The following is a 459,233-nucleotide window of genomic DNA, read 5'->3' on the forward strand; positions in this document are numbered from 1 at the left end:
GACCGATTTGACCGAGATTTCTCAAGTCTCACGAGACGGCAGCTGCCCTGAAAGGCAAGAACTCTGCAACAAGGTGAGACATAATCGGAGAGGGAAAGAAAACAAGTGTTGCACAGTCCTCAGCTTGAAAATGGAACAGCTATTATTGATATTTGAGTTTAATGCTGATTTAACTTGATGAGTCTGCAGCCCGTTTAGACAGACATAGCTGCTCTGTCATCACCCCCGTCCTCCTGAGGCTGTAAACCGAGTACCAAAAGTCTATGAACTTGTCTGCTGACCACAGTTATCTGCCCTAACATGCGAAGCATGGCCCAGTTTTGAGAGCAGTTTTCCTTCTGTTACCCACAAAAGGAATACGACACATAGAAAAGACGCAAAATATAAAGACAAAAGAAATCGAGATTTGGAAAATTTGGAACAATTGCAAACGTTTTCACATTTTTTCACAATGCAACCATAAACGTCAATGTTTTATTTTATTTATTGTGGTTTTTATGTTACACAAAGTAGCGTATACCTGTGAAGTGGAAGTAAAGGGATTCAAGTCTTTTCAAGTTCTTTACAAATAGGAATGTCAGTTTAGATGGATGCCCATGACTTAGTAGGTGTAGACATTAGTGCTATACTGACAAGTCACCGTGAGTCCTTTCAGATACTACCTCATTCAGCACTGACCATTCTCTAACAAACCTGTAAGGCCTTACATGCTGTGCTGCGGTTGCCTTGTATTTAATCTGTGGCTATTAAAGTCGAGGAGGCCGAGGACATAAAATCCTAATAAACTCCAGTCTGTTTTGTGGTTCTAACTTGACAAAATATGAAAAGGTGGGAGTATTAATACCATTGCAGTGTAATGCAGAAAAGATTTCATTGTTAATTTACTTGTCACATTTGAAAACGTATTTCAAAGGTCAAACCTACAGTGAGTCACACAAAGAGCAATGTTCAGATCCTAAAACAGTCACAATCTCCCAAGGAATGAATGCAATTTTTATTAAAGTTCTGACAAAAAAAATTATAATTTTTATCGTCATAATATTACTGAACGGCGCAAAACAAGAGCAGCACAGTGTGGGTTTAAATTTAGGATTTCTTCAATTTAATCTGCCCACAAGTAATCTGAAATTTAAAGTTTTGGTTCCATTTATTTCATCATCGTCGTGCTTGTTGTTGCATCCAAGCCGCGCCTGTATCAGCTGTTCGAGCTCCGCTCATCCAATTCCTCTTATAAAGCCACAATGTGACAGTCTGCTTAAGTAAAACAGATGGGATGCATGAAACCCCGCATGAACTGTCACAAAAAAAAAAAAAAGAAAATAGTTTATATTCTTAGAAATGTATCCGACACTGATGTTCATTTGTGTTTTTAGACCATTATTTATTTGGCCGTTATGTTAAATTGTCCCTGCAAAGACATATTTGGCAACATTCTCTGCATCCCATTGGGAGGCATTCAAGTATACCACAGCGGGTTTAAAGGACTGATTACAGTAGCTTTAACCTGAATTAATGGGATCACAGATGTGCTTGAGTTGGGTGGTAAAAGCAGGACGAAAACAGCTCTTGTAGCAGTTTGTTAGTACCGCCAAAAGGCTGTTAAAAAGTACCTCACTTATGTTTTATGTAGGGTGCAACTTTTTTTCCCCCCGTTTTATGTCTTTTGTATCAAATTTGGGTCTATATAATCTTTAGTTTTATTAATTTCTTTCTATTTGATCATGGTAGATCTTGGTGCGGATGCATTAATAAAAAAAAATAACACAGAGCTTAATATTTTCATCCCAGTTAGTAAATCTATGTAAATCGTTGGCATGCCTCTGCAAATGAAATACTTGTAGCAGGTCTTGAGTTTAGTCCCCCCCCCCCCCCCCCCCCCGTGTTGCAGTCCTGTTGTGATCCAGAGGACTGTCAACCACAAGCAGGCAGCCATATAATGAGGGGGCCCTCCTCTGTTGAGACCACCTCTATTCATGGTGACCGGAGCCTCTGGATGCTAAGTGGCAGCCGAAAAATCCGAGCTGTGGGATCAGGCACCACATTGGGAGGAATGGAGCGCGGCAGAAAAGCAGCACCAAGTAAAGCAGTACTTCTGGCTGATGCCCAGATCCTCTTAAGGCTCCAGCGCGGCTTTCAAAAGACAGAACTAGGGGGATCTTCATAGGACATGTAGCATTCGACACATTTTGCATTTCAGTTCTACGTCATAAAGGGGATTTAAAGATTTCGCAAACCCGGGTTGAATTGTCAGGTTTTTGTGATGTATGTTGAAAAAAATTGAACATTTGGAACTTTATTAACCTTTAATGTGAACTAAAAAAATGAACGGCAGTCTTTCAGGAAAAGCTAAAAACTGTGGTGTATGAGTGGAACACAAATTTTCCATCTTATTTCAAGTAAAAACATCATAACTTGACTCTTTTTTGCAAAATGCCCCAAATGTGCCAGATTGGCGCCGCCTGAATCTTCTTCTGGTGAAATTATTCTTTTGTTTGTTTGATGGCTTGTTTTGTCATCATGAAAAATTAAGTTCCTCCTCATTTTCAGCCTTGAAGGTTGTATGCATTAGAACATTTCATTATGGCCTTCACCTTGAATAAAAGCCTTAATTCCAACTGAGGAACAACAGTCCCCAAACCACGATGCGGGCCACACACCAAATCTTGACATTTGTTGTTTTTGCACCGAATGGATCTTTTATGAATGGTGTCCCAAACATTCACGCTGATTTCCTCTGACCATGACAATGTTCTCACATTATTCTGGCAAACTTTCACATTTTTCTTGGTAAGAAAAGGTGTTTTAGGTTGTAAGAGTGCCAACAACCCCATTACCCAGAAATATGAGAAAAAGATAAAATTATTGTCAGGATTTTATGATGTTTAGGTTTTTGATTTTCTGTTTGCTTGTTGGGACGTCTTCTTTAGTTCGGTTTTTATTGCCGCCCTTTATTTATTTGGAGTTTTCCTTATTAGGTTATTGTTTAGTTTCCCAGTTTATCCCCTTGTTGATTGTTTAGGGTTTTTCTTTTCAGTTATATTCTCTGTTAGATATTTTTCTTTGGTCTCGTTCAGCTTAATTCATGTTTATGATCCTCTCTCCTTCTGTTTTCCCACTCGCTGCCGCTCTGCAGTCCAGCTCATTCAGTTCACCTGACTCAGCTCGTTATCGCTCATGCCACTCACCAGTTTCCCTCGCTATTTAAACTCCCGTTTGTCCTGTTGCTGGATTGTCTTTGTTTCCTTTCATGCCCTCGCCTGGCCAGGTCTATGCCTTGTTTTTTTTTTACCATGTCTCATTCTCCTCATGTACCCCTACAAAGATTTATTGGTCTTGATTTTTCATTGAACTTTTTCTGTTCTCACTATGCTGCTCCTACCTCCCTGTCTGCATTTGGGGTCCTACTTCTGAATCCAAACCTGATATATTGTGACTTTTTCTGCACAGCCAGTACTTGCCAGAAATTACTGCAGCTCCTATAATGTTAAGATAGGCTTGTTACCAGTCTGCCTGACTAGTTTTCTTCGTGTTTTATTCAGTTTAGTTGAAACAACCTGTTAGTGATGCCACTGTGGCACATTTTTCTCCTTGATGAAGAGAAAAGGGTGCTAGGGTGGCCCAGGGACAGAAAAATGTAACCCATGTACAGAGGCCTTGATGTGGTTGTAATGGGTTCAAATCCCAGAGACCTTTGTCGCGTGTCATTCCCCTTCTCTCTTCACCCTGTCTAGCGACTGACTTTGTAAAGTGCCTCGAGATGACATCTGTTGTGAATTGGTGCTATATAAATAAGATTGAATTGGCCTGAAAATAAAATGCCACTAGAACTGTATAAAAGCCTTCTTTTGCAGATGAACTTTATTTAGTATTCAAAAGAGGCACTTTAAATAATGGTAGGTCTGTATTTACTCCCATTTAACAAGAGTTTGAATGTTTTTGTTAGCTATAGGAAGGTGTGCACACTTATGCAACCAAACTACGTTACTTTTCAGTTCGTTGATTTTTCTCTCTCCTTAAAACAAATCTTTTTTTCAGTTGAGTTGTACGGCTTTTGTTGGAAAAAAGTGCTGAAATTTATTATGATTTGTGGACGTTTCATACCCACTGTTTTCCAGTGATATTTTTAACCTTTCAGTTTTGGGCATCTTTGTTTTTTATTGTGCACAAAGTAGAAAAGTAATGAGAATAAGTTTTAATTAAAGTCTACGTGACGGCAAAAGCATGATAAATAGGTTTCTTGAGTGTTCCTTTTCTGCTTACACAAAAAGAGGTTTGGTCCTTTATTATCCCCCTTCGGACAGAGACTCACAATGCATTATCATTGAATTTCAGAGACAAGACATTTTTCTGCAGCAATTTACACTCCCACAATTACAGCACTCTGGCACAGATATGGTGTCGGCCCCTCCTCCTTGACCTTTGCCCCAAACGAAACAGGGAAAAGTGTGCTTCCTGATTAACGGCTGGCTGAGCTACATGGCTCCAGCGCCGGCACCTCATGCTCCCAAGCTGAGGTGACAGTCTTCCAGGCTCTTTATGGAAATTAACTGCAAAACACAGCCAATTAGACCCACGTTATTTTCAACGACTCAGCTTTTCACCCCGAATAAAAGCGGGCCCAGATCAGACCCGCGCACTCAGACGCTGCAACAAATTAACGCGGAGCTGGTGGCCTGCCAGTTAGTAGCCTTTTTAGGCTGTAAATCACTGCTGAAGCGACCACATGATGATTTAAGATTGGATTTCTGAATAACTCTGGGCCCATTTATAAATCAAAGTGATTACAAGAGGAAATTCATTTTGCCATTCTTATAAAAAGGCTAAACATCAGTAGACTTTAATCGAATGTTATTTGGTGATTTGAATATTTGTATTTCTTTTTTTTTTACAGCCAAGGTAATAGGGCAAAATGTTCTCAGGTTCTGCATTTTTTATTCTTAACTTGGAACCGAGCATCTGCATAGCTCCTTTTCACTCCGGGCTCTTAGCTTGCTACGCTGTCTTAATTTTCCGTTTTCTCAGGTCACGGCGGAGAGCAGCGGCGCAAAAGTGAGGAGGAGGGTCCTCACTCTGCGTGCAAGAATACACTGTGGAAGTTGCAAAGGGCAGAGTCTCTAGGAAATCTACTCTTTCTTTGAAAAAATGTCACTGGAGAGATAGGAGATTGGCACCACAAAGGGCCCAAAATAGCACGGGCTGCTACGCGTTGTCAGACAAGATTTGGGCTGAGACGTTGACTTTTGTTCTGCAAAGTATTGGCCCCTGACAGGGAGATGGGTGGTGTATAAATTGTGATTTCTCCTCTTCCCCTGGTTCTGTGCAATACATTACCCCGCTGATAAACCTCAATCCCCGCTGCTGGGACCCAGGTTTGTAATGTCACAATTATTCCTTGTCGACAAAAAAAGGGGTATTTAGGAATGCGATGGAGCTGGAAAATAAATTCATCCGCTTTCAGGTGAGCAGATTTTGTCATCTATCCAAGCATTGCGTTGCCATAACTTCAGTGTAGTTTTCTACTCTCTTCTCCCTCCAGGGTAGCAAAGGATATTTCCACATTATACAGTTTTGCCACTCAGGTGTTTAATAGATCTCTTCAAATAAAAAAAAAAAAAGCAAACAGAACAGTTTGCTTAAAGTTTGCCGTTAATTTTGCTATAACAAACAGATCAAAGCAGGACGCCGAGACCGCAGAAGCAGGGCGAGAGGCTGACCCTCGTCTGGCATTTTTAATGAAAGGGTTAATCTTCTCAGAGGTGACTATTCAGGAGCAAGCAGTGTGACCAAATGAAGAATTCAGGTCTGGGATAAAAAGGAGAATAGTGGTCTTGAGGGTTGCTGTTGGGTGACAACAAGGAAGCCCCTGAGTTGAAAATAATTGTAGTGCTGGATTTGAGCCCATATGACAAGGCCTGCTTCTTGGTTCGCTGCTGAAAGAGGACCGAAGAAGCTTTCACATGTAGGCTTAGGGCTGTTTTATGAACGATGACAAACAAGTTTGCATTACCTCTGCAATGCAAGGAACAGGTAATGCAATGTGCATATAAGCACAAGCAGGAACATATATCTTGCAAAGATATTTGTAACATTAGAACCCAAAAGTTCAATGTATTTTTTGGAGGAAATTTCATGCATCAACCAACACATAGTAGAAAATGTCGTAATTGTGAATCGGAAGCAAACTTAGGCATGGGGTTAAGCCTTTTTTTTACAAATAGAAGTCTGAAAAATGTAATGTGTCCTTTTTGTTTATCCAGCCCCTGCTACTGTGATGTACCTCTGACAGCTAAAGGTTGGGCATCATCAGGTGAGCGAATCTGTCAACAGGACAACTGCTGGTCCTGCACTCCGTGAGTCTGGCCTGCATGGAAAAGGGACAAGAAGTCCCATTTGCAGTTTGTAGTGGAGACATGCTATCAACTTGCTCTTACGTTATGTGAAGTAAGATGAGACCAAAACCAAACCTTTTTTCACCTGGCCCTTAATTGCCTTTACAGGTTAGCCAGGGAAACACTTTGCGTGTTTTACCATAAAAACGGTGCAGATGCAGGTTCTGTTTTAGCTCTTTGGAATCCCCTTTGTTGTCAATCACCTCGTGTGACCGGCTGCACATGTCACCTCTTGTGAGTAATTATAATTGAAGATTTTCCAAAAGGGAGAATTCTTTTATAAATGTATAAGCCTTCAATGTTTACAAGGGTCTGCAAATCTCTTACAGCGGCAAAGCAGACATCTTGGTAATTAGAAACAATGGAAATTGCTTACCACTTGCCAAGCTACTGAACCAGGCATTTGGCCGCGTTTTGAAGGATTAATCAGGCAGCTATTGCAATTGCATATTTATAAATTTACCATTGTTTTGTTTCATAGTAATATATATTCTTAATATGAGTGAATGAACAAATCCTTCAAATAATAATGATCACATGACATTGTGTTTACAATAAAGTCCAACATCTCTTTCCTGGGACTGACAATGCTGTATAATTGCTCTATAATAATACTAATACTAAAACAGCTAAAATATAAAACAATAAGACACAATCTAGAATAAAGAAATGAAAAAAATGTAGAAGTAGGTGGGGATATATTTCTGTCCATTCATCAATTATTGATTTAAAAGGCTTTCCTGATAGCGTCTAAATGTTTCTCATCTAGATGTAGTAATTTAAGAGAATCCTTTAATGTCTCTAAAGTGAGAGTTTCTCTCAATATTTCTTGAGCTTAGGATAAACAAGCCTTACAAGGAAAAGGACACATATCAGAGGGCCATTAACCCAATAAAACAAATGACAAACACGTTCAGAATGTAATCAAAACTTCTCCGCTGTGCTTCTTCTCCAATACCCTCCGGAAAGTTCCTGCATGTGCAAATTACATGTCATTGTCCTAATGGCCTGGGGAGGGGTTGATAAAGGAAGACTTTGCCTAATGCTTCCATAAATGTGTTAGGCAAAGTCCAGCCGGATGTAATTGCATCTAATATATTTACGAAGGATTGATTTCCCTCCCACGACCCACCCAGCGTCCAGAAACAAGCAGGAGTTACTTCATCCAGGTCACTGTAGATGCGATCTGCGTCCACTTTGTCCTCTTTACACTAAGCAACAAGGCAGAGTCGTGGAAAGTATTCGAGCGCGGCTTAATGAGGTAATTAGTCAAAGGCCACGACGATCCTGCGAGGCTAATACCTGTGACCTTTTGATCCTGGATTCCTGACACACATCTCTGGAGACTGGACAGGAAGGACGACCGCAATTTCCACTCTCCTCAGGCAGGCATCTCGATCAGTTTAGGCAAAAAAAGAAATCAACTTTAGACAATTTAGACTCCAGCTAAAAAAAGCTGCTTGCCCCCCCCCCCCCCACCCCCTACTTACTACAATGGGTGTTCTATTTTCTAGCCTATTAAAAAAAAACCTCAGCTACTCCTGTTTACTTTGGGAAATAACTTTTGGAGCGTTGACAAAGGCTAAGAAAAAGCATAGGTATGGTGAAGGATGAAGAACACAATGGATGCAATATTTTATCCTTCCCCGTTTCTTTTTATCAGGTTACATGACTGGAGGCTTCATTAATCACCACCTAGACAGCCTCTGCCAAGGGGAACTAACTGCATTTGGCCCAATTAGATGCTGTAGAGACAATAGGAACAGCACAAGTTGTGCCTTTATGCCAGGAGCCAAGCGTTGCCTCCCTGTCATTACCTCCAGAAAGGGAAAAATTAACCCCTACCAGCTTCCCTGCTTTCCTCCATTGATCCAAGGCTTTTGTGGTTCTCCCTGGAGCGTGGCAGACAATTACAGATATTATTACATCTGCATTGATTCTTTTAAAAAGAGCACAGCGTCTCCAAGCAATTAAAAAAAATTACACTTCGGAAGTGGCCAAATTAAAATGCCCCTGGCCAACAGGGTGGCACTGGAATAGTGGGAATGGGGGGAACTGTTGTTGTTTTTTTAAAAGTTTATCCGGGAGATGTAATGAAATACAATAATGTAATAAAGACAAAGATCCTTCTTTTCTTCTGTGATAGGCTATTTAGTTTGCTTTCTGAAAGTTTCTCCTTGCACTTGAGTTATTTTTCTGACCCATACCAAGTAATATTGTGCATCTGAAACATTAACCAGTTTATGTAACTAAATGTAGTTTTAATGAGCAAGTTAAAGAATGCATGTCACGTTTTAAAGTAAACAAACTACTGTATCTCACGGCTATAGTTGTTCGTAGTCTGTCTGTACATTGTACAGTGTACACGCCTTAGCTACTTCGAGATGCTGCTGTACTATCATGCATATTATTTCATATTGCTCTGTAAATATGCTGGTGTTCTTTTTTACCACTGTGTTTTCCACTGTGTTAACTTAAATTTTTCATCTTTGTTATCTGAGTATGCCATAATATCAATGATTGTGCAATATTTACTCTGGCATTTGTTTCTTACTTTAATTGTTGGCATTTCTGATAAAGCTCATCCTCTGTTGTTTTAGAACTAACTTTAGATTAGAATAGCTTGTTTTTTCACTACTATGTGTAACGCTGCGTCTTTGCCACTGTCAGTGTGGTACAATAAAGGAATTTCTTATCTAATGGGAATCCAGTCATCTGTCACTTTATTAGGTGCGTGTTTCTGGTATTGGGTTAGACGCCCTTTTGCCTTTAGAACTGCCATTATTGCTTCATGGTGCGATTTCAACGTACAGAAACATTCCTCAGACATTTTGATCCTAATTGACATAACAGCATGAAGCGGTTGCTGCAGATTTGTCAGGTCCACATCCATTAAGCAAATCTACCGTTCCATCACATTGCAAACGAGCTCTATTGAACTGAGATCGGGGGAATGTGGAGACCACCGGTGAGCTCATTCTTATGTTAAAGAAACCGGTTGGAGATGATTTGAGCTTAGTGACAAATTATTTTGCTTAAAGTAGCCATCAGAAGATGGGCACACTATGATTATAAAGAGATGGACTTAGCCAATAAAATATACTTAGGCGGCGGTATTTTTAATGATTCTTTACTGGTACACTTAAAGTGTGTCAAGCAAATATCTCCAGCGCCATTGCTCCGCCATCCATCCACTCTCCTGAGCTGTTGATACAAGGCAGGATGGATCCAGCCGTTTTATATTGTTTAGATTCTGACCCTAACATCTTAGTGTAGCAGCTTAAATCAAAACTCATGAAGCCCGGCAGCATTATCCAATCTCTCCTTGTGCAACGTTTGCAGGCTTGTATGAATTGTTGTATCAGTTTCCATTTTTTACCTGACAAGAATGGCAAACCCAGCATGGTGTTCTACTGTAGCCCATCTGCTTCAAAACTTGACGTGTTTGGCCTTATGTGATGGCCTTCTGCGTACCGTGGGTAAGATAAGCGGTTATTTGGGCTGCTGTTGCCTTTCTGTCATGTTGAACCAATATGCCTGTTCTCCTCCAATATCTCCCATCTGCACAACTCCATATTTGCTGTATATGTTCTCCTTGTCTGACCGTTCTTTGTAAACCTGCAATATGGTTAGGTATTAAAATCCCAAAAGATCAGCGTTTTTTAAAATACTTGTTCTAGTATCAATAACCGTCATATGCTCAAATTATTATATTAAGTCCCCTTTTTACTCCATTGTGACTTTGGGTTTGTACCTCTGCAGGTTCTCTGTACTAAGGCTACATGGTTTGCCCTCCCAGAGACCCTGAGGGCTCCACAAATTGTGGAGGTGTTCAAAAAGACATTAGTATTATGATTATGATTATTAATAATAATCATGATAACAATAATAATAATAATAATAATAATAATAATAATAATAATAATAATAATAATAATAATAATAATAATAATGATAATACTATTTAAACGGCCTTTTAATACTTATGTTTTCAATTTTGTTTTATTGTGTTTTTGTTTTTATTATACTTTGTGAACTGTTTTTATCCCCTGCTATTGTAGCACTTTGAGATTTTATTTGAAATGGAAAGTGCATTATAAATAAAATGTATTATTATTATTATTATTATTATTATTATTATTATTATTATTGTTTTGACATAGATGTTGCTTTCCTATCGGTTCTCTGTCAGTATAAAGCTCTGCTGATTTTGTCTGTCTCTGAGCCAAATCAACAAGTGTTTGACTGCAGCTGCTTTCTGCTTATATAGCAGTAATATAACTTCCATCCACCTCCTGCTTCTGTAGCATTAGGTGAAAGTCACTGATAGATGGTGTCCTTAAAACAACATCAGCTGTGTGGAATTAACAAGTAAAACAGAGCAATTATAGGTAGAAACTGAAACTTTCAGCTACTTCCATAAACTGTAACTATGTCTTACACAATCACTGCATGGCCCACTTACATAAAATGTTTTGGTGAGACAGTTGTTTTACAAAGTGTATTAACTAACAATGCAAGTCAGAACCGGATGCAAAACTTGCGATGTATATCTGAATGTTGTTAAATTTTAACAAAAAAATATATAAAAAATGAAGTTCTTCCTTTTCCAAGTCATCCACAGTTTACACGGTAAAACTGTATTGGTCCGTGTCTAGATAATCTGTCCATAATTTTTTTCTAATACAATATACGGCTCGACAGGAAGCAAGCCTTTCAAAGTAAAACTAAACTTCACAATAAAATGGCCTGAACAAATCTTCTTACTGAATATGATAAAAATAAAAAGCAAACCATCATACAAATAACTTAAATATTTTAGATTTATGGCTCCAACACCACTTTTTCCTCTTTAAAAGCCACTGTTAAATGATGTGTTTGTCTGTTTATAACAGCCACCAAGAAAATCTCTCTACAATTACACTGTCGCGCTGCGCTAAAGGATCCTGTCAATTGTGCAATACGTGATTAATTCGAAAAACTGCAAATTATTCTTGCACCTTCCACAACAGGTTGCTGTCATAAAAATGGACATAGCTACGATAGACTTCCCTATCTCCTCCGTTTATTCAGCTGTGATCTAATCCTGTTTACATGAAATAAGCCTGCTCTCGAGCAGGTTTAAGCTGGCGCACATGTTGCTATGACAACAAGTCCAAGATGAGTTTCAAAGAACCGAACGATCCAAGATCATGCCAAATCGTCAACAATCAAATCCAGCTAACTGAGTTAGCAACGTACGAAGAACGGACCCCTGGTCTATTAAGTCTTACTTTCTGTTTTTCCAACTTCTTCCTCCTCACTGCACAAACCGTCGTATCATCATTTTATGAAGCCACGTTGTAGCTGCAGACGTTGGTATTATTAGTTTTTGTTTTGGATGACATGGATGTTTTTAGATTGAAGCCGAAAAATACAACTGAAAAGAAAACATTTTGAAAATGTATAATATATGCCTGCCATGTTTGGAGTGTTTGTTGCAGGACCGAAGTGCAGACAAGAGCCCGGGAGCCGCATAGTGAAGTGGGTAAAAGCAATTTTAATATGAATAAATTAACAAGACTTGCAGGCAGGGCTGGTGAAGACGAGAACATCAGATGCGGGCAGCATAACGGAGGATCTGACAGTGTTGGTGAAGGAACTGGCTGACTGAATAGAGGAGGAGACAGAGGAAAAGGCAGGTGGAGCAATTAGCACAGGTGAAAGGTGTTAAGGTAATTAGGCTGAGGGAGAGAGAGCAATGATCTGACAGGAGGAGAGCAGAACCCAACAGGAATCCATGGGAACGAACAGATAAAGATGAAATTAACTTGCTAACTGGCCAACTAAAATATGGATCTAACAGAAATAAGAAGAAACTACTTAAATCATAATGAGCATAAACTGCCTAATGACAGGAACTGAATCTACCAATGATAACCAATACCAAAGTGAGAAAACACAAACCGAACTGCATGATCGACAGGAACCTACAGCTAGGTAATCAAACAAACAAACAAATCACACAAATTGTGAAAAAAAATTATATAACAGTAGTGAAACTAAGCTCAAAGACATTGGTCAAAGTCTAGTCCTTCTGATAATGAACTATAAAATGCCCAATCAAGAAATTTGACTTCAGTTACATCACTCAGACATTTGGTAGACATATATAGAAACACTATGCTTTTTATGTTTTTTAAGGTACAGAAAATAAAAAAAGGGGATTGTGAAAGTACATTATACTTATTTTGTTTCACAGCAGTGTGGCTGACCACCGTGTTCATCAGACAGACAGCCTGGGGGAAGAAACTGGATCAAGGGAACAAAACTGGGCTTTACTATAACTGTCGCATAGATTGCTTATTAGCATCAAATATGATTTAATGTTAAAGTAAAAATGAACAATATAGTGCAAATAAAACTTACCTAATGATTTCTTGTCCTTAAAATACAACTAGGTCTGGATTCACCATGTGTGATTGCTTTGTAAATAGCTAACTAAGACACACATTATAATATCTGGCCTTATTCTTTTATATTCAGAACTTTTTTTGGAGTGGTTTGAATTGAGAAGATACGTTATTGTATTATTCAGGGTAGCCTTTGAAGAGGTAAACAACAACAACAACTACAAACTTTGAACCCAGACAAGGAAGACTACACTGAGAGTAAACAGCATTTGGTGCTTGAAGAGAAAGGACAATGAAACCCTGAGCTGCAGTCGTTTTATCATACAACACACGCCGCGTGTTTGAAGTGTAAAAATCACAGTTTCTTTAATCCGTGGAACATTGAAATACATTTATTTCTCCCGGATTTAAAACTAACAAAAGCAGCCAGTTAAAAACAAACAGCTCCCAACAAATGCAGCTGATGCCCGGGTTTCGGCTTATAGGTAAGCCCTCCATACATTGTTATTTCTTTTCCCCCCATTTCCTGAAACACATTATTTTTGTTTATCTATTGAGCCTTTTGATTAAAAAAAAATCAGTCGTGCTTCTGGGTTGGATTAAGGAGTAAGAATGGTTAAGGGGTGCCAAACCAGTGTAATCCAATGAGTTCTTTTTAAGCAACAACAGCCTGAGAAATACGAGGGAAACAATGACTTTTCAACACCTGAGTTTCAAGACACAATGGATTAAAGAGGGGCCATTTTGGAATATCATCAACGTCGGAAATGTTATTGTAGGGATGTTTTTATGTGTGTGGCTAGGTTTGAATAAATTAATTTACATTCAAAAACATGTTTAATGGAACTCACAGACTAATTATTCTTTATGTTTAGAATTGTTTTTTACTAGTTATATTTATAGAGGATCAAGAATGGGAGGCGAGCTGTGCTCTTCAATTTAGAAGGTTTTCTGAAATTAAAAATAGATGAAATATTTATCTGACAATTTAGCAGTGCTTCCTGTAAGTATTGCTAAAAACTAAGATGTTGTGCATTTATATTAGAGGACTTAAAAGACACGGAAAACACCACTAAAGCTATCCCTAGTGTTGAGTTTGATTTTGAACGTCAACTGCCTGCTTCACATTCAAGATCTCAGGGAAACATTATGTAATTCAGTCACATCTGAAATAAATTCACCAGCGAACTCTCAGACCCTCCAAAAAAAAAAAAAAAATAAAACAAAACAAAGAAAAACAACCTCTGGTGAAATTATGAGCCCATTCTCCTGTGACAGTCGCTGCAATGACACGCTTTCAGATCCTGTTTGGAAGAGTTTGGATGTGCTGAAACGTAAATGAATGAATGAATGCAGGGAAACCCAAACGGGAAGCTAGATTCTACATGGGTCAAAGAGAGGAAGACTATAGAACAGAGATAAACCGAGGCAAGACTGAGGGAGGGATTCTCATGCAAACTGCTGTGCTTGGACACACCATGCCACTCGCATTATGGTGACATCAAGGGGGCAATGCAACACCCCCTCTTCCACCCTCTTCTTTCTTGCAGCGCACCCTACGGTCTTTATTCCTTTCAGGGGTGAAAAAAGGTAGTTAAAGCAGGAACTGCAAACTCATTTATTTATCTCAACGCAGCTATGTGTAAATGCCACTGGTTTAGAATAGCTCGAAAAGCCCAGTGGATTTGTGAAAAAAACTAAAAGAAAAAGAAAACAGAGACGGGTTAAAGCACCAGTGCCATTCGTTTTAATGTTAAACTTATTTAAATCATGTCTTAAGCATATCCGTATGCCACACAGTCCATTCTTTTACTTTCTTCAAGAGTTCTGTTATGTTTATGTGCAGCTCAAGGAGAAACGCGTATGTCTTCCTACATTATTTTCACACAGAGTGACATATTTCAAGAATTTTATTTCAGGCGGTTTTTAATGATTGTGGCTTACAGCTAATGAAAACTTTAGGTTATTAGAAAATTACAGTATTACAACATGCTGTTTGCAGAGGGCTGCATCCAATGATAACTGGAAAGTTGAGTGGAAGAAAAAAGTGTGATAGAAAAGGTTAAGCAAATAACAGGGATAATCACAGTACTGAGGATTGTTGAAGAAGAAGAACATCAGAAGCATGTTATCTGAGCTAAGAAGCAAAAGGATGGGAGTGATCCAAAGTCCTTTTTTCACATGAAATTAATTTTGCATTTCATTAGGAAATGAAGGTACCAGAAGCTGGAGAAAGAGTGGAGAGACACATAATCCAAGTTGCTTAAGGTCCACTCTGAAGTTTCCACAGTCAGAGATGATTTGGCTTTTCTGTTGGTGTGTTTCATCAAGTTCAAAGACGGATCAGGAGAGTTTAGAGCCCATCATACTTCCTTCTGCTGATACACTTTGTGGAGATGCTGATTCAGTTTTCCAGCAGGAATAGGAACCTGCCCACACTGCTAAAAATACACTTGCTAAAAGCAAACCTCCATGGCCTAAAAATCTGTTGCCAAAATGAAGACGAGCGACACCTGACCCAACGAAGCAGATAAGATAGAAGCTACTTTTAAAGCAACCAGGGCTTCCTTACTCAGCAATGCCACAGGCGGATTGTCTCTGTCACTCCACGATGATGCAGTAATTCATCCAAAAGGAGCTCCGATCAAATACTTAAAGCATATACTGTTCAATACATGGATATACCTCCCAATAGGCTGTTTAAAAATACATTTTCTAATCTGATGTATTTTGTAATTTTCTCAGAAACTCAACTTTGGGTTTTAGTTGTCTACAAGCAACAGTCATCAAGATCAACAGAAAAAAAGCTTGAAACGTGTCATGCTTCATGTTTTGAATACATGAATACTGCTAAAATAAATGATCTTATCATAGATATTCAAATGTATTGAGATGCATCTGTGTGGCTTACCCCTTTGAAGCAGAATGTGGCCTTTTAATACCAATCAGGTTTTCTTGCATCCAGAAAAAATAAAAAAATAAAAAGAATAATGCAAATAACTTTTTGGCCTTAGTAGTTTTAAACAACTTAGCGATTGCTGCAATGTCAACGACACAATGCAGGTGAATGTCCACTTTTGCTACACGCTTTTTCAGGAGGAGGGAATTTTGCAAGTTAATGACTCTAAGCAATCAACTGGGTTTCCTTAGATACAAAACTTTTGAACAGTCTTTATGATTTCATTGAATTGACTCTGTAAAGTACCCTGTGATGACATCTGTTGTAAACTGGTGCTATATAAATAAACCAATTTGGTCTGAAAATTCCCTGTCGTGTTCATACATTTATTATTTTTTTATGAATTAGGGAGCCAGTAAATAATCACTTAACCTAAAAAAGAGCATATCTGTGATGTTAAGAGGTGGTCATTGCGTTGTCAAAACAGATGCATTTCTTGTCAATCTCCACCATGTTTTGTTCGTGAGAATAAAAAGGAAGAAAACGTACAATATTAAACCTAAAAAAAAACTTTGCAATTCAGCAAGTGACACTGAACATCGCAATGGCTTTGGACTCTGTTTGCACCAGCCTTTTGTTTCCATTGAGGAAGAGGAAGAAGAAGAAAAAAAGAAATGATACACAAAGACAGAAAATCTGTGACTCCTCATTCAGGTACTCCAGCAAGAGAATGAAGTTTCCCCTGCAGCCATTAAGTGCCAAACTGTGTCAAAAATGACATGCATCTCTCGCTTCCATGTCATGCCATGCATGTGATGTGATGGGCGAATGAAGGCAGCTCCTGCAGAGAGTGGTAGTTGGTCATTATTAAGCCTCTTAAATCACCCCCCCCCCCTCCCACACACACACACACAACCAAAAACACGCCTCTGACTTCTGCATGTTAGACTTGACAAAGAAAATTCTTTCCAAAGTTTACTGGTAGCAAACTCATTTCACATGAGATTGAATTGGGCCTGTATGGCATGACCCATTTACAGTCAAAGTCACACATGGACGCCTTTGGAAGCCATCTGAGCAGAACAATGCTGTTAGCTAGCTGCAGCCTGAGCCGATTGCATGTCCTATGCAATACAATTTACATGTCTCTCCATCACGCTCACTTATACGGTTCAAGTCACAGGAGCATTTGGACCGTGCGGTGGGGAGGAGAGCGGGAGCACACCATTCGTTTTATACTATGTATCTATGCATGTATGTGCTGCATTGCTTCAGAGTGGGTGGTGAGAGAAGAAGAAGGTTTGACCTCCGCTGGCTCTGAACACAATTCACAGTGAACTGCGGGCGAAATGAGAAGCAGCCATGGAAATGTTGGGCTTGACGTCGCCTCTTGACAAGCTGGGCCGGACCGTTTTCTCGACCCGTCTCTGCCTTTAAACAGACCTCAGCCCAATGTCAGCACCTCAGACAATGTCGGGCTCTTTATTCCCTTTTCATTTCCTCTCTCCCTTCGCCGTCTTTGGCTCTGAGCGCCATGGTTGCTTCCTCTCTTTCTCCCTTAATCGTGTATATGTATATTTACAAGAGGGCGTATAACTGGTATCTTGGGAAGGGTAAGGGGCGACGGGGAAAGGGAAGCCATCAGGGGAATAAAGAGAGGTGCTGCCTCAGAGGCGAGCTTCACAGGCCAGTGAAGCAAATCAAATTGGGTCTTGTTCTTGTTCTAGTGATAGTGGTGGTGGTGGGGGGGGGGGGGCAACGCGGCTGACAGGAAGGCTTTGGGGACATAGCAGGGCTGGGCATGTCTAGGGCTGGCCCACTAAGGGATGCAGGCATGACCTCTTAAATCTCCTGAGCCACAGGTGTGCTTCACAGCAAAGATCCCAATTTTACTGTCATATTTGCTGTTATAATTAACACGTTTCGTGCATTGTCTAATTTACTGTTTCTTGGTTTGTTAGTTTATATATAATTATTATCTCATTTTGTTTTGCATAAAAGGTTTTATAGCATTTTATTCCATATCATTTTGGGGTTAATGATGTTAAACCTCCAGATTACTATTTGATAAAGCATATATAAAATAAATGAAATCCTACTTAGAATAGAAAGCTCTCTTCTGATTACTTATTAGTAGAATCCTATTTTTGATTGGTTCGATAGAAAGTGTGCAAAGCGACAAACAATCACGCTGTCCAGGTATTTGCATCATGAATCATATGATTCCTTCATCGTTATCCACATCTCTGTAACACTTTCTTTTACCTGTAGCAATATCCATCCACCTACTTTGCATTAATATCTCATTTATGACTTTTTTAGTTCTCTATTCCCATGATGTTCTGACTAAGATGGAAGTTATTAGCAGATTCATAGCACAGCTTATGAAGCAGTAGAGAACTCCAGCTAAAGGCCATTGAAGCTTAATGAAAGATGAGATGGAGATGCTCTATATATGGGGCTTTATTGTTATTAGAAATACATGGAAATGGCACCAAAACCTTAGTCAACATAATGTTCATTGCAGACTATATAATAGCATTGCCTGTGGGGCACAATTGATTCTCTGAGGTAAAAGAAAAATGCAGATGTGTTAAAAGAAACCATGAAATGCTTACAGTTCATTCAGTTTCTTTGAGAGATTACCACCACACATCAAATTCATTACATGCCAGCAAAAAAAAAGGGGGGTGCGTGTGTGATTGATGGTTATTGGCAAATGGACTTGTCAGTGATGGAAAAATGCACATGTTTTAATTAAAGAGATCTGGACAAGTGGATCCAGAGTGAATTTGGTTGTTTCGCCACATCTGCACGGGCGCGGTCATTTATCAGCACACATCGCTGGACAAAGCTAAGTGAGCTCATTAGGGCTTATGTGAAGAAAAATATGGGTCATTCATCAGTTTAAGATTCAAACGCAAGAATCTAAAACACATTTTTAATTACGAAAAGGGTGCTAATGTGACTTAAGAAGAGGGACAATGTTGGGACAAATTTATAATAAATTTAAATCAAAGCTCAAGACGTGACGTGCTACTGCAGTAGACCGTAAATATTAAATAAGGAGACTGTAATAAAATAGTAGACCAGTCTCACAGGAATGGTTTATGTGCAGTTATGAGTTTTGGGTGTTATTTATGTTTTAAATTGGACCTTCAATGTGCAAAAACACGCAACAGATCTCATACTGACATTATCTACCACACAAAGGCAAACTAGAAAAAACATTTTACACCTTTGCCGCTTCCACAGGAATTAAGCGAGGAAGTACTCGCGATGGAAATTACGCATCTTTTCTGAGTCCCAGATGATTTTAGTCAGCTCACATAAACTAAATTACTGATTGAGTACTTCAATACAGTCTTTTTTTTTGCCACTCAGAGATTGGCTGTTTTTCCACTATCTCACCTGTTTTAGCTAACATCTTCATAAGGACTTTTGTTTTTGTTCTGGGGTTGATTTGCACATTTAACCCCAAACATGTTTATCATAGTGTACAGTACCTGTTTGCTTTCTTCTACATAGCACCTGTGTGACCTTAAAGTCAGCAGCTTTACTGTGTTGTGGCTCAGAGAGTCTCAAAGAGAGAAGGGCTGCACAGTGGCACGTTTGGTAGAACTACTGGGCTGGGTTCGAATTCCCACCTTACAGCATGAAGTTAACATATTCCCCCTGTGCACGCGTGGGTTCCCTCTGGGTTCCTCCCACAGTCCAAAAACATGACTGTTAGGTTAATTGGTTACCCTAACCCTAACCCTTAGGTGTCCCGTGTGTCTCTGCTGCCCTGTGATGGACTGGCGACCTGTCCAGGGTGTGCGCCGCCTCTCGCCCAATGACTGCTTGAGGTAGGCACCATCTTTTAGACCTGCTGTCACGAGAGGGCAGGCAGCGGAATGGGTCACTGAATTCAAATGCCTAGGAACAATCATAAATGACAGGCTGACCTTCCAGCCCAATGTCGACTGCACATAAAAAGGCTCGCCAGCGTCTCTCCTTCCTAAGGGAGTATGAAGGGGCCTCAATGCCAGTGATCACACTTTACCAACAGGTACATAGAGCACTCGCTGAAAGTGTTTTCTTCTTTAATATAGTTTTTTTTGACATGGAAACTTCCTCCCCAGAGTCAGAAACAAGCTGAACCAGGTGGTCAAACAGGCTGGCAAAGTAATCGGTCACCAACAAATGTATCCTCCTGATTTATCTAAACATGCTTTGAAGAAAAAAAAAAATCATTCAAGTTTTCAGTGACTGAATGGTTTAATGGTTTGGAGACCAATGACTCACAGACCAAAACAAACCACTAAAAACCTCATTTGTCCCCTGAGCTGTGTTCATTCTGAATGAGGAGCACCTTAAATAGACAAACATTGATTAGATCACTGTCGTCCTTTTTAACAATGCAATGATTTTAATGAGTTTATGAAGCTTCTAATTTTAGGGCCGTTGTTTTAGCTGTGGGTTTTGTTTCTGTTTTAATCTGTGTACGCTGTATGGGTGCCTGTTTTGCCAGATGTCAAGGACAATTCTTCATCTCACAAGGTGATGGACAATAGTTATCTTATTTCCAGGGTTTTTATACTTGCATATAATTCTTTGTATGTCATCACTTCAGGCATGCAGGAAATAGACTCAAAGAGGAACCAAACTTGTGGAAATCCATCATTCTCTTCCTTTTTCTCAACCTTTCTGTGATATCAACCAAGGAAATACTGTGTTTGATGTGTTGCCTTAAAATACATTCACAGCAGTACCTCTAGTAAACTTAAATACTGGGAATTAACGTATCAGAACCTTACTGAGCCATAACATCATGAACCCAAACCTTTCAAAGACAGTAATCTCAGTGTTTGTAAACTTCCACATTTCAAGAAAGTGATAAAAAAATCACATTCAGCTGAGAGAAATAATTTTGTTAATCCTAACTCACTTAAAACAGGAAAGACTTTGTCTATTTCAATGATCAATTGTAACAATGTATTAAATGTTTTATTAATCTTTCATTATTTCATTAAAACATATTGTTTACAGAAAAAAATGACTTGGCAATCTTTTTTGTTAGGGTTGTAGAGCGTCTGGAGATCTGGAGAAACAAACTCGCTCTCTAGAGGGTTGTTGATTCTCCAGGACAGCTAGTGGTGGGTGGACCTCGGGGCTTTCATTAGTTTCTTCACTTATTATTATGGCAACATTTTATGCACTGCTCCTCTTTAAAGAATTACCTACATTTCCTGCAGAATATATTTACACGTGTTTTACCACTTGTGCTGTCTTAATCAACTATGTGAGGCAGAGGGTCACTTTTGTAAAAAAATTCTGTAGAATTTAAAAGTTGTGTTAAATTATTTATAGAAGTTCAAAGGTGTGGAGTAACTTACAAGCAGACTGAGCGTGCTCTTAGCTGCTCCGTCGGGCCATGTTTATCGAGCTTTCCTGTGCATGTTTTTGCAGTCATGGTGAGATGACATGTTTCATGAATAAAATTGAATTGAATGGTGCAAAAAAGATCCTAAACTCTGAAAAAATACAAAGAAACCCTAATTTTAACGGTCACTCACAAGGCTAATTTCAAATCTTCTATTACTCTAACATGCTGTTTTAACTCCACATAGAAACCCAAGGTTCAGGGAGAGAACTTGGAAATGCAAAGTCCACAATGAAAGGGCTAAAGAAAGTACTATATATGCTCTACAATACCAAATCACACGGTAACTGCAATGATTTCAAGGCAAACAAACATAAGAAAAAATCATTACTTTATACTGTTCAGCATTAGTTATTTTACTCCATAAAATAGTTATCCTACACTTTCCTTTGACAAGGTAAAAAAACAGCTGTTTGTTTATATTGCACGTCTCTTCTGAAGAGCTCCTCAGCCTAGCACATCTTTATTTTGCCATTGACGACAGCACTTGATGTAACTGCCAGCGCAAAAGGAGGCTGCACCCCTTCAGGTTGAGAGCTTTTCACTCGATCATCCAAACCTTGTGTCCAGTTTATGAAATATTCATCAGCCATTTAATTCGGCTCTCCACTCATCCTAATTACTATACTTAGGCAGCATTGGGACGCCCTTTCTTCAAAAAAAAAAAGATAAATAACTGATGGAAAGACAGACAGAAAATAGTGGACAAAATTGTCCAAGAACAAAACGATAAAAAGGTATACAATCTATTTTCTTTAGTTATTATCTTACTTTTCTGTTTTGAGTATGTCAATAATCTGTTTTGGTTGCAGGATCTTTTTTTTGTACTTGATTGAATTTGACTATGTAGTGCCTTGAGATGACATGTCTTGTGAATGGATGCTATATAAATAAAATTGAATTGAATTGTATATATTATATACCAGCTTGTGATTTATTGATAAAAAATTCAAATAAACGTGCAAAAGTTATAGTCCTAGTTATCTGTTTTTCCATTAAAGCCCGTTGTCTCATTTTTGATGGGTATATCTCTGAGATTCATACCTTCTCAACAAAGATGTTGAGTTCCTTTAAGACTGAAAACCCACCTGTTTAGTTGCTTTCAGCCCATAATTACAGGAACAATGACCAACATATTTGACGTGTATTGATGTTTTCACTTGATACAATTTAATGCTGACCGTTTCGATGTGTTTATGAAGTTTTTATGTTTTCATGATGTAAAGCATTTTGAACCGCCTTGCCTCTTAAATGTGCTATACAAATAAAACTTGATTTCAAACTTGACTTGAAAGATAGTTCTTTCCTTAATTGTCTTGATGCATACCAATAATCCTGATAGAAAAAAAAAAAGACTGAAGAAGTATCTTGGAGTAGAGATGAAACGTTCCAACAATGGAGAACCCGCCCAATGGACCTATCGAATTTCTTTCTTTCTTTTTTTTTTTTACTTTCCTTACTTGTTTTCCACTCTCTAGCAGAAGACAAAAACTGGATACACGCACATTGTGAAAAAATAATTTACAGTAAAGCAGTGGTTAAAATGTGTGTATCATTTGTGATACTTTAGGTATTCAGGTATAACGTATGGATTGGCATCTTGGTTCTATTTATAGTGGATTTCTCCCATGAGGTTTTTCTTTTCTTTTACTACTGATACAACCGATATGCTTTTGGCTTTGCACATTACAATAAATGTATGACCATAAATTCCCAATGTATTTATCATAATCCCCCCCCAAAATACCATAACAACATGGTATTGTTGCAAACATCCAACTAACAGTTACATTTTAAAAATGTTATAATTCTTCTATTATGTCTTGCATTGGCTGCACAGTCCAGTTGTTAACTCTTAGCCAAACGGTTTAAAACGTGCGTTCAATTCCCAGCTTGGGGTTCCCAGCTTTCTGCAAGGAGTTTGCATGTTCTCCCGGCTTCCCAATGCAGCCCAAAAACATGACTTTGAGATGCATAGGTCTCTCCAAATTGCCCTTAGGTTTACTGTAAGTGTGTGTGTATAGTTGTTTTCGTATACCCCCCATGCTATTTTTTGCACCAGGGTTTAAAAGGGTTTTAATGCAATTAAAATGCAACGGGTATACTGCTCTCATCAGCCAACCGAAGACCCTGCCAATGAAAGATTGTGACGTTTATTAAAATTCAACGGTCATACACACCGAGTGATTAACAATTGCTAAGTTAAATTTCGCCTTATTCTTCACTTATTTGCAATTCTTATTGCAGTGAGACAGTTAATCTATTCCCAACAATAACTTATTGGGTGTTAGGGCTTAAGCCAAGATGTCCTCAGTTGCCTGTCTCGCATTTCAAACGAGGGGGCCAAAAGGCGCCGTACAGTTTCACAAACACAACTGAGCTAACACTGATTTATTTCCCCAGTTTATATAATTCATATTAGGAATTCATGGACCTGGCAAAAGGGATTAGAGCGTTTATTTCAGGCAGGAAGATGATCCTGTCATTAATGGTCGATACTTTCATCATCGTTTTAAACCAGAGGAATTTGCCCAGTGACGAATTGTGGCGGACACAGCTATCAGGGTTGTGCAGCTGTACTCGTTATCTGCCGGCGACCTGCTCTGCTCGCTGAACGTGGACCCGCACCCATCAAACTTGGATTAGTCTGTCAATCAAGCCTCGGCGGCGCATATTGTGTTACAATTTCCCCCAAATGTCACCAAGATCAGAGTAATTTCTTGGCTAATTGCTTCTCGTCCTCCTTTAATGCTGCACATTTAATGGTTTTGTTACATTCGTGACAAGATGATGTTTCTCTCATATTGGCAAGGTGATGAGCGGAAAGAAGGGACCCGGTTTTGTTTAGAGAGGGAAATGAAAGAATAAATGACTGTTAAAGTTCAGAGGGCGTATTTCTGAAATGGCACCAAACAAAGAGAAGAAACTGAGAAATGATCCCAATCTTGCCCCAGTGTGACATCAATTACACCAAATTCTCATTAGAAGGGGCTGCGGCAAAAAGTCTGCCAGCTTTGCCAGGGTTATTTTACTCCGCTAGAGGCTGCATGTTACGCTTAAGATCTGTGTCAAAGCCAGCTCAGGACGGCACCACAGATTTTCCCCCCATTCTGACGCCTTGCTTTGCTATGTGCCCCGTACTTAGTTTAAACATGACAAATACGATTTCAAGCATTTTACTGTGTTCTCCTGCTTTGCAGAGCCTAATAATAGTTGCCACAATACACCCATTAATTCCCTCGGGAATAGGAGACACTATTAACCATGTTAAATAACATATAGAAATACCAATTCCACCGAACATCATCAGCAGGATTACATTTACTATTCACGTCAAGTTATAGTGGAAGAAGTCACACAAATAATTCCTGAAAAAGGGGAAAACATAACTACAATCTGTCTGCATGTGTAACACATACCACTATTATGAAACATAGAAATTATCTGTACGTAGTTAATTGGAGTGTCACAAAACATTCAGCTCATTGCAAGGCATGATTTAAAAGGGGTAGTCTGAATTTTTGAAATGAGGCATTGTTTAAAGTTTAAAGCAGCTATTACCTTACCTGCAGGGGAAAACTCCTGACATCTTTATGTAGCACAGACCTAGACGGAGACTGAATCTGAAGTTAAGCCTGAGAAAATTTAAACTTCCTTAAAGGGGCCTAGTCACATATATTGATCATAAAAAGAAAAACACACACAAAAAAGTTGGTCTTCAAATAAAACAATATATACGCCAAGGGATCGTCCTGATAGTGCTTACTTAGTCCATTTTGAGCTTGAAAAGAATTTTGTACTGGGAACGATTAGCAGACAAAAACGTTGTCATGCACTAACTGCCCGGCAATAACGAGCAACTATCAGAAAGCAAGATGGCTACTGGTAAGGCCGAAACACACCAAACCCTCTGATCCGTCCGATGCGACAGAAAATCACGTTGTGTCAATTAAATCTGATCGAAGTGAATGGAGACGGGGCAGACTGACTTTTGGTTTTCTGCACCGACCATTGTAGACCCCTGCTCCATCTTGGTCGGAGCTACGCAGCATTTTTTAATAGGAAATCCAAGAGTCAGACAGGAAGAGAGACACTTTGGCAAAGTAAAACACGTCCGTTTTGTGGAAAATATAAAAAAATACAGTTTCGTTACCCTATAGGTCCATCACCGAAAACACAGAGCTCAATAAATAATTAATAAAACATTACAATGAGCTGTGTACTTACCCATGGCAAGAGCTCAGAAGAGCAGCAAACAGATAGGATAATTAAAACGTGATCTTCTTTGAGCTTGTTCGAGCAGCTTTACCTCGACTGCCCGGCTTGTTCATACAGGCGAAACTTCTACGTAGTCGTTAAGTGAGTAAATGGTTTCACCGATCCAAATATTTAAAACTTTACCTGGGAGATTAAAAATGCTGTCCATATTTCTTCTAAAACAGTAAAAAAAAAAACATGCTATTTTACTGCTGAAGTTAAGCTATGAGTAGCATTGTTAGCTAGCAATTATATAGGCAACTTCAGTATTAATTCAATACTATGAGAAATATCATGGCGTTTTAATATTTTTATACACTTAGAACTAAACTCAAGAAGTATTTTTTTTTTTCAAAGCATATTAACCTGTAAGTTTGAAGAACCTACAGTCTGGATCTTACCGAAAGGCCACTTAACATTGTTTCAAATCGTATACCAAGATGGCCAACCAGAAAATCGGAACCACTCACCATCACTCTAAATCACTAGTTATGACCGGCCGGATGAATTAAAGGAGCAGCGTTTAAACCTTTAAGAAATTTACATGTATGACCAGCAGCTATAAACACAGAAGGAGAGAAAAGAAATAACAGCGCAACAATAACAAACACTTAACTGCTTTCCATTAGTGCACTTAACCTCCTCTTCACGGAGAGCAATCCCACTTCACGTTTCCTGTGGCTAAATGTGTGTCTCTAATTCACAAATGAGGGGACGTTTTGAGTGGCCCCTCTGTCGAACCGATGAGCAAATGCTGCAATTAACTTTTCATCCTCTTTTTCTAGGCGGAGAAGGTGTTTTAAAGACATTAGCCTGCAGTCAACAGAATCTTCTGGCTGGAGTTAAATTTAAGCATGCGCCCCCCCCCCCCCCCTCCTGTAATATTACAACGGAAGATAATAGACCACTTATGTTGTATTATTCAGGGTTGATTTAATGGGGAAACTAAAAAGAAGCCAGCCAAGAGACAACATTAATGTCAGCAAGTTTCTTTGTCGAAATAATTTCAAATTTTGCAGCGCACCACAATGCAAGTCAAGTTAGCACAGTTCCAAAGTGGAGTTTGGCTCCTTGAATGTGTGAAAAATGTAAAAAAAAAAACCCCCAAAAAACAAAACAATCAAAGGTGTACAAAACGTGTGAAGCTCAGGTCTGCTATAGGGATTAAAAGTAAGAAAAAGCAGGAAATTCATAAGCTTACTGCTGAAATCACTCAATAATAAGCACGTGTCAAGATTAAACTGGATTTGGTCTTCTAATGATGTCACTGTGGCGGGGTGTGCGTGTGAGTGTTTGTAAAAGTGTTCTTTGCCGGGTGTGCACTCGGCGGTGTGTTTCTGTGAGCGTGTCATTACGACAGGAGCCGGTTGCATCCACGAGCAAAAAATGGCTGCATAATTGGCGATGTTCGTGACATGGCCCTCTCTGTAGGTGTTTTTTTTTTCTGCATGTTGCCCAGAGTCTAATTACTGGGGTTTCAGCGGGGAGGTAAGGCAGACGCACTGGAGAAGGCGCCATATTCTGTCAGCTGATGGGCTGTGCTGTCTCAGGTACAGCCGGGGCTGCAGAGAATCCCTGGAGTGAGCTTGGGACAGACCCAGGGACCGGTCGTATCAACAAATCTTAATCAAAAGCATGAAATTGTCAGCTGTCATACATTTTTTTTGTGATCTTTGATACTGTGCCCCTCCTCGGACCCAGACCCACAAATAATACAGCTCTGCACACACTTGCAAGGACACAAACACACACACACACATACATATACATAGGAAAGCACATAAATAGGGGTCCTATCACACACCCACACACACAATGATGCATGTGCACTGAAAACAAAATAACCTGCAGATAGTTTTGGAAAAATTCAAAAAGGGATTCACAGATGACTTAACTCAAAAATTATATTTTAGCACCTTAACTGGATGTTTTACACTTTATAATTTTTCCTGTTTTTTTTTTTTTGTAGGGTTACTTTTTGTGATTGTTCTTCGTATTATTAATATAGCATTTTTAACAGGCGCACCCTTATTAAGGTGGAACTGTAACACCGCTGCTCTGTTCACTGCTGTGTCTCCCTCTTCTTTGGTGCACCACAATCACACAGCTGTGTTTTGGATGACGGCCAAGCCTTTTAGGTTAATGAACGAAATCAGCACTTACAAGTTCCAACACGGCGTGCTCCAGCTTAACAAAGGTGCAATTCGGTTTTCAGAGCCATGTCCTAGCCAAACAATGCCATTTTATTTTTTTTTGTCCCAAGTCCTCCCCCTTTTGAGACAATCTTAAACTTGTGCTCCAGTTCAGGAAAAGGATGGAAGGGCTGTGGAAGCTTTGATCGACCAACTGTTACTAAGAAGCTTTCAGGGGGTTTAAAGGAGCTAAAATGTATAAAATGGAGGGATCAAGAGCAAGTAGAAATTTGACGGTTCAGAGGCAGGTTAAAAAGTAAGAACATTCCCATACTATATCCAGTTAGCACATATTAAGGGACGGCAGATGACAAAGGTGGAATCTAAGAGCCGATTAGCACGAGTTAAACCGTCACATGAGAGGGAGATCAACACATCTTTGTGCAATTTCCTGTCTTTGAAGGACACAATTAAGAAAAAAAAAAAAAACAGCCCAAACAAAACAAAGCAAATTGGCTGGTGTAACTTCATATGAGTACGGAAAACTGTAAATTGGCACTTGGCCGTGTGCTGAGCTGTTGAAGTGACATGAAAAATAGCTGGAGCTGAGTTTGATTTCTTTTGGGTTCATCAAACAAATTTTTCAAAACAAGTTTGTCTTTTATTACGCATGGTCAGATATCTTTTCATAAGAGACTGTTTGTGGTGCTAGAGGCCTTTATTTGCAGTGTTCAAGACAGAAAACGGACAGAGAGAGGAAATTATGAGAGGAGCAGCAAAAGGTCCTGAGGTCATGAGTTGAACGCCATACGGCTGCTGCCTCTGGGGTGCCCACTCTCCTGCTATGCCACACGGCGCATAGCACATTGGGTGTTTTCTTTAAACCAGGCTGTGGAAATCAGACATTTGAAGGTTGATGAATGTTTTGCAATTTTGGTATGTTGGTATGCCACGTTCTTGAAATTGAGCTGCCTGCCATATTTTTAAGAGGCTTTAACAGTCAAGGATTTATAGTAGTGTTCCATAATCTAAGGTGTATGACTCTAATAGATATTTTCTAGCTGTAAAAGCTTGTTAATGGTTATTTTTGCTTTGATTGTGGGTCATATTCTTTCCTAATTTATTGGGGTGGACTGGCTCAAGTAGGGATCAGAACAATTATGAGTGGAAATGATGCAAATGTAAAATCTTCAGCAATATTAACATATTGATGCACAATGGTTTAACACATGAGCACAAAATGGTCTTTTTAAGGGTACAAAATGGAAGTAAGTTGGGGCAATTAGCAATGCGTGGATTAAAATTGGGCATGAGCCCGAATGAATGGGCTCTATAAGTTTGTATTACAAGTTTCAATTATGAAAAAATGAAAAGAAATCAGTGCAAAAGAACGGCACTGACACAAGAACAAGTGGGAGAAACTATTTAACAAGACATTTAGAAGGAGTCCAACAAACGCAGATAAAGTTGCAACCAGTAGTAAAAAAGTTAGGGGTGATGTAGCAAATCATGTTGACCTTACCAATATATGTGTCACATTCAGACAACGCACTAGACTTCAAGACTTTTCGACTTTTTGTTGACTTATTATTAAAAGGTTTCTTATTACAACTAATGCAGAATCAATTAATTATTGAGTTAGAAAACATTTTCGCAGACAGAATACCATTAGTGTTTGAAGGGATACTGTAATCTTTTAATTTCTCTTTCGCTAATAAGGCTCCATCAGCAGAGGCCCTGCTCTCGGTAATATACCAGGATGGGACTGCTAATGATAACTGTTATTTATTTGACTGCTACCCGGGTTTATTTGGGCCGGTGTGGCACTGTGAACCTCGCTCACTTTGGTAATTAAACGCGTTGATAGTGCAGGATGCTTACCTGCAATTATGCTGTTTTAATGAGAAGCAGCAGATGGATAAAGGGCACGACGCTGCCAGCCGGAGGCAGCGAAGCATTGGTGTTTTAATAGTCACTTAAATACTCTTAATTTAGCTCCCAGTAATGGGAGAGCTTGCTTGTAGGAAATATCTACAGTTCCAGGCTCGGCTAAGTCACAAGAGGCTTAGGGGCCATTTGAGGGAACGAGGGAGAAATGAAAAAAAAAAAATCCTTCAGCTAGACACACAGTCTTCTTTTCTTGCCCAGAGGAGGTTCTCCACATCTTCTGCTTGTTATCGGAGGTGGGCTCGGCATGTTTTCAGCTCCTAAGAAAGTTGAAGGGTGTAGGCAAAGGTTTGGCAGGCTCTTGGCTGCAGAATCTGTCAGTGTCAAGCTGAGTGATTTTATGGAGCAGGGCACATGCCTAAAGACCGAGGAAATAACCGTTAAGAATATATATCACCTAATATGATCCACTTATAGATGCATATATTGAAGCCATACATTCTTGTGGTTATTCTTGATGAAAGAAAAAAAAAAGACAAGGAAAACCTCGACATAGTCCATATAACACATGCGTTATGTTTTTCAAAGATTTTCCTCCAGTATAACACAAAGATCCGCTGATTTCACCCCCCCCCCTTTGCCTTTTTGCATGAAACACCTGTGAAAATTCATAAGCTTTGCAGCGTTCCTGTAAGCAGGTTATTATAACTCCTCCGCTGCTGCTGCTCTGCAAGGTAGTGTGATAACAGTCATTAGGGTAGCTGTGGGAGGACATCTTATTGGAGGAACAAGGAAATCCACTGGCAAAACAAGCACTGCCATTAACAGGTGTGAAGCTATGCAAATACATAAATACACCCCGGTAGCCAGCCGTCCTTACACCTGCATGAGGAAAACAGCTGCTTATTAATGCTAAGCCATGAATCGCTGCAGAAGTATCAGTGTAATGAATGAGAGACTCCATTAGCAAATGTCCGGTTCAAAACCATGTGCCTCCAATTTTGGGTTTATTGCGGGCATGTACAACCCTTAGTGTATTTGTCCTTTTTGTATTAGATGCATCCAGATACTTGTGAAGTTGTTCAGTATTTTAATTATTCACCCAATTTATTCTTTAACCGAGGCAACATAAAACGATTTGCATCAAATACTCATCTGCTGGCAATAATAATAATAAAAGAAAAATCTAAATTTTCAGTTAGAGTTGAAGGTTTAAAGATCTGAAGAAACACGGTTTTGTTACAGGTGAGACATTAGATGTACTGTAAGTATTTTAATAATCAGCACAGGTTCTGGGTTAAAGTTAACATAGTAATAAAAAGTGAAATAGAAAATATACAAAGAAATAAAAATTCAAAATGGTTTGCAAGATTTTTGAAAAATGAAATCAGAAAAGTATAGTTAGAATAAATATCCCTCTTCTTTTAAACGGATTCCTCTTTATAAAACTCTGTCAAACCAATTGGTATCATAAATGGATGTAAATAGAGTCAATTTGCGTATAATTTAATCTTAGTATAAATCCAGCTGTTCTGTAAAGGAGAACGTAAGTGACAAAACCACATCAGAAAAGTCTACTGATCAGACCATATTATTATGTGTTACCTTCTTTACACAATATCACAGAAGCTTCTCCACAACCTCCTCCTTTTGTGGAGAATTTTAAGGCGGGGTGAGGTTATAAAGCAATATAGCAAGCTTTAAACATCTGAGAGAGCACTTTACAAACCAACATCTGAAAATGGAGATTGGCAAAAACTGCAAACCTAATAAATGATGCCGATCCAGGCAAGAATGGTAGGTTGGACAAGGGGAGCATGAATAAGAGAAGGATCCCAGAGGCCCATGGGAACTCTGGAGGAGCTGCAGAGATCCACAACTTATGTAGGAGAATCTGTCAACACATGTATCAGTCATGCGCTCCACTCAGCCTGCTTTTTTTTTTTTAAAGTGTGGCGTTAAGAGTGCAATATGAGATTCAATTTGCAGTTTGCCACCAGCCACAGCCACATGTTTGCTGTGTCCCCACGTAGCAAACATGTGGGATGAGGTGCTCTGGTCAGATGAGATCAAAAATGTTTGTTTTTTTTTGCTTTACGTGCAAGACACTATGTTAAGGGGAAAACTAACAATATCACCCTGAAAACAACCTCCCCATAGTGAAGCATGGTATTGGCAGCATAAGTCTATGGGAAAGCTTTTCTTTAGCAGGAAAGCTGGTCAGAGTTAAGTACAGGACACCCCCGAATGAAAACCTGTCAGAGACTGTTAAAGACTTGAGACTTCAGAAGAAGAAGATGGAGGAAAAATGTTAGTGGCTAGATCTATGTACGAAACTGATTGTAGCATTCACCAAACAACTGAAAACAAATGCACGCCATGCTTTCCATTTATGCATCGTGTTTCACATAAAATTCCATGAAAATATGGGTTTGTAACTTGTAATTTGAAGCAATTGCTACTTTTTGAATGCTTCCTAAACTAGCTATACAAAAAACACGTCACTTTGACAGAGTTTATTTGATGAGCAGTTACTGATTTCTGCTATTTATATTTCATTTTTCAGTTCTGAGTCTTTTTTATACTTTATTTGTTTGTGATTTAAGTTCTTTTTTTCTTTTTTCTTTAAAAAAGCAGCAGGCCGAGAATCAGACGGGCTCGGGAGGCACTTTCCTGGATGACACGTTTAATTCATAACATGCTTCCAGTGAAAGCTCTTGAATTGGTAGCTTCTTGAAATGTGCCTGAGTGGCCCCCCGCTGAGCGGTAAGCTAGGCCTTTGATGTATCGAGCTGTAATGTGGTTGTTATCCATAATCGCCTTGAATTCAGGCGGGCCGCTGCTGAAAGAGCCACACTGGCAGCATGTTTCTCTGGTACATCACAATGCGACTATTGTCCCATAAAAAACATATGCCACCTTTGCCCACTGTGACCACAGCTAAACAGCTTTAACATCCCTTTTCACAAGGAACCAGGTAATAGAAATTCACATAAACACTCTGGGAAAAAAAAAGAAAGAAAGAAGTGCTGCTCGGTTAATGATATGAGAAAGCCCAACACAAGACAACATCGGATATCATTTCATTCCTGAGACCCTGTGAGACGGTGCTCATTCGGAGCTTTTTTTGATGCGTATGCAAATTTCTTGCACATTTCTGACACCATAAGTTTAAACATGAAATAATCCTGATGCTATCGTATTAAGCCGTGATTTGAAAGGTGGGAGGCAAACAGGAGTTTGCGATGCACACCAGCGTAGGTTCGGCAAGGAATATGGGGATCGTATTTTGCATCGCATGAATAACAATCAACAGTTGAGGGAACAAAGAAGTGTTTTGAAATATGAAACCTATTATGCACTAAAATGAGACCCCTAGTAATGGGGTTTTAATGTTGCACCGCAAAGCAGAGAGTTATCTGACAAACAACTAAGGAAGTGACTTGCAATCTTGGCGCGTAATATTCCAGGAGAGTCATTATTGTTGTTGTTTTGCTGTCGTACATCATGCTAATAATATGGGTGCTCTACAAAAATCAGAAACCATAACACACGTTTGTGCTCATCCGTATGGTTGAACAGACACTAATCTGCATTACCTGTTTTATGAATGCGGTGATACAGACATTTTCACGAGGCTGTTACAGCCTCTAAAACAGTCTGATAGGCTGCCTGGAGACAAATAAATAAAGTTAAGCACCCAGGTTGTGGTTGCTCAAGAGATCTACAACATTATTACCATCTAGCTGGTGCTTAGGGTTTTAATTTAACAGTAATAACTTGCTTATATGGAGGCCTCCACTGTTTATAATTCTTTGATGCACCAATAGTTTTTAATATACAGTTGCACCTAAAACTATTCAACCCCCACAACAAATTAGGTTTATTACGGGAAATGTATGATTGCTCAAGACGGAGCTCAGGTTTGCAGGTCAGACGTGGTCCCGGGCGCTGCTGATGCGAGGGTTGCTTCGGTTACATCTTGTGTGCACGAGACAAAACACCTCAAACATCGAGACTGTTGACGTAACGTGTTTGACTGTGAATCCTGTTTGTAGCAGGTCACAAGAGCAGAAGGTGGAGCTACTAAGTACTGAAGATGCTTGTCAGGAATGGATTGAATAATTTTGACACCGCAGTAATCATCATAAACCACGCATCTTGTAATAATACTCGCGCTGAGGCGGCTCCATTGTTCTTACTCGATTTGTTTGTACCGTACTCTCCTTTAAAATGGGGGGTTAAACAATTGCAGTTGTGAGTATAGTGGAAACTTCCCACTGCGCTTGTTTATGGCACCAGAAAATCCAGGCAAATCAGCAGCAAGCCAGACTCGAATTAAAGAGGGGACCAGACAGAGAGCCAAAGAGGAGTCTGGCGGATAAAGGGCAATGGAGGACATCGTAGCCACGGCGAAGGGGAGGGGGGGGGGGGATGTATGTTTGTAAAAGAGAGTAATCAAACTGCAGAAAAGACGAAAATATAATATTGAATGCAGCTTACTCTCTGACATTAGTTTGGCTATAATGGTTAGGTTTGAGGGGCCATCCTCATTGAGGCCCTGCAAGAGTGAATGAAAGTGTACCGGTTATGCATCATTACTAAGGGAAGAGCTGTCCACTCCCTGCTGAGGAGAGATGCCCTCTCCTTTCACACTAAGCAGGGTAGTTCACAAAATAACAGCATACCAAGTGTCTGCCCCCCGCATCCCCCCACCCCCCCTTTGACGGAGGGCTCATCCGAGGACCCTTTAGAGAAAGGATACGCCTCCCTTTAAACTTAAAAGCAGGCATCTAATTCACAGCTTACAAGAGAGGAGTCATAATGGAGCGCAGTTAAAAGATAGCACGCGAGGAGCGGGGTGTCAACAGGACATAAAAATGTGCAATTACGTTGCTAAAACATGCAATTTGATATTTTTCGACTGGGAGATGACATACGCGTCTGAGAGGAGTCTCAGATTGCAAATGAATAAATAAAATAATAACAGCAACAAAACAGCGATCACAAAACAAGTTGAATTTGCCCCCCCCGGCTGGTGGGAGCGGGCACAGAGTGGGGCCCGTGCATCATCAGTCCACATCGTGAGTGGCTTCTCAGTTCTTTTATTTTTTCATCACCGCCTTATCCACTCCAGAGGTTCAACAGATTAGCGATTCACCGGGGTGCTGCCGCGGCTTTTCGTCCGCTGTGCTTAGCGTCCAATTTGAAGTGTCTAAGAGCATTCTTGTCATTAGTGTTTGCTCGAGATTGTTTTTCAGAGAGCCCAGACTGAGTGTGACATTAAAGACAAATAAAACTCCATCAGGCGTGTTGATCTTTTCCAAGGCTCCCGGAGAAACGGGCCCAACATTTTATCTTGGCAGACAGCGGCTTCAGAGGTTACAGATAGGCCAGTTTGCCGCTGCTATTATTTACCAAAGGAGCAGAATGTCAGGCCTCCTATATACCCCTGTGCCTTTTTGTTTTTCTTTTTCATTGTTTGCTAGCTGTCTCTGTGAAAGGGGGCACTTTATGGTGGTGAGTGGCCAGAGAAAATATTTCTATCTTGCCATCAATGGATCAATGGAGATGTTTATACCTGTCCAGGGGGCACAATGTTCACTTCATAATAATGGATACTAAACAGCTTGTTGGTTTAGCGCCTTTGTCCAGGTCACTTGTCAATCTCTGAAACACTGCAATCCAGAGTAGGGACACGCATTACCTCTAAAGGGCCAACACTAACAACGACAGCAACAAAAGTGGATCAAACTAGAGGCTGAGCTGGGCCCCCCCCCCCGCCTCCCGTTAGAGGCTGGACTGGCCACTAAGGTTCATTAAACTGAAAGGGGTCACCTTCAGTTCAACCAATACAGAGCCTTGCAAAAGTATTCACACATTACAACCACCAAAGATTTAATGTGGTAGACCAACACAAGATAACACATAATGACATCGTTTTCAACATTTTTCCAGCACAAATCTAGAAAGTTTGGTGTGCATTTGTATTCATTCATCCCTGAGTCAAAAGTTTGTAGTTTGTGTTTTTTTTTCTTCATCTGCGGGTCTTTAAGGCTTTGTCTTTAACAACTATGTGCCTCTGGAGCCTGAAATGTATGTCCAATCATTTGCAAAATAGCTCAGCCTCAGTCAGAGTTTAGTCAGATTGCTTCAAAAGTCTTGCCACTTAATTTCAAATAAAATTTTGGTCCAGACTTCAAATGGGCCATTCTAAAACATCAATCTACTTTCAAATAAGCCATTGCAATGCTGTGGCTGTATTTTGGTAACCTGACTCCGCCAGATAGATTTGCTCCGCATATCCATCTGGAAACCTTCCGTTGAAGTAATTTTGGGAAGGGGCGAAAATACTGCTTAGCTGATTGGCCTATGTTGGTGATAGACAAAGCATATGACGTACTAACAGAGCGACGACGAAAACACAACCACAAGCTCTTGCCGAAACCAGTCGGGAGAAGAGCAAAAACATCTTTTCCTCTGAGAAAAGCCTCCAGAGCAGTGTTTTGCTCTTCTTTCAGTGGAGAAATACTCTGTAATTCCGATAAAAGTTGCTCGATAGCCACGCTAACGCTAGTTTCATCGGCTGAAGCCGCCATGTTCTTTAGACTGAACTGTCGATCTTCTCGTTGCGTCACACCTCAACCCGCCTCAAAGCCAACGCTGATTGGACGTTCGTTTGGTGAACGGCTCCAAATTTTCTTTAACGGAGAGTAGCCACACTGATCTGCGAGTGAAACCTTGAAAGCTCGCGAGATCAGGATGGTCTCACGAGGCTAGTATTTTGGTTCACTGTTCAGCTGGAAGATGAGCCTCAGCCCAAGTCCCAAGTTTTTTATATGTCCTATTCTCTGAGGGCCGCCGAGTATTCAGCTCCATCTATCCTCCCATCAAATCTGTTTCTTTGTCCGCGTTGAAGAAAAGCAGCCCCATAGTCGTCAGGTATGAGGGCGTGAGCCCAAGATATCCAACACAGAGCACGTTCTTTAAATGTTTATTGAAAAGTAGAATACTGGCAGGTGAGGCAGGATGGCAGGAAATGGGAAGGAGACCAGAGGGTGCCGACTGGGCCAGACAGACCAGGGGGGTAGCAGGCGGTGAAAACAGCAGCAGACTAGAGCAGAGACAATGCAGGCCGGAGGCTCAGCAGAGCGGGCAGAGCAAGAAGCAGGACCTCACAGGAAACTGAGCCGATTAGCAGCACGCAGACACTGGAAACCTTCTTCAGCGAGGGCTGAACATGAACAGAGTTCCTCAATCCAGCAGGCAGAGCACACAGAAACTGGGAGCGACAAGGCAGCAGAGCGCAGGAGAGGTGACGAGACGATCTGGCAGTGAGTGAGGCAGGAACATGAAGGCTGGGGAAGAAGTGAGCAGAGTTACGACTGGTTGGCGGCAGCAGGTGGAACTGGTCTGAGCTGATGAGTGGTGGCTGGTGACTGTGGGATGGACTGAGCTGATAGGATGGTGACTAATGGCAGAAGGCTGAGGGGAGTGAAACAAATTAGTCCAAAATGTCCGAGACTATGACAACAGTATGATGGAGCCATCACCACGCTCCCATCTGTGGTTAGTGTGTTCAGGGTGATGTGCAGTGTTAGTTTTCACCACACACATAGTTTTACATTTTGGCCAAAAAGTTCAGTCACGGTGTTATTTGAGCAGAGCCTCTTCTTCCGCATGCTTGCCGTGAACCCAACATGGCTTAGAAGTTTTCGTGACTTCCATTTAACAATGGTTACCACTCATCAATAGGCCCAGATTTACATGCAACATTAATTATAGCTGTCCTTTCAACAGAATATCCCACCTGAGCTGTTGAGACCTGCAGCTCCTCCAAAGTTACCATGAGCCATTGGGTTGCTTCTCTGATTAAAGCTCTGAATAAAGCTCTTCTTGCCAAGCCTTTCAGTTTAGGTGGACATCCATGTCCTGATTGGTTTGCAGTGGCGCCGCGCTCTTTTCAATGTTAGATGAAAGATTTAAAAGTTATCCTCAAAGTTCTGCAACATTTTTTTCTAATCTAACCCTCCTTTAAACTTTTTGCAACTTCTGCCCTCACCTCTCTGCTGTTTCCTTGTATTCCCTAATGTTCTCTAACATTGCTCTGTGAACTTCACATAACAGCTGTCCTTATACAAAAATTATATTATTACTGCTTCTAAAGGCCATTAAGTGCATTTAATTTATTTTGGGGTTTCAGAGTCAAAGGGACTCAATACCTATGCACACCACATTTCCCTCCATCGTGCATGACTTTCTCGTGGTTTGTTACATAAAATCTCAATAAAATATCTTCAAATCTGTGATTGTAACTATTTTAATCATGTAAACCTCTTTGTGTTGTCTTTGTACTAAAATGTGCTATGCAAATAAATTTGCCTTGCCTTGCCAAAATGCATAAAAGTTGAAAGGGTACGAATACTTTAGAATTTCTAAAAATAGGAAAATTGACTGGCACAGAAAACATATTCAGAAAGATACATAACACTAACTACTTTTAATGTTTTGCCTCTTCATAGGAGAACTTTTGATTTATATTACAAAAGGAGCGACCAGGACATTAAGATTTCATTAGCCATCACTTATAGTGCACATAAACTCAACTTTACACATGTTAAGCTGTAGGGCCACTATTAATATACTGCCAGAATCATGATCGATGACAGATACCTGCTGAACAGTAATGCAAGTCAGCTAAATCTACAAACCCCCTGTAGTCATACAGACCTTCAAATGGACCATCCCTTTGTTTTTAATCATTACTCCTTGCCTTATCTATAGTACAAAATGTTCTTCAAAGAGTAATAACTTTCCTTCATGTGGAGAGGACTTTTTTTTTTTTTTTTTTTTGCACTTCCATAAAACACAGACCTGTGGTCATTTTTGTGGCTGCCGGCAGACTTTAGAAAATGCATCGTCTGGCTGCAGCAAAGTGCTGTTCTGGGAGCAGAGGAATTAAAAGGCTGCGTTTGTTTTGCATAAAGGCTGCAGCCATCGGGGCGCAGCAGGACAGGTGGAGAGTGGCTCCCTGGACCTGATAAATCATGACCTGCATTCATTCTTTCAGCACATTCAGACCCAGACACATTTCTCACCCAGCCAGCTCTGCTGACTCCTCATTTCTGCTCTCGTTTAATACACGGCCCGCTGCAAGGATCCTCGCTCCCAGGTCCTGGTTAAGAAAATGGAAAGGCGGGACAGTAGGAGAGCAGTTTCAGGTTTTAGATGCTCAGAGAACAACGCATTTCAAGTAACGCGGTTCGCAATTCACAGAAAGTATGCTGCTGCATATTTGCCTCGTTCTTTCAGGTGACAGCTCGGTACCCTTGAGGTTTAATGGAATTCACGGCGGTGAGTGACAGGTCCTGAATAGGCCGCAGAAAACGGGGAGGTGAAAAAAGGGCATTAGGCCGGGCTAAAGAGGTGGGGGGGGGGGGGGTGTCTGAGGACTGACACCATCTTGTTTCAGTGACACAAGCACACAAACACTCACACCAGATATACAATGACGGGTTGAGCTACAATTATTTGAATGCGTCCGTCGTATGCATGTGCATGCATGTTTATGGAATAAAGCTTTTCAATGTTTCAGTGGCTGAAAGGATTTGCAGCACCAGAGGTGAAACTCACAGTTTGGTGTTCCTACTGAAATCCCCCCCCCCCCCAAAAAAAAAGACAACAAACAAAACAAAAACAATTAAAAATGAAAATAACATATTAGATTATGCACTTGAGTGTAATTAAGGCTCTCTGCATCCACCAAGTGAAGATGTTTGGGCAGAATTAAGAGATCTAAAGCCTGGGAAGCCATGTTTACTCTCCAACATTACATTGCTTTGCAAAAGTATTAACATAATTTGAACCTTTTCACATTTTATTGCATTATAACTGTGTTTCTGCATGGAGCACAGCTGCAATGCATTTGCCTTGAGCCATTGGAGACACGGCGAACATTTTGGAATAAAGGGCTCTGGTCAAAAGGGACTGGAATTGCTGAAATTAGGAAGGGCGAAGTGATATGTGTTGTAGCAAAGGTGTTCTCATCACCGTGAGCATATAAACCCCGCTGTGAAAGATGCCAGAGGTGACATCATGCTCTGCGGGGGTCGTTTTCTTCTGCAGGGACAGGGAACCTGGCCTGGAGAAAACCTGTTAGAGGCCGCCAGAGACCGTTAACATACAGCCAGAGCTACAAGGAAATAGATGAGATCAACGCACATGTGTTAGAACGGTTCTGTTGAAGTCTAGACCTAAATGGAACAGAGGTAAGAGTCGATATGTTGCTGTTTACAGACGCTTTCCCTGTAATCTGACTGAGCTTGAGCTGCTTTGAAAAAAAGATTTGGCATACATTTTCGTTTCTAGATGAGCAAAGCTGGAGAAGACTTGCCTCAAAAGACCTGAAGGTGTGATCTCAGTGAATGGTGGATCAGCAAAGGGTATACAGTCCTCTTCTTGGTTAAATACAAGTGCATGCCACTTATATAAAGTATTTAGAAAATCAAGTGTCACTTTCCTCCCATTTAACAATGTCGCAATGCTTTGACTTGATCCATCACATTCAATCCCAGGAATATATATAAATAAAATTTTGTGGTAACGGGGGAAAAAAACTTTATGGGGTTTAAATATGTTTAGGTATTGTAGCTCATTCCACCGTCTAAGTAAAAGAAAAGATGATTAAATTATAATCATTCCTATATTGCTTCATTTGTCGATAGTTTGATATGAAGGCAGAAAAGATCCAGCGTTCTCCTGCTTTTGCCTTACTTTCCTGTTGATAAAAGCCTATAAACAGTAGGCTGGCAGATAGTACCATTAAACGTGAACATAAAGTATTTATTCTGGTCATTTTGCCTTTCATGATTTTGTATCTATTTAGCCATGTTTTGCAAACTATGCAGAATTCATACTTCGTAATGTTACATATCCACTCACAGTCTACTGCAATTAAATTTTTATTTTATTTTAGTGCAATAAATAATTTCTACCTGCAGGATGTTGCTCATCAATATTCTGTGTCGTTCAGGGGTCATAATGTATCATATATATCATGAGGTTCAACCATCCCAAATGGTAATCGGAAACAAAAACAAAACAGAAACAGGGTCCTCAGACAATAATTTGCTATTAAATGTAATTATTTGTGAGATTAGAATCTACCTGCTTCCATAATTTATGAAAAGATTCAGGTACCCACACTGCAAAAAAAGAACTAAAAATAAGTAAAATTTTCTTGAAATGAATGCATTTGCCCTTGATTTGAGCAGGTAAATAAAATGATCTGCCAATGGAGTGAGTATTTCTACCCCTAAAATAAGATAATTAGACATCCTGCACTTGAAATAAGATGAGGGAGATGAATTGTTCCCATTTTAAGTGCAAAAAAATTATTCCATTGGCAAATGATCTTATTTACCTGCTCAAATCAAGGTCAAACAGTTTCATTTCAAGAAAAAATTTCTTATTTTTAGGTCTACTTTTGCAGTGCATAAAACTAAACATACATGCAATGACTGAAGTAAATGTTTGTGAATAGATTATTTTACTGATGCCAAGTGGCAGTGAATGGGTACGAAGTGAGGACATGGACTGGCAAAGAGTGAATTTAGCCGCTCTGTAAATTATCTTTTTAAATTAAGGTTTAGAAACTACCAAACAACTGGATTTGCCCAACACTAAATTGATCACGATGAAGTACATGCCACAATTGTTTTTAAATTGCTATTTCTCTGGTGTTTGGTCTCTGGCTGGATTATAATGTTGAACACACAGTCCAAATCCTTCAGTAAACATTTGCAATTAATTCTCAAGCTGCAATCCCTCAAACCACACTTCTACGCAGAAATTGGTATTTAATACAATATTGATCAAATATGGTTGTTTTCAGATCCTAAATTCCAGTCACCTTGTCTGAAAGGCTGACTGCATTCATTTGATCGACTGAGGTACATAATAGCACCAAACAGTCATTATTAGAAGGAGCTCTCCTATTTGAGTTAGTTTTTTGGGGAAAGTGTGCACAACAGCAAATATCTAGCCTGGTTTAGACTAGAGTAATCCTTTAATTAATGTCTATACTGTATTAATGAAAAGCTAGGAGAAGATCATGTTTTGCATAAAACCTTTAAAGCCACTGCTCCGCACCTCAGACGATTCTGCCGTCCTCATTTTGATCACCGGCACATTCATGTCCGAGGTAATCCCCAATCTATTTTCAGGCCAGAGCTGAAAATGATTAGCCTTTATGAGAAGTCTACTGTGTGTGTGTGTGTGTGTGTGTGTGTGCGTTTTTCTGTGCAGACCCAAATGATGAGTAATTTTAACTTTTGCACAATTCATCATATGAATATTTGGCTGTGGACTTGTGATGTACACCTAGGGTATTGTTCCGTCTGGAAAAAAAAACGTACTTAATCTATCAATCATTTGTGTCCCTTGTGGTGGCCTGAGGGACACTGAGAATACACACGTATAATATGAGAGTAATAAATTGACCGAACAGTCATTTGACTAGGTGTGACTGACAAACACAAAGCATCTATGGGCAGGATATCTTAAAACACAGATGACCTGCGTCTGCATAGCGAACCCTGTCAGGATCCCGTGAAAGTTTTGACAATGCTCAAAGAACATGTGATGGAAGGCTGTGAGGCCTGAATGCTGTTTGAACATGGGTAATGCTCTCCTGGGAGAAAAGATCGCCTTAATGGCAGACATCACTCAGAGGGGCTTAAGTTGGTCTTAATGTTCAGAAATGGGTTCTTTAAATATGCAGCGCATAATGATCGCCAATTAAAAAATATATAATTTTCTTTACTGAACAAGGAAGCTGTTTCTTTTCCTTTCAAGGGAGGACAAAGACAGACAATAGGGATATAAAAATTCAAATTTTCCCCATTGAAAAGGGTTTACAAGTGAAGATTCATACCCGAAAAACAATGTACATAGTGGCATTAGGGCCTTTTGATGCATTTTTATTTATTTTTTATTTTGTGGCACTAGTGGCCTTTATTTGAAAGTAGGCTGACAGGAACTGGGGTTGAGAAAGAGGAGGAAGACATGTGGCAGAGGTCCGCGGGTCGGGATGTGAACCTCTGGGACATGGGACACATGCCCTACCTGCTCCACCACAAACCCCCTTTTGACACTATTTGGCATAAAAGATTCATTGTCAGCACCAAAAGTTGACCATCAACTGCAACGATTTCCATGTGAAAAAAGCTTGGAGTGAACTTTTTAACCATTGGGAGATCTTAGGGATCCTGCAGGATTGTGGGTCTTTAGGGGCTCCCTGGAGCCAAAGCTGGGGTCAGTGTGACTGACACAGATTTACTCTTCAATAATGGCCTCCACTTGTAGCGAGAAGAACTTTGGGGTCGTACGAATTATTAGAGAAAACACCCTATATTTGCTGTTTGTTTAATAAGCCTGGCAAAATGGTCATTTTGCCAGGCTTTAGCAAAGATGGTTGCATCTTTGCTAAAGCATAATTTTATATAAATAATGTCATTCATTATCTGCGGGTGCTAATGACATTTCAGAACTCAGATTCAATTTCAACAATTTAGACCACACGGAGAGTGAATAATAAATAAAACAATAAAACATAATATATTTACAATTAAGTTTTTTAACTGTGGAATTGCCTTTAGTTTTGTCTTAAGATGTAAGATTTGAATGTAAAAAAATGCTACTCTTTGCCCTTCTCCGGGTCAGTTTGTTCATCCCTTTTTGGCACCTGAATTGTGCCAAGGTATAACATTACACCTCAACCTACAATCTGTTTTATCCATAAACATACTCTTTCATGCCCATGAACATAACCATTGTGCGTCAGTAGAACTCCAGCTGAGTCTTGCCAGACATTGTAATGATTCTCTGCAATGAACTCTGTTTAAACTAACATAACTAGAGATCTTCTACTGGAAGTTTATATATATTTGAGACTAGGGGTGTAATGATGTCTCATTGCATGGGATTTTATGATAATTTATGCCACATCAAAGTAAAGTCTACTATGCAAAGCCCTATCCAGTTGCTGTGACTTTGTTTGAAGTAAATGTAAGCTATTATTATAAGGCCCACATATGAACGGTAGTGCTTTAAAGCTATAGTTGGTAATCCTGTTCAGAAAGACATTTTATTATACTGGGTGAAATGCTCCTTCCATCCTTAAAGTCGTCAATACATTATGTATTCAGAAAAAGGAGGTTAAAAATTAGCTCTCTGTGAAAGCTGCAGGCCTGTAAAAACTCTGACCAATCCTTGTCATTCGGTCCAAATGAAAAGAACCAATCAGATGCCTTCATGCTCCGTCCTGCCCATGCTCCCCTCTGTCCCTCGAGTTGTGGGTGTAATGGTTGTTCCACATGCCAATCGTTCTGATGCGCTCCCGTAACGGCAGTGTGCGTGCAATTTGTTGTTAGTTTCCGCTTCTAGTGTTTATGTATCTGGTTAGCTTCGAGGTTAGCTGTTGATTGTAGCTTTGCTGCTCTCACCGTACACTTCGAAAATGGGCTGACAGTCACAAGAAGCGAACCATGTACAAGTTTATGAGAAGAGGAAGACCTCAGTAGAAATAAATAAAACCAGAGTGGATTTGGGAGAATTTTTTCATGTGATCCCTTTGAGGAGTGAGCAAGTAAGACGGTCTTGTGCTTGCTCAGTTATTCAAAAAGGAATTTACGTTTCTTACATGCATTTCTTACATGGTCTTCCGGCTCACCAATTTTGTTAATCTGCCATTATTTGCAGTCCAAGTTTAAGGACGCTGAAGCAAAATGCTTGGTTGTTCCTCACACATCATGGCTCAATGGGTGGAGTAGAACGCTTTCCAAACTGGAGGTCTATAGTGCCTCCTTTAGATTTAAAGAAACAGCACAAAAACGAGCTGCTCTCACATGCACCTTAGAACAAGGATAAAAGATGAGCTTGTGGGGGTAACTTGACAAGATATTCAGACCAAAGCATTGCAGTTCCACTTTATATAGACGACAACTGCATTATTTCAATGAGATAAAAAAAACATGATGCTTCCCCTCTAAGCTTCTGACTCCCGTGCACGAAAACTCCCAGGAGACTAGAAAAAAATTCACCTGTTTATTGTTTATTATAATACAGGAATACCAGATTTCTGATGGTGGAGCATTGGAAGATGGACATGTGATGCTGAAGGCACAAGCTAGAGAGGAGCCTTGAGGTTGCTGGACCTGGAATCAGATGTTCATGAGGCTATGACACAAGGAAGTTGAGCTTTGGATCCAGAATGCGCCACAGGGGACGAGGTCCAGGAGAGGTAACCTTGGACGAAGGCAGAGAGATCAGGTCGAGCATGAGCTACGAGACAGACTTAGACGTAACACAAATGTTGACACTCGAATATTAAATGACTGCCAGCCAACTCCTTATATACTCCGGCATTGTAGAGTAGCATGATCAGATGCAGGAGCGCACGACTCCTGCATCAACTCCATCTCCACCCTCCGTGGAAGCAGCTCCGAGGTGGAGAGGAACACCACACAGACCCAACACACCCAGATTCCTGACTAATAAGCAAAATGATGTGAAAGCACTGTATGAATACTACAACTGACTAACTACTGGAGGTGGGTAGTAACTCTTAGTTATACCTACTGTACACAATTAAGGTTTTGGAAAAAAAATACTTCCAGGAGTAGTTTTACTGCACCATATATTTTATCTCTACTTCTGTAATATCATTTTGAAGTAATACAATTCTTACTTTTGTATGACCTCTTGCTACTCTACCAGCCTGGAGTTATTTCACAAGCTTTAACCAAAAGTGCACCAGCTGCACACAACACACCGCTATATGGATGATGAAGGATACTTTGAAACACAGTTACAGCTTTGAGAAACCTTTACTCTACTTATAAAATCCCAAAAATTAAGTTTCCTATGTTCCGCAGGGTATCTAAAATTTTGTCACATCCCATTCATGTGAACCCAATACCGTATATTGACATGGCTCTACACAATTCGTATAACCAAGTCTCCAATAGATTTTGATTTACAGAGAAAATAATGACAGACCACCAGATGGAATTATCAACCCAGACCTTGATTGGATTAGAGACAATTATTTTAAATCGTAAGCCATCAAGTCGTGTTCTAACAGACTCATTCTTGTATAAAACCCCAGATATGGACAGTAGGTCCCTTGGCAAGCCACACCCTTGTTGTATAGTGAAAGTATTCTGTTTTCTGCAGTTTTCAATTTGTGACGCTGGATGTCATTATAAAGCCAGTACCAAAACATTTAAAAGCAGGTCATAAGTATCAACATAAAGGTCCTTCTGTACGGGACTTTTCCAGAACCACATGGTTGCATCTGCTGTGGGATGTTCTGTCTAGACCAGGTGTCAAATCTTACGTACCACAAGGGCGTTTCACACCTGCTTTGGCAACCTATTCATAGGTTGCCAAATAATATCAACCAGCTGCAGGTTAAAGCCATTTAGTTTGATCAGGTGTCAATAAGCCCAATTGGGTATCGGGATGAAAACGGAAACAGTTATCAGACAATAAAAATATTTTTAATTGAATTATATATAAGACATGAGCCTTTTTATAACTGTCTGTCTCCCTAATTCCCAAAGATATTTAACAACAACAAAATGAACCCTGAGAGGCCATAGTTTAAGTACATGGTTACGAAATAGTTTGTTTCTAGGTCCAAACTAAAAGAAAGAACAGACAAAATGGGGACATATAGTGGCGAAAAGACAAAATGAGCTAAAAAAAAAAAAAAACTCATGCAAGTATCTCCTCTTTGCTATCATTTTTCCACATGAGCAACTTGCAGGAAACACAGAAATAATTAATCTGCAGTTTATAAGGTTTCCGCATCTCTCTGGTGTGCAGCTGAAGGTGCGCATTGTTTCCAATTTCACGACCTAACTCTTTTATGCACTATTCACATTTCCACATCGTCTCATGGGGCTCCGGATCAAACAATGCCATATGTTGGTGTGTCACAAAAGCTACAAAACTACATGCTTACCCCGGATATTTGAAACTGATCTGGCTTGCAGTTATTTTAGCCTTCAGATGAAGAATCCCAATCCTCACTGAGCAAGTAGGAAGGGGGAAGGCCAAGAAGACAATGGATACAGGCCAAGGGACTGAGATCTCATATTTAGTTCGTGATTGCACTCAGGGTAGACTATAAGTAAGATTCATTAGGTCATTTTTTACCTGCGTCTGCCAAGAGCTGGAATGAAATGTTAAATGTTTCATGGGCTAAGAAAAGGGCAGAATTTGTCTTTGCATTTGCCGCGAGAGGGAGAGAGAAAAGAGGAAAGAGATGAGCGGGGCCATGATGGAAAGACGTGAAACAATGAAAATAAACAACAGACTGCAAGGAGAAGGCTGTGAAAAGGAGGGACTATGAGGGAAGGAAAAGTGAGGGACTGTGGAAGGAAAGTGAGTGACTGCAGGGGGGGGGTGGTTAAGAAAAGGAGGGAACATGGCTTGGTGTTTTGGGCTGTCTGATGGATGAGGGTGTAGTGGGGTTGGTGGGGGCGGTGTCTCCTGAATGATGATGGCCTAATATCATCATCCCCCTGTCAGGCCTAATAGGCTTTTCTTGGTAGAAATCACTCACACAGAGCCGCCATAATGCCCAGGCCTCTGACAGCGTCATCCATCCACTCAAGCCAAGCGAATGTCTCCAAACTAATAAGGAAATATACGGTTCAAGGAGATCTGAAAAATTAAACATGTAGCTTATGAACAATTTGTTTCACAAGGATGTTTATTATATTTAGCGAATCGTACAAGGGGGCTGATGGGTCATTTTTTTTTTTTTTTTTTGCTTCTGCTTCATGTTTGAGACTTTGGCCTGGGACATGAAATGCTGAGATGGCAGGTCTATAAAGTATGAGAAAAAAAATGCCATCACCTACACCTCTTTTAACTCACGGCTAGCCTCGTCTTTCAGTGCCGCCTGGCCTTATTTTGTACAGAAGAGCTCCTTCATCTTTGTAAAGCTATATATATATATATATATATATATATATATATATATATATATATATATATATATATATATATATATATATATATGATATTCGCTGTTGAATTGAAAATATGTACAAGCAAGGAGGGTTTTTATCACCAAGAATAGAAACTCTTTTTCTATTCTTGGTGATAAAAACCAAGATAAATGTTTATTCAGCGATCTAACAGCCCATTGTTCACATCTTCTAAAATGCTCTAATTTTAGCCGCAGAGCTTTGGAGGAGCCACCCACTCTTGTTTTCCTTGCAACGGGTCTATCTGCAGTACACCTGTCATTTCTTTCTCTCGTGCAATGGATGATCACAGGCCCCTTTAAACACGGTTACTCTCCTCTTTCTCCTCTTATCTCTCTTCCCACATCCTGCCGATCTTGCTGCCTCCAATCGTTGCTTTAATCGTGTGACAATTTCTCAACAACAACCCCAGCCCCATCAACAGAAACCTGCCACGATCGATAAGAGCCAAAACTTTTTCATTGTCTGCTCTTAAAAGCCCCGGCCCCATCAAAACGATCAGAATTCATTATCAATTGCGGAGTGTAAAAAAAAAAACGAGACGCATTCCCAGATTTGGCAGTCATTGGCCTGGCCTCTCTTGAGGCTATGCATACATTCCTGAAACGTTGAGAGCACGTTTGCATCAAGAGTCCTCCACTTGCTTCCCTATGCATACAAACTAATTACTTGACTAGATTTCTCTTTTTCTGTCAGTCAATATTTAAAGAAGGGGCCCTTATGCACATTCACACACATATGGTCATACAATGGTTGACACATTTATTTAGCAAATGTAAAGATGGCTATTTTTTTTTTTTTTTTACATATAGTTTGTGAATGCTAAACAATTGACAATTTTCATACACTGTCATAGACACAAAGACAAAGGCATTAAATCAAACCCGTCTCCTGTTATAGATAAGTTAGGATTGCCAACATTATTTATTTTCACTGAAAGACAGAACAACATTTTCAGACACTTTTGTTTTTTCTTCTTTTAAATCAGTCATTCTAAAATTTGTAAACTTCTGTTTCTCAAGAATTGGGAAAAATCCAGTTGATGATTTCATGGCTTTGGGAGCTTCTAAAAGCTTAATTTACAGAATCTTAAGGCTACACCTCAGACACACTTCTTCCTTGTTCAACGCCACTGAAATATCAGAGGAGGAGAACTGTGAGACTCCACTAGTCAGATTCATTCTTTGGTACAATTTTAAGTTGCTTGAAGTTGCCATGTTTGTCCATTCAAATAATTATTGTATGGTCTAGAATAAACTCCATGGCAATCTCCAGCTATCATACTGCTCTGGAAGGAGACATGTTTTGCGCATATCAACCCCAGAACAAAAACTAGAGACCCTGTTAAGGATCTAGATGAAGCTGGCCACAATGATTAATGCATCGATGTGGGCTAAAAGTCCAATCAGCAATGAAGAAGCTATTGCTCCAACAGCAACAGAAAAAAAAACAAGATTTCAGTTAACAAATGCAATCAGGGACAAAGAGCTTTTAATATCAACAGACATGTCCTGCTGTCTGAGGACATTATATTTTAAATATTTGGCCATGTTGACTATTATTACATCTGGAAGAAAATGGGGGAAGCTGGCAGGTGTGAGAACACCGTCCCGACTCTGATGTATGGTGGCGGCATCATTACCAGAGTGGGTTTTGCTGTAGGAGAGATTAGCACACTTTGCAAAATAGATGACCTCATGAAGAAGGAACAGTGACCTCGAGCAATCTTAATATTCACTTACAAAGTGGCTTAAAGTTAACAAAGTTAATGAGAATTTCCATTGAAATTTTGTCAGCAGAGCCAGGTGGCCTAAAAACCTGAATCATGGGCCTTTGAGGTTGAGGCCCACAGCATTACAGAGCCTCCACTATCATTAACAGTGGACATGTGGCCGAGCTCCACATGGCCAGCCTTTGTTTCACTGTAAACCCGCCTGGAGTTTGTGTTGCTAGAAAGTTTGATCTTTGTCTAATCCGACCGAAGGACACTATTCCAGTTAAGTCCCTAAAGAGTTTTACAAACTTCACATCTTTATATTTGTGATGGAAGGACAGAAATGCTTCTTTGTAACACCGAAAATAGTGATAAGTAGCAATAAATGTGCCACCAACCTTTTCTCAAATCAAAGGTTGGAATTTTTATTCTATTTTCTGTGTCAGACTATGCTACTGCTAAAAAGGATGCAGCCATATCTTGGCTTTTTACAATGGGAACTGTAAATAGCAGCGATAATTACAACTTGCATGATGATTGGTATACATCTAAGACTTTTACTTTTTTTATCAGTGGTGGACCTTTTTCCTTTCTTGTTTTTTGATGTTCTGTGTGTTTGTTATTTTTATAGTTAAACTGTTGTTCCTGCAAACATTTTCTTTCTTTTTTCGTTGTTGCCACATTTTCATTATCGATCAGTCCCATTTTGTTTAACTGACATCATAGCTCGAACCAACTGCTGTGTATTCAGCTGCATCCATTTTTGTTTGGCTTTAAAGCTGACGCACACTCGCCCGGAGCCGTGCTCCCATTGTGCTCGTGGCCCACGGTCGCTCCGTCCCGCGGCCCTACCCAGTTATGGCTTTAACCTGCAACACGGAGAGAGTGTGTTTATGAGAATGGGGGCTTGGTGAGGTGGGCTGCGGGGCCATTGTGGTCTCCACGCTCCCTGGTTTTCTTTGTGCCACAACAGCCCTGAGATACAGTAACAGCCAGAGGCAGAAAGGAGCTGTCTGTCGTCGGGGCGGCTGGTAACACTTGTTTGACCCACCCTTCCAGGGGGGTCTGGGGAGAATAGAGGCGAGGCAGCTGGTAGACTTAACAGGAAATGCAGTGGTAACAGTGTCAACAGCTGTCCCCATGGCCGTGCAAACCAAACGGCACGGCAACAGGCGACGTGAAAAGCTGCGTGTTTGGATAGCTGCGGGGATTCGGCATGGACTGTATCTCTGTGTAATGATGCAATACCAAAAGAGCACCTTTGTGTGCTTTCTCGTTAGAGCTTTATGCTCGGAGCTCAGTCATTTCACAGGTGATGACAACGTGGATGCTGGTGAATGTTGAGCAAACACTGCAGAGAAAACAGCTGAAGGGGGAACAAAAAGGAAGCACTTAAACTGCCGCTTTTATGCATGTAATCCTCACAAAGGTCTCTTTGTTTATTCGTGTATTTAAGCACGATTTTGATACAACAAAAAAAAAAAAAGAGCAGATGAAACCGATGCCGCATAAGGTGAAGATAAGCGTGCGTAAGTTCGTATTTCCCGGAGGTGTTCCTGTGACCTCGCCATCAGGTCAAGATGACCCCCTAAAGAGTCAATAAATCACAGTGTCACCTTTTCTGCCTGATCCCTCTTGCTATCAGTAACTTTGAGTGTCCTCAGCATTCTTTCACTTCCTGTGCTCCTGGCTTGACCCCCCCATTCAAACAAACTGCCTGTCAGCAGCGCACCGACAGGTACAACAGGCCCCAGCTCAAGGTGAGGAGTGATGTCTTCCAAAAAGTAACACTCTCCCTGTCCTCGACTTTCTGTCTCCAGCCTCGCGTCGGTGAAAACTCGGCTTCCACTCCTGCTGCTGCCTTTTCATTGTCTTTGTCGTTTTGGAGCCGTGGTTTGTAATCAGAGAGCGCGCGCTAAGCTGTTTGAAGAAGGAATCTGCTTCATGCTCGTCAAGAAAAGAGACACTGATCAGTTTTGCTTAAAGAAACTAAAATCTTTGTTTAAGTCTTACTTACATCCAATTTTCCAGGAGCTTAAATTCACCCTTACCAGATCGTTGCTGGACATACCCGCTTAAATCTTGCGGTATTATCTACCATTTGCTAACTTTAATACCTTGCTGGGATTGGACTGCGTTGGAGCTTAAGTCTGTGTCAGACTTGAGGATTTGGGGCTCCTTTTATGCACAATTCTCCACTTTAATATGAGGGACTCATTGGGGTCACCTCGCAATGAATGCGGCCATTAGTTTACATTCTTCGTCATCATTAGATGAATAAATATCAATGAGATTACCTCATAAGCCCCAGGAAGAACCACCCCGCGACCCAACCGCTGCTGAGCCCTCAGACGAGGAAGAAGTATTAAAGGGCTATTTCGGATTGTAAAATCCCAGCTGTGAAACAGCTTCCATTTTTTTTCCCCCCGCGGCTGGGTGAATTATCCGGGGTCTCTTTCATGTTACAGTGGAGACCGAGGTTCTTTCTTGTTGGGAGCAAAACATGACTGTGATAATGGTAAGGAGGAAGGCCAACAGACAGCAGAATGTGCTTTCAATGACCTTAAATACCTTATCTGTACCTTTGAAACCACAGCCGGGTGATTGGCAGGTCAATTTGTGATAGTATCGGCAGATGTACTTGGCGCTCTTAATGCTCTTTGCTTCAGATAAGTCTGCTTAATATGAAAACTGTCATATTGTACATTTTCTCATGGAATCATCAATCCGTTCACCTGTCAGAACAGACAAGCTAAGATCCCATTCTGCTATCGTTCCTTCTGTGATTTCACTTTATGGAGATTATTCGGCACTATGAAGCCGTTAGGATTATTCCTCCAGTTTGTTAAATCAAAGTAAGCCCCCCCCCCCCCCAAACCCCACCCTGAACGCTGCATGCTAACAGAGATAGGGAAAGTTAGCGAGACCCGTGGAGGACGCCGGATGTGGCTGTTTTCACCGTGTCCGCTCTTTGTCCAGTCTGCTGTCAGACCCATCAGAGCCCCATCCTCCTGCTCAGTCGGTACTTTCTTGTGTAAATTAGCAGACTCAGTGGTAAACTAGATTCCAATTTTGAAGCAAAGTGTGCAAATTAGCCATGTTTTTTTAATTAAGCCCAGTGCTCTGTGTAAAGGCAGAGGGGCCATTGTTGGAGATGGGGCAGGTGCAAATTTATTCTCTGGGGAAGCCCTCGCAATTTCGGTCCTCCAGCCGAGCCCCATCCTCAACCTAATCAGTCCCCAGCTTGAGAAATGTCCACATTTCATCGCTCTCTTGCTGGGAGATGCCGCTGAGAGTGGTCAGAAATTATGCATTATTTGAGAGCTTCATTTGTAACATTTCCATTAAAGGCTGTCTTCATGCAAATCAGCTCAACACATTGGTATACGGGTGATTATATTTGCTGGACACTTTTTTTTCCGAGTGTCCGTATCCCAGTGGAGGGCCTTTAGGTGTGGCAGCAAGAGTCCTGTGCAGTGACACTTTCTGTCAGGTTCTTCAGATGTGGTACTGCAGGAAACTGTCAAGGTCTCCCAGTGGAGTGCTGCATGCTGGGAAAACTGTCATTTTTTTAAATGTACAAATACTGTGAAAAGTATTTGCCCCCTAACTGATTTCTTCTGCTTCTCCTTTAGTGTCACTCTTAAATGTTTCAGTTTATAAAACAAAGAAAAAAAATAAAACCGAATTTTTCTGAATCCAACCTGGCTCTATGCCACAAAACAAATTTCTGCCAACTTGATGATTCATGAATTAATTATGATTAATTGTATGTTTCAAACGCTGAGTTCAATTTGCCCAGCCACACCTGGTTCACCTAACCAGGTGATTTTAGTCCTTGTCTATGCTTTAGCACTGGAAATGCAAATGGTTGGGACTAATCTTAAGATTGGCTTTTTATTTCCTGAACCTGGATTCCCCACCTCTGTTTGTTGAAATAATGTATCTTTTTTTTATTTTTTTTTTACGTATCCATTGAAAGCTCTCAAAAAGCAACACATTATATCCTGTAATTGCAAAACAGAGTAATTGGCATCTATCAATCTGGTAAGGGTTACAAAAGCATTTTTAAGGCTTTGGGACTTTAGCAGACCACATCGAGAGCCATTATTTACAAATAAAGAAGACATGGAACTGTGGTGAAACTTCACTGGTTAGCCAAGATATAATTACGAGCACATCAACAACTTATCTATGAGTTTACCAAAGGAGCAAGAATAAAATCTAAAGCACTGCATTTGTGCTACATTATACCTACAGTCAAACTCAGCAATGGTAGTATGATGGTCTGGGCCTGATTTCCTGCTTCAGTAGCTGGATGTTCTGTTCTCTACCAGAGTATCCAGAAGGAGGAAGTCCAGCCATAACAAAATGAAGACTTAAATATGGCTTACATAACATCCAGACATAAATCTAATTGAGATGCCGTGTCATGACCTTGAACAGTCGGTTCATACTCCAAAACTAGATGATAATGATGTTCAAAATAATTTTAATGTGTTTTTCTATGAGTCTATCAGAGGTATTCTCAGGATAGTTAGATAAGGCAGTGAAAAGTGTGAGATAGGCCAGATCTTAGCTTGGTGTTATGATCACATTCAAAAAACCACAGAGAAAAAAAAACAACTAATGAATACATTTCCTCCAAACACTTATGTCCATCAATGTCTTTTTTTGTTTGACTATTTAACTTCACACAGTTCTCATCTTTATTTGTCCAAGAAAGGTGTTTAAAATGTACCTTTCTATTATTTAGGTTGTGTCCAAATTTAGTCAAAAAGACTTTGAAAGTCTTTTAAGGCATTGTTAGCTCCTTATATTGGCTCCAACCAACTTTCAACTACATTTAGACATTCATTAGTAGATTTGGTAGCTTGCTTTATTTTGAGCCAGATATTAGTAGATGTCTTTATGTGAACTTCTTAATAGTCTTTACTTTTCAATTGCTCTTCCGTTGTTAGATGAGCTCGCCAAGTCGTCTCATAAACACAATTTTGCTTCATGATTGCGTTTGACAGAATTAATTTCATTATTTCTTGCAAGTGTCCCAAAGATTACAAAACTGTCATGAAAACAGCATGGTGTACACTCTGTTAATATCACATTAATTGTCCCAAAGATTTGTAAGTTTTCTTCACTCTGCAGTTGGTAGGAACTGAAACTATATAAAAAAAGGCAGATTTTCTTTTGGATAACAAGGACAAGCGAGGTCTCTCTTTGGATTCTACGTGTTCCTCAGTGGGGGCTTGGATCAGACGCAGAGTAGCCACAGATAATGAGCTGCCTTTAATCATGGGAGACAGGGCTTTGAGTTTCTTTGCATCCCATTTGCAGGATTGAGGAAAAAGGGGGGGGGGTCTAATTACTGTACTACAGAAAAATCTGAGAGCTTCCTGTCTCATTGGAAGTGATGCAGATTTCTAACTAACCTTGACAGGAAGTGACAACAAAGGTTTTCTGTGTTCTGAGAACTGCAAAAAAAACAAAGCAAAGTGTAAGCCTGAATCGTTTTCTGATTGGAAGATGCAGATTTATGAATATCTTTCAGGTTCAGAGTGGAGGCACAGCAATCCTCTTTGGAAATATACATCGCTACAGATGCTGATAAGATGCACTGTGCTGCTCACAGCTGACAGCGTGCACATATACTCAATAAAAGTTTTCAGAATGCGGTCCTTGACAGCTCCGAGTGAACATTTTTAGTGCTTCTCAGTGATACGGCGTTCATGTTGACAGAAAAGAGATAAAACAGTACACATCAAAATAGAAATCCCTCGCAATGGGAGATAAAGTTGAAACTGAATCAAGTTTCACTCTGAATGAAATTGACAATATGCGAGTCTCGTAAAAAAAAAAATCTCAAAGTCTAAAAAGAAGTGAATACATTTTTAGACATGAAAACAAACATATGCAGTATTCCTTCATTAACTGATCACTCATTGCGCATGGCACCTCAAAGCTGTTCAAATAATAAAACATGACTCATATGTTTTTTTTTTAAACTAAACAATTTAAAGAAATGTAAATAGTCATCAGAACTCAAAATTATTGTTATAACAAAAGCTTTATGGTTGAGATCTATGAGCTGAGTTTCAAAAATGTTCATAACTCTTTAACTGTTTCGCTTTAGTTCAAGTTACCATCACAAACTTCAAAGTATTTTCTCTGGGTTTTATGTGATAGAAGGAAAAGGATACAAGATAAATGAATAAATTTGGTATTTTGGCTGCCTTTAGTGCACTCAGAAGAAATGTTGTTATTTATTATTTACAGCTGTGATGTGAAGGACAGTGAATAAAGAAGATGTGCTAGTGCTTACTGATGCTGTTTCATTTACCTCTGAAATGCCATGTTGGATTTGGGAATAATATCAAAACAAACTTAACTTTCTTCCAAATCCAACTTAGAAAAACAGTGGCATTTGCTGATTAGTATGTTTATTGATCAGCCTAACCACAGTAAACAGTATAAGCTGACCACTTTGTAATTCTCTCCCGTTTTATAAACTATTGTTTGACATTACCAACATGTTTACTGAAGGAGGTTGCATAATACTAGGAATGAGAATGATTTTCATGAGAAAAAAATCATCAGGAGTGTAAATGCATCTTTCACTGCGCCTGTCATGGTTTTAATGGCAATGTTTCAAGGCAGCCATTTGGGATTTTAAAGTTAGGAAGCGTTCAGAATTCTAATGTATTGAATTCTAAAGTTGCATGATTAAAGCTGCTAAGTAAAAATGGAAAACATAATTAAACCGCATCTTGTGACTAATCATAAATGACAAGTCCAAGTTCTATTGCACTGCTTTACAAGGCGTTGATGATGATAGCTGGAGAAAGTAAAGTATTTGTAAAGTAACTAAATAATTTGTTGTTATAAAAGACTGAACATCACTGATCTAAACCCTTCTATTGTAGCTTTGGTTGTCTCCAGACAAGGTCCAACTCAGCATCAAGTGCTTTTCGGCTCCTACTGTTTTATTTTTGTTTGTTTTTTGCATTGCCCTGTATTTAGTTTCATCCGCCATCCCATCACCTCTGACAAGCTTCCTTGTCTCTGCTGGAAAGAGCCATCCCCACAGCATAAAGCTGCCAACACCATGTTTCACAGTGGGGATGATGCGTTCAAGGTGATGTGCTGTTTCATTTTACTGACACACATAAAATTTTGCGTGTTGGCCAGAAAATTAATATTGCTCTGATCTGACCAAAGCACTTTCTTTTACACATTTACTCTGTCCCATATTACTTGTGATGAACCTTAAACAAGACTTCTTCTGGCATTTTTTTTAAGAAATACTTTCCTCTAGAAACTCTTCAATAAAGGCCAGGAGTGTGGAGTGGATGACGAATACCTGTCATGTCAACAGATTCTACCACCTGAGCTGCAGATTTCTGCAGCTCCTCTAACGTTACCACTGGCCTCTGGGTTGCGTATGTCAATTATACTTCCATTGTCTGGACCGTCCATTTGGGCAGAAAGACATATAGGATTGATATTGTGCCATGTTCCATTTTTCCTTATGAATCCCAAGTTTAAAGGGGCCGTGTCACATATTTTGACCGTAAAAAGAAAACACTAAAAACCCTACAATCATATTTAAAAAAACAAAATAAACCAAGCGTTTCTCTTGAAAGTGCTTACCTATCCCCTTTTGATGCTGGAAAGAACTTTGCATCGTATGAACTGATTCACAGTACAAACCAGATGTACTTGGCATTACCTTTCACAGGTAAGAATGAACATATACCTATGATTGTATTAATTCATTATAATGGTCTATATATCCCTGTGGGCTCCATTGCTTCTCCTTGTCTACTCATTGCACGCATTGCACAATATTGTACTTCCGGTTAAATAGTTTTGTTATGGTAAATATACACAAAAGCACTTTTTTTACAAACAAATAGAGCAAAAAAACTGTGTAAACCATATAAATAATATATCTCATGCCAACAAAAAGTGATAATTTATTTGGAAAACCTTTGTTTCCAACTGTAGTGAGCTACTGGCATAGAAGTTCGTAAAGTTATAGTACATGACTAGACCCCTTTAAGGTATTGTTTTGTAACCTAAACCTGATTTGAAAATCTCCACAATCTTTTCACTGACCTGTCTGCTGTATTTTTTAATCTTAGTGGTGCTGTTTGTTCCCTAATATTCTCCTACAAACCTCTGAGGCCTTCACAGACAAACTGTATCTTAACTGAGATTAAATTACACACAGGTGGAGTTATGTCCATTTCACAATTATGTGCTACTTTATGTCGGTTTATCACATACAATCCCAGTAAAATGTATGCAAGATTTGTGGTTGTAACTTTGAACAAATGCAAAAAAGGGGATGGGGTTTGGAAAAAAATTGCACGACATCGTCTTTCTTAATCCAACTATGACCTATGCATTCCATTAAACTTAAACAGCTGCCAGAGATAAGTCATCCACTCCCTTTATAATATTTCTTCCTTGCCTATATCAATAAACTGCTAAGAGACAATAAAAAAAGATTTGTCCAATAACCTTGTGTGATCATTTGCATCTAGAACGATATTCAACATTTGTTATTCCATCAATCAATACCATCTTTCCCATTCTCTGTGTGCATAATCTCAGAGGCTGCATGCAAAAATCTTAACAATAACATGTATGTTATACAAGAACCCATATATCATCCCTGGACGCATTTACATCCTGTTAACAATTTCTTAGGGCAGATTAGAGGGCGCTGAGACTGCAGCACAGATCCCATGAGAGGAGGGCTTTGGGAGCTGATAAGGCCAGCCCATAGCGAGGCAGGATTAATACATTTGACCAGGACACATGGTGGCTCTCTGATTATTCCGGCAGAAAAACGGCCCTATTCCATCGGCCCCCGCGTGATTAAACACAGCCCGAGTGTGGACAGGAAGGCATAGGGATAGGGAGATAACCGATTTTATTTATGCAAGCCGGTTAGCCTGGCGGATCACGTCTGAGGATTGTTCACGCTACAGGGGTGAGGGATCCCACCAGGGGAGCTCAGTCCTGATCACACACGGGCCTGCCTTAGCTGTCACTTCTCCACTGTGCCTTCTTCCCTCTGAAGATAGTAGATCAAGCAGTCTGAACATATTTTCATGTCAAGGATTTCTACATAGAAATCCATAACCCCACAGTTATGAATTTTATATGTGACTTTTTTTCACATGAAACGTGACTTTTTTTCTACATGTATTTCCTTATTATAAATATTTAGTTATGACATCGAAAAGCAACAAAAATGACCTTTCACTATCTCCTTTAGTCTAATGTGATGCCAATAAATGCCTTGTTTTATTTTCCAAACCAGAAAATAAACCCAGAAACTCAACCAAGCAGTGCCTACCAACCGTATTCATACCCAGAACCCCATAACATACCCATATACCCATATATCCTGTTCACATTTTGCCACATCACAAGGACAAACTTCTATGTACTTTATAAAGAGACCAATATAACAATATGATTGTACGGTGGAAGTGAAATGATAAATGGTTGTCAAACCCTTTTACAACTGAAACTCTACAACACTGTGATTACAGCTGCAGTTTTGTTTTATAGTAGGTCTCTATCGTGTTTGCACATCCAGAGACTGAATCCTTTCTGTTCTTCGGTGTAAAATAGCACAAGCTCAGTCAGATTGGACTGAAAGCACCTGGGTGAATACATTTTCATGCATTGCCACACATTTTCAAAAAAACTTATGTCTGGATTTTGACAGGGCCATTCTAACAAATGAACAGGCTTTGATCTAAACAAGTTTTCTTCTTTCCCCTCCTGCTTGAAGGCTAGATTTGAGGATTAAACAAATGGTAGTTGCCTCGTCTACCCGAGCTGTGGTTCTCTTCAGCACCTGCAGAATTATTATTTTTATAACTGAGTCCTGCTTTAAACATCGCTACAACTCTCTCCCTGACCAGTCTCCTGTGTTTCTTGGTCATCATGATGCTTTTTGTTTGTTAATTTTCTCCAACAAACCTGTGAGACCATCACAGAACCGCTGGGTGCTACTTACTAACTAGATGTCTTCTGAAGGCATTGCGGTGGATTTTAATTAGTGACATTAAAGTAACAATGGCTAAGCACAAACGCGTATTAAACTTTATTTTCTGTTTTAAATTATTTTTCTTCAACTTTAAAAGTACTCCATGCTTTTTTGTTGGTCTCTCACATAAGGGGATGCGATGTGACAAAAGTTCAACGGGTAGGAGAGATTTTGGCCAGGCACTGTATTGAAATTATTTTTCAGATCTTTGTGATTTGCAACGTATTTGTCAAGATTTGAGCATCTTGCTGAAGCCATTGCTTGACACGGATTTCTAATGAATACGGATGATTAATTCTTAGTTTATCTTCCATCTTTTGTTACTATCCTTAGAACTATCAATAGCATCCTCCGAAAACATAGACATTAGGTGGTAAAGTCAAGATGTAGCTGAAAATATGTCAATATATAAATGAAAAGGACATATTTGTTCTCATAACACAATACAAACCCCTGCAGTTGGATCTTTGACACAGACCTCAGCAAGTTTTTTGTATTCTCATAGGTTACGACATCCTCTATACGTTTGATTCTTTTTTTTTTTTAGCCAGGATTACCTAATTAACTTCTTCAAAAACATGTACTCATTATAGATTGAATTCCTTTTTATAGTTAGAGGGTGCTTAATCAATTAATTGTGTTAATGAGCCATTAATGGTGGTGCGCGAGGAATTCTAATGAGCTCCCTTAATTAAATATTATCTCACTGTTTAATCAATTCGTTTAATTATTCACATGATATTTTCCATGGAATCAATTTGGTCCCGGGGTCGCGGGAGCAAAATGCTGATTGTGTGCTCGCTTGCTGATTCATCATGGAATTGGACATTCAGCTCAAAATCCTCCTTTAATCACGGGGAGAATGAGCCATTTGGCTCAGATCCATATGTTTTTATGTGAGAGAGTAATTTTGATCATTTTGATATCAATTTCAATTGACCCCAGCTCACAGTTTACATCTGTCTGAGAGACATGTTTTAATTAGGGATATGAGAAGTTGCAATTACATTGCCATGGTCTCAGAGGGCCCTTTGCCATTAACGGAGATAAATTGTAGGATTCCACATATTTTGTTCTACTATCAGACCATCCACCTGTTATTTTCTCATTATTCAGGGTGCCATGCTAGGCCACATGCAGGGTTGTCTTTTTGGCTTTTTTCTATGATCCTATGATAAAAAAACTTTGTAGATAAGCTGGGAGATAATATCCGCTGCCAGATTTGCCTTCACATTCACAATATTGTGATTGGTTTAAATCGGAAAATTAAGAGTTAAAAACCCCATTTATTTTCCATAAATGCAATCACCAAGTTTCTTTGTTTTTTTGAGATCCTGAACCTCTGCTCTTCCTTTCCTCCCTCCTTCCCCTCTCTTCTCTGCAGCAAACTGGAAGACCTCAGTCATCATCCTCATTTTAGCTCAAATTTGGTGGGATCAAAGGTGGCCAGCTGGGCTGGGGCGGGGAGCAGATGGTTGCGTGCTCAGGGGGACTATGCAAAGGCCCTTCAGGTTTTAACACCTCCTCTCCCCTGGGTGTCCGGGTGGGGGGGGGATCCGGCTCGAGGAACCTACCTGAGCTCAATGGCATGGCCAGCAGGCTTCCAATGCACCACCCCCTGCTCCGCTCACATATGGCGCTAGCCATGGGGTCCTTGAGCTGGGGTTCTGACCTGAGGAAAATAAACTGTGGAAGGGCAGCGGAAGGTAAGCCTCACTCATTAGGATGAGTGCACGAGAACAAATCTACTCATTAACTCACCCAGCCTGAACATATCAGACAAGACTTTAGTATCGAGTTTGCTAATCGTTTTATGCAATTCAAAAACAAAGCGCAATGGATTTTAGCAAAAAATGTATAAAATGCATCAGTGTGTTGAGATGTGTGTAAAGATTTGGCTTTAGGAACCCACTGTCGTGGTATCTGCATTGACCGGGCCGTGGCTGGCTACAAAGAGGTGACAGGCAGATTAATCCCCTGCCAAATTAACTCCGCATCAGTAGTCTTAAAGTTTCATGAAAAGAGCCTGCAGGGAAGGCAAAGTGGGCCTGGGATTATGACTTTCAGACTTGTTGGCCTTGAGAACACAAATGTAGCCTCTTGAATTGAATTTGCAGAGGGTATGAGTTCTGTGAAAGGAGGTGGTTACATTAATCTACTGACCAGTGTTTTTTTTTTCTTTCTTTTGGGGATGACTATTTTTCCATAAATCCATCTTAAGAAGTCACATTCTCCTCGTGGCTAATAGGATCATGATGGGAATAATCTTTACAAATCTGACAGAAAAAAACTCATGTCCCGGCCTTCAACTTCTCCCTTCTCGGTAAATGAACAATTTTAGGAGACTTTCCTGTGGGACAAAGGGGGGAAAGACCCAAACTGGCTATGAGTCAAAAAAACAAGAGGAAAAACATTTTTATTTTCTCAGGAGACAGTTTGGCCCTATTACTGAAATCATACCAGATGCAAGAGGAGGTGATTAGCAGCCTACAGTAGAACAATTGAAATTTAGAAGAAAAGATAAAAAAATTGCACAACTTAAAAAAAACATAAAAATACCACCATAACAGATTTTACTTTGCAGTAATTTAGAAAAGTACAGATCTCTCACAGTAGTTGTCTGGCAAACCTTGAAAATAGAAATGACATAATTTTCAAGGGAAACTAAATTTTATCTGGTACTTATCAGGTATTTGTTCTCCATTTTCACTTTGTTACTCTGCACAGCAACACCAAAGGCTTGAACGCACACAGAATGGTGCACCAAAACTCTAATATGAAGTTATGTCAAGTTATTTTGACAGCACTTGTAAAACGTCTCTTGTTCATAAAGCTAACATAACAGTCGGACCAATCAGGAACAGCCTCCTTTTTTAACACATTTTGTGGCAGATGACCGTCAATACTGAGCCTGGTTCTGCTGGAGGTTTTCTTTCCTGTTAATGGGTCACTTCATGCTTGCTCGGTATGAGGGATTGCTGCAAAGCCATGGACAATGCAGACGACCGTTCACTGTGGCTCTACGCTTCTTCAGGAGGAGTGAATGCTGCTTGTCAAGACTTTGATGCAATCAACTGGGTTTCCTTATATAGGATTTTTTTTGTCCAATCTTTATAATCTGGTCCAATCTGTATAATATGATTGAATTTGACTTTGTAAAGTGCCTTGAGATGACATGTTTCATGAATTGGCGCTATATAAGTAAAATTGAAGTGAATTGAATACGTTGCTGTTATGCAAAATACATACGATTAAAAAATCAACTAACGAAAAGTTTTTCTTTTTTTCCTAATATATGTTGCTTTGGCTGAAAATATTCTCACTCAAACAATAACCATGGTAATATTGATCTATAGAAAAAGACAGAAGTAAAAATGTAATTCAAAAGGATTCAAGTTTGCAAAATTAAGTTTTATTCTGTCTACCCATCAGTAGCTAGATATTTTTTTAAAAATGCGATTGATTTTATTACTGGTACTTTGGTCGCACAATTGTGGTGATCTGCTTCTTTTCTCTCGTTTTGTTTTTGCAAACCAAGGCCCAATTTGACAGATAGTTTGAATACAAACAAGGGATTTCCATGCATATTATCTGGCCGATTAAAAACAATTGGGTCTTCCCCCACATTGTGAGAGTCTGTCACACTTGGCAATGTTCAGATTGAAAAAGAGACTGTATTGGCTGCTGCAGCTCTCGGTCAGTGTCACATGACCTGCTTTGTTCTCTTCTCAACTGTTGGTATGGGGAAGAGCTGAAACACTAATAAAATTTTATAACTTGTAAAGTAAAGTGTGATGTTTTGAAGCAGTAGAGGTATGTTCTCTCTATGTTTTGTTTCCATACAAACCAGACCGTTAAAACACTGTCAAATAGCAAAATTGGATTGAAATATCCCCAATACAACCTCATCTGATCATCAATTTACAATTCTAATCAACTTAGATATACATCTATCTATCTATCTATCTATCTATCTATCTATCTATCTATCTATCTATCTATCTATCTATCTATCTATCTATCTATCTATCTATCTATCTATCTATCTATCTATCTATCTATACAATGCTTAAAACTGAATGTAAATTTGATTACTTCTCAAGCTTTACAAAATAAAGTTGTTTTCTTTACTATTTAGTTTTACGTTAAACTATACAAAATAATACAGTTGCTAATATGCTAAGTAAAAGAATAAAGGTAATATACAGCAATGTGGGTTTCATGATGTTTACTCCCATTTCTGACTACAGAGACAATGGATGTATTAGCTGTGGCGTATCTTAGGGCCACATCTTAACAAGGCTTCTGGGCCCATTACGTGTCTGGACAAAGGTACCATCCAACACCCATTTATCTCACAACATCTTAGTGATAGCATGGAGTTGATTTAGCTGGCATCTCTGTTTTTTTTTTTCTATGCCTTTTCTTGTGTGTTGCAGATCTGCAAGTGACCCATTGTGGCCAGACACCTGCCCACAGGCTCCTTGTCTGACTGATGAATCAGTGTCTTTAAGGTGTCTTTGAAGACGTCTATTGTAGATCTTTGTTCTGCGGTCTGAATCGTCCTGTCTTGTGTCTCCTCCTGCATACTGAACATGAAATAAATCCACAATGAATGGCCCAGGACAGTATCCCAACAACCATCTCCTCAAACTGATGTTAGATCAGAGGGGAAAAAAAAGTTTCTTTTGTTCTGGCAAACAAAATATTGCAATTAAGAAAACAAAAGCACCCACTACCAAAAAAAAAAAAAAAAAAAAAAAAAAAAAAACCCAAACAAACAAACAACATACAAAAAACAAAAATAAAAAACTTTCCTAAATTTTATTCAGTTTCATCTTGACTCACTTGATTTGATTTCTCTCTTATTTGGGTGTCACTCCTGCTATCATTCATGCGCTGCATGGTCTGTCAGGGCAGATTAGATGCAGGGGCTCGTGCCTTGACAGCCATCGTACAGTATCAATAGTGTGAAGGCTGAGGAGCTACCCATCTTCACATCTCCTGCGTCTGCAGAGACAATTGAAAGGAGGAAGCGTCACAAACCTGACACCCAAGTCACTTCAAGGAATCCCTTTCAAGAAGAAACAAAACCTCACCTGACAAAGCAAAGCTAGTCCAGGACACGAGTAAATAGCATCAAACAGCAAGGGTATTTCCACTTTGAACAAAAGGAAACTTAAGCATTGGAATGAAATAGTAATCAGAAAGTGAAGCCGATTGTTTCATTAAAAGTTCTGTTTTGGCAAAATGGATTTTGGTATTGGAACTGAAAAACTGAGCCTGGTTCCAGTAGCACGTTAGTGAAAGACATTTCATACAGGGGCTAATGCATGTTGGTGCAGTTAGCAATACAGAACCAGGATCTATCTTTTTCAACAATGTCTGCCACTAAAATTTCTCAAAGTTTGTCTGAATGTAGTCATTTCCTCTAACGTTCTGCTGCTCATTAACCCCAATTACTCCTTCGAGAGGCTATCAAAATGATTTTTTTCTTCCCCGCTGTTCTAAAATTTCCAGCGGGTCTCCTCATCAGCGAGTTTAATCTGGATCAGTTTGACTGGGATGTAAGCCAAAAGGGAAAAAAAAAAATACTAAAATCTAACACGAGGTTAATTACACTCACTGAATATATTCTTCAAGTAATTCCTAACTTTCTGCCTTTTTTTATAGCTTTGCACATGCTGCGTCTCTCGTAAATGCAGCTTTAAAAGGTGACCGCTACCTTTGTCTGAGACAGATTAGTTCATTTGTGAACCAGCTGACTTCTGGAGATGTTTTTTTGCTAAAAGCCCAGAGACAAAAAGAGCTGTCATTAACTTTCCATTTTTTTTAATAGTTTTGTACAGAAATGCAAATAACTGATATTTAATTTGGCACTTCCTTTAAGACTTTGAATCTATAGACGAACAGCTGGCAACACCACACAACGCTGCAGTAAAGGAAAAAAAAAAATTAAACAACAAGAAACAAACAGAGACAGAATGTGAAAACAGAAAGAAAAATCCCAGGGTGATTACAAGATCATCATGCCGTCGTACAATTACTATCACTTTGAATTTGAAATGGCCATTTAAAAGGCAGCAGAGCATCCTGGAAAATTAAACCGGAGCCTAATTAGCACACTCCAACCTGACAACGGAGCAGCTTTCTGCCTGGATGAGCAGAGCAGTCAAGCAAGAGGTAGTGAGTGACTGAAAGACCGCGGAGGCCCTGTCGCTCCTGCTCTCTCGCTCTGAACTACCCGATCACGCACCCAGTTGTGAGGCACTCACAGAAACACATGCACTTGCATTTTATTACAATCACAAGGGATTTGGCGTCTAGAGCGAATGGCTATTTCAATTTTCAGGTAAGTAGAAATAAAAATACTTTCTGATGTAGTTAAATGATTATCGGTCATGTGAAGCTGTAGACACAACCTTTGAGCTGATAAAAAAAAAAAAAAAACATGCCAACAAGTCTCAATGCTTTGAAGCTTTTCCAGAGTGAAAAAGACTTCAGAGTTCAGGACTTTTGAATGAGGTCCGATTAAAGGGCAAGTAAGCGTAAGTAAGGCCATGTGTGGAGAAAAAAAGTTGACTTAAATCAGTGTATATTTTTATATCACTTTACTTCTTTATCAGACAGTCCCGCTGCCCAGTAACATTTTACAAATTACTTTCTAAGTATTTGATTTAAACAGGAAGATTATTGGTGGCACACTGCCTCCTGCCTCTATTTCCTGTTTAAATAATTATTGGCTTCTGTGAAAATAACCGCTCAATGTTAAAAAGGATTATGGTTTAAAGGTAGGTAAAATAGTATTTGTCTAAAAAGTAGTGACATTTTTGACTTCAAAGTTTCTTTAAATATCTAGAAATCCCCTTTGGTGTAGGCCGTTCTTCAGCTTCCGGGTCCAGCAAGTCTGGATTTATACTAAACAAAAATGGAAAATGGTATCTACTTACATTTTAACAGACCTTACGCTCAAAACTCCTGAACTGTCACTTTATTGTCTGAATTTGTATAGGGTAGGAGATATATGTCCAATTTCCTCTAAAAGTTGATCCAAATTGCCACAGTTATGGATCCTCTACCTGAAGTGAACACATTCTGGACCAGCGTGTGGACTCCAAATGACTCAGTGGCACAAAAAAAACTGAAAATGAGAGGTAGTCCTTGAATTAACATGGGATTGTGAAATCTGATGTTTTGATCAATTTTCTGATCCCACTGAAGAACATTATAATTTCTTTAATAAGGTTCTTTTAGAAACATTTTGCTGAGGTGTAAATATTTCTCTTAAAACAAGTGTCAATATACTTTCAACTTGGAGTAGCAAAGAGAAATACAGGCATCATTAGTCAGGGACTCTGACACGGATAAAGAAAAATGTCTTGATAGGAATCTACTCTAATATTCTAATGAAGGCAATAGTGTTGATGGCATCAGAAGCATATTAAAGAAGAATTACATAAAGATTTACCTTAAAATAACAATGTTCCTGAACTGTATGGATTACCATTGCTACAACACTTTTGCTGTAAACCTTAAACTCCTTGAACATTAGCCAATAAAATGATAAATCAACCACCAGTCTTACCTTCAACACGGAGAAAATAACCAACTTAAGATATCCAGGAATGAGCTGCATGGTGGAAGGGTGAGTAGCACTGTTGCCTTGCAGCAAAAAGGTCCTTGGTTCCAATCCAGGTATGAGGTCTTTTTGTGTGAAATTTGCATGTTCTCCCCACGCATGTGTGAGTTCCCTCTGGGTACTTTGGCTTCCTTCCACAGTCCAAAAGCATGACCATTAAGTCTGTTGAGTACTTTAAATTGCTCTTAGGTATAAGTGTGCCCGTGCATGGTTGTCGGCCCTCTGTGTTCAACCGGGTATAGACGATCCATTCAGCACACATCAGAAAGTTATTATGGTATACATTACTAAGATGTATGAGAGTAAACCAAATCACTGCTATAATGTGACCTCCGTGTCATTAACTTGCCGGCAGCGGTTGAAACAGGTTATGACCTCTGCTGACTCACTGACACAATAACTTTACCCTTAGCTTGGTGCAGCGCCAAGTGTAAGAGGCAGCCTTTAATCCTGTGTTGCAGTCTGGTTTACCACGACACCGGATTACCTCTCCTGACCTGACCAGACCAATCCACCTGCATCTCAACCTCAGGTAAACTCTGCTGCAAGTCTACCTGAACAGCAAAAAGAACCATGACGTTACCACATTGTAAAAACACATTTTCCCCACAAACGTGTAATTGCTTTTAAAATCGCACAACCAGAAAAGGTTTGTGTATATGTTTCTTTTTGTCGAAGAGTTTTTCCCATTTTTTAGTTCAAACTTTTGACCGTCCAGGTTGGTGAAAAGTGACATAGCAAAATCCTGCCGGAGGGGTTGAAAAGTGCTGAGGGGAGGTAATACGAGACACTGTCAAGACTGCTCTGTCTCCGCGCGCATGTGTGTGAGTATGTGTTTCACCTGTGTTTCTGCTCAGCCCGGGGGGTCTTAGCTGAGGTCTAGTCAAAGACAATGAGAGCCCAATGGCTATATCTGACAAAAAGAACAACAGCTCAAGTTTGACCTCCTTTGAAAACTTTTCTTGGGGCAACGTAATCTCAATAGTTTGGTGCAGAACATGCATTTAAATATCTTTACAAACACCAAATTAAACAAAATACAATTGGTAGAATGGCGTGTTTGCTACTGCTGTAATTCTCTACTCCTTATATTGATTGAGGCTTAAACTGAGGAGGATTCCCTCGAGGCCAGTCAATCCAGAACTGTTCCAGAGACCTAACACAACCTCTCCATGCTACAGACTTGTAGCATAGGCATTGTTTAAAGGGCCGGCTAATTTGATTCGAGTCAAATGTGGGGCTCGGTTACTGCCCGTTTGCTTAGATTTAATTAACCCAAATTGTGTTATTGTGTTTGATGACAAAGGGATTTCTGTGCAGGAACCTCATTGTCAGATCATTGTTTTCTTGTCCCATTCAGCTCAGTCAAAGGTTGACAAAGACCAAGCAGCTGCCAATAAAGACAACAGCAGGAAAGAAAGGTGTTATGTTACAGGTAATGGAGGGTAGGTAATGAATCTGTAGAAAGAAGTGATGTGCTGTTTGAGTTTTAGAATGTATTTCAGTCCTTTTATCTGGCAAAAAGGGCACAGAAAACTATTTTAAAACTATTTTTACATTGTCTGCTTTGTGAGGAAAGACCTTTTCACATATCCTTCCGATTTAATCCCCTCGTGTAGCAGGTTGATCGTCTAATCTATATTAATGTATGTAAAATATGAGTCTCATTCAGTCCCACAATTAATCACATAATTTATCAAAAATTTGTCTGACAGATGAACCTTTAACTCTTCCAGGAAATTATTCTAATACATATTTAAAGGATTGAAGGACATTCTGTGTAACTATATAGACTAATATTTATTTATCAATCAACAACAATAACATCCAATTTATTACCAGGCAAGGTAAGGTATATTACCTAATTATTTAGTATAAAGGAAGACAAATAAAGATAAAAGAAGCTAAAATTGATTTTAGCTTCTATTTACAGTTTTAGGAATAAGAAATTAACATTTAAAATGATATCTGATTTAATCAAAAGTCAAACTTTTATAAAAAAAAAACATTTTTTTTGGAGGGTTTTTTTGTTTGGAGGCCAGTACCATAAGTAATGTTGTTTAAGCAACAATATTGTGTCAAAACAGAAAGTTTTGTTGTGTTTCTAATGTATGTGTACAACACTACAGCATGTGTTTTCTCTAAAAAAGATGCAATTTGAAAACTGGTTCCAGAGTGTAAAGTTTTGAAAACATTTTGACCTCTGCTGTTGAGAGGACAGGAAAAACAAAAGCTTCCTGATTGGGGAAGCCCTAGCGCACATGCAGTATGACTTTGTAGTAGCACCTTTTTAGGGAGAAAATATTTGCATGTTTGTACGCATGTTGCGTTGTTGGATTTCAAAGAAAATGCCACCTACTAGTGCCATGGTTGAACAACATTTTAACGTTGCTACTTGTATCGAGTTCAAGGAGGTGATAATTAAGACGTCATCTAGATGTGTCAACAGAAATGGAACAACAATCCCATTTTTAATGGACTGTGGTCGTGTAAACAGAGCCGAAATCTAAAAACTGGTATTGAGAAAATGGTAAATGGCTTGTACAGTGCTTTAAGTAGTCCGACGACCCCAAAGCGCTTTACATCACAATCAGTCAAGCACTGATTCACACGCACATTCACACCCTGACGGTGGTGAGCTATGTTAGTAGCCACAGCTGCTCTGGGGCAGACTAACAGAACAGAGGCTGTCACCAAACCCTCTGAGCACCACCAGCAGGCAATTCTGCAACTGAGACAGTCAGAGCAGGGGATTGAACTGGTAACCCACCAGTTATAGGACAAACTCCCAAACTCCTGCGCCACTGTCGCCCCTAAACGCAAATCCAGCTGCCTAAAGCAGCCCCAGATTTCACGGGTGTCTTACAGCAGACATGCGAACGCACACAGAGGAATCCAGCTAGCATCTCATTTTGAAAGGCTAGAACACATTGATAATAATAGAATCTTGACTGAAAACAGCAGTTCTGAATCAAGTAAAAACAATATTCTCCTTTTTTTTGGATCGAATGAAAATATGCTGAAACATGGCTTTTAAACCAAGGTACATTCACAGCTACTATTTACTGTCGCACCCCAACCATTCACAGGCTTTCAGTCAACACTTTTATAAACATAAAACTTCAGGGTTGTAAAGACATTGGTTTTTTGAGACCAATGGGCACCATCAGATTGTTATAAGAGATTGTTTCAACTTACTGTAAGTGTCTAGAAGTGACATTTTCAAGGTACTTGGAGGAGAATAGTTCTCGTGGATGAAAACTAAAATGACATAAATATCATTAAATTCCATAAAGTCCCATTTTATCTCACTCCGCTCTTAATGCTCTTCTCTAATCTGGAGTGACTTGATTTTTTTCCCCCCACTGGCACACACTGTAATTGACAAAGCCTGGCCACACTTTGCCAAAGTGTATTGAGCTGCTGTCTGGTTGAAGAATACAAATTCATCCTGAAACTGGAGGTGCTCGACAAACTGCTGCCAATTATCCGAAGCTCTTTAAATGATAACTTTGTGGCCACTCAAGCATAAAACAAGGAGATGAAGATGAATCTTGCTCTCCGCCGTCATCTCATCCCGTGTAATTGACAAGCTCTCACTCGCTGTTCAATTTAGAAGATTACAAATATGAGCTCAATCTCAAACACCAAGTCCTCCTGCTCTAATCATATGCAGAACCAGTCGCAAATTAATCTACATATTTTAATAAGGTGCCAGTACCAGGGAACGTTTGAGCAGACATTTAACGGATTATCATCCGCCGTCCCCCGAGTTCTGAAATTGAATAAATATATCTCATACAAATACATGGGAACCACAGCTGATAGTGAGGAGATTTTCTCTTTCCAACTATCCTCGTCTCTGTTCTCTCTCCTTCTCTAGCAGATGAGAATGTGGACCAGACTTTCCGAGGCTTTCGCTTCACTTGTGGACCAGGGTTTTACACTCAGACCGATTATGAGTCCTAAGCACTTAAAGAACAGAGAATGTGCAATTTGCTTGGCCCGCTAATGCACGTAGCTCCTCCGAACTTAATGAGAACAGGAATGAAAGAGCGTGGCTTTCCTAAAGAATTAAACCTGCTACAGAGACGAGGAAGCCTTTTGAGTGCGTTTAAAAATAGCAATGACTAAAACACTATTTTAGATGAATAAAGCCAGCAGACTACTCAAAAGGGAATCTAAAAAGTTTAAGTTGTCAAATCCTGCGAGATGCAAAGAAACCTTGTCAAACAAACTGATTGACAGAGCTTTATTCCCTTATTATACATTATTGTTATTTTATTATTCTGGGTTTAACAGTTCTTTGAATAACGACAAATTATATAAACATATGCCAATCCAGTAGGGTGCCCACAGAGTGTATGTTGCATCAGTAATCACAAAGAGAGGAAGTCTAAAATCAAACTATGATTTATATTGGTTTGAATTTCAAGTAAGGATAAAAAGAAGTAACCTGAACCTTTGAAAACTGGATTTGGCACCGAGCGCTACTCGAGTAATACTGATGTTTACAGTGACCGTCCCAAAAAAAGATCCACAAATTTTGGACCAGACAAGAATGAAACCCCAGCTTCCTGGATATTTGTTCTATTCTATGTTTATTTATGTTCACATATTATCAATAAATGTCATCTCAAGTCACTATAAAAGGTAAAATGCTTATATTCATATCCCAGATATACAGGAAGCAATTCCTAGTCATCCAGTATATTCAAGTACAATCCAATCATAAAGACATTCAGTCCCATTCATTCCAAAATTCAGTACATTAGTCAAAGAGTATTACTTTATATTTTATATTATATTGTATCTTCTCTAACTTGTTAAAAAAATGTTTTTGTATATTTTATTTATATGTGTATTGTCAGGATTTGTTTATGGATGAACTCAGAACACACACAGGACAAAAGTTTGAGAGGTTTATTGAAGGGTAGATGACTGATGGAAGATGTAACCAGAGGTGCAGGAATACAACGGCTCAGGGGTGCAGGTGAAGGCAGGGGCTGACGGCCAGGAGAGAGAGTCCAACAACGCTGAGCGGGGTGGCACAGAGCAGAGCCTTCTCAAAGCGGCTAGTCAGGTTAGCAAATCACTGGGGACACCAGAACACAGAGCAGAACCTCCCAGGAACAATGGTGAGGCACAAAGTCTTTCAACGTGGCAAACTAACCTTAAATCCGAAACCAAGGCAAGGACGAGGACTGGCATGGAGTGGATGATTCAGAAGACGGACCAGCACTAAAGTGAGGCAGAGGGAGGTTTAAATAGGAAGACTAACAGGTGACATGCATCTGACTGAATAATTACTAACAGGTGTGACTGACTGCAAGGAGAGTGAAGTGAAGGCTGGGTGGAAGGGAAGGCTGAAGTGAGGGGAAGGAGAAACTAAAAACAATAAATAAAGTTAAACCCTAACAAACACTAAAACAAGGTGGAAAAACCGAAAACCAATGGCAACAAAAGCCGAATCAAAACTAAACCATGACATTACCCCCCCCTCAAGGCCGGACTCCGGACGGCCCTAACAAACTAAACAACAACCAACCTAGGGTGGGTGGAGGGTGGTACGGATGGCGGGCTAGGGTCAAACAAAACAGATCAAAGCAGGGTGGGTGGAGGGTGGTACGGATGGTGGGCCAAAATCAAACAAAAAAAAAAAAAAAAAAAAAAAACTACCCACTCAGGGCGATCTGAAACAACAGGGAAAACAAAAGCGGACTAAAAGGGGTCTCTAACAACCCCTGGTAGGCAAAACAAGAACGTCTAGCAGATGCTGAAAAGCAAACATCGCCACAAGGAAAGTCAGGCGAACATTGCCACAAGGCAAAACAGGCAAGGCCAGACATACTAACGCCAGAGGGAAGAAGTAGGCGTGCTAACGCCAGAGGGAGAACAGGCGCGCGACAGCGCCAGAGGGAGGAACGGGCGCACGACAGCGCCAAAGGGAAGGAACGGGCGCACGACAGCGCCAAAGGGAAGGAACGGGCGCACGACAGCGCCAAAGGGAAGGAACGGGCGTACTTAACGCCAAAGGGAAGGAACGGGCGCACGACAGCGCCAAAGGGAAGGAACGGGCGTACTTAACGCCAAAGGGAAGGAACGGGCGTACTTAACGCCAAAGGGAAGGAACGGGCGCACGACAGCGCCAAAGGGAAGGAACGGGCGCACGACAGCGCCAAAGGGAAGGAACGGGCGCACGACAGCGCCAAAGGGAAGGAACGGGCGCACGACAGCGCCAAAAGGAAGGAACGGGCGCACGACAGCGCCAAAGGGAAGAACGGGCGCACGACAGCGCCAAAGGGAAGAACGGGCGTACGACAACGCCAGAGGGAAGAACGGGCGTACGACAACGCCAGAGGGAAGAACGGGCGTACGACAACGCCAGAGGGAAGAACGGGCGTACGACAACGCCAGAGGGAAGAACGGGCGTACGACCACGCCAGAGGGAAGAACGGGCGTACGACAACGCCAGAGGGAAGAACAGGCGTACGACAACGCCAGAGGGAAGAACAGGCGTACGACAACGCCAGAGGGAAGAACGGGCGTACGACAACGCCAGAGGGAAGAACAGGCCGGGGCGTGAGGGAAACGCCGGGGCTTGGGGAAGAGAACGCCGGGGCGTGAGGGAAACGCCGGGGCACAAGGGAAGCAGGAACATCTACAATGCCAAGGAACAAGAACGGAGGGCGTACTAACACGCCGGGGAACCGAGGTCGTCCTAAGACGCTGGGGAACCATAAATCAGAGGGCATCCTAACATGCCGGGGAACCAAGAATCAGAGGGCGTCCCAACACGCCGGGGAACCAAGAATCAGAGGGCGCCCTAACACGCCGGGGAACCAAGAATCAGAGGGCGCCCTAACACGCCGGGGAACCAAGAATCAGAGGGCGTCCTAACACGCCGGGGAACCAAGAATCAGAGGGCGCCCTAACACGCCGGGGAACCAAGAATCAGAGGGCGCCCTAACACGCCGGGGAACCGAGAAACAGAGGGCGTCCTAACACGCCAGAGAGCCAAGAATCAGTGGGCGTCTTAACACGCCAGAGAACCGAGAAACAGAGGGCGTCCTAATACGCCAGGGGACTAAGGAACTAAAAGGCCAAAAACAAAAACCAAGGAAGCTCGAACCAGCCAAAGCTAAGGAGCATGAAACAGCTCAGTGCCAGGGGTCAGAAATCTAAGTGAGCGCTAAGACCTAAGGAGCGCTGGAAACTAGAAGCGCAGGACAACAATAAAGAATCAAACCAAGAACTAGAAAATAAGGCAAAACTAGAGCAGGGATAACACCACAAAAGAAAAACTAAGGCAAAACATAAAATCAAAACACTAAAGCAGAGAATGAAACTAAAGCTAACTACGAATGAAGGAAAAAAGAAAAACTAGGACTTGAACAAGTACACTAACGTGACAACCAGAGAGCTAAAGCTAAAATGACAAGGCTGGGCAAACCTAGAAAACTAAGGCAAAATCTAGACTCCTAAAACAGAGCAGGAAAAAACAAAGCAAAACAGAGACTAAGTACTCTAAGAAAACAAAGAACCCCCTAAATAATTCTAAACCGAGGAATTCTAAATCAATCAAAACTAAAGCCGAGCTTAAACAAAATAAAACAGAAAGCACTGGCCTTAAGGGCGTAGGCAAAGACGGCTGCTAAGCCGCAAGAGTTCTCGTGGAGGTCGTCCTGGACGAGGCAGGCGGCGGAGCAGCATCGCCCGACTAAGCCCTTGAGGAGGGCGGCCCTGACGGGGCAAAGTCAAGCGGCCTGGAGACCGCAGTCGGCAGCTCTGGCCGAACAGAAAAGTCAAAGGCGGGCGCCGTGGTGGACGGCCCCGACGAGGCAAAGTCAAGCGGCCTGGAGACCGCGGTCGGCAGCTCCGGCCGAACAGAAAAGTCAAAAGCGGGCGCCGTGGTGGACGGCCCCGACGAGGCAAAGACGAGCGGCCCGGAGTCCGCAATCTGCGGCTCCGGCCGAGCAGGAAAGTCAGAGGCGGTCGCCGTGGTGGGCGGCCCCGACGAGGCAAAGTCGAGCGGCCTGGAGTCCGCAGTCTTTGGCTCCGGCCGAACAGGAAAGTCTGGTGCGGGCGTCGTGGAGGACGACCCCGGCACGACGAACTAGAAATAGGAGTAGCATCAACTAAGGCCTCATCCTGAGGCGAAACTACTCCCTCGGAGGCCTCGGCCTGAGGCGAAACTACTCCCTCGGAGGCCTCATCCTGAGGCGAAACTACTCCCTCGGAGGCCTCATCCTGAGGCGAAACTACTCCCTCGGAGGCCTCATCCTGAGGCGAAACTACTCCCTCGGAGGCCTCATCCTGAGGCGAAACTACTCCCTCGGAGGCCTCATCCTGAGGCGAAACTACTCCCTCGGAGGCCTCGGCCTGAGGCGAAACTACTCCCTCGGAGGCCTCGGCCTGAGGCAGGGCGGCTCCCTCGGAGGCCTCGGCCTGAGGCAGGGCGGCTCCCTCGGAGGCCTCGGCCTGAGGCAGGGCGGCTTCCTCGGAGGCCTCGGGCTGATCTGCGTCGGCCGGCGGAGCGGAGCTTTCAGCGGCCGGCAGAGCGAAGCCTTCAGAGGCCGGCAGAGCGGAGCTTACGGTGGCCGGCAGAGCGGAGCCTACGTCGGCCGGCGGAGCGGAGCTTTCAGCGGCCGGCAGAGCGGAGCCTACGGTGGCCGGCAGAGCGGAGCTTACGGTGGCCGGCGGAGCGGAGCTTACGGTGGCCGGCGGAGCGGAGCTTACGGTGGCCGGCGGAGCGGAGCTTACGGTGGCCGGTGGAGCGGAGCTTTCAACGGCCGGCAGAGCGGAGCCTACGGTGGCCGGCAGAGCGGAGCTTACGGTGGCCGGCAGAGCGGAGCTTACGGTGGCCGGCAGAGTGGAGCTTTCGGGTGGAGGCGGAACCATCTCTTCAGCTACCTCGGACGCTGCCGGGCTACAGGCTTCAGAGGGCGGGTCCTCCTGAACCCCCTCAGGGGAACTGAGAGGAAGCGAGTCTTCGGAGGCCTTAAAGCGTCGGAGTGCCCGGCGTCCTAGCCGGGAGGAGCCAGACGGGGGTACAGAGGCTGTCAGAGGGGTGGCTGCAGGCCCACGGGGAAGAAGGTCGTCCCGGTCACCGTAATAGAAGCTCCACAGCTGGTCCTCCTCGACATGTGGGGCTCTGATGGATGGGACATTGAGCTTTACTCGGGGAGCCAGCTGCGAGTCATAGAGGTGGTGACATAGGCGATGAAGGGATCTGCGGCTTCTCTTCTCGTGCCCTGGGGTAGCGGCAACAACGCCCACGTAGAACACCTGGGGAGTGGAGTCGGCCTTGATCGGCGGCGCAGGGTCCTGGGCAGAAGCCATCCTGGCGTACCTCTCTTTCATCAGGCGTTCGCACATGTCCAGGTATGCACGGATCTCCGGGGTGTCAGCCCCTGCAGGTAAGTTCCATGTGGTGTCTGAGTTCATCCTTTTGGCTGGTCCGTACTGTCAGGATTTGTTTATGGATGAACTCAGAACACACACAGGACAAAAGTTTGAGAGGTTTATTGAAGGGTAGATGACTGATGGAAGATGTAACCAGAGGTGCAGGAATACAACGGCTCAGGGGTGCAGGTGAAGGCAGGGGCTGACGGCCAGGAGAGAGAGTCCAACAACGCTGAGCGGGGTGGCACAGAGCAGAGCCTTCTCAAAGCGGCTAGTCAGGTTAGCAAATCACTGGGGACACCAGAACACAGAGCAGAACCTCCCAGGAACAATGGTGAGGCACAAAGTCTTTCAACGTGGCAAACTAACCTTAAATCCGAAACCAAGGCAAGGACGAGGACTGGCATGGAGTGGATGATTCAGAAGACGGACCAGCACTAAAGTGAGGCAGAGGGAGGTTTAAATAGGAAGACTAACAGGTGACATGCATCTGACTGAATAATTACTAACAGGTGTGACTGACTGCAAGGAGAGTGAAGTGAAGGCTGGGTGGAAGGGAAGGCTGAAGTGAGGGGAAGGAGAAACTAAAAACAATAAATAAAGTTAAACCCTAACAAACACTAAAACAAGGTGGAAAAACCGAAAACCAATGGCAACAAAAGCCGAATCAAAACTAAACCATGACATGTATATGTTAACCAAACTAAATTAAAATAACATAATGGCAGTTGTTAAAAAGTTACTTACTGAAAGAACCTGAGCCAGTTTTTGACTTTAAGCCTTCTCCCATTAGCATGTGGCAACAGTTTTCCAGCCTAATGTCAGACAAAAAAATAAAATAAAAAGAACAAAATGTTAGGGAGATATCCCGGTCCAACACAAGGTACAACATCATTGTTCTATTTTTGTTCAAAAAATAGAATTAAATCTAAAAGGATGAATTGGCACTTCCTAAACAATTAGGGCAAGAATGTTTCTGAAATTGTCTTTCTGCCAGCGGAAGGCATGAATCCTTCAAAATTAAAAATATCTGGCGTATTTAAAAAAAAAATTCAACCTTGCTTCCTGCTGTAGAAGGGACCCATACGTGCACAATAATGGGCATAGTGGTGGAATAAGACTCGTTTGTCTGCTGTACAATATTTTAATGAGTCAGGTATGGTAAACTTGCAGTTAGCCTTTAACATTCTTAATTAAATTCTAAAGGAGGAAAGTATATTAAGTGATATAACATTCTGGCCTTAAACATGCAAAAGCTGCAAGTTTAGAAACTTACTGAGCTTTTAAACGGTTATTGAGCCAGAAAAAAAAAAAAAAAACACGCACTCAAGAATCTTTATTATCACTATGTGCTACCATAGTGAAGTTTTGATGAGAATCATCAAAAAAAAATATATCAATAACTACTACAAATTAAAAGTCTCCTCATTTCAAATAAACTGCCTGTGAAAGCCCTTAAGGAGCGGTGCAAACGATTATAAATAAGCTTGTTTCCCTCACCTTTGCTCAAAGCCAGATGGACTATAGCCCAATTACACTCTTGAGGGTCACTTTTAGTGTCTGAAGGCAGTGCTTAATCAGACTTTACAACGTGTATCATTATAGCTTGCTATAAATGGTAGCAGACAGGATGAGACAGGGATGGCAAGCAGAATCCACACAGGCTGATAGGCTGGGCTACTGCCTATTGAAACTAAATTATCACCTCATACCTGAAAGGCCTTATGGTTATAGCCTATCCTACCATCATTTGATGAAATTAACCTTTTCAGTCCACATCAAAGCATCTTTGTTTAACGTTCAAATCTCTCCAGAATTAGTTACCAGCATACCTCAGGATGGACACAAAACAATGGTCTGCAGTAATACTGCACAAGTCGTCTGACATTCAAAGAAACGTATGTGGTGCTGGGCTGCATCCTGGTCGAGTTTGACATTGCATGTCAGTGCTGATTGACATTTTCCAGTTCTGTCAACTAGCTGTGGGAACACTGCAGGAAAAGATAAGGACATCTATCTATGAAGTCCGAAAAGGCAGCCCGGGGTCGCATGAAGCTTTCCTCTAACCATAAAAACGTCTGCATCTGGTTGGCCTGAAGTCTTTTTTTTTTCTTCAGCTGACCTTTCAGGTACATCTAACACTGTTTAGTTTTAACTCAAACTATCAAGAGGATGACAGAAAAACAACCACATCAGAACTGAAATAAGATTGGAGAACATGATGTTTAGGTGTTTATGTACCTACATTTATGGATTCTTCAAACTGTATTAGTCTCTGTAATAATGGTCTATGATTATGTGACATCCACTGGGACCATTGGTTTTGTTTCAATGGGCATTTTTCTGCCGTTTTTTCTGCTGGGTTTTCAGTACTTCTATTACCTGAGACAGGTTATCTGTTATCTTAAAAATGAACATTTAATTTTCAACGGCATCCTTACCAACTCATCAACTTTTACAAAAAAAGTGTATAAAGTGTGATAGTAAGAAAAACACTTTAACCAAATCTGCCTGCAGTTCAGGTAGAGAAGCCAGTCTAGCCAAACTCAAACAAATTTATAAAATTTATAGGTGACTGATTAACAAATGTCTGCTAAACCTAACAAGCAGCCAAAGTCATTTCAGTCAAACACCTGTAAAACATAGAGGGCAGCTTATGTTCATGAGGCATAGGATTGCAAAATTCTGCTTTAGTGTGCTTATATGTTGGAGTGGTGGCCTCATGGTTAGAGCTGTGCACTTGCTTTCTGGGAAGGTTGCAACTACCTGGTTCGATCCCCGCGCACTGTCACTATGGGACCCTGAGCAAGACTGTACTGCACTGGAAGCTGCCCACAACTGCCTAAGGGACGGGTTAAATGCAGAAGACATATTTTTTTGGAATGTACAATTGCAATGACAAATAAAGACTTCTTCTTTTTTCTTCTTATCTGTCCAGCGACACACATGACATTCGAGAATGAATACTCAACTCAGGAAACCTAGCAACCTATACATATACGTAGTGGCATCCATAGGAGTCTGCGATATAGATTGCGCAAAAGATAAATGCAGATGAGTTCACGGGAAAATAAAGCACCGACAAAACAATAAACAAACAGATTGCATGCATGCACACACAATGCATGCAAGTCAAAATGGAAATGCAGTCGATCACAAAAACTGTTTTGTATGTAATATATTGTCACTCTTATAAGAGGTTGCACTAGAGATGGAGGCCTGAAGACTGGTCTTGAGACCATTTTTTCTGGGTCTCGGTCTTGGTCTCGGCCTCGTATTGTTGGATCTGGTTTGAGACCTTGTACATTTTTCAAATACTATCTCCATTTGATCCTTGCCACAAATGCATATCACAAGAAGAGAAAGCAAACAACTGTGCCTACATAAGGTGAAAATCAACATCGCCCGCAAAACCATTGATTAATGCGCTGTTAGTTAGACTAATTTACATTGCAGCGCGCATTGATTGCGGCGCAGTCAACTGTATCCTCTCTGCCTCTCTGCTCTCAAACTCAGAAAGTTGGATTTATCTCACCAGTCCCACATAGATTCATGCTGTCTGCTTCTCACGTAAGTTACATGTTTATGTACATTTGTAAAGCTGGTAAGCGCTAGGAGCCCTCAGCTTTAAAGTTATGTTGTTCTGAGCTCTGTTAACTCTGGCTTCTGTGTAACACCCCCCCCCCCCCCAAATCTAATCAATTGTGGGGGAGTTTTAATCAATAGAGGAAGAAAATGAGGAAATAAAAATTTAAGGGGTTGGTCACAATTTTCAGCCTTTTCGGCCCCGTTTCAGAGAGCAGCCCAATCCCCGCGTTCTGTGGATCTGCTTTGGCCGTTTTTTTGCTGCTGCTGCTCTGGACACAGAGTGAGCCAGAAGGCCACCAAGTCCACCGCTTCCTGTGTGTTGTAGCTGTGTCATGTTATTCTGATCTGTTTTAACAACAGATGCTCTGAAAAACTTAGCTAACAACTGAAGCTCCCTTAGAAAGAGAGTATGCATGCGCGTCATCTTCCTAAAAAGCGATTGCTTTGTGAGTGGTGCGTTTAATGCGTTATACAACTACTCCACCGATGTCACAAAATACTGCTTGCGATTAGGAGTGAAAATAGGTATCCATATATTCTTTTTTTTTAGGTATGTTTTCTATGTAGTAGACAGGATTTGATTCATTACATTACTGAAAATTGTGAACGGCCCTGAAGGCTATTCTGTGCCTGTTGCCTGTTGACTTTACCAGATGTGGAAGATAATCTTTTTTTTTTTTACAGCACAACTGCTATGGGCTAAAGTGCTGCAAACAAAAATTACACATTACAAGATTAATTCAAAGTTAAAAACATTTTAAAAAAATCTAAATAAAAAAAAATACAAGACTAAGTAAAACCTTAAGTTACCTCACATGCTGCATTAAAAACCAGCGAGTACAAAAGGACTGACGCTACCAAGTTCTCAGAAGAACCGATGTTGACTCCATCACTGGTGTGCTCTTTTTTCCTCCTCTTTCCTTTACTTGCTACTGAACCAGGACATTTTGGCACACATGGGATGGTTTGTACGCACCGGTCTCTATCAGAGTGAGTAATTTGTAAGCTTTTATCTTTCTGGGAGAAATGACCAATTACTTTAAAGCAGGCAGAGAAATGCACAAGCTTTTTCAAAGGTTCCAACTTAAGCGAAGTTTAAACCACAACACATTTGGACTTCTTTTGATTGTTGCGCCCTTGAAGAGAACTTGCCTTTTCTTGTCATTATTAGTTTTAATGTACTCGTAAGGTCATACTAAATGAGGATCAGAAATTTGCATGATTGGTGGTGGTATATTTGAAACTTGTTTGCGTTCAGTGTGAATGTACCTTTACATTTTCTGTGAGATTTAAACCCTCTAATTGTAGGTGTCACACAATTCCTATTGCTAAAGTGAAAACGTAGATTGATTTATTCAATCTCTGCAGGTTTTTCCCACATCGAATTAAAGTATAAAAATCTCTTCTACCGTATCTATGCTGATGATAACAAAGTTTATATTACCACGACAGCTCTAGATCAAAATGAAGAAAATTACTATTATTACCCATTCTCTAGGATCTTGTTATTGCTATATGGGCTCGGATAACGTGTTCTATCAGTTCATTTTCGTTGTTTCTTATCTTTTTTAAATTAAAATTTTCCTGCTCATTTTGTTTTTTTCTTCCATTTATTTTTTACCTTTGATGCAAGAGTTTATCCTATTTTCTGTGAAGAACGCTGAATTATCTTGTGCCCACATAGTGTTGCTTTAATAAACCTGGATCGCCTTGTAACTTTCACCAATAAAGTTCATCATTCCTTTTAAATGAAAATTATTCAGTTGAACAAAGATGTAGGAGCTCAAATCTTTTTTAATTGCATTATTTAGTCGTTTTAACTGTATATCTTAAACCTTTACAAGATAAACCAATTGACTGTACACGGCCAGGCAATTTATGAATTGAATCCTCTCCCAGTATGCATTACAATAATTGTCTTTACAGATTAAACTACTCTTTACTTTTATCTCCTGGAATCTCCTTATTTGGCTTTAAAGCCCACCAAACAGAAAACCATGCATTGCAGGGGGCAGTGGCACAGGTGGTGGATGGGAGGAACTTAAAGTACCTTGCAATTAAATCTCTTCAACATATGTAGTCTGGACATAAGCTTTACAACAGAGATCGTTTTGTAATGTTATTAGCCGAGTATTATCATATTGATAGTTACAGTAAAGAGGCTTGGAGGCCCTTTTGAGTTAGTCCTGAATGGGACAATGCACTCTATCTAAACTTACTTGGAGCCATCTTGGGTCATATGATTTAATTTTCGTATTAGAGGATGGATGAATTTAGTAAAAAACAGGGCAAACATTTATACACAAGCACATTTTTGTGTCATTTAGGTGTGTGTACATCTGAGCCTAAGGTGAGGAAAGGTTTTTCAATAATACTTTGTAATTGGTGATTGATTTTTTTTTTTTAAAGAGGAATGTTTTATAAAGTCATCTGAAATAAACTTACCAACAATTGTAAATCACACACCCACAGCCTGTCCATGGATTTAACTATTACAAATGGATAAAAATTCATAAAATCAATCCCAAATTGATTAAAATGTGGCACAGACCAGTACAGAAAATTGAAACGAACTACTCGGAATCCATAAATGACCTTGTCTGTAGAATAAAAGATGGGAATTTTAATATGGCAAGTGGACCACTAGGGTATTTAAAGGAGAAACGAGACGGGGAAAAGTTGGGGGGTGTAAAGGGTACGAGAGAAAGGATTGCCTATTATCCCAATCATTGAGCGGAATAATAGGACAACAAAAAGCCTGAATGTGCCCAAACCTCACAGTCTGCCTGCCTGCTAGTCGAGTCTGATGTGGTTAAAAGAGTTTGGCTAATCGACTAAGCTCTTGCCGTCCCCCACCCCAGTGACCCAGAACAGCCATCTTCCTCTCCCCGGGAGACCCCCGCAGAGCAAACACTGCAGGGACATTAAACACTCATACACATTTTTAACCATTATCCTAAATGGCAAGGACTGTTCTTTTCTCCTTCCATAAGGTTTGAGCCATTGAATAAACTCAAATGATAATCCATCAATTTATTTCTACTTAGGTTGGTGAATAATGGTGCAATATCAGTCCTGAAGGGAACATTGGGGAGTACAGATAAGTTCTTGAAAAATTGACATACACTGCTGCTGTAGGATTTTTTTTTTTTTTAAAAAGAAAGGAAAATGAGAATCCTCTGCAGTTTGCTTGTCTGCACACTGCTTGTCTGTTTCCTGACGCTCCATTGAAACCCCCCCATAAACACTCACACATGGCTGTTTGGCACTCACACGGGCAGTGTGCCAGAGCTATTGTTAGTAGAAATACTCAGAGGTTAGTGTTGCCCCAGAGGGAAATCATTTGAACTGTAGCCATATCTTAACCACCTGTAACATGTGAACTGAGCTTGATCCCGTCCGTTTGGGTTGATTTCCCGTCCCAGAAGGGAACCTAAGTCTCTATAGTAAAAGGATGGCAAAATCCGTGATTGTGATTTTCGTTAATTACAATAACATTTCCACCTAATGGTCTACAAAGTATCCTGACAGCACAGGCTGCTTGACGTTCTACATCTTATATTAATTAGGAACAGGAAAATAATCAGAACCAATTAACTTGGATTCAAAAAATGAATGAAATCTACAAAAGACAGTTGTTTAAAGAATACTATAGACTTCTCGGTATTGAGAAGGAACAACATCTAACACCCAACAGATGTTCACCCGACAGATGTTCACCTGAACATACCCTCTGGTAAAAGTGGTAAAAGTCTGCTTTTTCAAACATAAATATATCATAAATATATATATGCCCTGACATACTTCCCTCAGTTGCATTGAATAAACCTTCGATTGTGTATAAAACATCTAGGGCATGGACATTTTTGTGCTGTAGCGGACACTAGAAAAATATGCTACATTTTTTGTTATTGAGGAGGAGCCACGTTGAACAGCTAAAGAAGTAGACAGATGAAAGAAGCTGGGCAACAAAGCCAACAGTCAGAATAGGCTCTTGTTTAAGTCTCTGCTTTTTATGGGCTCCACACATTTTTGTGTTTTTTGGACGCTAAAAGAAGGTTCTGATGGTGTACAAAGATGAGAGACATCTTGTCATCGAGGAGGATCCATACTCAACAACTGAGGAGGCAGACAAGCGATGGATGCTAGCTAGGCAATGCAGCTATCTACTATGTACTCCCTTGTAAAATATAAAAGTTTAATAAGTTTTGGAGATTAAAATAAACTTTCAGTGGATTATTGAAGACTATATACATCTTAGGACAAAAACAAGTAGCCCAACAGCTGAAAAGGTTAGACAGGTGGAATTAGCAGAGCAACATGTACATCTTTGTTTTGGTTTAGCTCCATTCTTATTTTTTTTGCAGCTCTAGTGGCTTGCTTTTATTCACGGTAGACTGACAGGAGTCTACCCCTTTCTGGAAGAAAGGGGGAGACATGCGGCAAAGGACCGCGGGTCAGATTCGAACCCAGGTCGAATGCTTCCAGGACTAAGGCCTCCAAACATGGGTCGCACTACCTACTACACCACGAGCACGCCCTGTTCTTATTTTTAAGTTTTAAATGAAAAACTGGAATAACCCTTATGACTCTGCATGGATACGCAGTATGGATACGCAGTCAAATGTCGCTGTGGAGCTCTATAGTCGCAATACTCAGTGGGACCTGATCGTACTTTATGGAGCAATATTGTAAAGAAAGATTCCCTTAGCAATAAAATTATGTTACAAACATTTGTCTCTATATATAAGTCTGCCAGAAAACTAACAACCTCAGAGGCATCCTCTTGAGGCACCTTGATATTGGGGCTGGCCCAACGTTTGTTTAAATAATGAACATCCAAAATCGCAGCGCGCATGCCCAACACGTTCTCAGTAGACAGCCGTCAGGCACAAATTCTATGGCCCCAAGCTCGGATCGTCCAATCAAAACACTTGAATTGTACACCTTACGTTTACGTTCTGCTAGATAGTGTGCGGCCATCTAGGCAAGGCAAATTTATTTGTATAGCACATTTCAGGACAAGAACAATGCAAAGTGCTTTACATGATTAAATGATTGGAAAATAAACAGAATAAAAGTAAGCAAAAAACTTACTTACAGCTAACCAAAATAAAACAGGAAAATGTAAACTAAAAACATCAATCTTGTGTTGGTTGTCCTTGCTGGCTCATTGAAGGATTGATGTGAATCTTTTCTGTTCAATAAATGAACATTATGAGTGAGCCTTTATTTATAATTGTATGAAAGTAAAATTTAAATTACATTTAGCTTATATAAAATGTATTTTCTAGTGTGTTGGTCTATGCTAATTTATCTGTTTAATTTAACAGGTAGTATGTCTAGTTTGTGAGGTTGTATGCATGACAAAAAAAGTCTGTTGCTGCAAAGGGGTGTTGAGTTTTTATGCCCCACTTAACTTATTATGCCAGAGACGCCACTGATTAGGAATCATATTCAACGACTGAAGAGGCTGGGCCTAAGTTAAAGCTTAAGGATATACGCTTTGATGCATAAATACTTTAGAGGCTCCTGTGTTTGCTGTTGGATTCAAATCTACTACCTCTGCTATCAAACCTGCAGAACATTTGTTCTCTTTTATGTGTTATAATTCTTTATAACACATAAAAGAGAACAACTGTTCTCTTTTATAATTTTGAAAACATCAGTAAATTGACAAACCGGACTTGGAGGAAAATTATGATTCAGTACTGGCCTGGAAAAGCCTTATTGGTTCATCTCTATCTAAAATAATAACAATAAAAACATTATTCGTATGTATGATTTTACTTAAAAAGTTTGGACTCTTATCCTACCAGCTGCTGCATGCTAGGCTAAAACGTTAGTTCTGACATTAGTGGTGTACGCAACAGCAAAGAAAACTTTGGCCAGCTTTTGTCAGGCCCACTAATTCCCTAATGGCTTGAAGGAGAGGGGAACAAGCTGGCACGCTGACTTCCTGTGTGAGGATGAGTGTGTGCGCACAAGGTTGTGATTGCAAGGTGATTGGTAATTTACATCCGCTCATTTTTACCCTCTGCTTTTAATTCTGCCATTAGAACATTAAAGGCGCCGCTGCCAGAGGCCCCATTACTCCCTTACGGCGGGATGTTGGAATGAAACAGTGTTATTATATAAATACCGTTGCACTTTTGACTTCAGGAAGCTACTTCCTGAGGTGCAACCCTTAGTCATTCAGGGACCTCATTTACTGTAACATGCCAGGGGTGGACATGCTTTTCTGACACTTTATTTCACCCCCTCCCCAGCTCCTCTCCACCCTGCTCTCCTTCTCCTCCCCACCCTTCGCAGACACTCAGGTTTCTCTTCTAATTTTAGGACGGGAAATCTCACTTTTTGACATGTCCCGGGGTTGATTTTCACCTCAACCACTGGCACAGCTGTCCGTCTGTGTGACGTCCAGAGGCGAGATGTTCTGCTTTATTAAAAAGTGTGATTATATGTATATATATATATATATATATATATATTTTTTTTTAAACTGCTGAGGAGAGTGAGACATGCACAAAAAGAGATAATGGCAGATCCTGTTAACTTACATCTGTCTAATTTGCTCTTGCAGAAAAACAGCCTTGCACTACCAGAGGGGCTGAGGTGTGTTTGTTTGAATTATAACTGTCCAGTGTGTGTGTGTGTGTTCTGAAGCTACAAATCCTTAGAAGAAAGGGTTGTGTTGTCTGCATCCATTCATCTGACAAACTTCTCCAGCAATCGAAGGTAAAGACAATAACAATTTACATGACAGAGAGAGCAAAAAAGGAAGGAGAAGCGGCGTGCAGACTCCCCGCCAATCAAACTTGCTTTTGTGTACAGCGGAGCAGATAAAAAAAGAACCTGACTCTGAAAATCAAAAGATTAAAACAAAAGCCCTCTCGTCGAGTGTCTGTAAAAGCACAGAGTCTCCGGCTACTGACTGTATGGAAAACAACCACAATTACATTTGTGGGCTCATAGGGCTGAGGCAAAGCAGCAAAAAAATAAAATAAAATGGGCCCAGGAGAGATGATTAATATTCATACTTTTGTTCAGACACACTCTCACCATCTCACTAGTTCTGTCAAAGCCCCGGCCACCAGGAAAAAAAAAAAATCTAAAATAAAGGCCACATTTTTCCAGGGATAAAAACACTTTCCACTCTCTTTTGTCTAGTCTCACATTTGATGAGGAAGCAACAGTAGTGTTTTAATCTAAATTCTCTGAAGGAGAAAGATGGTATTTCCCCCTAGTGAGTCTTCGGAGAAATGCTCAGCTCCCCTGTGCTTCTGTAACTCCTAATTTATTTCAAGTGTGTGTGTGTGTGTGTGTGTGTGTGTGATTAGAAACCCCACCTCCCCTACCCTTTCCCAAATTACTGTATCGCATAAAACGGTATAATTAAATTAATATTGGATGTAATAATTACTTTGTGGATTCTCGTTTTTCATACACACAGCTGCTTTGTTGCCGGAACCATTAGCATTTGTCTGCTGCAATTAACAATAGCTCTAATGAGATTTCCTCCTATGGATGTGTGTGTGTGTATGTGAGCGCAGGTTCACGAGTGACCTGGTACGAGCGTGTTTGTGCGGTTGTGTGATCGGGCTTCGCATAGCAAAGGGTTAGCGGCCATGCACCTCACATGCACCAAATATATATCAGCTCTGCGTTTCATGACACGTTAAAAGGGTTTTGTCACCGCTGGATTTTTATGGGTATCTCAGGACAGAGTAATTTAGCCTCAATGAGAACATGAACTTTAAGAAAAAGGTGGAAAAGTTCTGACTTTTTAATGAATAAAGGTTGAAGAATCTCTGTGGCGCCAGGAAAGGTACATTACTCTCCATCCCAACCGTAATGTATTCCACTACTTGTGAAAAATAGCTACATTTGTCTAATGCATGTCATGGAACTGACTTAATTCTGAATGATGGCCCTTTCCAGCACTTTCATTCACATTCTCACACTTACCAAGGACATGAGTCATTTTCTTTCAACGATAAGAGGTTGAGTTTTACACTGGTGTTCAGGATGAGTTAGGGAAACTGGTTCAGACGAATTCTGAGTTTTATTTCGGCAGCAGATAAATTGTATTACACATACCATGGCCGACTGGGGCTCAGTGGGAAGAGCAGTCATCTTGCAGTCTGAAAGTTGTGGATTCGATTCCAGCTTCTTCATGTCTTCAAGTCGATGTGCACCAGGGCAAAGCACTTAACCCCAAGTTGTCTACCGATCTACCAATGTATCGGTGTATGAATGTGTGCGGGTAAATGAGTGCAACTGGGTGGACGTGGCTCTGGTGTAAAGCACTTTGAGTGGTTGGTATCAGAAAAACCCGTTGTAAATGCAGGTCATTTACAAGCTAAATCAGAGCTGGGCACCACTGCCGGCGAAATGCACAAAATTAAATGATATGGATTTTATTTTGTAGGCCAGCATGGCTTTTTTTTTTTAAAGATGCAACCAGATTTCTAACCCAGTGCTTTACATGCTATGTCAAGGAGGGACATAAATTAGAGAGAAAATCTGCAGGAAGTCATACTGTTTAATCCCCTCCACAAGTTCAGCCATGTTATGGGCACTGCATGGAAAGTTTTTAAAAAGATTTGAAGCCTTCAAAACAGTTGAGATTGAAATGCATATGATTTATTTTTAATTTTATTTATTTATTTTCATGTATAGTGTGAATAATGTACCAAGTGATATCCAGCTTAAAGTTCATTGATCTGCAGTCTGATAGTCTACTCAGAGCATTTGAAATTGGTATCCCTGTCATCACTAAAAGAGGAAATCTTTCCCCACTTGTGGAAGTTTGTTCAGAAGGGGATGGTTTTCCTTTAATCTACCTCCATCTGTGAACAAACAGTCTCAGTAATGAAATTTGACAAACCCAGATACAGATCCTGTCTAAGTGATAACCACTGGTGCTGTCCTTCGCATATCCACCTCTGACATTTATATACGCATAAACACGCACACGCACATCATTCAGGTCAGGAAAGAAAGAAAAACCGAGATGTATACAGAAAAAAAACTAAGGGCGTTGATCAGAGAAAGAAAAAAACAGCTAAAGGAAGAAAATGGAGGTGCAGCTGCAGGACAACATCAGTGATGTTTGGAAAACCCGGTTCAATCCCCCGCTCTGACTGCATCAGTCGTTGTGTCCGGTATGGCAGCCTTGCTTCTGTCAGTCTGCCCCAGAAGTCAGGGAGTGAATGCATGTTTGAATGACTTACGTTGGTCGTGGGACTTGACAAAGCGCCATACAAGTAAGCCATTTACCATTTACAGGCCGGCAGGACTAACATCACACCTGATGAAGTCTCTCGAGAGTCTTCACCCTGTTGAGGTCTTCACTTTATCCTCTGCAGTTTGCCTACCAGCCTACCATCAGGGTGGAAGATGCTATCATCTTTCTGCTACATCAAGCTCTGACCCACCTGCAGAATCCTGGGAGCACCGTGAGGATCGTGTTCTTCGATTTCTCCAGCGCTTTCAACGCCATCCAACCACGACTCCTGAAGGACAAGCTGGAGCGGTCATGAGTGGACCACCACCTGCCGCAGTCAATACTAGATTATCTCACTGGTCGACAGTATGTGAAGACACGGAGCTGTGTGACTGACAGGTCGATCTGCAGCATGGGAGCAACAAATAGCCTCTTCATTGCAGACTTCTCCATCAGCTCAACAGTCTGCCGCCTACAGAAGTTCTCTGATAACTTTGCCATAGTCGGTCTCATCACAGATGAGAACGAGTCAGAGAACAGACAGTGGGTAGAGAGCTTTGTAGACTGGTGCCAGCAGAACCACCTCATGTTAAATGCTGGGAAAACAAAGCTTGTGGGTAGACTTCCACAGACCCACCTCACTGACACAGGTGAACATCAAGGGAACTGATGTTACGATAGTGGATAAGTACCTGGGTGTTTACCTGAAAATTAAGTTGGACTGGAGTCACAACATACAATAGGGCTCAGAGCAGACTTTACCTGCTGAGGTGACTGAGGTCTTTTGGAGTGCAAGGGGCGCTCCTGAAGACCTTTGACTTTGTGTTGGAATCAGCCATCTTCTGTGGTGTGGTCTGTTGGAGCAGCAGCTTATCTGTAGCTGAGAGGAAGTACCTGGACCCAGTGCAGGTGCTGGGAGACAACAGGACTATAAAAAAAAATAACATCACTGACGGACAATGTTTCTCACCCCATGCATGGAGCTACTGCAGAGCTGGAGAGCCTTTTCAGTGACAGACTGCTGCACCCCAGGTGCTCAAATTCTGCAGGACGTTCCTCCTAGCAGCTGTTAGACTTTATAATCGCTGCTGCTCACAATAGATGGAATACGTGTTTACACCATGCTAATTTTTTTAAGGGTTCTGATCTGATCTTGAGTCGTTTACACCGTCTCTCAGATGCTAAGGTAAACTTGCACACGCCTTAGCTACACCGAGATGCTGCTGTACTGTCATGCATACTGCATATTACCTCCTATTCTTCTTTAAATAGGCCGGTGTTTTTCCTAGTGTTTTTACCCGAGTATGCCATATTATCAATAATCGTGCAATACTTATTTTGGCCTTTCTGATAAACTCATTCTCTGTTGCTTCAGAACTAACTCTAGATTAGATTAACTTGTTTTTTACATTACTGAAAAAAAATGTGTGTAACTGTCTGTGTCTTTGCCACTGGCACGCCCAAACTTCCCCACTGTGGGACTATAAAGGAATTTGTCATTCACCTTCTTTGGAAAAATAATTGACTGCCAGTGATCTAAATGCAATGTCGTGCAAAAGTATATATGCCATGTGAACTTTTCCACAGTCTGTAATGTTGCTGTCAAAGTATTTGATATCTTATATTGAGATCTAATGTGATTGACCAACACAAAGGGGTGCATAATTGTGAAGTGAAAAGAAAAAGAAGCATTGTTGTCAAACACTTTTAGTAAACATCTGAAAAGTAAATGGACTGAACTTATATAGGCTTAAGCTATTCTGGCTACTCAAAGTGCTTAACAATAGAGCCACATTCACCCTGTTGCACTGACATTTGTACAAGACACACTGTTCTGTGTGCAACTGTGAGGAGCAAGCGCCTTGCCCAGGGGAACATCGACAGGAAAGTGGCATCGAAACTTTTGGTTCGCATGCAAGACAGCTACTCTTCTTACTAAGCCATTTCTCTGAAATCTTTTATAGCTTCTTGGACATCCACACAAAGTAGTTGAAAATGCAATGAGATCGTGGCTGAGTGGGGAGGTCGTGGCCTAGTGGTTAGAGCAGCGTGCTTGCACTCAGAGAAGGCTGCAAGTACCCGGTTTGATCCCCAGTGCCAGACACTCTGGGTCCCTGAGCAAGACCCTTAACCCCAGATTGCTCCCCGGGCGCCGCGCATGGCAGCTCACTGCTCCCCAAGGGTGATTTTGTTGCTTTGTACTTGTGACAGTGCAATGACAATAGAGTTGAATTCTATTCTATTCTAGTTAACGTTTGGTCATCAGACCAGAAGAAACCTGTGCGCTGTAGCACCTAAAGCTGGGGCTTCCAACTACAGACTTGTCGAGTGGAGTTGAGGAGATCTGTCATAAAGTGTGACAGACTTTGAACAAGTTTTCTGGTGACCTTCAACAATGGCTTTTTTCTTGTCACTCATACAAAAAGGGACAGTTTTGTGGACTATCAACAGATTGTTCGGCCTAAACTGTGGATCTCTGCACCTTCTCCAGAGTTGCCTTTGCTCTCCTGGGTGCTCCTATGATAAATTGCCTCCTTGCCAGGCCTGTGAGTTTCGGCAGACGGCCATGTGTTGGTCCTGCAGGTTTGCAGCTAGTCTTTTCATTTTCAGACGACGGATTAAACAATGTTATCTAACAATCCTCTGAGGCATCCGCGTGCCTCTGCTGCTCTTCCTTGAGATAACTGTCCATTAACAAGTACAGCGTGTATTATGGCAGTGCATTTTGACTCTCAGATGAACCTCTCCTTTCTTCAAACAGGACAACAGTCTCCATCTCGGTGCATCTGTCTATCTGCCTACTTGTGCTTTATAACAGGCGGAGTCCTGTGCCAGGGCTGTCACTGCGGATGGAAATGTCCCTTAGTTATCTGCCTGGGTAATTGCTGTCTTGTTTGGTTAGGAGATTAGAGGGCTGAAACTCTTTGTGTGGTCTTGCAGATTGAACAAACAGGCACCAGTGAGAACCCCTGTCCCAAAAAACCACAAGACACACAGTTGTCTGTGTAATACATGATGGTAAGCCAGATGGACTGGAGCAGGTGATAATTATAGTGGTTGGTTGGTGGGATTTAGGGCTTTAACAATGTAACTTTATTTAAGAGCTGTTCTATTCCGTAATGTAATGTTTCATTACATTACGGATTAAACAAGAGTCTTTGGACAGTTCTGCTCAAGAACACATAGCAATCTGATCTGTTTTTAGGAGAAAAGAAACAAGATATCCCGTAATGTAGTTTATGAAAACCAATGTAAACTGGGTCAGGACAAGCATCTGTTGACATCACCGCTGCAGCTGGTAAACTGCAGCAGTTGTGAGTTTCCGGAGCTCCGACCCTGATCAGACCAGACTACATTTTTTAGGGCCCTGTGATTTCTTTGATGTTAAATGGGCAATAGAAAATAAAATCTAGTATGTAACTTGTGGGTTTATTTTAACAATTGTTGGGTTTTCCCAACAATCTCAGTATCATATTATCTGTGTTGGTTGCTGCGGCTCCCTGTCTCTCCTGTTGACGTGGCCCAGTCAGCCGAGGCTCAGCCAATAGCAGCGTGGGAATGACTTGAACATAGTACAGCGTGTTGCCATAGTATATTTCACAAAACATTTTCTTCATAGACAAGCCACCTCTGAGCTCCCTCTGGCCATTTATAAATCACACGTAGAGGCAAATCCATTCATCATCGCTGCATCACTCCCTTGACCACCCCAATACAAGTGAGCCGATGTGGTCCTGTGACTACCTCGCTTGGGAAGTCAGGGTTGTAACAGAGGCGGGCTGTCTTCTCCGCCCCCACCCTTTCTCACCGCATCGGCTCTTTCACAAAACACCTAAGGGTGCCTCCATCCCACCTTGAAATGTTTTGTGACAGATGCTCGTAGCCTTAGTTATTATTAAGTACAATATTCAAAACAACAAACCTTTTCTTTAAAAAAAAAAATTAATCAACCCTTTCCGTGAGTGTTGTAAATACAGGATTAATTGGAGCCACAAAGAAAACATGCTATGTGAATTATCGAGTCATATCAAAACACAGAGACAGGGGGTAATAATCAGTCTGCTGTCTCTATAGATAAAGCTCAGCAAAGATCCTCAGCAGAAAGATGCGTTACCAAGGAATTTCTGTAGCCGTATGTAGCAAGTCAGATGGTCCTTAAGAGATAAATGAGCAAGCTTTCTAGCATTAGACCATAATTATTATTATTATTATTATTATTATTATTATTATTATTATTATTATTATTATTATTATTACAGACATTGTAGCAGCTTTGTAAAACCCAGGTAACCTGAGTCTGAACAGAAAAGACTGTAGGAACTCTGAAAAAATAAACATCCTGATCATCCTTAAAAGTGAGTGAGTTGGGTCGCGGTACAATTGTACAACTAATTAAATGTACAGTGAATTTTACGTTTATATCCAAGGAGTTTTTAGATTAAAAAGGGTATTGTAGATTTATGGGAGCTTTACAATACATCCCAATAAATGTAGGCTGTTTAACCAAATGATTAGACACTTTTTTTAAGTTGAAGAATATCTTTACTTTGTAAAACATGGAGTTTTGCAAACTAAAAATTAAAACAAAATTGTCAAAAAATAATTAATTTCAGAAGCTAATTAAAGGCAGGAAGTCCCGTTTTTCATATTAGGTTGCTATGTATTATATTCGCTTCTGGATATCTGTAAGTTTTACCTCGGCTGTTTTGATGTTCCAATGTCTTGTTGCGATTTAGCTTTAGCTCATTTATTTTTCTGGTAAATAAAGAAGATCACTGCTTATTGAGGCACAGAAAGTAGCTAAAGCTGATCAACTTTAAATGTTTCTTAAAAAATTACAGTGTTTCTCACAACCCACTCTCAAGAGAGTTAGAACGGGTTCGTGCTACAGACAACTATAGGTACAACAATCTTTTTATTTCGCTTGTAAGATGAAGCAAATTTGCTAACAAGGATTTGCTCATTGCTATTTTTCTTCTGGATCTTTGACCTTATTTTTTTTAAAACAGATTTGGACCTTTGAACGTGAAGTTTGAGAACTGCTGGTACACTGTACAGAATTGGAGATCCTGCCAAATTGCTGAGGTCTGGTTTTGGTCTTTCAGTGTGCTGTCGCTAGTCAGAAGTGACAGCCTATATTTCAAGAGCCTGCGCTTTTCCTCTCCGTCTCTGAGGGTGGTATCCCATCACTGCCATGCCTCAGCCTACCCTCTGCACAATACTACACTCAGCTCTTTACTATTAAGGCACATTTCCATTCCAATCTTCTTTTGGTACGCATGCTTTTATTTCTCCTCTCTCGCTCCTCGCACTTCTTTTTTTTGCTCTTTCTTTCTGCTGCCCTCCCTTGCATGAAAAGCAAAGGGAATGTCAGCCTCCTCTTGTCACGGTGGCTCCCATCAGCGGGGCCAAAGCTCAGGGATCATGTTTGATACTGTCAGATGGCCTGGAAAATTAAAAACCCAATTAAAGTGGCAGTCCAGAGGTCAGCTCCTCTGCATATCAAAAGCTCTCCTCCAGCTATTCTGCCCAAATTATATCCGTTAACAGCTCACTTTGCCTAGGCTGCAACAGCACAGCACTTAGGGCCGTAATGAGTGCTTTCCTCGCTCCTTGTTTCGTCAAAGGGAAATAGAGACGAAGAAATCCTTGCAAATGATTTTTCTTTGTTCCCTAATTTGAGCACGGCAAAAAGGTTTGTCAAGAGTGTGTTACTAATGCTGCTGGAGAAAGGAGTTTATTTTTAGACCTCTTTCGTTTTCTTCTCTGTTATCCACACATGGCATGCTACATTCCTGCTCATATTTGTCTTTAGCTTTTGAGAAATTTACAGCGGCCAAGCTCCCAATTTCTCTTCCACTTCCTCTATCCCTCTTGTTCCTTTGTGTACCCTGTTTTACCCACAATTCATTAATTCCTGTACAGGGAGAGGACAGAGAGGAATGGCCAGCAGGGCTTAATGGCATGCGTCTTAGGCTGGGTTATTAATATTCAGCCTTAATGCTTCTGATAACAGGGCTGAGGCTGGGGTTGGGGGTGGGTGGGGGGGCACCAAGAAGCTGATGGTCCAGACAGGCTTATTAAGCAGCTGGAGTGGAATGATGCTCACTCATGTCTGGGAGTGAATGCACAAGTAAACACATCTGCATGCACACGCGCTTACAGTACACACGCCCACTTGCAGCCAGGCTTCAGACAGGATGAGGGTCTTCCCACTAAATCGCTTCCCCTTTTTTTCCCCCCCCTGCGTATTAAAGGTTTGGGACGTTGCACTTGCTGTTTGCTAAAATATCACTGCAGCGCTATATGATAATCCTCGGCTTCATCTACATAGATTATTTGGCTCATTAAATGACTTTGTCCCGATATTTCAAAAAGTCTTGTTGACATTCTTTCATTTTATATTCTTTATTTTTCTCCCTTCCTGTTTTTTTTTCTTTGCATAGCAACTACTTTACATTTGGTCTTTTAGCTCCAGCTCATTTACATTTAATGACATGATAATACACATTAGCAGACTATTTCAAATAATTACAGCCTTTCAGTCGCTTTTTGCCATCGCCTCTTTTGCCCAAATGTTCTTCCACATCTTACATCCTCTGCCTCCCCCCCCCTCCTTTAAACTTTTATATTTCTCATGGAAATAATAGAAAATGCTTTCCCAAAGAAACAATGTATAATAATATGTCAGAGGGACAAGAGGGAAAAAAAATTGAGCAATTTTTTAAAACGGTGCCGAGCGGCAGGTTGAATAGGACATTAAGTTCTTTCTTTGGCAGTGGTGGCTATGTTTTTCCTGTCATGGTGATGTGGACTTACATGGACGCTAGCAGAAGGTAGCAGCTCTCAGAAGGTAGGTAAAAGCTCTCCTGTCAGGTTAAGAACAGCTTTTTTTTGATACACTAATAAACGCAAATACAGGCTGAATATGCACTATACCATGTCATGCATATACTTACTTTAAAGTAGATTTTAGTAGATTTAAGTCCAAAATTATGCAAATGCCTTTAGGTTCGCAAAACACATCTAATAAAAAAAAATCATATAAATGTTATATTAAAAATGGATTTGGTAAAACCTGAGTAATCAAGTTCAAAACCAAGAAAGGAACTTTTCACGTTATTTTTATTTTACTTTACGTTTATTTTACAGCTACACTCTCACCTCTCTGTTAATGGTAGGTTCTGTTTTAAAAATCTTTATGGCCCATATGACTTTCGAACCAAAGCAACACAGGTTTTAAGTATGGACACTGCAAGATAAAAATATATAAATAAAGCCAATTTTTGCAGCATTTTAGCACTATAATAAAAAAAATGTTGCCGATGCAGGGGTGGCAGCTACATTAAAGCGTTTCTTTACCTGGACTGTATATTACGGTTTTGTTTATGATTTTAAATATATAGTGTGGTCAGACTTTAAATGTAATATATGACTCTGATCATGCATTCTTTAATAACAATCTAAGATTCACAAAACCCTCTCATAAAACCTTCATTCAGTTTCTGATACCAATTACCTTCTTTTTTTTTTTTTTTAGACTTTTTTGGCTTTAAGTCTTCTTAGACTGTACAGAGAGTAAAAAAATATGATGTATGAGCAGGTCCCATATACAGTATAGCATGGCTATCCATGATTTAGAAATAAAGCCTGTTATTTTTTAAACCTGTTTGGTGTAATAAAAGGGGGGGATGGAGGGGAAAGGTCATAGTTTTCAAGAAAAATATTAACTTTTTCATGTATATAATTAATCCACCTACATACATTTTTTTTGCTTAACTATCTTTTATTGGCAGGATCTCCAGGGGTTTGATTATCTCTTGTAGCTCCCTGGGGATCCTGCAGTCTGATTGATTATGTACCCTTTAGTATTGTTTATCTATAGATTCTTGTTTCTGTCTCTAGATAGTTTTCTGTTGCTTAAGATGTTGGTAGTTTATCCATGTATCCGTTTTATTTCCATTTTCCTGCCTGCCCTTCCTTAGTTTAGTTAGGTTATTGTTTCATGTCTGGTTATTCATCATGTTTCCGTTTCTGTTCTCTTCCTGCCTCTGTCAGTTCAGTGCCCTCTATCTCCTTCAGCTCTTCCTGCTGTCCCTTCCCTCTCCTCCCCTATATAGCCAGCCAGCTCAGTCACACTCATTGTCAGGTCCTCCGCTATGCCAACTCCTGCTCTGGTCTGCAACTTCAATGTGTCCTGAGTCCTGGGTTACCTGTCTGCAAGTTCTGTTTCTTCCTTCTCTTAATAAATTATCTCACTATTCACGATACGAGTACCAGGCTCTTGACTGTCCTTTAGTCCATCAACAAACACACAGAACGTGACAATTATTATTTCAGTATCAGTATTTCTTTTATTGTTTAATATTTCAAAAAAGTTGCATAGCGATATTTCTTTCTTTCTATCATTTCTCCTTTTTGAAAATTGGTCTCTGTGGGAAGTTTGTGTTTGATTGTGTTTGGGGTGGCAGAACGAGGAACTCACCCAGGGCCTCAATCATCCAAGATCCACCACTCTTCATGAGAAGGTTAAAATGGCAACAGAAAATGCTGCATATACCTGTATTGCTTGTAAACTACTTGACTAATTAATGATACAAATTATACACATTATTTTTTCCAGAGAAAGTTTTTAAACCCTTGAGGATTTTCATACTTTGCTTAAATATTTGCTAATCACATATTATGTTTTGACAGCTAAAGGTTCTTAAAAACCAAATAAAAATAGGCCAAAAAGTTAAAATGATCTGTTCAATTAGCTCCAAATGATTTTCTTGTGTAAAAAAAATCTACACACTATGTATACTAACACTATTCTAGTCTTGAATTATTCTACAGCAGCTAAATGTTTAATGTGTCTCATGTGCAACACTTTTTCCGCCAAAACAAATAACAAAACAATACGCAATGGGACATCACAATAACATATTTTAGGTGAAAATTGCTAAAAGCATTTATTGAGCAGCTTGGTTTTTATGCTCAGTCTTTTTCAGAGCCCCATTTATTACAGTCTATTAAAAAAATGGCTATTGAATGCAACAAAGTTGAAAAAAGTAAAGGGGAAATATTTGACATTCTGCTCATCTGCACTTATTTCTGCTCTACGTTTTGTTTTATCGAACAGCGCAGATGAAAATCTTGAAGGTATGAAGATGGGTCAGGAAGAATAGGCATACTATAGGCTATGTTTACTGTGTTCAACTTTTAACTTTTTTTTTTTACATCTTTTTTTTCAAGAACAGGTCTGCAAAAACAAACAAAAAAAGGACAAAGGGAATTGCTGAACCACATTCCCCTCTAAGCAGATTTGAGTCCTTTCTAGCTGCGTGTTTGGAGGCCTAATGAGAGAACACTGCTGGCACCGACTGTTCCCTGTGGTCCACAAAATGCTCTCCAGTTCACGGTGCCCTGCAGAGTGATCTCTGAACCTAATGACTCTGAAAGTGGGTTGACCATGCCGGTCCAGCCTTTTTCTAACAGATGACAGCGGATATTATGGGGTTGAGCTGAGCACCATTAAAATTTAGGCCAAAGGTGTGAAAGATGAAGAACGTTTAAACCCTATTACTTTCCTGCATCACCTCAGGGAACGGCCATGCTGTCAAACAAACATATTTCTGGCTCAGAAACTCCTTTTGCAAAACCTGTCAAATGCAATTGCAAACACGCGTCTGTGGTGTGGTGAGTATGCAGCAATATTTGCCCGTGTAGGAGTAAAAGGAATTGGTTATAATGAGAGTTTTCTATATTATAGCTTTTTTTTTTTTTTTTTGCTCCATAACATTGCAGGAACAAACCATGTGGAAGAGTAAGCAGAGCTCCCTTGTGGTGTCTGAATAAATCTTTTCCTTGCTGTTGCGCTGTAGTGGTCAAACAAATTAAACTCAACACCAGTATGTAAGTAATTTTATGTAAATTATGGTGTTAATGTTCTGTGTCGTGCTGGTGACGATGGGCTGGTGTGTGTCCTCTCTGATGAATCTTGTCTACAGTCTGGGCTGGAAGTGAATGCTCGTTTGCCGAGAACCATCGACAGAGTGGCCTCGTTTTTTATTCGACGTCCACTGATTTGTTCTGTTTGTACTTAATCCTGACTTTAGTTTCTTCCTTTGACTTTCCTCTTGTTGTTAAAGTGTATCATAAATCGGGACACGGTGGCTACGATCCACTTCATGTTTTCCTTATAAGAACAGGACAAAATTGTTTTAAAGTGACATGTGTAGTGCTTTGCAAAAGTATTTATACCCTTTTAGATGTGAACAGCAACTTTCTTTCCTTGCTTGAAATTCTTTATTGGTTTTAGGTATGGACTTTAATTGGGCCTTTCTAACACACGGTTATGCATTGATTTAAGCCATTTCATTGTAGCTCTGGCTGTATGTTTAGGCTTGTTTTCCTGCTGGAAGGTAAACACCTGCCCCAGTCTCAAGTCTTTTGCACCATCCAAAGGGTTTTTCTCCAGGGTTACCTTGTAATTTGCTCAATTTGTCTTTTCACCACCTCAACTTTTTTGCCTCTGCTAAAGAAAAGAATCCCCAGAGCAAAATGCTGCCACCGCCACGTTCAGCTGTGGTAGACGGTGTGTTCAGGTGCAACGTTAGTGTCCTCCTGTCACTCTTAGTGTTTTACAAATGGGCCAAAGATTTCAGTTTTGGTCTAATCTGATCAGAGCACCTTCTTCCATGTGTTTGCCGTGTCACCTGCATGGCTTATGGCAAACTACAAATGGGATTTATTATGGTTTTATTTCAACTATGGGTTTCTTCTTACCACTTTTGCATAAAGGCAGGGCCAGCCCAAGGTTGTATGGGGCCTCGAGCAGAAAGCGATTTGGGACCCCTTTTGCTGTTAAGAACCTCACAATCACCAACATTTTTAGTTCAGATTTGGTGGAGGAGGGAATGAGTTTAATTTATTATTATTTGCTGAAATGGGTTTGTGAACAAACTGAGCTCAAACACAAAGAAAACTCAATTTTAAAATTGGATTGGATCTATGGTAAAAAAGCAATAAAGATTATTATTTTTACTTTTACAAAGTAAACTTGTCAATTCCTTTAAATCTTAGATTTGAATTTTTAGAAATGTATAAATGTTAAGTGTCAATGGGGAAAAGAATAAAATCAAATTCAATACTTTTCCCAATCCCATTAAACAAATATAGACATTTTTGCTCAATGCTCATTTATGGAAGCCCCCTGATGGTTCGCGGGCGCTTATGTAGCAGCTAAGTTCGCCTATGCCTTTGTCTGGCTCTGTATAAAAGCCAGATGTGTGAAGAGTGCAACCAATGTTTGTCTTGCCAACATGTGGATTTCTGGAGTTTCTGAGAGCCATAAGCCTCCGTGGCAATATAAATGATCTTCTGGACCAGTCTGTCAGTTTGGGTGGACCATGTCGTAGCAGGTTTACAGTTTAGCCATGTCTCATTTTCAGGTAACGGGTGGAACAGCGCTCCATCTGATCTTCAAAGCTTGGAATGTGAAACTTCTCAGAAACTTCTCAGAACTGATCTTCATGATGCTGTGTGTTCACTAATGTTGTCTAACAGACCTCTAAAGGCCTTCACAGATGTATTTATACTGAGATTAATTTACAAACAGGTGGTCCGGTGATCAACCGTTAGCGAACTTGTGAAGCCATTTTGTTCCACTGGATCTTATTTTGGGGAATCAGTGCAAAGGGGTCTGAAAACAAATACACAGCACACTTTTATATGTGATAATAATTATGAGACCATGTATTGTTTCCCTTTCACATTACACCTATTCTTTAATCCCAATAAAATACACAGAGGTCTGTGGTTGTAATGTTACAAAACCTGAGATAGTTCCACGGATAAAACCCTGTACTTTCATTTTGCCCGATCCTCAGTTGAGATACATATAATTTCCCTTACACGTCTTCCTCTGGCTGATACGATTTATGCAGCCACGGAGGACTGCAGCTTTTACGCTGGATTTTTGTTTCAGCCATCTACGGAATTAAGAAGTGTATCCTTGCATTTCATTAAATCCTGCCTAATGAGATGACTGTCTCTCCCCAAAGAGCAGATGATGAAGTACTCTCTGCCACGGTGCATAAATTAGCATGGTGAGGTTAAATGCTGGAAATGACTCATGTTTCACAAGAGGACCCTATCCAGCAGTTAAATCAACGTACATAAATACTGCCAACTGCAGCCTTAATTCTCCTACCTTCTTGGAGCTTCCATCCAGACTAATGGATGATTTTTATCGTAACTAAATCAAAACAGAGTGGAGCAGAAGTAGCGATTTGTAGTTTCTCTGCTTCTTTCTGTTTCGGTCGATAGCTTTTTGTTCCAAAAAAATGTTAAGGAATCTAATTTCAACATATTTTCCTTCTCGGAGTGTTTTCATTTTTATATTCACGTATAGTTTACCATGCACATACTGCAACACCTGTATAGGGGTTTGATATCGTAAGGACAGATTGGTTTATAATGTATGTAGTGGGTCTGCTTAGCTGTTAATATGATGCAGTAGGATTTTAATAAGATAGAAGTGTAAACTATTAATGTCGTGGGACTGTGCAACGTAAATGAAAACAATTTTATACCTTACAGTGTTAAAGTACTAGTCCCCACATATAATTTGGACAGGATCGGTTACAAATCGGTTAAAACGTGGTCACTAAATTCTGCATTTCCGTTTGTATGCCTTCGGGGTTATTCTCTCAATAAAGAGTTGATAATGCAAAAATAACGAGTGCTGATGATGGGTTTGATCTGTTTCTGCCTAAATTACATCCCAATTACGAGAAGCCGCACATATGGTTCGTGCACCTTGACAGAGCCATTTCCCATGTTACGGTACCATTACCGGTGATGAGGAAACTCCCCAGATTTCCTTTCATGAATTTGTCTGTGTTTCAGCTGCACCACAGATACGCGCTTTCACAAGCAGGATAAAAAAAGGCTTGTGGTGAGAGGAAAAGAGGGCAATCCTTCAGTCAAATCTCTGGTTTGATCATAACTTATAAATGAGGGATAATTTTCTTAAAGTCTTTTAAACACATACAAACTCCTACATTTTGGTCCATCTTTTCCCCATACATACTTTTTTCTCTGTGTTTTTTAAAAGATGCTCCTGGCTGAGCTGAGTGAGTCTTCTTGGGGGAGTGGGGGGGTTGCATTGAGAGTTTTGCTGTTTTTTCCAGTATTTTAAGCTTTTGGATCCACGTGGCTGTAATGGACTTATTCACAAGCAGTCCTTGTCTCTCTAATTAGTGGTCCCCCCTCGAGCCGTAACAAGGGCACTGACGGGAGAGGCTTTTTCCCAATGATAATGTGAAAGGATACCTGCAGGGGGAGATTTCTGCACTGTTCCTCATCCTGTCAGCCACTCTGGGTAACACTGGGGCTTAATGAACCTGAAAACAAGACACTGTGTGCGGTGAAAGAAGTGTATGTGCGTGCGTCTGCATATGGGTGTGTGTGCCTGTCAGGTGAGTACAGTATGGCATCTTAGAGTTGGTTTGGGAACAGTACGGTTTCTGTAGTTGTGCATGTTCCTCCATATATTTGGACGTATTAGGGGTCTGACATACAACCAGCTCAGGAGATGAGACAATGCACAATATTGGGTTCACAACAAGAAGACAAGATCTTACCTCTGTTTCTGGGAAAATAAAGAATATATATAGAATATATATGTTTTCACAAGTAGAGTAAAGATTTCAGGCGGTAGAAATTGTGTTTTGACAACTGTTGGATCATTCAGCCCACATTTCATTGTTGACTGTGTTTCAATTTTACTTTAATCTTATTCTAAGGAGGTGCTAATGCATTGAAATCATGCAACTGCTTCTTTTTTGTGTTTTATTAATGTGTTCAAAGATGTTAGAAATATAAAACAGTGTAATAAACAATCGCTGTTCAATATAGAAATATCAGCATCAGGTTTGACCACTCTAGCTTATTTAAACTCCTGTCTGGACTGTTTAAAAAAACAGTGAAATAGCCCTTTATGTTATGCTTCCTCAGACAGAGAACCCGATAATTCAGCCGGACACGGTGTTGCTCTTAAAAGTTCAATTGATAAGATGAGGTAGCAGAATGAAGAACAGGAGACAGACTGAACAGACACAGCGGAGATGACGGGGTGGCTAAACAGGCTGTTTCTGATTGGCTGATCAGCTCTCATGAGGACTCTTAGTAGAAAATCAGAGTTGTTGGACACCGAGATAAAATAAGTATCGCCAAGACATCCAAGTGAACAGAGTCAAAAACAAAGAGCCTTCAGGTTTCCGAGGGACTACAGACATTCTGGAAAGATTTCCCCTTTATCCAAAGTGAGAGACAGAAATATAAGAGCCATGTTAATCCAACCTGGTTTTGTGAGTGACCCAACTAGTTTAGTCCAGAACACAGCAAGCCGCTCGGTTCTTTCTTTAGTGGTGCATCTAGTAGTTTGGACTTTTTTCCCCTTTCCCCTTTGAATTATTTTCAAATATTTTTGCACAATCTCTTTTTTTATTGTTAAAACGTGCAAGGGAGGCCTGCCATGCTTTAGATGTTGGTTCTTTGGTGACCTCCTGGATGAGTCGTTGATTTGCTCTTTTGGAGCCCATCACTCCTGGTAATATCCATTACATGTCCATGTTTCATCCATTTGTGGATAATTGTTCTCACTGTGGTTTACCGGAATGCCAAAACCTCAGAAATGGTTTTGTAACCCTTTTTCAGATTAATCAGTAAATTTGCTCTTCATTTGTTCTGGAACTACTTTAGATCGGAGAAATGACTTGTTGTGTTGCTGTTTTAGATCTATTAGTGAACTTCATGTGGTCAGACATGTTATATTTAAGTGGTTTTGTGATTCCACTGGTCTGCTGGTAATCAGGCCTGTGTTGGTAAAACCTGGTAAGTTAATGCATAACCTACCCGGGAGGGAGCAAAGAATTTCAAAACTGCAACAATTAATTGAATGTGGCAAATAAAGACGACTTTAGTTACTTGTCTGTGGGATTTAAAGATTTCTTAGCCGTAAAGTTGAAGAGGAAGTCAGCCGCGTGCCTCAATCAGAGAGCTAAAGTGTCCACTGTGTAAGAGTAAGAGGAATCCGAGTCAACCCGCGGTCCGCTTCCCTGCTGGACCACTGCTGAACATATATTGTGATGTGCCTTTGCTGCCAGTGAGATGGCGTGACTGATAACTTGACACCGTGGACATGCATATCTGGGATGCATGCGGTGTCACAAACGTCAGGTGTGATCGATCGAACAGCGCGCCGTCTAAGTGAGAGGTCATTGCTCTCCATATACAGCCTCAGGGGAGGAACGGGGGACAGAAGGCCTGGTCAGCACATGGTCACATTTGGGATGCACGCTTCTCCCTCCCTGCCCTCCTGAGAGTGTAATGAGCTGAGTTGTTGTTGGCGGAGCACACGTCACTCCATGTGACATTAGGCTCAATCAGTGCTGCCATAAATGACCCCTTGCTTTACCTAGGAATGCTTGGCCCTTCCAGTCTGGGCCTGCACCTACCTTTTTGAAGCTCGTTGACATTGAATGATGTATTTCTTTATTATGGCAGATGGGTGTCATGTCAGACAAGCATTAAACCCTTGCAAAGTGAACCTTACAATTTTTTCCCCTCCCCTCTCCAGTCAAACTGCTGCTGACCAAAGTGGGTTTGCAGTGATTGGCCAAATTTATGACATACCACAGAAAGCTAGACAAAACAACACGGAGGGAAGGAAGAGCGTGTGAATTATCGACAGCTTGTGTGGGATGGAAGCAGAAAGACTGAGAGAATGACCAAGAACAGGAACAGAAAGTGGGGAAGGCAAAGAGGTAGAGATAGAGAAATGGAAACACAGATGTGGTGGGGCCCGGGGCAATACAAGTCATTACAGTGTAAACTGCTCCAGTGGTTATGTTGTGTTGAGAGCACAGGGGTCACCATCTCGAGGGTGTGTCAGGCCGCGCGCGCAGGCATACGCACAAAGCGGACACGCACGCAGGGTAAGCTGGAAGAACATCTGGATACGTGCCACCTGCCTGGAGGAAGTCATCTAGTTTACACGCAATGCAGGAGGGGCTTTGTCCCTTCCTGGATGTGCAACCTTCATGCTAGCTCGCACCACTGGGAGAGGATGGAGGACAAAGTGGAGAGTGAAGAGCGTGCAAACCCAGACACACTTTACAGGGATTAGGTGTTCAGGTAAACAGGGATGTCGTGACGGGAAACGGTCGCACCGCGGTTTCATCTCCAAAGTCCTGTTTTTTTTAGTCGTCTGTAAATCCCTGGTGTGTGATTCAGAGTTTTTTTTTTTACTCAGCAAACCATTCAAACTGAATTACACGACCTCAACAGAGAAAAAAAACATGTTTCAGAGTAAAGATCCAGATCTCATTATCTAATAAAGTATTAAAACTTAGAGTGTTGTAAAAATGTATATGTTCCGCACATAGTTGTTCTATTTTCTTTGACACACTTAAATATTTCAGATCATCTCACAAAGTTTGATGTTACAAAAGTAACCCGGGTTAAAACAAAAAGTGGTTTTCAACTAAAGGTTTAGATTTTTTAGGGGAATAAATTAATTCTATGTCTCAAAAAGTTATAACCACCTTCATGAATTCATGTGATCAAGAGCAATGTTTTACAAATCTTAGCTCAACACTTACTAAAATCAAGAAATGACATACTAAACCTGTCTGGCAGCATAAAGGAGGCTAAAAGAGGACATTATGCTCCCAACAAATTCAAGAACAGATGACAAACAAAGCCACTCAGTCTGGAAATAGTTGCAAAGCCATTAGTAACACTTTGTGTCTAAAGTGAGACTCAGTTGGAGCCATTATCCGCAAATGGAGAAGACATGGAACAGTAGAGAACCTTCCCAGGATTAGTGCCTACCAAATCTTTATGATTCAACAATAAGAAAGAGGCTAGGCAAACGGAGAACATTTGCCAAAAAAAATATTGATGATTTCTCAAGACTTTTGGGAAAATGTTGCGTGAAGTGATGAGATAAAAGTTGATATTTTTATTACTTCTGAAAGATTCTGTGCTCTTTTCTGTCTCTGCTCTGTCACCAGTCGGTCGAGGCAGATGGCCGTTCACACTGAGCCTGGTTCTGCTGGAGGTTTCTTCCAGTTAAAGGAGAGTTTTCCTCTCCACCATCGCTACATGCATGATTGGTATTAGGAATTTCTACAATGCCATGAACAATACCTGTCCACTGTGGCTCTTTCATGAGGAGTTAATGCTGCTTGTCAAGACTCGATGCGATCTGCTAGGTTTCCTTAGATGGGAAACTTTTTGACCAGTCTGTATGATATGATTGAATCTGACTTTGTAAAGTGCCTTGAGATGACATGTGCTGTGAATTGGGGCTATATAAGTAAAATTGAGTTAAATTTATCATTTTTAGAGGAGTGCATCCCGTGAAGCATCCTACCTATAGTTGAACAAGGTGGTGGTAGTGTGATGGTCTGGAGTTGCTCTACTGCTACATGAGCTACATGACTCGCCATAATAAACAGGACATTCAGTTCAGCCTTCATTGATTAGAAGCAACCTACCTTTGAAAGAGAAACAAACAGAGGGTTTTGGAGTGGCCTATTCAAAGGCAATTGATATGTTGTAGTATGACTCAAAACAGAGCATTCATGATAGAAAACCCTAAGCAAAGTAAAAGACAGATTACCAGTTAACACAAATACTTGCTGGATGTTGCGGCTACCAGGGCTGGGAGAACCAGATATTTAGGAATGGGGGCCAATTTTATTCTTACATAGGACCCCATAGCTTTTTTTCTCAAATAAATGAAATAATAATTTCAAGTCTACATGTTGTATTTAATCAGTTTATCTTTGTTGGATTTTAACATCAGTACACTGCAAAAACACAACTAAAAATAAGTCAAATTTTCTTGAAATTATTGCATTTATCCTTGATTGTAGCAGGTAAATAAGATGATCTGCCAATGGAGTGAGTATTTTCAACCCTAAAATAAGATAATTAGATATACTGCATTTGAAATAAGATGATAGAGATGAGTTGTTCCTATTTTAAGTGTAAAAATCTCATTCCATTGGCAAATTATGTCATTTACCTGCTAAAATCAAAGATAAATGCATCAATTTCAAGAAGATTTGACTTATTTTTAGTTGTGTTTTTGCAGTGTATAATAATCTGAAACTTGAACATTAAACACGACAAAAAACAACAACAAAAGCTAAAGAATTCTGTAAGTGGGAAATATTTATTCAAATTACAGTATTTTGTTTGTAGGATTTTTTTTTCTTCCTCAAAGCAGAAAAGTGACACGAAAGCCTCAAAACTCAGCTCTAAGTATTGACCATCTGGCATGAACCCAAGCTAGCATGCCTCAAAAACAATTGCATTCATTAGCTTAATTTATCGTGGCGGTAAGCTCAATTTACTTTTGCTTGTGCGAGGCAGGCTCATTAAGATTCAGTCTGCCGTTTCCTCGGGCCGTCCTGCGATCATTTACGCAACGTTCGCGCATTTTGGAACCTAGATAGGGAGCACTCTCGGGCTGGGGTTATCTGCCGGACCTGGTTAAATAAAGAAAGAAGGGTCGGGAGAGTTTTCGGAGGTAAATGAGAGAATGGGATGTGGTGGCGGCGGCGGCGGGTGGGGTGAGGTGTCAGCATGAGGAGTGATCTAAAGAAGAATGCCGTTGAGACGAAGTGGCATGAAAGAGAGGCTGGCCGAGTGACAGAATGGATGTTACAAGGCTGGGGTGGAAGAGGACTGGAGAAAAGGCAAGGAAAGGGAGGCACGTGACTAAATGTATTCTGATAACTGAACAGCAGATGTCTCGCATGGAGCTCCTTTGTTGCCTGAACAGCAGGACCCTGCACTTCAGTGGACTCACTTCACACTGCATTCATTTGCCTGCCAGCTGCCAATTTAGGGGAGCGAGAGTGAAAAAGAAAGGAAAGAAAAAGAGGAGATGGGAGGGTGGCTCACACCAGTCCGTTTCTTCCCTCCCACCGCACGTCTTGCAGAGAGGCTGCCATTCCGTCCGCTCTTTCCCCCCGGTGGCCTGTACAATTAGTGATCTGCATAACCACCCACACCTTCACGCACTGCTCTTACAGAACAGGAGAGGGGGGGGGGGGTGCTGCCTTTGTCTTTTGGCTGCTGTACAACTGAGTCTCTTTGGACTTGGCTGGAAGCCAGAGTCCGTGGTACAAAACGACATGGTCTTGATGGATGACGGATACTCCTGGAGTCTCGTTTCCTCACGCGGCCGTTTTTTGGCCGGTCGGAGATGAACTGCATCAGCTGCCTTCAACAGCCCCCTTTGTTAAAACACCTTCTCAGCAGTGGCGAGGGAGAAGTTTGTGAATTGCACGCTCCTATTGTGGTCCCAGGTACCTTTGCTCAATAGAGGAGCGCTCTCATTAAGACCACAAAGCCCACACTTCATTAACGCCTGGGTGAAAACAAATTTGCACCCCTCTGCTAAGTGATGTGGGCCCGGGCGCCACGGTATCAGAGCTTGGTGAAAGTGTCTGTGCGAGGCAGGATTAAGGTGACTGCATTCACAACTTCACAGTTCACCTGATGCTTGCAATCTACCTGAGAACCAAGTTCCAGCTCACTTTGGGGCAGAGGTCTCCCTCGTGTCATTATGAAATGAAAGAAAAGCCTTACATCGTTTTTAATTTTAGTTTTTTCATAAATTTAAATTTGTATTTGACTCCCCCAGTGTCAACACTTTGTAGAAGCAACTTTCTTTGCAATTATAAGTCTTTTGATCAGCTCTGCACAACCAGAGATTGAAAGTTTGGCCCGCTCTTTCCAAAATACATCACACTCAGTCAGACTAGATTAAAAGTGTCTTCAAAACATTCATTTTCAAGTTTTTCCTTGGGTCCTAATTTGGATTTGGATCTAATTTGGTCCATTGTTGCTCTGGTTGTGTGTTTAGGGTTATTGTTCCTGCTGGAGGACGAACCTCCACCAAAGTCTCGATTCTTTCGCAGCCTGCAGCCAGTTTTCTCCCAGAACTATCCTGTAGCTATCTTCCTATTATTGATGACCAACCTAAGTCTGCTGAAGGAAAGCATCCCCACAGCATGATAGTGCCACTTCCGGCCTTTGCTGTGAGGATGCATGTATTCAGGGTGATGTGCAGTGTTAGTTTCCCATCACACTTAGCGTTTTGAATATAGGCCAAAAACTTCTATTTTAGTCTAATCTGACCTGACCACCTTCTTCCACATGTTTGCTGCGTCCCATGCTTCATTAGTGGCAGATTGCAAACATGACTTCTTATTTCCGGCTTTCTTCTCGCCACTCTTCAATAAACACTGGACTCGCGGATTGCAAGACAAGCAATTGATCAATTGATCAATTCTTCCTAAAGCTCCTTTAAAATCACAAAAGAAAGTGTATAGCCTCTTGGCTATACACTTTCTATTTGCGGATGATGGATGAAACCGTGTTCTGTTAGCTTGAGATAATTCACTTTATTTCAATGCACTTCTTTTTACAGCTGACAACAAATTTCCTCTCAACACACAAGCTACCCCAATTTATATAACGGTCGAATCAGCCTAAACTGTGTCACGAAGTCCGATTCAATTACATGCATACCAATTTCATCCTAGTTATAATGATCATAGTTGTTCCCTACTGGTTTGAGGCCTTCGCAGATATCTCTTATGAGTAAAGAAAAAAGCTGAATACAAATGAAAGGCAAAATCTTCAGGTTCTTGTAAAGGCAACATAAAAAAAATCATGTATCCTTTTTTTCACAAAAAGGGATTTTGTGAAGATTTATCACATAAAACTGCATTCTTTATTGAAATACATTAAAGAATGCAGTTGTTAACGTGAGAAGATAAAAAATACTTCCTGGGGTATGAATACTTTTGCAGGAACCTGTTTGCACTTCAGTAACTTTATTGCTAGCCTCCCGACTAAGACTCGTGCAGTGCATCATTCAGGTTCATAATGCACGTGCTGATCGACGACCAGCAGCTCATCTGAGTTGTAGTGGCTTGTAGCAGCACAAAAGATAAGAAAAGAAGATCCCTCTCATCACCCACCTCGGTGTCAATTCACAAGACAAGCGAAAGAACAAGCATTATCCCTACTTCCTGAGTTGGCAGGGAGCGCGATAAAAACTTTTTGATTAAAGGAAGCGACTCATCTATTTCATTCTGAATCGGGAAGCGGGAAAAGGAGCAGAGGATTAATCTTAAGGCCGTCGTTTTACTGCCTATCCCCCCCTCCTGTCTTGGAGCTGAAGAAGCGTGGGTGAATAATGGGATGTCCATCAGCCGTGGGCTCAGGCCCAGATTGGGATTTTCTCTGGGGATAATACAAAGCAGGGCGACAATTGATGATTCATAATGTACAGTTTTAGCCTGGTGATAGCGCCAGCTATTGTGGTGGGCATTAGTATTACAGTTCCTCAGCAAGTTGTTCCTGTCTGACAGCAATCATTGCCTCTTCTGCTGAGGAGGGGAGAATCACAAATTTAAAAATATGTACACAGGGAATCATATATCCTGTTATTCAGATCAAAAGTTGTACTTAAGAGTGTCTAAAGAAACACTCAGTCAAACATGCAGAATGTAAAAAACAAAAGAGGGAATCAAGCAACAAGCAGCGGTGAATAATGGCGCCGTGTTACGTCTACTTACATACATCTACTCCCTCATTTTGAACGCTGAAGCTTGAACGATCCTCCTAACAAAGTTGTCTGGCTCTCCAGCCATGTGAGTAGCACCTGTCTTGTGGAGGTTGACTTGGTGACAGGGAGAATCCATGGAAGGGACGCTATCCATCAGTAGTTCCATTTGATATTTAATTTAGACTTTTATGAGCCTTAGATGATAGGCCATGTCATTTTTCTATGCTTTGCTCTCTCTGTAAGGATGGAGGATAAATTCTCTCCCTCCATGGGCCAGCGCAAGCCATACCCATCTTAGATTTATACCTACATAGGTCGTGGTGATGGTCGTGGTGCACAATTAGTGGGCTACATACAGCAACAAGAGCACGGTTTTCTGTCCAGGTAAGACCTGTCATTATTTGGAAGTCTGGAAAAAAGGGCAGATTTTGGTTTGAAAGCTGCAATAAAAGGTGAGTTATTTCTCTTCCTGCATCATAAATTTGAAACCAGATATTTACATTCACTGTGTAAAATGACTCATAACCATTTTTGTGAGAGCTCTGACATTAAGTCAACCAAAGCTTCCCGTGTAAAGTCAGGGAGGATTGTCAGATTGTTTCTATTAGCAAAAATGCGAGACGATCAGGAGAGGTAGTTGTTTTAATATATTTACAATTTGTTTCTTTAACGTTACATTTTATTAGTGTTTGATAGAACTTCCCACTGACAAAACTGGTGTAACCCAGCCAGCTTTGTCCACAAATGTTCCTTAAGCCACTGTAACTAATTTGGTGACGTTCTTAGGGTCATTGTCCATTTGGCCGACCCATTTGTGCTCTAGCTATGACTTCCTGCCTGATGTCTCTGCAGTAGTTCCACATCATGTTTTTTTTCTAAAGACTCCATCCATTTTGTTAAGTTCACCTGTTCCCCTTGCAGCAAAACATGACCCAGTTATGGGATGGTGCACTGAGACTTCCCCACGCCCAGCCTTTTTTTCGCCAAATGTTACAACGGTCGTCTTGGCCAACCACTTTAATTTCTGTTTCATCGGCCCGGTTGTGACAAATAATAACTGATCTCTCAGTTACTTATCAGATAAAAGGTAATTCTATCACGTTCCAGTATTTTATTGAGAATCAGAGCAGAGACAAAATAATAACACACTTGGCTAGTGTGTGACACAGAAATTACGAAAGCACTGACCTTGACGAAGCAGGGGAGAGTGAAGCCGATAGCAGGCCTTTCTCGTCTCCTCATTGAGTGCAGCTGCTCGCATGTTTTAGAGGAGAGAGGTCAGAGGTGAACGTAGAACCCAAGCCGTAATGTTTCTGTTCACAGACCACAGGACAAGTCTCCGAAAATTTCTTTGTTGCCCTTTTTATGTTGCTTTGGGGGTAGTGGCCTCTTCTTTGCTGAGCAGCTTTTCAGGCCATGTGGGTAAAGGACTCGTTTCTCTGTGGAGAATGACATTTTCTCCACAGCATCAGCCAACATTTTCACAAGCTCTTCTGCTTTTGTTCTTGGGTCGATGCCCACATTTTGCAACAAAATCTCTGGGACCCTGAACCCATCCTCCCCCTGAATGGCTTGATCGCTGGACATTAATTCCTATTTCTCTTAGACAACTTTGATTTTTGGAACAGAGGAACATTACAAATTGCACCCATGTTTGAACGAGACTTGTGGAGGTCCACAACGTTCTCCATTATTTCTTGATTGATTTCTTTTGATAATTTCACGATTGTCACACAAGCAGTGTGTTTGAGGTGTTGCTTTAAAATACATCCATTAATGGGGCTTTGGTTAACTCAAATGTGCTGAATTTTTCTTCACCATTATGTCATTCCCAAATTATCTAAAGTCAGAGTAATCTAAGCATATATTAACTTCAAAATATGATAAATATAGTAAAAAACAAACAAAGAAACAAAACAAAAACACTTTCTCTCGTTATTCTGGTAATCCTACCTTACTAAACAGGTAAATATTAGCCAGATAGTAAGAAAATAATAGTTATGCTCCTATTTATACTGTGATATGTAAATATTTGGTGTCTAATGTATTCACTGCTCTGAACCGTTATGATTATATCACATATGGAAGCACAAAAAGAACAATAATCAAATTTAAAAGCTGCCCATTTTTCATTAATCAAGTGAGTTAGTGAAATTATACACACATTTTATCTTGATATATAGATGGAGTAAAATAGGTGCTTCTCTGAGAGGGTAATAACGAGTTTTATAAACTAATTCTTTCCTAATGCTCTGTTTTAATGTAATTTATAGCCTCATTTATTACCCCTTTTGTATTAGTAATTATTTCTAAAATACCAAAGAGCCATCTTTTCTTTCCCTGCTCTTCTTAGCCCCTGATTTATTGCCTCAGCTCTGGCCTGATGCCGTCTACCCAAGGTGTGACATTTCAAAATATTTATAGCTCTTGCACATTAAAGAGCTTCCTTTGAAGGTGACCGACTGCTCTTCCACACCAGTGTAATTAATAGAAGCTCAGCTCGCTTGCCAGCTCTTATTTATCTACCTTCATTCTGTTGAAACACTACAGAAAACAGCAAGGTTCTTTACTTCATAAACAGCCGTTTCATGCCTGCAAGTCCCAGGATGCATTGCACAGAGGAGTGAAAGGGAAGCCGTTCCCCATCGAAGCGCTGAAAGTTTAATATTTTATTGATTAGATTCAAGCCCTCTGTCCAAAGTGGCAATTAAAATTCAATTAAACTGACTGAAAGCATCTTATTAAATTCCATCTCTTTATGAGCTTCAATGCTGGAGGACTTGAGTATAATCACAACCTTTTTAGATTATATTATCCTGTTCATTCGCTATAAAAGTGACACTTTTAGGTATACTTCCAATATTTCTTGACTGTAACCCTCTAATGAACACATTTTACAGCCATTGAATCAAATATTTTCCACCGTTGCACTAAGGAGAAATCATTGCTTTTTATTATGTGCTCCAGATTAGAAAAGATTGAAATGTTACGTTTTTGCAGTTATATGAATTATACAGTGACTGTCATGTTACAGCCACCCACTTCAAAGTAAGTAAATTGGAAGGAAAATTGCACATGGTGTTGTTTTGCAAATAAAAATCCAAAAGGCGTCTCCACAAGCTTTGAACTTTTAGATACTAAAATCTCTGACCATTGTTTGTTTTTGCATAGGCGCTCAGGCACACTCAGACAGTAATGCTTCAGATTTACAATTGGATGTTGGCATGATCAGAAATGGGCCATTCCAACATCTCAATATGTTTCAGCATAAACCGTTCTGCTGTAGATCTGGCTGAATGTTTAGGGTTTTTGTTCTGTTACAAGTTGATCCACTGCACCAGCCTCCAGTCTTTGGCAGCATCTAACAGGGTTTCTAGCCAATCCTTAGCACCATCTACCCTGACCAGCTCCCCTGTCTCGGCTAAAGAAAGACATCACCAGACCACAATGCTGCCACCACCGTACTTTGGTGTGTGCTCAGAGTTATTCTTTCCAGGATTTTGTAGTTCATAAATGCTCACAACACTTTGTCCAGAAAAATTAAAAACCATGGAAACCATTGTAATTTGTGTTGGCATAAAACCCAATAAATTACATCCACGTTTCTAGAGGGTAACATGACAAAATGTAAAAAAAAAAACAAAAAAAAACAAACAAAAAAAAAAAAACGTCTGAAGGATTGTGAATGCCGTTGCATGCCACTGTACATCAAGGATTGTCTTGATTTTGGATTTTGTTTGCTGTGATCTAAACAATCCAGTTGTAACTTTGGTTGTACAGAATGTTTAGTGTCATTGTTTGCTGTAATTTCTTTCAGAACCTCCTGCAGGCTTTATTTCAGTATTGCCCCATGTTTTGTTCAATCCATCTTCCCTTAAGTTCTGAATTACTTCCCTGTCCCTGCTTGAGTAAAGAAAATCCCTGGAGCATGTTGCTGGCACCACCATGTTTCTCAGTAGATGGATATGTTTCGCCCACTCAAGCTCTGGATCTCTGCAGCTCCTCCAGAGACACCATGGGCCTCTTGGCTGCATCTCTGTATTAATGCACTCCTTGTCAGGAAGGCCAGTTATATTAGGATAGCCATGCCTTGGCACAGCTGTGCCATACTCATTCAATTCAGTTCCATGTAATTAAAAAATAGTTTAATAATCACAAAGGGAAAAGAAATGTTGTTTTTCGTATTATAGGGGTTTCTTCAATGAATAGTTGCAGATGCTGATGGCTGAAGGTTATCTGATCAACATCCTTTTTTCTTCCACTTTACACTTATCATGTTCTTTGTGTTTGCCTCATATAACTTCCCCAAGCTGTTTATTAAAGTTTGTGAAATGACAAAATGTGCAAAAGTTCAAGGGATGTGAACAGTTCTATAGCACACTGTAGCACCTACCAATATTATGCACACAGTTAATAAATTTGCATCAGTGTTCAGGGATCTTCATTATTAAGACCGTGTGAGGTTTTACATCTAGAGCTGTTACATCTGTCTTTTTTTTTTTTTTTACACGCAAATTACCGTCAAGTCAGGATAAATGTTGGATAAATGTTAGTAAGTCCTATATATTTTAATTACATCTTATAAAGGTAGGCGGGGAAATTAACTCCGTATAGGACTTCACACTCTTGTTAAGACCTTTGCAAGGCAACGTTTAGTCACACTGGTGAATATTAGCTTTCCCAAGGGAACCATGAATGTCTGCATAAAACTAATTTGCAGTTGGTGCAGTAGTTGTTGAGGTACAATACTGGGAAAGAAATGGCAGCATCATAGAGGTGCTGAAAGACAAAAATAGCTGTGAAGGTGGGATTTTTATGGCAAATTTTTCCATATCTACTGAGCTTTAGATCAATCAAGTGGCATAGAGCCACATATGTTTCAATTGTAATAAAAAAAGAATCAAACTACTGATCTGGTAGTTGGTCATCTTTGGTCTGCAGTAAGGCAAAGCAGCCATTGATCCCTCAGCATCCGCCGCAGCAAGCGAAGATGTTCAGATGTAAACAGAGAGCCGCGTGAGAGACTGAGAGAGCTCCTTATTACTGAGTGCCTCTCTGTTCCCCCCAGACTGTTTGCTCTGTGTGATTATTCTCTCAAGCTCCCCGAACATCCCGGCTCCCGCTTCTGTGATAAAGATATTCATTTACCTGATATGAAAATCTTGTTCACAACCCATCCCAAATGACTGTGGATGGTAGAGGAAGAAAGCGGGGAGGTGAGAGGCAACAAAGGTTGAAAGAGGAGGTGATGGGACTGGAGTACAGGAGGAAAAAGATAGTAAGAATGGCATAAAATATTAAATCACTGTCAGTGTGACTAGGCTGATTGTCCTGCTGGTTTCAGTCTAAAGTCTTATGCAGCCTCTTACAGTTTTATTCCACAGGTGCCACATATTTTACTCTATCCACTAGGTTTTACTGTAGTGAATGAGTAGTCAGGGTTCAGCTTTTTTCTTCTTCAGAATTTATTTGTTAAAAAGGCAAATCATGTAAAATCTTTCACCACATTAAAAGTATGCAATTATTTGTGTTGCCCTGCCATTAAAATACATTAAAAGTTTGTTCATGCAATGTGACAAAATGTGAAAGAGCTGGATGAAAAGGATTACTTTGGACGGGCACTGTATACCACGGATTGTCTAGCAGTATCAGCCCGTCCTTTAGTGCTGTTTAGGTTGTTATTTGCCTTTACGTTGAGTTATGCTGTCAAATTCAATACATTTTAATATTATTATTAAAAAGTTCACCTCTTACGGTAACTCTATTGCCTAAATGAAATGCATGGTATAAATTAATTTGACAGACAATTATGTTTTTAAGCCTCTATTTCTGGTAATTATGGTGACTTCTAGCTGACAGCTGATGAAAACATGACATTTAAGATTAGAATATTACATCAGACCAATAAATACCCACGTATAATACAGAAATGTGAGCTTATTGAAAGGTACGTTCAATTCCTGCTTAAAGGTTATTTTCAAATGTTTTTTTTTTATCTGACAAGCCACCATATTATAATTTATTATATATACCTGTATACTATAGTATGGCTATACCCATAAAGTAAGTAAGAAATAGACAATTTGAAATTTGCCATACTTTGGTTTAGAAAAATGGACAGCTTCTTGTAAGATAAATAAATATATTTTCATATAGCAAAAAGGAGCAAAATGAGATACAGGGTGGGGAGGATCATGTTTGCAGTTAACCCCCCTTTTATTTTGTTTGAATGTACAGCTCAATCATTTCAGGTTTTATTGTCTCTGACTGGAGCGTTGCCTTCCCCTGTAACACGGCCACCGTGCGCAGCACATCAGGGAAGTTCTAGATTCTGTACTCAGTAATTTAAAGCCTTTATGGAAATGCAATTTCAGGGCTCAATGCTTGTTTTTCTAAATTGTACTCAAAGAATTAGCTACTCCAACCACAAATCAGTTGAATTTATGCCCAGTTGTAATACACTTTATGGGCCCATGGTACATTGCTTCAAAAACAGCAGATGTGGAATTATGATAAATATAATGAGGGTTTTTTTCCCCCCCTCTTTGCTTGCCTCTTTCCGACTCTCACCCTCCTTCCTTCGCTCTCTCTCTCGGCTGCAGGGGAGGGGGGGGGGGGAGGACGTGAAGCGTGTTTACGTACGCCATACAATACATTTAATGTCTTAGTAAGGGCCGCCAACAAAACCTGATTAATGTCCTCATCTCTTTTATTAAAGATAAGAGTGGCACTGCAGTCAGAAGATAGAGAGGGTGCCATAAATCTCAGGCAAAATGAGCAGTCAAATAATCACTCATCAGAAATGAAATCTACATACATTAACACTTGCAGACGTTCTGCTGTGAATATAAACATGGGGCTTACGGGTGATGAAGCCACCTCCATTTATCCACATACTCTCGGTGTAGGGGGAGGTGGAGGCGCCTGAACACTGTAAGCTCTCAGCTGGCAATGATGTTTGAGGGGCTCCTGGCCTGCTAAGCTATGGTCCGCCAGACTGAGCATGTGTCCAGGGAAGCAGACATGCAATCATTAGAGCAATGGATGAGTTGGATGGCAGAGGCAATTAAGCATCTCCCTGAATGGGACATAATGTTGATCCATTCCTACGATTAATCAAAGCATGCATTAGACAGTGATGGGCGACCCCGTGCCTTTGTGACAAAATGATTCTTCATCCCCTATTTGGGGATAGAGATCCTGAGGTCCCTAATGCGCCTTAGAGGTGCCCCAACGAAATCCAGTCATCCATTTTGCTTCTGTCGCTGACAGCTATCAACCTGTCTTCTGCCAGCCAAGGAACATTATCTGAACTCCCAAGGCGGTTAGCGACAACGACTACGATCATGGGTGGTGGCGGCGGACAGGCAGATATGTAATGCACAGAAATTGTTGCCCTGCTTCGGTGAAATCATCAATCCGCATAGATGTGTCCACACATACTGTACTGTAGGCAAAAAGAAAAAAATTGAGGCACATACAAGCTTGTCTTAGTGAATGTGTTGCTAGGCACTCTTAAAAGGTGTTGAAAAAGATCTTGATGCTGCTTTGTACTTCCACTTTGCTGCATCTGGAAAGGAAATTTTATTCTTCCCTCTCTAGTTGTTGTTAAAAATACATTTCCCAATATGCATTTCTTTTGGTTCAGATTCAGATATTCTTGGATCATTAAATATTAATAGGAGACAAGAAATTAAGGTTATGCCACGCCGTTTTACGGCACTTGAGAAGCCAAACAGGTCCGGTTTATATAACATTATAAAGAATCTAATTCAGTCCAAATTCAATTCAGAGCTACTCAATTTGTTCAGACATAATAAAATCATAGAAAAAAGTTCAGATCCAGTTTTACACAGTCCAATTCAATGTTACTATGATACAGTCAAATTTAGGAAGCCCAACAATTACATGGAGTCATTGACTGTGTGGCAACCAGTGTTCCTGAGCAAGCATGCGGCAACAGTGGGAAGGAACTCCTTTCTTTTAACAGTAAGAAACCTCCAGGAGAACCAAGCTAAGTATGAGCAGGCAACTGGTATGGTTGGCTGAGGACTGATGGTAAATGGCTTGTACTTATATAGAGCTTTAACTAGTCCGACGACCCTAAATCTCTTTAAACAACAATCAGTCATTCACCCATTCACACATACATTCACACCCTGACAATGTGGCTGGGGATTGATGACAGAATATAGACAAAAAAAAAAAAACAAACAAACAAAAAAACAACAACAACACAGAAGCGCAAAGCTAACCATAACAGTAGCATCTGTTCTGAAAGAGATAGAGGTGAACAAAATTACTACATTAGATGCACTGTTATGCTAGGTGCACAACACACTCTGGATTAGTGCCTGGAGGGAGGGGGGGGGGGGGGGGGGGCGTGGCTTTGACTGAGTGTTGCTGTCACTTTGGATTGTTATCAAGACCTCTTAAAAAAAGTAATCAAGGCCTCTACCTGAGATACATAAGGAGCTGTCTGGTGACCCTTCTGTGCCTGATTGTCAATCAATACTGATCTGAGCAAACGCTTAACTGACCAAACCTCCCCGAGTGATCGGCTTACCTGCTGCCCCCATCACCGCTCTCCTTCTTTGAGCCAGAATCTCACCTTCTGTAAACTCCTCTGGAACCACCACCAGCCTCCTTGGTCATCATACCTAGCTCTTTTCCCCTTATTATTCCCCTTATTCCCACCAATCGTGTCCCTGTAATCTCTGTCCTATCTCTTCCAGATTCTCACACCGGCCTGTTTCAATAAACCAGGTTGTTCTAAAACAACCTGGTCTTTGAGGCTTCTCAGAAATCTTGAGGTGCATTCACACTGAATGCGAACGTGGCGGCCTGAGTAGCTGATTTACGTTTTATCCCTATGTACAGGTGCAACACAGGAGTGATGTGACACAAAGCGATGCAACACACGCCTTTCTAGTGACATATCAGACGCAATTTTGGCAATCACAGCAAAGCCACAGCAACATGAGACCAGCGATGGATGCAAAATAAAATTTTAACTTTTGTGTATTGTCGCATTATGACAACCAATCAGGAGTTGGATGTGGCTGTGACGTGGGGCAAAGGACTGCAGCGGAGACAAAGCTGTTTTCATTCAACGTGGAAGACAAACTGAAAGTGGCGGTCTGTGGTCGGCCTGAGTTGTATGATGCAATCAATCATTACTACCGAGACAAGTCCAGAAAGGACCAAGCCTGCAGAAGAGTGAGCGAGGAGACTGGAGTGGCAGGTAAAACTTCAAAGTGAAAGTGCCACTAGACAGCAGCATTGTACTACTGTATTTCTGGCTTGTTGCCCGCTGTGCGAATTGCTGCCGATATCAGGCGAGGGACAGCACGCAAAAGTGGTGACTTTGTCATCGAAATCGTGTTCGGTGTGAACGTACCATTAGTCATAACAGTCCATGAACTTTCTATAGAAAACGACAAAACAACAACAACAAAACCAAGAGTGTACACAAAGGTCATGAAACCAACAGCTCAGTCAATGGGCTCAACCTCAACCTCAACTTGGATATAATGGACCAGGAATACTTTCTATTGAACTCAAAGAGAGTACAAATAGTTAATGATAGACTCCATTCAAATCACAGGACCAGGTGTATTTTCTATGCAAAGATGAGAACAGAAATACTTTCAAATAATACATATATTGAGAAAGTAATCACTCACCCTTGGTTCTTCACTAATCCTCATGTTATAACCTTTATAATAAACCTTGATGAAAAACTGCAGCCTCAACAAAAATACCTTGTTCACTTACTAATACCCTCTTATTAATATTTTATTGATGTTACAATTTCTTCAGCTATCTTCTTCTGTTTACTTAGCATTCTTAGCATGGTTTTAAAACTGTGTATGTCTGTTTTGAGTCAAGTTAGGGGTCTATCTACATCCCAGACAACTCTGAACTAATACAGACTGTGATGCATCCACAAAAAGTTTAACCACATATCATCACCCCACTAACTAACTAACTAACTAACTAACTAACTAACTAACTAACTAACTAACTAACTAACTAACTAACTAACTAACTAACTAACTAACTAACTAACTAACTAACTAACTAACTAACTGATCTTTCCTGTAGGAAATGTTGCATCTAAACAGCTGTTGAGCTAAAGTTATCAACACAAGAGCAAAATAAACTTAGGTTGAGCTTTATTTTGGCTTCACTCAACCAAACTTACAGATTTACAATGAAGACAACAAGAAGCAGTTTGATAAGTATTGCCAAATAAATAAATAAATAAATACTGGGGGTCTTGACCCACTTTGTGTTGACTAGTGCATGAAAAAAATTCCCTGTTCAAAACGTTTTAATACAAGAGGTACATTTATTATTAGTCGGTTATGGTCATTAAGTGTTTTGTTTAGTGTTGCAATTTTGTAAAAAAGAACATGCTAACCCTTCAAAAATATTTAAAAGCTAAAAGCTTAAATGATGATTTAAGAGTGTATCTCCAAAAATATGTTTCTTAACCCCAGACATACTTGTATATTACAGAAATTCTGCAAATATCCAGTCATTCGGTGTCGCTCTGTTTTATTCCTCCACCATATTGCTCTCCTCCCATATGGCCACCTATTCCGCTGCACTGCTGTAGCATGAGATCATTACCTTCATCATTGAGCCCAGGCATCTGAGCGCCTGTTAACCTGGAACAGGCCCGGCTGTGCTGATGGTACAATATGCTCCTTGTTATTCTAGGATCATTGACGCTAAATCCCTGGCAATCAAGTCGGTTTTGTCGAAGCTCATTGGCTCAGAGGGGTCTCATCTCATCTGTGTGCTCGGAATGAAGGCAAAAAGTGTTCGGGTTAGTTAGGTCGTTAGGTAGAAATTCTTTGATAATGGTGCATGTTACATTAGACTCCTACAAACCAACGATAAGTGTTTCAGTGTCTGTGTAATATAATTTACAGAATGGTTATGGTAGATAAGAAATCCCCCTGAGGTGTGAAGTGGAGATGAATTGTTCCTTGTTAATCTTCATTTGTTCCATGCTATATAACCAATGCATACTTATAGATTCCTGCTGCAGATGATATGTGGCCAGAAATATCCACTTAAACTGCAGATCCAGCTCACTTGGTTGCAGGATGTGTTTGGCAATGTTATGATCTTACGTGTGTCAAGCCTTGGTCTTAAAACATGTCAGAAACATGACATCGTATTGTATTTTATATGCAAATCTCAACACCAACCATAAATGAACAAGGTCAAAGACTTGAATATTAGTAAGACCATTTAAAAACACTTAGATACATGTTTTAATATGCTGTCATAACAAAATCACTTTAAACCTCTTGACAGATACATTGTGAGGCAACACCTGGTCAAATTGTAGAAAGAAACACAAGGAAGGCTACACCCTATAATCCAGTGGCAGGAGAACCAGCAACTACAAATATTGCAGTTCACTGATTTTTCTTAGTGTCCAGCTCATTGTGATATTTCAAATCCAGGTCTATGCATTGTTTCAATGCACATCAGACATTAAACTATGTCATCTTCATTCACTATATAGTCATCTGAGTCATTTGGTTTGTTGGGTTACTAGGCATAATTAATACCTCTTTGCACAGTGCATAATGCACATCCTGGGCTTTTGAACACATATACACAGCCCCAGGGTTTCTGAATGCATCTGAGAAACAGCATTCAAACGTTTCATCATTCAGACTTTCAGACATTGGTCAGTGAATGCTACCTCATTCAGACATAACAATAAGAATGAAAAGAGAGCAAGGTGATTTTCAACCGTTTTTTCAAATAAAAATCTGAAATGTGAGCCATGAATTTGTATTCAACCCCTTTCCTTCTGACAATGCTTGGAAATGCAGTTTTCCAATCACCTTCTAAATTTATCTAAAATTTTCCAGCCCTTTTTAAATACTTCATCTAGAAATGGAAAAAGAATGGTACAATTTCATGGCCACATACTGACATAGCTTTTGAAGTCGAAAACTTAGGCAAGGAGAGAATTAAGCAGCCAAGAAGCCCATGGTCTATTTGGAGGAGCAGTAAAGATCAACAGTACTTGATGGCAGACACCCTGTCTACTTTTAAGACTAGCCTTAAAACTTTCCTTTTTGACAAAGTTAGAGTGGCATAGGTTACCTTGAGCAATCTCTGTAGTTATGCTGCTATAGGCTTGGGCTGCTGGAGGACATCAGGGTTTATTTATCTCACTCTGCTGAGTTATCCTACTGTTCTCCAATTTGCATTGCTTGATTGTTATTTCATCTTTTACCTTTTTGTTCTCTGTCATTTTTTTTCTTCATAGTAGGTACACCTGGTGTGTCGTTCTGTTAGCTGTGACACCATCCAGAGAAGACAGATCACCCGCTATTACCATCTAATGTAGAACAGATTACTAGATCAATGTGTGCTTCTGTGCCTGTTTGTCTCTCTTGTTGTGTCTCTGCTCTGTCTTCTCTAACCCCCAGTCGGTCGAGGCAGATGACCGTTCATACTGGTTCTGGTTCTGCTGGAGGTTTTTCCTTCCTGTTAAAGGGGAGTTTTTCTTTCCACTGTCGCTTCTTACTTGCTCAGTATGAAGGATTGCTGCAAAGCCATGGACAATGCAGACGACTGTCCACTGTGGCTCTACGCTCTTTCAGGAGGAGTGAATGTTGCTTGTAAAGACTTGATGCAATCTACTGGGTTTCCTTATATTGGAAATTTTTTTGACCAATCTGTATAATCTGATCCAATCGATATAATCTGATTGAATTTGACTTTGGAAAATGCCTTGAGATGACATGTTTCATGAATTGGCGCTATATAAATAAAATTGAATTGAATTGAATTGAATTGACTCTGACGTTGATTTTCACCGCTTGATAAGTCACTCAAACCGAGCAAGAATGATCAACAACTGGATGTTACTACTGGTGAAAAAGATGTAGATGAAATATGAACATCTCATCCAAGTGTTTACCGCCGTCGCCGGCATGTTTTTCAATGAGTTATCGTGTGAATGAACTTCTTCACTGGTGATTTTAATTCCATTTCTTTTTTATTCGGAACACTCCAATTTGGAAATTCTTTTTTTTTTGACAATAGCAGAATACTGACAATGTTTTGCGCACATTTTCAATGGAAACTCAGCTACTGTCGTATGAGACTCAAACAGAGGTCAGCAAAACGCTATTAGGGGAGAAAATGGATGGAGTTAGGGCTTCTCTGGTGCATCATGTGCCTAATCTGTCTGCCTCTCAGAGCTGGACTACCCTGAACTGTTGAACCCACATGATTCCCAAAGCAAACCCACTGTATCATCTTTGTTTACCCCTCTTACTCTGGCACATCAACCTTTCGGAGAAGGAGCAGGCCATCATCACGGTGGTAGCATCACATGTCTCCCACAGCCTAGCAAGCCTCCTGGAGGAAAGACATGTTGTCAGTGCATATTCATCACAAGCTCTGACGCTGGAAACAGATTTCCCTCATAAGCAATTTTGCTTGTTAGAGTCACTGCGCTGATTTGCTGATTGGAGTAACTCTGAGGCTGCTACTCTGAGAGCGAAAGAGAAGGGAGCGTGACTGAGAGGAGGAGGGAGGGATAGGGCCTGACACATTTCACGGGGATGTGAAAGCTAAGATGTTGATAAATGCGCATTGCTCCTGTCACATAAACCAAATCAATAAATATCAAGGAAAAGCTGCAGGAGAAGCTCATTATCAAACCAGGAAATTAAAATTCCATTTAGTTTGGAAAGAAGATAGACTGGAATGACAATCTGTGGACATGATGGTAAACAAGAAATCAACGCAGTGTAAGTCAAGCCTGTGGGCCCATATGCCTCCAATACCCGGAGCGGCTATGACAAACACTCTTTAAGCTGATGCACTTTAGCTGTTTTGTTATGAAAAAATAAAAACAGTAGGTGGAGATCTCCACCATCTTTCAGTCCCTTCTTGAAATCCTCTGCTGTAACCCTCCTGGTTAGCATGCAATCAGGTCCTGAAAGCCTTCCGAGGCGGTGATTGGTTTCAAAACAATCAAACAAGACTCACAGTTAAAGTGGGGCACAAAGCAAACACTGCGTATGAAATTTAAAACCCCATCCAACATGCTGGAGGAGATGGGTGATGATAACAATGTTTCACAACAGCGCGACCCTGCTCTGCTCATTAAGGATGGGCCTGTTTATTTTGAACTTCATATCCCATTCACAAACACGCTTGTTTACATAAATAAACAATTTAAAGTTTGCTGCCATGGAAACAGGGTTTACACAGGCAGAGAAATCAGCTTTTAATGGAGTAAGATGTTTACATGGCTGAGAGTGTATATCTCAATTGTCACATTATGGCTTCTTATAACTATGTGGAAGGAAGTGGTTAAATGTGACAGCTCTCAAAGTTACAGCAGCTCTATGGAAAGTAGAAAAAGGTGGCTAAGTGTCACTGCTTGGTTATCTTATCAATAACCCAAATGCAATAATTATCTATTAAGATAAATTAGATTATAAATTAGATCAAAATTAAGCTATATATACGGTTGGCAGTTATTTTAATTAGAACCTTAACATTAGAATTTGTAAAAATGATTCATTATAAAAGTTCTTATGTTTTTTCTGTGTCCTCCACTTTACTAAACATTGTAATAATCGAAATCCAATCCAATTTATTTACAAAGCACATTTATAGAGAACAAATTGTTGAACCAAATGCACTGTTAATCTGTACAATATCATAATGATATGCTAATGGCAATGGTACCATATTACCAAATACAATTTTATTACCATTATTTTCAATGATAATATTGATAATATTATAACCTTTTTTTTTGTAAGCTGATATTTGATTATATTATTATTATTGTTACTACTATTATCATTATCACAATTAGCATCTTCATAAGAAATTAAAATGATTTCAAAATCTGAGAATGTCTTAAAGCTGAGCTGGTTGGCCCTGCATCTCAACTTTGCTTTTAAAGCATGTCAACAATTTAGGAAAAACTTAGTATTCTAATTTTTGCCTCTATCCACCTATTGGCTGTTGCCTGGTTTGAGCATTGACTAAGAGGTAAGGTACACCCCGGACAGGTCCCCAGTCCATCACAGAGCAACACAGAGACACACATCATTTAAAGGTGGATTACACAACTTTTGAAGTTAAATATTATTTACCTTCTTTCACATACATACCCTTACAATTGCCTGACATGTAAACTGAGTTATCCTCTAGTTCGTGGAAAACACACAGAGATGATAACGGAGCCTATAGAGTTGCTTCTATAGGTTGGATACTCAGTTCATGAGAGTGATTCGGACCGAATTATCTGGGCATGTGCGTGACGCGATGTACATTCTCGTTCGCCTGGATACTTTGTTGAGTTATTTTATGTGTTCTTACCTGAGAAGACATTACGCCTCAAAACAAAAGACCTGTGCAGTCACAACAGCAGATGCTTTTCCTTTTCTCCCATGCACGTGCTCAACATGGTGTCACTTCAACATGTTGCAGACATCTGCAACAACTTGCGCTATGCTCCCTTAAAATGAAGATGAGTGAAACTGCTAAAATTGCTAAAACCATAAAACAAAAATATTCCTATAAAATCCATCTTAAAAATTACAATAAAAAGAAAATAGATTAAAAAAAAATTGTTTAAAAAAGCTGAACTCAGCTGATTTATGTCAAGGTGTCAATCTCTGCCACAAATTAATAAAATTTGCTGAAAAGTTAATTGGTTTAATCAACTCAATTCACTAAATGACATACAGAGAACGATCTTTTTAAGCCTTTATTTCCGTTAGTTACGGTAGTTTTCCACTTACAGATAAAAGCATTACACCAGACCCAAACCACAAAATAAGATGAGCCATTGTGAGGGATATTTCACCCTGTTCTTTTGGGTCGTGAAACATCCAAGAAAATCTCGTTAGCAGACCTGAGTGTTCCCTTCTAGAGAATGGTGCAAAATGTCCTTCAAATAAACAGGGGATTTCCCATATAAAACGTAAATATTTAATTAAATCTATAATTCAAAAAGAAAGCCAATGGAGTGAGCTATTTATTTGTGCAATGCTTTTATACTTTCTAAAGCTGCTTAAGTACTTTGTACTTCCTGGAAACAGCAAATGGATGGCTGACCTGAACCATCAAACTACTTCAGCAGTCCAAATAAGTGGGACTGAATATGGGAATAATTTTATTAAATCTGTGGGAGAGAGGGATTTCCCCTGGCTAAAAAGAAAGAAGCTGGCTTTAATAGCTGTGCTGATGAGATTTTCAAATTTAAGAGAACCGTTGATTCACACACCACGGTTTTCAGACGAAGTACCGGCTAAAACCGAAAGGTATCACTCTTACTCTCATTTCCTTTACCCTTAATGCACCTTCAGTCATTAGCGGCCCTTTCAGCTGGAACTGTGGTCTAAGAGAACTAAGGGGTCGACCATCCAGCTGGTATAACAGGATCTCATTTTCAGAGCAATTTGAAAGCCAACATTTTTCACTACTGTCTTAGTTTTACTGATGTTTTTGAATTTCCTGGGTATAGCGTTAGACTCAGACAGTGTGACTGTTTCCAATGCCAATAGTGCTGCTCTGGTTTTTGGACACGGTTAAGATATAGATATTGTATTCATTAAATGGTTGCATTCTCGTTGCATATTTAACATTAAAAATCGGGTAAGGGAGATATTTCACCCACTCGGTTAGACATCTTTGACCACTACTTGTTAATCTTTGCAAAACTATTCTTCTGCAAATATGCAAAGATAAACTCTCTTTGTTAATGAGCTCTCGTTTTATCAGGTCAGCGATGGCAGCTAGCCCGCTCTGCTGTCATTCTCTTCATGAAGAAATGCACTCATGCAGTAACTCATCTTCTTGCTTCCCTCAGCTCCTTTTCTTCCCTCCCTGGATTTGCAGATTCCATCTCCTGCCCCGGCATCTCCAGAGAAGTCATTTTACAGTTCAATCAGGAATCCTAATAAACTGACCTGTGTTTTAATGACTAATTCATTGTCTCCTTTACTACCTTCATGGGTATAAAGCAGATTAATGACTTGAGCAAGGTTAAAAACAGTACCACTCTGCTTTTCCTTCAACTGCTATCAATCATCCTTTAGATTCTTAAGAGAGCTCTGGAAATTAAAGAAAAATTAGCAGTCTTCTTGATGGATGATGGCATAGGAAGGTGTGTGCATTCGATTAGTGTGGTTATAGAATAAATGTAAGTCAGCTTGTGTTTTAGGATATGCTTTTTACAAGCTTTAGGCTCTGATGCTGCATCACAGTTTAAGGAAGCCATAAAAGGAAAAGTACTCATTATTCTTCCCAGCTATGGGCTCCCAAACAGGATTTGCCAGTCCCATTTTACTGCAGCACGTGTCTCAGGATAAATCTCTTTTTTTTGCTCTATTTCTCAATCAAATTTCAAATCAGATTAAATTTCAACTAAATGAATCTCTAAACAAAGTGCTTTAAGAACCGCTTCAGAGATTACAGTAAAGTTTGACTCAAAGGAAAACGTTGGATACCTCAAATGACTCATGCAGAACGCTTTGGATCGAGGAGACTGTATCGTAAAGCTAATTATAAGTTTAATTATAACTAAATGGGAATACTGTTTTTAGTATTTAGTCCAATAATATTTCTTTAAAGTTTTCTTTTCATGTGGCGTCTAGATTTGCATGTTTCAAGAAGCCTGACAGCAAAGCCAGACAACCATTGACTCACAATTTTAAAGACCACGACTGCCCTCTAATATGTAAACTTAAGCCCAGAATTATTCCTACCTGTGGAAGATTCACTTTTTAAGGAACCTTGCTCCTCTAACTATCATATTACATCTAATAGGGAGTTATATTACATTTTCGGAGCAGCCCAGCCAGAGTCCAAATCTGGCTCTGGTAGAGGATTTGAGGAGGGACCTAAAGATTATGTGAAGGAAAGAAGCGCTTTCAACCTCAAAGACGTGGAGGTCACACATAACATTAAGTTATTTGTGACATTAAGTTTAAAAATATCAGAATAAAAAAAAATGCTTTGCCATTAAAGATTTTCCCCTTAAATATTGAGAGGAGTGTGAATAACCTTTGGCATGATATTTTATATATATAAAAAAAGCAACAGCAAACTGTCAGTTTTCTGACCCTAAGGCAGAGAGAACTCAAACTGGATTGGTTTAAGAAGTTCATTAAAACGGGTTTGGGTTGCTAGAACGTTATTGGTGGCAAAGATGTCTATAAACACACACGCCACCATGGAAATAACACTATATGGGGCTGTTTTGAAGATACAATGCACGGGGAAATTTACTCAGTCATTCTTGTTATGAATCAGAAGATAAAACAAGGGCAGATTTTCACGCAAGGCAGGGATACCAAACACAAAGCCAAGAAAGCTCTAAACTCTTTCCAGGAAAATATTCATCCGACTTCAATCAAACTGAAAATCCATGGGAAGAACTGATCAAAAGTAATAAGAGAAGAGGCCCCCAGAAGACTTTGAGATTTCAGGACAATTTGGGTGCAAGAATGTGTCAAAGTTGTACCTAAGCGTTGTATTAGTGTAGTTTCTGCTGTTTTAACATCTTAAAACTCTCACTACCAAAAAGGTTTTCTAGTATTGTACGGTTCCAGAACATTTTGTGAATGCCCAGTACTCATTATCTGTACATGCAGTCAGATTTTCATGTCAATACTCTGTAAAAAGTGAACTAAATGTAAGTAAAATTTTCTTGAAATTAATATTTGTCCTTGATTTGCACAGGTAAACAAGGGTATTTTGCCTTTAAAATAAGATAATTAGATATACTGCACTTGAAATAAGATAATAGAGATGAGTTGTTTCTATTTTAAGTGCAAAAACTTTGTCCCGCTGGCAGTTCATTTAAGCTTACCTTCTCAAATCAAGGACATAGTCACTCCTTTCAAGAAAATTGTACATATGTTTAGTTCCCTCTTTGCAGTGTAGCTCAAATCTATTCACTGTGAGATACAGGCTTTTTTCCTCTAGTGTATACAGTCAGGCCCAAAATGATTCATACCCCTGGCAGATTTAGACTTTAGAGTTATTTTTATTCAACCAACAAGGCTGTTTCTGTTCGGCAATGAGAAAGGGACCATCAATTTATGAAAAAAAAAGCTATTTTTAAAATGACCAGTTATATTTTTTTATCCTTCTCAATTACTTACTAAGTTTTATAAGTATTATTGCAATAAAACTCTTCTTATAATTATATACCAGTTTTTTTTGCATATTTTCACAACCTGTGTATTTTGACAGCCTTTGGTGTTAGAAGCCCTTTTTTCCACCTCCCTAATAAATAGCTCCCTCCAAGGATTCTCTTTCAGATTCAAGTCGGGACTCTGGCTGGGCCCCTGCAAAACAAGAAAGTTGCTTCCAGATTTCCTAGAATTGATATAAATTTGAGTTTAAACTTTATTTATTTAGATCTTTTGTCCCTGAATGGCTTTATCTGTGGTAACATCTCTTCTTCCAAATAACTGCTTTTCAAATTACCTGGGGACACAACCTCATATGTTTCATTGCATTTCCTTTACAATGTTTACAACAAAAGGCTTTAAGGAACAACTCTTGGGAAAACTCAGAGAGCAGCGTTTAAGGTCGAGAATGAGATTTCTCACAAGTTCTTCCACTTCTTTGACAGTTTCTTTACTTTTTCTCATACTGTACTTCTTTTTTTGTTCAGAAATCCCATGGAAGAGGGAAAGAAGTGTAAGAAGGAAATAAAAAAAAAACCCAAAGAGGAAGGCAAAAGGGGGGGTGGCAGGGAAAGGGGGAGACAAGGTGTAAGGCTGCGTCTTTGTTTACCATTCCATATTCCCATCTCTGGCACATATGCCTCCGCTGCCTCTTTGGGCCCTTCCTACCACTCCTGGCCCAGTCGTTTCTGACAATGTTAATGATTTAGTGGAAAGCCCTACACAGCAGATGATTTGTGACATGCAGGAAGCCTCGAAATGGAGGAGGACTCGGCAGCTTTTTCGGCGGGGAGTGTTTGGGATCCGGGGATGCCTTGAAGATAGTGATTCATTATATTTAAGACAAGTGTGACATCCTACTTCAAGGAAGCAGCACACTCACGTGTGGATTTTTTTTTTTTTTTTTTTTTAGGGGGGGGAGTGTTGGCCAAAGTAGGGAGGGGTAGGTAAGTACAAAGGAATGCCTTGGTGTTTTTTGGAGATGACATCGGAATAGGAGGCAGGCATATGGAGACGGCAGCCTGGAAAATAATGGGTAATGGAAGAATTTAGCCTCAGGCTATGTGCCTGCTTTGCCTACTTCTGTATAACTAGTATATTTATAATTCAAATACATACCTTTAATAATTAACCACTAGTGAATATTAAAAGAGAATATGGGATATCTTTTCTGCAGAAGGAGTCAGGTAAAAACAGTATTAAATTTCAAATCTGACAACCGTACAGAACAAAGGGCTGGAAATTGAAAACCAAAATATCACCTGACATTTTTGGGCCAATTTTGCTTTAGGTAAACAAACAAAAAACAGTCACTCACAAGTGGGACATTTTTGATACTTGACAGTGAAATTATGTTCCATTAAAGATAAAAATAATAATAATAATAATAATTTGAATATGGCAAATAATAAAGATACAATTTAATAAATTGGACTATTTTTGATTATTTATTGTTTTTTTTTAAAATGTGAAATCCTTCTACAGAGTGTTACATTGTACGTGTTACTGCAATGTATCACTCTGTTACTTTCAATTTTAGTCTCTTACGGCTAATAAAAACTATAAATTTAGTTTCAAAAGATAATTAAACTGTTACATAAGACAGCTCATTTTGAATACAAAAAATGCTACGTCATCGTCTTGGCAATCATGAGGAAGACTGCTGGCTTGATAGCTGTCCAGCAGACAGTAATTGACATCTTCTATAAAGACGGTAAGCCGCAAGGAGCTGGCTGTTCACAGAGGGCTGTATCCAAGAATAATGGAAAGTTAGGGGGCAAGAAATAGGAACGACAGAAAAAGGCACACAAGCATCAGGAATAACTGCAGGCTTAATACGATTGGGAAACAAAAACCCGTTCATTAGTTTAGGGAAGATTCACAACATTACGATTGCAGCCGGTGTCAGTCAGTGCTCTAAGTGTCACAACGCATAGTTTATGGAGAACATGGGCTACAATGACTTTCAATTGAATAATTGAAACAAACTTTTTCATGATATTCTCGTATATTGAGATGCTTATCGACTAACATCACAAATAAACTGCATTTAGAATACGGTGCGGTTATTGTTTCATGAGTTTATTTTTACAGGGCAGCTGAGGGCAGCTCCGGGGCAACGTGAGGGCACAGTTGCTCCAGAGTGTCTCGTATTGGATTGCTGCTTGTACTCGCGATGAACCTGTGCTCTGTAATAATGAACGTCGCACCAGCAGCGGTGGCAGCCTTTTGTCTGGGCAAAACGTAAAACAGCAGCACATAACATACCGTATGGTAATCCACGTGACGATCGCCGCGCTATAAACTCTGAGCCTGCTTTCCAAATTCCAAGCTACGGACTTGTATTCAGCTCTGAGTGCGCCTTTGAAAACACAATAAAACCTCCCAGATGACGGCGTGTTCAGGCAGTCTGTACACATGTGGCACAGAAAAAGCTCTCACAGACTGTGTCAACTGATGTTATGCAAACACCAGCGTTCAACGACAACCGACGCATTTGCATCTCCGGAATCTTAAACGTGCTCCGCTTTCATGCAGGCCCCACTTTTGTCTCTTTCTCTGTGATGTAGTTCATACATATTGAGAAACCAAAGGCTGCGGAAGAAAAATCCACTCCGTTCACCGAGGCACAAACTCAATTTGTGCAACCTCTCGTAAAAAAAAAATGCTGCACTGGTTTGTCCCACTTATATATTTCCAGAGTTAATTAGCAGTGAGAGATTGGACAATTAGTTCATCCATGCTAATTGATTATAATATTACATCTTGGTGATGATGGGATCATCTCAGAGCATTCCTTCCATATTCCACTAAGGGATTTGATAATATATACAATGTTTTTGTGTAATGGGGGGCTTTCAAAGAGCAAATCAGCAAGGGAAATTGTTAATTTAATTTAACTAGGATAATTCAGAATAGGTTTTTCTTTTTTTTTTTTTGGAGGGGGGGGGCACAAATGAACTAAATGGCAGGGATCTTAGAGAACATCAGCGTTCTTTTAGATTGTGACTCATGTCAGCACAAGTAATGGGGATGTCTGGTTAATTTCTGTCACTGGTACAATAGGATCTGAACTCTCCAAGAGCCGATTGTATCGAGGTTGTTTCTTTCCCGTGCTCATTGCTGGAAAGCAATTCAGGTCAAATCTGCAACAGAAAGAGAGCCATAATAGTGAGATAAACTGAATGTTGCTTCATGTGTCTAAATAAATGCGTATTTACTGCGTAGTCCGTAAACCGGTATTTTCATAACCATTGTCAGTGTTCAGCATTCAATGCTTTACTGTTACTCTCACAATTATATAACTATAAATATCGCAGAGCTATTATTTGAACAGATTCAGATCTTTTCTTTCCATCTCAATGGGAAATTTATTTTACAGCAAGTCACAATAAAATGTAGTATGCAAAAAAAAAAAAACTAAACCAACATGTAACTAGAGGGCATGGCGTTGCATTCAATAGCTCAACGTCATAGTGATAACAAAACCAGTTGCAGATTTTTTTTTTTTTTAATCCATGTCAACAACAATTAATGCAGTACAATAACAGTGAGCCAAAATTTCCAGGAGGAGTTTGTTTAAAACGCAACAGCTGAGATCAAAAATGGCTGACTTCCTGTTGGATTCAGGACACCCCTCCCACAGGCAATGTTGTTGGCCCTGTAGAGTGCTGTATGTGTCCCAGTTTCTGTAACTCGCATACACCTGGGCAAACTTGAGCCACGCCTCCTACTGATTCCTTTCAAACACTAGAATTATTCTTCAATTTTACTGACTTCCCTATATACATATATGTATATAGGGAATATATATATATATATATATATATATATATATATATATATATATATATATATATATATATATATATATATATATATATATATATATATATATATATATATAAGGTTACTGTCATTCGACAGGCAATTAAAAAGTTGGAAGAAAAATAACAATTAACATTTAAACCCAACAAGAATTCACCTCACCCTCAGTTGGCGGCATTATAATCTCCTGTCCCTATTTCCTTTGGGTGTCAGATGTCTGCCGTGTGAAACTCAGGTGTGGACTTCTATCCCCCTCACAGCTCTAACTCCATCACAGTGTGACAATCTGTCAAAAGCCACGGGCTGCAAGGCAAAAATAGGGGGGGAAAAGCGGAACCTGGAGAAATGTGCTGGCGTAATTCACCTGAAAAGTTCAACTGTAAGTGCTCAAACTTCTTCTTGGAAAACCAAAAGATGACATTGGTCCGCATTGTGAGTTTTAGTCGAAGAAAAATAAAAAAAAAACCTCATCCAACTTTTCTTGCCTCGTGGTTCATATGTTAATTATGTATAGTCATAAATATTGCTCATGTTCTCTTTCATATTTAATGCTCTGTATTTTCTTATTCCTCGTATTTTATTAATCGGTACCATAAAAATCCTTTTCCAAAAGATGACTCGTCTCACCTGAACATAATGCAGCAAATAGAAGAAAAAAAAAAATAGGATTCATATGTGTGTAATGCTGAAGTATTACACTTCTTTACTGCGCTTAATAATTAATAGCCCATCCCTTCTTTCCATGAATATTTACATGTAAAGTGTCCCTGGGAGCCATCCGTATGCCAGCGGGAGAGGGAAGTCTGTGTGTTTACAGCATTAAACACTCAAATATCGTCTGCAAACCTGTTTCGCCTCCAACCACGAAAAACACTCACTAAAGCACGGAAAGCATTTTATTTGTTGTTGCCGAATGTAACCAATTCAGCTTCCATTGACATGTGGCAAGTCAAATTACACGTGCCCCCTTTTTTTCTTTTTTTTTTTTTACACTGAGCTGAAATCCCTGGACGCACCTTGTCTAGTTTGAACATGAAGGGGATCAGAAATGATCTTTCCCCCCCCTGTCTTCCATGTGCAATGACATTGTTCATTGAGATCACCCTCCACTTACTGTGTCAAAGTGTCAAAGGTCTTGTTGTCGGTGCCTGCTGAATCAAGGTGAAGAAATTACACACTATATTAGATTATGCCGTATGACTCGGCAGGAGGAAAAAAGGGGGGGATTCACGCCGGTTTCGGGGGAGCCGATTGTAGATTTAAGCAGGAGGAAAATCAAAAGACAAACATTGCACGTTATAAACGAGCGTGTGGTGGTGCAGCTCATTTCTGCTGCCAAACCTTAATGTGCTGCTCACTTCTAATCCCGGGGGCCTGACTCCTCTTTAGTCCTCCCTTTGTATCTCATCCAGAAACACGGAAGAAATGCTGTAAAGGAGGAGTGAGAACATGTCCTGGCCCGGCCAGCTTGAACGCCGTCGCATCCATGTATTTCCGACCTTTGATCTTTGAGGGGCACACACCAGGAATGTCGTGGAATATCACGAAATCCCTCCTCACTTTAAGAGCTAATAACGGATAAGCGGGATTTGTAACACAAACAAATAACGCTGTTCCTGGTGAACCTGGGCATGTTGGGCTCTGTTGCTCTCATTGGCGATATTTATCTAGGAAGGGAAGGCTGAGTGTTTTCGTTGCCGGCTCCCTGCAGGTCCCCCAAGCTCTCAGATCTCCTCCTGCGTCTCCTGCGTGGATAAGTGCCGGCTGCAGAAGGCAGCGCCGCGCTTTGATATTTCACTCTTAATTTGAATCAGTGGTCGCTTTATTTGACAATGCCAGGCAATTACCTATAGCCTCGCTTGGACGGGTGAACTCCTGCAGAACCAGAAAGCAGGGAAGTGAATGAAAAAAGGGGGGGTGGGGGGGGCTGGGGTGGGGTGGAGCTATCCGGGTATCAGATGGAACACGGATAACATGAAGAGAGAAAGAAAACAGGGGCACAAAAAACAAACAAAACCTATAGGCATTTGTTTACCTGCGCTATTCCCTGCAGGTATTGTGAGTAAGAGGTTTTGCTTTGCAAGTCTAGTGTGTCTGCAGAGGGTTCAGCTGCGATTTTTTCCGCGTCATGCTGTGAAAGCCGAGCAAACATGAGGTCACAGGGAAAGTTACACAGATGAATGTGGAAGGGAGGACATGGTACACATAATCCAAATTAATAGGTTTTGTCTCTTAGGTTGGGTCGCGTGTGTGTGTGTGTGTGTGTGTGTGTGTGTGTGTGTCTATTTATGGGTGGGTGGCTCAGTGGATTGGGTGTGTGTGCAAGACAGAGAGGGGAGTCATTGACATGTTACTAATGAGCCCGTGTGTAGAAATAAACACAGGAACAACTCAAAAGTCAACTTTCTCCGACTTTAATGTGGACACCTCCGAAATGAAAGCATTATTTTTTAAAATTTCACTTTTAAACAAACAGGCAAGATAAAGCTCAAAACGACATATCTCAGCCTTATAATTCACAACAATAAGCGCTGTTGCTCTGCGAAGGTCGGCGTTGGAAAATGGCCGGATGTGCAGCCTTATCAATGATGTTTATTGAACAGGAGGGCATGTGTTTGCTCCCCTTGTGTGACCTGAATATCAAAACGCGTCGCTCCACGTGAATGCAGCTGCGTTCAGGCTGAGTTCCCGGCGATCCCCTTGGAGGAAACCAGCCGACAATTCAGGCATGGAGGGACCTGCAGATTCACAAAAATACAGAAACAAGAGAGAGAGAGAGAGAGAGAGAGAGAGAGAGAAAGACAGAGAGAGAAATCGCTCCTATATAAAAATAATAATTTAAAACATTAAAAAATATTACTACTACTACTACTACTACTACTACTACTACTACTAATAATAATAATAATAATAATAATAAATATAGTATATTTTTGTAAATAATAAATCCTGCATAGATTACATATGTATCCTGTCACAAGTGATTTGTGTCCCTTTTCTCGACATTCAATAATTTTCCAACTGCGCAGCTCTCATGCGCACCTTTTATTTTCATTACTTTTTTGCGCACGTTCTGTGAGTGTATTTACAGTGTTTTAACTGTCGACTGTAACGCCACCCTTATTCCTAAATCAGATCATTTAATTCGCTTTCTTATTCGCGAGGAGAGGATGGAGACTTTTATAGATTCCTAAACTTAGTGGCCGAACAACAGAGCGTTCCCTAAATTCGTCTCAAAAAGAGGAGGCAGGGGTATTGAGATGGAATTTAATGAGGGGCTTAAAGCGCGCAGCGCCTAAAGACATATTTCCTCTGATCAGCGGAGGAGGGCGACTTTATTGGACATGTTTCTGTTTCCAAATCCGCATAACAGCCAACGATGCGTGCGTTTCTTATAATGTAGATAAGGGAGAGGGAGAGAGAGGGTTTGATATGTAATAAAAGGTGGGCCAGCGCTGCGTGTTTAAGCCCCTTAAGCCTGATAAATGATGAGCGACAGTGGCACAGCAAGAGGGTCAGCGCTATTAACTCCTTGGTTTCCCGGCCTCCACTTAAACTTCTCTCAATTACCGCTGGCAATGTGACTGCAAACGGGCCACCTGTAAATAGCCATCTACATAGGCTCCGGTCTCTCCAATCTAACGATACTCAAAATGATAAACAATGATAAATAAGAAGAGCAAGAAATCCGAGTCATGTCTGCAGGCTGCCTCCCCCTAAAGCCGAGCGTTAAAAAGGAAACACGAGGATTATGGCTGGTGGCGTTCCTAACACATGCTCACCAGGTATTCTGGGACAAACAGCCAATGCAAGCTCATTAAATCAGCATTTGGTGTATCGGAGCAGGCGTTAACGACGGGCTCTAATCTCGGCGGTGACCTGCTCGAACTGTGTCACAGCCGGGCAGAGCTGCAAGGCTCTGCAGGGCTGGCTGCAAAGCAAGAAAAAAAAAAAAAAAAAAAGACACGGAGGCGTTGGGGAGCAAAAATACAAGAGGCCTTGACTTTTGCATAAACAGCTTTATAACTTGAAACTAAATACAAATGGGATAATAATAATAATAATAATAATAATAATAATAATAATAATAATAATAATAATAATAATAATAATAATTATTATTATTATTATTATTATTATTATTATTATTATTATTAATATTATTAATATTATTAATATTATTATTATTAATGAATTAGCCCAATTTGACGCCCTGTTTCAGGCTTTCCGGACATCCTGAAGTTTCTGAATTGGTTTAAATTTAGCGTTTTTATTCATCTTGAAGTATGATATCCCCTGAAAATCCTAAAATCAGTTATGGATTAATCTGATAGGAGCTACTGGGAGCTACATAAAAAAAATCTGAACTTGAGAAGAAATACCTGGCAGGTGAAGTCCAAACTAAAGCTTTAACATCAACATAAAATATTAAAATGGATAAATATGTTTAATCATACATTTAACGACTGATAAAATATATATGACGCATTTCTCTCTCTCTCTTTTTCAAAGTACAAACTGGAAAAAAGAAAGAAAAACTAATAGCAAAAATTTCGCATTAAAGTTGTCTGAATTTCTGTCTCACAAATATACACTTCAGTGTGCTATTTTTTGCTGTTTAACAATTATCAAACATTATTCGACATCTGATTATTTTATTTTATAAAATTTGGCACGTGTATGTTTTTCTCTTTTTCTTTGAACAAATAACAACAGCGTGATTAGAATTTATTTTTCTGGGCCTTATCGCATTTTTTTCTCCACTACAAAATCCTCGGGCCGCCCTCCTTCGCATGATCTGCGGCCGCCAGGTGTCGCTAGAACGCCGCGCATTTCTCCCTCCTCTCCTCGGAGAGAGAGAGAGGGAAAGGGGAGGGGAGGGTGAAAAGCCACAGTTACATTTCGAGTTGGCCTCTCCTCGCTTTCTCCTACTCCTCCTCCTCCTCCCTTTTGCAGACCCTCTGACACTAGAGTCTGAGAACCGGTGGAGGGGAAAATGAGGCTTTGGAGCTAAAGAATTTACAGTTAGTCGCGAAACTTTTACAAGTATTTGAGCTGCTTGGTGCCCCCCCCCTTTTTTTTCTCTCCTGAAAGCTTATAGTCACATTTCAGTCCGGAGGTCAGAAGGAGTTCACATGCAGAGAGGAGTGAGGTAATGCTTCATGCGAGAGAAGAACATCATTTGGATGTAAACAAATACCGGGAAGATTTTGCAATAATAATAATAATAACTGACTAAATTGTTAAATTTGCGTTGGTGTTACTAAACGCCAAAATACACCCTTGAGCTAATCTGTGCATCAATCTCTGTGTTTCTAGTTTTTTATTTTATTTTATTCCAGGACTGATAAAAAATGGATCAAACAGTTTGAGGTCTTCACTGTCCGCGTCTCTCCTCCAACCCTCCTGTGATCCCCGCCTTATCTCAGCCTCTCTTTACATTAGCCCCTGCTCATTTGCATAATCTCAAACGCCGCAGAGCTCCAAAGGAAGAACAAAGTTACAAACAAGATTAGGGCGAATTTATTTGTTCCTGCGGGTTGAGCGCCGATTGTTTCTCCAGGAGTGTTTAAGGTCACTAAGAGGATTTTGAGCTCGTGTGATATCAGTGATCTTTTTCGGAGAGGAATTAAAATCCACAATGCGTTTCCCCCCCCCCCCCCCCCCCCCTCTTCCATATTTAGAATCGGGTTTGTGTTTTCGTGTGTGTCTGGGTGTGTGTGTGTGTGTGTTTTGAGGGGGGGAATCCTGGCAGAAGAGTAAACAGAGGAGTGGAAGTTCAGCGCCGTGGAGCATTGGTCCTGGTGCACCTTTAGGATATGACATGCAGGGGGGATCTTAAAACCCCGGTGACTGTCCCAGCAGTGTTTTCCTTGAAATGGATCCTTCTCCCCCCCACCACCGCACACCTCCTCCTCTTTAATGAATCCAAACGCAGCTGGCCATGTCCCCACATGGACACCGAGCGCTTTAACCCTAAACTGACCTCAATTTGACACCAGCAGATGAAATGTTACCGCCTGGTAATGCCATCTTCTGATTTGTTTCGAGCGCGCAAGAGTTGGTTGGAAATATGTTTATTTTTTTTTTCTTCTATTTTTTTTTTTTAACTATTGTCATTTTAAAAAACAAAACAAGTTGCGAAAGATGTCCTGGAATTTCTTTTAGCTGGCAAACCGCGCAGGCGAGTTTAATTAAGTTTAATTACCTATTGTTGCCTGTGATGAGTTACACACAAATAAAACATTACAGAGTAAATTGTGACATGTTTGTTTATATATATATATATATATATATATATATATATATATATATATATATATATATATATATATATATATATATATATATATATATATATATAGCTTTAGTCGATTGACAATAAAATTACATTTATGAAAGAAATATTTTAAAATCTAAATAATTCAGATGTTACAATTGCTATAAGTATAAAGTTTATTAGTTTTCTTTTTTTTTTTTTTTTTTTTTAAATAACATATAGCTACTCCTCTGGTGATCCTTCGGGGCAAATCACACTTTTCCACAGCAATCTTGTGTGAGATCTAAAAGCACACAAGCACACAAACTTAAAACATCAGTCGAGATTTCTCTTTAAGGGTTCCGCAATTTATTCTGGGCTGTGTTTTAAACAATACAGCCAGAGAAAGAAGGACAATGAGGAAAAAAAAAGAAAAGAAAAACTTTCCAAGTTTACTGTGCCGAGAATGAGAAAACGACGCGCAGTCATAGGAAAAGTGTGGGAGTATATGAGGCGTTTGCTACTCACCATGGTTGATCCAAAAGGAGAGTGGTTGATAAAAAATAAAAATTAAAATAGAACAAGAAATGCAAAGAGATCGGACAGTATTTGAGTATCGAGCGCCAGAGTCTTCAGCGGCAGGGTTCGCCGGACCGGCTGTGTTTACAGAGCGCACACTCAGAGACCTGGAGACGGTGATCGCCTTGGCTCTCTGTGCGCTGCTCTGCAGCTCCTTCCCGGGGTATTGCGCGTCGAAATGTCCACACATACAGCCGTTTGTCAAAGCCTGCGGTCCTGCACACCCCACCCACCCCCTCCCCACTTTATGCCAACAAACATAACTGTTGTCACGGTTTCATTTATTAAATCATTTTCCGTTGTTTCTCAACTCCGCTGTCTGTACAATCGACCCCTTTATGCAGCACTGGCTGGGTATTTTTGTTTGCCGGGAGAGTTGTTGACCCTCCAACAGTAGCCACAGCCCATCTCCCTGAGCACTTAATCCTAACCTGTGAATAATTAATTTTCACCATCAAAAAATGTCACCGAGTTCCAAATGGAACATTTATGTGTTGAACCTATTAATACGGCCACGACGGCATATTAGCGTTGACGGAGCTGAAGGGGTAGATGGCCTGCTTGTGTTTTGTGGCTAAATAAAAAAAATGGGAGGGGGGCGAGAAGGGGGGGCTTCACTGGAATCGATGGCCGGAGCGTTGCTCCTCCTCTAAACTTCAATCTCCTCACATGATTGATGATCTTGGGGGAGCTTTGATAATTGACTACTCTGAGGTAAGCTCCTATCAAGACAGGGGATTGGGCGGAAGAAACATGCAAAACTAGTTTCCCCCACCACCCCCTCACAAAAGCTCTTCTCTTTTTTTAACATCTTGGAAAAGTTCATTCTGGACTCATAGGGGTGTTTAATTTAAGAAAGAGAGAGAGAGAGAGACAGGGAGAGAGAGAGAGAGAGCAGAGCGACATGGGTGCCTTCAGAATGTTTTTTGAAGGGGTGGCCTAATGTGGTGAGGGGGTGGGGGTGATTGATAACCTTGGGGCAGCGCGTCAAAACCGGGACTGGCCTGCAAAGAGGAAAAGAAAAGAGTTTTTCCATAAATATGTTGGAGAAATATCACGTTATACTAAGAGCAACGCTCTTCAGCGTGGATGATGATTACCGAGGGAAGAAGAGGCAAGGTTTGTTATGTTCTGTAGAAGGCAAAATTAACCCGCTTTTAATAACGAGTGGGATGAATATATAGAATTCTGTGCCTTGAGTTGTGTTTTTTTTATTTTGTATATTGTGTTTTTTCCCCTCCTTTTGTTTTACGAGTAAGTGTTAATCTGAGATTTCGCCCTGCGTTTTTTAGCATTTGAGAGCACAACTGGTGTTGGCGGAGTTTGCGATGCACTCATAGTATTCTTTATTTATTTTAGCGGTGGTGGTGGGGTATAGGCTTGATGTGTGTGTTTATATATTTTTCCTCTTGAATAAAATTGCTACAAAATCTGAAAAACAGATGAACAAGAATGCATAAATAAATGAATAAATACTCCAACCTTATCAAACTTTATCCTGTCGTCTGTTCAGTTCATGCTCATAAAACCATAACAACCACCTTCCACCCCCCCCCCCCCACCACCACCACCACAATATACACAAAAACAAACAAAAAAATCGAACAAAACAATACAACAAACATAGTATATGAAGTGGGGTGGGTGGGGGGAGGGGGGGTTGTTGCAGTGCCCGCCCCTCTTTGTGACGCCACTGCACAGCAATAATTAGCAGCCAGGTTAAAAGGCATTATGGAGATAATAAATAGGCACGATAGCAAACAACCCTAAACCATAAAACAAAAGAGTGTCGTGTACTACATCCATGTACCATGTACTTGTTTACAGTAGCAGAGTTTTCTGACTTTTATTATATTGTTATATGGTCTCTAATTGTTGCTCAGTATGAAGAAAAACAAACAAAAGAGTTTCAGCCAGAAAGGATAACAAATAAGTAGTGAGAAGGACTTACTCAAAACTTTGTCCTCCCCTTTCAAATCATAACATATCATAGAAAAAGCATGATGATTGTGTTGAGACCGATTTATAGGGGTGGCTATTGCCCACGTTGCCCCTCACCACCACCCCGGTGGCGCCACTGCAAAGTAATAATTAGCAACCAGATTAGGAGGAATTACGAAGATATTAAGTACGCATCCAGCATCTTATAAACCACAAAACAGATAACTAGTGAGCGCCATACTAAAGACAGCATTAGTATAATAAACTGTTAATTCTGCCCGCAGGTTATATTCACAATGGATTGTTTTCCATCGCTGATAACGCTTTAATCCCTGTGCGTAAATATTTGGATACGTTGTGCGTAATTTCGCCGTTCCAATTATGATTCCGCGTCTTCTCTGTTCTGAATGAATATTCATGCTGTTAAGTTGCAGTCAGTGTTGTGTTTTTGTTGAACTCGGAGGAGCATATATCCGCCCTCTCGCACAGCCCTCTCCTGCTTTCTCTTCAGGTCTCTCCTCGGTGAAACAGAGGGATTGGGGTGGGAGTTTCGAGCTTTTTCAACCCCCAGTGTGGAGTTGAAGCCGTCCCCGCGCCTCGCATAGACACTCTGCATATCACAGGATTTGGTCTCTCCTCTCCTCTCTCTTGTGCGGAGCTGCTGCAGGACTGGCTATGGCCACCGCTACTTCCGGGATCCGTCATTTCATTCGCCCACCGCTCAGCGCTGCGAACTGACTCTGTTTCTATAAGCAAGCCAGCAGCCAACCTGCCAACACTCGCTGACACTCACTCATCTCAGTCTCGCCAAGATAGACGAAATACCTACGGGGGGAAAGAAAAGGAGAGATCCGAATCGCGCTCTCTTAATTTCTACACCTTTTTTTTTGCCTTCTTCTTCTTCTTTTTGTGCGGTGATAATAAAACAAGATAGCGATCTGGAGGCATTAAAGGAGACGCGGACTTGCGGGATGAAAACGGACTAAAAAAGATTCGTCCTTCTCTTGAACATCATCACCAACCGTCATTCATTCATTACCTTGACAACCTCTGGCTTTGATTGACAGCTGGAGTGGCAAAAAGCCATGAGACACGACAGTTTAGTTACATGCAGGTTGTTGATGGGCCGATTGTAACCTTCACTTTGGCGCATTTTTTTCTTTTCTTTTTCTTTTTTTTTCTCGAGGAAAGAAGGAAAACAAGAAAAAATTGCTGCAAAAAAAAAACTTCCCGATGCGACGGGTTGAACTGAACCACACTGGCGAATAGGAGAATTCGCAAAAAAAAAAAAAAAAGTTGGTTGAAAGAGGGGAATCTTGCCACTAAATCACTTTCCGATCTGGGATATTAAACATATACGGACAGATTCGGGAGTTTATTGGAGCGCAGCCTGATGGCGCAAAGGGTAGGTTTTAAATCTCACTCCGCTTTACCTGCTCAGATCGCAACCCCCTTTTCTAAGTCGGGGGGTGCTGGCAATTTTACAAAGTTTTCTTATCAAAGCGGCTCTATTTGACATTTTCTGCTGCGCTCTCACTCTCCAAGCGAAGTGACAGCCTCCACTTTTTCCCCGACGAGGCTCCACGAAGCAGTTTCACGGGAGACTCCGAGCTGTTTCGCTTCTTTGTGCGCAGAGGGAGCAACCTAACTTTATAATGTTTCTGGTAATGATAAAACCGAGTTGCAGCTCCTTTAATATTAGACGGTTTTTTTGTCCTGGCTGCGGCGTGTTTTTTGTCTCTTCTTTGCGATTGTTTAAAATCAGAATGAGACAACATCGTTATTTAAAAACATAGACTTTTTTAATGTTTGTTTAAAATATATCTAGATATGCACAGATGTATGCGCTCGCTTTTAATTCTTCCTCTAATTTCATTCTCAGTACGATGAGCTGGCCCATTATGGTGGGATGGACGGAGTCCCGGCGTCCATGTACGGGGACCCGCATGCGCCCCGGCCGCTTCCCCAGGTCCACCACCTGAACCACGGACCGCCGCTCCACGCCAGCCAGCACTACGGAGCTCACGCTCCCCACCCGAACGTTATGCCCACCAGCATGGGCTCCGCTGTCAACGACGTTTTAAAGAGGGACAAAGATCAAATTTACGGGTGAGCTTTGCATGATTACAACATGCATCTAAGTAGTTCCTTATTTTTTTTCCCCTTCCACCCTTCTAAGTTTGAACTTCAGAATTTCTCTCCCACCGCTTGTTTTTAGTGGAGTTTTGTGCAGGTTTTTGTTTGGAGGCACATTGTCGGTTAAGGGGGGGATTGTCGCTGTGTAATTTTACACTCATTGTAAAAGCCTGCAGCAAGCAAGAGTATCAGCCCTGAGCTTGTAAATTAATATGGAAGCTCTCGAAAGTGGCACAAGGAATACATAAAATCCATTTTAAACTGGTTGCCTCATTGCTTTAATATTACTGCCAACAATCATTTATTAAATGCAAAAGGACAATCCGTTTGGCGCGTTTTGGTTCTGTTTGCAGTGTTTTTATACATAGTTTGCAGTCACACACACACACACACGCACACACACACTCGTTCACACACTTATTGCGTTAAAAACCACCGCGTGTCCTCCTAAGGCTACTTTTCTCAGATTATTCTCAAACATGTAAAGAGAAAAACGTGATCACTGATCACTGAACCCTACACGGGCAGTGTTATAATCCACGGGATGTAATCTCTTTTATTCTCACGGTTTATTTTGTCCTCTCTCCAATTGTAGGAATAGAGTTTACACTCACTTTTACGCTGCTGCAGATGGAAAACTTTGGCACCAGGCCGTTTATTTTAATCAAGAGAACGATTGTTCACGTTTTACTAAAAGTGTAATTTACGTCTAAAACGTGCTTGTTGTTATGTGACTTTTTTAATCCACGTTATTAATAGTGTGGATCATAGCTGCAGGCCTCCTCGGAAGGAAAACAAAAGACGCAGTTTGTATGGAGGCGAAATGCGGAATCGTGTCACGGATGTATTTTTTTTCCCCTTTTATTCCAAAGACATCTCTCGGCTGTGTGAGTTTGGACTTTTGTGGCTTTGGAGTGCGAGAAATGCCCCTGCCGATCAGCCGGTTGTTATGTTGAGCTCTGAGGAAGAACACATCCCAGATTCGCATGGGAATTGCTCTCCTTTTCAAATGTATAATATTATCTTAAAATAGACGCACTGTGATGGCTATCTTGCCCTGAACATGCAGCCTTAGTTAACGAGGACTAAAATTAACGGTAATAATAATAATAATAATAATAATAATAATAATAATAATAATAATAATAATAATAATAATAATAATAATAATAATAATAATAATATCTTAGTTTTTTGCATGTGTTGCATAGCCTACTTTTTTTAATTGCAACCTGAAATGCAAGGGTTTTTAGAAGCATGGAGGTGTGCAGGGACATTTTTATTTTGCAGGGGGGGTTCCGTGCAGCCGCTGCAGCGCTGCTCGTATATACTCAGGCTGCTTATGTTTTCTCCCCCTCCTCTTTGCAGTCACCCTTTATTCCCACTGCTCGCGCTGGTTTTCGAGAAGTGCGAGTTGGCGACGTGTACTCCGAGGGAGCCCGGCGTAGCGGGCGGCGACGTCTGCTCCTCAGACTCCTTCAACGAGGACATCGCAGTCTTTGCCAAACAGGTCCATTTTTCAACTTGTATAAATAAATGAATAAAATAAAATAAAATAAAATGAAGTGAAAAAACAACTATTGCGCCGTGTTTTTGCTGTACTCAAAATGAATGCAGCAGTGAAAACTTTTCCCAACGTTTCAGCGTGCGTGTTTTCCTGCTGGCGCGCACGTTTGTTTTATTGAAAAGGAATTCAGGTCAGAATCAGGAATGAAAAAAATTATTAAAAAACTGTATTTTGCCCTTTGCTCTATTGTTTTTTTTTTAGGTCCGAGCGGAAAAGCCTTTATTTTCATCAAATCCAGAGTTGGATAATTTGGTAAGTGCGCTTTTCAGTGTAGAAAATGTGCGCGTGATTTGAACTTGCAGATCCGCAATATATTCTCACACCAAACGTATCTGACCAGTAAGTGATTTCTTACGAGAAGCAACACTCCCCTTTTCCCCCCACAGCAGAAAATGCGTTTTTATTTTCACACAAACGCTTTAATCATGAAAAAATATACAAACCATTTTCTCATTCTAATTGTGCTTCCTTTGCTCTCTGTTCCAGATGATACAAGCCATACAAGTATTACGGTTTCACCTCTTGGAGCTAGAAAAGGTACCTTTTATTAATAATCTTCTGATCAGACCTGCAAAAAAATGCTCATGCATTGCTCATAATTGCTAGAGATAAAACAGAAACCGAAAGCAAAGAGAGAGAGAGGGAGAGAGAGTTTTAGGATTATCATTTTTTTTACACCATAAGATGTTTTATTTAACCAATTATTGACGCAGCTGAAGTAACTATTGATTAAGTATGTCAGAGGCTCTTTGCCCATGTTGCGCACGGACATTGATCCGCAGGTTCAGTTTCAGCCGCTCATTATGGACGCACTGTTTATTTTTTCTTTTGTCCGTTCAACTTGTTGCTCGGGGTCTCGGGAGAATAATAATAAGCGCTGCAACAATTTGACTATTGTTTCCTCGCCGCCGATAATGCACCTTAATTTGAGTTATTCTTGGACTGGCTGGAGCGTTTCCATCCCCGTCCTGAACCATGTGTGTTGTGTTTTCCTTTCCTTATATATACTTTTTTTTGTTTGTTTTACAATAGGTGCACGAGCTGTGCGACAATTTTTGCCACCGGTACATCAGCTGTTTGAAAGGAAAAATGCCAATAGATCTAGTGATTGATGAGCGGGATGGCAGCTCGAAGTCAGATCACGAAGAACTTTCGGGGTCGTCGACTAACCTTGCAGATCACGTAAGTAACCAAACTTCCACTGCGTTTTATGTGACGTCTCTGCTGTTGAGTGAGAGCGCTAAGTTGTTAATGCATCTGCCAAATAATTTGTTTCTGCTAAAAGAAATACCCTGGCTGATAATGTTCATAAAAGCAGTCTCTTCGGCGCTGAAGTGTGTGACCCTATCTGTAAATAAAGCGCGTTGTGTTCTGCAAGTAAAATAATAAAAGATAAAAAAAAAAAAATCGATGTTGTGAGGTCAGAAGCTACATGTGATACAATAGACTGAGTTATTGTTTGAGTCTTTTGATTGGGAGCAGTGATGTGTGCATGATGCGTCCCTGTGCGCCTGTGTTGCTGGAGGTTTGAGCGGATGCGTAAAAAACGCGCATTTATGGAGCAGCGCACGGTGAAAGGAAATGGGGGGAAAAAATAGGCAATTATCAGCAGGGCAGGTTTAAAGCTAAAGCAGGGTATCAGTGCTGTAAGCTTCAGCTCTAGGTCAATATTTAAAAAAAGAAAGAACAGCTTTATATTTGGGGGGCTGTGTGCGCAAAGCTGTGGATTTTTGGAGCAGAGGTGGAGAAAGTGGGAACCTACTGAGAGAGATCTTAGAGCTAAAGGCTTACCATCAATGTCAAGTTCACAAGGCGTATGATGGTCCGTCTGGAGGATCCTCCTATTTCTGTTGATGTTAATGTGTTTAATTGTTTCGTATTGATTTACCGGGCGTTTTTTTTCCCCCCTCTTTTGCTCTGCTGTTGCTTTCTCCTCTGCTGCCGTTGGTTTATGGCCGCAGGCTGCATAAGGCTGAATTCAATTATATGCACCTGAAGTACAGTAGCTTTAAATTTGAAGATCGATCCTCCAGTTTAAATCGTGCATTTTCGGTGTAATAAACACATACTCCCCCCCCCCCCCCCCCCCCCTCTGCTCTCCCTGCGCTGTATGGATTGGGCTGACACTGAAGGATTGAGCTGATATCTGTGCTCGCCTGTGATAAAAAAAACCTAATGTTTTTTTTTTTTTTTTCGTGGGAGTAAAACGAGCTGTTTGAGTAACAAAGTGGCTGGTTAAATATCTGTGCTGCACAAGGCCAAGCCTATTAGGAATTAAAGCAGATTTAAGTGTTATGCAAAGTCTGTGCACTGCATCTGTTGAGTCTGGCTATAGGCCTAATAGCAATTGTCCCGTCGCTTATGCAGCGCCGCGGCAAGCATGGCACCAGGTGAGCTTTATTTAGGGCTGAGAACCAAGAGGAAAATCTAAAAAAAAAAAATAAAAAAAAGGGAAAAAACGCTGCAAACACTATGTGATCCTCAAACACAAGTGCAGAAATGAGGCATGCTGTTGTTTATACTGCAGAGATTAGATAAACTGGCCTGTTTAGTTTCATGGCAGATGGTTGGATACTCAAGCCAATTTCCGATGGATCCTCAGACACCAGCACAGCATGGCTCCACGCGTGAGAAATATTTTTGATAATTAGAAAATGAAATGTGTCAATAAAGCAAATAAGCAGTGGCAATAAACAAAGCAGGTTGCATGACAGGCTATTTATCTGGGAGTCGTTTGGACTGACCACCTCATTAGGTATTTAAGGTTTGAGGGATTTATCTCACTTCTGTGGCACCATTGAACTTTTTATTGCACCTTAACTGCTGGGCTGAATTTCTGCAAAGCAGAGGAGGGTATTGTTTTCCCTTGTTTGATAATGTAGTTTTATACAGCTCTGGGGGAAAAAAAAATTCATAATAAGAGACGGCTTTTCTCTATATATTTGTTTAAAAACTCAGCATCTTTACATGTTGGAAAGCCATGCAGAGATATCGGTGTCCAATGAATTCTAAAACATTATCACCCCCTATTGAGGAACTGATGATGGTTTATCATGACACAATGTATTAAAGCTTAAAGTGCTGCGTTGTTTGAAAATGGATATGAACGTTTCTTTTCTCAACGTCATTTTGAGGTCTGAATCCTGCAAACGCTCTGTTATTTTGAGCATTTGTCAAAGTGACAATGTTTTTTACTTGGACATTTGGGATGGATGTTGTCAATATAGATCCCAGTGTAGTTCATACATAAAAGAGAAATGTTCATAGCTGTATGTAGTAAAGTCAGAGACACTAATACATTTTGCAGTGATCTGTTTCCTTCCTGAGTTGTAAAAGTGGTGGTTTTATTAGGTTATATAAGTTGTTGTTTTAAAGATAAATATTTTGCTAGTGTGAGCAAATTAGCTGCTATTTCTATCATTAAAAAGAGCCCCCATGCAACTTACAAAAGGTTTTTTTTTTCCCCCTTTCTATTTATTCCCGTTCGCTCTGATTTATTATTCATTTCTGTCCTTGTCTCACTGAGTAGAGGAAGGCGGTTTGATAGTTAGATATGCTAATTTATTTAGTTAGAATCTCTCACGTCCATTTTTTCCCCTTCTCTTTGCTTTGATATGCATTTTTAATATACAGCCCCGGGCTACATCTCATTTGGAAAAGAAAGTTGGTTTTTCTGTAGATGATGAGGCTCTTCGCCGTGCGTCTCCTTCCCCTGTTTCTTGCCTCCCCTTCCTCATACCTGACGGTGGAGAATAATAAGCACACTTTTATTTACACTTGAATGCAGCACTGTCTTGCAGATGATTGGATTATGGTATAGTGAGAACAGGATGAGGCCTTGCTGACACTGTTGATTTCCCTTACTTGCTCGGCTTTGGCTATCTCAGACATGTAAGCCCACCCAGGGCTTCCCATCTCGTTGCCCCCCCTCCTCATATCCACTCCGTCCTATTTAGGGAAAGAAAAAAGATGCCGGATTACACACAAAGACTGATAAGGAAAAACACAAACGCACACACACACACACACACATTGCAGTGTAGTTTTTGTATATGGCCAGTGTGTGCACTTTCATGTCTGTATAATTAATGAAAGAAATTTCTCTTTTCCTCTGTGCTACATCCAATTAGGGTGACAAATACAATTAACAGTCTCTGAGTATTATCTGCTCTAATGAATTAGTCTTTATGTCTTCTTGTGCCATTGTGCCTTCATATTAGCATACGGCTCTCTTTCCCCCCTTTTATTTGCACATATTAGACTGAACTGAATGAATTCATGCACAGTTTAAAATTTGGTTTCATAGAAATGCTGCGTGGTTTGCCTGCCCCAGTGCTTTGTTTTGTGGGCTTTCCTTCGGGGAGTTTTACTCGTTCCCATAGTTATAGCGCGGCGTATCTCAGCAGTGCATGGCAGGCAGGGGAGAAAGAAAAACAAACCGTTTCAGTGTGGATTCTCTGGTGCAGGTTCAGGGTGCTATGCTGTAAAGTTTGAAAGCAGCGGAATAGTGATATGAATGCGGCGGTTCACTTTGAGTCTGTTCAGTGGAGACAGGTATATCAGATGTTCGCGGTGGCCTCGAGCTCAGCGCATTGTTGAATCAGGCCTTTTTCTTTTTGTGTGTTGCGATTGCTTAATTTTGTCGCTTTATATTTCCTCATGGTTGTGGTTCAGATGCAGATCCCTGTTGTAAGCCACGTCTAATCGTGCTCACCTGTTGCGTCTCCCACACTCCTGTTGTGCTCCGCAGCAAAATGAATGCAATAAACGAGTTCACAGGCTGCGTTTTAATCCCACAACACTTCAGCATTTTTGCTCTGATCCAAACACACGACGTGCAGCGAACGACTGCGTTAAAAAGCTATTTTTAAGTCTTGTTTGCAGGAACTAATAAAAGGCAGGCAATAAAATGAAATGTCAGTTTTATACTGACATTTATACGTCCATTCTTTTTTTTTGTGAAATTACATTTCTGTTTATGTCAAATGCATGAGTCACATCTAAAAAACAATTTTTTTTTTCCCTGAAGATTTATTTGCTTGTATATTGCGGCTCATCCATGGTGATTAAAAGAAAGTTTTGAGCATAAATGCAATCAGTTTATCCCCCCTTGTCTGTTTAAAGCACACTGTCGTGATTTATTAGCTGCTAAATTAAGGACTCTTTATATTCCTCGATAATTGAGGGTGTTGTAAAGTGCTCGGTGGAGGTGCTCTGACACTTTTCTGAAGTGGGTGCAACTAATTACGAGCCTAACCCAACAACAACAACGGGGGGAAAAAAACGCAAACGCCGATTTTATTTCTTTCTCTGTTTGTGTTGAGATGCATCTTGAGATGTCAGCCGTTCATATGATTTACTGCCCTGCACTTTAGTTCTTCTGCGCATGTTCACCCATGTAAATGCAACACGCACAGGCGAGCTTAGTCATTCTTGGCTTGCCCATATGCCTCTATACGGCACAGGGAGATTCTGCCCTTTCCTCTCCCGGTTTCCAGGGAATCTGAGTGAAATTCAATGACGCTTGCTAAATCAATTTTATTCGAAATTCCTAGGGATATAGGCAGACTGCCGTGAGAGAAAGTAAAATTGTGCCAGGCAGGTGTTTGTAAATGAGAAACAGGGGACAGCAGCTCCCCGCTCTCCTGTGGCCCGGCTGCACTGCCAGCCCCTCTTCCCATATTGTCTCCTGCTTTTATATTAATTACAACTTGTATTATCAGCCGCCAGTTGCAAAGACCAGCAAAAGCTTGTCCCCAGAGACGGCGCTTCTTTTGTATCTCACCCTCTATCTAGTCCTGTTGTGTATATTTGTGCGTGTGTTACAGCTTGTGCATGTATCTGTATTTGCCAGCCAGGATTTGCCTCCTCCTCCTCCTCCTCCTCTTCCTCCTCCCAGTAACACTGCTCTTTAACACAATTAGTGAAGAGCATGGAGTGAACCATGCTTGACTCCTAATTATGCTCAGCTTCAGGGAATAGTCACATGGGCTGGAGGCATTTGCTGCTTCCTCTGTTTTTTTTGGTGTAGGTTGAAGACTATTTGGGTGACACAATCTCTTTTTCCTTTGCAACTTGTTTGAACTTTACCAGACCCACGGGGCTTGTGACAAAATGGTTGTGCGTGTGTTTGTGTTGCTCAGCGTCTGATGATGCACCCGCTGCAGCTTGCGGAGACCCTCTAAATTATTCATGGGGAGGAGAGGCTGTTGCTTTTGTTGCTTCGTGTAACATGGAAAGTTAAAACACGCTCATTTCGATATTTGCGATCTTGTTTCGCTGACAAGATTATGATTTAAAGTTGAATTAAAGGCAGGTAATGTCTTATCTACACCAACATCCACAGAACCAGGATCAAAGCGTATTCGCAGCAACTGCTCCATGATAGGTCTCCTCAGTCACAGCAGGCATCCTTATCCAACATGGGACTGAGGCTCCGGGTCAATTTGTACCCACATGTTGCCATTTTGCCCCTTAATACCGGCATTTGGTCCCCATAATAGACCATTTTTTCTGACGTGCTTACCGTTCTGTCACATGTACTAACCATAAGTTACACCTTCTGTGGGTTGACTATTTGGGAGGGTTATGGAGATAAATATTCATTAAAATATTAAAATGAAAGAGAACGAGCAAGGAAGCTTATTTGGATTCACAATTGACCTGATTTCCTGAGTGAAGAAGCCCATATATATGTATGTATATATATGTATGTATATATATATATATATATATATATATATATATATATATATATATATATATATATATATATATATGCAAATACGTCCACTAGGTGATTTCGTGAGACTGTGAAAAATGACCAGAACCTGCTCTGACTGATGTTGGTGATAGATTACTCTCTTGGTGTGGTTATTAGGTTTTAGGCAGGCTTTTGCCAGTGTGATTTTTATGAACCTTAAGCCACGTTACATTTGCGTTGGGCAGTTATTTACACAGAAGCTGAAGAATATTTACACAGGAAATGGAGGTAGGAGGTGGTGCACCACCAATGGTCTTCCTGTGTGAAACATGTACTGAGCACGGAACATTTAAAGCACTTCCAGACAGGGTAACAGTCTGAAATTAAAGTAAAGCAATATATGAACTTACCAACAATATTGTTTCGGATTTTTACACTGCTTTACTTTTATACAAGTTACTCTGAGCTGTAGAGGTTATTTCCCCCCGCATGTGTTAGATACTGGAAGAATGTCAGAGATCCGCTGCCTTCCACCTCCATTTCCTGTGTAAATAAGTCCCCAGTACAAATGTGAGGAGGATTTAAAGGTAGACTCAGATCAGTCCACTCCCTCAAAATTCATAAGCCCATTTTATTGCCTTGCCATTTCATCCTTTCCTACCGCCATTGCAATGTGCTGTAACACACGGCCTTTCAGTTCATTTGTTTTGGTGGAAGTTAAGACTTCAAATTAATTATGGAGATCAGCAATACAAGTGCTCTAATGTCATTCATAATTCTGTTTATGTTTTTCTGAATATAAAGTATTAAACCTTATTACTATTGATTGTGATTCTGATACCCGTTTAGACTACTCGACTCTTGTGAAATATGAAACTTTGAATGACCTCCTGATGATTATCACTTTGCATTTTAAGAGCTATAAAATGGAGTTTGCATGAACTGCTTGTGATGTTTTTGAGATCGGAGTTGTTTAACGTGGTCAAAATCCTTGATAGCCTTGGCTTGCTAGCTCTTAGCCATCAGCCTTAGCCACCCTAGCCAATCTAATGTGCACACCTAACTTAATTAAAAATCATGAACTACCCCCTTGAAAGAGAGGTGTGTGTGCTCTAGTCCAAAGTATCGTCTGTTTTATTATTACTAGGTCTTATAGTGCTGCAGTCCTCCTTTTGCTCTTTAAGAGGGAAGCTAACAAATCTCCATCTATATCTCAGCATACAGGCACATTAAATTCACGGGGTAGCAAATCACAGCAAAATATCATTCCCTTTTATGCCATTAGCTGAGGTGTCTTTGAATTTAATTTAGTGCCAGCACCATTAAAAATGACACATTACTCTGCAATGATAGCTAAATTAAGTCCTATCGATTCGACTGTTGCATTAAAACCATGCTGTGGCCGGAGAGGCTCAGATAGAATAAGTAAGCCAGCGGAGATCTTCAGCTCTGTCCTCTGCCTCGCCATCAGTGTGAGGAAGTAAAACCCAGTCATTTTCTTCTATTAGCACAACAACAGCTCATCCTGAGAGCACCGAGCTGAACTCTGCTTAAATACATAATGCACTCAGGGAGTTTGGGATTTTGCACCACACTCTCTTCTTTCCTTCCGCGTTGCATTTGACAAAGACGGGGGGGGATTGATGGGCTTTTCCCACATTAGTGATTTTATTTAGCATACACAGTGTTGAGAGTAACAGAAAATTACTTTAACAACAGCCCCGGCTGCCATGTGTTGATCAGTGGCCCCAGGAGCGAACGCAGCACAATCAGAGCAGAGACAGGGACACTCTGGGCTCACTCCCGAGGGTTAAACACGCCGCACGGTTTATTGTTCGTCCTGTCTTCTCGCCCCTCTTCTGAGTAATTCTCCGAGCTCTTCATCTGATTGCCATCCGGCAAACAGCTGACGCTGAGTAGGCCTCGAGTGGAGTCCTGAGTCTGAAGGGTCTTGTGTGTTTCTGTCTGCTGTTCTCAGCTCCGAGCTGTTTGAGAAAACAGCCCGCCTTCCCTTTAAAAACTTAGCAGATAAAAGGGGCCCCGTTCACAGGCACCGGCGGTTGGACTCGCCTCCGTAGCAGAACAAGCAGCAGCACATCAGGACTCTGTTCCCCGGGGAGCTCAGCGTTTCAAACCTGCGTTAGTCTCCAGGCCCTATCCTGTCTGTCCTACTCCAGTACGGCTCACTCTGACTCCAGTACAGCAGCAGCCGAGCAGACAGGCAGGCAGGGAGACGACTCTGTGGTGAGACAGGAGAGAAAAGGAGTTTTTTTTTTTTTTTTTAAAAAGACTGGAGTTGGACAAAATGGTAAAGATCTCTTGGAATGCTCTTCTGCATATTCATTTTCCCTTTGGTTTTGTATACATGTCTGTGTATTTGAAGAAGGAAAAAACCCTTAGCGGGAACTGAAAAGTGGTTGAGGTTTGTGGGAAGCCTGGGCACAGGCATGTGTTTGTTTGCCTTGGGCTCTGCTCAAGGGTCTGCCTTTTTCGGGGTCCCCCCACCCCCCCTACCCACTCCTCCCCAAAAAAATGACACCAGAGCCAACATTTTGTCATCGTGCATAGGTGACATGTTAAATTGGGAACGTATCAGCTGGGCCGCGTCTCATCGAGCCTGCGTGTGACGTGACAGTCTGTCCTGCCGTTGCCTGAATGGCAGAGGAAATTCCACCTCTAGCCTGCCTTCGTGTGGCACTGATAAAGCCCTTCCTGTACAATAGAAAATCCTGTTTCCCCGTGTGCACTGACGGGGCAGTGGGAACGAGCGAGAGAGAGAGAGAGGGGAAAAGAAATAAGAGAATAAAAGGCGAGAGGAAGGCCAGGAGAGAAGAAAATTTGTTTACGGACACGTCTTTGAAGTCCCCGTAAAAACCTAAACGTGATTGTGCACGCATCCGCGTTCACACTCCGCCTTTTATTATGTCATTATCATGTGAGCTTGAGTGTATTTCTGCGCGCTGCTGTGGGCGTTTGTGTATCTCGGTGTGGGTGTGAGCACATTTTTGGCAGATTAGCAGGAGAATCAATGTCATATCTTATTTTCATTTCTGACAGTAGTAATGATTAATGGCAGCTGTGGTGTGTTTGGACTTTTTACCTCTATATTTCTGTCTTGACACGGAAGTCTCAATTGGTTATGGTATAAATGAACTCCACTGGGCTCTGCCATATGTGTTTAGATGATTATTCACAAGCGCTCTGCTTGCAGCTCTCAATATCAGCTGCCACATTAGCAGCACTGTGTTTTGCTCGCATGCCTTAATGAAGCAGTTTGATTACAGTGCCTTGACTTATAGCCAGCTGCATTAGAGCGTCATTTTCCTTCTATTTATCTGTGATTATGGTAGCTTCCTTGATTTTTGTGCTGGCTTTGAACTAACCATAGGGACTCTTTACCTTGCCAGGATAATAAAAGCATGCTAAGCACCCTCGCTGTGCCTCGGAGATGTCCCTTTTTATATTTTCAGAAAACTCATTTTGACTTCCTCTCTTTCAATCCCGTTTTCCCCTTTTTTTCGTATTTTCCCATCAATCTCTCCTGTCTTGTGGTTTGTGGCTTGGATCGGGGAATGCTGTTGGATGCACGGATGGACGCATGGATCCCACGCTTACTTTCCTCTCTTTTTAAAAACCCTTCAGAACCCAGCTTCCTGGAGAGACCACGATGACGCCACCTCCACACACTCAGCTGGCACACCGGGGCCCTCCAGCGGGGGACACGCTTCACAGAGTGGCGACAACAGCAGCGAGCAAGGTGAGCTAGCACAGAAATGAGCATGCAAGTCCACATACACACATATGGACCAGGGTGACCATATTTTTTTTCCAGCTTCCTTTCACACAAACACACGTGCAGTGCCTTTTAAAGGATAAAAAAAAAAAAAAAACATCTTAAGTTACATTTAGCATGTTGGCAAATCACAGCTAGAGGTGATAGATCTGCAAAAAGTAGTGAAAAGGGGAAAGAAAATTACACATTATTTTCACACACAAAAAAATCGGGACGTTCATTTGTATTCAGCTTCCTTTACTCTACCACTAAATCCTCTTTCCATTAACTTTCATCAGCCTTCTTGACATCCTGAAGTAAAAGCATGCTACATGGGGCTGTTTCTTTCAGGGTTATGTTTAGTGTTGGTAGTTGGTTGCAATGGATTTTAATTGGGGGGGGGGGAGGTATCAGAATAGAGGTAGCTGGAGACAAATACATGCAACTTACTGTATTCTATTTATACAAAATTGAAATCAATCCATCATAAGTCAAAGTTTTATCAATGGAACGCTTCCCAATCTGATAAAAGGTGCCTTACAGGTGTTAGCTTTACATAAATCAATGTATAATTTTCCTTCCACTTCATAATTATGTACTACCTTTTTATCTGTATGTATTTTGTGCCGTTTTTGTTCTGTGCCCATTACAGTGGTTATGTTGTTATGTTTTCCATTTTTTTCTACGTGGATGCAAGGGTACAGTATGAGGGGCTTACCCAGGGTGGCATTCAAATAAGAACCGGCACTCTCTACGAATTAAAACCCCAGAATCTTTTTTCTAGTTTGTAGTTGTGACAAAATGTCTCTAGGGGTGTTAATACTTCCGCGAGGCACTGTATGTCAGTAAAGGAAATTAGGTATCAGGGAAAGATGTGAATTAACATTTTGTTCCACAAGTCCCAGGCTTTCCCTTTTTCTTTTTTTTTTTTTCTTTTTGGATTTTGTGTGCCATCCATCTGAACACCATCAAAGCTTAAAGCAAACATGCTTACCCATGTTGCTCCGGCATCAGCCCGAGCAACAGATGGTTTAATCTGTACCAACCCCAGAACAGGCCTTTTCCAAATCTAGCTATTAAAGGAGCTAAATAAAAGCTGGTGATTAATAGTATATTTCTGCCAGTTCCTGCTTGAATGTGAACCATATTAACTTTGCCCACACAAAGGCTCATAATCATGTCTCATAGTGTTTTGTGTTTGGCGTTATCTCCCACTTGACATGCCAAACACTAATAATACATTTCAAACTAAGACTATTTGAATTCATTACACAGCGTGTACTGCAGCTGTCCTCCTGTTAGTATTTGTGTCACGGTGTGTACCCGTTTTGACATGTAAACTGGAAAAAAAAAATAATAGGCTTTTTGGTAAGTTTAGAGGCGACACCAAATACACTGACACGCCGCCTGGAGTGTACCCTCTTCGTTTCCTCTTTCAAAGAATATATTTTTTGCTATCATCGGTCTCTGTCTCTCTCTACAAGTCTACGCCTTTGCCAAACCAGCCGATGTTCCAATGTTTTATCTGCAAAAAAACCCTCCAGTTAACCTTTACGAGCCTCCTCACCAAATGAAGACTTTAGTATTAGTTCTGACTCTGGTTTTGCCAACAAACACTCGCGCGTATTGATGAACCTATTGTGCCCTGCGTGGTGTTTATTTCATCCTCTGCTCTCCAGACAGAAACAGTTGCTGTTGTTGCAGCTTTTGAACCATTACTGACCACAGACTGAGGACCACAGAAGACTTCTGTGGTTGGGTGCGTCAGTGGGAGCTGGATCATTTTCTGATGTCAGACTAGCTGGGAATGATGAAGGCGGCGATGGCTAAGGCTCGATTGGATGTCCGTCTAAGAGAATAGGGATGATTAATGAAAAAGTAACACCCGATGCTGTTGGATTTCCGTCTATGGTTGTACGAATTGCACTTACAGATACTTACTAGCAGCAATGCAGATCAATCTAGACTTAGAGCACGTTGTACTATATATTTTTAAAACAATGATACCTTGAAAAGTATTTATATTAGCCAGAACCCATTCAATATTGGGTTATAGAAGCTAGAACCAGAAACTCCAATGTATTTATGTGAAAGAGCAACACAAGGTATTGCAACACTGTGAAGTGAAGTAAAAATAAGACACAGCTTCTTTGTTTCAAAGAGTGTCTTATATTTCCATTTAGCCTGCCTTAGTCTGATACCCTGAAATAATATCATCTTCTCATCAACTCTGGCTTGCTTCTCCCCACAGCATGATGCTGCCGCCGCCACCTTTCTACATTAGATTTAGATTGTACAACGCAGCCTTTAGGAAAGAGTGGCAAGAAAAAATCTTTTTTTTTTCTGAAAGGAAACCATAAGAAGTACAGTTTTGCTACGAGCTATGCAGGATGCAGCACACGCGTAGGAAATTTGCTGTGATCAAATAAGACAAGAATTAAAAGTGTTTTCTACAAGCATTTGCTGTGTGGGGTGAAATAAATAACACCACACTTCCCTTCGAGCGCTGCGTAGCAACAATGAAACATGATGGTGGCGACCTCATCCTGTGTGGATACTTTTTCTTCAGCAGGGACAGGGCAGAGTTGGAACTGATTACAGGGCCATCTTGGAGGAAAGCATTGGAAGCTGCAAAAGAACTGACTCAGGGAGGATAAATGAAAGACGCACTTCTCAGATTTTTTTTTTCTTGCAAAAAAAAAAAAAGAAAAAATGAAAACCATGCATAATTTTCTCACTTATATGATGTGCAGTACTTTGTGTTGGTCCATCGCGATATGTCCTATTAAAACACATTGAAGTTTGGGGTTTATATCATGGTGAAATTAGAAAACAATTCAAGGAGGATCAATGCTGTATTATGTGAGAGCATACCAGTGAATACAAATCAGAGAACCAAATAGGCTAAAAGTAGATCATAATACAAAACAAAACAAGTTTTCGCATGCCTCCCTGCAAGTGCAAGTGGCTTTGGAGAGGAAGAGCAGCCAAAATGGGATGGGGGTGGGGGTGAGAGGGACTCTGAGAAAGAAATGCACTGCCTATTGATTATCTTACACACATAAGTACAAGTGACCTGTAATCCACAGAGCACTTATCGACTCCTTTCCCCACCGTATCCAGTAACAGCAGATCAATGCTAGCCAAAGACAGTTACGGTACAGCCCCATGCGCTTTGCCTACACAGACCAAGGCTAGATCATGGTAAATGCAGTGGCCAATAACTCGGGATGTTTCATGATTAAACCTAAGTTTCCGGCTAAGAGATGAGGAAAAGATTTAACATTTCTGAGCAGAAGTTAAAGAGGAAAAAGTAAAAAAAAAAAAAAAAAAAAAAAGTAGGCATGGCAAATATAAGAGAGAGGAAAAGGGAATGGGACCCAGGGCAACTGATTTAATGGTCTAATGAGGCCGTCCTTTAGCCAGTTGTTTTGTGTGAGGCATGCTCTGACCTTTCGCTTCGCTCGGGAGCCCCGCCGCCTCATTTTTCACATTCTTGCAATTACGTTAACGCTTGAAGCGCTCGCTGACTCTCGACTCTGGCCCTTCCATTCTGACAGAGCCTTCCCGCTCCAACCTCTCCACCTTCCCCTCCTCTCCCACTCCTCGCTCTGCTCCACTCCATGCATGAACTTGCCTGCGATCCCGCTGCGTTTCGGCATTAAAGTTGTACTCCGCACTCTTGAGTCCGACCAAGAAAACGTGAAATGCGCGCTTCGCGTCGGTAATGGGGTCTTTAACAGCTTGGCCTCTCTTAAAAGGGGTGACAGTGTGGATCGTTTGGTTTAAGAAAGAGTGGATGGGCTACGCCGAGGGCAGAGGAGAGAGTAAAAAAATTGTGGAAGATGCAGTGCCAAGAAAAAACATCAAGTTTTCCCGTAGTTTTGAAAGGTGTGTTTTATGTGAGCCTGTGGCATGAAAAACAATTCTCTGTTGATTAGAACAGTCCAGCCCACGGTGACCCATCATGCTAAGGCATTTTTTTTACACTGGCAATATCTTGTTTCCCTAAATAGCTAGAATTAAAGCTGCAGTAGAAGGTATTGAGAAAACCGTGGACTCAGCCTGAACATTTGAACAAGCACACCCTACAGGTCCCTCCCCCATGCTCTCTGCTGCCGTGCAGCCCTCTCTCCACAGCTCCTCCCCCACAGCGTAGCCTGCCACGCTGCTCCGATGGTTACCTGTCAGCAGGTGCCACTCAAGAAATTGGCAGTTTTCCTGTAAAGCAGGTTGTCTTTCAGCATAGCTGCAGCCCACCGGCTATCCTGAGCTAGAATGACTTTTTGGGCTGTGCGGGGGAGGGGGTGTGGTCAGTGCGTACACAAGACATTTATTCCTCCTTGCTCTGATTGGTTGTTTTTGACTGGGAGCTGGGAATTTCGGAAAATGCCAATAGGTCAACTAGAAGGAGCCAGAGTCCCTTGATTTTTTTCCCCCCTGCAGATTATCCGGCTCATATTTTACTGTCATGACATAGTGAGTGTTTTGACAAATATATATATGTATATAAAAAACATGTATACAAACGTTCCCAACTGCAGCTTTAATAGAGGTGATCAAATATAGTTCAAAGTCCTGAAAAACTTTTAAACAGCTTTCTAATTTTGGGGCGATGACGAATCTAATCAGATACCAACCTGAGCGTTGTTAGCTTCCAGTGCTTTACGACGATATATTCATGCTATGCTTTGATGATAATGACAAAGCCATCCAACTAACTATAGATTGAACCTGCAAGCAATAGAAAAGTTGTTCAGAGTGAAACTTGCATAGCTTTTGTCCTTTTTTGGTATGTGTGTGTGCTGATGCCGCTGCTGATGGAATGGCGCCCTGGGAGGTGGGCCACATTACCCAAAATAAAAACTATCGCTGTACACAGCAAATATTTAAGAACAACTCAGGGTATTTTTTCAATATATATAAGTGTTGGGACTCAAGAGGATTCCTGTAAACAGATTTTATTTCCTTTTCAGAATTTGTCATGATTATGGCCATGGGTGAATAACAGTTTAGGTGCGTAAACATAGTTTATCTTCCTTTCAAGACAATATCTAAACTGGGTTTGATTGTTTCCATGATTACACATTTTGAGAAAAGAGATAAATATATATATATTTTTTTGGTTTACTTTTCTTTAAAAAAAATATGAATAATGACCCTAAAGACTTATTCTGGCTTTTCATATTCAGATAAGTAATTTTTGTATAAATAGCATTTATGAGGAGATGTTTAAGGACACCACTAGTTCAGCATGCACAGCATTTCGATTAACAGTTCTTTGGAAAGATCTGAGACGTCTGCTGTACGGCCTCAAGATAACACTTGTTTCTAAGCAGGTGTCAATATTTTTAGCTGTCAAAATTGCGACGAAGCAGTGCAAGATAAAAATACTCTGCACATTCGCACACACCAAATACAAAACAGAAAAAAGATTGCTATGAAGATATTTTACCTCACTTTTACCATCCTGTTCACTTTGCCTTTTGGCAAGATGAACTTGAGTCCTTGTCCAGCCTAGTGACCAGTGCCTAAAAGAAATAGGTCTCTGTGCCGCGTCCCAATGGAAACAAAGTCATGGATTATTAAATAGAAGTCCCTAGAAACTATAATCAACTTAAAAAATAAACTATAAATAAAGTAGCAAGTCATTTATGATTTAATTAAAAACACTCATTTCTTTTATTTCTTACCCTGGGAATTTATCTCAACGATTAAATCCATTCAATTAAAGATTCAATTTGTGTTATTTTATTTTAAGTTTGAAAGTATGTTACCGCAATATTCCACTCTCTCGACAGCGCTGATTCAACGTGAAAAGTAATGCTTCTACCTTGCTTCCTGTATGCCCGTACGATTGAGTCCAAGAGTTTTGCATGCCTCGGCTCCAGTCCACACTTGTAATTATTAGTTATGCATGAATACCAAATGCACAATGACATCTTGAGTGCTCGGCAAAGGGGATTTCTGCACCATTCCCAGAATCTACTGTAAATGGAAATGGCTCAACAGAAGAGAGGAGAAAGCATTTTGTACATTTTCTCAGCAATTGAACAATCCCCACGCTGTGCAGATAGACAGGCTCCCCAGAGACGCCGAGAGAGGCGGAGATGGAGAGAAAAGGGAGGGAGAAGCTTGAGTGTTCAGCTCCAAGGGAGCGTGCTGCGCTTGATGGTGTTGTGGTACATTTGCGTGTGTGTATATGTGGGGAGTGCGGTGAACCCCCTTGGCCCCGACTAGGGGCCCCACTCAGCGAGGTCTTTGTGGTTTAGCTCACTAGAAAGGGTCATTGCTGGCAGGGACACGACTCCTGGTGTCCCAGCGTGAGCATGGCTTGTTGAATGCTGCAGTTTTAGGACCTTTGGCTTTAACTTTGCTTTTAGCAGCTCTCCCTGGTACTTAAAATGTTCAAGCAATGCTGGTAGAGAGCGCAACACCCCCCCCCCCAAAAAAAAACTATTATTCAACCAAAATCTCAGCGAAACACAAGATGGAAGTCTTGTTGAGTTTTAGTGGCCGATACTCCAGCCCTGGAGGGATCTGTGAGGCGTGTCTGTGTATATAAAATATACAGTTTGTGTCTGTTTGCATCCGTGTCGGCGTGTGTGGGTGTGTGTGTGTACAAGCACACGCGTGCACGTGTTAGCTGGCTCCTTTTAAGTGCCTGTTAGAGTTTAATTTAGTGTAGTAATTAAAGCTGAACACTAGCCCATAAACAACAGATAAACAATAAAGCAGACCCACGGCCTGCTGTTTCATGGTTCTCTCTCCCAGCTGTTGAAGCACTGATAATTTTTACGCAGCGGCCCAATCTCACTACAACACAATGCTGAAACAACAAGGGTGTGTGTGTGTGTGTGTGTGTCTGCTCAGAATGTGTGGAATTGGCTGAGCCAAAACCCAAAAGTAAGGTCGCCCCTTCAATGTTTCAAATCAAAATTCAGACATTTAAAAAAAAAAAAATGTGTCAAGTTATCTTTGTCTTATATCAGAATTTAATGATCGGAAATATTTAAGTGTGGGGAAAAAAAACCCAGCAAAGCAGAAGCGATCTGTAAAGGGCTAGATACTTTCTCACAACACTGTAAACACATAGTTTTTAGAAAACAGAGGCTCAGACAAGAAATCAGGGTGCGAAAAGACATGGGAAAAAAAAGAAGAAAGAAAGAAAACGAACTCCGCAGCAGTAGCAGAGATCACATAAGCATTTAACAAAGTGCCGCCATGATGTGCATCAAAACTTATAAACCGTCACATCTCACTCAGCAGCAGTGACTGAGCAGGAAACAAGCTGGAGATAAACTCGGCTAATGAGGACACCGATGCTTCAGTGCCTCTTCGTACATTCTGCGCAACTTCAGCCCTTCTCGCGTCGGCGTGCGAGCCTGGATGCTGGTCAGGTGTCTGCTTCTCCGACGGCTGCAGTATGTCTGTCTGATTGTTTGTTGGGAAGGGGCAGGGCAGCTGCTGAAAGCTGAGAGGAGTGGCTGCGAGGAACGGGGGGGTGAGGGGGGGGGGCAGAAAACATGGTACAGAGGGGATACGTTCATGATCCCATTAGCATAAAAGAGGCTAAATTATTCATGTGGAGTGCTTAACCTATGGGGAAAACTATAGTTAATGCACATAGTTTTAAAATGGATCTCTCCCCGGCTCTGCCCCTAACACCAGATTCTTGCTAGATTCAGCATTTGTGGGCATTTACGGGAACGGCCGCCACGCACGCTCACACACACACGTAGGCGAACGTGCACGCTAGCTAAAACATCAGCGCTCCTCAAGTTGTTTCAAGGGGGTTCTGCTCTCGTCTTCCTCCCTCCATCTTCTCTCCACATCTTTTTCCATTTGTTTCTCCATCGCTTTCCCGCTCTCTCTCTCTCTCTCTCCCCTTCCCTCACACTTCTCTCCTCGTTCACCCCTCTCCGTCTCGCCTTCAGTGCTGCAGACTACCTGGCACGCCTCCAAAATGTGATTAAAGAGAATGATCGGCTCCCTCAGATCCCTCTTTCCTTCCTCCTTTCCGCTCTCTCTTCCTTTCTTTCTGTCTCTGTCTTTCTTCTTAACCTGTTGTTATGGCTTGAAAACAATGAAAGAATGTGGACTGTAACTGGACTGAGGGCTGCCAGTATGGTACAGCCTTCCCATTACGTCACCGTCACCCATTGCCCTTCAATCTAGCTTTCCCTTTCCACATCTTCTCCTTTTCGCCTTTCGTCTTTGCCGGAGCGCTATATGAGGCCTCGTCCCTCAGGTCCATAATCATGAACAGGCCCTTGGCGCGACCTGGCTAACCCGGCCTAGCTCGGCTCGAAACTGGGTTTCTGTGCAGCAGGAAAGGCGCATTAACTGGGTCAGCCTAATGTGCAAACTAATGTTTGGAGAACATAGGGAAAAAATTACCCAGATTATTCTGACAGCAGCTGACGAGAATGTCTGTTTTGCGCCATTAAGGCAAAAGCTTTGGGGAGATGTTGTTTTTGTTTTTTTTCCCCCCCTTTCTCCCATAAGCTCATTTTCTAGTCTGCTTCCTACTCTAGTACATGCTCATATGGATTCCCTCTGAGTAGTACGCGCCTCGCAAAGTAGTCACACTGCTTTAACGATTTCATTTTTTGTCACATCACAATCACAAATAAAAACCGGAAAAGTGTGGCGTCCGTTCCTGCCCTGAGTGAATCTTGAAGAATCCACTTGTGTTTGCAGTATGTCTTTAGAAGCGTTGTACATCTAGAGGCAGAAATCTTTGCCCGTTCTTTGCTGCAAAACAATCTAAGATAATTAAAAATGGATGGAGAGCCTTTGGCATTCTTACAGGCCTGCCCTCTGTTAAGACTCATTGACTAGCTTCCCTGATCCGATTGAAAAAAAAGGTTTCACCACAGCATGATGCTGCCACCACTATGTTTCAACATGGGGATGGTGTGTTCAAGGTGACGCAGTGTTACTTTTCTACCATACTCAGTGTTTCGAACGCGAACAATGGAGTGAGTTCAGATCATGCGGCCATAACACCTTCTTCTAAATGTTTTTGTGTCCTCTAAGCAGTTTGTGGCACAGAGCAAACGTGACATCCTAAACTTTTCTCTCAAAAGTAGCTTTCTTTTTGCCATCTTTCAAGAAGTCCAGATTTATGGCGAACAGGACTGAGTAGTGTATCGCTGTAGCTCCCGGTTCCTTCGCTGATCAACGCTTTCCTTTCCCAGTTTAGGCAGAGGGCCATGTGTATTCCTCTTTCTGTTTTCAGATAAGAATTGAATCATGCTCTACGGGATGTTTAAAGCCAATGAAATACAGAGAAATGACTTTGCAACCTAACGCCACTTTAAACTTCTCTGACCTGTCTGCCTGCTGTATTTCTTGGTCTTAATCATGCTGTTTGATCACTAATATTCTCCAGAAAAAACACCAGGACTAACTTACACACAGGTGGACTTTATTTATTGAAAGGCCATTCTTCCAGGACATAATTTAGGGGTATCAGAGTAAAGGGGGATGAATACAACTGGCCACACCCCTTAGATTTTTATTTAAAAAATAAAGACGTGCAATGCATTTATCATTTTCCTTTTACTTCACAAATATGTATAACAATAATCACGTAGAAGTTTGTATTGTAACCTTACCACATGGATAGGAGTGTGAATACTTTTTCAGATGAAGAGTAGGAAATCTGAAAGTAACTTCGGCCCAGTTTGAAGGCTCAGAGGAAGTTGATTTTTTTTTTTTTGGCCTGTAATCAGAAACTACCAGCGGTGACTTTTTTTCCCCTTAACACAGAGGCTTTGATCAACAAAAACAACAGTGTGGGCATGTTGTATCAGTTCATTATAGAGTGGGTTTACACACCCATGTTCTCCTGCTGATTACACTATTGTATGTGGTGGTGATGTGGAGTGCACTGGGGTCTGATGTAATATGGCTAAAAGGGATTTCAGCACGCGTCCCCGAGGGCACCTCCGCGTCCATTAATGCTGCCGCCATTGCATCTTCACAAGGATGACAGGACCTCGGTTCTTTAAGGGCCGGGAGTGTTTTGTCCTGGAATTTATTTATTTTTTTGTCTCGTCTTGGAAAGGCTTTGCCCAAAGAGGAAGGGGGGGGGGGGGGGTCAGGCAAGAAGTCACCTTTGAGAGGTGATAATCCAATTTCTCTAGCACTCATCAGATTTGTTTTCCTCCTTTTAGGCATGCCTCTCTGTGAGCGTATGTAGACAGACGTTAAATGAGAGGCAGAGAGTGTGCGATGCGGCTGATTTCGCCGTCCAAATCCGGGCCCCACTGCTGATTGGGGAGAGGTCACAGAAGCCAAGTCTGTCAAAGGCACACCTGCGGGGAAACTCCAAAAACCCCCTGACTGCCAGCTTACACGGGGCTGTTTAAGGTGTACTTAGCTGGAGTATAGCCCTGACTTCAAATGTCCTTTCCCCAACTTCTACTTTGTGTTTGACCAATGGGCCTTGTGCTCTTTTACTCTCCTTTCTTTCTTTAGCCTCCCTTGGCTCTTTAATCTCCTTTCCCACCCCCACCCTCCCAGTTCTCCTCCCCCTAATGTCTAAAACCCTGCATCACAGCAAAGGTCCCTCCAAAAAAAAAAAAAAAAACAGAACCCGGTTTAAGGAGAGAGGCTTAGCCAGACTAGCTGCAGCTTGTTCACCGGCTGTGTGGTTTTTCTACTTGTGTAAACTGAAGTTTACATGCAGGAGCCTATGTGGAGCTACGCCGTACCCTACAGGTAGCGCTTCAACATGCTGCCATGGGTCCAAGAGAGTGGGAGGATGATAAAGGAAGTGCGTTGCGATCCCGGTTGTCTTCTCTCTGCTACTGATTTTCACGCGCTCATCTTTTACGTTTATGCAAAGCTTATGAGGGCATTATGCAAGATAAGCTCATTTTCTCGTCTGATTCCCACTCTAGTACACGCTTTAATGACTCTTAAAGCCAAAGGGCTGCTTTTTTTTTTTTTTTTTTTTTAGGAATAATAGGAGTCCCGTGGTCTCTCAGTTTCCATGTAGCCAGGGTGCTTTTTCCACACCTGATCACTTTTGTTCACCCATTTTATGGCTATTCAGGAGCAGGAGGAGTGAGCAATTTGATAGTGTTTATCGCCACGAGCCCTAATGTTTATTGGAAGCAAGCGACTAATAATTTTTGATTACCCCAGAGGAGGTATTAGCCATGTTAGTCAGCAAGGATAATTTCTTATTTGCATCCCTGGAGCAGAGAGCACTCTGAAGGAACTCTGGGGCTAAATGCGCAACAAAACGAATCAAACACACCAAACGAGATGCTCCATCCTGGCTGGCTGCAGGGCGGAAGCTGAGAAAACCTTCATTATGCATTTACCATAATTCATTTAGAGCGATATCAATTTGTAGGATACAGAGAGATGTTTGGAGGGGGAAGAAGGAAGAAAAAAAAGAAAACACCATATCAAACGAAGGAAAATAAAGAGGAGGAAAAAAAAGAGCCGAGATGATATTCAAGGATAGCTCATTGCCGGGGTTTTAAAAAGGCTGCTCCAATTACACAGTTTTCCATGTTTTCAGGCAGAACTTGCATGTTAAATTGTGCAATCTTTAGCAATGCTATGCTCCGAGCCTGAATAGAACAAATGATGATTTGCTTTTATTGAAACAGTTTTGGCCCAGGAATCCCCTTCTTTACCATTTTTGCTGAGATTGGGGCTCTACCTCAGTGGTTCTTAAACTTTTATAACCAGACAATGCATTTTAAAACAGCACTGCAACAAGATTTGAGCTGTTTAATAAAGAAAAAAAAGTAAAAATAATAATAGGAGATTCATTTGTACTGCATGTTGGAATTAAACAATTCCTAATTCCATGGTTGAAAAAATATATAAGAAGTAACCAGAGTTAGAATTTCAATAGGGACAGATTTGATCAACCCTGACCCCAAAATCCAATATGGCTACAGCAATAATCAGTTCTGTTACACTTCTGGGTGCTTGTATTGAATTAAACTCAGTTGAATTAACTACATGCTTAAGCACTGTTTGTGAATATGTTCCTTTGCTGTTTGAATACATTAAGTACGGACACATCCGTTGCTATTGGGTTGTGTTGATAGAGGTATTCATCCTGGCCATGTAATTAAATAATCAGTAATCACTTGCTTCCTGAAAAAAATACTGGGCTGTTTGTTTCATCGATGAAACAAACAGAAGAAAAATAGTCTAAACCTATAAAAGTAATTAATTCTAACAAAACTGTTGATTTGCAAGCATCATCTATTAGAGTTGGTTGTTATCATGATAAATAACACTTTTATTTTCTCTTTTATCATAAATTCTTTATTTTGTGTGTTTGTCAGGGAAGGGAAACATCGTCCACTGAACTTCCTTTTTACACTCAGAAGCCAAAATCAATGTGCTAGAACTAATAACATGTTGGGTTTATGGGAAATATTACCCCTACATTATAGCTATTTACCTTGTAAACTTTGGTTGACACCAATATGTCCTCTGTGTAGCGCTAAAAGCAAACCCGAGCACCACCAGTTGTACTCGTACCACGTTTTGAGAAGCATGGCTCCGGCTCAAATATTTCCCCTCCGTTCATTTAGGGTCACTCTGTTTGGCTCCGAACTTGCTTACTCAAAGGTTCTTTTTTTATTTGAAGGGACAGTTACTACGTGGTTTCATTTTTCTCCCCTGGCAACCGCGCACACTAAATAAGAGAAAGACCTTTAAAAGGATCTTTCCCTCTGACTGATGGCGAGGATGACTAAGGCCCCATTTAAACAATTGCAGGAAACTTATGGAGACAGCTAGTGCTTGAAGAAACGAGAGCAGACAGAAAAACACACGACTATCTTGTGATAACCAGTGCTTTCTTTCATTATCTCTGCGCACAAATCTCCACCTAGGAAAAACTACACTCACTCCATTGCTTCATTCAGGAATAAAACAATGAGCAAAGAAAAAGCAAGACTAAAATGTGGAAGAATTTTTTTTTTTAACATTTTCTAAAGTGAGGTGGGGGGGAAAAAAAGCTGTATTGTTTAGTACAAATACTTACTCCCAGGGATGCAGTCCTTAGACAACCGAGTGTCTGCAGGAGACATCTGCGAAGCCTGACCTCATGACCCCAGAAAGAATGTTCTTAAGGTGGGGGGAAAACTGCCTTTTCCACCGCACCGTGGCTTACAGGACGGCCCGAGCAGCTGCGCAACAAACAAAAGCACTCCACCAACACGGCTCACTGAAAATGCGCGGAAAATAATAGAAAATATGGCGCGCTAACGAGGCAACGCGCTAAAAGCTGACGGGCGACGGGGAAGAAACTGGCGGCGAACAAAACGTGAGCTGAGACGTAGCTGGACTCGCTGTGAGTTTTGCCTCGCAGGCTTGGCTGCTTGGCGCTCCTCCGGCCTCCCATGAGATCGTTTTCATCCTTTTATGAGTCAAAAAAGGAAGCCTGGCTGAAAATGAGAGGTTACGCAAGCCAGACCCGAGCACCTCGGAGTGAAGAGAGGAGAAGATCCCCGCTTGCAAGGGCCCTGCTGCTATTCAAACCACCTGCCATTGTGTGGGCGCTCATCTAGGCCCATTGTTGTGCAGAAATTAGTCGTGCTTCTTTCGGCTCCCTTTGGCTGCAGGGGCATGTGGCAGACCCCCTTGTTGTTCTGCGTTCAGATATGTGGTGGAGGCGATACGCGGCCCCGACTACCAACGCCACTGGCTGTGGCCCTTTGCCCTCTCTCTCTCTCTCTCTCTCTCTCTCTCATAGCAATGCACTGCTAGGTTATTAAGTTTCTCTTTCTCATTTGCTCTCTGTTGTTGTTCACTTCTCAAAAACACTGTCGGGCCAAGATTCCTATAGTTATCTCTCTCGTTCTTTTGTAGTCCTGTGCCTCGTTTTCCTTTGGAGTATATGCTTATTGTTCTTTGGAGCACCCTCATTATACTCATGGTTAGAGTTTAAGGCCCTCTCTCTTTGATTTTGGTCTCTTGGGGAGTGAGCGGTGGGCTGCGGGGAGCTCTAGGGCTGGCCCAGCTCTCAGGGCTCCCCAGCGAGCGTCTCGGAGAGTGGGCTTGGGGGTATTGTGGAGCCGGGTACCAATGCAGGATCGCCCGGCACTGATGCTGGTGCGGGGTTGGGGTTGGGGTTGGGGTTGGGGAGTGGGGCGGGTGTGTGGACGTGAGGGGGGAAAATTGAAAAGTCAATAGCAAAGGCCGCATAGCAAAAAAAAAAAACTGAAATGAAATGAAAAGAAGAAGAAAGAAAAAGAGAGGGGGTCGAACAAAAAAAAAATGGAGCTCTTCATAAACTGAGGACTATGGAGTGCTGCTAATTACCAGCTTCAAATAAGGAGCCTTTTCCCCTTCTGGAGCTTTAATGCTTTGTGTTAACTTGTGAGGCAGCACGATGAAGACCTAGTGGATCCATCCCGCCGCCAGACTGACAAACCTATAATGAGAAAGAAATGCTCTACTAAATGACAAAACCCCCCCAAAAAAACATAAAATTGCAGTAAGTTGCTATAATATGTGTTGCAAAAAATCCTCTCAGTTTACTGCATTTAAGGGTGATCTTTACCTTTGTTTTGTCAGTATACCACAAACAATAGGTCACCACTGGCATTGTTGGCACCCTGTTTGAATCTCTGTTTTAAATAGTTGGAGTAAACAGAGAAAGGGATCTTTGACCATTCCACATTTGAAAAACCATCTCTAAACTGTCCAGGGTCCTGTTCCTCTCTTAGGCTTTCTTCTCTTAAGCTCACCTGACAGGATTTGGGCCTTGAAATAGTCTTGGAAGTTTCCAGTTTTTTTTTATCCACCAAACTGTATCCGTGTTGATTTTGCCGTATGTTTCGGATACTTGTTGTCCAGAAAAGCGCTTTGACAAACGTTTTCCATTTTACTTGTAGAGTTCTGCATATGTTTTTATATTAAAATCTGTCTTGCAACCTGACAAAGGTCCCCGGGTCTTAGGAGGAGCAACCTTACAGATCCTAGGCGACACTTAAATGCTGGGCATGAGGCGCTTTTCAACAGATTCATCCTTTGCTTTGAAATCTCATTTTGATTGGGTATCATCCGGCTTTGTTTATCACACTTCAAGTTGTGTTAGAAAGTCTTAATTGATGCTCTAACTAAAAAATCTAGGCAAGCTGTGTTTGTGTCACTCACAAACAACCTGTTGAGTCATAGATGGCAACCGATTGGTTGTTATGAAGACTTGGAGACACCAAGATGTCACTCTTTGCCGGATGACTATAAATAAATAAAAAACACAACATTTTATACCCAGGGGAACCAGAAATATATGAATTATTAGTTAGAAGTTCCTATAAACTAGAAAATAAATCAAATTCAGTTCATTTTTCCGAACTGAAAAATAATCCACGGTTATATTTTCCTATTTTTTTTCCCTGTGTAAGATTATGTTATTATATTATGCTCCAATAACAGATTATTTATTTTAAGATCCTTTTGCACCTTTAACCAGAGCTGTCAACAAAATGTGTACATGAGATGTAGCTATATAAGTGATGGGGAACAACAGGCCCCCGCTCATCTGGTCCCACTGATTGTAATTTCTACATGCCAACAGCTGTCGAGCGCCTCAAATCAAAATTAGTGCCATGGAATTGGGCCTTAATGAAATGACCTGCTGGATTTACCTTAAGGAGTGGGGCGGACAGTCAATACTGGCCTCGCTAAAACCACCTCTCTGCTTGCTGCAGACCCATTAACGGGAGGAAATAGTCCCGCGTAAATGTATTAAGCTCTGCTTCCACCTTCTAATTATATTTTTCCCTTCTTCCTTCATAATCCATTCAGTTTTTCATTAGGTTTTAATACTGAAAAAGGCTTTTAACAGACTCTTCCCTCTTCATCGGGTCACCGGTTATTTGTCACTATGCAAGGGTTGCGTCGGAGTTGTCCGTTTCATTTTATATAGAGAGAAAATCCTATTTGCCACTGTTGTTAGGAAGAGGGAGCTATATTTGGTTGTTTCCGGGAGGATGTTTCACCGTGGATCTGGTACAAATACTTCTCCCTCCTATAAGAACAGGTGAATTTATGTCAAGGTCCTGTTGAGGACAGTGGTCCCTGGTTATAGACTTGTAAAGAAGCTCATAGGTGAGGGGTCTTGATAAGACATGAGCAGCAGACTCTCCTATAAAGCTGGATCTGATTTCTCTGCTAGTTGGCTCCCAGGAGACACCTACTCTACCCTCTGTTGATCAGGCTGTTATTCACAACTGTTAGGAAAAATACAGCGATGAAAAAGAATGAACGAGTGGTTCGGTGAAATGAGACGCTCTCGTTCTGCATGCAGTAGTTCCCTTCTAGGCTCAAAATAAGAGCACGGGGTAGAGCAAAGGCAGCAAAGCAAAGCAGTTTAGGTAAATGAACGCGTTTGAACTCCTTTTTAGCACATCCCTTTAATGTTTCCCCGAGTTGTGCGCGATGGACTTGTCAAAAGCCCTTCTGCATTCGTGTGGACATGATTGCTTCAAAATAACAGGGAAATATATCAGCAAGAGGGCAGACAGTATCAGCTCCTCGCTGATCTGACTAATTTATGAGGGTAAACTGCGCTGACAGAGAGAGATAGATGCAGGTGAAGAAGGGAGGAAGTTTTCATTGACTCTCTGGAGCAGGCCGGCCCAAAACCCCCGGAGGGATCTCTCTCGGTTTGAACTTTATCAGGGGCTACGCTTAATCAATACATTATTGGAAGAAGAATTAATTAGTAAAGCAGAATAAAACAGCTGCATTTTAAACCAAGGATTCATCAATTCTGTAATCTCTTGGTTACAGCCCAGGTGTCAGGAGGATCATTTCAGCTCCATGTAATGAGGAACAGTGGGAGCTTACCCCAACCCGATGTTGTTCCTCCTCCTCCTCCTCCTCTCGGTTTCTAACCCCCTCCCTCCCTCCAACCAACAGACTTTGGTTTCTGAGCCCGTTTCCCACCTTCTATACTGTTTCCTATGCACCTTTGATACTCTGCCTGCTTTACGAACCTCTTTTTTTCTCAATAGGAGTTGCCCCCTCCCTGCTGCATTCCCTCAACATTCCTAGTCGTTGCAAGAAAGGCACGAAAGGGTATTAGACGTGAAATCTCTGGTGCGAAAGCTGACTTGAGCGGGGACAGTCCCGCTGCTGCAGTCATCGAGCCGGACATTCCTCCGCTCCGACTGGGACGCCGCTGTTTTTTTTTATTTTTTTTAAAATGAGGGAAAAACAGAAAAGATAGGTGAACTTAGGGCAACTCTTTCTGATTAACTTGTCATGCTTGCGCAGAAGCTCCAAGTGTAGTTTGGCCACACGGAGCCTTGCTAAAGTATTAATCTCCCCATAAAACGTCCCCCTATCAGTTTACAACGAGCCATGTAGGGGGGGACACAGCAAACATGAGTGGGAAATGTGCTCTGGTGAGCTGATCCCAAAATGTAGCTATTTGGCATGCATGTAAAACTTTACGCATGACACACAAAAAAAAAACCACAACACTGCACATCACCCTATTGTGAAACATGGCAGTGGCAGCATCACCATACTAACAGATCCTTTCTTTAGTAGGGGCCAGGAGGCTTGTTAGAGCTGATAAGATGATGGATAGAGGGCAAACTTAGGAGAAAAACTGTTAAGAACCTGCACAAGGCTTGACACTAAGGGTGGGTGCTCCTTCTAGTGGGACAACAACTCCAAACATGCAAGCAAAACTCCAACAGAATGGTTTAGATCAAAAAACATGCACGTGTTTGTCAGAGTCAGACATCTATGCAATAGAGAATCTGTGGTAGGATATGCTATGTTTGGTTCAATCATTTCACGGTTATGTTCCAGTTCACGTTGCTCTATTGGATAAAACACCAAGAGAAAAATATTTAAGCTTGTGCTTATCTGTTGAAAAAAAATGTCGAAAAGTTTAAGGGTTGTGAATACTTTTCCAAGAGACTACCAACATCGACGGATTTTCAGGAGGAAATCAGATTGACTTTAATGAATAAGCACGGCACATGAGTACGCCTTGTGTCAAAGTAGCCTCGGCTGAATTGCTGTCGCGGCTGCTGCCGTGCACCCCTCGCAGCCCCCTGACCCCGGCCCGAAGCCCGTAAACGGACTGTCCTTGACTTTCTATAATGGGGGATTTCAAGGCAGGTTGAGAAGGGGTTATGGGTGATGAATTGGGTTTTTAGTGAGCTCATTAGGAAGCCAAACAGAGTTTAGACTGGCGGAGCGGAGCAACAGTGCAGTAATCAGTTCTGCTCGCTTTGTTCCCTGCCTCCAGGACATTTTGTGTGGAAAAAAAAAAAAAAGGAGCGGGGAGGGGGGGGAAAAACTATGGCATTTGGCTGATGAGAGGGCTGCCGAGCAGAGGCTACAATCTGATGGTTGACTTGTTGATTTATAAACCCTTTATTTCATTTACTCTGTCAACGGCAAAGCTTTACGTGTAGAGCTCCAGCATACCTGCTAATTTTGCCTTTGATGCCACTGTCCATCATTAGTCCGAATTAAATCCCCGGTGCAGCCACCACCATGTTTCACCGAGGGGTATGGTGTGCCATTTTAGGTTTCTACCACACACGGAGCTTTGCATAAAGCACAAAAAAGTTTGTTCTGGTCTCATTTGAGCAGAGGATCTTCTTCCATCATGTGTCTGTCAGGAGTTTGTAATGAATCTCTGTTCATCCCCTTTATTAGTGAGGTCCAACGTTCTGCCCTTAAATTGGAAGTGATGGTAGAGAATCGCCGCAGTTCTTAGAACTTTCTTCACTTGCAGACCCGTCCGTACGATGCCTCTCTTTGTTTTCTTATTCCCAGCTTTCACGACATTATCATTCCAAAGCCGAGCAACTTAGATATTTTTGGGAGGCAGAGAGCATGGCTAAAAACGCACAAGCTTGTTTTACTAATGACCACGCTTGTTTCAATTCAACAGAGATCAAATTACTTTTGGGAAATACCTGTTCTTCAATATTTAATGTCGCATCAAACCCATGGACTCTCATATTCTGTTCTTGGTATACAAAGCTTTTTTTATTTTGTTCAATTTTTTTTTTTGCTTTTTCTGTTGTAATAATTATGAATCATGGAGTGAGTTTGGCCCAAATGCAGGTTTACCCGCTGCAAAAAGCCTCATAGTGCTTTTTAAATAAAGAGACTAAGAAAACCTTGGTTTACTATTTTACTTGGGCAGGTTTGCATTTTTTTTTTCTTTTAAGAAATGTGCTCAATTAGATTTCAAATGTAAGGAACGAGCAGCAGCAGCAGCTTCTACTGCAGTGTTCAGAGGTTAGAGGGATGAGGGTGGAGTTGTCAGGGAGGCAGAAAGTGTGAAATGTCTGCTGGAGACCCAAAAGCCCTTCATTAGCCACTGATCCTTGTCTTCTGAGTGAGGGGCAGTCATGGGCATCAAAACTCCCTTTTAGTCCCCCTCCCAAAAAAGCAGAGTGAGGGGTTGGATGGTAGCTCCCCCATCCCCTGCAATTTAGCCCTTTGCCATTCATGCAAATTGGGTCCTGACATCTTCGACAGCCTGCCTCTTGTCTTTTTACACATCTTTATTCCAGCCGTTCTCTTTCCATTCATTTTTCTTCTTTGATAAGCTCCCTAATGGATTGCAGATTCCTTTCGTAGATATATTATCATTATTAAACGTATCCCCATTTGTGCAATGGGCGTTTTTTGCAAATACAAATTTGAAAAGTGTGGGTGTGCATTTTTATCCGTACTTTTTTTCACCAACACCTAAAAAAAAAAAAAAACAGTTTGTTACCTAGCTAGTAACATGGAATAAGTTGGTCGTTGTGCAATTGAAATTGGGGGTTTGTTACAGAATATTAGTCAACAAACAATATCTACAGGATGGCACACGGTGTTGGAAGCTTTATGATGTGGGGATGATTTTTTTTCTTCCATCAGGGAAGGATAGCAGCTGGATAGAGTTGATGGGAAGATAGATGGAGCTAAATGCAAGAAAAACCTGAAAATAAAATCTGTTCGAAGCTGCAAAAGACTTGAAACACACAGCCAGAGCTACCATATGATTGTTTCAATGAATGCATGTTCAAGTCTGAGAACGGTCCAGTCAAAGTCCAGCCCTATATGTTACAGAGAATCTTTTGGGAAGACTTCAAAACCAACGTTTGTTCTCCAGCCATGTTGAGCTTGAGTTGTTTGGCGGAGAAGAACGGGCAAACATTTCCTCCTGACGATGCGCAACGGTGGTAGAGATGCTTTAATGTGTTTTTACATCCCAAAAACATTCACAGAACTGAAGGAAAAATATGGGTCCAGACTACGGTGTAGTTGTTATTGTGGGTTAATTGCAGGGATATTTTAGGCTCTTGGCAGAGTTTAAATATATAAAAAGAATAAGCGAGGTACCGTCAATAAATCCACAACCCCTCACTCTCTTATACTTTTGGACCCATTAATCCTCGTTTTGCTCCAGGGGGGGAAAACTGAGAGAGGAGAGTGGCTGTGCGCCAGTCCGTATTTTGGATTTGAAGGCGAAACAGCCTAACTGGTTGTTAAAAACACGTTTTACCTCCAACTCTACACCCTCCGTCCTCTCCACCGTTCCTTTTCGGTCGCCTTTCCCCGTATCCGTGAAAAAGGTGATAGTTATCTCCAACATTCCAGGGATGACACAGAGATATCTGACCGATGGCAGGTTTAGGGGGCTTAGAGAAAGGGCCAGAGAAGGGAGGTACTGTACAAGAGCTGATGAACACCCCCCCCCCCCCACCTACCCACCCACCCACCCTACACACACATGCAAACACACACATTTCACTCCATCCTTCCCTCCACGCCTTCCTTACTGCATGACTGCCTCACTTCCCCACACACAGAAAACAACATCTAATTAAAAGCTCTTATTCCACTTCATTTAAGGGAACACTTAATGATCTGTTGTTTTTTATTTTGGGCAAGGGTGGAAGGGGTGGGGGGGGGGGGAAACCTGACATTACCTCTCATGCAAGATGAATCTCTCAGTTGCAGTCCTCAGGATTCAGATACAGCTGCGTTTCACAAAGATGTTTGTCTCCATTTCTCTAGGATGCGTTTTGAGGAAGAAAAAAAAAGAAAGAAAGAAAAAAAAAGAAAACGGAGAGAAGAGGGTTTTGTTTTCTCTTTCACCTTCAGCCATGTGTCCCGGTGGTAACGGAGGGGGGGCGGCAGACAAGAGGCGGGCGGCAACATCTGAGTTTGGCAGGCAGACTTGCTGAAGGAGAGAGTTTGTTGTAATTGCTCTGACAGGTTTTAAGGCTGTTAATGACTCCGGCCTGAGCGCCACCAATTTGTCAGCATGCTTGCTGTTTACTAAGCTGTTGTTTTATGGTCCAGTGCAAAGGGGGCTGCTGCTTGTTTAAGCACAGATCAGGAAATAATCAGCGTGAAACGCAGGGCGCGGTAGCACCGTGCAAACTGAGACTGCTTTAGAGCCTTGGTCTACTGTATGGATCCGAGCGAGTGCTGCACGCCATATGGCGCGTTCACACCGAGAAACAAAAACCGTCCTGATGGCTTACTTAAATAGAAAAAAAAAAGGATGGTCAAGTATGTTTTATCATTAAAGGGATTAGAGTCTTCTTCCATGAGCATGAAGCATATTGCTAGCATGTGGTTGTAGCAAGAAGGATGGTAATCCTTAGTCAGCATGGAGCAACAGAGGGCTAGCTGTTCCACCAGGGTGAATAGAGCCTCTTTGCATTTGTGCGAGTGTGTACGGGAAGGAGATTGTGTATGTGTCAAAAGCATGTGGTCCCATAGTCGGCAAAGACCCCTCCGTAAATCCAGAGTAAATAAAAGGGGTAACCAGACGGACAAAAGAGGAGCCCCCACTGCTACCCTCATTCGTTGCCATTTGGGGGACTGAATGTGCTAAACGCCGCTTATGTTGGCTGAAAAGTTGAAGAGAAAAAGAGGAAAAAGGGAGGCTCTAAATCCCCCTTCTTCTTTTCTCCTCATTCTCTGCCCGCCGAGCCTGCAGGGATGGAGGTGGTGTAATAGGAGGGTGGAGGGACGGGTCAGAGTGCTGTGCAAAGGTAGAGGATTCATAAAAAAAAAAAAAAAAAAAATAGACTATAGAATCTGCTTCTCCGTCCACTCCTCTTTTACATTAGCCGTGCTTGTGAGTTTTCTTTTCATGGACAGCTTCCACTGTGGCGGGCTGAGTCCACGTCTTTGATACGGGGGAATCCCGGGTTTGAACCTCGGCTGCGTCAGGAAGGGCGTCCGGTGCAAACAGCTTCCCCAAAGTGCCGGTTGTAATGACTTGTTGTGGCGACCCCCGAGTAAGCCAGCAGCCGAAAGGACTTCTTTAGGTGAATGTGCCTAAATACTCTGGCCTGACGGGGGACATGGGTGGAGGGTGTAATAATTACTGACTTTAGCAGCAGCTTTAGTAATCCACTGCTTCTACATCTTTGCTTACTCCGAAACAACCAGGGGAACTTTTTGGAAGTAGAACCTTTAAAATAAAACAAGAAAATCTAAAGTTTGTCAAACAGGTTATCCAGTCTAAGAACTGCATAGACCAGTGACCTGTCCAGGGTGTACCTCACCTCTCACCCAGTGACTGCTGGAGATAGGCACCAGCCCCCCCCCCTGCAACCCTGTACGGATAAGTGGGTATAAACAATGGGTGGATAAACCTTGTAAAGCTCTCTACAGAATCTGATTTCTCTCTAAGTACTTCAAAGAGCGACAAAACAGTTTTCTGCTCTGCCAATATTGTTTGTTTGTTTCAAACCTGCAAGTAAAAGATTCCGTGTTCACCTTAATAATCCAAAGAAAAATAGAAAGTTAAGCAGTCTTAAAATTAAAATGTTTGCTGTTAAAAAAAATATAAAAAAAATATATATTTCTCATAAGCAGCCCAAAGTTACAGAACCTTCACTCTCTACAGATGTGGCAGACGTATCTGTGATAATATAATCCAGCTAAAATAAACTTACAACACAGGGCATTAACTACCTTACAAGACATTATGCCTTACTAATTTAGCCTTTTCTTTTTTTTTAACCCTTTAAAGCCTGTTTCACGTCATTGTGAGGAAATTTTCACATTTTTAAAAAATAAAATCTTTTTTGGTTGCTTCAAAAACATTTTTATATAGGGTGTGTAAAAAAAATAGCATTTTGTTAACTGTGTGTTCAGAATAATACTGACTTTGTTGAAGATGTAGAGGTCTCAGAAATATTTTGCATCAACAACGATACATGTAGGGTTAGTCTGTAGTTGTGCACCACATCTCAATATAGTTTTTTTTTCTGACAAATTAGGCAGAATAAACAGCTGTTATGCCTAATATTTGTGAGGGAAATGCTTAACTGGAGTACCCGGAGAGAACCCACGCATGCACAGGGAGAAGATGCTAACTCCTTGCAGAGAGACTCCAGGTCAGGATTTGAACCCAGGACCTTGTTGTTGCAAGGCACAGTGATTCAATATATCTGTATATTGAGGCCTGAGGTGATGTCGCACAGTCTGAGTGACAGAGCAGTCGTAGATTATTATCTTAAGTGTGAGACTTTGAAAAGATTGCAGATGTTCTTTGTCTTGGTATAATTGGACTCTTCAAAGGAATGAAACACATCAACTTTGATTTAGTGCTTTTAGCTTTCTGCTATTTGCTGTACTCTCATACCCTGTTTAAAAGTATCACCGTGGGTAAACAGCCGACTGGCCGCTTTTCAAAATAAAGGTTTTTGACGCTTTTCTGCTTTCTCTGACATCCTTTTTAAAAACACCTCCCTGATACCAAACTTGGTGTCTTCGTTCCTCATTATCAACCTTCTGCACCGAAACCTTTTTTTTATGTTAGCAGACGACTCGTTCAGTGATTGGAAGAGACCAGATTTTCAGTTTCCAGCCAGGTCAAGCGTAAAATCAGCCAATCGTGTTCACCTGTCAATTTCCCAAAGCATCTTTGGTTATTTCGTAGCCAATCATGGCTAAGTTTAAGCGTAATTTCCAGGAGGAATGTTTTTTTTTTTTTTCTTTTTACTCACGGTCAAATACACCTTGTTTCCACGGTTAACCTAAGCATGGTGTCTTCCCCAGTGGGACGTTAACTCCTGAACATGGAGCATTGGCTCCGGTGCCATTACAACCTCCCTGAAGTCCCCCTTACAGCCTCAGCAAAGGCTGTAGGACACTTTATGCTCTGCGTTTTTTTTGTTTTTTTTTTGCACAAGATTTCCTAAAGCGACCTCAAATGTACCAACATTAGATAAGCAGAGTTGCAATGTGTTTACAGTCCTTTTTCAGCCCGATAATGAGCTCAGCCCTGAGACCAATTTACTCACAAGGAGATATATCTGAATGCATTTTTAATAACCACCCACTGGTGATGAGAGAGGGAATGTATGTGAGCGTATAATGTGCTCCTGGACTTGGGCTTGTTTGTTTGCCAGCGTGCTTATTCATTCTCTCTTACCCTCATTGCGTCCGGTCATTGTCTTCCGCGTTTCGCCTGATTACACTTTCGCGGTCCCTGCGCGTATGAAAATATGCGGAGAAACTTTCATTGCGAGCACTTTAAGTCAAGATCTCGATGGGGTGAGGAAAGGGAGGGAGACGGAGGAAGGAGAAAAAAGGTTGAGGGGAAGAAAGGAAAAGAGGGGAAAGTGGGTGGGTGGGGGTGTGCTGCTGTCTTTTTTTTTTTTTTTTTTTCCCTTCTCCAAGGGCGCTGCTTTTCCAAAAGTGCCTGGGGCTACACTCCAGCACCTCGGCTCCCTTAGGCCTTTCGACTGCCTCCTAATAGCCAACCCCCATCTGTGTCACATGGCCAGATGATGGGACGCTTCCCTCTGCTCTGCCCTGTACTTTTTTCCCCCTTACCCAATTTTTTTTTTTTTCTCAGAGTGCACATCCACACAGGTTAGAATGGCAGAGTTGCCAGGGAACAGTCAGAAGCCATTAGCGTTTGGGACAATTTGCCCTGCAGCGTTCCTTCTCTCGCTCATAAGAAAGGAGTGGGGGTGGATGCAAAGCACCAGCTCTCCTTCAGATGTAATGAGGTTGAGCAAGTTGGATCTTCTTTATTCTATTTCTACTCCTCCTTTATTCCTCCTGCTTCTCTTTTTTTTCTTTTTTCCTTTGTTTTTCTTTTTTTTTTTTCTTTTTCTGTCCACACTTTGTTCTTCTTTATTCTTGCGGCGAAGTAAAAATGTCGGCATATAAATAGAGATTCAAAGACAGCCACTGGAGCCGTACACGGGCTCGCTGCTGTAGAAGTCGGATCTGTGGACGCACGGCAATGTCAGTGTAAGATAGGAAGGGGCTGAAAAGCAGAGGGGAGTCTGGTTTCATCCTCGCGGGCTAGGGCAGGAGGCAGCAAGCATGCTGGGTAATGAAGTGACAGGTCAGTCTGTAAATACGCACGGGTCGCACTGGCCCTGGCCAGGGGGAAGGCTATCACATTGCAGTGAAAATGGAAACGTCAATAAAATTAATCTGCCAGCCTTTTGGCCACTGTGTGGTTCTATTGGATGAGCCTGACTGCTCACAGCGGGAGAGGGATTTGGAGAGCACCTCGAAAATCAACACAAAACCTAGCGGCACACAAACAAACAAACACCGAACGGAGCATAAACATTATCCAGCGAAGCTCAAAAGCAAAGAAACAAAGGCGGGGCGGTTAAAATTCACAGCCCGCCGCTTGTGTTTTTATTGTACGTTTTCGAGGCAAACTGGGGGAGTTGGACTCGGCTTCCGTCTGGGTCGCATTTCTCAGGAAGCCCCTCACAGTCAGGGTAGAGACCAAAGTTTATTGTTTTAGGCTTTCCTGAACAAGGATTCGTACTTAGCCTGGGATTTATGGCATTTGCCCCCTAATGAACGCCCATTCTACAATTACAACACCCGTCGTCTGTGTCCCCATTCCCATATGTCCTTCAGGAGGGCGGTTGCTTCCTTCGCTTCTCGTCGGCACTTCTTTGTTTATCTCTTTCGTGTGGCTCCGAGCTAATGATGTGCAGGAAAAAAAGAAGAAGAAGAAGAAGTAGTTGAGGAAAACATAAAGAAAGACAAAAAAAAAGTTTTACAAAGTGCACAGCCCCCGCTGGCCCTGTGTTCTTCATTTATTTTGCATTTGATTACACCACCAGTCGGATCCTTCTTCTTTCCCCCCTTTTTAATGTTATTAGTTGAAATATTTATGCGAGATTAAGGCTTGTATAGGTGGCTGTGATTGATGCCTCGCCAAAAACAGGAGGACATGTGCGTCTGAATTTTGAGAATGTCAGGGTCCTTCGCTTCCTTAGTGGAGGAGTTTTTCAGATACATAATTTAGATGCCCTCAAGGAAGGCTTTCAAGGCATTCGTGCCCGGGGGCAAGAAAAAAAATAACCATGACTGTTAAAAGTAAATCATTTTTGCTAATGCACAATTAATGCCAGGGAAGAGGAACAAGGAAAAGGCAAGGGACATGGATGGAAACTTCAGCTTGAAGGAGGCGCACGTCCATGTTTTCGTCAAGAAATCAAACGCCGGTGGACATTAATGCAGGGGTAGCCGTCACCGGCCTGTCATGCTAATCTTATGGCTGGATTGAAGGGAAGGCGGGGTCGTTAGGGTGGTGGGGGGGGGGGGGAGAGAATAGGACGATTCCATTATGTGCATCGAACTGCAACAATGAACCTCCTCAAATCACAAATCAGTGCTCGCGCAAGCCCAACTGGATGTTGTAAATTCATGAATCCTTTTTTTTTTTTTTTTTTTTACTGTACATATCTGCATAACTCCATTCTGTCCCCTTTGGCTCTCTTCAAAGGGTGGAGAAAAAAAAATGCTCTGTGTTAAGTCAAGCATGCAAATTTAATTGAATTAATGACATGAGTCCTAGTCTCCACTGTATTTGAAAGCTCCTTGTCCATTTCTTTTCATTTCCCCTTTCCTTCTGGAGAAGTGGAATGAGGAACACAATGTTTCAGTGCCCAACCATAACATTTGAGCCATTAACCCCTATTCCCCTGCCTCGTGCTCTGGGGTATAGAGCAGCTCTGTGTAAACCCTGCTGTCTCTATGCAGGCCTTCATCTAAGGCTATCCTAATCCCCCTACCTCCTCGTCTCCTCAGCACAACACCAGCTTTGCTTGCACCAAATCTTTCGGCCTAAGCGCACTGCATTTTGAATTCCAACATGGGTATCTGTGGTATTTGTCCGTTTATCCATCTTTCATAAACCTTAAACTCAGCTTTGAACCGACTGTACTTCGTCTCTGTTTCGCCCTGTGATGCGGTCTGAAACGTTATTTAACCCCGGGTTTGGTTTCTGCCTAGGAGATGGCTTAGACAACAGCGTTGCATCGCCTGGCACAGGGGACGACGATGATCCGGACAAGGATAAGAAGAGGCAGAAAAAGCGCGGCATTTTCCCCAAGGTGGCCACAAACATCATGAGGGCGTGGCTCTTCCAGCACCTCACGGTAAGCATTTTTTTTTTTAAGGCATACGCTTGCATCAGAGCAACCTCTGCAGAGACACGTGCGTCACATGATAACACGCAGTGGTCACCGGTAGCTGCTGTGGTAAAACGAGTGAAAGGCAGATTTCGACTCTCTGTCAGGAGGGCAACACTGACCTGGTCAATCTCATCAGTCTGGACTGTTTACTTAGCTCAGCCCTGCAATGCAGACACGAGAGCTAGCCAAGTTTGTATGGGGGTCCTGAATAGAATTTAATTTGGGCACCTTCCAGCTACCATCAGCTCCAGTAACATCTCCCTGATATCATACGTGTTTGAACCTATGGGAATTATACACCTAAAATGATACAAGTCATTATTTAAAGCTAGATTTAGATAAATAACTAAAAAATAGCAAACAATATAATACTTGTATCGGCTATGCAACCAAATCTTACCGGCCACATTATTAGCGATACCTCTTTCATAGCAGATCAGCCACCCACATGGGAGCACTATCATGCATTTAGGCTTCTGGACATGGGGAAGAGGATTTGCTTAAGGTCAAATCGAACATCCGAATCAGGGAAGAAAGGGAATTTCAGGGGTTTTAAATAGGGCACGGTTGCTGGTGCAAAATGGGGCTGGTCAGAAGATTTCAGCAAACTACCGATCTACTGGGATTTTCACGCACATCCGTGTTTTCGGGCTTACAGAGAAGGCTTTGAAAAAGAGGAAATATCGGGTGAGCGCCGGTTGCATGGGCAAAAAAAAAAAAAAAAAGCCTTGTTGATGTCAAAGGGGAATGGGCAGGTTGGTTCGAGATGAAAGAAACGCAACGGCAGCTCGCATAGGCACTCGTATGCAAGAGGGTATGCGGAATAGCATCTCTGAATGCACGACGCATCAGGCCTGGGAGCAGATATGCTGCAGGAGAGAGGGAAACACGCCGGGCAGCGCTCCAGTCAGCTAAGAAGAGGGAATGGAGGATAGAACCCACGGAGACTCACTGAAATTGAACACTAACAGGAAAAAAAAGATGACCTGGTTTGATGAGTTTGGATTATTCGGACAGTGGGTCAGGATTTGGAGTGAACATCATGAAGGCAGGGATCCATTCTGCCTTGTATCAACAGTTGAGGCTGCTGGCTGTGATGTAATGGTATGGGGGGTGTTTCCTTGACAGACCTTAAGCCCCTTGGTGCTAATTAAGCATGGTTTAAACACCACAGCCTAGCTGGGTATTGTAGCTGACATGTCCATCCCTTTATAAACACAGTGGGCCCATCTTCTGATGGCTACTTCCAACAGGATAATGCACTGTGTGAGAAATTTCAGATCATCTCAATCTGGCTTCTTGAACATGACACAAGCGTTTCTTGAACTGAGCACCTTTGAGCTTCCACCTTTGGGTGGTGCAAGCTAGTACTAGCAAGGTTTACCTAATAAAGTGGCCAATGAGTGTGTACTGATGGCTCTTGGGATATTATGTTGTTCAACATGTTAAGGATTGTTTAAAGACAGCTTTGCTTTTGCTGTTGTGTTGATATTGTGTTTTGGCTTCCAGAGCTAAGACGTTAACTTTTACTTTTACATTTAGAAATGTGGTTTTGTTAGATGTCTTTGACAGTCATGGTTTTATTGGGCTCCCAACCTGCTAGTGTGTCCGGGCCCTAAAAAGCTGCTAGGGTTGTTCATGCCTTGGGCTGGCTTCAACAACCAACTGTTTGCGCTGGGTTTAAGAAGGTTTTTTTAACAGAAAAATAGAAAAAGGGATGCTTGAACTGCGTAAAGAGAGGGTGCACTAAGTTAATTATTTAAGTATTCGAAAGTAAAGTCTTAATTGGAATACGTTGAAATTCAGTTATGAGTTGGCGGTTTGTCAAACTGATTGACTTGTTGCTGCGCTTATGAGCTTCCTCCGTTTAAACAGTTTAAAACTGCTCACTTCATTACGCTTTGGTTTTAAACGTCATAACTACTAAAACACAATTTCATAGAACAAGACAGTCTGACGTTGACGCCGTTTTTTTTTTTTTTTTGCTTTATCTGCGTGTGCCTTATTAAAAAAGGGGGGGGGGGGGGTGCGCTACATGTCCTCTCACCCTTGCTAATGTCAGGACATTATCAGAACATCAGGCTGTATTGATTTTGCAACACAGGTCAGATTTCAGAAGGAGGTGGCCGCGGCGGGACACAAAAGCTGCCTGAGCTTGTAACTCTCTGCCGCAGAGGAGGAGCGACAATGTAGATGGAGGGGGGGGCAAAGTGAAAGAAGGGGGTGGGGGGTAGTAAGGGAGTCTTACTATAGAGCTGGGGGTCTCCCAGATCATCCTTGCATTAAAGAGGGTCAGGTGCCCCCTGTCCACTGTGTAGAACCCCCTACCCCTTCACCAAAGTGCCCACTCCCAGCTGAAAGCCCCCTCTACCCTGATTACCTAACCAAAAGCCCAAGTAATAAGCGGCCAGCAAATACAGCCTAATTGAAAGGGCTGTAAATCCATTACATATTGGTCAGGGATAATCAGGAGTGCTTTAATCACTTTTATCTATTCAGGAGCAGTGAAGCTGCAACAGCAAAGCCCTGAGCCTCGCAGGCCTTAGCGGCTCCACCACGCCAGTCTGCACGCTTATTATTCTCATCATTATCAAAATGACTTCACAGCTGTTCACAGCGCCGTCGCTCCCTGACGGGGAGAGCTTCTCACCGAGCTGTGCGCAGATCAGGCTTCGTTCACACACCGAGGGCCAGATTGACGCAAGACTTTTTTTTTTTTTGTTTGTTTGTAGTACGTGCTTTTTTGTGTGGAGCGACTCTTTCTGCTGTTGTTTTGTCCTTTGTTTGTGGTTGAGGGGGATAAGAAAAAAAAAACACTTTTTGGATGCACAACATGCTTAATAACGTCTGAAAGATTAGCATTTTCTCTTTTCAAAGACAGATTTCTCTTAAAATGTGTTTAAACTCAAAAAGGTGGTCGGCAACGGCAAAGGGGGAAGCCCAGAGAAGGCCGCATCTTTCAGAGACCCTTTTAATTCAGACCAAGCAAAGCTTTCAAGACCCTCCTTTGCTCTGTCCTCGCCCCTTTATCGCATCCCCTTGCTTGTGGATGTTCTCCAATCTTTATTTGTTTCTTTTGTGCAAAGCCCGGGCCAGTCTTGTACAAATAATAATCCCTCCCTTTTAACCTGCCTTTATTTCTATGCTAAGGAAGAGGACTAATTGAATTATCCCCCTTCTCTTCTCACCATCACCATCCATTTCTCCCACCCATAAACTCTTACTCACCACACACACACACACACACGCATGCACCCCGTGCACACACACCCATTAACCCTTCGCCTTTCTTTTAATTTGTTAAGCAAATGTATTTGCAATAGCTGGATGCGTTTCTCCAAGGGTGAATTCTTGGGGACTTTGGCCCCTGAATGGCCTATAGCGGCATTCTGCCATTCACGCATTCATTAACTGAGGGGTGAGGAGTGAAAGGAGCGGCCTTGAATTTTCTCAAAAACTGAGGGGGCCAGCATGAAGCTCCTCTTCCATGAGCCACAGGGGTCTCCCTACATATGTTCTCAACATCCAGCCATTGTCACATCTTCTGAAAGGCTCAAAAGAACAGGACCCCCCCCACCCCCCTTAACACACACACACACACACACACGCACACACACATGCACACAAAAACAACACGGGCCAATAGTAACAACTGTTGAGCTTTTAGATTCAGTATAACAAAATTGCCCTCACCCTCTGCCCTCCCACTCTTCGTCCAAAGCTTCTCTCTCTCTCTCTCTCTCTCTCTCTCTCTCTCTCTCTCTCTCTCTCTCTCTCTCTCTCTCTCTCTCTCTCGGGAGAACCTGCAAGGTTGCTTTGGTCACGGCAGTCAAATCCAACGGATAAACACATTGCAGTTCATGTTTGCCATCAGTCCTCCATCAGTCCTCCATCAGTCCCCAGTGTTGCAGCTGTAAAGTACAGTTTTCTGCGCCATATTGACTCCTCAAAACACGAAAAGACCACAGAGAGGCTACGGTACCCCTGACCTCTTTTCATATTGGGGGCACATGCCCTCGGGAGCGAGAACGCTGGCAACCTTAAATGCCCCACATGTAATTGGCCAAGGGTTGGACAGATCAGCTGGCCCTGGCTGGCACAAGAGGGTCGGATTGTCTCTCCACTTCCTTCTTGTATTCTACCTCCTGCTCTGACTCTCTAATGCGCCCCCCCCCTCCCTCCCTTCTCCCTTTTCTCTCTCTCTCCATGAGTTTCTGGATGTCTTCCAGCCACATTTGGGGAAGGGAAATCCCAGACTGTTGGAATAAGCTTTTCAATACTACGGGGAGATTATGTTATCAGAAAGGTAAACTTCACTGTTAGGGGTAACATGTTCCGCACCACTGCAATGGCATATGGGCCAAAAGGGCACTGGATGGGCGGATAGTGGGAGTGTAAGCTGGAAAATAAGATAAAGAAAGTGGAAGATTTGAAAAAGTGATGCTCATGCTAAAGTAAACTTAAATTTTTTACAATTAGCCCCATGGCGCCCTTGGCCTTTCCTTCCCACTCACCCCCTGCTAGCCCTCATTCACCCCTGCAAAGACAAAGGTCGGCTCCGCAAAGAAAACAGGAAGCACTCTGATACAAAGAAACCAATCTGAGCTCCCGCTCCTGTCTTTTCGACTCGTGTAAACCCTCAAACACCTGTGAAAATAAATATAGGAGCACGGGAGAAAGCGTGACTGCTTAAAAAAGTTTCTTTTTTTCTGTACTGTAAGGAAGCGGGTGAGGACTGCGCAACAGTGGAAGAGTGGTCAGTGTGAGGAGCGAGTACGTCGCCCTCTCAAACATCAAGCGTCTCAGGTTCTGTGCCGAGACACCCTTTGGCCCGGGTGTTTGGGGAAATGCTGTTAAGCTGCTAAGCCAGGTGTATTGGTCCCCTGGGCTCCTTGAAAAGGGAAGTGATATATCCTTTGGTAATTTAGAGTGTCTTTGGGCTGTGAAGTAGAACCAAACGCACAGATGATAACATTTAAGGGTGGAATTCAGAGGCATTTTAGTGTACTTATTTATCTGAAAGCTCGACGCGCTGCCTTAAGTGTGAGCGTTTGAAGCGGCTTGACTCTTGAACTGTGTTTTTACTGAGCTTATGAAGTAAAAAGTGGCCATGATCATGCTCCGAACTTCTTGCAGAGCTCAAAAACACCAGTGCAGCAACATGAATCCTGAACCCCAACCCTATAAGCAAAAGCATGCGATCCCAAAAAGTGGGCACCTTTGAGGAGTCGAGTGCATTGTGCGGCAAACATCATTAGATACACTACTGCCAGTACCCCCCCCCCCCCCCCACACACACACACACACACACTAACAGCCCAAGCCCAACATAGCATTAGTCTCCATGACAACAGGGTGTCATCGTCAGGTCGAGCCCTCCTGTGGGAGCTGCTCTCACTGCCACCCTTTATAGGCGCACATAAAAGAGCCGGCAAGGGTCATTCACAAGACATGGGCACAGGCAAGGCCAAAACCCTGGCAACGGATGTTTGCTCCATGCGATAAACAGGGGTGCAAGTCCATGCCCTTAAAAATAAACAGTAGAGGGTATGTTGTTTGTGTAGACTAAACAGTCAGCCCTGTTGTGTCCCGTTTTTTATTATTAATATTACTTTTTTTTGGTTTAAGCTCCTCTAGTCCTGCTAATCCTTATGAGCTGTCCCAATACGAGCAGTCCCTAACCCGAACTGGTGGAGAAACACCAACGCAAACAGTCTGAAGAACACAACTTTATTTTTGCAGAACACAACTCATACATGCATACATATCTATATAGATATAGATATGTATGCATGTATGTATGACACCTTTTAGCTGTCATACATACATGCATACATATCTATATCTATATCTATCTCTCTCTCTCTCTCTCTCTCTCTCTCTATATATATATATATATATATATATATATATATATATATATAGATATAGATAGATAGATAGATAGATAGATAGATAGATAGATAGATAGATAGATAGATAGATAGATAGATAGATATATATAGAGAGTTTTTGTTCTTCTTTTGAATGTGCATAATGGAACATTTTATTTTCTATATAAATAAATTCCTATTTTTTTCTTCTAATCTTGTGCAATTACATTTGTTTCAAGACTTTTTTTTTTTAAGAGAAAAACAAAATGACTATTTAAAGCCATCAGCTTAGAAAATAACATACTCTAGCCTTTACTTCTGTGATTGAGATTCAGTTTGCTTTTCCACCTCCTTAGGTTGTTTTGAGTTTGGATGAAGGGAGTTCGGAGACAAAGGAGAGGCAGGGAGTGGGTTTAGGGATAAGAGCAGGCATGGGGAGGGGGTAAAGAGGGGGCTCCTAAGGGTCAGAGAGGTGGGAGCCTGGAGGAGGCCCACACACTAATCTGTCATGTGCTTGTTTGCCTCAGGAGCCCAAAAGTCAGTTCTCCAGTCACCCGTAGCAACCCAGGCGACGGTTTGGTTCACCGCCGCTATCCAAATGTGTGATTAACAGTGGAAGATGTAGGGGAAAAAGAGTCATCACATGCCTTTTGTGGGTGCTTTGTGAGTGTTTGCAAAACAGATGTTAGAGACAATTTGACATAGTTTGGTGATGTTTATCGCCGAAGTCATTGAAAGTCACTGCTAATGAGAGATGAGGAGACCTTTGAGGAAGTTAGGGCTTGGTGCGCACCTATTGTCTGGTCGCTGTGTTCTTATGTCGGCTGCTTGGCGACCCTGGAAAACGGAGACAGCAGCCACCTCTATCTGCCATCTGTTCGTCCCCCTGTCAGGCCAACGCCACGGACCCTCAAAAAGAGAGCTTCTCCACAGCAAACACAGCGGTGGAACAACGATTCAGTTTAGATGAGAACTCATTTGCCGCCTGAAGTTGCACGTGAAGAGGACAAAGCAGGAAAGAAGACGGGATCTTTTGTTTCTTTCTAAGGCGCACACATCGGATATGAACTGCATCAAGTTTGTTGCAGCTGCAAACCAGTGGCTTATTCTGCTCCTTTAATCTTTTGTACCATGGACATTTTGGTTGTTTTGTGACAGACTGTTTTTGGCCATGAAATGCTGCCGTCTTCTGCGACCATGTGTCGGTTTATATCTGCCGGGGAGATGTTTTTTAAACCGACGATTTTAAACAATTTTCCATGTTGTACTTATAGTCTACTGTAAGGTAAATTGGTTAGAGGGCTTTAAGTATTTGGCATTACGCTTTGGTCGGGGGTTCTAGTCATATTTTATATAAATGAACCGTTAGAACCACAATCAGACTAGAGTATAATAGTATAATAGAATAGAGTGTAATACAGGGTTTTTGGATAATACACAATTCAACTAGATTACATGTGAAATACTTAAGTACAATGGAAAGATTAAATCATACATTAAGGTTTAAATATATATAGCTGTAAAACGGATTGTTTACAGGCATAAAATGAAAGTGGGTCGCAAATGGATGGGAAGGCGGCGCTAAGAAATGTGGGTTTGAATTAGCAAACAGGCGAATTGACCTGGAGCCTATGAGTGCATTACAGCTCTATTACCGTTTACAGTGTGTTTTTGGCATCTATCGTAGTTTTTCCAGAGATTTAATGCTGCATTTGGATGTAATAAGCTCTAATTCGTTTCTTGCTTTGACACCAGACCTTTACACTTTGCCCCCTAATCCAGATCTGTCACAGTTCCACTTCAAAGCCAACTCCCCCAACATGGAATCTGCTCACATGTAAAGCACGCCGCATTAACACTGCATACAGCACGCAATTGGTGTGAGAAAGTGCTTACATGCTGCCATTTATTAGGTTGGTTTGCTTTCATTTTTTTCCCCCTTTATCTTTATTCTCATAGGTTTACTTATGGAAAATTAGAAGCCTGCTGTGTTGTGTTTGTAAATGCAGGGATACGTGCACATCCCAGCTACTTCTCATGTTTCCTCTAATTTCCATCCCTGCCTGTTAATTTTCATTCCTGCTGTTTGCATCTTAATGCAGGTTGTTTAATGAAGTAGCAGAGATGAGTGTTTTCGTTCAGGGACTGTTTACAACATATTCCCACTGCAAGGAGGTGATTAACCCATGTGGAAATCCACAGTGTTTGCAAAAAGGAAAAGAACAAAAAAAAAAAAACCCTGTGCAACAGTCCAGCGCGACAACAATGCAGAAAACCAGGACATTACTCAAATCGCTTCCTGAAATGTGATGCAATATGCATGCCTTTAAATAATGTGACTGGAGTTTGGTTGACCTCATTGAAGAGCCGGAGCACAGCATGAGTTTGACTTACCCCTGCAGAGGTGACTGCACATGCCCTGACCACGGCAGACAGCAAACGGAGCATGGCCTGTTGAAGGCAGTCAGATTTATAAACTCACTGCTCAGAAGAGAGAAAGACTCTTGAGAATACACATGCATAAAGCAGACAAGGCTTTTTTTTTTTTAAAAGGCCTATGCTGCCAGACCCCAGTTTGGGATCATTCCCCCTCTCCTTTAGTAATCTCAGTTTCTTGTTTAGTCGTCGCTCTCCAATCTAACTTCTACACTGGTCTGCAAAAGTATTTACACAGCTTGAACTTTTGCACACTTTGCCGCCTTACAAACATCCAATTCAATGTATTTTCTGGGAAGCACACCATTGGAATTGAAAGAGATTATTACTTTCGCTTTTTTCTTATTAAAACCTTCCTAAGAAGAAACAAAAAAATGTTTGGCATGCATTTGATTTCAGCCTCCTCTTTGTCGACATTAAGCATCTGTAGTCAGTTTCATCCATCTTTCCTTCAACCGTAACCGGCTTCTTTCCTGATGATGATGATGATGATGCCAATACTTTTAATAGAGGGGGCTGTGTTACAAGGGTTATGTGCAGCGTTCGTTTTCCACTGTTAGCTTTCTGCGTGCCAAAAAGTTCAGTTTTAGTCTATGAAAATGTTCAAAGGGTATGAATATATATATATATATATATATATATATATATATATATATATTTATATATATATATATATATATATGGCCAGGCACTATAGTCCATCATACCTGAGCTGACTATGACGCATAGGATAGAATAGGGCTGTTTGTAATAAGGGGCCTTATATGCTATTCTTTGATGGCATAGTATATGTGCTTAAGATGGTGGTTTTTGATTCTCTGTTGCTTTCCCCTTTTAAACTTTTGTGGGTTATCTTACTCATAACAAAACATAGAAGAGGATTTGGGTTTCACATGTTAAAGCCAGTTCCCTTGAATTACTTCTAACCTATTCTTGGTTTGTGCCCTGAGGAGCAGTCTCATTGCTCCCATGATAGATTATGGGGCAGTGGCAGGAGCTGTTCCAGCGGTGGCTGTTGCTGTTGCTGCTGCTGCTGCTGTTTGCAGGGTACCATGGAGGCCAATGAGATTCTGCTGCAGGCTTCCAAACAGCCTCAGCACCGCTTTGATATTCATCTCACACCAAGAGGAGGAAAATGCAGAAGGGAAAAGGAGCAGCCGACATGGAAACAGCAAACTGGGCTAAACTGGGGAGGGAGGAAAGGGGAGACAAAAGGTTGAAGGATGGAGGCACAGAGACAAAATCAAAAACAGACTATATGTTTCTCTGTCTGGTTTGTCATGGGACCTCATAGCCGAACCAAATCCCACTTCTGCCATTTTGCGCAATTTTCTCTTTCCCCTCCTTTTCTGATTCTTCTCAAATGCATGCTTTTGTTTTTACCCGGCACTCAGTCCAGAGCAGGCAGTGGGATTCCTACACAGTAGGGTCCTTATAACTGGGAGCCATGTCTCTTGTTCTCTTCCCCCCTCTCTCCCACACTTCCTCACCTTTCAATTTTCCCCATTGATGTCTTTTGTCTCTATATTCCTCTGAACATAAGGACTATTTTTTTTTTAGGTAAGAGACCAGTCCACATCAAGGAGTGAGACAGAGCAGGTCAATTTGCTGCTCCTTTACCCGCCTTTTGCCCTCCCCCAGGACTCTGCCTGATAAACAGACATTTATCCGGAATACTTCAGCATTTTAATCAAGCACACAAATGGTGCTTTGCAAACGTATTCATATCCCTTAAACCTTTTCTCAACATACCACGTCATAACCATAGACTTCATTGTTATGTATTGGGATTTTTATGTGATAGACCAACACAGAGTACTGGGTAAAAAATTAAGGAAACTGATACATGATGTTCAAAATTGTTTATAAATAAAGATGTTAAAATCACTGCCAATATTTAGATTCATACGCCACTACTCTGATATTCTTGTATTAAATCAAATGCAAAGCAAAGGCATCGTTAGGTTGCCCAATTTGTAAACAGAATACCGCCTCGTGAAAGGTACTCCGTGTTGAGGAGAAGTTAAGAGTCAGGTTGTAAATCAGTTTTTGATCACACAGCTCAGATGGGATAATTTATTGACAGGACAACGTGAAGTGGTGCAATGCACAATGGATTGGTTTTGATCCAAGAATATTCATGTTTTAGAATGGCCTAGTCAAAGTTCCGATCTAAATCCAATTAGAAATCTTTGACAAGACTTGAAAATTGATGTTTACTTATGCTTGACAACCAATATCACTGAGTTTATGCTTTTCTGCAGAGAAGAATCATCAACAACCTACATCTCTAGACCTGCACATAACATTTTAAAGATTGTATTTTGTTAAAAAAAAAAAGAAAGAAAAGAAAACCATCATCATTTCTGCTGCCACATTTTAATCATGCTTCTTTTTCTGGACAGTTCACCACAATGAAATTCATAAAAATAAAATGTAGTTTGTGGTTGTAAAGTGATAAAATGAAAAGAAAAAAAAACATGTGTTTTAGTGTCTTTTTCCATTTAGAGATCTTTTCAGACTTCTCGTTCTCGCTATAACCACATGCCGCCTTGCACCATGCTAAGCTATACAAATGAGCATGTCTGATGGATCAGGGAGCTGTAAAGCAAAAATAGGTTTTCTTTTCACCGATAAGAACATACAGATGGATAGGGGAAGAGGGCAACCAATCAAGAATCAAATAAAGATGAAAAATAAATATATAAACCCAAAATCTGAACAAAGCAGGTCTTGGCTCAAGATGTGAATCTCTGAATATTGATTGTGGGCAAAGCTGGATCCCCCAATATCCCCAAGGCTGCGGCATCTGACAAACAAAGCACCTCTGTAAAGCCCATAAACCAGCTTGTACAATTATTTAGATAAAGAGGGCGACAACAGCACGGCATGCCTCCCAATGCAGAACCTCCTCCTTCTTTCTCATCCTCCTCCTCTACTGCTCTCCCTCTCTCTCATGCGACACGAAGATGAAGAAATACAGGATAAAAAATGTGGGTGGGAGCAAGTGTTTAATTAGCTACACATTTTTGAATCTTCCTTAATGTTCATTACTGAAACCAGGGGCAATTACAAGTTCAAAGGAGTTTAGGGCACCCGCAGCCCGCATAATCAGTCACAAATTAAGCGCTGCTCATTTGTCATAGCCCAGCATGCACACAGCTACACACATGCATGCGTGGAGTCAGAGTTGAGTCATCGGAAGGCTGACAGGCATCAATTTTCATACAGGCACAAATCTCGGCTTCCCCAAGGCACCAAGTTAGGCGGCTCAATCCTCTTACGCTCCGATGCTTTGTTTCCGTCTGACAACGGCAAACACCACTGACACCTTCACCTTAGCTTGCGTCCACATTATACCGTACCCTTCTTGGATTCATCCTCTTATAAGTGTCCTGTTTGCACTCCCAATCCCTGCCACCACCTGCCCTCGCCTGTCCCGGCGTGGCAGCTTTTCTTTTAAACCTTCCATCTTCCCTGTGTCTGTCCCTCCCTCCTCGCCTGGCCATGCTTCTGCAACACGTGAAACGGCTGTGTTTCATGTCTGCTCCCCCCCCCCACCTCACCCCCCACCCCACCCCGGATGTGTATCTCGGTTACCTCAGGGGCAAGGTCGCACTGGCTAATCCTGTCTTCAGGTGGCTGTTTAGCACACTGAGAGGAGAGCTCGCAAAAACCGGAGGTGAGCTCCTGTTACAGGACTCCTTGACCAGAGGTCAGCCGCAACACTGTCGGAATACACAGAGACATGCACACACGTCCCGGCTGACTGGCACATGCATATGCACGACGCCGAAGCACACCGGGCCCGCTTATCTGCGGCAGCCGGCTCATTCCCTGTCTCCCGTTCCTTGTTCTTCTTTAGAGGACCACTGTACCACTTCGAGTTTCGTCTTTCAGCATCTTCTCCCATTGCCGGGTCAGTGTGAGTCTTGTCCACATTAGGATTCCTCGATATGATCTCCATGAAGTTTTGCTCCGGTGCCCATGCGTTGCCTGTCCAGCCCGGCACCTTTATTGTTTGAGCCGCTCTCACAAAAGGGGACACAGCTGGGTCTCTGGTGGATTGAATGGGGCCCTATCATGTGTGCTTCAGCCTCAGCACAGAGGCAGAGGGAAAAATCATTTTTCACCGGGGGGAACGACATCCATCTCTGCAGCCAAATGCTGGCTGTTTCATTAAGTAGCCCATCCAGGCAGACAGATGTGTTCGCCGCACAGCCATGTTTGCCTATGCAAGAGCGTGTATTAACCCACAATCCTTTGAGGGAGATTAATAGGCTACCGGCCCCTTTTCATTGATTATCTTCATGCCATTTTCCTCCTCTTTTCCTTGGCTAGATATTAAAAAGTAATGAAGCCTATTGAAAATGAGAACCAAGAGTCTCTTCACGGATCATTTCAGGTTTTTTTGAGCTCAAACACAGAGGGATGTCTTTAAGGCACAGTATGAGTCGAATTAAGAAAATAAATGCAGAGAGCAGCGTTAAGGGAAAAAAGCTCAACTGTAAAAAAAAGATGTGTGCTTAAGGAACGACAACTCCGCTTTGACACATGGAGCGGAGATGTGGCAGATGTTAGCAATTCCGCAACATAGCCCAGCATTCCTGGTGCTGGAATCATGTCCTAATTGCTGTAATGGAGGTCGTAAGCGCAAACAGTAATGGAGTTGAGAGGATACGTTCCTGGCCATCTGATTCAGGGGGCTGCTTGGCAGATCCGCTACAAGACGGCCACTGGAGATTTGTGAAAAAGGTGACATTTTCAGTCACTTGCAGGTTTTATAACAAATATGTAAATGTCTAATATAATTTCTAGTGTTGTGACAAACGATTAAAAAAGGATAAATGCCCTTTGTTAAATGTAATGGTCAAATCAGACAACAGTTTGATCACACAAGGCACCATTCATTCAGACTATAGTGTTTTTTCTTTTGATACTTTATGCTTTTTAAACCAACTATAAAATCAGTGACATGGAGCTCAGAGCACGTTATATTTTGAGGCTTTTATTTTGAAGGTTTACAGGAAACCTGGGACTAAACTCATGCCTGCTGTTTGGATTTTTTATGACCAAAATCTAAACTGCTTAAGACAAAAGGTCTTGAATTATTAATTTGGATGTTCCACCCCGTATAATCTTACCGTTTGCTACAGTTCCACCAGTTTAATACATCTGTTTACAAGTTAAAAAGCCGCAGCAGGCTATTTTTGAAGACAGCAGACATCCAGCTACTAGTTACCTTACTTAGCATTAGCCTGCTAGCCTGCTAATAGCAGCGGGAAGAGAGGGAGGACTGCTTGTGCCATTTCTATCTGCGACGTAATGAAGAACAAAAACGCTCAAAGAAAAATCCTTCTCTGGATAGTTATACCGGCAGACGCTCTCACTGATTATTGCTTCATTTTTATAAAGCCAGTCGTAAAACCTGAACTGAGTTTTTATTTAGTGTTGTCAACAAATATATGTTTTTGAAGGAAAATTCTACTGCCGGAAACTGTAATAGTAATTGTTAAAACCGACAATATTTTGTAACAACAAAGCAGCAGAGATGAAGTTTTTCTTTTTCTTTTTTTTTGGCATTGCTGTTTCGAGGCGGATGGTGGTGCTTGGGGGCTGCGTGTGATATATGGGTGCATCAGACCTGCCGGGGTGAGCGAGCAAAGAGTTAAAAGCGTTCGTGTGATGGGCTCACCTCTGCACCAGGCCTGGTGAAAGGCGGCGGGGTGCTGTCGGGGAAAATGACTTCCTGAGACATTACCATCAATCACCAGACAGGTCAGGCCCCCCAATTCTGCCATGAGGACGGACAAGAGGCGAAGGGGGATGGGGACAGAGGATTAATCTTGAGTGAACCAAAACAGATTTTAGGGCGAATAGACTATTAACAACCTATTCCTCTCACTGTCCAGCTGTGTTATGTCCTTCTCTTTCCTACCTGTCTCATCATATCTTTCCCGGGCGCTATTTTGCATTCCTGTATAAAATGGTTACAAAGGCGTTCATGAATGGCCCCTGCTGATCAGAGTTCTCTCCTCAGCTCAATTGCATCATTAATTATTCCACAGGCAGTGGGCTAGAAGCAAATCTAAAGAGAGGAAGAGAAATGGAGCGGGAGCAAGAGTTAGAGGATGAGATGGAGGACAGCTGTCTAACACCCCCAGTTGGTCTCTGTCCCTCTCGCTTGCTGTAAATGAAGGATGGGAGAGGGGAGGGGCTTAGGTTACCTCAGTAAGTGGTTGTGTTACATTCCTGAGAAGGGAAGGTTGGGGAGGGGGGGTGGGGGGGTGGTTCAACGAGTTGTTGAAAAGAACACAGATGCTTGTCAACAGCCTCTGAGCCAGGGAGCCATCATGCCTTGCGTTAGGCCTGTAGGTCACTGACCTTCTGTTACATCGAGACAGAAAGATTCAAGCAGGAAAAACAACAACAAAAAAACCAACCTAAGCTACGAGTCACAGCTCGTCCCCCTATGAGGGGTCAGCCAAAAGTCTTAAAATTGTGAGAAGCCATCGTGTCTATATAGCGTGAGTAGCATTCGGGAATCTGAGGATTATCCATTTTCAAGGCAATAGAAAGAAGACGGAGAGAAAGCGGTAGGCACTCCAAGTCCTGCTAAAATGGCCCATTAGATTTAAGGAGTGAAAAGTTCATCAGCTTTATTAATGGGAAGGTATATAAATGAAGTATGAATTACCAGACTTTTATAGAGTGGCGCAAGTGAAACCGGAGTGTCTTATGATATAATGCTTTAGTGAGCTGTTCTGAGCGCTCTGATGAGCAGGCTGGAGAGAGGAGGAGGAGGAGGACGACGGAGTGAGCGAAGAGAGAAAGACTGAAGTGTGCTGGAGTCCCAGGAGTCCAGCGGCTGGAAGGTTGCCTGACTTCTGCTAACATGCGTGGCTGATCTGGTTTGCTTCGAGAGAAGGTTTTTAGCTTCCGGGCTTGTTCTTTGCGATTCATTAGCTACCAATGTAAAAAAAAATGGGGATAGCAAAAAATAAAATAAAATTATATTTGAATGTTTTGATCATGCACATGAAAAACGGCCATTCATAAACACGCACGTGTGAAAACAAGCTGTATGCACACACGCGCACACAGTCACACAGTCAGACGCTCAAATATACACATGCTCCCCACCATCCTGTAATAAGCGGTAAGCTGAGCTAGCTGATGGTCATCCTCCCATGGGGCTGCTGGGTTGCTGCCAACTTCCTGCCTTCTTTGTCAGTGGATAAAGCGCCTAACAAACGAGAGGGCTGTAGCTAGGCAGGCCAGCCAGGTCAGAAAGGTCACCTCGGCCCCCGGGCAGGATTGAGCCTTAAACCACTGCAAGCCGAGGGAAAGAGAGGATGGAAGAATGCACTTAAAGATCGAACCTAAAAGCTGCAAAAGCCTTCTCCTCTCTTCTCTCGTCATGTCTTTGCAGTTCTTCATAAAGGCATTTTTTAACTCCAGTGACATGTCGAGGAACGTTAAGGAAGCAAAAGATCCCGAGGGCATTTGTCAGTCCAACGCAGGCTCATGCAGCCAGGCGCCCCTGGGTGTCAAGCAATGACAGCAGAAATCTCTTTGACTCAAACGTACCTAGATGAAAGATAGCAGCAAAGATGTGCATTTCTGAATGGAGGGGGAAAAAATGCATTCAGTAATAGAGGACAGACACAACAGGTAGGGACAGAGTCAAGAATGATATCGGCTTGGTTGGATTTAATGCCAGTGAATGCACCTCTGGGTTGCAGCAGTTATATAAGTTAGTCTTACTGATAGGCACACGATTTGAGGCGTTTGTCTGCCACAGACCTATAAGAACGTCTTTTACATGCATGAAATACGGAAAAAGGGGAGGCATTGGCGGAGAGGGGAAAAAATGTTGCCTTCCGCCCCAGCTGTCCATTCAGAGGGGGAGAAAATTTGACATGGTTGACTTGAACACATTTAGCATCATTAGCAAACAGGAAGTGTCCCCTGCAGCTGTTTTTTGGCAGGGAAGGGGGGGGGGGGTGTTCCTGACTGCAATGTGATGGACAAATGTTACCCACCATGTTTGCCTTTGATTTTTGACCTGAACACAGAAATTGACATTATAAATGCACTATGATATCTTCCAAATTGGCTTGACATTCCAAGGTCGCCCACGGGGGGTTGCTTGTTTGTCTTCTGTAAGCGGCTGTGCTCTTGTTGTTGTATCCCAAGGCTCGCTATTAGAACGTACTGGCCTTTCTCTGGAGAATGTAGCGTCATAAAGAGACAGGGGGATAGAGTAGGAAGAGAAAGGGAGACATCTAAAAGAGATGCTGTTGTGTACCGGAACATCCTTTTTCTCATGAAGATGGAGCACATTGAAGAGCAGAAGCATCAGGTGCAAAGAGACATTGAACCCACCCAGTTTTTGAGCTCCACTTCCTCTTGAATGAGGAAGTAAAAAAAAAAAACACCAGAAGGACAAAGGAGGGGGATAAGATTAACTTAGAAAGACTATGTTTATTAAGACATGGAGCGTATATTGTCTGTTTGAGGTACCTCAGAGTCTCATGTTTGCAGATGATGTGGTTCTATTGACATCTCCAAGTATAACCTTCAGCATACACTGGAGCAGTGCACGGCTGAGACTAGACTCCGATTGGTCTACGTTCGTGGTTCTCAACCGGAAGAAAAGGTGGATGGATTTGTGCGGGTTGGGGTCAACCATTACCTTAAGCAGAGGAGTTTGAATACTGTATCTTGGCGTCTTGCTCACTAGTGATGGCGGGATGAAGTCGGTGATAAATGGAGGGACTGGGCCTTTGTCCCCAGTAATCGGGGTACTGCTCTGGTCTGTCATGATGAGGGAAGCGTTGAGGTTTCTTCATCATTTATTGTTGAGCATTTATGAGATGTAGAGCTTGACCAGGAGAACAAGATTTCAGATACAAGCATGTGGAGTAAGTTGTCTTTATAGGGTGGTTGGGCTCAGTCTTTGAGACAGGTTGAGAAGGATTTCCAGAACATATGCAGAACTCACTGCAGGGACTATAACACCTTCCTGTAAAGAGAACACCTAGAGATCCCCCAGAATGAGCTGCTAAGAAGAGAGATGGTTGTATTACCCTCTTTTGTCCAGATTGCAATAAACAGGAAAATAATGGACAATGTTTTTAAGCACTTTTTTGACAAAGCTCATCAGTAAGCTTTAAGTTTTACGTACCTATTATCTTGTCAGTGGCTTTGTGCTTTCCCAATATTGCTTGAATACTTTGGCATGACTATTTAGTGTCTAATGCACATTTGGTAAAATATTTAATATTCAATCATTCAGTTTGTAAAGGCCTGACATTTTCGCTTCAATGCAAGGGATGCTTGTGGTACTAAAATAAAATCTTGATTCAGAGACTTACTACGGTTTAGCTCTTGCATGTGGTCTGAATGACTTTATGACTGGCAACAGTAACAAGTGGTGTGGATATTGTGCCATGTGGGAAAAAAAGGGGGTGGGTCTTCTGCTTTGAAGGGCCCACCAGGCCTCTAATGATCTGCTTATAGGTCTTAAAAGTACCTCGCAAAGGCGGGACACCAATTACTTCTCACTCGCAACAAGCGACATCACACAGGACCAAAGAACAGCAGAGAGATTTTAGAGAATTAGAGAAAAGTGCCAACAACTTAAAAGTAGTGAGCAGGTCTGTGTTCACATCTGACGCGGCAGAGAGGAAAGAGCAGAACAGAGCTGGGTGCCCCTGAGCAGGCAGTTACCACAACAAAGGCTGCAGACTGGTCTGAAAAAGCAGGCCAAATTCCTGCCCTCTAGGACCTGGCTTAAAGGTTGAGCAAAAACTTTGAAATATGTGAATGAGATGAGCTGAGAGGAGGAGAGAAAATATGCAGTGGAGAAAGGGGGGGAAAAAAGAAGTTGGTTTGGTAGCGACTAAGGTGTGCGTATAGGAGGGAAGAGTAAAAAGTCCTGCTCTGGATTGTGTTGATTAAATTTTACCTCATGAGAGTTGAAGAGATGACTTTGATCAGAAAGTGCCTCACTAGATACACACAGCATGCACACATTTTATGAATACAGGTCTGACAGATACATTGGGGAGCTTGAATTTGTTTGCAAATCTTCAGACTATGAACTTGATAAGGAATCCGATTTTTTTTTTTGTCATCGATCTAACGTGTGTCTTCTTACTCTATTATACATGATGTTGCCTGACAAAATTCCCCTAAAACGTCTTCTTCTGCGTGCTGGTCAATTGTTATGTCTGGAGGTGCATTGGGATTGTGTGGGAGTGATTGCTATTTAGCCTCATGGAGATTGGTACAATCAGATGCCTATATCTTTACATCCTCCGGGGCTTCTTCCTCACCCTCTCTCTCTCTCTGTTCAGCCCTCCCTCCTTCTCTCTCCTCTTCACTCACTTTACTCTTGCTTTAGCTTGGCAAGCGAGCAGGGCAGTTATGGCGTAGAGCCTCTCTACAACCTTGCACTGTCTCCAGTGAACATAAATTAATGGTGTAGAGCAAACAGGCTGCTGGCTGGGATCCAGGAACTGGCTTCAGGAGCCCAGCCAACGATTGTTGTTGAGGAGGGGGGGGGGGGGGGGGGAGTTGTGGTAGCAACAGTGGGAGTAGTACTGATGCACTGCCAAGCAGCCTACCAGCCAGCCAGTCAGAGAGGTAGACAGACAGACTGGGGGCCTTTTCCCCTCTATATTACATGCTGTAAGCCCCACTTGTTTGCATTCTATTTACAATCACCACTGTTTTACTGTCAGAGGACAGTCCACCGAGAACGCTTATTGAGCGTGGACGCCTCGGAGTTGGCGGTGAGAGAGACAGCAGCATGGTGGTATGTTCTGAATGCAGCTTGTATGAGGTGCAGATGTAAATGTCCTTTCATTTGCTGTTATCTGAGGTTGGCATGCAGTGCGTGTGGTTTGTTGTTCGACAGCATGTGATTTCTGTTTATAAGTAGTCTGGATCTCTTAGAGAGAGAGTGTGCGTGTGTCATCGAGAGGGCAGGCGGCAGGGCTAGGCCGTTGAGTCGTGCGGCATTCCTGTCCCCATTTCTGACTGTTGTCAGGATGCAATGTAGTTCCTAGAGAAAACAAAAAAAACAAACCTGTAGTACTTCCCAACTCCACCTGCAACAATCAGCACAAAAGAGGGAAGGAAAGCAAACACTGAGTCCAAATTATAAATATGAAACCAGAACCAGATTAATTTGTGCAGGTTTTCATCATGAAAAAGTCTGTGGTGTGTGCAGCCCCCCCTTTACGCCAGCACCCTTAAAATCCAGTGCTCCCAGCAACCTTCAGACGTCACCTCTACATCGACATAAAGACACCATCCTCACTGTAAAACATGGTGGCGGCGGCATCGTGCTGCTGGGATGTTGTTGTCAATCAGGGGCGGGGCGGCTGGTGAGAGGCGACAGGAAGACTGACAAAGGTTAATGCAGGGTAAACCTGAAACAAAACCTGTTGTAGGCTGTAAGCAACTTGAAACTGGAGCGGAGGTTCTCCTTCCAGCAGAACAGCCACCCTAAACATACAGCCAACGCTACAACAGAAGGGATCAAAGCACGTTCATGTGCTAAATCCAATCGAGAACCTATTCCAGGGCTTAAAAACTGCTGCCCACAGTCCATCAAACCGGACTGAGCTTTAGCTATTTTGCAGAAGAAATGGGCCAAATTCAGGATTCTGCTCCTACGATATCAAGTACAGGTGGGCCCAGTGCGGGGTAAGCACTCTGCGCTGGGCGCTATACGCACTGATTGCTTCTGATTCTAAAACTTCAGCTGAATTTATTTGACATATCTGTTTGATCTTTCATTAATGCTAATATGCATTCAATCCCATTGTCATTTGTCAAAGAAGCCAATCGTAATGTTATTAACTATGGCAACTTGATCTTTAAAATGTGCCAATCTTACCCCCGGCTCCATCCAGAATCCATATTAAAATGTCATTCCTTCATTTGTTCCTGACAGTGAATATTATCATCATCCTCCAGTCACTTTGATTAAAAACAAATATGATTCCAATCAACGTGTGAATGCAATATTTTTTCTATATTCCTAGAACTCGACCCAAGAAGTCATAATGATGACAACACACAAAGAAAATAACTTTTGGAAATAGCATTTTTTTATGTGTCTTTTTTTTTTTTAAATGAACAAACACTTCAAGCAAATAGAAGGTAAAGATGCAGATTATCTAAAATCCCTATCCAACAGAGAAAATCACTGAGATCTAATCATAGACGTTATCCTGAGCAAATCCTTTGTGTTGCCATGGCGCTGGGGGTAAACAGCCAATGGCCTGTGATTTCCTGGGAGTCATTAGCATGGAATAGGTTTGCAAGCCACTGCAACCTTGTGACCTGGCTCCATAACTCATGTCACACACTGATGATGTAATTAATCAATGGCGGTCCACCGGCGGCTCCTGCGGGTGGGGGGGGGTAAGGGGGGGCTGCCCGATCGGTGGGTGGAGTGGAAGCGTCGGAGCTGGAAAAGTGGTGGGGGTTGCGCGGAGCAGCCGCGATAATGATCGGGCTGTGGGATTTGATGACGGCTGCAAATAGGTGTCAGGAGAGTACGAAAGTGATATATAGCAAACTGGGTGTTGAATGAGTGGATGGGAGTCAGCGTGGGCGAAAGGTGTGCTGTGAAGTAAGAGTGGTCCAGCCGTACACGTGGTTATTATGTGTGATGTGTGTTAAAATGCCAAGCTGGGCTCATGGGGGGGTTTAAGGAGCGTACCCAGCAGATGATAGAGCTACCTCAGCTTGTAATGTTCAGAGAGCAACGGGGCTATTACTTCCAGGTTTATCAGAGAGCAGGGAGCACATCAGACCCTGCAATTTAGCCAGCAGTCGGTCACACATACAAATATGCAGGCGTATAGCTCGATTCTTTGACGAATGGCAGCGCGTGCTCTACCTGTACGTGAATTCCCGTGACAGATTGTCCGAACGAGGTGACACGTCTTAAAATAGATCACATTTCCGTTTAGCCTTAAACACATTTCTATATAATAACCGAGTAGTTTCAGTTTTACACGCGTGCCGCCTCAAAACTAATTGAAATTGACTGAAATCATTCGCGGACAGTTTTACGTCTTGCAGTAAAACCTTGTAAGGATATATCGGCTTTGATGTTCTTAACTGAGCATATTGAATGGATCCAAAGCTTGGTTATCAATACTCTCTTTGTTGTTCCAGTGTGTTTGTGTTTCGGTTGGTAAATAATCACGTCATAGTGTCTCCAAAGGGTGGAGAACATTTCCTGAAGAGAGCACATCAGGCGTGCCTACTTTCTTTTTCAAATCTGAGAGGATGTTTTTGTGCTTTTTTGGCTGATTTGAAATCATTTATTTCACTTATTGTGACAATTACCATTAACAGGTCACTCCGAGGTCTAAATAGTAATTTCCTCTTTTTTTTTTGTATTTTAAGGCCTGCCGTTTCATATTGATGTGATTGTAATTTATTGGGCTTTGCAGACGGATGTATACCATAATGAACATTTTCCCATTTCATCAGATTTTGGCCACAAACGTCAACGTATTTTACAGGGATTTTCAGGTGTAAGAGCAGATTTGTATTTTTACGGATGAAAATCAGAAAAGTGTGGCATGTATTTTTGTTCGACAGCTGAGTTGACACTTTGTAGAACAACCCTCGGCTGTAATTGCAGCTTTAAGTCTTTTGTGGTATGTCTTTATCGGCTTTGCAAATCTAGACAGGGAAGTTTTGGGCAATTCTTTACATAATAGCTCAAGATCAGTCAGAGAGACTGGACAATATAAATGTTTAACTTTCACGACATATTATCGGACAGATTTAGGCCAGATCCTGAAGTAAGCAATTTGGACCCATGCATATGCATTGATCTAAATCATTTTGCTGTATCTCTGACAATATGTTCATGGCCGTTGCTCCCTGCTTGAAGGTGAACCTTCTCCCCCAGTTTCAGGTATATAGCACCCTCTAAGAGATTTTCTCACTGGATCCCCCCCTGTGTTTGGCTCCGTTCATCTCTCCATCAACTCATATCACATTTCCTGTCCCTATTGATGAAAAGCATCCCCACAGCATGATGGTGCCACAACCATAGTTCACTGAGGGGATGGTGTGTTCATCTTTTTTTTTTTTTTTTAACCATAGGGAAATAGTGCTCCGGATGAAGTATCATATTCCTTCCACCTCACCGTTATGCAATACTTAGGGTTTACTTGAAAACCGACTGAAATACATTGAGGTAATGTGGTTTTAATGCCTTGTGAACGCTTTCGCAAGGCACCGTACTTTGTGTGCAAATCTGGCTGTGCTTCCGCGAACACATCTTGCAGCGTTGCATGCAGAGGAAAGAAGATCATCAGAGAGCCGGAGGAGGAATGGGTTAAAGGGCGAGGGCTGGAAGAGGCATGAGCTGGACAAAGTAGGATTTTTCTTTTTCTTTTACTGTCGTGTCTATGCGGCCAGAGTAAATCTCCTTACTCAGGGGTTTTGTGCGCAAGGGGGCTTTAACGTCCCCACTCTCCTTGATGAGACATCTTTCTTGTTTGTTCAAACCATTCATTACGCGGTGGCCGCTGGACGAGCTGTGCCGCTGGCCGGCGTATTTATCACCGGGCAAGAGCGCGCTCTGGCTGACAGTAGGCGATTGATGAGCAAGTCTGAGCCTGAGAGGGTGAGGAAGCCTTAATACAATGTAAATGACCCACTCCCATTTCCAATCTAGGCTAAAACCCTAAACCCCGTCCCCGCCAAGGCATCTTTACCTAAGAATCTGACTGTGCTTGGTTCTGTGCCCATGTGCATTCGCCTGTACTTGCTCTCCTACATATGCCAGAGAGTTTAGATGATTACAAAGGAAGCACAGACGTTTAAGGGGCAGGGAAAAGTAGGCTGCACGCCTGAATCAGGTTTCACATCGCGAGGATGTGCACAAATAAGGTAAACATGCAGATGTAGACGTTTATTTCGTCTCTACCCATGCGTCTTCTCTTTAAACACACTTTCATTTTTGCATACCCTTGAACACACACACACACACACACACACACACACGATAACTCTTTCAGTGCTAGCCAAGGAAATGTCAGCACCTGGCAATCAAAAATTGCATTTCTATGCAAGCATTATCGTTGTCCCTTCGTTAATGATTTTAGCATATTAAAAGGGACTGTGTACACAAGTACAAATCAGATTAATCCTCCTCTGCGGCGGGGACTCATTATTTGTCCAATCTGAGTCTTGTTTGTTATTAATTGTTCACATTCCTTGAACCGCTCTTTTTTTTTTTTTTTTAAATCTGTCCTTTAATTAAAACATTGAAACAGGCAGGACTACCTGAAAAATGAAATCCTTCTCCACACTGATATGAATTCTCACTTACATCAATTATTTCCGCAGTAAATGAGAAAATGCTTCTTGAGCAACTGTTATCGCGTCGTGTTAAAATTGGATTCAATTAGCACAAGGCAGTCGAGCATTACCAGCTGTGGAATTTGCTCTGTTGATGAGCCCGAGAGCTGGAATGATGAGGTTAAAGTTTTTGGCGATTGGAGATGGTTTCTGTTGTTGTTTTTTTGGGGTTTTTTTTGCTGGTAACAGGGGAATGTGTGTCAGCGATGCCTGAAACCATGTGAAAATAGAGAGAGATTTATAAACGTAACCTTTTCAAAGCAAATTTTCTATGTTTTGATTTGCAGGTGTCATGCCTGTGAAGGTTGTGTTTTTTTTTTTTTAATGCGCCTGTGTGTATTTTTGTGTTTGCACATGCTTTCTGTGTTCATGCACAGCGGCTGAATGAAACACATAGTGTCTCATTTGTTTCGTTTGCGTGCTCCCCGACTCCTAATCTGGCCCTTAAAGACATCTGTCACCAGCGATCACTGTTGTTTTGTCATGCTTCATAGCAGGCCCAGGGGGAGCGAGTCAGCCCAAGGTCTGCCATTTATATCAACCAATGTTTTTTAGATTGGTCCTGACACAAATAGTTTCATTGCACCCCTTGTCTGAGATTTCCATTTTCAGGTAAAAAAAAAAAAAAATAGATAAAAAAATCCTGGCAGAGCTGTGGAGGAGATTTCACAGCATTCAGCTTCTTTGGCTTTAGCTCGTATTCAGCTGCTCTCGATGAAAAAGCCACCACCAGGATACATGTCAGACATTCAAGGAAAGATAAATGTATTTGCTGCAAATCTGCTCCCACTCGTTTTGCTGCCTGGCATTGTGAAAGGATTCTCAGACGCCACAATATCCGTGCCGGGCCTGCTGTAAAGTCTTGTCGGCATGCATTTGACTGCGAGTGTCTTTTTAGCTCTGTGTGCAACACGTGGGTTCGTTATGCACACCGTATACTGTATTTGACTTTTCTTTTGTCTGTGTGGATGGGCTGGGGATTTGTCGTAGTTTTGACAAACTTGTTTGGCCAGCTAAGACTGGTTTAGTTCAGAATTTTGAGAGCGATTGTTTGCGAGAGGGGGGGAGAAAAAAAAAAAACGCATATCCTGAACGTCCATACCGTGTAAGGGAGTGGCAGGGTTGGGTGGAGGTCACAAGTAGGTGCAGTCTTAGATTACACAATGCAACAAACCCAGGAACATATTCCATGCATACAGCAATGTGCTGCAACAGGCAACTTGACTCATACGGCGCCTAGCATAAAGTGCTGTTGAACCCTTTGACATTGTGTCATGTTACAAATACAAACTCTTGTGCATTTTAATGAGATTGTACGGGACATATCAACACAAAGTATTGCATGCAGTGGTGCGTGGCAAAACCTGATGATGGCAGCACCATAGTGTTTGAACTACAGCTACCAGCCCTTTTTTGGATATTTCTCTACCAGCTTTGCACATTTCGAGATGATCCTCGTTCATGTTTATCCATTTTTCTTTGTAAAACATTTCACCGTCATTCCCATTAGATGAGGAGCATCCCTAAATATCAGTTTTCAAGTCTTAGCAAAGTTTATTAAGGGTGTCTAGGTCTGGACTTTGACTGGGCCATTCCTACACATGGATATGAATTGATCAAAACCATCTATACCACATGTTGTAGGTCTCGCTTAATTTTTATGGTTCTTATCCTACTAGACGGTAAGCATCCACTCTTTCTCAAAGGATTTGCAGCTTTTGATTTTTCTTCCTGAATCTTTCTGCATTTAGCTCCAGCCACCCAAACGTCTAGCTTGATCCACTTTGTTGTCCCTTCTGAAGAAAACAATCCCTACAACATGATGCTGTTTACCACGTTTCCATATTGGTTTCCCTCCACATTTAGCATTTTGCCTTCCAAAAAGTTTCACTTTGATCCAACCTAACCAGAGCACCTTCTTCCACATGTTTGCTGTTTCTCCTACCTGGGTTTTGGCAGGTTCTTACGCCTTTCGTCTATCACACGCCCATAAAAGGCCGTATTTATGGAAATAATAGTTATCCTGCAAATGTTTTTATATAGTTATTCCACCTGAGGTGTTGATCTCTGCAGCTCCTCCGGAGCAACCATAGGCATCTTGGCTGCTACAAAGATTAAAGCAGTAAAATTAGGCGGACAATCAAGACATCTTAAACTTGCGCTCGTGCCATAGTCATCTTTTTTCCTTTGACTTTCTCCTCTTTGTTCTGGTCTGTACAATAAATGTTCAACAAATTTACACCGAGGTCTGTGGCCGAATATTTAGAAAGCAAGTATGCTGATGTGGATTTTCCTGTTAATCTTTATGTCAGAGTGGCTCACGTGTGTTTGTGCTTTTCTCTGTCTGTTTCCCGCTGCAGCATCCATACCCCTCTGAAGAGCAGAAGAAGCAGCTAGCCCAAGACACGGGCCTCACCATCTTACAAGTAAACAACTGGTGAGTCAAGATTTCCGCTCGCCCTATCTCCACCGCCAGCATCGTTCTGCCTTTTATTCTCAAAAGCCTTTGCCTCCACGTCTACCCACCAGCCATGACGGCTAATACTCCTAAAGTGTGAAAACCGTTTATGTACATCCCTCCCCACCGTACACAGGCACACACATTCACAGACACGGACAACCTTTGTGGCGTTATTATGTTAGAGCCACTGGAATGTTCCGGTGTTATCAGAACGGCGTTCTGCAGTTGAGTCTGTGATCTCCGCAGTTTGATGCATATGTTTTTGGTTGGATATACTGAAAGAAGCAGAGAGAGAGAGATCATAAGCTGTCCCTACAGCTCCCTGTCTACCCACCAACCCCCCCCCCCCAAAAAAAAAAAAAAAAATAACCAACAACATACCTAGCACTGTCACCGATGCCCCACAACAGGCAAAACTGCCTTCCACCCCCTCCCCATTTTACATGAGCTATACGGTGGATTAAGGTTTTGGTGGCCTGGCCAGCAGGGTCTTTGTAGATGGCTTAGCACAAAAACTGGGGGTGGTGGATTAAATAAAATGATCACAGAAGCAAAGAAATGATACAGGAATTACTTATCAAAATACTAGCCCAGGTTTTATCTGGGGCTTAATTTTGTTCAGTACATTCTCAGGCTGATGTTCAGATTAATTGAACTGACAGCCTCCTTTCAAAATTCCAGGAAGGTATTTGCACGGATTTCAGGTCTTACACAAACTTAATTATATGGAGCCCCATTTTATCATTCTAATTCCATGTAGCGGGGGTTCTATTTACAAATGACAAGTCTGTGCCTTTTATTCACAGCTTTCCTTAATATATTTATCAAAGCGGGTTCATTTACAAAGTGCTCTATCTGTTGGATACAGGCAGGCCGACATTAACGGAGCTTTTAGGTTTATCAGCCTCGCAGCCTGACAAGCCACCCGAGGGTCAATTGATTTTTTTGGTTCTGTGATTCATTTTTTTTTTTTCCCTCCTCATTTTTACCGTATCACAATGAGAAACATTTCTGCAGAATTAGCCGGGTTTGTCAGCCTTATCTATCAGCGCCCACCCCGTCCTCCCCCAACGCTTCCCTTCCTCCCCCCCCACCCCTTCCAACCTAATATGGCTCTGTCTTTCTCACACCTTTTTGCTTTATACCCTTATAGCCAGGGGAAGTCAAGCTACTTAAATTGGCCACAGGAACCGTTGTTATCAGACTTTAATGCACCCTACAGTGTGGATAGCATTTCAATTACACCAGTAACCAAAGATTAGCCCCGCTTGCCTGTTTCATGCCTCATGCCACGTTGTGCACCTTACCTACAAGAGCAGAAAATTGAGTTGCCTTGCCTATGTCATGGTGATTAATGCAGAAATACTCGGCTAAACTGGGAGGAGAGAGCGCGAGTAACAGAGACGTACGGAGATAGATATAGGCAGAATACCTGTCTTATCTTCAGTCATGAAATCTAAGCGTCATATTCATTTTATCTGAACACATCTTCAGGAGCCTTGAAAAAGTATTCATGCCCTTTTAATGTTGTTTTTCTTTTTCTCGCATTTTGTCATAATATGGCCACCGATATCATTTGAAACTGGTACGTTTGATGAATCTAACTAATCTAATTAGGAAAATGTATTCTATTGGGGGTTTATGTCATAGATCAACACAAACTGCTGTATAATTGAAGTGGAAGAAACATGATTGTATTGTAGAATCCCTGTTTGCTGCAGTTATGTTTTTTTTGGGCACGTCTCACATATAGAGACTGAAATGTCAGTCCATTATTTTTTTGCAAGATAGCCTAAACTCAGATTGGATGGAGAGCTTCTGGACTCTGGGCCGGTCTACCAGGTGATGATACGTTGATCTGAACCGGTTCCATCCTTGCCCTTGCTTTATAGTTTAGGGATTCTGTCCTGCTAGAAGGTGAACCTCTCCCTCAGTGTCCACTCTCCTCCATCATTAATCATTATTACTCATCATCACTTTGCATTTAGCTCCCTCCATCCTCTCATCAGCTCTGACCAGCTTCCCTAACCAGCTGAAAAAAAAAAAAAAAAACATCCCCGCAGCATGTTATTTACACTAATGTGCTTCCTTGTGGAGAGCATATGTGAATAACAATTTTTAAGACCTGGCACATATTCTTCATTGGATTTGTATCTGGAATTTAATTGAACAATTAGCTAATTATGCACTAATAAAGGAAACTGGCTGCACTGAAGTTTATTTAGGGCTATGAGAGCAAAGAGGGTTTAATACATGATCACGTCACACATATTTTCCCTTCCACTACTTTGTGTTGATCTATCACAAAAAATCCCCCCCAAAATATATTGAAGTCGGTGATTATATCAGGATAAAAAGTTTAAATATTCTTATGGTATAAATAGTTTTGCTAGGTGCTGTATGTTTATATGTGTAAATCACAAGAGTCATATGCACATCAATATGTATGGTCACGGAGCGGAGAGTTCATGCGTGAATAAAAGCTCACGTGGAGTTAAATTCCCCAACTAAGGTGAATACGACAGTCAAGAAGAAAAGCAGCTTGGACTGCAAAGCTGTCAGTGCTGTGTTGTCAGCACAGGATGCTTCCACATTAGGGGATGTGTTACAGGGAAGGAGAGGAGAGTGGATGGACTTTTCCACGCCTCATTTTCCTCACTAGTAAGTTACATTGTTCTAAGCAGATTTATTTCTGGTTCTACTCCGTCCTTATACGGCCCATATGGGGATGACTTGGAGCATTTCTGTGTTATAAAAAGAGAAGATGAAAAGAGCAAAAAAAAAAAAGAGCAGCTTTTCCAAATTCCTGGCCGGCCCTCGCATTGTTCTGTAGTTCCCTTTGATGCATGGCCGTTGCGACGTTACCGGCCAAAGAGGGGCCGAGGGAGACGGAGACAGACGAAGGGAGAGATAGAAGGAGAGGATGAGTGGGGGCGGTGGATGGGAGGGGACGGCCGCCGTCTTCGGTTACCAGAGCTCTCCCTTGGGGAAAGGATGTGCTGAATCAGGGCTTTGTCCTCCGGCACAATCGCAGCCCGGCGAGGGCACAACGGCGCTCTGTTTGATAGTCAATGGACAGTGCATCTCCCCCCCACCTCCCCAACCCTGTTCTTGTCCAGTCAAACCTCCACCGAACCTGTACCCTCCCTGTGCGTTAACCTGCCGCTCACCTGTATACACGGAAAACAAAGCCCAGATGGTTTGAAGTCTTTTGTGTTAGTACCGCTGACACGCTCCACCTGCTTCAGTATCTAGTGCATATCATTAGCTAACAGCCTCAACCTGCTTGTAGTCCACACCCCATTAGCTGTTCAGCGTTAATAAAGAGCAAAGGAAGAGGTTAAAGTCCACAATTGCGCCTCGCTGGTGCTGAGCAGATGAGGAGGAGGGCTCGACTATCCTGTTAATAGTTCCAAAAGTGTGTTTGTGCAGGCGATGCGCATTACAACAGGAAGCAATTCGACATGCACATGTGTCTGTACCCTATTAGTTAACCATAAAGTAGTGTTTTTGTTCTGTTTACATCTAAGACAGATTTGAGCCAGGGTCTGGGGAAGGTGAAGGCTAGGTCTCCCACTGCACCGGTGTCTCCGCCATAAAACGTTTACAGTTTCTAGCCGTGCATTTTCCTGCCTCAGCAGCTCCTGGTGTCCTGCTATCAGTCTGAGCTAAATGGAGCCTGACCGAATCCTTTCATGCCACAGTGTCAGACCCAGCACGACGGGGCCTTCGCTCACTTCCATAAACCCACACGACCAACCGCCCTGCCATTATTTACCTCTCCAGCAATGCCAGCGCAAGGCAGCGAGCACACTGCGGGGCGGGGGGCTTGTTTTCATGAGTCTGGGAAATGACGGTTATGACAGATGACTGAGAGAGACAGCATCTTTTTAAAAAAAAAAAAAAAGGAAGGGAATCATCCTGTCCTTATTCCCTCATCTCACAGGCAGTCATTTCTGTGGCAGAGGGAGAGGCAGAGCCAGTCAGAGAACGAATATGTCACTTCTTGACATCTGTGATGACTGACTGCTGTGCCACTGGAGCACTAATAACAATAAAGAGGGCAGTAAGCCACACTCTATTTTTACTTTTCTGCCTCCTCTCCACAGCCAAGGGGCAGACTACATGCGCAGACACAAACACACACACACACACTCACGCTCACACACGCATACACGCACTGGGGAGAGGCTCTAATTAGCGGCAGAAAGCAATACAATGAGTGAGTTATTAAGACATAGGGGCGGATCGCAGCCAACCTTTGGCCCTAGTCAGAGCACAGGTCACATGATAAGGGAAGGATATCCGCCAGACGACGGCGCCAAGCAGCCTGTGCCCATTGAGGAGATGAAACAGGCTAAATCTCTGCAGCCATTCAGGGCAGGCCATGGTGCACTGATTGTTTTTTCATTGAAAGGAAAAGAAAAAAAATCTATGAGCAGAAGCTCCGCCTTAACCCACATCATGTCACCTGATTCACTTGTAATCACAGACTGTGAAGTACAAGTTAGGGGCCGCTAAAATAGGTAATTGGAAAAGAATAATAAATACAATATATAAGTTTAGATAGTGACAGGAAATCACAAGGCATGTTCTAATAAGCGTTTTCTAATCCCGATATCAATATGAATCATGCAAGAAAAAGCATTTGTGGCGACCGAGTTCCACTCCAATGCTTTTCTGGTTCCCAAAGTCGGGGGTCACAAATCAGCAAATGTGGGGTCTTGAGATCTTATGTAGGAATAGAAATAAAAAGCAAAAATAATAAAGGTTTATATTGCTATAAACATTAAACATGATTTAACAAACATTACGTGCAAATAGATAAAAGCAACATACTGACTGTTAACGGCTGTTTGTGTTGGCATTGTACCCGCCTGTGTAATCAGAAGATAGTGACGGTCACAAGTTCTTCCACTGAAGAAAAGCTTCTCACCTGAAGGAGAGAAGCTTCGGACGCACTGAAAGACTTTAACATGAAAGACATTTAGTTGCTTAAAAACTCAGTAGCTTGAAAAGGTCTGAGCTCCAACACATGTTTAACTTGGTTGTGAAAACTGTTATACAGTTGTGAAAACACATAATCTAAAACATAATTTGCTTAATAGGTTGTTTTTTTTTTTTTTCAAAATATACTCCACACATAATGCTACAGTATTCGACAAATTAACATTTAACTCCTGCTGACGATGTTTCCATGTGGAGTAGCTAGCTAAAATGCTAAGCTAACGTTTACATGTTTTTTTCCTCGGTTTTGATAAATTGCCTCATAATATATTTGAGACTATGAGACAATCATGTGCAGTGAAAAAAATACTGAATATTTAGCACTTCGGTTTGAAAATGGTAAACTTTATAGACCAATGTTTCATCTGCTCTCTGCACACTTATCCCGAGCAGCTGTCTGGGAATAGCCGAGCACAGCATGTAAACACTCACATTGGGAGGGAGTTGCAGCATCCAATGCAGTTTCTCGTTCAAAGTGAATGTCACCGTCAAGGGTGAAAATCACTAAGAGTGTTAGTGGGAAGCCAGACTGATGTGCACAGCCTATAATGCAGTATTACAAGCCATGGACACAAAATAGGCTGCAATTTTAAAAAGCTGTCAGAAAGCATTGCTGCATGACTCTCATGGCGTAGCAGATACAATTGTGGATAGCAGACCAACAATCAGGAGTTACGCTTAGTCAAGACTCTGATATCAATCATTAATAAATGCTTTGATGTGGTCCCTGAGCAGATACTTGGGATCAGTTTAGGACAAGCCTAGCAATCAAAGTTTAATATGACATTGCATCCCAATCATCTGGCTTTCAAACATTAGCCTATTTATGTCAAATCATGGTTTTCCTAAGATTGTGCACACATAAACTGTTCTAATATATCTAAACTCTTAATTCGGTTTATATCTCCAGAGGTTCATAGCTTTGTTCAGGTTCACAAGCTAACTTTTTAACGATGAAACACATTTTTTTTGGAGTATGCGAGAACAAGACAGAAAAAGAAAAAGTATTCCTCCATCAGAAAGGTATTTTCCACCCCCGTTTAATGCCCAATGAGACACTTAGGAACACTTGCTTTTATGATTTTTTTATGATACTCTAGTTTGGCAGACAAATGCATTATGAAATGCAAAATAACAATAACTAATATTTTCCAAATGTAACATAAAGTTGTGAAACTGGCCCAGCCAACTTTTTCCACATTCTTTACAAGTATTTAAGTCTCATGAATCAGACACTCACAGGCTTTCGAACCCCCTTCCTTCTCTCTATGTCTGCCTTAGATTTCCATCCTCTGAGTCTGCCATATTGGTGGCTAGTTAAGGGAGGCTCTTAGTTATCTATCTAACTTTGACCCAGATGAAAACGGCATGCTTTTTTTTTTTTTTGGCAGCAATCAGGGACTCTCAGTAGCAGCCATCGCACAACCCAGACTTTCTAAATATACAGCAGGAGTGTGCAGAGGTTGCGGCTATGTGTGTGTGTGTGTGCTCGTGTTACACTGTGGTGCTAAAGTGAGTGTATATGTGCATCTAACTAAAAGGAGAGACTATCAGGACGCTGCCAACATAGGCATCATGATCCCTCTCATTTAGGGACCGCTAATTGGCAGTTAATTAGCAGAATTGACTCTGTTGTCAGATCCCAAGTGCAAGCCCCCCTACTAACACCCTCAGCCCACTAAGTTCATTTGATCTGGCTGCCTCCTTGATGCCATAATAATAATCCCATTTTATCAGTTTTGGATGAAGAAACTCGTTTGGAAACACATATTGTCGTTATTGGCACCGCCGGTACAGAGCGGGCTCCCCGTCGTAGCGGGTTTCATTTTGATTTTCACTTTGTTCGGGGGTTGTCATGGATCCAAATAGCTGCTTGCAGCAGAATCCAGACACATGCTTTACTCGCAGGGTAAGCCATGGGAGCATTAAACAGCTGATGCTAATGTGTGCCACCGGGTTCCTGTCTGCTCCGAGTGTACAGCATGTGTTGCGTGTGAGCGCTGCTGAAAAATTTTCTATGTAATTAACAGGGCCCACTCCCACTTTATCGGGCACCGGGGGCACATTGGGTCGTAGCACGGCTTGGACACCCACCGAGGCTGCGGCGCGAGCCCGGTGCCCGCCTCTGTGTAGTGTATGATTATGAAAAACAGCTGGTGGATTTAATAACACTGGCCATGTCGGGCTATCATGCACAAAATAAGGAAAGAAAAAAAAAATGCCTTTTTTTACTTGTTTTCCCATTACACAGACTCTCCGAGGCTGTGGAATTCTCCCAGCTAAGACGGCATGCAAGCAGAACGAAGCCAGACGAGGCAAGGCAGAGAGGCGAAGCGCTAAAAGAGGCATTACAGAGAAAGCATTAGAGAGAGAGAGAGAGATGGGAGGAGGGAGGTCTTTGTACTTCTTTGCTCCTTTGGCTCTTTTATTCTTCAATGGCACGGTTTTATTGTTGGGTCGTTTAATAACAAGGGCTCTAGGTTTGAAATGAAGCTGGGCTGCGTTTTGCGTGGGCAGCACCCCCTTTTTTCCAGAATTCAATTTTTTTATTTATCTTTTTTTTATTTTAGGATGGTAATTTTTGAGCCACGGGTGAGAACTGGAGAAAGACTGAGGAGAATACACTAGAGAGAGTGAGGAGAGCAAGAGGGTAAGAGTGTGGGAGAGGGAGGATTCAAAGAGAATACAAGAGAGGAAAGTAGGTTAATTTATTTCATTTGTAAGACGAGGGGGGAAAAAAACTTAAAAAGGAAAAAAAAAAAAAAAGTTAGTGGTTGTGAGAAGTCAAGTGTTGGGATTCTATTTTCATGAACAAGCAGCTTAATGCACACGGGCAGCCACACTAAGCCTGCTAGAATCTCCCTGCGCCTCAGGCCATCTGTGAGCAGAATAGCAATTTTATTACTTTGTCATTAAACCAATTTCACAGCAGTATTGTTTGTTAATGAGCAGCCGCAAACGAGCGAAGATGTCACGTACTGGAATAGCAGCAAGATTTGTGACCCTGGCACTCCTCTATCTCATTCCCTCAACCTGTGCCTCATTCTTATTCTACCTCCTTAACATCCTTACTGTCATCCTTGCCATCTCTCCGCTGTCCCAGCCCCCCATAGTCCCCACTGTAGAAGTCCTTGGCTCATAAAGGGGGAAACTGCCGAAAGATAAAATGCAAAGTCTATACAGTCGAATCCCTGTTTATGAGCTTCCATTTGCCTTTAGAGCTCATTCGTATGGATGGTTCTCAGGGTGTACAGTTGGAAAGCCTCTCAGTTTCTTATTGTTATTTAGCTCTAAAACTTTACATGAGTCCCAATGACAGACACCAAAAAAAGGCGCAGCATACAAATATTAAAAATCTTTGTTATAGTTGTTCACACTTAAAGGCTTGATAAGTTGTTGTTTGTTGTGTATTTAATTGGTTAAGGAGTCTGACATTTTAAGTAGCGGCTTACCAATCAGAGTTCAATTGTTTTGAGCTAATTCAATGTCTTTAAACCATAAGTACCAGCCTTCAAAATATTTCTTTCTAACCTTCTAGAGATGCACCAATCTGTCAGCTACAATTTTGCATACATTAGCTTTAAACAGCGATTGCTATGCCAAATACAGAGTTTCTAATTCCCTTTTACTTCATAAAAAATCTGATTAATGGTGAGGTATATGATTTGAAGCCTTCCTGTTATCTGCTGAAGTCGACTCCGGGTCAGTCCACTCCTTTGCCAGCTCGGTATCACATCCCCAAGGTGGGAATGAATTGAAATCATGCGGCAGACAGCTCCATCTTGAACCCAAACAAGTTGGGTTTGAAATGACCAAAAATGCAAAAGTAAGAACTGGCTAAGGAGCCAAATGGCCAGCACTGAAGTCTAGGCAGCCTTAATGAACAGCAAACATGCCTCAGAATGAAATACAGTTCCCTTTCAAACAGCTTCTTCCAACGTTTGCAGCAACTCTGACTACATTTTTAAACATTTCAACTGAAAATAGCCAGCTTTGAGTCCTATTTCTCATAGTACAGCCTGTTAGGACACACACATGTTGCTTTTGCTGATCGGAAATAGGTCATCGTGTCAAATCAGCGAATCTCTAATTATAATGTTCAGGGCACTTGGTAAAGGTCTTTGCCTTCGCAAAGAAAGTCAAGCATTTTAGCTGCAGTGAATGTGTCTTTATGACTCGTCACTTGGTTTTACTCTTGAGGTGAGCCTGCACAGGTTTCTGGTCATTTTCTGCTTTATGACCAAGAGAGGAGCTGGGACAGAGAGTGAGAGAAAGAGAGAATTAAACCAAAGACCCTGGAGGATCAGACAACCTGACAGAGTAGATTTGGAATAATTAGTTTTATCTGCTGAGAGAGATAGCCCGGAGGATGTGCGCGTTATCCACAGGCTGCTGCTGCTGCTGCTGCTGCACCTCTGCAGCGACGTGAATTGGATGCCAGGATGCTGTGTATGTGTTTGGGAGGAGGGTGGGGCTGGATAGACTAAGAGGGATAAAGGTGACCAGGTATAACAGAATGGCCTTAGGGGGTCCGCCGCGTACGTTTGTGCGCGCCAGAACGGCGAGGGACAAGAGCTCCTTCTTTTGGCTGATCTTTTTAAACTCTGTGAACCTCGATGAGGTATTTTCTCTCTGTCCAGGCATGCTCACGTCTTCAGTCCTCCGTTTTGTTTTTTTTTTCTTTACCTCCTCCTTGAACACGTCACCTTCCTCCTTTCACACTAGTTGATTCGCCAGCCCCGCGTTTTATCTTTACTTTGTTTATGTGCTGTCACAGTTCAAAGAACCTCCAGCGACCTTGCTCCCGCTCCTTTCAGTGAAAGTGAGTGTTTTGGGATATAAAATGGTAGAGAGTTGTAATTACATCCTTAACAACACTGCAGTGTGTCATTATTACCTGGTGAGTGAGTGTGTGCGCGCGCGTGCATGTGCGTGTGCTTCTGGCTCCAGTACCCTCCGTGGATTTGAAGTGTAGGCCAATAAGACTATCATGGAAGACTCTATAAATCAATATAGTCTTTTGTCGGTTCAAGCTGCTCTATGTTAGTTCAGGCCTGTTATAGATGAGGTATCAGTTTTCTTGGGAACCCATTGGCTATTGTCTGCTAATCGTGAACGATGGCAAAAGCGTTAGTCTTTTAGAACAGCATTAAAAAAGCTGAAGCGAAAGTTGTGCGAATGTTACGCTGAAACCCCTAAATAAAATCCATCTGCCTTCAGATGTTACCCAATTTGCAGATAGCGTTCCCTTCTGTATAATTGGGCCAGCATTTAACTTATTGGCCAACATGTAGAAAGACAAGACACCTTGAACACACGGTGCGAACGGTCCAAAAACTGGTGGCATGCTGTGGGGATTGTTTTCTTCAGCAGGGACAGGAAAGCTTATCAGAGTTGACGTGAGGGTGGATTGAGGTAAATACAATCCTCAAGGAAAAACGTCTTGGAGGCTGGAATAAAATTTGAGACTGATTAAGAATTCACTTAATATTTTTTTTTTTTTTTGTGAAGAGTTGATCACTGATGTTCACAGGAGCGAGTTATTCAATCTGACTGAGCACGGGCCGGTAACTGTAACTGCAGCAAACCATTGTAATGTTATAAAATGTGGTAAGGATTTTTTGCTGACAAAATAATGGGCTCCACATTTCTCCAGTCCTGGAGCTCGCTGCCATGTTTTCTGCATGAAAACAGGAACACGTGTCTGTTTTCAGTGCATGTAGATGTGGGTTATCAGCAGCTGCTGCAGGAATTAGCCAAAACTGGAGCAGGCACAACAAAATGCAGACATTGGAGGAATAAAAAAAAAAAAAGTGATTCAATTACCTTACTCTCTCTCAATCGAGACTGGATAAATATTTATTTCTCTCGTCATCAGTGACGTTTCAGTTGAGGGTCTTTGTGAGCATGTAGTGCTGGGAATGCCTTTTCCCCTAGTGCGCGAGGAGGTTCTCGGCTTTTAGCTCCCGCTCTAAAGAGAGAGACTACAAGGCTCCCCTCAGTATACTCATGGGTAGAATGAAAAAGCGATTTGAGAAAAAAAAGTTGTCAAAAACAATGTGAAATGCTGATTTCTATTTCTTATTTCTTCCACCATTTTTTTCCCCGCAGCTTTAAGTCTTCTGTATTTTGAGGTTGTTACCAGAGAATCACACATGACAGTTCAGAGACTCACATTCAAGGGCCATACACCGCAGTGAAGGCTGAATCCACTGTGCCTTTGTTGTATTTGTTTAAGGCTGTCACATGTGAAGCGGGCCAGCAAAAGCTGCACACAGCCTGTGGTAGAGCCGATCTGAGAGGCAGAGGGCTCGCTTCAGGCCACCAGGCACATCGCAGTCCCTGTGGTCTGCTCCACAGTCTCATCACCACTTCTGCCAGCAGTCCCCTCCACAAACAACAGCTATTTATATCACTAGCCTGCTGCTTGGCTTTTTAGCCCTAAACCCTGCCTCTGATCGTCCCATCACTTCTGTGTGTATGTGTGTGTCCTGAAGTGTATGTATGTCAAAGCAGTTATGTGCAACTGAAGCTCCGATTAATTATTCAATATGGGAAGTCAGAGGCAAGTGCTGCCTCCATTGAACTGATGGCTCTCGTGGTCACAAATAGGTGAATTCAGTGTTTGAAACATGCCTGATGGAATTCACTAACATGCTGGGGGAGACGGGAAGACGAGAGCGGAGATTCCCTTTTGCAAACACATGCAAATTCACAGTATGGATGTGCATGCACGCATTGCAGAAGGACAGGATGTGCATGCAAACGTCTAATCCGGGATGGGGCTTTAAAAAAAAACATGGGAGCACCTTTTACCTGAGTTCTGTAACCTCTGCTAATTTGCTTTTGAATTCAGGAAAATAAACAGCTATTTGTCTAAATATGTATGCGTTCTGCACAAAGGTATAAGTGCTGCACTTGGCAGGACTTTGCTTCTTTCAACTGAAAGCATTGTACTCATAAAGGAGCGCGAGAGCGTTGTTTGATGTGTACCATAAGAACCAGATTGGCCTTATTTCCTGCCTGGCTGCTAAAAAGCAGACACTTGTGTTGCCTAGACGATGGAGGCAATTGACACTCAATTTTGTTTGAAATATCACGCCTCTATCATGTCATTATCTGCCTCCCCTGGTAATCCACAAAGCCACCCTGTTTGATATCCGACAATAAGGGGGAGTCACAGAGTCACTGAATCTCTCACTCGATTACCAGGCACAGGGAGGAAAAAGAGGTTGAGAATAAAAGGGAGCATAAGATGACAGAGCGGGAGACAAAGAGAGGGGTGAAGGAAATAAGAGATGGAAAGATAATGCAGGAGAGATGGAGAGGTTTAAAAAAAAAACAAGCCACACATTTGTGTGATCGCAGGGAAAAGTGGCTGAAAACTGAGATTATAACTGCCCTCTCCACAGAGGCGTACAAAGGTGGCACTGTGGGGGTAAAAAGGGTGGACAATGTGGGCAAGTGGGGTGGCACACTTCAGAACTGAGAAAGTGAGGTGTTCTTGTAAGAACACCCACTTATCTGAAGAACTCTGATGGATAGGCCAGTGTAATGATAGTCTCTCTGCTCCAGTGTGTGTGTGTGTGTGTGTGTGTGTGGGTGTGTGTGTGTGTGTGTGTGTCTGGGAGAGAGAGCCAGTTTGTGAGTGAGCTTTTTCTGGAGCGGCATGAAGGCAGGAAGCCCTCATTCACTCACAAGGTGAGAAACTGGCTCATGAGGAGTGAGCTTTACCTCCCAGCGCTGACGGCCTCTGTCATACTCCATGTGCTGGAACCTTTGACGGGGGGGCTAATATTGACACAACCGTTCTCAGAAAATAAAACTACCCAGCTGTTTGCACCACAGGCAGGCAGAAAATACCACTTGTGTACGTTAACATAGTATTGTCCTGACTGAACGGGTGTCAGTTCATAAGAAAGCACTCTCCTAACAAATAGGATGTAGGTCAGCTTTTCTTGTAACCCTCATATCTACATTCCCCTTTAAAAGTGGCCCCACCCACTTTTTCCCCCATTTTGTCATGTTGAAACCACGATCTAAAAAGTGTTAGTTGTGTTTGGATTCAGCACCTTGTACGTACGTCTATACGCCCTTAATACATTCTAATGTGATCCATTACCCTCAGAAGTCACCTAATGATTAAACAAATCTGTGTATATTAACCTCCATATGAACACAGCTGTTCTGTGAAGGCCTCAGATTTTTTTTGGAGAACATTTCTAGTACAACTATTAGCTGTGCACTCCATAAATCCACAATAACAGAGGTAGGGCAAGAAGAAAGCCATTGTTTCGTGGCTCTTTGCTTTTTGGCACTTCGCATGTAGAGGACACACCAAATATGAGGTGCTGTGGTCCAATGATACGAAAATGTATTTTTTTGTGTGTGTTTGAAAACCAACACCGTAGATAGTGCTATAAATCGCTTTTCTTCATCAGGGACAGGGATCTAGTTATACAGAAGTTGATAGGAAGATGGGTGAAGCTAGATCAAGTCTGCATAAGACTTTATACTGGGATGTTTCATATCAAAGCATATACATATATGAGAATAGCCTAGTCTAAGCCCAGGCCTACAGTCATTTCCAATAAATTAGAATGTGCTTATTTGTCAGATTAAATGTATACTTAAAAAAAACTTTATGCTGGTATTATACATACTTTTCATTAAGCACCCATTTCTGCAAGAAGAATGTTGCTTTATTATTGGTCTGATGCGATACTCAAATCTTCAATGCTCTATTTTTATCAGCTGGAGATGTAACAAAAATACATTATTAACAGAAATAAAGGCTTTTAAAAGATCCTCTGTCTGTGTTAATCTATATAACCTGTTTTCCTTAGTGAACTGAGTTACTGAAATAAATTAACCTTTCAAGGATATTCTAATTTATTCAATATGACCATAAATGCAATTGGAAATCTGTGGCAAGACATCAAAATTGTTGTTCTTAAGTGTTCCTCATTCAATCTGACTTATCTTTAGCTATTTTGCAAAGAAGAACAGGCAAACATTTCCTTTTCTAGATGTACAGAGCTGGAGGTGGCATTTGGTAAACCTTTGTATTCGTAAAAGCATAAAAAAATATGTAAAAACCATAAATCAGTTTCATTCAATTTCACAATTAAACAACACTTTCTGCAGGCTCTTCTACATAAAACCCAAAAAATAAATACAGTGGGGTTTGTGCTTTTAATGTGAAAAAAAAGTTTAAGGGGTGTGAATACTTTTTCGACACACAGTATTAGCATGTAGGAATCCTCCAAAGGCGGTGGTACCAACCTCTGAAGAAAAAGAGGTTAAAATGAAAAAATACTGAGGGTCTGACTGATAGAAAGAGAGAGAGAAAACAGATGCAAGGCTACACTTCTTCGTCATGTCAGAAAAACTGGTAGAGCTAGGCCAGGTTAGCCACGCTGGGTTGCTACAATAAGGCCTCTTTTATACAGGTGTGTTGACGCCTGGGGCAGACTTGGCCTCAGTTCATTCTATTCACCTTGGCTGATTTAAACAATAACTATCATATCTCTTAAAGGGAAAAGGAGGGTAAAGCGTCAAGCAGGAGACGTCTGAGAGCTTTGTCGAGGCCAAGAAAAACCCCGCTGACATTGTCAGAGCTTGTTGGTGCGGTGGTGAAGGGGGGGGGGGTGTGTTTTCTTCTTCTTCTTTTTTTTAAACCCCTCTCCATCATAACCCCCACATCTCTTTCCCTCTTCTGCTTTCTCACCCTCCACTTCTGAGCTGGATTGAGAGTTTTTGCGCCGTAGGACAGAGTGTGGTGAGGAGACAGAGGAACAAAGTGCTGCTGTGTGGAGCAGCAGCTGCTGCTTGCCGGATCAAAGGGGCAACAAGCGTGGTCTTCCTGGCCCGACACTTCTCTGGAGGTGTTTGACGGACAGTCAGCAGCTGGGGCCGCACAGCCCGCCCTGTAGGGGTCAGGCCGCTGGACCGCAGGGCCCAGGGCTGACATGCCCTCTCTGGACAGGGGGAAGAGGGGAGACGGTGCTGGACGGGGAGGGTAAACAGCAGCAGAGATGTCTATGTTTATCTTTTTTGTTGTCTCTCTTTCGGCTGCAAAAATACAGAGACGGTTGGGGGATTCCTCTCTAACTCGTCCACCGGCGCAAGTTAAAGCCTCGTTTTAGGTCTCAACCACCAGTGGCCAAGCGCTGCACTTCGCACGGCACCACCTCTGTGATGCCGAGGATCAGAGCGAGAGAAGAAAGACGGAGCACAAGCGTGCCGCAGTGCTATTGATTTATTTTAATTAGCTCCTCGTTAAATCTTGTCAGTTTGCAACGCAAATATATAATTCTTTGTCTGATTTTCCGCTGGAGTCTTAATGACTCGCACTCTGCGGGTTTCTGGGAGAAATGACTTGTGCAGCTCGACTGACAGAGCAATGCAAATGTTAGTCATATAGGGCTGAGGGTGGTGTTGGGGGGGGGATGCCGCAAATGGGCGATGAATGGAGTAATAAAAAGGGAAAGAAAAACAGGTCAGTGAAAGTCCATGGAACAGAGGTGAAACAGTCCCCCTTTCAGAGGCAGACAAAAGATTGTGTGTGGGGTTGCGTGGGGGCGCTGTGGACGGCAGAAAGAGGGAAAGATAGACGGAGGTAAAACTATGTAAACACAGTGGTTGCCCCAAAGTTGGGCCCTCTCTGACGTTCCCAAAAAATAGAAAAAAGGGGAAAAAAAACCTGCTTCTGCCTCACTCTGCTTCACATCTGCACTAAATCAAACACGGGGGTGAGGTAATGTTCACCCGACGTACATCCCCCGACTCCTGCTTCAGCTTAAAGCGGAGACTCGGGGGGGGGGGGAAAAGGGGGGGGGGGATATGATGAGTTTGAAGCAGCTTCCTTGTTGTGTTCCAACGGTTCTCAGACTTTTTATAACAAATGCCACCTATTCACGCTATTCTTTCAATGCCACTACTGTACATCAGCAGATTTAATGCAGTCACACAACTGGAGCTGGACATTTTCAGTCCACGAAGGTCTGGTGGGGAATTCAGAGGTGTCTCTTTAGCCTTAATCTCAAAATTACAATATTCAATTCAATTCAATTTATTTGAATTGATCAAATTTCAATATGACTGCCATCATTGTGAAATCTAAGTTTGTCTGAACTTTTGATAGTATTTAATCTCATTAAATTAAGAATGCCCAAAGTGCAATTTGTGGTTCTTGGAAAAATGTTGTGGCCACTTTAAAAACTGTACATATTTGGCCTGCCAGCACAGGTTTCTGTTGCAAATTTTGGTTAAAATTTCCTTAAAATGAAAAATATTAGGTACAACACAACTATACTAATGTTTTGTTAACCATTTTTTCCCTTCATTTTATTTTCATGGTAAACCATAAACATCCTGCAACTTTCACTTGAAAGCAGACTTGGGCACACACCCGTTCATTAAACTTGTCTAAATACAATAAGCCTTTTCAATGACAGAATGAGCCATATCCTGCAGTTGTTGCTGAGAACAAAGGAAAGATTTCTCTAGACCAAGAAGTAAAAAAAAAACAAACAACTGACTTAAAAAAGTTAGAACGTTTCCTTTTTCTTAGCTTTTATTGTTGAGCGGGTGAAAACTAAAAAGAAAACCCATACAAATATTTATTGACTTATTTCCATTTTTAATCAAAGACTTTCTGTCTGGCTCTGGCGTTCTTTAAACTTGACAGTCGCGGCGTCCGAAAAACCCTTTGACAGCGGCACGTTAAATCCCTCACACAGTACAGTTCCCTGGCTCACACATCGCTTCAGTTCATACTGGAAATTCCTGAAATGTTCCCCATTGCCTTTCGCTTTGAGACACAATCAACCAAAGAAGAATGTGGTTGAAAAATTCCTATATTTGCCTGTTGGTGCTCAACATCTCAGCGAATTGGCTCCGTCTTACCGCACAAACAGTGGATTCCATAGGCACTAAAGTTTCTTCTGAGTCCCACCAAAGGCAGTCTGAGGGCCGCTGGTGGTACTTTACGTTTGAGAACCATGGATCTGTTCCAAGCTGGTTAAGTGAAGCCTACAAAAACCTTCCTTCTCATAGTTTACGATAAACGTGGAGATACTGCTTCAGCTTGGTGGCAGACTCACCCAATATATAAACTGTTATGGAGATCTTGCAGGACCATGTGAGCTGATTAAATCGTTGATGTTGACACCACAATAGATCAGTGTTGGAGATTCAGTAACCCCAGACTGCCCCAGTGTCTGACCAGACCATAATTAGTGTTTGCTTATACTAAATGCACCCTCCTCATGGGATTAATTTGCATGTGCTTCCTGGTCAAAGGACACTGAGTGATAGGCTGTTTCTTTCTTTCTGGTTGTTGTTGTTGTTGTTTTTATGAAAGCGGAGATCAAACTGAAATCTTCCCTCTTCTGATTCCTGCGAGCTGTAACTCAGATGCAGGCTTTGTTTCGGGCTGAGGCGGAAGTATGGAAGCAATGAGCTTTAATAGGAACCAGAGGACAGTCGTGTTTGCAAGCAGTGATCATGGATTGAGCTCAGCACATTCTTGTACAGATTGTGTTGCATGTAATCTTCCTACAAGGGAGACAGACAGGGGCCTTGGAGACCGACTGACAAATGGAAACTTCTACTCTCTTCCCTGGCTTTGGAGTTTAGAAAGAAAGAAAAAACTAAAAAAAACGGGCATGTTCTGGTCAGCCATACGGGCAATAAACTGTCAACATCCCCGTGTTGAAATTTCCAAGCCACAATCTTTTTGGAATCTCTGCGCGGACGCGTTCAGTGTTTCTCTGATTCATCCAGCGCTAGCTGTGGCTCGCTTTCCTTCTTTCATCACAAACTCGTCAAACGGGTGACCCCGCTCTTGATTGGCGGGGTTCCATCTCCCTCCCTCAAACACTCGATGGCTTGGCTGCGCTCCAGGCTAGGGTGGTTAGGCATGACAATTTTACAGCGCAGGAATGCTGACAACATGACAGAGTTACCAGGTGTGGCTGCAAGTCAGTTAAGCAGAAACAAGGCCTCTCTGACTGACTGAGATGAGGAAATACGAAAGAAAAGGGTAAGCCCTGAACAGACAGGCCGGTTTGCACTGATTGCATCTTTAAACTCTCTGTAACCTTCCACAGAATTTGTCACCAGTTATCTTTTAATAAAGTTTGTTTGTTTGTTTGTTTGTTTGTTTTGGGGATAAAAAAAACTAAATCAGTGCCTTGCAAAAGTATTCCCACTTCTTTAACTTTTTTTTTCACATTTTCTCAAGTTAAGACGACAGCCTTGAATGTGTTTCACTAGGATTTCATGTGAGAAACCTACACAAAGTTGTGCTTACCGGTGAAATGTGAGGGAAACGATGAATAAACTGAAAAGTGTGGCAGGAATTTGTCTTAAGCTCATTTTACTCTGATACCCTCAATGAAATCCAGTGCGACCAGCTTTAGAAGTCACCTAATCAACAAAACAGAAAACAAATGCACATCACAGTGAACCATGAAGAAATATGGTGGCGGTGGTATCATGCTGTGGGCTGCTTCGCTGCCTGACATTACCAAAGAGAGGTCAGGTAACTTATCTCTTCAAAAGAGGAGTTATTTGTGCGATTTAGGGTGGCGGTTGGTAAAAGAAGCTTCTTGCAAAAGTATTCACACCCCTTGGTCTTTAAACATACACATAGCAGCTATTACTATAGAGCAATTTGCATTCATCCCCGTTTACTCTAATCCTGTGCTACCAATTCCCTTCAGAGGTCACCTGGTCACCCACGCATCAACCTGTACAACCTCATCCCCATGGTGAAGCATGGTGGTGGCAGCGTCATGCTGTGAGGATCTTTTTCTCCCGCAGAAAAGAGGAAGCCGGTCCGAGCCAATCCAAAGATAGGTGGCGCTAAATACAGAGCAATTCTAGAAAGACAACCTGTTAGAGGATGAAAAAGACTTCAGACTGGGGTGGAGGTTCACCTTTCAGCAGGACAGCGACCTTAAACGTGCAGCCAGAGCTATTCTGTGTTTAGATCAAAGCATATATGCGTTAGGATGGCCCAGACAAAATCCAGACCTAAATTCAATCAAGATTCTGTGGCACGACTTGAGAATTGATGTTAGCACATGTCCAGCCTGACTAAACTTGACGTATTTGCAGAATAAGGAAATGGGAATAAGGAAAAGTCTCAAGATATGCAAAGCGGTTGGAGACAAACTCGAGCCTCTAATTATAGCGAAAGGCGATCCGACAGTTTACTAGAAGGGGTCGAATGCGAATGCTTTCCCCACTTGTTAGATTTTTATCTGAAAGATGGGAAAATACTTCAAAACTTCCCTTTGCCCTTGAAGATTGCCTGCTACTTTGTGTTGGAGTGTCCAAAAAAAAAAAAAAAACCTCAGAAATAAATGAAGTTTTGTGGTCGTAGCATGGCAAAATACGAGAAAGGTCAAAGGGTAAGAATACTTCTGCAAGGCATTGTAAAACTGGGAAGTCTTTAATTCTTCCATGTCAAAATACACACCGACATACAAAGCTAGACGAGGTAGTTAGCAGATAAAAAGCTTTCTGCGGAGCCCCCCCACCTCCTCATGTGAGAACAGATATTATTAACCAAGCATGCAGTGTTGATCCAGCCTTGCGGAGACCCTGTGCCAAGTGGACTCCCGCTGCCCTGGCTCCATCATTCATATCTGTCTGTTATTTTCCTCGGCGACCCACAAAGACACAACAGTCAGGGCTCGAGCGAGCCTTCCACTTCATTTCGTGGAGGAGCTGGGTCCTCGCGGTCGTCCGGGTGGAGACGCGAGTGTGCGCTTGTGTACGTGCGTGTCTCGCAGCGTTTACGGGGCACGTCAGCTGGAAGTGCTACTGTGAGCCAGTTGGCAATATACTGTGAAGAATGTGCTGACATGTGCAATACACACGGCGACGTGAACTCGCGCACGTGCGCGCACCGTGCACGCTCCTCCGGGTTTTTGATGTGCGACATGAAAATGTGTTCGAGGCTTATTGGCTGGACGACATTAGCTCCTTACATTAAACGGCGGCGGAGCTTGCTGCTGGCCCCCTTCCTGCGGCGCTGTACACATTCTGAGCTGTATCCCGATGAATGACCTCCTTATGACCCCCTAACCCTGGCTTTAATTATTTGTTTGAAGACAGCATGGAGTTCCCATGCTGAGAGGTGCTCTGTGTACCGTGTGTGTGCATGTGCGTGTGTGTGTGTGCGCTGCTCCCGTGCACAAACACCGAGCAGAGGCAGGCCTTAATAAGCCGGACCGCCAGATGTAGATAATAAAACATGAGCTTTAGGGTGGAGGTTTAAAGCCAGCGTTTCTGCCTGCGCGTCTCCTGTGTTCTGGTTTGCCGTGGGACATGCTGCCGGTGGTTGTGGTCGTGTCCGCGGTGGCGGTGTGTCAATTGTCGGCGCGCACGTGTGTTTTAGCGAGCGGTTTAGGAATGCTCGGCCCCTGTGGTCAACCTCCGCGAGTCCCCTGGGGCTCCGGGCCCATCCGTCTGAGTGTCCATCCAAGCTGACTGGCCTTCATCTCCGGAGGATTCTGTGTTGTTCTAAGCACACTCCATTAGCAGCTCACGGGTTGAGGGAAAACATTGTTATCAAGCCCGAGTCTGATAATCTCAATTGGCTTTACTCGGGCTGATAAAAGGTGCTTTAAGGCCACGAGAGAGAGGGGCCGCGGTCAACCCCCCCCCACCCTAGCCCGCCACTCCCTTCAGTGCACCTCATTGCCTGCTGGTTACTGTGGCAACCCTAAAGCTGAGTCTTTGTGGCGGGATATGATGATATTAGTTATGGCTCAGAATGCTGACAGAATTACAACCCATCGGAGAAGCAGGCCTTGTGGGAAACATTTGGATATCTTCACAGCACTGAGGCGTTTTCATATTAAAAATGACCATTTTAATGAGAGCAAACACCCAACCTTTCTACCAGTCTACTTTAGGTTCAACATTTCCTGTAAGAAGTTGGTTAAACACAACACTAACAACACATTTTTTTTTCTCCCCCTTCAGAATATTTGAGGGAAATTGAAAACATCCCTTTGATCCTACAGCACGCGCTCTCCGGAGAATTTCCTCCGCCGTCGCTGGAAATCGTACGGTCAAATTCAGCGCCTGGGTAGAACGACTCTAGTATGACGTGTTTATGGTTATGACCCAGAGTGGGTATGAATGCACATGGTTGTGATTTTAAGTCCCTTTCGTGAACGTGGAAAGGGAGAAGGCGGGGCATGTATTTACAAGCAGTGTGCTCTGTGCTTAGAGAGGGAGTGTGATTTTTAAGAGTTATTGTTTACTTTCTAAACTGTTTTCTCTTAATATTATATTGTTTACTTAATATTTATTTATTTAATAGGGACTGTGCACATTATTTAACACAAGTGCTTCAGTCCATCATGTAAATGTACAACATTTACATATAGAGGGTAATCTCCATCTGGACTTTCTGTCAGGTTGGTGGTATAAAACAAGGTAGAAACATTAAATCACATTTTTTTTAATGACTAATGATCAAAAGTATTGAAATTGAAAAAAAAAAGCATGGTTACTAATCTATAACTCATCCCTGATGTGATTATTTACCAGATAGGGTGTAACGTTTCTTAGTTCTGTTCTAGCTGACAACCCAAAGGTCCAGTTTCTGAGTTTGATCTACAATATTCTCTGTTTACAGCTCTATCTTAGTGAAATATCACTGCATTTAATCTGGTTTTCATTTTGTTTCATTAAAACTCTGCCATGATGGTATGAAATTGACTTTTTGTCCATTATTTTTAAAGCCTATTTATCTCATATTTATTTTGATTGTAGTAACATCCTTTTAATGCCGTTTCCAAAAAAGTCACACAGTATAAATATGTGACATAATCATGCCGTTCATGTACATCTGTAACGCTGTAGATTAATCCTTGTGTGTATAAATGTATCAAACTGAATTTAATTCACTTTCCAACGTTGTAAAAAGTATGCTGGGAATACTTTTGTATACCTAAATATTTTTAATCCTGTAATAATGTACTAATGCACATCTTGCCACTGCAACAATATTTTCTGATAACAGAAAATAACATCCAATAATTATCAATATTCAGATGCAAACATGCGTTACATAAGCAGTCCTAGATGTTAACCATTATTACCATTATTATCCACCATCACAGTGCAAAAAACCATGCACTCATACACACACACACACACACACACACACACACACACACACACACACACACACACTCCTATGCTGGCAAAGGGAGAACATGCAGACTACATCCAGACAGACCTCCCTCCTGGGGCCGGGATTTGAACCCGGGACCTTCCTGTTGCAAGGTAACAGAGCTACCACTCTGCAGCCCCAGGGCCAATATCGATATCTGATATTATTGTGTCTGCCATAGACAATAACCAATATATACCGATTTCCCTACTTTTCTTGACACAGTGAAAAAAAAAAACGACCCCACCGCTGACATTGGTTGTGTGGTTCGGTTAAACCTTCTACAATCCTGCGCTGCATCACTATCACTGTCACATGCCCAAACAAAACGCCACGTGTCCAGCCCCCTCCCCTTCCCAAAACACACACAGAAACGGTAAAAAGATGCATCCTCATAGTCAGAGCTATTGAAGATGTTCCCTACTATGGATACATTGTCTAGTTTTAGAGGAGAGCTTTCTTACAACAATTCATCTATTGTTCTATGAGAAAAAGGAAATATTCTCAGTCCTAATTTGAATCCCCAATAACACGTAGCAATCAAGTGATTCCCGGTCTAACTTTGATTCACCTTCATGTTTTTTCCCCCCCTCTTCTATTCCTCATATGGATGTGTTTCATCTTTTTTTTTTTTTTTTTCTCTCGGGGGCCCACAGCACCCCTGCGTACCTGCACTCTGGATGCCCCCTGGCAAATGAGTACCGCGTCTCTCTTTTCCCAGCCGTGCACTTTGTACGTTTAACCATGTCACTTTGAGTCGGGCAGATTACAGTCGTTTAAGTTCATTGGAGAAGGTAAGGGCAGGTATCGGGGCTTCATGGGGGATTAGGAGCCCAAATTGGTTCCAGCTCTCCCTTCCTTCTAATGACCGGTTCTTTAGCCATATTGATGGTGCCGTGGGCCTGTGTGTTAGAGGAGGGATGTGGAGCTTTTTTTTTTCTTCTCTTCTCCCTCTCTGACCTGCATAGTTTTTTTTTTTTTAACCAGCATGCTGGACAGCTCCAGCGTGATCTGAAACTGTTGTTTAATGTCAAACACATGGTGTTACCTGTAGCGCTGCCGCTGCCAAGTTTTAGTTTTTTTTACTTTTTGAAAGCGAATGGGAGAAAAAACGGTATTGGAAAGGGGGTCAAAATTACAGGGAAAGGTTGAGAGCTGGCTTGGCTTTTGTGGCCGTGCACCCTGCGCCTGACACAGCCCAAGGCACCCCATTGGAAGTTAAAAAGGTTGCCCCCGGCTGGCACTCACCTCCCGATGACCTCTGGCTCCACGCTGGTAAAGCCACAGGAGCGAGGCCGGCCGGGAAGGCTTTGTGGAGCTGCGCTTATTTGCTGCTGTGGTGGTGATAAAACTTCAGACAGCCTAATTGATGGGCTCACTGACATAACAATACCTCGTGAAAGCACGAAGTGGCCCATGCCTGGTCCTCATTTCTGGACAGCTGGAAGGGGAGCAGAACCCCCTACAATGCAGCCAGAGAGGGGGTCCCACCAAGGGGAACTGTGGTCGGTGGGGGTAAAATGGATGGATGCAATGAAAGAAACCATTTGTGCTCTGCGTTTTGTTTACAAAGAAACTGTTGTGTTGCAAAAATGACATTTAGAGAGACCGGCATATTCTGTGGACTTTCCATGTATGAAGTTGGTGTTGGCTGAAGGAGTGACTGAGAAAAGAGGAGGGAGAAAGGGATGTGCCCAAAGCCTCTGTGCCCAGGCTGCACTTAATACTTGAGAAATGTCTCCCTAGTGCCCATAGCAACCAAACGTAATCAAAAGCTTTATTAAAAGAGCGGGGAATAGATCATATGGAACATTAAAAGTATCCCTCACTGGGTTCCCAAGTCAGCACACAATTGCCCTTTTGTTTGTTTCTGTTTTGTTGTGCGCGCCTCTCTCGAGGACTTTGTGGCTAATGTTGCCATTAAGTCATGCAAAACTGTTTGTCTTTGTGGAGGCCTGTGATGAATCTTCCTGAGTGTGAAAGAGGAGTTGATTTAACCTTTATTTTTCCTCTTTGTTTTTTTTCTCTTCTTTTTCCAGGTTTATTAACGCCAGAAGAAGAATAGTACAACCTATGATTGACCAGTCGAATCGAGCAGGTAAAGAAAAGAGTCAAAATATTGACATAAAAAGCAGAACGATCCAGCCAGTCTGCACGAGCGTGTTCTTAACCCCTGTCTTCCTCTACAAGAACACATCCCTTTAAAGTCCTTCACGTGCAAAAACATCATGCCTTGAGCCCTGATTGTCTAACATTGCACTTCTTCACCTATTAACCCTAAAGAAGATCCTTTCTGTTTACTCTGCTAATTCTCTTTTGCCCTTTTTTTTCAATGTGTTGCTCTAAATGTTGCGCGCCGTTTGCTGATCTAGTTTAATTGGATATTTCCCAGTCTTAGAGGAGAGAGGGCTATAGTAGCATTCTCTGTGAATTACTAATTGGACACAAGAGGAGTGCCGGAGATGCAGCAACATCTTATGACTTGTCTCCTTTTTTAGTCTGTTTTGATTTGATTTAGGTTTGCTTGGTAATTCATTTTACCTAAGGTTAAGTACGTTAACATACTCTCACTTTCTGCGCTGGATTATATTCCAGTTCCTCTAAAATCGTTCTTCTGAATTATTATCTAATGTAGTTAATCAGCAGACGTTAGTATCAAGAAATCAATCAGTAAAAGCATAAAGTTCCAACCAAAACTGTACATTTATATAACATCTATGGAGATACATTATTACGATTGAATCTGATTGCTGTGAGAACTAATCTGTAAGGTTAATTGACTGAAATTGCCAGACAAATGTCAAGTAACTTATCTTGAAATATTGTTATTATTTTAAGTTAAGTATTCACACAGCTTAAGCTTTTGCACATTTTGTCATGACCGAACCACAAACACCAATGAATATGCATTTTCATTATATACATCAGTCAAGGTTTTCTGAATTCCACTCAAATGAATTTGAAAAGTGCGGCGTGCATATGTATTCAGCAACCAAATGCACGATTCTGAAGCCATTGGGTTATTTGCACATTGAGCATGGTGGTGGCAGCGTCACGCGGTGGGGATGCTTTTCTTCAGCAGCTGCTTGACGGGAAGATGGACATTTCTCAAAGGAACTGCAGCTGTAATTGACAACAATGAATGTTGGTTAAATGAAATGTTGTCTGAAGAGGGGCGGGGACTTGAGTACAAATGCATTCTAGACTTTTCAGATTTCTACTAGTGAATCATTTTTAAATCAAAGTAATATTTTTCTTTCAATTTCAAAAACCATGCTCTACCTTGTGTTGGTCTAGCCCTTGAAATTCCCAATAGTATACATGGAAATAAGGCTGATTTAAAGAGACAAAATAAGAAAACATTGAATAATGAGATGCAGCGGTTTACTAAAGCCAATCATAAGCAAAATCAAACACAACTGAGCTAAATGATTACTGCTGAGCTCTGTGGTATCAGATAAATCCTTCACATAAAGTGATAATTATGCACCTTATAGGTCTGATGGAGTTGCATCTCTTGTACTTCAGAAAAGAAGCACATGGCTTCTTTTGTCCCCCACAGCATTAAATTCTTCCCATCCTGTCAAACTGCACGTCCTCTTTTCTCGCTTCGATAACAATGTATCCGGCGCGAGCATGCTGTACGACGACACCGGCAGCATGCGCGCACGAGCGTGTGCGCGCGCGCCTGCATGCATAAGGGCCCACTGTACGCGTGTTTGCATGCCACGCGTCAGTCAATGCGGTCCACAAACACGAGCACAATGTCTTACAGTATGTTTGGGCTGGAGCTGAGACAATTGCTGATTGTCTGGTGTGTTCTCTTTTCTTCTTCCCCCCCACCCCGCCCCACTCCCTTTTTCATGTCCACGTTTTGACTACAATCAGGTTTTCTTCTTGATCCTTCAGTGAGCCAAGGAGCAGCGTACAGTCCAGAGGGCCAGCCGATGGGCAGCTTCGTGCTGGACGGTCAGCAACACATGGGGATCCGACCAGCTGGTAAATGCATCGTTGTTTCTTTTTTTTTTTTTTTAGCTCTCTCCTTTCAACACCCCTACTTTACCATTCAGTAGTTGCCCTCTTGGATAATGCGAAGCTGAAGCTCACTGACACGATGGTCCTGAGATCTAGTCACGCCAGTCTACCCTAGGTACAAAAGAAACCACATAAACCACTATGACAAGGTGCATTCTCCTGCCATGCAACATCCACAGTGCCTTAAAAATAAAAAAATGTAAAGAGTAAAGGTTTTCCACATTTTCCGCATTGAAACAATAAATTTATGTGTATTTTATGCAGGTTTTATGTAATCAACACATGGATAACTGTGACGTGTGCTGAAAGTCAAATATGTAGTCACCCCTTTACTCTGACGCCACTAAATAGACTCCATGGTCACCAATGCCTTCAGAAGTCACCTGATTCGTAAATAGAAATCAACACTATTAACACACACTAACACTAGCAAGATATGGCATCAATGATGAAGCACACCGGACAGGCCAGGGACAGAGTTGTGAAGAGGTTTGGTCCAAAACAAAATAAATCCAAGGCTTCAGGTTGACAAGAAGAGGATGAAGATGCACACCTCGGTTCGTAGGACTGGAACGGGGGGGCACCATCAGGCTGTGGGGATGCTTTTCTTTAGCAGGAACAGCAAAAAACCTGGTGGTTGATTGGAAGATGGAGGGAACTATTTTGCAAAACAAATGGACAAATATTTTTCACCTTTAGACATGCAAAGAGGCATTCACCATTAGACTTTGCAGCTGTAAGTGCAATGAAACACGCCCAAATACAAATGTACAACGCAAATTACAGAAATGTATTTGTGAGAGGGTGTGAAAACGGTGTGACCGTTTCATTCTTCTTTATTATGCATTACTTTGTGTTTGTCGATCATTTAAATTCCCCGTAAAATACATTCTAGTATATGGCAATAATGTAAAAAAATTTTTCAATAGGCTCTTTAACAAGGCACTGTGAACACGCTTGCACTCTTCCTCCTCTGCTTCATCATTTCCACCTTAAATTTACCAACTTTTTCCTCTCTACAAATGGGTCTTCTTCAACCTTTTTGTGATTCAAACTCCCGCTGATCTCTTTTTTTTCCCCTGGCATTTATCTCCTCTCTCTAGGGCCTATGAGTGGAATGGGGATGAATATGGGCATGGATGGGCAATGGCACTACATGTAACCTACATCTTGTAACGCAAAGAAAAAGGGGGAAGTAAGTACTGGGAATTTCTTTGTTACATGTTCTACTGTTGTGTCTAAGTCAGGGTAAGTCAGGGTCAGGTTTTCCATCCCAGAATACCTTGCCAGCTGACCAGCACGGCGTCTTTTCACGGCGAGTTTTCATGCACGGCAACAGCTCTCGGCTAAATGTTTTAGCAACATGCTTGTTGGGGATGAATTGGGGACTTGTGAAACCGGTGGGAGCCGTCCCGGGGGCAGCGAAGACCCCGACTTGTAGACGCCAGCCGACACGGGACAACGGCAGGCTAAAGAAAAGGGGGAAGAAGCAACCTGGCATGGCGTGCACACATTTATTTATCACAATAGCGCCATCGCTCTCCTCGTCGCAGACAGCCAATGCAAATGTTGGACATTTAGGGAAAAAATAACATCTCCTGGGGAAGGGGCTGACAGGGGGAAATTAAGCAGGCTCCAGTGAAGCAATAAAGAAGGAGAAGTGAAACTGTCCTCCGAGTGACATAAATCTGTCTGGGGAAGGATTGATGCCCAAATTATCTTATATGCAAAGACGGGAACACCGCAGTACATTACGGTCCCTGAGCTAGATATACGGGCCGTGGGTGACATGGTCAATCCTTCAATGGGGATTTGCTTTGAGATGCGTATTGGTAGGAACGAGCATGAGGGGGGTGGCGTGTTTTTATTATTTTTTACTGAAGGGAGACCATTTCTGGAGGGGGTGGGGGTTGGGGTTGGGGGGGGGGGGTTGGGGGGCCAGCAGTGACAAGCCTGACCTGGGACTCAAAAACAAGAGACACTGAGATAAATTTATAAGGCTATGGACACAAGAATCTATTCTATGTCCAAAAGGAGGGGGATCTCCTTCACACATAGATACTCTGTGTTACTAGTTGCACACCCCTCTAGACCCCCCCCCCCCCCCCCCCCCGCTACCCCATCACCCCCGCGCTACAGTAAGCAAAACACGTACTGAACATGCCCCTGTTTTTCTCAGTAAATGTTTTTCTAGTGGCTATATGGACATTGAATTCAAACCAGTTGCCCGTTCACAAGCCAATTAATCCACGCACCAGGAAATGTAAACAAATCAGTCTATGAATGATGAGTCACGAAGGAACAAGGAAAGAGTATAGACCATTCTTACTGAAACGTACTAGCAGAAAAGCCTTTTTTTGGTCATGCCATCTTCTGTATGCAGAAACTAGCATCACTCATTTTCACCCTGTCTTGAAGGTTCTGCAGGCTTCTTCTATGTACTCTGATTCTACAGTTCTGCTATACTACTGGGCCAATTCAAAGCAGCATTATTTTCTTCCTCTAAAGGCGACTGAGTTTCCTTGGCTGCATTTTTTGGGATTTCATCTTCAGATTTTCTATCAAGGAGGTCCTGGTAACATTTCTCCAGTCATCCTTATTTCAGTTAAATGAAGTCTGCCAGGACCGTATGTCAAAAGGCAGTCCTATGAGTTGATGTACAGTGCGGGTTCTTCAAACAAGGCGTTTGCTGCGACATGTCAGTGGTTAGATTTGGTCTTCATCGGACCAGGCTGTATTTTCCCAGTATTTCACTGGCTAGCCCAGTTGTTCTGCAACAAACTTATTGTGGGCTTCGAAACGTCTGGTGCGGTAAGCATGTATAGGGGTCAAGGTGATTGGGTGCCTTGTCTATTTTTCTCATGGAGAAACCAGATTTACTAATTGCTTGGATTGGTCGTTGGCACTTGGAAATTCTTCTTCTGTCAGAAATCTCGTGAAGGGAACCTGGTTATGGCTGGTTTGCGGTGAAATGTTCTTTCCACTTCCGGACTCTGGCTCCAGTGGTGCTCACAGGAATTTTCAACCTTTTGGAAATGCACCCGCAACCCATACAGTTTGTCTGTTATGTCACAAGGTCAGGAAGGCCTTGAGAGAGCTCTGCGCTGTTACCCATCAGGACCTGCTTCTTGTGTGGTACCTTAGTAATGATAAATCTTTTTGTAGGTCGTGAGGTACAGCTAAACAATCTGATAGTAACTGGCACCGATAGGGAGCAGGATTTCTTTCTAAATACCGACAGACTTTAGCCGATTTCTTGGCTTTCTTTAAATATTTGCAGCTTTATTTTCTTCGTGTGTACAAATCTAATACTCCGCCATTGCATTTCAATGCACACAACTTGATTTATGCATCTATTTTTTTTTATTTCTTTGCCATTGGGGATAATTTGGGTTTGACAATCCCCCTTTAGAAATATATTTGCTGAGAAAAAAAACCTGACGTGTTTAACGCTTACACTTCCCCCGCCGTAAAGGCCACACTGCTGCAGCGCTGGCCTTTGAAAAATCAAGACATATCACATCTCAAAGGAAGCACGGCAGAAGGGGATTTTATTTAACACCCAAACTCCCTTGCTCAATGGGGCACAATATAATAACACTTACCTTGATTAAAAGAATCCTTTATATGTAAATGGCGGCTGGATTTTCAGAGGGGTCACAGCGGCAATTCTTCCGACAGAGATCATTTCACCCCTTCCGCCGCTTGCTTCCTCTCTGTCTTCAGAACGTTTGGTCTCATCCCCTCCTGTCTCCGCTAATGGTGCCTGGAAGAAGAAAAAAAAAAAGGGGGGGGGGGGGGGAATCAGGAAGCAATGTTCCCTAAAACAGCCACACAGAGACAACATTTGCTCAGGTTGGCTAATTCTTAATATAGGTCTATATAATTTTGAGACGATTTAATTACGTAACATATTTTATGCTTCATGACCAATTACATTAATAGCTTAATGCAGAGGAATATTACCCTCTCTTGATTTGATTACACAGGCACACAATATGGTATATTTGGTACTTAATTATGGCCAGCCATTGAGCAGGACTACTGTGCCATAGCAGGAACGCAAAGCCTATTGCGGAGGCAGGCATGCAGAGATGGCAGGACAGGGGTTCCAGTCTGCTCCTCGGTTATTGTCTTCAGATGGTTTTTACCACTCTTGTTAATAAAGGGTGGAGAGGAGGGGGGGGGGGGGGGGCTCTGAGACCTACTTAATGGAATGACAGCAGCTTACAAGAGGGGAGATTACCAGTTTACAGTGTCAAAAACATCTGCTGGCCCTTTTAACAGGGGCTGCTCCGGGTTATATGGAGGCCAGGGGCACCCATCATGCCCAGTGCCCCTGAATATTATATTTATTTAACGACCCAAGTAGTGAGGTTTTAAAACAGTGGCATTTCAAACGACCTGAAACAGAAAATGCCGTGAGTCTCAACCAATGAGACCAGTTATTAATCTGGGCCTACCCCTGTTCCCCCCCTCCACCGGGGGCTGTGCAGTGTAACTTCTTAATTGTAGTGTACTAAGGTGGAGGAATGCAGAGAGTTAGCATGTCCAGGGACCTCGCGGTGACCTCTCCCCTCCCGCTGCGGCTTCATTCCCCCTGGGGTTCACATTACAAAGCGGGGGCCAGCCCAGATCCAGTCCCACCCCAAGGCCCCCTGGCTCCAGCGGAGACCTCCTGCTCGCCCGCCACTCCCCGAGGTTCAGGTCTTCCTGACCAGCCGCGTGCTCACGCCCCTGTCCCGGGCTCCAAGAGCGACACCCCGCCGGCACATCTTCCTCTCTTCTTTCTGATTACAACAAACAGTCGCGTGAAAAGCCAAACAGTGGCACCGCTGAGCCGGCTCTGTGTCCTGGGTGCTGTCACAGCGTGAGAGATGCCAGCCTGCTGAGGTCTCCACACATATGAAGCGGGGTCCATCTGAAGGGACATCACCGTGTCCCTCCTCCTTGTCCTTTTTATCCTCTGCCTGCTTCCTTTTATCTTTGTTGCTTTGTCTTGCTGCCGTTTCCTGCCCTCGCTGTTCTGCCCCAACCCCACACATGGACAGGGCATCCCAGAAGTATTCCCACCCCTTAAAACTTTCCCCCTCCCATCTTTTAATTTTAAACTTCAAAGTGTTTTGCCGGGCTTTTTGAAGATGAATAGCTGTGAGGTGGTGGAAAAAAAGGACTCTTGGTTTTCAAAAATATCTTACAATAAAAAAAAAAGTGTATAAATTAGTATTCAACCCCTTTACATGATCTGGGGAAACAACTGTCTTCAAGTAGAGTCCAGCGGTGTTTGATTGCATCTCAGAATTTAAACGGCGTTTCTGTGAAGACCTGAGAGGAATTTTTTTTTGCTTCTTTTTTTAGATGTTAGTGAAGAGACAGAATCGTGAGACCAAAGAAGATAGCTGACAGGTTAGGAAGGCGGTTGTGGAGAAGTTTAAAGCAGGGTTAATTATGAAAATGAAAAGAGTGTGACCCAACTGAAAAAGACTGAGACATGGCCGTCCACATAAGGCCCATGGTAACTCTGGAGGAGCTACAGAGGTCCGGAGCTCAGGTGGAGAAGTCTGTTGACAGGATAGCTATTACTCATGCACACCACTGGAGCCTTTTACAGCCTCTAACAGGTTGTCTTCCAGGATAAATCTGTACTTATACAACTCTGACCAGCTTTCCAACAGCATGATGCTGCCACCATCGTGATACATCATGGAAGTAGCCTCAAGGGTATAACTTTCCCTCCACCTTCGCAATTATTTTTTGCGATGATCTCACACAAACAATCAGGAAAAGAAATGTATTTAGAAAAAAGTTCAAGGGGTATGAAGACTTTTGCAAGGAAGGCCTGCAATCCTCCTGCTTCTGCAGACGGAATGAGGCCCTAATGTTTGCCATCCGTTTCAGAGCCCTAAAGCGTTTGACATCTTCTTTAAGGGATTTCAAAGTGAATATGTACTTCCAGAGGCACGTCCCCGGGGGAAAACCGTCACTAAATTCAGCCGGGGAATTGACTGTTCCACTAGTAAAAGTATTAGCGCTTCTCCACGTCAATACCCCTGCTCGGTTTTCCTCACATCCTCCAGGACCGCCGCTGTCTGTGGACGACTGAGGATCGTTTTCCAACCTGAGACCAGACCACAACGCTATTGGGCATTGTAAACCACTCACCATGGGCCTAAAATAGCCCGGCGCAATAACGTCTCTCTTTACATGCGGAGGCTAAAAGCTCTGTAGTCACACACGCGCAATGTCATAAAGTCTGCTAAGCTCTCTGTTGGCGAAGTTGAGGTTAAATTGAATTAGGGGCCTGTTAATGGAGAAGGAGCGTGTCAAAGCTGCAGTTTTATTGACTCCGTGAATACATTTCTCTGCCTCTGTGTTTCCTTCAGGTCTGCCAGTCATGCCAGGGGAGTATGTACCTCAGAGCAGTCCTATGGGCATGAGCATGGGCCCACCCACCTACTCCAACCCTCATCAGATGCCTCATCAACCTTCACACCTCCGACCCGGACCACCGCCGCCGCGCCACCACGCGTACCTTCCCGATCATCCCCACGCCGCCCACACCATGCTGATGCACGGAGGACCCTCGTTGCACCCAGGAATGACCGTGTCTGCACAGAGACCCCATTTGCTCACTCCCATCGACCCCAGCGCCGGAGGACATGGCCTGGACATCCACGCCCAATAGTAAAGGGACGAAAACAGCAGCTACGACAACGAACACTTCCAAAATAATTGAAAAAAAAAAGGAGGAGTTAAAAGAAGAAGAAAGCAGCCCACTACAAATCCTATTTTGAGACTATTTTTAAGAATAAAAGTAAACCCTTTTGAGCAGAATTTGACACTAAAGAAACAGAATTCCAGACGAGCTGTGATTCTTTTTTTTAAATATTGTCAATTTTGTTACTTTCATCCAAAAAAAAAAAAAAAAAAATGGAGGACCAAGCTGACAAGAACACTTTGTAAAGTCTTGGGCTTTTGGTAAAGATCGACGCGAGATGTTTTGACATATAAAAAAAATAATAATTAAAAAAAAAAGGATAAAAAAAATCATGCGACGGACGGACAGACTCGCATGGTGGCGAAACCCACGCAGACACACACACTCTCTTTTTGGCACACGCCATCACACACAGCCACACACCCGTGCGCGCGCATTTTCATGTGACACGCACTTTCAAAATAAGAATAATATCACCCCACAGAAGATCGAGGAAAAACAAACAACAACGACGACGACGAGAAAAAAGAAACAAGCAGAAAGACTCCAAGAGTTATAACTACTGTAGTATAAAAAGTATAGATAAATAAGTTAAAACTTGTGCATTTTTTTTTTGTTGCGTTTATTTTTTGTTTGTTTGTTTTTTGTTGACCACATGTTTTATGTTGCGCTAGTTTTAGAATTAAAGGTTAACCTTTTTTTACGCTCTCTCACACTGTGTGTGCTCCTTCCTGGAGAAGAAACTCTCTCGCAGCACAACACTAAACATGGGGGGGGGGGGGGGGGGGGGGGGGATAGTAGAAAAAACAATATGAAGATGGAACATCTCAACAAGGCTTCAAACCACAGAGGGGCAATCAGGTCCCCCCCCCCCCTTCCTCCTCCTCCTCCTCCTCCTCCCTAAGAACAAGGCATGATGGGAAAAGGCTGCTAAAGGATTCAGTTTGAACATTTGTCATGCCCCTCTCTCTCTCTCTCTCTTTTTTTTTTCCTCTTTTGGTTCATGGATGAATGTTTGCCCTGTAGGTTTTAAAGGAGGAAAAGGTTCCTTGTTTGACTTGCCCAAGCACTGGATTGTGTTGGATTTTTTTTTTTTTTTTTGTAAAATTTTTTTTTTAATTATTATTATTATTTCAACATTGTTTTTTGTACCCTGGACTCTCATTGGTTAAGAGCCTTCGGAAGGAAATCTGGAGAGCAAACGCCCTGCAGTGCTTCTTCACCTGCCGGATTGACACAATTTTGCCATAAAGGACAATTCTGACGTGGATGTTGATTCTGTTGGCGCCGGAGAAGCATTTGATGGTTGATGCACCAAAAAAAAAAAAAAAAAAAAAAAAAACATAAACGGGGGGAATAAAAAGAAAAAGCTATAAAAAAACAAAAAAAAAACAATAATAATAATAAGAAAAAAATAAAAATAACAACACTTAAATTATGAACTCAATGCTTTTGGGAGGAAAAAAAAGAAGCGGAGAGAATATTGTAACAAACTTCGTACAGAGTTCAGTCTATTAATTGTTTCATGTTAGATATTCTATGTGTTTACCTCAATTGAAAAAGAATGTTTTTGCTAGTTTCAGATCTGCTGTGGCATTGATATTGTATGTCCATGAATTCCTTCCTTTTTCAGCACGTGTTCCTCACTAGATGATAAGATGCCGTCTCCCTTAAGCTTTGTCAGAAATACATTAAATACTTGTATGAGGACTGTGACGTAATGTTTAAAAGGTGTTCAGTCACAAATGCTGTAATAAATATTTCATTTTTTGGATTTTTGTTAAGATTTTTGTGTGATTAACTGTGTTGCATACAAAGTCATAGTGCCCCCCCCCCCCCCCTCATTTTAACAGACTTCGGTTGGTTGGTCAATAATTGTTGGGGGGGGGGGGGGGGGGGGGGGGTTACTGTTGCATGTTGAATTTATTTTTGCACACGGTTATAAATATACATCACTTTCTCACTCTGTTCCTGCGCCCAATTCTTGCCATAGATTTCCTTCACTGCTGAGTGGCCCTCTTAAAATGACAAAAACTAATTGTGGTGGAGGCACGTCTTGCCATGGCAATTTATTCTGGCACACAAATGTTCCCTTCAAATGATAAATAACCTTCAAATGCAAATGAAGGGAGCAAATTACACAACAAACATGCCACCGAGCCATTTTAGTTGGAAGCCAAATGATAAAACAGTGACGGCAAGGTAAATCAGGATGATTGACTGTAGCTTCCAGGTGATGGTGAACTTAAAAGGGAAAAAAAGAGAAACGTGTAAAAAATTTTTTTTCTAAAGGTCCATATTCTTATCAAAATTTGCAAGAAAAAGAGGGCAGTGTTGATTTAATGATTTTGTCGCTACTCCTACCTGTTGGAAATGCAGACTAATATTTTCATTATGAGTATTGTTGGTATTGCTAAAACAACACAGCAATAGTTTGCTACGAGAATAATTGCCTCCTTGCAGCCAGAAGCATGGCCGGCCCTCGCCGTGTGCGCGGTGCATGATTTCTGCCGTTTTGCAGCGCCGCCTGTTGGCCACATCTGTCATTGTCGTGCGCCGGTACACGCCTGGCCTGTGATAGGCAATCTCTTCTCTTTTTCCCCCCCGTCTGGCTGCCTGTGTTTGCCTGCGGCCATCCAAGTCATAGCCTAAAACCACAAATGACGGCATTACTTTGTCTGATTTTTTTTCTCCCCCGTTTCTTTTTTTCCTCTACAAAATTGTTCAAACTTCTACAATGTGGAATTCAAGGCTTTAAATACACAAAGGAAGATACCCCCCACCTTTTTTTTAATCGTTTAATTTTTATTAGACAGGTTTTTATGATGGCACACCGTCATGTAAATTCATACCGCTGATGCAAATAAAATTAATAACAACAATAATAAATGTAAATTATAAATTAAGCTATTTTAATTAAGATAATAAAAATATATACATTTGCTATAATGCTTTTCCAGCTGATTGTCTTTGATAAGCATCAGTTGAACTATACAGTTTTATGTTATTTTAAATTTTTATTATAGTACATATAACACATTTTGTCTAATTTTATTTTTGCGCTTTTTAAAGGTGCATCATAAAATGCACCGTCTTCACAAAAATCCCACTTTCAGCAGAAATCTTGCCCCCCAAAAAATGTCCTACTTTTAAAACAAACCACCAAAAAGGAAAAATAAAAAAAAGACAGTTAACAGATTGACGTGTCATCATTTGCAAATTTATTGTTTCGCCCTCTGCGGTCAATGTAGTATCAGGTTATTTATTTCATATGTTCCTGCAAGTTAAACGTGAACAGTTGCACAAATAAAATAAAATAAAATAAAAATAAAAAAAATCGGCGAGTTTTCTGCAGGGCAATGTGGCCTGTGATTTAATTTTATTTCTTTTACAAACCTATTGGGCCTGGCCTACGCAGGTAAATACAAAATAAAATGTTTATTTATCGGATTTACACAGTAGTTGAGTTAACAGACGTGTTTTTTTTTCTTCCTTTCTTTCAATAATTTAAAACCTATTTAACATTTCGCTGTATTGTTGGGGGTGTGGGGGGGTTAAAACGGAAGGAAAGGAAATGTCAGTGATTTGTGCGGAGATTATCAGCTAAAAAAAAAAGTGAGCATTACAGTGGATGGAGAGGATTTTAATATTAATAGTTTTCCCCCTTTCTTTTCTTTCTTTCTCTCCCCTCCTCCTCCTCCCCCTCCACCTCCACCACCTCCTCCTCCTCCTCTTCCTCCCCGATGAGACAGAAGGTAGATTGCCTCTGCTGCTTTCCTTTTGCCGATTCGGTGTGACAGGGATGATGGATGATCCAGCCGAGCTAAACAACTCCTCCCCTTCATCTCCTCCCTGTCAAAGCCAGTCCAGGCTGCCGCTGCCGCTGCTGCTGCTGCTGCTGCAGGAATAAAACAGGGAATATATTCCCTCTGCTCTGCTGCACAATGCAGCCTCTCTGCGCTCTTCTCCTGCCGCCGCCGCCGCCGCAACAATATTAAAAGTCCACACAATGCGCTGCAGCAACATGTTAATAACAACGCTGCCATTATTGCCTTTCTTCCCCCTGCAGAGTGCGAACAGGAGGCTGTTTATCTGTGTGTTTTTAGACACATGAGAGCTTCTTTTTTCTTTTCTGAGCGAGGAAAGGCTCTAAAGTTTTTTTTTTTTTTTTTTTTTTTTTTTTGCACTTAAATCGCTGATCTGGATGATGATGATGATGGTTTGAGGTGTCCTGCTTTGAGCAGCTGCTTCTCCCCCCCAGAATAAAAAAAACGGCTTGCTCATGGGGACATTTTTTAGTTTCTGTGCATGCATGCAGTCTGTTCTACGCGTTGTCCTCCTTTTTTTTTTTTTATTCTGAACATTTCAGCAGTTTTGGCTCCCTCCCTCGCCATAAGGTGTTTCTATGACTACGTTATGCGGGCACTGCGCGAGCGGGTCAAAGGCGGGGGGTCCCTGGGAGAAAAGGGCCGCATTGGGCTGATCATTTATCAATGTCAACCACATAATGATTCTCCCTGCAGTCCCCCTATTGATGAGTATAATTACATTAGCTCAGAGTGACTGATCAATAAAGCCCGGGGAAAATGGTTTATTATAGAAGCACCGAAAGGGCTTTCTAAGAAGGAACTTTTTTTTCTTCTTCTACCTCTTCTTCTTCTTCTTCTCTCTTTTGGTTTTTAATAAGAAGCAGGGCTGCAGCTTTGCAAGCCAAACACAAGAGAGGGAAAAAAAAAAAAAAATCAACCGGATGCATTTTGTGAATTTTGCTTTGAGTAGGCTATATATATCAGTTTTGTACTTAAAGAAAAAAAATATAATCAACATTTGATCTTAAATGAAGGAATTGCGTTTTTATTTTCGTTTTTTTTTATTATTATTATTTTCTGTCCAACCAGAAAATGTAAAATGATGGGGAAAAACATTTAAATCGAGGATCTCCATTTTTTTTTTTTTTTTTACTTCATTTTTTACTTTTCAATGGCCTAGAAAAATAGAGCTGCATCTGAAATTGAACATTTCACTTATCAGCCTGGAGAAAAAGTCCCTGTTTTTTGTAATTTTTCCGTACGGCTTGTGGGGAGAGAACATATATAGATTCTCATCTCGCTGGATTATAAATTGAATCAAAATGAAAGAAGCACGGACGCATGACAGTGCTGTGAAGTAACGTTAAGATCCCATTCTTTCGAATGTATTTTTGTTTGTTCCCTAAATTAGGAAGAAAAGTCGCTGAGAAGAAATCAACAGCTGGAATGGAGAATATATAAAAAAAACATCAAACTAAATCAGAGGGTCACAAAAAAATACAATAACATAAAAATGAAATTCTGACTTTTTCTCCCTTATCCCATGAAGGCTAGAGCTCTCTGCTTCCTTCCTGTAGGGTGTGTGTGTGTGTGTGTGTGTGTGTGTGTGTGTGTGTGTGTGTTGGTGTGTGTGTTGTTGTTTAATTGTCAACAGCTTACACCCTGCAGGAATGTTGCAAACTCTCACTCCTTAATTCTCCGCGGTGCTCCGCGCCAGCCCCCATTTACCACTGATGAACGCGTCTGCAGGAGACAGCTCCATTATCTATTTATCATTTATGATAGTATTTTTTCCTTCTCCGACAATGGCGGGAGAAGGAACGCGTAATGAGGAACGAGCGAGGGCTGCGTGTGGCTGCATGCATGCACAGCCCTCACTCATTACTCTCGTCTGGCCTTTCGCAAATGAATTTATTTCGATATCGTTTTCTTTTTTATGCAAACGTATTATTTCTAAGCAAGATGCTCTGCAACATATAGGCCTAGTATAATCTGGTTAATGTACTGCAAACATTTGCACAATTTAAAAAATATCCGTTAAACAGGGGTGGCAAGATTTACAATTAAGACAAAAAAAGGGCCTTTATTATTAATTTTTTTTTTCATACTTCAGCGCCTCTCTTAAAAAAAATGAGTGACTGCACAGTCCTTTGCGCGAGCTAACGCCGCAAAAAAAACTTAATTCCCAATGATGTTAAAATTATAATTAATCAAATAACATAGCTGCAGGGATGTGGGGTCTGCATCAGAAGCGTCGGACTGCGGCGGCCAGTCCTGAAGCTGCAAAGGAAGGGGAAGGGAGGAAGAAAAAAAAGAGGGGCAGAATAAATAAAGCGCAATAAAAAGGGAAATAGCCGGAGTTTAGTCAAGCCTTGAGGTATTCAAAGCGTTATTTCAATCAGTTAAGATTTAATTAGGCGAGCCGCGGGCCCACATTTTCTCATTACTTTGCCTTTTTCCCAGGGCCTCGTTACAATGGCCTCCAGCTCGTCAGTGTTGGAGCGCCTTTTTTTTCCGCTGAAATGATCGCGCTTTACGCGGCCGGAGAAGATTCCCCCTCCCCAAATGGATCCAACATTATTCCCATTAAGGAGACAGTGGCAGCGGCGAAAATGTGTGTTCCTATACGTTGTTTTCAACCCCATTGTGCCTTAATTTCCCTGGGTTATTTTGGAGAGTTTTTTTTTTTTTTTTTTGGAGGGGAGGAGTGGGGGGGAATCTTGCGGGTAGCCGAGGGCAGCAAAGTGAGACATTTCACAGGGACTGTAAATAACAGGAGGGGACTGAGAGGCTGAGGGACCCGCTCACACTCTGTGGATTTCCTAAAAATATATAAATATATATATATTTTTTAAAAAAACTCTCCGGGCTGTTGATTAATGCGCACATTTGTGAAGGCACGACGCGCGCTCCGGGTTCATTAATTAATAACTCCGATCTGATGTAGATGTTGCTGAAGCAAAAGATAAAGATAGAGGAGACCCCCCCCCCACCCCCCTCCCCTCCCTAAAGCACCCTTGGGCGCACTGTTTTTACATGATGGCGACCCCTTCTGGAGGCCTGGAGTCCATTTGTGTACAGAAAGAGAAGAACTCAAGGTGATCATCTTTGCAATCCGGTTCATTTATTAATGTCGGACTCAAATTTTGCTCAAATTTTCCACTTGTGAGTTAAAGGCTGCTGCAAAAAGCGCCCCATCATCTTATATTTACTCACAGGTATAAAGCTCCTTATGCATGCATTAGGAATCCAGGTTGATGGGGAAATCAATAGAGATGGATTGTGGGGTCAATATGATGCTGCGCACCATGGGACTTGTTGCCCGACGCCCCCCCTTTCCCTCCCCCTGTGCGCGCGTTCGTGCGTCTCACACGGAGAGAAATTGGCAATTAATAATACAGAACCGCAAGATCTCATCCGGATCTCCATGTTTAGACCCAGAGAGAGAGAGAGAGAGAGAGAGAGAGAGAGAGAGAGAGAGAGAGGGGGGGGGGGGGTCTGAAGCTGAAGGGCCCGACGTAACTCTTGCTGCCATCATTAATCACAGCCCACTTGAAGATTATGACTCAAAGTATAGAACCGGTAGCCATTATCGTCTCGGGTGGCAGTTAAAACCTCTCCTTATTTTTCAAAACAGTGTAATGGCATACAGGTCTGAATTGGGGGGGGGAAAGAAGAAAGAACACGAAGACAAGAGAAGGAAAGGCATTTAGTCAGAGGGATGGAGACATAGGTGATCCGTTTCAACACCACACCGCTCTAATAAAAATGGAAAACACATCTAAAATAATGTACCTTTGATTTCACAAACAACGGTAAGAAATGCTACTATTATTATAATAATGTGAGGATCCTCATCATCGTTGATTATTGTAGTATATTAAATACAATTTCTCATCTTTTTTCTTTAAACCTGAGGAACAATACATTAAGAAATATCTGTGGTCAGTGCACACATATATAACGAACTTAAAGGGTGATCCTTGGTGCTAAAATTTGAATAATTGGCCCCAAGAGGCCAAAAAAAAAAAAAAAAAAACATACAAAAAAACCTCAAAAAATCCAAAACAAAAACAGACAAAAGTAAATTAAATGAAATACTACATTACAATGTGCCATTTAGGGCACTGGACAATCCAACATGTCCTGTTGAATTTGTTTTTTTTTTTTTGTTTTTTTGTGTCTTTTGGAATATACATATGAACCTCCCCAAACTGCTGATATGTAAACACACACACATCTATCTATCTATCTATCTATCTATCTATCTATCTATCTATCTATCTATCTATCTATCTATCTATCTTATATATACTATTCTTATATATAAATAAGTATACTATATATATAAATATATATATATATATCATACAAATATATCTATATCTATATATATCTATATCTATGTATATATATATATATCTTTGTATATATATATATATATATATATATATATATATATATATATATATATATATTACACATACACATACATATTAAACATATATTATACATAAATACATATACATATATTAGACCTTCTGATTGCCTATACTTTTGTTTACTCATCGTGCTTATTGTGAAGCAAATGTTTTTTTATTCAGTTCTTTATGCAAAGGCATTACCTGTTCATATATTTATTTTGTATTTATTTTAATTCCTCGATGATTTTTACTTATTGTCCAGTGTTTGGAGTGTGCCATCAGCAGGTGACTTAAGGTGCTGTGGACTTGATGATGTGAGGATTTATGAGAAAGATTTCCTGCGCAACATTCTGTAATTTATCTGATGAATTCTGGATGTGGGACGTTTAGCAACCTATGACAGAGATGGAGGGGGGGGGGGGGGGGGGGGGGGACTGGCTCTATCCCTGTTAGTGGTCGGAAGCTTCAGTGATGAAAAGGGAGAGCTGGTGTCAAGAACTTTTTTAGCACGTCCCTACAGCTGGTGGGAATAAATAGTAGCCAGCCGAAGAGGAGCAGGAGGAGGAGGAAGGGGAGCTGTGACATCAGATTATTCGGGCGCCTCTGCAAAAAAGAAACACCCGGTGTGTCCCAGCCTCACAAGTCCAAGTTTGTTTCTCAACAGGGGAGTGTAAAGCGTTGTCAGTACTCAAATAGCCTTCATCTGCTGGTAATGACAGGCAGCCGGCTCCCTATCTTATCTGCAGGCCAGGTAGGGCCATACCTGGGGGGAATAACTGCTGTGATAAAGAGCGTCCCGGCCAATGGGAAGCCTCTCGTCTGTCTGCGAGGAGTTAATGGAGAACGCCACTGGAGACAGGAAGTCCTCAGAAAGTGAAAAGCACCTGATTGCGCACCTGAATAGCCCGGCGTAGAGTTTCCCCTCAAACCCAATGGGAAAACCGCATTATAGTTCCCATACACAGGGGTCATTACAACCCTGACACGCAGCTCAAGTGATCCTATCCATTTGAATGACAACATCCCATCGCTCCATTCAGTCGTCCCTGTTTTGCGTGACCGGGCGAGGATCCCTGTGGGATCCGGATGTTGTCACTGAAGTTCTGCCCCGAAGTTTCACAAGGCCAGGGTTCGAACCTCTCTTGAAGTTTGCATAAAACTCCCGGAAGCTGCTGTATAAGTTCGTCGCTGGCTGACTGTGACTGCTGGTTTCTTGCAGGTTTGTGGAGAAACAACTCCCCCTCCAGCAACGTGACATGGTCAGGCCTGTGAAAACGAAAAGTGGCGTTGATCCCCTTCCCACGGAACCTCTCATAAGTCACGTGCGGGACATTGCATGGATGAGCACGCGCTGGGATGGAGGCGTATATTCACCTGCAGACCAGAGATTGGGGAACATAGCGAGACTGCAGCAAGGTCGTAGGAACACAGTTGAGTTTTTTAGGGGGGAAAATGAGCGTCGGAGTTCCCAAATGACACATTTGTTGCTCTCACTAATGAAACAACTGGGGCAGGTTAGGTAGAGCACTTTTCACAAAACAATAATGCTCATGGGACGTTTCACTTAAGAACTTTTGCATGTTTCTTTTTCAGCAGGGTAAAACAACTGCTTTAATCCCCTGATTCCCTATTTGCCGACTCAGTAATGTGTTACCAGTGGCAACGAGTGAATAAAGTACCCAGTCGCATCACCTCCTTCAAATGTGCCCCAAATTAAGCCCAGTCCATGTACAGGTCCTCCGATCTGTGCGCTACGATTAAAAGGCCGGGTTTATTGCATCATGAGAAATGGTCACATGGCTCGTTTCGACAAATAGGAGCGCGATTCAGGGTTGGCTCGGTGTGTGGCAGGGCCAGGCCCAACGTTATCATCTGGATTAGTGGCTCTGATTACGCTTTGGAACCAAGGTTTACCCTAGGTGTGACTCAGTCGCCCTGTGGTTCCTGAGATTACAACAGGCAGGGTAATCTGAGTACTAGCACAGCTGTACAGTGAAGGCCTCCGCTACAGAAGATCAGTGAACAAGCAGCATCAGGAAGATCTGGGAATACAGCAGACATGATCAGGTTATGGAGAAGCAGGGCGGAGCTAGAAAGCAGTTTCCCCGAGCTTTGAGACGCTCGTCCAAAAACGGGAAGCGTATGGCTCGACTGCGAAGCCCACCGAAACATGGCTGTCTGCCGAAAACCGACTTGTGCTGTTAGTTGACTAAGGAGCGCGTTAGTTGGAGAAGCAGCCAAGAGGCCCACGTCAGGTCTGGAGGAGCAGTAGAGGTCCATAGCTCAGGTGGGAGAACCTGTCGACACAACAACATTCAACTTTGCAAGCCAGAAATCTGGCTTTTATAGAAGAAAACCTCAAGACGTCATGTTTGCAGTGTAACCCAAATATGATCTTTTGGCCCACATTCAAAACGCCATGTGGGAAACTCGTACGACAGACCCCCCCAACAATGAGGCATTGTGGTGGTGGCATGGAGCTGTAGAGAGGCTTTTCTTCAGGAGGGGCACTGAAGCTGGTCAGAGACTGATGGGAAGATGGATGGAGCTATTCTGTAGAAAGAGGATATAAGACTGAGATGAAGATTCACCCTCCAACAGGAAAAACACTCTGAACAGTACACCCAAATGCATAATGAAATTTAATTAGATCAGAGCATATTCATATATATATATATATATATATATATATATATATATATATATATATATATATGTATACATAAAAAGCAACAGTCGAAGTTCAGACTTAGGCTGGGCCCAAGTGTTGGTAACCACGTCTCCTGTTTGGTTCAAAATTATTGTTTTATGGAAAATTAGATCATTCGATATTTGCTCTACTTTCCAAATATGTTTTACTGAGTGTTGGGTTATGATATAACACCTCAATCAACACACTGAAGTGCAGTCTGCAGGGTACAGCAGCTCTACTTGTCACGTTTATTTCCTAAATATAACGAGACCAACAGGACGCGGCATAAAGAATCACCCAATGCCAGTTTTGAATTTTGTCTCCGGCTACTGGAAAACCGTTCCCTCTCCGTTTTCTTTCAAATGTCGTCACAACGCAGCTTCCGTGCCAACTCCCCCTCTTCTCCACCGCCATGGCGGACTCGTGGCTGATCATGTGCGTGTCGCCAAGCCTCCCTGGGAGCAGGTGATGGTGCGGTTTCTGGGTCACACACCAAACGCCACCAGGGGGGTTGACCTTTTCTGCTGGTCAATGCTAAAGCAGGGGCCCTCCGTGAGGGTTGTCACCCAACGTGGATCCGACCAAATGTAGAATCCCCCTCCTCCCGTTTATTCCTGAGATAAACGGCAAAAAAAACAACATGGAGTTTAAAATATTAATTGGGAAATGTGGCTCATGTATGACACTGTAACACCATGTTTGAATTGATGTTATTGCTATTTCATGTTATGGCTCAACACAACTTGTGCATAATTTAGAAGTGGAGAGAGAAGCATCGTGGTTTTCAAGCGTGTCTCCCTCTCTCTCAAGCTCAGCCAACTCAGAAGAGCATCTCTGAACATCAAATTTTAAAGTCTTACCTCGGAATCTCACCAGGATTTAAGCCTGGACTTGACCTGGGCCATTCTAACACATGATTATGCTTCCATCTAAGCCAATCCGTTGTAGCTCTGGCTTTATGTTTGGCCTCTAATAAGTTTTCTTCCAAAAACGCTCTGCGTTTTGCTCCATTTTCCCCATCAATCATCTTTCCTGTCTTTGCAGAAGCATCCCCACAGTATGATGCTGCCAAAGCGTTTTAGCTCGGAGATGTTCTGATCAGGTTGATGAGCTATGGTAATCTTCCACTACACTGACCGCCACGCCTGAACATCACTCATTAAGATGTTCAAAGCTTAGATATATTTTCAGAATATAGCTTTAATCCTCTCCACAACTTTCTCCTGGACTGCTCTGTTGTGTCCCTTGGTCTTTGTGATGCGGGTTTTCCTCAATATGCTCTCTAACAAACCTAAAAGGCCTTCTCTGGAACAACTGGATTTGTGAGGTTAATAATTATTTTATTAATTAGGTGACAACTAAAGGCAACTGGAGGAACTGCATTTTTATTTAGGAGCATCAAAGGGGCCAGAATGTAAAATCATGACGGGCGTTACGAACATTTGCAATTGTGCACCTCTCTTTTGTCCATTGGATAAAGTCCAAATAAAATATATCTTAGTTTGTGGCTGTGACGTGACAGGTTCACAGGTTCAAGGTGCGAGACTTTTGCAAGCCGACTGGAAACATGAATATGGGATTGTTTTTTGTTTTTTTTGCAAAGAGCCTTCAGGGTCTTTTGGAATCAAACTAGGGCAGGGCTCTCATGGATTTTCATTAGGAATGCAGTCATGATGTTTTTCCTCAACACTCCTCAGGTTTCCACAGCCAAGATGTTTATTTCAATGGAAAGAAGCCTGGATTGTTCACTTGAGGATGTCAAACATGGGTTATTTCAATACGGAGCCCCTAAGTTCACGTGAAGCAATGTCCGCATTACGACTACTTTCTGCGAGGGAATTTAGATCACAGATTATTTGTTGTCCTTTTTAAGGCTCTTAGCGATTACAGTGCATGCGCCCAGCCCAGCCCAGCCAGTGAGTCAGTGGAAAGTAAACTCTCTTCCCCAGCTCCCCCGACCCGACTGAGTGGATTTATGCATCATAGTTTTTCAGTTTCCTTCAAACAGGCCATCTGTCCTCCACCCCATCAAATGTCCATTGCTTCACCATTTAAAACTAGCCCCGCCCCACCAATCCGAAATCCTCAACATTTTTCTCACGATCTATTGTGGTTTTCTGAAGACCAGCCTCTGATTAGGGGATGAAGCCTCCTAAAAATAAAAATGAAACCTCATCTCTTTCAATTAAAACAAAGAGGCTCCCTCCCCCCCACCCCCTCTCTTATTCCAACCAGCAAAAAAAAAAAAAAAAAAAAAAAGAAATTTTTTTAATTTCAATTTGGCTCCGACTCTTTGTGGAGAACTTTTGATTTATTTCCACTCTGTGATGTCTCGCTGGCTCGGGGAGGCTGAGAGGATCCTTACTAAAAACCCTCCACTGCCTGAGGCAGGAACAGGCCCGAGATCTCTCCACATAAATAACACAGGATCGGGGAGGCAGCCCATTTGGTGGTCTGCTGCAGGGATGGAACCAACCCTGCAGTCTGTGGTTCTGTCCTGCTCTTCTCAAGCTCGGTGTCTCAGAGGTCTAACAGCTTGACCGTGGAGGCATAAAACAGCAGGATCTAGAGGAGATTGAGCCAAGTCGTACATCTGAGTGGAGAGCAGACTTCCAATAGCCTGCGGGCGTAGGCCGAGCAGAGTGGATGCTGTGGACAGCCTCGACCTAATCTGACACATGGGAGCCAAAGATTTAAGAATTTCAGGAGTTAAAAAAAAAAAAAAACTAAAACAAATGAAATGTGTTAGTGCCGCAGCTCTATTTTTTTTTTGTTTAGACCCACAATTATTTCTAACACTGGTATTTTTCTCTCTCTCTGTCACACAGATGATTAAGAGTTGAGCTTTTGCATACAGTTGTGTTCAGAATTAGAGTTTGCTGTCGGTAACAAGATCAGTCGCTGGTTTTGGTACGCATTATATTTCTACTTGGCAAACGATTGACGAGAAGATGTAGTAAAGCAATAGAAAACCAACAGATCCGACAGTCACGACATGAATGCTGCTAATTAACCGATAGAAAGGCGTGCGTTCAGTGTTTATTTAGTGAGGTCAGTCGTTCTGTGAAAAAAAAAAAAAAACAGGTGCCCAACAGCTGACCCGACAAAGGAAGCAAATGTTGTGCACGCTGGTTACGGCGCATTCCTCTGAAAATCTGCGTAAAAACGACCCTTCCAGAGATTGTTCAGAAAACCAGCGGGCTTTGCATTAAAAGGTGATTGGAGAAGAGGGAAGAAAAAAAAAAAACACACACACACAAAGAAGTCAGAAAATGATTGGCAGGTTGGCTAAAAAAGGTCTCTAAATCAAAAATCAACACCAGACGTGCAAGAAGACCGTTATTCCAATGGATTTAAAGCCTCGGCTAATAATCAGCTCCAGGGTGAACCGTGTGCGTTCGCAGAGGTCCGAGAGAAGCCAATCTATCAGCAAGAAGCTACCGAGACATGCAGTGAAAATGCTACGGTTTGCCTAATAACACGATGATTGGCCTAAAAAGAAGAGCCGCAACATTTTAAGAACCGATTAAAGCTAGATTGTTGTTTTATGAGTCAGGTGGCTCCCAAACACTCAGTTTGAGCCACAGTCCACTGGGAAGCACGGTAGCTCAGGCATCATGACACGGGGATGTTTTTCATACTATAGTGTCGCACCTATTTACCTTATGCCATGAATATGTTTAAATATGGCTGGACGATACAGAAAAAAAGTATATTGATAAAATAGAAATCACATTGATCGATACTGATTAATTATCAACAAATTCAAAACATATATTTTAAGTGCAGCCCTGGCCATTTTATGCTGTTGCTTAATGACCTGTTTTCAGATAAAGAACCCAAACCCTGAATTCAAACTCAGCCCTTTATTCAACCAACTTTTTACCAAAACTGCAAGTTTTTTTCAAAAGAAAAGTAGAACATGTGCTCTCTGAAAACTCTTTGAAGCTGGGTGAAGGAGCGTTCCTGGGTCTGCGTTTGTGATTGGTTGGCAGGGTATTATGACTAATATTAACCTACATGGCTAGAATGCAAAAGGAAGGAAAAATATTGACCCCGTTGTTTATGTCTATCGATCGACATATATTGTTAATGAATTATCGTCCAGCCATCTGTTTAAACACACCAGTATACCTGAAGAGGTGATGCTGCTACAGTAAAGCAGGAAAGGCTCTTATAATGGTTGTTTCAGAAAGACCCCAGACAGACCAGCATCTTGATTCCTGACCAACAAGATTGACATCAACCCAACAGAGAACCTGAAATATTTGAGTTTGTAAAGTACAGACACAGATTTTTATTTAAACAGACTTATATTTTTCTCACTCTCCGTAGAGGGATAACAAAATCGTATACATTTTTTTTTTTTTAGATCAGAGTACCATGTTTTACAGGTGTGAAATTGAAAGCTCTTCCAGTATAAGGGAATTAAGCTTTGTCTTTTTTTGTCTTGTCTTTTTTTCATTGCTATAATGTTGAACACCTCTTGTATTCATCCAAGCTGGATGCTTCATTCAGATCAACCTTCCCCAGATCCCGGGCGCTCGCATGCCCAGGAAGCAGCCTCTCCATACCGACCTTATATGGAAAGCGCTCAGGAGAGTTATTCTTATTGTTGTGACAGGAACAATGAATCTAAAAGTGGTAAGAGTGAGAGCGGGGCAAAGGAAAACAAAACAACAACAACAAAAAAAAGATGTCTGGTTCTTAAAAATAATGACGCGGAAGCTATTTATTTCCATATTTGCATTGACATCACGGAAATCTTGTCAGCTGTATTTGATGCCAGCCCTTTGCCTTTGAAGTAGGTTTAAAAAAAGCTGCGTCTAGTGCACGCAGCCTAATTTATAGGAGCTGACCCCGGCTCCTCTTTGTTGCAACAGCCATCTTGGAAAACAATGGCAGGAAGGCTTGAAACTTAGGAGGAACTGAATCTGCCGTTTTCCCATTTATTCTGCTCTTGTTCGATGGAGATTTTTTTTTTCCTTTCTTCCCCTCCCTGTGCAAAAAAAGCTCTTGTGTTTTTGTGTCCAACAGGAGCCATAAAGCCATGTCTGAGCATACCATGGCCGGGCAGTAGGGTTGAGTTTAACTGGACACATGGGGACAGTTGTTTTGTACAACATGGGTGAGGTGGGATTGTAAGGGGGGGGGGGGGGGTCACAGACAGAGGAAGCCATTGCTGCCTGGCGACCTCGTGGTGACCCAGCGGCCTCCTCTTGGAGGGATCAAGGCCTAGAAGAGAGCCGGCTGAGGGTTAGAGGTTTAAGGGTAACAAATCAAGCAACACTTGAGGGGTATTTAACCCCCGCATACCATAACTTTCTAACTGTGTGAACAGTTCATGCCTGCGGAAAAAAAACAACACTTATTTTTATAACTGAAGGAGGACTATATTTTCAGCGTCGAAGAACGTGAATCAAACGTTACCCTGTCATGAAGACTTTCAGAGTTAGTTGGTCCATATTGCCTTATTTTTTATTTTATTTTTTTCCAGAGTGGTGGCGCAGTAGCGGGAGAGGTTTGCAGCGTGCTAGAAAACAACCGATTCTCTTGTGTGTTCGGTTTAACGCCGCAGTCGGAGCAAGGAAAAAATGATGCCCCATCTCGCTTAAGGTTCTTCAACCTTGCCCTATCTCATCGTTTTGTGTGCCGTAAAGCGGAGAACAGAGACCTCCTACAGGCAGCGCATACCCGACTGAAAGCATCACTCAACTTTATGCTCAGGTTCCCAGAGCTCAGCTGTGTGTCTCTTCCCTCAGCGTCTTCTCGTAAAAAGCGTGCTGGCGTTATAAAGATGAGCGGCAGATCATCACTAGATAGGAAGCTTTTACATGCTAATCAGGTGTTTTGTCTAACCTGTAGGCGCTCATAACAGACGACACAGATGTTACATCTGACAAAGATGTACCGAAAGGAGAATAAACACCTCTAAAAATCATTTTGTCCCGTATTGTATTTAAGAAGCCATTGTTTGAACATCGCAGAATAAACTTTCAGTGGCTTTGTTCAGAAGTTTGACTTCAGAGAGTTTTTTTTCTTCGAAATATTGAGTGTTTTCCTGGGACTATTTTACATAAACCAATGTTATAGGCATAGTTCGGTTGCTAGTAACCAGAGTACGAAGGTTTTAATGACTTATGGTTTCAAAATCTAGTGTTCTTTTTAATGAGAGTCAAGGGAAAGTCCCAGAGTGGCCAAATTTTTCTCTGGCTGCTTGTAGCATAGGAAAACGAAGTGCGGCCCTCCAACCACCTGTTGCTGCACACTGCTGGTCAACTGGCTTGAAAAGAAGGGCTGATATATTTACCCTTAAAGTTGGCACCCATTAAAGACCATCATTTGCTTCCTTGGCTGTCTGGAAACGGTTTTGGTTGCAAAAATCCCCCCAAAAAACAAAACAAGAACGACAGTCGACTGGATCAGCACCCAGCTCAATTATCTAATAGATTTTTGAAAAACTTCCCACATAAAGGCCATGAAACCATTTTATTCTTTACTCAAGATTATACTGTAAAGTCTAAAGGGGTAACAAATGCAATAATTTACCATTTAGGCAACATCAGTAAGAAAGTTCAACATCTTTTGGTCTTTATTCAATTAATCAAAAGCAAAAATGTTATTCATGTTTTAAAATCTTTTAACAGGTCAAACTCACACACTTTGGATGAATTAACAATTTTTAATTGCATCTATCAGAAATCTTAGCACAATCAGTTTGAAAAAAAAAATGTCCTCAGTTGGATAACGATAATATTAATTGGAGTAACTGAATTAATGACTAAATGAAAGCCATCTGTAGACAAAGCAGCCATAAAACAACGTACAGAAATAAACATGTGAAAGGGGTCACTGTGAGGGCGACCGTAATCAGAAATGATCCTGTTTACCCCCCTGCCGAGTGACTGAGAGGGCACCGAGTGACGCAGGTGAGAGACAGGCGCCCACCCAGCCCCCAGACCGCACCTCCCTTATCTGGCCGGTGGAACGGAGACGGAAGGAGTGACAAAGGCCAGGGCTTGGGGTGCGATAAGAGGGAGGTCTTGTGTCCTGCCTCGGCCCTGGCCGTCCACTGCGAGGGGCCATCCAAGGGCCAGGAGTTGACCACGAGCAGAATGTGGCTGTGCACCGTCAGATATCCAGAACCGCTGTTACGTGTCCTCGCGAGGCTGCGTTGGCGCAATGAATAGGAGGAAGAAAGACAGATACAGATGGAGAGAGGGGGGTCAGGTGGAGTTCAGGGCAGATTCTTGCCAGCTGTATCACGCTGCAGGAAAGCCTAATTGCTTCCGGATCTACAGTAGGAATCCTGCCCTGCACAGTTCACTGTTCCTGCCCTCCCCACCTCTCTGCTACTCCTCATCTTTTGTCCCTTTCAACGCCCCGTCTTTCGTTTGCTTTTTTTCTGCGGGTTTTCCCTCTCCACAACCGAGCTTCTCTCACTCTTTGTCCTTTTTCTGGCTCTCAGGCGTTTGCTCCTGCTGGGTGGCGTGACCGAGCGTCACAACGTCTGTAGGGAAGCAGTCTTTGAGCAGGATGCCTCTGTCCCTCTGGCAGTCCAGCTCCTCTATGAAACCATACCAGTAGATCACGAGGCCTGGGCCGAACCTGTCGCACACAATAAATTCAATTCAATTTTATTTACATAGCGCCAATTCATGAAACATGTCATCTCAAGGCACTTTACAAAGTCAAAATCAATCATATTATACAGATTGGTCAAAAATGTCCTATATAAGGGAACCAGTTGATTGCTTCAAAGTCCTGACAAGCAGCATTCACTCCTGGAAAAAGCGTAGAGCTACAGGGAGAGTCGTCTGCATTGTCCATGGCTTTGCAGCAATCCCTCATACTGAGCAAGCATGAAGCGACAGTGGGAAGGAAAACCACCCATTAACGGGAATGAAAACCTCCAGCAGAACCGAGCTCAGTATGAACGGTCATCTGCCTCGACCGACTGGGGGTTAAAGAAGACAGAGCAGAGACACAACAAGAGAGACAAAAAAGCACAGAAGCACACATTGATCTAGTAATCAGTTCTACATCAGATGGTTAAAGCGGGTGATCTGTCTTCCTTAGATGATGTCGCAGTTAACAGAACGTCAGACCAGGTGTACCTACTATGAAGAAAAAAAAGAGAACAAAAAGTTATAAGCAGAAATGATGACAAGCAGTGTATAATTGAAGAACAGTAGAACTCTATAGAGTGAGAAAAATAGATCCTGATGTCCTCCAGTAGCCTAAGCCTATAGAAGCACATCCACATTGGTAGGTCAGGGCAACATAAGCCTCTCTAGTTATAAGCTTTGTCAAAAAGGAAAGTTTTAAGATTAGTCTCAAAAGTAGACAGGGTGTCTGCCTCACGGACCAAAACTGGGACAAATGTTATTGCTTCCTTTCCCCCCCACCCACAAGAAACTTTTCATCTTATCTCTGTCAAATAGTTTTGTCCGTTAATTACAAAAATAGATCAACCAAAGCAGCTAAAGTTAGTAAAGAGATTGAATGAGCGAGTAACTTGGATCTGCAGGAGCTAAGGGTTTTTTTTTGTTTGTTTTTTTGCCTTTGATCACCATCTAGGAAATTTGTGCTGCGTTGGGACACAAACACTGCCTGGATGATAAGGATCTGTCTCAAACACTCACAATGACACTGGAATAATGTTCTGTAAACCCAGAATCTCAACTACACCGCAGCCTCTTGTCATCAGAAGCCTTTGCTACATAAGGAACAATGCAGATGGCCATTACACTGCGTCTCCCTGTCGATGCTGCCCAGTTCAACACTCTTTGATTCTCAACCTCTTAGAAAGAAAACAAAACAGTCTGAATTGTCTAGCAGTGAAGCACTTTATAATACCAAACATCTCGCTAAGCAATAGAGATTTATGCGTTATATTGTTTTCTTCTCCTCTAACTTTTCCTAATTTTTTTATTCCATAATATATTTTTTTACATCTGTTTGAGGTCATCTATATTAGAAGAAATTAACAGTTTTCTAGAAAAATGATCCTTCAAGCGGTTCGTCAAAGGCTCAAAAAGTCAACTACTGCATCACTTCCAGAGTCCTGCAGTAGTATCTATACACCTTAAACCTGTTTTTAAACCTTCTATTATGTTACAGCTACAAGCCTGGAATATTATGTGACAGATCGACACAGAGTAGTCTGTAATTGGTTAGTGGATCAAAAACAATAGGATACAAGCATCTATGTTTAAGTATTTGCAACATATTCCTAACAGGTGTAGGTCTGGACTGGGTCACTCTAACATGTATGTGCGCTTTGATCCATGTCATTCCCGTGTAGCTCTAGCTGTATGTTTATGGTCTTTGCTCAGCTGAAGGTAAACCTCAACCACACTCAAATCCTTTGTAGCTTCTAACTTTTTTTTCTTCTTTTCTTCTGCGGAATTAGCCCCATTCATCTTCAGGTCGACTCCGGGAAGCTTCCCTGTCCGGGCTGAAGAAAGGCATCACTCCACCATGATGCTGCCACCGCCACCATGTTTCACAGAGGGGATGATCTTGTTTTAATGTAATAATTATGTGACTTTTGAAAGTAATAAGTTGACTGGATTTGATCTAGGGATATGAATACAAATGAACTCTCCAGTCCTTGGACTGTATTAGCCAAAACATCTGAGGAATCACCATTATCCTGATTAAGATACATTGGTTGCCACTGAGCAACAATTTTTCTGCATGAAATTTCTTGTAAATACCTAAAACTAAAAAAAGTAGAATAAATAATGACTGCGACTTGTTTTTTGTATCATTGTGTGGTTTTATTTTTGTACAAAGCTATATTGTATTCCTCATCATTGCTGTGCAGCCCTGTGGTGTAACGCATGAACAAAACCAGCAGCGATTTAAAATACTAAAAACTAACTATAACTAAAACTATAAGATTTCCCCTTATTGAAAATTTATTTAACCGTTAACTTGTGTTTATGCATGTTTCAGTTTTGCCTTCCTTCTTTTGCTTGTGTATAAAGGTCTGCCTTTAAGAAAAATACAAGAGAATGATTCGGTGCAGTGTGTCATTTTTATTTCTGTGATGATAATGATGTGCACTTAAGTATATCAATTTCAAAAGTACAATCATAATGGTTACATCTCTGCACCTTTACCTTCTCTCTTCAGAGCGCATCCATTTCTGAATGGACGAAGTTGGAACGTGATACCAATGTAGTAAAAGTCAACTGTGATGTTTATTCTCCTTCATACATCAAAACACAGTAAATCATCTCCCTTTTTTTTCCCATCCAATTACTTCATTTATGCACTAATTTATTCCCATCACATAAAATCCTTATACAGTACAATACATTGAGGTTTGTGGCTGTTATGTGATGCAACGTGAAGAAGTTCAAGGCGCATGAATACTTTTTTTTTTCTCTCTCCAGGAGACTGTAGATCATACCTGTTCTTTAAACATTAACTGCCATGCATGAAAACATGTTGGCGTTGAACTCTGAGCACTTCACCTCCCTTGTGCAATACCAGATTGTGGGGGCTGACAGAGCTGCAGTCCCAGATACTCCATCCTCAGACAGTTAACAATGCTGTGGGGCCTCTGGAGACCTCGAGAGGAAGCTAGCCAAGGGGCCATGGAGAGCAGTGGAAGTTCAGTTCCAAGGTAAAGTACATAAAACCTTGGTCATGCGATCAATCACTCCACGGCGAAATTTTACTTCAGCGCATGAATTTTTCGGGGGGGGGGAATCTTCGTCCCTCGTATGGTTACGTGACATTATAGCAAACACCTTAATGGCTGACTTTTAAAGGAATATCGTGAAAATGTAAAGATAAAAATATTATTTCAAGTCTGATTTGTGGCGTACATGCGCTGGGCTGCGTCGACTGGGCCTTGAGGCGGTGCATGTTTTACATACAGCACTCCTGTGGAGACAGACATGGACAAGAAAATATGCAGCTATACACACGCCCCCCCCCCCCCCCCCCCCGCCTCCACTCCACTCCACACGGCCCTTGCAGCAGTACATGCTTCTGCACTCTACCTCTGCATCCTACGCTTTACAGTGTGTGATTTACGGTGCTGTATCTAGGAGCAAACAGCCCTGCAGAAAGCCTGCAGATGCACACTCCAAGTTCACCACAATGTCACACACACACACACACACACACACACACACACACGGCTAAGCCTCTCAGCCCTGCACAAAGCTCAAAGCCCCAAAACTCCCATAATTTCCACGGTCCACTGCTGCACACGGCCACCAATTCTTAATATGGAAATGTTATGGAGACGCAACCTAAACATTTACATTACGACGATGACTTCTCTCCGTTCGGACGCTACGCGTGGATTTCCTGTGCTCTGGAAGGGGGGGGGGGGGGGGGGGGGGGCGGGGCGAGGCAGAGCCGAGGAGAAAAAAGGGTGACTGCTCTCAACTGAGTGGAGAGGGGCAAACCCTCTGAAAAGGTTAAAACTGTAGATCAACAGATAAGGCGGCGGTGCGCGATACATCATGTCCCGGGTCTGTCAGGGGAGGCCAAGTACAAATTGAAACTAGCAAAATTATAAACACAGGGGAGCCATGCCACCAAGGCCTTTCCGTAGCGTAAAGAAAATAAATGAAGTTTGAGACCTGCTCCGCATTAATACAAGTCAATACAATAAGGACCTTGAGGTAAAAATCCACCACGTGAAGAAGAAGCGATAAGCGTGGGAGGGTCAGGCGGGAAAGACAACTACAGCACGAGAGTCCGCACAGAAAGGATCATAAACAGCATCCACGCACTGTGAAGAGCTGTTTTAAATGTACACTGTGATACTTTATAGACTACTACTGCATATAGGCTCTTTGAAGGTACAACATCACAGGAAGTGGGGAAAAAAAAATAGTTCAGTTTAAATTTGTAGGCAAATGACGGTCCATTATGTAAGCTAACTTTCCTTAGCCTGGCATGTGCTCATTACACACGGCCTCTAAGTGAGACAGGCCATCTTCCAATAAACACCCTGCTATGTAAGGAGATGGGGAAATTGTTTGTGAAATGCAGCTAATTTCAGCCAGAAAGCCACTTGACAAGCCTGGGCGTGGATCGCTGCTGCCAGCCGTGCTTTCGATAGTGTTAATGAGCGGCTGGTGGTCACATTTTAAGCAGGTTCCAAGCAGCTTACGGTAGCAGCTTAATGAGAGCAAGGCACTCTGGAACAAAAAAAAACTCCTGAATGGTGAAGAGGCAGCGTTATTAGCTGCCGGTGCGCGGGCGTGCGTGCACAGAGCGTGCAGTGAAGCAACGCATCTGACGGAGCAAACCTCTCCCCACGTCTCCGAATCTTGAATGAACAAATGCAATACTAGCAAAGAAGGCTGTTTAAAAAGTGCAATGATATATATATATATATATATAAAAAAATTGCAGAGGGTTTTAAACAATTTGAGCCATGTGCTAAACTAAAGAGCAGGACAAACCTGCCTAGAAAACGTTATTGCTTTTATTGCTACATGTGATGCATGTAAGAGTTTTTAAAACACATTCAATCATTTCTTACAAACAGTGAATCTCAAAAGGTTTGCCTAACCCTGGCAAATTATTTATTTTTTTGTGACCTTTCAACTGACCTATATCTAAGACGATGCAACTAAAAATGTCACAAATTATAAAGAAACGACAATAACCTGTTTGCATGGGTTTGCACACCCTTAAAAATCGCGTTTTCTGCACCTTTCGAACCAATTAAAAATGGCTCTACCACGTGAATAGCATTTTGCTGACATTTTCATTGTTTATTTAACATTTCATAGAATTTCTTTACTTTGAAAATGACATCCAGTTCATTTTAGTTGTAACCCGTTTTTGGGTCAGCTGGCTGTTATGACCCCTTCCTTCCTAGCAGAAACTATTGGGAGCTCATATTTACTTAACACAACCACATTTTAAAAACAGAATAGTGTAAGTAGATCTAACAACATTAATTTAAACCACCGGCTGTCAAAGCTTGTTCAAACAGACACTAAGAGATTTTTACACCTGAATCCATGAAAATCAGGTCGTTTTCATATTGGAAACTGTCTGTCAGGTTGAGGTTTTGGTCTATTCTCACCAAAGTAACAGGCTACAAGCTAGGAGTCCAAGTTGCTTTGTTTTTTTACTTTTTTTGGAATGACCATGACCTGGATGACTGAGAATCTTCACCAGCAAGTTGTTGTCTACTAACTTGACCTGCATTTCGTTTGTATAATTTCACATTGCTCCCAACATTTATTCAGCAGTATCTAAATCGTTCAGCTCTGAAATGTGCCCTTTTTTCGACGCTGCGCTTTTGGGCCCTTTGTCATTTCAAACAGTTTTGCACCCAACATCTTAGGTTGCAAAATGGAGCCTTCCGGGAGATGTCGTGTGCCAACTGAGAATAATTAACTAAAAACAAACAGAAAAATAGTAAAGGTTCAAGTACACTGGCATGATAAGGCTTGCTACAGACATGGACCAGAAGGTAGAAGGGACAGAACAGCCTGGCGTGGGTGTAAAAGGGGGTTGCGAGTTGGAAACAGGCGAATTAACAGAGCAGGAGCTACCTTCAAATTTAAGGTGAGGTTACAAAATGTAAGATTGTGAAAACCCTCCACTTCTTTTGGTTTAATCCCCTTAGGCCAAAAAAAACTAAAAAGTGCTTCCTTCTTCTAAAACGGATTCAAATCAACTTAATTTCAATGTGCTGCATTTGGTGAGAGGAAAACATAAAATAAAACCGAGGCAACAGCTTTTAAAATATATTTCACATAAAGAAACTTATCAGTAAAATAGAGATGAATTTATGGGCAACTATAACCGCCCCTCCCCTACTTCTTTCTGCATACCACACAAAGTCATTTTAAACAAACACCCCAGAAATGATTCAGGCAGAGCAAGCCTCTACCTGAGGGTGGGTGAACTCTGTCTCTGAGGTCTCTCCATAAAGGCCTCTTTGTTTCCCGCCTCCATACATCAGCTCACGGCCTCTGAAGTGCTCCTACATATTTTCCTTATACATTTTTTTTTCCTTCAGCTTTATTTGAAGCATATCTAAAAACGTTTAAAACAGTCAACTTTTAGACAGACCAGGTGGAAACAGAGCAGGTAAATAAACACCCGTTGTGAAAATGAGACAATTGTGCACGTAGAAAAAGACAAAGAAAATGTGTCTTGGTGACAAATGCCCTGTTCTTTAGAGGTCACCCACTGGGAGTGCATTTCCAGGGGTGGATAATGCTCGTATGATATATTAGTTTGTGTTGAATTTCAGAATATGCCAGTGATCCGGGGTTTGCATGCCAGGTGATTCGTCCCCTGCAGCTAATCGCTGTAAATCCAACACATTGTGGATTTTAATGGCCTTACAGTAGCTGTCTGTAACAACTAAGCCTGCTGGACAACGATGACACCCCTGATAAGTAAAGCTTTTGTGCACAAATCGGGTATTTAAAGGCTGACTCTGCCCAGAGGGACACCCAGGCACAGGGAGGTAAATAATCCCTTGCTGCAAACTATACAACCTACTCACCATAAATAACAGGAATTGAACAGCAGAGTTCACCTCCCACAGTCAAGGTATTAACACGACTCCAGCTAAGAATAGAAGCCCTTCTTTCTGCTCCACACTCCCCGCTTATTCTTTATGGAGAGAGTTCAGTGGAGCTAAGGTAGGTTTTTAAAAAAAAAACAAACAAAAAAAAAAAAAAACATCCCAGTAACCCTTGGCTGTGCATCACAATCGCCATCACCTCTGCGTGATTCCTAATCAGGTCGAAGACAGAGCAAGACGTGCTTGATTTCTGCTAGCATTAGGAAGTAGACTATAACTGTACATCTACTTCAGAAAAAAAGGATACTTTGAGTTTCTCGTGTTGTATAAGCTTGCATCAAAAGACCAAGGTTTCATGGTATTTACCCAAAATAATTTAAAACAGGTAATACAACTGCTTTATTTCAAACACAAATATTTGGACCACTTTTGAAATAACTTCATAACAGATATAATGCTTTCTGTACAAAGTATTTCTCCCTAGACTTAAAAGTGTAGAATAAACACCAGCAGGTTTTATGTGCTTATGGGACAGAAAATAACTTTTTGGTGTTATTCTCATACACCAAATTACATGCATTTCCAGACTTTTATTAACTGTTCAGCAATCCACTGTTAAAACCTCGACCTGGCTTGATAGTGGTAACTGACCCCTGAATCATAGACGCATATTTGACAAATGTATAGTTGTCAGTAGAAGTGTGGTAGCGTAATTGTGTTGTCACTTGTTTAATCATTGGCAGAAGATTCTTGCAAAAACAGTGATAACAGGTGACTAATTGGCCCCTCTGCCAAATCACCGGTACAAACCTGACCCACAGTTTTTATTTGGACAGAAAACTGTACCTTATTTTATTGCAATGACAAAATCTCAAAATAAATCAGTGACTAATATTTTTTCTAAATAGTCTGTTCAAACAGGGCTTTAAAAATGATCAAACCACGCGTGTGTGTGTGTTTGTGTGTGTGTGTGTGTGAGTGTGTGTGTGCATCAAATAAACTATGAGAGGATAGATATTGATCCATCCAGGGGCATTTAAGAGGCGCAGCATCTTTGTTTGAGTAGTTTGTTAAAGTTGATGAAAGGAAATATTTTCTGGTTTACAGATATCTCAGTCTGGTATTTTAAGTGTTTTACACATACTGATCTACAATTTTAGGACAAGGGACTATCTTAAGCTTTCCAAAATGTGCATTTCACAAATTATTAAACTATTAGCACATAGTTACTATGCAAATGTGATAACCGTTACCTAATGTGCATCTTCTCCAATGACCACTCAGCACTATCAGAGATTGTATTTCCTGCAATCAGTATCACTTTCTCTGACCTCACTCCCCCCCAAATGCTCCAATCACCTCAACCACCTTCTCAAATTAACCAAAAGCTTATCACCTTACCCACACACCCTCACACAATCTGACAGCTGACTGATTGCTTCAGTTATACATGATTAAGTAACCAAGTTGATAAACATAATGACAGGCTTTATTTTGAAAGTACAGATGTGAGATGGAAAAACCCCGGGTCAGGTCTCCGCTTGGGCTGTAAAAGAACCGCGTATATCGCTGCCATGCTTTCTAAACATCTTCCAGTCCCAGGGAGGAGTTCTGATTAGTGTTTTGAACTCGTTAAGTCTCTTAACTGGGCATGTCGCCTAACACATTAGCAGCGTGCATCTGAGGGACAAGTGTTTTCTGTGTGTGTGTAATGTGCTCTGGTCCCTTCTCAGATCTACTGCGTCATGGTGAAATGTATTCTGACACACTCTGGTCTGCCATGGATGTGGGGAAAAGCAAACAAGGTGGGATCTGGATTGGGCTTTGGAAAGAGTTCAAAAGTTGGTCCAGAAAGACAAGAACAGAACAATACACATAAAAATGTCGTGTTTGAAGTTAAGGTCCACATTCTTCATAAAGGGCCTTCTTGGACTTTTTGGTAACAGCATACAGCGCCTTGCTAAGTTATTAATACTAGGGCTGTACGATTTTGCCAAAAATCTAAATTGCGATATACTACAACAATAATTGCGATTTAATTCTGACTTCTCTCTGCATTAACCACAAGTAACAAAAATGGCCTGTGGATAAAGATGTTTGTAATCAAGGACTATATGAAACCAGAACTTTTACTGTTTTTTTTTATTAATCAGGATATTCTTATTGAAGAGAATAGCCTTTAAGAGAATAGCTTTTAATTGAGTTGGACATCAATCCTAGTTGAACATAAAGTGCAATAAACTAACAAGTCTATGTATTAAGCTGTTCGACTGGTACTTAATGCTATGGTGAGCTTTCAGAAAGTTTTGGGTAAAAACAGTATGATTATATAAACTATAAAACAAATAATAAAGTTAGATTATCTCACTGCTGCAACTCCCTTCCCTGTGGAGTCAAACCCACTTTAAACATATTACCGCCACTAATTGTTACACAATTGTTACAAAAAATTTAAGGCCTCTGCCATTTGGAAATTGCATTTTTTTTTAAATTATATTGCAAAATGCGATTAATCGTGCAGCCCTAATTAATACTCCCTTAACATTGATACATTTTGTCACAACCTTTTGATATGACAGGTTGATACAAAGTGAAAGGAATTCTAGCATGTTTTTAATCTATTTTGCCCATAAAAAAATCTGAAAAGTGAAGCAGGAATTTCTATTTCATTCCCCAGAGTAATTACTTTGCTGAATCATGTTTTAATCATCAAATAATTAATCAACTGGCACTGTTCTAAGTGAAAGTTTTAACCATTCTTTGTAAAATAGCTCAAGCTACATCAGATTGATTAGATAAAGTCCATAAACAGCAACGTTCGAGTCTTACACAGATACTCCATTGCTTTTAAGTCTGGACTTTGACTGGACCTTTCGGGCACATGGACATTGTTTGATCGAAATGATTCCATCGTAGCTCTGGTTGCATGTTTAGAGTTATCGTGCTGCAGGAAGGCAAACCTTCAAACCCAGTTTCAAGTGTTTTGCAAACTCCAAAAGACTTTCTTCCAGGGCTGTCCAGTCTTTAACTCCATCCGTCATCCCATTAAACGCTGACCAGCTTTCTCGTCCCTGCTGAATAAACGCAGCGTCACAGCATAAAGCTCCCATCACCGGGAGGATGTATTGTCACATTCTCCACGTGAGCGTTGGATGGCTGTAGCTCCTCCAGAGTTACCATGAGTCTCTTTGCTGCTTGTCTGATTCACACTCTCTTTACCCAACGCGAAAGTTAAGGTGGACAGTGATGTTTTGGTAAGATTATTGCTTTGTCATACTTTTGCATTTGTGGTGCTTTATAAGATGTTGTCTTAGGACAATAGCCTGACATTAAACAGAACTGCAAATTAGTTTTAAACATCAATATACTGCTAGCATGAATACTTTAGCAAGGCATGGCAACTCTACCGTACCCTTATTATACATATGGTATAATCCATTTAATTTCTAGCAGAGTACCAGTTAACATTCATACAGTCACACCTGATCATATTCACTCCCCGTCCTCAATAATGATCCTCTACGTCATGACAATGGCTTGATCTCGTTGTTACCACACTTAGAGGGTATTCATTAGCAGCAGAGGCCAATATTAGTAATTTCCATTATGGTAGATCCAGAAGACCTTAATTGTATTTCATAGAAAAAGTAAAACCAGGACTATAGGGTTCAGACTGCTTTCAGTTTTCAAATGAAAGTCTTACAAGTCTCTAAGGCCAAGCACAGTCCACAGCAATAATTTAGATCTCTGTCCAGAGTCCCGCTGGCCTTTGATGAGGCCCCACGTCTGTGTATTCTGCTTCGAGACGGGAAGCTCCCCATGGTGGTGGGTGAGCAGGCTGGGGGGTTGAGAGGCGGCCGCGACAGAGGACCGCATCGTCAAGGGGATACATGCTCCTTTAACCTGTTATTGTGAACTCCCAGCAGCCCTGGCCGATAATTGCCACCTGTCTCTTGGGGAAACACAGCCGAAGGAAGGCAGAGGGGACGGCCATTTTGTGTCTACCGCTGCTCCTCGCCCCTGCACGGCCCTGGGCCTAATCCTGCCCATAACCCAAGCTGCTAATGTGTTTTCAATTTAGGATGTCCCCCCCCCCACTGCTGCAGGCATGGCCCTAATCAACAACAGTTTGTACTGTAACCTTATCTGGCCTCGCTAGGGCAGCGTCAGCCTGACCGGGCGCCTGCAAATCTGATGCGTCCAGCAGAGTAAAGTGTGTATATGTATGGATATCATGTTTATATGTGAGGTCATAGGATGTGGACCTTCCACGCACACGCAGTCCACACATGCAGTGCCGCTGATCCCAATGCAGCCAAACCACTTACGGTGCCGCAAGTCGCTTTGTAAAAGAAATTTACAAATTCAATGACAAATGATAATAAATAAATAAAAAATATCCCTTAGGTATCCTGCTGGTACACATTAATTCCCATCAGTGGGGAAAATAGAAGCATATGGCATGCAGATGCAAAGAAAGGTAAAAAGAAAAAGAAAAAAAGAGGCCATGTTGTAAGAGAAAATTCACAACATGAGAAAAATATACTGCATAGTTATTAAAAATAGCACTCTTAGATTCAAAGAATTGTGCAACAAAGTAGAATAATAATAAAACAAATACTACAAAATTTAAAAAGTCAGCTCCCTTTTAGACAAAGTATTAATATATAAATTCCCTAAATGGCACCACTTTGTGATTGTTTTAAAATGAAAGTAAATCAAATTAATCAAATTGTTCTTCCAGTCGCATCTATTGGCTTTAATCGGCAAACATCTCGGCGAAGCCCGAATCAAAAGCCACAGTAGGGCAGGTGTGAATGTCTGCTGTGTAGGCATTCTGACCCCTGCATCCATGAGAACAACTCTGCCCCAAAATTAGAGTCAGTCTCTAATGTCTCCCAGAGAGCGAGCGAGAGAGAGAGAGAGACAGAAAAAAAAGAAAGAAAAAAAAAAAAAAGAGAGGCCTGGCTTTTATCCAAGTCAGCACCTTTGGAAGTGCAGTCGTATTACCACCACTAAATCAACATGTCAGCGCCCGGCCCACTGAACTTCTTCACCCAGACTCAACAGCTTACGGCTATTCTGCACAAATAATGAACTGTTGAGAAAGCCCATCTCTAAAAAACAGACAAGAAACAGAGGTCTAAAACAACTGAATAACAAGTCTTGTATGTACATATGACGTACTCTCTGCTCCAATAGGAATTCTTGCAGTAAGACAGCCACAACCAGCTGACGGTATCCTCCTAACGCTGTTTGGTCTGTGGGCCCGAGCGCCATCTACCCGGGTCGAGTTTGGAGGCGAAGGTCCGCAGAAATCTGTGTGCTTACTCGGCAGTCTGTTTACATTCCTAAGGGTAATTTTAGCCCCCTGGGGGGAGCAGAGCGGGTGGGGGGCGCAACATCTCGTTGGGGCTTGTCAGTGCTGGACTGGCTACCCGGCGCAGTGGCGGCACCTAGACATCTGGGTGGAAGGTAAATACATGCATACATACAGACGGACCCCCTGAAGGGAACAAAAAGAAATACTTCATCTTGGGTATTATCCAACTTTGTATCTTTTATTGTGAAGTTTCAATTAGTATAAAGTATCCAACTGGAGTCTTTTGCAGCATATCAAATGATCTATGATACATCTACAGAAATGGGTGGCCAACAGAAGCAAAAGTCTAGTCCTGCCTAAAGGACCACTGCAGGGCACCATTAGTTTTGGACAACCCAGGCTAACCCTGGTGTTTTCACAAAAAATCTGGAGTGCAAATCCAATTTTATCGTCATTTTTAGAAATTTGCTAAGCAAACACGTCAATAATCCCTCCACAAGAAAAGCAAAGGGCTGATGTGTGTGCGCTGGGATTTGTTCTGCTCCCAGAGAGGTCCGCTCCGAGGGGCAGGAGAGCAAAATGCCTGTTGTCTTTGGTATGTTTGTGTGCGAACGCGCACATGTAGGAGAGAAGGAGAGGGACAGAGAGAGATGGGGAGAGAGGAAAGAAGAGAGCGACTCAGAGCTTATCGAAACTAATTAGGCAAGGGATCAGGATGGAAGTTAAATACTGAGCTACATGTAATGAAAGAAGCAGAGTGGGGGACATCTAAGGGTCAGACCCACACCAAACAGCGGTCCTCAGGCAATCTGGTATTGATTTTCACTCGTTTGGGGATGAAGGTGGATGGGAGGGAAGCATGGAGAGGCGGTAGGGCAGAGTCTAAGGGTCTCGCGAGTTGTCAACTTGACAGTTTAACCCCTTTTGGAGAAGAACAAACAAACAGAGGGATCTCCTGGGCTGACAGCGTTGATCTGTCATAGCGATGACACTGCAAAGCCTAACACAATGCCCACACAGGAGATGTGAGTGGGGAGGAAAAAGGGGAGGGAGGGTGAGTTGATACAGATATGCACAGACACATACCTTAAGCCTGCGAAGATAGGGTTCAGCCTTAGTTTCATTTGAATATTCTAACGGATTGAGAGAAAAAAAAAAAAAAAAAAGAGACTCGGATTCTGCAAACATATGATAAATACGAGACACGGATGTATAAAATCTGGGGATCAAGTAGTGCCCAGCAGTAAAACAATTTCAATATCGAAAGAACAGGAAAGGTCAATAACAATGGCAGGTTTAAAATTCAATGAGACAGGCAATCCATGCGGTCTAACAGGCAGTACGTGAAAGTATCGATAATTTAAGCATTTTTACAAGATGGAGAAGAGATGGCAAACAATAGCGTGAACTTAATTTGCATTATTAGCCAAGTTATTATTCTGGTTGTACTCAAACACATTAACACAGTCCTGCAAATGAGTTTTAAACATCGATGTGCCGCTTGCATGGAAAATATTAATCCATAAAGTCTTGTAATTCTTAAGGGTGTGCAATGTTTAGTTTATGATATTTTCAAAATTAGTGTTAAACAGTTTTTATACTAATATCTTTTTTTTTTAATCTCAGTTCGTGTCAGAATATAGTTTTTGAATCTGTCTCATGATAATTATTAATACAGTTTGGAGAAGATTAAAAGTACTGTAATCATTTTTTTTTCCTTCATATCACCCAGTTCTAGAATCAAGGTTCACTAAAAGGTGCGTTTTCACCACAGGAACCTTTTCCAGGACAGTTTTCTGGGGCGAGATCATTACCCCACTACACTTACCAAAGACCAGAGATTACCAGAGATTTAACTAAGGTAGCATGTTTTAAACCATTTTAATTTATTTTTGATGAAGTTAAATAAAAGACCAGTAATAAGCTTTTGGTTGAACTTTTTTTTCATATCAGTTTATAACAATCTAAACCTCATACTTTGTGTTCACTGTAAGGGTGTTAGACGTCAACATATTTGGCATGTTTTATAGCAGTCTGTGACCCAAAAGGGGGTACATTCTCTTAAAGGGGTTGATTTAAGGGTTTGCTCAGGGACACGTCTCGCAGGCATTTTTTTTTTTTTAATTAAATACATGTTAATGTTACAAACCTCCTCTGACAGTAAAAGGAATATATTTTATAGTTCATAGCTAGAACACCGGGCTTTAATCCCATCCTGGGTTCTGTCTCCTTTTCTTTCACCTGAGAAGTATAAGAACACAGAAGGCTGTGTCAGCGAAATCCCTTTAAATCGATCACATTTACAACTTTCTGTGGAGTTTGTAGCAACTCTGTGTAAGTTATAATGTGTAGCCACTGTAACAGAATGCTTGGTTATAGTTGTATTGAATAAAAGCTGGGCTTTAAATGCCAAAACGGAAGCACCCAGTCTCTCATTTTTAGCCGGTGAGCGAAACATCAGCTGACAATGCCGCAGAGGGAGCCATGATTGTCAACTGGTTCTAATTCTTCACACATACCATATTGCCAACCCTGCTTGCTGCATAAATGACCATCAAGTCATGGAGTCTTCATTAGAATTACAGTATACTAAGGTTTTAAACAGTCACGGTTCCGGTACTGCAAAAACTGTTCAGCATTGCGTTCCTGCAGTGTAGTTTAAAGCCCAGAATGACACAGAAATCCCCCTCCCCCACCTGTTGCTGTGTGTTGACTCCTATTTGTTAAAACAAGACAACACCGCCTTTTTTCTTTCTTAGAAGAAAGACATATTTGCTTGTTTTCTAAATGTTTGTCTCATAAAACAACGGAACGTCACTGTGTGAAAACCAAAGGAAAGCCACTATCGCTTTTACGGTACCACAGTTTTAAAAGCGATGCTGGAAAGCTCTGTGTGGTACGTCTATTAAACAGCTTACTGCAGGTGCTACCCAATCAGTGCAATTTAATTGCCTGCTCGCGAAAACATGTGGTAGAAATCAAATAAACAGTAAGAAAAAATAGATATTTAAAAAGCACCTGAAAACTACTATTGAGTGAGTGTTTATTCTTGGTTATATCTGTGCATCAAATCAAATGCAGATTTTTTTAATAAAACTTTTTTAAAACTGCATAAATCAATGCTATTTTTTGCAGCAATAAAAATAATTGTGTCCGTTTTAAATTATACAAGTAAAAAAAAAAAAAAAACAAGTTAAACATTTTAAACATATACAGCAGTCCATATACAGCCAGTTTTATGCTGTTTCCATTCCATGAGCGTATGATATATGCTTACTTACATGCATCATTTTAACGGTAATACATAGACCGGGTTGGCAGCGTACACGTTTTAGTTGTAGAGTACGGCTAAATTTTCATCTCTTTCTTTGGTCAAGAAGGTAAAGACGTCACAAATAAACACCATTACCCACGACCTGAGAGACACAAAAGATGTCAGTGCTCCTTTCTTGTCATTCACTGTGCTACCTGTCACCCTGAGCACCGTCCCTCTCATGTCTATAAACACTTGAAGACCTCTCTCACTCTTCCCCCAAGACTACCTCATCGTTCTGTCACATTGCCAAAGGGGACTCCATTAGCCTGGCCAACTCTCACTTATACTTAGCACATAGCCACACACACACACATGTGCAAACACACACACACACGGGATGGTGGATACTTTCCACATCAAATTAGAGTGGCCCCTACCCTCCTTGTTATGGCCTGGGAATGCTCCATCATCACGGATGCTACGGGGTCCCTCACTTGTCAGAAGTTGTCAGACAGATAGGGAGTCTGGATACACACAGCTGACAGGTAATCTTAATGTCTTCAATTAGCCCAATTAGGCCTGTCATAAACAATTCGATAAGTGCTCAACCAACACAAACAGATAAATGCGCGCGTAAGAGCGCAGGGACGCACAAGCTCACACACGGTGGGGTCTGCAGGGTATTAATGAGAAGGGTAATGGGTATATCAGTGGACGGTTGACTTGCTCTTCGCATCAAGCAGGGGTGTGCCTTGCTCTCAGCTGTGCACTGCTGGCTGCAAGCGGGTCACTTCAAATTGTACCATCTCCTTTCATTAGCGCATCGCCGGATGAGAATCTGAAAGGCCGTGACAAAATTCATTTGAGACGAGTGGGAGCAGATTGCCTGAAGCAGGTGCTATAAGGGAGATAAAACAAAAGCAGCACCTTTGTGAAGCTCTGTGTGTGTGCCTGTGATTTCTCCCTGTGTATTTGACTGGGAGAGAGGGCTTTTTTTTCCTGGTCTTCAAATCTGCTCCTCTCAATGCCATGGTAAATGGATAGCGACAGAAAAGTGCCCTCAAAAAAACAGGGTGAGGAACAGGGGGGGTGGAATCAGCCATGTATGTACAGGGCGCGTTCAGATAGGTGTTATTTTAAGTAAATATTACTTCAAGAGTAAATAAATGCTCCCAAAAACCTACAGGTGAAAAACATATGACTGGTAATCCTGCTTAATTTCTGGCTTGTCTTTCGTAATGTCTTAACAGAGCGAGGATGTTCCCCATTGCATCATCAACATACACTCCATATAAACAAAAAAATCTACACAGCCCTGCTTAAATCACATGATCGGTCATTGAAGTTATGAACTTATGAAAATATGGCACAACAGTAACATTTCCAAGACCTTAATGTTCTCTGTAGACTAATAAAAAAGCTAATTTCTGGCACCTATTGGTTGTTTAGTTCTATTCTTCGGAATACATGGGTTATGTGGTAAAGTGACGAGAAGGTGTAAAAAACACCCAAGCCAGGGTAAATTTTACAAAAACACACCTGAAATCTACAAAAGACATGGATGAACTTTCTTGCCATGGTTCGTAAAATTTGTGCTTGGTGCAAATAACTAACTAAATAAAAAATAACAATCCCTAACCATCACACCTACAATCAAGCACGGTGGAAGGAGCGTCATGAAGGATGTGGGAGGGACTTATGAATGGCTACAAATATGAGCATAAGCATGAAACGTCTGAGTTTCTCAGCATGAAAACGACGCAAAGCATTCATCTAATTCAACAAAACAATGGCTTCGTCAGGAGATCACAAGTTTTGGATTCACCCCAGAGACCAGACATCAATCTAATTTGCACACTAATACAATCACATTGTTTTACATTCCTCAAGAAAATATTTCAGTTTTATTTTCAGTTAGGTCGTAAAGGTCACAGGTCACATTAAAACGTGAAAAGAGTTCTGAATTTATCTTATTTTGCTTTTTTATATACAAAAAACAGGAATTTTAAGTGTAGCGTGTAGCCCTTTTATATACAATCTAAGGTCACAAAACATGTCTTGTCCATTTATGCCTTCCAATTTACAATCGATTTGTTATCAACTACTAAACATCAATAATTGAAGACGAACTGTTTATCGACAGACTTGTTCTGGACTAAAGGAGCTTTCAGCACAGATTTATTTGAAAGCACAAAAAAAGGTCCAACATGTGCCACTTCAAAGAAGTCAAAGTAGGACAAGCAAAAAAAAAAGGATTTTGATGGATCTGAGTACCTCTGACTCTCACCCAAAGTGATGGCTAGAAAACCATCGGATGGGGGGGTGGGTGGGGGGGAGATGGCCAGAAAGCCGAAAGCCGTCACAGGGAAGTTGTAATAGGAAATTGCTTTTGGCAACTATTTGTTCAAGCACTAGATTTTTTTCGTCTTTATGCCAACCCAGCGAGCCCCCATTGGAAAACAGGGCAGGTCCCCCTAATGAGTAATCTATTTCAAAGAAGTCGTGTCTGGGCATGACAGTTTACTGAGAGGCTTGAAGAACTGGTAATTACCAGTGTTACGGGGCAATTAATGCATATTACACTGCGGCACTCATGGCGGTGACTGTCAGCTCCCCAATAAAAATGAGCACTCTTCAGCTAAAGGGTGACATTAATTGGGCCCTTAATGACTATGCAGAGGAACCAAGCCAAATAGGAACAAAACAGGGGACTCGCTCTGACACTAGCAGAGGGCTGGAAATTGGACTAAAAATGAGATTAATTGCTGTTTAGAAAAAAAGAAAAAGATGGGAAAAGGTGGTGAGGGGACGGGGGAGAGAGAGAGAGGTGGAAATTATAGGGTACAAAAAGCAAGAACTGTTCATACAGATGACAATTCAATTAATTATTTTACACTGTATTTCCTTTACCTTCGGAAGTGGCGACAGGATTCTGGTCCAGTTTGGGGGTTTTGCTGTGTAGCTCATTGTTTTCCAGCTTTGCAAACACATTCTACAACCGCGACACAAAGTCAGATGCTCAATATGATAAGAACATGTCAGAGTTTTAATCAATGGTAGACAAGGAGGAATGCATAGATACAGTGCTTTCCAGAGGTATTCACAGCCTTTTTTTTTGCATCATATCATGTAATATTGCTTTTCTCCAGCAGGAACAGGGAAGCTGGTCAGAGTTGATGGGAAGAAGGACTGTGTTGAGTACAGGGGAATCATGGGGGAAATAACCCAAAAACTAAGAGGCTGCAAAGGACCAGATACTTTATCTGCCAGCAGGACAAACCTAAACGTAATGCCAGAGCTACTCAGTAACCGCTTTGATCAACAAATATTCATGCGATACAACGGCCCAGGTGAACACAACTAAATTCAGGCAATTTGTGGTCATATTGAAAGTATTTACTGAAAATTGGCTGAACAGAAACGCACGCCACACTTTTCAGTTGTATAGATTATAAATTATTAGCTACATAACAAAAAACAACATGTTTTTCCTTCCATTTCATACTTATGCACAACTTTGTGTTGGTATAGAGTATAAAACCCCAATAATGTACATTAAAGTAGGAAAGATCAAGGGATATGAATAATTCTGCAAGCTACTACACATCTATACAAATACAAATCGTTTTCTAGAAGCCATTTGGTTTTTACCATATATTTTTTTTAATTAAAAGAGCCACTAAAAAATTAAAGCAAAAACTGTACATGTGCAACACTTTGGCCCTTCCACCTCCAGCAATGTTTGTTTGGAAAAAAGATCCAAGGATGCAGTGCAAACATACATAACTCTGATTAATGTTGCTAAAACTAGCCACGAACCCTGAATATGCGAGGCCCAAATGGTAAAGAAATATCAGCATGCAAAACATGCCGTCATTTGCATACATTTCTGATTCTGGATTTCCTTGCTATTTAAATATGCAGTTAGAAATAGTCCAGCACTGCCTCTTGCGCTGTCACGCTGCACCCTCACACTGTCATTGGTCCTGATAGAACTCCTTGGCTTCAAAGGGAGCTTTGCAGTGGAGAAGCAAATATTTGAATTGCAAAAACACATCACTTTTCCGAGGTGCGTGTGTGTGTGTGTGGGGGGGGGGATTCAAGACAACTTTTTAGAGGTGAAATGCTCCCCCAACCCCCAGCTAGCTAACCCTCTGCACACAGTACAAAAAAAAAAAAAGTCAACATATTCATCGCTTAAGCGCTCTCCTCGCTAATTTACCATATCCAAATTTGTGTAATGGGATATGACATATTTTAGAGGGGATTGCAGGGGGAGAAAAAAAACTTTAATTTGAGGAGAGAACCATAAAATGTATAAGCTGCTCCCGTATTTAACTGAAATCCACCGTATAAATCCAGGTTCTCAGACACCCTGACATGGGTTTGATTATAGACTGAAGTGTAATTAGCTGCTTAAGTTGTCCTCTGCAAGGCTTGGAGTGAACCTTGCCACCATCCTCACCAGATCTCAGCGTACAGAGACCGTTAGGTTCTAACAGGGGTGTCTGACTCATCCGGATGCAGCACAGCAGCGTTCGAGGCTAGTTTCCACACATGCAACGAAGGACAAAATAAAGTAGAGGCAAATAAAATGTCTCCTGCCAATAGGTTATTTATTACATAGCATGTTTTAAGGTATGGTTGATGCGGTCCATATTGTAAAGAAAGCGTCACAAACATTCGACCCGTCTAACGTTAAGAGATGTGATAAATTGGTGCATGTTTATGAGGGCTGTTAATATAATCACAGTTTTGATAAAATTATTTGGAAACAGGGTTCCCACACAGTTCTCATGGCAAAGCTCGAAACATTCCTAAAGTGAAATTTCCAGAGTACTTATTTAAGTAAATTTGTAACGGACAAATACATGACATATTCGTGGCTTTTTATACATCTATGTAGCGTTCAAAGCTCAAATATTGAATCAAATATTGAAGGGTTGACAGACGAAGGACCGATATATGAAGGAAAGATGGATGGATGGCTAGCAACATAGTATCCAAAACATTGCATTTACAGACATACAAACCTGGAGTTGTAATGTCTCGTAGGGTTGGGTGACATGGACTCACAATATCATGGTATTAATGCTGAAAAAAATGATGAAAATAATTTATGCATTTCATCTAGAGAAAAAAAATGACCCCCCTAAAAAAACTGTTGCACTGCAAAAATCGAACTAAAAAGTCAAATTTTCTTGAAATTAGTCCATTTGTCCTTGAATTGAGCACATAAATAAGATAATCTGCCAATGGAATCAGTATTTTTACCTCTAAAATGAGATAATTGGATAAACTGCACTCTAAATAAGATGATGGAGGTGAGTTGTTCCTATTTTAGGTATAAAAATCTCATTCCGTTGGCAAAACATCTTATTTTCCTGCTCAAATCAAAGACAAATACATTTATTTCAAAAAGATTTTACTTATTTTTAGTTTTGTTTTTGCAGTGTATTTGACTACATCACTGTGTCAGTTACATTAAACCGTGCTGCTAAATTGTATAAAATAAATATTGCAGACACGTTTTTTTAATCACATTTTGAAAGGTAAAGGTAGACAGTGGAACCACCCTACATATTTTTACAGTAAAATTTAACAAACAAGTAAAGTTGTTGGGGTACACAAACATCATCAATTCAACAGTTTATTGCTACTGTTGCATTATAAAATGTAAACATTATTCTATGATTCCATGCTAAAATACTGTAAAATAAAAAAATAAAAATCACCAACAATCTGAAATGATCCGCTTGCAAGCATCTTGTAAGACCTCCCTGGCGCTGTTCCCATCCCAACCCTCCCAGCAGTCCAACCCTCTCGTGGCCACCTTCTGCAGCACCAGCCTCCATGTAGACAACCTGGAGACAGGTCTGAGCAGAAATCAACTCTGAATGATGGATAGCTTTAGTACACAATGACCTCTGTCACTGGGCTTTTGCCCTAAATCAGTGTTTCCGATAAGGGCCCTGCACCAATGCTTACCTTGATACAGACCTTATCTTTAGCAGGATGAAGTATGAGTAATAACTAAAGACAAGCAACAACAAAACCACTAACCCTACCTTGTCAAACATAATTTACAACCTATATCCGCTTGCTCCCCCCCCCCCTCTCTCTGCTGCAGTTAAACAGTAATTATGAGAATTGGAGCAGCGAGCTTGGAAGATTAACCTGTAGGCAGAACTTTGCAAGTATCTGGGCTGCAAATGAGGCACATTTTTATATGAAGACAGCCAAAAGACTGATGAACCCCCCCCCTTGGTCTAGTGTTGCCAGCACGCACAAATTCATTTGCAGAACTATGAGTAAGTAAGTAAGAACAGGGGAAAAGATTGAGGCTTAAAGGAGAGCTGACAAGAAAAAGAGGTAAAGATTTTATGAGAATTACAGCACTGAGACCTTTCAGTAGTTTTTCATTTGACTGCACACGACAATTTGCGTGCGCGCGCGTGTGTGTGTGTGTGTGTGTGTGTGTGTGTGTGTGTGTGTGTGTGTGGGGAGAGTGTAGTGAGAGCGAGACTTCCAGGCAGGCGGAACAGAGGAGACCAAACATGACATCAAACGTTGCAATTAGCTGACCCCTCTCTCTCTAAGAGTCACAGACTAAAAAAAAAAACCCAAAACCCTGCCTTTAAAACTCTGATTAAAATATGTTTGCGTTCTCATTCAGAATGACATTTGACAAGGTTAGCAATATTTCAACTTACTGCAAAAACATTCCTTTGACATAATCCTTTTTTCCATCAATTTGTAGGGGTGCAGGTAACCTCAGAGTGCGTTTCCCATGAACTCAGAGCAACACTTTAAAAACAAAATGACCAGGAGAGAAAAAAAACAAGAGGGAGTAGCTCTGAAATTCACTCAAGTGTGTTTTCGTTTCACCCACAGAGCTCAAGCTAATGGTTTTTGATCACTATTCAGGGCATTTGTCTCCTTCTCTAATTTAAACCAGAACACACATTCCATAACAAAGACAGTAGTCTTTTTTTCCCCCCCAAGGATTGTTGTCAGATTGGTGAATAACAGAGATCAGGCTTGTCTTTCTTAAAAAGTCTGACCTGCAGATCCAGATTTTAAACTAATTTGGGGGGCTTTGCAGCAAAAAGGTCCTGGGTTCAACTACTGGAGATAGGCACAAGCCAACCCACGACCTTTCATGAACAAGCGCGTATAGAAATTGGATAGATGCGTCATTTTATAGACCGTAAATTGTGGGAGTTCTTAGTTTTTATACCTTTAATCAATTAAAAATAAAACAAAATTTTCAACCTTTGACCAGCCGATCAAGAATCAGAGCCAATAGAGAAAAAAAAAAAAAACGCGAGCATTTTAATCTCTGGTGAATCTCTCATTAATAGCTTTCCTAAAATTGTTAAATCTCGTCCTTACCAACTGAGAGGTAGTGAAGGCAACCTTAAAATGAGATTATATTACAGGTACAAGCCCCCCCCCCCCCAATATAACTGACCTCCCAGTTTATTTTTCTAATGCACCAGCCAAATCTTGCATAAACAAGAATCAAACCGTCACAGAGAAAGCTGTCAGCTCTGATCAAATCAAGATGGAGAAAACCTAAGAAAGAAAAGAGGAGAGCAAAACTAGCCAGGCCGAAACTCTGAAGTTTAATACAGTTTTCACATCCGCTCTGGTGGGAGTAGAGGAGAATGCGTAGTGTCGGATAATACAGCGTGTCAGGCCATAGCTTTGCTGCGGCCGCGCTCAAATGGAAGTGGCACCTCCTATCAGAGGCCTTTCACCAGACAGCTCTATTCTGCCCGCTCCCCTCGTAACCTCGGCGACACTCTGACACCCTTCGTAAAAAATAAGAGCGGTCATTTAAAGCACGCACCCGTCATCTCGGAGAGAGATTCTGGGTGTAACGCGGGGAAAGACAGATGGTGCGAGCGTCCGTGCCGATATAGATATCAGTCAAAATGAGAAATAGATTTCTGTGACATCTTTGAGGCGGCTCTTCAAAGAGGGCGGGTCAACCCCCCCCCAAAACTCCAAAGAGTTTCTGTTTCACTTGGTCAGAAATGGATGCCTCTGTAATCTTGCGTCGGTCCAAAGGAATAAAGGATTGGGTTGCATTGTTTTTTAAACGCTCCGCTTATGTTAAAACATCAAATCGACAGCAGTCAGAGCGGGAATCTGGATCATGTAATAACTTTCACTCCATCTACCCATGTTCCAACATTTGCCCACTCAAGGCCAATACTACCAAGATTTAAAAAAAAAAAATTCACCATCAAGTAAAGACGGTAAGATTTTTTAAGGGACTTTTCTTCAAGCTGGGGTGGAAGACAAATGTCTTGACCTAATGGATCTTCTACATTAACCCCCAGAACTGATGAGCAATATCAGGTCAACACTTGGACAGAGGTTCCTCGTGCGTCTTTGATTACACACTCCTCCTAAGCGAAGAGCAGCCAGAGAAGTTTAAGCTATCAGGCAATCAGACCGCAGAGACCCGTGAAACTCAAACCACAGACAGCAGAGGGTGAGCACTTCCTGGGAAAAAAAAATGGGGGGTGGAATCCTGACGAAACATCTTTGAGGAAGGGCTCTGATTTATCTTTCAGTGTTTCAGGCAACAATGCAGATGGGCGAACTAATACTGATCCATGACTCCTTTTCCTTTCTTGCCAGCGTTCTCCCACCAATAGGCTTATTTTCATAACTAAGGCTAACAAAGTTCATGCAGCTGACAACAACCTGGCTACGTAAGCAAATAGTTTGACTAACTAATTTCAGCATGCGAGACTTCCGTTGTATATCTGCAAAGAGCAGAATGACAGAAACTGAAGAAAAAAAAAAGATAAAATCAGCCCAATAAGTGCTAGAGAACTACTAATAACTAATTAAGAGTATATTTCATGTTTTTGCTTGAGTCTGAGTATCAAATTAGTATCAGTCTGCTTTTTAAGTACTGATAATTTGTCTGTAATTTACAAATTTGCCTTTTTCAGTTAACTTAAAAAAAAGAGTTAGATTTAACTTCAGACACGAGTAGAAAAATTCAAACTTATAGTCAATTTTAGCTCAAACATTAGGTCATCTAAGAGACTTGTTTAAAAAAAATATAGATTTAAACAGTGATGTAAATACTTACATTTTAGAATAAATACCAGCTGAGCTCAGCAGAGGTTTTTTACGTAAATGTGATCTTGCACAGAATATTAATCCACTTTTTAGATTACTTTTGACTGAATAACCCCAGAAGCCCCATCAGGTAATATTAACCAGTTTAGTAGCAGGGCTCTAATTGGTTAGCTAGCCTACAGTCTGCTCCTGAACAGATATGTCACTTTAGCCTCTTGTAATGGTAATTGCACTTTAAAAAAAGCATTACCTTAACAGTAATAGGTAGTGCTCAGATTTCACAACATTCAAAACAGTCAATTTACTCTCTTATAGGCAAGAGAAATGTGTAGGAGTGACCAGTAGTGGTGACAGAGGCAGGTAATGAAGTGGCCTCGCAAAACAGTTCTCCAAACAGTCAGAGGAAACTCTCGTCACACCGGAACTTCCTCCTGTATCTCAGTGAAATCCTTTTAAAAGATTAATTTGACATAAAACAAGTTTTTAGTTTTGAAACCATAAATTTTGAAAATCTTGGTATACCTTAACAAGCAAGCACTCGCCTAATAGAAAATGTTAAATTTTTAATAACTTGTTACATTATGTTAGCAGCAGTGGGATTAATTTTTTTTCTCCGTCAGTTATAAGAAATTAGAATATGCTACTCATTGTTTTAAAGTTATGTGTTAATGCTGCAATGCCATGAAAGCATATATTTTTTTGTCAACATCATAAGAATCTCATCCTGGCTTGTGCGTAGTTCCAGTTTTATGAAGCACTTTGCTTTCTTGGCTCAATTTATTCAAAGCATTCCTTTTATTTTTTCTTTATTTTAAGGTCAGTCTTAGCCAAGATAGGCTATAAAAATGAAAACACCAACTTTTGCGCGTCTATTGTGCAAATGGAATTATATTTCTGCGAGTGACACTACATCAAGACGGCGATTGCTCAGCATTAAATCAGTTCACTCCAAGCAATTCACTATGTTGTTAGATACGGTGCAACTGAAATAAAGCATGTAAATGAAAACAAAAGAAGAAAAAAAAACAAGGTTATGTGAGGGACAGAAGGCCTATAAAAAGAAGTCTACTGTCTTGGTTATCTATAAGGAAGCACTTATCACAAGCAGCCAGGTCCACACTGTGACTGATGGGCCTCTACAGACCATGAGTGCGATCACATTATCTGGTCCACACAGAGCTGCTCTTTAAACAAAAAGGCAGAACTATGAACCATTTTTCCTTGCTTGTCACCCTGTAAAATATTTTACTTATATTTTGCTCTTAAAAAAGAAAGAGTGCTTAGTGTCTCCGTGCCTAAAAAACCCAGACACAGCCATTAAAGCGCAACATATAAAACACTTTACAGATTTAAACCAAAGGAACCCTTAAAATATCCAGCATGCTTTTATCAATGATGACTCACGGAAACAGATAAAATCAAGCTTAATAAGATATCAGTATTCTAACCACATAGCGGTAACCTCCACAAAAAAGTGTAACAATGTGTAAGAAACGTTCATTCCTTAAAATCACAGTTTCTCCCTTCTACTTTAAATATGATTAATTGAACTTCATTTTAGCTTCATCGTGCTTTCATGCAGCTCACCTGGTCTCTCAGGACATTTTTCTTTAAATCAATCAATCAATCAATCAATCAATCAATCAATCAATCAATCGATCGGATTGCATGCAGTCAAATGTGACAGAGTGCCTTATAGAGGTTAAAAACAAAGAAAACGCTACACTATTTAAACAAATGAGTGACAAGCAATCACAACTGTAAGGAAACAGGCAGAAAACTCATCCAACACTAGATACATACCTAAACTTATCCCGTAGCGTAGATAAATAAGAAAATATAGAGTTACAGTTCATCTATGTTAGCAAAAATAGTACAACAAGATTTCTATTTCTCTGTTTCATAAAGACACAATTTAAATGACATTGCAACCAAATAAAAAGAGATCCTACTTAAAATGCAACCTGTGGCTCTTTACACCTTCAGCTTCGGCCCCTAAAAAAAAATTGGTCAAGGTTTCTAAATGTAAAGGTAATTTAAAATTGCTAGCTATAGGATGCATTTAGTTCTGCAATATATATGCATAACATTTCCAGAAAGAAAGAAACTAATGGTGTACAGAATATTTAGCTATAGATAAATGAAGTATCTTTTTGTCAAGAGGTTGCAAACGACTTACTTTATGATCATTTTAATGCCATTTGCTATACAAATCAGATGTCCAATTGAAGAAAATGCATTAAACCTAAATATTAAAATACTGTTGGTTTAAATAATAAAACTTGACTTTTGATTAAAAAAAAATTAAACAAATTTCCTATTGTATATTATAAAAACAAGCTCTTCTTTCAAAGAGATGTGTAACTTTTGTGACTCTAAACAAAATCTGTTTAGCTGGAACGAGGGCAAAAATGGCTTTGCGGGCTGTAAAGGTTGCTGACCCGCAGGCTATACTGATAAACCTAATGACAGAATGGTAATGTTTTTTCAAATTGACAACATTCAGGTTATACGCACGCACACACACACTTATACTTACTACCGCTATAAATCTTAGGGCAATTAAACCAAAACCAGTCCATGTTTTGGGACTGTGGGAGGAAGCCGGAGTACCCAGAGAGAACCCACTCGTGCGCAGGGAGAACATGCAAGCTCAATGCAGAATTACCCCAGGCTGGGACAGCAGACAAATCTGCAGCATGACCTTTACACATCAATATGGATCAAGAATATTTCTCAAATTCTGCTGATCCTACTCCATGAAGAATAAAGACAACTGTGAAGAGCAAAAAGGAAAAAAAAAGCTGTCACGCTTAGTTGCAGCAGAGTGTACCTAATAAAGCGGTCGGTGAGTGTATGTGACCCACCGGTCCAGAAGATACTGGTTTAAGCTTAATATCAGGTTGATGTAGACTGCAGTTGCTTTTAGAGGTCAGAGGAACATTGTAATTCATCAGGTGGAGTGACCACTACAAAAAGTCTGCATGTGTCTTTGCCTCTTTTTGGCATCACTTTGATAAATGCTGCTGACTTCTTGCTGGAATAAAACCCAGAAGGTCAATGCAGAGGGGGGGAAAAAAAGGGGTGGGGTGGGGGTTGGAAGAGACAGCAAGACAGAGACACCGAGGGTGAAAAAAAGTGTGCCTCTGCAACTGTGACGACATACATTGTGAAAGCTGACAAAAAAATGCACGTTCGTCTTAAAAAAGTTCCATAGCAAAACAGGAATTCATGGACTAGACACGCTCACACCTCGTGTTACTTGAGGCTCTCCTCTCCATCTCAGAGTGTCACTGGCAACGCAGAGACAGGGGGAGGAGTATACGCTGCCGCCTTTCCCCGCTCCGCGTTCGTACACGCAGCGGCCATGTCAAAGCGGCTCTTAACGCTCAGCGATAAATGACAAATTTGGATAATGCGCACAAACAATCCGACTAAAATAAACAGCAGACGCGGAGGCTTAACCTGAGCTAAATCCTCGGGCTGCGGCGGCCCTGCGAGTGACGATTACACCCCAGACGCCTTAAACAATGCGCCAAAACGCACACCCTTAAAAGCATGAAATCCTTGAAGCATCGGGGCCAGCTTGTCATTTGCCATTAATATTCCACTTTGCTTGTGCTTTAGGGGCCGGCATTGCACTTCTGTGCGCTGCTGCGCCCTAAAACAAACACTTGCAAAGCCCTTGAGGAGCCAAACTCTGTGGAACGCCATTTTCGAGCAGAGGAATATTCTACAGGAGGACGTCGCAACAAAAAGAGACTATAAGAGCGGCCGCGTTCCTACATTGCATGGGGCATCATATGTTATGCATAGGAGAAAGGCTATGTCGCTTTTTATGCCTTACTCAGCAAAAACTGATACATTTATATGGTCATAAAAAGACACTGGATCTGTATTTATAAAAAAACGAATGCAAACTTAGCGGTGAGATCACTACTGCGGTGATTATTAGATCTTGTTTAAGGACGAGAAACATTACTGAGGTGTTTATCTTTCTAGCCTCCTCCCTTTGTCGCACGCATCCTGGCAGAGAGCTGTGGTGAAAGGGGAGGAGGAGCACGGGTCTTGGAGGTGTCACTTTGTCACCCCAGAAGCGCCAGCACCTGTCTTCAGGAGCAGCCTGTAATGTCCGGCCAAATTGTGTCATCAGCAGGAACGACCCGTGGGCATCCCCTCTCAGGTGACACCCCGTATCTGCTTTGGCTTAGTGATGCACCAGCTGCAGAAGCTGTTAATACTCCTGTCCTTCTACTCTATGACACAGGCCTACACAAGACGACAGTCTGCAGGCACACATGCTCACTAGAAGGTGTTCTGCACCAGTATTCACGTTCCTTGAACTTTATCACGTAACCACCACATACTTTAAAGTACTTTATAAGAATCTTAGGATACAGACCATGACAAAAGTAGTGCGTTATGGCAAAATGTGAGAGGAATTATGTTTTTTTTTTTCTTCTCCCACAAATAAAAATATGAAAAAGTGGTTTTTAATTGTAGTCAGCCTCTATTAATCTGGTAGCGCCAAATATAAAATAAGCACAACCGACTGCTATCAGAAATCCCCTAATTATTAAACAGAGTCCACCTGTGTGTAATTTAATCTCAGTATAACTCCAGCTGTTCGCTTAAGGCCTCGGAGGAGGATAATCAATATAACATCAACATAAAAACCAAGGAACACAACAGACAGTTCAGGGATAATGCTGTGGGAAAAACCTAACGTGTTAGAAAACAGTCTGCTAAGCGTTAAGCATCTAACGGGGGACGGTCAATTCTTTATCCAGCAGCAACAAGAGTATGGCCCAACTGCAGACCTACCAAGACACGATCAGGCAAAGAGAGAATTAATGAGAAAATGGCCACATGGTAAATGTAGGGGAGCTGCAGAGATCCACAGCTCATTTCTCCCCATATGAAATATGGAGCAAGACGTTTTGGTTTGCTGCGATACACGACCACTAAAATGTCTTGAGGCTTGATTGGACACAACCCCCCTCCCACCACAATAACTCACCTCCATATCATAGCGTGCAAACGTAGAGCCCCTGTTCACATCAGCTCCACTCTTAACCAAAGCCTTTTCTTTTTGTAATGTTTTATCACTGCTAAAATTAGCCAACAAACTATTGGCCAGGTTCATTTACTCATATTTGATCTCAAGAGATTTTGCCAGATTTCCCATCTGAGTTCGTGTGTGTGGTGTGTTGTGCTTGCCTTTTCACCGGACACCACACACATCACAAGGAAACCTGTTACATCGATGATTTTTTTAATTTCCATATGTGGGTTCCCTCAAATTTAGAAAATCAGTAGACAATTTTAAAATCTCAATGTGTAAACCAGGCAAAACAAAAATTGTCAATATAATGTTAGATCCAACTAGGAAAAAGTTGACAAAAAAATGTATATGTTCATTGCCAGTGGTGTCAGTGAAAGAAAGGGTCACAGAAATCTATTTGTTAAACAGCACGTCAGAAAGCAGATTAGTGATGCAAGCCGTCAGATTATTGCTCAGAATCCTGATTTCCTCACTAATTGTAGTATTGTGTCCATTCTGAACATGAAAGGTGTGACAAACAACTCCGGAGGACAGATCTGAATAAAGATCAACAAAGTGTGTGCTTTAGGAGCCTTACGATTAAAACATTTTATATATATATATATATATATATATATATATATATTCATTCTCAAGGTGTAACTTTTAAAATGGTTCAAATGAAAGAACAAGATAAAACGTTACACGTGTGTCCAATCAAGCCTCAAGAAATTTTAAAGTGGTTGTGGATAGCAGCAAACCAAAAAGTCTTAACCCCCATTTCATATGGGGAGAAATGAGGCATACAGTCCATTATTTTGCTATAAATCATGTTTCGTGGATGGGTGACAGCTTTTTATCAGATCTAACCTTTTCAAGCTTCTATTATGAGAGCTAACATTTTCAGCTCTGACACATTTGCACTTCATGAATTGCATGGCTGATTGTGAGGGTCTGGACTGGCACCCACGATCATTTTGATGAGATCAAATTTTGGATGAAAAATCACTATTTATATAGTATGAATATTTAAGGGCTGCATAATAAATCAAATCCCCATCATCTTGTTATTAATATGTGCAATATCAAAATTAGAAAGATCTGCCTGGATGGACCGTTTGGTGTGTAGCCTTCCAACTTTCATGCTCTGGATCCCGATAATACATTGGGCCAGATGCAGGGCCACTGTCCTGCACGTGCACACAAGGAGATTTCAGTCATTGAGGTCTCAGGAAAGAACAGTGATGACCAAAAAAACAAAAACAAAAAGGATCAATCATAATTAATTTGGTCATTTCAGTTTTCTACACAGAAAAACAAAACAAAACTGCAATTCAGTTTGCGCTGCATTTTGTACACTGTAAACAGGTCAACACAGAGTGCATGTTTCACTCATACTCTACACCGTAGGATCATCATGCATTTTGTGAACCACAGTACAGGGTGTGCTGCGTTAAGTGCATGGCAACCCAGCTTAGACTGCTTTTAGCATGTAGAATTCAGCACAAAGCATTTTGAACCTCACAGTGAGGAATACAGTGCCAACAATTGTGCAACAGAGGCTGCACTGGTTTTTCGACTAACCTGACTCAAATTTCCACCGAATATAAGCACAGCAACTAAGTCCTCTCTACATTTCTCGACACAGTTCAGGCGGGGTTCCCTCACATTGCAACAGGAACACAGTTACACCACAATACAGTTAACACTGCATCTCCTCACTGCGTTATTTCAAGTAACAAAACTCAAGGATTCCTTCAGTGAATCGAATAAAAAATGCAATTATCAAATCAAAAGCCAATTTTTATGACCATTAAACAGATGTCTAAACAGCACGTAACTTGGATGTCACTTTTACATTCATGCATTCTTCACTTTGTATACGTCAAAAAGCAATGATGATGGGTGCAGAGCAGAAGCTTAGCCGTCTTGTGGATGAAAGCTTTCCAACCAGGACTAAGTTCACCATAATCAAGAAGGCACGGTTAGGGCGATCCCACACAGGAGTACATCTTTCATTACATGCTGTATTTAACCTCACATACTTCTCCTAAAACACACAAGAGGCTCATTATGTGTTTAATATCCACAAGCAGGTGAATAATTTTTATGCAACTCTGATAGTTGGAGCGAGATGGATCGCTCAATTATCTGAACATCCGTCAGAGCAGAGGGCTCGCCGGTTCTGGAATGCCACCAGCTAAAAAGATTGATGGCTGGAAGACACCAATAGCTGCCGCTTCACCATCTCATCCAAGCACTGGGCCTGAACGCAGCATCTGAGTCTGCACGAGGCTGTTTTTCTCTCCATTTTCCCCCCCATCCTCTTTCCTTTTTCTTGGGAGCATTGTAGGTGAAGCGTCATTACCCCTCACTCCACTGAAGAGGGGTTCATTATGGGGTTAGTATGTTGGCAAGACTATTGCTTGGATGATAAATGCAGTTGTTGAGGGCTTTGGAGGGAAAATCAGTTATGTTTTTTTCACCCCCCCTTCCAGTCTACAAAAACACGTCCTGACTATACTTTGCTTGAAGGCAGCCGGAGAACAATTAACACGAGCAGAGGGTGAAGCTGCTCAGTTAAAGCTAAGAGGGGGAATTCGTAAAAATAAGCAAATCACTGGAAATGTCAATCAGGAGCAATGAGGTAATTACAAAGAGTGGTGTGTCATTCCAAGGGCAATAACAAAGAAAAGCAGTTTAGAGTCAAGGTCTAAAATCAAACCTTGAAGGATGAAGGAGTGGACAAATAAACCGCAAAATCTTTCTCAGAAAGTAAAACCAAATAACAGATGAGGCTAGAAGCAATTCATTCGTCCAATCCCTCTCTTATTGCCTGTGCTTCACTTTAAGAACACAATGAAATTTCACCTTCATCGTTCAAAGCTCTATATACATATGCACACACTACAACAAAGATTATAAAACCTAACAACAACTGCAAAATTAGACATGCCTTAAAACATTGTGATGCCTAAAAAAAGGCTCCTGGGAAAGGTGGCATCTACAGCATTTTACTTTGTTCTCCCCGCGATGTTTCATTCGCTGCTGGGGAATAAGACTGGATCAGTTCCTTAATGCACTTGGACAACACAATGTCAGTCAATATAAATGCAAAATACCTTTAAGGCAAATATTTAAGACTAACATAGATTGGAATGACAAAAACCATCCCGTCATTCTGTCTCTGTTGGCTTTGACTGGTAAGGCTTCCGAAATTACCATCTATTACTTTAAAATAAGTTTCTTTGAAGTTGAATTTACAGAATGTTGTGTTTCTTACATGCACACTGATTGGAACCACAAGTTCTATAACTACATATACGCCATTCTCAAACAAAAAAAGAAAGAAAAAGAAAAAGAAAAAAGAAAGAAAAATTATGAACTTGTCAGCTGCATTTAAACAGCTCAATAATACTTTATGGATCCGTTTCTAGACATCTTTACTATTATGTATCAGGGTGTCATTTTGCCTCTTCAGGGTTTGTAGTTTTGATACTTACTAAAAATGTTTGCCTGCTGCACAACATTTTGTATCAACCTGTCGATTTATTTATTTATTTTATTTATTTATTTTTTCCCCTTTTCCCTGTCGATTTACAACGTCAGTTGTATGGTTGTAAAACCATATCTGCTTTTACAACCGATAATAGCAATTTTCTAAAATGTGCTAATAATAGATTAGGTAACTCTGAAAAGTAAGATCTCGAGCAGCTTGGCCCTTGAAAAATCTTAGGAATAATGTCATTAATTGAAACCATTATTTTATTTTTTTCACTGTCAAATAGTTTTTTTCCTTTGTTCAATACTTACTCTGGTATTTACCCTCATCTCCTACTCTAGGTGTTTCTTTAGAGCTAACTTTAGATTAGACCAGTTTGCTCTTTTGTCTTGTGTGTTTGCCACTGTCACACCCGAATTTCCCCATCATGGTACAATAAAGGAATTTTTATTCTTATTCTTCAAGAAACAAATACATATATGACAATGATTCAAGCATAAGGGTATGAAAAGCTCTTTTAACCGCAACAAAATGAGAAACAGGGTTAAAAACAAAAACACCCTATAGACAGGTAAGACATAGGTGTTACTTTTAGCACAAGAAAAGGTGTGGATGTTTTTACTGCATCATATAACACTACTTTTTCTACATTAAAGAGGTCAACGCACCATATAATATAATACAAACTAAATCCCACGGCTTAACGGCAAACTTCGACAATTGACAGCTCCAGATTTAAGCCCATCTGAAAGTCTGTAAACAGTTTCTCCTTCAGACTTTTTCCCCCTTAATCCATCCAGAAATGTGATCCTAATGTGGAACTACACCAGCGCCAAAAACATCCAAAGGCCGCTCGTCTCGCTTGGTTTTTGGACACAGAGTAGGAAAGGCCCCTCCTGGCACTCCACCACCGTGTCACTAAATGTCAGATGGCCATCACAGCTGATTGGGATCAGAGCCGGAGTGAGGGGCCCGAGACCCAACGCCAAGTAAGGCACGGACATGGACCGCCACTCCCACGAGTCTGTTCTATTACACAAGTTTCTCATTATGTGTTTGGAAGGCATTCTGTACACAACTGACAGCAATATTAAACATTTTTCCCCCCACACTAACAGATATTTTTACTGGCATTTAAAAAGAACTGATTGACAAGTCCAACTTTTACCTCAGAAGAAGTGTTATAAAATGAACCCAAATAAATAGTTTTGATGGCTTCTACACTTGTTTTAAAAGAGAACGTTTTTCACAATAGGAAAAATATATATCTACCAAATTTAGCTCTTCAGCTACCAATGACATAATCGCTCCAGCAATTCATTCAAAGATTTGAACGCACACAACTTGGTTTCTACAACGGTCGGACCACAAAGGCTTGTTCCTGTCCAAAAGTTCTCATGACAACAGATGTAATGCATTAATCACCCACTTCCTAGCTTTCCTTCCAACACAATGTCTGCATTCTGCTAAACAATTGAACTCGCAGACAGACCACTCAGGCTGCAAAGGGCTCCAATAACCGGAGCTGATGTGGAAGTAGCGCAATGCACAGACGTACCGTGTGGAATTCTGCGGTAAAAGCAGGCCATACCAGGGAGGAAGTGGTGAGGGTTGTTGGACAGTGATAGCAGCAGCTTTTGTAATACTGCAAAGCTAATGGTGGTGTGTGGTTATAAAGAAGAACAAACTGAGCTGAAGAAATATTGGCAGCAAAACAACGACTTTAATTCAGATAAAAGAGACGTGGCTGACCTGTTCCAGTAGCTCCAGAACTGCTCGTTGAGGTAGGTTCGATGGCTGTGATCATCTCCAAAAGACGCTTTACTCTCAATCCAGTGTATGATGTGTCCTTCCACAGCTTAAAAAACCCCAAAACAGAGCATTTTGTCAAATACATGGTGACAGTTGGAAAACAAATTTAGAAATGAAAAGTAAAAACTGGAGTTTTTTTTAAGCCACATTTAAGGGCCATGTGGATAGATTAAAAACAGTTAACCATCCCTTTCCAACAAAATGTCTGGTTACTTTATACTTTGGATTAAAAATACTGCCTGCTTAGTTTATTGTTCAACATAAAAAAAAAATTAAAAGACTTCTTTGCGATTTAGTGACAAACAATTTTTATATTTTATTGGCCCACCAGTACTTAAAGATCTTGGCCAACGTGACAAACATTTGAACACTTCTGGCCTGTACAAACTTGGAGAACACTGCTGACTTGACAAGTTGTCTAGTAGACAGTCTCTGAGGGTAAGATAATCATGTTCACAAAGGGCTGCATCCAAGCATGTGGATGGAAAGTTCAAAAAACACGTCAAATCAAAGCAACCTGGGCTTCCATTAGACCTTAGCAGAGCAACAGGCTGATATCCTCCATGCCAATCTGCATTGATGCAGTAATCATGCAAAATTATCCCCAATCGAGTATTGAGTGGATATAAATTACAATACATGAACATCGTTTTCTGTAGGCTGAAATATTTTAAAAATCTTTTTATTGGCCTTTTGTAATTAGCAAATATTCTGGGAAACTGAATTTTGGCTCTTCAATACCTATAAGGAATATTGATCTAAATTAACAAAAATAAATGCTTGAAATAAATCACTGTATATAATGACTCTATAGTTTCCATTGTAAAATGGAATTACTGAAATGAATAAAATCTTCAATGAGATTGGACATTTTAAACCATTAACCACTTTCCATGAAATCAACAAATACAGCTAAACAGGTCGTTGTGAATACTAACCTATAGGTACCTCCAGGATGATATCGGGTGTTTTGTCGTAGCCCTTAGTTCTCAGTTGGTTTTCATCTGCGAGATATAAAGTGAAGAATTTTTCTTATTTATATTAATTTGAAATCCATTTTGTGGAATCAAACAGTTATAACTAATCTACTTCCTACTATGTAATGATGGAGAAAACTGCAGTAGAGGACAAGAAGTGCAGCAAACTAACTATCTGGGTCTCACATATTTGCAGTCTTTGCACAAAAAAACAAAACATGACATGCTTAATTGCAAAGCTTTCCCTTTAGGTTGCAGTTTGGCTTTGCCTCAGAAAATATATTGCAGGACGAGGACGACTTTGGCATTATACCCTCCGTAAGCTTGACCCCTGACTGTGCAGACTGCAGCCATTGTCCTTGACTTCTGGTGTGCTTTGGTCATTATATCTACAACACCTGATTTCTCCATTAAATCTCGGGCTGACCAGGTCATTCAGTTCCAAGGGCCTGCCTCTTTGTCTTCAGCCAAGCTCAACTAATGGGCCATGGAAAGGAATTGAGGAGAGATGGAGGGTGGCGGTAAGGAGGTAGCATCATCAGCCAAGGGTGAAGGAAGAGAGCCGAGAGAGGTCAGTGAGGGCTGCCAGAGGCCTGTGGTACAGAGGGGCACCCTGAATGTAGTGATGCTGTTGTAAACGTGTCTGCGTGTGTGTGTGTGTGTCTGCTTGTATGCACGCGTGTCACAGGATTGGAACCAATACTCGCACACACTGAGCTGTTAATATTCTCATGTGGATGTGATCGCCTTTTTACATCAGCTTTGATTAAAATTAATGGGCCATCCCTGCTGTTGGGTAGCTTATTTCCAATCCATTTATCAGATGGGGTGAGGCTGCTTCAGTGGCCCCCGTGCCCCTCGGACCCAGTTTTAGAACGGTCCTCTGTGCAGCCCTGAAGAAAGGCCAGCTTTCCATGTCCAAATAAATGATATGGCCTCGGTGATGGAGGGAATGGCTTGTCTTTCATCATTTATCTGACCTTGGGAGTGATGGGAGGAAGCGAGAGTTGAAAATTCCACTCTTCCTATAATTAACTCAATTCACTACTTATATAATGTTGCAAGAGTAAGAAATCTGGGTCAGAAAAGTTTGACAGTAACAGAGAGAAAAAAAAAGATGCATCAATATGAATATCTTTGGCCTATTTCCAATATCCGGTGTTTAACTAAGCTTTGACCAGGAGATACAGACTGTAGCCAATTCTGTTTTTTTCTTTAAGAAGCATAATACAACATAAGAATGGGATTCAAAATATTCCTTTAGCCTTTCAGACCGACAGCATTCGTCATTCATACTAGAAGCTTATGAAAGAGCAGCCGCTCTAAAACATGGTTTTCGCTTCAACGTCATATATTACCAATTAGGGTGTCTTGGATTACTAAAACTACAGTCTCAATGTGTCTTATTAAAAGAATGTATAACCTTAGCTTGCCTCTGCCAACATTTCTCATGACAGAGGTTAAAAGCTCAAAAAAGATCAAATAAAGCAACTTTGCATGTTCCGTCATCCTATAATCTGCTGAAACATTTGTCAGCTCCTCTGTGGGGAAGTTACTCTTTCATGGTCAGACGTTTGTTTGAATTTCTTGCATTAAAAAGGCATTTAAAGACAATAAGTTGCAACCATGTCAGTTCCTGGAAGAAATGTTGTTTAAGGACATGTTCAGGTAATACTCAACATACTGTACTAACTACAAGTTTTGGGTTCAAATACTATTTTTAATATTGATAAAAAGAATATCCTTTCTGCAGCTGCAAAAGAAAACTAAAATGATGAGCTTCAACTTGCTTACTTGTGGACAAACAAAATAAGAAATCATGGCAAAACAGTAATGATCAAACGGATGGGAAGAATATTTGAAGTTTTGAAATTGAAGCAAAGCAGGAAACCATTGGCTCTCTAGATATTTATCTTAGATGTGTTCACAGCTATCTAACAGGGATTATAACAAATGGCATTGTGAAAAAAATCAAGAAAAAATATGTTGTCAACAAGCTGTATTATAAAATCCTAACTAAAGACAACAAATGTATAAAAGTTGGGCAGATGACTCACCCAGAAAAGAAAGATTTCTCTCCATCAGCTTGTCACGGAGCAGCACCTCATGCTCTTGGCCAACAGCGCTGAGAACTGTGTCAAGGATTTCAACATACAGCCGCAGAAGCATTTTATGCCTGCTTCAATAAAAACAAATGTTTCCCAAGAATGCAGACTTGGCTAGAGAAATGACAACAAAAAAGCTAAAGAAAAAGAACAATGAACATAATATTTAACTCGCAGGAGTACATGTTTACATGCTGAAAACGTCTGGCATGAACGCAGCATTGTTTTAAAACGTGTATACGATGCAGGTTTGCGACTTTGGAGCCATTCAGGGATGGACTTGCTGGAATGCTTTAGATTATTTTCCTGCTGCTTTTTCCTGGTATCTTGACATTTTCCAGTATTTTTTTTGATAACAAGTAGAATTCATGGGTCCATGTCGTCCAGGTCCTGAAGAAGCAAATCAGCTCTAGATCATTAAATTACCACCATCATATATGTTTGTCTGTATGTTGTCTAACTACTTTTTCACATCGGACCAGGTCGATTCCAATTGCTTCTTTCCTCAACGACTAAATCACCACCTGAAAAATGCTTTTAGCATCCATTCAGACGATCCTTCTCTGAGATAAATTAGTTGGATGATTTTGAACATTTAATTGTGAATAATATAGAGATTTCTGTAAGGAAATGCTTTTTGACATGACGGAACTGTAATTACTTTCTTGAAACCATTATCTTAATATAAAAAAAACAAACAAACAAACAACAAAAAAAAAAAAGATTATCCATACCGATTATACTCACTTGTCGGAAACATTGGTTGCAATTTCTTTAAAAAAATACAGGATGAGACTATATTGTTTATATCTAGATGGTCTATGTTGTGCTATAACTATAATTTTATGTATTCCAGTAGGTTATGTTTCAGTCCTTTCTCATGTTTATGCTGTTTGTTAAAAGATGTGCCTGTAAGACATTTGGGATCAAGCTTTAATTCAGAGATTCCTTTTAATAATTACTTTATGAAAACAAAAACATATAGAGATAAATATCATATCGGCATTCAGCCAAAAAATAAAGAGCTATTATTTTAGGTCTGTATCGCGCAGCCCTAGGGTTCAAACATGGGTTAAAAGGAAAAAGAGCTACAAAGTTATCATTTTATCAAATTATACCATCTTTATATTTGTAAGCACAAGCTTCAGTGGTTTAAAGAGTTTTCAAAGCTTCTGATTTTGCCAACAGTATGGACTGTAATGCTAACCTGAATCCATCACCGACATGGCCCAGGAACAGCTCATGCTGCATTTAAATGATTATTCTCTTTACTTGATAGATGATCTCTTTTCAGAAGTTTTTACTTATTACTGAACTTATTTTTGTTCATACTTTCTTTAAACAGAATATAAAAAAAACTATTTATTGTAAACTTACTAAACCGTGACTTCAAAACCAAGACAAATGCACAACTGTTATTGTGCTTTTGTATTCTGTTGAAAGGAATTTTGTCACTTCAACATCACCATGGGGGAAAAAAAACAAAACATCACAGATATAGCATTAGGGCGAGATAAAAGAAAGTACGTTTTCACCTCGAAGCTAGTAAAGCTGGAAAGATCTTTAAAGATGCAAAGCCACTTTGAACCAGGACAACAAAAAAGCAGCAGCGGGGTTTCAGGTGAATTAAATAGGTTTTCTCAAGAAAACTCCAAAGTGCTTTCCTTTAATGCACAGGACAAAACAAATATTTTGAGAAAATCTAGAGTGTATTGATCACTGCATGTGCTCTGCTCATTCCTGCAGCACCTACTTTGAATAATGCATTTCTAAATAAAAGCCATTCTGAATTAAAATGAGCAATGGTTGCTGCCAGAGAAGAATCTTTTACTCCATTGCTATATATAAATATATTAGTATTAGGTAGGACAAAGACATTCTTAATAGGATTATACTTAAATGGCAAAAAAAAGAGGTAATGCCCACATGCATAAAAGAGCTCTTCTTCTCATATGTAGAGTTCTTTGAAAGCGTACAACTGTGGGGCGTTGATTATGAACTAGGTGGCAGAGTAACAGATTTTCAGCTCACAATAAGAAGACTACTGCAAAATGGCAAAAAGAGGGGGAGGAAGAGTAGGAGGGCGGCATGGGACAGGCTTCACTGGCCGTGAACAGAACAACTCAGCCCCACCGCACTCGAGAAAAGCCTGGAGAGAGACAATAACACATGCATACACATTCACAATCATTCAAATAAGTCTCCTCCCCCAGGAAATATTTGGTGTGCTTCCCAGCTGGTTCCACCCCAAAAATCTGGACTCTCATTCTGCCCTTATGCTAGGGGCAAAGTCAGTGTCCTGCTAGATGGCACGAGTGTTGACAGCTTTGTAAAGGACAGCTAGACAATAAAAAAAAAGAACATTCCGAATTCACGTCTTTAAACAAGTATAATTGCCACCTTTTATCGACGATGCTATTAAATATTGTTCTTTTGCATCATAGAACATTGGGTCTCATCTCTCGAATTCACACAGAGATGCGTTTAGGGCCAGCCAGCGCGCCTCTCTTACTCCTCCCTCCGTTGCCTTCGAGCCCCAGGATCGGTGAGAGTGGGATGGCAGACAGGATGAAACACTTCACTCTGTGAAGCAGAACTTTTATGTCAGGTGAAGCCAGACACATCTCATCCCCCTTCAATAGCTCCTCGTCAATTTCAAGCTTAAAATTTTATGGGATAGGATACTGTTTGATGCAGTCTACCAGCGGTCCATAACAGCAGTCATTTATTGTGCACTGAAAAAGAGGGGGAAGAAATATTATGGCGCACACACACACACACACACACACACACACACAAAAAAGAAGCTGGTGTAAGTGAATAAGGAAAGCCCATGCAGTGCAGAGAGGAGGGGGGGTAGGGGGGGTACAGTGGATGCTGGCAGATTGGCAGACATGACCGCTGGCTGCCATGTGACATCATCAGCAAACACCAGCAACTGATGGATTGTGTCAGGTGTGTGCAGGAGTAACATTTAAAAGCTCCTCCTTTATGAGCAGACGGTGGGTTAAATAATGGAGCGACACACTTCTAAACAGATAAACGTATTCCTCAAAAGTAAATATGAATCAAACTACTTCATTAAGATTTACTTGAGAAATGCAAAGTGTAACGTTCTTAACCTGATAGACGTTATTTGCCAGCGTTTGGTCTGGAATCAACGACGGCTCCTTCAGCATGCTGTTGAGGACGGCTTTGGGAGCTGAAATCAAGATAGAGAGGAAAATTAGGGCAAATTAAAAACATACCCCTTTGTTAGGGAAGAACTGGCCAGAGATCTGAATCTAGCAATTTCGTTCGATTGGCAGGTCAAATCTTGGTAATCATGGAAAAGGAAAAAAAAAAAAAAGGTCTACCTTTTCATTAACTGCATCAACACTGAGATCTCTAGTGGGGCTGGGGCTCTATATGCAAAGCCTATTGGTCCTTGAATTTATTGTCAGAGGTTCAACTCTTGAAACTTTTGGACCTTTACTCTAACCTTGCCTGCAAGATGAATTCTCGAGGTATTTGTGGGTTCACAACCACACAAGAATCCATCTTGTCGCGCTCCCGTCTCAAAACGTTCGAGAAGCGACCAAGTGCGGGTTGGCCAATCGTATTGCAGTATTGTGGTTTAAGGTGGGACATACATCTGTGACAAAAGCAAGAGCTGCCAAGCCTACAGCCGAACAAAAATTAACGTGGCAGCGCAGGAGTACGCACACTTAGCTGCTGCTATCATGTTTTCTCATAATCAATTATTTTATCTTTCAAAGAACAGCAAGAAGCACTTTGTGCATTTTTCAATGGCAAAGATACGTTTGTGCCTGCTTGCGACATTTTCATTTGATACCATGATTGGCTAAAACCAAACTTTGGTAGGCGGGCACGAGGTATTGCTGCGCCCAATCAGCTCGGACAGTTCTGCTGAATGTCCCTCCTTTCACACAAACGGATTCGATGGAAGCAGTCCCAGATAGATAATGTGTCTACACATCATGAATCTGACTTGCCCGGTGACCTCTTGTCCTTTTCTCTCTATCAATTGCCTGTCTGATTAAAGTGAATAAAGGCTACTAGTGCCACAAAAAACATTGTAAAAAAGGAAAAAGATGAAAAAAAATCATATCTCCCACCGATTTCAGTCTATAAATGCATAAATCATGCACATGTAATTTGGTGCACTTTTTAATTTGGCATAATGGTGATTACATTTGAAATCCTTCATTTGTGTTGGACTAAAAACTACCATCTCTCATAGAGTCAGCTGAATATTTTTTATAGTATTTGAGGAAAGTAAAGCAAAATAATCTGTCAAAACTTGCGGTCAACATGAAAAAAATAAAAAATAAAATAAAAATCCGTGCGTCTTTATCCTATATATTGTAAGACAGAATACATGAAATACGGTAATGTTGTTTAACCAACAAAATAAAAAAATCTCTCATTGCTGGCTTAAATAGAGAAAAGAAAAAGTCCATATTACATCACGTTGTGCAAATATAGACAGAAAAAGCGGGCTGATCACAGTTTATCCAGTTAGTGTCGTATATCTCCCCTTGTCCATTAGAGAGCGCATGCAGATTTTCCGTAGATAAATGTTTCAGTCCACAGCACAGCCGCTTCTTGTAGTTTATCTTTGTTATGAACGCAGAGTATTCTGCATCTCTCATCCCATTCTTGCTCGACTAACATTATAAATCAGGGAAAGAGAGCGCGCTGGATTGACTCAGTGTTACTGCAACAGCTCAAAATTCCTTAAATCACTTCTTAAAAAGATTTGGATTAAATGGATTGTATCATTGTGTGACGAAACGGCTGAGACGTGCCATTTCGGTGATATATCTGCGCAGGAATCTGACAGACGTGCAGCATCACAGACAATGCGATGGGATGTTTCTATTCACATTTCAGGCATGGATGGTGTCTGCACCAACACACTGGAGGTTCTCAGGATCCACAGGAGGAGTGTCAACACCGTATGTGCACCGAAAACGTTGTGCTGATGAAGACGGAAGAGCTAAGGATTTTATGGATATTTAATTTGCTTAATAAAATATGCTGAATTACTAAGCAATTAAAAATAATTTATGCATCAGTTTTGAGGGGAAGAAGATGACGTGGCTTGCAATAACACACACCACCAAAGTAAAGTCCATTTTAAGTGCTACAAAGATGCTCTCGTATTGTGACTTTTTGTGAAGTGTAAGCTATCATTAAGGTGCCCGGATATAAAAAGGTCATTGATCTGAGCTAGGCTCTCTGTACCTGTGTTCTTGACTCTTATTTTGAAGAAAGGATGAGCTAACGTCAACTAAAAAGGATCTCTGAAAGCTGGCTGACAGCATTTGGCTATAGCAGCACTGAATATGCCCCCAACCACTTTTAAATCCTTTCTATGGCAGCATTTATGGCAACATACGTCCAATACAAATCATTTCTAAGCAGACTGAGACCACCGAGACTGGCCAACCGTTACCTGCTAACTAGGCTAAAGTTGGCATCTGCCTCAAAGCTTCCACTTTGCTCTAAAATAATGGCCTATTTAACTGTTTTTATAAGCCTGGACTGAATTTGATCCCCTATGCTTCACAATCTGGAATACTTAGATAATCAAATATCCATAATAGTAGATAAATTGTTAAACTACTTTTTTTCTACGGTGATGATAACCAATACGATAAATGCCCATGGTCAAGAATATTCTACATGGATTATATATTTCTGAAACCAGCTTATACAACCTTAACTCCAAAAAAAGAAAAAAATATTCTTATTTTTACTCAAATTATTGCAAACTGTCTTGTTTTTGCGCCGACTATATCGTTAGCACCCCCCACAGAGTGAACAAAGACAGACGTGATCCCTTCTCTGAAATAAGAAATATGGAGGTGGTGGAATGAGAACAATGCCTATTTAGCCCATCTCTCCTCTGCTTCTTCTTCTCCGTCTTTGTCTCTACATTTTTTTCTGCCAGATCTTCATCTTTTTTTTTTGTTCTCCCCTTCCTTTGGCAACCTGGTTTCTGTTTCCATCTCTTCCAGCCACGATGCTCCACCACAACCCACCCCGTAACCCCACGCTCCCCTCCTAGAGCTGCGAGGCACAGGGGCTGTGCTTTATTTCGCTGCTCATTTTTCTCAGAGATTGGTACCTTCACACTCGGATCCATACCACGCTCGTGTGCAGTGCAGGCGGCGGTGAAGAAAGAGGGTTATATTTTCCCCTTGAGTTAGGACACCTCTTGACAAATGATAATGGATAATCAATACAGTGGGAAATATGAGGCAGCAAACTTTATGAAGCTAGGAGACATATTACTCCCCAACAACACCGGTTTCCCTTAACAAAGTCACTACTCGACTGTGCCTAATAATCTGAAGGAAAATCAAAGGACCTGCAACCACATCAGCAATATTGGCAACTTATTCCACGTTAATGGCATTTTGATTGATTTTTTCCCCCCCCTCTTCCTAATGGTCGTTTTATAGATTTGACGCTACTTCTGCAAAACAGTAGCGTGTAATAAACCTCCCCGAAGGCAAACCTTGGCCATTACAGCTCTTGTCTTACTAGCACTCATAATTGGAGGATGACCACTGAGACGTTTTGGTCTCTCACATAACGCTCTCACACACGTCTAGGACTAGACTTCTAACTCTTGGGTTTTTATAGCTCTTTGGTGTTTTTCGTTGATGGCCACAATAAGTGATCGGATGCGGTTCCGCTAGCCGGTCCGCCTCCTCTTTTTTTTTTTTTCTTTTTTTTGAGCGATGGGGTTAAAAATAGCCATAAATAGGTGACCTTGGCGCTGACATTGTGGAATTTCAGCCAAGCATTGACCTGATGAAAATGGAAGGCCAGGCTGCTAATAAATCAGGATGCTTTTAAAATGAGTTTACCCTAATGCTCATTCATCACAGGGTGTAATGCCATTTGCAGGCCGGGGATTCGCTGCTGCGCACAAACACAGCAGTAAATAACAACAGGGCCCTCCGCATCCTTCGCATCGCTGCAGCCTCCGACATCAGCATACATTTATTAAAGACGCCCCCGCCTCGCACAGCGGCACACCTCCGTGACACCCCGAGCTCCTCTCTTGCTACACATACGCGCACATATTCCTTTTCAAAAAAAAACACGTGCATAAAAAATGTGCAGGAAAAATAAAAAGGATAATCTCAGGAACACCAGGCACTGAGAACAAAGCCCTGCAGCGCAACTTTGCACCTTGTAAACATTCACCAAATTTACTGTAATTGTCCCATGTTGGTATAAATCCTTACTAAGGCACGGCATCGCACCGTCAACATCTGAGCAGGAAAAGAACAGAGGAGAGGAGAATAATAGATGTGAAACGCTACGCCTCCATTGGGATTTGGTAAAGAAAACAACCAGTGTAAACAAATCACAAGTCTGTTGTCATATACAACTCCAAAGCAAGATAAGCTATACCCTGCAAGGTAACAGCAACACAACAATGGCGAGAGAACTTCTCTTTTCTGGGGGAAAAAAAAAAAAAAAGTTATGTGAAAAAAAAAAAAAAAAAAAAATGCAGGGAAACCTCATTAAATAGCAACATTTGTTGAGGGAGGACCCTGATAAACAATAACGGATGGCTGTTGTTATTGCCCTCGACACTGATGAGCTCCTCTGGAAGTTTGTTTATTAATTAAAAAACCCACTTCTTTCCGCCGGGTGGGGGGCAGTTACCCATGTTCGTTATATCCACCGCCCCCACAACCCCCCCCCACCCTCCATGCACAACCCACTGAGCTGTGGAGGGGTGCTCGTTCATCAAACTTCACGGAGCAAGGGGAGAGACAGGTTCTGATAATGTGCGCCGCTAAAGCTGATTTTCCATGATGAATCTCGGAGCATATAAATTGGCTAATATCTGAAAACATTTACAGATACTAGAGGAATTGACTACTTGTGGGACATGATGGATGAGGCTCTCCAACGCCGGCCGACAGCTCCGCAAATCTCTGCGGCTGCCTAAAGCCCTCATTTGATTTTCCAATTTACTCCTTTTAAATTTATCCTCCCGCGCTGGAAAAAAAAAAAAAAGAAAAAAAAAAAAAAACTATGAAGATTGGAAGGAGGAAGAGAGTCGGAGATGAGCGGGTAAAAAAAACAAAAAAAACATGTTTTTTTTTTTTTTTTTTTTTTAAACTGGTGGTGTGTGGGTGTTAGCTGATAATATGAGGTAGTATCTCCTGTGCAGGAGGAGCCCAGTCCCTGAAGAGGTTACTGGGGCAGAACTGATCTGCTTCCACCTGATTCTGCTTGATAGTGGTGATATGAAACTTTACATTTCAGTGCGTGTATGTGTGTGCATGTCTGTGTGTGTGCGTATAGGCACAGTTGTAGTGATATCAGACCTAGGGAGGCTGTGCTATGGAGAAAGGCTTCCCAGGTCAGGCCATTAGACTGTGGCAAAGGCTGACTGGAGCTCCTATACTGAAAAGGAGTAATTAGTATACTTGTCAAGTGAAGTGCCACGGTGCTGCTTACCTCCCTCACACACACACACACACACACGCACACACACACACAGTCGCATTTGTGCCGACTAATGAAGAGCCCTTGCTCTCATTATTTGAAAAAAGGCTGCAATTACACAAACACCAGCTCCACACAGCGGAGGGGTGCGAAAGACAAGAGGAGAGAGGCGCACTCGGAGAACAATAACAATCATAGTGAACGCTAAGAGATTCTTACTGGATAAAATGGAGTGCAATATTCAGTTCTCGGCGCGTTTTTTTTTTTTTTTTATCAGCAAAACACTGCGGCTATTATGAATTCTGTCAAGAATGTAAAAAGATCATGGCAGACACCAACATTCTCTCAGTGTTAACATCAAACGCGGGACATTTATAACGCCGCGTACAAGGCTTCTGTAAAGGAATGTGACTATAAATCTCAAAGGCAGCCGAATCACATAGTTACAAAACATGGAGTAGCAATCTAATCTGGAACTGGGCCTTGGGAAAATGGAAAAGGTCAAATAGCTCGCAAAATTGCCTCCTCAAAAAAAAAAAAAAAAAAAAAAAGTATGTCTAAATCCAGAAGCACATCGGCTCCTGTCAAAAGAGGAATAGAAAGAAAGATGGAGAGATAGCATGAGACGAAAAAGAGGAACATGAGCTCCCCCAGTGTGTCTGCTGGTGACTTCTAAAAGGTTTCTGAGGCAGAACTGCAATGGCAACAAAGTGGTAGATGGTGAATTTGTGTTGCGCAGAACAAAGTAAGATAATAAACATGCTGAAAAGATGTTCAATCATTATTCTGTTCAATGACGTACATGCATGTATACATTTTTTAAAAATCATACCACAATATATCCTGGTATCTCTTACTATGACAATACATTTGATGATAAATAACATCGCAATGTAACACTGGCTTTCTGACAAGAAATCTATCAATTCACATAGTCTAGAGATCCTCACAAATACTGCTCTACACGTTATTAATAAGGATCCTTCACAATACTTTAAGTAATAAGCTAAGTACTTCTAAAAGTACACAAAAATGACGGTTAAATAATATTGTGGAGAATAAATGTACAGTTTGTTGGCGTCGCATAGAACTGATGGTATAAACAGCCAAAGTAACAATACCAGGCAGCCGAGGAGTTTTGCAAATTTAGTTATCAAAGGATTCGGTTAATCGTGAATTATAGATTAACCGAACATTGGGCTGCATGTATGGAATACAGCCCTCCCCTACAGTCAATATTGTTGCATGTAGTCACAACTTGACATTACATTGTTCAATTGGATCTAAAAATGTATGCGTAAATTAAAACTTTTAATGTAAGTTAAAGTTTTTTTTTAAATATAACCGTCTGTTCTGCATGTCTTCTTTGCATCTAAATGGAAAACATATTACATTTTATTTTAAAATCAGTTTGATGATGATAGACTTCATTTGGAACATTTTATGGTGCAAGAAAAAAAATAGCACATATAAATAAACAAAATTTCATTTGAATACTTTAATAATTTCAACTAAATCAATATTAAAACCCTTTTCACTATTTAACATAATTAAACAGTGAAAAAATAAATAAAATAGGAATAAAAAAAAAAACATCAGTTTCCAATCAAATTTGACACATTTTGTTCGCTTGGAACTGAACTATGATATTACGTTCTGGAGTTCTTGTTAAACTTTGGACCTTGTAAATACTATGAGGACTCAGTCCCACACCAGTGATTAAATAATAGAATTAAATAATTCCTCAATCGTTGTTGATCTATTTATCCTGCAAATTTCTTTGCATAAAAAAACTAAAGGAATTTCACTGAGATCATCTCGACTGAGTGCACATGACCTTTCCTAGCCCAGGTGTCCAGTCCGTCTTCATGAGCCAAAAACATTATGGATGCTGATATTACATTCAATACGCAATAAATCTGTTTTGCATGTATCGATTCACTCACAAACGCCACCAGACATGCTTTAATTCTGCCCGACTGATGGCATTTCCTTTACTTAAGCTGTGAGAAGAAGAGGCAGACTGTTGGGGGTGTCATCAGGTAGAGGTGTGGGGGCACCAGCCCCAAAGGGGGGAGGGAGGGGGAGCGGCTGCAGCCAGCAAGCAAAAACAAAACAAGGACGGTACACAAAACAATTTAAAACTCTCTATTGATCCGCTGCTGGTGATTGTACATATATTCTATAGTCCCAGAGGCCCCATTCCTGTTTCTCTTAAATGCAAGAGAAAAGAGTAAGGGAATAAAAACAACAACGGCGCAAGGCAAAGGCAAGCCACTCACCCAGTCGGGGGTAATGTCCCTTTTATAGAAGTCTATTGATCTTTGCAGTGAGCCAGCCTGTCCTCCCTGCAGACTTCCACTGAAACGCAACAAACACAAACGTGTGCATGCTGCAATGGAGTCTGGGGCTGGGGGGCGGGGGGGATGACAGATATGCCTGCCTATAGCACTGAACCAACCTGTTAGCCAATCGCCAGCAAAGACAATTATCCTTGCATTGTTTCATGGTGGAAACACATTACTGGGCTCTAATATACTCAGAGGGAGATTCGACGGTTTGACCGCAGCATATGTGGGAAGCAATTCGTGTGGAAAGGCCGAACGGGTCAGAGGGAGATTGCAGTGAAGCTGAGTTGAAACACAAATCCCCTGCACAGTCGCGGAGTTTAAAGGAGGCCACCGCCAAAGTCTTCCACAGCTATGTTCCGGAAAGCAATTTGAAAAAGAAAAAGCAACAACAAAAAAAGAGGTTATTAAGCAAAAACCAATAAAAAAATACTATATGAAAACCTTATAGCTTCTAAAATCATGCATTTCTAACATTCAGAAAAGGTAAAGCAACTTTAACATTTTGTCCTGTTACAACCACAAACTTTTACATTGTCTTGTACACACAATAGTGTGTACAGTTTTGAAGTGAAAAGGAAAAGGAATATTCATTTTCAATGGTTTTTACAAATAAAAATCAGAAAAGTGGATCGAACATTTGCATTCAAACCCCTTGAGTCAATACTTTGTAGAATAAGCCTTTAAGTCAGCAGCTGCTAGTCTTCTAGGGTACGCTAGATGGTCAAGCACCGGCGTACGTCTCTGAACTTTTACATCTGTATGTCCCAAGCAGGTCTCTAAGGTCATGTGACCAAAGTCTGCTGGTTGGGCCGCATACAAGGCTGAAAACTAAAGAACACAGGGCCTTCTCAGTAGTAGCCCCAGGTAGGCCTGGGTGATAAACCAACATTTATGACAATACCTGACCATGTTGGTATTTTCAAAAAAAATAAAAATAAATGAAAAGTTGTTTTTGTCATTTTTTGGCTGCGTATAGGTAGGCTATGCTAATGTCCCTTTAAGACGCTGCGCTAGGTTCACAGTCTTTAATCACATGACTCCACCCCGTCCAGTCTGAAACGAAAGAGGTAGTGAGGTTGAAAAAAAAAAATGGAGAAAATGTCAAGTGTTATCGTCCATTTATCGTTGCCGAGGTGAACTGCTCAACATATTGTGATATTGATTTTGGCCCATATTGCGAAGACCTAGCCCCAGGAGTCTGGACTGTTTTCCCCTCTAGTTTGAGGTCTGTGGACTCTGCTAAGTATTTTTAAAAAGAAACTACAACTCATCTTTTTACAACTGCTTTTATTTGTTTCAATGTACTGATGGTTTTAGTTTTCTTCTGTACTTCACATCGTTATCCCTGTCTTGAAAGGTGCCAAATAAATGCAGTTTTACTTGATACTTTACGCATAATCTCAGTCAGATGGGATGGGCAGCTTTTGATAGTCATGTTTCTTACCACAGATTTAATCTAGGTCATGAAAACACTTTAATCTGAATCAGCTCTTTGCAGCTCTGCCGGCTAGTTTATGTTGGTCTGTATACACAATATAAGTCCAAGTTGTATTAAAGTTGTGATTGTTTCATGAGACGACGGTCTGGAGACTTGTTCGAATCACTACTGTTATAATTAAACAACAACCATCAATGAAGAGTCCCCCATACTGTGAGCAATTAAAGTATGCTTTTACAATATGGAGATGGAGCGATGCAGCATGCTATTATGTGAGGCGACTAGCTCTCCTGGATGAATGCCCTGTTCTACAAGCTGCTCAGACGGGTATTTTGACAGGCAGTGGATAACATCGGGTCCAAAGCAATCACATGTTTGACTTTGACAAATGGCTGTGCTGCGGTGAAGTTGAATATAACACACATCCACTTTAATCTCTTTCTTGATTTAAATTGGAAGCACGTCTTTTTTTTTTTTTTTTGACATTATGTGATTCACTCTCAGAAGTATTGACTGCCCTACAGACAAATGCAGCTAGTTGACAGGACAGAACCACTGAAATAATGGGGAACTATAACAACGCCGTATTTGTATGTTATTGAAAAAAAAAAAAATAACTGGAAAAAGTTCATGTGTGAGCAGCACAAAAATCTTAGAAATGGCTGCAGAGGACACCAGGAAGGAGAAGCATAATAAACAGAATTTCCACGTAGAGATTTCTGGAAACTCTCTTCGACGCGTTCAACGAAAATATTTGCGTCTGCAATTCTGCTCTCCTGTGGCGCTCCATCAGCACAAGCCAGGAACAGTTTGCTTATTCTGTCACAGTTTTCTTCAACTCAATTTCCTACGGGCACACCAGTAGGTCCGGGGAAAGGGAAGGAGCTAAAGGAGGGAGAGGCGGCATTGTGAGATTAGGGTGGACGAAGAAAGAATCCAGAAGTGTTAAAAATAATACAGATGAGGCTGCTAGCATTGATCCACGCTGGAGTGGGAGGTGGCTCTCCTAAGACTTAATTGCCAATCATGTGTCCTGGGACGCCATTTCCACTAAATGTTGTCCATCTCCTATTAGGGTTGGGCAGACTGAAAATAGAGCTGATGGGCTGGACTTTGGGCTCAAATGGGGAGAGGTTCAACAGACAAAGCTCGACAATTAAGGCTGAAGTGAAAGATAGGTGGAGTGACAAACTGAAAGGTGTTACTCACGCATTTCGCCGTCCGTGTCTTTAAGGAACTGATCCAGGATACCGCGAGCCATCAGAGCAGGAGACAGATCCACCTTCAGACAAAATGCACAGCAACAAAATAGATTAGAAAAAAAGATTACGGTCTCAAAGTTATTGCTACTTTAAAATAAAGGCAAACAATGGCTTTTGCAAACCATACACCTTCAGCTTCTCATTTTGTCAGGTTACATATACAAACCTTTGCTGTTTTTTATTTATTTATTGGGAATTTACTTTGTAGGAGCCCCTTCACTACTATTACAGCTGCAGCTTTGTTGTATGTCTCTGCCAGCTTTGCACATCTAGACATTATTTTGAGCCCATTTTTGCAAAAAGTATCTATTATGTAGGCAGAACAAAAGGCAAATTTAAAGCCAGATTAGCAGAACATAAGCAAGCCATCAGGACAAAAAAAAAAAAACCCTATACCCCATGGCCATGCATTACAAACATGCAAAGCATGGTAATTGTAACACCTTAAAAATCTGTGGTAAAGAACAAATCCAAGAATATGTAAGAGGTGGTGGTGATAGAGTGAACAGATTTCTCCAGGGTGAATCTTTTTGGATTTACACCCTTAAAGCCACACACTAGCCAGGTCTGAACGGAGAACTGGACTTTTCCTTTTTTCGATGATTATAAATTGTTTGACAATTTTGAAAATGGTCGCAAGCTTTCGATGTAATTGAAACGTTTTACTGACTTTTCTTATGTATATTCCTTATGTATTTGATCAGATAAGGATTATATCACCAGGGGTCACTGGGCCAACAGGTTTAAATACAGGTCCCTGGCAGCCATCTCGAGTTTGCCCTGATGAAGGCCTAAGAGCTGAAATGGGTTGACATTTTTTAACCATTTAGCCATGTTTAAATGAATAAGGCTTTTTTTTTTTTTCAGAAGAATCATCACTTTTTGAGTGCCTTAGTTCACTGGTCCTTATAGCTTAAGCTAAGTCACACTGGATGGAGAGTGTCTGTGGACATCAGCTTTACCACAGATTCTCAACTGTTTATAGGTCTAGATTCTAGACAGCTCAGAGGTGACATCACCTCTGAGCTGTCTTCCACGTTCCTTGGTCTTCATGATGCTAATTGTGTCCTCTGGCTAACATCTGAGGCCTTCACAGTACAACTGGACTTATATTGAATTAAATGACGCACGAACAGACCCATTTAGTTATTAGCTGAATGTTAAAGACCTGCTTTTATTCAGGGGGTTTCAGAATAAAGGGGAAACCTCAGACTTTACTTTAGTTTTACTGTTTTGCTTTTTGCAACAAAAAAAAATATAAAAAAATGAAAATTGTGGTTGGAACAAAATGCAAAAAAGTTCGGGGGGTATGAATACTTTTCCAAACACTTGAGAAACTGCTTTACCTCAATGAGGAACTGATTTACGTAGAAAAACATCAGACAAAATCCCACATATTTCTTCAAAGAGGTTAGGGATTTCAGCACAGAAATGACACCGGCAGTTGATGTTTCGCTGATGTCATACATCATAATGATCTTAATGGCTCTAAATTATATTATTGTAGTCCTAACCCTTGACCTACCTTTTGACAATCCCCTTGCAATCTGGTCTTTGAAAGCCTCACTTTGCCATAACCTTTTGAAAAAGAGAACAATGGCTTGACAACGCCAAGGTAGCTGTCTGAATCGCCCTAGCCTCCGTCAAAGACACATTCCCGGTCTCTCATCTTGTAAGAAAAAGAGCCGCACATACTGCACCCGGGCGAGAAACAACAGAGAGCTTTAATCATAGAATGATCACTGAGGCAAAACAGCAGCAACTAATAGGACACACCTCAGGGACAATGCGAATGGAGTCCCTAATAGGAAGAATAAAACCTATGGCTCTAGCACTCTTTGAACACCGAGACACCTTATAGGTGAGCAATGTTTTGGTTGGAGTGAAGAGAGAATCCCTGACAGGTAGGAGAGCACTAATGATTGATGCTAAAGGTGTCGACCAGACCATATTTTTTTTCTGTCGGCACACTGCATTCCCTCAGACTTCAAACATCGTTGTTGCAAGGAAAATTGTTTTTTCACAAGAGCGAAGCCTGTTGTGAGGACAAACTAAATTAAGGTTGACTTATTGTAGAAAAATGAACATGCAGAAAACACGTACTATATGTATATGTGAAACAGGGATGTCCGTTTTCCTTCAGCTGGGGTTGACCTTTATTTAAACAATGTATACAGCACGCATATCAGCACGAAGACGCGTTAACTCATTCACTAGTATGGAGGGAATTAAAACACTGCTGGAGACCTGCTTGTTATAAAGCAACATTCTTACAGCCACTGAACATTTTCCCTCTTGTTAGCATAATTGGGGACCAAAAGTGAATTTGCCCTCAGCTTGCCGCAGCGAGCGGATTGTTTCATCTTTTCTCGGATGCATTATGGTAATGCTAGAGGCAGAGATCCTTCTGTCTAAACAATGTCTTTATTTCCGCTATGGCATTTGTTAACATTTCCATAATACTGCAAGAGGATGAGAGCTTGTAAAAATCCCCAACGTGTTTCTTATAATTAGGGTGTGGCTTTTGTGTCTTTATTAGGACCAATGATCATTTTACTGCCGCTCTTTTTGCCACAGTCAAGTTGCAGCAACCCATTCCATCCCTCAAATTTGTCTGATCGTCTCTGCTTCTCTCCTCTCCATCCTTGCTTCCAGTTAGTGCTTATTGGCCTCTTCTCCCCTCACACCGTTGGATAACAAGAAAGGTTCAAGTTCTAGGAAAACTGACACATGAGAAATGGCAGCATTACTTACGCCGGTTCAGCCTGAATAAGTGCCACCTGATTAGTTCAGGTACTTGCATCTCCTTAATTTTCATATTAATCATGAGTCCATCTCCATTCTCAAGCCAGTCTGCAGCAGTGCAGGCGCTGTGAGCGTGTGAATAAGATTAACAGAGCTCAGGAATCCCGCTGAAAATAATGATAGTTAAATAATACTCTCATCATTTATCCAAAAAAAGCTAAAGGCTGTCACATAAAGTGCTCCACGAGCTCCACCTGTACTAAAGCCTACATGTACCATTTGCATAAAGATCCCCATAAAGCTTGAAAAACAGTGAGTTTAGAATCCGCTATTCATGGACTTCTTCTGGGAACAAAAATATCCATAAATAGCTTTCATCTCTGTTAATCTTTACCTCTTTTGAAGATATATTATCTCATAAAGACACGAAACTACATCAATTAGCAGTCTGGGAGGGCATGAGTGCTTGGTTTAAATGTTAAGTAGCATATTAAAATGACAGTTAAATGGTTCATAGACCGTTATCTATGTTCTTTCCAGACAAAAAAAAAATATTTCAATTAAGTAGAAAATGAATAATAGCTGTTAACTTTCAGGTCGTCGCCAATTTTAAACAAAGAAACCTCTATATTGTAAGAACTAATGACACTGAAGTATGAATTTAAATGATAAATTTGATGGTAATGTCTGTTCCAATAGGAAAAATTAGAGGAGACCAAAAGAGCAAATGTGCATTTAAATTAGGTAGCTGCTTGTATAAGTTTCTCATATTCCGGTCTTGATAAAATTCAGCAAAAACCAAAACAAAAAGAAAAACAAGTTTTATTTGAATTTAAGAATTTAAAACAAACCTGTATAACATCAAGTAATTGTTCTAATCTAAAACACAGAGCCTAAAACCATTCTTACATGAATTAAAGTAAATAAATGAATTACTAGTTATGTTTTTCTAACATTTGTTTGTTGCTTTGAGACACAGATTTAAGCAACAATATAGAATAAACAACCAAATCATTTTAATGGTTTTCAAATGCTTGAATATCATACCATCTTGCTAGCCTGCAATAACAGTGGCACCAATTATCTAGCAGATATGAGCTAAACAATTTGTTTAGTTTTATTCTGGTTCCTCTGGCCTCCAGAACCATGGCTGTCCCCATTCTCCATAAAGAAAAGTGTTTCCAAATAGTTAAATTTGTCTTTCTTGTGAGCAAAGGAAATGTTTAATAACCCTCTTTTGTCCAGCTGATTTCAAGAGTTCAACAAAAGGTGAATGTTAAATGTATTTTCTTTTAAATACTACCTTTTAAAAACCTTGGTATATCTTGATAGAATGACAAAGTAGACTATTACAGTAAACCTTAAGAATTAGGTATTTAGTAATTGGTGCTTCTATATTTAGGTTTTGGTCAACATGCCGCAGCAGCTGAACTAGAATATATTTATAATATTTCCCCAACAACACTCTGGTGCAACAATATATGTCGTATAAGCCACTGAAAGTACCAATCATCCCCTAAAATAGAATAAAAGTTACAAATATAGCCAAAGCAGAAGCTGATCCCACATCTATCATCCAAATGTCTCACAGATACTGTTTCAGCAGTAAAAACACGACTCCGAGCTGCTAAAGTAAACAACAACGTGATAAAGAGAGGAATGAACCAGTGACCCCTGTCCTCACCTGTCCGCACTTTGTGACAACTCTGTGCGAACGGCAATTTGGAAAATTACAAAATAAAACAAAAACCTATTTTTACATCTGCTTAATGGAGCTTGAAGCTAATTACATTAGATAATTGGTAATGGAGAGAACCATTTTCCCAATTTTGATAATGACTAACAGCCAAGGGAGAAAATCCAAAAACTCAACCAAAGACATCTTTTATTCATTCGCACGGAGGGCATCAACTGAGTTTATGTTTCAAAGGTGAGAAAATAAGGTAAACTAAGCGTTGGTTACCTCATTTGCCAACTCCAGCAAGACGGGAGCAGTGGGGCGAACCTGGGCTTCATTCAGATACCTTCATTATAACAAAGGACAACAGCAGTGGTTAAAAAAAGAAAAGAAAAACAGCTCACAAAGACTGACAGAAGGGTAGAGGGGGCTAGAGCAGGCTAGCCAAGACATGCTAATGTCCCTGATGACATTGCCCTGGGTGGCATATGGCAGGCTCAGTGCGGTTAAAACAGCACTGCTTGGAGGGCTTCAAATTTCCTTCAAGCCAGACAAGCATATGATAGTTAGTTAACCCCATGCCGCCCAAAAAGCCTTTTTTCCCTCGCCAGCTAAAAACAGAAACTCCCCTCAGATCTCGCCAAGATCATCTCTGAGGTTTGCTCCTCTAAGTGGATTAGAAGTGCATTATCCAGGCTTATTTTCTCCAGAACAATGGCCTAATAAGCTAGATAAAAGGCTAATTGCAATATGCAAAGAGGCTTTCCCCGTTGCAGACTTTGCTGTTGTTTTTGTAATTTAGCCATATTCATCGAATTACACATAATCAGCCCGTCATAAGCCTGCGTAAGGCAAGTGTCTCATGTTTTTCCTCTGTTCTTAATATGACAGTGAGAACAGCGCTGTGGCGTAGCAGGTGCAGACTGACGGCAGGGGATGGATTCTGAGAGGGGAGATGTGTTTGAAGGCGATTATAACCGTGGTGGTTGGCTCGTGATCTCACATGCAACCTTGGCAAGGCCTTTTTCTCAGGCGTAGCGCGTCAGGATAAAGATAAACACATAATTAGGAGGAGAAGAATTAAGAAAACAAGCAGGCGGTCGTGACAAAATTAGGAGGAAAACTACAGAGAGGCCAAGGATCAAGTGAAGAAGCAATAAATAGAAATGTGTAGGATAATACCTCCTGTAGTATCGCTCCATGACATCCGGCGCATGGTGTCTTGAGATTGTCCGTTTAGTTCGTTTCTGTGGCAACGGGAATAATAAGTCCAAATGAATGGATAAACTAATAAGATCATAAGTGGAATAAATGAAAACATTTCTTTTTTCTCCTTTTTTTTTTGCTGCAGGTCAACTTTCACCATAGTCAATTCGTCCCCATATTTCCACATGCACACATTTCCCATTTTTTTCCCCTTCCTTCTTCACCCATTCCATGGATAGCTAAAGATAAGCCCAAAACGGTTCATACCCCTGGAAGAGTTAGGTATAAAATGATTCTCATTCAATCGAAAAGTTTTTTCTGGGTAGGAAACGAGACTGTCTTTCATCATATAAAGCAATGTGAAAGAAGCATATATTTGGAAGAATTTCTTTTTCTTTTTTCATTTATCTAAAAAAAAAAGTAAATTTTCTTTAAATTCCATTAAAAATTATTCAATGGCATTACAAGAAACTAAAATTTCTTCTAATTACTGAATAGCTTATTGAATCCCTGGGAGATAAAACATTATCTTGGGTTCTTCCAGACTGGAAGGCCTCCTTGCCAACACCCTAATCTGTAGCTCCCTCCACATATTCTGTAACACATTATAAAGCCATGACTCTGGCTGGGCCGCTCCAGAACATCATGTTGATGAAGTTAAAAGATTGCATTAGACCTAAATCTGCCAAGGGTATGGATTTTGGTCTTTACTGTAGTTAAGTATTTCTGATTTATTAGTTAGAGATAAATATTCAAAAAGAAATTCTCCAAAATACTTAAATATATGTATCAAATTCATTTTAAAAGTATATTATTTCCTGATTTTCTGTTACATCCCATTACCATAAGAGTCTACATGCCCAAATGGGGATCTGGACCATCAGCACCCTGATGGAAAAAGGAGCAAACGACCTCGATGATAATAATACGTCAAGCTAACTAATACCATTCTCTTGTACTCTCTTGTGTAGGAGCAGTAATTTAATTTCAATAAGTTTACTGCAGGTCAAAGTGTGCCAAGGCGGCCTTGTTCAAACCCACCACCTCCCTCCCCTCTACCTGCTCCACTCGAACCTTGTATTCATTTCCTCGTTTTCGATCAAAACCCTGACATTATACACGTACCAAACCCTGACATTTTCATGCAATTCAATTGCCATCCTATGCTGAGAGGCAGGAAGACGGGGGATAAAAGAGGAAGAGCATTGGTTAAAAACAGCTTATTTAAAAGCTACCCCACACACACACACACGAAAAAAAAAAAATGTAATTCCACAGAGACGGCCAATGTGACTGACACCTGTCAGTGGGATGATAAATGACTCCATTTTCTGCCTGTGCTGCCTTCTGCCACTGGCGGCAGTGGCCATTTATCATCATCCGCTGTCAGCCGTGGAAAGCAGCAGTGACAGTGCGAGTCAGCAAACATTTAGCACACACAGCCGCACTACACGGGGAAATTATTATTGTCAGAATAATAATGGTTTAGCATAATTTATTACGGGTCCACCAAATAAGCAGGGGCTAGATGTTATTAGACAGATGGATGGGAAGGTTTGGCAGACATCCACCGAGGCTCAGGCAGGAAAAGGACCTCAACGTGAACGTGAAGGAGGAGAGGATAGAGGTGTGTGTGCGTTGGGGGTGGGCGAGGGGGGGATAAATGGGGTTGGAGGGGGGGGGGGGCTCCTCCAAACCAATCAGAAAGCTGGCAGTTCAATTACAAAGAAATAAAGGGACATTCATCATTCAATTAGGCACCTGTCACGGCTCACAAAGGAAGAAAACTTCTAACCTGGTACTCCAGGGAGAAGATGCTCAGAAGAGTGGACTGCGAGTGACTGGAACAAATAAAAGAAGGACAAAGTTAATTACCAGAGTGCATTGCACAGAGACAAAGGGAGAGGGAAGCTTCAAAGCTGGGGCCAGCTGCCCTGTAATCTAAAAGAACATGAAAACAAGTGTGGCAAAGTTGTTCCAGATGAACACCTCCAACAAAGAGTTCCTGCCATCATGATGTGGGGTGTGGGGGGGGGGGGGGGGGGGGGGCTTGTGTGTGTGGTATGAAAGATGAAAGGCATGAAGCCTGATTTTTGGTTTTCCACAAGTCCTTCCCACAATCTGGTTTGCCGCTCTGTTTCATCAATACATGCAAAGCTGCGCACCGATCAATCAGTTTATGTTGTTATAAATTGGACGTCCACTCAGAGCCCATCCAAACATGCCCGAATGTTGAGTGACATTTATCATATTTATGCAAACGATTTACAGGGTTCTAAGGCGGCCGCTAATAACCATCACTCTCACAGTTTACCCAATTTGCAAATTGGATGACCACAATGAGATTCTGCATTTGACTGCTATGGCGATACATGCGCACGGAGACTTTTTTCCTCCCTTTTTTTTTTTTTTTTTTTACTGTCAGTGTTGGCATATGGAGCACTCAGGAGCCCTATACCTGGAAACTGGCGAGTTTGAAAATAGAAACTTTCACAGCAGGAAGCTGCGGGTCCCAGGAGCCAGTCAGTTCCATAGGTTGCTGCCACATTCGTCTCCAAGCTCCAGTCAATGTCAAACACCTGGCAGAGAGGCAAACCTGGAAAATAGGGAGCTCCAACAGGGACACAGAGTCCCCTTCAAAATCCCTCCCCCAGCACCCGTACAGTTGGCGGTATTTACATGCATGAAAGATGCCATTCTAATTGGTTAGCGCACACCTTCCACACGCATGTAAACTAAAAGCAGTAAATAATTTTACACAAACATGCAAACAGCTTTGCAATTGGCCCCGGTGGTTTTTGCTCTCTGTGCAATTTGGTTTCATTTAATACAGTTTTATTTACAGCTGTTCATAGCGGGCCATGCCTGGAGCAGACCCGTCATACAGACGACTCTCATCGCATACGGAGTTACAGAAAATCCACAGGTACCAAACCGTTTCAACTAAAGCGCAAGATGGGAATGCTTTCAGGAAAACGGCCCTCCAACTCAGCTTCAATTTCCAATGACACTCAGGGATGCAGGGGGGGCCACCGCAATTAAGTCGGCCATTAAATGGTCAACTGTCAACATGTGGACACTAACTGCAGCAAAAAGAAAAAAAAAAAAACCTCTCCCACACTCCAGCCTTGCACCCGAGTATTTCAGCAACATTACATGCCTTATTGTTGGCAGGGGACCGTCGCGATTCCCCTGTCAGAACGCACATCTGTTAGGTTTTAAATGGATTACTCTTTTTAATGAGCATGATTACTGCTTAATTGCTAAATCTTTAACTTGAAAGGGACATTAACTGCTCTTAATATCCATGAAAACATATCCGTTCCAAAAAATGGTGAACTTTGGGGGCTTTTTTTTTGAACATTTGATTTTGGTGACATAAACAAAAAGGGACCACAGGTGTTCAAAAGAACCAGGAGCACGGGGCTGCTCAGCCCTAGAACGTGGAAAGGGTATGACGGAAAGTTTGTGTGATTGATATATATATATATATATATATATATATATATATATATATATATATATATATATATATATATATATATATCTATATATATATATATATATATATATATATATATTATTTTTTTAAAACCACCCATAACTAATTACCCAACTGAAAAATCCCAAAAATAAGCTGATTTGCTGGCCAAATGGGTTTCCTCCTCATTTATCATTAATAGTTCCCCCTCCAACAATACAAGATTGTTACATCAATCAAATGTGTTATTCCCAAACCGTAAAAGTCTAAAGCAAAGTGGCCTTAAAAAAGTGCAGAAACCGCCTGGTAAATTTCCAGGTTTTTGAGCACAAAAGAATTGAGACGATGCTAAATAATTCAATCTTTTTTTGCCTTTAATGTGAAATATATCCTATACAATAACACGGAAAACAAGATTATTCAAGGGTTGTGAAATGCAAAAAAAACAAACAAAAAAAAAACAGAATATAACAAAGCTGTAATAACAGGTTGGATAAGTGTGAAATAATAATTTGTCGAAGCACCTTTTAATTCCTTTTCAGCCTTTAATCTTCTGTGTTTGGTTTCTATCAGCGTGCCACAGCTCGACCACATTCTCCAACCGTGCCTGGTACGGTTATTTAAAATGATCAAGTTGTGATAAAATGCCCTGCCATCATTCCTCTTCAGTTGAGCCTGTCTGTGACAGATTTAGTGGCCAACACTGTCGTTCATTTCTTGTCATTCATTCGTTGATTTTGTTGCGCTTAGCCTCTGCGATGGTGAAAACCTTAATCCCTATTGAACATCGGATTTCTAACAGACACCTGAAGGTTCTGCTTAAAAACTGATCAGTATTTTGAATTACATCAACCTTGACAAATACCCAGTTCCATCCTAAGTAAAGAAAACTCTCAGCATTACGCTGCTACCACCATGTTTCACTGTGAATATGGAGTTCTTTAGGTGAGGCTCATTGTGTCTAAACTTTGGACGTTTGGATGCAAGAGACCTTCTCAGATTCTTATCAGATGTTAAACCATTTCTTGCTTTCTTCCATGTTTTCCCCATGTATTCCTCTTACAGATTTTTGAAATGTAGGAATTCTTTGGAAGTTTGGAAATACTTTATTATGGTATTGATGACCTGAGTCTCAAAAACCTGGAATGTTTAGAGGAGTTTCAAAACTTGAATCCAATTCTGTTATCGTTAAACAAAGCTACATGGACTTTACATGTTTGCACATGACAAGGAAAGTCTATTATACTCTTGAAGAATAAAAGCTGGAGGACGCCATCATCAGTTCATAATTTGCCTAAAATATTTGTCACGGTCACATTTACTTAAATCTATTAAAACAAAAAACATATGCCAGCAATAAAGTCATCAATTAAGATTAAAAAGTCCCATTTTACTTTACTTTTTTTTAAATAATAAAATAAAAGATGTACCAAGAAAGGGGTTTCAAATAGTCTGACACTGTAGTGCATTCTCACATTGACCTTTATGTTCAAGAAGGAAGACCTAGGATATAATTTGAACTTGGGGGAGCAGAAGGTTTGTAGACAGAAGAGCGGTTAGGGAATCATTCACTCTCAACCTAATTACCCATCCTTACAACAGCAGACAGAGCATTAATATTCACTGGCACCAAAAATAGTCAGGCTGCGGACTAAAATAAAAACAATTAGGGACTTTCACTTTGTCACTGAGCTAGTACGGCAGTCTGGTCACTGTTCCAGGCTCTATTAAGCTACAGCATCCACTGGTGTATCTGAGTTACAGTTAAATCGACTGCTTGGTGGCATTTTCCTGTGCATTCACTGTCTCAGGCATAAAAAGGAGAAAAAAATAAATAAATAAAGCAAAAAGCCTTGAAAATCCCATCAAGCTAATTAATAGGAGATGAGGGAAATTCAAGCTATCAATTATATTCAGAATCTTCCTATTTACAAATAATTAATTATAAACAAGAGCTGTAATTTGGGTAATGAAAGCCACCTGGCTAATGACATTGGTATCATATGCTGTGACAGTACTTAGCATTTGGTGGATCTGCATGCAGAGTGTGGCTCTGCAGGGCATGCAACTGTCTAATTGAGGCATCGCACATATTTTTTTATAATGGCAGCCAAACTATTTTCAGAAGGCATGAACATGGGTGAAAAGGTTACCGCATAAAAAAAAAAGTAGTGCTTATTTTATATCCCTTGCTTTACTCATCTCCACATCTGCATCTGAGGAAAACTAAGCTTTAAAAAATTTTTTACATTAAAGCTTATTCTAGAATCTAAGAGCCTCGTTCAAGAAGTCTATTACGCCTTTACTTGCTTAAAGATTAATATTTTATAAAGTGAAAACCAGCTTGATGGGGGTTAAAAAAGTGGATATGCAAATGCTGCTAATTACACATGCTGACAGGCAAAATGCTAACATCTGTTTCACAGCAAAGCCTACAATCAGTAGCGGTGGGAAAAAAAATAAAAAAATCTTATGGATTAATGCATAAGTGGGATATATTTTGACAAGAAACGACCACAAATCTCAGTGTGTCACAAAGCTCCAAACAAATACTTGCACAATAACCATGCTTGTTTACACTTCAAATTAGTTTTACATTTTGTTTTTTATGCAAAACAAAGTTACATATTATTCCACGTGGATTAAAAAAAAAAAAGATGAATCCCAATAACTGGATATTTGACAGATATAACTGTAGATGACTTTTTAATACATTAATATGCCATGTTTTATTGCCCCAGGATGTTTCTGGAGGAGTTAAGAAAGAACTCACAAAAGACATTATATTAATAGGCACCCCAGGTCAAATCAATCCAACTTTTATTGCAACAGCACCATTTTACAGTGAAATGTACACTCTTCAAAATGGGAAAGAGAAGAGAACGAGTGATCCGGGTAAGGCCGATGTGTGTTCCTCTTCATTATTCAGCTAATGGCCACAAAATCAGATACTTGCCAAAACGTAAAAAAAAAGCAATTCTCAAAAAGTTTAGAATAACTGGAGCAGCGAGAAAAACAACAAGAATAATAGAATACCCGAGTTTTTCCACTATGCACAGTGGAAGGGAAACCAAAAAAATGTTTCCTTATTATGCTGTGCAAGTTCTGCTGCACTTTTTGTCAGTGTGGGCAGATGCTGTCGCAATCCAAGATGGGTTTATTTTTAGCTCTTCAGCTCCATATTTTTCCTGAGGACGGCCCTGTATGCCACATTCCAGTGCGTTTTCTAATAGCGACCCCCCCGAAACTCTAGTTCCTCATCTTTCCCCAGAAAGTTAAACAAACCTGAAGTCCTGTAGGGGGGACAGAGGACAAGAACGGTTTTAACACGTCTACATGGGAGCGTCTCCCTACAACAAACTACCCAGCCTTCTTCGCTTCATTACGATCTTTAAAAATTCTGTCTGCTTCGGTGTCTGAGACGCCAGGATTATTTTGTAATGGTGTTACAAAGAACAACAAAAGAAAAGAAAAAAAATAAATAACATCCCCACAGTCACCGCCCTCATTGTGATACCACATGAAGACTGCAGATATCTGCGGCTCTTTCTGTGTGAAACATGTTAAAACTATTAGGGTCTGTAGCGGTTGTGAGAACGCGATTGCCGTCACTGCTACTCCTAGAAACGGGATGATGAAAGACGCTTTACACTGACCGACCTCCTTCACTGTCTAGAGCAAGACTTCTGCAGCTGTGTGCAGTTCATTATGTTGTTCTCACACAACTGATCATTGCATACAAAGACTATCTGGTAAAGAAAAAGAAAAAAAAAAAAAGCCTGGCTTTAACTCCCTACTTTAACAGCACCATCCCACTGTAGGTTGTCCTTGGAGAGTTCATCTATTTTGAGGATTCAGGATGAAGACTGCAATGTTTACATAAAGTACTGAAGATATACGCTGATATTACGTACAGCTCACATTTCCTAATTCCTTTGATCACAATTTTCAACTTTCACGATAGTGTCCCCATCATCTCTGCAAAATAAAAAAATAAAAAAACATCATCCCTGACAAGGAGCTGCTTATCACAGTGTTTTCAACCCAATGAGCCAAAAAGGCTTTACAATCTTTCAGTGTGCTTAGACAACATTCCCACAATATGAGAAGGAAGTGGCTGTTCCTGAACTTCCTAATCAAGTAATTGATTGCATCTATTATTCATGACCTCCTTGGCCTGACATGAAGTTGTAAACTCAGCACAGCTTCTCTTCTTTCTACGTCTCTCCTCTTTGCTTACACTTCATCCTTTCCTCCACCCTTCCAACGCTCGTCTAACTACACAAGGCTTGGGAATTAGCTTGCCAGCCTCTCAGTCTTCAAGGCCTGTGCCCCTGAGCCCCGACTGCCAGTTTGTGTTTTGTTCAACGTGAGCAGCCAGAAGTGTAGAGGCCACGCACCGCGAGCCGCAGAGGCTCTGTGCTTGATCAGTCTTTGGGTAATGTCATTACCGCTTCCAGCCGACAAAACAGCAATGTGTTCCTACCTCTGCAAAGATTTAAAAAAAAAATGGAACTACAAGAGACCGATCAGTTCAGGAACAAGCAAAAATGATATTGTGTTTATGTTATTTTCCCGGCGTGATTAATACGTTTCCATGTAGGGATTTACTGTGGTTCTGGGAGCCGTAAAACTGAGAGCCATATGAAGATGTGATCAAAAGAAAGAAAGAAAGAAAGAAAGAAAGAAAGAAAGAAAGAAAGAAAGAAAGAAAAAAGCCAAGTTTAAAGACTCAATCAACTGGTCAGTAATGGAATTGGCCAATTTTCTGATCAGTGATCGGGAGGTCAGAGAAAAAGAACTGGCAGGTCAAACCTAAAAACTAAAAAAATAAAATTGGCTTCAGCCAGGAAAAGCTCAATTGGTGAATCTTTAGTTTCTGAGGTGTGGGAACCTGGCTATCACTGGTTTGAATTTACGAAAACTGCTAATAAGTAAAGTGAACAAATAAACATCAAGAACTCAAACTCCTCAGTCAACCTCTACTTTTTAAACCGTAAAGCCCTTATATTTGCTTCAATGCATAAAATGTAGATATTTAAAACTACTGCCTTTATCAAATATCCTGCAAGTTTTTATTGTATGTTTGCTGTGGTCCTTTGCAAACAAAATAATAAAAAAAAAAAAAAAACATGGAAAATCTAAATTAGCAAGTAGAAGTTGATGGAATACGAGAATTGGTAACAGCCAGGAAAACTCTGATTGGTGCATCTCCTGTCAAGATCTGGGCTGTGTGATATCCAGAAAACGTGTGATTGACATAGTTTCTGTATATTATAAAAACAATATAAATTATTAGTAACACGGCATTGTATTACTCTTTTCTTTCATCACATTTACATTGAGTGCAGGCATTGAGGCCATGCAGGGAGAGTCTGTCGTAGAGGCCAAATCTGCATGTCATATATATATATATTCTCCCAAATATTTCTCCAGAGCACTCCATTGCGAATGTGATGCAGCACACGTCAATATTACGATGATGACCCCAATCTGATATATTGTGTAGATTGAGTTGAAATGATGGAATATACAGACCAGTCTTCTGTTCAGGCTTTAAGTGAACTGAATAAGTACAAATCTTGCCAATTCAACACACCGTGGAGGTTACCAAGTCCTCGGATTCAGTGAGAACGTCAAATAAAAGACGAGATGTAATTATAGATCGGTTAAATTTTCACTTGATCGACATTTTTTTATTCTTAAACATTTCTTTAATACCGGAAACTTTTTTATTCAATAACATAGCAAATAACAGCCTGCACTCTTAAGTACTATTCAAGTTTACTAAAACATAAAAAAATAAATGTTGGGGACATATATGATTGGTAATGACCACTTCATTACAACCTCCAACGAAGATCTGGCAGCAACTTTACTTCTATTTAAGTTTTTAGTTTACAAAAAAAAAGGCAAAATTGCCAGTTCAGACCTAAAAAAAAAAAAAAAAAAAAAAAACAGCCCGGTAAAGCCTGACCAGTGCATCTCTAGTCCTGTTGATAGATTATGCAGTCCAGACTACTGTTCAGGCTTTATGGTAAACTAGTTATGTACAGACCTTGCCAGATTAACACGCCAGACCTTTTACTAAACCCACAGATTTTAGCACGCAAGTAAACAAAGAGAAATTCTAAATCCACTCAAAATAACCAAGTCACTAAGCTCCTTCATGGCTGCGATATTACCATCAAAACAGTGTCTGCAGCCAAGAAATCAACATATCAATGGCACATGCCAAAACAACCCTGCCCCGCACTTTCCCTCCAAAGATCATGCCAGATAAACCCCGAATCAGGGAGAAATTAACAAATGCTTGACATTTGCTCGACATCCATTATTCTGACACTTCTTCAGAATTTCAAAAGGCTGAACGCATGCTTAATCAACATTCATATTCCCAGAGCGAGCTCCGGCACCATATTGCAGCCCGCCTCAGTGCTGATGAAAACGGCACATTAGGGCTCGATTCGAAAAGCATTCAGGGCCTCCTCACCAGGGAACTGTGTGTGAGTGTGTGTGTGAGAGAGAATAAAGAAGGGAAAGCTGTGTTTCGGGGGGGGGGGTAACTTCTTTACTGTTTAAGCATTCTCCAAAAAACAGGGAAATCTGGCCTTTTCCATTCACCGTATGACTGAAGGGAAAATTGGAAGGGGGGCTTAATGGCACTCCAGAAAGGTGTTTGTGCGTGCGTGCGTTCGTGTGTGTGTGTGCACGAGGGGGGTAATCATTACATCCAAATTCATTCATAATAGCACAGAAGGACACAGAGGACTCTCACTTACCCTCCCTCTCCATCTTACCCTCCTTGTGCCAATTCTCTCTGGGGACGAGCGGGAGAAGGACTCGGGGTCCCCTCTGGACCCGGGGGAAGTCAGGCAAGGCCTCAGAGAGCAGCTCATCATTTCCAATTCTAATATGAGGACCTTGATGGGCCTGATGTCACGGCATCGCCTACACCGGCCTGCTGCCTAGCCACAGTCCAGAAACTAGACAGGACGTCAGGACCGGCTACGGAGCGGGCGGGAAAGATGGAGCAAGAATGGTGGCGGTGGGAGGCTTGATATTTGCATGCCCCTCCATTGTGAGTGGGGGTAAAAAGTGACAGCACCGTGTCCAATTGTTTTCCCCTCAGAGCAGCTCGGCCCCGGCGAGAGAGGCCGGGCTGACAGATGACTCCCAACATCTGTGTTATGCAGCCGTTACAGATGAGGGACTCCACGTCGCAATCGCTCTCTCTCTGTCTGTCTATGGGACACTCCCTCTCTCCTCCCACGATCGCTTTTCAGAGAAGAGCTAAAAGACTGACAGACCATCCATGGAAATTACATTGAAATGGTCTATAACAATCATCTTGTTCAAAGTTTAGATTTTCTCCCCTTTCAGCCCCTAATCAAAAGCAATGACTGTGAAATGGGTTTGAACTCAATAACGTGAGCATACAGATTATTCCTTTAGACTAACATTTATTTGATTTCGTTTTGTAAATGTTTTTTGGATTATACATTAGCCGGCAGAATCAAGGTATATAAAGGTTTTATAAACATTCTCTATAATTTCTCTTCATTTCTTCTGTTTAAAGTACCTTTCCACCCGTAGCTGTACATTGCCAGTCGGCTTGGAGAAAGAAAGCAACTACACTTTACCATAGCTGACATACAGGAAAGATTCTGTTGATTTGGCATCAATTATTGAAAAAACAAACCCAGACAATCCTGGTGTCCACATTAAAGGAGCACCACCCACTGCGCTTATTAAGGCAACACTGTTTTGCCAAGCTAATAGCAACCTGTCTGTTTAGCAGCTGACTGAAAACTCTACCCAAGCATACAGCCTGACTAGCATAGTTTAACCAGATAATATCAGCTTTATACCACTGTTAGTCTATAAAAAGGAGCAAAAACAGCTTAAAGGGGCCTAGTCACGTACTATGACTAATTAAAAAAATAAAAAACACCAAAAACCAAACGTTCATCTTCAAATAAATCAAATATAGGCCAAGCGTTAGTTCCAATAGTGTTTACTGGTAAAAGAACTTTGCAGTGGGCAGGATAAGCAGACATAAACATTGCGTTGACGTCTGCCAGCAGTACCGCAGAACTATCAGAAAGCAAGATGGCGACAATTGATGCAGCTCCTGTAAGAACCAGCAGACCGTCCTGCAGTGCCTCACAGTGTAGTGACAGCTCAGCATGGTCAAAGACCAACCACATCTATATTTTAATAAGTTTTTTAAAAACCTGCCGATACTTTTTCATATCAGGGAACGCAAATTAAACACACACAAAAAAAAATGCTACTTCCCAGTAATTGCATTATCGATAACACCAGAATTTTATCTGACCTGGGCAAGAGAACGTTCCTTTCTCGCTCTGTTTATGCCAATCTGACCATCTAGCTTTAGCTCCTGCTTCAGTGAACACCAATGTTCATATTGTATTCTGTGCTACTTGTGTCTTTTCCCTCTTGGCAACTTTTTTCTTTTTTTGCGCTTTTGATCTTGGACTTTTCCCCCTTTCATTTTGCACCTCCGTTGGGCATTGCGGACTCACTCGGCCTATGCCTGCAGCTAAAAATTTTAATGGGACAGTTATATTCTGATATCATTTCTCACCCATAAAAACACCCACAAAAACAATACATTCTTCTGAAAAGTCCTTAATTTGGTCAAAGCAGGAGCATCACATCCCTTTTAAATTCACCCATAAGCCCAGCAAATGCCTGAGAGTCAACAATGCAATCCTAATCGGAAACAAACAATGTCATCATCTTGCCTAAACTGCACTAAAAGGCATCCACTCCCGTAATGTACGGACCTTGCCGCCGAAGCAATATTTTTGTATTGCAAATCACTGAATACAATGATTTAGTATCTTAATACCTGTCGGCTCTATTCCCCCCGCCTATTATAACCAAACTATTCTTTTGCCCCATCATAATATTGCAGGTTTATCCACAACAAACTGCCAGCTACCCCCCTCCACCTCCTCCCCCAACCCCTCCCTGACCAATATTTACGCAGTGGCAGGGCTCCTCACACGGTCCGAAGGGACAGGAGGGGTGTGGGGCGCGGGGCGGCTGACTGCTGTGCCTGAGCGCATGCTAAGAGATGATGGATGGCCTAGTCGATATGTTGTGTCTTAAGAGCCTGATTTCCTGCCAGTCCAATCACTATCCCTCCAGAGCCGGGCTCAGCTGATTGGACAACCAGAATAATTTTGCAGGCTGTGAAAACACTGCTGCCGTGCCTGTCTGTCAGAGCCAGTGACGAGACTCGGGGATTTTTTAAAGAGCAAGGGCCTCCCCAGGATTGGTTATGGTGAACGAAATAATAACAATAACCAGCAAGACTAAACAAAGGAGCAAGCACCTCTGGGAGAAGGAGATTGTGCAGAATTATTGTAGACCGTCTGATATTTTCCTTTCATCATTACACCCAGCAGTAACACTTTCATAAAAAAAAAGGGGTATTTGGACAGTTTAATGGCTCAGAAAACAAAATGAAAAAGAAGGAGGAGGAAGGGGGGGGGAGAAAGGGGTTTCCAGCTGTTGTTGCCTAAACAAGCAGAATACTGCATGCACTTGATACACATGACATCCTGTAAAACGCTGACAGAGAGAAAACAAAGGCAGAGTGAAGCTACGCCGAATCCCCTTTGGGGAGCTGATACTTTCTTCTAGATTGGTGATTAGGACACAATGGAAGTAGGAAGCTCCAAATACATGCGACTTTGTCAGTGACCTCGACGGGATCAGCCGCGGTGTCCTGGTGGCCTTGGGGGATTACACGTGTTACATTCAATAAAGTGAGGGCCCTCAATGTCAAGGAGAAAGGCAAACACAGCCATTAACCTCTCCTCTTCGATTTCTGGATGCTCGAGTGCTGCATGGCAAAACACCGCCTAATGCTGGGGTGGAAAGCTAAAGCAGATACCTGCGAGGAATTAAACAGGATACATTTAGTGGGATTATAAATGTTTAAAAGATCTAAATAAGAGATATCAAGGCCGTGGATACAGAATACCGACACGCAGCAGCAGGGAAAAAAAAAAAAAAAAAAGAAATCCAGCCTCTAACAGGAATACATTTATTCAATCGGGATAAATTTACATAAGGAAACTGTTTGCAGAACTAATGGTACCCCTGCTGTCAACAGTACAACTCCACTTCAGGCTAGGATAGCACTTCCTCCTCTTCGACACAGTTTCACAGGGTTAAAGCATACAGAGATGGGATCTTTGATGAGTCCTGTTTGCGCAATCACTTTGAATCTCTTTTCTCTTCAACTCATTCAACAGATTTTCTATAGGATTTTGTCCTGAGGACTGAGCCTGCCATGGAGGAAGGTTGATTTTGTGTTCAGTGAACCATTGCTGCGTTGATTAGGCCAACATATGTGATAATTATCCTGCTGAAAGATCCAATGATGATCTATTCTCAGTTTTCTGAGGCAGTGCATCAGAGGTTTTTGTTTTTTTTATGTCCTGGTGCTTTAAAGAGTTAAGTGAAATAGAAGAGAAAACCGAACACACAGCATCACAGATCATCCACCATACTTTACAGTGTCTATCAAGTGTTTGTTCCACATGTTCATCTTTTATGTCTCCACCTGAACACCTGAAGTGTTTGTTGACAAAAAAATATCTTAGTTTCATTTCACCAAGTCACAAACTTCCAGTGAAAGCCCCAATTAGTTGGTGCGTAGATCGTTGTAAAACAGTCGCGGTTAAAAATGCACTGAGAAATTGGCTTGTGACCAGATAGATGAGCCCCAACTACAGATCAGACAATGTTAAAAAAAAAAAAAAAAAAAAAAAAAAAAAAAAAAAAAAAAAAAACTGATATTTTTCTACTCCTTAAACATACTGAGCCACCAGGTCACAATGACAGTCTTGCGTGTGGATGCTGCTGCTAAAGTGATATGAGGACAAGCCATTATTAGTGTCTGTGGGGTGTTTAAAAATTAAGTAAGTAGAGGAGATGCAAGTGGGTGTTGAAAATGAAACTATTTTTACGTGTCGAGACAAATTAGCATTGTATTTAGTCCAAAAGAGAGACTTTCAGCAGCCAGGATGCCGTCGTTTATCTGTTTGTCCCTCCATGGACAGGCCTCCCCAGACCAACCCTGACCCACCACCAAACCAATCATGCTGAACAATGTTGCAGGCAGCAGAACACTAACCACAGCTTCTCCACATGAGCTCAGAGTGAACCTGCTCTTATCTGTGAAAAGATCCTGCTCGCCTAGAGTAACGGCCTGCCTCCTAGAATCTCCTCAATGCTCTTGAGACCGTAGGAGACACAGCACACCTTCTGAAAATGCCACGTACTGATGTGCCATCCTGGTGGAGTTGGACTACCTGTGCGTCCTCTGAAGGGTCCTGGTTTCGCTTCATGCTACAAGTAGAAACACTGACCCTGATCAAATAGAAGAACTACTAAAAAGCTGTCAACAAATAATGAGGAGGGAAAAAATTGGCTGTGGCCTCTACCTGCAAAGCCATTCATGTGTTGGGGGTCGCCTCATTGTTGCCCCTTTAGTGCACCTGTTGTTGATTTCATTACCAGCAGAACAGCTGACACTGATTAACAACCCCCTCTACCACCAGACTGACCAGATTAATACTCCAATGTCCGTATTCACAAAGATTCTCAGAGAGCTCCTCTCTTAGCCTAGATATTCCTTCCTAGGAGTCTGACGTGGTCTAAAGTGGTTTAAAAAGGTGGGAGGAAAACGATGGGCGCAGCGCCTCTGTCCGCACCGCTCTGGGAGGAGATTAGAGAAGTGTAATTGGTCCTGGTCACGTCTTGTCTTGATTTATTTTTAAACAGGCTGAAACTCCTTTTCATCAGTAAGTATGACATCTATGAACATAAGCATGTATACCCCAACATACAACTTGGAATATGTTTAAGCTCACAAACAAAGTCAGAAAAACAGTAAATCGTGTTCAGAGGAAAAATCCCATCCTGAAAACAAATGTGCAACTGTATGGGTTTCAAATTGACAGTAGTTATGTATTGCCAGAGAGATATTCATAAAGGGTAAACTTCCCTGCTGTTGAAGACTTTTAACCTAACTATTTTAATCACTTTTGATTTATTTTTTTTCATTCTAATTTAGTTTTCTCTTTTTTACCCTTCCAATTGTAGCAATTTAAGATATAAACCACATGTATAGGGGATTATAAAAACATTATTATTATTATTATTATCATCATTATCAATAATAATAATAAACACTCACTTTTCCAAATAAAATTCAAAGGGTTGCTTCTTGTGATCAGCACGCATATTATATATATATATATATATATATATATATATATATATATATATATATATATATATATATATTATAAATAGTATACTGACAACAAATTGTAGGCTTTCAAACATCTTTTTTAAAGTGCAACAAGGAGGGTTACTGTAAATGAATAATGTGAATATTAAGTGTAAACATTCACAGTAACCCCATGATGATCACAATGATAGCTGTCACGTTTACCTTGTGTTTGGAATGAATCCAGTGGTGATTCCTGCTGCCTGCTACTTAAAGGCTCCCACATACTCGTGCGTACTAAAGTTTCGGGACATCCACCCGACATGTTTGTACAAACTAGCAACATCTTTTTTGGCATATCTAACTTTTCTTTTTATGTGTGACACCCACACTCCAAGCTGGCAGCAGCAAGGATGCACAACATTGCAGTCATTCTTGCCTTATGTCACTCTCTTAGCCTACATGGGTAGAATGCAAACGGAAGGAAAACTGTTCCTTTATTGACCTTTTTTTTCCCCTACCATCGATATACATCTATCAATCGATATATATTGTTATTGAATTATCACACAGCCCTACTCTGAAGACATCCCAGCAGAAAACATTATAGCACAGCTTATGAATAGGAAATGTCCGTAGGTTGGATCGGATTTATTTAGTCTTGGGATTCTTTGTGAATCAGTGTACAGAGGTTTAACTGACTTGATGTTATACTCTAATTAAAAACTGCTCCTTTAATTATTTTGAAATGTGTACATTAAAAATGTCTCATTGAGTTGAAATTCAAACTAGGAAAGTTGGGGCTCGCAGAGCCACTGCAATTTCAGGATCCAGAATGTCTGCAGTGTTGGAAAAGTTGGTATCAACTATATATCAACTAGGTATCAACTTTGTTTTTTTAGTATATCTGAAAAAGTGCTGCACAGCCTCTATTTTTTCCCCAATATGCTCCTTCAGTTTTTAACCTATAAAATGCAAGAAAAATCAAAGGCAGCATAAATGCAAAGGGCTTAAAAACAACTGTCCTCCCCAATGAAATCCTGATTAGGGCTTTAATACAACATTGAGCCTTAAAGTCATGTTAACTGTATGGCAACATAAATATGGGTCTTTATCCAGCCTAGTTTGCCTGTGTCATGTCATGTTTATACCCCCAGGAAGCTAAGGGTCAAAAATTACTGATTAAAAGCTCCTGATAACTCTGATCATCTTTTTTAAAAAAAAAAGCATATTTACTAAAAAGTAACTAAAGCATACTCCATGCTTTAGTTACTTTTATTTTAAAGGCATTGTTGGGGGTACAAATAAATTTATTGACAGTATTATCCATAGCGTAAATTTACCCATAATAAAGACTGAATTTTATAGTGTGAGATCATGCTGCTGCAAAAAAAGATAAATTTAATGTGGATATTTACATATTTATTCTTTTCTTTCTTTACCAGGGGAGCCAATGTGTTTCCCTACTGCTGCTTAGCCTTATTTGGTTTAATTTCAATTATAAATCACTCGTTGTTGGTTAATTATGTTTGACAAAGGCAATACAACTGAGAGAAAAAAAAAGACATTAAACCCTAGGATTAAAAGAAGGGATAAATGTGGCGCAGAGTGCAACTTACTGAGGGAATCTATCTTTCAGCCTCTGCATACATTGCCGTGTCGGTCTCAGCTGCTCAGTCCACCTCGCTATCTCTTTATACTCAGCTCGGGACAGCCTCATCCTCAAGCTCCTATCGTATCTAAAAGCACAAAGAAGAGCAGAGAAATTAGCCAAAGGGCGTCAGGAGTCTGGTGTTAGGAGCAGAACTGACAGCTGTCAGAGCCAGCTGAGCTGCTATCAAACTTAGCTTCATGTTAACACACACACCACGGCAAAGAGCTCGCACAAACATTTCCTCCTGTCTATACAGAGTTATTACACGTTTCAGTAAACAGCGCACAGTAAAATAATATTCGAGTTGCTTAACTAGCATGTAAAATGCATTGTTTACCCTCAATTCCTGCTGCCTGTGGATATCCTCCGATAGCTGCTTCCCGCTAGCAAGTTGAAGCAGAAGCGTTGTTGTGAGGAGCGCTTTGATTGGCTCACCGGTCGCCAGGGGGTACAGTAAACCGGCAGATGATTGGTGATTAGGTGACGTAGAGCGGCGCAAGCGTGAATCCTATTGGTTCCAGCGTCTGGCTGTGTACACAAGGGCTGTCTCGGTTGCGATCTGCTTTTCAGCCCCTGGACCCTGAAGTGCTACAACTCTTGAAATACAGGTAGGATGTCAGAGATGAAAGGAAGACGTACGGATGTTTTTTTGCAATGTAGTCTGCATCACACCGAAATAAAACAAAACGCATAATTCAAAATACTACTTGTAAAGATAGTAAAACAAGTTATTGTTACTGCTTTATTTAGATATTTAATTGCGTTTTTTCTGTCTTGCTGATTCAACAGTTTAAGGAGATTTCAGCTCTAGTACTTCACCTGGTGAATGAAGGGCAGGGCCAGTTTATTTATAAAGCATTGTTCAGTTACAACACGATTCAAAGTGCTGTAAAGGAGTGTCCACCTAGGAGCAATGATACAGAGCCGCCTGGCCCTTTTGGCCAATATCGGCTAATGCTAAGGGATAATATGCTGTATTCACATCTGGCTGGCAAATGCTTTCCCTGCTTTTGATAGTTTATTAAATTCACTTTTCAGCTCTATATCAGAATTTTGACCTTGGTTGCTTATTGTGTTCCAGTTCAAACTGTCTAAAGCGTTAGCCTCGTGAGACCATCCTGATCTCGCGAGCTTTCAAGGTTTCACTCGCAGATCAGTCTGGATACTCTCCGTTGAAGAAAATTTGGAGCCGTTCACCAAACGAACGTCCAATCAGCGTTGGCTTTGAGGCGGGTTGAGGTGTGACGCAACGGGAAGCGCGTCAGTTCAGTCTTAACAACATGGCGGCTTCAGCCGATGAAACTAGCGTTAGCGTGGCTATCGAGCAAGTTTTATCGGAATTACAGAGTATTTCTTTGCTGAGTTAATGAGCCTTTACCTGCAGCAGCAAGAGTAGCTTGGCTTGTGGTTGTGTTTTCGTCGTCGCTCTGTTACGAGCGACGACGAATCTGATTGGTTCATTTGGCCCGTCTATCACCAACATAGGCCAATCAGCTAACCAGTATTTTCGCCCCTTCCCAAAATTACTTCAACGGAAGGTTTCCAGATGGATATGCGGAGCAAATCTATCTGGCGGAGTCAGGTAACTAAAGCGTGATAATTGCTTTAAACTTCACATCAGTGTTAAAATACACACCATGATTATTATTAAAAAAATACTCCATCACTTAGCAATCCCGCACTCCATATTAGACTTACTGTTTCCTTGCACCTGCTTATCAACATTTCACTGTAATGACAATAGAGTTCATTGTGTGGCATGCATAGTAGACTACATGTGTCTATTAGCTTTTCAGCAGTTTTCAAAGAATCATAATTTTCATATAACAGCTTTTCACATGTTCGTTTGAGATATTTAAATACAGTTTCTACAAATCTTAGGCTATCAAGAGATATCACAACTTCAGCAGCTGTAAGGACTCCCGCTGTGCCCTCCACCTCAGAAATGACCAGGTATGCACCACCAGGAACAAACGCTGTACCACTGGACCTTCTCTAACTAATTTAGTACGAAGAGAGTTACTTCACGGAGGCCCATTTTTATTTAGTTGTAAGAATATTGATATTGTGATTCAGATTTTTAATATTATTTTTAATTTGTTAAGCATGCAAATTGGGTGATATGTCTTCTTATAAATGAAAGACAGCAGTAAAAACAACACATTTCAAATCTAAGGGGGAATACAATGTAAATTCTCAAATAGGGTGCCATATTGGGTAAGGGCGGCTCTGCGAGTGATGTGAGTTAATTTTGTCACATTTCTACTTTGATAGGGAACACGTTCAGCTCCTTTGCTCTGACAAAACATAAACTAGTGTAACAGTTTGAATACAATACATTGGGTCAGATTTTAAGAAATATTTCTGAACATAAATAGTGTTACTTTAACAGCTACAACTAGATACTTAATGGAAGTAGTTCAATTCCAGGAAATTACTAAGATCATTATGCGTATGTGGGTTGTCCTCGTGTGAAAAAGAATGAAAAAAAGAAAAAAGAAAAAGAAAAAAAGAATGAAACATTAGTAAGTGGTTGTAATTAATGCATAAAACAGGGAAATAGTAAAAACGTTTAAATGTACTTCAATAAGGTGACACAGAACACCTTAACGCACTTTAGAACTATAAATATAAAACTTTCTTCTCTCACGTCTTGTCTTTTTATTGTCACTATTCTTCCTTTATCTTGGGTAAGGACTTACAAAAGTAACCCTAAAGAGTAAGAGTTGCATGGATTGATTTATTTGTGTGCAGTGATTTGCTTGTGACAAGACAAATTTTACATTTACGTCCCACCAGGACTGTAAGGTCTGAGTCTGAAGGGGATCAGCCGGCAGCAGCTTCAGGCATGCGCTGTTTATTTGTAGTCTGGATGCAGAGGGGCTCCAGCAGGGAGGAACTGTTGCTTGAGGGCTGGGCCAAGTGCTTTTGGACGGAGAGGGTCCAAGGGCATCAATTGCTGTCACTGAGATGAATAAAGGTTAACGTACATCATTAGCGCTGCGGTGCATCTTATCGATTAATGCGTGTCAAATGGCGCCTTTAATATACACTGGCCGCTTCTTGCCAAAGTGCACCGAGACAAGACAGGTTATCAGACTCCAGCCTTGGGAAGGCTTCTCAGAAGCATCAATGTTTCTGAATAGCACAGCTTTAAACCACGGTACCGTTATGAGCGATACATGCGTTCACGTCAGGGTCGCCAATAAAACCAGAAAGTATCACAAGAGTTGTGACTAGTCGCTTTTTTGGGGATCGGCATGCCACTTTGGTCCGAAAACCTGCTGAATACAGAGACAAAGTTGCTAACTTTGCAAAACTAGCTTATGCTGTTAAAGTATTTTTTTTTTTAATTAAACTATCTTTGAACATTTACAAATGAAAATGACTGATTAAGATTTTTTTATGTTTTGAATGGCTACTATTTAATACCCTCCAACATTTCTTTTTTATTGCATGACTTTTAATTTACTTAAGTTTCCTGTCACCTGACCAGCTATGACAAAACACATCAGCGATGGTGATACATCGCAGGGTAACAAAACGTCACAATAACAACAAGCACATTTATTTTAACCAGTAAACATTTGCTTTGCATTTGCTCAGTGAAAAAATGCTTCAGCCTTCTCTTTGCTCCTTAAAACAGCAATGAGGCTATGTTGTAAATGTTTTCTTTTCCTTTAAATTCTGATGTTTTCTAGCGGTGTATTTTAGGTGATTAAAGGACTATTTCTTTAAGGCCAATGTGTCTAATGCATCCCTTGGGTTCAATATAATTTTAAAATGTGTCCCAGCAGCACTAAATTAAGCCCCAATTAGCACTATATATCAATAATTGAGATTTATGTGTCTTTAAAGATGTAAATGCAGCCTCCTGTTGGAACGTTTACTTTATGTTATTTAGCTTTTCTCCCTTGCAAGTGGACAATGCACCGAAAGCCTCCGTCTGACCTGTGTGGCATCAGAAAATAGACTGTATTGTTGTTGGGTGGTGTAATATGATGTCTGAGATGAGCTCGAGGTCTCGAACAGCGTGTTCACCAGCACAATCCGTCGGTCTGAAAGGGCTCAGCGCTCCGTGGTTGCTACAAAAGGGGAGCTGTGTAGCGGGATTGCTGCGTCCAGATAAGATCAGGGCCTCTGAGGAAGTCTGCTCTGATTGCTACAAAGGGCTGAGGTCAGGGGCTGGAGAAGCAGTTTATTCATCTAGGTATCAGAGGATCAGGGGGCTTTGGTGGGGAGCAGCGTGTTTAATAGGTATAAAAGAATCCATGTAATGCAATGGAATAAAAAGATCAAAATCAGAGAGGGGGGTTTGAAGGCTGTGCACTGTAATAGCTCCAAAAGCCAGGGGATCAGAGATTTTGTTGCAGCGGTATCTTACTCTTTTTTTTTTCTTGAGTGCAATACAGTGTGTGTGTGTGCGTGTGCACGCGTGTTGGCGTGCATCTCCGACTGCGATGAGAGCTATCCCGGACCGCGTCTGAGGCTGAAGTGATTGAGGGGATGCAGTGAAATGATGAGAGCTTCGGAGGCTGAGAGTAAACAGGGCAGCGGCACACCCAGTGTCGCTAACCAGCTGTGAAGCCTGCTCACAGTGGGAGATGAATTTACAAAGGATGTGTCCCTCTGATATCCAGGCGGGGCTGCACTGATCTCTGCTTCACGGCTCTCGGCACATCATTGTAGTGCTAAGCACTGAGCCACTAATGGTACTTAGATACCTTAATGGCAGGAAAACATTTACATTTTGCTTGTAGCACAGGGGGACATGGCTGCGGACATGTGTGTGGGGCAAAAAAACAAAAAAAAAAACATTTTTCTCTCATCTTTCTTTTTGTTTGTTCAACAGTATCCTGCAGAAAAATTTAATAATATGCAACGATGTGTAATTTCATTTACTAGCGCAGTTTAAAGTTAAAGGACCAGACTCAGAGCGCTATGGGGTTCTCACAGTGTGATAGCTGGTATTTACATTAAGGCTTTGAGTTAAAAATGTTTGATCTAACTAATTTTATTTAAAACAAAAGCTACGCTTGTCTCTTTGTCTCCTAACACAATACAGAGAATATTATCAATATAACGTTTTTTTATATTTTGATTTCGAGACACAGACTTAACCAAAAATATAAAATAAATCCAGTTTTTAGTGCTTGTGAAAATTATTACATTCTTGCCATTCTACTCAGGCATAGCTCATAGCTGATTGGTTGCGTAATTAGTTAGGCTATTTGCTCAGTTAGAAGTTGCAGTCAGCTGCTTTTCACACGTGTCAGTGGTGACTTGCTATCTGTTGTAACAAAATAGCAATACCTTTAATATAGGTGGTCGCTTCAGCTTCCACACCTCAACTGTGTCTTATTACCTGGTAATGTGTCTAAACAGCGGAAATCTTCTTTCTTTTAAGCAAAATAAAAATATAGTAGCCTTCTTCAAGGCTACTGACTAACAGTGTGCAGCAATAGGTAGGGGAGGGGCAGTGCAGCTGTGCCAACAGCAGGAGAAAACACTTTTTAAACTGCAGGAGGGATGTGGCTTCTGGTGTCAGTGGTTTTGAAACCATGACGTTGCAAAACCTTGGTTACCGTGATTAACTATGAGCCGGCCCATTACTAAAGAAACAGACGTTCTAAAATGTGCTAACATTTAAATTATCAGGAATATTACCATATAAACATGATGAATATGTAGAAATTCAATAGTACCACATAATTCCCCCCTCCAATATTGAGCAAGTCCTGCCATTTAAAATCTCAGATCAGACACGGGGCAAATTGTAGGCAGGAAATGCCTCTAGTATTAGCAAGGTATCAGATTCACTCTCCCCACTTCCGGCAACCCCTCAGAGGATGACAACCCATAAAAAGCCCACATCCATATTTTGCATCCCCCCCAAGAAAAGATATTTGTTTCACCCCAGCTTTAAAATCCCCAATTTCATCATCCTTTGTCCAAAGTTAATTAAAGAGGCATGCAATTAAACCCAATTGTGCTTACCCTCTTAACATAAGCACGCACACATTTTTTGGCTGTAAATTGTTCGATTCAAACTCGTGGCAAAGGTGAGCAAATACAGCCCATTATTAGGGCAATTGATAATATTTTGAAACTGTATTTCTGTCCAAGCGGCTAGATGCAGAAACAAAGACTGCAGCGCCGAGCTCATTAATCATAGTCAACGGGCTGTCCGGGTGCAATTTGCATGACCGAGGTGGCTGCACATGCTGCTGTTCAGATAGGCTGCTGGATCTGCCTCGGTTTGGCCAGGCCGTTAACTCTGCGTCAATCAAGGATAGCCCAGTAACAGTATGACGGACGAAGAGGGGGAAAAAAACATTTTCTTCTCATTACCCAACACTTCTTCTTCTGCTCTCTTTCTGTTTTTTTTTTTTTTTGTTTGTTTTTTCCAGCCCGATTTCCTATTCTGGCTGGGACTGATACTATTGTGGTGAATAGAAAAAAGGTAAAAAAATAAAAAAAAAGCTGGACAACAATAAAACACACACAAAGCATGCTGATGGATGTTCGGTTGTATTGACACTCCATATTAATTAGGTGTGTATCGTCCGTAATAATCGGAAGTCCTTTCATCAATGAGGAAAAGCTATTTTTATGATCATTTTCGACATCTTTGATCCATTTTAACTTGAGATAATTGGGTTGAGGCGTGATGCAGAAAAGTTCAAAATGAAGCAGTTTCACAAAGCTGTAACCTTACCGCTGGGTCTATAATCCGAATTCCTATTATCTCATCACAAGCTTTTTTTTTTTTTTTTTTTTTTTAAAGAGAGGCAACTTGAATTTTAATTGTTACTCCCTAAAAGCGTGTGTCAGTGCTTTCAAGCCTGGTTATGCGTATCTGTAGCAGACATTGAAGTGTGTTGTGCGTCACCCACCCACCATCACCACACAGACACGTGAGCGCGGCCCGCGTCTGGTCTGGCCCCTCACTGCTTGTCGGGGATCATGCTGTCCCCCCCCCCCTGCCCCACCGATCCCCTGATATCCTGGAGGCATTTTTCTCATTATCAAATATTGTTTGATGTCTTTGTTTCTTGATGATTAACCATGGTCACCACTGGTCTGGATTGTTTGAAATTTAATTTTGGGAGGAGGGTTGGGGTGGGGTGGGCTGGGGTGGGCTCTCAAGTACCTGCAGGAAGGCCGACTGGTGGGGAGGACACCCGTGTTTTATGCGTGCCATTTTCCACGCTGAAATGCAAGAGGACGCACATTGAATAAACACAATAAATCCTGGAGAATCATTAATGGAGCAGCAGTCCTTTTTATGACTATTGTTGCTCAACGTTGAATCGAGACGCAATAAATCCAGGATTTTATGCAATGAGCCCAGTTTTTTTTTTTTTGCGTAACCGTGATGAGGCTCAACGTGACTCTTTGTCTGCGTATATTTTTTAAAAGCCAATGCAAATATTTGTTGTTCCAAATGATGCTCGTCGCAGCGTCTTCCGGCGCTCCTCCTGACAATGACTTTGAGCGTAATTTTAGCCTCACGAAGACAAACCGCTCGCATTGGGAATCAAGGATTTATGATTGAATAAACTTTGCGAGCAAACAAATAGGGAAACAATGCTCTCCCCCTAATGCCAGCATGTCAAAACTATATTGAATACATGAAATATCTGTGTATCTGAAGCCTGAATAGCAACCATTATATCGGTGTAATGATATTATCCCCAGAAATTTGGAGTGAAAGAAAAATGGCAGAAATGAGTGGTACCATTGTCTGCCCCGTTTTATTTAAACAAATTGCACGAGCAGAGCGGGAGAGAGAGAGAGAGAGAGAGAGAGGGAGAGGGAGAGACACAGGCTGATGGAGGCAAAGAGAGACAAAAAGAGAGAAAGTGCTCAGTGAATGAAAGGTTAGGCGTCGTCCCGTGTGTTTGTGTTGTCAATAACTGAAGAAGGCTGTCAAGAAAGTGGGGAGATAAAGGTCAATAACTAAGGCAAATGTGTTCGTGTTTGTTCGCTCCCGCTGATAGTGCAGCAAACGTCAGAGCCTGTGTCTGAAACCTGCACAATAACACAAATAGTGGGGCTACAGCAGTGGAATAGTCATTATTACTAGTATTATTATTGCTGCTGCTGCTGCTGCTGCTGCTGGGAGTGCGAAGGGAAACCTCAGCACATGGCTGTGACAGCCAGCTCGGTGTCACTCAAACATCACTCCGTAATGAAACGTGCCAGAGATCTGAAACAACGATGATAAAGTGTAAACATGCGGAGATTAAGCTTCCGCATTACTGTGACGTTTGTCATATGATCTTAAAGCCCTCTAAAGCCTGTTGCAGGAAATAATGGTCAGGAAATTCTACATTTTGAAACGCTTAACTGTTTATTGGATGCTTTTAATGATTCAGTCCTTTTTGTAAAAAAAATACCGTCTAGATTCCTATTTTTTTTGTATTATAATTAATAAACAAAACAATAATGATAAATTCTAAACATGCAGAGATTATGCTTCCAGTTTGACATCATCGTAACCGTTCAGAGCTTGACGCCAGACATAATGGATGCCTTTAACAAAGCATTTTTTTTTTTATCCTTTAGATTTCTTAATATGTTTTGTATCATAATTGATACATTTTTTATGGTCAAGAATTTTGTATATTTTTCCAACCAAAATGATGTGGATTGAATGCCTCATAAACGTATGGCAGAAGCAGAGTATAAATAAAAAAAAAAAACAACTGGTGCATTAAGCCATATATTATACTTGAATGCTTTTGCCTCAGCTTTACTATAAGAAATGTATGTCTGTGTTTTTTTGTTTTTTGTTGAATGGCTCTACTACAGACTCGTTTTTCAAAAATATTGTTTTTAAATGTAATTTTCTGTAAGTATTTCAGAAGAACATTTTATTTCATGGAAACTTGTTTTTTTTATTTTTTTTCTGGGGATCGGGGGGATGCATGTCACCATCCTGGACTAAGAGAGATTTGTTACAGCACGTTTTTGAGGCAACTCTCTATTATACACATCTTAAAAATAAAACATTTGACATTATTTGGTTGAATGTAACCTTTATGAAATTAAATATACAAATAACAATAATACATTGATTCAGCACTTTTTATTATATTTGTTATTTTATATTTTACATTAATATAGGATCAGTTTGTATCAATTTATTACTTTCACAAGGCACAGTTTTTATTACTTATAGTGGAAGAGAATAACTTTGCTCTTGATAATTTCACCATTTTAAAATGGCATTTAGTATTTTTGAAAAAAAATAAGACAAAAAAAAAAACAACAACATTAAATAAGGCCCAATTTCTGCAATATATTGTTAAGCTGTTTTGCTTCAATTCATCAGGCATTCCCGTTATTTGTATAAACGCTACAGTCTTGTTTTATTCTACTGCTATTTAGTGCATTTTCGTAGCCTTGAGAGCAATAAACGTGCAATTAACAGACTTAACTAATTCATGAGGAACATTGTAAACCCAACAAAAGGCGTAAGTACTGTACAGACACCACTGTCACTGGTGAATATTGTTATTGTGGTGCTTTTAATTGCAGACTGAGGAGGAGGAGGAGGAGGAGGAGGAGGAGGGGGAGGAGGCCGTGTGTTTTGAATATAGGTCTTTGGTTACCATAGCAAAAAAAAGAAACACAAGCTTCCCACTTATATTTAACGTCAGAGGGTACGTGGAGGTGTTAAATTTTCTACTTTAACCCAGTTGCAAAACTAATGACCCTTTTTAAAACACAAAGACAGCAGATAGTGAGCAATAATTCCTCAGGCAGCAGCGTGAAATCCTGCGACCATTCAGCCTGATCTGTGGTCAAAGAAAAGGTCCCGCTAGTTTGGTTTCCCATTTTCACACAAGCTTCCTCTTCTTAGTTATTATTATTTTTTTTCCATCTGCTTTAACTTTTGTCATTTCGAAATCAGCCCTGAATAAGCTTATTCTCTGTATGAATCTGCGGTAATTAAAGCTATAAATCAGGTAAAGTATATTGCCTGAAAAGGCTGATTAAAATCCCTGCCTCGCATTCTGGGCTTTTTTTTTTCTTTTTTTGTGTGTGTGTGTAAACGTGAGAGGTTTTCTTTGCTGTTGTCCGCAAAATTTGCAAACGTGTCTCTGTGTTTTCTACGGATGGAGCAGAAATGTACCTGTAGTAGGTGGATAAAGTCCATAGGGGAAAGCAGATCCCTCTGCCTTTTGTCGCACGCTCCCCAGTCAGTTTGTTTGTTGTTTGTGGAGGGTCGTAGCGGTTTACATTACATATGATTATGTAAATCTGGAGCTGTTCCTGCGCATTAAGGGTCGATGCATTTTCACAATCTTTTCTACAGCAGTCAAGTTGCTATTTCGGAATGCTTTTATTATTTGAGAGTGCAACAAAGAAAGTCTTTTGTTCACTCTTTGCCACACACACACACACATGCATATAAGCATAGGCAAACACACATACACATACACTCCCAGAGATGTGCACTTTTTCTGCTTCTGTCCATGACTTACTACTGTCCCCTAGTGGCGCTATCCTCCACAGCCTCGGTATCCATTTCCATCAACTTTCCACACTTCCATTCACCTGACTTCCTCTGTCCACGTCATGCTCCCTCCCTTTCTCCCTGTCTTATCATACTCAAACATTTAAAGGGCTGATTTGTTGTATTGTATGACAGAAAGCTCCAATTATGCATTGCTGTGTCCACAGCGAGTTTGCTTTCAATGGAGGGTTCAAACAGAGTCAACAAAAACAGGAACCCTGATGTTTTGTGGCTATTGTGAGGCCAGGGCTCGTGTCAATAAGGTATTGTTTGGTCAGAGTGCCACGCCGAAACTGCAGGGAGAATGTTATCAGACCTGTAGAAATTGGCCGTGTGTGTAATAGTGTTAAAATGCAAGGAGGGTTGTTTGAGCAAGCACAACACAAGTGCGCACAAGGAATAGGCCTCAAATGCTTCTTGTCAGTGCTTTAAAAAAAAAAAAACGGAGCCACATAAACTTAACCGTTTTCTTTAAGAACAAGAATCACTGTGATGAAATAAATTATTGCAATTTAACCAGTAAAATAAGACATATTTTTGGGATGTTATTGGAGCTTAAACCCCCCCCAAAAAAATTTATTTTAGCTCCAATCTTATGTAAAATATACAAAAATGAAGCTACTGTTTTATTGCTTGGCTCAAATTAATTAAATATATTTCTCCTATCATTTACTTAGGTTCTATGTATTCTTTTGTGCGTTGACCTAAAGTTAAATTATCAATATTGGTTAATTTATATTTTATCAATCAAATGGAGACACAAAATAGTTTTGCACAATTAACAGGATAATATAAAGTAGTCATTCTTATTAATCATTCTATACCTACATGATTAGATTCATGACAATTGGTTTTGGTTAAGACATTAAACATGGTTGAACTTTTTAAATTTATCTCACTTAGCCTACTAAAAATCTGTGCTACTCTTGGTAGCACGTAACCTGTTTTCCTGACTAACAGCTTTTCAAATACCACATTTTACTAGTTTTTAATTATCCGTGTTAGTTCATTTGTTTGTTTGTTTTCTGTCTTTTTTCTTCTCTGTCTGCGATTTCTGTCTGAGAAAAGGGATATATTAATAAACTTTGATTTTAGCTAATATTGGCAGAGACAGCCTTGGATTTAAGAAGCTCAGCCTGCTAGCAAGTTCTGTTTTAGCATTCGCACAGTTACTAAACTATGAATAAGCACAGAACATTTAAATGTATTTTAGTATTTTAAATCTATTCTATACCACGTCACATGTAAACTGTTTTCCTGACAACCACAGGTCTTTCTAAATACAAGAACCTTTTTAGAATATATGTTTTATTTGTTTTTAACTATCCATATTAGTTCCTTTGCGTTTTTAGCCTTTTAAATCAGATTTTAATTTTTATGTTGTCTTGGAAAAGCACCTACTTTGTGATTTTTCTTTGTGTTTTATAGATAAACTTTACTTATATTTAGGGTGTGCCATTCATTGGCAACAACAGCCTGAGGCTTAAGAACTGTAGTGTGGTTTAGCATTAGAACTGTTGCTAAACTTATTAAGGCATAAAATGTTACCAAATACATATAAACGTTTTGAATATATTCTAAATGCATGGCAGCAAGGTCTGCACAGTGACACAGTGGGTAGCTCTGTTGCCTTGCTGCATAAAGTTTCTGGGTCTTTCTGCATGGAGTTTGCATGTTCTCCCTGTGCATGCGTGGGTTCTCTCCGGGTACTCCAGCTTCCTCCCACAGTCCAAAAACATGACTGTTAGGTTAATTGGTCTCTCTAAATTGTCCTTAGGTGCAATCCTGGAGATAGGCACCAACACCCCTCGCGACCCCATGAGGGATAAGTGATTCAGAAAATGGATGGATGGATGGGCATGGCAGCAACAATTTCAGGTTTAAGAAGCTCAGCTTGCTGATCGCGCTTTCTCTGGACCTGAGGTCCCACACAGACTGTTTGGAAGAAGGCCCAGCAGAGACTGGACTTCCAGCGGCAACTCAGTACAACCTTGGACAGGAGCTGCTAGAGTTCAGTCTGTTTTGTGCACATCATTCACTGTGGTGTTCGGTTCATTCACAAAACATGACAGATCCAAAACTAGAGCGAACAATTAGATCGGGGCTGACCTTCTCTTCAAAGAGCAGCTCTGCAGACCCCACACATCCTGCGTACAAAAAGTTTAGACACTTACCTTCAGGCTGGTGCTACAGAGTCCAAAAAATCCCAAATCCAAAAAAAGGCTAAAAAATAAAACAACTGGACTTCTTGTTTTATTTTTTAATAATATTTAATTTTTTTTGGATTGATCATGGCCTCGATGACTGATAATCTTCACCAACATCAGAATAGAAGTCCAGACCTTTTTTGGACTACAGAGACAGGTTCTTCCCCCAGTAAACAACAGTCAGAGTGCCCATGCCACGCTTATTCACACCAATCCAACCATGTCTTCCTTTTTTTCTTTTTCTATAAACATGTATGTATGCATATTTGCAAGAAAGAGATTTCCTTTTTTGTATAAATGTACTAAAATGTTTTCATTGAGAGCAAAGCGGAACCGAAGTCACATTTCTTGTATGAACCAACTCCGTGACTAAAGCTTGTTCTGATTTCGACTTTAGCTTTAGTACCGTTGCTAACAAACTTGAATTCTTGCTTCAGCACAGAATTTATTACAGCTAAAATCTGCATCACAGTCATTAAATTTCAGTCAGGTAGATGCTCAGTGAAAAAATCTATATAAATATGTCAGGGTGAATGAGAACTGAACCGTTGCCAACAGCATCTCAGTTAATATCAGCTAATATCAAACCAAAAATGTTGACGTATTATATATTACAAATCAAATTCCGCTCCTGTTTTTATATTTAGAAAATAATGTGCTTGATAAAAAATATTTTTTTTGTCATATTCCTTATTATATTTCACCTTGTAAACGACTTCTCTACAATTTCCTATTTTAAGTTAACTAGAACCCATATTCATTTCAAACTTTCAAACAAAATCTTTATGTTGTATGATATGTTTTTCTTCTCTGATCATTGCTATTCAGTAAGTAAATTTGGATGATAACCTGGAGCTGTGCTAATAAATAAATAGGCCAGGATCCCCTGGCAGGGCGCAGAAACACACAGCCAAGTCAGTCATGTCAAAAGTCCAATTACACAGGTTACAGTGGATGGCACCTCTGTCTCCAGTGCCTCGTCCCTCCTGGGATAGCTTTTCAATGAGAGGGCTATCACTCAAAGCCAAACCACATTCATTCATTAGTCTGTTAAGATGGCCATCAATTATTCATCAAGAAGGTGGCCAGTGGATTATTACTGTCAGCAGTAGGCTTATTGTAGCAAAGGTTGATTATGGCTTGCTTGATTTAGCGTGATCTACTGTTTGGGCTATCAGACAGAAGAGACTATTTAAAACACAAAGCAAAATACATCTAAAAGCGAAGTTCTGTTAAGAAGTAGGTCACCGTGGTTTACTTTTGATTCGGTGCATCATTTATTTATTTTTTATTTTTGGTTTATCTGTAAAATACCCTTAAAACCACCCCTTCTCCTGTCACTCTGTTTTTTTTTTTTTTTCATTGTGCTCACAGCTTCGTTTCCTTCTTTTTGTCCATGGCATCATCCCAGAAATTTACACTCACACCACTCTGTAAAGAGGTTTTATTAGAATGTTAAACAATCCTGTGGGGATTTTTCTGTAAAACTATATGGGGCTAGTAGTAAAATAGTTGTGCTAGCCCCGTAGGCAGACACAGTCCTGACATGACTGATTGGGTTAATGTGTTTCTTATTTCATCAATATAGGTAGTGAGTTTTTTGTAAAAAATATTAAATATTTCATGAAAATGTTAACTTTTTCTGTATTTGTGTCTAAATGAAAAATTACATATATTATAATTTTACCCAAAGGCTTTCTTCACACAACTCACAAGAAAAAAACTTTACCTCACAATGAGGTATTATTGTATCATTTTTCCAGTTGAGAAATCTGAATATGAACCTACTTGTCCCTTTCAAAGACCCACAGAGCGCCTTTTGACAACATGCACATGATTCAAGCTTCTTTTAAGCAAACAAGTTGCAAGTGAAGCAACATTTTAGCAAATACAGACCTTTGTGCCTTGCGGTATGAGCATCCTGTTGCAAAATTACATTTTGGTCCCATATTTGCAGGGTTTGTTCAAAATACCTTTTTGCATTTAGCAAACTGCTGTGAATATTAACTGTAAATATACATCGTGTGAAGAATCTCATTATTTACTTTAATATAGTGTCATCAACACAAAGTAGAGCAGAAACACCAAGTGGAATATTAAGGAGAAATGGTTTTTACCTATTTGTTTATTTATTTCTTTGCAAATAATTCTTCAGCCAGTATAGCTGACGATCAGTCAGATCAGATGGAGGACATCAGTAGACATCAGTTTCACAGCCTGACCACAGCCTCTCTATTGGATTTAGGTCAGCTTTTTTTTTTTTTACTGTGCAACCAAAAATCAGAAATATGCTTTAATCGTAACCATTCTATCGTAGCTCTGGGTGTATGTCTTTTGCAGCCTCTAATAGTTTTTCTCAGGATTAAATTCTTCCTGTCAGCTCTGAACAGCTTTCTTGTCCCTGCTGTAGAAGCCATCCCCACAGCCTGATGCTTCCACCACCGTGTTTCACAGTAGGGATGACATGTTTAGGTGAATATGAAGTGTTTTAGTACTCCACCACAAAGTCAAAACTATTCTTTCTGCTTTGGCTTTGCCTATCCCATAAAGTCCCACTTGAAAACATTGACATTTGTGGGGTTAATGTTAAGTTCAAGAGGTATGGATACTTTTGCAAGGAAGTATATGTGACATTTTACTGGCTTTATACTCTACCTTAACATATATATTTCTACTTTAAATTTCTAAAATCTTAACACACACATATCTTCTTTTTTTATTTATATTCATTGCTCTGTAAAAATGCTAAACTGCTTCCCATGGAAAGTTTTCCACAAACAATTTGCTGCGAGTGTTGAAACTACATCGCGGCATCCTGTAACTCAATGGCTCCCATTATATGGGTCGGAAAAAGTCATTTAGAAGACAAAAATCCGGGGTGTGTCAGAGTTCAAATGAAAGATAAGCACAGAGACGAGTTGACAAAGTGCAGACTTTCAACTTGGTGTTTCGGTTAGGATCCACAGCAGACACTTTCCACAGTGAAGTCTGTTTGAGATGGTTAAAAAATGAATTAATTCCCGCATCGTACAAAGACACTCACAACATATTTGCATTTTTTTCAAGGATCAAAGTCACCGGCCGTTTTAATTCCTATAGACTGTGGCCTGCGCATGCACCCTGTTTGCATCTCCCCGTGGATTCTCTTAATCTTGTCTTCTCTGTTTCCCCATCTCTGTACACCACCTCCTCACTGAGACTCTCTGAAGAAGGTGTCTAATTTAGTGGCTAAGAGGTGGATTTATTTCTGGGCTAGTTATGGAGAAGGTTGCTCCCTCGAGAAGTCCAATGACTGTTTACGGGCGCCCTGACAATGCCTCAGCAGATGATGAAGCACCTTCCGGGCTTCCTACCATGTCTCTTCCATCCCTCTCTGTCTGTTAGCTCGCCTTCATACACTTTGCTGTCTTTCTTCTTTTACTCTCCCTTCCCTCCACTTCTTGTCTCAGCCTTCCTCTCCTTTGCCCTTTGTCTCTTCTTATTTTTCTTTCCTCTGCAAAACCACATTGTCCCTGTTTGCTTTTGCATTTTGCAGCCGTTCCCACTTTTTCTCCCTGTAGAGCAGGCCCTATCTGCACACTCTGTCTGCTCCTGAGAATAAGAGAGCTTTCCTCTTTGTGTCTCTCTGCAATCCTTCTTCTTTTACACGACACACACACACACACACACACACACACACACACAGAGAAACATAGATATATGAACCAGCAAACAGAACTGTGGTCAGATTTTGTTTATGACGGGGAAAGGCAATATCGAGATTGTTTCAGAGTAGTGTCATCAGGTGAAATGTATCGCTGTCAGGAGTATGTTTTATGTGTCTGAGTCCTCGGCCGAAGCCATTTTGGGAAACAGAAAATAAAATCTCATATGACCTCCTCTGGTATAAAAAGTAAACTATCAGCTGTAAATCCGATACGCCGCCACGGTTGCCTGTGCGTAGAGGAGGAGCGGAAATGAGCTCTCCATGACCGAGAGCTTATACACGTGTCTCATATGTGTGTTTAAAAAATATCACTCTGTCATATAATCGCCCGACATAAAGATATTAAAGTTTTTTGTCAAAAGAAGATTGAGATTTTATTATTTTCTTAAACTTAAACTTGGTGACACTATAAAAAGTTACTCTCGGTAACAGAATACATGTAAATATATTTTTTTCTATTTTCTTTTTATTATAATCTAAAAAAAAACATATTTACATGTTTTCTGAAACCTCTAATCCGTTTATGCTTGCGCCTGCAGAAATAAAAATCTGAATGCAAGGCATTGGTTTTGCAGCTTGTTAATCTGGTGCGCTGTACGATTTTTGCACCTGTAATTAAGTGTCGGTTTGTGCAACAGACAAACACTAATAATAGCAAGAGCTTTTCTGGGGGAACCCACTGGCAGCAGAAACCCATCCATCAATGTCCCTAATGAGGCCACATCCAGATTAGCCGGTGGAGGCTCCCTGGACTGCTTTGTCTCATTTCCAATGCAATATCATATGCGATATGATAAACACTTGAAAAAACACAGTATGAGCCAACCCAGTGAAAATAATCAGATCGGGTCTTACTACGTCTTTACTGTGTGTGCACGGGTAAAATGTTTTACTCAACATTCTTGGTCCAAAACTATCTGTGTTGAGTCTGCTACAGTCTGCTAATGGGACAGTGGAAGAGCAAGAAGGACCTTCTCCTATCTTGGATGTGTTCTTTGTCAGTCAAATTATCTTGATTTTTATGTTCTTTATTTGGCTACAGTGACATCATCCAGGGAAGACAGATCATCTGCTATTACCATATAACGTAGAAAGGATTCCTGGATCAATGTGTGCTTCTGTGCTTTTTGTGTCTCTTGTTGTGTCTCTGCTCTGTCTTCTCTAACCCCCAGTCGGTCGAGGCAGATGACCGTTCACACTGAGCCTGGTTCTGCTGGAGGTTTTTCCTCCCTGTTAAAGGGGAGTGTTCCTCTCCACTGTCGCTCCATGCTTGTTCGGTATGAGGGATTGCTGCAAAGCCATCAACAATGCAGACGACTTTCCACTATTGCTCTATGCTCTTTCAGGAGGAGTGAATGCTGCTTGTCAAGACTTGATGCAATCTACTGGGTTTCCCTAGATAAGAAACTTTTTGACCAATCTGTATAATTTGATTGAGTTTGACTTTGTGAAGTGCCTTGAGATGACATGTATCATAAATTGGAGCTATATAAATAAAATTGAACTCAATTGAATTTAACTTAATTGGATTACAAAGTCAAATTGTTCAACATGGACCCAACTGTCTTTACCCAACTAAAATCCCCACTGTGTGCCACAGAACTTGTTTCAAAGCAACTTAAAGGGGGTGTATCAAGTAAAACCCACCTCTTTAGCTCTTAAATACATTTTGTTGTGCACTTGGAGTCTCTAAGAGTGCAGGATTTGAATTTAGTCTCTCCAGGTGCTGAGAAGATATCTTTAGATTTCGTCTGGGTCGTATTTTTTCAATCCATTTAGCTTTCTCTCTTTGTTCTGTTTTTTTTTTTTTTTTTTTTTTTTTTTTTTTTGAATGATTACGTCACAGTATTTGATGCAGAGCTGTCAAACAAGGTCATTGACCTCCAGTTTACCAATTTTGCTAATCAGCCATTTTTATTTTTCACTGCAATTTAGTGGTCCAAGCTGCAGGAAACCAAAGCTTCAAATGGTTACGTCAAAATGTTTGGTTGTTTAAACCCAAAAAAATGTATTATGGTACATCATCCCCTGGCATACAACAAAAATGGCTGAAGGGGGTGGAGTGGAACCCTGGAACCTGAAGGGGGACATGTGAAGTGCCTCTTTTGCATTTAAAGAGACGGCACCAAAACGAGATGCTCTCAGACGCACCTCAGAACATGGGCAAAAGACGGGCTTGTGGGGCAACAATAACGAGGAATTCAGACAAAAGCTTTGCAGTCGTGTATGGCCCACAACTGAATGATCTGAATGTGAAAAGGAAAAACTTAAAAGCATGATATGTTTCCCTTAAAAATACTTATTTTAGAATTTGAAAAGGATGCAAAAGCAAATAGTTGTGTTTTATTACGCATCATTCGTTTTGCAGGAGCCTATATTGTCTCTCCATATACGACGTACCTCACACAAGGTATGATTGATGGAAAAACGAAGACTGCACATAACCATGAAAGCACCATCTTCACAGTGAATCAGGGTGGTGGAAGCAACGTGCTCTAGGCTCACTTTTCTTCAGCAGTCACAGGTCAGGGTCGATGGAAAGATGGTTGGAGCAAAACACAGGGCGATCATGGAATGAAACTCGTTCAAAAGAATCGACACTTAGACACAGAGGTTCATTTTGGAGCAGGACAATGACCTGAAAACATACAGGCAGAACTACAACATAAAGGCCCCGTCATACTTCAGATTAAATTCAGCTGAAAATCTGTGGAAAGAGTTGAAAAGTGCTGTTTACAGATGCTCTCCATCCAATCTAACCGAGCTTGAAACCTTTGGCAAAGTATCAATTCATCCATTGTCTGTATCAGCTTGTTTTTGCAAGCTTGCAGAGAGGGTGCTGATGCTCATCTCCAGCGGTCATTGAGTGAAGGGCGGGGTACACCCTGGACATGTCGCCAGCCCATCAGGGGGCAACACAGAGACGGCGCTCAAGCGACAATGCACACACGCGCTCATAACCGAAGCACAGTTCAGCGAGACCGATCAACCTAACGTGCAGGTTTTTGGGCAGTGGGAAGAAGTCAGAATGCATAGGGAGAAAATACAAACTCCTTGCTAAAAGACCTCTGTCCGAAATTGAGCTTTTAACTGCAAGGCAACAGGGCTAGCTGTAAGTTGACATGAAAAAGCTTCAAAAAATATTCATTTCTTACTAATGATCCCAAAAAATACCTAATTATATATATATATATATATATATATATATATATATATATATATATATATATATATATATATATATATATAAGTTATATTATAACTTGCTAAATACTTATAGGAGGTCTGAGATCCAAGTTGATTTTTGAAGTTTTCACACTAAGTGTGCATTAATGTAACAATACCGAGAGCCAACTCCTGAATTCCTTGATATTTTTGCTGTTTGTCAGCATGAAAGCCACAGCAGTCAGTGTGTCAGCGAGTAATGACAGAGGAAGTGACGTCTGACAACTACAGCCTGCCACTACAGTTGGTTCCTTAAGAGCAAAGGGAGGTGGCCACGTCCCGATGCTAATGGTGGAGGAGAAAATGGCCGTGTCACTCCTGTCAACTTATTATGCTTTTAATCTAGACAGTTGTTGTCGCTTTTTCAGGGCCATAATTTCATGCCATTAAAAGTGCTGGGGGAAGGGGTGGGGGGACGTAACGAGGGAGGTGGTCTGTAAAGTGGAAGCAGTTGTTGAGTTTCTCTACCTTTTTTTTTTTTTTTTTTGCCGCTAAGTCCCAGTATTTTTTTATTTTATTTTTTTTTTAGCTGGAAACTTTTTGGCATCTCTTGAAAACATAAAGAGCAGTTGGTGCTTTAAAGTGTTCATAAAGTCAATCATGTTGGCTTGAATTACCCAGCAATCTGTCAGTTAGGCCCCCTTTAGCTGCCACGCCGCGGGGACGTGTGGGAGGGAGCGTGAACGCGCCAGCATACATGTGCGATCCACGGTGTACATTAATGTGCCGACGGTACATGAGTGGGAGACGGGGAAAGTGAAAGTGGGAAACTTAAATTAAAAAGATTATGACAGAAAAAGGACTCGTTTCTCTGTAACCGCTTCAAGTCGAGCGAACCCTTTTGCCCGTGCCGTATCCCACCCAGCTCTGCGGCCGAATTGCAGAGCCCCCGCGGGTCATGCTCAGACACCTCTATGTGAATTGCAGGTAATCGAAAATATTCCCAGGAATTACCGACACTTGCCTGATTCGTATGCCCGACGAACCTGTTTTCATCTCAGACAATGCCAGACCCGCGAGGTCTTTACGTTGTGTGCAAACATTTTGCAATTATGACGAACAGTAACAGCTTATCTCGAAAGGAACGGGCTCTCACTGATGGACAATGAGACATGTTAATGGAATAAACTGCTTTGAGCTGATGAAATAAAGATTGCTCCACCTCAGGGCACACTCAAATTAAATTATCAAGATGACTGGGCGCCCGCTGCTCGCAGTGACGCAGGTAACAGCCTAATCAAACCGCACTTGTTATATAGCATTAGTGAACGTCTACAGTGAAGCTACTCTAGGTTTCCTCCAAGCCCTCACTAAGCCCCTTGCACTTCATTCAGAGGGATGCGCTGATGCCAAAACCATGTGTTGTCCCCAGAGGCCCGAGCGAGCAGACTCTGCAGTGCGCGCGGTTTTATGCGCGCAGATAAACGTGGGTTCCGATGCCTTTGCAAGGAGCCCTCGGCCCTAAAACAATGTTGGTGTCGGGGCGACAGACTGTGACTGGCAATGGGAAACACCTGTGGTGGGGGTGGCGTCGTAGCGTTGCGCGAGGAGGAAGGGAAGGCATGAGGGAGATATAAAACCAGTTTGAAAGGCCACTACATCCTCCACATTTGCGGCTGCGCTGAGTGGCGGAGCTCTGAGGGAGTTAGTTACGCCGATGCCTTGGCTGTTTGGTGCTTAGATTTGAACATGCTTGTGCCAGGAGGGAAGCTTTTCACGTCAGCCTGAAGGGCTGCCCGTGAGCAGGCGACTGCAATGTCCCACAAAATATCCATACCCCCTTTGAATGTTCACATTTGGTCAAAGTGGAAGGAAAAGAATTGTAGTTTACACATAAAACGTGAAGAGGGCGGTATGCATTTTTAATGCACTCGTCTTTACCCTGATGCGTCGTAATAAAATACTGAGCAACGGACAACCGTAAGAAGCCATGTATTCGCAAATAGAGTCCACCTGTGTGTAATTCTGGTAAAAATCCAGCTATAGGCATCAAGATGTTTGTTGGAAGAGAATGGTAAACCGACAGAATCATAAAGGCCAGGGAACACACCAGACGGCTCCTGGCCGGTTACCCAAGCTGACAGGCTTGGTTTGTATTGCTCACCGAAGCAGCCCATTGTAACTCTGGAGGAACTGCAGTGATCTCCGGCTCAGGTAGGAGGATCTGTCAGAAAGACAACTCTCATTGGTTCACTTAACAAATCTGGCCTTTTTTGTGGGTCTTGCAGTTTGCTACACGTCATGTAGGGAACACAACAAACACCTGGAGGGAGATTCTTGGGTCAAATCAGACCCAAACTAAAGTTTGTGTCCTACTGAACAGAGGAAGAAAAAAATGCTTTGGCCTCACCTTGAGCGCACCATCCCCACGATGAAACATGGTGGTGGCAGCATTATGCTTGGGGATGCCTTCGATCAGCAGATACTGAGATTGGAGATAATTCCTTAACAAGATTCTAAAACTGATAGTTCTCTCTGTAGATAAAATTGGTGTTGACATCGCCCAAAACTAGGACCGAATACAAACGATTTCCGCACCTTTCATAATTGAGCTATGGGCCATTTTTCCCCCATTTCACAATTATGTACTGGCTTGGGCTGGTCTGTTGCATAAAACTCTGGTAAAATACATTGAAGCTTCAGGTGGTGTGAGTACAAGCATCTGCACCAATGCACTATACTGTAAGCTTACAAACATTAGAAATAAAATACAAACATAAAAAGAAAATGCTCACAATTCACAAGGAAAACATATTCTGTATGTGACACATTTTAATATCTGCAGCAGTTTTAAACTGCGAGCATAAAGCAGTTTTTTTTTTTTTGTCTTCTACATCCTGCACAACCTCTAAGTTTAAATACGGCACAGAAACACACATAGAGAGACAGGAAACAACTCATCGCTCGATACCTTTGCAACAAATCAGAAAGGAATGCTGCTCTTGCATTTAACTTAAACTAAAGCGGAAACTATTGGTTTGGATTTTTTTTTTTTTTTTTTTTTTTTGCTGAGGGGGGTTTATTTCAGATTTACATTTTCCTTGAGGGTATGGTATAAAAATAGGAATTGAGCTCAGAAACAAACAAACAATCTAACGGCTAACATCAGCTTTTGTTAGTGTAGTCGTACCTTTAATTTGCCATTAAACAAAATGCTAAACACAATCATTCACAGCTAAGTAAAGGGTTCTGCTTAGACAGGTATGAGATAAAATGTTGGGTTTGGCTTAGTTCAGCAAAAGCTCCCAGCTTCTGGAAAGGAGAAAAAGAAAAAAATGGAACAGTTCACGGTTTGCAAACATATGCTTTTAGGTTGTGTGTCTTTAATTCACATTTCTGAGCTATTTGACACCTTTCTTAAGAAGAGCTGTTCATTTGTAATGAAATCATAAAGTACATACAGAAAAGCAAACAATGCCCACAAACATGCTGCTTTTCTTTAGTTATAGTAATTTGTTGGTATTGACTGCCTTTTCATTTGAGACTCTCTTCTAAACATAAGAAATCGCTGACTATCCATATAATATAATATAATATAATATATATATATATATATATATATATATATATATAGTGTTTCATCCATTTGTTCAAATGGATGAAAATATAAGTGCTACAAGTTTGACCAAAAACAAAAAAACTAACCGTGAAAAGAAAAAGGAGACCAACCTGCCAGCTGAGAAATATATGCCCGGCCCACATTGCAACAAGGATCACACAGAAACATTTTCAGTTGTTCTCTCTTTTTTTTTTTTTTTTTTTTTTTTTTACCACACAAACATCTTCCCCCCTTGCCTCACATCCATCAGCCTCTCCTCGGCGCTTCAGCCTTCAAGTCAGGATGATCATTCCATCTCCTTCGTCTCTATCCGGAGGTGCCTCCTGCCACTTCATCAGACTCTTCCTTTTAATTTTGCACTTTCCACCGTGTAAGCATCCATCTCTGCTGTCTGCAGCAGCGTCGGGGGCTTCACAGGAAAGCTGATGCGCCAAACAGCCTGACGTGGAGCCTGCAACTGACAAGGAGAAGCGAGCTGCCGCGTCTCCTGGCAAAGCAAAAAGAAAACACTGTATTCTACACTCTTATTGATGAGTTTACATACAGGTATTCCCCCCAGCCCCCCCCCCCCACCCCTCGCAAAAAAAATCTGGAAAAAGATGCGAATTAACGTCTAGTTTAGAGATTTGCTTCCGTCGGTTTATGAAGTTTGGGTTTAGTGCTTACCAATAAAGTGTTAAAAACGATGCTCCGATGTGACACAATGCAGTTAATCTTAAACAGATCTCCAGTTACTAACAAGACAGTTCATGTGCAGCCTTTTAGCGAATATTACGGTTTCTACAAATGTACATTTATCTCTGGCTGAGTCTGGCAGTCATGCGCTCTTGTAATATCAGAGCTTTTATGCTGATAAATGAGGACCGAGGTGAATCTCAAGACTCAAGTGTAAAATCGGTAGATCATTCCCCGTGTTCGACTCCATTAGCTTCATTGCTCTTTCTCTCAAGATTCCAAAATAGTTTTCGCGCTGGATGTGACACCTGGAACATCATGAATTTAATCTTAATTTTGGACTCCGGAACCTTGTCTCTGGGAAGCGTCTCCCCATCGCCCGTCTCCGCTCTCTTTTTTTCTGCATCTAGCAAAAATTAATTACTGTATGTTTTATTTTATGAAAGTGTCAGGATGAAATGATGAATGGCTTGTAATATCAACAGATTAAAGGCACAATGTGATGAAGGATGCTCAGCCTTAGTGCTTACATACAGACACACACGCGCAGCATCCACACACGGTCTCCGGGGCCATTGATATCAGGTTTCATATTTGATATTAACTACATGGGGGAGCGATTATGGCCACAATGTCATTACCACTGGCACAGGGGCATAATGGGAGTGAACTTTTCAAAAGGGTCCTTATAATTGCTGCCAGGATCATTCTTGATAAAATCCAATATTGATATGTACACTGGTCCCCTCATTATGGCCACAGATGAAAAAGAGCATTTCAGCATCCTTTAATGAGCACTGGTACCAGTGAAGGTCATCTTAATGGGGTTCAACTTGCTTTTGGGAGCCAGAGGTAAGATTGTAATGAGAAATAGGCTCTACACAGCTCCCGTAATTTTAGCCGCAGCCACGGATGCCACTTTAGTGTTGCATGTGGGGTATTAGAGGAGTCCTCTGTTGTCATTTGCAACATCGCACGTCAACTCAAGCCCGGTTCTGCCGCGCACATAGAGGCGCGCTCGTTATCATATTTCAAAACCACTTGAAGCTCAGTCCAGTGTTTATCAGGAACTGCAGTTTATTTATTGCTTTCTTCTCGATGGTAGGCCACCCAAACCACCGAAAGAAACAATACAAGTTAAGTCTCGGAGCACTGCAGCAAACAAGCGAGGACAGAGGCGAGTGTATATGCATTTTTTTGGCTGTTCATGTGTTGATTTTGAAGTTTGAAAGTTGCTTCAGCGTAGAATATCCACCTTAAATCTTGGACTTTTCCTTACTCTCTATAAGGATTGTTGCTCTTCAGCTATTTACTTCTTATGTTGTTGGTGCTTAGTATTTCTTTTGAAATGAAACGCAGTGAATCAACATTATTTAGAGGGGAAAACGTTGTGACTATGTATTGTTTACCTGTAACTAACAAAAAGTGATTTTAGTGAAAATTTTTGGCCATTTTACATAAAACTCTCAGAATGCAAAAACTGAGTATTCCGTTACTAAATGAGAAAACTAGATTAATCCTACCTAAACATACAGAGTAAGTGCAAAAAAATATATTTTTTTTTTAGATAAATGCACAACCACACATTGCGACATACCAAAATATAGATATCAAAGCATAGCTAAATTGTTTGATGCATTGCTATACAGAGTTAACATAATACTATCATGATGGAAAACATGATCTCAGGGATTTATTTAAACACACCGTTCAGAGTCTAAACTGAATCTGACGAAAAAACCGCCGACTCTTAATGCATGTGATGATTAAATGAGCAGAAATGGAACTTTGCTTAGTGTCCTGAACCCAGATGCCATTAAAAAGCGAGAGGAAAGGTGTCATGAATATTTCCTGCAGAAAAAAGCAGGGGAGCATATTGGTTAGACTTGTGGCAGATTAAAGCCTCTGGTGTGCATTGAGATTTGTTCTGCCATCTGATGATGCTTCACATTTTGAATTTGCTCTCCTTTAATTTTTTTGTCCTACCTCTGAGATTTTTTTCCCCCACCAAGAATGAGGAAAGTTTTGAGAAGTTCTCACCATTTTCTCCTGTTTTTTTTTCTTAATTCTGATTGACAAGAACTTAAAATAGAATTAAACAAAATATATCAGACTTAGACCGATTAACAAAAACTAACCCTGATACTGCACTTTATCTACTGGAACACTTAAGACAACACATTGCAATGGTTACTGTGGACTTACAAAAAATATATTTATGAGTATATTTGCAGTTACCTTTGTATCCAAGCTTGGCCATGAAAAATCTTAGTCCTGTCCATTTCTCTCTACCAAATATACAAATGAGACTCTTAGAAATGTAGAGATAATGGTAATGATGGGGACAAGCATTTTGTCCATCCTGGGAAAAAAACAGTCCAAAAGTTATATTTTTGTAAAGCTCAGACACACGTAGAAACTAAATTTGCTGTCATGCCTTTCTGTCCCTTCCCCCCTTTCCTCTCTGCAGTATTATTAACATTTTGTAGGTCATGTCACTTTAAACAGGATCCTCAGATATTTTCACCATGACTTGTATGCTCATGGGAGATGAGCTCAAGGTTAAGAGTCACGCAGCTCTTCTTCCTTTTTTGGCCACCAGAACAATTTTCAAAGTCACGAATCATCAACATTCAACTTCCCATTCAAAGCAGTTTCGGCTCGAGTCTACCATGAAGACGATTTAAACCAATCCTGCACAGGGGAGCTTAGGGGCATATAATCTTTGGGGAATTGAAACGAGCAATTTGTCAAATTTCATTCAAAGCGACGAGGTGTTTAAAAGTGTAGGTAGATTTCAGTCAGATTTCCTTTGCCTGAAAAAGGAAAGGGAAGCTGCTCCATCGGATTTAGGCAGCTATGTGAAAATATGAGGGAGTTTTAGAGGTGATAAAAAAAAGCCAAGGCAGTGAATATTACCTTGTAGATAAGAGAGGCACCCCTTTTTTCCACAGGCTACAGCCATTTTATTGTATCTGGCAGCAAATTAAGGTACGCGTAGAAAAAAAAAAAGACAATTGAAAATGGAACCTACAGCAAAGATCGTATTCAGTGGGATTTTTTTTTTCCCCCTCTTCTCCACTCTGACATTAGATGGCAATTCTCACATAGGATCCACGGGAGATGACAATAAACCATAAAAAAATTATATAGCCCAATAAAAGTACAAAAAGCCATGAGTTCATAAAGAAGACCTGGGAGCCATGTTAGGTTTGGTCCTTCCCAATGCTTTCTGTTTCCCTTGGCTGACTTTTAGTGATGATTACCTCGAATATTTATGGATGAAACACATTTGGGCTTGATGGAGCTTTAGTATTTCTGGGTGCTTGTGTTTACAGTGCCCTGATAGGCTGATAGCATCTCCTTTTCCTTATATATATATATATATATATATATATATATATATATATATATATATATATATATATATATATATATATATATATATATATACCTTGCAAAATCATTTAAACTTCCTGGACTTTTTCACATTTGGTCAAGTTACAACCTGAAGCTTCAGTGGGTTTTCTTAAAATTTGATGTGATAGAGCAACACAAAGTATTATATGTAAGTGTTAAGTGGAATGAAAATGATACATGGTGTTCACAATTTTTTTAATTTTTTTAAGTGTGCTGTGGGTTTGTATTGTAATTGTACAACCTATCTTCTTTGCAAGTCTTGGAGCCTCAAACACGTTTTTTCCCCCCAGGATTCTCCTTTAATTAGTTCAGTTTATTTTCCCATCACCTCTGAACATCTTCACTGTCCCTGCTAAATAAAGTCCTCCCCACAGTATGATGCTGCCAACATCATGCACCTGGGCATGGCTGTGCTCATGGTGATGTGCATTCCTAGTTTGGCCCCTAGTTCTGGACACAGCCACAGCAGCAGGTCCCTCATCATATCCAGATGAAAGCACTGAGTTCATGAGCCCATGGAGGCAATTAACAGTTTGAACAATAGCAAATAAAGGTAAAGAGTGAAGTCTGCCCTTTTGTGTTTTATTATGTTGGAAGTGAGGTATTTCCCCTCTGTAGAAGTTCAACTAAGATCATATTTACTATCATTGTCTTTCACCATTGTGTAATATATGTGAGAGGTATTGATTAAGTGAGTATATGAGCCCACTAAGATCGTTTATACTTAGGGTACAAAACTTTATGCTCTGGTCCTGGTTGTCCTGCTGAAAGATATCTCACCTGAGCTGTGGATTTCTGCTGCTCCTCCAGGTTACCTTGGGCTGCTTGGCTGATTTTCCAGTGAATATTCTCATTGACAGTCATATGTTGGTCGTGTAAAGTTTGAGATATTGTTTTATATCCTAAAACTGCTTTAAATGTCTCCACGTCTTCAGTCCTTCAAAGAGCATTTAAATTGATGCTGAGATTAAATTAGACTGGATTTACTGGATTTTATTTGGGGAAATCAGAGTTTAGGGGTTGAACTTTTTTTTTCTTCCATTTCACAATTATGTAAATCATGTAAAATCACAATAAAAACATTGAAATTCTGGTCATGAATGGAGAAACCTTTAGAAAGTTTAGGTTATAAATGCCTTTGCAAGTTAAAATAAGGCTAAAAAAAACATGCAGCTGTCATCAGTGTTGTTACAAATGGTACTGGAAATAAGAAATAACAATTATTTTGGTGTTCTTAAAAAGCCAACTTGGATCCAGAGAAACACAAACGCTGCTTTATGTTATATGCAGACCATGCAAATAAATTAAGCTTTGGTTGTAAATGCACCGGTCCTTCATTCTTCTCCTGCTCATTGATCTCCAATCCAAAAATTAAATAAATAAACAAATAAAAAAAAAAAGCAAAGTGATTGAAGGAAGGCACCGTGGAGCATCGTCTCCCTCCTCCACATCAAGCAGCACGGTGCGACTCGAGCCGTGTGATCTTGTCGAAGAGAAAACCCTGATGCATACAGGAACTAATCAGGGCAGTGCAGGCAGGGCTCAGAGGAATGCTAATATTTTCAGAGTGCTTAAAAAACAATACCACACACAGACACTGCCAAACAGAGACCACCTCTGCCCCACTCCTCATCCACAATGTGCACACTTTTAACCACAATACATAGCCACGCATATATCACCCGCTGGAGAACCAAGAAACACACACACACACACACACACACCCATAGCCCCCTGACAAAACTCTCCCCAAGTGCATTTGCATAAAACATTAAGCTTAACAAAATGATTACACCTGACAAGTTGAGTTGGAGGAAGAACATCGCCTGTGGCAGCCGGTTACTTGCAGATCCTGCAATCATTCTCTCGTCAAGCAACTGTTTCATGGCTGCCTTTGTAGGCGCTGTCATGCCACCGCATCGTGATTAATCCTTCCCTTTTGTTTTTCTTTTCTCCCTTCCACCCCTCTCTGTCCCTCCCACAAATCCAATAAGTTGCCCTTAAATCAGGTTACCCTGCACCTTGCAGATAGCGGCATTGTGATGGATATGCCGCAACGCATGCCAGGCAGCATGTTTTTATGTGGAAGCACTGTGAAATTGCACTGCTGTGATTTAGCATTATGGCGCTAAGTGTTTTTCTTGTAATGCAATTAAATGTGCATGTAAGCCACCCCCACACTCCCCAAACTATTGTGTACTCTATTTAATAATTTTATATGCACTCTTTTGTGACACTGCCATTTAACCTGGGGTAAAGTAGAATAATTTAGAGGAGTATTAAAAGAATAACTTTAGAGTGTTTGCTATGGAGAACACAAGCCGGATCATTTTGGGAAAAAAAGATGACAATCACAACATTAATATCCTTCTCTGTCACATAAGCCCGCTGAAAATTCTGAGCTCAGAATACTTTGCTGAAGGATAGCTTGCAGATAAAGAAAGAGAGATTATTGCCTCCTTTCATTTCTGCCCTCCTGGCAGCGGTAGGTATGGTAATATGGGTTTTGAATATTTGCAAGCGTAAACTTAAGAAATGAGTGCTGATAAGGAGTGACAGCAACAGAGGCAGAAGATATCTTCAGCATGACAGGCGATGTCAAAAACCCCGGTGACGCTGTCACTGTGACAAACTTTTCAAAAGAACAATGCAGCGCGCGCACGCCGTCATTGAAGTGAGCTGCTCCAAGCCTCTCTGACAGTGTTGTCCCAGCAGTTAAAAAATGGAAACATCACCTAATTATGCATGCTATATTTTAAACCAACAAACCCGGCGTGTGTCAACATTCTGCCGACACACCGAAACACGTTTAAGATTCCCGCCGTAATAAGAGCAATCGCTCTTTGTTAAATACAACATTTCGAGGAATATAATGGAAATATTTACAGTGTCTTGCAAAGGCATTCCGACCTCTTGAACTTTTTCACATGTTGTTACATTAGGGCTGCAAACATTATTGCCTTTTGTTGTGATGAAATGTGTTTTGATGATAACCTGGTTTTCAAAATCCTTTATAAATCAAAAAAAAAAAAAAAAAAAATTTGGTGTGCATTTATATTCTGAAGAAAAGCATCCCCACAGCATGCTGCTGACACTTCCACTATGGTGATGTTGTGTTCAGGGCGACGTGGAGAGTACATTTTCCACCAAATCAAGCTTAGTGCAACAAAAGTTTGTTTTTTTTGAGTCACTAGCTGTCTTTATTCAGAATTATTGTGCTGAGAAGAGAGGAGACGGCGTGCAGAAAAATTCTGGATTAGCAATATGTCACACATCACCCAAGTATCGGTCCCAATCTGACCAGAGCGCCTTCTGGCACATGTGTACTGAGTTCTCTTAAAGCGCTTTGGCAATCTCTACCTGGGTTTCCTTCTTGCCACCCTTCCATAAAGGCCAGATTTGTGAAGTGCATTAATAGTTTTCCCATAAATAGTTTCTCCCACCTCAGCTCTGGATCTCTGTGGCTACTCCAGAGCACTGTTGCTAGACTTCCAGCCCAAAACCAACGGAAAACGCACCCAAATTTCTAAAAACTAGCCCAAATCAGAACCTCTCTTGAACTAATGTTAAAAGTGTAGAACTATTGTATCACATATATAGCTATTACTATTACACAAATAAGAACATGCTATTAGCAAACAATAGCACTTAAACACAGAATAAAACCTTGCACATACAGTATCTACACAAAATGTGTAATCAGGCAACCAAATAACCTACACACAAAGATACATTTTTCAATCACATTGTTATAGCAACACAAAAACGTTATCACATGCCTCCCAACGTCAGTTGTAACTCTAACTTAATATAAAAATGCTTTCATTCTCTTTCTTTTTCTCTCTCTCATGAGTAAAGGTCAATCCAACGTTTCTCTTTCACACACAGCGGCAGCCATGAAACAAGTGGATCAGTTGAAGTCTTATTGGAGTGTTTACAATTGGTGTTAACCAATACTGTTTCATAGTGAAACTTAATTAACCAACGACTATTAATCAGTGATAGTGTTGGATTCACAGATTCTAAAGATTTAACAATAGATGAACTCATAAGATGAGTGCGTGGAGACTTCTTTTACTTTTCTGCCACACAATGACAACTATGTTTGATACTATTTTACTACGAACACATGCCAAAAACCCGCCAAATGTTTTGAAAAACAGCCCAAATTTTAACAATTCGCCCAAAGTCATTTTTTCCAGCCCAACATGTTCAAAAGAAGCCCAACTGGGCGGAAACCCACCCAATCTGGCAACACTGCTCAAGAGTTACCATAGAGCTTTTGGCTGTTTCTTTGATTAGCGCTCCTTTGCCTGAAAAGCTTTAGATGGACTGCCACTTCTTGGTACGTTGCAGTTTGGCCAAAGTCTTTCCGTTTCCAGGTGATGGACTGAACATTGCTTCCTGAGACGTTGAAAGGCTCAGATATTTTACTTGTTTTTTTTACCTAACCCTACTTCAAAGTTTATCCCGGATTTATATGCTGTCTATCTTGGTCTTGTTTCAATAATGTTTTATAATAGACCTCTAAGGTCTTCACAGAACAGCTGCATTTGTACCAAGATGAAGCGTCACAAAGGTGGAATATATTTGATAATTAGGCCACTTTAGAAGTCAAATAGTTTAAAAGGATTTTATTTCAGCGTTATCAAAAGAAAGGCGCAGAATACAATCTAAGGCCAGCCATCTCAAGTTTGTATTTACAAAACATCTTAAAAAATTTCCTTCACATTCACAATTCTGCACCACTTTGGTCGATCACATAAAAATGGCAAAAAAAAAAAAAAACATTTAAATTTGTGTCTATATCATAGACAAATGTGCAAAACACAGTACTTTGAGGAGTACTGTGTACTGTATGTTGAAAAAGGACAGTATTGCTGAATGCAAAGTATACACTGCATACATCTTAAACCTTGTGTTAACCTCCCCAAAAACACGTGTTTTCCCAAAACTGCAGCTTCTTTTATGGGGTTCCATTTGTCATTCAATCTTAGCCTTATACTGAAATCGTCACCGACCCCATCACATCTCTGAGAGAGGCTGTGACAGTCATTGCCTTCTGAGAGAACCAGCTGGCCCATTGTTGCGCCTCCTGCAGCTGTGTCTATTTTCATAACTCATTCTCCTTTTGTTACGCTGCACCTCCATGCACAGAGACAGGAAGACCGAGTTGTACTTCACAATTTTCATGAACTCTTACCCTCGCGACAGCCTAAAGCTTTACAACTTTGCTTCACGGCGCGTGTGCCTGCGCAAATTGTATAAGGCTGTGCATGCACAGTGTGCACGTCTGAGTGACTGAGAGGAGGAAGGCAAAGTCTGTAATCACCTAATCCAAACATACACCCGGGGAATCTCATTACTGGACCTAACAGTTCCATTTGAACCTTATCTGGTTTCAATCAGCCAGTTCTGCTTTGTAGAAAAGGGCTAAAACTTGATTCCTTATGTCCAGAAGTCATTGCTATCACTGGTCTCTTGTTTGTCTTGTCCATCATTGTGTCTTATAGCTCACAAGGTTTTTAATTTGCTATTAGAACAAGTTTAACTTTTAATACAGAGTGGATTGTAAGTAGCTGTGTGTGACACTCAAGAGTTTTCCATGTGCAGAATGGATGGGCTGCCACAGGGAAGTCCCTCTCCCCCCCCACACATACCCTTCCACACCAACCCCAGTGCAGCTCCCCCTTCAACATTCAAACGGACATTAAAACGAAACCTGACCCTGTCCCTGGAATCTGTAAGGTGTTGTGTTTTTCCCCCCCTCTCCATGCTTTTCTCCTCAAAAAGGGAATCCTGTTCAGTGTGTACGAGCGTGAGTATGCGTGCCGCGGCAGCGTCCGCGCCGTCGGAGGGGGAAGGTCAGACAGAGGTGAGCGCGAAGCAACGTCAGAGACTGCAAGTGAACTGTAGCAGGAATCCCCAGATTAAAAAACTCTAGAAGGTGGAGAGTCGGAGATAATCACAGGATCTGGAATTCACAATAACAAACCGGCCATATATCTACCTGTCTCCGGCCTTCCTCCTCGAGACGGCCAAAGGGTCAAACAAATGGCTGCATTCCATCAACAGCTCCTTTAAAAAAAAAACAAAAAAAAAAAACTCATTCATGGGTCCCAAAGAAGTGTTTAGTAGGAGCAAATATTACCGCTAGAGGTAAACTTTGTTACTCTTCACAACTTTTTTTTTTGTTTGTTTTTAGGCAGGAGGGGCAAACATTAAAGAGCTCATTCAGGATTTTTGGAAGGAGGTTAACTTAATACCTTATAACTCTCTTGGTCTACTCATTTAGCCTGAATCCAGATTATTTAGCCCCTTCAGCCTTTAAGTTATTTGTTTAGCCTTTATTACCTAGCCTACTAAATGTTGCGTGTGAGACGTGTAAGTGTGAAGAAGTTAAAATGCATTTGGCATTCACTCAGTGCGTGGATGTTTTGTGCTCTGCCTGCACTACAGAGCTGTCTTAGCTGGAGCTAGCTACACAGTGATGGACCAAGACCAAAGCAAACTATTACAACTTTTCTATTACACAATTTCAATTTCGCAGTTACGTGGCATTTTGTAAACCTGTCAAGTTAGCATTTCGTGGTTATTATCATAATCTCCAGGTATATGTTTTGGACTTTTTCTTTACGTTCCTGGTTGCCTTATTTGGTTTATTATCCTTTTGTGTTTGTTTATTTTACTTTTATGGATATAGTCAGTGTTCAGTTAGTTCATTCTGAAATATTTTTTTGTATTATATAGGTGTTAGGTTTCTTCCTGTCTGCCTCTGCTTCCACTCTCCCTCAAATCTGTCAGCCTCCAATGTGCTCAGCTGCCTATACTCACATGATTATTCTCTCCATTCTTTCTCTCCTCACTCTTTATGTATATAAGCTGCCTGGTTTTGTCTTCTCATTTTCTGGCTCCTTTGTTTTGCTGCTGTTTGGTCTGTTCTCTGCTGCATGTCAGATGCCTTCATGTTTGCCACTGTCCTTGCCTGCCTGACTGCCTCATTTCTTTAAAAAGTTTATCCTAGTTTTTTTCATCGTTTTCAGTTAAAGCGCTAACTTGGGTAATCACTGAATGCAACATGACACTTATTCAAAGAAAAGCTATGATTGTTTTGACTAGCAATTTAGGGTACTAGGCAGTGACAACTTATTGTCCTCTTCTGTTAAATATACTGCAAAGAAAACGTGTTTAGAGTAACTATATGTTCTCAGCTTGACTATTGGCGACATTCTGTGTAAATAATCATGAGCTTCTGTGTAAATTACTGCCCAATGTCAACATGACAGTTTAAAGATTCATACAATAGCATTTCCAAAAGCTGCTGTGACATTTTTCAGCTTGGACTTGTTCAAGATGGTAATAGTCCACTTTGTCCTGACCGCTATTGAAGTAACAATTAACCAGTAGTTTAAGTAGGGGAGGAGACAGCAAGTCAGAGTCAGTATCAACAAGTGAATGGGATTGACAGAAAGAAGGAGGAAAACTTAGCTTAATAAGAATACAAAAACCACAATGAATAAATAAACTATGACAAAAAAAACTCACTACAAAGTGAACTGAATACAGAAGACAGGTCCAACAGACACAATAATTAACTAAATCCATAATGCACACAATACTAAGTAATGACAAGAAGAAGGAAGGAACATAATTTACAGATACATAAACAACTACATAAGCAACTACAGGATGGATGATCCCTGGGAACCTAAATACAGACTGTGGAAGAACCACCGTGCTGGTTCTATTGGACCTCAGTGCAGCATTCGGTACTGTCGATCACTCCATTCTGTTAGAACGCCTGGAGAACTGGGTCAGCCTTTCTGGTACAGCTCTCAACTGGTTTAAATCCTACTTAAAGGACAGGAAATTTTTTGTATCAGTAGGTAACTTTACATCAGAGATGACAAAAATCACATGCAGGGTTCCCCAAGGTTCCATACTGGGTCCCTTCCTATTCAATACCTACATCCTCCCTCTAGCTCAGATAATAAAAAAATAACATCAGCTACCATAACTATGCAGAAGACACACAGCTCTACATCACCATGTCACCAGGTGACTATGAACCAGTTCAAGCACTGAGTAAATGTTTAGAAGAAATCAATGCCTGGATGTGCCAAAATTTTCTTCAATTGAACAAAAACAAAACTGAAGTAATAATCTTTGGACCAATAGAGGAGAGATCAAAAGTTAGCACATAGCTTCAGTCGCTTCAGCTAAAAACCATTAATCAGGGCCGGAATATGGGAGTAGTGATGGACTCAGACCTGAACCTCCAAAAGCATCTAAAGACAGTTACAAGGTTGGCTTTCTAACACCTGAAGAACATTTCCAGGATTAAAGGACTAATGTCTCAGAAGGATCTGGAAAAACTAATCCATGCGTTTATTTTTAGTCAAATTGATTACTGCAACGGTGTTTTCACAGGTCTGCCTAAAAAGTGGATCAGACAGCTGCAGCTGATCCAGAACGCTGCTGCCCGCGTCCTCACTAAGACTAAGAAAGTAGAGCACATAACCCCAGTTCTAAAGTCCTTACACTGGCTCCCTGTATCTCAGAGAATAGACTTTAAAATACTTCTGTTAGTCTATAAATCCCTGAATGGCTTAGCTCCTAAATACATCACAGACTTGTTATCAGTGTATCAACCCTCCGGACCACTAAGGTCTTCTGGCTCCAGCCTACTCTGCATACCTAGAACCAGAACCAAACACGGAGAAGCAGCATTTATTTCGTATGTTCCACTTATTTGGAACAAATTTCCAGAAAATTGTAAAAGTGCGGAAAGCCTGAGTTTCTTTAAATCAAGATTAAAAACACATTTGTTTAGGACTGCCTTCGGCTGCTCTGGTTAAACAGTTCTACTGAAACATCACTAGTTCAACTTTTTTAGTCCAACTGTTTTTCTACATTTTATTCCTTCTTGCTTTTATTTTCCTATATTTTAATCATGTAAAGCACTTTGCATTGTCTCTGTACTGAATTGTGCTATACAAATAAATTTACCTTGCCTTGCCTTGCCTAAAGCTAATAATAAGACAAACAACTGGGGATCATGACAGCAGGATCATAACTGAAAAGGTATGTTAAGAATGCTGCTGGAGAACCCGATATTCAGTCGGTCGAAGAGCTTCCTTTTTTAAAAAGTTTATTTCAGAATGTGAATAATGGCAGATGAGGCAGGCACGCACGCAGTAATGGGCAGGAGACCAGAGGATGCAGGTGGGGTGACTGGCAGAACCAGAGTTCAACAGGTGTAGCAGGCAGTGACAGACTTAAACCAGAGATGAAAGCAGAAGCTGAAATGGGTAGAGGCACAGCGGCAGAACACTTAAAGCAAAAGGAGATGTTCTGGCAGTGAGTGGATGAAAGAGGCGGGTATATGTAGGCAGGTGAACAGGTGAGCAGAATTGGCAGTAATTAGTGGCAGCAGGTGGAGCTGATCAGGTGCTGAGTAGTGGCTGGGAGGTGACTGAGCAGATTAGATAGTGACTGATGGCTGACAGAAGTGGAAAACGAGTCCTGAAAGTCCAAACAAAAACAAACAAAACCTGAATCACGACAGAGACGGACCAATGGGCTGCGGTGATTTCTGGGTTGAATTAGCAAACGAGCTGTGGGAGCTGCGACTTGAGTCTGAAGGGTGGAGGGCTGAGGAGGGTGTAACACTGCAAATATGATTTAGATTGCTGTGAGATAGTCCAGAATCTAACTAAGCCCAGATTCCATCCTTGGGGAGATGTGTTTGAAGAAGTCACATAAGTGTGATATTAGCTGGATTTATGTTCCCCACTCTTCCTCTTCTGCCTGAATACTTTATTTATTTCCGACAGCTGCGATTATTTGCTGTAACACAGTCACAGTGTATACTCCATGGCTGTTCTGCAGATACTGCTTTGCAGCTCCGACATTATTCTGAATGCCTGGCTTTACTTTAGATGCTTCAAGTCCTTGCTTTTGCCCGTACAGACACTGCTGGGGATAATTTGTCCTTTCGGTTCCCACTCTGGTCGCGCCGTTCCCAGCGAGGGATATTGCCTTAAAAAGAGGGCACGGGTTGCCAATCAAAAGTAAGTTATTTCGTCAGAGAAAAGTGTTGTAAATAGCCCGAGGGTAGGATAAAATAATGATATACTGTTTTATCCGGGGGGAAACTCCATCATGAGACAGACTCAAAACCTTGTAGAAAGAATTTCTGAAATGCCTTCACAGGATGCATTTCATCATGTTGTATTACCACTGTGGGTTGTACCGATACAGGATGGTTTTTCATATTCATATTCACTCCGCAGCGATATTCCTCCAGGATGGCACGGGGGGTTTAGGACTGCAAGGCATATCTAAATTCAGCTATTGATTAGCGCTGCAGCACGGGAAAACAAAAAAACTCCTTTTAAAGACGTTGTCGTCTGCAAATCCACAGCAGGCTATTTAATTCCCACCCTCACTGCTGCATTCAAATTATTTGCTTTCACAGTCAGAAATCGAAAGGTTGTAAAAATTGACTTCCTTTGGAGGCAAAGGGAAATAAATTTCAACTGTATTGACAGCGGCAACGCAGGAAAGCTATTGCCCGGCATTTAATTATTGAAGACATTGATCAAGAAAGTGATTTGTTTGCTGTGGTTTGGTTAAAAGACCTAATTGAGTCACTGTGTTCTGTAAAAAGGTCCTTATTTGTTCATTTGATCTTGATCAGAACGCGTGATAGCCTTCAAGTCAGAGAGGAATTAAGCCGTTAAGTCAGGAATGACAAAATGTACATCTACAAAATTCACACATCACAGTTAAAATTAGAGCAACGGCCGTATTGCATTTTTCAATTTGATTTGTATTTGTGCAATTTTCTATTAGGAAACAGCAGTGAAAAACAAAAGCCAAAAGGATTATATTGTAAGAAGAACATTTTTTCTGGTAGAAATCTAATTATGGTTTGATTTGCTGTTGATATTTCTGAAAACAAATATGTGTCGGACTTTGTGTTTATTCTGTTACGCAGTGGGAATGAAAGTTGAAATATATTTAGTAAATTTGTCCTCCCAGTCTGTCTAGGACATATCGACATTTCTGACTCTTCTGCAGGTTGCGTGACATTTTAAGAGCTGTGATCGGTCAAAAGTGAATTCAGCGCACGCTTTGACCTTTGTGGGACCTGTAACCTGCTATTGTATATTAAAAAAAAAAACACAAAAACAACATTTCTGTTTTCCTTTAACTATTACATTTGTTCTCATTAGTAATGTCCTGTTTTATTTTGGTTAGTCCGGTCCCTTCTGTATGGTGTTATCTTCCTGTTTTGTTGTGCTCTTGTTTCTGCTCCTTTGTCCCTTTTTGTCGTTGTGTATTAATCTCTCTTGGTTTAAGTTGCTATGTTTTTTTGTGATTGTTCTGTTTTCTGGTCTCTGTGTGTTTTATTGGTGTTATGTCATTTATTCTTAGGTTTCTCACCCAGCTGCACTCCCTCAGACAGTCTCCCACCTCTCTCTTGTTCCACTGATCACCAGTCCTCAGTATATCTTCCCTTCTGGTTCATTACAAATTTTTTCCCCATTCTGTTTGGTCTCCTCCATGATTCTGGTCTCCAGTCTCAGTGTAATGCTCATTGCTCCATGTTTTGGGTTATGGGATCTATTTTTTAATACATTTTTATTTTTAATGTATTTAATTTCCGTCCTGCCTCGCCTCCATGTGGGTCCTCCTCACACACCAAAACAGAAATAAAAAAATAATGGTTATACTTATTATTACTTTTACATTTCAGTCAAAAAAGAAATGACTTCAGACTTGACATTCTCTAAAAACCAGAGGCTGGAAAGTTTGGGATTTGAGTCTCAAGAACAATCTTCCTCTCTTGTAATCAGGGTTGAAAGAAGCCAGTATGGGTGGATCATTTGACTAACTGATTAATGTCCTGTTCAATCTAAATAACCACAGTATATGTAATATGAATGGTTGTCATAATTTTATTCCTCTGTAATGTATCTTGACAGTAAATACTGGTAAAAGTGGAAAACAGCAGCTTCACAGTCTGACTCTGAGTGTTTAATTCCACCATCATTTACAAAATGTAAAGCTGCTGTCACACTGTTTTCTGTTTTGATATGTTTGCTGACATGATTTGGATCTTAACATGAGAACATGAGCCAGATTATTCGGAACCTCGAGTCCTGTCGTGCCTTTGAAGATTATGTGTCGCTTTTGATGCATTCTTGTGTTGAATAGTAAATGTGTATTAGGATCAGTGGTGTGGAACTGAGTTACTTCTGCTGGGACGTTGCCGTTTTCTTTTATTGGATTGTTACATTTTTCATTCAGCATCAACTGTCTGGGAATTAAATTTAAATCAAATATAAGTGCCTCAAAGTGATTAGACAGTTATCAGCCAAATAAATCAGAGGATGTGCAGCCCTAAGTTTTACTTCCAGTTTCAAGCATCTAGCATGCTGAGTTAAGGGAATCCTGCAGCTTTTAGTCCTCAAAATCAATTAATTTGATTAATTCAGAAAATCAACATTAACTGTTAACTTGTTTTGACTCGATTTCTTTGGACATAAGTTCATATTTGCAAATTAAGCGGGTTAAACATTATTATTTTCAAAATTATTCACAACACTTAATGCTATTTGTTCCATGTGGAAATAAAGGTAAAAGGGGAAAAAATTCAATGCTTGTGTTTTCAATCAGACTTAAGGATAAGAATTTGTTTTTCTTGAGACCAGAGGTGTCCAACCCCGAGGATGTCCAAAAGACATCTTCCATTATGCAAAAATAGCTGTAAGTGAATTGATAAGTATGTAAATATACAGGTAACTTTGTCATTTTTTGCTACTAAAAGGACTATATATACAATTTTGGATGCATGGAGGTGTGAAAATAATGGCATTGCAGGCTAAAAGCACCTATATGCTATCCTTCCTTTCTTTGCATTTTAAACCAAATCCTGATGTTGCACAAGAAATGAATTGAAAGCACAGCTAAGGCAGGCAGATATTTTCAACAGAACGCGGGTCCTAAATCTTCAACTCGGTCTGCTCGTCTTACTTTTTGGGATTAATCACATTCCAGGAGAAAAGCTGGAGCTCCAGGTTGTTTTCCATAAAATAAGTCTGGAAGCAAGAATCAGACAGTACAACTGGAAGAAATTATGAGATAAAGAGTGGAGGGAGATAAAAATAGTAGAGAGGAGGAGTGTCAGCGAGATACACCACGGGGAAGAAAAGGAGGGGGCTGTGTGTTCATTTTCTGGATAGATAGATAGATCAGATGAAATGGAACTGTGCGTCACAATGAAGGCAGCTCCGCTTTTGGCAAGGACTTTGTTACTGCACACATGAGCACAGTTACCTCTTCATCCAAAATCTACATATGCACTTTTTACATACACAAAAAAATTATTATAGTAGGGAGTTTTCCTATACAGGTAATAGTTAGCCTTGCTATTAGCTCTTTGCTGCAGGCCTGGATGAGCTCAGTCAGTGGTTTCTTTTTTTTTTTTTTTTTCTTCTTTGGCAGGGATTTAGGCGAGGGAGTCGTGCTTAGCAGGCCCTCAAGGCATGGGGCCATCTAAGCAGAACAAAGTCCTGGAAATGGTTCAGATTAGCTGTGATGCTCTTTTCCAGATAGGGCTGTTGGTCTCTGCTCGGCTGTCTCTCTGAAAACTGTAGGTCCACAGCAGCGGGCAGTTTGCTTTCACTTAAAGCCTTTGTAATAAAAAAAACAACAACTTATCATAAATTGTGTTCCCCATGGATATTACATTGATTTCCATAACCTTTTCTTGACTATTTAGGTTTCACATTCAGATCAATTAAAACAGCACCTTGAAAAGTATGTTCCAGATTTTTGTCACTTGTTTTCTGATAGACCTGAACAAAGTATAATATTATTGGGATGCTTTTAATTATTTATTTTCATTTCAAAATAAAGGTCTAAAAATGTAGCTTGCATATATTACATATATGTATTTGGCCCCAGTGAGTCTGTAATTTATATAAATCTGTTATAGCAGATCACTTCTGGTTATTTTTATTACATGTCTGCTGGTTTTATGCCTGTCCTCCGGTTTTCAACCTCTGTAAACAACTCTGTATTACACCTGACTGTTTAAAAAGTGTTCTATAAATAAGGTTTAATTGACTGATCACTGAAGAAAAGCATCGCCACAGCATGATGCTGCTGGCACTATGTTTTATCATGGAGATAATAATAATAATAATAATAATAATAATAATAATAATAATAATAATAATAATAATAATAATAATAATAATAATTTAACTTTATTGTTCTTTATTAGTTTTTTTATTAGGTTTTTTTATTTCATTTTATTTATAAACCTAACTTTATCAGTTTTTTTTGTAATGTTGATGCAAAGAGTTACACATATTCATATCTAATAAGTTTTTACATTATTTAAAAGTTAATTTATTTCAGTAACTCAACTAAGTGCAGTTCATTATATAGATTAAATACACAGTAGCTTATTTCAGGCCTTTATTTCCTTTAATAATACAGATTTTCTGCTTTCAGTTGATAAAAACACAACATTTAAGATGAGAATATGACATCCAGATAATAAAAAAAAAGAATGTGGGCCTAATTAAAAGTATTTTTTTTTTACCTTGTTAAAGGTTATTTTCAAAAGGTACAAACAAGCCTAATCAAAACACATATTCTATTTTATTGAATATGACTGTAAATTTACATGCATGTCAGAAGGTTACGTGTTTTTTGTCTCATCAGAGCAGAGTACATTCTTCTACACGCTACATGGCTCACAGGACCTTTGACCTTCAATCAACAATCGCTTTCTTCTTGCCACAGTTCCATAAGGGCCTGACTTGTGGAAAGCATGACTTATAGTTATCCTTTCAACAGATTTTGCTGCATGAGTTGTGAAATAGATCTCTGCAGCTCATCCAAGGTGGGGAAGATGTGTTCGGGGTGTTGAACAGTGTTAGTTTTTTGTCAGCACATTGGCATTTTGCACGTCTCCCAAAAAGTATAACTTTGATCTCGTTGGAGCAGAACACCTTTTTCCCGTGTTTTCATTGTCACATACACTGGCTGGGGCAAAATGGACGTTTTGTGGCTTTCTTCGTCCTGCTGTTCCAATAATAACCCTGCTGTACATTTCTCCACAGTTTTGTCCGTGACTGGTCCGCTAAGTTTCTTTGGTGTTCATGATGCTGGTTGTTCCCTAATGTTCTCTAACCGTCCTCTGAAGGCTTCGCAGAGCAGCTATATGAATATTAGGGTTAAATTAGAAATCAATTGACTCTGTTTATAAATTAGGAAGTTGCTTTCATCGTGTTTTATTAGAAGTTTTAAAGAAAAGGGGGCTGAAACTGCATCTTAAGGCATGCTTTTCAGATTCTAAAATCATGTACAACTTCTTTACAATTTCGCAATTCTGCAATTATTATTTTTTGTGTTGGTCTGTCACAGAAAATCCCAATGAAATACACAATTTGGAAAACTCCATTGCATTCCAAAAGTGATTTTTTTTTTTTTTTTTGCAACACACTCAAAAAGTTGTCACAGATTATTTTAAACAGTTAATTTTTTTTTTGTTGGTTTATTGAGTCCTCAGTGCTGGCCAGTGCACTGACAAAACCAAACTGTTATCTTTGGAAGTGTCTTTATTGCGCTTCGTCACACGCACACTTATCATGAGGCAATAAATCTTTGTAAGTGAAGGATGTTTAATGACTCTGAGAGACAGTGGTCTAAGTGCTCTGTCCTCTTCGTTGGACAGGCCCTGATTCTAGTTGCAGAAGACAGAGCCGCGGCTGGTATTTTACTTTACCGGGCCCAACACTCCCCTGGGCTCACTATACTGGAACGCAGGGCCTGGCCTCTTCTGGGCCTGTCTGCATCCAGCGCTTTATGGAGCTGCTGCATATAGACTGACTCTGACTGACAGCGTGATGTCTGCTTGTAGCCTCGTACCTTCCTGTTTGAGATTGTTTTAAGCGTTCTCTCTGCAATGTGGCCTCTACGTTTTGTCCAAGTTTATATTGCTCTTTGTCATTCCGTGTAAATATAGACTTAAAAGATACATGGAGCGAGGCTCTGTTACTATTATGTTTCCTGGATCTGTGGGACTTTAGTCCGAAAGTACATCATTCAGCAGAAACATCAATGGATGGCAGAGTTGTTTAATATTTCCTTTCCTCTCTAGACATAGACACGAGGGAAATATCCATCTCCTGGGATCCTGACCCAGTAGGAGCGATCCATATTTCAGCCGGAACCCTAACAATGACATTTGGACAGGAGCAGGGGGGGGGTGCTATTTGTGGAGTCAGGTCACTTCCAAGGCATTGGCCCCAGACTTTAGTCCATTTTTAAATAAGCATAATCAACAGTTTATATCTTTAGAACCTCACATCATTTCCTGCCTCCCCCCTTTTTTTTGCCTGTGATCATGCTCTCCCAATCTGTACGAACACAAACTCACACCACCCCGCGACTCCTCCATCTTTTCTCTATCCGACTAACACTAATGAGTCTTTCAGCTGAGCGATGATAGACTTATATTTATTCTCCAGGCTTAAAACGTTAGGGAGTGGATATCTACTCTCAGTGCCTGGGGCCCATGCCACATGCCAGGGACACATCAGCCCCAGCTCCGTGCGGAGAGGAACGGGGGGGGGGGGGGAATTGTTTTCCAGCATCCCCAACTTCCTGCCCAATTTTACTTTAAATATCCACACCACGCACAACTTCGTTTTCCCGTAGGCATTGTCACCACTTTGGTTTTTTTTCCCCCCCCCTCAAAAACAATTACCCACCGTTTACAGTTTTGCCCGTCCTCAAATGTATACACATGCAAAACTAATCCCTTTTGCTCATACCACGCAAACAATGGAAAATCTCCCAGCAATCCCCCCTCCCCAGGGGTACCACTTACCTCCTGCTTCGGTAAACAAGAAAAACCTGCCAAAAGACAGACAAAATCATGCCAGAGTTGAGCTTTTTTTTTTTTTCTCTCTCTCCCTGTTTTCCATGAGATATATGTCGTTGAGACGCCTATGGTATGATATGCTAAGTGCTGGGCTGAAAGAGGCGAAGCAGCAAAGTGAGACACATAAATCTGACATGCAGCATGTGAGCCCATTAATTCAACTTTGCAGGCCATGTAGATGAGAGAGCTGGGGGCCTATCCAAACACTGTCCCTCTGCAGCGGGGCTCCGAGCCCTCTGAAGCACTCACTATTTTCTGTGGGCCTGTGTTTGGACTTGTGCCATGTAACACTTTGACCTAGCGAGAGGAGATTGCTCAGACTTGTATGGAAGAAGGAAAAACAGTGAGCTATTGTGAGGCTCGGCACAGCAGGGTTTGGTTTTCTTAGGCTTTATCAGCTTCTCAGCTTACTGACTTGTGTGATTAGCTGTTTTTCCAAATCTTAATCCTGCGTGACCTTCTTCCAGTAGTTTTTTTTTTTTTTTTTTTTTACTCCAGGAAAACACCATAAATATATCAAATGGAAACGTCTAAAGGGAAGAAGCAGAATTAGATTCGGCTAGATAAAACTTTAAGATTTACCTGTTACGCACTGAGCGGCTAAAGGGCGAAATAGCTCTTTCCTGACAAACGATTCCCTTGAGTGAAGGCCATCTGGGAGGGCACGCATGGTTTCCTGTATGGCTCAATTTGTGCAAGAGCAGGCAGGGCAAATTGAAGCACCAAATATAGCTTTGAAAATCACATGAACTCGCCGGGATGGGACAGGAGGATGACTTGAGATTAAACAATGGTCCTGACTGATTAGCACCGGGGTCCTGGGTAAACAAGTTGCACAGCTCAGCCATGGCCTCTGCTCAGTCTTCTAGGGAAATGTATTTATTTTTAAAAATTTCTGCGGCTGTAGCACAGAGATGTTTACAACAGTGTCATATGTCTGCATAAAATCAGCTCAGAATACCAAATCAAATTGATAAAAGGGTCGTAAAATTGAATAATTTCCCTTTGACTGCGCAAGTTTGTGCTGCTATTGCGTATAATTCCAATAAAATACACTGAGGTTTGTGATTGTGAAGGGATGAAATGAGCAAAAGTTTTTAACTCTATGTCCTAATTTATATATATATATATATATATATATATATATATATATATATATATATATATATATATATATATATATATATATATATATATATATATATATATATATATATATATATATAATAGAAGGACACAGAAGACCAACATTGGTTTCAGGTTATAGATTTAAAGTTTTCTTCCTTTAAACAGCTTATGCACGGTTCACAACTTACAGCATCCTTTATGTTAGCTCCAAACTCTTTTCTTGTATTGTGTGTTCTAATTAGAAGTAAACATTGCATTTCAAAGTTTTGATTCGTTAGGGTATGACGTGCTCCTGCTCTTCTCCGCTGTCGCAGTGGATGACAGGTAAATGACCTCTGAAAGTGCAAATACTGTCACTCCCCTGTCATAAATGCCCCTGCACCACGCAAGGCAGCATGCATATTTATGATGCTGCACAAACACGGCCCTTACGTCACACCAGAAGCCAAATGTGCGCCTCGCCATGCCACTCATCGCGCTCCCTTCAGAGCCCCCATGGCACAACGCCCCGAATGAAAAGATGTTAAAGAGGGAGAACGCCAGCTTTTGTCAAACTCTTCAAGGTGAAATTCCATCAAGAATAATAATAGTAAAAAAAAAAAAAAAAAAGACCTGGACAGTAAATGCAATAAACCCGTAGGGGATCCATTCCCAAAACATGTCATGAGTATGTGGCCATATCATCCTGTTTTGATTTTGAGCGGCTTCTGGTGCATTGATGTGCATGTTTAGACACTGCTGCTGGAAGGTATCAGTCATCCCTACATGTCAGGTGAGGGACTTCTATAAACTCCGATGATTAGTCGACGATAAGCCCAGACATGTTGGTGACTGACAACTTCGCTGAGCTGCCAGCCCCTTAATTCAGGCAGAATGTCAGTAGGTGAGGCCGGTGCATTCATCTAGGGGAGCGTTAATACCAACGGCATTTAGGCCTCTTATTACGGAATTTCTATCATTTTCTGGCCTTGCTGGAAGCAGCAATTATTAACAATTTTAACCTTTCCTGTTTGACACTGAACTGCTGCTCTCCCAGTGGGGTGGAGCATGTTTCAAGCATGGGACAAAGTTTGTGTTGAGCCCAAACAATTGGCCACAAGTGGTGTGAAATCCTTTCTGGTCTCATGTGAGGTGCCCCGACCAGCGCACCACACCTCTGGCCATCTTTCCTCTTCACCAGGGGTGTCCAGCTTCCCCTGGTAAAGGAGCCAGACTTCCTGTAGTTTCAGGCCAATGGATATTATAAAAAGCCTGTGAGGTTGTTGGCAGACAGATCATCTAATCCTGCAATAAATTCAAGCAGCCATGTAGCTGTTAAATGGTTTATGCCACATTTGTTTTCCTTGTGGCTACTGTAGTAAGGGAAATTTACATCCTTATAATCTGATGGATTAGTAGTAGATTTATCCAAATGTACATAGATAAAAAAGTTCAAGCACAGCATAAATGGCAACGAAGGTGTTTGGTTAAGAGAGGTAACGCTTCCCCGCCTGGCTTGTCCTCATCCCAAAAGGCGGCCATCCTACCGCGAACATGAGCTAAAATTCGTTTCAGCAGCTTCCCATGGGTCAGACAATAGCGGAGCCATTTATGAAAGATGCTTCCTAAAAACGAATGTATTGAAAAATGTGTTTCCTCCCCCGCTTCGCGTTTCACATCACCTCTGTTCTTGATGGGGCTCTCACAGTGGCCAAACAGAACAGACCGCGGAGAGGAGCCGCCTGTGCCGGTGGTGCCGTCTGAACAGCGAGTCACATGACTGTGACTTAAATCAAACATCCGCTGCAGCTGCTTTTCTCAAGGTCCACAAATAGGGGAGCAAAGCCTTTGAGGGAAGAGGGTTTGGTTTTGGATTCTTTTATCCAGTCTCTTTTTTTTTTTTTCATGTCTATTGATGAGTGTTAGATGGACCGTCAACAGCTTTTCATTTAATGACGGATTTTAGAGGTAAGCAAATGATATCTTACCTGAGTTGAATAACTCCCTTAGCGCGTTAGCTGGCTGACGGTAAACAGCTAGTCTGAGAGAGGCCATGTCTCCAAAAATCACGTCTGCCGCCTTAAAGCCACTCCAATCTCAAAAACATCATCGCAGTTATGAACCTTTGAAAGTTTCTTACGTTTTTATTGGACATTTCAACTAGACAAAGAAGCCAGTGATTTTTTTTTTTTTTTTTTTACACTGGGGATGATGGTTGGAGTCTGTCTGCGACCAGTGATCTTCCTGTATGACACAACTACTGAGAAATGAAATATGTACAGCATTTCTGGCCAAACGTAACTGTTTGGTTTTAAAGTAAAGCCGTTTCAGGAAAAGTTAGTTTAAGTGGCCTTACTTTGTTCGGCTCATCTTGGTGGGGCATGAGCTCCTATATTTGCTTCCTGTGGAAGTATAATCACTGTTTTTTTCTGCTTTTACCTGCATGCTTTTTTTGTAGAAATCAACATGCTTGTGGTATATTTCTGGTTGGGTATTTTGAGCAGCCCTCATATCGGAAATGCTAGACCTCAGTTACCAGCTAGATGACACAGATCTAGTCTTTAAGCATGGCGTTGAGGTGGGGCTTGATATCTGCCATCTTTGTCCATTCCATAACAGGCTATAATGTATGTTTGGGTTTATGTGGGTTTACTTGTTACGTTGGAACACCCAGTGTTGTCCAATTGTACAACCAATCAACATGTTAAATAATCTGGGAGAAGTCATTTGATGACCTATGGTCCTCTGTTTTTGTGCATTTATTGGGGCTTTGTTGTGCCATGCTCTATAGTTGATATAGTGGTCTCAGGTTTATAAACCTCCCTTTGACTATTCCACAAATCCTTGTTTTCATTTAGAACTGCTAGACATTTGTCACATCTGACCAAAAAACTGTAAATCTGGTTTTAGTCCACTTTGGGGATGTTGATTTTTAAGCAGCAGATTTCCTTTTCTGGTCAGAAATCCACGATGAGGGAAACATGGAAGTGTCTGCTAGGACACTGGTGTCCTGGCAGAAACCAGTTCATGGCAGCATTGAGTCTTGTTGTGTCTGGTACTGTTCTTGATCATTCTAATAATTTATTGTCTGAGGGGAGGTGTTGTGTTAGAAACTTTACACCGCCTTACTTTTTTTTAGGCGGCTATTTTATGAGGTTTGCTTTAAGCATTTTTCTTCTGTTGTGGACTTTTTCCTGTTACTTGCAGCTAATACAATGAGGAATAATGAAGGATCATTCCTTTCTATTCTATTCGATTTTGACAAGAGGTGCTTTAAACCTTTGTTTTTTTATTATCTGTTTCTCACAAGGAGATCATTGGCGGCCCATTGCCTCCCACCTCAATTTCCCATGTAAATAAGAATTGGCTTCTGTGCAAATAAGTGCACAATGAAAACATGATCAGTAGAGGTCCATAAAACAGCTTTCACATAAACCCCTTTGACCCTTTACAAGATTGATTTTTTTTCAGGACAATAGAAGTTCGCTCTGGCCTTGGCTCCTCATGGATCAGCAGTTAGCTTCAGCCATCGGAACCAACTAATCTGGATTTGAGCCAAATCACGACACAAAGAAACCTGTCTGCTGGAGCTAAGATATTATTCCGACATTTTAACAGAAGCTAACTCCGAACATCTCGAGCACGCCCTTCGAGGCAAAACAACAATTCTTCCGTTTGCTCTCTCCCGGTGACGGTGGAGGTCAATTTGTCAGCGGTGTTGGTGTTCGCACATCACAGTGTCAGCCGCGACACCACGCTCAAACATGCGGCCAATAATCTATTTCAAAACATGTTCCTGGTGTGACTAAAACAGCTACACTGCACCCATTGTAACGGGTGTTTGAAAGCGCCGCCCCAGCAGATGGATATTTATCCTCGTAGGTGTGAGCTGACTGACAGGTGCTTTGGAACGTTCCATGAAGCTGTTTCACAGTTCAGTGTCAAGGTTACGGCGCATCACACAAATCCACGCTAATCGTAGCCCCTAGTAAGCTCCACCTGACAGCGGAGAACTCGCGCTGACGAGGGATTGTTGACATGTTTTCCTTAACCGGCATGCCCGGCACATTATTTTCCCTTAAGCCTATTCACAGTAATGGGGAGTGCTGAAAGGATTTTGATTGTCTGCTAAAGTATTTAATGCACAGCAAATATTTTAGACACTGCTCATGGTGCGGAAACAATACACACAGTGTCCCGCATTCTTGATTAATCAAGCAGAACAAAACAAACCGAGCCAGTGGGAAGAAATGAAGGGGAAAAAAAATAGCTTTTTTTTTTTTTTTTCTCCGTGGTTGGTTTGATTTTGATTCTGGAGGAATTGCTTTACTTTCTAAGAGTCATTCTTTATAAAAGAGCACGTTTTTTGCACAAGACTATCAGCTTTTAGGCATTTAATAAATGATTAATAGAATCTTTCATCAATGAAACACAACAGCATTACTGTGAAATGAAGTGTATGATTCTGCCCCGTGGTGTTTAAAAGGATTACTGGAAAAATACAATATCTACTTTGTCAGCACTTAAGGTCTATATAGCCATGCCTCAGGATATCCCTTTCCCAAAAGGAAGGATTGCCCCATTTTTTTTTCCAAGCTCCATGCTGCTCATCATGTTAAAACCTCAGTTTTCCTGCAAAGTAAAGACTGTCTCATGATGGGATTTTGTCAGAGAAAAGTTTCTACTTTCGAGTACAATCCAGACAATCGTTTCTCACGCACGATTAAAGTGAATATTTGGTGATTTTCTATCATTTGGAATACAATAAAAAAAAATGGAGAATGACATTTTTTCACTTAAAAAAGGAGAGGCTTTGAATGTTTTTCTCTCTGAAATTCCTGCAGCCTTTCTGATGCAGCCCCAGACTTCAAAGGGATTGTCTGTAGCGCAGTCCTCCTGTATCATCTGTCATCTGAGGCCCTTCACGCACCCTTGTCCCCTTCCAGATGTTCTCTTTTGACTTCCACTCCATCTGCCATTCTCTCTTGCGCTGACAAAATCAATACTAAGTCCATTTGCCGTATCATACGGCAGCGTCTCTGCAAACTCCGGATAGTAATGATGCGATGATAACCCAGGGCTGAGGTGCACAGGGCGGGTGAATTTTACCCTGATCAATACAGCTGATTTACAGGGTACCTTCTCAGGATGCGCCATAGTTTTGCAGCTTCCATAAACAATGTAATGTAATAACTGTATAGTAACCTTCTGCGTTGTGGTGAAAGTAGCACCTGGCGTGAGACTCGTTTACTAATTTCTGTCGATCACGATTCACCAGTTAACCGACACTTCTTAGAACTTGAATTTTCTCCCGGTCTCTAGACAGTAGCAGTCATATGAGCCACCATGACATCACTCCATTAACGTGCTCCTCAGCCAAAGAGAGCCCAAGAGTGGCCTTCCTTTGGGGAGATTTCAGCAAAGAAAAAAAAAAGCTGCTTAAAGCCAGCCTTCTGCTTCCTAAACATGGATTTAATACCCTCATTAATGATATATGACAAGGGAAATCAATGCAGACTGCACGTTAGGGCCCCTCGTGCGTGTTAATGTGTCTTATGTTTGTGAGCGCAAGCTTCTAAGTTCATGTTACTGCGAGTGTGCAGCTCTTTGTGCATTACCTTTAATGAGTACATGGTGTTGAACATCATATACTCAGGCCTACCTCTGGATACCTTACACCTCACGAAGAAGCCGGATCATTGGTGCAGATGGTCTGAGCACTTCCACAGTGTCTACAGTGCCGGTCTGGAGGTTGCATTTACTCTTCATGGGACGGGATGTCAAACTCATTTTGGACTTTCGATGATGCTCTTTCTCTTTTAAGTGCATTATTGATTAAACAAACATCCCTTTGCAAGTTGTACCTCAGTTACACATTGGACCAAATTAAATGTATGGTTTGGGGGAGGGGGAGATTGGGGTAATTCCAGGAGTTTCAGTTCAGCCTGCTTCATCTATTCTGAAACTAGGTCTTTGAGCACACTATCTTTTTGAAGCGACTTGTTTGGTCCAACTTTTATTCATTATTCTATCAAATATGTTAAAATGAACCCACAGTACTGGCTGTAAAACAGCCCAGTAGTGTGATTATTCCCCCCATCATGAACAGCTGATTCTGTGTTTCAAACATTCTTCATGTCATGAGGCCAAAGAGCTCACTCTTTTTGTCCTTTGATGATTTTTTTGTCTGCAAACAACATTTGTTTTTTTTATTGCAGACAGCTGCATATTTCAGTTAAGCCTGGAAGTGTCAACGGGGAACGGGGCTGGATTTCTTGGTTGGCATCACCTCAGTCCCGATTTAACCTAAACTCACTGGCGTTTCAGCGGATCAAAATACACTTGAGCCTTAGTGGTTCCTGGGCAATTCTTAACTATCCTAACAAATTTTATTTAGTCAAAGGGGCAAAATTTGTGTAACTTTTGACACAATTGGACCATATTCCCAAACTCAAATACAAACTGGTTTAGGAATAGAAACAGAATGCTGACATCATGCTTTTGAGAACCCCTGACCTCAACCAATGACAATTCACAGGGTATGATTAACGGTAAATGGGCTGAATTTATATAACACTTTTCTAGTCCTAGTGACCGCTGACAGTGCACTAGAGTCACATTTACCCAGTCGCACTCACTGATAAGCACGCATTCATACACCGATACACAGATTGGTATGCAACATGGGGGTTCAGTGCCTTGCCCAGGAGCACACCAACATGTGACGACATGGAATCAGACCCACAATCTTCTGATTATAAGACGATTACTCTACTAAGCCACGGTTGCCGCCCCCCAAGTTGGACCTATGGCAAGAGACAAACCAATTACCAAGTCGAGCTTGAAAATGTGACCCAGTGATATCCAGCTAGATTTATGCAAGAATCTTGTTGTAGGCTATAAAAAGGGTTTGGTGAAGGTAAAACTTGCAAAGAGGCATTTGATCTGTAGGGTTGTATGTACATATATGACCCTGTATGTGTAATATTTACTATTTGTGTCTTCAAGAAAAGTCTCAGAAGATCAAATGTTTCCAGCAAATCTTAATTTTTTTCTTGTTTTCTTCTTTTTACTGGATTTGCTTTGTTTTAGGGCTCAATGGTGCAGCAAGGTCCTGGGTTCAAATTCTGGGCTGGGCTCTTTCTGCATGGAATTTAATGCTCTCCCCCTGTATCTCTAGGTGCACCAGGCTGCCCCCCACAGTTCAATTGGTGTTTTTAAATGGGTTGTTTGTCCCGTGTGTCTGTGTGTTGCCATCACCTCTACCCCCTCTGACCACCGGAGAAGGGTACCAGCCCCCCTGTGACCCGGCAAGGTGAAGTAGAGACAGTAAATACATGTTTAGCTCTACTGGAGGGAATTCACACTATTGATGAGTGTATGCCAACTTCAGGACTGTAACTGAAATGCTACACTGAAGGGGAAAAGGGCATGAACAGTATAATAAAGTAACTAAAAACCCTTTAAAGGATTGAATGTGTCGGTTAGAGTGCATCAATCTGTAAAATATTTCCTCTGAGCCACTGGTACTCTGCTTCACGAAGAGCAACATCTGCATCGACATACCAAGACGCAGAGCTCAGAATCTGCTGCTGGCAAATGTTCAACTCTGGGATTGAATTCCTATTTACAGAACATCAAGGTTAAAGCCCATGTTTTCAAAGGTAAAACTAAAGTACCACGCACTTGACCCCCGCAACACTCTGTTTGAGGGAACTCATAGCTGAGGCGATAAACCCCTGAGATCAAAGTTTTGGCTTTGATTCCCAGCCAGCATGGTCGGGTGAACAGCATCTCGACCATCCGCCGCTTTATTTTCTTATTAGATTGCTCTCCCAGAATTCCATTTTTATCCACATAGATCTGGCCAGTGAATTACCATTGAAGGCCCCATCAAGCTGTCAGGCTATCCGGAGTGCAGGTGCGGTGGGCCCCGCTGCACTGTAAACAAGCAGCACAAGCCCCCCTGAATTATGGAAGCTGGGGCTGTTTTATGTTGTTCAGAGGACCTAAACAGATTTATCTCCCGCTGCTTTTCAGCGGGCAGGCCTCACAATCTCGAGCTGAGCTGCTTACCTTCAGGAGAGGAAAGGTTGGATGTGTGTAGGACGAGTATGTGAGAGAGAGAGAGAAAGGGAATGGCAATTTCCCCCACATCCATGGATGATCGCAATCTTTAAGTCTGTGTCAGAAAGCTTTGTTTCCTGAAAGAGGTCCAAATGGAGCGTTTTATGCCTAGCCGAGCGCCCGCCGCTATAACGCTGAGTCTTCTTCACATCTGACACGTTTTACTTTCATTATCGTTTCTCTGTAATTTCTTCAGTAGTTAAGAGGGCTGCGGTTCTGTGCGGAACGGAGAAATGTGTGACTTAACTATTCTAGACACCAGACAATTGCCCAGTGGTCCTTATTCCCTCAAGGTCGGGGAGGAATAATGGAACGGCCAGCGAAAAAAAACAAATGCAGACCATAGTGTAGTTGTCACATGCTCTGCTAACACATGTGAAGGCTGGCTCCTCTTTTATCCTCAAATAAATTGCCCTGAAGAAGTGCTCACACATAAATGCGTCTCGCATAAACTGGGCTGGGGGCGGTGTTTTTGTGAAAATGGTCCTCAGATTTTGATCGTGTGTTGCTGACGTCGAGTGCCGTCATCCCCTCCTCTGTTATTAAAAGTCTATAGTGAGCAATGTTCTTTTTTTCTTACATACATGGACAGTTGTACACTTGTTGGTGTACATTTTTTTTATAAAAAAGTGGAACAATCTACCCCCCCCCCCTAAAAAAAAGAAGAAAAAAGAAATATCCAATCTTTAATTTGAGGTTATTTATTAATTGATGAAAAATATCTCAAGAAATAATTGTTTGCAATGAATCATATGGTAACGCAATAATTGATATCCCTGTTGTGAATGCTTTCTACACACCCTTTTTTGCCAATGGGACAGCACCTATATCTGAACCAAACTATTTTACCAGTCAGGAGCTTGCAGATTGTCAAGATCGTCCAGAGCCAAGGTTCCTCGCTGCTCAACTCAAATATATTCCATAGGATTTAGGTCTAGAGACTGAGTTGGCCATAATTTGTGTCCGGTGAACCATTTCTTTCTTAATTTGGACACGTTTTTTCAGTTTACTGTTTGAATCCACCTGAGTTGTATTTAAAATGTTCTGAATTTTTAATGAGCTATTCATGCAATTTCACCTAAGAACATTTCCAAAGCCCCACAGCATCACAGAACTTCCACCGTAACCAACGAAGTGTCCGTTGCCAAAACGCTCAGTATAATTTTCATCTGAATAAAAGACACAGTTTCAGTCAATTTAGCAAACTTTTAAATGTCTATGTTTCTGATAGTAGAACAGCAAATGGAGATAATAAATATTGATTATTTTTGGAGTTTCGGAAGAACAGAAATAACTTCTTCAATAGTTTGCTTTGAAAATAAAATGGGATTTGTACTCCTTTTCCAGTGGAAACCTTTAGGATTAATGACGAACAGAATCAATCAAGTCTTCGCAAAACAACTTTCTGCAAATGCATGCTAAATGCTTAATTGGGTTGAACAGTTTTTATTGATATGATGGATTGTTTGAAGTTCTGCACATGTTTTTGTTTTTTTATCAATGGTCTAAACAGTTTAATGCTTATGTTAGACTTGTTTGTCTTGAGAAACTTTGTCGGTGCAGATAGGGAACACACCACTGAGCTCCTATTTTTGTGACCACTGGGCCTGAGGTATGACCCAACCATATCTGTGTCAGGTTGTTTATAATCACTTTTATTAGCTCTGTCACAGATGATATTGAGATGTTAGTCTACGTTAGGTTTGCGCAGTAAAAGATAAAAACTGAATTGCGAGCTCTAGCTCTGTTCTGTATATTTCAGTGGTTGTCATGTAGACTGCGACACCAAGATGACACTTTCTTGTACCTCCTGAACCATCCTGCTCATGGTGTACGTGGTGGCAAGATGGGTCCTTGTGCAGCCTATGCCAACAGCTATAAGAAATAGCTACAAGGCCTCTATTTCGTGTCATATATACATCCCAGGGATTAAATTGAGTCGAGTTTCTTTAACCTTATAATTAGCAACGTAAAAAAATACATTAAAAAAACGTGTTTTTTACTTCAGCAATTTTATTTTGAAGGGATTCTTAGGGTTGACAATAAATGGGTCTAGGATCTTTTTAATAATGGACTTTTTACACATCTTCACTTGGGGTGCGAACAATTTTGCCTGAGTCTGAATAGGTAATTTGACCAATCCAGCCGATTTACAGGTTGATTTTCAGATGCCTAGAATTTTCTTCAAAATCTGCCCATTCCCTTCCAGGCAGAAAATGCGAGTAGATGAATGTGTGCTAGACACGGCTCTGCGGGGTGCTTAACGCCGTAGTGCCCTGTCTTAGAGGGTGTCTGGTTGTCATTAGGGGTGATGGGCAATGGGGCTGCCAGGTGGGGATCAGCGCTTTTCGGTGTGTGCTGACAGTTTTGCCAAACTGTAAGAGAAATTACCCAAGAGGAATGAAAACAGCACTTAGCCGGTCTGACAGAGAAGACAGACAAGCTAAAACAGATGATGTACATCCCAGTGACTTCCCCCCATCTTTTAGTATCTTGCTGCACACGCAGCTGTAAAAAAGCCCCGGCTTGCCACATCTGGCCGGGCTTACCTCGAGGCTGAAGAAGGCTGGGGAGCCTTGAGGGAAAGCGAGCTGAGACTAAGGGAGACCTGTCAGGACACACCAAACAAAAGCTCGCTGGCTACTGACAGGCTACACAGAGAGAGAGAGAAAGAGAGAGAGAGAGCCAAGTGCACGCTTTCTGCTTGTGCTTTTAAAGATGACACCTCCAGTGAAAGAGAAGGCTTTCATTTCACTGTGTACAATAAGTGGTTAGTCTCTGTTTACAGTAGCTAAGGGGTGATTTGATGGTCTGAGATAGCTTAAAAAAAAAAAAAAGAGTGCCGAAACAAAGTCTACAAATTACACAATGTTGTACGGTATCAAAAGGTGCGACATTAGCATCGCAGTTAACAGAACACCCCAGGTCAGACCTTTCACCCGGAATAACTGCTTTTCTTCAGGTTCTTCTGAAATGTTCTGGCTGGAACTTTTTAGTTTAGCCCAACCCAGCCAACCACCCTGAGGCGTTAACATATGCATGTTTCCATGCTCCTGAATGCGTTTTGCTCATGAAGCTGCTGCATGTCTCTTAACAGGTGTCTGATTATCTCTTCTATGAATGCTCTCATTGTACTAATTAAAAATTCATAAAAAGGTTTTTTTAAACGATCACTGATTGGGCAATTTTAAATAGTGGTTAAAGGTGTTAAAGTCGAAAGTGAGTCGAAAGGAAACATTCTGACCCAAATGTAGAATCAGACCCAGGACTCGGATCTTCTGACGTAAAAGAGTTTATTAAGAGAAATGGAAATAATACTAGTGCAACTGGGAGGCTAGGGTTTAACTGCTTCTGTGGGATGTGGAGGAAGAGAGTTAGGTCACAGAAGAGGCAGAAGTTTAGTTAAGTTCAGAGGGTGAACGGCTTACTGTACGGTCGTTGAATCATGTTCTGGATAAGCTGGGATCCAGGTGGAGGGAACCAGGTTGGCTTTGGTGTGAGTTTGCTACTACTTGAGCAGGTTTCGGTGTGAAGCAGGCAGGCGGTTCTCTGAGATCTGAATAGCTTTGGCGTGAGGTTGTTGGAGTGCGGTCAGGCAGGGGGACCGCTGAGGACAGAGAAGACATGGTTGCTCACTTTTGGTATGACAAACATAATTTAATATAACGGGTAAAGAACACATCCTCCAGAAACTGCTTTTGACAGATTGTGTGATTGACTTATTATTTACGTGTATCAAGTTTAAGGTAAACCAACGTCTAAGAATGTTTTTTTCCAATTCATTGCTTGACTTTTTGAAGCTCTAATTCCCTTTGTAAACTGAACAGTGCAGAATGTCACACAACGTTGACACGCGGTAAACAGTGTTGTGTGCGTCCAGTCCATTAAACCGCGGGATTTTCCTTTCCCGTCTGTTTAAGGTCTCGTGGCCTTTTGCGTCAAGGCCTCTAGAGAAGAAGGGGCCCCGGGCCAAAGAGGGCGAAGGGCAACGCGGGGTGACTCGGGGACGCGGCGCGGGGGTCACGCTGGGGCTCTTCCTTCTCTGTGTGCTGCGTGCTCCAGTGCTCTGGAGGCCAGGGCCTGATTACTGCTCTGGGATCCAGGCGCAGAGCGTTTTCATTAGGGAGAGGGCCAAGATCATCCAGGAAGGTTCCGGCCCATTAATACATTTGAAACAGCAAATGAAAGGAGGGGGCCGTTGCGAGGGTTTTTTGAGGGGTGGTATGGAGTTATTTTGAAAGAGGAGAACTCTGTGGAACAACCATGAGCGCTTTGGTGCATAAATACCCTGTGGATCATCTTAACCCTGCTGTTCTCATCTCTTTTTTTTTTTTTTCCCCTCCCGCTTTCCTTTCAAAGATCTGTGGCCAATTTTCCTGTAATTTGGGATAAATTGTTTGTGAAATCCATGTCGATGCTTCCACTGGGAATCCATTCACAAAAGGTGGAGCGAGGAGGAGGAGGAGGCGGAAGAATCGGCTGGTTGGATAGCTGCGGAGAAAATGAGAACAATGTATGGAGAATCTGGTTAATGACATCATCTGCTTCCTCTTTCCACATTTTCATACATCCCGACGCGGCACAGAAACATATCTTTTTAATTGCATCTCGAAGTGGCTTGGAGTGATCAAAGCGTCTGCGTTCATGTGAAGCCGTAAGACGACGCAGACAGATGTTTGCACAAAGGCACGATCTAATTTTGATAAATGTTTTGAAGTCTTCGCTCAAATTAGACCGAAGGTCCCAGGATTTCTATTACCGATCTTTCGAGCAGCTCTTTCTTTTTGCCTCCGCAGGACTGACATAGCATACAAGAAGAGAGCAGGTTGATCTAATTATGATGAAGGTTAACTGCTTGTCTTCCCTCTCTTCGGCACACGCGGTATTTCCCCAGCTAGCTGTTGGACTACTGTAGGTGTTTATTACCAATAACGACATGAAGCCTTCACTGCAGCGGGGAAAGAAACCTCTTCAGGTCAGTTTCCAGACTAGTTAATATTTTATCCTGCACATGACATCTATTGATTCATCATCATCACTTATTAATGGTGTCTGGTGTTGCATCAAATGTTAATAATACACATTTCTACATTTTTCAAAAAAAAAAAAAACAGGGCCAGCCACAATCATATATAATGTGTAAAAAGAGTATTTTATAACCTCACATTTCCCCTGTTTGTGTTATTTGTTCTGCAGCACCGTTCAAAAGAGCTTTCGGATATTCCCAGCGGACCAGATTGGGAGAGGAAACCGACTCTGTTCCGACTTCTCTCTTCAGCGACAAATAGATCTGGTTGTGAAACAACATTGAAATGCATCTGTTAGGTTTGGTATAAGTGTTGCGCTTTTTTTGAACTTTTGTTATAGTGCAGGGCATCGTTTGCTCAGTTTTAAAACCGGAAGCTCTGAAGTAATATCTGGTAGACTTTACCTGTGAACTAAAAATGGGCCATCAGACAAAATGCGACCTTTTTTCTATCGGTAACTTGACACACTCCTTCTGGTCATGTGTTCAGCTTCACACATTTTGGAAGAAAATTTTTTAATTTTTTTCAGCAGCTTTTGGAAAAAAAATGGGATCCAGAACCTCCTATGGCCATCATCGGGGTCTCCAGTGCTTTGCGACCAGCCACTAAAAGTGAGAAAATGGCTGTCTTGTTTGGTACGGTGATCGCTAACAGATTGATTTTGAGATTTTGGAAAAAGGACTCTGTGCCCACATTTGATTTGTGGTTGGGAGAACTAGCAAATACTCTGCATCTGCATCAAAAAATTGAGACACCATAACGAAGATAAGGTCAATGTGTTTGAGAGAATATGGGACACTGTACCAAAATTCCTTCAATGAAAAAGTGTATATGACTGACTCGTCTGCTTTGGATCAATTTATGATGTTTTCATCATGTTTTCTTGACTGTGTAAGTGTTCTGTGATGTGCTGTTCTGTGCGGGCAAGGGTAGGGTAGGGATTTGATCTTTTATGTTAATTTTTGTATATCCATTTGGAAAATCTAATAAAAAAAACAAATGCGACCTTTTAAAGTTACTGTACCTAAAGAGGTCTGTGAGACAGATTAAATGTAACAAAGTTCCAACCAGTCAAGAGATTTACAGTGAAAGTTTTTTTTTTTGTTGTTGTTGTTTGTTTTGCCCTGATGATAATCAGGGTAATCCCATAAATCACCTGCAACAACAAATGTGACCTTGCGTGCTCCTCTGGCCTGCCACTCACCGCAGATAACAACCCTGCCAGCATCCTAAAAGCCGAACTGGGACCGCCGAGCCAGTGCAAAGTGAGCTGTTAATGCCTGACGTGTGTTTTGTCACTGCAGCACGACGGGGGGAGAGGCTGACGGTAAGCACCGAGCTCAGGGAGCGGCGGGGGTAAAAAGGCTCCGCGACTTGGCAGCCAGCGTGGCTTTGCATGCCAGCACAGCTGTCCGGCAGTCGTCTCGCTCAGGGCTGCTCCCAACGTGCAACCGACAACCAATCTATCACTACAACAGCCAGACGCACAAGGACACAAAAGTGTGAGCCCGGCGTGCAACACTGGTGGAACGCAGGAGTTTTATGCGTCGCGATCTTTTGTTTCAGGCTTGCTCAACACGATTTAGGTAGCTTGCACACTTGTTGCATGAAAAAAAAAGAGATATTTTGACAACTGTGTTCAATTCTCAGGGGAGCCTTTTGTTAGAACGTGATATTCTGCAAGGAACAACACATTAATTGCGTCCCCTCCATACTTTACACAGCCCTTAAAAGGGCTGAAACTTTATAGACAAAACTTTAGAGACTGCTCAAGTTCTAAAGTAATGAGCAATTCAGTCGACTGTGATTAACATGCACGGCGCCACGTCTGCGGGCCCTCTTTTGTCAGTCAGACAACGGTGAGAGAGGAGACTTTTATAAGCAGGCGTTCTCTCCTGTGCCAGGTTTTTGTTTACACTTTTATTATATCTCCACTGGATTATCTGATGCCTACATCCTGAGTTCAGGCTCGCGGTTAGGTTTTTAATCTCCTGACGCACTCGGCTCACTTGCCCGCTGTCCTATGACACGCAGGGAATCAGAGAGGGCTTATATTACAGCACATGAATCAAGACAAAATGAAATGCACTCCAGACGCTTTCAAGATGGTTTTTATTTATGACAGAGGGCTTCAGATACCAGAAAGAAAATGCATTAAGTGTAATCTGATCACTTTATTATGCTGAATTCACCAGCAATCAGACTCGGTTTGGCTGAGTGACTATTCTAAAAATAGACGTGGCGATAGATAATACAATTTTAACAGCGATGATGGTAATGTTTTTAACCCTCACACGAGATGACAATGATTCATACAAAAGGAAAAAAAAAATGTACAAACTTTTTACAAACTAAGGCAAATGCTTTTATTTGACAAGCAGATCTTCAGAGTTACGAAGCAAAATTCGAATTGATTTGTTCTAACAGCCATCGCCATCATTTTAATTTATTCAGCGTCAGATTTAGCAGAGATTAGGTTTCTCCATCCCCTCTCGCTTGTGGTCTGTGCTCCATCGATGCCTCAATTGTAAAAAAATTATCCCTCGTCCTGCATCCTCTGAGATCAAATCAATTTATGAGAGCAGGATATCTGTCATTGGACCAAACCCATTATGGTCAATCCAACCCGGCAGGGCGTTTGTAGGATCGTACATTAGGAGATTCTCAGGCGTTTACAGTGAAGTGAGGAGAAGCATCAAGTTTTAATGCTCAAAGCCACAGAAACCAATGAGGGATTAGTCATTACTTGGCACTGATGCCTTATGGCATTTACGGAGAAGTGCGAAACGATGTCAAACAAATCTCCCCCCCCCCCTTTCCAAACCGAAGTGATCTGAGGTTGTTTTTAATCTTTTGCTCTGTTGAGCACATAATGCGTGGCCACGAGCAAAAGCATTTGCATACGGTCGCACCATTTGTTCCGGCATGTGTGTGGATGCAAAGACTCAGGAAGTGCGTCCATCAGCAGTTTTGGGTACATGATGAAAAACAAAATGGCCTCTTCCTTCCTGCAACTTTGGCCTCTTCCTTCAACTGGTGACACCTGGTTAGCGAGGATGTTCCAGTGAACCCGAAAGAACATGTCATTCAAACGCTTTTCTTTTGGAAAAGCCCAAAATTGGCTGGTTTGTTACATTTTCAAGATTGAGCAGGGTGTTTTCATTCGGGAAAGAAGCTGAGGATTTTGTGAGAGAAGCAAACATCTAGAAGAGGAGGAGATTTTCCCACGTTTTCAAGCATCTGTTAAATTCTTGTTTGCATTAAAATCTTGTGCTTGTTTCCTTCCTCCTGTTTTCTTCAATAAGCTGTGTAGTTTAGCCTATTTCAACAACAAGTACAAGCAAACAGATTTCGAACGTGATGCTCGAGGGAAACTTTTGCCTGTTACTACCTGTATATATACAACCACCAACCAATCAAATTCCTAAATAAACCATTTATTTCTCTCGGTAGGATTAATATAGGGGGTATAACAATGTCTATTCTGGCATATCTGTTAAGCATCAGACTTAACCAAGCATTGTTTTGGCTAGTTAACCCGCTAGTCAACATGTTAGACATCCAGCATTACTTTATCAGGAGAAAAGAGATAATATTCTGTGCAATAAGCACTTTTACTATAAAACCTTCCTTCAGTCTTCCACCAGGGTGACCATCAGTTTGAAATAGACAAAAAAAAAAAAATCTTTCAGAACGACGGTTTCAGCTGACACCGACTTCAAATTCAACCAATTTCTTGTAAGAATTTGGTTCCCAGTTCATGTAAATATCTTTAGCTAAAAAAACACATATTTGTACGTCATTGTCATCATCACATTAAAGAGCTGATTCTGATTTTAAACATAGACTGTGAACACCCTATTTATTTATAAATTCAAAATGACAGTGGATAAGTATCATCAAATGTAATCTTCGCCAGATTATAATTATTATGCCTGTAATAACATGTCCTTTTAGCAGCGGCTATTTTGTTTTAATACCAGTTATTTGATCATGGTATACAGGTTTTTTTTTTTTTCAATTATTGTGTTAATGCTGTGATTTCATGAAACTAGTGTTTTTACTCAAGGTAAATATATTCCTATATTTTGTTTCTTTAATTATAAGCCCTATGGAGGTGAGTGCTTACAGTTGAAAACCTTATTCAGTCATAACAAATCAATCAGAATAGGCATTTTGTTTGTCATAGCAAGCCGGTATTAAAGATAGTTTTCTTTAAGCCCCCTTTTCTACTTGAAAAATTTTGCTTTTATTATTGGTCTGATGCAGTATTCAAATGTTAAATGCTGTGTTACTATTAGGTGGAGGTGGTTTAAAAATCCTGTTTATCAGAAATAAAGGCTTTAAAACATCATCAGTCTGTGTTAATCTGTATAATGCATTTCTCTTCAGGAAATGACTTACGGAAATAAATTAACTCTTCAACATGACTCTCGAATGAATACGACTACTTTTAAGAAGGTATTTTGACGTAGGACAGGAAGTAGTTGCCTTCTTATCTAGTTGCATTTGGCCATTCTAACGTTACATTAGCCTTAAAAAGCTTCCTTCATTCTTTAATGGCTTGTGTGGCAGCATTTTGGTACTTTGTAAAAAACAAAACAAAGCAGGAACAAAGTGGAAGACATGATATGAATGAGTTGCAAACTCTGTAAGTAGACAAGGTCAGCCAAACTGCTAGATGGTAACAAATCATTTACTTACCATCTGCAGGACAGCTTTCTATCTATTCCTAAAGTTCTTTTTTTTTTTAGGAATCTGGGCCACAGTTGTTCCAAATTTCAACATATTTTGCCTGATCAAACTGGATTATTCTACAAAAATGCAGTTAGAGATTTTTGGAAATCTTTCTTCTATTTGTGAAACGCAGAAGCATAAGGGTCACCTTAAAACTAAGACAACCATGAAAACCACAACAGGGAATGATAAAATCTGGACTGAATTATTGTTCAGTCATTGCAGATTCTTTAAAACACAGATTAGAATACGTGAAACCTTTGTTTATGAAAACAAAAACGAAAAAGCTGATTCTTACTTTTACCAAAAAGACTAAAATGTGTTTGTACTTTCAGGAACCCAGTGTCATGCATTGTCTCCTCTCATGAGTTTTTGTTTGATATTTTCTCATGATCTTATATTATTGCCTATTGCCATTAATTATGGTTCAGAACCGCACTTGCTCAAGTCAACTCTTATGACCCCTGATAACAACAGCAAGTGACAGTATTTATCACTGCCTCATAAATTCATAGCCTTTAAATGTGACATAAATAGATAACAGAAAGATACATTAAATTATTGCCTTTAAAAAACAAAGAAGTGGAAACCTATTTTTAGCTAAATGTCTTTCCTAATTTCAGGAACCCAGTTTCATGGATCATCTCCTCTTGTTGAGTTGGACATGTCACCACTCCTGTACGGTCGAGTATTTTGATGAACTTTCATTAAGCAATCATAAAAATGGTTAAATCTGATCCATCCATCCATCCATCCATTTTCCAAACCGCTTTATCCCTCATGGGGTCGCGGGGGTTGCTGATGCCTATATCTCCAGCGTTCACTAGGCGAGAGGCGGGGTACGCCCTGGACAGGTCGCCAGTCTGTCGCAGGGCAACACAGAGAGACAAACAGGACAAACAACCATTCACGCACACACTCACACCTAAGGACAATTTGGAGAGGCCAATTAACCTAACAGTCATGTTTTTGGTCTGTGGGAGGAAGCCGGAGTACCCGGAGAGAACCCACGCATGCACAGGGAGAACATGCAAACTCCATGCAGAAAGACCCAGGGGTGTACTCGAACCCAGGACCTTCTTGCTGCAAGGCAACAGCGCTACCCACTGCGCCACTGTGCAGCGCCACTGTTAAATCTGATGTATAATTTTATTTATCTTTTTATATTGATTTCTTTGCTTGATATTTTCTCATATAATACATTTTATATTTTATATTAAAGCCTACTGTTGGTGGTTCCAACTCCCTCTTGCTCCAATCAACTTCAGGGATTCTAACCCCTGATAAGACCAAAATAACTGCAAGCGATTTGTTGCTAGTGGATACTATTTGTGACAGCCTAATAAATCCATGTCCTTAAATGTGACATAAGTAGATAATAAACAAACACTTGAAAGTACTGGTTTTCAAATTGGATAAAAAACATCCCTAAGGCAAGGACCAAAGAATTTGCCCTTTTGCTACACTGCAAAAAGGGAACTAAAAGTAAGTAACATTTTATTGAAATGACTGTACTTTAATTTAATTTGATCAGGCAAGTTTAAATGATCTGCCAATGGAATAAGCTCATATGTAGTGCAGTATATCTCATTATCTTATTTTGGGGGTCAAAATACTCATTCCATTGGCAGAAAATGTTATTTACCTGCTCAAATTATGGGCAAATACACTCATTTCAAGAAAGTTTTACTTACTTTTAGTTCCCTTTTTGCAGTGTAATCCCTATTTGGAAATGCCAACTCCCTATAAAAATAAAGATTATATTTCTTGATCAAGCCACATATCAATTATCAACTTCCCCCTGGTAGATGTTATTTATCTGAATTATATAACCTCATTTTCTTACAGTAGACCATGAGTAACTTGTTGGAAATTCCTAAATCATTGGTTTACAAAGCAGGCGCCAAACAACTCACAGGCTGATTCGATTGGTTTCAGTTTGCCTCTCTGTCAGTTGGTACCCCCAGTTTATAGACATTTTCTGTCAAAGCACTTCCATAAGAAATATCGATAAACAATACTGAATAAACAATCAGCAGATTAGAGCAAATAATTCTGTTGGTTTTCAAAACAGTTGTGAAACGTCCCCTGAAATTGATGCATGCAAAGTCACGCAGCTCAATGTCATGCCTTGAACGTCTTGGTATAAAACTAACCAGATTGATAATTCGATAGCACTCTATGGTCTGCACATTGTTAATATGGGACTGATCACGTGGGATTTGTTGGAGAAAGGAGGGGGACATTCAGCAGAGTTCTCCGAGCTGATTGGTCGAAGCAACGCCTAGTGCCCGCCTACCAAAGGTTGGTTTTAGCAAATCACGGTATCAAATTAAAAAGTAAACAGCAGGCAGAAGGTAAGCTAGTCAAGGCACTTCTTGCTGTTCTACTCATAGACATTGTATAGGTAGACGCCTCATTACGTGCTGGAGCGCATCCTGCGGCGCTGCCATATTGGATGGGTCTGTCCTGCTCTAGGCTGTCATACACATTAAGTACCCTGGACATACAGAGTACCATCACATGCAAGAAGCTGTGCAAAACAGTTGTTTTTCAAGGGTCTTAAGCTCCAGCCTTATTTGCAAGCAGGTTAGTGTAAGACACTGGAATGACCTGGACATTTTGAATAACTTTAAAAAAAATGTGTGCATGCATGTGTGCATCCATGGCATGCAAAAATGTGAAGAAATTATTGTTGGTGTGTAGCGAAGGCTCAGGCTTGTACATGTCAGAGAGAGTAAAATAAATTTAAATAAACAATCCAACTTGTTTCTTTATTAAAATATAAAATGTATTCATTTATACATTTATTAATTTGTAATACCAGGTGTGTCTTTGTTTAAGAGCATAAAACAAAGTATTTCATCATGAAAACACTTATTTATTTACATATTGAATAATATGCCGTAACACATCTGTCTGTTAAATAGCATAATAGCAGTATAGCAGATTTCATACTGAAATAGCAGTATTTCAGTATGAAATCACATATTTATACGTTCATATGTGTTATCTGTTAAACAACATATTTCAGCATTAAAACATGTCTTTATATGTCTGACAGTGTCCTGTATCATAGCCACATCTCTATTGTTTGTAACAAACCAAATGGCGTTAAAATGGGGTAAAGATTCAAGGAGTTTTAGTAGGACAAACAGCCTCCTCAGTCCAAATGAATGCACTGGGGTCGCATGAGAGACCCATCCAAGATGGCAGCCGCTCTGAAACGTCAGCTCCAATAGGCAGTGTCAGTCCATGGGGCGTCTACCTATATAATGTCTACGGTTCGACTATCAAAGATGTTTGTTTTGGTTCGGCTGTGGGCTCATCAGCTCTTGCTTTCGTCGCAGTGGTACCTGTGTGTTTGTGAATGCACAAATACGGCGAGAATTCAGCTCCCTGGCAAGGTTAGTATAAAACAACCCAAAAAGCAAAAGTCCAAAATCGCATGCAAAAGTATGAAATGCTGACGGGATAAAAAAAAACTAACTAAAAAAACCCACATAGAGACAGATCAAACACATACATTTCAAATCTGTAGATTTAAGAGCAGTGGGTTTCAGCTTTATGCCTTACGTTTAAATTAAATGTGATTGGAATTAATCCTATAAGGAAAGTCCTGGCTATATTGTTGCACACCTGGCATTAGAAACCGTTTTTACCTGTGTTGTGAGTGAACAATTACTCCAAGATTAGCCACTTTCCCAGCGTGCATGCAAACAAACACAAAGCGTGCGTGGAGGTCAGCAGTATCTCAGCCTCACTGCCTGTGTTTGCTGTCAGCTCTACCAAAGTTCATTCAAGAGTTTAGATTAAAAAAACAACAACTTAATTCCGATCCTTTTTCTCAACATACAAGTGCGCCACTTGACTTTCAACAAGTTTCTTTCTTCTCATGAAATACCTCACACTAACTGATACGGCTAAGCAAACACGCGTTCAAAGGAAATGTTTCAGCTCTTGCAATTGAAACCACAGTGGAAAAAGTGAACATATCTCTCTGCTGTCAGACATGACGCACAAAGAAAAAAAATAAAATAAAACAAAAATAAAGCCAAACGATGATGCAATAATTGTAAGGGGTGCTCGAAGATAAAGCTTTTCATGCCGTTGTTTCTCCAGCTGCGCGGCACCTTTCTGGGCGTAATTGCTGCAATTGTACCCTCAAACTGGTATCATGAAAGGCTCGTCTGGATGCAAACAGAACCGCGGCGGAGCAACATCACAGGCAGCCATGTTTTGACAAGTGCTGCGGAGTGTCCACGCACTTTTTTGTGCTGGTTTACAATTAGATAAGCTAAGCCCTTTCCCAGAGTTGCCTTCACAGCCCGCCGCCTTGACATCCTGTCTGCCTCTCTGCTCACACATGCTCTTTCTTTTTAATGTTAAGTTCTAAAGCACAGTTTTGCAAACTTTCTGCTGTTAAACAAAGAGAGACTACTACAGTATTCCTTCTCTTTGCTCTCTCCTTTTTTTTTTTTTTTTTTTTTTTTGCGAGTGTTGAAATGGTTACTGCGACTTGGCTCTGTAAAGAGAAAGATTGGAGAAAAAAAGAGAGAGAGAGAGAAAGAGAGAGAGAGACTTTTGGATCTTGAAGAAATTATTCACGGCTGTAGTTCAGAGGAGATCTCATATCATGCGCTGTGACAAGTGTGCGGCTCTGAGCACATCCCTGGCAGCCTGGAACTCGGTGCCGCACGCCTTCCACAGACACCATTAAGGGCTGTGAAGAGGGAGAACGGCCCCGTCATCACGCTCACAGAGGAGAAGAGGAACCCTGCTAATGTTTCTGAGAGTTTTGGCAGCCGCAAAGTTTGTTTTGAAGGCTCGCCCGAGTGATCTAAAATTTTAGTTTTGAGAGTCATTTTGTATGTTTTTCCTGAAACTTACTGCTGAGGGAACGACACGAAAAAAGGAGATGCTTTTGATGTTTAACAGAAGGTTTTAACAATCACCCTCGGAGTATTGGTTTTAATTTGAATTCTTTGAGTGGAATGGCCTCTTTTGTGTAATGATAATAATAATAATAATAATAATACCAAAACATCCATCAGTGCACCAGTTCCTCTGAGTTATTTCTACGTTTTTAGGGCATCTTTGAAAGAGGAACTGGGGGATGGGGGTATTTTATCTTTTGGATAATTGTCCCGTCCTCTGTTTTGAGGTCCAGAAAAAGAAGGGTCCATGAATTCAGAGACAATAACAAAGGAGCTCTGCTTTAGGCCGGGCACGAGGACAATGACATGTCACCCTTTTACGCACACATCAGAGAAAGTGATGGGGCTGGGGCCATCCCAGGCTCCCATAACGACCCTGCGCTACCCTCTCATGCGTTTATTGGGATGTGTGTGCGCGCGCGCCTTTGTACCTTTGGTCTATTATCTGTGTCTGACTTGGCCTCCAGCTATCCACATGAGCTGGGGCGCCTACGTTGTGTAGACCTACTGTTGTCTGATGGGGGAGAGAAGGGGTTCAAACAAGCTTATACCACAAGCTTTGTGAATTATGGGGCGGGGCTCGCTCACAGCGCTGTCTAAATTAGCTTGGTTACATATGCAGAGTCCTCCTCATGCCCAGAAGTCACATGCCAGCCTAAAGACCCCGGTGACATCTCTCTGAAACTTTTTGGTTTCGCCAGGACAACAGAAAAATAACAGGGGGGGGGGGGGGGGAGAAATCCCCAATTCTAATATCTCCCTTGTGCCATCTACTTGCTTTGACTCATCAAACTCCAACTCACCTTTATCTCTAAATGAGGAAGCTGCTTCCTGACAGGTTGCTATTGATCCTTTTCAATGGGCTGTCAAAGCTATATCTGGGAAATTGCAGGGTTAGTCCTTGCATGTTTTCCAGAGATACAGTAGCTGGACGGCAGGTCACCAGCTGACCAGTCAAACGCTCGTCTTAAAGGGCAATTCAATTTTGACGGTGACAGCATCGGGGGGAAAGCAGCCAGGGTCAAAAGCAAACAGGTCTGTCTGTCAGGACTGAAATCAGACGTTCTTTGCTGCACACGATTCCTCCTTTCAAACGAAGGCGTGCCGGTTTAAGCTGCTGTTTTAACTTTGCATAGCTGTGTTATTGTAAAGCAAAAAACTTCATGCAATTCTGTATGGCCAAATAATTTAGAAACTGATCTGGAGCTGATGTTTTGAAATTTTGGTTTTAGTTGGTGAAAAAAATCCCTTGGGCTCAGGCTGATTTAAACGTCCGTCTTGAGCTATCAACACAGAGATGTTGGCAGGGATATTTATAATAACGAAGGCCGACAGACCTGTTATTTAGTTCTGATTTTGTTCAGTTCATGTTTTGAATATCTACACTTTATTTCTCTTTCAAGCTAGACTGTAAAAGAAAATTTGGTCTTCTGAGAACACACACACACACACACACACACACACACACACGCGCACACACACACACACACACACATATATATATATATATATATATATATATATATATACTTTTTTTTTTTTTTTTTTTTTACCGTAATCTCACATCGGTTGGTGTGAGGTGGGTGATAGACAGGTGGGAATGTGGGCTTCTGTCACAGCCAGAAGACCTCAGCATTATGAAATAATAGCAAATTTGTGATTTTGGTCAAGACAGTTTTAAATTAAAGTACCTGAAAAACTCAAGTCCGAGTACCTGTTATTGGTGTACCGCCTTTGAGTTTATATCAGTCGCACCTATAGTCTAAGACATAGTTCAACACGGCAATGTCTTGCACATTTTGTTTTTTTTATTAAGATCTATCTTTATCTGCAGAGCTTACAAAACCGCATTAAAAGCTCTGCTTGTTATCCGATCAATCCGGCAAATCTGGGGTTCACCTAACAATCTAAGTCTTTTTCATCTTCAATGGAGGCAGCACCTTGCTGTCTGTGTCATGTGACCTGCAATGCATTCTGTGCTCAGACAGCTTTCATTGTGATGGAGATCTGCGCAGAGAGCAGCTGAAACATTAATAATCACACTTTATGACAGCAGGAGAACATTTCAGTAAGTTTTGTACTCACACGATTAACTGGAACTGCACTAAAAAATGTTACAAGCCAAATGACCAAAGAGTCAAGTCAAAACTCACGCTAACAATCTCCAAGTACTTCATCCAACTTACCTGACACCGCCAGATAGATTTGCTTCGCATATCCATCTGGAAACCTTCCGTTGAAGTAATTTTTGGAAGGGGCGAAAATACTGGTTAGCTGATTGGCCTATGTTGGTGATAGACGGGCCAAATAAACCAATCAGATCAACGAAGCATATGACGTACTCGTCAACATGCTTCGTCGTCGCTCGTAACAGAACGACGACGAAAACACAACCACAAGCCAAGCTACTCTTGCTGCTGCAGGTAAAGGCTCGTTAGCTCAGCAAAGAAATACTCTGTAATTCCGATAAAACTTGCTCGATAGCCACGCTAACACTAGTTTCATCGGCTGAAGCCGCCATGTTCTTTAGACTGAACTGTCGCGCTTGTCGTTGCGTCACACCTCAACCCGCCTCAAAGCCAACGCTGATTGGACGTTCGTTTGGTGAACGTCTCCAAATTTTCTTTAACGGAGAGTAGCCAGACTGATCTGCGAGTGAAACCTTGAAAGCTTGCGAGATCAGGATGGTCTCACGAGGCTACTACTCACCTTCCCAATAAACCTTTGCCCTGGATGAAAATGTTAGCCGCAGGAGCAGGACATGAGTTTACTGAGGTTATTTTTTTATGAACCTGTACACTGACATCATATAATTTGAACATTTTAAATTTTTGCTAATCACTTTCATGGAATGTTTTGTCTGATACATCCATGCAATTGCACAGCGATTTACACTGTTCTGTAAATCGGCTGCTGTCTGTCATTTTTGACTTGGACATTTAAATCTGTCAGATGCTAAGGACTATTTGCACACGTCTAGTTTCTCAAGAAGTGTTGTTGGTGTATCCAACTATTTGAACATTTTGTCTTGCTTGTGTCAAGGTGTGAGGTGTGAATCTGTGAATTATGAGCTGGTGTCTCACCTAAATTTCATTATGGTTGCATAATGACAGTAAAAAAATGTTGGTTCTTGAATCCATAGAATTATAAGGAGGCCCTTTTATTTTATGCACCGAGTATAGGTTTTATTGAGCTTTGCTTTTGCTGATGAATATACGAGGACATGGGTAACAACACAATATGTCAACTATATCCTTATATGTTTGGTCAGCTTAACTTTGAACATATTTCATTTTGTCCTGATCATAACGTTACATATTTTCGCATTTATGCTGGACTTACAGTTTCTGAAAAAAGCACCTACCAAAGGGCAGATTTCAGACAAGCTGCCCTAGCAGAAGCCAGTGAACCCATGAACCTGCAAACCTTGAAATGCAGATCTAAGACCTGCTGAGGAGTGATGGCAGCTGTCATCTGTGTGATAAAGTCAAACAAAAGAATGGAGAGAGCCGGGAGAAGAAAAAGAGACGAAGAAGCAACTTCAACACTTTTGCGCTCAAGACACGAGAGTGTAGGTTTCAGCGCGGGGGTGGAGGGGGCTGAGATGCGCGCAGAATTTTTTACCAGTCAGCATAAAATGAGTTGGATTGAGAAATAAATAAAGGCAGCGAGTGACCACATGAAACACTGCTGCGCTGCAGGGGATTCTGCTTCTTTTGTTTAGATGCTAATAAGTTGCTGTGATAGCAATATGGAATAAAGGGGTCCTCCCCTGCCTTTGATAAACATTATCCTCTGCATCTTTTTTCACTAGCCTGGTACAACAAGAATAGTATCCCTTGGAGAGTAAATGAGGCCCTTTTGTTGCAGGCTGACCTGCAGGCACTGAGCTGCTTTCACTGTAAGCATATGGTTGGTATCTGAAATGCCTGCTTTCTTTTTCTCTGCACAAGAAGTGATGATATCTTACTAATATGACTATGCTGTTTGTGGAGAATTGGACACTTCTAATGGGTCTGAGTATGTTGGTGCCCAGCATTAGCACTCATGCCCCTTTGAACCTTTTCACATTTTGCAAGGTTAGAACTACAAAGTTCAATGTGTTTTACTGGGATTTGATGTGAACACAATGTAATCCATAAAATTCATGGTTTTCAACATTCTTTACAAATAAAAAAATCTGAAAAGTGTGGCATGCATTTGTCTTCAGCCAACTTCCTCTGAGATCCCTGATTGGAATCCAGTGACAGCAATTACCTTCACGTCTCTAATTTAGCGGATAGAGTCCATATCACGTTTGTAGATGTGAACCCGTAATTCAGCCAACACAGAGTAGGTTTGAAAGGTTTATTGGGAAGGTGAGTAGAGCTCTGGCAGATAAGGCAGGTAGGCAAGAACGGGCGGGGGACCAGAAGATGCAGGTAGTGATCGACCGGAACCGAGGGTGAGGCAGGGAACCAGGTGACTCTAATTAGTGGCAGCAGGTGGAGCTGGTCTGAGCTGATAGGACGGTGACAGATGGCTGTTTGGCTGAGAGGAGTGGAAACTAATTAGTCCAGAATGTCCAAAACTATGACTGTCCATCCATGTTAGCCGTGACACCATCCAGGGAAGACAGATGATCTGCTATTACCATATAACATAGAAAGGATTCCTTCATCAATGTGTGCTTCTGTGCTTTTTGTTTCTCTGCTCTGTCTTCTCTAACACCAAGTCGGTCGAGGCAGATGACCGTTCACACTGAGCCTGGTTCTGCTGGAGGTTCTCCTTCCTGTTAAAGGGGAGTTTTCCTCTCCACTGTCGCTTCATGCTTGCTCAGTATGAGGTATTGCTGCAAAGCCATGAACAATGCAGACGACTGTCCACTGTGGCTCTACACTCTTTCAGGAGGAGTGAATGCTGCTTGCCAAGACTTAATGCAATCTACTTTGGTTTCCTTAGATAGGACATTTTTGACCAATCTGTATGATCTGATTGAATTTGACTTTGGAAAGTGCCTTGAGATGACATGTATCATGAATTGACGCTATATAAATAAAATTGAATTGAATTGAATGTGTAATTTAATCTCACTTTAAGCACAGCTGCCCTATGAAGGCACCAAGGGTGTGTTAGACAACCTTAGTAAACACACAGCAACATCAAGACCAAGGTAAAATAAATAAATAAATATACAGACAGTCAAGGGATAAAGCTATGGAAAGCTTTAAATCATAAAACAATAAGCAAATATTCAAAAATGTCGCTGAGAACTGTTCAGTCCATCCTACGAAAATGGAAAGTGACAGTCTGGACAAGGAGAGCATGTATGAGAGAAGCAATAGGAGGGCCCAAGGTGCCTCCTCAGGATTTCCATCAATCTGCTGCTCAGGTTGAAAAATTTGCTCAAAAATCTGGCTGTGGTGAAACATCGCCAAAGGCAAAGCCATTGTTTAAGAAAGCCTTGTAAGGTGTGCACCAAAAAAATTTAACCAAAAAAAACCCTGCATGTGATGGTAGACCATTCTCAGCACTTCACAGTGACACATGGAGGCATTTCCTCAGCATCAGGGGCATCATGAAGGAGGTGGATTGGACTAATTTCAGGAGGAAAGACGCTGCAAAAGACGTGAATGGGGTGGAGGTTTACCTTTCAGCGTGACAGCCACTCCACAGTTGGAGCTACAATTAAACAATTAGGGTCAAAGCATGATGTAATGGTCAGGTTGATCGACAGAAGTAAATCCAATTGAGAAACTTTAATATATTTGAAAATCTCTCCATCCAGTCTGACGGAGATTGAGCTATATTGAGAAGATGAATTGGCACATTTGTCGCGTAGTTATGCAAAGTCGGTAGAGCGATATCCCTCCAAAAAAGGAAGACTTTCAGCTGTAAATGGAGTGAAAAATGCCTTTTCAAAGTAACAGCCCAGGGGAGCTAATCACAAGTGCCTTACAGAGATTTTTTTGTTACATTTGTATTGTAACAAAATTATGTATCATTTTCCTCTCACTTCAAAATGATGTTGTGCCTTGCGTTGGGTTACCAGATAAAATCCTAACCAAACATATAAGCTATCAGGCTGTAAGGTGACAACATGTGGAAAGGTTCAAGGGGTTATGGATACTTTTCTAAGGCACTGTATACGTATGTTTAATGCAACACTAAGGTTATTCTCGGAGGGTTTTCTGCTGCCCGGCTTCACACTCTCCCATACGTCACCTGGTCTCGCAGCCTTCGTGAAACGGGCCCCCCCCCTCGCTGCACGCGGGGTCATTGCATTGTGGTATGCTGAGGGTGCGTGAGCAAACCTAAGAGAGAGACCCTGAACAGGAAATGGACAGGAGGGGATCAGAATGAGTGATGGAGAGACAGATTTTGACCAGGGGAAAAAAAAAGAAAACACCTAACCGAGAGACGAAGACCTTCTCAGGTTTCATTTTAATAGCACCAGACCATTTTTCTCCCTTTACTCTAAGAAGCCGCCAGGCCATTAGGGCCTCCCGGTAGAATGTGAAAACCTCCTGCTATTAAAACCACAGTTTGCACTGTCAGCTCCTACGAGCCAAATCTGAGACCACACTAACACCCCCCCCACCCCGTCCCTCTGCTGTACAACTCGGACCCCCTTCTTTCTCCTTTCGCAACAACTTTCAAGCCACAATAACCATCATCAGTTAAAGGCAGCGGGTCCATTACACTTCCCCTGTTCACACAGTCTGCATTAAGCTAATATTGTCTATTCCCAGAGTGGCCCAGCCCTCCACACACCCCATCAATTATTAATCTCCCTGCTCACAGCTAATGTTTGGTTTGAATTATTTAAACCTATCTTCATTTATCAATAAACATAAATGTTAAACAAAGAATGCTGATGAGCGCTGTTAAAAAAAAAAAAGAAAAGAAAAAAAGTTTATGAGATTATTTCCGAGGGAGATGATTTATGGACGTCACATTCGGCGGTAATGTTTTAAAAGAAAGGAGGCGATGATCACAAAGGCAGGCAGGCAGAGGCAGAGAGGGAGAAACTCGGTTGTTTTGTTTCCTCCCAACGCGACGCTGTCAGCACTCCGGCTGGGGAAAGCGCCACATCCAAAGCCCATTTTAAAAGCCAAAGGATTCTTTCACGAAACGAGCGAGTCCAAATCTGCGTCTCTGATATTCGCTCTTGTTGAAAGCGCTTACACATTAGTCCAGTCCTCCCCAGGGTGCCATTACCGCTCGATACCCCTGCAGTGAGAACAAAATGAACCCGTCTCTGAGATGTCCGACCTGTTAAAAGGAGAATGGAGCCGACATGAAGCGCAACCTCTATGGTGTTTTTTTTGTTGCTGCACGGCGGAGAATCTGAATCCAGGCACGGCTGCTTTTGACTAATGAGGGAAGATAGGCGAACGGCGCAGCTTCTCCGCAGCAAACATATTTGGATATCACAGGCGCCCTACGGAGGCACGAATAATGGAGGATCTGAAGGGTACGGAGGATCACAGCTTGGGCCCTGGCTGCGTGGCAAACAGATCTCACCCGAGAAAGCCAGTTCCAAATTTCCTTCGGAATGCCGGGAATTCGGTGCCACAGTGTGCCCTGCAGCAGACAGAACGGCTTCAGAGATACTATTTATGCCAGACAAAGAAACCCCGGGTGTTTGAGTGCTCTAGGAGGATGTTGGTGGAGTGGGTGAGATTGATTCACCTCCAAAATACCTAAAGCTTACAGATGAAATCCACCTGTTCTTATTCAAACAGTTTGAATCGCCAGATTATGTTTCCCCGGAGCACAAAGAGCACCAGTCTCTGCAGTCATGAAGATATGAGACGGAGCGGACGTTTATTGCAATCCCTACCGGTTTTATTCCTACACATAGTTCCAGACTCAAATTCGATGCCCCCTTCTGCAGCACCTCTTCCACCTAACCCCCCCACACCCACCCACCCCACCGCCTCCCCGTCCCCACGAGCACCCCGGCTGCTCTCGCGTTGGGTAAACAAGGCGGAACCTTCGCCGACGTGGTTAAGCCGGTGGCTCATGACAAGAACGCTGAACGAGTGATTTAAGGTTTCAAGTGAGCGGCTTTCACAGCTAATTAACCCGCTGATGGGTGTGCGTGTGCGGAGGGGAGCGAGGGATTCCTCCTCAAACGGGGCGCCACTTCAAGTTAAGACTGCCACACACGTTTACCCTGACACCGAGACTGAAAGTCTTCCAGTGGAGCAGTCAGTCATTTGTATTTTTTGAAGCCTCTGGCTGAGCATTTCATTGTCTTCTCACCTTTATGAGCATGTTCCAGCGCATGGAGTTTGCGCTTTTATATATATATTTTATATATATATATATATATATATATATATATATATATATATATATATATATATATATATATATATATATATATATATATGTATGTATGTATGTATATATATATGCTAGCTATATATATATACATATATATATATATATATATATATATATATATATATATATGCTAGCTATATATATATATATATATGCAAGCTATATATATATATATATATATATATATATATATATATATATATATATATATATATGTATATATATATATATATATATATATATACGTATATATATATATATACGTGTATATATATATATATATATATATATATATATATATATATATATATATATACATATATATATATATATATATATATATATATATATATATCTTGCTGTAGTTGTGAACCGGCTGCTTGCCTCCTCCTACCGCTGTCTAGCCTAAATACTTCGCTGCAAGCTCTAAAACTACAATTAAATATGAGGTAGTCATTCCTTCTTAACATTTCCAAAATAAATTCCACTGAGAGTTTTTGGACAGGGCCTTTGGGTGTAAATATGTGCTATCTGTGGAAAAACACCATCACTTTGAACTTGAAACATTAACAGTCATGAATGCCTTGGCGCTCTCTCTCTCTCTCTCGCAGGCTTTTTTTTTCTTCTTCAGAAACTTAATCTGTGGTGTGCTGAAAGCTGGTTCCTCACCTGTTAGCAGATCACCCACCGCTCCCCGGGGTCAACGCTTGTTTTTTTTTCCTCTGCTCTACCACCCAGGCAGCAATACTTTTCAATCACAGGATAATGTTTGTGATTCATGCCTGTGTAATTACAGCTTGTGTGCCCCTATTATTAGCAGCTGAGCATTGGAGCAAATGGCATGAAAACGTCTTTTTTTTTTCTTGCAGATAGACTTTTTTTCACGTTCTGCATGACCTTGAAAATACAGCACCTTACAAAACTATTCATGCCCGTTGAACCTGTTCACTATTCGTCACATTAAAACTGCAAACTTTAATAGGGCTATCAGGATTTCATATCATAAACACAAAGTAGTGCATAATTGTCAAGGAGTAAAATGATGTTTGCTTTTCAAAACGTGCAAGAAAATTAAAATCTGAACTGTGCTGTACATTTGTAAACAGCAAACACCCAGTTGCGAATCGAGTCCGTGAAATAAATCGTTTATTGAATGTGACTGTACATGAACATGCTTTGATCTAAACCATTCCAGACTAGCTCCGGCTGCATGCTTAGGGTCATTGTACCCCGCTGCAAGGAGAAGCTCTGCCCCAACCCTGTCCATGCTAAAGAAAATCCTCCTCACAGTATATTCCTGCCATCTTTATCTTTTATTCGTGATTCTCAGCAGTATGTTTTCACCACACCGTGCTTATGATTTTGGTCAAACGTTTAATCCAATCAGAGCCGCATCTTCCACATGTTTGCTGCGTCGTCCCCTCCGTGTCTTTTGTCAGACTCCAAACTTCTTATGGCTTTCTTTTACCAATGGTGCTTGTCCTACTGCTCTTCCATAAAGTTCAGATTGGTGTAATAGTTGTCCGGACAAGAGAATCTCTCACCTGAGCTGTGGCTCTCTGCAGCTCCCCCAGAGTTACCATGTGTCAGGATTCTCTGTGCTGCTCTACTCTAACTCTATTCCTCAGGTGTGTCTGGTTGGCTGAGGAGGCGTGGCCCACACCTGCAGCTCGTTGCAGGCGGCTTCCTCTGGCTTCTTAAGCAGAGCGCTGACAGATGGAAGACGCCAGAGCCTTAACCAGTCGTGGTACGACGTGGCCTCTGTCCCTACTCTCGGAAACCAGCTTGTGAGTTTTTGCTCTTCGTTTTTGACTAATTTTTGGATCTCTGTTTTGCCTCAGATTTTGGTGCTTGGATGCACTCACCCGTCTTGACGTCTCGTTCCGAAGAAACAGACCAGCAGAACCGCCTGCTCAGATTTTGCTCTGGCGCTCCCCTCATACTTCCTGGATGTTACCCAGTGAGGCCTGAGTTCCCCTCTCCCGGTTTCTGCTGGTTCTGCATTCACTCTGGTCAATCCATCTGTCAACCGTTGCCGACGAGGTTCGCTCAGGATCCCTCGCCAGTTACATCAGCCGTCCTCAGCCACCAGCCGCCTAACTCCAGCTGAGTAGAATCATAGAGTACTCCCGACGCTACTTCTTCCCGGTTAGGTCCGCCCAGCTAAATGGTAAGCAGCGCACTTCTAGCAATTCCCCTGGTTCAACTTTCAGAGTTTCTTACTTCCTCTTTCTTACAGACTCGCCAGCCTTGACGTTCTGACCCAGCCGACTCACCCGTAGTTCCGTCCATAGATCTGTCTGTTTCCTAAAATAAACATCTTAAAACTGTGCATTGCCTCCCGATCGTATCTGCATGTGGGCTCGTCACCTGAAAACCATGACAGAAGAAGGCTCTGGCCATCAAGGTCCAGCGGATACGTTCGGGCGGCAGTTAGCCGCACAGCAAGAGCAGATGCAGTCGCTAGGTTTAGCCGTCAATTCAACACAGGAACAGCTTCATAGATTAGCCGCTCAGTTTAGCCAGCTCATGGACACAGTTACTTCCGCGATGACGTCGCCTGTCACTCAAAACATTAGCACCCCGCCTCCCGTCGCTCCGAGCACTGATAATCAGCTTTGGGCTCCGCCACTTGAGGGCGCGTCACCTAGTCCGGAGAAATTCTCTGGTGACCATGGTAATTGCGGAGGTTTCCTTTTTCAGTGTAAACTGGTGTTTAACCGATCCCCCCAGACATTCGCCTCTGATGAGGTTAAGATATCTTATGTATTACGACTCCTAACAGGTAAGGCACTTAGATGGGCTGAGGCTCGATTCCCTGATTGTCAGTCATTCGGGGTTACTTTTCAGGAATTCGTTACCGAATTTAAAACTATTTTTTCACCCGAGTTAGATTCGGCTCACCAGTCTCGTCATCTCCTCTCGTTAAGACAGCACGGTCGACGCGTATCAGACTTCTCAGTGGAGTTTCGTACGGTTGCCGCTGCGGCGGATTGGCAACCAAGACCGTTAAAGGCAGTATTTTTTCAGGCTCTTGATGAATCCCTTAAGGATGAATTAGCCCGGGTGGAGGAACCCGGGGATTTTGAGGATTTTGTGGCGTTAGCCATTCGTTTGGATTCCCGGCTACGTAGTCGGAGCCGAGTTAGACCGAACCAAGTCTTGCGATCATCCACCTCTTCCACGCTCACCCATAGGGAACCTCGGTCCGCTCCACCACCTCCCGAACCCATGCAGCTGGGCCAGGTGGGTTTAACTAATAAGGAGCGTCAACAGCGCTTCTCGGGCAACTTATGTCTATACTGTGGAGGGGAAGGTCATTTCCTTAGAGATTGTCCGGTTCGGCCAAAAGACCCAGTCCACCGTTCGTAACGGGGAGAACGGTGGACGTTAGTAGTTCTAGCCCCCGAGTAGTCACTAAGGCGCCATCTCTTTCTCGCTTATATTTACCAGTTACGTTAATGTTTGATCAAGATACTTTCGATGTCTCGGCTCTAGTTGATTCCGGTTCGGACTTCAACTTAATTGACCAAACCATAGTGGATCAGCTTCGTGTGCCGGTCGAACCTTTACCCGAGCCTCTCCGGGTGTCGTCTTTAGATGGGCAGAGTTTAACTTTAATCACCCATCGCACTCGACCACTAGTAGTGATAGTTTCGGGTAACCACCGGGAACACCTTTCGTTTTTCGTGTTCCCTGTAAAGCGTTCACCCGTTGTTTTGGGTTTAGCCTGGTTAAGTGTCCACAGCCCGCAGTTTAACTGGGCCGAGTCCCGATTAGAATCTTGGTCTCCAGCTTGTCATTCTCGTTGCTTACAGTCCGCTCGCCCTGTATCTGTTACCCCTTCCCCTGAGACAGAATCTGGGGACGTTATTGACCTCTCGCTAGTTCCGGAAGAATACCACGATCTTCAGAGGGTATTCAGTAAGACTCAGGCTTGTTCACTTCCCCCACATCGCCCTTACGATTGCGCTATTGACCTATTGCCTGGGGCTCCACTACCGGTGAGTCGGCTCTACAACATCTCCAGGTCAGAACGTCAAGCGCTCGAGAAGTATATAGGGGAATCTCTAGCTACGGGGTTAATCCGTCCTTCATCCTCCCCATTGGGCGCCGGCTTCTTTTTTGTTGGTAAAAAGGATGGAACCCTTCGACCCTGTATCGATTATCGAGGGCTTAACCAAATAACCGTTAAGAATAAGTACCCGCTCCCTCTATTATCCTCAGCCCTCGAACCAGTCCAGAATGCTAAGATCTTTACTAAACTTGATCTGCGCAACGCTTATCATTTGGTTCGGGTGAGACAGGGGGATGAGTGGAAAACGGCCTTTAAGACCCCGCTAGGTCACTTTGAGTACTTAGTCATGCCTTTTGGTTTGTGCAATGCTCCGGCAGTTTTTCAAGCATTGGTGAACGATGTCCTTCGGGATTTTCTGAATGTTTTTGTTTTCGTCTATCTAGACGATATCCTGATTTACTCTCGTGACCTAGAACAACATAAACAACACGTCCGTCTTGTTCTCCAGCGATTATTAGAGAATCGCTTATTTGTTAAGGCCGAGAAGTGTGATTTTCACCAGTCTTCTGTTTCCTTTCTTGGTCTGGTTTTAGAGGGCGGACAGGTGAAGTCTGATCCGGAAAAGATAAGGGCAGTGGTGGAATGGCCTGTTCCTGAGTCGCGCAAACAGCTCCAACGCTTTCTTGGTTTCGCTAACTTCTATCGGCGCTTTATCAGGAACTATAGTCAGGTAGCATCTCCTTTACATGCTCTCACTTCCCCCAAGGTTCCTTATGTCTGGAGTCTAGAAGCCGAGGAGGCTTTTAGTAAACTTAAGTCTCGTTTTTCCCAGGCTCCCATACTAGTTCACCCCGACCCAGCCAAACAGTTTATTTTAGAGATCGATGCCTCTAATACCGGGGTGGGAGCGGTTTTGTCCCAACAGTCGGAGGTTGACTGTAAGTTGCACCCTTGTGCGTTCTTCTCCCGTCGTTTATCCCCGGCAGAGCAGAACTATGATGTAGGTGATCGTGAGCTACTAGCTATTAAACTAGCGTTGGAGGAGTGGCGGCACTGGTTAGAGGGATCCGAGCAGCCCATCATAATATGGACAGATCACAAGAACCTCTCCTATCTGCAGTCAGCCCGTCGACTCAATTCAAGACAGGCCCGTTGGTCTTTGTTTTTCTCTCGATTCAACCTCACCATCACCTACAGACCCGGCTCCAGAAATGTCAAGCCTGATGCACTGTCCCGTCTGTTTACCTCTTTTGAACAAGAGAGGGAGCCGGAACCGATTCTTCCTCCCACTTGTACTGTTGGAGCGCTGCACTGGGATCTGGAGGACAGAATCAGACAGGCCCAACTTTTAGACCCGGACCCAGGTACAGGGCCACCTGGACTTAAGTACGTTCCCCAGTCTGTTCGTCCTGAGGTTCTACGTTGGAGTCATGACACGAAGTTTTCCGCCCATCCGGGCATTTTTAGAACCCAGTCCCAGGTCTCCCGGCGTTTTTGGTGGCCTTCATGGACTAAGGATGTTAGAGAATATGTTCTAGCCTGTCCCGTTTGCGCCCAGAATAAGTCTTCTACTCAGCCACCTTCCGGTTTGTTAAATCCTCTTCCCATCCCCAGACGTCCTTGGTCCCACATAGCGATTGATTTTGTTACCGGTCTCCCCTTGTCCCAAGGTTTGTCAACTATCTTGACGGTAGTTGATCGGTTTTCTAAATCCTGTCATCTTATTCCTATCCGCAAATTACCCAACGCCCTCCAGACAGCTCAGCTTCTTATCAGACATGTGTTCAGACTTCACGGCATCCCTGTTGACATCCTCTCTGACCGGGGTCCTCAGTTTATCTCCCAGGTCTGGCGGCACTTTTGCTCTGCTCTGGGTGCCCGTTATACACTCACCTCTGGATATCATCCTCAGACAAATGGCCAAACTGAACGCATGAACCAGCAACTAGAAACTACTCTCCGCTGCCTTACGTCATCTTCACCCTCTGACTGGAACAAGTTTTTGCCCTGGGTGGAGTATGCCCTTAACTCACACATCACCTCAGCTACTGGACATTCACCTTTTGAAGTTGCTTTAGGATATCAGCCTCCACTTCTACCCACAGATGAACTCAGGATTCCCTTCACCTCCGTAAACGACTACATTGCTCGCTGCCAGGACATCTGGAGATCAACTATCACTGCCCTCACTCGCACCGCAGAGCGGAGCAAGAGGTTTGCCGACCAGCACCGCCGACCAGCTCCTCATTATCGCCCCAGTCAGAAGGTTTGGTTATCCTCCAGAGACGTTTTGTCCAACCCATCCGCTAAGAAGCTTGCTCCCCGGTTCACTGGTCCCTATGAGATAGAGACAGTGATTAACCCGAGCACCGTCCGTTTACGTTTGCCCCCTCACTCCCGAGTACACCCTACTTTTCATGTGTCTCAGATCAAGCCCGTTTTGGACAGCAACTTGTGCCCTCCTTCCGGACCCCCTCCACCCTCCCAGGACAGTCAGAACCCTCGGGTTCTCAGGGTTGTGGATGCCCGTCGGCGAGGTAGGGGTCACCAATACCTCGTCGACTGGGAGGGTTGTAGCTCTGAGGAGCGCTCGTGGGTTTCCGCAGCTACTATCTTGAATAAGGACTTGATTTCAGATTTTTGGGCTACTCAGCCCAGCACCTCTTCGTCTGGGCCGCCAGGAGGCGGCCGTTGAGGGGGGGGGTAGTGTCAGGATTCTCTGTGCTGCTCTACTCTAACTCTATTCCTCAGGTGTGTCTGGTTGGCTGAGGAGGCGTGGCCCACACCTGCAGCTCATTGCAGGCGGCTTCCTCTGGCTTCTTAAGCAGAGCGCTGACAGATGGAAGACGCCAGAGCCTTAACCAGTCGTGGTACGACGTGGCCTCTGTCCCTACTCTCGGAAACCAGCTTGTGAGTTTTTGCTCTTCGTTTTTGACTAATTTTTGGATCTCTGTTTTGCCTCAGATTTTGGTGCTTGGATGCACTCACCCGTCTTGACGTCTCGTTCCGAAGAAACAGACCAGCAGAACCGCCTGCTCAGATTTTGCTCTGGCGCTCCCCTCATACTTCCTGGATGTTACCCAGTGAGGCCTGAGTTCCCCTCTCCCGGTTTCTGCTGGTTCTGCATTCACTCTGGTCAATCCATCTGTCAACCGTTGCCGACGAGGTTCGCTCAGGATCCCTCGCCAGTTACATCAGCCGTCCTCAGCCACCAGCCGCCTAACTCCAGCTGAGTAGAATCATAGAGTACTCCCGACGCTACTTCTTCCCGGTTAGGTCCGCCCAGCTAAATGGTAAGCAGCGCACTTCTAGCAATTCCCCTGGTTCAACTTTCAGAGTTTCTTACTTCCTCTTTCTTACAGACTCGCCAGCCTTGACGTTCTGACCCAGCCGACTCACCCGTAGTTCCGTCCATAGATCTGTCTGTTTCCTAAAATAAACATCTTAAAACTGTGCATTGCCTCCCGATCGTATCTGCATGTGGGCTCGTCACCTGAAAACCATGACACCATGGGCCTCTTGACCGGATTCTCTGCAACAATAGACTGAAAGTTTTTTAAGTGTCCCCAGCTTTAAACTTCCTTTTTCTTTCTCCCGGACCTCTGTGTAATGTTCCCTCGTCTTAATGATGTTATTTGTTCACTAATGCTCTCTGAGGCCTTCACAGAACAGCTGCATGTGCAATGAGATTAAATTGATTCACAGTGGGTTGTGCTTGCTACGTAGTCACTTCTGAAGGCAAATGGTTGCACTGGATATTATTTCGATGCATCGGAATGACGACGACTGAATACTACTACTTTGCATCGTTTGTTCACATAAAATGCCCATAAAATACATTTGATGTGAGAAAATGTGAGAAGCTTCAACTGGTAAGGTTACCTTTGGAAGGTGCTGTGAAATCTGCAATTTGTTTATTTCCTCTAATGACTTAAAGCATACATTTTACTAGTTAATGTGAGGATGAATAGATGCTGTAGCGACAACTGAGTAGTTGTTCTCCAAGATGATGCTTCTGGATTTTCATTTGATTAGCTGTAACTCTTTCCCATCATCCTTGAGGCTGTTTAGCAAAAAAAAAAAAAAAAAAATGTGGGAAAAAAAATCCAAGTGGAACAAAAGCTCTGGCAAAAACAAATAAGACCATGTAAGTCATTACAGACCCTTAGCCTCTTTTAACTACTCTCTTACAAGAACGTTATTATTGTCTATTTGCATAAGCAGCTCCAGGTTATTTTAGATTGCTCTGTGATGAGTTCATGTTGGCCTTCTCAGGAAATTCTGTAATCATAGGTTGGACTGAAATGGATTGTTGGGTAATTGGAAAGCTTTTTTTTGCATTTAAATGGTGGCGTTTCACTTGGTTCAATTGAATAGGCGTCGACTGTATGCAACGTTAATAGTTTTAATCTCACATCTTAAATTATTTTATTTGTTCGTCCTGATATTTGTCCACCATACAGAACAAAGTACAGCGTTTTCTTGGTGGATCGCGACATTGAGTTGCTCATACAGTTGAAAAAAAAAAGACTCGATCCAGATTGCCTCAATAGTAACAGTGAGGTAGCAGGACTGTGTTGTGCCTCATTCTTCTGGTGCACTCTGAAATGCATTAAGGAAATGGATGAAGAAAGCAAAGGTGTGTGTATCATCACAGAAAGTGATAAATCAGTCTCATTAATCCCGTCTTCTTTCTCTCCCAGGTTGGGAGGCAGAGCAGCACTGCATGGATCTGTAACACAGATGGGTAGAGAGGAGGAGCGGCAAGGGGGGAGGAGCTTTATTATCAATCTGACCATCATTAGACATTACACTGGGAGTCTGGGCAAAATAGAAAGAATAAGAACAATGGCTCTCACAACAAACTGACCAATCATGTGCTGAGGTGAAGTTTACTCCATCTAAAGCAATGCAACAGATTCATTTTACTACGTTTTCAAAGTATGTAAAGTCTTCATTTTTTTTTATTTAAATCCAAAAATAAACCTAGCTCTTTATTTTCAAATGGCTCAGTCATAGGTGTGCAGTTTGGCTATTCTGTTCTATTGCTGCATGGTCATATTATCACCGGTAAATTCAATTGATTTCAGCCAAAAATGCCATTGATTTTTCCCCATCTGTGATGGCCAGGGAGTCCATAAAACAGATAAAGAGGTCATAACCGTTTTACCAGCCCGTAGAGTTCCACCGAAAGATTTAAAGGGTCGTGAAAGCCGGCTGGTTCACAATGAGGCCAGCAAAATTGCACAGGAAGGGTACGTGGCAAAAACCATCATCTCTTAAGTTTAAGATGGCTGCTATGAAAACCGTTGTGTTTAGGGAAAAGGGACTCTCTAGATATTTGGGCTTAGGCCAATAAAGTGGGTATCTTTTGAGCGGTTTAGCAGTCGAGCTAGTTTTAATATGGAACACTTTGCATTTAAAAGTTGAAAGGTCACACGTGGGAGGAGATTCACAAGAAATGCTCATTGGAGCAAATAAGGATGTTGGTGGAATAAATGTAACTGTGCCTAAATTATATTGTTGGATATTTTCATTTAACTTATGTTTTCATGCCAAAAATTATTTTAATTAGCTAAATGTTGAATAATGCGTATCAGGTGTTAACATAGATGGATGGACTCAGTATATTGAATGGTTGCCTTTTAACATGATGTAATTTGGGCCAATTTCATTTTGGTTATCCTTCCATTGGTTTTTTTCCACAATAGCTTGAGACCTTTTTGGCCGATCCTCCTTACAGAACTGGTGTAACTGCAAAAGGTAAGGCTTCCTTGGTCACACACACCTTTTCAGCTGTGGGACATTGTTTCCGTTGTGGACTTAACAGACTTGGAAGTAAAGTCAAGTTTCACGTTGTATTCCAAAGCAATCACAGAAACTCACTCACTAATCTCTTCACAAAACCATATTTTCCTATTCAGATACAAGAAGCCGTAATTATGATTTTTGAAATTATGACTGAACTTGGAACTTGTAAAGGTATTTTTTTGGTAGGTGTACAGCTAGTAAATTTCCCAATTTCTCCCTTACAAATTCTAGTTACCTTGATTCAAGTTATTTTCCAGGCCAGCAGGAGGACCTAAGCAGTCAACAGCAAAATGAAGTAATGAACCCAGAAGCAAGACTGTTAAACCCTGAAATGCACACATTTAAAGTGTGCTTACTTTGGTTAGTCCACTGTGTGACAGATACTCGATAAACAAGTAGGAAAACTCGTGTATTATAACAAAATTCTACTTACAGGCGATAATTTCAAACAGCACTTTAACTGTACATAATTACACAGGATCTTTACTGCAAGGTCTGAGACAGGTTTTGGGCATTAAACATTAAATTCAGATTAGCTGTGAAGCTCTTGGTGTCGGATCTGATCACAGCAGTAGGAATTTAGTTAAAACTGCATGAACACATCACACCTGTGCACCTGCAGTTGCCAGGAAATAAACAGGAAATACCAACAATTTCTTTGTCTCAGGGTTTCAGCACATTGCTAACCTTGAGAATGAGGAAAATGTGCTTGAGACACTCGCTGTGTTTAGACCAAATGGTCCTGTGACATTGACAGATAAAGAATCTACAACTAATCTATAATACACATGTCCAGAGAACCAAGTTGGATCTCAGTCCTGTCTACATTTTATTTCACTTGTCATCACCCTAACAGAGTTACAGGCTCAGGTTTGCACCTCCATCACCTTCAGCTGTATTGACTGAGGCAGGTTCTGTGGAGAAAATGGAAAGAGTGAAGACTTTGGAGACCCCCCACATCCTCTTTGTTTACCCATGCTTTCTGAGAGACTCAGGGATTTGAAAAATGAGGTACCTCTGCCTGGCTTTCCACCTATTGGGATATTATTTACTCCTACATATAGAAAAAAAAATGGAAGCGAATGTGATGGGTGAAAGAAGACCTGAGAGCCTTAGCTCGGTATAGAGCTTCTTGATATTTAAAGAAAGATTAGATGTTATGTTAAAAATGCAAGAACATTCAGCTTCTGGTTTTCATAAAATCCTAAATCTAACACTGGAACACATTTATTAATAAAAACAATTATCACCAAAAAAAAATCCCATAGAAGAGATAAGATCTTTAATAAGAGTGCCTGTTTTGTGTTGTTGTTTTTTTTTTTTCGTGATTTCAGAACTACAACCTTTCCTCTGTGATGTAGATGGGCAGCTAAGCCAAAACCACATAATAGCATTAAATTATATCTCCCAAAACCATGAAAATAAATATGTCTTTCTGCAGCTCTGGGTTTGAGGTCTGTGGGGTTAAGACGCCGCTGTGTTTTGGATATGTATGAAAGATTTCGTCTCTATTTTGGTGATTTTAGTGGAAGTGGTGAGGCTTTCTCAGTGTAAATCACTCAGATTCCAACGATAGGCACTCTTGCAGAACCCATGTGCTGAGTTACGAGACAAAGTTCCAATTTTAATACAAGCGGGCATGAGAATAATCTGGTTTGATACGAATTGAGGTATCTAGACTAGAGTCTGAGTTTTTTTTTAAATAAAAAACTATAAATAAATCAGATAAATCTTATAAATACCTAATAAATGTCTACTAATTCTGGGCAGGTAGTATTATTGGGTTTTTCCATTGAAAGGATTCCACATCATTTCAGAATAAAATGTACTATTTTCTTTACTAATCTGTAATAAAAGCTTCCTTTTTTCCAAAAATATTGAGTAATTAACGGTGATCTTATCATTAGTTTAGGTATATACTTTAAAGGTACATGCAGTTACGGTATTTCTGTCCCTCTCAGATAATTTTATCTGCCTTTTAGTGCTAAAAAAGGATTATTTTCAGCCAACATGCCTTTGCTGTTCTCGTTACACATCAGATAAAGACAATTATAAAATAAAATAAAAATATTAAACACACAAACAAATAAATGAATGAATAAATAAACTAAATTTGAGGTAGCTTCTATCCACACCGTCATTAGTTAGCACTCTGAAACCAAATTTATTGGAATACATTCTTATTTAACACTATAAAGCAGTTTCAGTTTTATTTGTTTATTCTTTTATTCATACTTGTCATTTTTGTCTGATTTCTAATGACTGGCATCAAACCTTGCTTAAATCAAATGTAGCATTCTCGGTGCAAATGAAATATGTAACGTGGACAGGACCCTGCTCTGGAAAACACATGTGAAAATGTAAAACCCAAAAAATGTCTCAGTATGACCATCTCGATATTATATATAGATCACGAGGCTTACAGGATAAAAGGAAGACAGGGACCAGGAACACGGCATGGATGAGACCAGAATGGAGCAGAATGATGGAAGAAAACGGAGGACCTGGCAATTGGTAACGGCTGGGCTGACAATACAATATGGGGGTGGGGGGAACAGGAGCAGTGGCAGGTGGCGCTAATAACTCAGGCGAGGAGAGTGAGATCTAATTGACAGAGGGAAAGACGGGCAGAGAACTGGCAGGAGCAGAGGGAGAACTGAATCTAACAGGGAACATGAGAATGGTCAGACATGGGGGAAAATCTAACTAAACTAGGAAGGAATATATCTAAAAGATCTACAGAACTAATAAGGAACAGAACAACAGGAGCTGAATTTAACAGTAAAAGAATGCACTAACAACATAAATACTGAACATAACTAAACTAAAGAAAAGCAAGCAGAAAAAGATCCAACAGAACTATTAAAATAAAATATGCTAACTAGATAGGGACAGGATCTAACCGATACCAAAATATGCTATTAACATAAAGTACCGAGTAAAAAACTGAAAAGATGACAAAAACAAGGATCAAATGATGAACAATACTAAAGTGCAGAACCTAAATAGACTGCAGGATCCCCAGGGAGCTGCAATTAATAATCAAACCATAGGGATCCTGACATGATGCTGCTTTAGGTTGGAACCATGATGCTACTGCAGGCTGGATTGATAAAGATGCAAACTGCAACCAGGGCATTAAGGGCCTTAAGGCTGCAAACTGGAACCAGTACCTTGATGCTGTGGGCTTGAACCTGGGGCAGAGCTCAATCAAATAAATTTCCCAAAGTGGTACGGACTATAGCTACCCCCCCCTATTCAATCCTCCCCCCAGTTCATAATCTGTTACACACAGGTTTCTGGTCTGATGAACATCATTTATACTATCTCTCACTTGGAAATGTGTATTTGCGCACTTCAATTTCTCAGGGCCTGTCTGTTTAGACATCCTTTCAAATTGCACAATTCTGCAACCACATTTATTGCACAATATTGTTGACTACCTTTTTACTTGAAATGAGACCATTAGGTGCTAAGGACTATATGCACACTAAAGCCCCTCAGGGAAGGTTGTTGTTGGCCTGTGCAATCAACTGTTTTTTTGTGTTGTTTTTTAATATGGAAAGATAATGTCTGTTATGTGCAAATATGTGCATCCTGAACCGCTGTCTGCGTCATCAAAAACGTCATTGTGGAAAACACAAAAGGAAAATGAAGCTTCTTGGTTCTTACGTAAATAAAACAATGCTTTTTCTTACTTAAATGGTCAATATATGTCCAATTCTGGCATGTTTATGATCCTGATTTTAAACCTTGCCTTTTCACATTATATTACACAAAGGCAGACTCTACATACTAATGATGTGACTTCTGACGGTGAAGGATAAAAATAAAAAGGTGGATTTTATTCAAAGAGTAAAAAGGTTTGAAAACCAACATTTTCCTTCCACTTCACAATCACACACCACTTTGTGTTGCCTAATCGTTTGAAGTCCAAATAAAATGCAGCGAATGCTTTGGTCTTAATGTGAGAAAGGTTCAGGCAGCATGAATACCTTTCTGTGGCACTGTATGTGCAGCTTTCAGGTGAATCATATAACAGGGCCTCATTTGTTGTCTGTGATGTGTCCACTGATAGAAACGAGCACTGCCTGAGGGGTGGAGTCCATGTCTCTCCCTCTCTGTCAGACGCCAAGGAACCCTGCACTGGGGAACTTTAGAATGAGTCTTTGTTTTGGTCGACTCTCCTCCTCTCGCTCCTCTGTCATCCTTTGATCACTTCTATCTTTCTCACTGTCTGTCGAGGATCATGGGGTTGACGGGGGGAGAAGGTGCATTGAGGACTGCGCCGGGAGAGAGACAAAAGTATGTCGTCCATTTCCCCCCGCAGGGCCATTCCTAGGCTCAGCTCTAAGCTCCCACCTCTTCTAGCTCTGGGGGGGATTAATGAGATTACTGTTCTCATGTAAAGGCCTGTGTTAGATGCCTGTATACAAGCGCAGAGGTAAAAGGATGCAATGCCTTCTTAAACTGTGGCACAAGTACCAGTGGTGGTATTTGAGCTGCCAGTTACAAACAAATGAACTGGAATGTAAAGTGATTAAACCAGAAAAGATGACTGGTTTATTTACTGAATGAATATTACTGTTGAGGAAATAAAATAAAGCTCCCAGTCAGAACTAAAGCAGATAACAGTAATCCAATAGCAACAACGCACGCTGTGTTACATTTACGTCTGAATTGAAACAATCTGAATCTGGCGAATAACATTCATCCCAACTTGATTGTGTTTCAGTTTCAACTGTGGGATTTGCAGATCAATATGCAAATTTTTTTAAGGGTAACTGCTGCTAACAATACAAACAACCTGTTCCTACTGCATCAATCACAGAGTTTCACATGCAAGGCCGCCATATCAGATTTGGAGGCCACAGCTGGTGAGAAACCTCAGACTTTCCCGCTCCAACTTCCTGCTTTTAGGGACCTTCGTTCTCAATTCAAGACTTGGGAATTTGAACTTCTGAGAAAGAAACAGAACGCATAATTACAAAAACAACCTACAAGTAATCAAGCTTGGCTAATGGAAAAAAAAAAAAACGTTTCTCTATTTTATGTTATAACACAAAAAACAGAAAAGTAACATTTCTGCTATTTTAAAATATCTACCAAGATGGTGGGAAAATTGTTGTTTAATCGAACCGAACTTGCTCTGAATGGTTTGAGAAAAGTGCCTGCCAATCTTTTTGAGATCTTTATTCAAATATTCCAATTTTGTTTGTGTTTGTCTATCAGTCTTAAGGCTATCGCCACTCGCCTGTGAACCCCTCAGCTTTTCTTCCAACATGCTCTTGCCATTTTGTACCTTTGCAATTTTCTGTTAAAAAATAGTTTGTCTTGGCCTATGCTATCCTGAAGGCTCCCACATACTGGGGCGTACTGTGTGCACACTGTGAGCCGCGGGGTCAATGTAAAGACTTCTTTCCGCTGAGCATCTTATAGTATGACATTGTGTCATAAAAATTTTGCTTTACGCATACCTGTCCACTCTGAGTCCATATGTAGTCGGCCTCCAGTCTGCGCGGACTCGTCTTTACTAAAACACTCAGATGTTTTCATTTATTGTTTAATTTAAAATATGAGTAAAATAAACATATAGGCTAAAATCAAAGTTTTAAAGAAAAAAACTAACACACTGGTCTTTGTTCTTCCTTTTCAGTTCAGGCGATGCATTGATTTTTTGCATCTATCCAAGACATTTCCATACATCTTTCCAACTCTTGTCTTCTCTCCGGGTCGCTTTAAAGCCTCGGTACGAAAACAGGAAGTGTCAGCTCTCTGCTTTGCGATTGGGCGCCGCCGCCTCTGCCCCGGCTTTAAACGCCCCCCCCGCCCCCAAACTCTGTCAATACTATCGATGTACTCCACAGGCATTTTTGAGTGATCCTGCTGTCACCGAGACATAATGACAGCTAGCGGAGGCCTGATTGGATCCGCACTACAGCAAGGTTGGCCGGCACGCAGCCAAACATTGATAAAGTGTCACGGACTTCAGTGCTTTGATTAGCCCTTCGACTAATGCCACGCTAAGCAGAAACATTACTCTGCCCCTGCTGGCTGCACAACTAGAGGAGGGGAGGGCTGACTGAGGGAAAGGGAAAATATACTCTACAGGGAAATTAACCAGTGTGGATGAAATGGTGTACCAAGGAAATTCTTGGATAAATTAACAACGCAATTACATTACATGACACGCTGCAAGATGGATGAGGAAAACTTGGCCAGTATTGTGTTCTGTTTTCCAAATTGCAATTTATTTGAGGGCTCTAATGGATGCCGCATTAAAACATGTTGGGCTGCGGTCAGATTTCATTGTGTGTCACCCAGATGTGATTGATGACCCTCTCCTCCAGCCTATCGACCCCCACTCCCAGCCATGTCCTCTCCTGGAACCCTTTACTTCTCCCGTGTTCCCTTCCCCGTCTGCGTTCTCCGCACATTTGCTGGGAATTTTAAACATTTGCAAAGGATCCAGGAGGATTCAATTGATTTTCTTATCACTTAATTTCCTTGCTTGCTCCTGCAACGAGGCGATAAATTCTGGGTTGCTCGCGAACTGAAAGCTGCACTCCATCTTTTCTCTCGAGCCGTAGTAAAATTCTATCAAATGTGCTTTTTTTTTTTTTTTCCTCCCCGTGAATTCCGACCTCTCATCATATCCCTCTGATCTTCCTTTGCCTTTTCATCTGCTTTTGTTCCAGCTGCAATGAGAGCTCCAGCTATTCTTTGAGGGGGAAAAAATGTAATCAAAAGTATTTTTATTGCTGTAGCCAATGCATTAGTGTATAAGGAACATCTGGAAATCATCCACAGCAAGTATGCTCAGTTATGACAGTATCACAGTGACTTTATCTTCATAGTTACTTAAAGGACAGGGGGGGGGGGGAAAGACACAGGACATGTACTTTGAACTTGGGCAAGAAGAGATTTCCTACATTAACCTATTTAAATGGGAAGCAGTCTCAGATTATTTTCCCCCTTCCAATCACACGACATCCCACTCGAAGCGATTGGTGCCATCTAAGCAAGAATGCGCTAGGAATATTTAAAACAAATCAGCGTGCAAGCACAACCTCTGCATGACATCAACGACTGCTCCTCCAACATAAAGGCTTTTCTATTTTTTTTTTTCACCCAGGTTTGTTTCATTTGTGAGCAAACAGATTAATAATAAATAAGCAGCACTGACAAGACACATATTTCACTTAGTGGAAATGGCTTAATGCAGTCGGGCCTGCCTTACACCCTAATCACAGGAAAAGAAAAAAAGAGAGCTGGATAGGGAGGAGGGGGGGGGGTATTCAAAGTGAGTACGGAGAATGTTGAATTCCAGTGTGTTGGCAACATCAATGACCTAGTTTGTAACAAACTCTCCAAATTGTCACTTCCAACTACTTTGAACCTTAAATTAACAGTGTAGAGTCTTAAAATCAGTGGGCTTGGTCGCCTGCCTTCCTTCGGTGACACATCCAGCTAAGCAGTGTTTGGCACCAGTCAGATCAAATGTCTCAGATTTTGTTTAGGCAGATGTGAAGCTTTCTCAGTTTACAGATTATATATTATGGTCACAAAATCATCTCAAACTTTTTTTTATTATTATTACAGCCTAGATACCGACTGATGCATTTTCTACAGATACCAAGGATCATATTTTAAGCACGTTGGCGCCATCTAGTTAAACTGTGAAACAAGTCTGGTTTTGATCGTTTTTATTAAGCTTTATTTTAACTTCTGTGATATTCGGAAACAAAGCCATGTTTAGGAAAAGGAGCATTGTGACTAAACTTGTTTCATATCTATCAAAATGTTATTAGGTTAATGAAATCTTGATAGATTGTCTGTGTTATGACGCAACGACGTGTGTTGAAAAGAGATACGCATAAAAAAGAAAATTGCGACACAATCGCTGGGGATCTGACGAACTCCCAGACTGCCGTTGGTCTAAATCTTTAAGTCACACCTCAAGGGAAATGCACGGCAGCTTTTTGCATAACCGTTTTTGTTAAATCCAGTTTTTGTTTTAGTATTTTCAGTTTGTGAGACTGTGTTGTAGACTGTATAAAACATTTTTGTTGAGCTAATGAATCTCAATTTTCCCTAACAATCTGGATTTTCTCTGATGACCATTTAGAATGTCATTAAACGGGAAACTAAGACGGCTCGGCTCTCGGAGAGTTGTTGTCAGGTGAGCTGCTCTGAGCTGTGCTCGGATGGGAGCGAGACGCTACTTTTCTAAAGAGTGTAGCTGTAGGTGTGGAAGAAGATATATCCTTAGAAGTTAATAATAAAACTATGGGAGCGTCAAACGAGGCGTTGTCAAAAATAGCTTTCTTAGCCAAAATTACTTCTGTGCTGAGCAGCATACAGAGACTGACCCGCAGGAAAACACCTGCTGGGACAAAGTATCTGATACTGTCAGAAAAAGAATAAAAAAACGTATAGAAGACACCGCAGAGTCAGAAACATCGTCTGTGAGTAAGTTCTGAGCAACGGGGACCATGGAATGCTGGTGAAATGTCACGTCTTCTTTTCCATACATGGCATTGCGTTTGAAGAAGGATCAGACCATGATTAGCGAGTGGACGGTCCTAACTGACCCGGATCGAGGGGCGGCTGAACTGTCGCCCAAACCTTTTTACTTTTGGTGCACCACCATTTTTGTACCCGAAAAAGTCGAGTGCAAAGCATGGCCATCTACCGCGGGATATTTGGGACCAACCTTGACAACCGAGGATTTACAGATATTTCCAAATTTTTTATTCTCTCTTATACACTGCTGTAAGGAATGGGGATTGTGTAAACAAAATCCACCCGCAGAGGGATTTGTAGACTCAAAGTTGGTCATGTTTTATAAATCTGCTGGTCTAAAATGGATCCGTATCTGATTAAACCGAAATAGGGTGCTGAATAAAGTTTTCATAAAATAAAATAAAATGTAGCAATTATGTCCATAATTCATCAATGCTTCAGAAATATTCAACTTCAAAGAAAAAAACTGTAGATAAGCAATAGTTTAAGAACATGGTTTGTTAACAGGTTTGAGATTAGGGTGCAAATCTGAAGTGGGCGAATTAACCGTATTGGTTAAAAGCTGGATTGGTGCCTCCCTAAAAATCCCTTTTTGTTGAATTTTTCCTGGGTCAACACAAAACCGTGTTGCACATTTGTAATAGCGTTTCTGATGAATGTTTGACTTCTACACTTCGTGATCTCCACATCCTGGTATGCAAAACATCTGCAAAACAACAGCGCAATTTTATTCTAATGCTCTATTTATTGACTTGCTTGTAATTCTTTGTGGCTTTTGGGGTAAATTCGGCATGACATTCTCTCCCCCCCCCCCCCCCCCCCCCCTCTGTTCTCAGTGGTTAAAAACAACAGTGAGCCTGGTGTTTCTTTTGGCCGTCGCATGGCTTTTAGAGGGTTTGTCTAAACAAAGTTTGGGGTTTGTAAATAGCGAAGCTTATCTTGCCATCGAGGCCTCCAGATGGCGGCTGAGCCAGACCACCTGCCATGGGAATGTCTCTGCTGCGAGGGCCGGGTTGAAATTAGTCAGACCTCGGCTCTTCTTCTCGCTCTCGGGGGCTTCTTCTCCATACGTGCAAACACATCTTCACAGCTGACGTGGTCGAAGGAAGCATGAACCAAGGCCCTCTTCACATTTTCGCCTTTGAGTGCTCCGCCGAGGGGACTTCCCATCTTCCTCCCTCCTCCCTCTTCCCCTTTCTGACCCCCCCCCAACAACTCTCCCTAGACTCCCGTCTGCTTGAACAAATCGCCGGACGGGGAGGACTTTCCTGCAGGTCCATTCCCATCATGTGAAAAGATGACACGTCTTTTGAGGAAAACGGGCCAAAAGGGAGAAGAGGCGGTTTTCATGAGAGGAAACATAAACAGAAATGTTTTCCTGCGATGGTCGCCAGTGGCACGGTGAAAATGCGAGAGAAAAGTATAGGGTGTAAGAAAAAGTGCTTAAAACAGAAGAGCATCGAAAGACAACCTGGAGGCCTGAGGCCGGCAAGATTCTAAACCCTGTTTTTAAAGTTTGGATTCAAAGATTTGAAAATACACACATGTAGAGAACACTTCGACGGAATATCTGTCTCGTATCGAGCAAAGCCAGATGATTGTTTTTTAGGAGAAACCCCTCAGATCCAGTTTCGCCCAATGGTCTGTTTTGACACTTGACTTTGATAGATAGATCCTCAGCACCATGGTTAAACACATGCCCAGCTCTCTACAACCCTCTAAAAAAGATTTCCCCCTGCACATCAAAACAACCAACGAAGCCCCCGCCACGTCATCCAACATGACACGTGACACGACACTGACCACAACAATGCTTTGTCCCCTTTGATGGTAACAAAAAAAAAAAACGCTGGAGCTTTTGTTTCCCTCGGCCAGCCTCCTCGCCTGTCTGTCAGTTGTGTGTGGCGTGCTGGGGTCTTTTGAAGTCGCCGGGGGGGCCAATGGTGGAGCGTCCCACCCAGGGAGCGTGAAGAGAGGTGGCCATATTGGCTGCACTTGCTGCTGTTTGGAGACACATGGGCAGGATCAGACGCAGTGTTTGATCGGGGGAAAGTTTGTCGGCCTTATTGGCATTGGGAGGACGAGCGTGCAGCTGCACCCGGGTTTTTTTTTGATAGGTCTGGGGGGAAAAAAGTGATGCAAAGTTGTTTGAAGTCAAAGTACTTTGGATCAGAACCATTCTTTGGCGGTAGGGAAGATGGGAAGAGATCAACGCATTTATTACCCAGTCTATTGATACAGGGCAAAAAAATGTGTATGCATCTAAACAACCACGGAAGCGTGAACTTCCTGTGGTAACATCTGATGTGCTTGGGTCAAGGGTGGTTTAGGGGTGGAGCCAAAATTCACTGATTTCAATCAAACGTAACCAAAACGTATTGAAATGGTGGCTTGGTGCTTGTTTCTTTGTGTAACAAGGCTTCTTGTACCTTGAACTGGTGCCACACTTGAGGAAAACACATTCATTGGTTGAGCTGCAAAGTTGATCATTTGGGTTGTGCCCATGAAAAATATAATTTTCTCTGTCAGTGTCAGTTGATTCTGCTATTCGTTCTTGCTGGGTGTATTTTATTAGATTAGTTGAATAAAGTAAGAATAAACAAGACACTTCATGTAGTAAATAGGGGCCCCCGTTAGTGCATGGGAGAACGGTACAGCAGCCTGGCACCTCCTCGTCATGCTGGTCACCAGGTTGGTAACACGCTGCTGTGGGATGGCTTCCAAATCTTCAACAGCATTGGTCATAAGTCAGCCACTGGTTGACAGCACATCAAAAGCCAGAGGTGTTCAATGGAGTTGAGGTCAGGACTGCAGTCAGACCACTCCATCCTCTCCACTTCTGGTGGTAGTCTCTCAAAAATTTATCTTGTGGGGATGAGTACTGTCATCGTTGAAGATGAAGTTCAACCCCTGAGAGTAGGATTATGGGATTGGCACTTGTCCAGGTCTGACCCAAATCACAGGACAAAAAGCATCCTTACAGGATGCTTTTTGGCAACAAATCACCAAACAGAAATGCCCTAGCTCTCTGTGCCAAGTTTATTTGAAAAAAAGAAATTATGTCCTAGCCCCCAATTCTAACCCAATCCCTGACCCCAATTGAACAGGCATGAAAACAAATCCTTAAGTACATACTCTATGTCTCAGACATTTTTGGTGTATCTCAGTGAATGTGTGGCATTGCCATATATAAGGCATAGTAACCAGAAAACTTTAAATATTGGCATCTGTTCTAGATATGGATTAAGACATATCTTGAACAGATGCCAGGTTGAACTCCTTTTTAGCGAAGACATTTACAGACATCCTTTCTGAGGATGGTGGGTAGTAAAACCTGAAGTCGATGTGTGCCTAACTATCAATTTGCTGTAATTTACATAAGTAGAAAATAAAAATAATAACCTTGTGTGGGTGAAGTAGCAGTACTCCCTGTAGACCAATGGTCAATACCCTCCTAAATTTGCCACTGCCCGTCCAAAACAGCATTTTTATGAACATTGACAAGACATGCCATGTTCACAGAGACCTGGGTCCTTTTTGCACACGCCAACCTTTCTCCACCCAATGTGTTAATTAAAGCTGAGAGGATACAAAAGGTTTGAGCCGGTAACAAGGCCACATATTACAATTAAGTTGCCTCTTTTTCTTACACTCACTCAATAATTCATGCCATCACAGTGTCTACAAGGAGGTAGCCCCCCCCCCCCCCCTCCACCCACAGCAGACACTGATCTTTCTGTGGGCAGCAATGCATACCAAGCCAGCCCTGGGTTCATAAATAAATATGGTGATTGTTAATGGGGTTTAAAATTACTGATGCCCTGCTCTGTCAACTGCTTGTGTGACCACCACATAAGCTATACAAGCACATGGAGGCAACATGGCCCTCAAGATAGAATGTCTGGCACCACCGATACCGCAAAATGGCCGCAATGCCTCAACTTCCACTTCGTCCTTGTCATTGTGCTTATCTCAGGATGCATCGTCTTCCTCACCCTTTCCCCCGTGTTTCAAGGTGGATGCCTTCCTCACACTTTTTTCTCCTCCAGTTACAGAGTGTTGCTCCAAACAAGACATTTTCTTTTCTTTCGGGGGCCACTATAATTAGTTTGAGCTACCCTTTGGTAAACGATCCCTATCGGTGTTTGGATGTGGCCTTCTAGAGATACCGTGCTATAGGTGTGTTTTGTTTACCTTCCTTCTGAATCGATCCCACTTTCTCCCACCGTGTGCGTCCGGCAGACTGATGGTTCCTGCTGGATTCACGTAAGGAAATACGGTTCAAGCATGTAAAGGATACAGAAGGATGCTCCGTGCGGATGGTGTGCTTTGTAAAACCCTCCAGCTGTGGCAGAAGGTGTTATGGGCTTTTACAGTAATGTTTTTTATAAATGAACTGTTATGCACAAGTGTCCTCCTCGGTTTCGGCCCTTGCATATTTGAAGATATATTTTTCTTTTAATGCGAAGGGAGCACAGAACATGCTCTCTAATAGAAATGTAAACTGTCTGTGCTCTGTGTTTATATGAGATCTGATAAACATCATGAATTAGGGCAGCATCTGGTCTTAAGGACACTGTTTATTTTTTCTACTGTACGCCGGGGATGATGTATTTTGTCCAGATTTCTTTGGTTCACTTGCAATTCTGCATGTTCATTTACCTTCTGGTCTGTCACATGGAGCAGAATGTGTAAATATACTTCTCCTCCTTAAGCTTTTGTTTGATAAAACATTATTTTTTTTACCATAATATATTATGTCTTTATCCTTATTTTAACTGCCTTATTATTAGCAGTAGTCCTATATTTTATTGTGTAGTAGCAGTATTAGCAGTACTGTTTATTTATTAATAAATGCAAATTAATGAATAGTGAGAAATTGTTACCATTTATATAATAATATGTTATATTATGTTATTATAATATATTTAGCTGTTCATCATTTATCTGTTTCTGTTTTTTCCCTTGTGTGTTTTGTGCACCAGCTTGTCTGCATGCCTGTATCTCCCCCTCCAGGACAACTTCGATTATGTTCCCATTCTCCCTCAACACTGTGGCTTGAGCGGGCAGCAAATTCAGGGCCATGTCTCTGTCTTCATATTGTGAAATCTATTGCTTAAAAAAATAAAAAAACGTGTTTGTGTGTGCGCGAGGTGGGGCTTAAAATAACATTTGCCGCCAAATGATGCATCTGTAACAAAACAGTACAAAAAAAAGAACATCCATGTGGTTTGCCTGAATTGTGTTATCCTCAGCTTCCTTCCCCACTCCCCAGCGCCAGGCTGAGCTGATAACAAGTGAGTGCACTCCCTAGAATGATGGATGGGCCTTAGCCATGGGCTTGTCAGGAGAGGGTGCCGGGCCATATGGAAGTGGCATATGGAGGCTCATAGTGGAAGATGGCGCTAAAGGAGGGGAGTGACAGAGATATACATTAAAGGAACTGTTTTGCTCTTAAAAATGCAAGGTTCATCAGTTTGGTGGGTAGTATCAGTCAGTGGTGCTTCCTTTCCTGGGACTGGAGGCGGGCAAACACAGCCAGATGCAAGAGGTTGTTGTGTTTGAGTTTGTCGCAAGTTTTCTCCTTGATTTATTTCACAATATCAGCAGCGTTTTTTTAATTTTTTTTTTTTTATACATGTTTGCGGAAATTTCTGCAAAACTTTAAAAAGATCTCAAAGAGATGCCGGAGAAGATTTGGTTCCGTTGTAACATTTAGCGTTAATTATTTTCCCCTCGGTGCACTCATCAGTCACATTTAATCTTAGGTTCAATTTGGAGGGATGTCTGTGCACGAGTTCTTCCTGGCTTTCCTGTGACAAAGCATTAATTATGTCTTCAGATCAAGTCCTCATCAGTCTATTTTTACCGTTCTATCTTTGCCTCCCTGCGTGTGTACCATCATCCATGGAAATTTGTGTGCGTATCTCTGTCTGTCTGTCTTTTCTCAGTACCCTGTGGAGTGTCTGCAGGCCCCGAGGAACTCTGTTTGATTGTTTAAAGCCCTTCTTAATTGGCGCTTTGTCTGCACACTCCTAAATGAGGCGGGACACCCACCGTGGGGGGTTCCCGTGGAGACCGTGGGCCGTTTGACAGCCCCCACGGTGGGGCCTGTCCCACAACCCCTCAAACTGCCAGCCACATGACAGCGGCCCGTGCTGCACCACCCTGGCCAATTAAAACTCAGCTGTCAGGACCAGACACTGTACCAACACTGTGTGACTGAGTGTGACTGGGAGATAGCGGAGTGACTGGGAGAGAGAGAGACAGAGAGAGAGAGAGAGAGAGACAGAGAGAGAGAGAGTGAGAAAGAGTGTGTGTGTGTGTGTGTGTGTCGGGAATGTTCATACGCAATCACAATCTGATTAATGAACCCCTTGCATATTTGCTTGCACACACACACACACACACACACACACACACACACACACACACACCACACACACACCACAAAGAGAGAAGAGAGAGATAGAAGATAGAGATAGATATAAAGAAAGAATAGAACATAGAACAGATATATATTATAAAGATATATAAAAGAAATAAGTAGGATATATAATACCCATATAGATAATAATAGATATAGATATATAAAGATGTATATATATATATATATATCAGACACACACATACATACATACCACACATATAGATATAGTATAATACAATATATAGAGATATAATATTATATATATACATATAATATATATATATTATATATATATGTGTGTATATATATATATATATGTGATATATATATATATATATATATATATATCATATATATTATATCATATATATAATTATATTATATATATATTGCACATACGTGTGTTTCATGAAGCGTCCATGCATTCTTTGAAGTATCCCCGTGGCATGCGGTCTGGGTTAAATGGAGACAGACTTTTAATTCAGAGTAATCACTTACAACAATCCCTCACACCATTTTATCTAGTCACAACTCCAGGCCAAAGTCAATACTTGTAGTATAATAATGAGTAGGGGCTAACCTAGCGCTTTTTATTAGGCCTCCAAGGAGTGGATCTGAAGTCAACCTGTGAGCCGGTGAAAACAGCCCCTTTCGCCTTCTTTGATATCTTTCGGTTTCTGTTTACCTGCATCACCTAAACCTTGGGCCACCTTTCAACTGGTGGTAATGATGCCTCATCCTTTGATTTGTCAAGTCCCCAAACAGGATAAACAGGAACATCAGACAATCATACCCTGATAAAACAAACTGATAGAGTTTAACAAATACAATACATGTAATCATTATTTCAGAGCAGAAATTATATAAGTTTAACAAGTAAAACACAGTTTCAGAAACAAGTCAAATTTGTCACATTTTAGTGTACTTAACAAAATTGAGAAATTCTGAAAAGAACTGGTTGGAAAAGGATGACTGATTGCTGTGATTGGAAGAGATGGTGGTGCTGGTTGTTTGATAGAAACTAACATGGCCGTATTTTTGATGGGCCTCTCACATGCCAATATATTATATTTGGGTAGATTTATATGAGTATTTCTCATTAGAAATATTTGAAGTTTAACAGCTTACAGATAGTTAATTTAAGTTCAAATTTGTAAAATGCACATACTCCGCAGAATGAGTTAAATTTTGAACTGACATTGATCAAACTTTTAAGGGTAAAATTCTAAATGGTATTTTACCATTTACAGTGGAAAATAAAAAATGATCCTGATTTAAAATATGATCCTGGTTTAAAATATAAAATTGTCCAGGACACTTTACATGTATGTTCTATACAGTCTGTTGTTCACTGCCTTGATTCATGTAAACTTCTAAGCACTTGTGTATGCTACAAGACACAACCCATTCAGGGAACTGGCTTACAAGTGTTGTGATTTTGTACATATTTCTTAAGACTAATTTAGGTCAAAATTATATGTTTTAACATGTAGTCAAACGTAGTTGTGTGATTGGTCCTACCTTGAAGAAGGACAATTAACTTGACCATCAGCTCCCCCCATTCAATGATGATTAACACCTTAAAGTTGGATAGTGCAAGTTTTGAAGTAAAGTATTATTTATTTTCTTTCCCATATATGCTTTTACAATTGCCCAACATGTAAAATGCGTTATCCTCTCTTTGCCTCTATAGACTGGATTAGTCAGTTGATGAGTAAGTGAGTCTGAATCCTCTGGGCGCGTTCGTGGGTGTGACGCATTGTGCACTCTTGTTCACCTGGTTCCTCTCCACCATAATCAATGCATTAGGGGGAGAACATGGGATAGCTGCAATATTTATAACTTTCTTACCTCAGAAGACATTACGCCTCTAAATAAAAGACCTGTGCAGTTGCTGCAGCAGCAGATGCTTTTCCTCTTCTCCCATGCACAACACTAGTGTCATTTCAACTTGTCACCAGCAGGGGTGAACCTCTGTAAAAATCATGGAAGTTACGCTACGCTTCTTTAAGCAGCACTGCTCCAATCCCCCATCCTTCGTTATTTATGTCCTGTTATTGGACCACTTTTTTAAGGATTTTGTGGGACCAGTGGCCTTTAAGTAATCATACAGAAAACATACAGAGAGACAAGGGTGTTAGATGTGCAGCAAAGGTCTCAAGGCTGGAAATGGGACCCTGGATGCCGATGTTGAGGACTAATAGCCTCCGTATGTGGGTCTCCGTAGTTCATCCCTATAGGCATTCTTATTAATTTTAATGGATAATATTACAACTTTCCAAAACGCCTTTCGTTCAGCGTAGCTGCGCTCTCACAAATCCCAAAAAACATTCCAAGAAGTTTTGCTGCTTTGATAAAATTCTCATCTTTCCGCTGAAGACATAAAATCACTGCAAAAAACAGGAGTTACGCCAGGAGATTCAGAAATGACAAAGATGCGGTTAACACCCCTTTGGCAGGGAATGGATTTGTAATCCAAGATTTGCCCTTCATTGGGCATAGATTCACTTTAATCCCAGCTAAAGGCAAAATACAGTTATTGGAAACTTTTCACCTCATCATAACCATGTTCGAGGAACACATGAAAGCTCCGCTCGGCAATACAAAATCCTGAGCATTCCTCTTCAACAAAGGGGTTCATCTTACCTTATGGTCTCCTTATTGAATCCTCTGCCTCTCTGTGGTAGATATGCTATATGTAGTGAACAATGTAACATTGTTGTGAAGGTGCGCAGGTACTCTACCCTTGGGCTACTCTGTGAAGCAGCCTGATTTGATTGACAGACAGTTTCTTTGGGGGTAAGTAATAAAGTCAGTTTCAGAAGCCGTGCAGCAGCGTATCTGCCTTTCACCTCCTGCCTGGCTGCACAGAAACACATGATACTCTCTTTCACTGTTATCTGTGAGGTAGAAATTCATCTTTCTTGCTATGAGTTAAAAAAAAAAAATTATATACACTAGTTCTCAGTTAAAGTAGAAAAGCAATAAGATAAGAGAAAGTTCCCAGGAATTTTAACCAAAAGTTCAGTACAGTACAGTTTTCTATTTGCTTCATTAAGAAGACGGGCATATACTGTGCTTGGCATAGATATGATACAGTAATGACATGCACATGGAAAAATACACACATGCTCTGACACACAGATGCACTCATCTCATCTTCTGTGTCCTGCATCTGGAAGTTGCTCCGTGAAAAGTGGCTTCTTCCTGCTCTCGCTGGAAACGTTTTCCAAGCAAGCGGTGTACGCTTCTTCTGGGAGCTGGCCTAAATCCAGGAACACTCAGGCTTCACAGCTGTCTTACAGCACTTAAACGCAGCATATGGTACCCGAGTACCATTGTTTCACCACTAAAGACCATGTTTTTGCATCAAGGAAGTGAGCCCATTTAATGTCAGCTTCACTTGGAGAGAAGAAAGAAGTTCTGAAAAATAAAGCTCGGCCCGCTGTGAGAAAGAGTGAAGTGATTTTTTTCTTTTTTTTTTTTTTCTTTTTCAAATATTTTTTTTATTTCTCAGACCATCACTAATTCTGGCAGTGATGACACTTTGATTCTCAGTCTGTGAGTTTGTGAAACAACACCATCTGTGCGCTTTCCTCTAATTAGGGTAATAGCCACAAATATTGCTGCAACAGTTCCTCGTGACAAGCTGTTACATGCCAATGTGTGAAGACTTTTCTAGGTTTGATAGACGCAAGTTAGCAATTACACTGATGTAACTGGACAGCAATGTTGCGTTTTGACGGCTAACAGGAGACCTCGTATCAGTCTCATTTGGCTCTCCCCCCCTTGGAGCAAATCACACTGTTACTTTTACTTTAATTGCGGTTTTATCTTTTTATTTCTGTATTTTCTGCATCCATCTATTAGGTCATATTTTCTAACAGGCAAAAAGAGGAATAAATATCCTCCTTTCTGAAAACAACAAAACCCTCTGCGCCGTGTTTGATGAGTGCATGACTGCAATTATCAAGCTTCACCTGGAGTGAAACGTGCTTCGCACCACATCAAAAAGCAGAATCGTCTTCATCGGTGAGGCTGACAAAACGTTTCATTTCGGGGACGTGCGGTGCAGATCGTTATCTGCTCAATCTCCTCACTTCATTTTCCTTCGTACCATTTGAACCCAAAATCTGACGTTAACAAATGGAAGTTAATTTGCCTCCCTCCAAAGCCGTTCTAATCAGTCTAAAGGTTAATGTTTCTGCTAATTTATAAATGCAGGATTGCTGTCAGCGAGAGGGGGGGGGGAAGAAATGGTTTTGAAAGGGCTGACATTGTAAATTAAGCCTGTCAGATTGTCTCTCTGCGCCGACGGATCATGAGATGCCGCAGTCTATGATGTCAGACAGGCAGGCAAACAGCCCAGGGGGACAGACCTTGCCCCTTCCCTTCCAAACGCTGGAGTCCCAGAATTTGTGCAGCGTTGGAAAGTTGGATGGATGAATAGCCAGGGAGAGGGGCGGCTCTAATCTGCACTTGATGGTCAGAACCGTGTGTGATGGCATCGTTATTAATTTGGCAAGACAAATAGAGGAGGATCGTTCAGATGAAGCTGTCACGCTCTGCCAATGCAATGCATCTTGGGAGTCAATCAGTGTGTTTATGCTTGAGGTCTACCTGCATTCTTTTTGTCATGTCACAGAAACAAACGCCGATTCTAGGAGTTCTTATGCAACCGAACCTCAAAGCATTATTATTGACCGGAAATTCTAATAAACAGTAAATGTTGTCTGGGGAGAAATAAATAATGACATTGAAAATTTAGAATTGCATTTCATCATTCTTTAATTAAGCTAATTGTAGTTTTAGTTGGTTTTACTGGATTATTTAAATCATGACTTGAAAATAAAAGAGCAGAGAAAACAGAAAAAAATAAAATATCACCATGTTCCAAAGCTCCCTAACTAAATACAATTTTTTTCGAAATATATTTAAATCTTTAAAACATGGTGATTTTTGGGCATTCCTGTATTTCTACAGTGGCACTATTTGACAATTTCTCTCCACAGATAAAAACACATTTTTATAGTTGTTCTGGTACAGATAATCTTAAAACTATTTCTACTCGTGACATTGTAGCCTCCATCTGTGTCTGAAAACACCTTCTGTGTATTTACAGGCAGCAGGTTGTGTCTGACTTTGTAAATTATTTCTGCTGCTTTGCACTTGACCAGATCAACAATCATAAGGGCTTTTGACTTGTAAAACAGCACATTTGTATGTTTGTGATAGCCAGCATCGTTGATCATACTTATCGTCCTTTTCTCTGGTTTCCTTAATGGATTAAATGCTGTTTTACAGACTGTATGTTGCACCAAACCTTTACACAGCACTTCAAATAACTTACAATTGTAAGAATTTGGAGTGATTTGTGGTTTAATAAGTACCTCGTTTTCCTAAATGTTTAATTTTTCTTGATATTTTAGGCTGTATGTTGAAGGTGGTTTCCAACTAATTTTATGATCTATTGTCAAAGCTAAAATGTTATTGATAAATTTTGTCAATTGTTATGTCATTTATTTTTATATTTACTTCACTTTTAATACTGTTTCCAAATAAAATGTATTTAGTTTTATTGAGATTTAGTGATAATTTGCTTCTACTAAGCCATCTCACTAACTCATGTATTGCCTGGTCAATCTTCACCAAAAGCTGTTTCAGATCCCTCCCCTAAATATTGTCATTATCATGCTAGAAAGCCAGTATGATCTAGAAATCAACTAATGGATGTTTTTGGATTTCCTTTGAATTTTTACTATAAAAATTCACATTGTATTGTTTCATGTAATGTATCAAGCTGCCCAAGCCCAGTTGTAGTGAAGTCTGGGCCCTTTACCAATTTGTACCTCAATTTTATATCAATGTGTTACAACTGTGCCCCATTTCATACCTATAAACAAACCCTTTTGCACTCATCTGCTTAAATCATTGGGGATCAGGTTATTTATCTTTGTCGTAAATCTTTTTCATGAAATATACTAATTACAGAAATGTTCAAATCTTACATTTAATTTAGTCAAATTTATTTTATTTGCTGAAGACTTTTTATTTCCCCCAATTTCCATTAATTTTGTATCTGATTCCCATTTTTCTAGCTGATTTAAAGAAAATATAGACTCTGATGAAAGCAGTTCTGACCTGGTAGGCAATATTTGTTGGAGTCATTTAACTTCATTTCCTAACAGTAGTTAGTAGTACTAACTGTGAGTTGACAATCAATTTAGAACATTGGTTGTCAATGCAGGCACAAATCGCCCCCAAGGTGGTGCCATCTGTCGTTTAGAGACATATATACACAAACAGAAGCAAAATTCACACATTGTAACATGAACAGATGATACCGATCCACACTGGTTAGTGTTCCCCGTTTAACTTCCAGACTGACTGATGTAAGAAAGCCTTTTTCAGTTTGACCTTATTAAACTGTGGAACCATGTATCTGCAACCTGATGGTAACGGTCTGTTTATAGACCAGTTCATTGTTATTGTTTTGATCCGGGGTTTTCGCGCATGCGCGCCGGACTGGTAGGCAAAAGGCGAACACAATGGCGGACGCAAACAAAGGAAACGACGAGTTCTCGACGTATTTTTGTAATGTATCACAAGATCGTTTTAAGAGTTTATGGTTGATGGTATCAGATTGCCAGATCCACACAGCAAAAGCCTGAAGGGACGGAGCGAGTCTGTGAAATGCTGGCCAAGTGTTCCGTACCGCGACATATACAGCTACCGTATAAACACGGCAGGCCAGTACACACGAAATCACTGGACGGCTACAATTATTTTATATCGGGACATGTTCAGACATGTTTGTGTAACATAGGAAAGCGGAGTTGGACACAGACAGCGCCTCAGCAGAGAGGAAGACCCGCCACCGGTAGGTAAAAAAAATACATTGTTCACAAAGGATTATTTTGATGGTTTTGTCTTATTAATCCTTTTCACAGACTCATGCCAGAGGGTTTGCATACATTGTACATGTACGTATATTATTATGAAACAAACTTTTACGTCTTTACTTAAGTATATATCCTAATTTTTTATTTATATGATTATTAAAGTAGAACAATGACCAGTGCAAAATTAAGTTGTATTTACTGGAGATGAAGTGTAGACTGCAAATTCTGTCGTAGTATGATGGCTCCCACAGTCGATTGGGATTGTTTGCCTGCATCCTTTTCATTGAAATTATCCATTTCTTTCGTCTTTCTTCGTCCTTTCGGCAAACGACAGAAACGTACAGCCGACGATTTGGAATGCCTCTCTGTGCAACTGGGAGCACAACAAGTGGTAGGCATTGTTTACATTCCAAAAATAAACGAACAAAAAGCACGCTCTGATTCACCCGTTTTGTCTCGGTATTAGACGAGAACAGTACTGTTTTTGCCTACCAGCGGGACCCAGCTGTAGCGCGGATGTAGCTCGTGACGTCACGCGTGAACTGGTCTATTCATGAGTCGGAGCTTAGTTGGGATTAGAGGTAACATTAGCTAATTTCACCATGCTATCATGGTAGGAGGATTCGTAAAGTTTTTTGAATGGATGGATTTTACTTCTTGCATTTGATGAAGTGGTTTAGATTTTTCAGCAATGGACAGGCTTTGTTACCACATGGTATTACAGCACTACAAAACAGTCATTATGACTGAGGTATAAAGCAAAATAACTTCTTTGCTGGCTCCAAAGGACCTCAGAACAGGCAAAACTACAAACGTGCCAAATGGCAAACGGGTGAAATGACCAGCATCTGATGCATCATCACAGGCCAAAAACTAAAATATTACCACAAATGGGATTAAGTGCATTTTTCCTAAAGATGACACCTTTTTGTATAAATATTGTTCCATTATGGTCTCACCTTTCTATGAACTCTTCAGGAGCTGAATGGACATGATCTGGAGCCTTATTCTGTTTTTTTCCCTGATTTCTAGAATATTTAGTAAAAGGTCACTTGTTGCAAAGGTTAGAAATAACGAGGCCTCCATTTTGCACATTACCAGTCCGCATGTGAGGTCTGCAACATTGTCCTTTGCCTTACACAACTGAGACTTTGTTAGGTCTCCTTTTTTAATAGGGATACTGTTCATTTATATCACTCACAACTCACACTATTGCTCTGATTGCCTGCAGTACTAAATTCCCCCAAACTAACCTCTCCACTTGTGGTGAGGGTCACAGAGCATTCAAGGATTATAGCCCATGAGCAATAGACATTAGAGGCTTGCAACAAAGTTGCCAGAAAATATGTAAGGTATGATTAGCATCACTCAAGGGTCATCGTGAAAACTTTAGGTAAAATGTCCAAAAACAGAAAAGAGAGAGAAATAAAAAATAAAAAGCCATGTAGAGCATTTCCTCCAGAGGCGGACTGATATATCAGTATCAACTGGGAAGGTATCTGTTATCTGTGTAAAACCTTGAAAATAATAGTTTTCTACCACTGTAGCGCTTTATAATCAGTTCAAATTCCTAAATCGATTACTAAAAATGACCAAAAGCAACTTTAAAACTGACTCTTGCACTACAATTTTCAAAGCACCTGCAGTAGCTGCAAAGACACATACGCTATGCTATGTTAAATAATGCACCTCTTTACAGTGGGCGTCATCACTGGAGACTGCTAGTATAGACTAAAAGGGTACCACACCAGAAGGATTTGCAATATTAAGCCAAATAAAAAGCAAAAACGACAGATGCAGATGATGCTTCTACTGTCATGCGCAGGCGGAGTCATTTCTCATGGTTTCTGCCGTTGCCGCACATACGTCCCTAACAATGTGCATTCTCCTGTCAACTCAACCCGTCTTTTGTTTGTGGTATCCAGTACGTGGGTTTCTTAACACTCGTCTATAGTCTTCTGGTTAATTTCTTTTTGCCCTCCTGGACCCTACACTTGTCTAATTGTGTCTTTGAGATGACATTCTGGGCTGGCTGTCTGTCCCTGATGGGCCTGGCTGTGATGACCCCATGCTGAGGCTCCCAGGCCTCACTAGAAGAGCCTGAGGTGCTTCACCAGGGTGACCTATGGCAGCTCCGAAGAGAAATATGCTTATGCATTCAGACACACTCGTTCAGTTTCATGTAGACTCAAGCACATAAGAGTTGTTGCATTGTGCCACCGGACAATTTGTTGTTCAGAACTTAAGTCGCAGAGGAAAATGCAACTGAAGGGACTTAAAAAAAATATATGATACATACATTTTTATTTTTTTTTGTCTTCCCTGATAGAGATCTAAGATGTAATTACTGTGACCTGATTAAACAAGAGGATCATGGAGTTCAGTGCTGATGGCACGCTCCCCTCAATAAATCATTATATACATAGCAGCGAGCACAAACACATGGGTACGCACACCTGGCCAGCCATTTACTCGCCCCGCTCCCGCAGCCCCGCCCAGCGTAGAGCAAGAAGTGCATGACGGTGCTCTCCTGGACATGAGGATTTAATAGGTGACCCTGTGCTGCACGCTGGGTCCCCCGCTGCCTGGGCTCATCCAGCCATAAAATGAGGCACAGGCAGGGCCCGGCTGGTAATGAGAACTGGCATTTTGCTCAGGGTAACCTCGGGAAAATCGCTTCTATAAATATCTACTATAAATAAAAGTGCACCTTGGTCCAAGACTGCGTAAAGGCTCCTCTCTCTGAAAAGGTCATGTGTTGCCCCAACTCTGCCACGACTCACCGCGCTCTTTCTGTCTTAATCCTGGTCCTCTTGTTTTCGTTACATTTCCTTTGAAAAGTTTGTCGCAGGTTTGGCTACACAAAAAAAAAAAAAAAAAAAACTAAAAACAGGCATGTTATGATTCATGATCTGTGATGTTTAGAAGCCCCTTTCTGCATCTCTCTGTCGTAAAACGAGTTTAATCCTTATCTGAAAATGGAAAGAGTATGTCACAACTGCAAACCTATGGAAACATGATCGTCCCTTTTAAATTGTCAGGCCAGGCCAAGAGGGCATCAGCAAACGCAGTAGCCAACAAGCCCGTGGTAACTCTGGCAGAGCTGCGGAAATCCCCTGCTCAGGTGGGAGAATTACATTTGCTTGGCACGGTGTGCGCTATGCATTCTTTTAAAAGCATTTTTACATGTCCATAACTCAAAACACCCACTTATTGATTGAGCAAGGAAATTGTATCTGGAGAGAAAAAAAAATACCAGTAAAAGTAATGCCTACCAAATATACTGAGGAAATGTGTAAAAACATGCTGGAGACAGAACAGGTTCCAGGGTTTGATACACTTGCACTGTGTTAATTACCCCCTAAAGGCTTGTGTGAGTCTCTTTGTGTGTGTCGACACCATGGCCATGTCTCATTTGTCAGTGCCACGCCTAATCTGCTGGCTTTAATTGTACACACTGTGCTCTCTGCTAGCCACATTAAGCCCAAAATTTGTGCCATGCTTTTTTTTTTTTTTTTTTTGTTCAGTGCAAGTGTGTTCTGCTTACTGATGACAAACCAAGATAGTGAGACATTTCAATGTCATGTCATTTTAACAGCAGTAAATTAGACCCCTTTAACTGAATGTAGTTTAAATCTGAAAGATCACTCCATTTACTTCTTGGTGTGTTTGGATCTTTAAAACCTGTTAAATAGAACTGGAAAAGAAAAGTCCTTCTAGTATATGTCTGATGGAGAGTGTAAATATAGTGAAACACCCTGTTGTATGTTTACAATTTGACATATTAATCAAAACTTCCTTTTCTCATTCCTTGCATGCTCTCTCCTTCACTGTGGGAGCTTTCACAACACCGAGCGAGCCACGTACCCTCTCTGCAGGCCAGGTCACCACTTAAACTTTGCTTAGCCCCAATTCTCCTGCTTGTGGGTAACTTAAACTGATTAGCCTCGACCTTACCGGACTAAATGACCTCCCAATGCATCTAGCACCACTTATTGATCAATATTCATATTGATCTAAATCCACCGCCCCATGCAGGATCAAGAGCCAATGTTTCTATTGATTTCACCAGATTAGGCAAGACTAAAGGTTTCCAAATCAGTTTAGCTCCAACCTGCCAATGGGATATGACAGCAAGCTGCATGAGGATTAGAGCTGATGAGTGTTAACCGCGGAAATGATACAGCATGGCTGTACCTATCGGGAGCTAATCAAGTTATGTAGTATGGTAATGGAGTCATGCTTGCCTTTTAAATGCATAAGGTTATGTCAGTTGTTCCAACAAGCTAACCCCAACTTTAGCACAAAGACATTTCAATTCATTTATGGGTTATGACCGTACATAAACTATAAATACAAATTGTTTGACGTGAAGTTGCTCTAGTGCAATGATTAAATGTGGGGATGGATTTTTAAAGTCCTTCAGACAAATACTCTAAATAAAAGCATTTAATTTAGCATCTCCATATTTTCATTTATTATATAGTCAGGCAGCAATTTTTTTCTTAAGTGGGTCTTGTCATGTAAAAAAAAAAAAAACAAAAACAAAAAAAAACCCATATATTCATCTTAAAATAAAACAACAATGCAAGAAATTGTCCTGATGGTGTTTATCTTTTTGAGTCTGAAAAGAAGTTTGCATCAGGCATGATTAGCAGACAAACATTGTTGTGCTGTCTGCTGGGGGCGACTGTGGTGCAGGAGTTAGGGAGTTCGTCGTGCAAATGGCGGTTCAATCCACCCTCCTACCATCCTGGTTGTTCTGTCCTTGGGCAAGACGCTTCACCCAGTGTGGCGCCCGTCTGTCAGTCTGCCACTGATAGTGCTGTAGGAGTCCTGCATTTGGCGGGTTGGCCACCTGCTGCCGGTGGGCAGGGCCCGGTGGAGCCTCGCCTCTGTCAGTCTGCCCCAGGGCAGCTATGGCTACTATCATAGCTCACCACTGTCGGGGAATGTGTGGGTGGATGACTGACTGTAATGTAAAGCGCTCTGGGGTCGTTGGACTTGAACCATCTGCTGGCAGTAGCCCAGAACTATCAGAAAGCAAGATGGCGACTACTGACGCAGCCACTGTTAGAGCCAGTAGATCGTCCTGCAATGCCTCTGTCACGACTTGGGGTTTTGTTTCAGTGTTCTACTCCACTCCGTTCTCCGCTCCTCCCAGCCACCAGCACCTTGATTAGCTCAACCTGCTACTGCTGCTGCTGCTGCAGTTAATCAGTCTCAACTCTGATCACCTGTCATCCTGCCTTTATATACCTGCCTCACTCATCCACTCCCGGCCAGAACGGCTTGTCTTGTCTCACCGTCTGCATGTGTTGCAGACACAGGAATAAACAAGCAAAGGCTGGCAATTGTGTCTTATTGTCGCTTTGCTTGTTTATTCCTTGGACTTGCTCTCGCCCAGCCCTCTCTAGTTTCTTTAACTAGTGCTTGTGTGCTCCGCCTGGTTAAAGGTCACTCCTGGGTTTTCTGTGTCTCGCTCTGCCGGCGCTGGGAACCCGTCGGCGGCTTCAAGTCTGGTTCTGCCTGCAGCTTCTGATCGAGTCTGATTCTGCCTGCTTCTAGACAATCCTGGTTCTGCCAGCAACACCTGCCTGCGCTTCCTGGTCATATTCCAAGTCAGTCTGTGCCTGCATCACCTGTTCTCCTGCCCAGTCCTGCCTCTCTTTTTTTCAAATTAACTTTTCAACAGGACTCTGTGTTGGTTTGATTATCAGGTTCACAACATACCAGTATTATATCCTCGCAGTAAAGTGACAGTACTGCTCTCTTTTCGTACCTCCGCTGGCCGTTTCTTCCTCGCTTGGCTCCATTGCTTCTCCTTGTTTACTCGTTTTGTGCAGGCGCAATATCATAGTTCGGTCACATGGCTTGTTGTGGTCAATATGAACAAAAATGCTTTGTTTAATAACAAATAGAACAAAAATAAAGTGAAAAACACAGGAACTTAATCTAAGAGAAAAGAGAACAATCATTTAACTGGAAAACCTTTGTTTCTGTTTGGCAGAGAAATTAGTGACATCATAGCACGTGGCTAAATGTTTTAGTCCTGGTAAAGTTTGCTTTTACCAGGTACTGGTTCCAGGTTGAGTTCACACAGGTTAAATCTGAATACATTTGTATTCCTGTTCACAGGCTGTGGCCATGTCCCCATATGATTGGCACACTTAGAGATCCAATCACCCAACCAATTAAAATGCAGGAAATTGGCCGGGTGTTTAAGACACGCTTTTTAAAAAGCAAAATTTTCTATCTTCTATTCTCAACCGCAAACAGAGGATGCTTACTCAATAGGAGGAGCATTAATTTCTCCATGACTGTGCATGCATAAAGGCAATAGAAAAGCTGTTCAGGCCACAACTTACTGAAAAATTATATTATTGTTATTACATTCTAGCCTTGTGCTCATGCTTCATTTTTGCTAATGGGGCCCTGGGCAAAGAGACTCACATCAAAAGCTGCCACTTTTCAAAGGTCATCCCCTAAACCATCTGAACTAAATTTACAGCTGGAACAGAACTAGTTCTCACACATCCTTTATTTATGAAGTAAATGTAACATACAGGTCATGACATCATCTGCAAACTAGAAAATCAAAGAAATTGTTGTTTAGTGTTTGCAACCTGGCCTTTGCCATAATTTTTACATACATGAGCGGAGTTATCATTGTGGTGGAGGGCTCAGTAATGCTGTTCTCGTTTACATAATTTTCCTGCAACAACGTTAGCAAAGAACAATGAGTCACTTAGAAAAAGATCCTGATTTGTGTTAATCATCATCATCCAAGAAAATCGAAACTCATGCTAATAAACACCATTCAGTTCAGTTCAGTATTTTTATACACGGCGCCAATTCACAACACATTATTTCAAGGCACTATACAGAAAAAAACTATATGGACAGATTCCAAGTCAATTAAATACATTTAAATTTGATCCCACTTATCAAGCAATGCAGTCTTGTTCAGTTTATTATTCAAATTGGTTAAAAAGTTTTCTATCAAGGGAAACCCCGCAGATATCATCTAGACACTGACTTGCAGCATTTACTCCTCCTGGGCGAGCTTGTAGTGACAGCGGACTGTTACTAGCGTTGTATCGTTGACTTTATAGAGATCCTTCAACATGAGTCCTATTATTTTGGCCTCACTTACATTAGTTTTTGCTAGTTTTTCCATGTCTTTGCTAGTTTTGACAAGAAGTTTGAAATTAAAGAATTTCTGAAAGTGTTTCTTTCCACATCTATGCAGTACCTGCAAAGCCACATCCAGCCATACTCCCTGCTGCAGGCTTTACACAGTATAAACAAAAGCTGTGACACAGACACGACTTGTATTGAGAAAGGACAGAAGGAAAGGATACATTATTGATTGTTGGTCCCACATAAAAAAAACAGAAAATGCAGCAATCAGGCATAACATTTTGACCACTAACAAAATATTATTTGAAGTATACTATCCTCAATTGAAGTATACTATCTCCTCATTGTGAAAACTGTTAGTGGGTAGAATATGTAAAACAAAAATATAATTTTCCTCAGTGTTGGTGTGTTAAAAACAAAAGAAAATTAAAAATGTAAAAAATAACTGAGAGGAACTGTATTGGCTAAATAAATGGGTCAGACCGTTTCTAAAGCTGCAGCTGCAGTCAGCAGTGGTCACTATCTACTTGGCAGTGGTCAAACGCATCAACTGTGATCAACTGAAAACCTTCTCACAGACATTGGGGTCTTAGCTGGTCAATGTGATCCAGTCCAATAAATGAGCTATTATACCTCTAAGAGGTTAATGCTGCTTCTGTTTGAAAAGTGTCAGAATATTAATTTGTTTGTTGCGTATGTGACTCCATAGTTACAGACCAACCAGAGCACAAACGCTGGTCTTAATCTTTTGCCTCTATGTGCTTGTAACACCCAGAACTGCAGAACTGCCATACTCTTGCATTTTGGGGGGAAATGTAACATCCATCCATTTATTATCTATACCTGCTTATCCTTGCAGGGTTGAGGGTGGCCTGACAGGCCAGTGCATTACAGGAAATGTAACAATAATTTTTTTAAGTGGCTAAAGTTTGGCCTTTACAACCTTTTCTTTTTTACTTCAAAATGGAGGGTTGCTAATCATCGCTAGAGGGAACAGAACACAGTTATTCTCCATCATTTAAAAAACAGAAGTGTTTAGTTCAGTGTTCTCCCAAAGAACGTAAGAACACTCCTAAACTCATTCATTTTGGAGTGGTCATGCATAACACTACCATGCTCCTAAGATTTGCAGCGCCAAAATAAAATCCTAATTTTAAACCCATATTTAGTAAAACACCACGTGGCAAAAGGTTGTTGTTTTTTTAAAACAACACTGCCATGATTGATTTGTCTATGTATAAAGATATGCACTTTACAACAATCGCAATCTATTATTTGTTTCAACTTCATTTGTTTGAGTTACCGAACCCGTGTCTGGCAACATCTGTTCCGATTCACAGTTTGTGCGCTGTGTTTTCCTTTGCACGCAGTATCTTTTATTAAGCTGAGGCGAAGCATGCTTCAATCCCCATTAAATATTGATGGCCTGAGTGGGACAAAATGAGTGAATAAGTCATGAAATGCTGACAACACAACGCCAAAAGAAACAGAGACCATGCAGACATTTGCAACGTGTGATGTGTGAATGTTACCACAGAGGGTACAAGAGCAAAGGAGATAGGAACACAGAATAAGAGGAAGAGACTGCGAAATAACATTGTCCGAATATTAGGAGCTATTCAGAAAAACACGTCACATTAATGTCCTCCAAATGCAGTGAAATAAGTGCCAAACACTTCCTTTCTTGACTGTTGTGTTGTTCCCACTTATCTCTGAAGGCTGCTTCCTTTCTGGTGTCTCTAATGATGTCATTTTGTGGACATCCCTCTTTCGGGTCGATGTGTTGATCAAAAAAAATATGTGCTGCCAGGACCTTGCTGTTTATCTGGATGGGTATTAAGTGTTAAGCTCTGGATGACTAATTCTCTTCGGGACGATCCTCTGCCATGGAGGAGAGGTCTGATTGGCAAAGTCACATATTATCGCGGCAGTCATCTGATCCACCTCTTTTCCTTATCCTTGCACATTCTAATTCTGAGATTTCTTTAGAGATTATGAGAATTGTTATCGGCTCGCAAGTGTTGCAAGATGAATTTCTAAACATGTGCATTGCACAAGTGTTGAATATGGGGACAGTGGCTTATATAAACCTGAAATTACACAAGATTATATGAGACAGATAACAGGGATTTTTATTAGGAAAATGTTGGCCTACTGAAGACCCATCACCTGGGATAATAATACACGATGTCGTGATGTTTTGGCCTCTCCTCAGTTGCCCTCCACAATTTCCAATTTGACCATTTTCAGCTCTCCTTGACATCCAAGAGACGACTAAGCTGAAAGCCGTTTAAGTTGTTCATACAAAGTACACACCTCTGCACAATAACCTCCAATGGTGCCTCAAGCAAGGTGTTTGTCCCTTTTTAGACCTTTTTGGAAGAAGAATGCATGGACCTGTCAAGAATACCATAAGGGTTGAATGTGGTCATTTATACAAAGCCGACTGGAGCACAAAAAAACACGTAAGAGAAGCCATTTTGGTGCTGTCAGAGGGTTTCGTGGCTCTAAAAGGCTGTAGTGATGTGCTCTGACAGTTAGGGTCTTGTATGGTGCTTTTAACAGCTCTGCATGGGCACTCTGAGCATCACACACTGCAGAGCGAGACAAAAACATACCTGTCACTTACCAACAAGCGGAGCTTTTTCAGTGACTGTGAAATTTTGGATGTATGCTTTTTTTTTTTTTTTTTTTCTCTGCTGAACAAAAAAGTTATATTTTTCTGTTCGCGAAGGAGTTAGGCTTTGTTCCTGGAGAAACAGAACTGTTCTTGCAAAGCCTTAAATATGCTGCGTTTGACTAAAAGGCTAGCAAAGTAAGACGTAGATCGCGCTCCCAGCAGGATTGCTTTCCCTTTTGTCTCAACGAAGTGTCCTTCGTCTGAATCCGCCGTCTTACAGGAAGGTTGCAGCGTGCAAAACAAACAAGCCAGAGGTCAACAGAGAGACAATCCTCTATTATGCCCCCATGATTTCCTTCCCCTCCCCCCCCATCCTCCTCTACCTTTATTTGCTGCCCTATTAACAACTGTTACTACAGCTTTAATTATGCCCCTGTGATCTGCGAGAGTTGCGGGCACGTGTCATCCCCTTCCCAGGGGAGCCTGGGTAATTACCAGCATCCATCCAAGATCCGCCGCTCCCGCTCCTCGGCTCACCGCGGTGATAATCACACCGCCTCTTCAAACATCTGCTCCTCGGGCGAGAAGTCCGAGGGCCCTAAGCCTGTCACGCCATGCCTTCCTGTGTCAGGCTTGACCTCTGACCCCACCCATGGTGTCAATAGGGCTAAATTGTTTACTCTTAGAGACAGAGAAATAATCAGCTAAAATCTCATCAGATGGCATAACAGTGAATGTCGCTCAGGAGTTCTGCGTACTTCTGCTCTCTTGTGAAAAGTCCTCCTTGACTGGATGTGCCAAAGCTTGGTCTTCATCCTTTTTGGCTGATGAGGGAGCATTTTCAGGACATCTGTAGCCCTGCTGAGCTCAATCCTGCAGCTTGATGGGGATATTTAGTAAACGTCCAAGAAATGCTTCTGGATAGGAATTTCTTCAATAAGTAATATATGGGAAGAAGAAAATGCACTTAAAACTAATCTGGTTTCTGACCGTTCGTACCAGATGATTAGAGTATATTTATCTTGTCTTTGCTGCCTGTTGCACAGCCTTTAAATAGACAAATGGGGAAAAAAGTCTTTTGGTGATGTATGGTGTTGTTTTTCTGCCAAACCAATACATTTAAGAGTTGTGGTTCAAAAGCTCAAGTTTGGTTTCATCAGAAAAACTAATTCTGCAACATGGTTTTGGGAGTTTTAGATTTAGATGCTTTCCAGTCCAGACATAAGAAGAATATTAAGAAATTGTTGTCCACCTCTTAGCAGCTTTCCTCCCAAATGTCAGATTTGGAATGTTCCTATATTGTCCAATAATTTCTCAATCTTTCTTAATGACTAATGTTGCATTGCATTAACAGTTGGAACTCGGAAATCCCGGCTCGGGAAAATATAAACTGTAAATGGCCGCTAAGGTCAGACTTTTCCGTCTGCAAGTCAGATAAAAATTTTTTAAGGCAGATTGTCAGATCCAATATGGCAGCTCCTTGCATCAGCAACAGCAAGCTGAAATGAAAACATGTTAATTTTACAAGACACAGTTGTTAGAGTGCGTCTAAAATCAATGCTACGTGTAGCGGCTGCAGCTCTGAACCGCACAAAATGATACTTGGTATTTGCATGTGGAAAGTAGAGCTTTAAAGAACGTTTGTAAGAGGTACTGCGATCAGAACAGCAGCTTTCCTGGCCGTCGCCATACTGGAATCATAACCTTTTGGTTATTTGTTTTTATTTTGGAATCCTGACTTGTCCGATTGCGTTAACTGGACCGTTGTTTACTCGGGTGTATACCATTCCCAGCTCCTATTTTTGATTTCCGATGCAAAAGGAATGCAACATATCTTCACAGCAGACTTGCATGTGCATATTGCTGTAGATCTTTTAAATACATTTCTGCTGGTCTGATCTCGTTGTACAATGAGAAGATTTTGATTTTTTTTGTGGCCTCTCCACAAAGCATGGCTCTCTGTAATGGATATGTAAAAGCAAATGTTAGAAAATGAGGAAGCTGAAATTTACTAATGATTATTTAGATCCACTGTAATTGATGGCAAGTATAAGTCAAGAGGACTGAGTGCTGAAATCGAATCAAAAAGGTTTAACTTTTTCTCAGTAACGGATTTGTTGGTTTTGAGTTGAACGTTACAGGATGTCGAGCTCATTAAGGTTTAAGTGGAAAAAGTTTGAAAAGTGTTTAACCAAACCTGGCATTTTAAAAGGGGTGAGTTATTTTTTTTTTATTGTATGCATTCTGATTCCTTTCTAAATAAGAAGTATAAAATACTGATGTAACACATATTTCATATTCTAATCTTTTCTTGATGACATTGAACACACAAGTAAATGACAAAAATGCGTTTGCTGAGTTGTGCTTTTAAATGTTTGTCTTTCCTTCAGTTTCTTTGTCACATTGCATCAGCCTCATAGTGAGTGAAACGACAATATTCTTTATTTCGAACTCTACCAGTGTCTCATAGCAAGGAGAAAATTGTTTCTAATTCCGAACACATCTTCTTAAAATCCTCCTTTTGATCAAGGTGGTAATAGAAAAGGCCTACTCATGGAGCAGAAGCTAGAATTAAGGAGAAACCAGAACACAAATCCTGAGTGAATTTAAAACCATTCTCATTGAGGAGGCCCTGCAGAAAGTTTTCCCCTCCAACAAACTTTTCCCATAATAACAGCACTCAGATGTCTCCGACCATACTTCTACAGAAGGACAAGTGGAAGGATTAATAACTAGCGCTGCCTTGGGTAAATGTTGAGTTACCAACTCTAAATTACATATTTGCAGCAGATGAGGTGGCAAAATATAAAGAAGTGTGGAGGCTTAAATTATAAAAAGCTTCCTGATCAAAGGTACGGGAAAAGTGTGGCATTTAAGCAGGTCAGACTCTTTAAAAGCTGTTTTATTTATGAGCTTTTTAAAAGAAAGTCATAGTCAATATTTGGCAGCTGTGACATTAACGAGCACCATTTTATAAGGGAGGGGGATTCATAAATATGCATAAAGATATTAGTGGGGTGTTAACAGTAAGCACCTGTCTACTTAAGCATGACAGAAGCTCTGTGACTGACTTTACAGAACACCCCCACCCCCCCTTAGGAAGCCACGGGTCCTTCTTTACTTAACATCGCCTCTCTCTGGCTGTGACAGTGCTGCAGACAATCCACATTTTTTTTTTGGGGGGGGGGGGGGCAGTATTCTTTCTGAGACGTTAACCAGAGATGGTGAAAGCTGAAGGTTAGAGTTACCAGAGGGCACACGCGCCAGCCTGCCAACCTGTTTTTCTTTTGCTACTTCTGAATCAGTGCTGCGCTGCTAAGGGTCTTGCTCAAGGACCCACACTGGCAGTCTGTGGGAAATGTACCAGGTACTTGCAACCTTCCCAGAGTACAAGCATGCTGCTCTAACCGCTAGGCCACCAACCCCCTGTGCAGTTTGGACACACGTTCTCATTCAATGGTTCGTCTTTACTTTATCACCACCTCTGGGGACCCCTTCATGACTGTTGGAAAACTATTTAATTGAACGCTCCGTGAAGCTTATCGAGAGAATGCCAAGAGTCTCCAAAGCAGTAATCGCAGCAAGGATGTGTGTATGTGTGGGGAGGGGCGGGGGGGTGGGGGGGGGGGGGGGGGGTATTTTGAAGAATCTCTAATTACATTTTTTTTTCAGTTAGTTATTTATTGTATACATTGGCTTCAAAGCATTGATGTCATCACTATGTATCTACAAAGTATATATCCCCTACCCAGAGGATAACTATATATATATATATATATATATATATATATATATATATATATATATATATATATATATATATATATATATATATATATATATATATATATATATATATATATATATATATATATATTCATCCATTTTCTGACTCACTTATCCCTCATGGGGTCTCGAGGGGTGCTGGTGCCTATCTCCAGGATTCAATGGGCGAGAGGCGGTTAGGATAGGTCGGCAGTCTGTCACAGGGCAACACAGAGACAGACAACCATTCAAGCACAGCACACACTCACACCTAAGGAATTTTTAGAGAGACCAATTAACCTAACAGTCATGTTTTTGGTCTGTGGGAGGATGCCAGAGTACCCAGAGGGAACCAATGCATGGACATGCAGAACATGCAAACTCCATGCAGAAAGACCCAGGGTAGGACCCAGACCCCTCTTGCGCTACCCACTGTGCTACTCATATATATATATATATATATATATATATATATATATATATATATATATATATATATATATATATATATATACATATATATATATGGTTTACTTTTACAGATAGTTCCTCTGGCCAGAAATGCTTCACATGTTCCTTTTCTCGGTGAGTGTTTCGCACGGGAAGATTATTGGTGCAGCAACAGCTTCTACACTGTGTTCTGTACTGTGTAACTAATCAGAGGCTTCTCTGTTGCATACAATCCACATGAGATGACGGTTTAATGATTTTGAAGTTAACGTTTTTTTGCGTAGACCACCATGATGTTGGATCAAAGGTCCGACTGGCCGTTAGCTTCAGCCTCACAGACCAACCAGTCTGGATTTATACTAAAGATGACAAGAGGGTTATACTGCAGGTGAGACACCAGCTACTTTAAACCAAGCCGTGAAAATACCTGAACTGTCCCTTTAAAACTGCACCGGTGTGACTGTGATCTGTTGACAACAAAAAGC

General features: G+C 41.3%; 2 protein-coding genes and 2 long non-coding RNA genes across 14 annotated transcripts; 1 reads left to right on the top strand and 3 right to left on the bottom strand.

The window, feature by feature from the left end:
* Positions 1 to 136,179: 136,179 nt before the first annotated feature.
* LOC105925595 lies at positions 136,180 to 141,381 on the bottom strand. Its single transcript, XR_004933357.1, has 2 exons — positions 140,569 to 141,381; positions 136,180 to 136,519 (listed from the first exon to the last, which is right to left on the bottom strand). It is a non-coding gene; the product is annotated as an uncharacterized LOC105925595 (long non-coding RNA).
* A 1,679-nt stretch (positions 141,382 to 143,060) lies between these two features.
* On the top strand, positions 143,061 to 245,126 carry meis2a (Meis homeobox 2a). Of its 8 annotated transcripts, none has more exons than XM_012861580.3 (12): positions 143,061 to 143,965; positions 144,443 to 144,669; positions 146,065 to 146,206; positions 146,465 to 146,515; positions 146,750 to 146,800; positions 147,296 to 147,445; positions 156,609 to 156,723; positions 184,021 to 184,166; positions 210,286 to 210,362; positions 234,639 to 234,697; positions 236,488 to 236,598; positions 243,018 to 245,126. In XM_012861580.3, the coding sequence occupies exons 1-12, from the start codon at positions 143,954 to 143,956 to the stop codon at positions 243,317 to 243,319; spliced, it is 1,443 nt and encodes a 480-aa protein (XP_012717034.1). In that variant the 5' UTR covers positions 143,061 to 143,953; the 3' UTR covers positions 243,320 to 245,126. The 8 variants fall into 8 exon arrangements, with proteins under 8 accessions (XP_012717034.1, XP_036006295.1, XP_012717035.1 ...); XM_036150402.1 differs by having other exon boundaries at positions 184,024 to 184,166; XM_012861581.3 differs by having other exon boundaries at positions 143,062 to 143,965; positions 236,509 to 236,598.
* cdin1 (CDAN1 interacting nuclease 1) lies at positions 238,733 to 336,945 on the bottom strand. Of its 4 annotated transcripts, none has more exons than XM_021315907.2 (12): positions 336,860 to 336,945; positions 336,488 to 336,607; positions 320,903 to 320,948; positions 319,084 to 319,148; positions 318,187 to 318,247; positions 313,426 to 313,498; positions 303,063 to 303,142; positions 302,626 to 302,675; positions 299,893 to 299,960; positions 297,797 to 297,862; positions 296,799 to 296,904; positions 238,733 to 240,400 (listed from the first exon to the last, which is right to left on the bottom strand). In XM_021315907.2, the coding sequence occupies exons 2-12, from the start codon at positions 336,586 to 336,588 to the stop codon at positions 240,391 to 240,393; spliced, it is 726 nt and encodes a 241-aa protein (XP_021171582.1). In that variant the 5' UTR covers positions 336,589 to 336,607; positions 336,860 to 336,945; the 3' UTR covers positions 238,733 to 240,390. The 4 variants fall into 4 exon arrangements, with proteins under 4 accessions (XP_021171582.1, XP_036006301.1, XP_036006302.1 ...); XM_036150408.1 differs by lacking the exon at positions 238,733 to 240,400 and adding an exon at positions 260,840 to 261,885 and having other exon boundaries at positions 336,860 to 336,944; XM_036150409.1 differs by lacking the exons at positions 238,733 to 240,400; positions 320,903 to 320,948; positions 336,860 to 336,945 and adding an exon at positions 260,840 to 261,885.
* Positions 336,946 to 359,808: 22,863 nt separating this feature from the next.
* On the bottom strand, positions 359,809 to 380,839 carry LOC118567084. The gene is made up of 3 exons (XR_004933465.1): positions 380,761 to 380,839; positions 369,853 to 369,920; positions 359,809 to 360,234 (listed from the first exon to the last, which is right to left on the bottom strand). It is a non-coding gene; the product is annotated as an uncharacterized LOC118567084 (long non-coding RNA).
* Between the last annotated feature and the right edge of the window lie 78,394 nt (positions 380,840 to 459,233).

This window comes from Fundulus heteroclitus, chromosome 19, assembly GCF_011125445.2.
Source record: "Fundulus heteroclitus isolate FHET01 chromosome 19, MU-UCD_Fhet_4.1, whole genome shotgun sequence".
Taxonomy (NCBI): Eukaryota; Metazoa; Chordata; class Actinopteri; order Cyprinodontiformes; family Fundulidae; genus Fundulus; species Fundulus heteroclitus.

Coding starts and splice junctions, on each gene's coding strand:
- meis2a (XM_012861580.3), top strand. Junction 146,516..146,749: donor ATCCAGAGTTGGATAATTTG/GTAAGTGCGCTT, acceptor TCTCTGTTCCAG/ATGATACAAGCCATACAAGT. Junction 234,698..236,487: donor TGACCAGTCGAATCGAGCAG/GTAAAGAAAAGA, acceptor GACTACAATCAG/GTTTTCTTCTTGATCCTTCA.
- cdin1 (XM_036150408.1), bottom strand. CDS start 336,588: ATGAGGCTGTCCCGAGCTGAGTATAAAGAGATAGCGAGGTGGACTGAG. Junction 319,149..320,902: donor TCTTCTCCCTGGAGTACCAG/GTTAGAAGTTTT, acceptor CCGTTGCCACAG/AAACGAACTAAACGGACAAT. Junction 302,676..303,062: donor TGGCAAATAACGTCTATCAG/GTTAAGAACGTT, acceptor CCTCTTTTTCAG/TGCACAATAAATGACTGCTG.